This window comes from Balaenoptera ricei, chromosome 10, assembly GCF_028023285.1.
Source record: "Balaenoptera ricei isolate mBalRic1 chromosome 10, mBalRic1.hap2, whole genome shotgun sequence".
NCBI lineage: Eukaryota > Metazoa > Chordata > Mammalia > Artiodactyla > Balaenopteridae > Balaenoptera > Balaenoptera ricei.
The window spans coordinates 79,837,797-80,325,383 of record NC_082648.1 but is presented as its reverse complement, the minus strand read 5'-3'; the positions used below and the strand labels follow the sequence as shown (position 1 = coordinate 80,325,383).

At 41.3% G+C, this 487,587-nt stretch overlaps 2 protein-coding genes and 2 pseudogenes across 6 annotated transcripts; 3 read left to right on the top strand and 1 right to left on the bottom strand.

Annotated features, from left to right (window-relative positions):
• Positions 1 to 9,407: 9,407 nt before the first annotated feature.
• CEP83 (centrosomal protein 83) lies at positions 9,408 to 150,268 on the top strand. 4 transcript variants are annotated; one of them, XM_059934742.1, is made up of 17 exons: positions 9,408 to 9,476; positions 77,494 to 77,819; positions 77,973 to 78,245; positions 78,679 to 78,829; positions 93,504 to 93,596; positions 95,405 to 95,536; positions 105,167 to 105,418; positions 108,030 to 108,161; positions 114,491 to 114,605; positions 115,878 to 116,022; positions 116,136 to 116,285; positions 127,890 to 127,965; positions 130,668 to 130,825; positions 132,492 to 132,621; positions 146,461 to 146,564; positions 148,452 to 148,641; positions 149,629 to 150,268. In XM_059934742.1, exons 3-17 carry the CDS (start codon positions 78,073 to 78,075, stop codon positions 149,731 to 149,733), a joined length of 2,106 nt encoding a protein of 701 aa, XP_059790725.1. In that variant the 5' UTR covers positions 9,408 to 9,476; positions 77,494 to 77,819; positions 77,973 to 78,072; the 3' UTR covers positions 149,734 to 150,268. The 4 variants fall into 4 exon arrangements, with proteins under 4 accessions (XP_059790725.1, XP_059790724.1, XP_059790727.1 ...); XM_059934741.1 differs by lacking the exon at positions 9,408 to 9,476 and adding an exon at positions 32,968 to 33,375; XM_059934743.1 differs by lacking the exon at positions 9,408 to 9,476 and adding an exon at positions 46,609 to 46,646.
• On the top strand, positions 56,828 to 59,856 carry LOC132373777 (ferritin heavy chain-like; annotated as a pseudogene).
• A 978-nt stretch (positions 150,269 to 151,246) lies between the features above and the next one.
• Positions 151,247 to 296,623, bottom strand: PLXNC1 (plexin C1). Of its 2 annotated transcripts, XM_059936673.1 has the most exons (31): positions 295,565 to 296,623; positions 277,539 to 277,679; positions 266,402 to 266,536; positions 262,880 to 262,980; positions 241,279 to 241,393; positions 233,525 to 233,672; positions 230,156 to 230,243; positions 228,033 to 228,135; positions 227,791 to 227,892; positions 216,153 to 216,292; positions 212,833 to 213,012; positions 210,321 to 210,408; positions 207,094 to 207,297; positions 206,792 to 206,977; positions 204,318 to 204,420; positions 201,029 to 201,130; positions 200,639 to 200,742; positions 196,948 to 196,986; positions 196,608 to 196,732; positions 195,406 to 195,604; positions 190,664 to 190,810; positions 177,448 to 177,625; positions 175,084 to 175,187; positions 165,236 to 165,290; positions 162,811 to 162,842; positions 162,603 to 162,710; positions 161,295 to 161,458; positions 159,046 to 159,193; positions 155,134 to 155,274; positions 154,962 to 155,036; positions 151,247 to 153,746 (listed from the first exon to the last, which is right to left on the bottom strand). In XM_059936673.1, the coding sequence occupies exons 1-31, from the start codon at positions 296,621 to 296,623 to the stop codon at positions 153,642 to 153,644; spliced, it is 4,719 nt and encodes a 1,572-aa protein (XP_059792656.1). In that variant the 3' UTR covers positions 151,247 to 153,641. The 2 variants fall into 2 exon arrangements, with proteins under 2 accessions (XP_059792656.1, XP_059792657.1); XM_059936674.1 differs by lacking the exons at positions 151,247 to 153,746; positions 154,962 to 155,036; positions 155,134 to 155,274; positions 159,046 to 159,193; positions 162,811 to 162,842 and having other exon boundaries at positions 161,337 to 161,458.
• Positions 296,624 to 446,334: 149,711 nt separating this feature from the next.
• On the top strand, positions 446,335 to 447,084 carry LOC132372649 (small ribosomal subunit protein eS6-like; annotated as a pseudogene).
• The last annotated feature ends 40,503 nt before the right edge of the window (positions 447,085 to 487,587 follow it).

Genomic DNA, 487,587 nt, shown 5'->3' with positions numbered 1-487,587 from the left:
AGTAGAAAAATGGGCAAATAAGATAAATAGGCAATTCATTGAAACAAAACACAAATGGCTCTGAAGTATGTAAAATAATTGCTCAGCCTCATTCATAAGAAACATGTAAATTAAAACCATTTTTCCACCTATCAGATTGGCAAAGACCAATGCGTTAGATAATACTCTGTTTGATAATTGCAAGTAACATATTGCTGGTGGCATAGTAACTAGTTACAACCTTAATGGAAGGCAATCTAGCAACACTTGTGAAAAATACCAAAGCACAAACCTTCTGACACAGCCATTTAATTATGTGAACTTACCTTATAGCTATAATGTCGCTTATGCAAAACATCTATAAAAATGTATTAACTTCAGCATTGTTTGCAATAGCAAGATATGACTGCCCCACAACCACCTCTAATTTCTTAATGCTCTTTTCCCTTGGACACTAAACTCAAGTGACAAACCTACTATTTCTAACATGCCAAGCATTGCTCCTGCCTCAAAGCTATTCACATGCTCTTCCCTCTGCCTGGAATGCTGTTCTCTCCACCTGAAATGCTGTTCCCTCAGATAGCCAAATGGTTCAGTTCCTCTCTTCATTCAGTCCTCTGTTCAAATGTCATCTCTTCAAGGAGGCCTTCTCTGATTACCCCATTTAAGTAGCAGCTCCTCATCACTCTGCTCCATTATAATGCTCTACTAGTTAGCTTTTGCTGTGTAACAAATCATACCCGAACCTAGTGTCTTAAAACAACAAACATTATTATTTTTTGACATTCTGTGGGTTGGTTGGGCAGTTCTTCTGGTCGGGGCTGGTTTGGCTGTGGCCAGATGGTCTCAATGGCCTCATTCACATGTATAGGATCTTAGCTGGAATAGTTGAAATGGCTGGGATAATACTTTTTCATATGGTGGCAGAAGAATTCTCAGAAGCCAGAGAAAGCAAGTCCACTACACAAGTACTTTTCAGTATCTTGTTTGCAGCTCATTTGCTAATGTCATTTTGGCTAAAACATGTCATATAGTTGAGCCAGAGTCATTGTGGGAGGAAAATACTCAAGGGTGTGGATACTGGAAGGCATGATTGGGGACCATTACTACAATATTGGGGCATAGATTCTTCATAGCACTTATCACCATTAGATATTATACTATACATTTGTTCATCAATTAACTATATCCTCTACATGAGGAGGATAGAGTCCTCATGAAGACAGGGACTTTGTTTTGTTTACTACTTATCTCTTCAGCACCTAAAAAGGTGCTTGGTATATACTGGGCACTCAATACGTATTTACTGAATAAGTGAATTAGTGAATAAGGAGATAGTTAGGAGGCTGTTGCAATAAAAAGTGGGAGAAGGGGAGCAGGAGGGATGGTGACCGGACCTAAGGCAATAGCAGTGAAGATGGAGAGAAGTGGCTGAAGTGACCAGATTGTAGAGGTATTATGTGGGAATATAAACAAAACTTAGTGATTGCTTATGTGTGGGAAATAAGAGAAAGAAGTCAAAGATATTTCATGTTTGTGAGTTGGCCAATTTTTTATTAATTGATATCCTTAAATGCAAGCAACATAACTCCATCTCAAGAAGCCTAAGCAATAGGGCAACTTATTGGAAAGATAATGGGAAAGATCAGATAATTGAAGGGTTGTATAACCAAAGGGCAAAAGGGAAGAGAATGTAGTTCGGTCTTAGGAAAACTGGATCTCATCTCAAACATGACCATGACTCTAAAATTCTCTTTACTATATGTCTTTTTGAGAACTGGCTGTATTTTCTCTATCAGTTTGTTTTCCTAACTTTACTGCCACTGGCAGCTCCTAAATTTCAAACTGTAGGGACAACTAGTTTTTCCTATCTTCAGTTTTTTACAACTGTTTTTTATAAGTTCTGTGGTAGAACTCTTGCTGACTCATTCCCCAACCAGTCAACTGTGGCCAGTGGGGTAGCGTACCATGACAGGCCCAACTGAGATTAGGGGTCCACTCTAGACTAATGGGCTAAGAGCAGGAGGATGGGACCATTAAGAACTTGGTAATATAGCTGGAACCACATGGTTGGTGTAAGAGGGAGAGAAGTTAACTAAAGAAGGGAGTGCTGTTCACAGACACAGGGAACTCAGGAGAGGATTTTGGATGAATATGTGTGCACTTATTAAAAAATCTCTGTTATTGGACTCTATTTAAGGCAGAATCTGTGTCTGATTCATCCCTCACAGAATTATACACACAAACACACACACACACATTTTACTAAAAAAGAAATCTTATTGTCTTAGTACTTGTTTTCTTAATATATCATTTTAACACTCTTTTATAGGATTTTAATGACAATAGTGTCCTAAGCTATGAATATACCAAAATTAATTTAACTAATTTTCTGTTGGTAGACATTTAGGTGGCTTCCAAGGGTTTGTTTGTTTGTTTTGCTTATAATTGATAATATATACGTGTAAAGTTTGGGCCTCCTCAAGACCAATGCCACTTCTGATACCAACTGAAAGTTTGGAGGTCCCCAAGACCACTCTCAGGTTCAATACTTTGCTGGAAGGACTGACAGAACTAGGTGAAAGCTGTTACACTCATGCTTATAGTTTATTAGAGTGGAAGGGTGCAGATTAAAATCAACCATGGAAAGAGGCACATGGGGCAGAGTCCACGAGAGTTCCAAGCCGTAAGCTTCCAGTTGTCTTCTCCCAGGGGAGTCATGGGCAGCCCTAGCTCCTCTCAGAAACAATGTACATGGCAATACTCCATAAGCATTGCCCACCAGGGAAGCTCACTTGAGCCTTGATGTCCAGAGTTTTTATTGGGGCTTGGTCACAGAGATATGGTTGACTGCCTACATGGCTGACCTTAGCCTCCAGCTCCTATAGGGTTTAAGCTGATACAATGTGGCTCAAGGCCCCAACCGTCAATTCATTATTAGCACTGACAATCTGGTGTGGCCCAAAGGCCCCAGATAAGCAAAGGCACTCTTACCAGGCAGGACATTCCAAGGGCTTAGAGGTTACCTCACAGAAGCTGAGAGCAAAGACCAGACCTCTCTTTGGATAACGTTAATTCTTTACTTCTCAGTATATAATATATTGATATATAATACTGTGATGAACACCCTAATAGTTTTATCTTTTTTGAAAAAATAGCTTTTTTGTCTTTATAAAAATGAATGCATGTTCTTTATAAAACAAAACAAACAACGTAGTAAAGTAAAACAAAGAGAGCAAAATTAGCCCAAATTCAATCACTAGGTGATAATAGTGATTAATACATTAGAGTATGTCCTTGCAGACCTCTTTTATGCAGTTTATATACCTAATAAGTATAGAGTTTTATATCAACAAAATCATTGTATTCATGTTGACTAACAATTAGTTTAAGTTTTTAAATTGTTTTTATTAACCATTGACTAGATAAAAAAATATTTATGAAGTAAAAAGAAGCATATTTCTCACCAAACACCCATAACTCATCATCAAGTTTAAGGGAAAAAACTCAATATTTTTGTTACCTTTAAAGTCTCTTGTGTGCCTCTCTCCAACTTGTGCTCCTTCCTCTCCCTCAGAGGTAACCACTATCCTGAATTTACGCTCATCATTACCTTGTTTTTAGTTTTACCACATATATTTGTTTCTCTAAACTACGTATGAATTAGTTTTTGCATGCTTTTGAGCTTTATACAAATGGAATCATCCTGTATACATTATCCTGTGACTTACTATTTCCTCACACTTACTATTTCCTATAGGATACAGTGTTCTTGAGAGCATCCATTTTCACTGCTGTGTTTATTTATCTATTGCACTGTTGGTTGACAGTTGGGATTGTTTCTGTTTGCTTGGTCTTACAAACAGTGTGGATATGAACAAGAGTTTCTCTTGACTACATGCCCAGGAGTGGAACTGCTGGGTCATAAGATATGCACATCTTCAGCCTCATCAGATAACATCAAACTGTTTTCAGAAGTGGACGTGCCAGCTTACATTCCCACCAGCAGTGTAAAAGTGTTCCAATGACTTTACATTCCCACTGACACTTGATATTTATTTTTGTATCTTTGTCTACTACCATGCTGATCAAAGTACAATTAGAAACTTGTGATAGGTATTACCAAATTGCTCCTCAAAAAGGACTTACCAATATATACACCCACTAGCATTCTATGAAAATCTTGTTTCCTTACACCTTAGCCCATAATGAAAACTATGTTTTAATATTTGCCAATTTTAATTTTAATATTTGCCAGATGGCTAGGTGAAAAAATTATCTAATTTTAGTTTGCATTCTTTGTTTACTAGAATTTTCATGTTTTTTGATGTTTGTATTTTTTCTTATATAATATGTCTTTTCATATAAAATTGTGGTGTTTGTAGATCCAAGGTCAGGGGTATGAGAGTGGAGCCTTGACTAATGGAAACTTTTCAGACAGAGTAAAGAGGTATGGTTCTGTGCAGCACAAGAAAAGACAAAATTAAGTCTGGAGATTCTATTATTTCAATTTTAGTATGGCTCTTTCACCCTAATTGAAAGGAAACTGGAGATATTAGATTTTGACAAACTATCAAATTAAATTTTGTTTTCATTGTATGAAACTTATATAGCACAGAATTAGAAAGATATTTTAAAATAGCATTTACATAATTGGATTAGATATGAGTATACCTCAAATAACCTAGACTCATCCATTTTCTCCAATGATCTCAAAATAATATCCATATAGTTTTTAATGTTTAATAATTTAAAAACTGAAACTGCAGGAAGATAAATGATTTTTGTACAGTCACAGCAAAGTCAATATCAAGGTCAAGAGTAAAATTCATTTTCAGTCTATCACTATGGCCCAAACTCTTCAAACTGCCTGCAAGTTTTTTATGTATTAGGAATTTAAGTGTTTTGAAGACAAACAACTTCAGCCAGAGAATTGTTAGTTAAAATACAAAACAAAAACATTAGCACTGAGAGCTTCTAAAGTGTTGAAAGCTAAGTGTTTTAATGCTAAAATCCTTGACATTTAAAAGGCTCAGGAGCCAAGCTTATTGAAAGCCAACTAACATGCAAATTATAACAATTTATCTCTCTCAGGCCTTGGCATGCTTCTTTTTGATGCCAGAAGTAGAGTGAGATATTTGAGATTTAAACTCTTCGGAAACTTGTATAAATTAAAATTATATTCTGCGTGGAAGAATATCCTTGCATCATTTTTCCTATTCCTTTCCCTAGGAACTAGCTGGACTTTACAATCAATTTTGAGTTAGTACAGAGGGATCAGCTGTGAGAAACATCCACGACACGGTTGAGAACGCCCTAACATAAAATATGGCGCCTTAGCATGTTGAAGGAATTTGAGAAATGGCCTGTGCAGGAAGAATTTTCTGACCTTCCACTGAAGCAGGTCATAAACCCCTCATATGAGAGGTGCCCTCCCTAAACTTGGAGAAAAGGAGCATCCTTATCTCTGAAGACAAAGGACACAGAGAAGAATCTGAATGAACAGGTCTTGCTAAGTCACCACCAGTTTACTATGCTTTGCAGTCACACTTTGTCCTATCACATTTTTTCATGACTTTCCACACTTCATCAAACCTACCATAAAAATACTCAGGTTTAACCGCTACGTCAGGTCTTCACTTCCTTATGAAGCCTCCCATGCTGTGTAAAACTTATATTAACTAAATTTGTATGCTTTTCTCTTGTTAACTTGTCTTTTGTTACAGAGTCCCCAGCCTAGAACTTGGAAGCATAGAGGAAAAGGATATTTTTCTTCCCGTACATCCAGTAATTTCCTCAGGTTGTCCTTAGCCTCCTAATGCTTCAGGTTTTGATATCCTGTGCCTTCCTTCTGTCTTTCTTCTTCAAGGGTTATTTAGATATAATTTTGGTGTCAGTAATTAATGAATGAAAATGAGAGGCAGTAATCTGGTATAATTGTCAATTCTATCCCCAAAGTTAATATTTTGGAATAATGTTCTTTGCTTATAAACAACTTCCTAAACACCTTGGGAATTTGGTGGGGAAGGATGTGATGCAGACTATGTTTTCTTGTTTCAAAGAATTCAACCCTCATTTCTGAGGGATTAAAAACTGTGCCATAGTGTCCTCTATCTTTTTTTCCTCCCCCACAAAGCTAAAAGAATTTATAGTAGGATAAGGTAGGTTTGCAGTTCTTTGGGAGCTCTTCCAATTCCATTCTGTCACAGCCCATCTTCTTTCACTCTCATCTCAAACTTAGGGTCTTGGGGGATTCAGGCATTAGTCATTCATTCATTCATTCATTTATTTATTTTTATTATTGTTGCATTGCGTCCTCGTTGCTGCACGCAAGCTTTCTTTCAGTTGCGGCGAGCGGGGGCTACTCTTCGTTGTGGTGTGCGGGCTTCTCATTGCGGTGGCTTCTCTTGTTGCGGAGCACGGGCTCTAGGCACGCGGGTTTCAGTAGTTGTGGTGCATGGGCTCAGTAGTTGTGGCTCATGGGCTCTAGAGCACAGGCTCAGTAGCTGTGGCACATGGGTTTAGTTGCTCCGTGGCATGTGGGATCTTCCCAGACCAGGGCTCAAACCCTTGTCTCCTGCATTGGCAGGCGGATTCTTAACCACTGTGCCACCAGGGAAGCCCCCAGGCATTAGTCCTGAGTTGGAGCAAAATAATATAACTGGAAATCATCTTGAAAAGCTAAAGTAGGAAGGAAAATCCTCAATGAAATATTAGCAAACTGAATTTAGCAATTCATTAAAAGGATCATACACCATGATCAAGTGGGATTTATTCCAGGGATGCAAGGATGGTTCAGCATCTGTAAATCAATCAACATGATATCCTACATTAACAAAACAAAGAATAAAAATTGTATGATCATCTCAATAGATGCAGAAAATACATTTGACAAAATTCAACAGTGATTTATGATAAAAATTCTCAACAAAGTGGGTATAGAGGGAATGTACCTCAACATAATGAAAGCCATAAATAACATACCCACGGCTAACATCATACTCAACAGTGAAAAGCTGAAAGCTTTTCCTCTAAGATCAGGAACAAGACAAGGATGCCCACTATGACCACTTTTATTCCACATACTATTGGAAGTCCTAGCCACAGCAATTAAGCAAGAAAAAGAAGTAAAAAGAATTCAAATTGGAAAGGAAAAAGTAAAACAGTCAATATTTGTAGATAACATGATAATATATATAAAGACTCCACCAAAAAACTGTTAGAACTAATAAATGAATTCAGCAAAGTTGTAGGATACAAAATTAATATAGAGAAATCAGTTGTGTTTCCACACACTAATAGTGAGCTATCAGAAAGAGAATTTGAGAAAACAATCCCATTTACAATTGCATCAAAAAAAAATACTTAGGAATAAATTTAACCAAGAAGGTGAAAGACCTGAACTCTGAAAACTCTAAGACATTGGTGAAAGAAATTGAATATGACACAAATAAATGGAAATATATATCACACTTGTGGATTGAAAGAATTAATATTGTCAAACTATCTAAAAGCAGTCTAAAAGTTCAATGCAATCCCTATCAAAATACCAATGGCATTTTTCACAGAAATAGAACAAACAATCCTGAAATTTGTATCGAACTACAAAAGACCCTGAATAGCTAAAACAATCTTGAGAAAAAAGAACAAAGCTGGAGGTGTCACACCCCCTGATTTCAGACTATACTACAAAGTTATAGTAATCAAAACAGTTTGGTACTGGCATGAAAACAGACACATAGATCAATGAAATAGAATAAAGACCTCAGAAATTAACCCACACATATAGGGTCAATTAATCTATTACAAAGGAGGCAAGAATATACAGTGGAAAAATGACAGTTTTTTTAATAAATGGTGTTGGGAAAACTGGACAGCCACATGCAAATGAATGAAACCAGACCACTATCTTACACCATATATAAAAATAAATTTTAAAATGGATTAAAGACTTGAATGTAAGACCGAAACCATAAAACTCCTAGAAGAAAACATGGGCAGTACACTCTTAGCATCAGTCTTAGTGATATATTTTTGGGCCTGTCTCCTCAGGCAAGGGAAACAAAAGCAAAAATAAACAAATGGGACTAAAAACATCAAACTAAAAAGCTTTTTGCACAGTGAAGGAAATTATCAATAAAACGAAAAGACAACCTACTGGATGGGAGATGTTAGTAAATTATCTGATAAGGGGTTAATATCCAAAATATATAAAGATCTTATACAACTTAATATCAAAAAGACAAACAACTTGATTAAAAAATTGGCAGAGGACCTGAAAAGACATTTTTCCAAAAAAGACATACAAATGGCCAACAGACACATGGAAAGATGCTCAACATCACTAATTATCAGGGAAATAGAACTCACAATAAGATATCACCTCACACATGTCAGAATGGCAACTATCAAAATGACCACAAATACCTGTTGTTAAGGATGTGGAGAAAAGGGAACTGTTGTGCACTGTTGATGGGAATATAACTTGGTATGGCCACTATGGAAAATATTTTGGAAGTTCCTCAAAAAATTAAAAATAGCATTACCATATGATCCAGCAATTCCACTTTTGGGTATTTATCTGAAGAAAACGAAAACGCTAAGTTGAATAGATACATGCATCGCTATGTTCATTGCAGCTCTATTTACAATAGCTAAGATATGGAAGCAACCTAAGTTTCCATCAATAGATGAATGGATAAAGAAGATGTGAGATACATATCTATCTATATCTATCTATCTATCTATCTATCTATCTATCTATCTATCTATCTATCTATCTATCTAGTGGAATATTACTCAGCCATGAAAAAGAAAGAAATCTTGCCATTTACAACAACATGAATGGACTTAGAGGATATTATGCTAAGTGAAATAAGTCAGACAAAGGCAATTACCATATGATTTCATTTATATGTGGAATCTAAAAAACAAAATAAATGAAAAAACAAAACAGGCACAGACTCATAGATACAGAGAACAGAGCTTGCGGTGGAGGGTAAAATAGATGAAGGGATTAAGAGGTACAGACTTCCAAGTATAAAATAAATAAGTCATGGGGATGTAATGTACAGCATAGGGAATATAGTCAATAGTATTGTAACAACTTTGTATGGTGACAGATGGTAACTAGACTTATCATGGTGACCATTTTGAAATGCATATAAATATCAAATCACTATGATATACACCTCAAAGTAACATGATATTGTATGTCAATTATATCTCAGTTTAAAAAAGGAAATAAAAATAATAAATGAATAAATAAAAATAGAGCAGTAGTTAAAAGCAGTTTTAGAGTAAAATAATCCTGGGATGGGAACCTGGCATTGAATTTTTTTTTTCCTTCCTTTCCTCCATCAGTGAGTGTTTACTGAGCACATCCTATATGCTCCTAAGCTTTGAGAACGTAGAAGTGAAAAAGACAGTAGGGGTCCCGGACCCCATGGAGCTTACATAAATGAGAGGGGCGAAGATAGTAAAGATTTCTGATACTGGTAAGTGCTTTTAATAAAAATGATGTGAGTGGTTGAAAACTCCGACAGGAAGCCAATTTTAGATAAGGTAATCCCTAAGAAGATATTTGAGCTAAAACGTGAAGGATGAAAAAGAGCCAGCCTGGAAGATGAGCTGAGGGAAGTTTGAGACAGTTCATATTGTTTATACTACAAAATCCCGGAGGCAAAAAGAACTTGATGTGTTTGAGGGAAGGAAAGGCGGATATTGTGACTAAAGAAGAGTGATGGTGGGGGACAACTATAGGAGACTGGGGCAGGAAGGAGGAGCTAGACCATGCAGGGTCTTCTAGGCTATAGTCAGGAGCTCAAGTCATATTCCAAGAGCAATGGGAAACCATTGAAGGCTTTAACGCTGGCAAGAGTGATGGCAATGGAGTTGAAAAGAGGTGGATTTAAGATAGATTTTGGGTATAAATCTGACATAACTTGTTTATACATTATCAGTGGGGTGTGAGGAAAGGGGAGAAATCAAGGATGACTCCGGGATTTTGGCTTGAGTGTCTGGGTTAGACAATGTTGTCATTTGCTGAGGCAGGGAAGACTGAAGGACAGGAGCTGTTTAAGATTTATTATCTTTGAAATACCTATTAGAAACCCGTGTCAAACAGGCAGTTGCATACATGAGTCTGAAATGCATGTTGATATCTGGGGTGGGAGATACACATTTGGGAATTATCAACACATAAAAGGCATTTAAAGCTACAGGACTAGAAGAGATCATCTGGGTAGAGAAGAGTGCTCAGGTCTAAGTCATGGGCAAGCCAACATTTAAAGATCAGGCAGAAACAAAGGAGCTAGCAAAGTGTCTGGTCAGTAAAGCAGGAGGAAATCCAGAAAACTTGAGAATGTTTTAAGAAGTGGTCAACTATGTTGAAGGCTGAAAGGCTGAACACTTACTTGTGTGGCTTCGAGTCAGTTGCTTCATCTATCTATCTAACTCAGTTTCCTCATAAAGTAAAATGTGGACAAAAATAGTACCACACTTACAGTGTTGTTGGAAGTATTAAAAAAAAAAAGCAATGTATGTAATGTTCTATGTATCTGGCATGTAATGAGTGATAAATGGTAGCTATTCCATTTATTGCTGTTGAGTTCTGAAACCTATAAGGCGGAATATATGTCAGGGGGAAAAAGTACATACATTTAGTGGAAAAGTTCTGAATAACAGATATCCAGTTTCATTACATCTTGCAATCATTCTTTAATGTTCCTTTTAGTCTTTGTATCTTAGCTCTTCTGGAATCAGGGCTTAAGATGTGAGAATTCCTTCTGCTGTGGATAGTCAAAAGTTGCTATGACAACTGCCTGGAAATGAAAGTCCTGTGCTTTATTTATTTATGTGAGGGTGATGTGCTACAGAAAGAGGGAAACGAGACTGCCACAAATGTTCCCTCACAACCTTTGGAAAGAGGACATGCGAGGGCCATCTTCTCTCTCATACTGTCAGTATCCTTTATAATTTATATAAGATTTACTCTCTTCCTCTTTTTTCCATAAAGTTTTTGAGGTCGTTGACAATATTAAGATATATATAAGTTAGGCAGTTTTAAAAAGGTAAATCAAGAAGATTAAATACTATTTGGAGGAGAAGTAATCCGTAACAAACCTACAATAGCGTTGTTAACACTGTACAACAAATTTAACTCCAAGTATTTTGGAAGTCAAATAAAAATGGAAAACATGATGGTTTAAGGAATTCTCAAAAGTCTGCTTAAAGGCCACAGGCAGGTTGATTAGAAGAGAGAAACTTTTAAACTGATATATATGTTGCTACTCTGCGATAATAATAGTAACCAATATTTGCATACCACTTTACAGTTCATAAAGCACTTTCATGCTTTACAGAAGGTGGTGTTACAGCATTCTGTTTTTTTTCCTTGGTCCCCAAACCATACAACAGGTTAACACAGATGGAGAACTTGAATCATAAATCTTTTACTTCCAGAACCCTGCTTTTTCTAGTAAACTAAGAGGTAAATTCCTTACTTGCAACTAAAAAAAAAAAAAATTGTGAAATACAACATTCACAAAAGTACATAAAATTTGTATACATATTTTAAGAAATAACTGTAAAACAAATATCCATGTAGCTGCAATTGAGTCAAGAAATAGAAAACTCCTGTAACTCTAGAACAGCAGTTCCATTTTTGGTCTTAGGATTCCCTTATGCTTTTAAAAATTATTGAGGACTTCAATGAACTTATGTTTATATGGCCTATATCTGGCAATATTTACATTATTAGAAATTAAAACAGAATTTACAAAAATATTTATTAATTAATTTATTTCTGGCCACACCATGCAGCTTATGAGATTTTAGTTCCCTGACCAGGGATTGAACCCCGGGTCCCGGCAGCAAGAGCGCAGAGTCCTAACCATTGGACCACCTGGGAATTCCCTACTAATTTACTTTAAAATAACAATAAGTTACTGCATGTAACCTAAAGAAAACTTTATGAAAATTAAACATTTGCCAAAACAAAAAAAAGTGAGAAGAGTGACATTTCACAAATTTTTTTCAAATCTCTTTAATGTCTGGTTTAATAGAAGACAACTGGTTTCTCATATCTGATTCTGCATTCAGTCTGTTGTGATATTCTGCTTTTGGTTTTTGGGGGTTCAGGGCAGGCATGTGAATTATTAAGAACTGAAGACAATCAAGGCCCAGTGGACTCAGGAAGAGCTTTTTACCTCCCCTTGAACTGCCTAAAACAATTTAGATAGGGAACTTGTACCAAGAAGAGCACTGTTACCAAAAATAACTTTTTATATCCTAAAGACTTATCTGCATGACATGGCAAACATTTGTTCACCAAAGATCTGCTCTTCTCATCTTCCTGTGAATTATCTTCCTTCCCTTTGAGGCCTCACACCCCTATCCTCTTCTCCTTAGCTCAGGATGGTATGTAAGCATTAATTACCTGACAGCTGGAGAGTCTCTCATGTCTTTGTGGGCTCCCGTACGTACAAAATTAAAGTTTTCTCCTGCTAATCAGTCTTACGTCAATTTAATATTAGGCCAGCCAAAGAACATAGAATGGACAAAGGGAAACGTTTTCTGCCCCCGGAGGGTTAAGTATATGAAGAAAATCTAGCCCCACACAGAACTGTAGTTGGAAAAGGGGCCCTATTTTAATGGCCTTTTCAGATAACCGTGGATATTCTTTGTACTATACCAGACCTCCATAGGTACTAGTTTTTAAAGGTTAGTTGCAATGTGGAATCTAAAACTATATCATATTATGTGACATTAAACTCAGTTGGTCTAACTTGTTCTTTGAATGACTCTGTCACCCATACATGATTTGGTAACATTATGCACCGTTCGTTCAGAAAATACTGCTTCACTGAGTTATGCAGATTTCCCAAATATTAACACATTTCATTATCTAATATCAAAAAAAAAATCACATTCACTAATCTCACTACCAACCTTACCACAGAAATCTTTTAAGTACTGGTATGTGGTCAAGCGCATGATGGTGGATGCAAGTTTTCCAAATTTCTAGTTTCCACTTGCAAGTTCAAATTTTGTCATTGGCAACAAATAGCATCACTTATTTTCCTTGAAGTGACTGGCACACTTTTTGAGAAAATGTCTCCCAGATACCCAAGTCTGAACAACTTTTGTCAGCATTCTTTCAAATAAAAATGGTGTTCTATAAAAGAGTGTCAAGTTCAGCACTCAGCTGCACAAGTGCTTTTCCTTGAGACAGCCTTTGTCCTTAGGGTGTGCAGCAGACAGAGTGCTTTATGTTCTCAAAATGTGGTCTCCAAACCAGCAGCCTCAGTATCACCTGGGAACTTGTTCAGAAATACAGATTGGGCCCCCCTCCAGGTGATTCGGATTCCCTCTAAATTTTGAGAACCACTGCTTCAGTCTTCTAGCAATGGTTCTCAGTCTTGGTTGCACGTTAGAATCACCTGAGTAGCTTAAAATTTCCAATGCCTAGTTACTCTTGATCAGTTAAGTCAGAAGGGTGGGACCCAGATATCAGTATTTTTTTAAGTTCCCTTGATGATTCCAAAGTGCAGGCACTGCCTTTGACTATCTGTCCCAAACAGTTCTCAGCTGTTTCTTGTCTGGTGCTGGGTAGTCGTCTATTGAAAATGAAGCTCTCTGACAAGTTTCTGGAGTGTTAATAACTAGCCTGCTGCTCTTTGGAGAAAAATCAGTTTGTCTTCAGAATGATTTTCCCATCTTGAATAGTTAGGAAATCCCAAATGGTGAACAAGAAAATGTCCTGGGAGGACTCAAGATACTTTGAATTGTTAAGCCTCTTTTTTAGGAAAGTAGAAATCCTGGCAGGTCTGGTGAGGTATCTGCTTTGGTTACCATTGAAGCTGCCCATTCAGCTGCTAGGGCTTGCTCTTCTCCATAGCCTTCATTTCTCCACAGACTGTCTTAGATTAGCAGCTGTCACCCTTATTGGACTCAATATTCCCATTTTATAATAAATATTTGTAACCATCTTCAAATGAAACACATATATAGTGCAATCTGCCTACATACATCATTAAAAAAATCAATTTAATGCCCTAACTGTATTATAAAGGATAAATAAAATGAGGTTAATTTATAATAAAAATCATATTAAAATATGTAAGTGCTTGGGAAAAAATTAGCAGGTATAATGAAGTTGTCAGGTGTTGGCGTATGAATTTTATAAAAAATTTTTATTATGAAATTTCAAACATGCTGAAGTAGAGAGAATAGAATTGTGATATTGTGATTTACAACAAGAAACATATTTGGCCTTCATCCCATTTCTGGCATAGAACTCCTAAAACGCTTGGAATTTCTTAAGAGAGCAGCAAAGGTGTCTTTTGTTATGTTAATGAGGCAACTTTGGGAAAGTACCTACGGATGGGGGCTGGTCACCAGAGGAGCTACAGGTGATTAGAGGGTTGGAACTTTCAGTCCTGCCCCTCCCCCTACCTCCGAGTAGGACAGAGGGGCTGGAGGTTGAACCTGTTGCCAATGGCCAATGATTAGTCGCGCCTATGTAATGCAGCCTCCATAAAAACCCAAAAGGATGGAGTTCAGAGAGATTCTGGGTTGGTGAACACAGAGAAATTTGGGGAGAGTGGTGCACTCTGAGAGGGCATGGAAGTTCCGTGACCTTTCCTCAAACCTTGCCCCATGCACCTCTTCCATCTGGCTGTTCTTAAGCTACATCCTTTTATAATAAACCGATAATCTAGTAAGTAAAATGTTTCTCTGAGTTCTGTGAGCCTCTCTAGCAAATTAATCTAACCTGATGAAGGGGTAACGGGAACCTCCAATCTATAGCCAGTCAGTCAGAAGTACAGGTGGTAACCTGGGCTTGTGATTGGCCTCTGAAGGAAGGGCGTTTGCTCAGTCTGTGGAACTGAGCCCTTAACCTGTGGAATCTGATGCTGTCTCTGGGTAGGCTGTGTCAGAATTGAGTTGAATTGTAGGCCACCCAGCTAATGTCTGGAGAATTGCTCGGTGGTGTGGGAACTCCTTCCCCCACTCACCATACACACAACTGAAATTGTGTTCAGAATCATATTAAAGTATAATGAACTACGTACTTATCAGAACCCAGCTTCAACAGTGATCAGTTATAAATGGCCAATCGTTTTCATCAAATTCATTAGCGTTACCTCAGACCACTGAACCAGAATCTCTGAGGTAGGGCCCAGGAATTTGTGTTTTAACAATCTCTCCAGCTGATTTGTAGGTCCACTAAAGTTTGAGAACCACTGATCTACATAACATTCCCCACCTTCTCAGATTATTGAAGGCAAAGCCCAGATAACACTCAGATATATTATTTCATTCATAAATATTTTACTTAAAAAACACATAATCACATACTACTATGTCAGCTAACAAGTTATAATTCCTGAATATCAGCAAATATTGAGAGTTTTACATTTTCTCAGATTTTCATATATGTCTTTTTATACTTGATTCGTTTGAATCAGTTCAAACACTGCCCTAAGTTGATATGTCTCTTAAAACTCTCTTAATCTATGATGATTTTTCTCTTTATTTCCTGCCATTTATTTGTTAAAGAACTGGATCATTTGTCACAGAGTTTCCCATGTTCAGGATTTTGCTGATTGTGTCCCTATGTTGTTTTGTCATGTTCTCTTTACCTTTGTATTTACTGAAATCTAGCTGTTAGATCTAGAGGCTTGATCATAGTCAAGTTTTATTTTTTTGTCAGGGGTATTTCACAGGTGGTGCTATGCCCTTCTCATTGTATCACACCAGAAAGCGCTTCAATATCTGGCTGTTTTTCTGATGTAAAGGTTGATTAGTGGGTTCAAATGCTGACAGCATGAACTATTCTGTATCAGTGTTTACCAGCAGCCTTTTACCTAATGGTCTTAGCAGCCACTTGATCATGGCCTCTGTTCATTATTTCACTAAGAGATGCAAAATGGTAATATTCTAATTTTTATAATTTTTTTTGCATTTATTACTTGAAATTAAAACTTTCTCTTCAAATATTTGTATAGGAAATACAATTTGGACAGGAAGGGGAATATAGGTGCTCAATTTACCTCCTTTACTTTATAAACTAGTCTTCAAATGAATTTATACTCAGTTTTTACTTTTGAATATCATTATGTACTTATGGATTTTAATATATTTGATATTTTTAATTCACTTCCGTCATAATTCATTATGATGCTTAAATTGTCCTCTTTGGCCAGAAGAAAGCAAGAATGGAGGTGCAGGAGGGACTTCCCTGGTGGTCCAGTGGTTGAGAATCCACCTTCCAATGCAGGGGACGTGGGTTTGATCCCTGGTCAGAGAACTAATATGCCACATGCTGGGGGGCAACTAGAGAGCCTGCACCACAACTAGAGAGCCCACATGCCACAACTAGAGAGCCCGTGCACCTCAACTACTGAGCCCGCATGCTCTAGAGCAGCAGTGCCCAACCTTTTTGGCACCAGGGACCAGTTTCGTGGAAGACAATTTTTCCACGGACCAGGGGTCGGGGGGGATGGTTTGGGGATGATTCAAGCACATTACATTTATTGTGTACTTTATTTCTATTATTATTACATTGTAATATATAATGAAATAATTATACAACTCACCATAATGCAGAATCAGTGGGAGCCCTGAGCTTGTTTTCACTTGCCACTCACTGATAGGGTTTTGATACGAGTCTGCAAGCAATTGATCTATTATGGTCTCTGTGCAGTCAAACCTCTCTAATAATGATAATCTGTATTTGCAGCCACTCCCCAGTGCTAGCATCACCACCTCAGCTCCACCTCAGATCATCAGGCATTAGATTCTCATAAGGAGCACACAACCTAGATCCCTCACATGCACAGTTCACAGTAGGGTTCATGCTCCTATGAGAATATAATGCTGCCGCTGATCTGACAGGAGGCGCAGCTCAGGCAGTAATGTGAGCAATGGGGAGCGGCTGTAAATACAGGTGAAGCTTCGCTCGCTTGCCCACCACTCACCTCCTGCTGTGCAGCCTGGTTGCTAACAGGCCATGGACTGGTACCAGTCCGTGGTCCAGGGTTGGGGACTCCTGCTCTAGAGCCTGTGTGCCACAACTAGAGAGCCCACACGCCACAACTACTGAGCCTGTGTGCTCTGGAGCCTGCATGCCACAACTAGAGAGAGCCTGCGTGCCTCAACTACTGAGCCTGAGCACTCTGCGGCCTACATGCCAGAACTAGAGAAGCCCACGCACTGCAACTAGAGAAAAGCCCACAATGAAGAGTGTGTGAGCCACAACAGAAACCCAGCGCAGCCAAAAAAACAAAGAATGGAGGTGCAGGAGGCTAAGGGCTGTCACCTCAATAAAAAGGCACAATATGTTTGTTGCTCAGTGTCTGAATTTGAGCCAATTTTCAGATCTGGAATCCACTAGCTAAAGAAGTGGCTGTGTCCCTAGGAGAAGGACTCTGCAGCATTGTGTAAAGTATACTATATTGTAATGATTCCTTCAGTCATTCCCCAAAGGGACCCAGGGTATTTACTTAAGGCATTTATGATGGGGAAAGGGCAATGCCCAGTCATTTCAAGGAGCTTTGGAGCTAGGTTCTGAGTAGACTTTGGTAACTGGAGACCCAAAATGTCATCATGGCCCCCTGTTAGAGCCGGGGCTTACAGAAGCAGCTAATAGAGTCTTAGCTAAAGTCTGGTCTACAGAGAATTCACTGGGTCTGCAGACTCACCTGCCAGTCATTTCCCTGGTCCCTGAGTATATAATTGCAATAGACATACTTAGCAGTTGAAGTATTGGGTCATTAGGCTGTTAGATAAGAGCTACCATAGTAAGGAGGACCAACTGGAAGCCTTTAAAATTGTTCCTCAGCCCAGCTAAGATAATGAAAACTTATATTGTGTCCCAGAGGAGATGGTGGTGTTTAGTGCCGCTCTGAATCCCAGTGAATGTAGACTACCACAGCAAGCTTAGCCAAGTAGTAGTCCCAATTCAAGCTGTGTTGGACATGTTATCATTGCTAGAGCAGATTAATAAGACCTCAGGTACATGGAATGTGGCCATTGATTTGGTGAATGCATTCTTTTATATTCCAATCAGAAATAAGGATTAGAAGTAGTTTACATTGATGTGGAAGAGATATTTATTTCCAGTTTTGTCCAAGGACTATGTTAACTCTTCTATCCTCTATTTTAATATAGTATGAAGGGATCTGGACTGTCTGGACATCCTGCAGAATGTCACATTGACATGTTATACCAATAGTACACTGATGGGTAGGACGAGCAAGAGGTGGCTTGTATACTAGAGGCCTTGGTAAGATACATGCATCCAGAGGGTAAGAGATAAACTTTAAGAAGATTCAGTGATCTGCCACTTCTGTAATGTTTTTAGAGGTCCAGTAGTCAGTGGCATGTGGAGACATCCCCTCCAGAGTAAAAGACAAATTTTTATATCTTGCGTCACCTACTATAATGAAGCACAATATCTGATGGGCCTCTTTGGGTTCTGGAAGCACGAATTCCACACCTAGGAATATTGCTCTGGCTCATATCCTGGGTGACAGTTCTGTGCAGCCTGGAACAGCAATGGGCTCTGCAGCAGTCAGTGTGGAACTTACAGCAAGTCCCAGTGGGAGATCACAATATAGGCCCCTGGGATTTTAGAGCAAGGCGATGCCATCTGCAGCAGAGGACTTTACTCCTTTCAAGAAACAGCCCCTGGCATGGTACTGGGCCCTAGTAGAGCCAGAAAGCTTGACTATGGGGCACCAAGTTATCATGTGTCTGGAAGTACCCATCATGAGCTGAGTTCTGTCAGATATGCCCAGTCATAAAGTTGATGGGCCCAGCAGCAGTTCATCATAATATGGAAATGATGCATTCAAAATCAAACTCCAATAGGACCAGAAGGCATGAGTAAACAACATGAGCTAGTAGTACAGACCCCCATATCACCCACTATGCTTGTACCAGTACCCCATGCTCAGGCTATATGGCTACATAGGGGGTCATATTTGACCAGCTGAGGGAGGAGAAAAAAGCTCAAGCTTGATTATGAATGGGTTGGCTTGGTATATGGGTGGGAGCTGAAAAATGGATGGCAGCACATTACACCACATTCAGTGGTGTCCCTAAAAGACAGTGGAGAGAGAAAAGCTTCCTAAAGGGCAGAGCTTCAAGCAGTGTAGCTGGTCATCTGCTTTGTGTGGAAGAGGAAGTGACTGGTGGTGAGACTTTATACAGATGCCTAGATTGGAGGCAGGGAGGTCTGGAGTAGAGGCATGTGGTCAAACAGAGTGGGCCTAAGAATGAAGATTTTTGTATCTTATATTCATTCTGACCAGAAAGCATTAACCATGGAAAAGGAATGAAACAACCAAGTAGACGAAAAGATTCTACCAGTTGATGTCAGCCACGTGTTGTCATGGCCTACCCCAGAACTGGCACAGTGGGCACACGAATGGAATGGCCATGTTTGCAGATATAGAAGCTACACATGAGCCCAACAACATGAATTCCCACTTACCAAGGCCAAGTTGAGCTACTTCTGCCTTTGAAGGTCTAGCTTGCCAGCAACAGAGACCAACACGGAGTCCCTGATGTGGCACTATTATTTGAGGAGATAAAGCAGCCATTTGGTGGCAAGTCAACAATACTGAGCCCTTTCCATTCTGGAGGGACCACTGGTTCACCCTCATAGGGATAAATGCCTCTGCTGGTTATGGGTTTGCCTTTTTTGCCTGCACAGCCTCAGCTGTACCACTATCTAGGAGCTTACAGAAGGCCAGATCCACTGGCATGAGATCCAGCTCAACATAGCATCTGAAAAGGGGAACCACTTCACAGTAAAGGTGATTTGAGTTTGAGCTCATGACCAAGGCATCTACTGGTTGTATCACCTATTACACTATCCAGAAGCTGCCAGCCTGATAAGAGCACTGGACAACCTACTGAAGGTGCAGGTAAGCTGCCAGTTTAGAGGCAGTATTCTACAAGGATGGAGTGCCATCCTTCAGGATGCAGTATATACATCAAATCAGAGACCTCTGAATGACACTGCCCCTAATAGGAAGAATATATGAGTCCAGGGGAGGGAGCAGAAGTGGCCCCACTTAACACCTCATTGAGTCATTGGGAGACTTTGTGCTTCCTGTTCCCAAAACTCTGGGCTTTGCAGGTTTAGAAGTCTTGGTCCCCAAAAGGAGTACATTTTTATCAGGGAACACAAGGGTTCCATTGAACTAATAGCTATGGCTACTGTTTGGGCACTTTGAACGCTTTGTGTCCAGGTACCAGCGGGCAAGAAGAGGAGTCCCCATCTTGGCAAGAGTAACTGACCTGGATCAACAGGAAGAGGAGGGGCTGCTTTCATATAATGGGAAGGAAAAATATATGTGGACTCCATGTGATCCATTTGGAAGTTTATTGATACTTAATTGGAACTGTGGAAGGACATGTGCAGCAATCCCAGCCTGAGAAGTGTCTAATTACCAGTAAATATATGTTCTCATTAAGAGAGCATTTGGGTCATACCCAGGTAAGCTACTAAGTAAGACCTGTGGAGGTGACAGGTAAAGAATAGTAGATTTTGAACTGGATAATGGAGGAGGAAGAAGATGCGTAGCAGTGACATCCCTGAGACCAACTGAGTAATGGGAATGTAGTTTGTCCCACTAACCTCCTTCTTCTAAGCTTTCGCTCCAACAAAGAGAAGCCACCACAATGAGAAGCCTGAGCACCGCAATGAAGAGTAGCCCCTGCTCGTTGCAACTAGAGAAAGCCCGTGTGCGGCAACGAAGACCCAACGCAGCCAAAAATAAAATAAATAAATTAAAAAAAAAAAAAAAAAAAAAGACTGAGCACAGCAGGTGTATTAGAGCCAGGCCATGCCTGCCCAAATTGGGACCCTTCAAATGGTCAGTCTTTGTTCTGAGACTGCTCACTGGTCTGGCCAAGACTTCTCAGAGCCGAATGGCAGTCTGAGGCTCTTCCTAACTGTCCTTGCTTCCTTCTCTCTCTCGTTTCATGGGTAGCAGAACTGCATCAACCTGAAGGCACTCCTGGCCTACTGCTACCTCTTTCCTTTTTTCTTAACAGTTATTTTCCCCCAATAAATCTCTTGCACACCTAATTTGTCTTGGCATCTACTTTTCCAAGGACCTGATCTGACCAAAGTCCCAGGTATTGCAGGATGTTTAGCATCCCTGGCCTTACCCACAAATGCTGGTAGCACTGTCCCCCCAATCTTGAGGTAACTAATGACACCTTCACAGATTGCCGAAATGCTTCTATTGAGAACCACTTAGAGCATAATCATCAAGATCAAAATTTTAGAGCTAGAAGAGCTCTTACATGTAAAACAATTAAGAAACAGAAAAGTTTAATGACTTCTCTATTTCTTTTCTCCCTCTCCTACAGTGTCTTCCCCTTCTTTTCATTCTCTAATCTAATTCTTGGACCTCAACTGAAACTGTTAAACCTGAATAGTGGGTTTTAAGTACCAAAGAGGCTGTATAGCCTCAGAATTTAGAGAAAAATTTAGGAAATGATCACCTTCTGAAACTGAAGCTAGGGAGAAAAATCATTTATGATAGATGAAATTAGCTCCTGTATAAGTAACTCGCTCTTGGAATTGGCTACAAAAGTACTGCTTTTGTGATTAGAGTGCTTTCCATGCTTTCCAAGTTTCTATCAAGTCACAAGCATATAGTCTCAGGAAGACATTCTTGGAATGCGGAGGTATTGTGGAGTAGTCAGTAGTATGTAGCACTGTCTGAAAAAGATCCAAGAATTTTAGTTTAGTTGACCCATAAGTTTGTAGCAGAGATCATTTTCACTTTTAATTCAATAAATATTCATCTAAAATATTTATTTATTGCCTACTGTGTCCCAAGCATTATATGTTAAGCACAGAACATACAGTAGTAAACAGAACATGATCCTTCCCCTCAAAGAGCTTATTATCTGGAGCATGCATTCTCAATGGGCAAAAAACCTTAGATATTACAATGGTTTGTGGCCCTCCAAAGAGCCACAGTACATAAACAGATATACAGGATATCTGTGGTTTAAGATCTCATAGTGGGTAGGGGGGAAAATTAGGATAAAAATGCCTAAAATGACTCCTTAGGAGGTCAATCATGAAACTAGAGTTAAAAAACCTGATCTAAAGGAAGAAAAAGAGAAAAAATGAATAGGATGAAAGAGAACAAGAAGGAAAAGTAGAATGATGAAAGAGAAATAGGAAAGGAGAGATGAGAAAATGAGAAGGTATGTGAAATTTTAAGAAGACAAAAATAGTTCTGTCTACCACTGAGCCATACGACATATAACTTTTTTTCCTTGACATTCTGAAATACAAGCTTATTCTTCTTACATTATTTCTGGCTTTGGCAACAAAGTATTAAATGTGAAAAGCAATACTGGAATGCCTGCTTTTTATCAAAAGAATTCCCATATCCTAGATCACTCTTTCTTAATTAAATACTCCACATGTACCTCACTTTCTCTCATTTAAAATTTAAACTTATAAAACAATTTCCTATTAGGTTCCTAAGGACCCCATTATTCCACTCATGTATGTGTAATGTGAATTTATTAGCTCCATGATATCAAAGCCTTCATTTTTATAGCAATTATTTCTTTCATTTATCTTCCATGGTAAACAAACACATTTGTTGTTGCTTGATAGCTTATCAAGCTTTTCTGCAGTTTGGATTTACCCCTCAGGACCATATACTTTCCTTTGCTCTGAATATGGGTGCACCTAACAACTTTATGATTACTAGTTAGATTTCTCAGATATCTTGATATAAGGAAGAAAGTGACCTTGCTAGCAGACATTGGTATTTCAGTTAACAGAAAGGAATCATCTTTATCAGCACTTTAAAATATATATTTTATTGTGGTAAAATTAACATAGAATAAAATGCACACATCTTAGATGTTCATTTTTTAAAAAGACTTTAAAAGAGCAGTTTTAGGTTTACAACAAAATTGAGATGAAGGTACAGAGATTTCCCATATTCCCCCCATTCTACACATGTATATCCTCCCCCATTATCAAAATCATTCACCAGAATGGTGCATTTTTTTTTACCAAGGCTGAACTGACATTGACACATCTAATCACCCAAAATCCATAATTAACCTGAGGATTCAGTCTTGGTGTTGTACATTCTCTGGGTTTGGCCAAATGTATAATAACATAATCCATCATTATAATCTCATACAGAATATTTTCACTGCCCTAAAAATTCTCTGTGCTCTGCCTGTTTATCTCTCCCACCCCCACCATCAACCTGGCAACCACTGATCTTTGTCTCCATAGTTTTGCCTTTTCCTACAGTAAGTAGCCTTTTCAGATTGGCTTCTTTCACTTAGTAAATATGCATTTAAGGTTCCTCCATGTCTTTTCATGGCTTGATTGCTCATTTCTTTTTAGTGCTGAATAATATTCCATTGTCTGGATGTACCATAGTCTATTTATCAATTCACCTGCTGAAGGATATCTTGGTTGCTTCCCAATGTTGGCAATTATGAATAAAGCTGCTAAAACATCTGTGTGCAGGTTTTAATGTGAATGTAAGTTTCCCACTCCTTTGGGTAAATACCAAGGAGTGCAATTGCTGGATCATATGGTAAGAGTTTGTTTAGTTTTCTAAGAAATTGCCAAACTGTCTTCCAAAGAGGTTCTACCTTTTGCATTCCCACCAGCAATGCATGAGAGTTCCTTTTGCTCCACATCCTTGCCAACATTTGGTGTTATCAGTGTTCTGAATTTTGGCCATTCTAATAGGTGTGTTGTGGTATCTCACCTTTGTTCTAGTTTGCATTTCACTGATGATTTATGATGTGGAACATCTTTTCATATGCTTATTTGCCATCTGTTTATCTTCTTTGTTGAAGTGTCTGTTAAGGTTTTTGGCCCATTTTAAAATCAGATTGTTTATTTTCTTATTGAGTTTTAAGGGTTCCTTGTATATTTTGGATAACAGTCCTTTATCAGGTGCATCTTTTGCAAATATTTTCTCCAGTTTGTGGCTTGTTTTCTAATTCTCTTGACATTGTCTCTTGCATTGTCTTTTGTTTTTAATTTTAATGAAGTCCAACTTATCAATTATCTCTTTCACAGATGATGTCTGGTGTTATATCTAAATCACAAGTTACAAAATAAATGAATCATGGGAATGAAATGTATAGCATGGGGAATGTACTCAAGAATATTGTATTAACTTTGTATGGTGACAGAAGATAACTAGACTTACCATGGTGATCATTTTGTAATGTATAGAAATATTGAATTACTATGTTGTGCACCTAGAACTAACATAGTGTTGTAGGTCAATTATACTTCAGTTAAAAATAAGTACGTAAATAAAATTTTAAAAAGACATCACAATACCCAAAGTCATCTAGGTTTTCTCCTATGTTATCTTTTAGGAGTTTTATAGTTTTGTGTTTTACACTTAGGTCTGTGAACCATTTTGAGTTAATTTTTGTGAAGGGTGTAAGGTTTGTGCCCAGAATCATATTTTTGCATGTGGATGTCCAGTTGTTCTAGCAGCATTTGTTGAAGTGACTATCTTTGCTCCATTGTATTGCCTTTGCTCCTTTGTCAAAGACTGATTAAATTTATGGGGGTCTGTTTCTGGGCTCTCTATTCTGTTGCACTGATCTTTTTGTCTATTATTTTGCTAATCCTACACTGTCCTGATTACTGTAGCTTTATAGTAACTCTTTAAGTTGGGTAGCATCAGTCCTTCAACTTTGTCTTTCTCAGACGTTCATTTTGGTGAGTTTGAGAGCTGTATGTATACCTGTGTAACCACCACTCAAAGCAAAATATAGATCCATTACTCCAGAAAGTTCTCTTGTATCCCTCTTGGCATTGTCCTCAGCAGCCAATTTTAGATTTCTAATATCAAATTAGTATTGTCTTTCTTTGATTTCACATAAATAGAACCATACAGCATGCACTCTGCTGTGCCTGGCTTCTTTTACTAAAATATTTGTGAGATTTATCCATGTTGTTAGGCATATTGGCGATTCCTTTTTATTGCTGTGATGTATTCTATTGTATAAATATATAATTTGCTTATCTGTGCTCCCGTTGATGTACATTTGGGTTGTTTCTAGGTTTTATTTATTATGAATTAGGTTGTTTTAAACTTTCTTTGTATGAGTCTTTTTGTGAACTTGTATTTTCATTTCTCTTTCATAGTTATCTAACACTGAAACTGCTGGGTCATGAATAGGTTAGATGAATATTTAACTATAAACAAATTGCCAAGCAGTTTTCCAAAGTGATTGTACTATTTTACACTCACACTAGCAATGTAAATATCACAATTTGAAGCAGCTGGAATTCATATTTGTGTTATTATTAGACTTTGATTTTAGCCACTTCAGTGCATGTGAAATGGAATCTCATTGTGCTTTTAATTTGCATTTCCTTGATGACTAAAGATACTGAGCACCTTTTCTTGTGTTATCAGCCATTTGTATATCTCATGAAAGGTCTGTTCAAGTCTTTGCTACTATCTTTTTTGTTTTTCAACATTTTTTATTGAGATATAATTGACATATAACATTAGTTTCAGGGGTAGAACATAATGATTTGATATTTATATAATTATGAAATGATGACTACAATAAGTCAATATCCATCACCATACAAAGTTACAAAAAGTTTTTTTTTCCTTGTATGAGAATTTTTAAGATTTATTCTCTTAGCAACTTTCAAATATGCAATACAGTATTATTAACTACAATCACCATGCATGTCTGTCCACTTTTAATTGGATTGTTTTTCTGCTATTAAGTTGTGTGAGTTCTTTATATATTTTGGATATTAACCCCTTATTGGATATATGATTTGCAAATATTTTCTCCCATTTGGCAGGTTGCCTTTTCATTTTGTTGATGGCTTCCTTTGGTGTGCAAAAGCATTTTAGTTTGATTTAGTCTCACTCATTTATTTTTCCTTTTGTTGCCTTTTCTATTGATGTCAAATCCAAAAAAATCATTGCCAAGACTCATGTCAAGGAACTTACTGCCTATAGTTTCTTCTAGGAGTTTTATGGTTCCAGATCTTACATTTAAGTCTTTAATCCATTTTTTTTTGATCCATTTTGAAGTAGTTTTTGTGTATGGTGTAAGACAGTGGTCCAGTTTCATTCTTTTTCATGTGGCTATCCAGTTTTCCCAACAGCATTTATTGAAGAGACCGTCCTTTTTCCATTGTATATTCTTGGCCCCTTTGTTGTAATTGACCATATATGTGTGGGTTTATTTCTGGGGCGCTATTCTATTTCACCGATCTATATGTCTGTTTTTAATGTCAATACCATAGTGTTTTGATGACTATAGTTTTGTAATATAGTTTAAATCAGGAAGAATGATGCCTCCAGATTTGTTTTTCTTTCTTAAGAGAGCTTTGGGTATTTGGGGTCATTTGTGCTTCTATACAATTTTTAGGATTGTTTGTTTTAGTTCTGTGAAAAACACCATTGGAATTTTGATAGGGCTTGTATTGAATCTGTAGATTGCTTTGGGTAGTATGGACATTTTAACGACATTAATTCTTCCAACCCATGAGCATAGACTATCTTTCCATTTATTTGTATCTTCTCCAGTTTCTTTCATAAATGTCTTATAGTTTTCAGTGTACAGGTCTTTCACCTCCTGGCTTGAATTTACTCCTTGAATTTACTCCTTTTTGATGCAGTTGTAAATGGGATTGTTTTCTTAGTTTCTCTTTCTGATAGTTCACTATTAGTGTACAGAAATGCAACCAATTTCTGCATATTGATTTTGTATCCTACTACTTTACTAAATTCATTTATTAGTTCTAACGGTTTTTTGATGGAGTCTTTAGGGTTTTCCATATATATTATCAATAATTAATTAATATAATTACTCTATTATATATTATTATAATATTTTCTATATATAATATTCTTTCCTTTGCCTAACTGCTCTGGCTAGGACTTCCAAAACTATGTTGAATAAAACTAGCAAGACGGGGTATCCTTGTCTTACAGGATCTTACAGGAAAAGCTTTCAACTGTTCACTGTTGATGTTAGCTGATGGGCTTGTATGATGTTAGCTATGGCCTTGTCATATATGCTCTCTGTTGAGGTACGTTCCTTCTATACCCACTTTGATGAGATGCTATTATCTTAAATGAGTTATTGTTCGAACTTAATTTTTATTTTTAAATTGTAGGAGTTCTTTTTATATTCCTGTTACAAGTCAATTGCTAGATATGTGTGGTGAATATTTTCCAGTCTGTTGTATAATGCTGTCTTTGAAGAACAGAAGTTTTTTTGTTGTTTTTTTTTTTCTATGCTGCACGGCTTGCGAGATCTTAGCTCCCCGACCAGGGACTGAACTCGGGCCCTCGACAGTGAAAGTGGGGAGTCCCAACCACTGGACCGCCAGGGAACTCCCCAGAAGTTTAAATTTTGATAAACCCTAATTTGTCAAATTTTTCTTTTATGATTAGTGCCTTTTGTTTCCCATGCAAGAACTATTTGCCTACTCCAACATTATAAAGGTGCTCTTCTATGTTTCCTTCTAGAAGTTTTATGGATCTGGGTTTTATGTTAGGCCTATGAGTCATTTTAATTAACTTTTGTGTACAGAGTGAAATAGGGCTGAAGTTCATTTTTTATAAAAAAAATAGATATCCAGTTGTTTTAGCAATATTTGTTGGAAAAAACCTTTTTTTCATTATTTAATTGCTTTGGTGCCTTAGTAACAGATGAAATGATTGTATATGTGTGGGTCTATGTCTAGGCGCAAATCTGTTTATTTACTAGCCTATCCTTATGCAAATAACACACTGTCTTGCTTACTGTAACTTTATAGAAGGATTGAAATCAGGTAGTGTAAGTCTTCCAACTTTGTTGTTTTTAATGATTGTTTTGGCTATTTTAGATCTTTCATCTTTTTAGATAAATTTTAGAATTATTTGTCTATGTCCTAAAGAAAAGCCTTCTGGAATTTTGATAGGGATTGGGGTGAATTTACAAATCAATTTAGGAAGACTGGACAGCTTAGTGATGGGAGTTTTCCCATTCAAGAATATTATGGGGAAAAAAAAAAAGAATATTATGGGTTTTTTCCTCCATTTATTTGTCTTTTAAAATTTCCTTCAGCTATGTTTTGTGGTTTTTCAATACAGAGGTCTTGTACATATTTTAAATTTATTCCTAGGTTTCTGATGTATTAGATACATTATATATGGTGTTGTCTTCAATTTCATTTCCCAATTTTTGTTGCTGGTAGGTAGAAGTAGAATTGATTTTTGTATATTGATCCTGTATCCTATGACTTGCTAAATTAATTTATTAGTTCCAGTAGCTCTTTTGTATAGTCCATAGGCTTTTCTTGTGTATATAATTATGTTGTCTGTGAATGGTTTTACTTCTTTTCAATGTTGTCTGTGAATACAATTTTACTTCCCATTTTTTAGTGATATAATCCGTATACCATAAAATCAACCCTTTTCAAGTGTATATTTCAGTGGGTTTTAATATGTTCACAAAGCTATGCAACCACCACCACTATCTAATTTCAGATTATTTTCATCACCCCATATATAAACCTCATACTCATTAGCAGTCAGTCTGCATTGTCCCCATCCCCTTCCCTAGACAACTACTATTTTCTTTCCCTATGGATTTGCCTATTCTGGGCATTTCATATAAATGAAATCATGCAATACATGTCTTTCACTTAGCATATAATGTGTTCAAGGTTCATCCAGGTGGCAGCAGGAATCAGTACTTTTTATGGCTGAATAATATTCCATTGTGTAGATTATAGCACATTTTGTTTATTCATTCATTAGTTGATGGGCATTTGGATAGTTTCTACTTTTGGGTTTTTATGAATAATGTTGCTATGAATATTTGTATACAAAATTTTGTGTGAACATAAGTTTCCAATTCACAAGGAACTGCTGGGTCATATGGTAACTCTATGTTTAACCTCTTGAGGGATTGCCAAACTATTCCCAAGTCACCATTTTACATTCTCACCACAGGGGTACGAGGGTTCCAATTTCTCCACATCCTCACTAACACTTGTTATTTATTGTCCATCTTTTGAGTATAGTCATTCTGGTGGGTATAAAGTGGTATTTCATTGTGGTTTTAATTTGCATTTCCCTAATGACGAATGATGCTGGTCATCTTCTCATGTGCATATTGGCCATTTGTATATCTTCTTTGGAGAAATCTCTATTCAAATCCTTTGTTCATTTTTAAATTGGGTTGTCTTTTTATTGTTTAATTTTAAGAGTTCTTTATATATCTTGAATACAAATCCCTTATCAGATACATGGTTTTCAAATATTATCTCCCATTCTGTAGGTTGTCTTTTCACTTTCTTGATGGTGTTCTTTGAAGCACAGTTTTTTAATTCTGATAATGTACAATTAATCTGTTTTTTTCTTTGTGCTTTGTGTCACATCTAAGAAACCATCGCCTAATCCATTGCTGCGAAGACTAATGGCTTTTTTTTCTAACACGTTTTATAGTTTTAGCTCTTACATTTGGATCTTTGATTCATTTCAACATTTGTACATAGTGTGAGGTCCAAGTTCATTCTTTTCCATGTGGATATCCAGTTTTACCAGTACCATTTATTGAAAAGACTATACTTTCCCCCACTGAATTATCTTGGCACATTTGTCAAAAGACAACTGATCGTAAGTATAAGGGTTTACTTCTGGCCTTTGAATTCTAGTCCACTGATCTATATTTATGTATGTTTTTGGCAATACGGCACTGTCTTGATTATGTATGTAGTTTTGTTGTAAGTTTTGCAATCAGGAAGCCCAAGTCTTTCCAATCTTTATGTTTTTCCTTATTGTTTTATTGCATTGAGATCTTCAATATCATTCTGAATAGAAGTGATGAAAGCAGACATTCTTATGTTGTTCTTGATCTTAGGGGAAAAAGTTTTAGTATTTCACCATTACATTTTTCAAAGATGTTATCATATTGAGGAAGTTCCCTTCTATTCCCAGGTTGCTGAGAGTTTTTTAACATGAATGAGTTTTGAATTTTGTCAAATGCTTTTTCGGCATCTATTGAGACTATCATTTTGTTTTTCTCTTTCATCCTGTTAATGTGGTGAATTACACTGACTTTTCAATGTTAACCTAATTTTCCCTGGTCATGGTATCTTTTTTTTTTTTTAATTTATTTGTTTATTTATTTATTTATGGCTGTGTTGGGTCTTCGTTTCTGTGCGAGGGCTTTCTCTAGTTGCGGCAAGCGGGGGCCACTCTTCATCGCGGTGCGCGGGCCTCTCACTCTCGCAGCCTCTCTTGTTGCGGAGCACAGGCTCCAAACGTGCAGGCTCAGTAGTTGTGGCTCACGGGCCCAGTTGCTCCGCGGCATGTGGGATCTTCCCAGACCAGGGCTCGAACCCGTGTCCCCTGCACTGGCAGGCAGATTCTCAACCACTGCGCCACCAGGGAATCCCAGGTCATGGTATCTTATCCTCTATATTGCAAGTTTCAATTTGCCAATATTTCATTCAAACTTAAAAAGTCTATATTCTTGAGACATATTGGTTTGTAATTTTCTTGTAAACTGTCCTTGTTAAGTTTTGGTATCAGGATTATGTTGGCCTTGTAAAATGAGTTTGGAAGTGTTCCTTCTTGCTCTATTTTGTGAAATAGTGTAGGACTGGTATTTTAACTTCTTTAAAATTTACTGGTGAAGCCATCTGGGCCTGGAGTTATATTTGTGGAAGGTTTTTCATTACAAATTTGATTTCTTTCATAGGTGTTTGGACAATTAGATTTTCTTTTCCTTCTTGTGTCAATTTTTTTGTAATTTTTTCAGGAATTTGTCCATTTCACTTAAGTTAAATTTTTTGGCATAAAAATTGTTGAAAAATTGTTGAAATTATCCCTTTAATATCTGTGTAATTACATTAAAATGAAAACTTATGCACAGAAAAATAGATGATAGAAAAGGAATCAGGGGAAAATAAGCACATAACATGGCAGAAAAAGGACGTGTGTGGTGAGAGTAAACAGTCTAGTAACAGAAAGAGGGAATTATAGTTCAGTGTGGCAAATGCCATGAGAGGCACACAGAGAGCACACAGGAAGGATACCCAGTCCAATCTGGGAGTCAGATCATGATGTCCAAATGATAAAAGTTTGTCCAACTCTAGGTAACTTAATGTAACCAAATCTATGGACACTTAAAAAGCTGAGACTTAGATCCCAAATATAATTACTTCACATTGGTTATCCACCTGTGAGGGTCTGTAGTAAACTGGCCCTCTTTCACTGGCATCTTTAATTAAAACACAATTTTGTTTTTGTAAAAATGATATATTCATTATACAAAATTCAAACAAGATAGAAAAGGTCAAAAGATTAAAAATCAGTCGCATTTTGGCTGACATCCTTCCTGATCTTTTTGTATTTACATTCACATATATACACATGCATACTCATGTTTGGATGAAGCACTGTTCATGCTAAACTGTACTCTGCTTTTTAGGGGGAAAAAGAAACCTATATGCTGTGGACATATTTTTGTGTAAATAAAGTGATTTACATCATTGTTTTTAATGGCTCAAGGGTATTTCATTGTATGTAGGTACCATAACATATTTAACTAGTGTCCTAGTGATGGTACTTACATTGTTTCCATAAGCACCTATTATAAAAAGGGGGTGAGGAACATCCTCGTAAATCTGTTTTCTTTTTATTTTCTTTAGAGCGCATGACTAGAAAATGAGTTTGCTGGGGCAAAGCCTAATTATTTTGTTAAATTTTGGTAATTAATGGTGTACCAATTTCAAGTTTACACCAGTAAGGCATGAGAGTAATTGTATCCCCACCTCACTATCTACACTGATAGACAAAAAGGATGTTTGCAAGTTGAACATCTTTTCATTTGTTAATTAGATGTTTGTTTTTCTTGGTTTAAGAATGTCCTATTGATATCCTTTGCCAATTTTATTTATTGTGTTAAGTTTTAAAATTGATATTCTATGAGCTTTTTGTGTATTAGGAATACTTTTCCTTCTTTTTCCACATGATACAAATTTATATTCCATTGGTTATTACTTGTGTGTAGATAACAATCTTTATGTGGTTAATTTTTATCGACTTTTTTAATGGTTTCTGGTTATTGCTTCATACTTAGAAAAGGCCTTTCTCAGCTCAAGATTACAGTCACCTCGATTTTCTTGTAATATTTTTATGGTTTCATTCTTTACATTGAAATTCTTGTCATCTGGTATTAAACAAATGAAACAGATGTAAAGCCGGTCCCTAGTGTTTAGTAATTCCTCAGATAATCTTTTTCCCACTGACCAATGATTTGTAACGTATAGTTCATTGATACCACTGAGACCAGTGGGCCCTGGACTCGAGCTAACACCTTTTGAGATTTGGAGCGGGCGGTGCGGGGAGGGACTCGCGCCTGGGCCTCTTTCCTGACCTGGCCGTTTCCGCCTGGCAAGCTGCGCCGGCTCTCCACTCGTGGGCCGAGGCCCCACGGCCGACGCGGTAGTCAGGAGACTTCGAGACTCATTCCGTCTGCACGGTCGGGCACGAAGGCAGGCGGGGGTGGCGGCAGGACCACTATCAGAGCCCTCAGGGAAGAAAAAGTGTCGGAAGAGCCAGCAGAGCGCACGAGAAGCGCGAAACTGGGGGAAACCGCCGAGACGTTGCGTGGGGAGGAGGCGAGGGAGAGCGGCTTCCCGCTCAACTGCGCGCGTCACTCTGGCTCCCTGAGGCAAGTGCCTGGCCCCGGACTGTGCGTTCCCTTCGGCTCTAGAGATCTCCGCGGCCCCCAGAGGCCTCTCGGAGCGCCGCCCTGGCCCCGCCGTTGTTGGCCGCTACCCCAGGCTCAGCTCGCTGGCCGCCTTCCTCTAACTGCCTCTGGCCGCGGCCGGCGTCCGTGGCGTCGGTGACGTTGGCGTGGGGGCGGGACTTCCTGCTTCGCGCGCCCTTAGGTCTCGGGACTCATCCCGCTCCGCGGGGTTTGAAGGGTGGCGGGCGGCGGACTGGCGGTGGCTTCCCAGTCGGACTTCGGCTCCGGCCCCGGCCCCGGCCCCGGCCCCGGCCCCGACCCCAAACCCCAGAGAAGGCCAGTCCACCGAGGAGGAGCGGGGTTTTTCTCCACTGCCGCCGCCGCCCTTTCCGCCTTCGGAGCTCTCTCGGGATACCCCACATTTCCAGGGGTCGGGAGCCCGAGGGGCGCGCTCGGCCCTCCGGCTCCTGCTCTTCAGCCTTTGCCGCGAGCGGCTGCGGAGACCTCGCCAGGCGTGACGGGCTGGGCCTGCACCCCGCGTGCGGGACCGTCTCCTGTGGGCCCAGTGCCCCGGCGGGAAGAGTACCGTAGGCGTCCGTGGCTGGAGCAGTGGAGGTAGGTGTCCACCTGGCGAGTGCGGCCGGAACACCGGTCACTGATAAGTTTTCTGTGCGCACGTTGCAAGGTCCGAGTGTGAGTCTGGTACGTAACGCTGTCTTGTCCGTGGTTTGGAATGCTCATGGCTTTTTTCTTCACAACTTGCCCTTGAATTCTTCTTTTGTTATTTTTCCCGTAAAGCAAGTGGAGCGGGTGTTAGAAAAGTAGGCTGGGAGAATGTTCTGTAGCCGATTAAATGCACGTGAAACTCTTTATGGGGCTTTTTGATGAACTCCAGAGTGGTGCTTGGGTAGCCTCAGTTTAAAAGCTGGCTAAACGTGTGGTACCTCCAGTTTCATTTGTGAAAAAAAAATAAGCTGCCATTTTCGTTGACCCTGAAGACAATTCTAACAGTGATGTTGGCTGTCATTACAAAGATAACGTTAGAATATGTGAGTGCATGCTGGGCTCTAATGGACATTTTGATGTATCCTTAGTGTCCAACTTTGGTCAAAAAAATGGATACTTAGCTCTTAAAAATGCCCATTGTCAAGTATTTTAAAAGCCTTTGGTCACATTAGTTGTGACGATGAAACTATTTAAGTAAAATCTCGAAGATGTCTAGGATAACAAGAAACTTGTCCTTAGTTTTTGATATCAGTAGTATATAGTTCATAATGTGATCAGACTATGAGCATAAAATACTTGAGTAGATCTAAAACTGAGTGGGTTGTTAAAGCACTGCTTTTGTTACCAAGCAACATCTCTGTAAACAAGTCTAATATTCAACTAGAATATAGTTAAATGTATCTATCCTACAATTATCCGGATTCACAGTTCTCTAAATTCATAGTTTAGCCTGTAGGTGGTTACAGTTCATACTCACCTTTTGTACTGAGCTGTGATTTCAAACACATTTTGTTTAGAATTATTGGAATGCTTTACATTTCAGAGTCATATAGGACTCTACAGAGAATTAAAAACGGATTTGAGTTACCCTTTGGTTTTTGGGGACATAGTATGTCAGGTGTTCCCCTTCCTTTGAGTATTTTCTAACCAGGTGAAGTGTGGTTATATTTAGGAATTTTATCAACTAGTAGGGTAATACCAATTTAGGGTAACGTAGAGCATTGAGAGAACACTTATTGCTCACAGGTGGTTTTTAAACCTTGGTTTAGCCAGTAATCTCACTCTTGCTCCACTCATTGAACCCTTAATGATATAATTTGTATGGCAAGTAAAGGCATACCTTGGAGATATTGTGGGTTTGGTTCCAGACCACTACAGTAAAGCGAGTCACATGAATTTTTTGTTTTTGCTTTCCAGTGCATATAAAAGTTATGTTTATACTATACTGTAGTCTATTAAGTGTGCAGTGTGCATTGTGTCTAAAAAATGTACATACCTTAATTAAAAAAATACTGTATTGCTAAAAAGTGCTAACCATCATTTGACAATGCAGGGTTGCAACAAACCTACAGTATGTAAAAAATGCAGTGTCTGAAGTGCAATAAAGTGAAGCGCAATAAAATGAGTTATGCTTGTAGTTAGTTTTTTTTTTTTTTTTGGTAGTTAGTTTTTAGACCACTTTTTTGTGATATTTTGAATACAGTAACCTTTCAAGTATGTAAGAAAGTAGGTGAGAACATTTGAGACACCGTGAGACTGAATGACTTCTTTGAAATCAAACTATTAGTAATGGGAATCGGAACTTGAAGTTTTATATTCTTTACATCATGCCCTGACTGTATTTCAAAAATCCGTACATTTCGTTTTAGTCCTTTCCCTCTTTTTCCTGCATGCTGATGTTGAAGTAATGAAATATTCAAGAATGGGAAAGACAAGCAAATAAGAAAAATCAAGAATGATTCATGCACGTTGTGTGATAAAATCCTTAGTAATCAGAAGTCAGCATTTTGTCATGGGAAGTTCTAATTCAAGAAGCTTAGAAGAATGAAATCTTAACAGATTAGTGAATGGTCAGAATTTTTTTGTGTATATGTGTTTTCTAGGTACTCTCTCTGCCTAAAGAAAATGAGTTTTATTTTAACTTTGTCATACATAATGTATTAGGTTCAGCAAGTAATTTTCTCGTGTTGTCTAATCTGTGTGTACTTTTAGGGAATGTTTATATGTATCTGTGTAAAAATTTTCCAGAAGTACTCTTTCCTGCTGACTGAAGTTCACATTTCTTAATCTGAACTCTTCAAAATCTCATCACACACTGCCTTTTCAAGTTTATGTTCTTTATAGAAAAGCTACACTCTGACCAGACTGGTTTCTTCACCATCCTCTAAACCTACTATGTGCTTTCTGCTTTCCTTACCAGTCTTCACGTCACTGCCTGATTTCTTTCCTTCTTTCCTAAAATCTGAATTGTACCCTTTCTATAAGGTTCAACTCTGCAGGGGAGGAAAAATTCTCTACCCTGTTAGGGTCTGTGGCTGGGCCTAAGAATTAAATTGATAGAGATTAACAGGAGAAAAGCATACAAGTTTCAAAATTTTTTTACATGTACATGGAGAATGAAGACCAGAGCAGAAAGCTTTTACAGGTCTTCCTCGACTTACAGTGGGGTTACCTCCCCTATCATAAGTTGATGGGTTTAATATACCTAACCTACCCAACCTACTCACCATAACTTAGTCTAGCCTACCTTAAACATGCTCAGAGCACCTATATCAGCCTACAGTTGGTCAAAATCATCTAACATACAGCCTATTTTATAATAAAGTGTTGATTATCTCGTGTAACTTATTGAATACTGTACTGAAAGTGAAAAACAGAATGGTTGTATGGGTCCAGAATAGTTGTAAGTGTATTGGTTGTTTACCCTCTTGATTGCTGGGAGCTGCAGCTCGCTGCTCCTGCTGCCACCCAGAATCATGAGAGAGTATTGTACTGCATATCGCTAGGCTGGGAAAAGATCAAAATTAAAAATTTGAAGTATGGTTTCTACTGAATGTGAATTGCTTTCGCACTGTTGTGAAGTCGAAAAAGTCCTAAGTTGGAGACAGTCTATATCTTTCAGACAAAGAACAAGTTTGTGAAACATTGACAAGACAGAGTTTTGGGCTAGGAGGAGTAAATTGTGGAGAAATGACTAGGAAGATAAGGGTTAGTTTAACAAGTTTGTACACATTTCTTGGCTTTGATTCCCCGTCTCTGGCGATAAGAATGTCTTTCGTCCTCCTGGTACAGGGATGGCACCTTTCACATGGGAGTTTTATCTCCTGCTTTCTGGAAGAAAAAGGAGGGTCAGAGTGCTCCTCTTGTATCTACTGTTTCTCAAGTGCCTTTAACTCCATCAGTATACCAAAGCGGCAGATTTGGGGGTAACGTGTCCTAAACTCCACCTCTGAAATCCTGTAGAGTGTATTTGTCAGTCCTACCATTTGATACTTTATATTGTATTGTTTTATCATTTCTACGTATGTCTTGTCTTCCTAACTAGATTGTAAGCTCTTCAGGCACAGGACATCAGATCTCAGTGAGCTGTATCTTTAATCTCTTCCACATAGAAGTTGCTGAATGAATGTTTATTAGAGATAAGGAATGTATATTTCTACTTTTTTCGTTCCTCCCATAGTGTAGTGCAACTAAAAGAAAATCTTTTGAGAGTAACTGAGGGAGGAAGGGCAACTGTCAACCATAAGAAAGGGGATTAAAGAGATGGGATTCACTGGAATTAGAGGTAAAGTTTCTGTTCCTAGAAAGTGTGAATAGTTGAGAATTTCCCATGACCACATCAGCAATAAGGACTCCCTGAGGAATGCTAGCACTGTTCCCTAGTGGGCTTGGGAGTTTGGTCAGTTTCCTGGTTCTTCCTTAGTAGAGTCTGGGTTTAAAAAAAATACTTCCCCCACTCTTTCCTTTCTTTCCTCCTCCCTGTCTCCTTCCATTCCTCTCTTCCTATTTCCCCATTTTGCCCTTTTCCATTTTACTTTTTACCTAGTAAAGACTGAATTTATGAAATTATATCAGTACTTTTATTTAGCCCTCATAAATTAGCAGTTCTCTTAAGTTTTATATTTTTCTGTCAGGAGTGCCTCTCTGGGTCATGGAAGGATCACAGACTCTGTAGTCTAGCACTATTTTTTTTTTTTTTAGTTTGAGATATAATCCAGGAAGAAAGAAATTAAAGTCATGAAGTGTCCAGTTATTTGTTTTCTGTATATTGTAACTTCAAATCACTTTTGGATTAAAATTCATGGAGTTAGAAGGAACCTAAACCGAACCATTCTCTTCTGGAAAGTGCTTATCACTCTCAAAATATGTCCTTAAATAAATTCTAGGTAATTTTTATAGTCTGGTTGTAAATACTGTATCTGATGCTTATGACAGACAGTTACTTCAGTTAAAGGTATAAAAAAGTTGAGTCTCAGAGTACATTTATAAATCTTGGTTCGATTCAGTAGTTTCTTAGTGAGCTGGCAGTCTCAGCTTCTGAGTTGTTGCGCAGTATAGCATAGCAACCATTGGCAACAGTAACATTGGACTCCAGGGATTTTTCCCAATGAAGTTGCAGCGTGTATCTCTAGTGTTCACATTAAGTCTGTCTTTCTCAACTGAATCACATTAAGGCAGACATTTGAGGTATTGTTAAACTGAAATTGCGTATGATATAATTAAGTATATATTTTTTGAGTACTGACAAATTATAACTTTCATGTTTTCCTCCTAGAGATGCATGATAAATATATATTGAATTATGGTGTGTGAAGGACATGTGAAAAGACTGGTTCAATTAAAGATTAGTCTATTCTGGACAGAAAAACTGTTAAGTAATAATTAACATCAGAGTTTTCCACAACTGATACAGCCAGCCAGAGCTGGAGTGGATAAAGTTGAAATGGTTCTTCTCTAGATAACATTTTTATATAACTTCCGGAGGTTCATAGAGAGCGTAGATTAGTAAGCATGAATTAATAGGCACCATGATTTTGTGGGAAGAGAATTATGACTCAGGTGACCATGGCTTGACTAAGTTAGTTACTTAACCTTTCTTGGCCTATTTTCCCATTTCAAAAAATAAATTCCTGAAGATTTCTTTGAGAAACTGTATCCTTCCAATTTAAAGCAAATTTTATTTCTTCTATTCATTGGTTTAGTCAATGTTTGGGTGCCCTTTATGTGTCTTGCACTGTGCTAGATACTAGATTGTGAATAAGACATAGTGCCAAGTCTCAAGCAACGTGTTTGGTAGGAGAAATGGATTAAGTCATTATTTGTAATATAACCTGGGAAGTGCTATAAAAATAAATACGGGTGTGTTCTGGGGGCATGTAGGGAGGACATCTGACTTAGAACTGCAGACATGATACATTATGACTGAGGAATGCCTCATTAGAATTATGTAAGGGTGATTTGAGAGTGTGCAGAGAAGTATTCAACCTGGCCTGGAGGGAGTTAATACGTCAAGGAAAACTGGGGAGTTTCTCTGAATTGGAGAGACAGAGTCAGAAGTCATCAGCCGTAGTGGTAGTTAAGATCCTGGGTGTAGACAAGAGCTGGTGAACATCAGCATGTAATAAGGAGGGGGAGAAATAGAATAGGGAGGAAAACCAGAGAAGGGTAGAGTTTTGGAAGCCAAGGGAGGAATGAATATCACATTTAGTATACTGATTAAATGAAAGTTGCTAGTCAAGAAACATTGTGTAGCACTATAAACGTAAACCCATCTTTGCAAAGATGCTTTCTACAAAGATCTGAACTTGCGAATGGGGATGGCTTAAGTCTTTGGTTAGCATCATAACATAGAGGAAAAAGTATATGTTTTGGAGCCTGAATCCTGAGATTGAAGATTAAAATCTTGGCTCCACCACTTTACTGGCTGCTTGGCTTTTTGGAAAAATTACTTAATTTTAGGGTCCTCAATGTCTTCATATGTAAAATGATACTTTTTTTTTTTCCACGAGTCATATGGATTAACAGATACATGTTGTAATGCCTGACTCAATTATAGTGGGCACTTGTTAAATGTTAATTTTTATCCATTCCACTGTTACAGACTCTTCTAAACACCTTTCTTTTTTGCCTCTTCTCCCCACCCCTGTACCCCTCATCATAATCTTTTATCCTTCAAGATCCACCAGAATTCCTGCCTTTTCCTTGATGCCTTTCTATACAGATGATAATTCCAAATTTTCTATAATGAAATGAACATATTCTTGTATCCCTCAGAACTTTCATATCCTTTTATTTTTAACCTTAAGGAAATTTTATTGACTCATGTATAAGAAGTCTGCAGGTAGGTGGTTCTAGGATTATCAATCAGTGGCTCAGTGACATCATTAAGAACCTGGATTCTTTCTGTTTGCTTGGCTATTTGAGCTTAGGCTTGATTACTGCAGTCCAATCATCACATTTTCTAAAGTTCAGAAGAGATAACTTCTCTACCCAATTGTGAGCATACAATTCAGTGATCTTTAGTACATTTATAGAGTTATACAGTCATCATCGCAAGACAGTTTCAGAACATTTTCATTAAACCTCCCCAGTTTCTCCCAAGCATGTTTGCAGTCAATCCACCTCCCAACCTAGTCCCAGCAAGCCATTTAGCTGCTTTCTGTCTCTATACATTTGTCTTTTCTGGACATTTCATATAAATGGAATAAAAAATATGTATACTAGTCTTTTGCATCTGGCTTCTTTCAGTTAATATTTTTGAGGTTCATCTGTGTAGCATATATCAGTATTTTGTTCTTTTTTATTGCTGAATAGTATTCTCTTGTATAGATACGTCGCATTTTATTTATCCATTTATCAGTTGATGGACATTTTGGATTGTTTCCACTTTTCGGCTATTATGAATAATGCTGCCATGAAGATTTGCATAAGTGTTTGTGTGAACATATAGTTTCATTTCTCTTGGGTAGATTCCTTGGAGTGGAATTGCTGAGTCATATGGTAAGTTGTAGGGTATATTTGGTCTTTGTCCCTGATTGCTGACACAGAGCTTCTAAAACCCTTGGAATTTCCTGAGTGATAAGGAATATCTTTTGTTATTCATAATGAGCCCCTTTTGATCACACCTAAGTTTATGCTAATGTGATTTAGAAGGGATCCCTAGATCACCTCAGAAGGGACAGGTCGCCAGAAAGACCAAGTAATGAGATGGTTGGAATTTTCAACCTTACCCACCAACCTCTGGGAAGAGGGAATGGAGACTACTATAAAAACTCTTGAACAGTGCAATTCCAAGAGCTTCTGAATTGATGAATACCTGTGTTGAATGAGTGGCATTCCCAGAGGGCAGAAGCTCTGTGTCTCTTTCCCCATACCTTGCACCATGCAACCCTTACATTAGGCTGCTCCTGAATTGTATCCTTTATAACAAAGCAGTAATAGTAAGTAAAGTGTTCTGAGTTCTGTGAGCCGTTTTAGCAAATTATAAAACCTGAGGAGAGGGTCGTGGAACCCCTGACTTACAGCTGGTTGGTCAGAAGTGTAGGTGGCAACCTGGGACTTGTGACTGGTGTCTGAAATGGGAGCAGTCTTGTGAAACTGAGCCCTTAAACTGGGGGGTCTGCAGTACTTCTGGGTAGTGTCAGAACTGAATTAAATTGAGTGACTACTGGGGACTTCCCTGGTGGTCCAGTGGGTAAGACTCCGTGCTCCCAGTGCAGGGGGCCTGGGTTCGATCCCTGGTCAGGGAACTAGATCCCACATGCATGCCGCAACCAAGAAGTCCGCATGCTGCAACTGAAACATGCCGCAACGAAGATCCCATGTGCCGCAACTAAGACCCAGTGCAGCCAAACTAAATAAATATTAAAAAAAAAAAAAAATTTAGGACACTCAAGTTGGTGTATGGAGGAGAGTTGGAGAATTAGTTGATGTGAGGAAAACTCTACAGAAGTGTTCTAACAACAGTTCAGAATTAGTTTTTAATCTTTTAAGAAACTGCCAAATTGTTTTCAAAAGTGACCAATTACATTCCAGTCAAAAATGTACAAGGGTTCTAGTTTCTCCACAGTCTCATCAGCACTTGGTACCATCTGCCTTTTTGATTATAGCCCTTCCACTGGGTGAGTAGTAGAGTCTTGTGATTTTAATTTACATTTCCCTAAATACAAATGATGTTGAGTTTTTCATGTGCTTATTAGCCATTTATTAAGTCTTCTTTGGTGGAACGTCTATTCAAGTCGTTTGCCCATTTTTTTAGCTGTTTTTTTTTTTTTCTTATTGGGTTGTAAAAGTTTTTTATATATTCCTGATAAAGGTCTTTTATCAGAGATTTACAAAGATGTTCTGCCAGTTTGTGGCTTGTTTTTTTTTTTTATTCTTAATGGTGTCCTTGAAGTGCAAAGTTTTCAATGAAGTTTAATTTATCATTTTTTAGTTTTATGGCTTATACTTTTGATTTTGTGTTTCAGAACTTTTTGCCTAATTCAAGGTCACAAAGATTTCTCCTTCTTTTTTTTTTTTTTTTTAGCTCCTTCATTTAGATTTAGGATCCATATTGAAATAAATTTTGTGTATGGTATAAGATAAGGTCTAAATTCTTTTTTATTTTCATGCCACGCGGATGCCAACTTGTCCTAACACTATTTGTTAAAACGGCTATTCTTTTCCACCTTGGATTGTATTGGTACCTTGGTAAAAAATCAGTTGCTTATAACTTGAGTTTATTTCTACTCTTAATTATGTTCTATGTATACTCCTGTACTTAACTCCAGTACCACGCTGTCTAGATTCCTGTAGTGTTATATACTAAGTTTCAAAATGGGTAGTGTAAATCCCCTGACTCTTTCAAAAGTGATTCTAGATCCTTTCTATTTACATATGAAATTTAGGATCAGCTTGTCAATTTCTACAAAAAAAATTAGCTGGGATTTGATAGAATTTGCATTGAATCTATAGATCAATGTGGGAAGAATTGGTAACTTAAAATTGGGTCTTCCAATTCATGAACATGTAATGTCTCCCAATTATTTAGATCTTAATTTCTCTCAACGCTGTTTTAAAATTTTCTATATATAAGTCTTGTACTTATATTAAATTTATTCCTAAGAATTTGATAGTTTTTGATTCTAATGAGAATGGAGTTTTCGTAGTTTGATTTTTAGATTGTTCATTGTTAGTACATAAAAATACAATCAACTTTTATATATTGTTTCTACATAGGTGATCATGTCTGTGAATAAAACATTTCTACTTTTTTTCCAATCTGAATGTTACTACATTTTGTCATTTGTTTTTGCCTTATTGTATGGGCTAGACTCTCCAGTGAGAGGATGAATAGAAGTGTTGAGAGTGTTCCTGGTCTTGGGGGAAAGGTACGCAGATTTTCACTATTAAGTGTGATGTTACCTGTACATTTTCTGTAGATTTCTCTTTATTAGGTTGAGGAAGTTTCCTTCTGTTCATAATTTGTTGAGAGTTTTTAGGCATGAATGGGTGTTGGATTTTGTCAGATTTTCCTCTGCACCCAATGAGATGATCATATGGTTTTTATCCTTTATTCTGTTAATATGGTATATTACATTAATTGACTTTCAGAGCTTAAGCCCATATTCCCAGGATCAATTTCATTTACTCATGCTATATAATCTTTTATATATTGCTGAGTTTAGTTTTCCTAAATTTTGTTAAGAAGTTCTGTGTCTATGTTCATGAGGGATTTTAGTCTGTTGGTTTCATTTCTCATGATGCCTTTGTCTAGCTTTGGTATCAGGGCAACATTGGCCTCATAGAAGGAGTGGCATGGCGTTTCCCCTTTTATTTTTTTTGAAGTAGTTTCCAAAGGATTGCTATTACTTCTCTAATTATTTGATGACATTTATCAGTGAAACTGTGGGAAACCTGGGCTTTTCTTTGTAGCAAGATTTTAAATCACGAATTTGGTTTCCTCACTTGTTATATTTCTATTCAGATTTTATTTTATTTTTGATACTTTTGTTTCCAGGAATTAGTCCAGTTCATATAAATTGTCTAAGTTGTTGTTGATATAAAGTTCATATTTTTTAAAAGTCCTTTAAATTACTCTAAGGTTGGTAGTGATGTTCCCTCTTTCATTCTTTATTTTGGCAGTTTGTATCTTTTCTGTAATTTTCTTGGTGAACCTAGCTGTTTGTCAACTTTGCTTATCTTTTCAAAGAATCAACCTTTCATTGATTTTTTTTTTCCTGTTTCATTGATTTCCACTCTGATATTTTTTTTTCTTTCTTCTCCTTGCTTTGGGCTTAGTGTGCTCTTTTTTCCCTGCTAGTTTTCTAAGGTGGAAACCTAGACTATTGAAACCTTTCTTCTTTCCTGATATGTGTTTAAAGCTGTAAATTTCCCTCTAGGCACTGCTTTAACTGCATTTTGTACATTTTGATATGCTGTTTTTTGTTTTACTTCAATTCAAAATATATTTTGAAAATTTTTCTTGTAATTTCTTTGATCCATGGGTATTTAGAAGTGTGTTGTTGAATTTACCAATATTTGTGAATGTTCCCAGATATCTTTCTATTGTGGATCTCTAAATCCATCATGATCAGATAACTTACTTTAATGATTTCATTTTTTTAAATTTATTGAGACTTATGGCCCAACATATAGTATATGATGGAGTATGTTCCATGTGTGTTTGAAAAGAATGTGAATTCTGCAGTCTTTGGGTAGAGTGTTCTATCATTTATCTTAATTGTGCCATTCTAATTCCTCTGTTGATTTCTTTTACTATATTATGTTATTTTCATTGTGGTTGCTTTAGGGATTATAATATGTGTTTTAACCTGTTACAGTCTTCTTCAGAATAGTACTAAATTAATTCTGGTAAATTATAGAAACTTTGCTCCAGTATAGGTCTTTTTATCGCTTCCTTTTTTTTTTTTTGGCCTGCACCGTGGCATGTGGAACTTCCCCAACCAGGGGCCGAACCCACGCCCCCTGCAGTGGAAGCACAGAATGTTAACCACTGGACCACCAGGGAAGTCCTTCCTCTTCCTTTTTTATGCGTGCATATTAAAACCCCAACAACACAGTATTTTAATTAATGCTTTATATAATCTTATTTGTTTAAAAGAAATGAAATGACAGCGATTATATTTTTAGAGGTTTTTTATTTTTTATTTTTTTTGCATTTACCTATATAATTACAATTTCCAGCATGTTTTATTTCTTTTAAAATAAAAGTGGATTTGTTACTTTCTGGTGATTTTTTTTCAGCCAGAAAATCTTCCTTAAGTATTTCACATCAGACATTTCTGACAGCAACAAGTTTTCTCAGTGTTTACCTGGAAATATCTTTAATTCACCGTCATTTTTTTAAAAAATTAATTAATTAATTAATTTATGGCTGTGTTGGGTCTTCGTTTCTGTGCGAGGGCTTTCTCTAGTTGCGGCAAGTGGGGGCCACTCTTCATCGCGGTGTGCGGGCCTCTCACTATCGCGGCCTCTCTTGTTGTGGAGCACAGGCTCCAGACGCACAGGCTCAGTAATTGTGGCTCACGGGCCTAGTTGCTCCGCGGCATGTGGGATCCTCCCAGACCAGGGCTCGAACCCGTGTCCCCTGCATTGGCAGGCAGATTCTCAACCACTGCGGCACCAGGGAAGCCCAAGCCCTCGCTGTCATTTTTGAAGAACCATTTTGTTGAATATAGAATTTTTATTTGAGAGTTTTTTTGTTTGTTTGTTTTAAATTCCATTTTTCCCTCCCTGGACTCATTGTTTCTGATGGGATGCCACCTGTTAATCATATTATTGTTCTCCTATATCTGATGAGTCATTTTTCTCTTGCTCCTTTTAAGATTTTTTTCTTTATCTTTGTCTATTAGCCTTTTGACTGTGGTGTGTCTTAGTGTTGATCTCTGTCTTGAATTTTCTGGGCTTCTTGGATAGATAATATTTTAAATTTGGGATGTTTTCAGCCATTAATTTTTCAAGGTCTTTTATGCGTTTGTCTCTCTTTTTTCTTCTTCTGGAACTCTCATTACATGTATGTTGATACACTTTGTATTGTGTTTCAGATCTCTGAAGTTCAATTCATTTCTCTTCAATCTTTTTTTTTTCTCTGTTCTTCAGAGTGGATACTTTCTCCTAATCTATCTTCAGGTTCATTGCTTCTGCCTTCTGTCATCTCAGGTCTACTGTTGAACCCCGCTTAAGTATTTATTTCAATAATTATACTTTTCAACTTCCAGAATCTCCATTTAAAAAAACTGTTTCTATCTCCTCTTTGAGATTTTCAGTCCTGAGTCATTGTCATTATACTTTCATTGAATTCTTTAAATATGGTTTCCTTTAGTTCTTTGAACATACTTATTATAGTTTCTTTGAACTTTTTGTGTGCCAAATCTAATATTTGGGAATACCCAGGGACAGCTTCTATTTGCTGTTTCCTTCCTAGGAATGGGTCATACTGTTTTTTTGTTTTTGCTTATAATTTTTTTTGAATACTGGACTTTTTTTTCTTTTGGCCACACTGTATGGCTTGTGGGATCTTAGTTCCCTGACCAGGGATTGAACCCAGGCCCTTGGCAGTAAGAGTGTGGGGTCCTAACCATTGGACCGCCAGGGAATTCCCTCCTGGACATTTTAGATAATATTTTGAAGCAACTCTGTGTTTTGACCTTTCTCTCAAAGGTTGATGTTTTTTTCCGTTTGTTTGTTTAGTAACTTGTCTAAATTTGTGAAGTCTTTTTCCCCTACATTGTGTGGTTCCTGATGTCTCTGCTGTTTTATTTATTTTTAAACCTGGCTTACTATTTCTGCATAACTTAGTGTTCAACCAAGGATTGGGCAGAGGTTGTGTTCAAACAGCTTGGACTAATATGGCCAATGCTAGTACTAATATGGCTAATATTGCTGATGGATCTGTGTGGGCTGGGCAGTGTATTCAAACACAGGTCATGTTCATGTCTGCCCTGGATTTTACTTTCCACCAACCTCTCTTGCATCTCTTCTGTGCATGTGCTCTGTTGGCTAAGGATGTGTGAGTGGCCTGGGCTTGCTCCAGTTTCTGGTGCACAAGAGACTGTCTTTGTTTTTGTCTTGACTGTCTTTGTTTTTGTCTTTACAGTCTTTGTTTAATGTGGGCTAGTAAATAGTTTATTAAACCCCTTAGGCTTCCTCACCTCCCAAAACTCCTGTAAAATTCCCAACTAGTCTTCCAGTTTGTTGCTACATGGAGTCCTGCAACCTCAAGCTAAAGGTGCCACTGGCCCTCACTGTTAGCTGCCACAGAGATCTCTGCTTTAATTGACAATGCACCGGATCAACAGATTACCTTCAAGTAGTGGTGGTGAAGCTGCTGTTTTACAGTCTGCCCTACCCTTATTAAACTCCTAAGCACCCAAAAGGTAAGAATGCTGTAGACTCATGTTCTTACCCAGAGTTCAGTTGTTTTTGTGAATAAACACTTCTCAGTTTGTTGAATGCCTTTGATTGAATTCCAGAGCACTGACGTGGTTGATTTTTGGCTGTTTTGTGGAGAGAATTTGTTGACCTGCTCCTTCTCTCATGCTGGAAATAAGAGACCTGTTTTTTGGTTTATGTGTGCAATTCTTCTCTCAGGAGGATAAAGCTTGTCCCATCCTTCTTTTATATTACTCATAATCCTTTGCACAGCATTAGACTTTTATTGATCACTCCAAATGTACTTGAGTTAAATTTCCTGATTTTCTTCAAGCATCAAATTATATGGCATTTGGGGTTGGGGAATTCCAAGCTCTAAGTAGTTTCTTGCTTTCCTTATCCTTTTTTAAACAATTTTTTTTTTTTTAAAATGGGAATTATTTATTTATTTATTTATGGCTGTGTTGGGTTTTCGTTTACTGTGCGAGGGCTTTCTCTAGTTGCAGCAAGTGGGGGCCACTCTTCATCGCAGTGCGCGGGCCTCTCACTATCACGGCCTCTCCCGTTGCGGAGCACAGGCTCCAGACGCGCAGGCTCAGCAATTGTGGCTCACGGGCCTAGTCGCTCCGCGGTATGTGGGATCTTCCCAGACCAGGGCTCGAACCCGTGTCCCCTGCATTGGCAGGCAGATTCTCAACCACTGTGCCACCAGGGAAGCCCCTCCTTATCCTTTTGATCAGTGGAAGAAACTGCTTACTGTTCATTCAACAAGTGTTTATTGACTACCTGTCATGTTCCAGCTATTGCGTAGGGTTTTGGGGTATAAAGATGACTAAGACGTAATCTCTGATCCCAAGGAGGTCTTTGCCTAGTGAAGGAGATTGGTATTCAAATAGTTGATTATAATGTGGTGAAGTAAATACATTGATAGGGATAAATGTGTGGCATTATGGAAGAGCTCTCAAGGATACTTAACTCAGAATGGATTGGGGGGGGAAGAAAAGGGAAGCATCCAGAAAAGACTTTCAGAAGGAAGTAATGACTGAATTGAATATGAAGGTGAGTGAAGGGTGAGATTAGGAGATTGTGTTCTAGGAAGAGAGATCAGCATGGGGTGAGAAAAAGTGTGGTGTGTTCAATGAACTATAAGCAGTTTAATGTTGGGGCATAAGTACATATCAGGGAGTTGTAAGAGATAAGGATGGAAGGGTAGAGAGGGCCCAGATTTTGAAGGGTTTTGTATACTATATTAAAAAGCTTGGATTAACCTTTATTGACCAATTCTGCAAAACTGTGAGTGGGAAGTACTTTAGGATTCTGTCAAAGTTAGATTTGAATTTTGTTTAATTACGTTTTCAGCTACTTCCAAAGCCACAGTAAAAGACTCTGGGTGTTGTGTGTATTTCAGATGTGCTATGAGCTGGATTTTAAAACACTGGAGACCAACAGCATATTAACTGATAGAGAATAAAAGATCTGATATGTCTTTAGAATAACATTTTATGACCTTAAATTTTTATTATTAATATACATGAATAAAATGATATAGTGTTTCTAAATATTGGATTCTATAAGATTTAATTTGAAAAAGAAGCTTAATTGCTAAAATTGTTTGAAAACTACTATTGTATTTAGATAACAGGCAGTTATATTGATAAGGGAATTATAAGCTGAGCCATAGATTTGGTTAATTTTGTAGAGTATGGATTTGAGGCTGACAACAACCACTTTTTTTTTTTTTTTTTAGTATATTTTTGAGTATTTATGGAATAAACTTGCATAGAAGGGAATGGAATTTGAGGACTTCTGGGTTATTTCCTGAAGTGGGGGCTGGAACTTCATCTTACTCTTTTATATTTGGTCACTGTTTTCTGGTCTGAAAGGGGATACTTTTTTCCTCCTCCTTTGGTCTTCAAGTAGACTTTGAGGTTCCTCTCCTTTTTCCTCAGTGACATTTTCCCTCTGATTGTAAACATAACCTATGTTTGTTGTAAAATAAAAGTGCAGGAAATGCACAATTAATAAAATCAAACATATCATCCAGAGATAATCGTAATATTTTAGTGCCTATCCTATATCTTTTCCTATGCATATGTAGTCATTTAATATACTTTTTACAAAATAAGGATTATACAACATTTTATAATTTGCTTTTTCTACTTTTATAACAAACATTTACCAATGTTATTAAATATTCTTTCATAACTTTTTTTTTTTAAAGAAAAATTTAACTGTGACATCATCTGGGCCTAGAGTTTTCTTTTAGGAAAATCTTTTTTCTAAAGTTCATACTGTTTGTTTTTAAAAATAGCTTTATCGAATATAATTGATAAATAAATTGTACATTTTAAAAGTAAACAACTTGTTTTGTTATACATATACACCTGTGAAACTATTACCACAATCAAGGTATTAAATATATTCGTCACGACCTAAAGTTTCCTCATGCTCTTTAGTGATCTTTCCCTCCTTCCCCCACCTCCACCAGCCACTCACTCCTATTCCCAAACAACCACCTATCTGCTTTCTGTCACTATGATTAGTTTGCGTATCCTGGAATTTTATATAAATGGAATCAATCATGTAACATATACTCTTTTTTTGTCTAGATTTTTTTCACTTAGCATAATTATTTTTGAGATTCACCCACATTAATGCATCCCTTTTATTACTGAATCGTTCCATTGTATGGCTATATCACAATTTGTTTATCCATTTACCTCTGTTGGACCCATGTTTGAGTCTCACAAATAAAGCTGCTATGAACATTTGTGTAAAAGTCTCTGTTTTCATTTCTCTTGGTTAAATACCTATAAATGAAATGGCTGGATTATATGGTAAGTGTATGACTAATTTTTAAGTAACTGACAAAGTGTTTTCCCAAACGATTTTCCTATTTTACATTTCCATCAGTAGTTTATGACAGTTCATTTCCTCTGCATTCTAGTTAATAACTTGCTGTGATTAGCCTTTTAAATTTTAACCATTCTAATAGGTGTATATAGTAAGTAGTATGGCATTGTGTTTTTAATTTGCACTTCACTAAAGACTAATGATATTTAACATTTTTTCACGTGTTTAATTAACCATCCATGTATCTTCCTTGGTGAAGTGTCTATTCAAATCTTTTGCCCATTTTTTTGTTTGTTTTGTTAAATTGAGGTGTTTTCTTGTTATTTAGTTTTATTTATTTATTTTTGGCTGCGTTGGGTCTTCATTGCTGTGCGCCGGCTTTCTCTAGCTGTGGCAAGCGGGGGCTACTCTTTGTTGCAGTGCGCAGGCTTCTCATTGTGGTGGCTTCTCTTGTTGCGGAGCACGGGCTCTAGATGCGCGGGCTTCAGTAGCTGTGGCACGCGGGCTCTAGAGTGCAGGCTCAGTAGTTGTGACACACGGGCTTAGTTGCTCCGTGGCATGTGGGATCTTCCCAGACCAGGGCTCGAACCCATGTCCCCTGCATTGGCAGACGGATTCTTAACCACCACGCCACCAGGGAAGTCCCCTTGCTATTTAGTTTTGATAATTTTTTATGTATTCTGGTTGCAAGTCCTTTATCGATATATGATTTGTAAATTATTCTTTCAGCCCTGCTTATCTGTTCATCTGCATTACAGTGTCTTTTAAAGAAGTTAATTTTAAAGTCCAGTTTTTCAGTGTTTTCTCTTATGGATTATGCTTTTGGTGTTGTATCTAAGAAATATTTAACTCAAGATCAAAATAATTTTCTGTGTTTGCTTCTAAGAGTTTTATTGTATTATGTTTGTGTTTACATACACACTTTGATTCAATTTTGTGTATGGTGTGAGGTATGACTTGAAGTTCTTGTTTTTGCACGTGGATGGGCAGTTGTCCCAGGACCATTTGTTGAAAAGACTATCCTTTCTCCATAAAATTGACTGTGCTATTTGTCAAAAATTAATTGACCATGTATATTTGTATCTATTTCTGAACTCTCCTCTCTTTTTAATGGGTTTATGTGTCTGTCATGATATGAATGCCACACTGTTTTGATTTCTGTAGCATTTTAATAAGTCATGAAGTCAGATAGTGCAAGTTCTCTACTTTGTTCTTTATCAAAGTTTTGGCAATTCCAGGTCCTTTGTGTTTTTCTATAAATTTTATAACCGGCTTGTTAATTTCTGTTTTTAAGAAGTCGGCTGGAATTTTGAATGGCATTGCATTGAATTTGGGAGAAATTAACATCTTAATATTGAGTAATTTGATCCATGAATATGGTATATTTTGCTATTAAACATGCTTTTTTAAAATTTTATTTATTTATTTATTTATGGCTGTGTTGGGTCTTTGTTTCTGTGCGAGGGCTTTCTCTAGTTGCGGCAAGTGGGGGCCACTCTTCATCGCGGTGCGCGGGCCTCTCACTATCGCGGCCTCTCTTGTTGCGGAGCACAGGCTCCAGATGCGCAGGCTCAGTAATTGTGGCTCACGGGCCTAGTTGCTCCGCGGCATGTGGGATCCTCCCAGACCAGGGCTCGAACCCGTGTCCCCCGCACCGGCAGGCAGACTCTCAACCACTGCGCCACCAGGGAAGCCCCAACATGCTTTTTTATAGCCTCCTTTTCCATTATAAATAGCACTGTGATGTAAGCATCATGGTGGCAGGGACCTAATTCTGTCTTCCACTCCTTCCTGGCTCTTTGCATGCACTGAATAAACATTTATTAAACAATAAATGAAGAAGGTTCCTGAACATAAATATTTGTGCATATCTCTGATTAGTTTCTTAAGAGTACTTCCGACGTGTGGAATTGCTAGGTCAAAGGATATGTTCATTTTTAAAGCTTTTGATTACTAGACACTTCCCTAGAATTTTTGTTTTTTGAGGCAGAAATATCTTGATTGATAACTATCATAAGGCATGCATAATTGATTAGCAAATGGTGTTCTTGATGACATTCTTCCCCAAGCTTTCTCTTAAATTACACTGTAAGCCTATGGGAAAGTAGGATTCATATCACAGAAATTTTGTGGATCACTTTTCTGTCATTAACTAGATTTATTGGAATTGGGAGCTATGGAGATAACCAAAAATGAAGGCGATTGTAGTTTTCCTTTGAGGAACTCACAGTCTCTTTGGAAAGATAGTTTACATAGTTATAAATCACTAGAAGGGAAAAATACCCATGTGATAGAATTTAGAATAAATATCCTGAGGCAAGCCCAAGGAAGGCAGAAATTCATGGAGCAGAAAGAAGGGCAGAAGCTATTGTTTACATTCACTTTTAGAGTTAACTATCAACTCTGAAAATAGTTTCATGATTGTTCAGACTGTAGGGTTTTAGGTTTGACTCTGACCTTGATTTGTGGATTAGTTGAAAAGTTGAGGTATTTTAATTTGGCATAAGTATATGAACAATATTGTGAAGGTAAGAATAAGCAACATGTGTATGAGAGAGAAGCAACTTAATTTGCTCTAGCAAAGGGGTCCTGTGGGGCAGCAAAATGAAATTGTTTGCATTTGTATAGGGAGTTGGCTAATGCAGGGCTTTGAGTTTGGCTGAGAAGTGTAGATTTGATTCAGTAAACAATAGGAAGGATTATAATAGGAGTTATAATAGTGGAAACAGTTCATGAGAAAGATTGTCCTGGTGGATAATTTGTAGTCTATGTAAGGATGAGGAAAGACCAAAATCCAGGACACTGTTTAGGAGGCTTCTGTTAAAATAAACCAAATGTAAAATATTTGAGATTTTTGCACTAGAGGGTGGTGGAAAAGAATGGTTAAAATCAACAGACAGATGAAGAATCAGCAGGATTAATAATGTATTACTGATAGGAGAGGGGGAATAAGTTGTGTGCTAAGAAATAAGGGGAGGGTAGTAGTGATTTTTTTTTTTTTTTTTAAGGAGGCAGGTAGAAAATTTGAAGTTAAAGAGTTTCATTCTTGTTATGCCAAGCTTCCGTTATAGATGGGACATGTAGTAGAGTAAGAGTTTTGAGCTGAGAGAGAGGTTAGGAATGTGGTTATAAATTTGAGTGTCGTTCAATTAGATGTAATAAATCAAGCTGTGAGAGAGGCAACTTGACTTTTTTTTTTTTTTAATTTTTTTGGCTGCGTTGGGTCTTTGTCGCTGCGTGCAGGCTTTCTGTAGCTGTGGCAAGCAGAGGCTACTCTTTGTTGCAGTGTGCAGGCTTCTCATTGTGGTGGCTTCTCTTGTTGCGCAGCACGGGCTCTGGGCACGCGGACTTCAGTAGTTGCAGTGCATGGGCTCAGTAGTTGTGGCTCGCGGGCTCTAGAGCGCAGACTCAGCAGTTGTGGCGCATGGGCTTAGTTGCTCCGTGGCATGTGGGATCTTCCCGGACCAGGGCTCGAACCTGTGTCCCCTGCATTAGCAGGCAGATTCTTAACCACTGCGCCACCAGGGAAGTCTGTTGACTTTTCTTGTAGAGATGGAACAACAGACTAGAGATTCTCATGGTGAGTGGGAGAAAGAACATACAAGGGTGAACAAGAAGGGTCAGAGAGATAGGAGGTGATCATGGTTTGTAGATGCTAAGAGAAGAATATTTCAGAGAGGTTCTTAAAGGTGATTATGTGCAAACTGCCTTGATAAGGTTTCTTTATGTTTACTAGTGTTTAGCATAGCTTAGTAAACATAGTAAACTCTTGATGAAAGATAGTGTAAATTATTCTCTTAATTATTGGATTAAGATTGAAATTTTTCATGTTATCTGTTATGTTCAGTTGGTAAGAAAGGAATAATGACACAGTTATTTTCATAGTTTATAAGCCATGTGTCTATACTCTCATGTAAAGGTACTGCCAACATTATCACTTTTGTCCCAGATTACAAAAGTAGTTTATTTTTGCATCATTAAAAACGAAACAAAACAAAACTTATACTAATAATTTTATTAGCTCAAGTGAAGGGAATAGTATATGACTTTATAATTATAGTTTTGTAAGATGCTTTTGCCTACCTAATATTGTGGCATTTTTTTTTAAGTTTTATTTTTTTGCCCTTAATTTTTTCTTTTAACTTAAACTAAAAAAAAACCCAACCAGTTTACCCATGACTCCCCTCACCACCACACCCAAATTCAACCACCAATCTGTTCTCTGTATCTATGAGCTTGTTTTTCTGTGTGTGTGTGTGTAGATTTCACATATAAGAGAGATCATATGTTATTTTTCTCTCTCTCTGACTTATTTCACTTAGCATAGTGCCATGAAGGTCCATCCATGTTGTTGAAAATGTCAAGATTTCCTTCTTTTTTATGGCTGAGTCATACTCCATTGTACATACATACACCACATTTTCTTTATTCATTCATCCATGAATGGCCACTTAGGTTGTTTCCATGTCTTGAGTCTTGTAAATAATGCTGCAGTAAACATAGGGTTACATAAGTCTTTTCGAGTTAGTGTTTTTGTTTTCCTCAGATAAATACCCAGAAGTGGAATTGCTGGATCATATGGTAGCTCTGTTTTTAATTTTTTGAGGAACCTCTGTGTCCTTAATTTTCCAGATGGATTATTGTACATGTTCATACTGCCTCAAGACTGTGGTCTTGGTCTTTCCTATTTTCTAAACCAGTTTTATTATCTCTGTTATAAAATATTTTCCAAGATAACTTATATAATTTAAAAAGTCTTACCACAAGGTGTCATTGTAACCTCTAAAAAGAAATTCCATGTAAATATGTGCAACACCAATTTTTACATTTCCTTGTGTTTTTAAGTCTGTTTTTTTTTTTTTTTTCTGTTTCATGTTTTGGAGTTGTCTTTTAAGATATATTGTATATCTCTTGTATTAAAGGAAAAAATTAAGTAGCTCCTGTTCTTGAGTTCTCATGTTTTTGCAAAAACATATGCTTTCCACCCACAAATTTCTAAAGAGTGTGTTGCTATAGAGATGATGGTTTGAAGGAAAGAATGAGGAGGAGTAACAGCAGGTGGACATTCAAGGAACAAAATACTTATTTTATGTCTTTGTTCCTGACGGAGCCAGCTTTAGCATTTACCCCTCTGCTGGTGAAATCCCTATAGAAGAAAAGTAGATATTTAGAGATACTGTGATGATATTTGCATTTACTCAGATGCTTTTGCAAAGGTCCCTGTGCTTGATTCTTTGTTCATATGAAAGGTTAGTGCTTGAAGTAATTGTAATCTTTGAAACAGTCTTTCTTCTGCTTTAACTGGATTGTATTTTATTTAAAACAAAACAAAAAACTGTCCTGATTTCCTTTTTAATTAGTGTCTTTGAAAGAGGTGGTTTTTTTGTTTGTTTTTTTGTTTTTCTTTTTTTGAGAGGTGTGTCAATATCTAACTACAAATTCCTGTTACTTCTGCCTCCAAATTCATTTTCAGGACTATTGCCTGTTGACTACCTGCTGCCACTATTTTTGTTCAGGTGTTCATCATTGCTTTCCTGGACTTTTGATCTCCTTTTCTTTTTCTTACTCCCCACCCCACCTCAAATCTGTTCTGCCCCTTGGATAAGGTAGTTATTTTTCTGAAGTACAAATCTGAAACCACCCTGTACTGTCCCTCATCTACCACAAGCTTAAAACCTTTCCTTGGCTCTCCTAGACCCCAGGATGAACTCCGGTCTTCTGCACATTGCCTTCAAGGCTCTGCCCCACTTCTTCAGGCTGATAATGCTTCCCCACATCTCCCCCCCGCACCTCCAGTGATCTTCTCTCCATCTCCGTGCCTTTGTACTTGGTGTTTCTTCCCTGCATCTCTTTCTTTGTCTTAGCTCAGGATTTCCTTCTTTGTGAAGTTGTCCCTGACAGCTTCTCCAGCAGAATTTTGCCTCTCTTTCAAGTGCACCCATACTACCTATAAATATATTACAGTGCTTTATAGTTTTGAAACTTTCTGAATTCACTTATTTTAAATAGGTAATATCCCCACATGGCAAAAAAAATTTTTTTTAAGTACAGTAAGGGTTTAATAAATTGTAAGTTTTCTCTTATTTTTGTTTAGTTAGCAGTTGTTGGTCAACATGTATGTTTCATTGACCACGATGAACTCTTTGAGGGCACAAATTTTCTTTTATTTATTTCTGTATCTCTGTACCAACAAAGTGTCTGGCATAAAATAGGCACTTAGAAAATGTCCATAGTACTCTGAATACGGGCAGGTTCTTCCTTGCTGAGAAGTCAGCTGGACTTGATGGTCTGCATATTTACGTATCTCCCTCAGAACCCTGTTAGGAAGTGGACCACTCAGTAAATATGATATAGTAGCCACTCAGTAGGTACTGATTGTTTAATTGCTTTTTTTTTTCTTTTAAATAAATGGTTTTAAAGTTAACCTGTTTGTGTGACTTTTATTTATTTCCCTTTTCTGGCTCTGAAAAACTTTATACTTTCTTTCTGGCAGATTCTTATTTATGAAAAAGGGAATGTTTACATTAACTCCAGTAAAAAAAATCAGTCGAACTCATCAATTTTTAAAATTTATTTAACTTTTCAGACTAAGGCATAAATCTCATGGAAATAAAATAAAATCAGAATTTATTTAAAAAACAAATAATTTCCAGGACATGTTGTTGGATCAGTAGACAACCTTCATTTTGTGTTCAGAGCCATATGGTAGCCTTTTCTATTTCAGGAGAAATATGGGACTGTGAGCAAAGAAGACTCTGTAGCTCGCACAAAGGTATTAAGTACTCATAAATCTTTTGCAGAGTCCCCTCTATTATATGTAATAGCGCCTACACTAAGAAACATGGAAATGAATTTGAAGTATGATTTGTGCAAGAGTCATCCTTGTTTTTCAGGTCACAACTTTTCAGAGACTTTTATAATTTATTTCTAAGCATTTGAGGTTGACTGGTTACTATATCATACTTTCCAGAATTCTTTTGTGCGAATTAAGCTATGCGGAGGCAGACAGTGCAATTATAAGAATAGAATAACATTTTAATTCAGAGTGCTTTGGTGGTTGATTGCTAACCACTCTAATACATACCTTCTTCCCTTTCTCTTTCCTTACCCTCCCGTTTCTAAATCACAATTACAGGGCCTGGCACCTTTCCAGGACTTTGAAGGGTCGGCTCCCAGCTGCACTTGAGGTTTTGGCAGGGTGTCAAGTTGTGACATTTTTTTGTATACAAGACATCCTAGGATGGCCATCCAAAGGCTGTTTGGGTGACTAGTATAGGATTCTCTCTGGATATTAAAGAAACTCATTTCTAATGTTGTGTTTATAAGTGAAGTAATGCCGGATGTAGGTTCTTTCTAGACTTTTAATGTTGTTTTTAAAAAACAATATTCACTTTGGGGGCATGTAGTATTTAGAGCATTGTTTTGAAATGTTCAAAGGCATAGCATGTGCTTTTTAATGGAATGTGTTTTGGAAGCTTTCCATGAGCATCAGCAGCTGTGCTTTTAGAATATTTTGAATTACCATCCTTTTGGGCAGACATTGTACCACTGCTTAAGAAATACAGCTCCTGTGCGAAAGAAAATGTCATGTGTTGGTCTGTGGAGCTGGGACTGGTCTAAAGACATGGGAGGAAGGACATGTGGGTGTGGTTATGTGATAGTAATAGTTGCAAAGATAGGAAGATGTATTTGGAGAAGGGTTATGCTGAGCCTTAAAAATTGCCTTTCACAGAGATTAGTCCATCTCATAAGTGCTTACTGATTAACAGGCTGATCAAAAGAATCTGCTTTACCTTTCATTATTGTTTGAATTGTGTACTTTAAAACATTTGCATTATGAGTTTCTTTATTTGGTAAACTCCACACAATAGGAATTGTTTCTTTTATTGTATAGTTCAGATGCCTAATACATATTTAGATGTTCTGTGAGTAATTGATACCTGTCTATTGACTGGCTAAAATCAGAAAAGTCTGACTGTGGTAAGAATTTAAAACTGATGGAAATTTTCAGACTGGCTAAAATTCATTATGAAAAAATAGACTGAAGAGAGAGCCGGTGTATTAGTTAGTTGTGGCTACTGTAACAGATTACCACATACTAGGTGGTTTAAAACAGCAACAATTTATTCTCTTACAGTTTGGAGACCAGAAATCTGAAATCAAGGGCCACACTCCCTCTAAAGGCTCTAGGGGAGAATTCTTTCCTTGCTTCTTCCAGCTTGTGGTTTAAGGCATTCCTTGGTTTGTGGCTGCATTTCTCTGATCTCTGCCTTCTTGGTCATACTGCCTCCTCCTTTTTATTTTTAGTCTTTCTCTTATAAGGATACCTGTCATTGTATTTAGGGCCCACCCATATAATCAAGGATAAGCTCCTCCCTTTAAGATCCTTAATTTAATCACATCTTTTGCCATATAATGTCATTATCATAAGTTACAGAGATTAGGAAGTGACATACATTTTTGGGCCAGCATTCAGCCCAATACAGAAGCCTCAGTTACTGAATATGGATGAGAAAAGTGAATTGAGGGTAAAGTAGCATAGAATGGTGGACATATTCATTTAATATTTTTGAGCCAATATGTACCTGTGTGTGTTTTAGGTTTGGGGGTTATAAATATGAGTAAGACAGGTTTTCTTCCCTTGGGCGAAGTTACATTGCCTGTGTTACATATATTAAAAAATTACAAGATAGAAGATAGAATAATTACATAATATGTTTGGGAGAGTCAGGGAATACTTCGTGGAAGAAGTAATGCATTCCTGAGCAAGGTTTTGAAGGCTGCCTGGGAATTCAGTAGATCAGAGTGCAGAGGGGATAGAAAAGACCTTCAGGGCAAGGAAATTAGTATTTGCTAAGACATGGAGGTAGAAAACAGCAGTGTGTGCTCACGAAGCCACCAGTAAGTCAGGGCACTGAGATGAATTTAAAATTTGTTTTGTTTCTAGTAAGTTGCAAGGTAGACAGTCTTTGTTGTGATCCTTCTTAAAGCAAAGATCTTTTCATAGATTGAGAAGATCTGTGAATGGCCATTAAATACGTGAAAAAGTTGCCTCAGGGAAGTGCAAATTAAAACCACAATGAGATACATCCCCTAGAATAACTAAAATTAAAAAGACCGACAGTCCTCGCAGAGAGTTGCCGCGGTTTCCTGCTTCAACAGTGCTTGGACGGAACCCGGCGCTCGTCCCCCGCTCCGGCAGGCTGCTCAGAGCCAGCCCTCGCCACCACCTGACAACGCCCTCCGACCGCCCCGAGGTCCCCGCCAACGTTACAGCGCCGCGCAGCCACCGCCTCACCTCAGCCGCTCGCCATGACGACCGCGTCCCCTTCGCAGGTGCGCCAGAACTACCACCAGGACTCGGAGGCCGCCATCAATCGCCAGATCAACCTGGAGCTCTACGCCTCCTACGTCTACCTGTCCATGTCACACTATTTTGACCGCGATGATGTGGCATTGAAGAACTTTGCCAAATACTTTCTTCACCAATCTCATGAGGAGAGGGAACATGCTGAGAAACTGATGAAGCTGCAGAACCAGTGGGGTGGCCGAATCTTCCTGCAGGATATCAAGAAACCAGACCGTGATGACTGGGAGAATGGGCTGAATGCAATGGAATGTGCGCTACACTTGGAAAAAAGTGTGAATCAGGGGCTTCCCTGGTGGCGCAGTGGTTGAGAGTCTGCCTGCCAATGCAGGGGACACGGGTTCGAGCCCTGGTCTGGGAAGATCCCACATGCCACGGAGCAACTAGGCCCGTGAGCCACAATTACTGAGCCTGCGCATCTGGAGCTTGTGCTCCGCAACAAGAGAGACCGCGATAGTGAGAGGCCGGGGCACTGCGATGAAGAGTGGTCCCCACTTGCCATAACTAGAGAAAGCCCTAGCACAGAAACGAAGACCCAACACAGCCATAAATAAATAAATAAATAAATAAATAAACGGATTACCACGTTTTAAAAAAAAAAAAGTGTGAATCACTCACTACTGGAACTGCACAAATTGGCCACTGAGAAAAATGACCCCCATTTGTGTGACTTCATTGAGACTCATTACCTGAATGAGCAGGTGAAATCCATTAAAGAATTGGGTGACCACGTAACCAACTTGCGCACGAAGGGGTCCCCTGAATCTGGCATGGCACATTATCTCTTTGACAAGCACACCCTGGGAAATAGTGATAATGAAAGCTAAGCCTTAGGCTGGCTTCCCGTAGCCACAGGAGTGACTGCCCTGGTCACCAAGGCAGTGCATGCATGTTTGGGTTACCTTTACCTTTTCTGTAAGTTGTACCAAAACATCTACAAGTCCTTTCCTTAGTATCATTCCTTCAAATAAAGTAATTTGGTACCCAAAAAAAAAAAAAAAAAAAAAAAAAGACCATGTTAAAGTAATTAAAGAGGCCATTAGACTGTGGTGGCTGTAATACTTTGGTAGCCTATGGAAGCAAACCAAAACCTAAGCCAGAATCAATGCACTTGAATCCCAGAAAGTGAAATTTAAGAACAACCAATTACAGCCAACTAGGGTTTTCCAAATAAAAAAACTCCTCAACCTGTAGCCAACCAAATGCTTTCCTTGCTTTGGTTCCACATCTCTATAAAACCCTCTCCACTAGCTCCTGTTGGTGGTGTGCTCCTACTGCTTTCGGTTAGGTGCTGCCCAATTGGAATGGATGTATGCTCAAATAAACTCTTGAAAATTTTAATGTGCCTCAGTTTGTCTTTTAACAACTGACAGCACCAAATGTTGGCAAAAATGTGGAGGAAACAACTCTCATGTTGATTGAAATGGAAGATGGTACAACTACTTGGAAAAAGATTTGTCAGTTTGTTACAAACATATACTCACTCCATGATCTAGCAGTTCCACTCATATATTTACACTTGTCCCCAACTGAAAACGTTTCCACAAAAAGTCTTGTACAAGCAGCTTTATTCATAATAACCAGAAACAATCCAAATGCCCATCAGTAAGAGAACAAAATGTGTTATATTTAAACAATGGAATAGTCTTGGGTTCTTCCTTTGTGAGCTCATGGAATTGTATACTTAAAATTTATGCATTTCATTATATGTAAATTTTACCTTAGAAACAAAGACTAAATAAACAGGAGAATTGGTGGAAGAAATGGTCCTTTTACACGTTATTGTGTATCCATGTGATACCTGAAACTGTGGTACCCTCACAACTGAGAGGAGAATTAAGACAGCAGGATGTTGGCAGAAGAATGGGAAAGACCAGGGTCCTTGATAATACTGAGACTAATTTTTGAATGAAAATTTAGAATTTTGAATCTTAAAATTGAAAATTTTGACCTCTTTAAAAAGTTGATTATAATATACATGTAAAAAAAATGCATAAAAATGTCCATCTGAGTGATTTACAAAGCAAATCACAATGTAACCTCAACAAAGATCAAGAAGTAGAACACTACCAGCCTTCCTCAGGTGACATTATCCTGAATTTCTGTGTTAATCACAACCTAAACATACCCAAGCATGTATTCTCCAAATACTGTTGTTTTATCTGTTTTTAATTTTTTCTGAACTTTATATGTTTGGAATAATTGAGTATTTTTTTGTGTGTGCCTTCTTTCTTTTGCATAGTGTATTTGTGATATTCACCTATATAGAGTCTATCTGTAGCTTTTCATTGCCATATAGTACTAGTTCCTTTATACCATAGTTTGGTTCTTCAGCTGTTTATGGAAATTTGTTTTGTTTCTAGGTTTCAGTTAGGAATAATACTGCTGTGAACAGTATTATTCCAACAGAAATCTCTTGGTGTACTTGTACTCACATATCAGTTAGTTATATATCAAGTAGAGGAATTGCTGAGTCATAATATATATGCATTTCTTTAACTTTAGATAATGCTTGCTTTTTTCCCAAAGTGGATGTGCTATCACTTGTTGCTTCCCATTCTCTCTGACCTTGTTACCATCAGTCTTTTTGGTTTTCTCATTGTGGTTTTAATTTTATAAAGAATTCCTACACATTAGTACATAAAAAGATAATAGAAAAAATTGGGCAAAAGATTCAAATAAACATTTCACAAAAGAGAATACCCAGAGGACCCATAAACAAAGAATGTCTTTAAAATATTTTGTTGGTGGTATGTAGAATGCAATTAATTTTTGTATGTTAATCTACTTAGCAATCTTACTAACTTGCTTTTTCTAATGATTTCTCTATAAATTCTTTTGGATTTTCTGTTTACACCATCAGAACGTCTGTAAATAAAGTTTTATTTTTCCTTTTCCAATTTTCTTTTAACCTTTTTTACCTTTGTCTTTTTCCAGATCTTCAGTACTAAGTTGAATAAAATTGGTGATATTGGACATCCTTGTCTTGATTGCATTCTCAAAGGCAGGCATTGAAGATTTTGAAATCAATCATGGTGTTTGCTGTATTCTTTTTGAACACACCTTTTATCAAATTGATGTGCCTTTTAGTTCCTAGTTTGCTAAGGTTTTTTTTAATTGAGGTGAAATTCATATAACAAAATTAACCATTATACAGTGTGCAATTCAGTGGCGTTTAGTGCATTCACGACATTGTACAACTACCACCTCTATCTAGTTCCAAAACATTTTATCACCTCAAAGAAAACTCTGTACCCATTACCCTATTCCCTCCCCCCAGCCCCTGGCAGCCACCAATCTGCTTTGTCTCTATGGATTTACCTATTTTGGATATTCCATATAAATGGAATCAGACTTTGATGACACGAATGGTAGACGTTTTATTTTAGTCCTACAGGTCCCTGAGCATCTGTTATTTTTGTCTATTTTCTGTCTGTTGTTTAAGCTGAGTAATTTCTATTCTACTAGTTCATTCTTTCCTCTTCGTCTGTCTTCTTTATTTATACTGTTGAGCTCATACTTAGATTTTTATTTTGGTCATTGTATTTTTGATTTCTAAGATTTCCATTGGTTCTTCTTTATATCTTCAATTCTTTGCTGAGACTTGTATTTGTTTGCTGTGACTTTTTCTTTTTTCATGTATTTCAAGCTTCTTTGTAATTGCTCACTGAAATATTTTAATCATGACTTCTTTAAAATCTTTGTCAGATAACTTTAACATCTCTGTCATCTCAGTGTTGGCATCTAGCAGTTGTCTTTTACATTTAATTTGAGATCTTCCTCATTCTTGGTATGACCAGTGATTTTCTATTGAAACCTGGACCTTTAGGGTTTTATGTTACGAGACTTTGGATCCTATTTAAACCTGTTTTAGCTGGCTTTTCGTGACACCTCTCTGGTGGGGGAAAAGGGGGGAAATACTACCTCATTATTGCCAGATGAGGGTAAAAGTCTAATTTTCCCATTTGGCCTCTGTTGACACCTGAGTTATGGAAGATCATCATTTTGTTGTTGGGTGGCAAGGACTTCTTGCTTCCCATGTGGTCTCTACTGACACCGTAGAAAGGGTAGCCTTGTTATTACTGAGTGGTAGTGCCAGCCCTTACTCTCCACTAGACCTTCTGTGACAGCAGTTCAGCAGATTGAGGAATGTGCTAATCCTTATTACTCTTGGTGGGGTGAAAGTTCAGGTGACCCATGTGGTCTCCACTAACATTTCAGGAGCATGGGGCTTTATTACTTCTCAGCAGAGATGAAAGTCCCAACTTCCTACTGCTTGTATATTATCCAGGTAGGGTATTGAGGTAACTCGTTACAACCTGGCCTCTCCACTTGGCCTTTGTTTGCATGGATGGGGGTGGAACCACAACTTTTTCTGTTGTATTTGCCTGTAGTAAGTTGTTACTGTCTAAAAATTTTTTGTCTTGCTGGGCTTCCCCTTTCTTGTTACTTTGGCTAGAGAAACAGGGTTAAGACTTTTTTGGGGGGGGTATATGTGAACCCACTGCCAGCTTCTTCAGTTCCAAGTTGGACATAAATGAGGGAAAAAGAAAACCCAGGGAGCACGCCATTGTGTTGGTTCTTATGTCCCAGGGTCCTTGGCTGGTCTGCCTTCTAGTCTCCGTTTTTCAGAGTCATGTTATGTATGTCATATATATACTATTTGGGACTTTTAGTTGTATTAGTGGCATTAGGGAAATGTACACCTGCTCCATCTTCCTGGAAGCAGATGTCTTTATCCCTCAAGTTTTAATCTGTTTTCTTTAGTTCTAGATATTTTCTAATTTTTATTGTGACCTTTTCTTTGGTTTATAAGTTATTTAGAAATGTATTCTTTCTAAGCATATATAACTTTTGCAGTTATCTTTTTGTATTGAGTTCTAGTTTAATTGCACTGTAGTCAGAAAACATATTCTGTGTAAGTTTGCTTTTTTAAAAAATGTGAGATATTTTTAAGACCCAGCATGTGGTCATTTCTGAATGTTACGTGTATGCTTACAGGGAATGTGTATTCTATAGTTATGGGATACACTTTTCTATATATGTCAGTTAGGTCAGGTTGATTAATTGTGTTGTTTAAATTGTCTGTATTCTTACTGATTATTTTTTTCTGCTTGTTCTATTGGTTACCAAGGATAGTGTCATTTCTGAATGTTACGTGTATGCTTACAGGGAATGTGTATTCTATAGTTATGGGATACAGTTTTCTATATATGTCAGGTCAGGTTGATTAATTGTGTTGTTTAAATTGTCTGTATTCTTACTGATTATTTTTTTCTGCTTGTTCTATTTGTTACCAAGGATAGTGGTTAAATTCTCCCCCTAAGAGTGTGAATTTGTCTCTTTTTCCTTGTAGTTCTGACCTCTTCATTTACTGTATATAAATAAAAATTGTCACATCTTTTTGGTGTACTTATTAACCTTTTGTCATTATTAATGTCTCTCTTCATCTTTAGTAGTATATTTTGCCTTAAAATCAACTTTATTTGACATTAATATAGTTCCACCATCTCTTTTGATTGATGTTTGTATTATCTTCTCTTCTTTTTATCTCAACCTTTCTGTGCCCTTATGTTTTACAATTGTCTTATAAAAAAGTCATATAGTTGAGTTATGTTTTTCCTTCCAAACTTCTATGTTGAGAAACCCTTTTTTAGAGTATTTGAATAATTTTAATTTTTCCACCCTTTTAGCATTCTTTAATGGTTATCTTAGAGAAAGGTTCGCAAACTTTTATTATGAAGAGTCAGATAGCAAATATTTTAGGCTCTTCAGGCTATGCATGGTTTCTGTTATGTATTCTTTCCTCCCTCCCTCCCTTCCTTCATTCCTTTTATAGAACTGTTTTAGATTTATATCAGAATCAAGCAGAAAGTACAGAGGGTTCCTGTGTACCCACTACTTGCCCCTGCACGCACAGCCTCCTGCACTGTTAACATCCCACAGCCGAGTGGTACATTGACATGTCATTATTACCCATAGTCCACAGTTTACATTGCGGTTCACTCTTGGTGTTGTACATTCTGTGGGTTTTAACAAATGTATATTGGCATGTATTCTATAATTATAGTATCATACAGAATAGTTTCACTGCTTTAAAAATCCTTTCTGCTCTGCCTATTCATCCCTTTTTTTCCCCTAACCCTTGGCAACCAGTGATCTTTTTAATGTCTTCATAGATTGGTCATTTCCAGAATATATGGGAATCCTACAATATGTATCCTTTTTTAGATGGGCTTCTTTCACTTAGTAACATGCATTTAAGATTCCTCCATATCTTTTCATGGCTTGATAGCTCATTTCTTTTTAAGGCTGGATAATATTCCATTGTCTGGATATACCACAGTTTATCCATTCACTTACTGAAGGACACCTTGGTTGCTTTCAAGGTTTGGGAATTATGAATAAAGCTGCTATAAACATCTGTGTGCCGGTTTTTGTTGGATGTAAGTTTTCAACTCATTTGGGTAAATACCAAGGAGTGCAGTTGCTGGATTGTATGGTAAGAATAATGAATTAGAGTTTCTGTTGCTCCACATCCTCACTAGCATTTGGTGTTGTCAGTGTTTGGGTTTAGTTCATTCTAATAGGTGTGTGGTGATATCTCATTGTTGCTTTAATTTGCAATTCACTAATGACATGTGATGTCCAGTATCTTTTCATGTGCTTATTTGCTTTTGTGTATCTTCTTTGGTGAGATGTTTGGCCCATTTTTTAATCCAGTTGTTTTCTTATTGTTGAGTTTGAGTTCTTTGTATATTTTGGATAACAGTCTTTTATCAGATATATCTTTTGCAAATATTTTCTCCCAGTCTGTGGCTTCTCTTCTTATTCTCTTGACAGTGTCTTTTGTAGAGTAGAAGTTTTTAATTTTAATGAAGTCTAACTTGTCAATTTTTTTTCATGAATCTTGCCTATGGTGTTGTATCTAAAAAGTCATTGCCGTACTTAAGGTCATGTAGATTTTCTCCTATGTTCTCAGAATTTGATAGTTTTGCATTTTACATTGAGGTATATAGTCCATTTGAGCTAATTATGTGAAGGGTGTAAGGTCTGTGCCTAGATTCACGTTTTTTTTATGTGTGTTATTTTTGCATGTGCTCTTTTGTCAAAGATCAGTTGACTATAATTTAGTGTGTTTCTGGACTCTCTGTTCTTTTCCATTGATCTGTTTGCCTGTTCTTTGGCTGATATCATATTGTCTTGATTATTGTTGCTTATATAGTAAGTCTTGAAGTTGGGTAGTGTCAGTTCTCTAACTTTGTTCTTCTTCAATATTATGTTGGCTATTCTGGATCTTTTGCCTTTCCATATAAATTTTAGAATCAGTTTGTTGATATCCACATGATAACTTGTTGGGATGGTATAGAATCCATCTATCAAGTTGGGAAGAACTGACATCTTGGCCATATTTAGTCTTCCTATCCATGAATATAAACATTTTATTGTTGCCAGCCCTTTGCCCCGAGGTGGGAGAGAGGAGGCTCCTCAGAGCCTAGCACGGGAACTGTAAAGGAAATTGGTAACCACTGGCAAAGAGCACGTGCTGTGAGGGATACCTGGAGCAAAAAAAGACAAATAGTTAAGGTGTGAAAAGTCTCTTTTAGGGTAAGGCCAAAGAGCGAAAGGAACACAGAGAACAAAGGTTTCTTCTGTGAGGCCGGGGAGAGGAACACGCTGGCCAAGTGGACTGTTGAGGAGACTCCTGAGGAAGGCAATTCTGACATATGCTACAACATGGATGAACCTTGAGGACATTGTGCTAAATGGAATAAGCCAGTAACAAAAAGACAAATACCGTATGATTCCACTTACAGGAGCCGTGCGGCTGACCGGGTCTTGGTGCTGCGGCTGGGTGTCAGGCCTGAGCCTCAGAGGTGGGAGAGCCGAGTTCAGGACATTGGACCACCAGAGACCTCCCGGCCCCACGTAATATCAGTCGGCGAGAGCTCTCCCAGAGATCCCTGTCTCAATGCTAAGACCCAGCTCCACTCAATGACCAGAAAGCTCCAGTGCTGGACACCCCATGCCAAACAACTACCAAGACAGGAACACAACCCCACCCATTAGCAGAGAGCCTGCCTAAAATCATACTAAGTTCACAGACACCCCAAAACATACCACTGGACTTGGTCCTGCCCACCAGAAAGACAAGATCCAGCCTCATCCACCAGAACGCAGGCACCAGTCCCCTCCACCAGGAAGCCTACACAGCCCACTGAACCAACCTTACCCCGTGGGGGCAGACACCAAAAGCAATGGGAACTACGAACCTGCAGCCTGCACAAAGGAGACCCCAAACACAGTAAGTTAAGCAAAATGAGAAGACAGAGAACTATCCAGCAGATGAAGGAGCAAGGTAGAAACCCACCAGACCAAACAAATGAAGAGGAAATAGGCAGTGTACCTGAAAAAGAATTCAGAGTAATGATAGTAAAGATGATTCCAAAATCTTGGAAATAGAATGGAGAAAATACAAGAAACGTTTAACAAGGACCTAGAAGAATTAAAGAGCAAACAAACAATGATGAACAACACAATAAATGAAATTAAAAATTCTCTAAGAGGAATCAATAGCAGAAAAACTGAGGCAGAAGAACGGATAAGTGATCTGGAAGATAAAATAGTGGAAATGATTACTGCAGAGGAGAATAAAGAAAAAAGAATGAAAAGAATTGAGGACAGTCTCAGAGACCTCTGGGACACCATTAAATGCACCAACATTCGAATTATAGGGGTCCCAGAAGAAGAAGAGAAAAAGAAAGGTACTGAGAAAATATTTGAAGAGATTATACTTGAAAACTCCCTAATATGGGAAAGGAAATAGTCAATCAAGTCGAGGAGGCACAGAGAGTCCCATACAGGATAAATCCAAGGAGAAACACGCCAAGACACATATTAATCAAACTATCAAAAATTAAATACAAAGAAAAATATTAAAAGCAACAAGGGAAAAGCAACAAATAACATGCAAGGGAATCACCATAAGGTTAACAGATGATCTTTCAGCAGAAATTGTGCAAGCCAGAAGGGAGTGGCAGGACATATTTAAAGTGATGAAAGGGAAAAACCTACAACCAAGATTACTCTACCCAGGAAGGGTCTCATTCAGATTCGATGGAGAAATTAAAACCTTTACAGACAAGCAAAAGCTAAGAGAATTCAGCACCACCAAACCAGCTTTACAACAAATGCTAAAGGAACTTCTCTAGGCAGGAAACACAAGAGAAGGAAAAGACCTACAATGACAAACCCAAAACAATTAAGAAAATGGTAATAGGAACATACTTATCGATAATTACCTTAAATGTAAATGGATTAAGTGCTCCCACCAAAAGACATAGACTGGCTGAATGGATACAAAAACTAGACCCGTATATATGCTGTCTACAAGAGACCCACTTCAGACCTAGGGACACATACAGACTGAAAGTGAGGGGATGGAAAAAGATATTCCATGCAAATGGAAATCAGAAGAAAGCTGGAGTAGCAATTCTCATATCAGACAAAATGGACTTTAAAATTAAGACTATTACAAGAGACAAAGAAGGACATTACATAATGATTAAGGGATCAATCCAAGAAGAAGATATAACAGTTGTAAATATTTATGCACCCAACATAGGAACGCCTCAATACATAAGGCAAATGCTAACAGCCATAAAAGGGGAAATTGACAGTAATACAATCATAGTATGGGACTTTAACACTCCACTTTCACCAATGGACAGATCAACCAAAATGAAAATAAATAAGGAAACACAAGCTTTAAATGAGACATTGAACAAGATGGACTTAACTGATATTTATAGGATATTCCATGTAAAAACAACAGAATACACTTTCTTCTCAAGTGCTCCATGGAACATCCTCCAGGATAGATCATATCTTGGGTCACAAATCAAGCCTTGGTAAATTTAAGAAAATTGAAATCGTATCAAGTATCTTTTCCGACCACAATGCTATGAGACAAGATGTCAATTACAGGGAAAAAAAACTGTAAAGAATACAAACACACGGAAGCTAAACAATACGCTACTAAATAACAAAGAGATCACTGAAGAAATCAAAGAGGAAATCAAAAAATACCTGGAAAGAAATGACAGTGAAAACACGATGGCCCAAAACCTATGGGAAGCAGCAAAAGCAGTTCTAAGAGGGAAGTTCATAGCAATACAATCCTACCTCAAGAAACAAGAAAAATCTCAAATAAACAACCTAACCTTATACCTAAAGCAATTAGAGAAAGAAGAACAAAAAAAACCCCAAAGTTAGCAGAAGGAAAGAAATCATCTTAAAGATCAGATCAGAAATAAATGAAAAAGAAATGAAGGAAATGATAGCAAAGATTAATAAAACTAAAAGCTGGTTCTTTGAGAAGATAAACAAAATTGATAAAACCATTAGCCAGATTTATCAAGAAAAAAAGGGAGAAGACTCAAATCAACAGAATTAGAAATGAAGAACGAGAAGTAACAACTGACACTGCAGAAATATAAAGGATCATGAGAGACTACTACAGGCAACTATATGCCAGTAAAATGGACAACCTGGAAGAAATGGACAAATTCTTAGAAAAACACAGCCCTCCGAGACTGAACCAGGAAGAGATAGGAAATATAAACAGACCAATCACAAGCACTGAAATTGAAACTCTGATGAAAAGTCTTCCAACAAACAGAAGCCCAGGACCAGATGGCTTCACAGGCAAATTCTATCAAACATTTAGAGAAGAGCTAACACCTATCCTTCTCAAACTCTTCCAAAATATAATAGAGGGAGAAACACTCCCAAACTCATTCTGTGAGGCTACCATCACCCTGATACCAAAACCAGGCAAAGATGTCACAAAAAAAGAAGACTACCGGCCAATATCACTGATGAACGTAGATTCAAAGCTCCTCAACAAAATACTAGCAAACAGAATCCAGCAACACATTAAAAGGATCATACACCATGATCAAGTTGGGTTTATCCCAGGAATGCAAGGATTCTTCAATGTATGCAAATCAATTAATGTGATGCACCACATTAACAAATTGAAGGATAAAAACCATATGATCATCTCAATAGATGCAGAAAAAGCTTTCGACAAAATTCATCACTGATTTATGATAAAAACCCTCCAGAAAGTAGGCATGAGGGAACTTACCTCAACATAATAAAGGCCATATATAACAAACCCACAGCCAACATCATTCTCAGTGGTGAAAAACTGAAATGATTTCCACTAAGATCAGGAACAAGACAAGGTTGCCCACTCTCACCACCATTATTCAACATAGTTTTGGAAGTTTCAGCCACAACAATCAAAGACAGAAAACAAATAAATGGAATCCAAATCGGAAAAGAAGAAGTAAAACTGTCACGGTTTGCAGATGACATGATATTATACATAGAGAATCCTAAAGATGCTACCAGAGAACTACTAGAGCTAATCAATGAATTTGGTAAAGTTGCAGGATACAAAATTAATGGACAGAAATCATTTGCATTCCTATACACTAATGATGAAAAATCTGAAAGAGAAATTAAGGAAACACTCCCATTTACCATTGTAACAAAAAGAATAAAATACCTAGGAATAAACCTACCTAAGGAGACAAAAGACTTGTATGCAGAAAACTATAAGACACTGATGAAAGAAATTAAAGATGATACCAACAGATGGGGAGATATACCATGTTCTTGGATTGGAAGAATCAATATTGTGAAAATGACTGTATTACCGAAAGCAATCTACAGATTCAATGCAATCCCTATCAAACTACCAATGGCATTTTTCAGAGAAGTAGAACCAAAAGTTTCACAATTTGTATGGAAACACAAAAGACCCCGAATAGCCAAAGCAATCTTGAGAAAGAAAAACGGAGCTGGAGGAATCAGGCTTCCTGACTTCAGACTATACTAGAAAGCTACAGTTATCAAGACAGTATGGTACTGGCACAAAAACAGAAATATAGATCAATGGAACAGAATAGAAAGCCCAGAGATAAACCCACACACCTATGGTCAACTAATCTATGACAAAGGAGGCAAGAATATACAATGGAGAAAAGACAGCGTCTTCAATAAGTGGTGCTGGGAAAACTGGACAACTACATGTAAAAGAATGAAATTAGAACACTCCCTAACACCATACACAAAAATAAACTCAAAATGGATTAGAGACCTAAATATAAGGCCAGACAGTATAAAACTCTTAGAGGAAAACATAGGCAGAGCATTCTATGACATAAATGACAGCAAGATTTTTTTGACCCACCTCCTAGAGAGATGGAAATAAAAAGAAAAATAAACAAATGGGACCTAATGAAACTTAAACGCTTTTGCACAGCAAAGGAAACCATAAACAAGACAAAAAGACAACCCTCAAAATGGGAGAAAACATTTGCAAACGAATCAACGGACAAAGGATTAATCTCCAAAATATACAAGCAGCTCATGCAGCTCAATATCAATAAAACAAACAACCCAATCCAAAAATGGGCAGAACACCTAAATACACATTTCTCTAAAGAAGATATACAGATTGCCAACAAACACATGAAAGGTTGCTCAACATCACTAATCATTAGCAAAATGCAAATCAAAACTACAATGAGGTATCACCACACACAGGTCAGAATGGCCATCATCAAAAAATCTAGAAACAGTAAATGCTGGAGAGGGTGTGGAGAAAAGGGAACCCTCTTGCACTCTTTGTGGGAATATAAATTGATGCAGCCACTATTGAGAACAGTATGGAGGTTCCTCAAAAAACTAAAAATAGAACTACCGTACGAGCCAGCAATCCCACTACTGTGCATATACCCTTTGAAAACCATAATTCAAAATGAGTCATGTACCACAGTGTTCACTGCAGCTGTATTTACAATAGCCAGGACATGGAAGCAATCTAAGTGTCCATTGACAGATGAATGGATAAAGGAGATGTGGCACATATATACAATGGAATATTACCCAGCCATAAAAAGAAACGAAATTGAGTTATTTGTAGTGAGGTAGATGGACCTACGGTCTGTCATACAGAGTGAAGTAAGTCAGAAGGAGAAAAACAAATACAGTATGCTAACGCATATATATGGAATCTTAAAAAAAAAAATGGTTCTGAAGAACCTAGGGGCAGGAAAGGAGTAAAGATGCAGACATAGAGAATGAACTTTAGGACATGGGGAGGGGGAAGGGTAAACTGGGACGAAGTGAGAGAGTGGCATGGACATATATACACTACCAAATGTAAAATAGATAGCTAGTGGGAAGCAGCCGCACAAAACAGGGAGATCAGCTCAGTGCTTTGTGACCACCTAGAGGGGTGGGATAGGGAGGGTGGGAGGGAGATGCAAGAGGGAGGGGATATGGGGATATAGGTACACATATAGCTGATTCACTTATTATACAGCAGATACTAACACAACAATGTAAAGCAGTTATATTCCAATAAAGATGTTTAAAATAATTTATTGTTTATTTAATTCTTTGACTTCTTTCATCAAAGTTTTATCATTTTCCTCAGGGAAATCTTATACGTATTTTGTTAGATTTATACCTGTTTCATTTTTGGGGGGTTTTAATGTAAATGGTATTGTTTTAAGTTTCAAATTCCATTTGTTTAATGCTGTTGGAAGAAAGTGACTTTTGTATATTAATCTTCTATCCTGCAATTGTGTTGTAATTGCTTATTAGTTTGGGGAATTGCCTTTTTTAAAAAAATAAATTTATTTGTTTTATTTATTTATTTTTGGCTGCTTTGGGTCTTCGTTGCTGCGCGTGGGCTTTCTCTAGTTGCAGTGAGCGGGGGCTACTCTTTGTTGTGGTGCGCGGGCTTCTCATTGCGGTGGCTTCTCTTGTTGCAGAGCACAGCCTCTAGGTGTGTGGGCTTCAGTAGTTCTGGCATGCGGGCTCTAGAGCGCAGGCTCAGTAGTTGTGGCGCATGGGCTTAGTTGCTCCGCGGCATGTAGGATCTTCCTGGACCAGGGCTCGAACCCATGTCCCCTGCATTGGCAGGTGGATTCTTAACCACTGTGCCACCACAGAAGCCCCTAGGGGAATTGTTTTTTTAATTGATTCTTTTGGCTCTCCTTCGTGGACGATCATGTCGTCTGCAAACAAAGATAGTTTTATTTCTTCCTTTTCTTTTTGTATGCCTTTTACTTTTCTTACTGTGTTAGCTGAGTGCCATCCAGTACAGTTTTGAAAAGGAGTGGTGAGAAGGGACAGCCTTGCTTGTTCTTGTTCTTACTGGGAAAGCTATTTTTCTTACCATTAAGTATGCCTTTCTTTCTGCATTGTCACGTTCACATCTAAGAATTTTCGTTGTGTATGAAAAGTCCTTGACTGTTTATTTAGTGTACATCTTTAGAGATGAATTTATTTTGTTTCTCTGAAAATGTCTTTGTTTTACCATCATTCTTCAAAGTTGTAGTATTTCTGTATTTATCAAATGTTAGTTTGGCAGTTGTTTTCTTTCAGCACTCTACATTGTGTTCTGGCCTTCACTCTTGAAGTCACTTCTGTCTTTTTGTTGCTCTTATTTGCATGCACTTTGTCTCTTTCTGCCTGATTTTAAGATCTTCCCTTTATTTTTGGTTTTTAGCTGTCTTAATGTGATGTGCGTAGGTGTGGATTTCTTTTTATTTATGTGCTTTGGGATTGTAGGACTTTCTTTTTTGGTATTTATTCATTTGGCAGTGTCGGGTCTTAGTTGAGGCACGTGGGATCTTTAGTTGCAACATACAGGATCTTTTTTTTTTTTTAGTTGCGGCATGCAGGATCTTTAGTTGTGGCATGTGAACTCTTAGTTGTGGCATGTAGGATCTAGTTCCCTGACTAGGGATTGAAACTGGGCCCCCTGCATTGGGAGCATGGAGTCTTAGCCACTGGACCACCAGGGAAGTCCCTGTAGGGCTTTTTATATCTGAGAATTGATACCTTTCCTCAGTTTGGTGATGATGTCAAACTGGTTTGTTTCTTTTTTTTTTAAGATATTGCTTCTGCTCTATTCTCTCCTTTCTTTCTGGGACTCCAATTTCATGTCTGTTAAAGTGACATTTTAACTTTATTCTCTGTATTTCTTTCCTTCTTTTCTATGTTTTCCATCCTTGTTTCTCTTTCTACTTTATCTTGAACATATTCTTTTAAGCTATCTTCCAATTCCTTCCTAAACTATGTCTAATCTGGGCTGTTTTACCCACTCAGTTGAGCTCTTAATTTTGGTTATCATATTTTTCAAGTTTAGAGTTTCCATTGGTTTCTTTTAATGGTTTCTAATCCTTTCCCAGATTTCTCAACCTTCTTTTCTATTGCTTTGTACACAATTAGAATTTAAAAAATTCTTTTAGAGTCATTGTCTGCTATCTCTTTTAATAGTGAGACCCTGTGTGTCTGCCTATCGTCTGTTGTTTCTGTGGCTTTAATTCATGTTACCTTATCTTCCCATGGATTTTTACATGTGTGTATGTGTCACATATTTATTTTTTAGAGCAATTTGAGGTCTAGTCTAATATCTTTCTTCTGAAATACCCTTATTCCTAAGAGGCAGCCTTTGAAGTCTCTATCCAAAATGAAGGGTGTTCACCAGGGCTTCTCCACTCCTTGCTGATCTAATATATCTTCCTTTGAATTTAAAGACTGTCCCAGGGCATTCAATCTCCCAGCTACCTCTCTGGAATTGACAGATGCCTCTAGCGGAAGGGTGGTTCCAAGTGCCAGTCTCATCTCTCTGCATCCATATCTTCCCCCGTTCCCATCTCAGTAAATATTTATTCTTTTGTTTTCCAGTGTCTTCAAGCTGATTTTAAAAAAGTATGTATCCAGCTTTTCTTGCTGTCCTTAGTGGGAGGCTTGATCCAAATTACTTAATCCTCTATTACTGGTAATAGAAGACTGTCTTCAGATTTCTTGGTATAAGAGATAGATTATATGGTAACTGAGTTGGGGTTTTCCATTTTTAGCTAAAAATGTCCTTATATAATTAGTATAAAAAAATAGAAGTTCTTTCTTTGTAACCTTGAATATAGAATGATGGACCACTTTTGAAGGTCAGAGAAAGAATTGTTTTATGAGGCCTTTCTATCTATGACACTAGATATCTATTTGGAGGACTACCATACTATATTTTTCAAGATTATTATTGATAAGTTGATTACTACTGAATTAGAGAACTGTATATGTTATATGTGCAGAGTACTTGAAAACAGATAAACAATTCATTCTGACCTTGGTTAGATTCACACAAATTGGCAGATAGTTTTCTGTGATTCTTAACTATCCATAGAGGAGAAAATTCTGGAAAAGGCTATTGGCAAATGCAACCCAGGGGCTCATAACTTTGAGTCAAGGATTTCTTTCCAGTATCTAACTACTGTGTTTAAGCCTATTTATATTCAATCATCACAGAAATAGAGAAAAGTTAGTGATTATCGTGCATACTAGAGTCCATTTTCATTAGTATAGGGTTCACAAATGAGGAGAAAATCTGTGTGAACAAAGGTGTGATGTGCATATTTATTCAGGGGCTAGCTGGAGTAGAATATTCTTGGCAGATGGTAGGAAATGAGATTACACAAGGTAGATTGGGGCTGATTGTGTAGTGCTTTGAAAGACTGGGGTGTTTTGATTTTGTCTCATATGGGAGCTTTTAAGTGAGAATGAGAAATCAAATAACAGTTTCTGACTATTAACCTGGCAGTGTTTGGAGGGTAGACTAGAGAGAAAATATTGGAAGCAGGGCTAATAAAAAGCTCTAATAGTCTAGTTACGAGATGATACAAGCTTGACTTTTTGTGGTTAAGTAGGAATGGAGAGAATGGAATGCATTTTAAAGAAAATTTGTTGTTCATACATGGGAAGTTGAGAGAGAAAGCAGAGAAGGCTTTGAGGTTGTAAGTGTGGATGAATGGTAGCATAATACTGGTATCAATATCAGAAGCTGGAAAGTAAGGATGTTGAAGGTAGATTGAAAGCAAGGGTAATGAATTTGGTTTCAGATAATTTGAATACAGGGTGATAGAATTGTTCATTATCTGAAAAACAGTTTGTAGTTGTTAAAAAGAAAATTTAACAGTAAAATGTTGAAAGTGCAAGGTGCAAGTTTTCCTGTCAGGGAGTCCCCCCATTATTATTTCCCCAGAAGTTACCACTATTCGCTGCTTGGTGTACCACTATTTGACTCTTTTTATGTGTATGTAAACATATGTTTGTGTGTATCTGTCATTTATACTCTTCACCATGCTGTGGGGATAGATCTAACTTGTCCTTTTTAATGAATAGTATAGGTAAACCTTTATTTGTGGAAGTTTAGCTTATTTCTGATTTTTTCATTTTTTTAATTAAAAAAAAGTCACAAAGAATATTCTTATATAGTAATTACATTTGGGTACTCATCCAGCTATTGTCATAGAATAAATTCCTAGGATTGGGCCAAGGGATAAGCAGATTTATCATTTTGATACAGGTAACTTTGCAGAAAGCTTACTATAGATGTGTGTGTGTGTGTGTGTGTGTGTTTGTGTACGCATGCAAATTAACATGGTATTTTTTGTGGTATGAGGGGAAAGTATATCATGCGTTTGGGTGTGGTACCTACTGGTGATGTGTGTTGGTATATTCTAGCTTTATTATTCAAAAAATTAACATATTAAAAAGTAATGAAATTGCAAACATCATCTTGGAACAGGAGAAATCCTCCTGGTTTGGGAAAATACAAGAGGGCAGTACACATATGTTTGCATAGAAACTAGAATTGGAGATGAGGTAATGGTGGTGGTGATTGAGAAAGGGATATTCTGAAATTAGTGAAGTCTTGGAAAGTACGTCTAGTGAATATTTCAGTGCCAAGAGGGAAGGAGATAAATCATTTTAATTTTATTTTCCAGAAACTTTCAGGTCTTTGTAAATTTTATTTCTGTGAGGACTTAACTCTCATTTTAGGGTAGGGGTCAGTGAGAATGTTTACTTTACTGTCAAGTTAAATGCCAGTTTTATGATCCAGTTTATTAATTCCATGGCAAATGTATATTCTTGACAGGATTATGTTGTGGCAGCTGCTACAAACAGTGCACTCTGCATTTGCAAAGGTTGAATCCTTGTCACATTTAACCGAAGAATAAGGAGTAAGGTGTCCTTGAAGGACTTTTACCCCTCTGTTAAAATAGATAAAGCAGGAAACCAAAGCAACCTCAATTTTAGTTTAAAAGTCTTCTTATGTAACATGTAGACATCACATTAATTTATCAGAAATGATGTAGTTCAAGCAAGACTCAGTAATTCAATGGTTGGTTTGTGTAGGCTAAAGATGGTCTCTTGTAGTAAGAAAAGGTAATTCATCATCACCCATGACTAAGGGAGGTACTGTTAGGAAAAAATATATATAATAGTTTTGAGAAAGATGAATGAAGTTAAAAGGGACAGAATTGTTTTGATTAAAATTTTTGTTTTTAATTATTTACAGTAAGAACACTGTGTCATCATTTTTTACTTCTAGATACAGCAAACATTTGATTACTTTCATAATCCTGGATTGGTGCTTTTGGGGATAGCTGAGGTGGTTGACTTTGCTGTTCTTAGCACAGTGCATAATATATAGATGATCAATATTTATATGTTGACTGATTTCTTCTCTGAATCTGCAGCCTGAGTGCAGTCACCTTGTGTCAAATAAAAGATCCTTTGTAGCATTAATCACAGACATAATTACATGCTGAAGGTCATCTTTGTGAAGACTGTGATTCTCCCCAGCCACTTATCAAGTTCCAAATAGCTTTTCCCCTGGTTTCGGAGTATGGATTTCGTACCAGAATCCACTCTTGAAGTTTACCTCAGTAACTTCAGGAAACATTGGTGATTTGTGAATCTGGGACTACCTATACTGGAAGAGTCGTTACATCTAGTTAGGCTAATATTTGAAGATATGACCTTGATGGGCACAGAAACTGCATGGAAGTAAAGAAAATTTAAGGTATGATTCAACTTTATTCTTGAATTTTATTTTATGAACAACTGAAAATTGGGTTTGTTATAGAAATGATAAGGAGAATAATAAGAAGTGATAAAAAATATATAATACTGAAAGAGTTCACTGATCACTAATTAAGTGTATTTCTCTCTTCAGGTATAATTTGGCCTCCCGAGATTCTGTCTTAGCACGAAGAAAGTGAAAAATACTCTTGAAAAGAAAACTAAGACAATAAGAAAGCAAGACTTGCTTTTACATGGTTGTCAGCTCACTTACCAATATGGACACTTTTCCCACCATTTTTCCTCCTGGTGGAGACAGTGGGCTGACCAGTTCTCAATCTGAGTTCCAAAAAATGTTAATTGATGAACGGTTACGATGTGAACATCATAAAACTAATTATCAGACTCTGAAAGCTGAACATACAAGGTAAATAAATTACTTAAATTTGGAAGTGAGAGGCTTGATTAAAAATTTTTATTTTGTCTGAATGTTTGCTCTGGAACATACAGTATAATTTTGTTATTTTGCAGTATACAGTATACATTTAAAACTTTTTAAATACAAGTAAATTTTCTTTAAATCAAGTGGATTATAAATTTATAAAAGTCTTGTTTTGAAAGTAGCAAGACATATAAAATTAAATGTATCTAGGTGGCTAAATATGTTTTTTTCCCCTTCAAAGTAAAATTGCATTCAGAAATTACAGTGTTAATAATAAATGAAACTGTAAAGCAATTATATTTGTAAGTTTAATGAATATATGATATTGATCTTGCTCTGTAGTGTTGGTTGACTTCACATAAAGTAATGCGATTAGAAAGCAAAGCATACACTTAAATTCTTCTTTTTAAAAAATCAGGTTGCAGGATGAGTACATGAAGTCACAAAATGAGCTCAAGCGCCTATTAAATGAAAAGCAAACTCACCAGGAAAAATTTCAGCTGCTGCTTGAAGAGCTACGAGGGGAATTAGTAGAGAAAACTAAAGACTTAGAAGAAATGAAGCTGCAGGTAAGAAAATATATTCAAGTTAGTATAAAAGTAGTCAGATATTTAGTGGAAATAAATAATTTTGGTAAATTTGGTAAATTCTCTCTATATTCTTAATGAATATTTTGTTGTATCTCTGGGTGGTATAACTTAATCTTCTTTCATATACTCTAGAATGTTAGCTACCCTGTAGGGTTTAGCCACAAAACTGTTATTTTAGGTAAATTTGTATTATACTTCCTGTTCTGATTTAAATAATATCTCACTCTTCAGAATAATTGGAGGAAAGGCCAGTTTGTATTGATAAAAAATCACAATTTAAAAATATTTTTAAAAATAAATGTTTATTGGATTTTTTTAAGTACTGTAACTGATGCTGAGCTAAAAATGCCTGATGAGCTTCTTAAAAGACACTGTAAAACCAATATGTGTACGTAATTTATGTGCACAATGTAAGGTAAATGGAGTTTCTAAAGTAACAGATAGTTGGTACTAAAGTACTGACTAGTTTCTTTTGATATTTTTCACACTATTCATTTTCCATTTGCCTAAAAAGCAGAGCAAAGCTAAACCTCAGCACCAAACTTACTGTAAATTCAAATTAGTAGGTATTAGTAGAGATATTTTCCTGTAATCTCTGAGTAGCTCCAGCTGTGGATTTCTACTTATCTAGTGCTTGTTACAATAAGGCATTATTAATATTGGAGTCATGGGTTGATAGAGTGAAAAGCCATCTTTCAAGTCATCCAGTGTGGCATATCATCCAATTCATGTATTCTTTTGACAGCAGTGTTAAAGGAGTTTGTCGTTCAGTATCATCTCGAAATCTTCCATTGTTGGAAACACCACGACTTAAGCTTGGGTTGGAGCCTCCACCATGTTTACTGTTTCTTTCCTAGGTATACATATTTAGGACATTTAAACAAATAAAAACCTCAGAAATGTGAGTTGAAGAGGGAAATATAATTTAAACCTTTAGAATTGGTGGATTAATTTGTTTTGCAAAAATTGAGGCCTATATGAATGCAGTCTGTGAGCACTAAACCCAAGGTATTCAAAGTATTCTTTTCAGGCATTGAAGATGTAATCACTGTTTCTTGAGAGTAACATGTAGACATGCTTATTTGTAACAAGCACATGCAAAATGGCCTAAGAAGACTGGAGTGGCTATATTAATATCAGATAAAATAGACTTCAAGACAAAGAGTATCATTAAAGATAAAAAGAATGTTTTTATAACCAAAAAACAGGGTCATTTCGCCAGGAAGGTGATGACCTTCAACAAATAGTTATGTTTCTATTCCTTAGTTTTCTCATGTGAAAAAGGGCATAAAGGTTTTTATCTAACAGGGGTTTCTGTAAGGACTAATGAGATAATAACCTGTATGTTTTCAGTACGGTGTCTGGCACATAGTAGCTACTCATAAATGATGGCAATTTTTATTCTATTGGAATACAGCCTCCATGAGGGCAGGAACTTTTTTTTAGTGTGTCTCCAGTGCTCAGGATGGTGCCTAGCAAGTATTTGTTAAATGAATGACATGAATAAGTAGAATAAATGAGCGAGTCGGAATTGTTCTATTCATACATAGTATAATGTTGCACTTGTTGTCTCACAGGTATCTAGAGCCTTAGCATCTTAGAGTTGATAATCATCTAGTTCTCTTTCATATCTGTCATGAGTTGAATTGTGTCCCCAAAAGATAAGTTGAAGTTCTAACTCCCAGTACCTCAGAATGTGACCTTATTTGGAAATAGGGTTTTGCAGATGAAATTACTTAGGTTAAGATAAGGTCATACTGAAGTATGACAGGCCCTTAATCTAATATGACTGATGTCCTTAATAATAAGAAGAGAAAAGACATAGAGACAGAAACACATGGGTGGTGGTGGAGCAGAGAGAACGTCCTATGATGACAGAAGCAGAGATTGAAGTGTTGCAGCTGCCAGGGAATGCCAAGGATTGCCAGCACATCAAGACAAGCTAGGACAGGGCAAGGAAGGGTTCTTCCTACAGTTTTCAGAGGGAACACTTAGCCGACACCTTGATTTTGGACTTCTGGCCTCCAGAACTGTGAGGCAATACATTTCAAAGCAGAATTCCTGTTTGGAGCTCTTATGACACAGAGCTCTTCATTCTGTGCTTCAGTGCTTTCAGTGCTAGAGAACCTAGTGAACTTGTAAAGTGATACACTTCCATTTATGGATTGGAGTATGTTAAGCATTTTCTCTATCATATTGAAAGGAAATCATCCTCCCTGTAGCCTCCCTGTTGGTTATTGCAGTGTTCCTTGGACCTACACAAAATAACTCTGGATATTTCTTCATGTGATAACTTCCCAAATGTTTGCTGATAAATAAAATTTATCTGGTAAAGTTTCTGTTTTTCAAGATAAACATATCTGATTTCTATGTGATATTTACCTGGCAGAAATAACTGAAAGAAGCATTTATACATAAATACACATATTGAAGCAATTTAGCTATTTGCTTCAGTGGGTGTTTGCAATTTGTACAAATTGTGAGTTAAGTAAATCCAGCAAAGTAAAATCAGCAAGAAATACTTCAATGAAGGTTTTATGAAAGATGATTATTTAAAAAATACACATGTATTGTCTACCTGCAAAATGCCTTTTCTGATTTAGAATTTAATATCTCTTTGGCTTCATAGAAGAACAATATAAAAGACATTCATTTAAAGAATATTTCTGCATCACTTGTGTAGTTGTAGTGAATGGGGATAATAATAGTGCCTAGCTCATAGGATGATTGTAAAGTTGCAATGAATCAATGATAAGAAATTATTAGTATGGTGCTTTGATGTCGTAAGTGGTTAGAACAAGTTAGCTATTACATTGTTGTTATGTAACATGTTAGCAAAACCTTTTTTAAAAATATGGGAGTCATTTTATATGTTTCTGATAAAAATTAAAAAAACTTAATTTACCAAACATTTATATGCTTTCTTTGTGCCAGGTAATGAAAACTGTGTAAACCAGTATGTTTACCATTTTATTTGGCTGCTAGGAAGCTCAGAGCAAAATTTATTACTCAGTTTGTCATTAATCTTTTAAGAATCTCTGGCACAGCAATATTTGCCCCCTTAAATCAAAATATTCTTGGTCTGTTTTGTATTATTATTTTTTATTGGAGTATAATTGCTTTACAATGTTGTGTTAGTTTCTGTTGTACAATGTACTGAATCAACTCTGTGTATACATATATCCCCACCCTCTTGTACCTCCCTCCCCACCCCATCCCACCCATCTAGGTCATCACAGAGCACCAGACCGAGCTCCCTGTGCTATACAGCAGGTTCCCACTAGCTATCTGTTTTACACATGGTAGTGTATTCATGTCAAACCTTATCTCCCAATTCATCCCACCCGCCCCTTCCCCCGCTGTGTCCACACGTCTGTTCTCTACATCTGTGTTTCTTTTCCTGCCCTGCAAATAGGTTCATCTATACCATTTTTCTAGATTCTACATGTACGTGTTATATTGTTTTGTATTATTAATATGACAAATGTTGGAGTATTGAAGATTTTTTATAGATTTAATATAGGTAGTGACACATAGACGGTTGTATGACAAAGCATTCTTTTAAGTTTCTTTTCAGACAAGTAGTGGCAGTATTCCATTAGAAATCTAAGACACAGCATAATTTCCTCCTAATATGACATTGAGTTAACCCTCTAATTCTATGTCTTTGGTGTATGTCAACTTTGAGAGAGAGGGAGAGGGGAGGAAGATAGATTTTTCTATGTGTGTGCTTGTTGTTAATAAGTTTCTTATGAGATAAGCATCTCTAACCATAGATTTTTTTCTTTATCAGAGACCTCATTGACCACAAGACTCCTGTGTAGTTACCAATTGCAGTGTTGTTTTTTCCTTTGTGTAGATACATTTTTCCATCAGTATCATTTTCCTTCCATCTTATGGACTTTAACATTTCTTATAGTGCAGAAATACTGGTGAGAATTTTTTCAGCTTTTATATGTATATATAAGAAATGGTGTTTAAAGGTATTTCTGCTGAGTACTGAGTTCTAGATTGACAGTTTTTTCCCCTAACACTTTAAAGATGTTGCTCTTCTGTCTTCTCACTTATGTGTTACATAAGAAATTTGTTGTCATCTTTATCTTTGTTCTGTTTATCTAGTGTCTTTTTTTCTTGTCAGCTCTTAAGATTTTTTTCTTTATTGCTTCTTTTCAGTAATTTGATTGACCTGCCTTTGCACATTTCTTCATGTTTCTGGAGCTTGAGGTTTAATGAGCTTCTTGGGTCTGTGGGTTTATAGTTTTCATCAAATTTAGAAAAATTTTAGATATTTTATCTCAAAATATTTTTTTCTGCCTCCTATTTGATTTCCTTTGGGGACTCTGCTATTAGGCCACTGAAAGTTCCCCCATAACTCACTGATGTTCTGTTTGTTTATTTTTAAAGATTTATTTTTAAATTTATTTATTTTTGGCTGTGTTGGGTCTTAGTTGCGGCACGTGGGATCTTCGTTGAGGCACACGGGATCTTTCGTTGTGGTGCACGAGCTCTTGGTTGCAGCATGCAGGCTTCTCTCTAGTTGTGGCGTGCGGCTTTTTCTCTTCTTTAGTTGTGGCGTGCAGGCTCCAGGGCATGTGGGCTCTGTAGTTTGCGGCATGCAGGCTCTCTAGTTGAGGCGCGTGAGCTCAGTAGTTGTGGCGTGTGGGCTTAGTTGCCCCTCGGCATGTGGGATTTTAGTTCCCTGACCAGGGATCAAACCCGCATCGCCTGCATTTTAAGGCAGATTCTTTACCACTGGACCACCAGGGAAATCCCTGTTTATTTATTTTTAATCTTTTTTGTCTCTTTGTTTCATTTTGGATAGTTTCTGTTGTCATGTCTTTAAGTTCTCTGATCTTTTTTCCTGCAATGTCTAATCTGCCAGTAATTTCATAGTGCATTTTTCATCTCAGAAATTGTAGTTTTTATCCTGAAGTCCAATTTTGATTTTATTCATATTTTCCTTGACATGTTCAATCTTTACTGTAGCTTTATGTGGAATTCAGTTATAGTAACTATATTAATGTCTTTGCTAATTTTAGCATCTCTGTCACTTCTGGGTTGGTGTTGGTTGGTTGGTTTTCTTTTCCTATTTATTGTGGGTAGTATTTTCAGGCTTCTTTACATGTCTGCTAAATTAAAAAAAATTTTTTTTTAAAAATTTTATTTATTTATTTATTTACTTATTTATGGCTGTGTTGGGTCTTTGTTTCTGTGCGAGGGCTTTCTCTAGTTGAGGCAAGCGGGGGCCACTCTTCATCGCGGTGCGCGGGCCTCTATCGCGGCCTCTCTTGTTGCGGAGCACAGGCTCCAGACGCGCAGGCTCAGTAATTGTGGCTCACGGGCCTAGTTGCTCCACGGCATGTGGGATCTTCCCAGACCAGGGCTCGAACCTGTGTCCCCTGCATTGGCAGGCGGATTCTCAATCACTGCGCCACCAGGGAAGCCCCTAAAAAAATTTTTTTGTATTTAAGTTTCAAGTGTAGAGCACTATGGTTCAACATCTGTATACACTACAGAGTTATCACCACCACAAGTCTAGTTATCATCCATCACCATACAGTTGACCCCCTTCATCCATTTTGCTCACCTCCCAACCCCCTTCTTCTCTGGTAACCACTAATCTGTTCTCTGTATCTCTGAGTTTGTTTTTGTTTTATTTTGTTTGTTTGCTCATTGGTGTGTGTGTGTTTTGATTCCACGTATGAATGAAATCATATGGTATTTGTCTTTCTTTGTCTGACTTATTTCACTTAGCATCATACCCTCAAGGTCCAACCATGTTACGAATGGCAGGATTTCATTTTTTTATGGCTGAGTAGTATTCTGTTGTGTGTGTGTGTGTGTGTGTGTGTGCGCGCGCATATGTATAATGTTCTCTTTATCCATTCATCCGTCAGTGGGCACTTAGATTGTTTGCATATCTTGGCTATTGTAAATAATGCTGCAGTGGACATAGGGGTTCATATATCTTTTTGAATTAGTGTTTTCATGTTCTTTAGATAAATACCCAGAAGTGGAATTGCTGGATCATATAGTAGTTCTATTTTTAATTTTTTTAAGGAACCTCTATACTGTTTTCCATAGTTGCTGTACCAATTTACATTCTCACCAACAGTGTAACAGGGTTCTCTTTGCTCCATATACTCACCAACCCTCGTTATTCATTGTTCTTTGAAAATCGCCATTTCTGACAGGTATGAGATGATATCTCATGATTTTGATATGCATCTTCCTGATGATTAGTGATATTGATGATCTTTTCATGTGCCTGTTGGCCAGGCTTATGTCTTCTTTGGAAAAATGTCTATTCAGATTCTCTGCCCATTTTTAAGTTGGGTTGCTTGGTTTTTTCTTGTTGTTGAGTTGTAGATAGGTGATTTGCAAATAACTTCTCCCATTTAGTAAGCTGCCTTTTGTTTTGATTATGATTTCCTTTGCTGTACAGAAGCTTTTCAGTTTGATGTTTGGTTTTTGCTTTTGTTTCTCTTTCCTTTGGAGTCTGATCCACTAAAACATTGGTAAGACTAGTATCAGTAAGGTTACCACTTATGTTTTCTTCTAGGAATTTTATGGTTTCAGGTCTTGAATTCAAGTCTTTACTCCATTTTGAGTTACTTTTGTGTATGGTGTAAGATGGTGGTCTAGTTTTTTATTCATTTTTTGCATGTGGCTGTCCAGTTTTCCCAGTATCATTGACTGAAGAGACTGACTTTTTTCCCAGTATCATTTTTTTTTGAATTTTATTTATTTTTTTATACAGCAGGCTCTAATTAGTTATCCATTTTATACATATTAGTGTATATATGTCAATCCCAATCTCCCAATTCATTACACCATCACCCCCTCTCCCCGCCACCACTTTCCCCCCTTGGTGTCCATACGTTTGTTCTCTACATCTGTGTCTCAATTTCTGCCTTGCAAACCAGTTCATCTGTACCATTTTTCTAGGTTTTACATATATGCGTTAATATATGATATTTGTTTTTCTCTTTCTGACTTAATTCACTCTGTATGACAGTCTGTAGATCCATCCACGTCTGTACAAATGACCCAATGTCGTTCCTTTTTATGGCTGAGTAATATTCCATTGTACATATGTGCCACATCTACTTTATCCATTCATCTGTCGATGGGCATTTAGGTTGCTTCCATGACCTGGCTATTGTAAATAGTGCTGCAATGAACATTGGGGTGCATGTGTCTTATTGATTTATGGTTTTCTCTGGGTATATGCCCAGTAGTGGGATTGCTGGATCATATGGTAAATCTATTTTTAGTTTTTTAAGGAACCTCCATACTGTTCTCCATAGTGGCTGTATCAATTTACATTCCCACCAACAGTGCAAGAGGGTTCCCTTTTCTCCACACCCTCTCCAGCATTTGTTGTTTGTAGATTTTCTGATGATGCCCATTCTAACTGGTGTGAAGTGATACCTCATTGTAATTTTGATTTGCATTTCTCTAGTAAGTAGTGATGTTGAGCAGCTTTTCATGTGCTTCTTGGCCATCTGTATGTCTTCTTTGTAGAAATGTCTATTTAGGTCTTCTGCCCATTTTTGGATTGGGTTGTTTGTTTTTTTAATATTGAGCTGCATGAGCTGTTTATATATTTTGGAGATTAATCCTTTGTCCGTTGATTCGTGTGCAAATATTTTCTCCCATTCTGAGGGTTGTCTTTCCATCTTGTTTGTAGTTTCCTTTGCTGTATAAAAACTTTTAAGCTTCATTAGGTCCCATTTGTTTATTTTTGTTTTTATTTCCATTACTCTAGGAGGTGGATCAAAAAAGATCTTGCTGTGATTTATGTCAAAGAGTGTTCTTCCTATGTTTTCCTCTAAGAGTTTTATAGTGTCCACTCTTACATTTAGGTCTCGAATCCATTTTGAGTTTATTTTTGTGTACGGTGTTAGGGAATGTTCTAATTTCATTCTTTTACATGTAGCTGTCCAGTTTTCCCAGCACCACTTATTGAAGAGGCTGTCTTCTCTCCATTGTATATCCTTGCCTCCTTTGTCATAGATTAGTTGACCATAGGTGCGTGGGTTTATCTCTGGGCTTTCTATCCTGTTCCGTTGATCTATATTTCTGTTTTTGTGCCAGTTACCATATTGTCTTGATTACTGTAGCTTTGTAGTATAGTCTGAAGTCAGGGAGTCTGATTCCTCCAGCTCCGTTTTTTTCCCTCAAGACTGCTTTGGCTATTCGGGGTCCTTTGTGTCTCCATACATTTTTTAAGATTTTTTGTTCTAGTTTTGTAAAAAATGCCATTGGTAATTTCATAGGGATTGCACTGAATCTGTAGATTGTATTGGGTAGTATAGTCATTTTTACAATATTGATTCTTCCAATCCAAGAACATGGTATATCTCTCCATCTGTTGGTATCATCTTTAATTTCTTTCATCAGTGTCTTATAGTTTTCTGCATACAGGTCTTTTGTCTCCCTAGGTAGGTTTATTCCTAGCTATTTTATTCTTTTTGTTACAGTGGTAAATGGGAGTGTTTCCTTAATTTCTCTTTCAGATTTTTCATCATTCGTGTATAGGAATGCAGGAGATTTCTGTGCATTAATTTTGTATCCTGCAACTTTACCAAATTCATTGATTAGCTCTAGTAGTTTTCTGGTGGCATCTTTAGGATTCTCTATGTATAGTATCATGTCATCTGCAAACAGTGACAGTTTTACTTCTTCTTTTCCAATTTGTATTCCTTTTATTTCTCTGATTGCCATGGCTAGGACTTCCAAAACTATCTTGAATAATAGTGGCAAGAGTGGACATCCTTGTCTTGTTCCTGATCTTAGAGGAAATGCTTTCAGTTTTTCACCATTGAGAATGATGTTTGCTGTGGGTTGGTTGTATATGGCCTTTATTATGTTGAGGTAGGTTCCCTCTATGCCCACTTTTTGGAGAGTTTTTATCATAAATGGATGTTGAATTTTGTCAAAAGCTTTTTCTGCATCTATTGAGATGATCATATGGTTTTTATTCTTCAATTTGTTAATATGGTGTATTACATTGATTGATTTGCGTATATTGAAGAATCCTTGCATCCCTGGGATAAATCCCACTTGATCATGGTGTATGATCCTTTTAATGTGTTGTTGGATTCGGTTTGCTAGTATTTTGTTGAGGATTTTTGCATCTATATTCATGAGTGATATTGGTCTGTAATTTTCTTTTTTTATTGTATCTTTGTCTGGTTTTGGTATGAGGGTGGTGGTGGCCTCATAGAATGAGTTGGGGAGTGTTCCTTCCTCTGCAACTTTTTGGGAGAGTTTGAGAAGGATTCGTGTTAGCTCTTCAAGCCATCTGGTCCTGGACTTGTGTTTGTTGGAAGATTTTTCATCACAGTTTCAATTTCATTACTTGTGATTGGTCTGTTCATATTTTCTATTTCTTCCTGGTTCAGTCTTGGAAGGTTATACCTTTCTAAGAATTTGTCCATTTCTTCCAGGTTGTCCATTTTATTGGCACAGAGTTACTTGTAGTAGTCTCTTAGGATGCTTTGTATTTCTGTAGTGTCTGTTGTAACTTCTCCTTTTTCATTTCTAATTTTATTGATTTGAGTCCTCTCCCTCTTTTTCTTGATGAGTCTGGCTAATGGTTTATCAATTTTGTTTATCTTCTCAAAGAAGCAGCTTTTAGTTTTATTGATATTTGCCATTGTTTTCTTTGTTTCTATTTCTGCTCCAGTATTTATGATTTCTTTCCTTCTGCTAACTTTGGGTTTTGTTTGTTCTTCTTTCTCTAGTTCCTTTAGGTGTAATGTTAGATTGTTTATTTAAGATGTTTGTTGTTTCTTGAGGTAGGATTGTATTGCTATAAAGTTCACTCTTAGAACTGCTTTTGCTGAATCCCATAGGTTTTGGATTGTCGTGTTTTCATTGTCTTTGTCTCTAAACAATTTTCGATTTCCTCTTTGATTCCTTCAGTGATCTCTTGGTTATTTCATAACGTATTGTTTAGCCTCCATGTGTTTGTGTTTTTTTATGTTTTTTCCCTGTAATTGATTTCTCATCTCATAGCATTGTGGTTAGAAAAGATGTTTGGTATGATTTCAGTTTTCTTAAATTTACTCAAGCTTGATTTGTGACCCAAGATGTGATCTATCCTGGAGAATGTTCCATGCACACTTGAGAAGAAAGTGTAATCTGCTGTTTTTGGATGGAATGTCCTGTAAATATCAGTTAAATCTACCTGGTCTGTTGTGTCATTTAAAGCTTGTGTTTCCTTATTAATTTTCTGTTTGGATGATCTGTCCATTGGTGTAAGTGAGGTGTTGAAGTCCCCCACTACTACTGTGTTACTGTCGATTTCCTCTTTTATAGCTGTTAGCAGTTGCCTTATGTATTGAGGTGCTCCTGTGTTGGGTGCATATATATTTATAATTGTTATATCTTCTTCTTGGATTGATCCCTTGATCATTATGTAGTGTCCTTCCTTGTCTCTTGTAACGTTCTTTGTTTTAAAGTCTATTTTATCTGATACGAGTATTGCTACTCCAGCTCTCTTTTGATTTCCATTTGCATGGAATATCTTTTTCCATCTCCTCACTTTCAGTCTGTATGTGTCCCTAGGTCTGAAATGGGTCTCTTGTAGACAGCATATATATGGGTTTTGTTTTTGTATCCATTCAGAGAGCCTGTGTCTTTTGGTTGGAGCATTTAATCCATTCATGTTTAAGGTAATTATCAATATGTATATTCCTATTACCATTTTCTTAATTGTTTTGGGTTTGTTTTCGTAGGTCCTTTTCTTCTCTTGTGTTTCCCACTTAGAGAAGTTCCTTTAGCATTTGTTGTAGAGCTGGTTTGGTGGTGCTGAATTCTCTTAGCTTTTGCTTGTGTGTAAAGCTTTTGATTTCTTCATCAGATCTGAATGAGATCCTTGCCGGGTAGAGTAATCTTGGTTGTAGGTTCTTCCCTTTCATCACTTTAAGTATATCATGCCACTCCCTTCTGGCCTGTAGAGTTTCTGCTGAGAAATCAGCTGTTAACCTTATGGGAGTTCCCTTGTATATTATTTGTCGTTTTTCCCTTGCTGCTTTCAATAATTTTTCTTTGTCTTTAATTTTTGCCAGTTTGATTACTATGTGTCTCAGCGTGTTTCTCCTTGGGTTTATCCTGCCTGGGACCCTCTGTGCTTCCTGGACTTGCGTGGCTATTTCCTTTCCCATGTTAGGGAAGTTTTCGACTATAATCTCTTCAAATATTTTTTTGGGTCCTTTCTCTCTCTCTCCGCCTTCTGGGACCCCTATAATGTGAATGTTGTTGTGTTTAATATTGTCCCAGAGGTAGGCTTTTTATTCTTTTGCATGTGGTGGTCCAGTTTTCCCAGTATCATTTGTTGAAGAGACTGTCCTTTCTGCAGTGTATTTTTTTCTTCTTTTGTCATAGATTAAATGTCCATATATGCATGGGTTTACTTCTGGGCTCTCTATATTCTGTCCCATTGATCTGTGTGTCTGTTTTTGTGCCAGTATCATACTGTTTTGATTACTATAGTTGTGTAGTACAGTTTGAAATCAGGGAGTGTGATACCACCAGCTTTGTTCTTATTTCTCAAGATTGTTTTCGCTATTCAGAGTCTTTTGTGGTTCCATACAAACTTTAGAATTATTTCTTCTGGTTCTGTGAAATCTGCCACTGGCATTTTGTAGGGATTGCACTGAATCTGTAGATTGCTTTGGGTAGTATGCACATTTTAACAGTATTCTTCCAATCCATGAGCATGGAATATTTTTCCATTTTTTAGTATCTTCAGTTTTTTTCATCTGTGTCTTATAGTTTTCAGTGTACAGGTTTTCCCGTCCTTGGTCAAATTTATTCTTAGGTCTTTTATGCCTGGTAAATATTTATTGGATGCTAGACATTGTGAATTTTACTTTGATGAGTGCTAGATATTTTTGTATTCTGGTAAATATTCTTAAGCTTTGTTCTGGGACACAGTTCCTTGGAAACATTTTATCATTCTGGGTCTTGCTTTTAAGATTTGTTAAGTGAGAACAGATTAGTGTTTAGTGCTAATTATTTCCCACTGCTGAGACCCTTCTGAGTACTCTACTCGTATCTCTCTGAAATGAAGTTTTAAGTCTGGCTTTTGGGAAACGGAACTCTGTGTGAGCTCTACATACTCATCCCTCTAATCCTTTCAGGTGGTCCTTTGCCATGGCCAGGAAGCTTTTGCACAGCTCACCTTTTGTTTTTCTGTCTCTTAGGGATCTTTCTTGCTTCATTATGTCCAGTGTCTTGAAAACCATTGTTTGTTTTTTGTTCAGTCTTTTATTTGTTTCAGGCAGGAGGGTAAACCTGGTCTCTATGCCATCTGCTGGCAGTGGAAGCACTTTTATTTTTAATTAAAATATTTTAATTAATTATGGAAATCTCAAACAAGTACAGAAGTATAGTGAGTGGTATGATGCATCCCCACATACCCATCACCCAGCATCAGTAATTACCATCTCTGAGCCAGTCTTGTTTTATCTTCTAACACTTCTGCCTCTGTCTCTCAACCCCTCTGGATTATTTTGAAGCAAATCATATCATCTCAACCCTAAATATTTTAGTATACATCTCTATTATATACCAAAGCAGTTCCTCAAAAGTGTTTCCACAATACCATTTACATACCTAAAGTGCTTATTTCTTTGAACCTCTTAGTGTTGTGTCTTTGTTCATGTATTCCTAATTTTCTCACAGTTTTGCTTGTTTGTTGTTATTTTTAAAGTTGGTTTGTTTGAAAAATCATCTAAATAAAATTTACTTATTCTTTTTTAATTACCATTCCTTCTCACTTTGGACTTGAAATTATTACAGACTCTTGACATCATAAACCTTATTATAACAGGATCTTTCCATCTGGTTTCTTTAGCCCCATTCACTGCCTCTCCTTCCCATAGCCACCAGTTCTCTCCCACCAAAACTTTTGATCCATCTTGCTTCTTCCTAAAGTATACATATGGTAATGCTCTTCTTAAGCTTAAAAACCTTCAGTGAGTAAGCAAGGTACAGAAAAATGTGTATGGTATGCCTTTCTTTATAGAAAAGTTAAAAGTAGTATATATGCTTATATATCTGTATACTGCTTCAAGAAGGATACATAAATTATTGACAGTGGTTGCTTCCTAAGAGGGAAACTAGATGAGTGAAGTGAGAAGAAAATTCAGTTTTTTAATATTATATTTTATTTTGTTTGAATTATTTTATATATGTAATTATATTCATTTTAAGTAAAAGGAAAAAAATTTTAAATACTGAGTAAATTATAAGAGTATGAACTTGGTGTTCAGGAAGCTTCCACTATGTGGCTCCCACCTCTTTCCCTTTTGTTTCCAGCCAGGATGCAGCTCTCCAAGGTGGCGTTTAATGGAAATGTGTCAGCATGGCCTTGGTGTCACAGAGTCTAGAGATTACTACCAACATTAACACAGGGGCCCAGGATTCTAAATTTTCTGTAATGCTTAGGGTGGTTCTACCTAAAATGCCTTTAGGTCACCTTTGAGGATCATTTTTCTCCCCAGGGAATTTAATATTTTATCCATTCTTTGGTTTTGGGTTCTACCTAACCTTTAGTTTTCCCATTCTTTTGATGTGCCATTCTTTCTATCCTAAATATCTTTTTTGTTCATCTTTACCTTTCTGGTAAGCCTGTATTGCCTATTTTTATAGGTATTTGTATGTATAAATTATTTTTCACTTGAAAGTTTGAACTTTTTATAGGGAGAGATATACTTCCTTTGAGGTTTTGTAACCTTTAGCAAGTTTGACTCTGTGTGTGTTTCAGTTTCGATAAAAAGGGGTATGATAATGTAGCTATATTCTGGATTGTTGTGGGGATTAAATAAATTAATGCATGTAAGGAATTGAGAACAGTATGTTATGTAGATTATAGTATGTTGCACAATGCTTTACATATATAGTAGGCATTCATTCAGTAAAGTTTTTGGAATATTTGGAGTATTGATGAATAAATAAATGAATATCATTCTTAGTTTTCAGAGATTAATGTAAATATAAACTAGGTTTTTTTTTTTTTTTTTACAACCAGTATTCATTAATTAATTGATTCAAGAAATAATCGAGTGTTTCCTTTGTGCTAGGCAGTAGTGCAAGGTTTCGGGAACACATGGTGACTAAAGACTAACTGTGTGTTCTTTTAAGGAGCTTACGTAAATACTTATTGAAATATGAGTTCTATAAGAGTGTAACATGGAGGAGCCTAAATTAATTTTGCTGGTAAATATCAGCTTTCTCTGATTGAAAATAAGTCTGAAGAATTTCCTATGGTATACCAAATTGTTATACCTTTATTTTGCTTGCTTTAGAAAATAGAATCAGCCACTGTATCCAACATGATAATCTTAGCTGCCAACATAGTTTTTCCTATTAATAACAATAATAATAATCAGTGATTGTCTTTACCTCATGTTAATGGAATTTTGGACATCTCTGAGAGCTTGAAATTGAGTTTCTTTGTTTCAAATGATGGTTCTATTTATATAATGGTTATTGTAAAATTAGGTATATCATGAAATTTCTATTAGTTTAATTTCATTGTCATAATTAGGAGAGAAGCTTTGAAATTTGTCTGATTCTTCAATTTAATATTTGTGATTTCATATTTAGAATTGTTTTATATTTCTCTACATATTAGGTATTAAGTCCACAAAAGCTGGAATTGTTACGAGCTGAAATACAACAAGAGCTAGAAACTCCAATGAGAGAATGTTTTAGGCATCTGGATGAAGTAAGTAATTTGTATAGAAGGACTGTGCATTTATCTTCATGTGACTGTGAAAGGCTTGAGGAAAAGCATCATTCTCCTACTCAAAAGCCCTGCAATAGCTTCTGTTCTTACTCAGAGTCCTTATAGCAGCCTTTAAGACTGCATACGATCAGATCCCATTCTTCCGTCCACATTGGCCTTCTTGGTGTTTCTTTGGCACTTCAGAAATGGTGCAGTTCAAGTCTTTGCCCTAGCTGTTATTCCTGCCACGTATCTCTTGGCTGATTTTCTCATCTTTTTCAATTCTGCTGAAATTTCACCTTTCCAGTAGGGCCTACTTTGACCAACCCCTGCCTCCTTTTAATATTGCAACTTGCCTTTCCTGTCACTCTTTAGACTTTTGGATACCCATTTACCCTGCTCTACTTTTTATTTTTCTCTAGTATTTATAGTCTTCTAATATGCTATATAATATTTATTGTGCTTATTTTTAAAATTTTCCCTTTTACAACTGCTAGAATGTAAGTTGTATGAGAGGAGGAACCTTTATCTGGTTTTGTTCACTGTTATAGTCCAAGTTCCTAAAACACTTCCTAGCATACAACAGATGCTCAATTAATGTTTGCTGAATGAAAGAATGAATTTCATGCAGCCTCAGAAAAGTAAAAATGTGTTAGTTTTTCTTCAGATTGAGATCAGTCTCCTCATATGAAATGTTGGTATAATGTGACTAAATGTTTAATAAAGGGAACAGGAAGAGATGACAGATATTGACTATATTAGGTACTATCCTAGACATTTTATATGTTACCTTATTTAATAAGCATACTGGGCCTTATACATACAAATGAATATTGTCCCCCTCAAAATGGTCCCCTTTGGAAAGTTGTAGACTAGTGATGCTGTCATTGCACAAAACAGTTGTGGGAATCCTCTTTTATAAATGATTTTCTGGCTTGATAAAGTCATCTTTTGAATATCATCCTGGTGGGTAACCAAAGCATTATGGTTTAGGAGTAGATTTAATTTTGGATTATAAAAAATCACTTAAATCTGAGGTAGGTGATCAAGTTAAGTAAAAGCATGTTTTTTTTTTAAAAATAGTATGTTTCTAATAAAATCACAAAACCCACTTTCTTGGTTTGTAAACAGGCTTAGAAATCTTTCAACTAAAGATTTATAGTGAGCTGATTATTTTAGGAGGCATGCTTTCCTTGTTAATTCCCTGAGGTATGTTGGAATAGTGTCTCCATCTTCCTGCTCTGTTGCCTGAGTTTTTATTGAGATTCAGAATGCCAGCAGATTTTGAAGTGTTAGGAAGCAGAATTTTGGAGCATAGGCATTGCATGTGTTCTTGGTTAGTCAGGAGAGTTGGTACTACATATATACTTCAGACTGGTGTGTTGAATTAGAATTCATCCTTTTTGACTTTTAAGGGGGTATTTTTTATATTTTATTATAGAATTAATTTTAAAAATCTATTTTGAAAGGTGTGCTGCTACATTTTAAAATATTATTTTATTAAGCCCAGAGCTCAAAAGTTTTGACATGCTAATACATTTTTATTATTAGAATCATTGAGGAAATAAGATTAATTGAATGGTAATTTGTTTTACTGATACCTTTTCAGGAGTGTGCTAATTCTGTTTGTAGCATTCTTGTCATGATAACTTTTCCAAGGTTTGTTTATACTTCTGTTAAGCTTAATTTTTACTTTCAGAATGGCTCTTAGTATAAAACAATTTAAAATTTTTGAAAAGGTGATTTTTGAAGTGAGTACAAGTTTCATTTATAAATTTGTTATAAATTACAATCTTCTTTTAATTTAGGAAGTAGAAAAGTATAGAGCTGAATATAATAAACTTCGCTATGAACATACATTTCTCAAATCAGAATTTGAACACCAGAAAGAAGAATTTGCACGTATTTTAGAAGAAGAAAAAATAAAATATGAATCAGAGGTGAGTGACTGATTATACTAGTTTAGTCATTATCCTGCTAGTCAATAAAATTTTATGATTTTATATTTTTTGTGAATCTCAACTTAAAGTTGATTGCATAATTGTTTTATTAATTAATGGTTAAGTATTTGTCATGATTTTCATCTGCTCTATAGCAACATTTTTCTGGTGAATGTTCTTTTTGGACTGTTAAAAGAGGAAAAGATGAAGAAAATTTATTTTGCACCAGTCAATGGAGATAGATAGCAGAGACAGACTTCTCTTTGCAAATACAGTTTGTCTGTGTGATTGCTTATTTAGCACTGTCCCTCTCTACTTATTGGAATCAAACCATGTTCAGGAGAGCTCTGGCTGTCAGCCCATGCTCCTTGTTTCCACTGATACAAACAAGGGGTTTATACATTAGGGTGTGCCCATCACCATCACTTTGTTCTTTCTGGCATCTACAACTGCAACATTCTGTCTCTGATGCCTATAGCCTATACCCCTATTCTCTATCTATTAAGTTTGGCAGCCTCTCTTCTCATTTTGTTGTTTGTCTCCTAATTTTGCCAAAAACGAGGTTTGTGTCTCTTATTCTTCATGTTGCTTTTAGGTGGTTTTTCAGGATGGAAAGAGAGAAATATCAGTTTTATGTTGCTATATTCAAATAAGAAATCTAATGCTAGTTGAATTTATTTAAAAATAGCTTGTTGTCCGTACTTACATGAAGCATTCTATGTACAAACACATCTTCATAATACATTTATTGCATTGACTTTATTTGGAATTAATACATTTATTGCAGTGACTTTATTTGGAATTAAGAGCTAAAATATACTCTCCTTCCTTTACCAATTACTAATTGGATCAGACTGGTTTCTTCTTATCAGTGAGCAAATTGCTCCATGATTGTTTGGAATGTAAGAAGTTGAATGAACTTTGGATCTTTTGAGTCCATTAAGAATTTGGTACCAAAAAACTATAAATAATTATAGTCTTTTTCATTAAAAAAATTATTTATGGCTTTTTTTTTACATATGATCTCATGTCTATTACGGTCAGTGATATGGAGCAGGACCATCTTATTTTCTCCATTTTAAATGGCGACACTGAAGCACAAGATAAGTGACTTGCCCAAAGTTTCACAGAAACTCAGCAGCCAAGTTAACAGTAGAACTCAGGTACCCCAACTCCCAGCCCAGAGTTTTAAGTTTCAAATTATTAATGATTTGAGGTTGTCATGCTAATTAGGGGCCATCTAACCACTGTAATATTGTAGAGAGATCAATTGATTTATATTATGTAAGATTTTGAAAGATTTTGAGTCTGTTATTATGATAGACTTAAAGGAGCTACATATAAAAATTTTCCTGTGGAAAAAAAAGAATGATAAAAAGGTTTCCAACCTAAAATGTAGGTTTAGTATATTGAAGAGTAACTACTGAGGTTGAAGATAGTGATGCTTTATTTTATACTTTGCTTTTAAAATCTAATGTTGATGTTTATCTGGTAATGATTATTTGTATTCTGTAGTTTCTAGTTTTATTGTTTTTTTTAAAGAATGAAACCTGCATCTGAAACCTGATGGCTATTCTATTTTTCACCCATGAAAGACCAAATGATATTCATTAAAAATTTTAAGGTGCCAGTGACATCTTAAATAATTTTCTAATTGGAATGTCTTATGACATTCTTAGAAATCTGGAGATAAACGGCTAGCTAAGAAGCTATGATTAGTAAAGGCTAGAAAAGTAAAACTTTCTAATAAGACTGAAGTTCTCGTATGAGTGTGTTTCATGTTTGGTAATTGCAATCGTTGTTGCTTTTGTTTTGGCCATCCATTTACAGTGCTTGGTGTCAGTTTATCTCTTGTAAAAATAAAATACAGTGTGTGTGTGTGAGTTGTGGAAAAAAAAAAAAGACTGAAGTTCTCTCCTTTCTACTTCCTAGTTGATTATGCAGGGGTAATATTAATTAGTGGATAATTGGGTATCTGCTTTCATTCCATCACTTATCTTTACACTCCAGTTTCTCTGTACAATTAAAGTAAAAACTAGTGAGATGATGTGGACACAAAACAGCAGTAAAACTTCAAAGTAAAGCCTACTCTTGCCATCTATCAATTTTACAATTTTAACTGGTATAAAGTATATTAGCTTGGTGTACTAAAAATAATTGGATTTTCTTACATTAATTAAGGACTCACACAATACTGTACATTTTCACTTTTACAGATAAAAATACTTGAGGAAGATTTTGTTAGTGTTTTCCTGAGGAGCACTCTAGGAATTCACATGTCCCTCATGATATTTTGAAGTTTAAAAAGTACATGAAAGAAAAAAAAAAAAAAAGATATGAAAGAAGATATCTTTATGAAAAAGATAATAGCATGATTTCTCAGTGCATTTGGCTGTATACAGATGAAATTCTGAAGTTACATATATAGTTGTTATTTGGAAGTGGTACTACTGTGTTTATATTTTATTAGGACTCTGATTTTATATTATTCTGCAAATAGTAATGAAGAGCAGTACAAAGAGTTTTAGGTACAGGTGATTGTAATGTAGCCTGAATGAGTGAAAGAGTAATCCAGTGGAGATATTAAGATCTTGAGAGAGGGCACTGAGCACTGCATCATATGAAAAACTGTCATGACACAATACATAGTGACAGGTCTCTGAGATTATTCCATCATGCTCTCCAAACTGGCTGAGCTCTACCTTGGCTTGTATGGGGCTGGTGAGAAGCCAGATTTCCTATGGCAAAAAAGGAGAACTTCTTTGGGTCCCTGTTACCACATGCTGTTTTTTCATTATAGCACTGGTAGCACAGAACTGATAATGCGCTCCTTCTTTGGGTCCTTATCCTGACATGTATGTCGGTAGACATCATGAAATCTCTCAAAACACTTCTTTTTTGTTCTGATAGGTTTTGAAGTTCTACCTGGAGTGCTGCTTTAGGTCCAGGTGGGTTCCATTATCTGAAATATTCCAAGTTCTCTAACTTACACCCTTCTCAGATTACTCTGAACTGTGGATACATTACAATAGATAAAAGTCTCCCAAATTAAAATTAAATTACTTCACAGTTGGAATTATCTGGAATTGATTTTAGCAAACTTTTAAGAAGGACTTTGTGAAATTTTACTCATTAAACTTTTCTGTGAATGCAGTTTTGAATATCTCAAAAACTTAACTTTTTGCATGTAAAATTTTAAACATTTTAGGTGTTCATTTAGCATGACATGGGGAACTGACTTCACTTCTCTGTGCATCAGTGTCCTCATCTATAAAATGGTGTTATCAGTAGTATCTATCTCATGGAGTTGTGTTGAGGATTTAATAAATTAATGTGTGTAAAGTGCTTAGACAGCACATAGTAAGCCTTCAATAAATGGTAGCTGCTATTATCATTATTTAAAGTTCCACATGCTCAGATTTCTTGAGTATATGATCTTGTCCTTTACTTGAGCATGTTAGAGTTTTCAGTGTCAGGTCTGCACTTAGATCCTCTAAGTATTTTGAGGGCATATCTCATTACAGTGCCTGCATCCCCCATCTTCATCTCACCATCATTCTGACTGCTCTGCTTTCAGGTGCTCTCTGCCCTAGCTTTTCCTATCAGTCACAGTTAGTTATCTTTCTTTTACTACACTCATGACCTCTTGGGGCCTGAAAAAGGCATATGTTTATTATCCCTATTCTCTTGTTCAGTTTGGGTAGAATTCTTCTAAAGACATTGAACATCACCTCATTTCCCAACAGTTCTTGCATCCCATCGTCTGATCTTTCCATATTTATGTCTGGAGGCAAATACATAGTCATGGGGAGAAAGTTCTTAGTACTATCTTTCTCTTACTAGGAGAAAGTAAGGAGTTTAAGGAAAGGAGATGTTATCTTCCAAAATTAGATTAAAATACGAACTTTAAATCTGTAAATAATTTAAGTGCTACCTTCTTCTTAGTGTAAATAAATGAGAAAATGGTTTTGTTTTCCATCATTGATATAGGAAAAATCAATTCTAATACATATAGGGGAAAAGGGGAAACTTGGAATAATAGGAATATAAAAAGGTAAGCTAACTTGATTTTAAAAACAAAGATCAGGGAACTTGAAATTTTATGTGCAAAATGTTTACCATAATGCCTGACAAATAGTAAATATTCAAATTAATGGTATTATCACTATTAGTACCTGATAGCATTAATCATAGTACTAATTTTCATAATAAATATAGTAGATATTTTTAAATAGATTTCATATTTGTAAATGAAAAGCTACAGAAGTTGAAGAAGTGAAAGAAAACAAATTTGTATTTAATTTACTGGGAGAAGCACTTTATAATTCTTTGAATTTTGTCAACAACCCTAGAGATTAGATAATCATTATTCCCATTTTATAAATGAGAAAACGCTCATGAAGCACTGAGAGACTGGTTCAAGGTTGGACAGCTAGTAGGTGGTAGAGCCAGGAATCAAATCTAGGTAGTCTGGGGGTTTCTCCTTCTGGCCATGGTAGAGTTTTAGGGACTGAATTTAACTTAAGGTGCTGACTAAAAACTGGGACAAAATATAGGAAACTGTGGTTTTCAGACATTAGAAAACAGGCAGTACAAGGCAGTGATCCCTAAAAGAAGGAAACAAATAAAATGAGCTCTGAGATGGCCTCATCTTATGTTCACCAGAGTGGAAAGGCCACCTAATGCATGGTGCATTGCATAGAAGACTCAGAAGGATTTTATCTCAGTAGTAGGGCCAAATTAGCCCCACAATAGTGGCTACTCTGGTTCTGCCTAACAAGTGTAAAAGAAAGATTTGAAAGGATCAAACTATTCCTAAGTAACTTAACTGAATAATAGAACAAAGATTTAAAAGTACGTAAAGGAATACAAAAGAACCTAGCATTAAAATAAAATAAAATAAAAATAAAATTCACAATGTCTGACATCCAGGATAAAAGGACTGGGTTCATAGTTGTATTCTACCAAACATTTAAGGAAGAAATTATACCCCGTCTTTACAATTTCTTTCAAAAGATAGAATCAGAAGGAATCTTCTTAATTCATTCCATGAAGCCAGCATTACCCTAATACCTAATCCAAACAAAGACGTTACAAGAAGACTATAGACCAAACTCTCTCATGAACAAAGATGCAAGAATCCTCGACAAAGGGCTTCTCTCGTGGCACAGTGGTTAAGAATCTGCCTGCCAATGCAGGGGGACACGGGTTCGAACCCTGGTCTGGGAAGATCCCACATGCCGTGGAGCAACTAAGCCCATGCGCCACAACTCCTGAGCCTGTGCTCTAGAGCCCACGAGCCACAACTACTGGAGCCTGTGCTCCGTAACAAGAGAAGCCACCAAAATGAGAAGCCTGTGCACCGCAGCAAAGAGTAGCCCCCACTCACCGCAGCTAGAGCAAGCCCGTGCGCAGCAACGAAGGCCCAATGCAGCCAAAAAATAAGTAAAATAAAATAAAAAAATAATGAATCCTCAACAAAATATTAGCAAATTGAAATCAACAATGTATAAAAAGAATAATGCACATGAACAAGTAGGATTTATTTCAGGCGTTCAAAGCTGGTTCAACATTAGAAAATGAACTAATGCAATTCATCACATCAATAGGCCAAAGAAGAAAAATCACATCATCATATCAATAGATACAGAAAAAGTTGTTGATAAAAGCCAACACCCATTCATGATAAAGCTCTCAGCAAACTAGGGCTAGAGGGGAACTACCTCAACTTGATAAAGAACATCTATAAAGTACAGCTAACGTCATACTTAGTGGTGTGAAACCAGAAGCTGTCCCACTAAAATCAGGGAACAAGGCAAGGATGTCCCCTCTTACCACTCCTTTTCAGTATTGTGCTGGAGTCTTAGCTAATACAATAAGACAAGAAAAGGAAATAAAAGACATACAAATTTGGAAGGAAGAAATAGCGCTGTCTTTCCTTACATGATTGTGCAGAAAATCTGAAACAATCAATAAAAAAACTCCTGGAACTAATCCAGCTTTTACAGTGGAGTTGCAGGATACAAGATTAATATACAAATGTCAGTCACTTTCCTATATGACAGTAATCAACAAGTGGAATCTGAAATTAAAAACATAATATCATTTACATGAGCATTCCCCCAAATGAAATACTTTAAAAAAATATGTACAAGATCTAAATGAAGATCTGATGAACATAATCAAAGGATGAATGGAGTGATATTTCACCTTCATGGAGAGGAAGACTTAATGTTGCCAAGATGTCTGTGCTTCCCAACTTGATCTGTAGATTCAGTACAATTCCAATCAAAACCCCAGCAAGTTTTGTGGATATTGACAAACTGATTCTAAAGTTTATAGAGAGCGGCAAAAGACCCAGAATAGCCAACACAATATTGAAGAAGAACAAAGTTGAAGGACTGACTATAAAGCTATGATAATCAAGACAGTGTGCTGTTGGCAAAAGAACAGACAAACGGATTAATAGAACAGACCAGAGAGTTGAGAAATAGACCCATAGAAATATCATCATCTGTTCTTTGACAGAGGAGAAAAGGCAGAGTAGAGAAAAATGGTTTTTTCAACAAATGATGCTAAAACAACTAGACATGCAAATGCAAAAAAAAAAAAAGCGGATCTAGACACAGACCATACAACTTCACAAAAATTAACACAAAATAGATTATAGACCTAAATGTAAAACTTAAAATTATCAGACTCCTAGAAGGTAATATAGGGAAAAACCTTGATGACCTTGGGTTTGGTGATGACTTAGATACACCACCAAGATATGGTACTTGATACATGAAAGAAATAATAAGTTAGACTTCATTGAAGTAAAAAATTTCCACTCTGAAAGACACTCTAGAGAATGAGAAGAGAAGCCATAGGCTGGGAGAAAATATTTGAAAAAGATATATCTGATAAAGGACCATTATCCAAAATATACAAAGAACTCAAACTCAACAATGAGAAAACAAACAACTGGATTAAAATATGGGCCAAAGACCTTAACAAACATCTCACCAAAGAAGATATACAAATGGCAAATTAGCACCTGAAAAGATGTTGAACATCATATGTCATTAGGGAATTAAGGACTTCAAGGGAGATGACATGTGAATCTGAGATTGGAGGAAAAGGGGAGAGCTGAGGCTGTGTCCAAGATCTTTACCCAGAGGATGGATAGCAGTGATTGAATATGAGCTCCTCCAGAACAGAGGTTTTATGATTGTAGTTGACCCTTGAACAACACGGGGTTTGAACGGTGCGGGTCCACTTATACCTGGATTTTTAAAAATAAATACACATACAGTAATGCATTTAAGTGAACCTGCACAGTTCAAACCCATGTTGTTCAAGGGTCAACTGTACACAGTCCACGGTTGGTCGAATCGGCAGATGTAGAACCCGCCCATACAGAGGACTGATTTGAGCCCTTGGATTTTGGTATCTGTAGCAGGTCCTGGAACCAATCCTGTTAGATACTGAGAGCCGGCTGGCTGTCTCTGCTTATCTGCTAGGTTCTCTAATGTATCCTTAATACTTAGAACAGTGCCGCCTACGCAGTAAGTACTCAATAAATATTTGTTGCATGAACGAATGAACAGAGAAGTTAGAAGGCAGTGAGAAGTTAGAAGGCAGTGATTACCAGTTTTGGGAGGAGTGACTTGGTAGAGAACTCTTGTTAAGGAGTTACAAATGTGAGATCTAATCCTGAATTTGCTATTAGCTAGCTCAGTCCACAGCTTCAGCTCTCACTTCAACTATCACATAGATGTCTTTTAAAACTACTGGAGGAAGCAATAACATAGGAAACATGCTGGTCATGAACATTAGCTGTCTGATCCCGTATGTAAAATGAAGACTACAAGATAAATTATTGTTACTAAATGCAATTTTATATGTAACACTTAGCTCAGCACTTGATCCATATTCAGTACTCAGTAAAGGGCACCATTGTTTGAACCCGAGTTTCGTATCGATGAGCTGCCACACCTCTGATACAGCACAGTAGAACAATATTTGGATTGCCTCGTGCAAAAGCTAAGTGGTTTCTTAAAGATCTTCCAGCCCAGCCCTTCATTTTAACTGATGCCAAAGTGAAAAAGTGACTTCCACAAAGTCACACACCTGGCTGAAGGAAAGAGAATATGGAGGGAAAAAGGTAGTTGGGGACCAAACCTTGGGGGTAATGTTTATGTAAAGGATGGGAGGAAAAATAGGAGACACTAATTAGCTGAGTTTTTGAGGGCTTGACCCTGAATTTTACAGCTGCCTTCTATAATAAATTTTATTTTCTGGGAAGAAATGGCGTTTCCCTGCTGTGGATAGCTCTACCTATATTTCCCATTGACATCTTTAATTCAGCTTCAATTTAATGTCCAAAACCAAACTGGAATCACTACATGTTAGCACTGAAAAGGATCTTAGAGGGCCTCATTCTAACCTCTCATTTTACAGATGAGGAAAACATTCTGCCCTGGGGTGGAGGTCTCGCACTTCTTACATTCACTTATAGCAATGTGAGCAATCAGTTGTCTCTTGGGCCATTTTTGCCCAGGCTGCAGAGCATTACTTTAAGTCCTTTTGGCTTAGAGTGAGCCTTCTAAGCTCATCCTGGCTACAACAACCCCTGGTGCTGTTTATAGCCGTCGCTTCTAACTTTCTTTTTTCTTTTTTTTAAACAACTGAATCTTTCTTTAAGTTAAATCACCTGAAGAAACCCCATATCTAAAAAGAGACTAAAGAGGAGCTGCTGTGGTTAACAACAAGGGTTTGTTGGTGGTGGTAGTAGGGGATAGGGAGCTGGCGAGATCAGCAGGGGGAAAGCATGAGCTTTACTGTGATTACTTGGACCCTCATTCCTGGAGGTGAGGGGCCTGAAGTGCCTCAGAGGTTAGGAAGCAGTTTGAAATCCCCTGATTTGGAGGCACATGAGATCTGGCAGCGATGGTTGGCATGAATGAGAAGACCACCGGTATTTTTGTTCAACAAGTTCCTCGGTGATTTGTCTACATGCCCTGGAGTAATGATTTTCAGCTCTTTCTTGGATCTGAGAATTAAGAACTAGGCCATCACTACAACTAGGGCTTTAATAAACTCTCAGCTATTATTTAAAAGCTCTCATCAGTCACATTTGTTGTTACTTATATGGACAAGCAGCTTTTTTTGTAAATTAAGTTGCCTTGGAATAGATGATTTTATTAATATAGATATAGCCCAAGAATTACTGTCACATGAGGAAAAGTTTAGGAGTAATCAGTTTATGCCAGATCAATATGATCTGGCATAAACGCCTATACTGTTCTGATGAATTTTAAAATACTTGACATATTTTAAATTATTTTATAGTATTATTTATAATTTTGAATTTTAGTCAGCAACTGTTGAAGCCCTGTGCTACGCACCACGGGGAGATGGAGGGAAAATAGGACAAGGTCCTTGCCCTCACATTTGAGTCATGCCAAGTACAGAATGAAGAATGTGACATTTTAGGATTTTTTTCCTTTGTAATTCATTTTACCACCTGAGCTTTTTTTTTCATATTGTACAATTTTTAATTTTAATTTACTGACTTGTAAAGCATGTTCATGGCTGAAAATTCGATAATTTAAGGTTGTATGCTTTCTTTCAAATTGTCATCAGATTGCAAGACTGGAGAAAGATAAAGAAGAACTACATAACCAGCTGCTTAGTGTTGATCCCACAAGAGACAGCAAACGAGTGGAGCAACTTGTTCGAGAAAAAGTCCATTTGTGTCAGAAGTTAAAAGGTTTAGAGGCTGAAGTAGAAGAATTGAGAGCTGAAAAAGAAAATTCTGGTGCTCAGGTAGAAAATGTCCAAAGAATTCAGGTGCGGCAGTTGGCTGAGATGCAGGCTACGGTCAGATCCCTGGAGGTAAGGTTTTAATTGCTTCCCGGTAGACCATCGCGTACTTTTTTTTAAAGTGCAGTTGACAAGCCTTTGATTTATTAGGGCATAAATGTGTGCTCACCAATCTAATGCTGACGCATTTGTGAAATCCCAAGAGTATATATACTTTTTGTAAAAAAGAAAGCTCTTGATTCATAAGCAATAGCTATGCTACCACATTTACAAAGGGATTATTTATTCTTTGGGAGTCACGTCGCCCATCTGAAATGATTTAACTTTTACAATGCCACAGAGTAGAATATGCAAAATTCAAAAAAATATTGAGTTTCTGAAGACTAAAGTCATCTCAAAGCAGAAAGAGCAATTTCTTTCTAGTTATTTCCTTACACTGGGATTCAAGATCTTAAAATCGTAAATCCTGTTTCAACAGAAATACCATACTTATATATCTTACGACAGCTTCTTGCCAGGGTTACAAAATTCAACTTGGCTACTAATGCATATAAGCCTTTACTGAATTATTTCCCTGAGTTCATTAGAGAAAGAAAAGAGCTGGCAGAGCTAAGCTGGTACTCCTAGAGGTATTGTCCTATGAAAGTTCTTGTTTCCATTGTTGGAGAGGAAAAACATTTCTTTCATCCTCTTAGGTTCAGAGTTTAAGGGTTGTGAATTAAACTGACAACAGACAGATTAGCAAGAGAAAAGACAGATTTTTATTCATGTATGTAAACAGTAGTTCACAGAAAAATGTGACTCAAAGAGGCAGTAGTAATTTGGGGAGTATATACCATTCTAATAAGGAAAAGAGAGGGGGAGAAAGGACACTTATAGGAAAACAAATGACTTTTAGGAAAGATAAACGGGCCCTTAGGAAAACAAATGGCAGATATGATGATTTTGTGATGATGTTTGTGTAGCTGCTTTCTTATCCTAGTGTTGACTTCTTGTCGTCTGTGATAGAAGTTGGCCTTCCCTAGTTATGAAACCCCTGGGGAGGGGACTTCTAACACTTAAATTCTTTTTAGAGGCTCTACTTTTAGACAGATAATAGGAGTTCAGGAAAAAACTTTGTCCTGTGTCTGTTGATTCTCAAAAGCCTTCAGCTCCAAATAATTCTTATTCTGCAGTGGCATATTCTGGACCCCTTTACAGTTTTATTGAGATAATGCTTATTCCTCCTAGTCCTTAGTGTCTTACGTGTAGCAAATATACTAGTTTGATGGTTTTTAAAAATTTATTTTGAGTAGTCCAAAATGTTTTGTTTTGTTTTCTTCAGAATAGTTGTGAAGTGATTTGAACTGGAGGGAAATTAGTGTGCACCTAGTTTGTAATTAAAATCCAATATCCAAATCCAAAGTAGTGATTTTTTTCCGGACAGCAAACTGGTACAAGAAGTACATTAATATGTTTTGAAGAGTAGAAGTCACCTTTTTATTTTTTGGATAAAGCTTCTGACAGTATTTAGTGGTTTCCTGAATTAAAATTGTCAGTATCATTGGACCTTAGACATGAGGCAGTTCAGAATGAAGTGTTTTATGTTGCCATCCTTCCATCCTTAACGTATTTACACAGTGACAGTGGGATGACTGCGACTGAGTATGGTATGTGATCTCAATGTGAAACTTTGCCTTGAGGTCATTTAGAGTGATTATTTTCAGGACCAGTTGAATAATGACAAAAGATGGGAGGTTCTTTCACAAGAGCCTGTATTTCATTTTATCATTTGTCAGATGAAATGAAAATACACACATGACAGGTAGCCTGCCTTTCTTTGATTTTTTTTTTTTTTTTTTTGTCTATCACTGTGCCTGAAGAGTATCATTTTTTATGTGAGGAAAATAGTTTTTTTTTTCTGAATTATTTGTTGAATACACTTCTTATCATATTTAAGATATATAGGAAATGAGCTGTTGCAAAACTGAAGCTTATCCTTTAAATGAAAAATGTTTTCATTTTAACTATTTTGAATAGAAGTATTTTTAAAAAACATTTAGTTTTCCCTTTCTAATTAAAGAGTACTATGAGTATTACCAACTGGAAATTTTCTTGACAACTTAACTTCATTAAGAATCTTTATTATGTGATGAGTTCAGGAGCTATTGAGTTCTTTGCCCATACTTCCAGAAGCTCCAGATTAGTTGAGGATTTTGAATTTTTAATCTCTTGGGGATTGTTTTCTAATCTCCATTGATTTTCAGTTCTTACTTCTTACTACTACACATAAGCCCTCTCCTCTACCTTGTAATAATATGCTTTTTCATATCTGCTGGGTACTTGATATCCCCCAAAATGCTTGTTTGAATTATGTCCACAATAATAGTAAATAGGTATCAAGTGAGTGTGTTAGGTACGCTCTCTTATGAGAGAAGTGTATGGGTTTTATCTTGGTGGTGGCTGTTGATAAGTTGTTTGTCCAGATAACTTTGTTGCATATTTCCTGGAGCAAATATCTTGCGTTTGAATTCTACCAATTGCTTTGTGAAAACTCTTGTTACTTCGGTATATGTTAATATTGTTGAGGTTTTGAATAATTTTGGGTAGTATGATTATTACATTTATTTAAGTAGTGCTTATTTTGTTTTTATATAATTGAAAAATTGTCAACAAATTTTAAAATATTTTATTTTAATAAAAGGCTGAAAAACAGTCAGCTAAACTACAGGCTGAACGCTTGGAAAAAGAGCTACAATCAAGCAATGAACAAAACACTACTTTAATTAGTAAATTGCATAAAGCTGAACGGGAAATAAATACATTGACCAGTAAAGTAAGTTGTCTTAAGTATCTACTTTATTCTTTAGAATGCTTGAGACTGTATAATGACAAAGGAATTTTGTGTTTCAGTAGCTTAGTTCCCTACATTGAAGTCTCTTTTTTGATCTTATTCTACCTTCCAAATACATGTAGAATCTGTAGAATCTGACCAATTCTTAATCGCTTTCATTGTGACCACTCTAGTCCAGTTTTTACAATAGCCTCCTAATTGGTCTCTTTACTCTCTACCCTGCCAGAGCTCTGTGTGATCTGGCCCCTGCAATCTCTCCCCAGCTGTCATAGTCCATTTTCCCTCCTGTTCACTTTGCTCTAGCCTCACGGGCCTTCTCACTCTTCTTTGAGCAAGCTTACTTCTACCTCAGGGCCTTTGCACTTGCCCACCTTGCATGGTCTTCCCTCACATATGTATATAGCTTTCTTCCTCACCCATTTCTTTTTTTAAAAAAAATTAATTTATTTTTGCTCGCGTTGGGTCTTCGTTGCTGCATGCGGGCTTTTCTCTAGTTGCGGCAAGTGGGGGCTACTCTTCGTTGTGGTGCGCAGGCTTCTCATTGAGGTGGCTTCTCTTGTTGCGGAGCATGGGCTCTAGGCGTGTGGGCTTCAGTAGTTGTGGCACACAGGCTCAGCAGTTGTGGCTCGCGGGCTCTAGAGCGCAGGCTCAGTAGTTGTGGTGCATGGGCTTAGTTGCTTCACAGCATGTGGAATCTTCCCGGACCAGGGATCAAACCCATGACCCCTGCATTGGCAGGTGGATTCTGTGTTTTGTTTTTGTTTTTTTTGTTTTTTGATACAGAAATATGTTTATTAATGCATTAAAACCAAATCTCCTGATGAGTTTAAAAATTACTATAATTTTGAAGCAGTGATAAGTATTAATGATATTTTGAAATATCTACAAAAAATGTAATATTATATGAAAATATCTGTCACAGGTACTGTTAATACTACAATGGTTTGTAGTCAACATTCATAGTTGAAGCGGCAGGTGGATTCTTAACCACTGCGCCACCAGGGAAGCCCCTCCTCACCCATTTCTGATGTTGCCTTATCAGAGAGGACTTTTTTTTCTTCACTTTGTAAAATACCATCTTCCCTCTTCCTCTGCCTTATTCTCTATCGTTTTTACCTGCTTTATATTTCTTCATAGCTCTTAACACCATCTGATATATTTGTTTATTTTTGTCTTTTCTACTCCCTTTGCCTCAAATATAAGCTCCAAGAGAGCAGGGACATTGCTTTTATTACTGTTGTATCTCTGGCTCCTGGAACAGTGCTGGCACACAGTAGACAATAAATATTTGTTAAATGAGTAAATTAATAGCAGCAGCATGATCTGCATTTGTTATTTTTAAAAGAATATAATGGTTTGAACACCTTTTATATACAGTTTTCTCAGGAACTTAGAGGATTTTTTCCCCCTCAAATGCAATGTATATAAGGAATCCAGTAACCAGAAGTAGGATAGCAATGATGAAAGTATTTTATAGAATACCGTAGTGAATATCAGCTCTGGAGTCAGACATACTCAAATTCCATTTCTTCCCCTTGCTAGCTGTGTGACCTTGGGCAATTTACTTTCTCTCTGAAGACTTTAGCATTTTTCCTTTGTAAAACAGGACTAATACCTACCTTATAGAGTGTGGCAGAGATTAAATGAGATATTATGCATAAAACACTTAGCATAAGGTCTAATATATAATCACCTGAATATTAGCTATTATTAGTAGTACTTGGGGCAGCTCTAAGAACTTGAAAATAAGACTGATGTCTGAATCAGTGAGATCATGTATTATATTTCTATCAGAGTTATGTAAAATCACCTTAAAAAAACAAAATGGTTTCTAGACCAGAGGGAATTTACTGTAGCCTGGTAGAAATATATGAACTTATCTAGAGGAGTAATGTATTCATCGTAAATTCCTTGTCCACAGTCAAACAGTGTTTATGACAGAGGCAAGAGAGAGTTTTAGTTGGCAGAGTGTGAGTATTCTGGTCCCATTGAAGAGATCATTCTTACTGTGGAAAGTAATACCTCAATTTATTTTAGTTTGTGGCCATGAAATAATCGATTCATCCCATTCCTTTTGTTCTGACTGCATGAGCCCTAAGCAACTTTCTGACTGTTATGTGATTTCCTCTGTAATTTTGTCTACAGGGAGAGAACGCACTGGTCCTTCAGAGTTAGAGTATTCTAGTTTCCATTATAGTTTTTTCTCATAATTAATTAACTGACATCTGGTTTTATAGATCACTCTTCATAAACTTTAGTAATGTGAGTCTAACCTTGAGAGTGGTCTTTAAGTGCGGTGACAAAATTTGATTTCTGTGCCTGAAAAGCCAAAGCCATAATATTAGATGTACTAGATGCCACCCTTGGGAGATAGTCTACCCAGTTTTTTCCATGGCAAATATATACTGTTTTACACTTCCAGATTGTATGTTTATTAACACACATTGCTAAGAGTTGCCTGTCTTTTTAAAGGCACACTTGCATTATTATGCATATAAATGGTTTATTAAAACCACCCACCAACTTTAGACAAAGCAAGTTTTCATTTGAGATCTTGCATATAAAAAGATTTCATTGGAAGGTTAAATTTTAAAATAATGTTTCAAACATTGTCACAGTTTTCTTTGCAACTTGAAATTTTCATCAGCATTTTGCAGTTCTCACAAACGGTTGTTTGCAATGCAAAGGAACACCTGGGGTGTATTTGTCTAAGTTATTCAAATTAGTAAATGTTTGTTAGGTTTTTGAACAGTTATGTCATTGTGACTATCGGTGTCTTGGATTAAAAACTATTACCAAAGATGGCCTAAAAATGATGACCTTAAAGATATCTAATATTCAGGTGATATTCATGAGATAAATTCTTCCTGTTATGAGGTGTTTGAGCTTTAGAACTCCAATAAAATACAGTTTTAAGGAAGTCATCCCACAGAATTACCTTATTAGCTAAGTTTATAAGGTCATACCATCTCAGACCTTTGAAAAAAATCAGAGTTTAAGTACTGTCTCTTTGGAATTTACATCAAGAGCTTCTTGAGTAATACATTTTTTCAACTTTATTTGAATTTCTTGCTTACGTATATTGTTTTCTTGTGTGTGTGTGTGTGTGTGTGTGTGTGTGTGTGTGTAATTTAACAGATTCTGAACCCTTATAAAATGCTTACTGTTGCTACTTTGTTACATTTCTTAAAGTTTCTTTTTTTTTTTTTTTTTAAATTACTTATTTATTTATTTATTTTTGGCTGTGTTGGGTCTTCGTTTCTGTGCGAGGGCTTTCTCTAGTTGTGGTGAGCGGGGGCCACTCTTCATCGCAGTGCACGGGCCTCTCACTATCATGGCCTCTCTTGTTGGGAGCACAGGCTCCAGACGCGCAGGCTCAGTAGTTGTGGCTCACGGGCCCAGTTGCCCCGTGGCATGTGGGATCTTCCCAGACCAGGGCTCGAACCCATGTCCCCTGCATTGGCAGGCAGACTCTCAACAACTGCACCACGAGGGAAGCCCTTAAAGTTTCATTAGTACTAGCTAATATTCTGAGTACTTCTGTTGTATCAAAAGCATAAAGCAAATTCACAATGTAAAGACCAGAATCTACATGGAAAACATATTGTGGGGAAAAAAAAAAGCAAAACAGGGTAGCTTGACCCATGGAAGCTTAAGAAGATTGTAAATCTCTTCAAATTATGTGCAACGTTTTAACATTGTGCATTTTATTTAAGAAAAGATCCCTAGTTTTCCTAGGATTTTTGATGCTTGATTACAAAAGTTAAGAACTAGGAATCTAGAGGCAGAAAGAAACTTTATTATAACTATTTGGGATTTGGTTCATATTACTCATTGAAAGTGTTTTTATTCATCATACCTAAGTAATAAATATTCATATATGTTTTTCCATTTTTAATAAATAACATAATTTTAATATTTTGGAAGTTAATTACTATTAGTGTGAGTGCATTCATTATTTCAGTATTTTAGAAATGTGGCACTAAAGAAAAACAGACTCATCAGGGTCCATAGATAAGTTAATTTGAATGCATGTTGCTTGAGCATATACCACTACTTTAATAATAGAAGTAGTTCTGAAGATAGACTTGTCATTTGACTTCCGGTCCAGTGTTCTTTCAGTTTCACTGATTATAGTTTAACTGAAAAATGTTTTCTCATTTCAGTAAATCTCAGAGTGAATGAATTAAGAAATATGTTTTTTATGTATTTTGTAGTTCTCGTTGAAAGATTCTACAAAATAAGATGGCTCTGATTTTCCACCTCGTATATAAAGCAGCTACAATGTGGTTTGCTAATGAACTGCTGTGTCATTCAGATCTTCTACAGTCAGTGTATAATAGCAGGTTATGATTACATTTGTCATAGAAATTGGATTTTCATTGTAGTTGTATTTCTTCCAAATTTTAAAGCATTTATAAATTCTGTCCATGAAATTATAAAAACCCAATCTATAGAAAGTTTAAATTTTAAAATAAATACAATTTTTTAGCTGCTCTGAAAGTATTTCAAAGCTGCTTTGTAAACATTGTTCTATGAGACTTGCTTTCGTAGAAAAGAACTTAAGAAAGATTTAAAAATGCAAATCTGATGTCAGCACAAGGTATTCATTTTGTGTTGTGTCATTTGAAAATCTACAGGTTAATTTGTGTCTTAGTGTGGTTATTAGCAGTACAAAGGTAGCACAGTACTTGACTTTCTTGTTTCCTTTAAGTGAGGAATTTGCAGGAAACCTTGTTATGTTTCCAAGACCTTTCATAGATGGAGTCTCCTCCAGTAAGACACTTCTGTTTCTCATCTTCACCCTCTTTGGCTCTAGGACCTCTTCCTGATTTATTTCTAACTCCCATCTCTAGTTTTTATAGCTTTTTATTGCACTCAAGTAAATTATCCTTTACCCTCCTGTTACCACCATCTTATATTTTACATATTTGGCTTGTATGTATTTGTGATTTTCTCCTCTGATTTCATAGTTTTATACATTAGTATAATATGTCAGAATGCAGGTTTATCTAACCTTTATATCCGTACTGGTTAAATCCTCATTATAGTACTGTACCTAATTTTAGAAGCACCTCACCAAAGGGCAGGGATATGGAAACTGTTAGAGAGTAGTACAGATGATTAGAGAGACAAAGCTTTCTTGTTTGCTGCTGTATCCCCAGCTCCTAAGACAGTGCTAGGGCACATAATAGGTGCTCAATAAATATTTATTGAATGAACAAAGGAATACTACTTTTAAAAAAAATTTTGTTTATTTTTGGCTGCATTGGGTCTTCGTTGCTGCGTGCGGGCTTTCTCTAGTTGCGGTGAGCAGGGGCTACTCTACGTTGCGGTGTGCGGGCTTCTCATTGCAGTGGCTTCTCTTGTTGTGGAGCATGGGCTCTAGGTCACGCAGGCTTCAGTAGTTGTGGCACGTGGGCTCAGTAGTTGTGGCACACAGGCTTAGTTGCTCCGCGGCATCTTAGTCGCACGCGGCTCAAACCCGTGTCCCCTGCATTGGCAGGCAGATTCTCAACCACTGCGCCACCAGGGAAGCCCAAGGTTTAAATTAGATTCATACATTTTGTACTTGTTTATCCCCCTACCAGCGTGTACACACACACACACACACACACACACACACACACACTGTTTAGTCACCAAATTCAATAGATTATTCTTTCTTGTCCCCTTTGTTAGTCCTTTGCCTCTTAATTGGTTTCTTTACCTTCAGTTTCTTAATCCAGCACACTTGCAATGAGTTAACTTTCTGAAACAAAGTTGATTGTGCCACCTTCAGCAGCTAAGAGGATATACAACCCTTTTGTATGGCATATAAAGTTTATTCCCTGCCACTCCACAGTTTTCACATCTTCCTCTGCTCTATCTATAACACATTGTTCGTTGTTTTCCAAGCAGACCAGGTGACGTTCTACCTTTATAACATTTTATATGCTGTTCCTTATACCTAAAATGCCTTTTTGTCACCAGCAGTTTTTTTTAGAGGAAGGTTTCAATTTTTTTTTCCCTGAGGATGTTTCAGTCATTGACTATTGGATTTTAGGTACTTGCAGTTAAGCCTTTAAAGGCAAGATTAAGCCCGATGACCCCACCCTGCTATTGAAAGAATTGACTCAATTCTATTAGGAACAGACTGTTTTCTTGGTGCTGAGTACTGTTCCAGGCACTGAAGCATCTTCCCTGCTGGAAGGTGCTTATACTCTATACTCTGCTACCAAAGTGTTTTCTCATTTCTACTGATGTTTTTGGGTTAGCATTTAGTGGCAAGAAAATGACCAATAGTAATTTCAATTTCTAATTATCAACAGGTAAAAGAACTTAAACATTCAAACAAACTAGAAATAACAGACATCAAACTGGAGGCAGCAAGAGCTAAGAGTGAGCTAGAAAGAGAAAGGAATAAAATTCAAAGTGAACTGGATGGTAATATATGATTTCCCATGCTTTTTACTGTTACTTTCACATATAAACTCAAATTACTAAAATAGATCAAACTCAATTTTTATTTCCAATTTTAAGCTTAATTGAATTTTAATTTTAGAGCACATATGTATTGTTTTTATTTGTATGTTAAATGTTCATTCTGTGGTGTAACTTTAAAAAAAACAATTTTATGGTTATATCATAGTTATTTGATTAATACATAAATTAAGTGAAACTTTACAGATAGGATTCCATACTTCCTGGGTATATAACTTAAAATCTGTTTAGATCATGTGATTATTAATATCAGACCATTTAACATCTAAAGAATGTATAGGTGGGTTCCAGGCCCAATTTTTAAGTTTAAAATTTTTTTTATGTAGACCCTAGGCCAGTTATTGGGCCTAGTTCAGCCTAAGCTTATTTTTAAACTCCAATTTAGTCTTAGAATGTTCTTCTCATCAAGATTTCTCAGAAAGTATATTATTTCTGACTTTTCTTAAGTACTTAAATAAGCTGCCTGGACCTGCAGCTGTCATCAAGTTGGTCTTTAGTTGAACTGGCCTCTAGTTTCAGTTTCAGACAGAGCTTATGATGAATGACTATTTTCATTATTAATTTCTACTTGATGTTGACTCATGGATTTTCATAGCGTTAGGGAGCAAATTTTCTTTGGAACTTAAAGAGTTTGAGATCCAGTTTTGCATTCTTTTTAAACTTTCAGCTAGATATGAATTTGTTTTAGTTATTCCATATGCAAAATACTTGTCATTTCATTAGGAGGAAAATTTGTGAATTCATTGGACAAACTTGAAAGTGTCCAATTTGTATTAGATATCTAACAGTTCTGATAGGTTTCAAAAGCTTCTGTGATTTTATTCACTCTGCTTTCCAGCTAGCTTTATGATGATGCTGTCTGTGGGATTTAGGTTACAGAACCCTTTTAGAAGTTAAGTATTTAAACCTCTTTCGATATTACCCAGGTTGATGTCCCCAGCTCTCAAGATCCAAATGAATAAATGTATATAACCTTTTATTGAAGCTTTTTTGTGTGAGTGCTTAATAAAATGACAAATTAAGTCTGAGTAGTAGTCTTTTTCGTTAAGAAAAGTTTATCAACAAAGTAAAGATCTTTGAGATGTGTATCTGGAGAGACTTACTTTCTATATTCTTTCGTCTTATCAGCTTATGAATATTTGCTGTTAATTGCAATTTTTCTTCTTAATAACATTGAATACAGTACAGTTTTCTCCTTTAAAAAAAAAATACTAGGATTACAGTCAGACAATGAAATTCTCACATCAGCTGTTGAACACCACAAAGTGCTTTTAGTAGAAAAGGACCGTGAATTAATACGTAAAGTACAAGCTGCCAAAGAAGAAGGTTACCAAAAACTTGTGGTATTACAAGATGAAAAGTAAGTACCTAATTACCTTATTTTGTGTTAAATCTCCTTGCAAATGAAAACATTTTGCTGTCATATCATCCTTATTGTAGTTCTTGTAATATAATTATCATCTGTTGTTTTAGGCTAGAACTTGAGAGCAGATTAGCGGATTTAGAGAAAATGAAAGTGGAACATGATGTCAGGAGGCAATCTGAAAAGGAACAGTGTGAAGAGAGATTGCGAGCTTCACAGATGGCAGAAGAGTCGGCCAGGAGGGAACTTCAGAGTATTAGGTTATATATGCATATATTTTTTTTAAACTTCATTTTGAAATAATCTCATAGCCAACAAAACATTGCAAAACTAGTACAGAGTATTCCCATATAATTTTCACCCAGATCTCCATGTCTGAATTATTTTGATACCTTTGTTGGTTTCAGTTGGCCATATGTGAGTGTGTCTGTTTCTGGACTCTGTTCTATTCCATTTATCTGTATGTCTGTCTTGACACCAGTATCACACTCTCTTGACTACTGTAGCTTCATAGTAAGTTTGATTCAGTTAGTGCAAGTCTTCTACCTTGTTCTTTTTTGGCAAGATTGTTTTGGCTCTTCTAGGTCCTTTGCCTTTCCTTGTAAATTTTAAAATCAGCTTATCACCATTTTCAAAAAGGCTTAAGATTTTGATTGGGATTGCACTGAATCTGTAGCTCAGTTTGAGAAGATTTGTCATCTCAACAGTATTGAGTCTATCCAATCCATGAATATGGCCTATCTCTCCATGTATTCGGGACATCTTTAATTTCTGTCATCAGAGTTTTGTAGTGTTCATTGTATATATCATGCTCATATTGTGTTACATTATAATTCTAAGCATTTTTATGTGATTATAAGTGGAGTTATGTTTTAAAATTTTACTTTCTAATTGTTTATTGCTGACATATAGAAATATAGTTGAGGGGCTTCCCTGGTGGCACAGTGGTTAAGAATCCACCTGCCAACACAGGGGACATGGGTTCGAGCCCTGGTCCAGGAAGATCCCACATGCCGCAGAGCAACTAAGCCTGTGTGCCACAACTACTGAGCCTGTGCTCTAGAGCCCGTGAGCCACAACTATTGAGCCTGTGTGCCACAACTACTGAAGCCTGCACTCCTAGAGCCTGTGCTCTGCAACGGGAGAGGCCACTGCAATGAGAAGCCCGTACACTGCAACGAGGAGTGGCCCCCGATTGCTGCAACTAGAGAAAGCCCGTGCACAGTAACAAAGACCCAATGCAGCCAAAAATAAAATAAATAAAATAGATATAACATTAAAGAAATAAAAAATATTTAAGAAATACAGTTGATTTTTATGTATTGACCTTGAATCCTATGACCTTATGGAAGTCACGTATTTTCTACTAGCTGCTTCGTGGGTTCTTAGTTTTCTAACATCATGTTGTATATGTTGTACTTTCTTTTAGTTTACTTGTTCATTTTTTGGTTTTGATAGGTTTTTTTTGAGGATTTAAGTAGGTTTTATTTTATTTTTTTGATAGTATTTTTTTCAATAGATCTTTATTGGAGTATAATTTTTTGAGTTGGGAATTTAACTCAACTAATGTTCATTCTTTCATTTTTATTGGTAAAAGTATCATGCTGAGAATTTTCTTATCACTGCTTTTTAAATGTATCATATAGATTATGATATGCAGTGTTTTAATTATCATTATTTTTTAGAAATTCCCTAATTTCAATTTGCATCTTCCTTTTCACCCAAGAAGCAATAGAAGGTATAGTTGTTTAATAGAAGGTGAAACTAATAGTTTTTTAGGGCTGCCACAACAAAATACCATAGACAGGGTAGTTTAAACAACAGAAATTAAGTTTCTTACAGTTCTGGAGGCTAAAAGCCTCGGAGCTCAATGTGTTAGCAGATTTGGTTTCTCCTGAGGCCTGTCTCCTTGGCTTGCAGATTGGTTGCCTTCTTACTGTGTCCTCACAGGGGCTTTCCTCTGTGCACATGTATCCCTGGTACCTCTCCCTCTTATAAGGACACCAGTCATAGGATTAGGACCCACCCATATAACCTCATTTAACCTTGTTACCTCTTTAAAGACCTTGTCTCCAAATACAATCACATGTAAGTGATTGAAGGTTTTTGAATTTCCAGGTGATAGGGCTTTCTTGTTTATTTTGTTGTTAAATTTTAGTTTTATTGCATTGTGATCAGGGTATTGATTCTGTTATTTCTGCTTTATGGAACACTCTAATGTTTTCCTTGTGACCTAATATATCAAGGCCAGGACTATGGTAAAGCCAGTGAGGCACCCAGGGTGCAAAATTTAAGGAGGTACTCACTCTTATGTGTTGACATTGGACTTGCAGGAAACCTAGGTTGAGTCTCCTTAAATTTTTCACTCTGGGCACCTCACTTGCCTTATCTTAGTCTCAGACCTGTAATACATGATCGATTTTTATGAGTGTTACATAAGGACTAGTAAAGAAAGTGCTCAATTATGAGTGTAAAGTTTGAAATATACATCCATAATATCTACCTTATTAACTATGATGTTCAGGTCTTCTGTATACTTTTATTTTTTTGTCCACTTCATTTGTCTTGTACAAAGAGTGATATATTAAAGTCTCCTATTATTACATTAGTGTGTTTCTATCTGTGACTCCTTAAATTTCTTGTAATATTTTTGCTTCATAGGTGATTGCTATATTATTTGGTATATAGATAATCATAACAGTTATACTTTAATTATGAATTGTGGCTTTTAGCATTTAAAAGCACTTTTCTTTTTGTCATTTATTTTTTTTTGCTTGAATTCCACCTTGTTTGATATTATTATTACTCCTGTTTTCTTTTATTTTACAATTGTTGATTTATTTTTTTCATAGATTTCTGACAGCTGTTGCTATGGATTTTTTTTAGGTGCATATATATTCATGGTTACTTGTTATTTTTCCTTTAACATTTTATCTTGAATTTTATATGGGCTAATATTAACATTGCTACTGTTTCTTTCCTTTTGCTCATATTTGTGGTACATCTTTTCACTTTATTTTCAGCTTTATCTATTTTATTTTAACTGTGTCTGTTATAGACAAAATATTACAATACCTTTTAAAAATACAATTTGAATGATAGTTTCTTGAGCAGTATGTTAACTCATTTACATTCTTGTAATTACTTTACCATTAGGATTTAGTTATCTTTTTTCACTTTTTTTTTTTAACTACTACTTATTTATTTATTTTATTTATTTATTTTTTTGGCTGTGTCAGGTCTTGGTCATGGCATGCGGGATCTTTTTGGTTGTGATGTGTGGGCTCTTCGTTGTGGCATGTGGGCTTCTCTCTAGTTGTGGCATGCAGGCTCCAGGGCAAGTGGGCTCTGTAATTTGCATCACATAGGCTCTCTAGTTGAGGCGCACGAGCTCAGTAGTTGTGGCACACGGGCTTAGTTGCCCCAAAGCATGTGGGATCTTAGTTCCTCAACCAGGGATCAAACCTGCATCCCCTACATTGGAAGGCAGATTCTTTACCACTGGACCACCGGAGAAGTCCCTTCACATTTCTTAATGACTACGCTTTCTGTTTCCTTATTTGCCATCTTTTTTCTGTCCTCCATTGGATAGGTTAAGTTTCTCTCTCTCTTTTTTTGGTTACTCCTAACTTAAGACACATAGTTATATTTTTTCTTTATGTATATCATTGTTTAGCAATATCTGTGTCATAACCTTAAGTAAAAATTTACCTGAGTACCTGAGTATGGTCTTATCTCCTTGTTCTCACCTATCTTTCTGAGTTGATATTTTTAGAATGAATATATATATATATATATATATATATATATATATATATATATAGGCACACGCATTCTTCTTATTTAGAACACAAACATTTTACTGTTACTTCCTCATTCTTGTATTTTTGTATTGATTTCATAGTTTTATTTATTATCTGACTAGTGTACTTCTTGAAAGAGTGTTTTCCAAAAGTCTTTTTGCTCTAAAACTTCTGAGTTTTTATGTCTAAGAAAAATTTTATTTTACACACATACTTAAATGATATTTTATTGGTTATAATTGTCTAGGTTCAAAATTCTTAACCTCTAACACTTCAAGTGTCTTCTTGCACCCAGCATTGTTGAAAAGCTTGATCTTGGTCTTTTGTAGACCTCTACTTTTTTTTTTTTTTAAATTTACTCCTGTTTTCTTGCTTCTGTTTGCCTGGTGTACTTTTGTTCATCCCCTTATTGTTAGTCTTTCTTTTTAAGTGTGCCTTTCATGTGTAGCATATAGTTGGGTGTTGCTTTGGATCTAAATTAGATATCTTTTTGTTTTAATGGATGAGTTAAGTCTCTTCACATTCAATGTGAGCTCATGCTCACTGCAAAGACTTCTAGGCAGGAGCATAAGAGGTCCCTTGCTGGGATTTAGAATTATTTTCCTCTTTTTACTTAGAGCTATTTTGAAGTTTGGGCATTTTCTGTCTTCTATTTATGTGAAAGATGTGGTTTTTGTATGGCTTTATTTGATCTTGCTTTCCTGTATTGTTTTGAAGGACATATATATATAACATAGAACTAGGAATTTGCTGTTACCTTTAGCTATCTGGAAGTCCCCTGTGTCTGCTTTTTTAAATTCTAAAATCTTAGTGACTTTCTAATTATATAGATTACAGTTTATTTTTAAAAATCATGTTCATTAAGCTGTAGGTTATGTTTTGGGACAAGGTTTTTGATTTTCATTACTCAGGAAAGAATCACCTCAGGCAGAGAGATATATATTGTTTATAAATGTCCAGTTTTATGAGCTATTAATTTAAATGTTAACTACTACAATTCTAGAATCTTAAATCTTTTATGGATTTTGAGAGCCAGTTTTGTCCTGCTCTTTGCTTTTAGGTGGGTACATTTTTTTTAGTGGTTCAGGACAGGTTAGGTGTTTTTTTTTGTTTTTGTTTTATTTTTAATCTCTCCTTCACAATCTCCAGCAAGGGGAGAGAGAGACCCACCCCCCAAGAACCCCACTATAATGTTTTATACTATTATGGTCCCACAGTTTGGCCAATTAGAATCTTTTCTCTTAGAATTTAAGCCTGTTTCTCCTGGTTTGGGCTTCTGTTGCCATAGTGATAAAATGTTCAGCAATCATTACTTGAAGACAATAATGAACTTGACCCTTACATTTTTTGTGTTTTGTTGCTATATAAAACAGCTTTCATTCCTTCATCTTTTTTTTTTTAAATAAATTTATTTATTTTCTTTTTGGCTGCTTTGGGTCTTCATAGCTGCATGAGGGCTTTCTCTAGTTGTGGTAAGCGGGAGCTACTCCGTTGCGGTACGCGGGCCTCTCACTGCGGTGGCCTCTCCCGTTGCGGAGCACGGGCTCTAGGCACGCAGCCTCAGTAGTTGTGGCTCGCGGGCTCCAGAGTGCAGGCTCAGTAGCTGTGGTGCACAGGCCTAGTTGCTCCGCAGCATGTGGGATCCTCCCAGGCCAGGGATTGAACTCGTGTCCCCTGCATTGGCAGGCGGATCCTTAACCACTGCACCATCAGGGAAGCCCCTATATATATATATTTTTAATATAAATCATTTTCTGTTCCTTTAGCCACTTTGATAATTTTTATTTGATTCCTCTTCAGGAATCAAATTTATAATGTGTAATGTGTAATTGACCCCAACTTAAAATAAGGACATTTATAATGTCCATTTATAATGTGTAATTGACCCCAACTTAAAATAAGGACATAGTAACCCAAATAAAAATAGCAGGAGTAATTTGCAAAATTTGCATGATTTTTTTTAATGGTCTACAGTTGTGGTGTTTTTCCATGGCAGTTCTGGTTTATAAGTCTAGCTACATCAGCCAGGTCTATTTTGATCAGTTATTAAAATAATCATAATCGCAGCTTGTCTTATTTAGAATTTGTGATAGGTCAGAAAGAGACTGACTACCTGTGGGAAAAAAAGGTTTGCTAAGGATATGGAAGGTCTAAAGCATATAAAGCAGAAATATCCATTTATTTATAAACAACAGATTAATAAGTAGGATTAATCACTGATTTGGCAGATGCTTTAAACTGTTAATTACATACCAGTCCCTTGTCTTCATTCAAGTGGTTTCTTCACCACTAGCCTAAATAATAAAATGATTATTCTAAACGCATTATTCTAAAATGCGTTTGTAAAATTTGTAAAGTTACCTGTAAATTAAAAACATGTTAAAATTACAAGATTTTAAGTAAGATAAAGTATCTAATCAGCTTTTGGTTATGACAGTAACCCTGCTCCAACTAAGGCAAAAAAAAAAGGGACTTGATTGGCTGATGGAAATGGTGGAAAGGACAGGGATTGTGCTGATCTCATGGACGCGTGGATCTGGGAACTCAAATGTGCCACATGAGAGTAGCTTCTTCCCTCCTGCTTTCATCTCCCTCCTCTCTTGTTTTCTAACTCCTGTAACTGCTTCTCTCCTACTGCTTTCTCTGTGAGGACAAGACTATATTTTGAGATCAAAGACAGAGTTCTTACTTGATGCTTCAACTTAGAAAAATCTAGAAAGGCTTTGTGTCCGGTTCACACACCCATCCCTGGACCCATCCTATGGCCGGGGGATAGGGCACTCTGACTCGGCCCAGGTTTTAACCAGGTTTTAACCAGGTTTTAAGCGTATTTCTGAGTGGGTAGGGGGCGGGGTGGGGAAGGGGAGTTGGGGAGGGAGAGGCGGTAATGTGCAGTTTGTTATCAGAAGTGGGAAGAGAGGTGTATTGGAGAAGTAGCAGCAATAACTAACTGAAGGAAAGGGAACTTGATCATTTAAGATTTTGCATTGGTTAAAGCCAGAGTTCTGTTTTCCATTTGTGGCTTTCTAATTTTTTCTTAAGGTTTTTAGAAACATTTTTAAAAACTATCTGTCACTTAGTATATCCTTCTCTCTACTTATTATACTCCATCTTGAGATGAGCTATCTATTGTATATCATCTTAGTAGGGAGAAGGAGACTTCTACTTGGCCAGTTGAACAAGTTCTTTTACAGAATTTGAACAGCAAAGTAAGAGATGGAAAAATACATGGCAACATTTGAAAAGCCAGACAGTTCGTATACGTGTCCTTGCTTGTGATTCTGGCCAATTATTCTAGCCTGGTTCTGGCTCTCTGGTTCCCCACTGATGCATTGATTCTCTTATATCTTCCCAGGAAGGTCCCTTTTTGCAAATAATGACCAGAGTGGATTTCCAGCACTCATGGCAAGAACCTTGGCTTTCAATGGGTTGATATAAAAGCTGCCTTTCTCAATAAACTTGTTCTAAGGATTTTTGACAATAGAGAAATCACAAATACAACTTCTCTTGCTTGCCTTATCTATTACTTTCTTTTGATAATTGAGACTGACATCAAATGAAGCCAAGAGATTACACTAGAACTTTGGTACCTAATATAACATTACTAGCCACATAGAGCTATTTAAATCTAATTTTAAATTAATTAAAATAAAAAAAATTAAAAGTTCAGTTCCTCAGTCACACTAACTACATTTTAAATGTACAATAGCCACATGTAGCTAGGAGCTATCATATTGGGTGGTGCAAATTATAGAACATTTCCATCATTAAAGAAAGCTCAGTCAGACAGTGCTGTTGCACACTAAGTTCCTTAAAGATAAGGATTCTGTCCGTTATTCTCTGGCGTATCTGCAACACTTAGGACTGGGCTCAGCATTTCTAGGTACTCAGTAAATATTTGTTGAATGTTGAAGTGACACACATCAGCTGCCTGCCATAGAAAACCTAGGCAATAATCAGCATAATTAGCTACCCTGTACTTTGAAGAGAACTTGAAACAGCTCCATCTCACTGTCATTTCAAATGTTTCCCATTGAACTTTTCCCCAGCTGCATACTCTTGTACCTTGGCCCTCCAGTTTGCCTACCAAATATACTTCCATTGTTTCCATAATTACTTTTAAAATATAAAGTACTTGATCTCATAGTTTTTCATTCCCCAACTTACCCTTCACCTTTTGATTTCTCCCCATCAGCAACCCATTAAAGCTGTCCTTTTAACAATTTTTGCTGTAGCCTCTGAAATCTGTTCCATTACCTGTAAATTTTGTACATCTCCACAGTTTTTAAATCACCCCCCTCACTGATACTTTGTCCTGATGGTATATTGTCTGGCAACCTTTTTAAGTGGAAATTATTCCTCCTTCCCCTCTCCTGCAACCTAGGGACCAAGAAGAAAAATCAGTGTTTGTGAACCACACTCTTGCTTCCAGACCATTGTTTGACTAACTTTGGTTAAAATGACTTTTCCTTTGGTATTCCTTGCATTCATCTTACCCCTGTCTTTTTCTCTACCAATTACTAATCTACAGGATATTCCGCAACAGTCACTGAGGACCTTGACTTCCGTTTCAACTTTTTTCTATTTTCTATCCTTTGCCATCATTCTAATTGACTATAATATTGATATTGTTGACTCATCCAACACCTTAGCCTTTTGTTCATTTTATCTTCATTCTGACATTCTTCATCTTTATTCTAAGCCCCTTCGCTTAGCCATATTTTGGACCTTGTCATCTCTTAGAGCCAATCATTTCAAAGACGTACATTTTTTTTCTCTTTTCCACTCCATTCTCACTGAAGATAATGAAACTGGTAGTTCTTGTACTTTTAAAAAAAATTCTTCCAGTCTCTTAGCCTGCTTCCCTTGCCGCCGTTCAGCTTGGAAACTATGTCCACTGTTCTGTGCTCTCACTTGTACCTGAGCAAAGGCTCCTGGATATGAATTCTTTCAACTTCCCACTATTTGAGAATTTCTACATCTTCATCCATCCTCTCCTCCCTTTCTGTTTTAATTAAGATTCTTTTCTCCCTTCACTTCCAAAGTAAAAGTGCTTTTAATCCCACCCCCTTTATTTCCTCCAGTCTTGCTTCAGCAGTTATCCTCTTCTTTACCTCTACCTTTAATTTCTCTGCCTCAGACTCTTATTTTGCCTTTAAGGTCCAGTTCAAATTGTATTTCTCTTATGTAGCCTTTACTGATCCTCTAATGAAAATTAATTGCACCTTCTTCTGTACTTTGTACTTTTAAGACTTATTTTCGTTTGACTTGTGACACCCGTTGACTATTCAAAATCTTCTAATCAAAAGAGATACTATATTCCTAAATCTTCAGCACTGTCTTGTGAAGTAATATCTACCTGTTTTGAACACTTTTGTTATTGAAATTTAAGACCACTGAATTTATTCCTAAACCCTGATCATCCCTTTTAAGGTTACTTTTTATTTGTAAAATGTAATTATCCCTTAGAATCCTAAATGTAATGATCTTAAATCATGGACTAATTTTCTTCTTTAAAAAAATCAAAAATCTCCTATCAATTATGAATTCTAACCCAGCACTGCTTCAGCAAAGTGAACTGAAGAAAATTTTGTAGATCATCTCTTATAGTCTACCAAAATGGTGTACTTACTCCTTTCATGTTTAATGATAGTCAGATACTCTTTACCATTGGTTTCTTTGGCTTCAGTTTTTATAGGTAGGGCATTTTTGTTTCTCTTCATATCTACATAATTATTTAGAAAGTATTCAGGCCGCTAATGCTTTCATAACTGGGTCTTGTTTCTTGTTGATTTATCATGTGTATCCAAAATCTCGACCGGAGCTAAGATATACTTGGGGCCTAACTTTTCTAACTCTGGACCGGAGCTAGGACCCATGGTGTTTTCTCCCCTATTTTCATCTCCATGGTTTTGTAGAAAGAAACCTTTATTAACTCGGTAACCTAAAAGCTCCAAGTTAATAACAACCTTAAACATTTAAGGGAGAAATGCACAGAAAGTTTGAGGGAGTAATAGTATAGCTAGAATTATGGAATAAGAGTATGACTGGTACTGTCAAAGGAGCACAGGAAGAGCAAGACTGGCCCTCTTCCTTTAGGTCCATTGTTTCTGGCGTTTGTATGTAAATATCTCAGGAGCAGTGTATTTTATGGTTTCTTCCATATCATATTGTCCGACCACCTTGTGCATTTAAATGTCTAATCCAGGATTTGGGTTGGTTCATTCAGTCCATCAACAGATACTTACTGAATTTTTTTTTAATAGATCTTTATTGGAGTATAATTGCTTCACAATACCGTGTTAGTTTCTGTTGCACAACAAAGCGAATCAGCCATATGCATACACATGTCCCCATATCCCCTCCCTCTTGAGCCTCCCTCCCATCCTCCCTGTCCCACCCTTCTAGGTCATTGCAAAGCACCGAGCCGATCTCCCTGTGCTATGCTGCTGTTTCGCACCAGCCAACTATTTTGCATTCAGTACTGTATATATGTCAATGTTACTCTCACTTCGCCCCAGCTTTGCCCTCCCACCCCATGTCATCAAGTCTGTTCTCTATGTCTACCTCTTTATTCCTGCCCCACAACTAGGTTCATCAGTACCTTTTTTTTTAGATTCCATATATATGCATTAGCATACCGCATTTGTTTTTCTCTTTCTGACTTCACTCTGTGTGACAGACTCTAGGTCCATCCCTCACTACAAATAACTCAATTTCGTTTCTTTTTATGGCTGAGTAATATTCCATTGTGTATATGTGCCACGTCTTCTTTATCCGTTCATCTGTCGGTGGTCATTTAGGTTGGTTCCATGTCCTGGCTATTATAAATAGTGCTGCAATGAACATTGTGGTGCATGTCTTTTTTTGAATTATGGTTTTCTCAGGGTATTAGTGTTTAAAGCACAGCCCTAGGCCTTTGAGAATATTGTCTTCCCAAGAAACATTTCTAATTGGGTTGAAAAGGCATGCTAGCAACGCTAAACTATAACTAGTACGTGCCAAACAAATTATATTTGAGGTAAATGAAGGATTTTTAAAAGGGAAGGTTGAGGGCTTATCCTGTCAAAGCTAATTAGTGTATAGTCTTTCTCATGAGGTTAGTTAGTCCCTTGGTCACCAGGGATATGCTGTGTTTTAAGGTTTTGGCTGAGAATGTATCATTCGTTTTGAAAAGGACACAAATTGTGTAAGTGTGCATTCATCTCAGGGATGAAAACTCATAATATATTTTATAGAATACAGCATGGTGTCTGTACTAGATAGTTTTCTTTTAAATTCTGAATTTAAAATCAGTATAATTACGGCATAATGAAGTGGGAGACAGAGATACTTACTTGGGTGTGAGAAGACCTGGGTCTCATCTTGATTTGGCTACTTGGTAGCTGTGTGATTTGGGCCTAACTTTGCTAAGCCTCAACCTCTTTTTCTGTATTATCTGGAATTATAAAGATGACTCTGCTTACTTCCATACAACTATTATGAGAAATTACTACAATTGGCCAACCTTAATTAAATGCCTGTTATACTATAGACATCATGGTAGGCATTTAGGATACATGTAGGAGCTCTATAACCCAGTAGAGTGAAGGTGAGGTAGCAGTATATCTGAAAGCATTTTGTAAATTGTGAAATACTGTATGGCTATAAGATGGCTTCTTCTAAACTGGACTCCTTTCTCCTGCCTTACTGACCCACTAGGCACTCTTCCACCAAAGCCGTTTGTTCAGGCTGTTCCCTGTGTTTGTCAAGATCCTACCCACCAGAGCTTTATCTCCATGTAGTAATCTCTCATCCTTCTAGATAGACTTGATTTCTCATCTTCTCTATGCCCATAGTTTGTAGATTTTTCCATAGCAGAAGCAGAAATTTGTTACATTTTAATTATATGTGGACACAGCTTAGTTGCCTGAAGTCAAAATCTTTGCCTTCGAATCTACCGCTTTATATAGCACAGTGCCTTGTGTCAATATGGGCACTCAATAATATGATTGTCTAATTCAGTGAAATATATGAACTGTGGATTTTTAATAATGTCTTTTGTTGGGTTGTGATTTTTAGGTTAAAACTTCAACAACAAATTGTGAATATTGAAAATGCAGAGAAAGAAAAAAATGAAAATTCTGACCTGAAACAGGTATTATTTTAGCAAACATTTTGCTTTTATTTTTTTAAGTGCTTCTTTAAATCTGTGTTTTTGAATCTTTATTGGAATTTTATATATAAATATTCTGAAAATATCACTCCTATTGATAATGAATTGATGAGGTTGATATGTAAAGATAAAGTGTTTAGACCTCTTTAAGCTCTTGTTTAGTAAGCTTCTTTTGTTTTTCTTTTGTTTTTCTTAAGATATTTATATGCTGTGGCTCATGATGATATTTTTTAAAATTATAGTTTAAAGGGCAGTATTTTGAATTACTTGTGTGATTGACTTGTAACTTTGCATTTCTTATTCCATGAGCTATTTTTTATTATATCCCTATGAAATCTAAGAGTTGTATTTATGGAAGGAAATTCATATTTTAATTAAAGTTGTTTGAGTTCAGGAAAGATTTATATGGGCAAAACAAATTATGAGGAGTGAAAATTCCATTTTTAGGATTTATGCTTGCATGCTAGCTGGCATTGCTTTGCATGTATAGTTATGGTTTCTAAGTCTCAAGTAGGAGGGCATAATGTGTGATACTCTGAGAGAAGTTATCTAGTCTCATTGACATTGGGCTTTCTGTCATCCTGTAGATATGGAGAAGTATTAAGCTCTTTGAAAGTTGCTTGTTCAGCCAGCTGTAATACAGGTTTTATATTTACAGCTCCAGTTAAAAATACTGAATAGTTCTTCATGGAGAAATTCATTCTAAAATAGAAATGAGACATACCTTTTTACTTTATTCTTCTGACAGTTGCTCTTTGGACCTATACAGTTCTGTATGTGGCTTTGCTACCATCAGGAAGTAATGGAATTATTTCCCATTTATTGCATAAAGAATCTGGTTTCTTTTGGCTCTTGGGTCTTGTAATGGATTCTTTTGATCTGAAGTCACTTGACTCTCTGCCTCCAAACTTCTCTCAAGAGAATGGCTTAGAGAGGTAGAAGAAAGTGAAAGAAAAATGAATACTTGTTTATTAATTGGTAAAATGGCTTTTGCAAGAATTAGGTGTAAATATGTCCCAAATGAATTATTTGGATAAGACTTAAGAGCAATGTGAATCTCCTAGCCTGTTAATCTGTAACTAGATAATTAGCTACTTTTCATGAGAAAAAGTACTCCCAGATAAAGGTAAACTGGGATGGAGAAGAAGCCTGAGTGACATTTCACAGTTTGATAAATGGTTCTAGAGGCCAAGGAATCCCTACCATTCATTAGGTTTCTCAGAGCATCTTTCTTCTGCCCAACACTGTATAAAATGCTTAAAAACTACTCAAAAACAATGTGAGAATGATCCTTCCTGCATTTATGATTCCTGACTATTCAGAGAGCAGAACCCTTGGAAGGAGTGCTAATCACAAGGTTGTGGGAGTGGGAGAATGGATTTTCTTAGGAGCTTTCCCAGCTTACCTTTTAAAATCTGTTCTTTCCTCGGAGGCTAGGAGACTCTAATATTTGGATTCTCTTTGCTCACCTCCCTGCTCTCCTTCTAATGACACTTCTCCCCATTTCTGGTACCTTTTCTGGCCTGCTTATTTGGGGAAGAAGAGAGAGGACTCAGTGGCAGATTGAGGAATAGGGTTCTTGATGGTCTCTGCTTATATTAAGATATGATCCTAATGCTGCTGCCTTTTTTTTTTTTTTTTTAACGTTTTTATTGGAGTATAATTGCTTTACAATGGTGTGTTAGTTTCTGCTTTATAACAAAATGAATCAGTTATAAATATACATATATACTATATCCCCTCCCTCTTGCATCTCCCTCCCACCCTCCCTATCCCACCCCTCTAGGTGGTCACAGAGCACCAGGCTGATCTCCCTGTGCTATGCGGCTGCTTCCCACTAGCTATCTATTTTACATTTGGTAGTGTATATATGTCCATGCCACTCTCTCATTTCGTCCCAGCTTACCCTTCCCCCTCCCCGTGTCCTCAAGTCCATTCTCTAGTAGGTCTGCGTCTTTATTCCCGTCTTGCCCCTAGGTTCTTCATGACCATTTTTTTTTTCCTTTTAGATTCCATATATATGTGTTAGCATACGGTATTTGTTTTTCTCTTTCTGACTTACTTCACTCTGTATGACAGACTCTAGGTCCATCCACCTCACTACAAATAACTCAGTTTCCTTTCTTTTTATGTCTGAGGAATATTCCATTGTATATATGTGCCACATCTTCTTTATCCACTCATCTGTCGATGGACACTTAGGTTGCTTCCATGTCCTGGCTATTGTAAATAGTGCTGCGATGAACATAGTGGTACATGACTCTTTTTGAATTATGGTTTTCTCAGGGTATATGCCCAGTAGTGGGATTGCTGGGTCGTATGGTAGTTCTATTTTTAGTTTTTTAAGGAACCTCCCTACTGTTCTCCATAGTAGCTGTATCAATTTACATTCCCACCAACACTGTATGAGGGTTCCCTTTTCTCCACACTCTCTCCAGCATTTATTGTTTGTAGATTTTTTGATGATGGCCATTCTGACCGGTGTGAGATGATACCGCATTGTAGTTTTGATTTGCATTTCTCTAATGCTGGTGCTTTTTATAATTTCATTCCAGGGTGTCCTGAAGGGCACATCAGTTGGGTGTGGCATTTGTGAGGGAAGATGCTTAGTGTCCTCTGTGTCTCTCATATTCTATTGCATTTGTTTAGTGGCCTTATGTTTCTCTTCTTTCTTCTCTTTTAAGCAAATCAGTAGTTTGCAGATCCAAGTGACCTCACTTGCACAGTCAGAGAATGAGTTGCTGAATTCAAACCAAACACTGAAGGAAATGGTGGAGAGGTTAAAACAGGAATGCCGAAATTTAAGAAGCCAAGCTGAAAAAGCGCAACTAGAAGTTGAAAAGTAGAGTTTGCTCTTTTTTTTTTTTATGTACAAACTGTTTCTTCTTTCTGCTATATTATACATAGTTCTTTTAATGATGATTCCAGTGTTGAATGTATTTTGGGAACTAGTTACAAATACCCCATTGACAGTGTACAGTGGTCTTAGGTAATGTATTTTCTGTTTCTAGAGATGAGCTTTATGGACTCTTGGATTGCTTAAAAAAAAAAAAGAAAAGAAAATAGACATCTAGGGAAGAAGACCTTTTAAAATTCTGCCTGACCACAGTATTATGAAAACCTTCAAAGAAACACTTCTGTATTCATTGAGTAAATCAATACATTTCTTACTTCAAATATCTAAATTCTTCTGAATGCCAGAGAACAGAAACAAAATTTTTGATGTGTACAGCTTACTTCTTAGAATTACAGTTATAATCTTTTGGATTTTCCCTTTGAAAAGCTCATTTACTTGTTTATATTTTTTGATTTTGAAATCTCTTCGTAGTAGACAGTCTAGTAAACTGGTAGGGAGATGATTTTGGTGACCAAGATCTTATATTCCCTGGAAAATGTTGTTTATATATGGTAGAAAACTACTATTTTGTATTTGCTTTGTTATTATAACATCATTATTATAAGTTTTTGAATCTATGAAACATTATTCTTTTTACAGTTTTTCTTCTGAAGGCTACCTTGCCACATAAAATTTTTTCCTTATTTTTCTATTATTTAATATTTTAAGGCTTGTCCATGGACTCATATATGTGGTTGAATTTCAAGAAAAGGAAGTAAGCAAGATAACTGTCCATAATGTGTTGTGACATTCCACAGGATCCAAATTATTTTGCTTATATTTTGCAAAATAATAGGAATTTGTATCTTGGGATCCTCAAGTGATTTGAAATGTGCTTAAGAATTCCAATCATAGTATAGCTAGCAAATGTAACTAACTTATCATTGGTTTCTGAATGTTATTCATAGGATAATATAGCAGAAAATAGCTGGACTTGGGGTCAATAGAATGTGATTTTGATCCCAGCTAAGATACTTAAAATCTGTTTGACCTTACTCATGGAATCTGACTCCTCAGGGTTTGTATATCTCATTTCTACTGCCTATAGTGATGATACTAAAAATCATAAAGTATACAGAAGAGCTTTAAAGATGTAAGTTGTTATGATGTTACTATAAAATACCATTTATATGAATTTTACTCTAGCCAGGAAACATACCACATTAAGACTTGATACCAAGGTTGATTTTTAACCGTCTTTATTAGGCCCAGTTTTTAATAGCTTGGTGGTATCATGGTTTAAAGCTGATTATCAGTTGTTTGTCCTGCCACCACCCACCCCCCTCCGTTAACTAGGTATAAGTCTTTAAGCAAGTTAGTTAACAGCTCTAAGCCTCAGTTTCCTCAGCTATAAAATGGAAATGATAGACATACCTAACTCAGGGGTTACTGTGAAGAATAAATGGTGTAGTACACGTACTGTTCTAAGCCCAGTGGCTGGCTCACAGGAAATACTCAGTAATGGTGGTGATAGCAGATACGTGGCCATGCAAGAATGCCTGTGTTGGATTATGAAGGCTGTGGGTGAAGTAGGTAGTGAGTTTGATTATACTTGTGGTAATATCTCTTCTAAGAGTTAACATCTCATGTTTTGCATACGTTCTTCTGACAGGGCATTGGAAGAGAAGCAAATACAGTGGTTGGAAGAAAAGCATAGGCTTCATGAACGTATCACTGACAGAGAAGAAAAATATAATCAAGCTAAGGAGAAATTGCAGCGAGCTGCAATTGCCCAAAAAAAGGCAAGTGGTTCTCATTAAAGTGATTTCTATAGAGTGAAAGCATAACTATTTTAGGAGAATAAAATGTATTATTAAAACTGAGACTTCACTGGTATGTTCAGTTTGATATTTAAACATGACATTTTGCTGTCACCTTGTAAAGATAAATTGGGAAAATGCAAACTGCTCAACAGGTTTATTTCTAAATGTTGTGTACAAGTCAGTTTTTCAGAGTATGCATTTTTCCACAGAGACAGTGGTTTTCATTGATAAAGTTTCTAGACCAGCCCATACAAGTCTCATTTAACTCATTCTGCGCTTAAATTACAGGGTGATTAGGCCTGTTTCAACTGTGCTTAACTAATACTTGTAACATTGTTTTTGTGGTTACAATACTTTTTTGCTTCCAACTCAGGAATATAGAAGCAAGTATCTCATTGCCCCAGCAGAAGGAACTAGGACTCCCCTGGCTTCTGAAACAGCCACGATAGTTCCCACAGCCATGATCTTTTTAAAGTTTCATCTTTGCAGGCATATTTTCTCCAGAACCTAAAAACTTTGTTTTCTTGGAACTAATCCAGGGCATCATGGAACTAATGTAACCAGATGATTCATCTGAGTCAGTGGTTTACAACTTTTTTTCTACTCAACAAACCCAAGGAATGTAGCATAGCCCCATCAGTAACCATGGCTCTCCATGGCAGCGATTCAGCAGTTATTTTTAGCAAGATTGGAGCATGTGTGTTGGGGGAAGGGGAAGGAAGTATTTTAAAAAAAATCCCACAAATGATTTGGATATGTCTCCATTTGATAAGTTCCTTTAGTAGTGGCATTGGTTGTGGGGAAGTGAGAAGGTCTGAAATGAGAGGAATTCGTACCTCTAGACATAGGCACACCAGTGTCTTAATATCTGTATGTTTATTGGTAAGGTTAGCTGTTCATATTTGCATAAGAGAAGAGAAGTGTATATCATTTACATATTCTGAATTTGGAAATCAAGGACACAGTTTTTAGTTACCTGTTTACATGATTAGATATAACTGCCAAATTCATCCTGATAGTTGGAGTGACAACATGAGAAGCCTAAAAGTCATTACTTCCCCACTTTCTTGGTTTATGAATGTTGCTTTTCTCTTTCCATTATGCTAAAAGTAGTATAACATTGAGATTAGAAAACAGCACTTAACTATATAGGATCCCAGTGTTTCATACTCAAATATAAATACTTATGTTGTTGTTTCATTGTTTTTTTTCCCCTGTGTGTATCACTTCTCTTTCTTTCTGTCCATGTAAGTACTGAGCAGTGTATGGGTATTGATGGGATTTTAGTGAAGTTATTTCATGGCTTGGGATGATCTCCGAAATCCTACTTATGCTTCCTTGTACTGTTTGAAGCCTAAAAGCATCTGATGCCAGATTAGCTAGAAATCATAAGAAATTATAAGAGCTGATTTTATCTTTTACAGAAAAACTTTTATGTTGAGGTTTTAGAGATAAGTGTCTTAGAGATCAGATTCTAATTATTGAGGCTAGGTTGGGTTGACTTCTTTTGGAGCAAAAGTGACATCCAGTGGTGAGAGAGATTATTAACTAATCATAGGTATACCAGAAAGAGGGGAGGAGGTGATATTTTAAGAAACATGCGAAGTAACGTTTCATCAGTATTGACCTAGGATGAATGTTTTTCCTACTGAAATAACTGCCAAATGATGGGGGTGAACATAGTAAACACCTATTTTACTTTTAAAAATGTGATCTGTGGATAATGATTTTAAGTTGCAGGAAATTGTTAAGCTCAATTCAGTAAAAATTATGACCCAGAGCTGTCCCATCATGTGGAACACTGCCCTATAGGCTTACAACTTTACCTCAATTAAAGTGGAAAAGCAGGTAGTACATGTGACATAGAAATACTGTAAAAAGTATGTAAGTATATATAATTTTAGGGCTGGGGGATCTTAGCATTCAGTAGTTTTTACAGATTTGGAAACTGAAGTGGTAGGGAGCCAAGATCATTGACTAGTTAGGAATGCTGTGACTAAAATCTACATTTTTCTATTCTTAATCCTGTGCTTTTTCTGCACTGTTACTCTTTTAATTTCCCCCTTTCTTTGATTCGAGATACTTTACTGCTTTTCCCTTCATTATAACCATAATCCACATGAGTCTTATTTCCTGTGGCAGAATGATCACTATAAAATTAATTTTTTAAACTCAAACCCTTTTCCCATTCAAGTTAAATATAATGCTTCTGTATGAAAATGTTGGCTATAAGATTACATAAATATGATTCGTAAAATTGCAACAGACTTTTAAGTTTCTTAGATGACAAAGATCATAACTTTCTTGTGTAGTAAGACTTAAATTAAGTCACAAAACATTAACTCTAGGGCAGAAATCATAGTCCTTTAGAGTTACTTTCCTGTGAGAGGTTCTTACAACTGGAGAGTAGCAGCTTTATTTTTTTTTCCCCAAGCTAGGTAAGATGGCTTCATTTACAGCTCCAACCTCCTAAGCACAGAGATTATGTCATTTCTGGTAAGTGTTTTTAGGTAGAGTCTTTGTGTAATGATATTTTGCTGTGTTGATTTGTTTGGAAAAGTTGGACCGGGTATCTTGAGTTGGAATGCCCTTCTGTAATTGATGACTTCTCTGTATGTTTTTCCCCACACACTGTTGAAATGTGAGTATGAAGAGAGATCTCTTGGTATGAGGACAATGAGTTGTGCTTTTCCTTTTGAGGCACTTGAAATGATAACTTGTTATTTTTATTCTAAGGTATATCTCTGAAATAATTCTTGGTTAGATGTTTTGAACGGTTTTGAGAAAGAAATGAACCATAGTCTTGAAGTTATAAAATATCTATTGAATATGTTGTGTGGCCTGGCATTATGTTATACACCGAGGGGAAAATAGAAGCCATGATTAATTCCTGCCCTTGATGACCATATAATCTAATTGGAGAAATAAAATAACATGCAGTACCTAAAGAATCTATTAGTCACTTCGATGTGATCTGTGTGGACACTAAAGTTTGAGAACTACTGTGCTAGGGAGAAGAAAGCCTTAAGACAGGGAGACTAGTCAGGAGGCTATTTATAATCATCTTAAAATGAGGTAAGAAGTCTGGAATTCGGGCTTGCAATATAGAATGAAGGTGAAGGATGACTCCTAGAAGTATTCCAAAGGAAAAAATTAACAGAATATAGTGCTGAATAAGAAGAAAGAGAAAAATATGAAGTATTTTAGCTATGAGAGGACGTAGAGGAGTTGTCATGATGGAATAAAGACCATGTGTCAGTTGAGTAGAAAGGGAAGGTACATTTGACTAAACACACGTCAGGTACGAACTGATGGCAGTGCATCCATGTAGACATGTCCTAGACTCTTTTTTTTTTTTTTTTTTTTGGCTGCACTGAGCAGCATGTGGAACTTCCCCGACCGGGGATTGAACCCGTGCCCCCTGCAGTGGAAGTGTGGAGTCCCAGCCACTGGACCACCAGGGAAGTCCTGTCCTAGACTGCTAAGTGAAGATACCATGTAGATAACCAGAAATAATGGAATGTAAAGCGTGGAGATCAGTAATTCAGCTTAGGGGTGTATAATTAGACACTTGAGATTTTGAGAACTGCTGAAGAATAAAAGGACTAAGAACTAAGTTGACTTGGACATAGGAGCTGGATTTAGTAGAGGAATGGTCATAGAGGTAGAAGCTATAGGATGGTGTTATAGAAGCCACAGGAAAAGAAGGGAATCAAAGGTAAATGGTCGTGATTATTGAAGAGAGTTCATTGAATTTGGCTAAAAGGTGATAAAAGGAAAATTTCAGCTTTGATTCTTGCATCAGTATTCTTTTGATTTTTCTTTAACTCTTTTGTGTTGTAATGTGTGTGACACTAAGGCATCCATTTGATAAACCTATGATTCTATTGGACTGATAAAGTCAAAATTACAATCATTTCTTACAGCCACTTTCTCCTCTGGACTTTCATTTCTTTCAGTAGAATATCATTCTTCCAATTACTTAGTCTTCAAACCTTTGATTCATCCTAAGGGCTCCCTTTCCCCAAATATAGTCAGTCACTGTATTCATTTCCTAGGGCTGCTATAACAAATTACTACAAACTGTGTGGCTTAAAATAACAGAAATTTATAATCGCACAGTTCTGGAAGTTAGAAGTCCAAAATCAAGGTGCTGATAGGGCCGTGCTCCCTCCAACGGCTCTGGGGAAGGATCTGTTCCATGCCTCTCTCCTAGCTTGTGGTGGTTGCTAGCAATCCTTGGTGTTCCTTGGCTTGCAGACACATCACTTCAATCTGTGCCTCTCTCTTCACATGGTGTGTGTGTCTGTCTTTATATCCAGATTTCTCCCTTTTTATAAGGGCACAAGTCAATATTGGATTTAGGGCCCACCCTAATCCAGTATAACCTCATCTTAACTTTACCCTTTTTTCAGATAAGGTCACTCTGGAGTGTTTTCCAACACCAAGAACCAATTATCTAATTCTCTGGACACCAACTGGGTGCCAGTAATTCAATTAAATTCTGACACTACATCAGATTCCACAAATTAAAGGGTTCAGCCTCAAGACTAACCCCATGTCAGGTGTCAGGTCCTTAGCCATCTGCACTGCTGACCAATGACTATAAATTGGGGTTCCCATAACACCCCCCACCTAGGTTCATAGAACTCAGGAAAACATTTTACTTGTATTTACTGGTTTATTAGAAAGGATACAACTCAGGAACAGCCAAATAGAAGAGATGTATAGGGCAAGGTATGGAGGGGGAGGGGTGCCCTCTCTGGGAGTGCCACCCTTCTAGCAAATCAATGTATTCACTATCCTGGAAGCCTTCCAGGTATCCTTGTTCAAGAGTTTTTAATAGATATCAATCTAGTACCACCACTCCCAGAAGTGGAGGGTGGAGAGTGGGAGGTGGGAGGTGGGAATAGTGCTGCAAGTTCCTACCTTCTTACCACTTGGTCTTTCCAGTGACTAGCTCTATTTTGAGATTACCTAGGGGTCCCACCCTAAGTTAACTCATTAGTATTAACTCAGGTATGATTGAAAAGAGCTGGTTATGAATAGCAAAAGATGCTCTTGTGACTCAGGAAATTCCATGGGTTTTAGGAGCTCTGTGCCAGGAGCCCAGGGCAAAGACCAGATATATTTCTTCTTATATCATAGTCACATTCTGAGATTCTGAGTAAACATAAATATTTGGGAGACACTGTTCTACCCAGTATAGTCACTAGAGCCTGTGAATTCTTCCTTTATAATGTATCTCACATTTTCCCCACCTCATTTCTTTTTATTCTTATTGCAACATCCTAGCTCAGACTCTCTTCACTACGAGGTTTCTCTATATTCGTTTAGTCAGTTTACTCAACAGATTTATTGAGAACCTACTCTGTATTATACCAGGTACTGTTTTATTCACAGGGATACAGAAATAAAGACTCTGCACTGAGGAGTTTATGTTGTAGTGGATGGGAGACGCGGAGTAAAGAAACAAATGTCAGGTGGAGATGTGTGCTAAGAGGAAAACTAAGGGGGATAGAGGGCATTGTTTTATATAGGTGATCAGAGAAGCCTCTGATAAAGTAACGTTTGAGCAGAGACCTCGAGGAAAGAAGGGGGAGGCCATATTTTGTATGTAGGGGAAGAATGTTCCAGAGGGAATAGAAAGTAAAAGAGAGAGGCAGGAGTCTGCTTGGTATGTTGAAGGAATACAAGGAGGGAGACCTGGGTAGCTGGAATGGAGAGAAGTAGTAGGAGGCTAGGTGATGTAGGGGCTTTTTTTGGTTTTTATTCTGAATGAGATAGGAACACACTGGAGAGTTTTGAATTGAGAAATGCTATAATCTGAATTATATTTTCAGGAGAATCTCTGGCTGTTGTGTAGAGGGGCAAACAGGACTCAGGAAGACCACTATTCGGTAGTTCAGATGAGAGATGTAGAGAACTAGTAGTATACTGGTGGTCGGATTCTGTATATATTTTTAAAGGTAGAACTTACAATGGTTATAGGGTATTAAAGAGATAAATCAAAGATGACTAAGATGTTGGGCTTGAGCACGTGGTTAAAATAGAATTGCTGTTTACTGACATGGGAAAGACCTTGGAAGGAACAGGTTTAGGGATAAAATAAAGATGCCTCTTTTGGACACATTAACTCTTTGAGATGCCCATTAGACTTCCAAGTGGAGATACTAAGCATTCTGGTGAATACATGAATCAGGGCTTCAGGGAAGAGGACTAGGCTAGAGATAAAGATTTGGGACTTATCAGCATGTAAATGGTATTGAAAGCAATGGGATTAAATGAGGTCACCTAGAAAGTGAAGGAAGACAGAAAAGAACAGGCTTGAAGATTGAGTTTTGAGGAATTCCAAACTTTAGAAGTTGGGAAGTTAAGGAGACTGAGAAGGAGTGGCCAATATGATAGGAAAAGAACCAAGAAAGTACTAGATGCCAAATGAAGAAAAATGCTTCAAGAAGGATTAGCTGTGTCAAATGACATTATAGTGTCGACGAAAAATTAATCAGGCGACCTAAGAAAGAATTGGAAAATTTTATTCAAGACAAATTTGAGGGTTAAAACCCAAGAAGAGCATCTCAGAAAGCTCTGAGAACTGTTCGGCCCGTTAGAAGTCAAGATACAATTTATATAAGTTTTTTGAGACAGAGGGCTGTACATTAAATGACCTATTACTGACAGTTTACAAAACCCAGATTTTAGTGCCATTGTGGTGGGTCATGTGACCCTTTATAATCAAGAAGGATTGTTCTCTTTCAAGGCATTGTCTTGTTGATGCTCGGAGAATGTTGCTGTTTATGGTTGAGCAGGTGTTCCTGCTGATGGGGGAGGTTTGGTCAATGCATAATGCACATACACAAGGCACAGTGAGGGGAGAGGGGAGGCCAAAGCGCAGAGAAGAATTTTTAGGTTTAAATTTTTCTTGTCTTGCCATAAATATGAATTTTATTTCACAGTGGTAAGATGATAGAATAGTAAGATGAAGACTAAGAATCCATTTGACTGTGTGGTAATTGTTGGTGGCTTTGTCAAGAGTTGTTTCTGTGGAGTAGTAGGTATGCACGTCTGATTGAAATGGAATATAGTTTGTCGAAGGAATTTTGTTGTGAAGAACAAAGAACTGGGGTAATAGCTAGCATTGTGAGAGCAAAAGCTTCTTTTAAGAAGGGAGAAATTATAGGATGATTCAGTAGCAAGGGGAAAATTGATGATGCAGGAGAAGGAGGGGGCAAATGAAGGGATGATATCTTTTAGTAGGCAGAAGGGCATTAGATTCAATTCAGAGAGGGAAGGGATAGAAACACAATGTATCTATTGTACCTGGAAAGAAGACAGAATATATGATTGTAAGTTCCTGATAAATTCATGGATGTAGTGGAAGTTCTCTACTGGTTGCTGCTATTTTCTCAATGCAAAAAAGAATCTGGGTCACCAGCTCAGACTGTGAAGAGTGGAGGTCTAACAGATTTGAGAAGAGACAAGGAGTTGTGAAAGAATGTAAGAGTTTGGGAGAGTGATTGGATTAGGGAAATTAGTAGGATTTCCAGGTACCAATAGGGGGCCCATTTGAAGTAGTGAGACCGGTCAGCATGGGGGTGGTGGTGGTGTGTGTGTGTGTGTGTGTGTGTGTGTGTGTGAGTTAGAAGAAGAAGGAGGCTTGGGTCAAGATAATGAGGGTGCTGCAAAGAAATGATTATGTTAGGGTCTAAGGCATTCATTGGGTCTACTAGTCAACCAGCTATCCACTTCTTTTGCTGCATTCTAACTCAGTTCCTGGCAAAGAGTAGTGCTCAGTAAATGGTTGGTTGTTTTTACAGTGATGAGGATGAGGACAACATTGTCCTGAACCCTGTCTTCAGGAAGCTTATCTCCAGATTTGCCTCTTAAGAGGCAAACTTCAGAGTCCATCCTGATACCATATTAATCTTTTCAAAACAATGCTTTCACCCATCAATTCCCCTGCTGGAGAAACATCAGGGGAATCCACATTCCTATAGAATTACAGATTCTTCTTAATTCATTTCTTATCCTTTCTAAAAAAGCCTTTTCTCAAGATTTTGTATTTTATGACTGGAATTCCCTTCAGAAATCCCTGTATTTTGTATTAACTATGGTTAATATAGGACCCAATTAAGTGTGCACTCTGTGTGTGTGTGTGTGACATGCTTAAGATTTGAAGATGAGAGTGAAAAAATTCATATTTTACTACAATTTAAATGAGCAGTACAAATGGAGAAATAGAACTAGATTTTAAGATTGCAGGTTTATATAATCATATAATAATGAAGTGTTAAGCATTTCCATCTTTAAAATGTCTGCTGTTAGCTGAACTAAAATACCTAAAAGGAGCATATGCTTTTGATAATGACAGACTAGGAAATATGTGGATCAGCTCTCCACATGAGAACTAGAAGAATCAGACAAAATATTTTTAAAAATATCTCCATGAAGGGCAGTGAAGAATTAAGAGGCCAAGATCCTGGAGAGATGGGAAACCTGGAGAGGTGAGCTCAGCATTTGGGGCTGCTTTTCCCTTAGAGGAAGCTGCCAGTTCTAGAAGAGACAGCTGAGAGGCTGAGAAGTGAAGCAAAGCTTTTGACAACCTCGTAGGGCTTGGGGACCAAAAATTGGAGTTCAGAATCTGCCAGAGAGAGGGTCTCAGGTCTGAGTCTACTAGTGCTAGTGGGTTGAGACCATGAAGGGGTATGCCCTTGGACTAAGAGTGAACTAACTGCAAATAGCCTGGCCCTTGCAAGTATTGAAGCACAGCTTCAGATAATCTGTCCTTATAATTAGATTAAATTAACCCCTGTTGTTAGTTTTCCTAGCTGCCTGCAAGAAACAAATGTAAATCTGCTTTAAGGGAAACTAGCATTGTAGGCTTCAGTTATTTCCTCAGTTTTTAAAATGTAATGTCTAGCTCTAAATAAAAAATAAACAGAGATACTACTGCACATCCATTAGAATGGCTAAAATCCAGAACACTGACAGGATATGGAACACTGGTAAGGATATGGAACAATAGAAACTTTCATTTATTGCTGGTGGGATTGTAAAATGGTACAGCCATTTTGGAAGACACTACGGCAGTTTCTTACAAAGTTAAAACATAGTCTGGCCATACAGTTCAGCAGTCATGCTCCTAGGTATTTATTCAGATGAGTTGAAAATGTATGTTCACACACACAAAAAAACTGCACACAAACGTTTGTAGCAGCTTTATTCATTATTGCCAAAACTTGGAAGCAAGCAATATGTCTGTCCTTCAGTAGGTGAAGGTTAAAAAACTTTGCTATATCCATACAAGAGAATATTATCCAGTGACAAAAAGAAATGAGCTATTAAGCCATGCAAAGACATGGAAGAACCTTAAATGCATATTGCTAAATGAAAAAAGTCAGTCCGAAAAGACTATATACTGTAAGATTTCAAATATATGACATTCTGGAAAAGGCAAAAGTATGGAGACAGAAAAAAAATCAGTGATTGCCAGTTTGTGGGGTAGGAAGTAGGGATGAATAGGTAGAGCACAGGGAATTTTTAGGGCAGTGAAACTATTCTGTATGATAACTGCAGTAGTACATACAGGACAGTATGCATTTGACAAAACCATAGAACTGAACAACACAAAGAGTGACAATGTAAACTGTGGGCTTTAGTTGATAATAATGTATCATTATTGGTTCATCAATTTTAACAAATTTCTGTTAATAATAATAATTTTAAAAATAGCTGCATGAGGAAATAACATTGAAAATCAAGAGAAGTAACAATCAATATAAAGAAACCCCCCATAGGGGATCCAGGTAATGGAGTTATCAGATACAGAATTTAAAATTACCATGTTGTAGATGCTCAGAAATAAAAGAAATGCTTGAGAATTGACCAGAAAACTAGAAAACATTTTTTAAAATGGCAGGTTTAGAACTAAAAAACACAATAACTGGATTATGAACTCTGTGTATAGATTTAACAGCATCCTCATCTGCCTCCTCAAGGCATGAGCAGAAATCAGTGAAGCAGAGATTATACAATAGAGAAAATTTAACTTGCCAAGAGCTGATCAATCTGAAAAGATTGATAAAATGGCTTCTCCCCAAACTCCTCATAAAGTAGGTAGGGTAGGTAGATGAATAAACACAAGTGGACAATATAATGAATGAAAAAGGGGTATCACTATACATCTTATAGATATTAAAACAAAAAGACTATTATAAGAACATCTGTGTTAATTATGCAATTTTGATGAAATGAACAAATTCCTTGAACATCTCAACAAAACTAATACAAGAAGAATTAGGAAATCTAAATAGTCCTGTATGCATTAGGGAAATGGACTCCTTAATTTAAAACCTTCCATAGAGAAAATGTGGTATTTATATATATATTGCAAAATGATTACCACAATAAGTCTAGTTAACATCCATCACCATACATAGCTACAGAATTTTTTTTCTTGTAATGAGAACTTTTAAGATATCTCTCAGTAACTTTCAAATATGCAATGGAGTATCATTAACTATAGTCACCATGCTGTACTTTACATCCACAGGACTTACTTATTTTATAACTGGAAGTTTGTACCTTTTGACCTCCTTCACCCATTTCACCCAGCCCCTGCCTCTGGCAACTGCCAGTCTGTTCTCTGTATCTTTGAGCTTATTTTATTTTATTTTTAAAAGATTCCACACGTAAGTGAGATTATGTGGTATTTTTTCTTTCTCAGTCTGGTTTATTTCACTTAGCAAAATGCCCTTAAGGTCCATCCATGTTGTCACAAATGGCAAGATTTTCTTCTCTTTTACGGCTGAATAATATTCCAGTGTGTGTATCACATCTTCTTTATCAATTTATCCATTGATGGACACTTAGGTTGCTTCCATGTCTTGGCTGTTGTAAATACTGCTGCAATGAACATGGAGGTGCATGTGCCTTTTCAAGTTAGTGTTTTTGGTTTTTTTCACTAAATACCCAGAAGTGGAATTGCTGGAAGTTCTATTTTTAATTTTTTGAGGAACCTTTGTGTTATTTTCCATAGTGGCTGCATAAATGTACATTCCCACTGACAGTGCATGAGGGTTCCCTTTTCTCCACATTCTCACCAACACTTGTTTCTTGTCTTTTTGAGAATAGCCATTCTGATAGTTGTAAGGTGATATCTCATTGTGGTTTTGACTTGCATTTCTGTGATGATCAGTTCTTTCTTTACATACACAACAATTAGAAAATAAAATATATACCATTTACATTAGCATAAAAAATATAAAATAGGAACAAATCTAATAAAAGATAGGTAAATATTGCTAAGAAAAACTAAAGAAGACCTAGATAAAGGGAAACTATACCACGCTTGATTTGAAAGACTCAAAATTATTAAGATGTCAGTTCTTCCCAAACTGATCTGTAGATTGAGTGCAATCCTAATCAAAATTTCATTAGTTTTCCTTGTGGAAATTGCAAAGTAGATTCTAAAATTCATATGAAAGTACAAAGGACTAGAACAACCAAAGCAATCTTAAAGAAAAACAACAAAGCTGCAGGACTTACACTACTAGATATCAAGATTTACTTTAAGCTACAGTCATTAAAACAGTGTGGTATTGGCATAAGGATAGACAGACAAATGGAACAGAATGCAGTCCAGAAATAGTATATGAACACCTGACTTACCACAAAGTACCACTGCCTTTCAGTAGGGAAAGGATGGTCCTTTAAGGATGTGGAGTCAATTGGTTATCATTAACCCAACCTAATTAGATAAAAACTGCAGACCCAAATGTGACAAGTAAAAAAATAAAGCTGCTAGAAAAAAACTTGGGGAGAAAATCTTAAGATCTTGGGATAAGATTTTTTAAACAGGACATAAAAAGCACTAACTGTAAAAGATATGGTTGATAATTTGGATTTTATTATAATTAAGGACTTCTTTTTATAAAATGACACTTATGGGAAAAAATGTTACCACACACTGAGAGAAGGTCAATCTGCAACACAAATATCTGACAAAGGATTCATATTCTGAATATATAAAGAACTCCTACAAATAAGAAACAGATTACTCAAAAAAAAATTTATTTTAAACAGGCGAAAGACTAAGACAAGCACTTCACAAAAAAAGGATATCCAGATGGTCAGTATGCATAAGAAAAGGTAATCACCCTCATTAGATAACAGGAAAATGCAAATTAAAGCTACAAGTGACATATTATTCTATTCCACCAGAGTAGCTAAAATTTATAAAGACCGACCACACCAAGTGTTGGTAAGGATGTAGAGCAGTTAGAACTCTTGTATATTGCTGGTGGGCATGTAATTAGTAATTAGTTAGAACCACTTTAGAAAACTGACAGTTTTTACTAAAGATAAAACATATGTATACTGTATGACTCATTCCTGGGTATATACTCAAAGAGAAATGAGGACACATATCTACCAAAAACATATTCAGGAATGTTCATAAAACTTTATTCATAGTAGCTTCAAAGTAGAAAACAATTCAAATTCGTATCAGTAGGAGAAGGGATAAAATATAGTGTGTTTGTAAAATGGATAACAACATAACAGTAGAGAGGAACTGTGACATGCAATAACATGGCTTAGCCATAGGGATAAAATGTTGAACAACCAAAAAATCCAGAAACAGAAGTGTATATAGTGTATGATTTCTTTGATGTGGGTAGGTGAATGAATAGAGTCCTGAGTCACCTGTAAATATATACATACTTGTGCTAATAAAGGACAGAAGGGTGGTTCCTGGGCCAGGGTAGGCGATGAATGAGCTACACCTGTAAGCAGTAACGAATAAATCTCGCAGTATTGAGTGAAAGAAAAAAAGCCATCTGTAAAAGAATGTGCACTGTGACTCCATTTGTATGAAGTTCAAAAATACGCAAAACTAAACTACAGCTTTGGAAGTAAATTAGTTGGTTACCTTTTCAGAGGACAGAGGGGGTAGAGATTGAAAGGAGGGAAGGGTAGGGGCCCTTTTGGTACGGCAGTGCTCTTGACCTGTGAGGTAACAACACCAGCATTTGCTTCGTGGTTTTACATTTTGCTTTACATTTACATTATGTGCATTTTTCTGTAAGCCTGTTATACTTAGGTAAAGAGTTAGAAACCAAAAATCTAAAAGGTCTGTAGCTACTGATTGTCAACATTTATAGGTGTTTTTCTGTAAAAACTAAAAACAACCTGTTTATAAAACTGAAAAAGTATTACCTTTTTTCATTTACTACTTTTGCATTATACATAGATTTTTCCACATTAGAAAATTTTCCCTTTGTGAAGTTTAAATTTTTTTCTTTTTAATATTTAGAAAGGCATGCTTTCAAACTGAGATGCATCCATAATCAGTCTTATCTGTCTGATCCTTTAATTCACTTCTTTGGTAGCAATTTATCAGTTGCAAACATGCTTTTAAATTTTAAATTTATAGTTGTTTTAAACCCATGATAATCTTCTGGGAAAATGAAGAGTCATGATTATGAGGTGACAGGCAAACTCAGTAGTAAAATTTGACTCCTTCCCTTCCTAGATTTTTTATTTGCACAATTTCCTTATTGATATCAATTTTCTGGTTTGACATTTATAATAGTTCTGTTTGTCACGTTGAGGATATGAGGTAGATCTGTGTTTTATTATCTTTAAAATTTTTAGTACGCATCATATCTACTAATCTTTGCTCCTAGTATTCCCTGAAAATACTCATCTCTAAGTAAAATTTTTTTGGTGAGTAAAATATTCACTATATAGCTTTGTTCAAATAGGAGAGTATGTATTACCATACTTGCTCATTATTAATTGTTTCTCTTTTTCTAGAGAAAATCTCTTCATGAAAACAAGTTGAAGAGAATGCAGGAAAAGGTAGAAGTCTTGGAGGCAAAGAGAGAAGAATTAGAAACAGAAAATCAGGTGTTAAATAGGTAATGTGTTTGTATGTATACACATCCCATGTGGCTATTTTGATATTATACAACTTTGTTTCTGAGTATAATGCACTTGGGTTTCTTTTAAAATATACATTTAAAAGAACTCTAAAACTATTCATTAGACTCCTAATTCATTATCTTTGCTATTTTTTTTTTCTGATTGAATGTTTCTTCAAACCAAAAGGTCTTTAACACATGCGTTTGTATTACAGTTGGGACTGACAGGAGAGGTCAGTCGCTGGCTTTGGTAGCCAGGAGTGGTGTGAATCCTTGCTACTGAGACAAGACAGTTTAGTGATTACGAGTTCTAAAATTGTGGCCACAACTTTGAATCAAAGTTCAGTTTTTAAGTTTTTTGGTATGGAAAATATTATTGGGCAGTAGCTTCTGGTTTTTCACTTACATCCAAGCACAGCTAATAATCTGCATCATTAGCATTTTTGATCAGAGAAGATTTACCATATTAAGTTAGTGGTAGTGGCATTGTATGACCCATGTGATTCAAGTTAATAAAATCTTTTCAAATTCAGGTGATTAGTAGTAGTCTTCAGCATTTAGACAGTATCAGACTTTTCTGTAATGGGAATTGCCTGTATAGCAAGCAGTGATGTTTTATAATGTGCACTGGTCTTCTGGGTATAATTATTACCAAAATGTGAACAGTTGTGTTTTTTTTAGAACATCCAAGAGGTTTCTAGACCGTGGAATAAATGCCAACTTTATAATACTCTCTGTTCCAAAGTAAGAAGCCACCAGATTCATTCTAAAACAAAATTCAACTTAATATTTCAAAATTAATGGTTATGGAGGAGGTGTTACCAATTCAAGATTGGGCAGCTATGGCACAGATCGCCTAGAACTTCAAATGGTTTTGAAACTATATTTGATTACTGGTGTGATTGATCGTCAGGAAATTTATGTCCAAAATCTGTGAAGGCCTGAAAAGTGGGTTTTTTATCAATGTCATTTCCCCCTAAAGTTGGGTAGCTTTACCTTTGTCATTAGGTACATTTAAAAAAATTAAATTGGACAATATAAAATTTGCTATATTTGACCATATTTCACGTACAAAAATGGCATTCATAAGATTCAACCTAGGGCCTCCCTGGTGGCGCAGTGTTTAAGAATCTGCCTGCCAATGCAGGGGACACGGGTTCAAGCCCTGGTCCAGGAAGATCCCACATGCTGTGGAGCAACTGAACCCGTGTGCCACAAGTACTGAGCCTGTGTTCTAGAGCCCATGCGCCACAACTACTGAGCCTGAGCTCTAGAGCCCACGAGCCACAACTACTGAAGCCCACGACCCTAGAGTCCATGCTCTGCAACAAGAGAATGCACTGCAGTGAGAAGCCCACGTACTGCAATGAAGAGTAGCCCCCACTCACCGCAACTAGAGAAAGCCCATGTGCAGCAACGAAGACCCAACACAGCCATAAATAAATAGATAGATAGATAGATAAATAAATTTCCCTTAAAAAAAAAGATTCAACTAGTATTTTATTTCTATTTGATTCCTGCAGTAAAATAAGGCACCCTTTTGGTTTAAGGAGTCTCCTTTTAGTTTCAGGATTCATGGGTTGGCGGGGTAAAGTGGAAATGAAAGTAAAAGTATCAAAAGATTTTTAATCTTTGATTAATTGGCAAATAAAACTTTAAAATCAGTTGATAGCCTGCAGGGCCAACAATAATGCATATAATTAAGATGTCATATCATGTTCCTGTTTATCTTTCTAGATAAACCAAATTTTATGTGTATATCATATATAGATAAATCTTATAATTTAGAAATCCTTCTCTTCCAATTAAAATTATATTCTGTGACTCATACTGTTCTTCAATAGAATGTAACTGTATTAAACAGAAACACTTTTTCTTTTTAAGACAAAATGTTCCATTTGAAGAATATACAAGGCTTCAAAAAAGACTAAAGGATATACAGAGAAGACATAATGAATTTCGAAGTTTAATTTTGGGTCCTAACATACCTTCAACAGCATCCATCAATCCTGTTAGCTTTCAGTCACCAGCTGTGGTTCCAGGCATGGAACTATCCTTTCCTCCTCATATGCAGGTATGAGCATTTATTTTAGGGAAAAAAGTTCGATAAATATTTCCATAAGTTTTCCCCTGTTTAAGTAGTTAAAAACCTGAATCTTTACCAGAAAAATCTGCTGAGAGGCATAGTAGATTTGAGTCTATCCTATCCTTTAGTGATGGTGCTAGGAGTAAAGTCTCCTATTGGGCAATTGAAAGGAAGAAGCTTAACTGATAAGTCTTTGAGTAACTGTTGAGTTTGTAGTCACTCATACAATACTAATTACTATCAACATTTACGCAAATGTACTGCACCATGTATTTTCCATACAATATTTAATCCTAATGAAAAATGCTTTGAGGGAAGGTATTAGTATTCCCAATTTGCAGATGAGGAAGCTGAGTCAGAGAGGTGAAGTGACTTGACTAAGGTCATAGCTAAGTGAGAGTTGAGTTTCATACCTAAATCTGTATAATTCCAAAACCTGAGTTGGTTCTACTTTATCAGATGTTGATGGAATCAAATTGATTGGATGATTTTCAGAAGATGAACTGTTAATAAGCAATGACATTTTGTAATGTTGTAAGCACTGAAGATTTTTAATGTTGTAAGTCACTGAATTGAATCTCAGATGAAGTGCTTTGTTTATATGATAAACTGCTATTAAACTCTCATCACATTAGAAAGTTGCCATATAAGTACACCTGGGCCCTACATTACTATTATCTAATTCACTCCCTGGTGAATTTTACACCTAGAGAGGAACAGACGTTGGGTTTTTGCTGAAGGCTACAGCCAGAGGCAGGAGAGAAGCGAGGACTAGTTGGTAGTCTAGACCGTGCTGGTGTTCTTAGACTGCTAAAATGGTCATCCTTTTCTTGCCAGATGTTGCAGGCCTGAATAAAAGAGGCACTGAGGCCACTGCCTAACAGTTATTTTTTCACCAGTTTTTCTAACAGTCTTTTTTGATGTGCTTTTTCTGTTGTGTGTGTTTTTTTTTTTTTCTCTTTCTGTGCTTTTAAGGAGGAGCAGCATCAAAGGGAACTCTCTCTACTTCGCAAAAGACTAGAAGAACTAGAAACAACACAAAGAAAACAACTAGAGGAACTTGGATTTCCTGGGGAATGATTTTCTTGGAGAAAAGGCAGATCAAAAGGGATGAAATCAGTGACTCAATAAGGCTTGAAGTTTTAACGTATGTGGTATTTAGATACTTTATTACTGTTTGCCAAAACACTTGAATGTGCCTCAAGAGAAGGTACCAGTACATGATGTATTGAATGAATGTCAGGATTTTAGGGTTATACTAATGATAAGTGAAGCACTAAAGCAGCTTCAGAGATATTTAGAATATTATTGACAACCCTTTGAGAATGTGAAATAAATGAACAAATAAAAGGAACTCATTAGGGAATCAAGTTTTAAAATTATTTTATTAATCTTACTTTGTTGAGTTTTTTGGCATTTTGTCTAAAACATGCCCATCTTGGATTCCCTCTTCCTCTTCTTTGAGATGCTTGGCAATAACAGGGTCAGTGAACATTTTCTGGTTTACTACATATGAGTTATAAACCTCTAGTTCTTGAAAAATGACAATTTTAAAGTTAGTATAAAAAAATAAAGATCTCTAGATATATATTATAAAACACTACCTTTTCTAAAAGCTGTGCACATAATTTATTAAAGAGCTTAATAAATATTTTTCTAACTATTGTTTTGTGTTTAATTTTGCTTTAACCGTACAGTGTAGAAGATCTCACCAATTTTGGCTTAGTTGGGTTAGGATTGATAGAAAATAACAGAGTACAAATAATTAAATCCTGTGGCTGTATAAAACAAGGGCCATTCATTGTAAAACTTGAACCCAGTGGGGTCCCTTTAGAAATATTGCTGGTTTTTAACTTTGCCTCCTACTGTTTTGGATCTATTGGATCTAACCAAACTGTTACAAATGTTTTATTTCTGTGTGTCCCTAAGTATGCCATCATTTGCTTTTTTTTTTTTTTTTATAAATTTATTTATTCATTTTTGGCTGTGTTGGCTCTTTGTTGCTGTGCGCAGGCTTTCTCTAGTTGCAGGAGCAGGGACTACTGTTCATTGCAGTGCGTGGGCTTCTCATTGCAGTGGCTTCTCTTGTTGTGGAGCACGGACTCTAGGGGCGCAGGCTTCAGTAGTTGTGGTGCATGGGCTTAGTTGCTCCGCAGCATGTGGGATCTTCCTGGACTGGGGCTCGAACCCGTGTGCCCTGCATTGGCAGGTGGATTCTTAACCACTGTGCCACCAGGTAAGTCCCCATTTGCTTTTTTATGTAACATTTTTAAGGCATTCTGCTGGAATAACTTCACGTCAACAAGGCAAAGCTCAAGTCTGCCGGACTAAGTGGAATGTTCATTATCCAGAAGTCTTCACATTCAAAGGTCCAAGTTAATTGATAGTGGAGGCCAGGAGTGAAATTGTGCAGCCTTAACATCATTTAGAAGAAACTAGATTTACTTACTATATATATAGCTGCTAATTTACAGAGTGTATACAGTGACACATTGTTTTTGAAAAATAATTAATTTCCATGGAGCCACTCAGAATTTAAAAATCTATTATAACTAGAAAATTTGAAGGAGGAAAAAGACAAAAACAGTCCACATTTACATCAAAATGTTTATTTTGGGATATAGACATTTAAAACATTCATCTCCAAGAACGGCTTCAATCAGGTATACAATAAGAAATAGACTTTAAATCCCTAATACAGAAAAAGGTAACAGAATTAATTTTTAAATGCTGCTGTAGACACTAGTGTTAGAAAAAGAAAGTTGTTTATAAATGGTTTTGCACCAAAAAAATATGCAAAGAAACTTGAAAATAGACAATGTTTGCCATTTGTTTCTCTGGTTGCTGTTTAATGTAGACCCAGTGACTGATTGTCTTCAGCACACATCTAATTTGGCCGTTTACTGCATTTGGCTAATGTGATCCAGATAGTGCTTTTCACTGGAGGATTGACAAACACGCTACATACATTAGTGAGTCTTCACACCACCTCAGTGAGGTAGGTTAGAAATATTATACAGAAATTGAGGCACAAAGAGGTAAGTGACTTGCCCAAAGTTCCCAGCAGCACAGTCCCTGGAAAAGAAGGTAAGTCTCCACACAGGACTCATGTGCCAGAGAGCTGGACAGGGACACCCTCATGTAGCATTTACTGAATACTTAGATAAAGCTGTAACTGATCCTTTGAGATTTCTTAGCATTTCTGTACCCTAAAGAAGGGAAGTCTTCTGGGCAACTCTCCTACCCTTGGCTCTCAGCTCTCCTACTGTTCTCTTGTGAACCCCTTCACATCAAGACTGTAGCAGCCTTAGATGGGGACCAGACCTCTCACCTTTATAAGTAACCTATTTGGTAGTATTTTTGAGGTGTGTCCATTGGACAGATAATGGTCAAAAGCGACAGGATTGGGAAGGTGCCTGTCAGGGCAATAAATGCTTATTTTCTCTGATCAGTTTGTGAGGTGTCACCTCTCACTCTTTACCAGATAGTGAGGAGCAAAAAGAACAGCATTCATTTAAGACAAATTCACATTTAAATCCTGATATCCCATACAGTGTTGGTAAATGATTTTAAGGAATGTGTGATCAATGTTTTATTTGCTACTTGAAAAAATTTCTTTCCTCAATCTGGGATTTGGAGCACGAAGGGTAAAGGTGCCACAAGGAAAGTTTGAGAGTTGCCAATTACACTTTTTACTTCTGGTTTAATAGAAGGAAAACACAGTGGTATTAAAGTTGGTCATGAGCAGCAAAAATTCAGGAATAAAAAATCAGCAATAAAAAGACTACATTATAACTAGATAGGGAATTCTTTTTAAAAAAGGCATGAATAAAACAGGTTTTTTTTTAACTCTTTCTCTTGTGAGGAATACTCTCAAAAAGTACATCGTAAGACTAAGATACCAAGTTGTATACTAATATTTTTCAGGCCATGGGCCTCAAATATATATATTCATATATAATACTCCAGTGTGAACAGCAATTTCATGAAATGTAAAATGTATTTTTTTTTAATCACACACAAGTATTTATAACCACAGGGTTCACCAGAAATCTAAAGCAAGGAGATAGTAATATAGAGATGTAGGATTAGGGGAGTGCGTTACTCTTCCACAGACAATTCTGATCGAAGTGTTGTTTAGACAGAAATAAGCTACTGATTTTTTTTTTTTTTTTTTTTACAATAGCCAACATGTCCACTATCATCAAATACATTTAATATGAAAAAAATAAAATGAAGAAAACGTACATACTTTAAAGTGTCTGGGTAAAATGATGTTGAATTTAAAGAAGCCTACTCCCTCTCCCTGCTTTAGAGTTCCTTAGTGAAATGGAGGTGAGTTTGATGGAGTACAGTCGGTGACCACTGAAAAACACGAGCCCTTTCAACAATGTTGCAACACTGTTAGTTTTTGGTTTAAAAACACACACACACACACACTCACAAATGCTAAGTGTACACACTACCAAATTCTGCGGTCAGCTTTTCCAAGAACTACCGGGGAAAGTTTCAATGCTGCAAGTCTGCAAGGTTGCCCTAACACCCCTACCTTGTTTCCAGATGACTCATTTCACATTTTGTTTTGATCACTGGCAGTGTCCCTTGTCTGCAGAGGTGCAGTGTAGTCACAAGTGCTACACAGCTGTAGTTTTCAAACAAAACCACGTATATCATTGTGCTTAAGTGGAGACTGTAGTTACAATACTGACCCTTGCTTACTGGCCCTGTATTCTCTGAACAAGGAGGCTGTTTGTGACAACCACTCCAACTCTATGTACAGAAGCGCTCCCACAGTACACACACAGGCACAGTGCTTGGTATGCTTTCTAAAAAGCTGTGCGTGTGCCTTGCTCTCTTAAAAAAGACAGTGCTCAAAGTGGAACCTATGTGCAAACTTAAATAATTAACGACACAGAGTAGCTTAAGCAGCCATTTTGCTCCCAAGTCGTCTGAAGAACTTTACCAGATTAAGCCAGGCCCCAGAGTGCTTACATCCACTTGCATTTCTTCTTTTCATCAAATAAGACTTTTACATGCAAGAGTTGTTTCTGAGCTTCTTCCAGCCCTCGTTCTCTTTCTAGTTTATTTAGAATCTGTTGACAATTAGAACAGTTATATTTTAGATATTGTGGTTTTAGCATTACAATTCTGTTTTTTTTGCATTCCTGATGCTGTGAGTGGTAAAATCTGTATGAAACAGATGCCAACATTTTCTTCAATCATTTACATACTCACTTTGCAAGTTGTTTTGCTAAGTCATTATCACAGGATCAACAACGCTTAGGTTTAAAATAGAAGCTCACAAGAAATACCAAACTATTTGCTTACAAATATGGGGCCAGAATTGCAAGGCCCTGTTTTATGCATTATGTTACAGCCATTCCAAGCACAGCAAGCATTCCTGGGCAGCCAACATGCAGGCAAGTATTTCTTCTTAAATGCAGCAGGCAGGGGCCTCCTGGTCAGAGATGTCTACTTCCCTTCCCTCCCCTCCCCTCCCCTCCCCTCCCCTCCCCTCCCCTCCCCTCCCCTCCCCTCCCCTTCCCTTCCCTTCCCTCCTGGGCAGTGTAGTCCCTCCTCTCCCCTCCCTTCCCCAGTGCTTCCCTTCTAACCCCTGACCCCTGGAAAGAGGGATGCTTATCATGTTTAAGGAACTCATTGCCTCTACCCTACCTTAGTGCTTCACTTGATCTTCAAGTAGCAAATGGAATTGGTGAGCTATTCTCACCATTGACATGGATAGCCTGTCCCAGCATGACTGAGTGGGGGGAATCAGGGAAGGGGGAATTAACATATTTGGAAACAGCGCATCTGATGACTGTGTCTGTGTGAATTCCCAAAGAAAAAAATCCAGATTAAGGAGGATTAATCATAAAGGAGAATGGTTTATTGAAATAGTTGCTTAAGTTAGAAATATGTCATACTTTTAACTACTGAATACAGAATCTAGGCGATTTAACAAGCTTAGCTTTCATTTTAGCAGATTATAACCAAGCATAAGCAGGCCCCTTTTATTAGGACCACTACTTACTCATCAAAGTTAACTGTGCCAGTATGGCTGTAGGCCCCATTAACTCAAATGTAAATGGTTGGTCCAAAGGCGAGCAGCATAGTAAAACCACGAGGGGCAGCAGCCACGTGCAGGGTCTGGCTTGGTGCCAGGATCCCCCATCTCAGACGGGCTTCCTGGCCTCCCTTTCTGGCCACTTGGGATGCCAGAGCTGTCCTGAGACCTACAGAATGCTTTATAACCAAATTCTGGTGACTGATTCATATCTTATTTTTTTAAATGTTATTTAAAATCTTACCTCATCAAAATATTTTACGATGTATTTGTAGATTTCTGTCAAGGCCACTTCTTCATTAAATTCATTTTCATGTTTCTTAAAGAAAGAAAGCCTTGTTGAGAGATTCTGAAATGGCTTTTTTTTTTTTTTTAAAGAAATATCCAAATCCAGTCTTTTTACTTTGCAACAATACCTTAGATTCCTGAGTTAAGAATTCTTCCATCTCTGAAGATGACAATGGAGGCAAATCCCTGATTGCTTTGTAATAAGACTTGACTTCCTCTTTGTAGGTTGGGATATCCTTGGCATAGAGAAGTTTATTAGTTGGTGCTTCCTGAAAAACAACCACCACCAAAAGAGTTTTTAAAAAACCATGGGGAATTTATAAGAGTACCAGTGTAAGCTGAACCTCCACCACTATTATCTCCTGGTAACAAGGATTCTTCATACAGTAGGCCTTCATAAACGTTGTTGACTGAATGACTGACTGCTATCCAGATAGTTCTGGTGAGTCACTGTTATTTTCAGGCAGATTAAATGCTAATATATTCTGCCTTCCTCTCATAGAAGAACTGAAATTATTATTTTTGCATGATTTTGAGTTACTGTAACAATGGAACTTATTTCAATCATAGTTCATTACTAATAGTTGTAAAAAGCCTGAATTAAAACATTTGCTCTCATCCTCACCCACCAGTGAATTCTGGCATTTATAAAAGGTTTGAGTGTAGTTCTGATTGAGCCCTTTATATAACCATGAACGTGGTAAGTAATTGGCAGTGGCAGATTTTTCTGCTTGTCCCTTCTATTTTATTAGATTATAAAGATCTTCCAGTGTCCTCAGGAAAGAGCATGGTCATTAGTATTGGTGGCTCTGATGTCTCATTTTGCAAAAATTCCCTGGCAGTTTGAATGTTTTTAAGTAATTTTAACAGTGATATTAAAATTTAAATGAAGATTTGTTTTTAAAAGTTATAATTTTGACAAAATTAACATCTACTGTCAAAGAAAAATTAATAGTCAATCTAAGAAAGAAATGGAAAAATGTATTTGAGCCAACCTGAGGATTATGACCCAAGGAGGTAGCCTCTCAGAAAGCTGTGAGCACTGTTTGGAAGAGGTAAGTGGGGGAGGCCTGTATCTGTGATTTGAGGGAAGGGGGATGTGCAATCAAATGCACATCTTGGTTGAAGTTTACTGCTATTTGTGAGGAGCAGATATCTTAGAAATGCACTAAAACCATTAACTAAGTATGGGAAGATTCAAGAAACTGAGTTCATAAAATTTTCTCTTGAAAATATCTAACTAACTGAGGGCTAGTTCTGCCAGTTTTCCCAGAGCACAAAATGCCTCATCCTGATCTTTGCCTTGAATTCCTTTCAGGGTGTATTATAGGTCAGTGACTGCAGCAGCTAATGACTTGATTCTTATAGAACTGGATGATGGGCATCATTTTTTATTTTGACCAATGTTGGGGAGGCATTTCATGACCAGGAATGCTTATTCCCAGGTCAGATGAGGATTTCATTGATAGGCCACTCACTGTGCTATTACTGAACGAGGTAGGCCCCATTAACAGTAGCCAAAAGCCTCTGGACCCACCTGTCTTACTAGTCTGTTATGGTCCAGGAATGGTCCAGGTTCCCTCCTGTTGCTTCTTCCCACATCTAGAATTACACTATTACAATCATTGATATTTGGTCAATCATTTCAAGTCACCTAGTCGTCATGATTCTTATTGGAGGCTCAGTCACACATTTGGTAATGCAAGAAATAGTAATCTTGTAAAATAGGCAGAACGTAAGTAATACAGGTAGTAGCATTAATCAGGTCATAAGTAAGTATTATTTAACCTAAGAGCTTCCATTAGGTGCAGCCCAGTATCTCCCCAGGTCATCTGACCAGTCTGTTCTGCACATATAAGGAGGGTGGTGGGTCATCGTGACACCTTACAGGATTGAGAAATGAATGTTATCTTCTAAGGAGTTACACAGCTAGTGACAGAAGAAGAAAAATTGTTCTTTATGGTTCAGCAGGTGTTTCTGCCATTGGGGAGGTCTGGTTAATTCATAAAGCAGGTGCACAATGCACACTAGAAGAGAGGGAGGAGGCCCAAACAAAAATTTGCTTAAATTTTTCTTATCTTGGAATATATTTTTATTGCCTCACTCCTCAGGGAAGATAGGTGAATTAATGATAGGGCCAGTGTCACAGTACATTTTTAAATGTATTGATGGCTTGAATGGCCTAGCAATGGCTTGATGAATCATTCTGAAGGATGCCTAGACTGAGAGAATTACTGAGATTTTTTTCACCTGTCAAGTTTAAGTAGAACCCACAACTCATGCAATCACATTCATTCAATAAAGATGTATTTAGCCAGGGACTGTGGGTAGGCATTGAATGAAAAACCAACCAGTACCTGCCCTTAAGAAGCTTACAACCTATCAGGGAAGACAAACTTACACAGTGCTTACTAAGATACGAGTAACTAGTAGCAGAGTATAGAGCAAAGAAAAGGACCATAGAGTTAGTTAGACATATGCTCTTAAACAAGACTTGTAACCTCTCAGAACATCAATTCCTCATCTATAAAATGAGGGTAATAGTAAGTACTTTATGGGGTTCTTGTGAGGATTAATTGAAATATGCCAGGAACATAGTAAGTAAGCAATAACAGCCATTTTTACTATGGATAAGTAACCAGTTACGTGTCTTTCCGTGTATTGCATGCTAGGAAGAACTTTACTGGTCAAAAGAAGAAAGTGCATGGGAAATCCATCAGGGGAACAGTCACAGAGTAGGTATGTTTAGACTAATCTGATTCTCCTGCAGTTTCTGGTACACATTAGGGAATCATGTTTCTTGAATGAATGAATAAGTAGGGTTTTACTAGACAGAGGGGTTATGAGACAGGAAAGGGATGAGCAAAGGGATGTGAAAACAAGCTCATGGTTAAGTTTGGGAAAACTAAAAGCCATAGCATAGAAGACAGAAGGATTGGGCAAGAAAACGAGGAGGCCAGAAAAGAGACTTGAAGCCCAGTCAGGAAGGGCCATGTGGCACTGTGAAGATTGTATCTGGTGGGTAATGGGAAGTATTTACAATGTTTTAACTAAGCAGGAGCCTGACAAGATCAGAGTTATGTTTTAGAAAGATAACCTGAGACACAGTGAAAGGGGGATGAGGCAGACAGCAGGGGCCAGGACACCAGTTAAGCAGGCAGTTATCCCAGTGGAGAAGGGATGAAGGGATAGGTCAGAGGAGTGAGAAGAAAGGGACAGACGTGAGTAGTAACCAATTGGAGATAGAGGTGGGAGGAAGAAGGAGTTGAAGGTAATGCCAAGGATTCTACCTTGAGAGACTACGCAATGCTAGGAAAATAAAAGTCAAAAACAGGTTCGGTTTGCGGTGAGTTTGGATTTAGACTAGGAGTCTGAGGCACCTATGACATGTCCTTCACACTTCATTCCAGACACTCTGAACATCCTTCCACCAAAGAGCCACTGCTCAGCATGAAAAGATTTTCTAAACCCATTAGATACATAAACTGCTCAGTTTAATATATTTCTGAGTACCTGAATAAGACCAAAACATCTCTTTCAAAGTTTCCTCTGTATTTTTATCTTTTTTTTGCCTTTTAGAGCTTTTGCTCAGCAAAGAAAACCATAGAAAAACAATATTGATTTGATTGTAAACTGACAAACTAGAGGTATTAGAAATCTCAGGCAAGATTTTCTTCCCCATCAGAAATTTGTTGTATTCAAATAGACACTTTTAGGTATATTCAGATGGAATTAATTTAGGCAAATTTCAATAGTTTCATACTTTGGGTTCATAGTTTATTAGCGCCTGTAGACGATTTTTCTAGGAAACAAAGAAAAACAAAAGGTTTTCACAGGCAGAGTCTGCAGTAGGGTGGAAATAATCTATTTTGGTTTTCACTTAAACTAGATTAAAAATAGAAATAAATGAGAGATTTTTTGAAGAAAAGCAAATTTTCAGTGACTATCACTGACTTTCTTTTTAGCTGGTATGGTTTATTATTTGAATGTTTACGAGGAAGACAGAAATACGTACAGGAAATCCTAAAGCTGGGCCTTACCTTCCCAAGTTGCTGCTCTGTGAGGGAAAACGCGTCCATGAACGCCTGGGCGATCACTGACAAACAGCCATCTATGTGTGGTGTCTTCTTAATGTCAAAGACAAACTGAGGGTTCTTCAGGATATTTACCCAGAAGCGAAGAGGGAGGCTGTTCCAAGAGAGAGAAAACTCTCTTCAAATACAGCCATTCATATGAGGCAGATGCTCTGTTTATCACAGTTTGTAAACGGGTGTTTTTGTCCTTGTCATTGAAGTATGCAAGTCTGCTTTGCCAAATATACCAAGCAACAGATGGCAGCATCCCTCAGAACAAGAAAGGGTTAAACTGTCTGTCAGAGCTACTGAAAGGGAGGACTGGAGAAGTCTGAAAGTGGCCCTTGACAAGACAAGAATGTTCTCCACAAAAAGTTCCAGATTATATTAAATAATGGTTACCAATGAGAGCATCTCATCAGATCTCTAGAACCTGACCTCTTCTCACCCCCTCTAAGTGCTACACCCTGGCCTAAGCCACTGTCATCTCTCACCTAGATTATTACCCCCCCAGTTCCCAACAGTTAATTCTCCCACAGGTACTGGCAATCCTCTTAACTCAGAATCAGGTCCTGTGTCTCCTCTGTTCAAAACCCTCTGTGGCTCTCCATCCCTCTCTGGAGAAAACCCCTGCATGATCTAGGCCTGGGCCCTCATCTACTACTCTTCACCTTACTCGCCCCAACCCCACTGGCCTCGTCGCTCCTCTTCATGCATACCAGGCAGGCTTGTGCCTCAGGACTTTGCTTTTGTCCGTCTTTCTGAAATGGTCTTGCCCCAGACGGTCTCATGGTTTGTGCCCTCTTTGAAGACCTGATCCAAATGTCATCTCCTGAGGCCTCTGACCACCCTATCCTGTCTCTATCCTTTTTTCCCCACTCTGTGCACTGCACTAATCGACTTCTAATATACCACAATTTACCTGTTAAAATGCAAGCGCTGTAAGAACACGGATTTCTGTCTGTCTGTTACTGTATCTCCAACACCTAACAGTACTTGGTATACAGTCGGTACTCAGATGTTTGCATATGAACTTGGAAGTCATTCAGAGTCCTGTGGCCTAGCTAATTCCCTCCATCATAGGGGCTGCTGGGCCTCTCAGTAGCTCTCCCGTCCTGACTAGCACCCCTGCTCGTGTGCTGCTGTCTTCACAGTAAAATTGTCGCCTGCAGCACCGGAGCTTGGTGTGGGAGAAGCAGGGCCTGGGAGGGAGAGGCTACAACAAAGGGAGGGAGGGAGGGAGCCAGAGTAGAGAGTTAGGATAGACCTGGAGCTTTTAACACTTATTTAAAATGGTCTGGCTTGGGCTTCCCTGGTGGCGCAGTGGTTGAGAATCTGCCTGCCAATGCAGGGGACGCGAGTTCGAGCCCTGGTCTGGGAGGATTCCACATGCCGCGGAGCAGCTGGGCCCGTGAGCCACAACTACTGAGCCTGCACGTCTGGAGCCTGTGCTCCGCAACGGGAGGGGCCGCGATGGTGAGAGGCCCGCGCACCGCAATGAGGAGTGGCCCCCGCTTGCCGCGACTGGAGAGGGCCCTCGCACAGAAACGAAGACCCAACACAGCCATAAAAAAAAAAAAAAAAATGGTCTGGCTAACCCCAGTGCTTAGAAGGGCTTGAGGCTGTACTGAGAAGTTCTGTTACATCGTAACTAACTAACTCTCATTCACCTCATGCACAGAGTATTTCAATTGGAGGTAATGAGCTATGTTTCTTTACTGAGGAGAAATTTTAATTTGGATGCCTTGCCTCAGCTTAAGGTAAAGTATTAAAAAAACAAAACAAAATACAACCCTTTGACTAATTCTCATGGCATTTGATCAAATAAAAGGAGAAATTTCTATACAAAATGGACAGCTTGGAAACCGCAAAGAGTAATTCTCTGAGGGACAAATTTAAGAGTCTTCTCTAACGGAAAATTATAGGATAAAACCACAAAATATTAATTTCTCATCTTTTACTGGTCAAGCTAAACTTGTTTAAAGATAATAGAGTTTATTTTCTTTGTCCTAAAGACTAGGAGTCTCAGCACAGGAATGGTTTTGTTTATTGTTTAAAAATAGTAACAGCAAGAAACTGCTTTGACATGATAGCTTACCAAGCCAAAAAACTCTAAGATAGGGATAAATGAATCCTTCTGTAACCATCCATGCCCTTCTTTTAAAGATTCTGACCCAGGTTTTTGAAAACAGTAATCACCTACTGTTCGTTCCCACCTGTTTGTTTTCCAAATATGTACAACATCAGGATCTGTGATTTTTTTGCTTTCAGCCTGGGCATCCAAAAAGTCAAAAAAGTATTTTATAGCAAACGGGGCTCTGCTGTTGGGTAAACTCCAAATGCTTCTAAAAAGTTTTTCGAGCACAGAGTGAACTGCCACCTGAAAGACAGAGCACATCAGACATGGAAGATTAAAAAAATAGGGTGGTGGTTTTGAAAACATGATGAAAAATGAAATCTGAGTTACAAAACAGAGAAAAACAAGCTGAAGAGAAAGTATGTAAAATCGTCAAATGAGGCCAACACTCACAGTATTAGACAAAGGTCCTGAAAATCCATGCCCAGGTTTAGATCTGCTTCAGAAGCTTCTTGCTGATAACACTGTTTAGTCAACAGGGAGGCTATCTTAGACATCTCTAGCAGTTGAAATGTAAGTTGGAGGTCTGTATACATAAACCAAGAAGCCCCAGACGTTTGGCTTTTATTATGTTCAGCCTAGAAAAACTCAAGTGATGTTGCTCGGTTCCCAGAACTTTTCCTGTTGCATGTATTTCCATCATAGGGTTTTACTGTGTACTTTCCAAAGCATTTGAGTGTTTTACTAAAACCAAATAGGCAGAGCTCTGTGGGACAGATGAGAAAATCAAGAGGCTCTGGCTGTCCTCTACCCACTAAACAAATCTAAGCTCCAAGCAGATGCTCTGCTATAATCTGAAGAAGCATGCCCATCAGAAGACTAGGGCCAGGTGTAGATAATAGCATTTACATTGCTAGTCATTTCAGAAAAAAAAAAAAAAAAGGATCACCACAGACTTCCGTTAATCCCACTAAAAGCCAGATAAAGTAAAATTTGCTCCCAATTTGGTACTCCATGGGCTTTCATATCTGACACTTTTATATGTGAACAGAATTCTTAATTTTAAAATGATCTCCCCCCTCTTCATTTTATTTGCAATTCAAAGAGGGAGTTTTATTGCTCACCTATAATAACAAGTAAACAAAAAGGAACAATTATGCCGTCCACCTAAAAATATAACAATAGTGCAATGGTGGGTAAAGGGACTGGGAACAATATTAAATCCCTGACTGAAGATGTTATGGTGGAAATTTGTAAAGTGCTTTATCTTTGCAGTTTGTAAAAACAGAAGAAGGGGGTAGGAAGTGTTTACAATTTAAACTTTCATTTTGCTTTGCTAGAAGGCACAAGGGATTTGTAGCATTTTCACACTTCAGTGGAAATTAAGTCAAACACATCATACACCCCCAAGGTAGCCGTAAAAGCACTCCCAGAACAGTAAGTTTACCTTGGTCGACAGCAGCTTTGTCAGATACATTTCTTTTACTTTGAACTTGTGCTTCCCTCGATGTCTCTTTCCCTGCACATCTTGGAATGCTTCCGAATCTGGTAAAATCTAAAGGGAAGACAAGAGTAGAAGAAGCGTTACCCAAGGAGACCGTTCGTGCTGCAGAAGGCGTCCGATTCAGCAGGAGCACAAGAAAGCCTGAACTCACCAAATGGCAGTGGTCTTCTGAGTATTCCACATCTGAACGCCCCAGAAAGAGGGAGAGAAACAGTCCATTAAAACAACAGCCACGGTAACTGGCCTTCTCATAAGATGCCCCATTTGTGCTATAAACAGAAGAGGTTACTTGAGCCCTCCTACTTGAGCTCTTCATAGCTACACTTCCCCCCCTGCTGTGTCTTAAGACCTTAAGAACAGTATGAAGACAGGATGGGCCAGGGGCTGGGGTGGGAAGCAGGTTCCCTGTCCCTGGAACAGAGGCTGACCGATCACCTGAGGGTGGGGTAGGAGAGGTTCAGGTCAGCTAGAGCTGGGGCACCTACTGTGTGCCAGGGGCTACTAGGCAAACAGCAATGAATAAGACAGACCTAGCTCTCACCTAATGGAACTCACATCCTAGCCAATGAGAGAGACTTACTAATTACACAATTAATTATTTAATTAATATCCTTGTGATAAGGACCGTGGAGAAGAAGAATATGCTAGGAAAGTATCTAACAAGAGACGAACCTAGCCTGGGAGGTTCTCTGACGAAGGGATGTCGGGACTGAACCTAAATGAATGGATAATGAGCCAGGCCAATGGGGGAGGGGAATGGGTACAAAGGCCCTGCGGTGGGAGGGAAGGCGACCCCTTCTAGGATCTGAGAGAAGGGCAGCAAGGCAGAGGTCATAGAGCAGGTGGGAGAGCAGCACAGAGTGAGGACAGTCTGGGAAGAAACGAGGTTGTGAAGGGAGTGGCAAATGCAGGGAAGGGAAGGATTAAAGCACTTGGTTTTTTGTTTTGAAGATGAGAGAGACTAGAATACCTCGAAATACAGTAGTGGGGGAGGGAAAGCAAGTGTAGGTGAGAGGAGAGATCAACGGTGGTGGTGGATGGTGGGATCCAAAGCCCAGGTGAGAGACAGGTCTTGCTGGGAGGAAGAGCAGCCCTGGAATGTCAGGGGAGCGAGGAGGAGGGAATGGCAGACGCAGGGAGGGAGGGTTAGTGCACGTTGTTGAGGGAATTCTGATTTCTGTTTTCTCTGTGAAGCACTGGGTGAAGTCATCTGCTGACAGGGGAGCAGTGGGGGTCAGAGCTTCAAGGAGAGAAGGTGGGATTATGGAGAACACAGTCGGTTGCCTCGAGAAGCAGAAGCACGGGGGGAACAGGCTACGTGGAGGGTCCTGGTGAAGACAGCAATTTACTGTGACTCCAACTGTGCTGTCGTGGGCCTTTCCCCTGTGACTGCCCAGCTGTAGGGTCAGGAAAGGTGAGAAGTTGGGTTCATCCAGGGCTGGGCTGGGACTTTCACAGAGTGGGTGATGAAAGGACAGAGGGGCAGGGGTTTGGAGGGTTAGGAGAGTGATCCAGTGTCCACTGGATTGGACAGGGAGGAAGCAGAGGTGTTGTTGACTGCCTCGAAGTCCCATGAAGTGATCCAAATGCAAGATCTCCAAATAACAAGCTCTCAAAAGACCAGTCATTAAAGCCTACAATACACAGCTCTTGCACTTATTACAGCACAAGGACACCAATCCCCCTAGACCAGAAGGATAGCCGCCCTCTGCAAGGTGGTTTCTCACTATAGCCTGACGTAGTGATGGATGGGGGAATGTGGAGGGGGGCAGGGTTCCCCAAGGGGTGTCCTACAACCTACCAAGTTATCCTATTTAATTGGGAGCCCCGCATTCTTCGTTTGCACTCACCAGGTACTGGGACCTACCAGGCTGCTCCTAGCACTGAATCCAGGAATCAGAAAGCCCCACCTCCAGCTGTGTGTGTGAACAGGTCCTGTTGGTGAGGCCCAGAACCTTTCTGGGGGCTGAGGACTGACTGTCTTGGCGTGGATATAATTTCTCTGGAGACAAACCTGGACCCTGGACCTAGGGATTTTCTCAAGGCACTGTCACAGTGTTTTTCCTGCCCCGAGGCTGGCGGGGAGGTAGAAGAGAGTTTAGAGACTGGCCTAGTTAACTTTTCCACAAAGCTCCCTCTGTAGTTGGTCTGTCACTAGGAGATTTGGGCTAAGTGAATTATCTTGTTTGTTCAGAGCTTCCAGGGCTGTGTGATAATCTGCAGGCTTCCCTCAGCTTGCCAGGGGGATCCCCTCAGTTAGCCCCCATCCTACTGAGGAGTTGGAAAAGAGTTATATAATGGCTAAGATTCTGCCCTGAGCTTAGGGTGCTTAATGACAGCAACTTCCTCAGTGTCGGGCAGCCGGGGCAACCACTGTTTACAGTTTCCTGTCCCCCTCTTTGCAGGGTTCACATTCTTAGGACCAGAAACATCGAAACGGCTTTCCTCCACTCTCTCAGAGAATTACCTGGCAACAACTCAATCTCATCTTTGTGACAGTACATCCAAGAGAGGCAAAAAGTGATACTTTGTAAAGTGGGGTGAGAACAAAAGGTTAACAGCATTATGTCTGTTACCTGAAGTAAAATTTGCTATCTTCTTAAAGACTTTTATAGTGGATCCATTTGATATCTGAAAGCAAAGATAAAAAATAGATGAGTTTTCAAAACTTAATGTATTTCTCAACTTTACCCAGGAATTAGATGGCTGGGTGGATCTTATATTCTCTCACTTATTCAATCAAATATTTATTAAGAATTCCTATGTTTTGGGCACTGGAGGCTGGGGCTATAATGATGAGCAAGACACTGCCTCTGCCCTCAAAGGGTCTGCGGTCCTGTGAAGGTGGCAGACAAGGCCATGAGATGCGGGGAGGCAAGTGCTCAAAGGATGCTGTGGGGCCAACAGGAGGCGGGCCAGCCCTGGACCAGGGGAGGACCCAGCTGTGCTGGGAGGCACCTCAGCCTCCAGGGGGCAGGAGATGTTTGGGCCGTTTTCATTTTGGGGGTTCCTATTGTATTAAGAAATGCTGAAACAAGTTTTCAAAAACTAACCTATAAACTGGTGACAGAGCAGTTTCACATCCAGGTATACACCTGTACATATCCTGAGATAAACTTTGTAAACGCCCCGTACTGGAAATAACCATCAACAGTAGAATGAATAAATAATTTGGGGTATATTCATAAAACAGGCAATGATAAAACAATGAAAGTGAGCAAATTACTGCTACATGCCACATGCATGAACCTCACGGTGATAATGGTGAGCCCAAGAAGCCTGACAAAATGGAATGCATACCATGTGATTCCATTCACATTTAGCTAAAACAGTCAAAACTATGATTTCACTGTTTGGAGAAGAGAAGGGGGGTGGTGATTAGGAACGTCCAGGAGGGAGCTTCTGTGGTGCCCACAGTGCTCTATTTCTTGATCCGAGTGGAAGTTATAAGATAGGCTGACTTTATGATAATTCATCCAGTAGTACACTTACAATTTGTTTTCTTTTCTGCAGGTATTTCTTATTTTTTAAAAGAAGCTTGTAAAAATCATAAAATTGCATATACTTTTAAATAAAAACTTTAAAATTGAAACATGACTTACAGGAAAGTGCTAATATTAAGTGTACAGCTCAAGAATGTTCACTTAAGCACATACTGTGTAACCACCACCCACATCAAGATATAAAATTATATTTCAAGGTCCCAAGAAGTACCCCTATTAGGCTTCTCAATCAATAACCACCCCATCTTCATCCAGGGGTAATCACTTTTCTGACTTCCATTGCCATTGATTAGTTTTATCTGTTCTTGAACTTTATGTAAATGGAATCATTCAGCATAGGGTCCATATAAGGTCTACAATGTTTATCTGTGTTGTTGCAGCTACCAGTAGTTCATCCTTTTTAAATTACTATTATTCTATTGAATGAATACACTACAAAAAATTGCCATACAATAAAAGGAAAGAAGTATTGACACATGCTACAACATGAATGGACCTCAAAAACATTGCTAAGTGAAAGAAACCAGTCACAAAAGATCCAATATTGTACAATCCCATTTATATAATTTGTCCAGAATAGGCAAATTTATACAAACAGAAGGTAGATTACTAGTTGCCTAAAACAGGAGTTGGAAGAATGAGGAATGACTCTTAATGAGTTCAAGGTTTCTATCTGAGGTGATGAAAATGTTCTAAAATTAGACTGTGGTGATGATCGCACAACTCCGCAAATGTTCCAAGAACCATTGAATTGTACACTTTGAAAAGGTGACCTTTATGGTATATAAATCATATCTCAACACAGCTGTTAAAAAACTGCCACAGATTTTAAATGTACACATTTGACAAATAAATGCTTTTACCACATGGACACACAATTTCAACACCAATGTATAGCCTCTTTTGGAGATAAGGTCAAGAGTTCTCATCTGAGGCTTTTTGGGACCGTGTAAGCCGGGGCCCAATGGCCTTTTGTGCACCCCTTCCCCACACCCAACCAGGGGAAGAAGGCCTCTTCAGGCCAAGGGGGACTAGATGCTGAGAGACAAGAGAGCAGGCCTTGCTTCCTGGGAGGAGGAAATTGTTTTGAGGGGCTGGCCCACAAAAATGTAAGACAAAGGGGCCATAAGAAGAGGCAGGTCAGGGCTACACAAATCTTCACCTTCATTCTGGGATGTGGCTGAAAGATTAACCCTGTCATTTCTGAACATTCATCAGCTAAGTGATTTTTCCCTGCACTTGAAAGCGTGAAGGCTGTTCTGAATTCTAATATTAATTAGGACCTGGCCTCCCTCCGTTTGGAAAAAAGTAGAAACTTAGAATTTCTCTTCTGGCCTGCAGCACATTGGTTATCAGAATGTACAAACCTGCTCAGCAAACACCAAAGGATTAAAGCCTAATCTCTTGCAGGTTGTCCCCACAGAGGAAGGAACACGCGCGAGAGCCAGCCCTAGAGGGGGCCCCTGAGCACAGGGTCCAGCCAGCTGTGTCCAGCCAACCACTAAGTGCGGGCCAGAGGCCTCCAACTCCTGGTGTTCAGGACATTTTGTAGGGAGGGGGCTCTGGGCAGGGGCTGGCAGGGGCCCTCTGGCCTCTGCAAAGTGTCTCGAGCATGGATTCTAAACTCTCATTGAGCTCCTGGTCTCTGCCATTATTACCAAACATCCTCTCTTCTCCCCTTGAGCCATTCACTGAGCGACCGTGTTGGCTGATATTCCAATTCTCCTCCATATTTGATGCAATTAAAGTAAACGCTCTGTGCAGGCACCCCCTTAGCAATACTCAGACGCCGAGTTTATGAGAATGTTTGAACATAGTTTCAGAATTCCTCCCCATGAAGAGCTGGATATGCTCTGTTTCTAAGCCAATAAATACCTTTTTAAAAAATGAAGCTGGTGATTCATTCTGGGTAATTGTCAAAGAATGAATCCCAAATGGATCCTGATGAGTGTTGAGCCAATACTCTGCTACTGTCAGATGCTTTGTTTCGCCAAAAGCGAGCACCCTTGCTCTACAGTCACAAACACCAAGGATGGGCCTTCCGATGAGAAGCACAGCCAAAAGTTCAAACGTCTTTTCAAGAGCTGGCAATGACTTGCTGCTGGCACAGTACTCAGGCATTAAGACAGCGCAGCCGCAGCTTGTACTGGGGAAATTTTACTCTGAAATTATCTCCTGAGAGCAAGTGTAAAAGCATTTTATCAGTGGACAAGTTGTGTGTGTGTGTGTTTGAGCATGTATGTGTGCAAGTGTATTTCTAACCTTCACAGCTGCTCTAGGGCTGGAACATTTTTCCCCCACGTGACACTTTAACATTGTTGTAAAGACAGAAAACTAGTTTATTTACAGATGTTTGTGGGGGGAAAGGTTTCCATTTTCTGTTTCGCACAAAAGTCAGCTGCTGCTCAGTTAAGGACAGAAATGCCTTTTTGAAAAGTGGCACAGAATCCAAAGTGTTAAAACTATGATGCTGTTTGTTCCATTTGAGGAGCTCCAAATGCTTTCCTAAGAGTGGATCATTAATCCTCCCATACTCCTGTGAGGCAGGGAGCGTCCTCTTGGCCCCTACTTTAAGAATGAAAACCAAATTAAATCAACGAAAGATTAATGTCACTAGATGGATCTGTGGCAGGAATGTTTCTCCAGCCCAGAGCAGAACTGGTACACAAGGCAATTTCAAATTAAATTCCTTCCAGTCTCATGGTGCTCCAAGATTCAAAACGACAACGAGGCCATACCCCTCCAATGATGGCTGGCCCGTGTTGGAAAGAGGTGGAGAGGACTGCAGACTTTTCCACCATCAGAATTAGGAGTTGTGACCACAAAGGGAGAGATGGACCCATGTCATCAATTTAAAGTTGCTCCTGAAATAAACTGACGCTACGGACTTCCCTGGGGGCACACTGGTTAAGAATCCGCCTGCTAATGCAGGGGACACGGGTTCGATCCCTGGTCCGGGAAGATCCCACATGCTGCGGAGCAACTAAGCCCGTGCGCCACAACTACTGAGCCTGCGCTCTAGAGCCCGCGAGCCACAACAACTGAGCCTGCGTGCCACAACTACTGAAGCCCGTGCACCTAGAGCCCGTGCTCCACAACAAGAGAAGCCACCACAGCGAGAAGCCTGCGCACCACAACGAAGAGTAGCCCCTGCTCACTGCAACTAGAGGAAGCCTGTGCGCAGCAACAAAGTCCCAACGCAGCCAAAAATAAAAATAAATAAATAAATTTATTAAAAACAAACAAACAGAAGCTACATATCCTCCAAACTATTTGCAAGTAAAGGCGGGATTTCTCTGTGGTAAAATACTATCTTTATGCCACAAGTTGAAGATTATGCCATAAAAACAGATCTTCTAGAAATATAAGGTTGAACTTATACTTAACCTGATGAAACTGCCATTTTTGTAAGTAAAAAATGGTCAAATATTGGCAATTTCAAATGATTGAGCCCAAGAGGAAAGCTGGAACTTCAGCCTAAGAATTTTATGGAAAATTATGAATAGGGTCTGAAATACCATGATACTTTTTCCTTAAGTCTAAAAACACAATAGTCAATACAAAGCACCATGTGGAAACCCTTACTGGTATCTCTCATTCCTAAAATGGTATTTTGTGAAAACAGAATCCTATTCAACTAGCGTTGTCCCAGCAACCACTCATCAACACTGCTCTCCCCGCCTTCCCCTTAGCTCTTCTCACTGACACCCCAAGGCTGGAGGCAGATGAAAAAGGAATCTATTTTCTTCCTCAGGGCCAGAGGGATAACCTTGCTCAGGGATAACCCTCCTTCAGGAAAGGAGGCTCGGTGCTCCTCGGACTGTTTGGAAGGGGCCCATCAGAACATTCTCAACAGACACACCAAATCACCCAGGATGTTCCTGACACCCAGGACAGAGCTCTGAAGGATCCCTGAAACTAGTGAAAATGACAGTACAGCTCCTGCTTCTCTCTTGTGTGCCTGGAATTAGCCTTGGGCCAGAAGCAAACCCCCTTTGAGGACTGCTGGAACCCTGAGCTGGTCGCAGGGAGGGAGCTTGGCCTCCACCAGTGTGCGGGCGATTGGGAACCTAAGCTCCCCAGGCTTTTTTTGGGCTGGAGATGTCAGCTCTTGGATGCCTGAAAGAGGCCTCCCTTCTGAAAGAAGGTAACTACTGTCGCCTTCAAGGAATATTGGCCTTAAAGGATGTCAAAGTAGGATCAGAAGGAAGCATTTTGATAAACTCACAGACGTTGAGATTCATCATAAGATCTGAAGAGAGGTTGCCCTTTTAATTTTGACATCAGAGAAGGTAACTACCAGAATTTCTCATAAGCTCTCCAGCCAGGCTGCTTCAGAGGCTAGGAGCACGAGCTGCAAGCCTGGCTCTGAGCAAGGTTATCCCTCTGGCCCTGAGCAGGGCCATGGTCTCTCTGCAATTCCTTTTTCATCTGCTTCCAGCCTCGGGCCGTCACTGAGGAGAGCATGGGAGCATGGCCAAGTTTCTTAGCCTCCCTGGGCCTCAGAATGGGAATAATGACAGTGTCTACCTCACTGGGCTGTAAAGAGGACTAAAGGACTGACTCTTTGTTAAAGCTCCTAGAACAGTGCCCAGTACACAGGAAGCACTCCATGTGTCTAGTAAATAAGAATCTGAAGTCATTCATGCTGTAAGAGACCTTTAGAGACAGTCCGAGCCCCTTAGAGTCACAGATGAGACACCTGACCTGAAGGACCACTGACTTTACCCAAGCAGACCCTTTGGAACATTCCTATGATCTTTAAATGTCATGTGAATGACAACTTTGGCGTTAGCAGTGACCACTTGGGCACCGGCGCGCTCCCGTTAGGAGGAACATTCTTCAATGACACGGTGGTTAAACGTATTTTCTGCCCTCAAAACCTCACAGCTCAGAACGAGAGGCGTGATCTGTAGAGAGCATTTCCTGCCGGACACAACACCTGTCCTGCACACTTGATGCCACCCCACAGCTGCGTGTGGGTGCAATAACATGGTCCAGCAAGAGGGCACATGGCGGGGCAGGTGCAGAAAGCCTGGACTGGGAGAAACCACCCTGCTACAGTCACATCGGGCAAGCATCCCCACACCCTCTATACACTCACACAGACACACACAACTGATCTCAGCTCCAGAGCACAGCACAGTCCCCTTCACAGGGAACACAGAGGTGGCCAGTTACGGAAGCACTAGGGCGGAGTTCTTTATAGTGGAGAAAACGCCTCTGGCTTCACGTGTTTGTAAAGGCATCGGCTTTACCCTTTGTCTGCACAGGACAGAACGAGACTGGAGCAGAAACTTGTCCTCTTCCATGCTCATCTGATGGAGAATGAGGGTAATAAAAGCACCTTCATCACAGGTTGTGTCAACATGAATCACGCTTATGCACACGACAAGTGCTGGGTACCAGCTGCCACTGTCATCACTGTGGAGAGCAATTGTGCCGACGCCCAGGGTTGGCAAGGATGCCATCCTGCTGGTGACAGGGCATTGCTGGCAATTTGGGACTCTGAAGGCAATCTGGTCCATGAGATGCTATATTTTTGCTGTGCCTTCAGATCCCCTCTAGAAACCTGTTCTTCAAATATACAGACAGTAAATCATTCAGAGGAGACCAGCTACACTCTATTTGCCCTAAGGACAGAACAAGGCAAGAAGAGAGAGGCTCACACTCCAGCAGAGGGGACTTTGTTTAGATAGTAGGAGGAACTGGCCGTCACTAAAGATTAACTTTAAAACCTAACTAATTTGGGCTAATTGGAGGGAGGTGAGTCTTAATCACTTCAAAACTCTGAGTTAGACCCTATTTTTAACTGAAATATAGTTTTTCACTTTCAAGCACCTACAGTGACTCAAACTAGAGCACTTTAGTAAATGAATAAGAGTGATAATTAGCATCCTATCTCTTTGGAGGGAAATGTAAGTGTTTGAGGAGAAAATTTTTCTTTAATGAAAAAAGGGCAAAAGCGAGCTTCAGCTCAGCCCTGTCAAATTACTCCAAATTTTGATTGTGCAGGGGTGCTGCTAAATGGAGAACAGATTTAGGCGGCTGAGGGTGGTGCTGGATGCTTTTGTTCAAGCAGTGTTTGAAAACCAGGGCATTTGAGATGGTCCAGGCACAGAGAGCACAGTGCCGATGACCTCCCCAGTTTCCTTCAAGCTCTCTGCGCTTATTTGCCTTATGGCTTAGCTTTTTAAACATAACGAGAATCCTTTAAGCCCTTGTGTCCTAGTCTTGTCATTTATTACCACCATGTGGCAATGCTAGGGTATGAGGCCAATAAATCATTTGGACGGGAAGTGACTACAGGCCGGATTAATTTCATTATCATCCCTAAGCAGATAGGTGTCTAGTGCAGCCGATGTCTCCAGTGAAGACTGATGTCCTATCTCTCCTGACAGTCTTCCCCTTGCCTTGCAGACGGCGGTGGTGGTTCTTCGTTTTCCCTGCTGGAGTGCCTTGGCCTGCCTTTTCCTATTAATGCCAGTGAGTGGCCACACCCCCTTCCTTTGGGGCCCACCCCATGCCACACAGTTGCCAGGGGACGCTGAGAAGCCTGACCAGGGTGGTCCAGCCCTCCCTGCACAGCTGAGCAAGGCCAGCACATTAGTCAAGATACGAAAGGAGGGCATTTGTGGCTGTGTTTCTGCCAGGCTTGCCAAGACAAGCTCGCTACCCAGATACAGGGAGAGGAGGAGACTGCAGCCGGGCTGCAACTCTGAACTTCAGACTGATGCCATAATAAGCCCCCTCTCCTAGGCACTTCCACCTCTGACTCCTTCCATCCGTTATATTTCCTCTGGGGCACTGCTTCTCCAAATGTGGCCCGCCGATAGGAATACATACTTTCAGAAAATTCCCTGGGGATTTTTATAAACTCCAAAGGCTAAGCTCGACAGCTCTTGGCAAGATGACCCCAAGGTTGGAAAGTCTAAGCTGCAGAAGGGTGAGCACAGGAGCAAGTTGTTCATCTGCCACGTTCCCTGCTGGGTGCCCTCCAGCAAAGGCTGCAGGGCCAGCACCCACCCACGGGTCACCCAAAGCAACTATTTCCAAACCGGCTCTGAGACCCATTCAGCCAAAGAGCCCAAGGCTGTGGTGCCCTCTGTTCCCGGCTGCTGTCCAGGAAGCTCTGCTCAAGGAAAAGTCTCAGCTTCTTTCTGGGTGAGGGGAAAGCCTGGCAGGCCCCAAACACCTTCTTGGTGCAGACACATCTCCCTGGGACTCACAGCCATGAAAGGCGGGGCGCCTACTCTCCAAGGGGCCTGGGAAGCCGCTCCCCTGTCTTCTCCGCCTCCGCAGGAGCATCTGTGCATCCGCCCAGCCAGCCCCGTGCCTCCTTGACCCCTCCCCTGCCCGCAGTCTCTCTCCCAGCCACACAGCTCATGGTGTCCACCTTCTGCCCGTCTGCTTGGCTCCATCTCCAGGGCCACTGCGTCATTCCTGGTCGGCGTCGTTTCTCACCCGAAACTCTTCTAACGAGTCTCCCTAGTTCCAGGTTTGCACCTCTTATATCCATGTTCCATGCACAGCCACAGTCATTTTCTGAGACGCAAATCTCCCCTGTTTAAGATCTTCCAATGGCTTTCCACTGTGCTGGGGATAAAATCCAGACTCCTGAAGAAGCTGCTGGGCCGGCACGGTCCCCTTCTCCCCTCCCTCCCCACTTCTCTGGCCTTCTTCCGTGAGAAACCACGGCATGTACTGGTTAAGCCATGGACCCTAGAGCCCAACAATCTGGGTCCCAATCTTGCCTCTGCCACGGACTACCTATCAGTAAACCTCCCCGAGCCTCAGTGTACCCATCTATAAAGCGGGTTAGTAATAGTCCCTGTCTCGTAGGACCGCTATGGATAGAATGAGCTGAAATAAAGGGAAAGGCAGAGGCCAGCACCTGGCACAGCATAGGGGCTCCGTAAACATTGGATGTTATTGGCTCTCACTGCCACCCCTGTCCCTCTCAAGTTCCAGCCAGTCTAAAAGTCTTTCTGCAGAAGAAGAAGCATGCGCTCCCTTCCCTGCTGGGTATGCTGGCCTGGTTAAGTTCTCCTCACTCTTCAGGTCTCAGATGAGTCACTGCTTCCTGCAGGAAGCCTTCTCGGATGCTCCGAGTCACAGCACTATCACACCGTGTTGTAGTAACAGTGCTAGTATTAGTAGTAGTAAGCTGTTGCCTTACTCCTTGTCTCCTCTTCCCTTTCCACCCCTTCTCTCCAGGGCCATAGGCTCCGTGAGGTCAGAGACTTGGTCTTTGTTCCTCTCACGTGCAGCCCCAACTCTTAGTGCAGAGTAGATATTCAACAAAGATTTGATAATGTTGCTGAATGACTCCCAGTCTGCCGGAGTGTTCCGAAATCTCCCCTGCGAACCCTCTCTCGTTCTGGGCAGGTTTCTCTGGCACTCGGCTCTGTGACAGATCACGTACTCCCCTCACCCACCTCAACACTCACCCAGCATGTGGGTCAGAGGCCAAGGAGGCATCGCTGAATATTTCAAACAAACAGGAAATGTAGATCTTCTTCAGAAACAAAGAACCCTACACAAAGGTCACCGGGTCAATTATGAACAGCAGTGCAACTTAGAACCTTTAGAGGCTCTGTTCAGTGTCAAGCTGAACAGTACCTCTTCCACTGAACAGGCCAGGGAATCTGGTAAGGGTGAAGTTTCCGACCTAAACCGCAGGATGGAGAGTGCCTGGGTTACGTGAAAATCGCAGCTCTGGGAGAGGGGGTACCGGGAAATGAGCAGACCACGAGCAACTAAGGAAAACTTCTGACCCAGAAATAAGCAACCTGCGAATGATTCCAGAAAATGGGTGAGAGTCTTGTAATAACAATTTATGTGGTCCTGGAGATGATCCAGATAATCCAGTTAGGGTTGGGGATGAGGAAGGAGCCAGTGGGTGCTAGATCTTTTCCTACCTCGTAGTGGCCAATGGTATTCAGCTTGGTTATTCCATCTTCAAGAATCACAGAGGAGCTGTCAATATCCAGAAGTTCTTTGTGTCGTGTGCCCACCTGAAGCTCTGGGGGAAAAAAAAAAAAGAAAGAGCATGTTGTTCTCTTTTAAAATGACAATGAGGAATGTAAAATGCTACCCTGTCACTTTTGCAATTATTATTTATATTGCTAACTAGCTAAAACAAATAAAGTGGTTTTGAAGATGTATCAGCCAGACTGGTAGGCTGACTTCTGTTTTGTTTTGTGTTTAGGGCTCTGACGTGTAAGACCACTTCTCCCCAAAGCTTTTACTCTGAGGCTAAGCCTGGAAATAAAGCCACAGGAAGACAAAAAAAATAAGGCATCCTCAGAGAGACTAAGCTCTTCAGAAAATTCCAAAAGCAAACCTGTACGCCCACACCTGTGTGTTCACAAGCAGGTGCTCTGGGAACTATCTTCTGTCGGTCCCCGTGTGCGGTGTGCTGGTGGGCTCATATGCCAACGCCATGGGCTTCAACTCCTTTACAGAGGTTGCCAACTTGTGCCCTAGGGTCAGAATGTGGCCCATGGATGTGGGTTTTTTTCTTTTTGTGAACCTGCACAATGTTTTATTTATTATTATTCTAATGTCAATTCAGCACCAACATTTAAAGATTGGAAGACTGCACATAAAAATTCGGACCTGTGATTTCTCTTTTAAAAAACTGGATCATCTGGTAACACTGACCACACTGGCCTCCATGGCAATCATGGGCTGAAGCTAAGTAGCACCGCCCCCTTACATGGCGGGTGTCTTTCCCCAATTAAGTTGGGTCCCACCATTTCCCATTATCCCAGGTGGGCTGACACCCCTTATTTATAATACTTCCTGCCCCTCTGGGCATTGGAGTTTGTGAGCCTCTGCGATAAGAGGTCTCAGCACAGCTGCTTCTCGTATTGGATTTTAACACTATTTACGGCTGGTTTCTAAGGCTTTGCCTTAGTTTTCTGGGGCTAGCCGCGGAGGTAGTTTGGAAGATCAGCAGACACGCAGAAGCCATTTGCCATCAGACTATAACGGGAAGCTTCTAGTGGGCTCGTCCTGCTCCCTGCCTCCGTTACATCGGAGGCCAGGAACAGCTGATGGGCACGAACCCTGGGTGGGGTGAGGATGGTACTACGGACCAGGCAGCAGCAGGACTCAGGCCACCGGGCCGTTTCCCCATAATCCTCGGCTCCAAGTGGCCACCTCCTTTGTAGTCAGAGCCATACTTCGAGACGTAGGCTCAGGGCAAGGAAGTTGATGGCCCTGGGTCACGTCATGGTTTCCTGGCCGGGGCTGCCCTTTGACCCTGCGTCGACCCAAATGAGCTCACATGGTCTTGAAGTGCCCAATAATCCAGCCAACAGAAGGAAGCAGAAGAGAGGTGGATGAGAGGTGCTTTAGTGGCTTTGCTTTCCTTGAAGCCAGGTCTTGGGGTTGCTACACATTTGCGTGGTTTCACTCAAATGTGCCAGACCCCGCCCCCAGGCTTCTCGCAATGGCCTTTCAGCAGAGAGTCTGACTTAGAGGGCCCGATGGGATGATTTTAATTGCCTGCTTAGTCGAGGCTACAACTGCACATGGAGGAGAGATGAACCTTGTTACGCTGTCTGTCACTGTTGCGATTTTACTCTTTTTTCCTGTCCCATTATCTGCTATAAAATCCCACAACAGTCTCCTGGGAGGGCTGCGTGGAGCTCAACTTTAAAATGTTGATGAACATTTGAGTGAAGTGGAGCCCTGTTAGCTCGCTCACGCATATGCTCGCCTTTGCAGTATACCAATAGAGCCCGAAAATGAATTCCGAGCAGATGCCGTTTCATGTTGGGGGAGGATGGAGACTATACTTAATGCAGGATGTGATTAGCAGAGAGGAAGATGACCTTTCTAGCCTGCTGGAGTTCACACCCAGAGTCTGAGCCACCCGCTAATGACACACTCAGTATCACAACACACAAATCAAATGCCAATGTGAAATACAACACACACAGAGGGCCTGAGGTTGACACCTTTTTGTACTTCTTGATGCAAGGTGAATTCATTTGGTCTCAGGGTTAGCAATCTCATGAATCTGATTTACAAACATAATATTGAAGAAAAAACAAAAAACAGCATCTTTGAAGGATCCTGCTTCCTAGGAAAAAGAGTCATGATACCTGTGGGAGAACAATGCAGTCTCCTGGCCTCTAGACGTGCCCTCTGGGAACAACCCAGGCTAGTAAGCTTCACCAAACAGAGCTTACATGCTGGGGGCCAGGAGGGAGGGAAGGTGGAAGGGATGCTCGTCAGGGGATTGGGACAAAATAGCTCCCATATCGCCTTACCAAGACCAATTTCATTCAGCTGAAGTCCATAAGGAGAGCCATTTTTGCTTAGGAATGCTTGGAAAATCTTTTCTTTGGCTTGACCTATGGTATCACAATCAAGAACATTGACTGAAATATTCCGACAGACATCTGCACTCTCATTTTCTGGGATTTTTTCAAAGGTGACGGTTAATGCCTGCAAGAATACAAACAGGTTTCCAAGTCTATTAGATAATTGCAATCTGAAAGGCATTCATAAAAGACACAAACCTTGGCGAGTCCTACTAATACCTCTGACAGCACATTAGCAAACACCATATCGCATTATACCACTTTAATCTTTTTTCCATAATCCATTCTTTTCAGGGATAATGGAAAGGAAAACAGAAAGTTAAAACTCTCATTACAGAGCAAGCACTGAATAAATATATCTGAGAGTAAAATATATATATATATATATATATATATATATATATATATATATATATACATATAAATATTCTAAAAACGGTGATTTCTAATTTCATCCTCAAAAAAGAAAAAAATTGGAAAGCTTCCACAGTAGATGAGGGCAGACTGGTGACTATCTTTTTTTATTACCAGGACCACAGAGTCCTAGTAGCGAACTTCCAGGTGACAGGAAAGGTTATGAGGTCTCCGTATTGATCATGCCAAAGAGGTCACTTTATAATATGCAGCATTAACTACGGTAACATGCCTCTCCCCCTCCACTCTCAGCTGCTTCAGCCAGGCAGTTTCTTGAGCTCTCATTAAAACACCGAGATCCCCACCCTGTACTATTATTCTTGCATTAATTACATTTCAGTGCCATTACTTATGGTTTTGTCAGTTAACATTCTCCCAGTGCAGCCAAACCTCAGAATCAGTCTAACGGGAGAAGTAAGGCCTTGGTGAATGTGTGAAAACACAGAACTAGGGAATATTTCAAAAGGAATTTAAGAGCAATTTCAGGTTTACTTTGCCTAAGAATAAACAGATCTAAAACAACAAAGTTACATACTCGGGATCCTTGGGGGAACTGATTCAGGGAAGTGCTGAGAGTATTTTGTAATTAGCACAACAGACAGTTTAGATTCTAAGCCGCCCTAGTAATCATGGAGCCAGAGGGACCAGGGTGTGGTGTGAAATGCACGATTATTTCGTGTTTTTGAGCCTGGCTGCAGTGAGGGAATGTAAAATGATTCACTAATGGAAACGTTTAAAAAACGAAAACACAAATAATGTGGAAAATGGGGACCCTTAGGGTTAACTCAACTTTAAAATGGGTATAAGAATAGTACCTGGGGCTTCCCTGGTGGCGCAGTGGTTGAAAATCTGCCTGCCAATGCAGGGGACACGGGTTCGAGCCCTGGTCTGGGAAGATCCCACATGCCACGGAGCAGCTGGGCCCGTGAGCCACAACTACTGAGCCTGCGCGTCTGGAGCCTGTGCCCCGCAACGGGAGGGGCCGCGATAGTGAAAAGGCCCGCGCACCGCAATGAAGAGCGGTCCCCGCACCGCGATGAAGAGTGGCCCCCGCTTGCCGCAACTAGAGAAAGCCCTCGCACGAACCGAAGACCCAAACACAGCCAAAAATAAATAAATAAATAAATAAATAATAAAGTAGCTATAAAAAAAAAAAAAAAGAATAGTACCTGGCCTCTAGTGTTTCTATCGAGATTAAATAAGATCATGCACGCCAAAGGCCTGGCACGGGGCAGGCTGCTGGGAAAGGCTCGACGATGATGGTAATGATAACAGTAATAATAACAGGGATGTTATTATTTCACGTAACTTATCACTATGATTACTGTTAGTATTAGTATGCCTTCATGTGGAAGCAGACTCAGCCGGCCTTGAGCGGCTGGGACCCCGACTCCATGGTCAGTAGCTCTATCAGAGTAAAGAGCAAGCTGCCCGGAAGGAGATCGGGGCAGAGCACCTGCTCCAGGGTCAGACTCCTGGGTTCAATCCCAGCCCACCGCTAACTAGCTGGGTAATCTCTCTGTATCTCAGATTTCTCACCTGCAAAGTCAGAACAACAACAGTTAACTGCCTCCCGGGGTTCCTGTGATGATGAACTGAATTAATCACGTCGCACCCAGAACAGTGTCTGACTCAGGAGATAGGACTTAAGGACCCCAGACACGGAGAAGGGGCTTCTGAAGCTCTGGGGAGGTGCTCAGAGGCACGACTTCTTTTTACTGCCTTTACATCTTGCCCCTCCAAACCTGTTTATAATTATGCAAGCGTAAACCTTGGTGCAGTCCTCACCGAGTTTCAGATGAAACTCCGAATCAGTGGAGGCTGGAGGCTGAGGGTAAGTGGTGGTCTCGGTCTGGCCTGTGAGAGTTTCTTTTTTCTGGGACAGAGAGTGGCTCCCTTGCCTGTTCTCAGAGCACATTGTTGTTCTGGGCCAGTGGCTCACTGGGCAGGGATGCAGGACTCCTGACTGCTAGCAAACACTGACATACTGGGTGGGCGCGAAGCAGGGTGGGAGGTTGAGAACCACGGCAGAGAAGCCTCAGGCCAGAGCCCTCTCCTCACCTCCTTTTTTAGTGACACTTATTGGCACCCTGCCGAACACATTTCAAGACACGATTCTTTTAATCTTCCCAATATCCTGGGGAAGGAGGGTGCATTATTATTATACCCATTTTCTGAGTGAGGAAACAGAGGCCTGTGCCTCTAGGGACATGGCTTGTAAATGGAGAGCCAGGGGTGGCACCCTGAACCACTCAGCTTCAGGCCCTCCCACCCCCTGGGCCCTCCCTCCTCCCCTCTGTCCCACCTACAGCCCAGGAACCCTCTGGACCGCCAGGAACCTGTCTTAGATCAGACTATAACCAAAGTCCTAAGCTGCATTCCCAGCACAAACGGGGTTCCTGGAGGGGCAAATGTCAGTCCTGCCCTGTACGGTCTGAGTAGACTTGCCCGTGTCTCCCTGTATTTCTCTACGAGTTGGTCTCGCCAGTAGCACTAGTGGTGGTTAAGCTATTTCACAAGGCTTCCAAAGATAAAGACTAATGAAAAGGCCCTTTTAATCAGGGCTACAGCGATCCCAGCCTGTTTAATAGTTTTATAGGTATTTGCAAAATAACATTCTGTGACTACCTAAAGGGCACTACTGTCTTCAACAAAAACACCTGTTTATAGGCAATAAATGTTCTCCTTTAAAACATAACCAAAAGGGAAAAAAACCCTTAGCTGGACGTAAAATAATGTAAATCTGCCACTGCCTTCACAGCTAGATGGGTGGAAAAAGGGTAAAATGGCATTTTATAGAGTCCACAGGGAATTCTGAGAGTAAATTCAGACACAAATTGATTTGTGTTCATTTTTTATGCCGCTAACACTTAGCGCTCCAACAGCAGTTTCCGAATGTGTAAGAGTAGCGGGGGGATCTCAGAGCAGGCCCTGCCTCTTAACCCGAACCCCAGGCTTGAAAAGCTCACGCTGGGCCTCTGTTCCCCATCAAGGAAGATCCCCACAGAAGTGCCACCTCCCCTTCAAAACCCACTTAACCAGAGTCCTTCCTGTGCGCTACTCAGTGTTAGGGGCCGGGGTTAGGAGAGGCCGTAAGACACGGTCCTCGTTCTCAGATGATCCACAATATACTTGGGAACCAAAGCACCACCTCTGAAACAATATTCAGCCACCAGACGCAACTCTTTCACTCTCAGTAAGTGTTCAGAGAATTTGAGCAGAGAGGACAGGAGCGTTGAGGGTCCTCAGCACTGGCACCAGGCCACCTGGATCATCCCCTTCTCCTGCTAGCTAGCTGCGGGAGCGTGGGCAAGTCCTCTAACTCTTCTGAGCCTCAACATTCTCATTGTTCTTATCTCGAAGGAGTGACAGGATCACTAAATCATGACATGTAATAATAGAAAATTAAGGAGTGCTTCCTGTGTGCCAAGCACCAGGACAAATGATGTGTATTAATATAAAAAATTCATCTCAGAAACAACCCTATGACATATAATAGAGTCTATTATTATTCCCATTTTATAGATGAGAAACTGAGGTACAGAGAGGTTAAGTACATTGTACAAGATCACCCAGCAAGAAAAAGGTAGAAGCAGGCACTCAAGCACCATGTTTTTAAATATTTGCTGAGCCTGCCTTTCAAAACCTGAAAATGTTTTATAAACTAAGCACAGTTCAAATCTATGGAATGGTGATTAATTTTCAAGACCCACAAAAGGCTAAAGTGTTCTAAAATGCACCCTGGTCTCTTCCCCCAAAATCTGCCCCTCTGTTAAGAGGAACTGCTCTGGCTACGAAAGTGTCAGCAAAGCTGGGGTGACAGATATGGTTGATTGTACAATCAGCAGCCATCTCTCTTCCTTCTTTGCTAACAGAAGCTAGGTTTCAACAGCAGGGGCCCAGCCTAGCCTAGGAAACATAATTGGTGGCAGCTCTCTTCTCCTCATTCACCAGGGACTGGTCATGTAACCCAGTCCTGGCCAATGAAACATAAAGGGAAAGCATTTCTACAAAAGGGGAGAGCAGTGCTTAGAGCTGTGGCAGCTATTTTGTGACTAAGGGGAAGGGCCAAGAGGAGCAAGGAGATGGTGACCCAGAGCCCTGACAATGCTGAGTACATGGACCTACCTTAGGGCTGCTTACCTCCAGACTTCCCGCTCTAAGTGCAATTCCATGATCTTAGGATTTCACACACCAATAGTCATATTTTCTTGTACTTACATCTGCCTGCCCCCAATCTGACAGAGCTCATTTTGTTGATGCTGAGGTAGATAAAGTCATTCACTGATACCCACCTACTTGGCATGTACTGTGTGCAGAGCACGGCAGGTGATATACAATAGAAGCTGGCACTGATCTTGCCTGGGAAGTATTTGAAGACTGATACAACAACTGTGGGATATACACAACAAATTCTAATACCAGGAAGAAAACAGTAGGTATAGATGGAGTGCTTTAGAGGTTCAGAGAGCTATTACCTCTAGCTTGGAGGAGGATTTTCAAAGGGAGAGAAATCAAGGAAGGCTGCATGGAGGAAGGGCCATTTGAACTGGGTCTGGAAAGGAGCTACATGTACAACAGTACAGGAGGAGGCCTCTGGACCATGGAGATACTTGGCTTCAACTCTTATTAGACTGATGTGCAGCAAGCTTCAATCTCTTACTCAGGCTATGAGGTTAGGAAGTCTAGATAAAGAATCCCATTTCCTTTGGGGAGAAGAGAGGGTAGAGGACTTGAAGAACCATGCTTGCCTTTCCAAAACCACCACCTTCCATGTCAGGGAGAAGCCTTGTACTATTTACAGAAACAAAAGCTGAAGAAGATAATATACAGTTTGAGGTTTCTAATAAAAATAGCCAACACTTCCTGAACACTCACCATGTGCTGGGTGTGCTTTGCTAATTCATTTAATCCTCACAACTGCTCTCTGAAGTGGGCACTATTATTAGTGTCATTTAACAGATGAAGAAACTGAGACACAGAGGTTCAGAAATGTGTCCAAGATCGCAGAGCTGCTGACGGTCATAACTAGGATACGTCCATACTCTTAACTGCAGAGCCAAAGGCCAGTCGAGGTGATAAACTTCCGAAGGGCAGTCCCAATCTGCCTGAGGTCCTCAATAAACGCTATCCAAGCAGACAGGTTGGACACAGCAGAGGAGGCTCCATCTCCTTACCTTGGCTGGCATGGGACCCCATGGAACCCACTCAATCTGGAGCACCCTGTGGCTTGGGCCCCACTGACAGGCATTTTTATGGAGCTCACGTTCACCCAGAATAAAGACGACCTTTCCCAGCCTCTTCTGCAGCTCGGTATGGCCATGTGATTAAGTTTAGGTCAATGAAATTAAACAGATGTGTTATGTGGCAGCCCCTGGGAAACTTCCTTAAAAGACAACTGGTGACCATCTGTCAACTTTTCTATAGCTCAGCATATGTCCTGCTGGCTGGAATGTGGAAGGAGGCAGGCAGGTAGCAAACACCTTAGATCATGAGGTGACCTCCGGACAGCAAGAGAGGAGCTGGGGTCTGTGAGGACATCCCAGCAGAGGCGCCCACCAGTGCTGGGCTGCCCACCTCAGAACTTCATGTGGGAGAGAGAGAAACTCCTCTGTTGCTTAAGCCACAGGTATCTTGGGTCTCAAGGAACAAGGGATTCAGGAACAATGCCTTCTCTATTATCAAGAAGGGTTCTTAGAAGGGCAAGGCTATCTTGAAAGCACAGGGACCAAACCCAGAGAAAGGACCAGACTGGAAGGACCTGGTCCTTTGCAGCAGGTCACAATCCAGCCCTTTTAGGTGTGCAGGACTGTAGTCCAAGTTAGCTGGGCAGGTGTGTCACTGTGGTCTCCTGTTCATATCTGTCCAGTGGGATACTGTCTGATATAGGTTGTAAAAGCCCACATATAGGGGTTATGGGTAACATTTTCAATAGTAACATAAGCTTTTAATGACAATGGATGCAGCTAATCAACTGCCCTGCATCACCCATCATCAAAAAATAACCAACCAAATAACCAACCAATGGTGAGGGGACAGTTTCTGCTTCAACCATACTGTTGATAAGAAAAACAGCTCAGACGAGAAAAGCTATTATAAATAAATAATGAGTACCTACTCTGTGGCATGATGGCTAGACATCTTACAGATAGTATTTCCTGACCTCATAAAAAATGTACAAGGTTAGGGTTTAATTAAAATAATCCACCTGTTTAAAGATGAGGAAACAGGTTTAGAGAGGTTGAGTGACTTGCCCAAGGTCACACAGCCAGTTTGTAACGCGGCTGAGCCTGGATTCACACCCAAGACGGTCAGACTCCAAACCCCACCTCTTCTGAGCTGAACAACACAGCACCCCGACATACAACCACATTCCTGCGTCACTAGCAGCTTTACCCATCGGCCCTTCACACAACTTGGCAGTTTCAGGTATTGGGTGGTAGAAAAAACAAGCTGCAGAGGGCTAAGAGGACACATCAAAAGCAGGGGAAGAGGCATTGCCCCACATTTTCCCCCCAGTTTGGTGGGGAAAGGATGATGCAGCTATCTCATTAACTCACCAGCCATATTCTTGGCTGATAAGGGCAGGGATGTTGCTGCATCCTTTCTGTGATACCTTCTAACACCTACAAATCAATTTTAAAAGAATTTATTACAAGCCAGCGACTTTATCATAGAAGGTCTTAGGCCAATAATTGCTTTCGTTAAATAAAACCTATAAAATACATTTCTCATTTCACTGCAGAGCCAAATGAAGGTCAAGAGAAAAGTCTGGTTCTTATACTAAACTAAATTAGAGAGAAGAAAACCACTTCCAGAAGTTCAGTAGAAGCAGCAAGAGCCCAGAGTTAGAAGTCCAAGTCTCAGAAAAGCTTCTGATCTGAGGTTTTTCTCAAGCTGAGTCAGCCCTGGGACCATGCTACCAGCCGCCCCGCTAATGCTGCTCTTGCCTGCCCGACCTTACCCCCACACCCGCCTTTTTCTTTCCCCACCAAAGACTGAGAGCCCCATGCTTCCTGGGTCAGGGTATTTAACCCCCTGACAGAATACTGAGGGAGAAAGGCCTTTTCCATTTTGAAGAAAAACGTTAAGTTAATGGAGAGAATTTCCTCAAATTTAAGTTTCTCTCACGAGTCTTATACACTTGCTAGCATTTACTAACACTTGTTCATGCAAAAATCAAGCGAGAATCTGTCCAATTTAGCCCAAAATGATTGATTCCAGTATTTTAGGTTTAATGTATTTCACAGTTTTCTGGGTTTTTTTGGCAAAGTGCCCATAAGTTTCAGCTTTGTGGATAGTGGTGAGGCATTTCCACTGCTGTGTCCCTAGAAGGAGAGGAAACAGGCCAAGATTTTTGGGGGTGAGCAGGAGGGTGGATTCTAGGTTTTTTTTCTCTATTATGTCAAGCTCTAGATTAAGGGATGGCAAAATTTCTGTAAAAGGCCAGATAGTAAACATTTAAGACTTTGAGGTCTGTATCATCTCTATTGCAACTACTCAACTCTGCCACTGCAGCAGGAAAACAGCCACAGACAATAGTCAATGAATGGGTATGGCTGTGTGCCAATAAAACTTTATTTATAACAATAGGCAGCAGGGCCCCATTTGACCCACAGGTTGTTGTTTGCTAATTCCTGCTCTAGATAACAGTAACTTCAAATGGAATGCTGACTTTGACAATGCCATAAAAGACAAATCTAAAAAAATGCCTTGGGCTTCCCTGGTGGTGCAGTGGTTAAGAATCTGCCTGCCAATGCAGGGGACATGGGTTCGAGCCCTGGTCTGGGAAGATACCACATGCCACGGAGCAACTAAGCCCATGTGCCACAACTACTGAGCCTGTCTAGAGCCCGTGAGCCACAACTACTGAGCCTGCACTCTAAAGCCTGCAAGCCACAACTACTGAGCCTGCGTGCCTAGAGACTGTGCTCTGCAACGAGAAGCCACCGCAATGAGAAGCCTGCGCACTGCAACGAAGAGCAGCCCCTGCTCGCTGCAACTAGAAAAAAGCCCATGCGCAGCAACGAAGACCCAATGCAGCCAAAAATAAATATGTAAAACAAATTTTATAATAAATAAATAAATTAAAAATGTCTTTATCTCCACCATGGTTTGCTATAAAAGTTACCATTCTCTGAGGGGAACAAGTATAAATAAGAATCCTTAACGATGAAGTAACAGAGTCATATTTGAGCCATAGAGAGGAAAATTAAGTACGTGTGTATTTAGGTAACTAAATTATTTTCTAATCCCAAGACTATGGGTGTGAGAAGAAAGAATATGAAGAGGGGAATCATTTAAAGCACTCATTTAAGGTTAATTTTTCATTTTCCACTGCCTGTCATCAACTAGGATGACTTACCTCAAATGATTATAAAAAATGGTTTCGCTTCTTTGATCAGAAGCTCAGAACAGTAACTATGGAGTTAGTAATGGTTTCAGTATTATTGCAAGTCATAATGGAAATGATTTGCACTATGGTAGAGAGAAAAAGAAAACAAAGCTCAAGAATTGTTAATTAACTTTACTGTTTCTCCACAAATGCTAGGAGTATTAAAAACAAGATTGCTGAAGTGCAAACATCAGGGTTTAATGAACAATGGGATGTAATTGAAGTAACAGAGAATGACTTAATCGGGACAGTGGTTTGTTTAATTATGGGGATAATGGATCTTCTGAAAGGACAAACTAAATGGAACAGAAGGAGCTGGGGAGTGGAGGGCAGAGCGGCCGCGTTGAAGGAAGCTTGTAGATGAGGAACTCTTGCTAGGGATAGCTAGGGCTGTGTCAGAGATGAAATATTTTACAAAACAGGATTGTCTCCAACGTGGTAACTATTGGGGGAAAAAGGCTAGTGTGGGCTGGCAGAAACGTTCAATAAATCATAGCAGAGGCATTAAGATTTCTGTAGGCGAGTATCTGTGCTTTTTCAAGATTTTCTAATAATCTTAAAGACTTTCTCATAGATATGAGAATGAGGGCAATATTATGTTTGTCAGAACACTGTTTCCCAGGGCGCCAAGATGCTATCTCTGATACAGCCGACTGGCAGGCTCATTTCCTGGGTTTAAGAGTTCAAAAAACCATTTCTCGCTCAACTTTGATTATAAGTCAACCTTCTCTTGCTAATTCAGCACACTTGCCATGAGTTATTGGGTTTTCTCGTTGCCTCCTGAAAGTGAAGCAAATGTCCTTTCTCCCATGTGGTACCCTTTCCCGGAACCGAAATCCTCAACCTTCACCCGCTCCTCCGAAGTTTCAGGCGATCCGCTCCAGAACGACTCTCTAGACACAGCCCACCCCTAAGGGAGAGCCCGAGATTCTTCCGCCACAAAATTGAACGTGCCTACAATTTTGCAAAGGAGGAAAAACCTTAGAGCAATAGGGCTTATCCCTCTTCTAGATGTCAACTCGGAATCCCTGGATGTTAGAGGAGTGTGTGTGTGTGTGTGTGTGTGTGTGTGTGTACACAAACCCTCCCCTGACGTTCCCAGCCAGGAGGAGGAGAATGTTATGGCAGTTTGCCTCACTGAACACCAGCCTGCAGTGCCTTGCTGGAGGAGGATGGTTTCTTCTGCTCCTAGAGGAAGTGACTTTATGGGGCTTTGCTTACATTTAAGAAATGGCAGAGGAATTTTCCTCCCAGGGTACAGCAAACAAAGAATTACTTCTTGGAGCCCATGTGTTAGTATAATGATTTCATGTATAAGCAACTGGCATGTTGCCTTTATGTTCTAGAAAACACCCTACACCTCAAGGAGAACACATCCTAATCTTAGAGGCGTGAAACCTGACTTTTAGGCTGTTAGATGAGGCGCTGTGTTTTTCAGCATTTAGCCAAACAGGAGTTTGGGGGCCTCTTTTTAAATGTGTCCCAGCCATGGTACCAGGCTCTGTCATTTCAAGTTGTTTGGGTGGCTGCTCTTGATTTTTTTCCCCCTGGCTTTTTTTTTCCTTGAAAATATTTACACACACACACACACACACACACACACACACACACAGTCGAGTTTGTTCACCACACCTTGGTTTTCAAATACATAAACCACCTCAGCAAATTTAGAAAATCAAGACTTCAAACCGCTGGGTGTACATGCCTGGGGAAGGGGGGTAAAGTGAGAAAGGGCGGGGGGAGGTGGGAAAGAGAGGAAGGAAGAAAATTTAAAAGGTGATGGTTAAGGCTGAGGGGACTTGCCTGAAAGGAAATGATAAACTTTAAATTTTTTATATCGACCTTCTGCTAACATTTTGTCACACAAGCACAGACCGGCAAGCTTCTCTGGAGCTTCCAGTATAACCATCCACCATGAAAGAGGTTTGGGGCGGGTCCGTTGAAAGGCATTAAAAATCAATTTCAAAGTCAAGGGCCCTAGAAACAAGTGGCCCAGCCCTTTCCCGGTCTCAACGCTATCTACGGGCAAATCCGTATTCGGAAAGGAAGATTTATGTGGATTTCTAAAAACATAATTTTCCGTCAACCTTTTCCCCAGGGGCTACAAAGGATCCAAGAGTCGACACAAATGTCTTCAGCATCAAGAAACATTTTGATGATGAGTTGAGTGTTAACAAATCAGAAACACATGGTCTTAATTGACTGTGAAATAAATAACATTTCAAAATGAAAGGGGGAAAAGTGTTCGGATGTAAAACATTAGAAAGGACTCAAACCTCAAAAGTTGCTCTAGGCATTTGAGTCCTCCCCACTCCCAGTTCCATCTTCTGCTCTCCTCTCCTTCCCGTCCGGGGTTCGTGTTTTCATGAAAGTGAAACACTGCTGGATTCCCCTGACCTATATTCACTTGCAAATATTTCTCTTTGGGAACCTGTGGGGCTCCTAAAATGTCTCAAAGTAAAAGCATGAACACCTTCTGCATTAGGACCAAGGCCCTGGGTTTGAAGACAGGACCCTGAATCAGTAAAAGGAGAGTCAATAGGCCCTGATGCAAGTTCATCTTTTGTTCTCCAGGGTAAGAGTGGGGTTCTTCCTGCAGGATGCACATTAGAATTACCTGGAGCATTTAAAACATCTATCCATGCCTGGGCTCCATCCCCAGAGATTCTGATGTAGTCAGTCCGGAGGGAAGGCCCAGGCATGGGTCTATCTGGATCTGCATTTCTAACAAGCACCCCGAGGAGATTTGAATTAAATTTAATAGCTCTTGACAGGGCACTCATGTGCCCGGCAATGGTCTAAGTACTTTACAGAATATCAACGCTTAATCCTCACAACATCCATGAGATAGACAGGTACCATGATCATCATCCCCATTTTACAAGTGAAGAGATGGAAGCACAGAGAGGTTTCCAAACTTGCCCAAAGTCACACAGCTAGCCAGTGGCAGAGGCAGGATTCAAACCTGCTTGGCTCCAGAGTCTACACTCAGTAACAACAACATCAAGAGTTCTCCCTGTGTGGCCCTGGACCAGCAGCAGCTGCAGAAAGCTCTTCAGAAATGCAAATTCTTGGGCCTCACCCCAGACCTACGGAATTAGAAACCCTGGGGTGCTGCCTCACAACTAGTGTTTAATAAGCTCTCTCGGGGACTCTGATGCATGCTAACATTGGAGAACCACTGCACTCCACTCCCCCCTCAGATACAGACGGGAGCACAGACAGAAGTCAGACCTGCTGACGTTCTGCTCAGCCTCCCACCTTGTGGATGGTGGCTAAGCATGTGCCATCTTCAGTGGAGGGTCAGCTCCATCCAGCGGTGACCGAGCACTCGAAAGAGCTGATCTAGGGACCCTTCTCCCACCAGAGGACACAACCATAACATAGCCTACAGCACCATGGTGCCTTCTCCAATCAGGGGATGAACTCTTCCAGGATGACACCGCAGCACCTGCCATCCAGAGCGAAGTCTCAGGAGCCTCAGCCCCCTTACTGAGCAACACCAAAACCCCACTGTAATTTCTTCCTCCTTCCCCGCTAATGAGATTGTGAAGCAGCCCGGAATCTCTGTAAAGCTAAAGATCAAACCAAAATACAGCAATCTCTTTTCCAAGTCTCTGTTGACAGAAAAGCACACAAAAAAATCCTAAGTAATTTTGGAGATACTTGCCACGCTTGGCTCTCTCTCTCTAAAATTCCTGAATGTGCAAAAAATTGGTCTCTTTTCCTTTAGGAAAGGAAGAGAGTGGGCGGGTGGAGTGGGGACGGGTGAAAAGGAAGATCTTAAATGGGTGAAACCCTCCAGCAGCCAGGCAATCATCTTCCTGTCGTGATTTACAGCATTCCTCTAAAAATATCTATGAGATCACAGAACGATAAGTGCATGACACCAAACATTTGTAATTAATCCATGAAAATAAAGTAAGGGCGTCATGTGGCAGGGGGAACACAGAGGAATTTGTCTTGTGTTATCGTTCTAAAATAAGACGGCCTCAATTTGGTTGAAATATATCTTCACACATTGTCTTTCAGAGCAGAGCCGTTTGAGAAATTCTGATTGCAATTATAAGTGCCGAGTAGGGAGTGATTTGCAGTTCCTTTGCCGATGCTGAAAGCTATAAGCAATCCTGATATTAAAATCTTTGGAAATTGAGGAGTACCCCAGGCATCATTACAGTACTTTCTCCCCCAATCCGAGTAATTAAAATCTATTATGTGAACACGTGTTAATATTTTATCAACTACTGTTTTTAATAAGCTGAACGTATGAGGCTTCCTGTGGTAGGAATGATATCATTTCAAGCGACGCTTCCCAACCCACCCTCTACACCGCCAGCTTCGTTGCAAACTCACCACAGTGCTGAATTCCGGAACCTGCCACAGCAGCCAGTCCTCATTAAGCGTGTACAGGGCTTTGCAAGTGATTACATCGACGGGGCCCTTGTTTATCTTCTGGTTCAGAGTCGTCACCAGCAAATAGAACGGTTCTCCAACCGTCTCCTTGGAAAAGACGCAAAAGTGACAGTTAGCTTTCGGCAAAATCCACTGTACTTTCCAGAGAATGAAAGTTTCAGTTTATGGCCCTACGACAGGAGACAGGAGGCAGTGTTTTCTAACAATCAACACGCACCTCCCAAGAAAATACACTTTGCTCCACTTAGGACTAGGAGCAAAACTCAGGAAACTGCCTCTTCTCCCCAACACACACGTGTGTTCACACACGCACACGCACACTCTCACGGCATTTACAGAGTAGCTGATCATTCTTTTATGCTTAAGCTTCTCTATGGTAGCCTAATGCTCATCAGTTGGCCTAAGAACCGTGAGTAGAGATTCAACCTTTCTTTACGTTCTTATTTAACTGCCCTTTTTTTTTTTCAGCGCGCTGAAAATAAATGGCATGTAAAAAATGCAGAACAATTAGCCTTGGTAACCAGAATAAACATAAAAACATTTTATACATTTACCTAGGAGGAAGCTTTTTGGTGTTAACAGGTTCTCACGAAGGAAGTGGCCTTGAGTTGCACAATCTGCAGCCTCCTTTCCCGACCGTGAGGCGGCCAGCCCCGGGTCCTTCCCAGACCCAGCCTGCACAGTCCCACCCGGGCGCCTTTGCTGGTACAGGCCCCAACGTACCCCACCTCCTTCCCCTGGGCCAGAGCCGATTCCAGACCCGTACTCTAAGGATCTTCCCAAGCATTTGGCCCATCCTGATAACTTCCTTCTGCACCTTTTTCTCGACCAGGGGTGGCCACGCCTGCTGTTATTGAAACGCCTGAAATCTGTAGCCACTTTCCACTTGAATGGACCCTGAGCAGCCCAAGTGGGAGGCTTGTGTGTCCCTGCTTTCATGCAGCCTCCCAAAGCACGTCGCCCTGGCTTGACGATCCTGAAGTATTTGCTAAGTAAATAAACCCTCAGTGATCAAAAGGACATTAAACTGAATTTAAGGGGCAAGAAGAGCCAGGGCCAGAACCAGGAAGTCAAACTGCCTCAGTGATGACGAGAAGCCAGCCACGTGACTAGGGCTTGAAGCACCAGTTTACAAAGTCAAGCTTCACAGCCAATGCATCTGGCTTGGAAAGGAGGGCTCCACTGGATCTCTCACCTGCTTTCCCTTGAAGAGGTAAGCTAAGACGTCTTCGAGGTCTCTTGGATCCCACCCCTACCCGCCCCGTACCATCCTCTATACTGACTGCAAAAGCACAGCCTTCCCTGGTCCCAGGCTTCCTGTCACTCCTCTGCTGCCCTCCCTGCCACTGGGGCCCTGTATCACTTTCCTCTCCCCACCCTGACATACCCTAGAGTCGCCTCCTTACTGTAGGACAGGGTTGGAATGTTCAAAAATTTCCCAGGTGGGGAGAGCGCTGGGACTAGAACATGACATTTCAATTCTTATGAGAAACTTCCTTTATTTAGAGGTTCACAACCACACTGCTCTCTTCTCTCTCCCTCCACCCCCTTAGGTGATGTCCTGACCGCAAACCTAGAACCTCACTTCTCTCTTTGTTTCCAGCCCACATCAGAGATGGGGGTGAGCGCCCTTGGGAGGGGGCTGGAGGCACCCGCAGAGGTCGGCGTTAGGGGGCCGGTGGGCTCTTCTGGGCTGTGTGGAGCGACAGCTCCAGGCTCGATGACTCTGTAGTAAGAATTCTCCACAAGAGTGCAGCTAGACTCAGATAAGTAACATCTCACCTGGCACCGTTACCCACACCCGTGGTTCTAAGCCTGGATAATCATCACCAGAATCCCTTGGGACTCTTACAAAGAATTCAGATGTCTGGGCCCTACTCTAGACACGGAATCTCTGGAGATGAGGCCTGGGCATCTGCAGTTTTAACACCTGCCAGGGGATTCTGATGCGTGGCCAGCTTAGGAAACTACGGAGCCGTGATGTTTCTTTGTCACCACTGAACACAAGTTCTAAGTTAGTCATACCTGCTGGTGGCTTAGGCATCTCATCAGACCAGGGTGCACACAGCTTCCGAGGGAGCCGGCCTGGGGCAGAGCCCCAGTTTATGGAACCGACCCTGCCCTTCCCCTCCTGTGATGGGAATTAAGCTTGGCCCCTTCACTATCCTTTCCTTCGTGAGACCAGACTCACTGACCATGGCTGAGCTTTAGGCTTCCGCACCTGTGATCTCATTCCAGCCCCAAATCCCTCCCTAAGCCTGGAAGAAGGTAGCTGCCTTCCTGGGGAAGCATGAAGCCGAGTGGCTAAGAGCTCCCTGGTGCTGTCACACGAGCTATGGGATCTTCCTCTATGGGAGGAAGTCTTGTCTATCCTGTGCACCCCAATCCCCCAGTACGCAAAATGGTCATAAAGGTTCTCACCTCATGGGATTCAGTGAGAAAAAGGAAGCAAAGCTCTTAGCATGGTGGCTGGCACATTCAATAAACGGTAGTTATTATTATTACTTGACCCACAGGGCCTTGGAGGCACAGAGGAGGAAGTTACCTGGAGGTCACAGAGCTCGTGGCACCCAGGCCGATGTTTGGGGGGACGGGTAGACCAGAAGGACTAGGCCATCAGAGTCCCACACCCCTTGGGCACCTGGCTGGGGAAGTCCGGCCCTCCGCGCCAGAGGGAATTATTCCACTGAAAACGAAAGTATCGCCAACAGCCGAATGCCACTTCCTCCCAGGGAGCACGCTGGCCCCTCACCACCCCAAGTGCTCAAGACACTCCTGAGTCAGCACTGCAAAACCTTGACGAGGAATCCTCTGCTCAAGGGGGCCATTTGGACTCAGAACGCAGATTTTGGGGACGCCTCGCCTTTTTAACGCCCAAGAGCAGCAAGGGCAAGGCTCTGACTAGCCTTCGAGGGCTCAGAAAAAGAATCACAAGGTCCCAGAGGAAAGAACTGGAAAGGAATTTAAAACCAATGGCCACGCGCCTCATTTGGTGGGTAGAAAACGGATGCCCAGATGGAAAGGGCCGTACCTGGAGCCACGCAGCAAGCTGGGGCGGAGATGAACTCACAGCCCGAACCTGCTGCTTCTAACCAAGACTCCTAGGCCAGCGCTCCTCCTACTCCCCCCCCAGGTTCTCAAAGGCAGGGTGCTGGAATCACCTGCAGGAACTTGGAAACGTCGACTACTGCGCCCCACCCCGAGCTTCTGATTCAGTGGCACGGTAGGTGGTGGGGCAGGAGCTGCCTTTTGAGACTAAGACCCAGAAACTGGGTGAGGGTCCTGCTGCCTCTGTTTTGAAGCGGCTGCGGCTGAAGCTAGGATGGGGGAAGCCAAATATATTCACCCCAGAGATAAGCTCTCCACATCTCCCCAAAGTGTATGATGATTTACACCAAGTAAACAGCAAAGAAGGCAGATTTCATTAATCTTAATGGGCATTGCCTTGGGAGAGAAAAGGGTTGGTTAAAAAAGTTGTGCATCTACTTGTAAGAATACATTAAACATTAAACTAAGCACAGTCTATTTAAGGCGCTGCTTTTTGGATCTAAACTTAAGTAGCGCTGTTAAAACCTGTGGCATAGCAGTGAATCTTATTCAAACTTTAATTAGATTTCAGAACTAGCTACAAACACACAGTTATGCAGTCTTGCTGGAATCTGGATGGCTGGTGAAATTAAAGAAGGATAAGAACGTCCTGCACCGGGGCCTCAGAGGGCTGAATGAAGCCTGGGTTCAACAGAACACACTTCTTTTCTTACTAATATTTTATAATAATAATGGGCACCATTTATGGAGTGCTTACTCAGTGCCAAGCAGTTGCATACATTTTCTCATCAGTGTTTCAGAACAGCCCTAAAATATTCTTCTTCCAATTCTACAGGGTATAAACACAAGGCTCAGGCAGGTCAAGAAACCTGCTTGGGGCCTCTGGTAAGCGGTGGAGTCTATATTCAAACCGGGCAGCGGGCTCCAGGGCCCATCCTCTTAACCAATGGAATCTGTGCAAAATCCACATTTGAAAAGATTTTAAGATTCAATTAGATTATAACCATGTTCACTTAACTGTAACAAAGTGAACTCAAGGGGCGGGCGGCTTTTTGGAGACTTGCTTTCATCTGGGATAACTGGTTGGAATTGAATGTAATTAGCTTACAGAGAGCGTAGTGGTAGGTAAATGGCTATTTCCAAGATGCTTCAGAGGCCCTGAAAACAGTGTGTTTCCATCAGTATTTGAAATATGCCCTCCACTCAGCACACGTTAATTAACCATGTGAAGGTGGATGCAAAAGTCAAGGGGTATAAAGTTTCAGTTATGTAGGGTAAGTTCTAGAAATCTATTGTACAACATTGTGCCAATAGATGACACTGTTTTGTACACTTAAAAATCTGTTAAGAGGGCAGGTCTCACGTTAATTTTTCTCACTACAATACAATTTTTAAAAAGGGAAAAGTCTTACTTGAGGAAATTCTAAATGAATTATACTTGCATAGGCCAGTTACAGCAAAAACAAATTTTATTTTCCCCTCCGTGTGCTCCTAGTAAGGACCAAGACTAAAAGTGGTTAAATGCCGACACCACGGAGTGCTCAGGATTTATCCTGGCAAAGACATCAGCACCTGCTAAAAACAACTGCCTATATAGTCTTAGCTCTGACACCACCAAGGGATGCGACACTTACCCGCAGAAAACCAGAAAGGCAGACGGACATCCAGTTTGTGAGGAGTTTTTCCACCACGGACTCTGTGCGTCTCAGCATGAGTTTAGGCTGCATGTTACTGCACTGCTCCATCAAGTCCCTGGTCAGCACCTCGAGGATGCTGGTTAGGTAGACCAGCTTAGTTTGCAGTGCAATGGTTAAGAAGGAAGCAAACAGACACCTATTTAAAAATAGAGCCTTGGTTACAACAGCCAAGACATGGAAGCAACCTAAGCGTCCATCAACAGACGAATGGATCAGAAGATGTGGTACATATATACAATGGAATACTATTCAGCCCTAAAAAGAAGGAAATCCTGCTGTCTGCAGCAACATGGATGGACCTTGAGGGCATCACACGAAATGAAATAGAGAAAGACAAATACTGTATGATCTCACTTATATGTGGAATATGAAAAAAACAAAACAAACCTCAAACTCAGAAAAAGAGATCATATTTGTGGTTATCATGTTGTACACCTTAAACCTATACAGTGCTGTATGTCAATTATATCTCAATAAAACTGAAAGAGAAACAAAAGAAGATATACAGATGATGGAAAAGAAAGCATATTTTTAAAAAAACCAGAGCCTTGGTTAAGCACGTTAATCATCAACTGTGGCTTGCTTGGTGCTGATAGCAGTTTCCAAGGAAACTTGAGGGGTCAGGCAATGGGGCGCTAACGGGGTGCTGCCGTGTGGGTGCTTTTTTTTAACATCTAAGTTTCAACTACCTTTGTCCTCGATCCATAAAAACCACACATCAATGTTAACTTCAGGTCATTTTATATGGTTTTCAGCACTTAAACTTTAAACTAGAGCGGTAACAAGAAGTGAATGTCTTCCCTGTATTTTCAGGGTGTTTTCAAAAATAGAAAACAGCACACTTCTGCTTTTTGACTCAGGACTCATGTGTTTTCTTGGTATTGGGTTTTTTTAGGGTGCTTTTTGAGGGGGGGGTGTCACATGTGTGTGCGTCTTCAAAATAGAATTTGTGTTAGAGCGTTGTGATCTGAAATGGAAAGAAACATCAGGACTGCATGGTGGCCCAAATCAACCAGCCTCTGGAGAGATGCATGTTCTCAGATACCAAGCTCAGGTTGTAGTTCCGAAACAAAATAAGAGGCTCAGGTTTTATTCCTTCTACTTAATGGCTTTCAAAATATAAACAAATTGGCTGATACCTGTCCTTCACTGAAAAGTTCTTCTGCTTTTCCAGAGTGTGGATGACAGTAACAAGGAAACTTTTATTACAAATTAGGGCGTCCAAAGCTGAGAGACTTTCATTCTTATTGTTGGCATCTCTGTTCTGAAAAAAATATAACATAATATAGATAATATATAAACTTAAAGTTAGAAAGTAGATCCACAATGGGTTTTCCAAGACAATGAATTATTTAATATCAAATTTGTGATCCCAAAATACCCACAATAACAATTCAAAGTAATAATGGAGATGAAGATGATGATAACACTATGAAAGTCAGGCAGTCATGAGCGAAAAATGAAAACTTATAGACTTACATGCATATCTTCAGTGAAGATGTGTGTGAAGCCACCTGACTGAGAGGAAGGAGACACTTTTATTATTCATAACATCCAAAGGAAATGAAGAGTGTATTTTTGTTATAATACCTGAGTCCATTTTAATAAAGTAGAGACACTATTTGCTAATCTGACGAGCCCCTGGGCTTATGTTCACTGCATATCTTCTACATAATAAATAATTGTTCAGCTCTCAAGAAACACCAGTGACTTCTGAAAGCCTCTAAGAATATTTATCATTGCATCAGTTCCGTTTTTGGTAGGTGAAGGCATCTCACACTTTAAAAGAACTGACTCAAAAGTTAAAGAAGTGGTGGTGAAAGATTATGCAAATGTACAGACCACTCCTCAAGCAATTTACCTTCTAAGGATAAATACGGAGTTGTGTTGGTAAGTTTATACAAGTCTTAGCTTAGAAGCATTTACTGTCTCGATACACATTGCTATTCAAGAAGGGGTGGAGAGGGGTGGGTAAAAGCTAGAACCTGGAGTCAAACAACTTGGGTTCCAATCCTGGTTTTATCACCTACTGGTCACATGACTTTGGACAAGTCATTTAACCTCTCTGTGCCTGACTTTCCTCATCTGAAAAATGGGAACAATATGAATCTCACCTCACGGGTTAGGTGTGAAAATAAAATGAATGAGTGCACAGTAAGTTCTTCATGTCAGCTATCATTATCATTTTTTTTTTTAATCACTAATTTACAGCAAACTAGACCACAATGCTGTTGCCCTGCTGGTTTCTAAAAATATTTTAAAGTGTTATGCTCTGTAGCTCTTGAATATAAACTTTTAAATTTGAGTTTCCTTTAATGTACAATGTCATAAATCATAATGGAATTAAATGACTAAATTTTAAAAAGCATGCTAACACTTTAAATGAGTCAACAGGATGAAAATATAAATTCAAACATTCAGTTATTTAAAAATTTTTTGGTAATACTTGAAACTTTGGGCTATTTTTATATCTTATTTAAGTAAATTTCTTCTGCAGAGAATTTCTGCCTTATAGTTTCAAATTTGTTAGCCCAAGTAGAAGACCTCAAACTATTACCTCATACTCTCTCCTGGTAATAAGCAGAAAAATCAGACCCTGGGTTTGCATTTTCTAGTTCCTCATATTTTTCTGCTGAACCAACCTTATGTCAATAGGCAATTTAAACAGATTGAGGACTTCCCTGGTGGCACAGTGGTTAAGAATCCACCTGCCAATGCAGGGGACACGGGTTCGAGCCATGGTCTGGGAAGATCCCACATGCCGCAGAGCAACTAAGCCCGTGCACCACGACTACTGAGCCTGCGCTCTAGAGCCCATGAGCCACAACTACTGAAGCCCGTGCACCTAGAGCCCGTGCTCTGCAACAAGAGAAGCCACCGCAATGAGAAGCCCGCGCACTGCAACGAAGACGCAACGCAGCCAAAAATTAATTAATTTTAAAAAAAAACTTAAAAAAAATAAACATTGATTCTTGACCTTAAATAGGGAAATACGGCTCTGGCTCCCTGGGTTCCAATGTTCCTTCCTCCTTTCATTCAAATTCCTCTCCTCTAGGTGGTTAGGTGCTCTGCTTACCCTTATTTCTTCTATTTTCAGCACAACAAAGTTGCCAATATAATGAAAAGCAAGGCTTTAAAAGCCAAAAACCAACTAGCAGGGCAAAGAACTACTGGTAATGCCTTGGTCTCTGAGAAGCTACCATTTCCTCTGGGCTTTGCCTATTGTTACCGAGTAGGTGTTGATCACCCAAGTTCTCCCTCCGCCACCCAACCTCCAGGCCTAGAGGATGTGGCTCCTGACCTATCAGTAAAGGGCCTCTCAACAGCAGGACTTACCTTCAGCCTAGAATGCATTTCAACTGGTGGTGTTCTAATGGAGTATCTTCCCTTGTTCTCTAGATCTTTTCTTAATTGTGACAAATTGTTTTAACTTAGGTCTTCTCAATAGGGTTCTGATAAATGTATGCTTGTTTTTCCTGTGTCTTCTTCTGACATCAGTTTCTATAGCTTTCCCAGTTGTCTTTCAAGATTCTACATAACCCTGAGTTAAATCAGTTTGCCTTCTTGCAACTCTCTCTTCTGAGATAACACAGCATTGTTCCTAGGAATTTTTTTTTTTTTTTAAACACTCGCAACAGCATTCCTTTGCATTCATCACTCTATCTTGCTCTTGATTACCCAATTTAGAAGACAGGAAAACTTTTTCTTTCAGGCCACAGATTACTCTCTTCAGCACTCAAGGGCAATCATTAACTATAAAAGCCCACAGAGTACTCCTGTAGATGGCAGAAATCTCTTCTTTTATTGCTATTAAATTCTTAATGGGGATCTCAGATAGCTGGGAAATAGGACTCTTGGTGCAACCTTTGCTGAGGCCCTGCACAGTCATCCTGATTCAGGGAATTAAACTCCCCTCTCTAGGCAGTATTCTGCCATAGAAATGAAGGAGGTGGCAAATGGCAAGTCCTGGTGCCTGCTATTCCTGGAGGATAACTTAAAAAAAAATACAAGTACAAAAAGCTAAAGTCTTATTTCTAGCCTTCTTGATTTACAACACTAAGGCTTGGACAAAAAAAAGAAAATATGGTGGGTGTTTTATGGAGGTATCCCACCCTCCAGACACAGCATCACATATCATGGTGTCTGCTTCTAGAATTATAGAGAAACTGGAAATTGCTTACTGCATGTGTCTGGGTTTCTGAACTCTAGGCTTCTGGCCAAATGTAGCTGAGAAGCTGATGGTAAGGTGATACAAGCTCTCTTTTGGCCTGGAGAGATTTCTGGCTTTGCTTGGAAGTCTAGATTTAAATGTAACATGTAATTGGTGTTGATGTGTTCCAGAGGTTGGGCCTTGCTGTGGTCACCAGTTCTGGACAAAAAAAGGGCAATATGGAGGAACTGGGGTATCGGGACTTGGAGGTGATGGTAGGAGGATGAGTGTACCTCGCCAAAGACTTGGGAGGGTAAATGAGGAAGGCTATGTGAGTGGGTGAGAAAATGGAGGTGTCAGAACGTGAGACCGAAAACCCAAAGGGTTAAGTAGACTACTCCTCGGAGTCCTAGAACAAATTAATTAATCATTTCATGCAGCTATTTCTACTAAATGAGGATGACACAAACTGATCAGCTGAAGAATAACTGCTGGAGAGAACCATAAAGACTCTACACTGCTAAAAATGGCTGTTATTAACTCAGAGTCTACACATGTCTACTTTTCTCCCTCTTGGCCAATAGTACTTTTCATTTCCAATTGAGAAGTAATAGTGAATAATCTAGTAGCTGCAATGTAAGTCATGCAGATAAACACAACAAACTGGACAGCCCACAATTTATTGATTTTTAAATAAACTAGCTCACTTCCCAGCTACAAATTCAGTTCTAAACTGGTAGTAAAATAAAAGCAAAAATCATCACTTTGAACTTGTGTCCCTCCTAGGTTTTTGTTACTGGACAAAGAGTAATTGCCAGTGACCCGCCACTGCTTTATACCCTAATCAATCCAATTAATAGCAATCCTCCTCCCTGCTCTGCTGAGATTTAAGCCATTATTCTGTACCAAGCACATTATCTACAGCTGCCTTGGAAGGAAACACCGTTTTTGACAGTAGCAACAAGCACCTTCATTATTATTCAAGACTCAACCTTAGGAATATGATCAATGCTCTTTTACCTCAGGGAAGAAAGTTCTCAGAGCAAAATGTTTGTAGTCAAGGAAGGGAACAGTTCCAAAACTATCAACCACATCCAATTTATCCATCTGCAGCTCAGCAAAGCCTGAAAAACAGAATCCCAAGAGCAATATTTTAACTCAGAAAACAATGGATAAGATCTTCTGCTGTTTTGTCTAACATGGAGTGACCTTGGTTTTCATTAAAGAAGAAACAGTAGATAATTACTTGGTTGGCTGCAAAGAAGAGCTGAAATAAAACACAAAGCCAGGCCTAGGCCCTGCTGTTCAGTTGTCTTCTATTATACAAACAGCTCTCATTACTGTGGCTGGTTCCGTTTAAGGGTTAAAAAAAGGGGCTTGTTTTTCTACAAATAAAACTTTGGAACCCACCATCACGTATCTCTTTCCGGAGCTCACTCTCCAGGAGCTCCAGCTGTTGGCTCTGTTTGCGACTCAGTTCCTTCGATTTGTGCCTGGTCACTCCCACAGCCGCTGTGGAGACAGAGATCCAGCATGAGACTGACGAAAAGGAAAACAGAACCAACCTTTACAGTCCTTTATAGAGGAGGCGGTGGAGGGAAAGCGAGAAAGACTAGCCTGGAAGAGGTGGAATTACTAAGAAGAAAGATTCCCAGTGAGGGGTCACTCTACAGACGAAGATGCTCAAATGCAACAGAAAAACCCCCCAAAAAACCCTACTCATCTTCAAAGTAAAAAACTAAATCAAATGACCTTCACTTGTAACCAAAGATCCCAGCTGGCTGAAAAGAAATGAAACAAGCCAAGTTTCCCTACAGCCACAGGCCACTTATATTGTTCTGTTCTTTTTTAATGTTTCTAAACATCCCTAGAGAAATAAAGTTGAGCCTTAAATGCAGAAAAAACCCACAGATCCACACAGATCCACAGTGAGTTACATGAGCCAAACTTGCATAGATCAAATGGGGTGACAGGATGAGTGGTCCCCAGTGAACCCTTGTATCTGGATATTGCTTCTTTCTCCACTTCATTTTGCTTCTAACTGTGCTGTAGACGCAGTAAACCGAACAAGTTCGGCACTCGGGTTCATGTCCCCGCTCTGCCATTAACTAGCTGTGCGACTTCAGGTAAGTTCCTTAGCATCTCTGTGCCTGGCTGCCTTATCTATTAAAGTGCCTACCTCCTTGTGACATTGACAGGATTCCAGGAAGTAACTCACAGAAAACATTTAGATCTTATTTTTAAAAAAGAATATGTAGCAATTGTCAACTCTCATTATTATTCTCGAAACTTTTTCCTCTTTTTATAGAAATTTCATGATAAAAGGATCCTGCTAGATGTGAATGATGCTGGAGGAAACAAAATTCAATACAGCTGTGTGCTGGACCACTTCATAAAGTCAACAGTCTTAATCGTAACGTGCATCATGCATCTTCGAGAGAGGGTGGAGCAGGCAGTGATTCTCAAATTTGCTTGACTATGGAACCCTCTTTCCAGGAGCGTCACTTGGGACTGCTGGCCCTCAGACCACCCTTTAGACAGCACCAGCTCACTGCGTGAAAATGGAGCTGGCAGGCCACGTCCACAAAGCAGTGAGTTTTTTGTGGCTGAAATCTCCAGGGGAAGCTACAGGGGGTGTTTGGTAGGTGGCAGCCCTAGGCCAGGTGTGTATAGTGTTTTCACTAATGATGTGATTGATGGTCTGAAGAGTACAGTTACTCAAGCTGCTAAGGACACATGCCTCCATGGAATCATGGTAAGAAGGGGAGGAGAATTTTAAACGGCTTTGCAGATACCAATGAAACCAAAAGTGATGTGTCAGATGGAGCCCACTTCACCTGAAAGAGCATAAACAATCTCTACCAACAAAGTGAAAGGAGAGGAATGAAGAGTCACAGAGAGCCCAGGAAGAGATCAGAGGTTTCTAGGAAGTCACAAAGTAGATGTGACTCCATGATGAGACTATTCCACTTAGAGCTGCCTGACAGCAGCGGATTCTCAAAATCGAGCTCAGCGTTTAGAATTTACAAGTAATCTTCTTATTTGAAGCCAGCACCGGCCAGGACTTTATCAAAAATTATCAGGCCCAATTCTGGATTCTAGATGCATTAGTAGTGGTGGATAACTTGGAGAGAGCTTAATAAATACCTGAAATGATCATCAACAGAACAAAACAGGGTCTCTGCAAAATGAATTCATTCCATTAGGCTAGTTAACAATACACATAAATCCTTCCTTCACTGGACTGGGAACTAGCCAAGAGAAAGGACCAGGACTGAACTCATCTTCCCTAAGTCCAAAGCCTTGCAGTTATCAGCAACATAACAGGTGCTCAATAAACATCAGGTAAATGCATGCAGGGATGGATGAATGAGTGAGTGAGAGAGTGAGTATATGGAAGGAGACTAAGTTAGCAACTATTAACCGAAAACCATTAGCGAGGCGATGCCTGCATTAAGTCAAGGAATATGATGGGCTCCTAGCTGTGGAGAAGAGTTCTCTTTTTTAAGGAGGACAAGAGGAAACAGACTTAAAATGATAAGTGGTGCAGAAACAGAGGTCAAAAACTGAATGGCTGGGGCTTTCCTGGTGGCGCAGTGGTTGAGAATCTGCCTGCCAATGCAGGGGACACGGGTTCGAGCCCTGGTCTGGGAAGATCCCACATGCCGTGGAGCAACTAGGCCCGTGAGCCACAACTACTGAGCCTGCGCGTCTGGAGCCTGTGCTCCATAACAAGAGAGGCCGCAATAGTGAGAGGCCCGTGCATCGCGATGAAGGGTGGCCCCCGCTTGCCGCAACTAGAGAAAGCCCTCGCACAGAAACGAAGACCCAACACAGCCAAAAATAAATAAATAAATAAATTTAAAAAAAAAAAGTTTAAAAAAACAAAAACAAAAACTGAATGGCTACAGGGACCAGGTCCTCAGATGAGGTAAGTGGTCTGGGTGGAGACAGTAGGGAGTGGTGGAGACTATGGCAAAAGCTCAGTTGAACACCTGCCCTCTCTCTAGGGGTAGCTGCTCCTCAGCTACAGCAAACTGATGTTATGGAAAACATTAGGATCCAATGATCCAGATCTTTCAAATTTTCAAGAGATTTTAAAGAATCACCTAATTTTAAAATGTTGTCAATTACTTCAAATTTTTAAAAATGCTATGTGGGCCAAACAAAACACATCGGTTGGCCAGATTTCATCCAGTGAGCAACCACCATGGGATCACTGTGTTTGGATGAGCCTTGAAACATTTTAATAGATGGTACAGATCACACTTCCAAAACACAGTTCTGCCAGGAAAGACAGGGCTGGGGTAGGGGTGAGGGGCAGGGTTTGCTGGGATGAGAAGGCAGGATGAGATGACCAAGTCCTTGGAGCCCAAAATCCCAAAGGAATTCTGAGGAAATAATGTAAATGGTACATTTGTCATCACAATTCACAGGTTCAGGGAAGCAAAGTGGATCATATTTCTCAAACACCAAGATACCAACCATCTTTGTAATCCAGCCTTTTATTGATGAAGCATCCTAAAAAATGTTTAGAAAGCCCTCAATGTGTACCTATTAGTCCTTTCCCAAAGTTTTGATCTGGGTTTTCATCCACTGATACTTAACTGAAGCAAACAGCCCCTGAAAGCTGAAAGCCTTCCTGCCTGCCAAAACCCCAGGGAATAATTTCTCTGACAAAATTAAACAGGGCACTTACCAAAAATGACAATCACTAGCAAGACGGGAAGCCCAATCAGAAAATACCAAGTGGAAATAACCGATTCCCGCTCGACGTAGAGTTCCAGGTTTCCCAGTTTGACCTAAGGGGACAAAGAGTGTCATTAGACCTGGTCGAGGTGGGGACCACATCTAGGTACACAATTCTTCCCCCCAAATGGTTTTCTCCAAGATACAAAAAGAGGTGGCAAGCTAGGCAGGATATCTGAGTTCAAGTCCCATCTCTGGGCAGATTAGCTATGTGAATTTGAGCCAATCAAGAACATTCCCTGTGCCTTGGTTCCCGGATTCAGCTCCAGTCAGTTGCAGGGCTAGACCTACAGATTTTACACTTTGGTCCTCTTTGCCCTGGGGGTTTTAAACTGCAGGAATGGGGGCGATAAAGACGTAGTAACCTGTGGGTAAGAAACCCTCTTACCCCTGGACTAAGGAAGTAATCCAACTTTTTAATCTCATCTACATCTTGTATTTCCTTGATGGGCCTATTTTGAAGGAAGCATTCTGTGGCAAAAACCAGTTTGGCAATGCTGCCAGGATGATCCCTGAGGGCCTTTTCCAATTTTAGGTTTTGATTATAAAAGTTTGTAAAACTTGTAAAGGGAAAAACTCTATATCAAGCCTTATTTTTGCACTGACATACATGTAAGTATTGAAGAACATTACCATTCTGGGAGCCACGGCTGCCCCTGTGGAAGTATCTGTGCAAAGTGGCTAGAGTGCAGACTCCAGGCCCAGAGAGCCCAGGTTCTAAGTCCCAGTCCAGAGAATGAACCTGGGCCCTGGGCAGCGAGAGCACAAGTCCTAACCACTGGACCACAAGGCTAGCTCCCCCTGCTGTCCTTCCCAGCTGTAGGAGCTTGCATTAGTCACCTCTCCGTGCAGTCCTCACTTTCCCCATCTCTAAAATGGGATGCTGTTAGCGCCTCTTCGGAGGGTTGTCGTGAAGATGAAACGTGCCGGCATTTGTTTGTAAGCGAGCTTCTGGCACTCCTGCCCAGAGCTCTCCAGCGGACTCCTGGAGCTCAGCGCCAAGTTCTCACAACGACCCCCAACTGGCTCTCCATGCTCCCTCCCCCTGTTAATGCTCTCACCTCCTTGCAATACTCCCCCCCTTGCTCCTTCCACTCCGGCCACACTGGTATCCTTGTTGCCCTTTAACAGCACCAGGAAGGCTCCTGACTCAGGAACTTTGCAACCTGTGGTTCCCTTTGCCTAGAACACTTTACCCCAGATGGCCCACGGCTCATGCCCTCGTCTCCCTGAGGTCCTGATTCAAATGTCATCTTTACAGGGAGCCCTTTTCTGGCCGCCATCGTAAACCTTGCAGCACTGCCCCTCACCTCCTGTTTCATTTTTCTTCATAACAGTTACCACCATCTAATCTAACACATCTTCAATTTATTTTCTATACTACCTGCCTTTTTAGGTAAGATCCATAAAGGCAGATATCTGGGGGTGGGGGGGTAGGTGGGTCTGTTTTCTTTTCTGCTATGTCCCTATGTCCCAGTGCAGGCACTCAGGAACTAGTCCTGGATAATGAAGAATGCTACCATTTGCTCTTCTCAACTAACCAGACACATGGGATCCCTTGTGAGTTTAGTTGCTGTTATTCATTTTATAATTATTATGACCCTCTTTACCGTACAACAGACGGCCCAAGGGAGGTTCAGCTAAAGCCAACTTATCTAAGGCCACACAGCTATTAACTGGTGCAGCTGAGACACAAACACATTTTTTGTTTTGCCTTCCAGTTGATGTTCTTTTTTCTTATCCTTTACCCAATTACTTATGACTCTAGATCATAAAGCATTTTGGGGGGGATATAGACTGTGCAGAGTCTCACGAACACTATAAACGGAGGTTTCTAATATGTTTCCCTTCACCACGGTCTCATGTCTTTATTGTGGGACATAAATATACCAGTGATGGGATGGACCCTCAAACGTGTCTGGAAAAAGATTAAATGCAGTGAGTCTGACTTCATGGTGGAGGAAGCAGCCCATGACCCATAGATTATCTGGTCCCCATTAGACTCCACTGCCACTTTCAGTGTGCCAGGGAAGCCCCCATTCGGGGTTTCTGCCAAGACATGCCACCTCTGCATTTGGGCAAAGAATGACAGCTCACTCGTCAATGGGTCTAGAGATTCTGCTGCAGATGCTGCAGTCTAAATGTATGGCTAGAACAAAAGTTATCAAGACTCATTAGTATCATAAACAATGGTGCGCTCAGTGCTTTGACATTCCAATCGCACAGGGATGGGTTCTGCAAGCTGTTCTGGAGGAATAACGTTTGGGTCTACAATACCAGCTTTGTTTATCTTCACTGAAAGTGAAGATCTAAAGATCCATAAAAGATTCTATTCTGGCTTCTCGTTTAGCCAAGGAATCCCCCCTCCCCCCGCCCCACACCAAATAAGGTAAAACTAACGGGTAGGACTGTCAGGCAACCTACGCGAACTTTCTTGGAAGAGGTGGCGATGCTGTTTGCAGCAGTGATGCCTTTAATTTTGCAAAAGATGGTGGTAAGATCTTGATTTCTAGTAATATTTTCAAAACTGCAATTTAATTGCTCATTTTCTCCATGGAAGAGAGTAATTTCAATGTCTTTCTTGGAAATGTTGAAGTTATCATTTTCTTTCTGTGAAAAACAAGGCGAAGATGAAGAAGTCAAGGCATGTGTGGAAACTCACAAACATAATACACCTTTCCTGTCGAGGGGAGCACATCCTCCCACCCGAAATGAGAGAGACATACTTGAATTTTGACTTCCAGTTCTGTGTCCACCTCAGGCTCAGCCCGATACCCTGTAAATCTGGGGTCGTCAAGGTACTGCAAGCTTCCACAATCCAAGTAGGTCTCCTGGACCCTGAGCTTCACAGTGACATTCGTACGCCCTTTTGAACTCTTTAAACTGGGGGCTAAAAATCTGCAGTAAGTCGCCATACAATATTCAGAGACCTGAGGGAGAAGGAAAGAGCATTTTGACAGCTTCATTAATGAATTTCAGCTCTGGGATTGAAGAGCTAAGTGACCTGGGTAACTGAACCTCTCTGTGCCTCTGTTTTCTCCTCTGTAAAATGGGGATAACAGTGTACCCACCTCATGGGGTTGAATTAACTCTAAATTAAATGAGATGAGGTCTCACTAAATTAAATGAGAATATCCATGCAAAAATGCTTACAAATCCATGCAAAAAAGCACTCAACAAATGCTAATATGACTATTAATATTATTAGTAATAATGAAAGAAAGTGGTAATACAATAGGAAAAAAGGGTACTCGGAAAAGAAGTCAGCTAGACAAAGGGGAAGACTGCACCAATGGGCCTGTGTGTCCTTCAAGACATCAAGGCTGAGTCCTGGGAAACTACAGGAAGGGAGGAGCCGCTTCTTCGGCAAGGCTGGCTGCAGGCTTGCGTCTGCTGGCTCAATCACTCTGTGTTGGCGAACCTCTGTGCTTTAGCAGAAATCACTAACCGCAAGAGGAAAAGGCTTTGCAGGCCTAACAAAAAGTAGAGGAAAACAAAAGTAAAAGGGACAATACAGCTCCTATGAAAGAAAGAGCATGAAGATGGGAAACCACGCAGAAAGGGTGGCCCACTTTACAGGCTTATTTAAAACAAACAAGCGAGCATAAATACTGTCATTTTCAGGTGTGCAGAGAGTTGGGCAGAGAAAGCTGCTGGGAGAGGGGAGGTTGATGAACGTTCTAAAGAAGAGCAGCTAAGACTCCTAAAAGGATATTTGCCAGGTGGGGATTTTTCCTCTTTGTTATTTGCTGTCTAACTAATGTTGGAATTTTAAAAAGAGGGTAGGAAGAAGCAGCAGGTGGGAAAATCTGATGCAAAGCACTGAGATGTGGACAAGCAAAACCTCCCTTCGCCTTTAACGCCTTTCCTTCCAAACGACTGCCCTGAATCTCTCATTCACATCTCTGGCGACATGAAGAAAACCACAAAACCCACTGCCTCAGCCTTCTCAACAGCCGTAACCCCAGCAGGCTGGCTTTTTGCTGAAGACGCCTTCTAGAAAGATTCCTGGTGATAGGGTCACCCTAACCTCATTATTCTCAACTCTCTAAATTTCCATACCAGTGTCATCTGAAATGCTCTTTTTCTCTAGTTTCTGAGCAACTTCCTGGCCACCTTCACTGGCCATCTTGTTTTCTTTCACTCCTTAAAATTAAGCTGTTCTGCAAGATTCCATCTCAGGCGCTCTTTTCTTCTTCCTTTGTGCCCTCACTCCCAGGATGTCGTTCACATTCTCCTTCTAATGACAATGCTACAAAGATGATCCGTCATCTCCAGCTCCACCATCTCCCCACCATCCCTAGATACCTGCAAGAGCATCCTTATGGGTCTCCCAGGCTTTTTTTCAGTTACTGCCTCTCCATATGATTCTATGCACCATCGCCAAAATCATCATCATAAAGGGTACCTATCCTCACGTCACTCCCTGCTCAAAGATCTTCAATCCCTCCCATTGCCTACGGAGTTAAGGGCAAACTTTTCAGTCTGATACTCTCTTATGGCCCAGCGTGGCTTTGCAGCCATCCCTCTGGCTCATTCCCGACCAATCGTCTCGGCTCCAGCGGAGCAGGACTCACCGATATTCCCATCAGGGGCCTGTGAGTAACCTGTCTCCTCTGCCCCCCTGCTTCTACCTGCTCAAGTCCTACCCATCCCGCTCCACTCCACAGACATGCTGAAATCTGCTCTAGTTTAATTTCTCTTTCATGTGGAAACACACAGTGGGGTATCTGAGCTGGAAGGGAATCAGAGGACCTAGAACTTCAACACGGCCTGTGCGCTCAGCTTTCCATCCCAGTGTAGATTACCCGTCTCCCTCGGTGAAGGCAGTGTGACTCTTATTTACCTTTTGTCCCTGCAGCCAGGAAAACGTTTGGCCCACAGTAGGTGCTCAGTGAATTCTACTTGATATAGGGACAGCACTGGGGAGGGAGAGCAAGTTCACTCACAAGTGCAGGCAATGCCTCCTGGAAGAGGGTCAATCTATACGAACCACTCAACAGGATGTGTTGACATCATGGAGACGGGGCCTGGAATCAGGTACAACATGAGGCTTGGAACTGGCTCTGAAGGGTGTCAGGACTCGGACGTGTGTATGACAAAGCTCTAGGAGGACTTAGGAAGGCCTCCTGGCTCTAGACCTGAAGCCACACTGGTTCCAAGCGGAGGCCGGGTCTGTGGCCACTAACACGCCTGCCAGTTTTGGCAGGCAGTGGTCCGGCTGGGCCTCAGAGAGGCTGTTGTCTTCACCTCTCTCATGAAGGAGGGACAGAAAGGGGAAGAGAGAATGGGGAGAGCCTTCGAGAAGAGCCTAGAAGTGCACTCAGAGGTCCCGACTTGTCTCTGAAGTTCATCATTTCCCATGACGAGGTCCGTGTGTGACTCGTGTTGGGCTAAGAACTGAGTGGGGCTGAGGGCCAGACCCCTGTGCGGGGACAGGAAAGGCAAGAGGAGGTGAGGTCAGAAGGCAGGCACCAAACCAGGTTAAAGAGACAAGGGCAAGAGAAGGAGAAGCACATGACAGGATCTCTGGGACGTTCACAGGTCACTTTACCTCTGAACCACAGCGTGCTCTGTGTGGTGGGACCACTACCACCTACCCTTCACAGGAATGCTCTTCCTTACATCACACCTCAGCCACTCACAAGGCATTCTCACAAGTATTCACAAACACTGTCTCACCAAGGTGACTTATTACAGGGGGGAGATGGCAGGTCTTGTCGTATCACCTCTCTTCCCTCTGTGCCACACCTCGAAACTCTCAACTCCAAGTCTGAGGTCTTATTATTTCCATTACAGTACAGATGGTATTTATTATAGATCATGCAACAGGTAAAAGCTTATGATAGCACAAAGGCACAGAAACAAAAAATATCCCCCAACACATTTGAGTGTGATGAAAACAAAATCATCCTTGAAAATAACTATTATTACAAAGCAGCTGAAGACTTACATTTATGTTTCCTTTTAGCTCGTGTGAAATGATTAAGTTGTCAATTACATCAAAATTTCGACCCATGATGGTTATATTTTGACCACCACTGCAAGGAAGAAAGCAGTGAGAGGAGTTTCATAGATAAACACACAGGCATTTTGCATTTATGAATAAAACCATCAATTTATTCATACTCAATATTAAACTCAGTTATGTTTGAGAGCAAATTAATAAATTTTAATTTCAAATGCACGACAGCTGAACAAGTCTTTTCATGATACTGATAGTTTTTAAGATACATAAATATAAAAATTCAGGTTGGATCCTGTTTTAATTCTAAGAAAATGCCCAAATTCTTGTATAGAATTTTGAGTTTTGCTGTGTCATGTTTCCACATACAATTAGATCATCAGCTGTACCTAGAAAAGATTTCACTAAATAGAATTTTGTTTGATTACTGTTTAATCTATATGAAGACTCTTCAATTTAACAGTTTTCAAAATCAAACTCCCAACCTACCAATTATATTTTACGTAGGGAGACAGGGAATACTTAGGACAAGGTAAAATTATAAATGACATTACAAGTCTAAATTCCTATTTGGTAAACCACATAAATAACAGCTATGTCCTATCTCTCTGAAACTAAGCCAAATAATTTCACATATTCTTAGCACATAATTGCATTTAAGCAAAGTGGTCATTAGATGTGAAATAAACAGCTGTCCACAGCTCTGGCCACCCTTTCCCGTTCACATAGGTCACTAGACACTCATTCCAGGGGACAGGGGCCTGGATAGGTCAGCTCCATCGGCCAGCCGAGCCCACGATGACAAGACCAGGAGGTGGGCACGAGCAGGCCAATTTGTGTAGGGCAGAGGGAAGACATTAAGCCCTGAACCTTCCAGCCACAAGGGGGAAGAGCTGAGCTGGCCTCACGCCAGCCTGTCACCATTACTAGAAAACCAGGCCAAGTGTGCTCCACCAACGGTCAGCCTGCAGAGCCATGTTTTGCCCAGGAGTAACCAAGAGACACGGGCTCAGAATGTCACAGGTGACTGGACATTAAGAAGCCTCTTATTTTACAACAAAGGAGAACACTGGTGGCTCAGAGCACAGCACCCTGGGCCAGACTGCCGGGAGCCTGCAAGTTGTCTGAATGCTCCCCACCTCAGTGTCCTCATTGGCAAAAAGGGCTACTCATAGCAGACCCCTTAGGCTTGTGAAGATTTCTGAGTCAATAGATCCAACACACCAGGCATGTGGGGAGTGCCGCATCAATGTCTGCTTTTATTTATAGGAAGGATTGAGACCCACGGCAGAGAGTGCCATGCTAGAGCCTTGGTTTGGACATTTCAGCTTTCCTCACGCCACTCTTACAGGCAGAATTGAAGTCCCAACCCCCAGTACCTCAGCATGTGACTGTATTTGGAGATAGGACACTGAAAGAGGTAATTAAGGTTAAATAGGGTCATTAGGGTGTGCCCTAATCCAATATGACAGGTGTCCTTATAAAAAAAAATTAGGACACAGGCAAGCACCGAGGGAAGACCATTGTGAAGGCACAGACAGAGGATGGCCCTCTACAAGCCTAGGAGAGAGGCCTCAGAATAAATCAACCCTGAAAGCGCCTTGATCTTGGACTTCTAGCTTCCAGAAATTTGATGAAATACGTTTCTGTTATTTAGCCGTCCAGTCTGTGGCTCTTTGTTATGGCAGCCCTAGCAGCCTAATACATCCACCTCTCACTTCATCTTAAATAAGAATATTAGAAGTGATTTTCTTCTTTTTCTTTCTTTTTTTTAAACAAAGCTGCATCTGTAGTTTCACCTACAGTACTTTGAAAGTTAGCTTCATGCTGTGTTAGGTGGAGAAACTATCTTTAGGGTTATATTCTAAAATCTGAATGTGAATTTAAATTCAACTAGGGGGGAGTTTTTTTTTTGTTTTTTTTTTCTTAATGTAAGAGTCATCTGAAAAGAATTTCTTTGGAATTTCCATCTCTCACTTAGGGAATATCTTTGAAATGTAGATACTGCTTTTCATTTAGATAGCTCCCAATATTTCCTCAAATTATTCAAAACAGCTTACTCTAAAGGTTATAAATTGAAAGATGTAAGAAAGAAGAAGCTTTGTGTCATGGGCAGGAGTGAAATGTAATGAAGAGGGTTATGTATTTGTAACAGAAACCTAGGTTTAGTTACTACAACTGAACAAAAATTTTTAAATGCATAAGGTTTAATACGATCTGAACAGAAACCAGAGTCTGAGCAAACATTTTAGCTGTGAGTTTCCTGGCAGCCACAGCTAAGAGTAAAACAAGATGTACTCATAGTGTCTACTGTGACAACGGAAAGCAAGCTGTTTATCAGGTATACCTTTGTTTTCTATGAATAAATCCTACAGAGGAGATTCTGTGAGGAGAATTTAGATATGACAATTATTTCTATATTTATTTGCGTGAAATCCATGATCTTTATGCATATGACCTTGTTAACCACAACAAGAGAAAAATATGCTCTAGAAAGTACCTGATCCAGGTGGTAGCAGGATATATGAGGGAACAGAGGGGCAGAGCGATATAAGACAAGTGTCCCACCGAAGAACAGTTCCCGCCGTCGAACTGGATACACACATCCTTCATTTCTTTTCGGCTTGATGGAAGAGAGAATTTCATATGGGTGTCATTTAGCACATGGCTAACCTGTATCCTAGAAAGGGGTAGAAAAGAACTCTTCAGTGACACAGACCTTAGCACAATTGATTACCCAAGGGGACAGGATATGATTTTCACTTGAACTACAACAGCTCCCAAACTATCGGAACAGCCGCAGGCAACTGCCGATTAATCAGGGTCCACTTACTCAGTATGGGTATTATCTGGGGGCTGGGTTCCTCTTTCTTTTGTGCATTTTTATGTTTTTATTTGCATTTCCCTTAGAAGTGGGGAAAGAAGGAAATGTAACCATTGCCTTTAAGAAGCCCTAATAGGAAGTGGAACGTGGACTAGGTATTAAAGTATACTAAGGAATTGTCATTAATTTTGTTGAGTATGCTAAGGCTATGGCTATATGTTAGACATATATACTGAAGTATTGTACTTAGGAGTGAAAAGATATGGTGAGATATCCTGCGATATGCTTTTACTTTATTTTTTTTTATTTTTTAAATTTTTAAAAATTTATTTATTTATTTATTTTTGGCTGTGTTGGGTCTTCATCGCTGCACATGGGCTTTCTCTAGCTGCGGCGAGCGGGGGCTACTCTTCATTGTGGTGCGCGGGCTTCTCATTGAGGTGGCTTCTCTTGTTGCGGAGCATGGGCTCTAGGCGCGCAGGCTTTAATAGTTGTGGCACGCGAGCTCAGTAGTTGTGGTTCGTGGGCTGTAGAGTGCAGGCTCAGTAGTTGTGGCGCATGGGCTTATAGTTGCTCCGCGGCGTGTGGGATCTTCCCGGACCAGGGCTCGAACCCGTGTCCCCTGCACTGGCAGGTGGATTCTTAACCACTGTGCCACCAGGGAAGTCCTGGGACATGCTTTTAAAAACTCCAGCCGCCATCCTTCCTTCACTTCCAAAAATGCGGAGGAGATAGATGAAAGAAAATTGGCAAAACGTTAAGTTTTGAAGCTGGAGGAGGGGTACAGAGAGGTTCGTTACACTCTTTTCTCTTGTGTATGATTGGAAATTTCCATGATGAAAAGCTTGAAAAAAGAGAAGTCCCAGTCAAGCACTGGGGCAGGGGCATGGTAGAACCCAACCCCAGGCAGAGATGGGGATTCTGCTGTTCAAAGAGCAGAGAGCGCAAAACTAAAGTCCTAAAGTCCATGCCAAGAGCCCAGGGGTCTCAGAATCAATCAGCATCAGAACCAAGCTGCCTCTCGAGGAGCTCCAGACTGGAATTTAGCTGGGACTGTCCTAGGGGCTCCTGAAATCTGCAGAGCGTGCCCTCAACACCTTTCAGGAGTCAAAACAAAGCCTTCTACAACATTCCCTCTGTAACCTGCAGCTTCCTCTGTACATCTCGTCTACAGTGAGCCTCTAAAGTGCAAGTCATGAAGATGGGGTTCTGTCTGAATAATGCTCAGTATAATTATTCCACATGAGAATCTATTATTATTACTTAAAGGCTACGTGCATGATTATCTACTTTAATGCACATAGCCTTTAAGTAGTAATAATAGATTCTAACAATAAAGCAAATTCAAAAAAATTTGAGTCGATTTGTACTTATACCACCTCAAATTTACATTCTAAGATTTTATATTCAGAGCAAAGCTCTAGGAAATTCATTGTAAAATGGCTGATCATTAAAATTCAAACTTATGTATCAATTTTGGAAGGAGGCAGAAATACGGGTCATTCCACTACTATCCTTATATTTTTCTCTTCAGAATAATTAGGCATTTAAAAAATACCATATTAAAAGAGTTTAGGATTATGGCATGAACTCAGATATAGGATTAACTGGGTATTATGTTTACTGCTCGTGAACTTGGGTTCACCACACAGATGTGGTTACTGAAATGCTACATGCAGAAAGGTCTCTCTCAGTCATTTAATTTAATAACTGCAGTATCTCAAGACACATTCGGAATTGGAATGAGAGCATAGAGTCAGAAACAGGGTAATGCTAGGAAAAACGACTTATTTTCCAGTGAATTTGATTGCCTTTCAGTGAACACACAGGTGTCTAACTTCACAGATTTTGCTACACAAAATGAAAGATTTTTGCAGTGGGGTATTTAGCCAGGATAAATGGTACAAAAATACCTATGTCGCATAGATTCAGCCACTAATGTGTGCTTGATAATTCCAGTAAATAGCAGAACAGAGCAGAGCCCCCCGTGAGCAGCTTTTTCCATCAAAATGACGGACATCCCAAATTTACTGCTAGTAGGGGAAGGGGATGGCAGTTAAATGCAGCAAATGAATTAAAACAGAAAACTCAGTAAATAAGTGTGGCAGATTCAAACACTGTACACATCTGTTTCAGTAGTTAAGAACCAAAACACCACGCTTCAGTGGATTGTCTTCCACGCATTCCCACGATGAGAACAAAGTCAGTATTATACTTCACGTAGATTGCAACATCTTTTCCTTCAAATTAGCCCACAGTTATAAAGACTAACAAGCAGACGACGCAAAGTATCTATTATGTTACTATTATTTTCTCTCTTTTTGTGGGGTAGCATTTGCACAAGAGTGTTAGTGAAATACTGAGATTTTCTTCTCGCAAAGTTTCATTGAAAGGAAGTGTTAGGGGAAAGAGATCATAGAAATAATGATGTTCAAATGGTACATTGACCAGATATTTGTGTTGGGGTGTTTTGTTGCCCTTCTTCTTTTTTAAATTAATGTATGTTCCACTGAGTTATTATTCGAGCCTGAAACCAATCCAATAAAGAGAAGGCTAAAAAGAATACAATGGATCAGAAAATTTCTTTTTTCAACTGTAATACATCGAAAGTGTGGTCCTGTTTTCCCATAAAATTCCAAAGTGCTCAACTATTTTTCTAAGTGGTTCATCTTCAAAATGATGTTTGCTACTCAAATCACTTGATTTTGTTCATGAAAACAAAACAAGACCCCAAGAGGCAACATCCTGGAATTATTGTATACTGAGATTTTTGGGGTAACGTGGGACAGATTCTCCCACAATTAACTTTAAACGTGGTGCTTAAATTATTTCACGTATTGAAATTATGTTATATCAAATATGCAGACTAATTGGCTCAAACTGGCACATGGAAATAAATTAACTATATAAAGATTATAATCATAGTGCTATTCCTTTGATGTAAGTTTTAGCTTTCACTACTTTACGAAGAATAAATTACTCATATTTCAACTCACACATCCTTATCACAAGTACTCGTTCCTTTCAGGATCATTGTGATATTCGATGCCTGGGTAAAGTTTGCTCCCGTGACGATCACATTACTTTTCCCTAAGGTTGATATTTTCTGTGGCTCAATGGACTTAATGTAGAAGACCTATTGGAAGGAAAAGATTCAAACACAAGATCAAAGTTAAGAAATGGCACTGTTCGAAAAAGTCTGTTTATGTGCTGCAGTTCGAAGAAATCACTGGGAAATTACAACATTTTGCAAACACAAGCAGACAGTGTTTAATGAAATCAATGAATTCAAGGGAGAGGGCTGAAGACTCATGTCTCTCAACATGCGACAGCATGAGGTCAAACCAATTAGTCTTTGTCTCACAAGACAGTTGAAAATACAGTTGAAGAGTAGGACATTCTGTCTGAAGAGTGAGCTATCACTAGAGTCTCAAAAATGCTCGCTGCCTTCCAGCCTCTGCAGGCTCACAACATAGCAAAATGAAGGAAAAGACGAGGAGTCCACTGACTGTAAGTCAGCACCAGACTCATCATTAAGTTGGAATAAATGTCATTCCGGATAAATTTAATTCCCAAGAAAGCAGTTCCTAGTTTTTGTTTGTTTCAGTAGGCTATTTGAATCAAGGAGTATATGCAGCGAAAAAAAAATCTCAAGAAATCAACCTAAGTCACCTAATATCAAGTAGTTGCATACCTAAACTACTGGGGCCAACCATTTCCATTCTATGGTTTGCAGATACCATCTTCTCCTTGGTATCCATTACAAGCTTTATCAGGCCTTTCTTTATCAAGAAAGTCTCCCTTGGAATCCCTCATAACTGGGGCCCCATCTCATGTAGATTTATGCACCTTACTCCTCTATTTGCAACGTTTAATCAAATTCCCCTTTTTAAAAAAGCCCTCTATTTGATGGCAAGAATCATTTTCCCTTTCAAAGACAAAACAATCCTGATTTCTTTCACTTTTCTCTACAGATGCCACTGTCTATCTTTCTGATCATTTAGTAGTTGTTTTGTAGACCATTTCCAGCAAGTCTATGTTCTTCTACAATATGGACCACACAGGACAAGATCCTAAGATTCTAGCCAATATAAAGCTCAGCAGATCTTTAGCATGAGTGAATTTTCATACTCACACTCTTGATATTTGAAAACGACCCCCAGGTCCAGAGATGCTTAATCATGTGAAATTTGGCTTAAGTCATAAACACAGAGTGTATCCACTTAGAGGATAAAGTCTAGGAGGAAGCCACTTAAGGCACTGGGGGAGCTTTAGTCACATCCAGCACCTGCCTACCACCTGCTTCTTCAAGCAGCCCAGGGTCCTTTGCTCCTTTGTATGTATAATGCTCATCACAACGGACTTGCTGCACTGCTGGGGCCGCCCATCCTGCTGAAAGGATGTTTTATCATTCTCTTCCTTGACAAACCCAGGTGCTATATGGTAAAGCAGTCACCATCACGCATTATCACTACGGATCGGTTTTGCAGACTGAGGTAAATTCATCGTTTATGTCATCACAGTAATGATGTAATACGACAGAGAATTGATTTCGGTGGCAGAATTTATTTTAATCACTTTAGTAAAGGACTTGAGCCCCGTATTTATAGAATCACGAAGGGCCCGAACGGGTCACTTTAATTATACTGTTAGAGTTGACTGCATTTTATGGGGGAAATTATCTGCAAGAGTGGTACTTGGAATGGGGGGGATTAGCCAAGACTTTAAGATAAATGCCTTGCAAATGCCAAGTGTGTGTTGGATAGCAAAAGGCTTACTCTTTGCTCTGACATGATGACAGCTAAGTGAACAGGTATTTGTTAAACACCTACAGGATCCCTAGGACAGCGCTAGGCGTTGTGGAGGACACATAACCTCTGTGTGCACTAGATCAGGGGTGGGCAAACTCCTGGATTTGCCTGGAGCAAATCAAATTCAGTCCATTGCTCGTTCTTGTACAGCCTACGAAAAAAATGTCAAAAGAAGAATAATATTCCATGACATGTGTAAACACATGAAATTCAAATTTCAGTGTCCATAAATAAAGTTTTTTTGGAACAGAGCCACGCCCATCATTTATGCACTGTCTGTCACTGCTTTTGCACTACAACGGCAGAGCTGAGTCTCTGAGACAGAGATCATGTGGTTTGCAAAGCCTAAAATATTAACTGTCTGGCTCTTTGAAGAAAAAAATCTTGCCAACCCCTGCACTAGAGGATCCACTGTCTTCTTAGGGAGGCAAGAGGCTTTATGTTAAATCTCAGTGCAGACTCACATTTATATCCAAGTCATTTATGATTCTCAGGTTTCTTTGAAGATAGCCCTTCTCACTTCTTAGACTGTTGATGTCTGCTCAAGCAAAATCTCAAACATGCCCAGTAAATGTTATTTCTTTGCTCTCATGAGAGGCTAAAGAGAGCCTTATAACTAACCTAAAACAGATTTTCTAAAGGGGATTATATTTTGCTCCTTAAACGGCTCTACAAATACCATCAGAGGACCCGCCAGGTCATCTCATTAACTTTTTTAAAATAAATTTATTTATTTAATTTATTTATTTTTGGCTGTGTTGGGTCTTTGTTGCTGTACGTGGGCTTTCTCTAGTTGCTGCGAGCGGGGACTACTCTTTGTTGAGGTGTGCAGGCTTCTCATTGCGGTGGCTTCTCTTGTTGCGGAGCACGGGCTCTAGGCACGTGGGCTTCAGTAGTTGTGGCACGTGGCCTCAGTAGTTGTGGCTCACAGGCTCTAGAGCCCAGGCTCAATAGTTGTGGCACACGGGCTTAGTTGCTCTGCGGCATGTGGGATCTTCCCGGACCAGGGCTCGAACCTGTGTCCCCTGCATTGGCAGGCGGATTCCTACCCACTGCACCACCAGAGAAGCCCCACGCCTCATTAACTTTTTATTTCCCCTTGGGTAGAGACAGCTACTTCAAAAGGATTTGGTTTTAAAACCTTATTGTTTCGAGAAGTCTCCATCAGCTGTCTACGATGGAATCCAGCCCTGGCCTATCTCATGAAAGCAGATGCTTCTTGTCTGCTTGCAAAGAGGGTCAGATTAGTTGTCCTTTGCTTGCTTGGAGAACCTCTTTTAATCTTAAATAGTGCGTTAAAGAGCTACCAAGGGGATCTCATTAAATAAACAGCACAGGTATACAAGGAAAAAAAAAAGACAGGGTTCCTATATGGCTGTACTACATGGCTACAACAAGTCTTAGAAATAAAACATTTTCTATTTTTACTGATAAATATCCTTTAAAAATCTATTACAGACAAAAGGCCAAGAATGATCTCTCCACACACTCAACATTTTAGATCTATTTCTGTATTTTAATCAAGAATTAATTCACGGGCTTCCCTGGTGGCACAGTGGTTGAGAATCTGCCTGCCAATGCAGGGGACACGGGTTCGAGCCCTGGTCTGGGAAGATCCCACATGCCACGGAGCAACTGGGCCCGTGAGCCACAATTACTGAGCCTGCGCGTCTAGAGCCTGTGCTCCGCAACAAGAGAGGCCGCGATGGTGAGAGGCCCACGCACCGCGATGAAGAGTGGTCCCCACTTGCCGCAACTAGAGAAAGCCCTCGCACAGAAACGAAGACTCAACACAGTCATAAATAAATAAATAAAAGAACGTGAATTTCTTTTTAAAAAAAAAAAAAAAAAGCAAACTGGGCTATTCATTAAAAAAAAAAAAAAAGAATTAATTCACAACCCGAAATGAAGTAGCAGGTCCCATAAGCTGACACATACAAGGGGTTAATTTAAAAACATAATCTAGCTTGATGCAAAGAGATAATTCCTTACAGCCCTACAGTGAAATTCCTCCCTCATCTTATGTCCAAGGATTTCCATTTATCAAATCAAAATACCATTGGCTGTAACCCTTATCGCCCTGGGTTGCCCAGCAATTAACCTCAGAATAGTCCACTTCCTGTCAGTTACATTTTAAAGGCTTAAGAGTTATTTTTAAGCGGCTGCACAATTTAAAATTATTTCATAAAATACTATGAGCTCTGGTTGCTCACAAGTGTAAATCACTCCCTGTTTGGTATAAAAAAGCACATTAGAAACTGGCTAACTAGGTAATTCCAGAATAGCCAGTTATTTTTATTTATTTATTTATTTATTTTTAAAAAACGAAGTCATTATAAAACACTGGAAATAGCACAACCACTAAGAACTAGTTATCTTTGGAAAGGTCTAAGAGGATTACTCCTGATAGTAAGAGCACTTTTTGTCAAGTCTGATGTCAACACAATTCAAATTACCATGACATTAATGGAGAAACTACCACGATGATTGAAAAGAATATTGGAAAGAGGTACATTAGGAAGGCTTAGTTTATTAAGACCAAACTGTACTCTCTTAATCTGTTTTTAAAAAGAAAAAATCTGAATATAGCAAAGCTCTCTATAGCCCTGGACCTGAATCAACACTCAGTAAAACATCTCTCAGATTTTCACTTGTGAAATTAGCTCAAACGGGACCAGATAAAAAGTCACATGAATTCAAAACCAGCTGGAAATCTGAAACCAAAGGACATTAGAGAGATGAAAGGTAGCACAACTAATTAAAGGAAAGTGTCCTGTAGGGCCCTACAGGGGTATTTGGTTCAGAATTATTTAACATCTTTATTAATGACCGAAAAGGATGGAAGTAATATATTAATGAAATGTATAAATTGAGAAGAGTGGTAACCAGCAGTGGAGATGGTAAAGTGTAGAAGGAAGTGAGACGTGGAAAGAAAACAGCAAAATACAATCTCGCCAAAGAAAAATGAAAGCATTAAATAGAACGAAAAGGTTGTGTCCATCCACTGCTCGGCCCCCAGGTGAATGCACCTTCATGGGGGCCCCTGGGACAGGTCCTTGGGAGACACTGGGATGTAACTTGGTCCCAGGAATTGTCAACAGTTAGAATGCCAACTGAGATGGACCTGGAGACTTCTAAGAAGGTGACAGACCAAGGCCCTGTGCAGAGAGGTTAAGGCTTGCTTCTGTGACCTGGGGGACTTGAAGGCGAGGCTGCCGAGGCCAGTTTATAAAGTAGTTACTCTTGGTCACTGACCTTCCCGAATGGGGCTCCTCAGACCCGGATGGGGTGCCCGGGACTCTGTGACCAGGGAGGGCAGCGTCTCCCCTCTAGCAGAGACCCCACCACTCAAACCCCACCCCCTTGCTGTGTTTCAACTTCACCGTGAGACACTTGCCGCTCCCCTCTCCTGAAGGCCTCAGTTTCCCATCTGAAGCCTCTTCTGCTCTCCCTGTCTTGGAAAAGATGCCAGCCTTGCCTGGGTCCAACTCCTTCACTCTGACTGTGCCCCAGCCTACCCGCCTCGTCCCAAGGCTTCGATGCTAATGCACTCCCCTGACAGCCTGCCCAGGCCATGGATGGGGCAGGCCGTGCCAGCTTAATGCCAAGAGGAGGAGTCCCTTCCAGACTGACTTCTATCATCAATACCACATTGAGGTCACACAATGTAGAGCAGTGGTTAAAGCTGTGGGCCCTGGAGTCAGATTGCTTGGGTTCAAATCTCACGTCTATCATTTACTACCTACTGACCCTGTGCAAGCCAACATTTGTCTATCAAATGGGGAAAATAGGTCCATTGTGAGGCTCAAATAAAGAGGCACTTTGAGCTCAGGATATAGCATAGGCTGCACAAATATGGGTCACCACTACTCAATTTAGCACATTCTGGCATTCCTGTGCATAACTTTTTCTGTTGTGCACACTCAGATGCTTCATGAAATGAATCTTACTTCCTTTAAAATATTATAAGTTCTACAACGTAAACTCCACAAGGGCACACACTTTGCCTACCTGCCCAGCGCATAGTAGGTATTTAATAAACACTTTTTGAATGAATGAATGAATGCACGAATGAGTGAATAAAGGAGCAATTGGCAGTGAACCCCCACGGCACCCAGCACAGTGCTAGGCCCACAGAAGCTACTCAACAAGGTACATAATAAAGTCGATTTCATTTTCAAGGCAAGGACCCTGAAAGAGGTGATTTGGATGGCCTGTGAGAATTTAAAATGCACATCAAAAGTGATGGAGGAAGAGAAGAGAAGTCACAAGGAAGAGAAAGAATATGAATTCTCCGAGAGCAGGAGGACATGGTTTTGTGTGGTGTATTTCTACCCGGCGGCGATAAGCATAACAGATATTAGAACAACATCATATCACAGATCTCCACAACCTTTCCTTGACAACAGGAAAGGAGAGCAGCCCCCTCTTCTCTCAGCAGGTGGAGGCACCAGATATAAGATTGTTAAGAAAAGGAAGGAAAAGAGGTTAGGGCAGGGCGACAGGGCCAACCGTCTCTGACAGAGACTGGCCCTTACAGCTGAAAATACTTCCCATCCAAAGGGCAAACGTAGATTTTTGAGTTATTTTCCCTGTTCTGGTGATGCTTTTCCTAACGCAGCCCCCTGGTACATGACAATACGTGCTTTTAGGTCACGGTCAAGCGATGGGTCATAGGGCCATGAAACAGTGTGAGGGCAACAGGGCATAACAGGGATTGAGCCAGGAATCCTCTCTCATAAATACCACATCCATGGATGAGCAAATTCATGCATTAAAAAAAATGTCTTGAAGAGCACTGTACTGCTGCTGAAGAACAAAATGTAAGGCTCTAGAGATGCAGGCTCCAGGGTCATTTCAATCTTGTTTCGTCCCATAATTTCCTGCATCCTTCTACTCCAGCCAAATCGAATCACTTAGGGCCTCCCGTAATGGGTACCCTGGAATTTTCTGGTGACCCACTATGCTTTTGCAGTGCTAGCCCCTCTGCTTAGAAGACCCACTCCTCTGTCTCCACGTGTCTCTTCCCTCAACTACTGGCTGAAATGCCATCTTGTGTCAATCAATCCATCCATCAATCGAAGACTTATCCAACCACACTGATGAAGTGCTTTTACCTGCCAGGCACTGGGCTTAAATAATCAGGAATGACTAAGACAAGGCCCCAGGCACAGAGAGGTTTTCTGGGTTTGTATACTGCCTGGTACCTTCCCTAGGTTAATATTTTTTTATCTTGTATTCTTATCTATGTGCTCATGTACATATAAGATTCTTGAGACTGAGGACAAGATATGTGCCCCCCCTCATGGTATCCATGGAGCTCGGTGTATTGGTATCTACTAGGTGCTTGATAAACACCTGCAAAGAGAATCAACCCTAGCTCAGCATCAGGAAGCCTAAGACTGTGTCTGTACCATTCACATTTCATGTCCCCATGCCTGGCACATAGGAAGCACTCAGTATGTATGTGACGTGGAAGATGCACTGAATGAAAGCCCTCGATGCTTCTCTGCTAGGAATAGAGTGCTCGGTGCTTCATTCAAGGCTAGCATGAGAACCAAACTGGAAACTTGGATTTACACATTCCGCATGATAATGAAAAAACAGCAGTGTCTCACAAAGCATGAGAAATCCCTCCCGCGACAAATACTACTCCACTCCCTATTAACCAAAATTGAGTTTCTCAACTGAGTCATGTATTTAAAGAAAACATTTCAGTATCAACACGATGTCTTTCTCCAATATGATATTGCTTATATGTGGAATCTTAAAAAATGGTACAAATGAACCTATTTCCAAAACAGAAATAGAGTCACAGATGTAGAAAACAAACCTATGGTTACCAATGGGGAAAGCGGGGGAGGGGGGGTGAATTGGGAGATTGGGATTGACATGTACACACGACTATATACTGGGTTGGCCAAAAAGTTCGTTCAGGTTTTGTTTTCTGTAATATGTTACAGAAAAACCCGAACAAACTTTTTGGCCAGCCCAATATAAAATAAGGACCTTCTGTATAGCACAGGGAACTCTACTCAATACTCTGTAATGACCTATATGGGAAAAGAATTTTAAAAAGAGTGGATATAAGTATATGTATAACTGATTCACTTTGCTGTACAGCAGAAACTAACACAACATTGTAAATCAACTATACTCCAATAAAAATTAATTAAAAATAAAAGATGTCTTTCTACAAAGGTCATTCACAGAGAAGCACTGAAGACAGGTCTGGGCTTTATTACCAGCCTCCTCCTGCTCCCTTGGTGACCCTAGTTCTTTTAACCACATAGTGTCAAAAGTCAAAAGGTTCAGTAAGACACAATACAGGAAACCAGGATGCTGTGACCTTATTTTTTCCTTTAAAATAAAAATGTAAAAAGTCATTGTCTGAACCACGACTTAGCGATAGAAAGGAAGACACTATTGATGCACAAAAGAACTGGATGGGGCTTCCCTGACGGCGCAGTGGTTAAGAATCCGCCTGCCAGTGCAGAGGACACGGGTTCAAGCCCTGGTCCGGGAAGATCCCGCATGCCACGGAGCAACTAAGCCCGTGCGCCACAACTACTGAGCCTGCGCTGTAGAGCCCGTGAGCCACAACTACTGAGCCCGCGAGCCACAACTACCGAAGCCCGCGTGCCTAGAGCCCATGCTCCAGCAACAAGAGAAGCCACCGCAATGAGAAGCCCGCGCACCGCAACAAAGAGTAGCCCCCGCTCGCCACAACAGAAAAAGTCCACGCACAGCAACGAAGACCCAACACAGCCAAAAATAAATTAAAAAAAAAAAAAAAGAACTGGATGAATTTCCAGAGAATTATGTTGAGTTAAAAAGGCCAATCCCCAAAGGGTACCTCTGGATGATACCATTTGTATAAAGTCCTTGACATGATAAAATTATAGAAATGGAGAATAGATTAGTGGTAGCCAGGGATCAGAAATAGAGAGTGGGAGGGAGGAAGTGGGTGTGACTATAGACAGGCAACGTGGGGGAGACTTGAGGTGACAAGGGCTGTTCTGTATCTTGACTGTTGTCACTGTCAATATCCTGGTTGTGATATTGTGCTATTGTTTTGCAAGATGTTACTATTGGGGGAAACTGGGTAAAAGATACATGAGATCCCTCTGTATTATTTTCTCACAACTACATGTGAATCTACAATTACCTCAAAATAAATTATTTTTCTTCCAAAACAATCATGAAAAAGAAGAACAAAGTTGAAGGACTCACACTTTCTGATTTCAAAACTTATTACAAAACAGTGTCTTATTACAAAATAGAATAGACATATAGACCAATGGAATAGGATATATAGCATAGAAATAAACTGTTGCATATATAGTCAAATGATTTTTGATAAGGGTGCCAAGAATATTTAACGGGGGAAAGAACAGTTTTTTTCAACAAACGGTCTTGGGAAAACTGGATATCCACACAGAAATGAAGTTGGATCTTTACCTTACACCATATACGAAAATTAACTCAGAATGGATCAAAGACCTAAATATAAGGATTAAAACTATAGAACTCTTAGAATAAGAGCTTTATGACATTGGATTTGGCAATGATTTCTTAGATATGACACCCAAAGCACAGGCAAGAAAATAAAAAAATAGATAAACTGCACTTCAACAAAATTAAAAACCTCTCTGCATCAAAGGATACAATCAACAGAGTGAAAAGGCAGCTTACAGAATAGGAGAAAATATTTGCAAATCATATACCTGATATGAGGTTGATATCTAAAATATATAAAGACCTCCTACAATTCAACAACAAAAAACCTGATTATAAAATGGACAAAACGCTTGAATAGACATTTCTCCATAGAAGGCACACAAATGGCCAATAAGCACACGAAAAGAGTCTCAATATCACTAATCAGTAGGGAAATGCAAATCAAAACCACAACAGAATACCACCTTATACCCATTTAAGATGGATACTATAAAAAAACGAAAACAGCAAAGTGCTGGCAAGAATGTGGAACGCTCATACGCTGTTGGTGGGAATGTAAAATGGCAGAGCGATAAGGAAAACAGAATGGTGTTCCTCAAAAAATTAAAAATAGTATTACCATATGATCCAGCAACTCCACTTCTAGGTACCTACCCAAAAGAACTGAAACAGGGTCTTGAAGAGGTGTTTGTACACACCTGTTTATAGCAGCACGAGTTACAATAGCCAAAAGCTGGATGCGACTCAAGTGTCCATCAGTGGATGACTGGATAAACAAATGTAATATATACAAACAATGGAACATTATTCAGCCTTAAAGGACATTCTGACCCATGCTACAATATGGATGAACCTTGAAGACATTATGTTAAGTGAAATAAGCCAGTCACAAAAAAGACAAATCCTGTTTGATTCCACTTATCTGAGGTACCTAGGGTAGTCAAATTCAGAGACAGAAAGTAGAATGGTAGCTGCCAGGGGCTGGGAGAAGAGAAAGTGAGAAGTTATTGTTTAATGGGTACAAGGTTTCAGTTTTGCAAGATGGAACATGTTCTGAAGATGGATGGTGGTGATGGTTGCTCAACAATGTGAATACTTAACTCTACTGAACTGTACACTTAAATGTGGTAAATTTTATGTTATGTGTATTTTACCAAAATTTTTAAAAAACAACTGAAACAACAACAAAAGAGAAGTTTAATTTTTTTTTTTTAAAAAAGCCACTGCCTTTTTGATTCAAACACCTGTCACTATGCCTTAGTTTCACAAACCAATGGGAAGAGAAATGTGGCTCATCACTTAATAAAACCTCAAAGACTTTAAAAGTCTGAAGATATTGGCACACCAGGCTTTTCTAATGCCTTTAATTAACTTCATAATCCATTTTGATTCACATTCCCTTTGCTTGTTACTAAATTCACCTAAAGTTACTCTTAACTTTTTGGTAGTGATTAAAAATGTGCTACTTATTTATATTGGCAGTTGACCTTAAGTAGCAGCAAATAGATATGTCAAAGCCACAGATTAGCCAAGAAATAGAAAACTGAGCCCTTAAGAACAAAACACGTTACTGTTTTTAATTTGTCTGCTCCCACTAGACCCAAGGTTAATGAGAACAAGAACTTGTCCTTTTTTGTTTTTCACCACATAGTAGATGCTCAATTAACTTCCATCAAATGAATGAAGTCAGCATTTGCGTACTAAATGCATCGACCCAGAAATGTTTACATGGTCATGTTCTCTCTTTTCAAACATGTCTGTCAGTTGAGCTTGGTGATTTACTGTGAAGAAAATAAGAGGAATTTCCAAAGAAATTTCATGGAAAGTATTTTTCCATGAAAATCTGTTTTGAAAAGTGAAGAGAAATGTATATTTGTTACATAGACACAACTCTTTGTTTTGACACTATTGACTACTGGTTAGATCATCTCTGCAAAGAAAAATAATCCAAAGAGATTCGTTTATATATTTTGCATAGACACGCCTAGCCCTCACATACCCCGCCCCCCCCCAAAGTGCAATCATAACATGTGGTTAAACACTGAAATCCCCTCAGTGCTGTGTGCTCTATACTTCCTTCTAACTCTCCCTGAGAGCCACGAAGTCAGATTTAAAATTTTACTTTTACCGGGCTTTCATTTTTCATAATTACAGATTTTTAATTTCTTTTATGTGAGTGTGCACACTTTTATGTGATGTATTGAGCCAATTAAATGCAACCTGGTTAAAAACCAAAGGTAAAAAAGGGAATTTGGGTAGAAAGTAAAATAGGGAATTTTTAAAAGGAACCCAAAGTAGCAGGAGATGTTATTGCCATTCAAAGGGGGATTTTCCCATTATCGATATGAAAACAGGGTCTGACCTGCAAGCCCTGGGTGGTTCTGTTACTTGTCTTCTCCTTGAATCTTCCTCCTCCTGCTGTCTTGGGTGGGGCCCATTTCTCAAAAGCCACTGGACAGGGGTCCTGAAATGAAGAATATCCCTTCAACATCTGAACGGGTGGAAATTCAAAGTTTGAAATAAAGGCAAAAGACAGGCTGGGGCTAGGTGGTCACAAATATTTATTTTTGGTTAAACCCTGTAATACTGAAAATGTCACCTTACCTGGTTCCTCTTGTAATCAGAAGGGTCACAAGCTGTGAAGGGGTGGATACATTTTCTCTCACTTTTACACCAAGCACAGCCAGTTCCAATACATACTGGGCATCTGGCAACACAGAAAACCAACTTAATTCCCGCATTTTTAGGAAAACGTTCATATCCTAGAATTTCCCTCTGTGATGCTGCATGCGAGCATTTAAAAGAAGAAAAAAAATCCCTGGATAGACTGTGATGCACCCAGGGGAGAGAGGACAGTCCTTTGGGGCTGGGGATATAGTACTGACTTTATGCCCTGCTCTGGGCAGCCCTCGAGGCTGATGGACCATCATTACACTTGCTGGGGGGTTGCCATGGAAACCTGAAGCTGGGGTCACCTGGTATGTCAGTAGATAACAGGAACCCACTGAATCTGTTTCTGAATCCAGTTCTGCTATTTGTCTACCTTCAGGTAAGTTTCCCTCTGGAGACTGATCTCCCCCAGCCCCCCATAAACCCACCCTTACTCACTGGAGCAGAAACACTGCCAAATGCCTGGAAGACGGGAAACTAAAAGTGCTACCTGGCGAGCAGAGAAAACAGGGTGCCAGTGTTTGCTTTGTAATCAAATTAAGGGAGAACTGTGTCTACTAATCAAATAACCATGCATGGATAACAGCGGAAGACTTGAAAAGCACTTAATAGGATAATCAGTGTTAAAGCAAGAACAATAAAAATGGAAATCGAGGTGGGTTTGGAAACGTAGCCAAAGGAGGCAAAAGGAAGCCTCAGCCCGGGGACAGTGAGAGGACTAGATCAGGAAGAGGGGACACATGTGCATTTCATGTATTCTTCCAGAAATGCCAAGGCATCCTGAGACTCTGACCTACAGAAATTGCAGTTTCGGTGGGAGAAGAAAGCACAGACTCACCTAAGGGTTCACCCGCCACCGAAGTGCGCTAGAAGCAGGTTTGTGACTTGCACTCCTATCGCTACCCCTCAAGTGCGATGACTTACTAAGTGCTTTTTGAAGGGGAAGTAGGTACCCAAGGAAAGGGTACTCCCCCTCTGGGGAGCTGTGGGTCTGAGGTCTGGTTCTTAATTACCTAGCTGTGGACCTGGGGCATGGCACTTCCTCTCACCAGGTCTTACAAGTGTGGGTGCAGGAGCTGTGTTCTGTTTAAACTCTCCTTGAGCTACACAGGTCTATTTAACTCTCCCCCTTTATCTTTTTTCCCCCATTTTCACGGACTTCTGAGGCTCTCTGTATCAAGTTTGGTGTTTTTCCTCCCTGAATTCATTCTGTTTGTTAGAAATCACTGAATTCAATCCCTCTTTCAAAGTGCCGCGGTGGTAAAGGTGAAGTCCAGCGGCTCCTGTTCATATAGCTGTAGGGTAGCCTCCCAACTCAGCTTCGAGTTCGAATGCCTTTACCCTGAAAAAACTATGGTTCCCAGACCAGACCCAAAGAAATCCACGTTTGGTACTCACACAGTTGGTGAAGCAAACCACTGAAAGAGCTACAGAATCACTAATAATACAGCTTCCCATTGTTTCCATGGGAACATCCATCCCATCTTACAGCTGGAAAACCAGAAATCTGGGAGACATATTTCCTCTGTCTTCTGTCTGTTTTAGAAGCAAGGAGTGAGGTGCGGTCCTAACTCAGGGGGGTACGTAGCTCAACAGGGCCAAACGCGGTACAAAAACGTGGGTCACAATTAACATGTTCTTTTGATGACAGAGACTTCCTCTTGTGCTTCTCCTTGACTGTGACTTCCCCTTATCTCATGCTCAGACTCTCTTCCTTGACTCAAATTCCCAAAGCCATTCTGAAGAGGGGAGAACCTAGCAGCACCCCTTCGCCTAATACTTCAAGGCCACCTCTTGGTTGGAGGAATGTATTTCCCTGTGGGTAAAATACACCCAAGCACAGCTGTTTGCCTCTTCACTGCTCCTCCTCACTTGGCAGGGCTTGAACAAGTCAGCTTATTAGCTCAGGGGCTCTCCTGGCTCCCGTTAGGCCATGCTCCAAAAGGCACCTTGGAAAGTTCTCCTCCACAAAAGAGGTCTTTAGGAAATCGAAGAGTAAAGCAAATAAATACATTAAAACCAATGAGAGAATATTCACATTTTAAATAAAATCTTACTCTCTTAATGATGAGCAGTTGGTAAAGTTGAATCTTCTTGACACACTCCAGGAACTAAAGGAGAACGTCACGTTGACAACTAAAACATCTGGAGCAAAGGGGGAAAAGAAGTCATTGACGGTGGAGCCCTGCTATTATCAAGCAAAGCTGTAAATGCAAAAAATAATTTTTTTTTTAAACATTTATTTATTTCTTTGGCTGCGCCAGGGCTCAGTTGCCAGCACTCAGGATCTTTGTTGAGGCATGCAGGATCTTTTTATAGTTGTGGCATGTGGGATCTAGTTCCCCGACCAGGGATCAAACCCGGGCCCCCCGCATTGGGAGCGCAGAGTCCCAGCCACTGGACCACCAGGGAAGTCCCCCAAAAAATAAATATTTTTTTGCCTCCTCCACAAAGAGGGTGGGGTGTGCCAGCTGTTCGCTAACATTTCAATCAGTATGTGGCTCCTTCCCGGGGGGCCATTCACGTCACAAGCCTCCAAACACACCCGGGCCCACCTCCCGTTCCAGGCCTCCCATGGATAATCACTAAGAAAAAGCCATTTCACAGCCCATTTACAGCTCATACTCTCCCTGGGATCACTATCTCAGCTTGTAATTGGCCACAGCATAAGAATAAAACAAGTCACCGAACAAGAACTGCCTAGAACATGATAACCAGAATGTTAGAGAAGAAATCCTGCACCTTCAGAAAAATCCACACAACGGATATTTACCTAACAAACTCCAAAGTGTGGTTCCCATGGGCTGGGACCCATGATCTTCTTGGAGTCAACTGTTGCCAAATCTATGATGAAGGTTTTCTTATTTGCTTTTGAAAACCTACCCATGGGTTAGAAAACCCCCAAAGAATAAAGTAATAAGATAAGAACTCTGCTAAATCAGCATGAGAGAAATGGCATATTTCCTGTACCTCTTTAGCTTACATACTCTACCCTAGGTGATCCCTAAATCTGGTTGTGTATCAGAATCACTTGAGAAATTGATGAAAATATAGATTCCAGAGCCACACTCCTAGATATTCTGACTCAGCAGGGCTGGGGGATGTCCAGAATCTGTGTCTGTAATCTCCCCATGTACTGACTGTGTATAGCCAGGTTTGGGTGCGGCAGCCTGGAGCAGTGCCTTTCAAATCCTATTGTGGCCAGGGACCAGTGCTACTCTGTGATATTTTCATTGTCACCCATTTTGGTATTAATATCTTCTTCCTTTTATGAATTAACGGGGAGAGCAGATGATGCTTTTAGAATGAAAAGTCTTTCCTTGACAAATTAAGAAGTTGGCCTAACTTTGTTGGCACCCCTAATTTTTCAACTGAAATATTATTAGTATGTGATTCCAAACGCCTGAGAACCCTTACTTTAAGGGGCTTCTCTTTAGCAGGAACATTCATTCTGAAAGCCAGGATGTCACATAAAATTCTGCTCACATAAAGTGGGTATATGTGAAATGATAATCCTCTGTTCCAAGGACAAGGTTTGGAGGGCTGGCGTGACCTCTCAGCAAGAGCATTTGAACAGACACTTGATAATTGTTAGTAGCACGAACATATGGGCAGTAAGCACTGAGGGACTCCCAGTGAAAATACATATCAATGGAATCAACAAGTGTCCAGTGACGGAGACTAGCAAGAGTCATACTTTCCTCAGTATCAACTGTGCACAAAATACTACTGGGAAATATCACAAGGAAACGAATATATATGATCTCTGCTCTGGAAGCATTCGCAGTTATTCTAGAAGAGATAAAATAACTTAGGTGAAAAAGCACAGTGACAGTATAGTCAAGGAAACACCCTCTGAGTGGTTCAAGTTCCATGCAGCACCTGGGTACCAAGATTGGGGTGCAGGTGGGGAACCCAGAGGGTACTGGAACAATCGGGATGATTAGAGCAGAATCTGTCAAGGCTATACGGAAGAGGTGACTTTTCAAAGCAGAAGGGAGACAGGATTTGGTGAAAGAGGCAAAGCCACTACAGGCCACAGACAAAGGTTTGGCAATGGCCACTGGCTGGCTGAATGCAAGAGGCGGGAAGTGGGTTTGTTTGCCTGCTCAGAATATGGAAGGCATCCAGAGAAAAGGGCAGACAAAGAGTTGGGTTCAGTTGACGGAGGCTTTAAAAACAATCAACTACACACTGTAAATCAACTATATTTCAATTTTTAAAAAAAGATTAAAAAAATTTTTTAAAAGCCATCAACTAGCTTTCCAAGGTTATCTCAAATACTTCTGAAGCTTATGTTACAGATGAGCAAGATCTGCATTTTAATAACCCACGAACTTGACTCTACTTCCTCCTGACCCAGAGGGACTCATGAATCCTCAGTCTGTCCATTGTATTAACTCCTAACCATCCTTTGAATCCACTCACTGCGCTCCACCCTTACCTGTCTTCAACAGTTTCAGCTCTCAGTCCCCTCACCCGGTCACTGCCACAGCTTCCCTTCTCTCTGACGTTTCAGAACTCAGCCCTTCCCTCCTCCTGCCCCATTCTCCACCTGCGGCCATTCATTCAACAGAAATTTATTGATCGTCAATGGTTACTTTGTGCCAGACACTTTGCACCTTCTTTGGTATCCATTTTCTATCATTCCGCTTCTACCTTATTTGCCTTGGCCATATAGAACCTCTTCTGGCTCCTCAGACAAAGCTTTTTCTCTCCTTTTGGCCATCACACTAGTTGGTCTCTGACTGCATTACTCTTCCCAGCTTTGTCCAGCTCAACCCTATTCATCCTCCAGGAAGCTTTCCTTGCTCCCTCACCTGCCCCCCCAAGTCCAGTTAGGTGCCCTTTTCATGTGCTTCCCGTGGTGTGCTATGTTCCCTGCATGCTACTCACTGAACTGTAAGGTGCTGTTTACTCATCTCTACCCCAAGAGGCTCTAAATACTGTGAACAAGGACCAGGTGAGTGTTTTCGGTCACTGACTCCCTACCATTTAGCACAGTGTCTGGCACGTAGATGCTCAATAAATACTTCCTGTATGAATGAACGAATGCAATGAACTTAAGATGATAAAATATTGGCCGTTCTGTTTTCTCATCTCATCAAGGGCATTCCCAGCTTTTCAGATCTCTGAATTATCTGACCCATCCACGTAAGGTCAGCCCAAAGGTCTCTGGCTTGACTCCACTCACCTAACCAACTTACCATCCTCTGTCATTCTCCAGCCACATGTGACTGTGGGGTCCTGCACTCACATGATGAGTGGAGCAGAGGTGAGTGGGACTGAGGGGAAAAGTGGGAAGCAAGGGGTAGGGGGAGATTCTGTCATTGAACTTGTTTCCTGGGCAATCTGGACTCAGAAGTTTCTCTTGCCTGCTTCATTTTCTAACAACAACAACAACAAAAATAGCAGAGTCCACTTGCCTTTGTAGGTTGCTCTGGTCGGGATGCTGCAGGTGCAGGTCTCATTGGATACACTTTTATCCTTGCAGAGCATCCTGCCGGTGTCCACGTTCCTCACCATGCACTCCGAGTGTCTTGGAGAGAAGCTTCCCACCACAGTCACTGTCGTCTGTGTGGGGAAGAAAATTCAGGAACCAAATTATTGTTTATTTCCATCATTTCCATCCATCCTAGAGCCTTAAATGAACTCACCTCTGACTTGCCATAGAAGGAGAATTTCTTAGATTGCCAATGTAAAGAAAGAGATGTTTTATTGGCTATTTAATTTGCTCTTTTGTGAATCACATATTCATATCCTTGGACCATTTTTTCTGCTTTGTGTGTATTTTTCTTATCAATTTTAAGAGCTCTCTGTATAGTATAGATATTCATCCTTATCTGTCATATTTCTGACATATTTTCTCCTGATCTGTTTGTCTTGCAATTTGTATGTGTGGTATCTTTTACCCTACACAATGTGTTTTTATGTAATCAGATGCAGGGTTTCTTGTCTTGGTTATAAAGTTCTTCCCAAAGTCTTGCTTGTGGACAAATATAATATTGTTCCACCATCTTTGTTGCTTTGTTTTTTAAACTATGTCTTTAATCCATCTGGAATTTATTTTTATGTATAGTGTAAGATAAGGGCCGAACTTTATTTTTATCCAGATGGTTAATCAGCTATGTCACAACCATTTACTAAAAAAAAAATTCCTTTTCCCACTGAACTGAAATACCACTTTTGTCATATATTAAATCACCATATACCTGCAAGCTATTTCTGAACTTTGCACTGTTCCAATTATCTATTGATCTAATTCTATTCCAATGTCATCAAATTTTTATTACTGTGGATTTAAATATATTTATGGCAAATCTCTCTATTTTTATTTTCATAATTTTCTTAGCACTTCCTAGACATTATTCTTCCATATGAACTTTAAGATCATTTTACCCAAATGGGGTGTGGGAACTATGAGTTTAACTGGAATTGTACTAATATATGCATTAATTTTAGGAGATTTTATATCTTTATGATATTAAGTATTCTCATCTAAATACATAATTTTTTTCATTTGTTTATGTTTAGGAGGGAGGAGGACGGAGGAGGAGGAGAAGAAAGAAAGAAAGAGAGAGGAAGGAAGGAAGGAAGGAAGGAGGAAGGAAGAAAGGAAGGAAGGAAGGAAGGAAGAAAAAAGAAAAAGGAAAAGGAAAAAAAGAGGAAAGTTAAAATAATATGCCAGTGGGAGACCGCTTTTGCATCATGTGCATGCAGGGGATCTGGTGAGGAGGTGGGCTAAGTTTTAGGAAGCTGGGAGCTTAGGAAGTGGTAACCTTATCACCCACGATGAAGAGAGATAGTCGCACACAACCGGGGAGGCGTCCATCTTCTGTTATACTTCAGACCTCTGCCCAGACTCTGCACAGCCAGCTAAGACCACTATCTCTCATCTTCTGATAAGCTTGCTAAATCTATTCTAGCTCTGGGATCTCACCCCCATCTTTCCATTTTCAAAAAATCCTGTTTCTGAGCCATAGGATCACGCTGGAACGCAAGTTCTTATAGTCCAACTTCCACTGGACTGAAGTCCAACCCTCTCCAGGGGACCTGAACATAGTACTGAACCCCAGACCATCCCAGCAGCTCATCTTCAACACCTGGCTGAACTCTCATGCATGCTTCACCCCTGCATTTCTCCCTGTACCGCACATCTCAGCGCGTGACCGTTATCACCTGTTATCCTGTACACATGTATGTCTTAAATTGAATTCATTGCTCAAACATCATAACAAAAGCACCAGACAGCTTGTTAAAGTCCTGTTTTCACTAGCTGTTTTACATTTTCCACACTGCCTTCCAGTTCTCATATACATAGCATTTACATAACTGTAATCATTGCATTAATTTATTCCATAAACATTTATCAAGCTTTTAGGAGGTGCCATGGGCTACACAAGGCATTCATTACTTCAGTGAAGCAAGCAGCTACCGTCCTTGCCCTCAAAGAGCTTATAGTCTAGCAGAAGTGTGGAAAAGTCTGCTAGATGAAAACTGGAGGGCCACACAGGATTGAGATCATTAAGAGATGACAGAAGCCTGGGCTAGGATGGTACAGTAGAAATGGAAAGAATTGACAGCTTCAATATACCCATTAGAGGTAGCACGGGGCAGGACTGGAAGTGGGGCATGTGGTTGTGGTGAGCAAATGGGTGGACGCAGAGGTGCTGCATATCGCAATGGGACACACTGAGCAGGAGGCAGACCTTGGGTGGAAAAATCAAGACTTCAATTTTTGGATGTGTGTAGTTCAAGATGCTTGCGTGATAATTAAGAAGATTTAATAAGCCTGGAGCCCAGAAGCAATCTGGGTGGGAGATAAAGGAGACATCGACATATAGATGGTATATCAAGCCATGGGAGTGGATAAGATTGTCTGTGGACAAAGTACAGAGTCAGAAGAGAGGAAGAGCCAAAACTGGGGCTGTAATAACTCCAACATTTAGAGTCAGGGAGAGAAGAAGCCAGCAAAGGAGGTCGAGGCACAGTCAAGAAGGAAGGAAGAGAGCATGGAGAAGGTGCGCCATGAAGGTGATGGAAGACAGAGTTTCAAGAATGCAGCCAAGAGGCCAAGTAAGGTGAGGACTTATAGTGTCTGTTGGAACAGCTCCATGGAGTTCAGTTTCAGGGGAACAATGGGGCAGAAGAAGTTGGAGTTGATCTGAAAATAGGAGACAGTAAGTTTTTTCAAGCTGTGGAAGAAGAGGAGAGCCAGGGAGTTGAAGGTATTTTTGTGTGACTTTGGGTTCCAGGCAAGAAGGGTTAAAAAGCTGATACCTTGGCTTAATGAACCCAACGTGGGAATCCTTGCCAAGTTAATAACTCTTTCTTGAGTTAAGCTGGATAAAGAGGGAATGAAGACCCAAAGAATCAGATGAGATATGAAGTTTGAGAGTCAATTAGCTAGTAATATCCATGGGGCCAAAGAACTTCTTGCCGCATAACATTCTATCATTCTATCAACAGACCTTACTTTACTTAACCTTTCCTCTTATTGCCAGTTTGGTTATTTCCAAGTTTCTAAGTCTATAAATGCCGCTGCAGTAACATCTGTAAGCTTATGGGTTTTCTTTCAAATTACTTCTTCAGGAGCCTAAGCCTGGAATTAGTGCTTCAAACAGAATGAATGTATTTATGACTTCTGAAACATATCGCCAAATTGCTCTTTCCAAAAAGGTTGTGTTAATTGGCTTCGCCATCACTAGGTGTCAGCAAACCTTATTTTCACTTTAATTTGTACTTATTTGATAACCAGTGAAGCTGAACATACTTCTATATCTATATCTAACTCTCTCAACCTCCTCTTGTGAGAATATACACTTCTGCCCACTTACTTTTTGGTGTCTCTAGATTTTTCTTTTTACTTTCTCCTAGCTTTCATATCTTGCAATTAATATTTTGCCTGTCATAAATGTTCTTCCTGAAGCATGTGCTTTAGTCATCTCTTATTTTTCCTTGTATAGATTTTTTTAAAAAGTCAAGTGTATGAATATTTTTCTCTTGCTATTACAGAATATATTCCTTCAGAGCCAGAAAATTATACTTCCAAATTATCTGATGCTCAGTTACTTTCTGTTAGGTTTTTAGATGAATTTCTTAATTAGCCTAAAATTTATTTTATATTTAATGTAAAAAAAGGTGAATTAAACTATGTTTCCACGTTGTAAGCCAGTTATTTCAGCAACTTTTATGAAATAGTTCTTTTGTTTCCTCTTATGATAATGCTCTTTAAAATTTTTACATCTATTTCTGAGCTTTCTACTCTATTCCATGGATCTATATTCCTATTTTTAAACCAGAGTCATGGGCCAAATTATTGCCACTATATATGTGTTTACAATCATATGGAAATGGTCTTGCTTAAATAATTTTCTTTTTTCAATATATATCTTAGATATTCTTGACCAGTTCATATTATTATTCCAGATGAATTTTATATTAATTTTAAGACAAAGTCTATTCAAATTTTCACTGGGATGGCATGAAATCTAGAAAATAGATTGAGGAAGTAGTGACATTTTTATGATCTCTTCCCGCCAAGAAACATAGTATATGTCTGGATATATTTAAGATGTTTTTCATATCTTCCAAGAAAATACCTTATGTGTCTTTGTTTTTATTTTTATATTTGCTTATGCTTTTAATTGATAAGGTTTTCCTATTATGAATTATAAATAGCATCAATAGACCACTGCCTCACTATCTAATTACTATTACTATTGCTTAAGACAAGTTGTTGCATAGCCAAAATCACTATTTTGGTAGCTGGCTTCAACATGTATCTCCTAGTAAAAATGATTTTAAAATATAGGGTATACACCTCACTCTTCAAGTTTGTGCCTGAGTACTTCTGTTGTTTTTAATGAATGGGATCGTTTATTAATGGATGTTAACAGTTTGTCTTACATGTACTAAGGTTATTGATACTTGAATGTTTACTGAACAATTAAAGTTTTAAAAGCTAATATATTTAGATTTTACAGATATACAACCACTTAAGATTAGCAAATAATGATATTTTTGTCTATTCCATTCTAATAATTATTTCTATTACTTGTTTCTTGTATTACTACATGGGACACAACTTTAAAAACAATGTTGATTGTATCAGTGATGGAACTGATGTTTCTGTTCTGATTTGTAAAAGAACACTTCTAGTCTCTCCTTTAGGAACCATGCTGTTTGTGGGAAATACTTTTATTCCTACATTTTTTCTGTTTTTATCAGTATAAGCCATTTTTACTGACTGTTAAAAATCTCTTTTATAGGTATACAAACATATAATTTTACATAATGCAAAAATGAGATGTCACGCATCCCTTTTTGTGTTTGTCTGTGTATATGAGGATTTCAGTTGTTTGTGTTTTTGTTTGTTTGTTTGTTTTTACTTGTCTCTGACCTTCCCTCCACCACATGAGTCATTCCATCAGGGGAGCCTATGTTTACAACCTAGCATGAATTCTTCCATGTTTTTCTCCATGCTCAAATAACCATATAGAGACATACATATATAAACATATACAGGGACATTTTTTGGATCAATACAAGATCATGCTATACATACTTTTCTGCATCTTGATGTTTTTACTCAACAAAATCTCATGAAATCCCTCCAAGACAATTGGAATTGCTCTAATTCTTTCTTTTTAATGCCAATTTCATAACGAGGATGAGGATACATTATCTTCTAATTGTCTTGTGTAAAGAGACAAAGATTCTTGGAAACAGAGTCTCTGTATTATATGGGTTTTTTTTCCCCATACCAAGAAAGTTACTAGAATGTTATTAGGTATATGATGGGCAGTGAGCAAACACTCTTTGAACCAAGCTAATAGACAGAATCAGAGAAAACCATAGACTTCCATCTCTATGGGTCTGGGATAAGGAATTATTTAAATAACCAAAGATCTAAGACTTTCAGGCAAGTCACTGCTAACAACCAAGGTAGGAAATATTTTGAAATAATATGACCAAGAGATGGAGACTGACATCTTATCGAAATTACTAAAATAATCAGCCCAAAGGTGGGTTCAAAGAATAGCTTTACTCAAATTACTAAACTCGTATCTCCTTTACCTTGAGAGTGGTGGTTAGCTGGAGAGAGTGACATAATGGTTTTGTGGGAAGACTCTAGAGGGATTAGGGTAAACCACAGTGGGACTCAGGGTGGGGAAGAAAGCACCCATAGTTCTCTAAGTGGTAAACATTTTTTGTAATGTTCCAGACTAGATGTGAATGGTGATTAACTTATACTAGTGAACCCAAAGATAGGTCAGCAAATTGTGTAAGCAGCACTTCTCAGTCAATGAACAAGTGACTTTCCCTCACCGCACTTAGCTGAAGTACTACCCTTAACATTTTCAAAATGATAAAAGAAAAAAAAGCTTTGTGTAATCTTAACTTATCTGAGTCCTGGGTGTATTCAACGATCACGGTATTTTCTACCAGTCTCTATCAGCACTAAAGTCGGCTATTTTGCAGACTGATAAGAGAAATAAAAATTTGACCATACCTATACTTAGATGCCTAAGCATCGTTTTCACAGAATCTATTCATTCTGGTGCAGGGCTGATGGAGGCTTGGATGAAGGCTTCGAAAGGTTTTTTTTGGCCCCTCCTACCCATCCTCCACACTGCCACCCACACGAGGACAACAGAAAGTGACAACAGCCAGATAACTTGAAATCCATGAGTTCTGATCAGTTATGACTTGAAAGCCTGATTCTTTTTATTATTTATCCCTCATTAAATGCTCTGGCTCTCCTTTATTAAATGTTAAATCATCTTAAGTGGTAGGGTTCTTGCTATTTGAAATGGCAAAGTGTAAGGGGAAAGAGAAAGTGACCCATCTCCTTGTTAATGTGGCATTCAAATAAAACAGAGTGAGCTCAACAGACAGGTCAGGCTGCTGATGGTGATTCTGTACAGTTATCCATAATACAAGAGCTGTAATTAGGGAGAAAATGTCTCCTTCCAGTCACTGAGATTGCAAGGCAGGAATTCCATTCTCCCATGGGGCACAGTTGGTATGTGAATCAGAAAATGCCTGAATATGCTCATGTTGCTACCTTTCTCTCATCCACTGACAGGGCTGATGTGCTGCCCATGGCGGTACTGCCATAGCAAGAGCCCACGGACTTTCCAAGGAACATCCCCCTTGCGATAGTCACTGCCCACATTGCTTTCTCTCCCTCTCTATCAACATCGCCTGAAGCCATGCACATATGACAGTTGTCAAGAGAAGTCTGAACACATCAGGAAAAGAAACCATAAAACAACAAAATTCGACACTTAAGACACATTTAAGGAATCTTGACCGTGACTCTGAACTTATTTTTTTCTCTTTTTTTTTAAATCAATGTGGTTTTTTTTTTTTAAGATTTTTTTTTTTGATGTGGACCATTTTTAAAGTCTTTATTGAATTTGTTACAATACTGCTTCTGTTTTATGTTTTGGTTTTTTGGCCACGAGGCATGTGGGATCTCAGCTCCCCGACCAGGGATTGAACCCACACCTCCTGCATTGGAAGGCAAAGTCTTAACCACTGGACCGCCAGGGAAGTGCCTATCAATGTGTTTTTCTGCGACATTAGTAGTCCATCTTTTCCTTAATTTCAACAAATAAAGGTCATCTTTAGCTGCATAAGATGACAAACTCCATGAGGGCAGACCCATGATGTGTCTTATTCTCTGCTACCTCCCCATCACCTTGCAGAGTGTATGGCAGCTGGTGGGCACTAAGTATCAGTTAACTAAATGAGTGGACTCTCATAACTAAGCTTATTTGATCATTAATGGATATTTTACACACAGAAGGAAGCTGGCGTCAGTTGTGTAAAATGAGACAGCAGAGACCAATTAAAAATCTTTCCTCGGGGCTTTCCTGGTGGCGCAGTGGTTGAGAATCTGCCTGCCAGTGCAGGGGACACAGGTTCGAGCCCTGGTCTGGGAAGATCCCACATACCGCGGAGCAACTGGGCCCGTGAGCCACAACTACTGAGCCTGCGCGTCTGGAGCCTGTGCTCCGCAACAAGAGAGGCTGCGATAGTGAGAGGCCCGCGCACCGCGATGAAGAGTGGCCCCCGCTTGCCACAACTAGAGAAAGCCCTCGCACAGAAACGAAGACCCAACACAGCCATAAATAAATAAATAAATTAAAAAAAAAATCTTTCTTCTTACCTTATCTTTACTGCTTCGAAATAGGTAAATTTGAGGGCAATTTTTAGCTCCAGATGAAATATCCAGCCAGTTTTCTGAGTTCTTTAAATGCACACAATCTTCTTTAAAAGTACACCTATCAAAAAAGAAAAAAAGAGGGGTAGCGGCAAAGCAGCACACATGCCTCAGTTAAAACTTTCTCATACTTGGCTTTGGTTCAAAATGCCAGGCTTTGTATAGTGGATTACTGATTTCAAGAAAGAATAAGAACATGATGCTAAAACCATGAAAAGCAACAGGAAACCAGCAGAGCATTTTTTCCATCATGTCTCAGAGCAGAGAACAAATGTGGACATGTTGAACTTAAGACTCCTGAGCCATCTCTCAAGATAACATTGCCAAATACATCCAAAACACAGCTTCTCCTGCATTCTACAACTAAAGAGCCCCCTTCTAGAAAAACCTAGTACAGAACAGCTCAAGAAAGGGTTTACACATTGTATACATTTTAGATTTGCGATTCATTTCTAGAATATCAACCCATTGTGTAACTTTTGTTGTTGTTAAAAAAAAAAAAAATTAAAGCGACCATTTTGTGCTTTGCAGTATGATAATCAAATAAACATATTGCAAGGGCAGAGTCTTCCCAAGAATTTGATAAGACATTCCAGAACCATCTGCTACATAACATTTATTTCGACAGATACCAAATTATATCAAAAGATACTGGGTAAAACATTTGCCAGGGCCACTTTGCCAAGTCGGCCAGCTCAGAGGATGCCCCCAAATAAATCTTAAGCTGTGGTCAGGGCCAACTACTTTGATAAACACCATCATAAGCTGAAAGGTGGGATCACTGCTTTGCTTGATGCCTTTCTCGGTCACTCTAGGTCATGCGAACTTGGGGACTCTTGCCTCACCAGTAGGGCCGCCAACTTAATAAGAAGAACGAACACCAAGGGCTGTGTGATTTCCGAATGGTGTTGGGCCCCACAGACATCCCCTGAATGGTATCAAGGAAAGAACAAAACATCTGTTACCTCTGCCTCCTCAAGGCCCAAGGTTAAAACGAAGGGGTGGGGCTTCCCTGGTGGCGCAGCGGTTGAGAGTCTGCCTGCCAATGCAGGGGACACGGGTTCGAGCCCTGGTCTGGGAAGATCCCACATGCCGCAGAGCAAACTGGGCCCGTGAGCCACAATTACTGAGCCTGTGCGTCTGGAGCCTGTGCTCCGCAACGAGAGAGGCCGTGATAGTGAGAGGCCCGCGCACCGCGATGAAGAGTGGCCGGGGCCCCCGCTTGCCGCAACTGGAGAAAGCCCTCGCACAGAGGCGAAGACCCAACACAGCCAAAAATAAATAAATAAATAAATAAATTTAAAAGAGAAACCTTTCATTAAAAAAAAAAACAAAAAAAAAAAAAACGAAGGGGTGGAGGAGAACTAGTGACAGTAAGTTTTTAAAAAAAACTGAAAATTCATGAATCATGTGAGATTGAAAAGCAACTAAATAATAACCACATTCAGCTCTGGGGAGTCCCTGAAAGGATGTAAGTGGAGTGAGGTGTGGTCCCAAACAGTGTACTTGACTTCACAAGCATTTTATTTCTTCTTCTTCCTCTTCTCTCTCTTTTTTTAATTCTTAAGAATTTAGGCCCCATGGCTTCATCTTTGAGCGCTGAGCTAATTTGAATATGACAAAAATAGAACAGGAAGCCAGCGAGTTTCATTAACCACCACCCCCAAGTGCAATACTTTCAGCGTGTCATCATATTCTAACATCTTGGGGAACCCTGCTTACAGGGAGCACATCTGCGTCCAAACTCTCCTCCACCTGTGTCAGCTCCTTCTCCTTCTCATGACCGTGGGGATTTTCATCAGCAATTCTCCAAAGCCATAAATTTACCTGACCCTTGATGGCTAGCTCGTCCATCACAGACATTAAGTTCAAATTAAACCTCCTTTGAACATCAGGGAGAGTTTGTGATGGAGGCACAGGTACCGCTGGATTGAAACACAGGGAATGATGAGGTTGGTTTCCTATTTTGTATTTGAAAGTGATGATGACTGTCAAAAACTACCTGCCTCTCAGAGGCATTCTGGTTTGTATAAGGCACTTCCTCTGCCTAAAAAAAGGCAAAAAACAAAGGCAAAAAAAAAAAAGAAAAAAGTCAGTTCTAGAGAGACTGGAGTACAAATATTTTTGTAGGCTCTTAATACTGCCTGGGAGTCAAGGCCTAAGGCTGCCAAAAAAACAAGTGTAAAATATTTCATACAAATAGTGCTACAATTTGCCAATTTGTAGGCAGAAAACGGTAGTGCCACTGAATTATCACTCCCTTTTCTGAACTCCTGTGGCATCTCTTGTCAGCACCACACATTTGGGTATTTAATCATATGCTGCCTTGAATTACAACTTAACTGTTTCATATGTCTATGTCATTTCCCCCCAAGTAAGCTGTAAGATCCTCAGAGGAAGGGAGAATGTCTTTAATATTTCTTCCATAAATCCTTCAGTGTCTGGCAGCATGGTATGCAAATACTAGGGTTTCAATAAATATTTTTGAATGAATGGATGAAACATGAAATCTCTATAGGTCCTTTCTGTAGGTGATTTTTCTTTCTAGAGTTTCCTTATGATTTATGTCTGACTTGTACTTGCAGTCAAGAGACTATCTTTAATGTAAGCGAAAAGTTTGAATCTTGGGCCAGAGAGGCAACAAATTAGAAGTTGAGGTTTTCATTTTGTCTTTTGGGGGGGGGAAATATATATATATATATATATATATATATATATATAAAATGGACCTTTCAATTCCTATTTTGTATAAGGTGAAAACAAAATTTAACCATGTTAAGCAACTAAACATAAATTCCTGGTTTATAAAACAGCTCTGAGATTTCTAAACTCTCATTCCTTGCTTCTCACCAGCTGAAAAATAAAAATAAAAAAATAAAAAAGCAAACCATGACACCAAGAATGTATAACCAGATGGTCAACCAACAACAATATCTTATTACTTCTCCAGTACTGCAGATTATAAAATCTTCACGACAGCACGTTACCCACACAAATTTCTTCAGGAGGGGGAACAGATCTTACAGCTCCCACGTTTTAGTAAACAAAACCAGTTACTTTGAAATGGTCCCTTTTGAAAGCCATCACTCTCATTCCTATACATCCACGAAAGCAACGGTCAAGTGCATAGACAGTTAAGCCTTTGCCCAAATAAAATTAAAATCTCATTGTCAGACTCGACTGACTCTCGGTGAGGCTGCTCCTCAATGAAGCACTCTCAAATACGCTGATTTCTTAACTGGCTTCATTACAATTTCTTCAGGCCACAGATAGGAGGAAAATGGGATTCAAATTAGAATGAGCGCATTCTGGAAAAAAATGGCAGAGATATGTTTGCTTTTCTTATCTTATGCTATTGCCCCACTCTCTACGGAGGATCTCTCTAAAAGTCCTAAGCCTCCCAACCAGTATTTTATTTTTCTAGTCCTTATTTCCAGCTAGCTCTCTTGCCTACAAAATAAGGCCAATGTGCAGACACTAGCCTACTTGCAAATTAGGAAACAGAGCCAGCTCAAATGCAAAGAAAAAAACTGCCTGAGGAAAAAAAAAGCCCAAAGCCCAAAAGTTAATTTAAAAAAACCTTTGCTAGGTGAAAGAACCGTGGATGCAATTTAGTGAATGAAACTACTTAACAGGCTTGTTCATAAAATCTGCTGTAGAGCTTAATCTAGTCAAAATAATAAGAGTTTGATGGGGACTTACTTGTTGGCTCAGTGGTTAAGAATCCGCCTGCCAATGCAGGGGACACGGGTTCGAGCCCTGGTCCGGGAAGACCCCACATGCTGCGGAGCAACTAAGCCCGTGTGTCACAGCTACTGAGCCTGCGCTCTAGAGCCCACGAGCCACAGCTACTGAGCCCACGTGCCTAGAGCCTGTGCTTCCTAACAAGAGAAGCCACCGCAATGAGAAGCCCGCGCATCGCAACAAAGACCCAACGCAGCCAAAAATAAAAATAAATAAATTAAAAGTAATAATAATAATAATAATAATAATAAGAGTTTGAGATTGTCACTCAAACTATTCAAGTATGTGGACCAACCCTCCCAGACCCCTAACTCATAACGTTCATTCAAAACCTACCCCGGCCCCGACTCATGAACAGGGAGATTCCAGACACTTGTTTCTAAGTTTGCTGTTTGGAATTCAGAAAGTATTTGCATACAGTGGGTTTGCTTCCTGAGTCTGTGGAAATCTGTCTAAACCCTGATGTCCCTGAGTAACTACCCCGTCATGTACCTGCCTGGAAGGAACACTGCCCCGTGCCTGGCACTGTTCTGTTTACAGTTAGTCTTCCCCTATTAGTCCTCACAACCACCTCGTTCTACAGGGGTGAAACAGAGGCTCAGAGAGGTGCAATAACGTGCCAAGGCTGCACAGCTCCAAGTGGCTGAAGTCTGGTTTCAGAGCCACACGCTTGGCCCCTTGGCTGCAGGGCCTCCTGTGAGCCCTAACTGCCATTTAATAAGGTACACAAACACAATGACATTTAGAGTTCCTCCTGGCTTCCTGGGGCCCCAACAGTGGTTGGAGAGTGGGGCTGTGCCAGGATGAGGCGACAGAGACGAGGACCCCAGGAACAGATGAATAGAGAAGGTAAGACAGAGCATCCAGGATGAAGAGGGGAGCAAGGATTTGGGAGGAAAACAGGGGTGGGGGGGGGGGAATCTGAGAGGCCTCGAATTTTCACACATCACTAGCCCTGAATACAAAACATCCAACTAGAGGTTAAAATTCCAGGAGGCCCCCAACTCACAAATGTACTGTGTTCCAAAAATTTGCTTGCAAACCATCTGCTTGTAATATGGAATACACTTTTTCTCCCCACAGAAATAATGTTATAAACAGTGATTAGGTCTCCAGGTTAACCCACAAAACCTGTTTATCTGTAATGTAACTTCAGTTCTATCTATTTGCAATATAAGAGTAGCAGAAAACAATGAGATTGAAGCCATTTGCATCAAATAGCAGTTTTTCTTCTTTACTTATTTGTGTTTCTGCTCAGCTGGTAGTCTGGGAACAGTGCCCAGCTGGATCGACTTTTAAATTTATTATTACAGTATTGTATTTATACAGTATTTCTTTTTTTTTTAATGGGGATGGCTTAAATTATTGTTTTCATGCCAACATAAAGAACAGGGAGACCCACCTCTGGAAATGAGCTGAAGTTTCCAAGCAGGTGAAATGCCCATGGGATGGGATGGGGGACCTTGAGAATCTGACTCTTATTAGGCTAGAATCTCTCTGTAAGAATTTAGCACTTACTCAACCTTGAAATAGAAACTCTGAACTCAGAAATGTAACTTCTACTTCCTGCCACTCGAATTTCATCAGCATCTTCTAATCTAATTGTTCACCAAGAGCAGTCAGTCCCTGAAGTAAACTGATAAGTAAATATCAGGTAATTGGCTTGAATGGGAGGGGTGGTGTGACCGGTTCCAAAGATTCTCTACTGATATACTATCAGAAAACTTTTAACAAGGAAACAATCCAGCCTCTCTCTCAAGAAACAGGAGACTGTGTCCATCCTGTGGGTAGATTTTTGCCGCAAGAGCAAAGGTCTTCTGCTAAGTGATTTGAAACTGCTGTCTGCATTTTTCGGACAGGCACGGAGTGCAGAGGAAGGGCCAGGTGGTCCCCAGAATCAGGGGGCTTTCATTAACACTGTCAGTCCACAAGATGGAGAAACCAATCTCAACTGAAAAGAATTGGAAGTCACTGTGAAAAACTACACTCTGAATTGCAGGCCTCCAGAGTCAGCCAAGGGGGATGCCAAAATACGAGACCAAAATAACTTGCCGGGAAAGCTGAAAAATTGAATTTCAGCTCCAGTGATGAAGATCCAATCTACATAAGAAAATGATGCTAATAACAGAGACAATTTAGAAGATTTTTTTTTTGTTTTTTAAGTGAAAACACCTCACCTGCCAGGAGACGTTCTTTCACATGATTTGATTCACTTATTCTTCACAAAGCTATGAAGTAGGTACAACAAATTTCCCTGCTTTACAGCTGGGGAAAACTGAGGCACGGAAGGGTCCATATTGTTTTCCCAAGGTCACAGAGTTCGGAAGCAGAGCGGCTGAGATACCAAACTAGGCAGTGCAGCCTCAGAGTCTGTGGTCTCATCTCCTACCCTGTAATGCCCCTCATAAGGGCTCTCACTCACTGAGCCCTCCCCAGGGGCCAGGCACTGTTTCTAGACTTTCCGGGACTTAACTCGTTGATCCTACAACCACCTCAGGAAGTAGGTATTATTGTTATCGGCTCCATTTCAAAGATGAGGAAACTGAGGCACAGAGAGGTTAGCATGCTATGAATCTCAGCAGTCTGGCACTGGTATCCATACTCTTATTACTGTGCCAATGACTCAAAATTTTCAAAGGTTTCCGGGATGGCAATGTCATAAATGCCAAGATAAAAGTAAATATGTCCTCCCAGAGCTTGGGCCCTATGGGAAAATATAGGTTTTATTCCACTTCTCAGCATTTCTCAAAGTGTGTTCTTCGGGTTGTTTTAGGTGTTAGTGTTAAAGGAGGGTCAAGAAATTTGGGAAACACTAGTTAAATAAAATTAATGGTCTTCTCTATTGCAGGACTTCTCAGAGCCTTGAATATGCCTGTGTGCTTTGTAACTTTCCAAGACAGAAACGGATGATGCACCATCTTCCAACTTTTGTGTTGAGGGATTAGAAGTTCTAGCCATGCACATTGGGAAACACTGCCTGATCTCAGTTAATGAGTAATAATCCAAACGGAAGATCAAATTAGAAAACTTTGGGCCTTTTTTGTCTCTTTTTTTCTCATCTCTCATACTAGTTGATTGTGACCTATTAGTTCCGAGCATTTCTCTATACTATCTCCTGCAGTCCGCCCTCACCCATCACTTCTCACCTAGGCTCCTGCAGCAGGTTTCACTGCATGTGTTTATTAAGTAACTGATGGGCCTCCCTCCTCCCTGCCTTCAGTCAGCCTCCACAGCAACATCTAGGTATTCTCAAGGACAGAAGTGATCATATCACCTCCTACTTAGGAACCCTCAGTGGCACCCTTTCACTTACACCAAACGCCTCTACCTATCTCACTTTCATGACCGGGGGCCTAGAACACACATTTCCACACTCACCTCAGTACCCAATACCATGATCGAGCTCCAGCTTTCCTCTCCAAACTCATCCCCAGGCAATCATGGGTTGATAAGTCTGTCTCTCTATTTAGCCTACAAGCTCCTAAAAACATCGGTCGCTAATATCTAGTACGTGGTGCCTCACAGGGAGCAGTTACTTAATAAACACATGCAGTGAAACCTGCCCAGCTCTTCCTGGCATGTGCAGAATGCCCCAGGGCCTGAAATACTGGTGAAATGGTGTTCCTAGTTCAATGTCACCTCTTCCATGTCTGCCCAGCCTCCAGGCAAAGCAGTCGTGCCCTCCTCTGTGTCCCCATGGGCACCTTACAAATGTTCCTGGTATATACAGCACAATGCACTGGTTGCTGATTGCCTGTCTCTCTGACCAGACTATAAGATCCCCAAGGAAAAGGCCAACCTTATTCACCTTGGCACCCCCAGGGCCTAGTGCCATATATAGTATTCCTTCTACAAATATTGTCTGAGTGCCCACCAGACATCAAACACTGGGCACTCGGGACACATGAATGCCTAAGCCAGTTAAAGCTCCCCTCTTAATGACCTTATATTCTGGTGAGGCACACGGACCAAAACCAAATAAGCAGACAATAATTTAAATAGTTTCAAACTGAGGTAAGTCTTCTGCAGAAATCAAAAATATAGCAGGAAGGAACTACTTTAGATAGGCTGGTCAAGAAAGATGGCGTTTCAGCTCAGATTTCAAGGATGAAAACAATCTAGCCACATCAAGAGTAGTGGGAACAGCATTCCAGGCAGAAGGAACAGCATGTGCCAAGACCATGAGTTCACTGAAAGCTTGGTCTCTGCAAGGAACTGATTAAAGACCAGACTGGCTAGACTTCAGTGAAGGAAGGGGAGAGTAGAGTGGGTCTGCCAGTTACAAGTCGGTGACCTTGGGCAAATCACATGCCCTCACACTTGTGTCTCCAGCTTTCCAACTGCAGAAACGCAGATAATAATGGTTTCTATCTCATGGAGTTGTTTCAAAAACGTACATCTATTTAACTGAGGCTTCCAATAGTGCCTCAGTAAATATTAGTATAATAGTTGTTATTATATTTATTACACAGGCAAGTGAAACAGAATTTAGGTAACATAAGCCAAACACACACACAAAATCATAGAGATGCAGAAGGGATCTGGGCAATAGGGGTAACCAGACTGCCTTTTGCATTGCTTACATACACGAGGTCAACAATCAGCCTGCCTTTTCCAGGTAAGGAGGCAGACACAGCTTACGGCTTCTTGGAAGTTTCTTTTCTTTTTTTTTATAAATTTATTTATTTATTTTTATTTATTTTTGGCTGCATTGGGTCTTTGTTGCTGCACACGGGCTTTCTCTAGTTGCGGCGAGTGGGGGCTACTCTTCGTTGCAGTGCGCGGGCGTCTCATTGCGGTGGCTTCTCTGGTCGCAGAGCGTGGGCTCTACGTATGCAGGCTTCAGCAGTTGTGGCTCGCGGGCTCAGCAGCTGTGGCTCGCGGGCTCTAGAGCGCAGGCTCAGTAGTTGTGGCGCACGGGCTTAGTTGCTCTGTGGCATGTGGGATCTTCCCGGACCAGGGCTCAAACCCACGTACTCTGCATTGGCAGGCAGATTCTTAACCACTGTGCCACCAGGGAAGCCCCTTGGAAGTTCCTTAATCACAACCCTCCTCCTCCCATGGGTTCTTGGAGTCTCCCTATGCCTTGAGCACCAGCTATGAGAGCACTTTCCACAGCGTACTGAAATTATTTGGTCAGTGCCTGCTTCCCACACTAACCTGTGAGCTTCTCCAAGGCACATCCTCAGTCATTTTTGTTTCCCCAGGGCCTAGTATCTGGCCTGGTATTCAACAAGCATTAGCTAAATTGGATTAAGAATTAAATTTTCAAGTGACTAAATTCTTGTCTATGTCTCCATGATACCAGCATAAGTTGTTTCATTGATTTTTGTTCACTGGGCTGGCCAGTTAACTGGTGTGGTGGAAAACCAACCTTTGTCTTGAAACTTGGAGCTATTTAGCACACGTAAAACACATCTGCAGACTGAAACACTCACACAAAAGAGATTTGTGGCCTTCACCCCATGTGGTTCTCTGGTGGGTGATGAGTGCACCAAAAGTTGGTGATTTAATTTCCAAATGCAAACCCTGAACTGAAGAATTTAAGGGAGGCATTCGCAAAAAATAGGTAGCAAGGAAATAAAGATGGGAAAATGATGCCTCTTGAGTCAGGAAGATCTGGGTTCCAAACTGCTCTCCCACACATTTGTTCTGTAACGGGGAGCACATTCCTTAGCCTCTTAGGACCTCAGTTTCCCCACCAGTAAACAGCTGGCAGTGGTAACAACCCCATCTTCCGGAGAGCAATATTGAATCCCACATGGGGCATTTCAGAAATGGTCCACTCTCCATAGAGCAGGATACAAGTGCCCAAATGTTACAAAACATCACAAGAGCAAAAACACAAAAGACTGGCAGGAAGGCTTCCAATGAAGATAGGAACATCTGTTTGAATGTGGAGGAGTTGCTGGGAACAGGACAAGTACTAGGTCACCAAGACAAGTGAAAACATTTGAGGAATTTTTAAGAGCCAATCGATACATACTTACAAAAGTGCTTGCTGCCTGAGATAAGGTCATTTCAAAAAAACAAATCTATTCCATTAAAACATATATTTACTAAAAGGGGTGTTCCTAATGGTACCTGCTTGAGTCAGGCTACATCAATGAAAGAGATGCGAGGATAAGTAGTCTGGAGGCTGAGGCTGGACCAAACAAAACTGGCTTCTGAGTACCGCAAGCATTCTCCCTGTGCCAGCCACTGTCAGCCGTCCAGGCGCAAAGAGCTGGGCGCCTTCATAGTTTCAACCCCTCTTCACCTTCTGCTTTGAAACATTCCCAGCTCTTCTAACAGCTGACAGTGATGATGAAGAACCCAGGGGATTCATGTCCACCCAAGACCCGCCCCTCCCAGCCTGAGAAGGCCCCCAAATCCCTTTCAGCAACTTCGGTAACCCAGATGCACGGGTTTGGCCTCTGCCAGGGTAATTCAGTGATGCCCCCAGACCCGGATAACATATCCTCTCTGCTCCCCACTGCTTCCACCCCACAGACAGCTGTCCTACTTGCTTCTACACAATTAGTTGGCACAATGGGGTCCTCACACAAGGAGGAGGGGCCACCCCCAAACCCCATTATTATGATGATCGCTGCCATTAGAGCTGCACTGGACCATAAAGGAGTGTCACTGCACAGACTTCAGGCACGAGGACACATCCCGGATTGGAAGGAAAGGAGGGACAGATGCAGAATGAGAACCACCTTTCACCTCAAACGGTCTTCCCGGCCACTCGGCTAGATGAGGCCACAGCCTACGAAGGGGGACACCCCCAAAGTGCAGGGTGCTCCTTTGGGTCTTGGCTCAGCTGTCCCCTTCTCCGTGAGGCTTTCCAGGATCCTCTGGTTGAAACTAACCTCCCCTGCCTCCAGTCAGCATGCCCTACCCCCTCCTGGCTTTATTTTTCTTCCTAATAGTGATTGCATCTGACATGCTATTTCCTTCTTTATTTTCACACTGTCCATCTTCCCTCATGTAGTGGGTCGAATAATGTGGTTCCCACAATTCACATCCACCCGGAATCTCAGAATGTGACCTTATTTGGTAATAGGGCCTTTGCAGATGTAATTAGTTAAGGATCTCAAGATGAAATTGTCCCGGATTTAAGGTGTTCAATGACTAGTGTTTTGCCAAGAGAGAGGAGAAGGACATTTAAGGCCACATAAAGATGGAGGCAGAGGTTGGAGATATGCTGCCAGAGCCAAGAAACACCAGGAGCCACCAGAAGCTGGAAGAGGAGAGGAAGGTTTCACCCCTCCAGCCTTCAGAGGGAATGTGGCCCTGCTAACAACTTGATTTTGGATTTCCAGCCTCCAGAACTGTGAGAGAATAAATCTGCATTGTTGGAAACCACTGAGTTGGTGACCACTTGCTACGGCAGCTCTAGGAAACTAACACAGCTCACTAGAAGGACCTCCATGAGGGCAAAGATTTGGGACTGAGCTGTTCACTTCTAGAGAATCCTGGTGCTTAGAACAGTGTCTGACACACACTAGGTGCTCAATAAAGATCTGTTAAGTGAATGCATGGATGCTTTAACTTTCAAGGGGGAAGGGTTTCTATAACTCAGGTTGGCCCGGAGTTCCATATTTAACCAGTCATCCATGCTGTGTCCATTTGGACCGGGATCCGCCCTCTCCTCCCACCACCATGAAGGATAATGTCTCCTTTGTTTCTCTTCCCTTTCACTATAGTGGTAGGTAAAGGTACTGGCTTGGGAGTTAGAGCTGAGCCTACATTTGAATCCTGGTTCCACTACTTATACAACCTGTAGTAAGCAGATTAATGGCCCCCAAAGATATCTATGTCCTAATCTCTGGGACTTGTGAATATGTGACCTTACGTGGCAAGAAGGACTTCAAAGATGTGATTAAGGATCTCAAAATGGGGAGATTATCTTGGATTATCCGAGTGGGCTCAAAGTAATCACAAGAGGCTGCATAAGAGGAGGCAGGACGGTCAGAGTCAGCAAAAGAGACGTGATGAAACAGAATTCAGAGCCAGAAAGATTTGAAGAGGCTAGACCGCTGGCTTTGAAGACGCAAGAAGAGGCCGCAAGCCAAGGAACGTAGGCTGCCTCCAGATACTAGAAAAGACAAGGAAACGGATTCTCCCTACAGCCTCCAGAAGGAATGAAGACCTTTCTACACCTTGGTTTTAGCCCAGTGAAACCCACTGCAGACTTCTGACCTCCAGAACTGCAAGATAATAAATGTATGTTGTTTTAGGCCAGCAAGGTTGTGGTGATTTGCTACCACAGCAGTAGGAAATGAATATAGAAACCTAAGGCTGTTTTCTCTTCTCAAAAGTGGGAATTGTAATAGTACTTTCTTCACAAGGTACCAGGAGGACTAAATGGAACATGCATGGAACATTCAGGGTACAGCATGTGATGTGTTATAAGCATATTCTCCTCCATGCATGGTGACCCTGTCTCCTGGCTGGGCCTGGACTCAAGGCAGGCTTGAAGAGGAGAAGGGGCACTGTAATAGCTTTCTGAAGGATAAGTGGGAACATTCTGATGGATTCCTCTACTGAAAAGCCCTCAGGGGCCTTCTCTGCTACATAGTGCCCAGCTCTCATGATGGCAGACCGAACCAGAGTAACTCAGGTTTCAGAAGAATGTGGCTATGGGTTACCATGCACCAGGGGTTGTCTTGGTCAAGTTTTCAGGCAATAACAGCTCATAGGCCTTAGGGTTGTTGATTGGCCCTGGGGAGGCTTGAGGAAGGCATGTCTCTTGGGAGAGAGAGGGAAGACAGACCTCAAGACAGGAGAGCAATGCAAGGAACTGGGTTTGTCCATAAGCAAATCATTGAATTCTTTTTGCTTATTACTCTAGGGTATTGAGGATGAATATTTTTAGCAGGCGGATTTTAATTTTTCTCTCCAGTGTTCAAATCCCCTTCTGTTACCCCAACCCTTTCAGAAAGTCTGTTGTCAGACGGGGTTGAGAAATGACCTCGTTCACAGTGTCATGTGTTGAACAGCCAGCCAGCAGATGAAAACCTAAAAACTGCTACCAGGGGCTGCTTGGAAGTCTTCTAACTGTAAACGTGGAAGAAACATGCAGAAGGATATGAGTAAATGTTAAATTTATACAAATAAGTGAGGGGAGCCCACAGATACCTTATCATTAGCACGCCTGGGGGCTTTGTCCCCGCCCTGAACACATCCTGTGCAGGGTGGGGCATTCTGGGATGGGACAATAAAGGTGAGTGTGGCCTCTCCTATGTGGCCCATTTTCTGAAGGGGACCCAGCCCTGGTTCCATTACGTGATTGGGACCGCAAGTGGAGCCCGTGGTGGTGTTGGGAGAAGTGGAGAGGTACGTGAAATTTGGAGAAACAGCCGCTAAGTAGATGACTCAGGAAGAGACGTGAGATAAACTCACTCTTTATAAAATATACTAGAAGACAGTGACCCTAGAGGGGGCAGGAGTGGCAAGTGTGGTACAATTAATGCTTGGGTTAACGCACTTCGTCTTCTATACACAATGCCATCAGGATCATCTTTTAAAAACACAAATATGATCGTGTCAGTCCTCTGCTGAAAACCCTTTAATAAGTTCCCAGCATCAACTAATAAAGTCCAAACTCAGAGCCCTTCCCATCGTGGTCCCTCCCATCTACTTCCTTGCTTCCAGAGCCAGTGCTGGGGTAACATGATTCAATTTGCCATCCCCTCAAAAGATCTCTTATTGGAGTGACTTCCCTGGTGGTCCAGTGGTTAAGACTCTGTGCTTCCACTACAGGGTGTGCGGGTTCGATCCCTGGTCGGGGAGCTAAGATCCCACAGGTCGCACGGTCGAAACAATAAAATAAAATGATCTCTTTACTGTGCTGGTTCTGCTCCCCGAATTACCTCTCACCCGCTCCTTCCCTCAGTGAACGTCTACTCAGGCCTCAAGACCCATTTTTTTTCCTCTTCCCCAAGACCCAATTTTAATGCCACCTCCTCTCTGAAGCCTTTCCCAACCTTGGTTACAGCCAAGGGCTCCTTCCTCTGGGCTTCCGCCACAGTAGTAGTTAACATCACTTGAGTGCTTGCTCTGAACAGGCAACTGTGCCTAGGACTTCATGCCCATCATCCGGTTTAATTCTCTCAGCAACCCTGCAAGGGAGGCACCGTTACTAGCCTGCTTTACAGAAGAGGAGATCTGGCACAGGGAAGATAAGAAACTCGCAGGTCACGCAGAAGCCTGGATTCAACCCCACACACTGGCTCCAGGTCTGCCTTCTTCCTGCTGCCAGTGTGGAAGTCATCCCCCTGCATCACTGGGCACCCCAAACCGGCTAGTTCTCCGACATTCCTGCTCGGTCAATGACACCTCTGTCCCTCTGGTACACAAGGCAGATACCCATGCTCTTTGCCCTATCATCTCAACAGCAAAGCCCCTGCACCTATGAGACTCAGCTTCACATCTCTTGGAAGTCCTTCTCCATCTGACTTGGGTACCCGTTCTTTGGGCTCCAACCTAGTGCCTCGTACAAGGCCTGGAACATGGTAGGAATCCAGTGTATGTTTGGTATCATTTCTTTACTTTCTTTGTGAGGACTTAGATCAAGGGAGAAAGAATACATCTTCCAGAAAAACAGTGGCCACCTTGATATTTTATTTTTCATTTTATGGCCCCATTTTTAGTGTGTCAGACTCAAGGGGGGATCCAATTAATCCCTAAGTCCTGTCAATTCTACCTTCCAAATAGCTCTTAAATCCACCTACTTCTTTCCATCCCCACTACCGTCTCTCTTATTCAGTCCCCAATCTCTTGCTGGTTTACAACCACCTTCTAAGGGACCTGCTGGCTTCCAGCGGTGTCGTCTCTAGTCTACCTTGCACCAGAATGCTTGTTCTGAAACACACAAACGATCTAGTCTGTCTTCTGATTGAAACCCTGGGATGGCTTCCCAAAGTCTTTCCAACGAAATTCAAATGCTTTTACATGGGTTTTAAGACCCCTCCTCCCCTGCCCCTGCCTACCACGCCGCCCTGATTAACCAACGCTCCTCAGACAGCACGCTTCCCCTACTGTGCATTAATTAGGCCAGGCGCCCCTCCGGCTTCCAGCCTTGGCACCGTCTGTTCCCTCAGCTTCCCCCGCTTCCTCTTTACCTGGATGACATCTGCTCACACTTCAGGCTCAGCTTAGACATCCCTTCCTCCAGGAAGCCTTCTCTGACCTTAAGTTTAGGTTAGTTTTCTTTGATGGATTCATTTTCACTGTACCTGTTGTTGTCTTTGTAACTGAAGTATAACTGACCTATGACACAGTGTTAGCTCCACCTGCATAATACAGTGATTTGATATTTCTATACATTACAAAATAATCACCACGACAAGTCTAGTTACCATCCATTGCCATACAAAGTTATTACCATATTATTGACTGTATTCTCCATGCTGTACATTTCATTCCCATGACAAATTTTTTTGTACTGGAAGTTTGTACCTCTTAATTTCCCTCACCAATTTCACTCATCCCCCTAACCCCTTCCTCTTGGGCAACCACCTGTTTGTTTCTGTACCCACGACTCTGTTTCTGTTTTGTTATTTTTGTTCATCTGTTTTGTTTTTTAGATTCCACATATAAGTGAAATCATACAATATTTGTCTTTCTCTGACTTATTTCACTTAGCATAATGCCCTCTAGGTCCATGCATGTTGCTGCAAATGGCAAGATTTCATTTTTATAATGGCTGAGTAGTATTCCACTGTGTATATATACACCACATCTTGTTTATCCATTTGTCTATCGATGGACACTTAGGCTGCTTCCGTATCTTGTCTATTGTGAATACCGCTGCAATGAACATAGGGATGAATGTATCTTTTCGAATTAGTGTTTCATTTTCTTCAGAAAAATACCTAGAAGTGGAATTGCTGGATCAGCTTGGTGGTTCTACTTTTAATTTTTTGAGGAACCTCCAAAATGTCCTCCAGAGTGGCCACACCAATTTACATTCCCACCAACAGTGCACGAGGGTTCCCTTTTCTCCACACCCTCGCCAACACTTGCTATTTGCTGGTTAGATGTTTGTTTGGTTTTTTTTAATGTGTCCCCATGGAATCCTCCACGTCCTCTGTGCTAACCCTATTATTCTCTATTTACTTATTAGTAGATTGGTAGCTCCTTAACTTATTAGGGTAGACCGGATTATTGTTCCCAGTTCTGCAATCTCTCCTGTACTGGAATAACACACCCACACCCTTTGCCACTAGAGTAGGCAGTGTATGTTTCACTACACCACTGATGCTGGGCTTGGCTATGTGGCTTGCTTGCCAATGGAATATCAGCAAACACGACATGAGCGGAGGCTCTGAATGTGCTGCAGAGTTTAGCTTGGGTTCTTGTGCTTCTGCTACCTGCCTTGAGGAGAGTACGTGCAGGATGAGAGACATATGAAGCAGACCTGAATCAAACTCTCCACCTGCAGCCACTGCTGAAGCTGACCCATGATCAAGAAAAACAAATTTTTGTTCTTGTAAGTCACTAAAAATCCGTTTGTTAACACAGTATTACTGGAGCAGAAATCTGACTACTAACACTGTCTCTATCCCTCACTAGACTGCAAGCTCCATGCGGGCAAGAAAGAACAGTATCCCAAGCACATAGTAGGCGCTCAGTAAATATCTGTTGATGGGATGTATGACTGAATGAATGAACGTTGGCCACTGACATGTCTGTCTCCCTAGCTGGCACGTGAATTCCTTAAGGCCGAGAACGGCATCTGATTTCTCTCAGTATCACCTAGTTATCTCACTTCCCACGTTGGGTTCTTGGTAGAGATTCAATAAATATTTGTTGAAATTAGATAAATTGAATTTTGTGGGCTGACTTGGGAATCAGTCCTTAATTTATGACATTGTTTCTATGGGAAAATGCATTCCGAGTGCCAAACAAACTTGCAAATGAACTTCTGGAACCTCACCCGCTCATTGGTTCCGGATTGCCAGTTCTGTGGAAATCCATAACTAAACACATGTGCTGTGCTTTGCAGTATGGGAGAAACTGAGAAGCTGCTTCCAAACCCAAGATATTCAGCCTGCAAAAATTCATTTTCCACCCACACAGACAAATTCAACATAGGTTGGATTTGAGGTTCCAACAATAAAATACTAGACTTTTTAGAGCTCACTGTTTATCTAATTGCTTTTTGTCTGCTTATACTGGATGCCTATTCTTAACGTCCGATCAAAAGGAAGTTAAGATCATTTCCTTGCACCACCCCACCTCAACAAATCCACTTTCTAGACGTGTATGAAATAAAGCCCAACCTTCTCAATAGAGAAAATAAATTATTTTTCTAAATAAATCTGTGACATTTACAATAAACACAGTGGGATGCTCTACAGTTATAAGAAAACAACCCCCTTTAGAATTCCTAATTTTGAATGGTACTGACAGCTTAACACGAGTCACAGATCTGAGGCTTAGTTTCATTTCATCTCAGGTCAGAACCAAGCCAGTTTGAAACCAAGTGATCTGACGTGACTGGGAAGGGCCATCAGTCCACAAATCCGGAATGTTTTATCATACTTAACGCACACGCCTCAGCCTGCCATTGGTAGTTTCCCAATCACTCAGTGTACTCCATTCATTTAACGTATATTTTTTAAGCACCTACTATGCACCAGGCACCATTCTAGATTCTGGGGATACAGTCATGAACAAGACGAGGTTCCCATGCAACTTACATTTTAATAAAGGAAGAGGCAGAGAAAGAAGATCATTTCAAATAGTGATGGGGCCAGGAAGAATATAAAACAGTGATGTCACAGGTGAGGCTACTTCAGACTGGGTCATTGCAGGGAGACATGTATGCTGGGACCTGATGAGCAAGAAAGAGCCAGCCGTGGAAGGATTTGGGGAAGAATTTTCTAGACTGAGGAAACAGCAGGTGAAAAGTCCCTGAGGCAGGAACAAGCCTGGCATATTCTTAAGTCAGAAAGAAAGCTCGTGTGGCTGGGGTCGAGTGAACCAAGGAGAGAGTGGCATGAGATGTCTGAGAATAACCAAGGACCCGATTCTGGGAAGCCCTGTATTCAGGCCCTGGGAGCAGGGGAGTCAAACTGAATTCTGTGACGGAGGCCAGTGGAGGTTTTTAAGCTGGGGAATAAAATGATCTGGTTTAGATTTTTACAAGACCACTCCTCCTGGGGCAGGGGTGAGGGGACAAAAGCAGAAGCAGGGGAAGCCGTGAGCAGGCTTTTCCAGAAGGCTGGATTCCTTTATCATCAATAAAAGTCCTGATGTCTTCAACTTCCTCAATTGTTCCCTTCACCCTCTTGCTGGTCTTGATCACCAGGCTCTCCCCGAGGACACTGCCTCCCTGCAGCCCACCAAGGGCTGGCTGGTTCCTCTCCCTCATCACAGTGGTCCTACTTGTGTCTTCCTGCCTCTTCGGGATGAATCTTCTTCCTTTCTTTCCAAGCCTGGCCCCATCCCCTGCGCTCCCCAGCTCGGAAGCTCACGCCATCGGGCCATCTGCCAGACCCCCCACCCCGACCCCTCCTCGTCAAGACCATCCACAGACCACCCCGCCCATGGGCAATTCCTTTCCTTTCTTGACTATTTGGCTCCTCGGTCTCTCCAACATTGCTCCCATAGTCCTTCTTGGTGACTGGTCCACCGAACACTCTGACCCCTCCCTCAGTTCCCTGACCCTCTCTGCCAATGATCTTGTCCTCCATCCTATTTCAGCTACACAATCACACCCCAGACCTTGTCAGTACCAATAACTCCACCCCCTCCATGACCTTAATTTCAAGTTCCCCATAGGCCGACCACTACCTCTTCTCCAGTTCCCCAGGTCCAACAAGATTTAAACCCCAAAACAACCTCCCTTGCACAGAGCTGGCTACCTTTTCACAACCCTCACTTCCCTTGTGTCCTCACGTCCCTCCCTAGAGCTCACTTCTGGCTTGGAGACCAGGGTCCACTATTGTAAGTACCCACATGCATATCACTGCCCATCCCTTGCAGGCACCCTCAGCTCCTGGGCCCCGCTTTCCCCTCTTGAATGTATTTCCTGGCTAAGCCCCATCTCTGGCTAAATCTAACTCTCCACTACCTTACCACTATGCCCATGGAGCCAAACATGGCTTGTGAAAGCAAACCCATGCTTACTGCTCTCACTTCAAAAGCAAGACCACTGACTTCAAGGGAGCCCTGATGTTGTCTGGCAACTGTTCTCCCTCTCCCGGCTCTGTTCTCTCTTCCACTCTGTCCCATACCTTCTCTCTCTTCTCCCTTCCAACTCCAGGGCTTCCTCCCTCACCTCACCCACCTTACATTACTGAGAATGATGTAAAGCCACATGCAAAGACACTGTGCATGCTTCCATCACCGACCTGCTCCTGAGTCCATATTCTTCACCTTCCCTCCCATGACCAAGGATGAAGGGTCCCATGCTCCTGGCTGAGGCTGGGCCTCCCGCTGGCACACAAGATCATATTTTCTTTCATCTGCTGAAAGACAACACCCCACAGTTCTCCCTTCTCTCTCCTGTATCGTCAGTTTCTCTCTCTCTACTGGAACTTTCCCGACAGCACAAAAACACACTATTTCATGTATCTTAAGAAAACCCCAGGGGCTTCCCTGGTGGCGCAGTGATTGAGAATCTGCCTGCCAATGCAGGGGACATGGGTTCGAGCCCCGGTCTGGGAAGATCCCACATGCCGCGGAGCAACTGGGCCCGTGAGCCACAACTACTGAGCCTGCGCGTCTGGAGCCTGTGCTCCGCAACAAGAGAGGCCGCGACAGTGAGAGGCCTGCGCACTGTGATGAAGAGTGGCCCCTACTCGCCGCAACTAGAGAAAGCCCTCGCACAGAAACGAAGACCCGACGCAGCCAAAAATAAATAAATAAATAAAAATTTAAAAAAAAACAAACAAAAAAAACCCCAAAGCTCTCTGGACTCCACTTTTTCCTCCAACGTCTGCTCCATTTTTCTGCTGTCTTTCTCAGCAAAGCTCCTCCAAAGAGTTGTCTCCACCCTGCCCTCTTCTAATTTTCTCTTACAGCTTTAGCACCACTTCCTGCCCTTGTCACCGTAACCAGTCATCGCCTGCTAAGTCCAGTGGCTCAATTCTCTTCCTCTCTTGCCTGACCTCTCCGCACAATCTGGCACAATGGACCACTCCCCTCCTCTTTTTTTCCCTGGGCTTCTAGCCGGCCACCTTCTTTAGTCTTTCCGCTTCCCCTTCTGGTTGTTCTCTCCGTGTCTGTTACTTCTTCATCTTCTTGACCCCTAAACGCTGCACTGCCTCAATGCTCAGTCCTCCAACTAATCCTCCTCTCAATCTACACTCCCTCCCTCATCTGGTCTGAAGACTTCACGACGTACCATCAGAACACTGCTAACCCCCAAAGTCATATTACCAGCTCGGACATCTCCTATGAACGCCAGACCTGTGTTTGCCAATAGAGTAGCCACTAGCTGCTACACATGGCTATTTAATCACCATCACCACTGTGACCATCACCGCCATCTCCACTGCTGTCACTGAATTAACTCCTGCACAGAGCTCTACAAATATAGACAGAGAAGCTACATAAATGGAACAGATCAGAAAGATTATGGCAAACTGCTTAGTGGGTGTGTGGCGATGCAGTGCTGTTCATGATCAGTTAATTTCTTAAACTCTAGTCTTAAGCAAGCGACAAGAAGAAAACGTTCCTACCCAATTACAATTATTCATGAGAATCTTCCTGGCCTTGCCTCTTTTGTCTGCCGATGATTCTGAAGGAAACAGCCCGGTAAGGAAGCTCAGCAAAAGCAAGGGCAATTATGCGTCTTGTTGCATCTCAGCTTCAGACTTCCTCCATGAACTCTTAATTAATTCCATCCCCATATTTTTAGTTTGTTTCCTGAACCTCTTGCTTATATTGTATTTTTCCCCTCTCCCTTCATTGCTCTTGCCTTCCTCCCCCAAAGGCTCCCAAATTCTACTCCCAGTCTTCTTTTCTTTCCCTAAATTGCCCCTTGTTTAGCCTTCAGCTTCTCTGCACCTGTTCTACTCTTTCTTATCCTTTTTCACCTTTAAAAACTGAAAGCACCAAACTGACAGACACTGTTATGGTTTTTTTTTTCCCCCTGCCTGAGCTGCAGCTCAGGCTCTCTCTTCCTTGCTTCTATAGCAAAAGCCCGAGTACTGGGTTGCCATGGCAACAGCGAATCCAACCAGGCCGGTCCCAGCGACGCTGGGAGCTGCCATGGCGAGGAAGCTGCTACAAGTCGCCCTGGGCCTAGATGGGTCGTGAACATCGTAATTCAAGACCAGGCTGGGCAGATTCTGCCCGGAGACTGCGACTGCACATCAGGCCTGTGCACAGCTGTACAGTGCATCCAGAGACATCATCATCAATAATCAGGCCTCCACGGAGCCAACCAAACACGTGACATCATGAGGGTTCATCTGAAAATTTTCAAACACGCCTATTCTTTTATCTCCTCTGACAGAGAACATTTTGCATCTCTCTCCAGTCTTGGAGAACTCTGTAGAAAGTAAAAGCTAAAGTGACAGCGCCGACTTACGCCAGTATCCTTCCCCCCAACCCCTCTCAACCCCTGCCCTCCACGTTGGGGACCCTCTCAGTGGTTCAGGTCAAATGATTCAGTAGCACCGACACAACTGGGAACATCCCTGAGAATTAATTCAGATTACACGATGGTATTTTAGTTGGCGCAGAGATCAGTTTCCCCCAGGTCACTGGAACGGATCCTTAAAGTAGGGCAACAAGTGTGCAGCCGCATGACACTGTTTCGAAATTGTGAGTTGGTGAGAAAGAACTCAGGAAATACCTCTGTAGCGAATGGCACCAACCGCAGTGAGGGTCTGTCGCTGCTAAACACTCCGAACAGGATTCATGTTGACTGCAGTTCGCAACACGAATTCTCCTCACCTAAAAATAAAGATGACGGCAGTTCAGAGGGAATTACGAGCAACACCAGAAAAGCTACAACACCTTATCTGATGAAGGGCCACAAAGAGACATTTATCCACTCAGACGCCGAACGTCTGTGTAATGACATCGGGCGGCGGTTCTCAAGTTCTAGGGTATGAAGCAGTTTATCAGCATCTCCTGGGGAGCTTTTGAAAGGGCAGATTCCCAGACCCCCTGCTGCTGAGACTCTAGTTGAGTAGGTCTGGGGTGGGGCCTAGGAATCTGCCTTTTTAAGAGTTCTCACAGGTGAGCCTGATCCACAGTCAGGTTTCTGACCTGCCAATAGTGATTTTCAAGGATCGTGGAATCAGGTCACCTGGTTTTCAGTGACAGTCAATGGCACCTTGGAGATGAGCGTCTGGGGAAAGCAACAGGCTCTGACCTGGAGAGTCAGCACGAGGTTGGCACTTGACACGGAAATGAGGACCACCCTCCCGCACCCCTCTTAGGGGTAACCCATCGCCTCCTCTCCTGGCTCACTGTTCACACTCCCTCCACTGGAGGTGAAAATAAAAGAAACAGGGGGAGTTTTCCAATCATTCCTGGCCCCTAGAGCTGCCTCTTCCGGTTGTCAGAAAACAGCAGCCCCTGAGGTGGGCGTTGGTGCTGGGCACACCCATGCCCTGGAGGCCGGCAGAGCCTCCAAGCGGGGTTGGTTGGGGGGAGGCAGGGAGGACCTGAGCCTCACACGGTGCACTTTCTGCAGGCAAAATCCCACAGCGTAGTCAGGAAACCTGTGGAATTCATTAAGCCAGGAAGTTGTACCTGCTGGAAAGTATAAGTAACTTCTTAACACATATAGAGAAATAGAGAGTTCTAGAAGGGGTTTGTGAGAAAAGCAGGGGCTATCCCGATGAATACCCTTCCATTCCAAGCTGGCTTCATGGAGGATTACCACGCCCATCATCTCACAGTCCCCAGTGCTGCTGACAGACGTGGTGGGCAGACCACCAGCCTGAGTCAGAATTAACCAGAATGCGGACATTTCCTTGTAGCTCACAGCACATCTTTGTAATTCTGGGGGATTTTCACAAATGTCACGAATCTCTCCAACCTTGTTTCCTCACCTGTGAAACGGTGATAGTGCTGCTGACTTCACGGGGTTATTACCAACATTGCCCGGCACATAATAAACGCTCAATAAATGTTGGCTATTGCTACTACATGAGAAAAAGTTTCCACGGTCCAACAAACATGTGAAACCTCACAGGGAAAAAGCAAATGTTTCCTTAGCACAAGGCTTCTGAGAGCCTTTGAATGCTCTATTATGATACTCTAGGAGCGGTACAGTAAGTAACATCTGCTCCTGGGACCACTTTTGCTCAGAACATTTAGTGGAAAATGAGTCTCTAGAACATTCTATGAGAATGACTCTACATGTACTTAAACACACGAACATATAACTATGTGAAAGAAAGGCCACCATAAATACTATATTGGACCTGCTTCTCTAACTTAACACATTTATAGGGACTATTCCACAGCAATGCATCTATTTCCATATGGTTGTTTTAATGACCGGGTATTCTATGGATGTAGCAGGGCATTTTAGTTTGGCTGTTACTATCTCCCCAAGAGTCTAGGAAAGGACCTTCCTTAGGTTTTGTCTCTCTAGGGCTTATACTGGCTCAACCAGAGAACCAAAGTCTTACTAATAGGATCTCTAGCAGTGAATCTAAGTGAAGAAGGTAAGAATAACCAGCTTTGATGCCCAGCGGAAAGCTCTTCCCGGGACTTCAGGCTTTGAATGGCCAGACTAGAACTCTTCACCTTCAGAAAGTGAGGACCTATCAACTACTGGTAGTTCTCACTGTGGTTCTCAGCCTACAGTCTTGGGGTCTGGGAAAGGATTTATGAGCTATTTGCAATGTTTCAAAAAGCTGATTGGAAAAACATGCACAGACTAAGCAAGGCTGCAAGTGTCTTTGCTTTGAGCTGGAATTTTATCAGCTCCGTGTGGTAGCAGAGTCAGCGCTCTGAGTGGCCGTTTTGAGATGCCCTTGATAAATAACGCCTGAGAATGGGAATTGTTACTTAATAAGTGCAGTTTGTTGAGTAGACAAAAATCTTTCAAATACGAGAACCCTGGGGAAGAAATATAATAGTGTTTAAATGTTGAAGCAAGCTGGTCAAAAAGGTTCTATATGGTGAAGAACAAAGGTATATGAGATCCACTGGCCATCTCAATGCGGTCATTTTGAATAACTGGCATTTCAACATGCAAAAGGCAATATAGCCTTTTTAGGAATGTCAGAAGCGAAAAAGTGCTGCACATCTTCTCTGCGACCTGGCCAGCACATGGAGATTGATGTCATTGCTCTTCTCCATAGAATGACTGAGAGGAAAAGAATGGAAAATGAGGGTGGGCCGAGGGCATCTGTTATATCCATTATGTAATTATGTAAGTCTCACTTATCTTCTTTGCACTTTGTATGTTCAAATGGTCATGGGTCAAAACAACCATGCCAGAATGGCCTGTTTGGTTTTCACAAATTTGGGGTTTGATACCATTTATCACGGGCTTTAACATCAGGGTAGAATTTAAGTCCTAGCCCTGACAAGGCTCTATATATATCCTTGAGAAGATATTTAACCTCTCTTAGTCCTAGTTCTTCATATATAAAACAAGGGTAATTTTTATCTCACTAGATTATTGACAGATTTCATTAACATTGTTTATTATACTTTGTGGTTTGTGTGTGTGTGTGTGTGTGTGTGTGTGTGTGTGTGTGTGTGTGTGTACAACTCTATGCATCTAGAGAGATCCTCTTTGGAATAGTAACTAGCACGGCGTCAGTAGGGACTCAGTAACAATTAGTTCCCCTCCTCCTTCCCTTGGTGAAAGCACTTTGTAAAAATGAAGAAAATGTACAAAGGTATCCTTTTTATTTCAGTAAGCTGAAGCAAGAAGAAAAACTAAAACAGCCAGATAAATTAAGAGAGGGAGGGTGAGTGCCATATATTTCCCGGTTCATGAATGTGTATGAGACTATGGCCTGATATTAACCCCAAATTCCAAAGCCAATCCCATCGGGTATATTCATAAATGCATCTAACCATTCAATGCCCACACGATCAATGTGTAAATTCAGTTACCTCGCTGATTATGCTCCCATTTGCAAGCATACCTTTCTCTGAAAAACTTGGCACTGGAAATATAGCCAATAATAAAATTGTCTAAAGAGGTAATATTTCTTGCTTACTTACTGACAGTAAGGTTTTTAATTCCATGCCTGTGAACCACTGCGTGTCTTCTTGAAGCCTGCAGCAGTGTTTAAACTCAGTAGTTCAAAGTAAAAGCTTCACCACTCGATAATGACATCAATTAAACAATTTGTATTCATAAGACAGAAACAGTAACTAGTATTTTTCTGCCTACCTCTTTTCCAGCTGTTAGATAGATGTAGATATTCTTCTTAGGATGAGGAACGAGTTTGTAGAAAACAGGTGTTTCTTCTTTAATTTCATAGATAACCTCCGGACAATTAGAAGTCAAATTCTCACCAAGAATGACCTATTTTTTAAAAAAGAGAAATATGACTTCTATTAAATAATTTGAATTTCAGGGTGGCAAAACTTATGGCTTAGTCCTAAGATTACATCCTTTCTTCCTCACTACCTACACGGGCTAAGGTATCACGTTCCTTAATCATCGGTTCATATCTCAGCCTTCAACAAGGCTGGTGATAACAACCTTGGTATTTCTGCTTTCGTAGGGGACAAAGTCGTGGTGCACGCACACACACACAAAGCCACTCCTCAGTGCTGGGGCAGTATCCTCATATGTGGAAGCTCATTATCCACAACTGGCCTTATGAGAAGCCGCAAGTGACAGCTTCATTAGTGCTATGCCAAGTGATCTTAAAACTAAAGGCAGGCAGCCTGACAGGTACCTGCATGGGTTACTCTGATTCTCCTCTACGGGTCTACACAGTTCCGCGTTTTAAAGTAACCAGGACAACTTAACAGGCCTAAACGAGTAGGTACATATTTATATATAAAATATAAGTAAGTGTGGCTTTGAAGTTGGACATACCTGAGTTTCACTCATCTTTAGTCAACAAACATCTACTGAACATCCACTATATCTATCTGCCACATTCTAGGTGTTTGCAAAAATGCAGTGAACAAATGGTGGGAAAATCCTGCTCTTACAGAACTTACATTCACGTGCATGCTGGGGTGGGGGGAGCATAATGATAGACAATTAACAATAAATAAGTAAATTATAAAATATGTCAGCAGGCACCGCAATGCAATGAGAAGCCTGCGCACCACAACGAAGAGTAGCCCCCGCTCGCCACAACTACAGAAAGCCTGCGCGCAGCAACAAAGACCCAACGCAGCCAAAAAAAAAAAAAAAAAAAGTTAGCAGGACCGACAGTATAGCACAGGGAACTATATTCAATATCCTGTAATAACCTATAATGGAAAAGAATCTGAAAAAGAATAGATTACATACATGTACAACTGAATCACTTTGCTGTATACCAGAAACTAACACAACACTGTAAATCAACTATACTCCAATATAAAAAAAATACGTTAGCAGGTGATATAGGTCAAAATTAAGAGGGGTAAAAAGATGGGAGAATGTGTGTTCAGCATTAGGTTTCATTAGAAGGTGACGTTTATTTAGAGACTAGCAGGAGATGCTGCAGCGAGTCATTTAGATACGCGGATGAAGCGTGCTCTTAGAAGAGTGACCCACTGGTGCAAAAGCCCTAAAATGAGAGCAGACCAGTATGGCCTGAGCAGAACAAGTGAGGTAGAGAGGAGTGGACAGCGAGGTAACAGGGTGGATCATATAGGTTCTTGTTGGCCTGTGTAAAGACTTTGCCTCTTACTCTAGGTGAGAGATGCAGAGCCACTGTAGGGCTTTGAGCAGAGGAAACACATGGTGAGAAGGTGCGGTCTGAAGCATGGATATGAAGACTCCTCGGAAGACGATTACCCTAATCCTGGAGAAATATAATGGTAGCTTGGTCTCAGATTTGCATCCTGGCTCTACCCTTCAAGTAGATGTGCTACTCTGAGCTAGTAACTTACTTAACCTCCCCGGGCCTCAATTTCCTCACCTCTAAAATGGAACTAACAATGCCTTCCTTATACACAGTGTTGTAGGATCAAATGAGAATTACGAATAATGCTTAGCACATGAACAATACTCAATGGATAATAACCTATTACTAGATTACAAGCACCTCTTGGGTAGGGACCATGTCTTAATCATCTTGGTACCTACCCCTTTGCCCCAAACAATACAATGCTTTTGAAAGTGAAGATGTTCAACATTTTGTCAGTTTGAAAACATCCAGATATGATATCTATATTCATATCTCTACCACTGTGGACATCAGTAACATTGGGCATATGATTTGAAAAGAAAAAACTGGCACCTGGGATTCTTTTCAAAGTCTACATTCACACATCTACTGAGCAATAACATGCCTGTACCACACATCCTGATGGCAAGCACATTTTTGCTATTTAATCAAAAATTAAGAATCAAACCCAGGTGGATTTGGTGCAACTAGTAGCTCACTAGGAGCCCATGAACTGCTCACTAAGTTCAGTGGCAGCTCTGTAAAGTCAATGTAACTAAATAGATTAAATATGACTTTTTCAAAAGGAAAAGCAGCATTTAGGTCCCAACGGAGGTGGGAAAGGTCTGTGCCGCAAGTCATTTATAAATGACTCTACAGCTGCACCATCCAATATGGTAGCCGTTAGCCACACATGGCTATTTAAATTTAAATTAAATTAAAAATTCACTTCCTTGGTCACACTAGTCACATTTCAAGTAATCACTAGCCACATATGGCTAGTGGCTATCATATTGTATGTGCAGATATGGAACATTTCCATCATCATGGAAAGTTCTATTAGAGACCCTGGCCTACAGAAAACTATGAGCCAAGGGAGACATCAGGCAGGCACTGACCAAGTGTGGACTTGCCAGGCTCCTGTCTTCCCATCTCTAATTCACATTCTTTATTAATCAGCTCAGATTCAAACAGCTGATCTGGTTCTTGGAAAGTGCCTGTATAGAGGGGAGAGATAGGAAGCCAGATTAAAATAAAGACTGATAGAAACATTCTCAAGTGAGGTTCAGGAGAGGGCTGCTGCCCAGATCTCTCTTGATGAATTCATCACGTTAAAACCATCATTTGGCAGAAACACCTATGAAGCGTTCTTGCCAATAAAGCTGAAGCCCAATCTGATCAAGCCTTAGTGCTAACTTCCATTTAGCATTAGGAAACAGAAGGGGTAGAGGAACAAGCTAAATGGCGCCACGAGAAAGTGAACAGCCAAATCCACGGTGTGAGACATTCCACAGGACAACAGACTTTCTTTCCTCAAAAAGTCAACAGAGGTGAATCATAGGATAGGAGGAGGTCACTCAGATTAAGAGAAACAGAACAACCTCAATGTCATTTGAGGACCTTGTTCAGATACCAATTTGGACAAAACAATTTTAAAAAGACATTCTTGAGTTAATCAGGAAAATTTAGTTATATGGACTTGATATTAGATAATTCTAAAGAATTACTGATGATTTTGTTATTTGCAATCACAGCTTTGTGGTGATTTAAAGAAATGATCATAGTTTTTTAGAGATGCATAATGAAAGTATGTAGGGGGTGAAATGACATAGTGTCTGGGATTTGCTTTAAAATTTAGAAGTAAATAAAAACAATTTACAAAGCACCACCACTCATCCATTTCAAGTGAGTTAGGAGCTGCACTGCAGTTGTTATTAGAGCTTATTTTATTTTATTTATTTTTGGAGCATGGTGGATACAGATGGGTAAGGAGCTAGAAAGATCTTATTTGGGTCAATACAGATTTATTTACTTGATACCTTAGAGATGAAGCATCAGTATTCTCTCTAGAACTTGGACTTATGGCAGGGAAGCCTTTCTTGCTTGCTTTTTTTTCTCTTTAAATTACCAAAGTGTGCATGTGTCAGGATTTGCCAACCAGTTTCCTGAACAAGCTACCTTGAGAGGCCTACAGTGAAGCTTGTCCTGATAACTGCAGGTGCTGGGTTTAAAGGGGTATGCTTCATTGTTGGTGGGAGGGAGACTTCTCTGGAAGGTAATTTGGCGTTATCTCTCAACATTATAAAGCACATACCCTTAGATCCCACACTCCCTCATATATACATATATAATGATATATGTAATGGGCATTTATTGCAGCATCGTGTGTTCTAACAAAAGACTAAAACAACCGAAACGTCCAACAATAGGGACCTGGTTAACTAAACTATGGTGCAAGCAATGGAATACTATTTAGCAATGAAAAGAATCAGAAAGCTCTTTATGTATTATATGTTATGTTCACCATGCTATATTAAATATGTATATATACATGTATATACACATATATAACATATATGTTTAATAAAAGGGGAGAAAGGCTATCTTCCCCCTTTTGCTCGCAGACATATATAAAATATCTCTAAACCGTTATCACTGGTTGCCCCAGAAGTCAAGAATGGGTGGCCTTCTTGGTTCTTTTGAGTTTTGAACACTGCTAATGTACTGTCTTTAAAAATAAATACATGCAATTTAAATTTTAAAAGTGTTTGAGGATGAGTGGGTCCAATGGTTTTCCTTTTTGCTAGATTATGCAGAGAAGAATCTCCGTAGCCCCAAGGAAGTTTCCATTTTCATCACATCTTTAATTTTACTAAAGCAACGTGCTGCACAGAGGGACTGGGGTCTCTGCTTCAGCATGGTCCTCGTCTCTCTCAGATGTCTACAGGAAGGATCTCCTCCTTCTCTGGATTTCTGTTAATATCACCTCCGACCTCACCCATCCCCACCTCCACTCACAGAGCCCAGCCCAGCACAGGGGCATCGGTGGAACACTTAGATCTTCTAACTGCAAAAGTCACATCAACGTCAACACAGAAAAGAAAGCCAGCAAGACCGGAGCTGGGCCGCCTCGGAAAAGAATACGATCAGTGAAGTGATTCAGGAAGTAACAGTGAGTCACAGAAACCCAAAATGGGTTGAATTTTGCATAAGAGAAAATGCATCCAATGCACACACACTCCTCGGGCATGATGTGGATTTTCATCTATTGCTTCCAGCATACGACCTTAATATAGATCTAACCTGAAGTCAACCTGAGCCTCTGCCACGTATATTCTTACATAGCCTTTCATCCTTCGCAAATGTCACCTCCTCTGAGAAGCCTTCCCTGGTCACCTTTCTACCATACCCCACTGTCCCTCTCTACACATCACTCTGTTTTCTCCATGGCACTTATCACCATGTGAAATGACTTCATTACTGGTTAATCCATTTAGTTGTTTTCTGTCTTTTTCTTCCCACCATGAGAGCAAGGGCACTGTCGGTTTTGTTCACTTTTGTATCCTTGGCACCCAGAACAGTGCCTGGCACATAAAAGGTGCCCAATAAATATTTATTAAATGAAAAAACATACTCTATTAGCGTTCAAGATTTTATAGGGCTCTTCAGATTTTTCCAGCTGCAGCCCGTGTGGAAAACAAATTTTCCCTGATGGAGAATTTCAGTGAGTGTCAACATATTGTTTCTGTTGACATCTTCCTGAAACCTCATGGCAGGCTATTAACTAGCCTTGGGATTTTCACTGCATACAAAAAAACCAACAAACAAACAAAACAAAAAAAACCAACAACAACCCTCCCAGCTACAGTCCTGAAATGTATGGTGTGTGAGACTTCCACACCATACCGTTAGCTGCATTACAACACCATCCACGGAAAAGACAGCCTGGTGAGGAAAATGAGGGGGAGAAAAATTAAACAAAAGACTATTTCTTTTTTTCTTTACTATTACCATGACATGGGAAAGCCATGGGTGTTCAAAGCGCTAAAATATTTTACACCAAGTTTCTTTTCTTATACCTCACTCTGTGAGGCTAACCAGTTAAAGGGTAAACCAATCATTCTTCTCACTTATTTTTTTTTTTCCATCAACAGTTTCTAAGAAATGCTGCAAAGGAGACTTAAACCACACATACACACACACACACACACACACACACACACACACGAGGAAAGCAAGGTAATTATCTGATAGCATTTACTGTGCTTCAGTAAGTAGGAGTAATAATAAAAATGAAATATAAAGATTAAAGCAAATTACTCTCTGGTTTCCAATCTACTGATTTTGATGTAAATAGTAAGAGAAGCGTACAGCCTGAACCATGAGTTCTAGATTTGTGGATTACACGGGCGAATTTGTTCTGAATCGGGGAGTCCCTGCACACTCACACACTGGAAGGAGTGAGATGGGGGTAAACTTGAACCTGACTTTCTCAACAGCCAACCACAGAGCCCACTTCCAGGTTTTGACAGTTCCCACTGCCTTTACTTTTTGGTCTGTTCCCTCAGCTCAGCGTCCGTGCCCCACCCCCCCCACTTCCGGCCCCAGGTCCTGTCCTGGGCTCCTCATGGCCTCCTTTTCCTTATTTGAACATTCTGTGGGAGTATAAATAGAGCTCGGTTTTATAAAAGACCTGTTTTTGTTTTCTCTTATTTTTCACTCGAAAACTTTAAAAACCAGCGTCAAGGCAGACTCTTCAAAGGTTACACAGTTTGGAGGCAGGAAGAACTTTCTGGAAATGGGTTGAATCTCACTCCATGGTTTGGATAAATGAAATCTACTAGTAGGAGCAGAGTTTGGAGAGCTACATAGGTAGCCAGCCCTGACTCAGCGTGGGCGTGGTGCTTCTCTGCTGGATATGGGGAAAGGGCATGATAGGGCTTCCTGAATCCTGAACCCTGCTTTAGGCCTAAGGATGTTGGAGAAACCCAACCCTAGCCTCCTGTTGCTGGAGCCATTCTAAAAATCAACTTGAACACAGATTTCCTACCTTTGCTCTAAAGGAGTTCACTGGGGAAAAGCAGGGGTTCCTAAGGGGGTTCAGAGGCTCCCAGGAGCTACTTGTAGCCCCGAGAGGAGAGGGCTCTGCCTTCCTCTAACACAGAAGTCTGCACTCAGCTGGGCTGTCAGCAAGCTGTCCCTAAACAGGAATAAACTAAAACCACAGAAGCCATAGGACCTTCTCATGAAACCTCAAATACTTGCATCTTGATGTTAACCCAGATACTCCAATATTAGAATATAAAAAATAAAAACCAGTTCCACAAACTCTCCCAAGCTCTACAGAACACATCTGAATTATCAGTGCAGTTTGTTTGGGAGACTGGTTGCTTCCATTCAAACCACCTTGAGCAAGTTACCTAACCTCTCAGAGCCTCAGGTTTTTTCATTTATAAAGTGGGAATGCTAATAGTATTGAACTAGTAAACCCATGCAGACACTGGTTCTAATGCCCGGCACATAGTAAGAGCTCAGAAGTGTTAGCTGTTATTATTCCTCACCTACTGCCGTCTTTTCTTCTTTGCTTACAAGAAAGGTTAATGGGCATGGGTGAAGTTACAAATTTCGAATTTCATGCATATTTCTTTATTACTTATTTTACCACCTGGAAAAGTTCAAAATATTCGATTCTGCCCTTGAAATAAGGACAATTTTCTACATGCAACAGAGTCAGCTCAAAGGAATCCAAACTACACCATAGTCTGTACCACAATCTGGAGAAAGAGCACGTGTTTATAAGAATGAGTACACATTGCAGCATCCTGGCCACGCAACACGTGGGATATGAATTCCCAAAAACTGAGTGCAATGTGGCCCTACTTTTTCAGCTGATCTCAGTGAAGATGCTGACAAGTGAAAAATTACAGCATGCAATCACACTCAGAAAGGAAGTAAAATGAGGAAATATCCAGAGGAAAAAGTGACTGGACATAATCTGTCTCACACAACCACTAGGATGGCAAGTCGATAATAAGGGGGCAGATCAGATATTCGCAAAGGACGCTTTCAGTTCCAAATTCCTTCAGTTTTTCTAAAACCTTACAAAGGGATTTAGAAATAAAGGTAGGAGAAAGAGGGCAGTAAAGGTATTAGTATATTATGAAATCTTTAATTTTTCCGCTTATCATCAATAAAATCTTACCTTCAGAGGTAGTGCCAGATGACTCGGAAGAGTGCATGTCTTTAAAGACACTTTAAAAATGATTCAATATCTCGGCTTAAGCTCAAAATAATGTTTCCATATAATAGAATATGATACAGCTATTTAAAAAGACTGCTTACAGTTTGCCGTAACATTGTAATATAAGCATTTTCCCTCATTAACTGAAGAAAAAAGGATGCAAAACTGAATAGAGTCTGACCTCAACTATGTAAAAAAAAGAATCTAAAATGCTGACAGCAGCTGCCTCTACATAAGAAAACGAGGGGTATTTTTTCTTTGCTTTCCCCTCATACCCCGCTACTTTGCAACTTTTTCCAAGAGCATGTATTACTTTTACAATAAGAAAAAATCATTTAAGTAATATGATATTTAAAATTGCACCAAACTCTACGAAAACTCTGTGAGGTTTTCAGAGATTTAGGAAATCAGAGGGTCTGTGTGTGTGTTGGTCAAAAAGAGCAGTTGGCCCCCAAATGCTATTTCCTGCCTCTCCTCCAACCAGGCATATAGTACAGTGCCTGGCGTCTGTCAAAAGGCAGTCAACTGTTGATCGCCAGGGAAACTGAAGAGTCAGGCTGAGTGATCCAAGCCCCTTCTCCTCCTCCTGCAGGCTGCCTTGGGTTGGGTTTTGTTTTTCTTGCTCATTAGTACCTCCACTCTGTGGCTGAAGAAGCCAAGCTTGTGTCTATCAATGTTTGTCTTTTCTAACAGTTCTGGTGACAAGTCTGGCAAGGGACAAGCTTGAAGTTTTTGAATAAAGGGATCTGGAGATTCTCTGTGCCTTCCAAATCATCTACACAATCCCGGGGCTTCAGGACCCTGGGTGATTTCAGGGGCTGCATCCCAGCATCTGTAGGCAGGATACATAGGGGAGTCTTGGGAATGAGTGGGCTGTCCTAGGGAGGCTGGCGGGGCCCCGTCAGCTCACGCTCTCCCCTCCCAACCTCCTCCTGAGGGGGGAACCTTCTTGAGGGAAGCTGGGGGTGGGGGGGTTTGACTCCCAAGAAGTGATCCTGCCAGTGAGGTATTCCCTCAGCCAGACGGTCTGCCTTCTCAAGCTGGGATTCTTCCCTGAGCTTCTAAGAACCCTGAACCTGCTCCACTCCCACTGCCACGTGACTCTCTAGCAACATGCTTCCCACTCCCCCCAGAGAACCCGCACAGAGTGGTTGCCCGTGCCTGGGGCACAAGTTACCAAGCCAGTGTAGCCTGAGACATAACAGTGTGGTCTCTGAAGTGGTTCCCGGTTCAAATCCCTGCTCTGCCATGTGTGACCTTGGACAAATGGTGCAGCTTCTCTGGGCCCCGGTTCCCTTATCTGTAAAATGAGAAGACTGTGTCTACCTCGCTGAGTGGTGGAGGCGACTGAATTAGGACAGGTAAGTGATGAGCACTGTATAAATGTTAGCAGTCACAGAACAAACAAACAGAAAACCAACCTGCGCTTGTTACTGGAACCCTAAAAACATAGCCACAGATGTGGCTTTTGAAGGTGTAGCCCGTACAGATGCCGCGGAAAGTGAGACTTGGGCCAGCCGTCTCTTCCTCAGCAGCCTGAAGCTGCAGCTCAGTTCCACCCCTTGGTACCACAGCATCACTAAACACCGGCCAGCTGCACACGAACCACTGGGGTGAACAAACAGGACAGGCGAAACCAGGCCGTCCCATGGGAAACGATTCATAGCCAGTGTTCCTTCACCTCCAATTTACTATCTAACAGTTTTGGTTGGCTCAGCTTTGGGGAAACAGTGTTCTTGTCAAAACACTCATCAAAAATATCCCAAATCTGAAGAGATAATTGGCAAGGAGACCCAGTAAGGATTGATGGAAACTTCTTCCGCCAGGCGAATGGGTCCAATTAGTCTGGCCAGCTTGGTGTAGCTCCAGACATCGCCTCACGGCACTGAGCAACTCAGTATACAAGGACTGGCGGGTTATTTACCTTTCCCCAGGAAATAAAGCTAACACAAAAGGAAAGATGATCAATGTATATTTTAAAAGCATGTGTATACAAACAAACCCCCTCCCATATGTTACTGGGTTTCCTCCAAAGAAAACAGATTAAATCAAGTTATCTACCAGGCACTCAGCACTGTATCCGGCTGTGGGAATTCCCAGCCTCCTTCTCAAGAAGCTTAAAATCAAGCTGGAAAGGCAAGACAAACACAAGTGCAAAGGTTAGGCATCAAAGCAAGACATTTGTAATGAGCCAAAAGAATGATACAGACAATGAGTATTTCAGGAGATGAGGGAGAAACATGATCACTCCAGGCTTAGGAGTCCTCAGAGAGGAGATGGAGTTTGAGTTGAGCCAAAGCATAGATACGCAGGATTCAGTAAAGCAGAGAAAAAAAGAGAGCAATCCAGGAAAGGGGTACAGTGTGAGCAAAGGTGTGGGAGCAGCACACAAGGCACATTTGGAGAAAGCAAGCAAGCAAGCAAGCAGGTTTGGCTAATTAGAGGCCACCAGAAGAGAAAGGGGTTTCTTAGGTCATCTTGTACAATCTCATTTTACAGATGAGGAAATGGAGGCTCAGAGAGGTTAAGCGATTCACCTCAAGTCACACAGCTGGTTATCAGTGGGAGATCAGTTGAGGGAACAAATCTGTTAATATTCAGTTTAGAATCCGAGCTGACAGTAAATTGACTGGCTATAGAGAGGCAAAGGAGAATCCGCCTAGGGTGAAAGAAACAGTGCAATTCTCAACCACGAATGCTGGTGGAGGTCACAGAAGGTGCTCATTAAACGCTTGCTGAAAAAATTGATAACTGCTATATAATTTCAGACAAGTCATGTGGTATCTCTGAGTTTATTTTCTTCTCCTTCCCCCTGCACCTCCCCCCCAGTGAATAAAAATCTCAACTCGACCACTGGTGTATCCACACAGTGGAAATAAACAGTTCTCAGAGATAAAAGGCGAGGGAGCCTCAAAGGGTTTCAGATTTCTAACCTCTCTGTGGTGGGTACGAAGGTTAGAAAATGAACCACCCCCTCTGCGGGCGGCAGGTGGGCTGGGGAGAAGGAACATCTGTTTTTTTCCTTCTTTTTAGCCCTATAATCTTTTACCTCTTTGAAGTTGTGAGAAATCAGGTGCTTTGTACATTTCCATTATAAAGGAGATAGAACTAAAAAGTTAAAAGTCTTAGGAGGGTGAGCCGGGATGCGGTAGGGTCCAGGTCTCCATGTGCCTCACCTAGGTGGCTCGTGAGTAAGGAAGGGAACCGTCTTGTCAAGTTCCCAGGAAGCAAGGGGTCTGTCACATCCATACATGGGTAGGAGGTTATTACAAATAGATTTCCAGAAATTTCTTTCAGGCCATTTCGGTGAGGGGAGGTGTCTCTGAGCAGTTCACAAAGCAGTCGGTATGGTCTTGTGTATAACCCAGAAGCAATACAAAATACAAAATACAAAAGCACAAAATGGATCAATACTAAAATCGACATGGAAGAAGGCACAGAAAACTAACCTTAAGTAACTGGCCATTTCCAGTCCCCAAGAATAAAACAGTCCTGTTCATTACCACGGTGCCATAAACAGATGTCAGGTCGGAATGGATCAAGGTAGATGATGCGATTGGTTGGACTCTTTCAGGTTGATCCTTGTCATTCTGAACATGCACACAAACGCACAAATAAAAAAAAAGATAATTTTTAACAGTGATAATTCTCATGATGATAAAATGTCACTCATGCCCACCTGGGAAGGATCCTACTGGAGCCCCAAATACATTTTCTTAGACAAGATCCCCAGGAACAACCTTTTATCCCCTTTATCGGCAGAATCACCACGCTTGCCCAACCCATGGAAAGCCATTTGTTTACTGTGTATTAACATGTATTGATTGCCAGCAGTGAGCTAGCCATCCATTTAACGCTCCCCCAGCTGATATATGAAACTGAGTTCCACTTTATTGCCAAAAAAGAGCCCACCGCTGAATTGGGAGGGAGACAGTCTTATACATGGCTGTTTGCAGGATCATGCTGAAATTTATTTTAACAAGGGTTTGGCTTCTGTGAGGTTAAACAAGCCACTTCCAGACATGTGAGACGGACCATCCTATTGGGTGTGATGGCAGAGAGGAGGGACTCTGGATTTACAAAGAGTGCAGTGTGTTAGCCCAAAGACAGGGTAAGTCATTCAGAGGGTAAAGAGGGAAAGACAGAGTCATGGATGGTGGGTAAGACAGAGCCACAGGGCTAAAGAGGAACCAAGCACAAGGGCTGGACCCGGTGCTGATGTTCTTGAAGAAGAAATGGAAAGCCTAACTCTCAAGCTGAAGGCATGTAAATGGTCTGAGGTTCTGAGCACACAGAATCACATGCTCACTCCTGATCATTAAATAAAGCCCCTCTTTAAACCCAGAGCAGACAGTGTGTCGACTAAAATGTCTTTTTCTTCCTTGTTTAAAGGCATGAAGTGCTTCATGCTGCTTCCTGCTTTCAACGACAGGAAACCGAGTTTGTTACACAAATCTCTGGAAGATACAGAGCTAGAAAGAGTCGTTGCCTTCTACAGCTACTGAACACGGTGCGATAGCATACTTTATCTGCCAGAGTTTGGTTCCCAACTGTACTAAGGTTTGCGACGGCACATCTACGCTTCAACCAATAGGAGAGCCGGCAAACTTCTGTAAGCATCACCGCAACTCCTAAAATCGCCCCGTTTGGAGAGGGGGGAGGTAGGCAAGGGGAGGCTAAGACTTATTAACTTCATTATATTACTGCCGACAGTGTTTATGTCTTTCAATTTATGTCTTATTAAATATTCATTATTTTTAAACCCACCAAGTTTCATTAACATCTACACTAAATGGATTCATGGACTAAATTGATTTCTGAAGCCTTTAAAGTGCCGTCTATGTTTCTTTGTTGAAGTTACACTGGGAGGAAAAGACATGCTGGCAAGGATTTCGCCAATGTCATGATCTCTGCTCAAGGAAAAGATGTCATAACCTAAGAGAACGTGGCGTATTTGCATACAATATTCCATAGTGAACTCAGTTTAAAAAGATTTTTAGAAAGCCCATTGGAGATTTTTTTTTTCCTGTTAAAAATATACTTTTCATACAGTCGGGGAAGATGAGGAACTGTCCTGTTAAAATGAAGCTGAGAAAAAAAATCTCTGTGGGTCTGAGAATCAGAACAATAGATCACTGTTTAGATAAGGATGCCTCGTGACTATGAGTAGAAAAAAGAAAAGTCGGTGACCTTTAGATGTAAAAAAAAATAAACCCACACCACACATCTTGCTTTAAAATAAAACCAGAATTGTTCAAACTTAAAATCGGCCGACCACGCCTCTTCTTTTTATTAAATAATTGAGCATCTCAGAAGTGCTTAACTCAGAGAATTGGACGTCATCTCTGCCTGGGCATCTGGAATGTTCTAACACCACTATCTTTGGCTGGAGGACTCAGTTTTCCCTCATCCCACGACACAGACAGAGTAATGACTGTGGACTGTTGATTATCCATCCACAAGGACCAAATGGGATAGTGTCCTCCCACGTCTGGTATATAGTAGGTGCTTAATAACTGTAGCTAAGAACCGTGACATCACAGTTAGCCTTGGCTGAGGTGGGATGAGATATTCTGTTTGTGAAAGACTGACTCCAAAAAAACCCAGAAGTGGCTCAAAAGCCGAAAACGAACAAGGGGAAAATTGCTTCTAAATTACTGTCCCATCCTCTCTAGCACCCTTCCCTGGCTTCTGACTGTTTCTCAATAATTGCAGTTTTCCAAATTAAGTCCTGGATCAATAACATAGGTAAGTAGTAGGGCCATTAAATCAATGTTCCTGAATTTGGGAGCTGATGGCATAGAACAAACCACCTGGGACCAGGGGTCAGAGAAGTTAGGTTTGCATTCAAGCTTGGTTCTCATCCCCCGGGTGATGTGGGCAATTCATCGAACCCTGTTGGGATTGGCTTTCTCAGCTGTGAATAAGGCCAATGGTGTCTGATCGGTAGGGTAATTATGAGGGAGAGATAATAATGATGGTAGTAAGAATAACATGTTGATACATGCTAGCTGCTATTATTAGTAGTAACTTGCACTGACTGTGTGCTGCTTGGAATATCTTATAATACTCCGACTAAATAAGGATAGTATATAGGGTAGTGGAGCCGGACCTCCAGGCTTTCGATCCTGGCTCTGTCACTTTCTAACTAAGTAATTTTGTGCACATTACTTAGCTTCTCTGTGACTCAGTTTCCTCCTCTATACAATGGAAGTGACGATAGCAGCATTTAGGTCATAGACTCATCACGAGGACTGAATGAGTTAGGACACAAGCCTAGGTAAAGCTTAGAACAGCGTCTGGCACATAGTAACACACAATCCACGTTTGCTATCATTACCTTATTTAAAAACACAAACGGTTGCTGCCACACCTGTGGCAGTTATGCCCACCTCCTCCTTTGCCACAAAACCCTAATTTTGTTCAGGTAGCAATAAACCCAAGCCTGGGAAACCATGATTAGCCTAAGCCACCCAGTAATCCCATTCCCCGTTGCCTGGTACTTGCTTTCCTACCCCTTAGAGCTAGGGGTGGCCATGTGGCCCAGTTTGGGTCTGTGAGATGCAAGAAATCCACTGGAGGAGCTTCTGGGAATAAGCTTCCTCCTTGATAAGAGGCGGCTCTTGAGGAGAACTCATTTGCCCCTCTTGCCTCACTTCCTCCCTTCGGAATCTGTGATGTGAGGTTATCCATGCAGAGTGGTGACAGCCATTTTGCTTCCATGACATTCAAGATGGAGGGTGAAAACCAACAGATTGGTGCAAGGGAAGGACAAAAGACCCTCGGTTCTTGAGGACACCGCTGACCTCAGACTTCCAAGCTTTAAACTTTTTACTAACAATGATGTTATGATTTAAGCCGCTGCTTACGGCTTGCAACGCAAAGCAAGTCCCTGTGTAAGAAATGAGAGTCATGGCTGGGGACACGGCACTAGCCTCTAGCTTTTCCTCAGCTACAAAGGACCAGGAACTGGCCAAGCGCTTGTTCCTCTCACCCTGGAGGATCCTGGCCACAGTCAGGATTGTGTAGCCAATTACCACAGCGGGCCTGGAAGAAAATAGGAAAGAGCGGGCTTGGACCTCAAGTAAACTCGAAGGGCTGCTCTGGCTGAATGGAAATGGATTCTTTTGTGCTGGAAACACACAGAAATGGACAGGTCCCTGTGAATGGAAAAAGGAACCCTCTGAATGGCTTCCTTTTGCTCACTTCAGCAAATGCAAACAAAAGAAAGACAGGCTCCAGAGAAACCTGCTCACAAAAGTGAAATTAATACCTGGGGAGCCAAATAGAAAAAGGGAGAAAATAGTGCAGGCGGCCCCCTGTGTCCAGAGATTATTTTCACTCTTTTTTTTGGGGGGGCCTATTTTCTATCTTGCCCTTCTCTCCCTTTAGGGCATAATCACTAATGTTGCTCTCAGCCTATTCTGTCTAGTTTATTACGTGTAATTTATTTCTGAATTCCGGCCTCTGCTTGTTCTTCCGTGTGTAACGAGGTTAATGCCTTGTAATGATGCTTTTGCCAGTTCTGCCTCTCGCGACAAAATCCAATCTTGATTGAGCTCTAAACCTTGTCTCCCCTTTGGGCTTTCTTGGTTCCCTCAGAGTTGTCACTCTGTGTCTCCTGCCTGCCATGTCTAACCACACGTCCCGCCTACACTGGAGGAGCCCACTCTCACAGGGAAACTTTTTCCAGTTTGAGGAAAAAGCTACCTTGTCTCAAATGATGTTTGGGCTAAAAAAGAGAGAGCCTTGGGCTTGACACACCAAAGCGGAACCAAGGCTACTGGGAAGGGGTGAGTGCTGGTGTGTGTGTGCGTGCGTGCATGCGTGCGTGTGTGTGTGTGTAAGAGAGAGAGAGAGAGAGTATTCAGGGAATACTGGGCACATCACGAGGGAAACAGCTTGACCTCCTCGTAGCTCCTTCATACGATCTTTCATTGACCATAAACACCCCCCGATTCCAGGGGGCACCAGCCATGTATTCTAGGGTGTGAATGGCACACTCGGGACTTGAGTACCACGTGGCCCTGCCCCTACCACGTGGAAGAGGGCCTGACTCAGCGAGGATCACATGGAGCGCTCACAGCCAAGCTGCAGCTATTATGGGAACAGCTGGAGGAAATGTGCACAAAAGTGGCCCCTCAAGCGTTGGGGAGACGGCAAAAGCCAAGTCTTTGATCCCCAAGGTGATGAAAAGACTCCCTTATTTTGGTTTTTCCTTATGCCAGGGCAAATACCAACTGGAACTTCTTACACATTGATAGAAAGCCTCTCAGGCAGGTAATTTTGTAGTCTGCTCCTCTTTGGCATACACTTACAGGGAGCAGTTTCTTCATCATTACTTACCCAGGGGCCTACTGGCAGTTAGGAAACCTCAGCAGGAGTCCTATGCCCAAGATCTGGCCCTGCTTCATCCCTGACAGGCTGCTTGATTTGGGCAAGTCCCTGAACATCAATAACCGAATCTGTAAAATGGACCCAATAATACACACGCCCTGTCTATTAGCATTGTTGTGAGGCCCAAATGAAAGCATGTGTGTGGAAATAATTGGAAAACTATCTTTATCAAGCTAGAGAATGGAAAGAACAACTATTCACCCAAGTTAGATAGTGATTTTATTGGCCGTTAAGGCGCCTGTCACTTTTCTTTATTCTTCTAGAGTATACCGCATTGATCAGGTTCTAACTTTACGGCACCTCTCTGATCATCTGAAGGAAGAATTAACCTTGGGGACTCAAATGATCCAAAGGAAAAGTTCAAAGTGTGCAGGAGGAATAAAGAAGGGAAGCTTAGGGACATACCTGGGCAGCCTCTATACCAGGCAAGCATAGGGGGCGTGCAACAGAGCCACGGGAAACATGCAAAGTGGTGAGGTTTGTATTTCACATCCTCCCACGGGCTCTTCCACCTGCTTCCCTCCCTCCAAGGCCCCAGGGTCCTCCAGCCTCCCAGGCCTTCCTACTGCCAAAGTCCCACTCTCCAAGATTTATCCTGCCTTTTTCCTGCTTCACACTCCATCCCCCATCTAAATCTCCATCCCTTCCATGTGGCTACTTTCAGTCAATTACACAAAAAGACAACCTGGGGCTTCCCTGGTGGCGCAGTGGTTGAGAATCTGCCTGCCAATGCAGGGGACATGGGTTCGAGCCCTGGTGTGGGAGGATCCCACATGCCGCGGAGCAGCTGGGCCCGTGAGCCACAATTACTGAGCCTGCGCGTCTGGAGCCTGTGCTCCGCAACAAGAGAGGCCGCGATAGTGAGAGGCCCGCGCACCGCGATGAAGAGTGGCCCCTGCTTGCCACAACTAGAGAAAGCCCTCGCACAGAAACAAAGACCCAACACAGCCATAAATAAATAAATAAATAAAAATTAAAAAAAAAAAAAAAAAAGACAACCTGACTCGAACAATTCACAAAAATATATGAATGGCTGATAGTGTAAAAAAAATGCATTTTCCTAGATTCTCAGAGTTGGAAGAGACACAGTTCAACCATGTTTTTCCATGAGGAAGCTACTGGCATTCTAGATGGGATATTTCTTCACTATGCGGGCTGTCCTCCATGATGCAGGACTTTTAGCATCCCTGACACCTGCCCAAAAATACCAGTAGTGCCCCCCCCCACCATCATTTTGACTTCTGCAAAAGCTCCCTCTCTCCCACTGCTAAATACCCTCTAAATAAATGGCATCATCTTCTTTGAGAAACTGTGGAATCGCTCCCAAGATTTCAGAGTTGCTGGAAAATGATTATCTAGACATTTCTTCCCTCCAACTCTCTCCCTCCCTATCTTCCCCATCATGGTGAATGGTACCAACATCCACCCTCAGCTCCTCTCTTTCCATCACTCCCCACACCCAATACCTGAAAAATCTCAGCTGAATTTCCCAGCAATCTTACATCTATCTTCTCCATCTCCATGGTTTCCACCCAGTCCAAGCCCCCATCATCTCACTCCTGATCTACAGCAAGAGCCTCCTGGTTTCTCTCTTTCAACCTACAATCTATTCTCCATCCAGTAGCCAGAGTGATTCTTTAACGTATAAAGTAGGCCACGTTACTTCTTTGACTAAAATTCTTCAACGGCTTTCTATCACACTTAGAATTAAACCCAAATGCTTCCCCAGGTCCTAGCTGATCTGGTCCCTGCCTACTCCTTCAAACTTATCCCTTGTCACTCTTCTCCTTCACTCTGCTTCAGTTCCCACAGTGTCTTTCTTTCAGACTCTTTAACATGTTCCCATTTTTCTGCCTCAGGGCCTTTGCATATGCTATTTCTGCTACCTCCCCTCTCTTCACACCTTGTAGGCTGTTTTTTTACAAAAATCTTTCAGGTTTCAAGTTCAATGTCACCTCCTCATGGACACATGATTATAGATCATCCTATCCCTATGCCAGTAGTTATTCTGAATCATAACATTCCATTTGTTTCCTTGAAAATAATTATAATTACATTGCTTTAAATTTTTTTATTTAATGTCTGTCTCCCAGTAGACTCTAAGCTCTACAATAGTTTATCTTACTCTACACTCTGAATGCAGCATATACCTCAGCATCTGGCATGTTGTTAGTTGTCAATAAACACTTATTGAATGAATGAATGAATACATGGATCAATATTTGAATGCTTTCAGTCAATATCTCACCAGGCAACCCTGGTACATTGCTAAGTAGGTCTAATCATTACAAAGTTCTACTGAGGCAAAATTTGTCCCTTGCAAGCACTGGGCCTTGGTTCTGACTTTGGGAACAATACTAAACTATCCCACATCTGCTGCCATGTAGCTTGGCCTTCTCTAAATTTCACATCCATAGTTCACTGACAGCTTGCAAAAGACAATTCCTAGGTCTTTTGCCATCTCCATCTACAGACAGTCTACAGACTCAGTGTACTTAAAATGAGGCTCTAAGTAAACAAAATACTTTAGGTATTTTCGTATCCTCTAACCAAAGTGAAGAATAATAGCACTGTTCTTCTCCCATGATTAGAACAGCATAACTTATGAACTGTTGCATTTGGCTAACTCTTTAAAATAGAAATATTGAATAACATAGTGGTAGCATGGAAGAGTAGAAAGAACAAGAGATTTAGGGTAAAAAAAAAAATGTGGGTTCAAGTTCAAGCTCTATTACTTATGAGCTGTCTCTAAGCAGTCACTTAACCTTTCTGAGGCTTCTCCACCCACCCACCTGCTCTATCCAGTCCATTTATGAAGCAGTTGGCCAACTGTAAAAATCCAGGTGGGACTGAACCCCCTATTGTCAAACTAAGCCAATCAAATGAGTTTTGAAACAAAATGCAGCATCTTTTTGGTTTTCTGACACACACAGTAACGGAATGAGTGCTTGGAGTGGGGACCGCACTGACATCCACAGTTCCTGCAAAGAATTCTGGGAATCCATGAAACCGGATGAGAAAAAAAATCCTATTTTAGCGAACTCTGACTGAAATTCAGCATTTCATTTAATTATGAATGCAGACCACAGTCATATTAACTGAACCTGTGACTTTGTCATCAAAAGAAATCAGATATCTTCATATCATTTTATAGTTGTTGCAGGTATCTCAAAATATCATTTGTGCTTATCGCTACTTTGAAATGATGGTAGTTACCGCTGCTAGGTCTTGCTATTTAATGTGCTAAGATATATTACTTTATTTCAAATTGGAAAAAAACATTTTGATGTATCTGTAGATCAATATAATTGGTTCATTTTGCAACTCTTTTTATTTTATGTGTTTAAAACCACTGCTCTGAGGAGGGATCTACAGGCTTCCCCAGAGGTCCACAGCACAAGGGCTCCACGGGAGGGAGGGGCACAGAGATGTTGCTAAGCCCAGGAGACTGAGACTGGGTGACACCTACGACTACCAGCTGCTCTGGGCCACCCAGCCCTCCTGATGCCTCAGAGAAGCAAGGACCAGCACGTGGAATCCAATTTCTAAGATTGCTCGCTGATGGCAAAGGAACCTCAGAAGAACGTCAGTGCAGAATAATTAGGAACAGTTGATGTGTTAGAGAATATGCTTCTCAAGTGGACTCTTCCAAGACCAGGCTGGAGGGGCAGGAGGGAAAGACCAGGAATCCGGCCTCATTGGTGAGGGAGTCACAGGGAAACTCCCTTCTCTCTAGGCTACCTGGCTTTTATTCCTCCTATAAACACAGCTCCAGGGGCTTGGGCTCCTCTTGGAAGCTCTTCTCTCGCCGAGCTGTAACCACATCTTCTCCACTAGATGGAGAGCACCTTCCTTCCAGTTCAACAAATACTTATTGAGGGCCCACCGTGCAGTAGACGGCATTCTGGATGCCTGGGAAACACTGATGAGACACCCCTGGCCACTCCCCTCAAGGCACTTACAGCCCCAATGGCACCGTGTTGAGCCCAACACAGAGCCTGGCACACAGCTGGCACTCCATAGAGGCTGACAGAGTGGATCCCCAATTCCTCACTTTCTGGCCAACCGCTGGCTTAATGGCCCTTTCTGGGGGTCCCAAAGATATCTAAAACTCGATGAAAATTAAACTAATTGGTCACCAACACCTCTCAATTCTACATCTTAAAAAGCTATTTCATTTAATCCCTCCTCTCTACCTGCAGTGCCACCACCTCAGTTCAGGTCTCCAACACGCTCACTTGGATTACTGCAGCCCACGCAATCCATCTTTTTTCTCTCCACGTTCGTTGCGGCCACCACTCTAGACCAAGGCAACATTATTTCTCACCTGGACTACTTCGAGAGCCTCCTGCCTCTGCTGGGGCCAATCTCTCATTCATGCCCCAAAGGGCAGCCATTTATTTAGGAATTCAAATCCAGTGGTGTCCCTTCCCTTCAAAGGCTCTTCTAAGCTTTCAGAAAAAAATATAAGCTCCTTCCCGCTGCCCACCAGGACTACAGGATCCGCTGACGCTTCCTTCCCCAACCTCTTCCCCCGACACTCTCCCCGCTCCACCTCCCTAACTCAACCACGCTACAGCCTTTGGTTCTTCAGAATGACCAAGTCATTTCCCCTTTCGAGGCCTTGCACTGCTCCCCAGTTCCCCTTGGGGACGTGTACAACTATCCTTCCTCATCTTCCTGGTGGCAACTCAACCTCCTTAAAGAGAACTTTCCCCAACACCTCAACTAACACGGCTCTCTTACGTCCTGTTATTTCTCTCAGGGCCCCCATCTCAGCCTGGGCCTTAATTTTCTCATCTGTAAAATGGAAGTAACGACATTACCCATCTCATAAAGTTGTGGTGAGGATTAAACGAGTTAATATTGGTAAAGTGCTGACTTAGGACAATACTTGGTGCGAAGTGAGTGCTCTAGGAGTGCTAGCTATCATTTTAATATAAAAATAACCTCTTTACTTGCTGCATATTTATAGTCTACTCTGTTGACCACTGGTAGAAATATTTCCTCACAGTGCTTGGCACATAGTAGGAACTCAAGAAGTATTTGTTGGTCTTTCTAATCAGCTCTTTTGCCTCTCATCTTGCCTCATCCATTCTTCTGGGTGATCTCTCTAGAACACAATCAGATCATGTCTGCCTAGAGCCCTGCTGTTGCCCTCATCAGCCATGGGACATGGCTTTCACACCCTGCTCAGCAGAGTCCCAGAAGTTCCTTTGAGATGCCACAGGGACAGGCAGGGGGTGGCGGGAGGGCGAGTTGCAGGATTCTGGGAACCTCCCCACCCCTGCTTCACCCTGAGCCCCGGCACTTGGCAATGGCCTCACCCAGAACAGCAGGTCAATGATGATTTATTAGCCTTTTTCTCATATTGAGCCTCTGGTTTAAGATTTAAAGCCCAGGTTTAGAAAGTTTGAAAACAACTGACCTGATCAGGATAAAATCCAGCCATCTTGGCCAGTCTTATTAAGCCCTTTGCCATCTGGCCCTGCATGCTCATTTCTGGACACTCCCCAGCCAGGGTGAGCTACCTGCGGTTCACAAGCTTATTCAACTTCCCGCTTGGGCACAAGCTGTGCCCTGTCTCTGGAACTCCCTTTCTTGCCTCTTCTACTTGGCTTCAAGACATAGCTCCAGCATCACCTCCCTGAAGCTTCCCAGGTCCTCCAACGCTGAGTGTGACACTCCTTCTTGGGGCTTCCGCACCACCTTTTTGCTAAATCTCTCACGATGTCTTAGGGCAATGTGAAGGTTTGTTTTACTCTCACCCCTTCTGTTACAGCAGGCGTCGGTAAATTACCAGCTGTGGACCAAATCTAGCCTGCTGCCTGTTTTTCTGAATGACCCCCTGCCAAGCTAATAGTTTTTACATTTTTAGATGGTTGAAAAAAATCAAAAGAATAATATTTTATGACAAGTGAAAATTATACATGAAATTCAGATTTCTGTGTCCATAAAGTTTTACTGGAACATCCCCGTGCTTGTTCATTTATATGTTGTCTATGGTTGCTTTCACACTTCAATGGCAGAGTTGAGCAATTGCAACAGAGACTGTATGTGGCCTGCAAAGCCTACGATATTGATGATCTGACCTTTACAGAAAAAGTTTGCCGACTTCTGCAATAAGAACATTGGCCAGAGAGGTGGGGTGGGGATTGCTGGGGTCAAATCCCCCTCATAACTCCTCTGAGGAGACACTACGTGTAACTATTGATTAGACAGTCAAACCCATCAACTACAGAAACAGTAAAACTTAAGTCACGATTCTATTTGGTTTTGTGATAGTATATAAATTAGTATTAATTTTCTATCTTGATGAAAATGCTAAGAAAAACTATGAGCACAACTGATAAAAAAAAGAATCTTACCACTACCATGCCCCTGCTTCCACAAACAAGTTAGACCCAGGATGCCTACAAATTGTCCCCCAGCAGACTTCGGTGTTTCTCTGAGCAGGCCTCAGTGATCATCAGCTATGTGCCACCACATATTCAAGGAAGGCAGAGGTAGGTCATGGAGAAGCCTGAAGGGAGGCAGAGATGATTCCATGCTGCTGTAGTCAACATGGCAATCACGGTGTGGCTCTTCCACCTTTCCATTCCAAGGCAACCCGCCCACACACCTACCGGGGACCACTGCATGATGGTTTTCCTTCTTCTGACTGGACCTGGGGTCAGTACCTGCCCCAAGGGCAATGAATCCCTACCCTGAACGAGGGCTCATAATCTGGAGTGAAAGGATGGGTTGGACCCCATTCTCTCTCTTTCCTGGTAATTTGAACTAAATAATACAGAAAGCTGTTGCCAGTTGGTAGCTGATGCAGAAGGTGAAATGCTATTGAAAGGCAGAGTGGGGATCAGGTCAGGCGGGGGCACGTTCAGGTGGAGGGGGTGAGGGGCAGATGTTTGAGGAAGCCGAGGGGGTCATTTTGTAGCAGGACTGAGGGAAGCAGCCACGCTAAGTCATGTTGACAACGAAACCTCAGAATGAGCATCTGTCACACTTCCTGCTGTGACGCCCCTTTCCACTGCCGTGAGTCCGGAACCCCCTTCCCACTCTGTATCAGACAGCCCCACCCTAGTACTCCTAAATAATCACGGTAGTAATGACAGTAAATACATACATAGCATTTACTATAGGTCAGGTAGTGTTCATACATATTAACTCATTAATCCAGACAAAAATCCTATGAAACAAAGAGGATCCCTACTTCTAGATAAAGAAACAAGCACAGAAAGGTTAAATCATTTGCCCAAGGTCACACAACTGGGAAGTGGCAGCTGTGGTCCCAGGCGATTTGGCTCCAGAGTCCGTGCAGACAACCACTGCACGGTACTGCTCCTCCCCCTAGATTTCCATGTAATCCCACGTGTTTTTAGCCACTAAATCCCCCACCCCCTTGCTTGAGCTTGCTTATGTGGATCTTTGCTTCACGCAACCAACCGTGCCTAATTAGGATAGAAACTGGTATCAGGATTGATGTTGTAAAGACCAGACCCTTGAAGAGAATTCTGGTGTGCTGTACAGCAGAGTAGAAGGCTCTAGACATCTTCCCCCGCACCCCACATCCTGGAATGAAATGCAAATAGACTGCTGTCCGAAAGGGTGAAGGAGCTAATTTAACTCTGACCTATAGATTCTTGAGACTCGGACTCTAAAACTCAAAAACAATAAGACTTCAGAAGTTTTTCTAGGTATTTCCTTTGGGCAATTAGAAGAGGATAAGGAACATAAGGGTAGTGGAATGAGCTGGTTACTTTAGATGACCCTAAGTAAAACTGCAGTGAAAACAGTGGAACAAATTCTTATCCCAGGTGCCTCAGCTGGACTACAAGGGAAATTGCGATGCCTTACAGCTGTGGTTCTAAACGCTGAATGTATATTAGAATCACCTGGAGAGCTTGTTAAACCCCAGATTGCCAGTCCCACATCCTACTCTGAGTTTCTGATTGGGGCCCAAGAGTTTGCATTTCTAGTAAGTTCCCAGGTGATGCTGAATGCTGCTGGTCCAGAGACTACACTTGAGAACCCTACAAGTTCTTGAGGGGCTTTGTGCCCTACAGCACAGAGCCCTCTCCTCTTGCCCACTGAAAGGCACGATCATGCACGTTATTAAATTATACCAAAGTAGTGTCAACCATGCTGGGTGTCTATGGTCAAAGTTAACTCCCAGATTGGCAAGAGCAGAAGCCTGGTGAGTCCAATGAATGGGGATTTCAGAGGAGTGGAGGATGACAGTTAGGTTCGGACTAGGGAAGAAAGAGGCCCCAACACATCAGACATCAAGAAAAAGACAATGGTTAAGGGAGTCTGAGGTGGCCAGGTTCAGGAAAGTATGGCTGCCATCAACAGAAAGCATCCCCAACATGATCCCCCATTTATTAATTCAACAAATATTTCTTAAGGTGCTATGCTAGGCACTCTGGGTTCAACAAAGAACAAAATGTTACAAGGTTCCTGACCTTCTGGAGCTTGTATTTTAATTGTGGCTGCTAATAAAGACAAGAGTGCCTGTAACCCAGACTTAACAGGTTGAGATTTCTGGATTTAGTTTATGAGCTAGTTCTTCTGTCTGAGAACAAAAACTGGGAGCCGTCCTTTAAGGTCCTGTAAGTCTCTCTGAGGTCGTTTATAAGCCTGAATACAAAACGTGCCGGCACTATCTAGAAATTGACAACTGAGGAACTACAACCCTCCCAAAGTCTGAATTTCAAGTGTTTAAATATGCAGACCCAGAAACCCCGTTCGCACTCAAGGATTCTCTGTTCTATCGTCTTATGCCCAGCAAATAGCTGATCCCAGAGTAGTTACAGGGGCCTAGCCTGCTCCATGTAGGACAAGATTGACACCAGAACCCAATGTCTGCGATGTTGGACTGTCCATGGCTGTGTGTTACAGGTCCAGGTCCTCAATCCTCTACCATTTACCAGTTGTGGAAACCAACCAAAGCTCTCCGGGCCTCAATTCCTCATCATAAAATCATAATGATAACGACAATCCTTGCCCCATAGGGTGATTATGAGAATCAACCAAAAATAAGGCATGTGAAGTGCTTAGCTCAAAGCCTGGCCATAACAGTCATCCAGCAGTAGTAGCTGTGATTGCTTTTCCCTCTTTCTAAGTGGTTGTTGGGCTTTTTAAATCTCCCTTGCATATCAGATGTGTGTATGGGGGTAAAATTCACCATCTAGTCCATAGACTGCAAAGTGGCTAGACAGGATCATAACAGAAACTGAAGAAGAAATTAAACATTGCAGGAAGACTGTGGATTTTGAGGTCAATAAGGTTCACTGCCGAGTGGCCCTGGGACATCACTTCTGCATGCAGTAGCTAGAAGTGTCTTGGGTTACTGTCTGTTGGAGAGCATGCGAGTGTTTTGTGGTTGTCTGCATGACAGTTAAATTATGTCAGGCTTTGGAATTATGTGAGTGTGGAGGAAGCGGGTGTGTCTCTCCACAAGTGGTAGAATGAACTAGAAGAGTCAGTCCTGTTGGCCAACACAGTAGGAAACATGCCACCCTCAGCATCTATAGAGGGGGTGGCCACCATGTTTAAACCACAAGCAACCCCAGGACCCAACTATGGCAGCCAAACAATCTGGAACAATCAGACTTCAAAACTCAGGCACACACAATTTTCTACCATATGCCAAGGATAACAGGAGTTCAGAAACAAGAGGAATTAAATTAACTTGTACACAATTTGAAACATTCACTTTTTATGTTAACCCAAGCACATAGATATGTTACGGAATAGAATGAAAAAAAAAATCACCTTAAGTTTTAAAACACACTTCAAGGGGCACCCTCCAGCCTCAACCCCATATCCTAGGGGAGGTTGGTTACTGCCTCTAATTAGGGGACTTTGAAGGGAAAGTCTGAAGCACCAAAGTGGTGGAAAGAATACAGAAGTAGATATTGCGAGACCTGGGTTTAAGCTGGAGGCTCTGATGCTTACTTTGCTATCCTGAGCAAGTTGCTTAAGTGACCTTGAGCTTCCTCATCAGGTAAATGAGAATGCTCCTCAGAGAATCAACCTTAGACTTGACGAGGGCCTCAAAAGAAGTAATATAGGAGGAAGTGCCGTACAAATATTTATCAGGATTATTAGAGAGTGTCTACAGAATTCGGCTGCCTGGGCACGTTCACAGGCTGAAGCTCTCCTGCGATAGTTGTGAAAAGGGATTCAAAGTTGGAGGCAAGACAGAAAAAGTCACGGCCCAATGTGTGAACGGCTGAGGACACACTCACTGCACAAGCAACCTGTAAATTAATCTTTAGCGGGAGAAGTTGAAGGCCAGCAAATCAGCCAACAAGAGATAAGGAGAGAACCAAGAAATAAGAAAACAACCCAGTCACTCCTGTCACTTTTCTACCCATGGTTGACTGAAGATGGAAAATAAGAGCGCGTCATCCAGGGGGAGCAGGAGAAGGCAAGCAAATCTAGCCCCTTGTGCCTTGCTGCCTGTGGATTACTGTTAAAATGACTGTGTCTGCTCTGGAGGAATCACTGTTAGAATCTACTGAGGCTCCCTCTAGAGTGTTTCAAGTTTCATCTATCTTAGGCACCTGTAATTCAGCATGCCTTCTCCAAAACACATTGAAAACCTGAAAATAAAACGCAGAACAAATGCAACCCAATGACATCATTGTTCTGAGTGACAACCAGGGGCACACTGATCCCATAACCCCATTAAATGGGGCTGCCACCTGCTATTGTCCTTTCAATGGCAGAATCAGTGGCACCCAGCACAGAGCACAAATATTTGTGGAAGAATCTTATCTGCCTATTTAATAGATTAGAAAATTGTCAGCGTTTTCATCAAAACGACCGCTTTTTTTTTTTCATTCACAACCTCTCTTGAAATTCAATTCCACTAAGGCTTTTTAATTCATAAGAGCAACAAGGAATTTACTTAAAGAAAAAATGCAAAACTCCAAGCTCCTACCTGTGCAGCCGTGACAAGCTATTGTTTGAACCGGAGTATATTATTTAACCTGGATGACAAGCTCAGGGGGTAGAGACCCCGTCTTTCAGAATCCGCAGCTCTGAGCACACTGGGACCTCTCAATAAAACAGCAGCAAGACATGCTGTGGAGGAACCTATCTTAATTATTTATTTTTCCAGTTCCAGATTTTTGGCAGCAAGTGTTTGTCCCTTGCTTGATTTCCAAGGGGCAGCTACCTCCCAGAAGCTCCCCATGCAGATGGATCAACAGCTCTCTGACTTTCCCTTCCCCTCATCCCAGCGCAAGTAGGAACACCTGATCAAGCCAAAATGTGGATTCTGAGTGCATTCAGGGTGCCTGCTGGGTTTGGAAGGGAACTAAGTCCTCCAGGCCCCAGTGGGTAGAGAAAGGCAGTCAAGAGAAACGTTTTGGCTCCACACATCTACACAGCTGTCAGATGGCAAAGCTTGGACTTCCACTGTTATCACCTGCTGCGGGCCCCCGAGCTGTCTTGTCATTAACCCCGAAGACCAAGTATGCCTAAAGCTCGACACCAAGTAATATGTAGGGGTACTTTCAAGTCTTTCAACGGAGAAGTCGAAGGTGATGATTTTTGCCAAACTTGAACTGTTACATAATAAGGCTCTCACAAAGACAGATATTAAATGTTAAATTATACTTGTAGAGCAAGACGAAGTCATTTAGGGAGCATTATGCGTTATTTATGCTTTAAAATAATTATAGCAGTAACTAAATGAAGGCATTATGTGTGTGCCCCAGTACACAAGTAGTGGGTAAGGAGGAAGAAGCAAATGACCATTCTAAGGGGCCTTGCAAGAGACCTGTTTTTTCTTTCTGGATAATAGGGCTAATATTTGGTTAAGATGTGCTCTGCGTGGGTGGGGATGGGAGCGTCTTTCCATACACTTACTAATATACCTTAGAGCCAACGTCCCCTCTATGCTTACACCACAAATGTACCAACACAACACGTTTTTCCAAGTGGAGACTTCTCGCCTTCCTCTCTGACACATTTTATATCAAAACAATGGCAACACCTGTAGCCGTTCATTTCTGCTCTCTGATTTCCGTCCAGTTATAAAGGAGGCGCTCAGCAGGCTCCCCTCTCAGGAGCCATATGTGGACTTGACGTGCCAGCAGCCTTGGAAGGAAGACGGCCTCGGAGAAGTGCACAATGGCTCCATAATCCCCATCAACTGAATCCTCTTGAACCGCCGCTTTATTTTCCAGTGAAAGAAATGCCAATCTCAAGAGTCAAGCTGTGGCTGCCCTGGGAACCCAGGGGAAACCTCTGCCGTTTGCCTGGGTGGGTGGTGCCTCTGAGACGCGCGATCTAGTCAGGCAATCTGGAGCCCAGAAACTGCCTGAAGTACCCTAACACTTTCTCTTGCTCTCCCCTCTAGGGCGAGGCTTTTTACCCACAAAGCCACCTCCGCCTGCTCAGCCTCTCCCCCCAGCTGGAGACCACAGCTCACGCTCAGCAGAGCCACAGCCCCGCCCCCTTGCACGGGGTCACGCGGAGGGTTCTGTTCCCGCAAGCCTGAGCCTCTGTTCCAGGCTAGCGCTGACCCATGTCGAGCAGGCTACCAACTCCTCAGACCACATCACACGTGTTACGGGGTTGGTGGGGGGAAGATGGGGGGCACAAAGACTGGGGTGTGGCAAGTCCTTTAGGTGCTGGGGCTTCTCTGCCTAGGGCACTGTGTTTGGTAACGCCGTTGAGGACAAGGGTCAAAGCCACACGCCCGCTAAGACCACACACCTGGGGAAGAGATTAGGGAAGGGCGGGGGAGCGGCACGGCGAGGCTCAGACCCAAACAAGCGCCCATGTTTGGATAGAGAAGGATGGCAATGGGATGCAGCCACCAGAGTTTTGAGCCTAACTCCTACCCCCGCCACCTCCCTTCTTACACTCCCTCGGGGACCTCTGGCCGTGCTTTAGAGTAGCCCGCGGTCTCGGAGACCGTAAGAGAACGGCCGTCGGGCGGCCGCCGCCGGGCTGTGTAAATCCGGGACCTGGTAAAGGTCAACCCTCTCCCTCCGGCTCTGCCTCGCCGGCGGCTCCGCAGCAGGAGCGCTCCCCGCAGCGTCACAGGGTTAGGACTTACGCAGTGGTTCTCAGCCTCGAAGTCCCAGCTGCAGGTCTTGGTGCGCGCCTGTATCTCCCTCATCCTGAAGAGGCAGAGTGCCGTGGTGGCGGGGGAGCGCCTCTCCTGGTCCCCTCCGGTGGCCGCGCTGAACACGCCCGCCCAAACATCCAGGGCCTCCACCAGGCTGGAGGAGAGCAGCAGGCGGCGGCCGTCGGGGTGGCCGTGGCCGCAGTCGAGGGCTGCCTGGCCCTGGAACAGGACCTCGGAGCTCTTCGCGATGCGCGCCATGCTGGGCCAGCCGGTGGCGGCGCCGCTCGTGTAGTTGTAGGGGTAGTAGGGGAAGTAGACGCTGCCGTTCCAGAGAAAGGCGTCCACGAAGTGCAGGCTACCCCCGCCCTCGCGCAGCTTGAGGCGTCCCGTCTCCTTCGTGGCCAGGCTGCGCCCCTCCGTGTCCTTGAGCGCGATGGCCGTTTCGCGGTCGGACGCCGCGGGGTTGCAGCGGCTTGCCGTCTCGGGCTCGGGCAGCACGTAGGTGGCGGCCACCGCCAGGTACCAGCTGTTCGTGTCGCCCGCGAGGTACACCACGCCGGCCGTCGAGCCCTGCGGGTGACACGACACCACCTCGGTGCCGTTGCGCAGGGAGCTGCGGCTCAGATTGCCCAGGGGTCGCACCTCGCAGGCGCCCCGGTCGAAGGTCCAGCCGGTGAGCAGCAGCCCCCCGAGGCCGGCCGCCCCCTCGCGGTAGGGCAGCAGCAGCTTGCTGAAGCTGCTCCCCGGCCGGGGCCGCGCGGGGGGCGTCAGCGAGACGGGCTCCGTGCAGTTGCCCGCTTGGTCCCGGTATAGGCGCGAGAGCCTGTGCTCCAGGCTGTAGTCCAGCTGGTCCAGGCAGCTGCCGCTCGCCACGAACACGCCGTCCTCCCGGCTCACCGCGATGGCTCCGATGGCTTGCTCCGACCGCCACACGGGCTCGTCCGCACCCCGGCCGGGCGCCGCGAGCGCCAGCAGATAGGCAAGCAGGGGCAGAGGCGCGGCGGGGCGCTGGGGGCGCGGCGGTGCCTTCCTCCGGGAGACCTCCATGGGGTTGGGGGGGCCGCCCCCGGGCAGGGCGCGCGGCGGCGACGGCGGCTCAGGCGCGCGGCGACTGAGACGCGGGCGGCGGCGGCTCCTGCGCGCGCTCGGGCTCCTGCGGCCGCCCCATCCCAGCGGCTCGCCCGGGAAGGAGAGCGGGGAGGGCGGCGCGCGGCGGGCTCGTTCCGGCAGCCTGTGCAGCGGCGGCGGCAAGCCCTGCGCGCTCCGGTGCCGCTTCCTCCTCGCCCTCCTTCTCCGGAGAGTTCCTCTCTGTGCAGCGCCGGCGCTCGAGGGGAGGCGCGGAGGGGAAGGGAGGGGACGGGCGGAGGGGAGCGAGGAAAGCGGGGAGGGCTGGAGAGGTTCGGTGCGCTTGTGCGTTTCACTTTCCCATTGTGAAAGTGGGATGCAACTGGCCCCCTTCCTCATCCTCTTCCTCCTCCGCCCTCCGCCCTCCGCCTCCTGGCCGCCGTCCCTCCCTCCCTCCCTCCCTCCACGCCCATCTCCCCTCCCCTCTTGATTCGGTGAGATAGGGAGGAGGGAGGTCTCGTAATTTGGGTTACTGTGTAGGTGGCCTCTTTCATCTATTCATAACAAAGCTGAGCCGCCTGCCGCTGCCGCCGCGGCCGCCACCATCGCCCCTTGGCTCGCCCGGGGCTCCCGGGGCGCGCTAACAGTGCACCGAGCTGGCTCCTGCGCCTGTCCTGCCGCGGGGCTGTTCCAACGTTCGGGTTTTGTTTACGAGAGCAGCTGGGGGGATACGCAAGGCTCAGGGAACTGAAACCCAGGGCGCCGAAGGGCTGCAGCTGAGGCCCGGAGCTCGGGCCACTGGGAGGCTGCGAGGGCGGCTGCAGGTGTGGAGCGGCGGGAGGGAGGCCCTGGGGAGGAGCGCGGGAGACGGTGGCGAGCCGGAGGCTCAAGGGACCCAGGCGCCCCGGTGACAGGGGGTGGGTTTCCCCGGGTCAGAGGAGTGGGGTGGAGGAAAGGCAGGCGCCAAGATTCTGGTCTGGACAATCCCTGGGGCCAGAGCTCCCATATTTGAAAAGGTTCTCCAGTCTCCCTTGGCAACGGAGTCCCAGGCTTTCAAGCCTAGCACTTAGAAAGTTCTACTCATCATCTAACCTGAATGATCATGGCTAATATTTATTGAGCAGTTACTGCTTGCCGGGTCCTGCTCTAAATTCACTACGTGGATTAAGACTCGTTTAATACCCGTAACAACCCTATTAATTAGTGACTGTTATTATCACCTCCATTTAGTAGAGAGGAGAATGATCACGGAAAGGTTACAGAACTTACCGGGGTCCTACTGATGGCAAACAACGGAACTGAGATTCGAATTCCCATCTAGCTCCAGGGGGGCTTACACCACCCCCTCTAGCCACAGTTCCACCTGTGGTCTTTACAGTACTACCTGGAGATCATTCTCAGCAGGTGAGACAGAAAAATTCCCCAAATTAAATGTTCCAACCTACCTCCCCAGCCCAGCCTTCTAATCTCAGAGCCAAGTACCCTTATTTCCCTAGAGGCTCTCCCTCTGTCTCCTCCTTTCCCACCTCTTTGCTTTGGACACTCTGAGGTCTCACCAACTCACCCAGGGGGCAAATGCCCCCCAAACCACCAAGAATTTCTGCAGCACAGTGAATATCTGAATCATTGCACACCTGGGTGTAGGTTCATGATTTCTCAGAAAGGGGCCCCAGAGGATGCACAATACCTCCCAGCGTCCTGAGGCAGCTGATAGCACCACCAGCACCCTTACCGTCTGGCAAGTGATCCAGGGGGTGCAGCAGGGGGACCCCGAGAACCCTATGCACCCCTGGGAAAGGATCTCCGTCCCGTCTCAGGCTATTTCCAGGCCAGAGGCCCCAGGGAGGTTAATTGATCGCAACCCCTTTCTTCCTCCCCCTCCCAGTTTCCCAGCTCTAGATAGAATCTGTTTGGGGGTGGGGCAGGGTGCATGGGCTTCCTCCAGATGCTCCTGAAGGAGCAGCTGTTGCAGGTTTGAAACTTCTACAACAGGGCTCCAAGTTCTCCCCAGTGCTGAGGGATAGGGCAGGAGAAGGAGGTCTGGAAGGCTTGAGGAAAGGAGGGTGAAGTGAAGCAAGCAGCAGAAGAGGAACTGGAGTTTCGGCCCTAGACATGCAGTTGAAGACTCGCATCATTCCAGCAGTAGCTCTCATATTCTGAATTAAGAGTGGTGGTCATCTTTCTATTCATCATTTCCTTCTTTGAAGTTGGATAACATTATCTTTGCCTGCAGGGAGGCAACAAATGCTTTCCCACAAGCTGTCAGGTGGCTCCTTCTGCTGCAGTGACGGCGGGTGGGGTACCAGTGAGGAGAGAGGAAGAGGAAGAGGAAGGCCTAGAGCTACCAGGTCGATGTGAATCAGGAGATCTTAGGCAAGGCTAATCAGACGCTCTCTGCTCCAGAGTAATTAGGCCTTACTCCCCCCCATTCCCTACCCACCTGAAATGTTTTAAGAATTTTGGCACAGCTGGAAATCTCAGAAGCATCTGCAGAAGCTCATAGAACCCTTCACAGCATAGTAGGGGATGTACGTGCCAGTATTTTGACAATGTTCCCTGTGAATGATGAAGAAACACAATGATCTTCACTGCTGTCATGAGCCGGCTGTGGCAGTGTTGTTATGTGCTGAGAAGCAACAGTTCAATTCCATTCTGGAGATAGTTTTACTTCACTGGTAACCAAGTAATTTCTCTAACTCCTGTAGAGTTGGTACAATCAGGAGCCGACCATCTCGGGAGCTATTTGGATTAAACATACTCTGTGGTGTGGCATTTTGATCACTACTCAATTCATTGCTGCCTCGTTTTGAAAAAGAAACAACATCTCAAAAAATACTACCAGCGAGAAGCATAAATGGCTTTGATGGCTACAGCTTCTTGCCATTCTACTGGGCATAAGCCCTGCTCTTGAGAGCAGGCTTCTTTTCTCTCCCATTTAATTGTATGCAGGCTCCTATGGTGAAAGAAATCAGAATCTGTGCCTATTTTTTGGCATGAAAAATGTAGAAGACTAGGAAACATATTATTGTGTTCTTTGCTGATTCTACCCTGTTTTGTACAAACATGTTTGCCCCATTCCAATTTTCCTGTGTACTAAAGCTCCACCTTCAGGACACAAGTTCACATTTGAAAACGGTGGGAAACATGAACAACCAAAATAAATATTTAGGCATGTGGATTCCGTATGTTTTTGATCGCTTTCTCTTGGACACCGCTGTCTGGCCAAGGGTGCAAATCCCATCGGTGACAACACTCCCCTCTCCAACTGATGGAGCCCATCCTGTTGGGTGTCGCGTATCGTACATTCGGAACTCCTTGTAACACAACTGGCTGAAACCCAAAAAAAGGAAGATGGTGCAGATTTATCCTCCAGACAGAGGCCTGCTACCACGGAAACAGGCAGTTCAGACTGATTCCGAGCAGTTTTTATTTGTAGCGTTCACTAGATGGGAAAGTCTTCATAATGAAAAAATATCAACTCCCTTAGGCACCAAAGGCAATCTGGGTTAACCAAACCATCCACATTCAGACTCATTTCTGCTGGACAGGACTTTATAGATTCCGTGGTTTCCTGCTGAGGCTCAGGACATTAAGAACTGGTCGGCAGGCAGTTGGTCACAGTCAACAGATGGCTATCGTTGGTGCTTCAGTTTACTTTCTGACGTAAAAAATTGTGACAGTGGTCTGTAGGGATGACCGGGTCGGCAGAAATGAAAAGCAACCAAGAATATTAGTTCTGGCGGCCAATGAATTCTCTTTATACCTTATTTATGTAGCTACAACCCCCTGGGAGGCATCTGGGAAACACCACCCAGTGGGTTGAATAGTTCCAGTTTTGTCCTTCTAGGACTTAAGACAGGCCACTCCCTTCTCCACAGCTTTGCTCAAGTCTATGTGGTCTTCCACATCGAGGACCTTATCAGAGCCTCTAGCCCCCTTTGTGACTGACGGGAAAGAGAAATGAGCCAGGCTCCTTTCTAGTCTGCTGATGAGTAGACGGTTGAAAGCAGATAAGATGAAGAGCCATTTAATAAGTTTGAATTGATGCTGAGAGACAAGTTGAATACACTTCAATCAACATGGAAAGTCAGTCAAAGGCACAGTTAAGATGTGGCTGAAGGAACATGGTGCCTCGTCTTCCCTGCCCACCCAACATGGCCCCAGACAATTGCTGAGCACCCTTAACCTTGGTGATGGTGCCCGTGTCTTTGGTTAAAGTGATGAAGGCTCAGTGGTGTTCCTTCAGTAGGTGGAATTTGGGTTCACTCCCAACATTACAGTTGTCCTTTTGGACATCATGTTGTCCTCATGGTCATTCACCAGCAGACATACGATTGATTGTAGATGGGAGAATGTGCAAAGTAACAATTCTTTACTCAAGATCCAATGACTTCCTTTAAGCTAAAAAAGGGCCTTCACTCAGCTTTAGGGATAGATGAACTATTGCCTATGGAAAGGATGTAAAATGTCCGATGTTTTTAAGAGACAGTGGTGTCCAGGACATCACCCTGCCACCCTAGTACCCCCCTTCTCATGTAATATACTCAGTGTCATGAAGTTTCTCTTGATCCCTTTCTCCAAAACATTCACGAGAACCATCAGTGGTTAAGAGTCTGAGACCATTAACAGCTGAAAGCAAAATATGGTAAATCGTCAGCCATCACCGTGTTTTTTCCAGACCAACTGGAGTTCACCCTGCATGAAGCACACAAAGTCATCTGTAAATTATTACTCCGGATTTGGGGGACCTCTGTAACTTGCTGAGCAGTCTCTTGGTCACCAGCTTTTCTCTGATTTTCACAAGATTCGGGTCTATCCCTGCTCATATTTTTCTTGCTGCTCTTTTGAAATATGGAACCAAAAGGGCATCACGGACTAGACCCAAAATGCCGATCCCTCTTTAATACAATGTCTTTTCCCATGTCCCTGTTCTGCCATCACAGCTCTGAGGCTCCCTGTCAGCGTAATTCTAGGCCCTGAATCCTTTGATAACTGGCAGCTTGGCATAAACCCATTCAAAGAGAAGAGCTGCCAGAAACCGGGCTCTCATATTAATAAGAACTTGAATTCTTGAAACGAATAGCAGGAGATAAGATAAACACGCAGATAACATCACAGTCACTCATATTTCTGTTTCCTTGAGATTCTGACAGGGAGATGCTTGAGCTGACAATAAAGTTGCTGGACTTGGCTGTGAGTGGTCTGCCGCTGGCCTCCAAGCTGGCACCCTCCCTCCAAGCATGGATGGAGAAGTGACCTAGAAGGCTATTTAAATGTGTGCTTTCTGTTTGTCCACTGATAGAATGCATGAAACACTGCTAGGCACAATAGAACTCCTAGTCTTTCTCTCCAAATGTTTGGCTCCCCCAAATCTGGATTTGGAAAAACTCCATTTTTCTTCCTTTTGCACAGGCTGTCCTATGCTAGTTCAACCTGGTAATACAGACAAATGGCAACCTGACTGAGTGGGATTATGTATTTTTTCCAGCTAAATCATAAAACTAAAAGCTTTACCTTAAAAGTAAACTGAGAACTACTGGGGGCTAAGGGTTCAAGAGGTGGTGGGGGTCAGCGATGGTTCTGATCTCTAAAACACTGCTGAACATTTGAAGTCTATTTTCAAATAAGACACGAAACTGAACATACTGCTTTTTCCTTTTTAGACATTTCTCCTTAAGTCTGAACTTCAGCAGTCCCTTCCATACAGTCTAGAAATTCCATTTTTATTCATGATCCCCAAAACAGGATTATTAAGAGACTGCCATCCTTCCTCATCTCCAGACCTCACCCCACCCCACCCCCACTAATATTTAAAGATAAATCAGATATTCTTGGTTCCTTCATGGCTCAAGGACAGGTGACACACACAGTGTTCTATGGAGTAGAAATAGAAACCATCTTGAGTTCTAAGGCCGGTACTTTTTTAGAGGGTATTTTGTTTTTACCCTGCTATGACTTCTGTGCTTTAATCATCTGAACCAGCCAATCTGAAACCAGACTCCCCTCCTTTATTGGACATTCTTAATGGTGATTAAATATTTACACTGTCAGAAGCCTTTTCTTTCCCTACCACAAAAGCTGCAATTTGGAACATTCAGCTTTAATTGTGAGGAGAGGCACACTTACATTCATCATCAAAAGAGTCAAAGATGCTTTTCTCAGTCTCTTTGATTGGGGGGGGGTGGGTGTTGGCGATAGGATAGGTGTGTGATCCCAGCAAATTGGATTTCTTGCTTACTGAGGACTGGAGACGGAGCTGTTCTGAGGCCACTTAGCAGAACTGGGCTGAATCAAGGCCCCCTTGTGGATGTAGGACCACTGGAAGCCCACCCACTGGAACCCAGAACTCATGGACCTGAGTTCTCGCATGCCCAACTGTGGAGTAGGTGAGGTTTGCAATCCCAGCTCTCAGAATCCCTTTATGTGCCCACCTCTTCCTTCTTTGGTGGTATTACCTCTAGCCACCCCAGCCCCTTGGGAAGCCCAGTATAATGACTCAGTGCTTGGGCTGCAGAGTGGGCCACCACAAAGGGTGAGACCTGTACAAGGGCTTCCGGCCCAGGGGGCAAGAGGAACTGAAATCTGGCCCGCCTCGTGCTCATCAAGCCCTGGACCCTGGCGTGGGGTTGGGTGTGCCCCAAGGAAGAGATGCTTTTTCTCTGTACAAAGACTTTATAAGGCTAGTGGTAACCTTAGTCAGGCCTAGGTTCCAGACCCAGTGACCCTACCACCCCATAACCATGTAGCCTTGGGCTCTGTGAGCCTCAGCATTCTCACTGTAGCCTGGAAATAGTAGCATCTAACCTCATGGGGTTTTCAAGCATATTAAATGACAACATCATCATCATTATTATTACCATTACTAGATACCAGGGCTCTAATGTGCTATGTTAACCCATTATTAGTCTGCTAGGGCTGCCATAACAAAGTACTACTGACTGGGTGGCTTAAACAACGGAAATCTATCTATTTCCTCACAGTTCCGGAGCCTACAAGTCTGAGATCGAGGTGTGGCAGAGTTGGTTTCTTCTGAGGCCTCTCTCCTTGGCTTGTAGATGGCCATCTCCTCCCTGTGTCTTCACGTAGTCTTCTCTCTGTACCTAACTATGTCCAGATTTCCTTGTCTTATAAGGATGCCAGTCATACTGGATTAGGGTCCACCCTGATGCCTTCATTTTACTTCTTTAAAGACCCCATATCCAAATACAGTCACATTTTGAGATACTGGGGGTTAGGACTTCAACAGATGAATTTGGGGGTGGTTTGGGTGTGGGGAACACAACTCAGCCCATAACACTCATTTCAAATCTCATCCTTAGGAAAGAATTTTAACAGCATTTCTTGGGCATATACCCAGTACTGAGCACATTTACTTGGGTTTGACAAGTACTTAAGACTTATGCTCATCCCCTGGCTCTTACCATCATTATTGTCAAAAAACAACTAGTATTTACTAAGGAACTTCCCTATATAGGGCTTTTTTGCTAAGAGTTAGGGATATATTTGGTACTGTCTTCCATTTTTAGCAATGAGATATTCTTTAAACAAGCCAGGCCCTTACATGCCTCCACGGCCTTTCATATGCTGTACTTTTCATCTAAAACATCCTTTCCCTCTTCTCCACCTTGCAAACTCCTATTCATCCTTCAAGACCCAGTTTAAAAGCCACTTTCTCCTGGAAGTCTTTCTTGAAAGTGTACTAGAAGCTCTGTACTAGACTATGAGCTTTTTTTTTTGTTTTTGTTTTTTAAATCAAATTAAAATAGAAATCAAGTTCTAATTCATCTTTGTGCCCCCAGGAACTAGCACAGGGCCTGGTGTATAGTAAATGTTCGTTCATTTATTCCAAAATGGTAACAAGTATCTCTTCCTTGCCAGGCTCCCTTCTACCAGTGTACTTAAATCTGCCTGTTGCATTTGTTTAACTGAACTGATTTCTCCACTTGGTTGTGAATTCCCTCCCCCAAACTTGAATAGCATTTTGCCAGTCTATGGAAGTATTTACATCTTGCAGTTTACATTCTACACTATACATAGTTGTGTATATAGTTCTTCTATTCGATTGTAGATTTCTTGAGGTCAGGGATGGTGTCTTATTCAGTTTATTGCCATAATTCCCTTTATGCCTCAAACTTTTCCTTCATTTACTTGCTCATTCCTTTAACAAATACTTTCTGAGAACCTACCATGTGCTAAGCATGTGTTTATGGCTGGGGCTGTGGCAGTGAGCCAGACCGATGGTTCTCTCCCTGTGGAGCTTCCTGGGCCTTGCACAGTGGTCAACAAATATCGGTTGAATTGCGTTCTAAAGACTGTAAACTCTAGGGTCAGGGAGTCATTCTTTGGGGTCCTCACAGCCCCAGATACAATGACTTAATCTAGCTTATGCACAATACATATTTACCAGTTTGTGAATTTATTCTCTCTGTAGAGGCAGAGAACAGAAAAGGAAAAAAGCAATATCCAGCCACACACACAAAAAATATTATTGACAATATGGAGAAGCAACCACTGAATTCAAGTCCAAGCATTGTATTTGGATTATTGTTAATTTACAGCATCTTTCAAACTTTGTTTGAAAATGGCTTTGTGTTGAAAAGGGAAGAGTCTTATACTGTACTTATGTTAGACATGCTTATAATAAGTATAATAATTATCAATGGAGTGCCAATAATACTTTAAGAACTCCACTGAGCCTTAAGGTCACACTAGTGCCTAACAGGTATTTTAAATTAAGCTCTTTAAAATTGAAAGGGCACAGATTCAGCATTCTCTATTTTTTAATAAGCAAAGATTCTAACAAATAAAGACCCTCCTTTTCAGGGTAGAAACTTCTGTTTATAATACAAATTTTCATCTAAATTTGTTAATGGATGCCTTCTAAATCCAGTGAGAATTTAAATAATTGCCACTCTTTAATACACCTTGAATGATATTCTCTAATTTATTTGAAAAATATGACAATATGCCAGATCTCTGAGCCCTTACAGAGTGGAGGTCACACCCACCAACAGACAAGTAAGTTTTCAAGGGTATATCATTCCATTATGCTTAGAAAAAGCCAAGTTTTGATACACCCTAGGATTCCCCCTAGTGGATATAAAAGGTACTTGATAATAAAAAAATAGATACATATTCACTACCTGAGGGAAGGTGGTGGGTGCTATGGTTTACAAGCTTTCTTTCATCCCTTCCTAGCATCTGTTCCCCAAAGTTGGAAGTATGTCGCCAATTAATCAAGATTTGACTAGCACTCCTCTTTCTGTCTAGTGTCCATAGTAATTAAGGTGTCTGCCTGCAGGCTTGCAAATGCAGCATGAAATTACAGTCAGCCTTAGAACAGACCAATAAACTGAACATTCTTTAAGTTACCACCACCTGATTTCCATTAGACAATCAAATTCTCAACTGTAACTATTTTGGTCCAAATTGATATGGTGCCTTCATCTGAATCATGAAAAAGATGGGCTCTTTTCAGAGAATCTATTAATAACTATGTCAGTGATGGTCAGCTACTTAAAAAATTAAAAAAGTGCTTCTGTATATTGTCCAAATCAGATTTGCTGGGTGTCAGTCTTTGTTATGTCTTTTGAAAAATATCCACTACTTGCCATGTAGAATGTTTATGAATTCATTCCATACACACTTGTTGATTATAGGCATAACACTAGATATCAGAGGGGGGAAGGAGGAAACAGATATGAATAAGACACATTTCTCAGCCTCTGAAAAGCTGATCGTCTACTCTGACATGTCAATTTTCTGTCTCCTTCACTGGTCCCCTTCTTCTACCTACCTCTTTAAGTGTTGATGTGTGGGCAACCATGGTAACTATATTTATCTGCCCTGAAAGCTTTACTATCACTGTTCTTCTGGTAATAGAACCCATCCCTGTACACCCAACCAGATGTGGTCACATGACCTAGGTCTGGCTAATGCTAGTGCCCCACAGCTGGCAACTGTGTTTGGGCTAAGGATAGGTCATGTGACCCAAGCAAAGCCAATCAGAGTTCTTTCCAGGGATTGTTATATGAACAGTGGGAGAGAAAAAGGTCTTTTACCGGGATAGCTTAATCTGGGGCTACCAGTGACTTTGTTCTCCACCTACTAGAAAAGTCCAGTCTGAAATAGGAGGCAATGAAGCAAACATTCAAAGAGAAGCAGAGATGAGACAGATAGACACAGACACACACACATACACAGGTTGATTGAGGCCCACCAGGCTGAGTCCTCAGTCTTGGTCCTTTGACTTCAGCTGGTTTGGGTTGAGCTTCTGTCCCTTGCTCTGTCTCTGGTCCTCTCTTATCCCGGCTCTGTTCTCCCTCTCAATATCACCAATTGCAATGGGCTTCCACCATCACTTACCTGCTGAAGACTGTAAATCTCTACACCAGAGCGATCTCTAGAGCATTAGATCTGTATGTCTAAATGCCTAGTGGTCATCTCCCTTGGACGTTCCACATGCATCTCAAACCAGCTTTCTTCTACTTTCCCCCAAAATTCCTAGTTTTAATGGATGACGCCACTGTCCAGTCAGGTTCTCAATCCAAAAGCTGGAAGTCATCATGGATACGTCCCTCAATGTATCTAATCAGCTAGCAAGTCCAAGTCCATTGATTTTTATCTCCTTACAATTTCTCATTTCCCAGATCCCTTCTGCTCTCTCATTCCTACTCCTTAGTGCAGCCCCTCATCGCTTCACATCTGGGCCTTTGTAGGTGAGACTGGTATTCCTGGTCTCAGGCTCATTGTCTACTCCCTCACGTCCAGCTTTTGCATTGCTTTCTCATTTTCTTCCAAGATGGAGAGTTGATTAGGTTTCTTACTGTTAAAAAATCCTTCAATGCCTCTGCATTGTTTTCCAATCTTTTTATGTCATGGCCCCATCAGGCTCCACTCTGCTTGGATCCACCATCCTAGATCCACACGAGGCTACTTGCCGCTAGAAGTGATCAGCCTAAGGGCACTGGCTTCCAGACTCTGCCCAGCAGTCCCAAGGGCTGAGAGGGCAGGGTAGTATCTCAGCATACCATATGCCATATTTTTGGGGAAGCTCTGGCTTAGAAATTACTGCTTACATTTCTTAGCTTGACATATAATGTCCCCTACTGCCTGTCTTTGCAACGCTCTGTTCCCATGCCTTCATGCGCACGTGTAACTGCTCTGGGCTGAGCTAATTGGCGAGTAACTGTGCAGGGCCAGTAAACCTGAACTCTGAGGCATCTGTTGGCACTGGTTGATATCCTGGGGGCTTTTGTTTTGTTCTGTTCTGCCTAAAGGAAGAGGCTGATGCTAGGCTTTTGCGGAAAGACACAAAGAAAAGTAGATGAAAACAGTATGCCTCCTGTTCCTCAGACAATCCCCTCCCTATAGAGCGCAGGGGTAGGCAGGAGCTAGAAGGTATACTTTGACCGAAGGCCTATGACATTCAAGGCATCCCCACCATCTTGGGGTCTAGTGATAGAATGAAACACAGAGTCAGAGAGAAGGGCTTTCTTGCTAGCTTTGCAGAGAATACTGTTTCAGTGTCAGGGGAGATGCAGAGTAGTAGGGAGGAAGCCACATTCAAAGAAGTTCCCCTGGGGTCTTCCTAAAGTGATTGGAGAGATTGAAGAAGAAAGGAGTTGAATCTAGAATTATGCAGGTCGAGGATAATCAGACAATAAAACTCAGGGGTATTAGTCATGTGACCTCATTGGCATCCACTGGGGAGACCTGTGAAAAATAGTTTACAAAAGCTATGTATATGTTATGATGTGTTTAGTTATAAGGGGGAAAAAAATCTAAATACTTGTAGCACAGACAAGTAGGTGTTAATTTTTTTTCCCCACACAAGGAGTCCAGTTGCCAGGATTGGTTGCTATTCAGTGTTACTATCAAAGAGCCCCCCGGGCTCTTATTATCTTTCTGCTGTCACAAGATAGCTGCCACAGCTGCAAATATCATAACAGTTTTCTAGACAAGGAGAAAGCTAGTTTTCTCCTAGCCAGACTCTGTCTTTCTATGTCCAAATGCAAGGCCCTGAGCCGACTTCCCCTTATAACTCTTTGACTAGAATGTGGTTATGTGCCCACTTTGGACCAATCACTGGCAAAGAGAAAAGGGATGACCATGTTTGGTGCCTGGTTGGCTCATGAGCCTTGGTCTGGGGGAGGAGCTTACCTTCCTTGAGATCATCCCAGATTGGAAACTAAGGTTCTATTAGCAGGGAAGTAGGAGGGAAGGGGAGGAAATGGGTGTTGGGTAGGTAAAGAATGCTACTCCAATACTGATGGATTTATGGTTCCTCATTCCCTATTCCCATTGGCTAAATTCCTACTCATCCTTCGGGTTCTCACTCTAGCATCTTCTCTTTTTTTTTTTTCCAGAATTGACCATCCTCTCCTTGGTTTCACCAACACACCTGGTTCATAACCCTATCTTTTCTCTCATTACCTTCCATTGCAATATGTATTGGCCTGGTGTCCCTATGGCCCTAGACTCCTTGAGGGAATTAGTTATATTCATCTTTGTCTCTAACGTCTAGCATTGATGCCTGGCACATAGTAAGTGTTCAGTATTTGTGGAATAGATGTTGCATAAACAAATCCGAGATAGAAAATAATCATGTTAGCACTGGCATCTTCAAGCATGAAGGCCCAATAATATGCACAGTCGACAGCTATTCAATTCAGCCACACATATTTATGGCAGGTCTATTGTCTGCCAAGCACCAGAGGCAACCCAAGAGAAGGATAACACAGGATCCGTGAACTCAAAGAGCGTATGCACTGCAAAGATAACAAAGATGCAAAATAGCATCTGATAAGTGTCTCATTAGAGCTACAGGAGGGCAGTGGTGGGGGAGACAGAGCACACTGGGACAGGGAAGGCATGGTAATTAAAATCCACAGGTAATCCAAAAATCTTAATTTAATCAATGCTTTCAACCTCTGCCCATTCACAACTTCTCACTGATGTAGGAAAACTGCCAGATTTGAATGTCATTTCCCCTCGGGTGCCCTGCCTATCTGTCAGTGCACCTGTGACCTATAGTAAAAGAACCACATGGTAAACAGCCAAAGAGGAAACCAGGGAGAAAAGGGGACCTTGGTAATTCACAGCTCAGATAGTCAGCTCTTGAATAGCTGAAAGCTGATGCAGTTTTAACCAGCGATTTGAAGATCAAATAATTCCGTATTTCACAATTGTACTGCATTTGAAGTTTTTGTTAAGGTGTGTTATTGGGAAAGAGGTAACTAAACCAAGTGAAAGGCACAATGAAATACACTAAATTATTAATTTTATAGGCCCCTCTATGCATGGAAGCTGTGCTTTTGCAACAGGGCAATACTGAAATCACCTAAAGCGAGGGGAACAAGGCAGAGAGTCTCCTAAGGGGCTCTTAACATTTTTTGTGTGTTTGGGAGGGGGAAGGGCATGGACTTCTTTGACAGTCTAGTGAAGTCTATTGACTCTTCTCACAATATTTTTAAATTTTAAAACTTTTTTTTCCAAAAATTAAAAAAAAAAAATACATAGGATTACAAAGGAAGCCAACTATGTTGAAATACAGTTACAAAATAATAAAATCATGGCATGGTAACAGATGTGCTTTTTTAGTAACATTATAAATAACAAGATCTAGCAGCACTTCTAATATTTAATCATGATGTAAAGTAGAGATAAGTATGAATCAAGGTATTGGCAACAATTGTCATGTGATTTGAAAAGATCTGTGATGTCTCTTGTTGACAAAGTCACAGGTGCTACTATTGCTATTCCAATTTGTTGCCTACAATTGTAATGGAAGGAAATGCTAAATTTCAGTTTGAGAAAATAAAGATGTAATTTTGTTTTACCATCCAAGTTCACAGACCCCAGTTAAAAACTGCTGTTCTGAGGTCCCTTGAACACCTGGTGACGGAGTTAAGAGCCAGCGTCAGTGTGTGTTTTCCTGCTGTCGATGGACACAGGTCTAGGATGGCATTTCCCTCATCAAGTAATTATATTACAATTTATATTCTGCTCCTTAAAAAAATTAGGTTCTTAGGGAGATAGATTCAATAACAGGAATAGAAGAAGGGCCCTTCAAGGATGCTAGTTGGAAAAGACCTTTATTAAATTCATTCCCATTAACTCTTCTTGGAATGTGTTTCTCTTCCACTGGTGTTCTTGTGTTTTCTGCTGATTTAGTAGTTGCTGGATCCTTGACAGTCTCCTGTGGTATTCTTGCCTCATCAGATGTGGACATCTCCGACATAGGCAATGATTCAGGAAGCAGAAATTCATGCTCTTAGCCTAGAGAAGCAGTTGGACTGCTCACTGCATGAAGTCACTCTTTGAAAATGGATAAGCGGCAAGGCCAGGTCCCTCTGGAAGGGGAATTTTGTGTGCATTAAAATACAAATGAGGAACTCCTATAATTTTTAATCTTTTTTTTTTTTTCAAATACAAAGCTGTAATCATAGTTGACCAGGCTGGTTGCCATGGGGCTGGTGCACAGTTCCCCTTTCCTGTTTATTTTAAGTCCTTACCTAAATGAGAAGAGGAGAAGAGAGTGCAAAGGGAAGTGTCCTAACACAGTTGGGAAGGGTGGATCGCTATTTCATGGATTTGCAAAAATGAAGTTCCTTCTCCACTTAGAAATAAGCACACCAGGCACCAATTCTCCTTCAACAATTACTGTTTCGTTTAGAAGGTATGTCTTCAAAGATTAGCTTCCACACCTGTAAATTTTGTTTAAAAAGGTAAAAATCTATTCGATGGTAAATCTATATCTAAACTGTAGGTAATTAAGAAAAACTAGGTGATTGGGGGGGCAATTCTCAGACAAATCAGATTTATGAGGGCAACACATTCCAAAATATGGTGTTGTTACAGCTTCACATTGGAAAGGCTTTTGACCAGTGACACACTTATTATTTTTTTAAAAAGTAGCCTAGGGCTTCCCTGGTGGCGCAGTGGTTGAGAGTCTGCCTGCCAATGCAGGGGACACGGGTTCGAGCCCTGGTCTGGGAGGATCCCACATGCCGCGGAGCAACTAAGCCCGTGAGCCACAACTACTGAGCCTGTGCGTCTGGAGCCTGTGCTCCGCAATGGGAGAGGCCGCGACGGTGAGAGGCCCGCGCACCGCGATGAAGAGTGGCCCCCGCTCGCCGCAACTAGAGAAAGCCCTCGCACAGAAACGAAGACCCAACACAGCCAAAAATAAATAAATCAAAAAAAAAAAAAAAAAAAAGTAGCCTAAAGTAAAGAACACATCTGCTGGGTGGTCATCTACTTGAATGTAGGTCATTTTTTTACCAGTCAGCAGCCACAGAACAAATCACTTCTTCATTTGTATTGGTATTTAAATTATAAGACAAGCAGAGCATAAATCCTATCCTAGTACAGCTGTTTGTGTGTGTTTCTTTCGTTTTGATTTTGAATTTCTGGATCCGGTCTTGGCAATCTCTAGGGTCTTCCTGGACAATTATTAGGTTCTCAGTAAATATTTACTGAACTGAACGTAATTAAAGAAGGTGTTGCTGGCTAGACAAATCAGCAAATGGTTTGTCTGTAAAACCTGATCAGCAGTGTTAAAAGATTTTCCACCACCAGTAACTTGAAGAATGGATTTTCAGAAGGGTCTAAATGGGCGGTGAACAGATTCGAAATGAACAAAATGCAGTCCGCCAGGAACCTGGCAATGCTTGATATGCCACTGTTGAATAAATTACTAGTTTTAATAGTAATAGTGACCATGATTGCATACTGCCTCGTGCAGTTTCCTCCTCTGTAAAATGGAGACATGAACAGAATGTCCATCATGGGGTTGTTATGAGGATTAAATGAGTGAATGCACGTAACACACTTAGACTAACACCTGCATATAGTGTTAGTTATTGTACGTGCCAGGAATGGTGCTGAGTGCTTCTCGTACTTTACTAGTAGAAATAACGAAGAGCCAGGATGAAGAGAAACCTGAGGAGTTGGGGAGAAAGAAGGGTAGAAACTTATATCCTAGAGGTTTTCAGTTCAGTCCTTGTATTACTGTCCTTGTTGCTTGGAACAAGCGTCACCAACTCTTCATGTGGCAGCCTCCTGGTCTCAGCATCTGCTCAGACATGCCTCCTCTCACTCACAGTCTAAAGTAGGTTCCCTCATATTATTCCCTCTTTCCCTTTAGAGCATTTAATATGGTGTGTAATTGCATGTGTCATTCTTTGTTTACCCAGCTCTGGGCGTCTCTACCACCAGACTGTTCACTCCCTAAATGCAGGAATTGGTTGTGTTACCCATAATCCTCAACTCCTAGCAAAATGCTCGGCACATACTAGATGCTCAGTGAATGAATGAATGTATCAGTGTACCTGTAGTGCACAAATGGAATAGATGAATGTATCATTTATTCACACATGAATAAATGAATGGAATGAATGAATGAATGAATGGAATAAATGACTGAATAAATAAATGAATGCTGTAGGAGGTTACCACCAGCCAGCATGGCATCCACTTGGTCTACAAGATACTTATCTCTCAAAAGCACACCAGCACTTAGAAGAGTGACCCCCACACACACACACACAAAATTACAAAACAGACACTGTATTCTCTTATAGCTTCTTCCAGGATCCTAGGATTTGTGTCTTCCACCTCCAGAGAATTTTAAACCAGCCCTACCTCACCATATACTTCCTTATTTTGATCAGGTTTACAAAGAGAAGGGGTGGAGATGGAAGGGGAGGTTACCCTGACAGCAGCTGGGGTGTAAAAGTGGAGGGAAAGATAGAATTTGAGGGTCTATCACCCTTTTACTAAGAAAAAATTCCTTTTTGAAACTTCCTGAGGAGGCAGGAAGTACATGCCGAAACCTCAGAGTTTTGGGTAATCAACAGCACCCTAAAATCCCCAAACAGGTTCAGACACCCAGGGTGAGACATAGGAATAGACTGGATGTCTTGAAGTTAAAGGCCAGATGCGGAGGAAAGGAAAAATGAAAAAGGGAATCCTAGAGCGAATCTCCTTGGATTACTGGGAAACACAAACAGAACTTAGGGAAGGACGGCAAAGAGAAAGAGGAGGTGAAGTTTTCTGATCTTGCAGGGTAAAGCAGAATAAAACGGTCCCACCTGGAAACTGACAAACAGGAAGCCAGACTGCCTGGTCCACTTTTATGTTATAGCCCAGAGTGCACATGGAGCCTGCCTGGGAGGGGATGGAGGGGCTCCTGTATCTTTATCTTTTGCAAAATTATGATCCTTAATTCATTCCTTTTTCCTGCTATGCCCAATTTGTGATGCACTGAATGCACAAAATGTAATTAACAGAAATGAAACATCTGTTTGTCAGTGAGGTAAAATTATGAAGTTTCAAAAGAAAAGAAAGTATTGTGAACATCTTTGAGTATTTGTGTAAGTCTATAATATGTATATAGCTAGGGTTCAATAGCAGCCTAATTCTGGGTAGTGTGTATGAGAGAGAGAGAGAGAAAGAGAGGGAGAGAGAGTGTGTGTGTGTGTGTGTGTGTGTGTGTGTGTGTGTGTGTGTGTGTGTGTGTGTGTGTGTGTGTGTGATGCTTGAAATGAAAAGTAAGGGGGTAGTATCTTTCCTGCATTTGATTTCTCCAATTAAAACATTCCCACATCAAATGGCTGTGGATTTACCCTGAGTATTACCTCTGAGGTTGGCAATAAACAACTTGTGTACTTCTCTCTCCTGATTCATGCCTGGAGCTTTCTAATCCCCGTGGCCTAAAGGTCTCAAAACAGATAAAACTGAAATGAATGTCTAAAATTCCTAGGGGCTCTCACCAGCTATTTTGGAAATAAATATAGCTGCTTGCAGGCTAGCTTCTATTTGTCCAGAATTACCTAGCCAAAGTGGAAGCTGCCCACACAATTACACTCTAGTTAAAGTATTTTGAGCTCCACCCACTCTCTGCCCATTTTTAGCATGGTGTGATGGAGCAAGCTGGCAGTGGGAAGCCATGTGAAAATGTCTCCAAGTGACTGAACCCCAGGCCTGTTTGCAGGTGGGGCCTGACCACTAGTTGCTGACTCCCTCCTGCCATAAATACACAGATTACTTTTGAAAGTTCTTTCACACAAGCTCTCATGCTTAAAACTAATAAAAGAAGGGCAGACCTCATATCTCTCCATTTTACAGAATAGGAAACAGGCTCAGGGAGGCGGTCGTGCGGGAAAATCAGAACGTGAGAGTCCTAATTCCTGGTCCATTGTTCTGTGAGTCTCAGCTCTCGGCATTGGAATCATCTAGGGAACTTAGAGAAAACCCAGATGGTTTTCAGGCTCAAGACCAGCTTCTCAAGGGATGGAACATGGAATGTGTATTTTGTAAACAGCACTATAATTTCAGATAAATAGCCAAGGTTGCAAACCCTTAGTTTAACATGTGCTTAATCAGAGCACCCAAGATAATATGAAAATGAATTTAACTGAAGCATAAGGAAAGAAACCTGGTTTGTTCAATTTAGGAATAAATTCTATTAGAGCGATACTACTGCGTTGCCTATTGTATTGTGTATAAAGGCGCCCTCTGGAGTTGTGCAAAGGGCAGGATATCCTGTTGGAAGGATATTTGTTAATAAGATGCCAAAGAATACAGTAAGAATCCAAGAGGGATCAAGGTGACCCATTAGAGGCTCTGGAAGGCAGATACCCACCTAAATTCCCCTAACTCCACTGGGTTTCTACAATGCCAGAGAATGAAATAATATGCAGTATATCCAAACTGGCTCCCTGCAGGTCCCAAAGCAGAGCCTCATTAAAGACACTGTCAATCTGTTGGGTTGATATGGTCTTCTCTCTTCTTCCATGCATGTTTCCTCTCTAATCACAGCTGATTCAACTATTCCAGTGGTGAGGAGTTAGGAGCCCGAACACCCGGTTCTGGTCCCATCCCTGTCATTACTTGCTATGTGATCCTAGCAGCTGAACTGACTTTTAGTTTTCTTATCCTTGACATGAGGAGTCTAATTCTTTCTCTGCTTGACTTATATGCAGGATGCATTGTGATGGTGTATTTATACAAATATACCAGTATTAGGCATCATTACTATTACTATGAATAACACCTTTGGATTCCTTAGTGCCAAGTGGGACGTGTTCATTCTATGAGTCCCATATGTCATTAATATCCCATTTGTTAGAGGCCTAACCTCTTGCCTGTCTCTGTTGTGAGAATGTTTATGAAGCACTGGGTCTCTTTCCTTTAACCACCAGAGCCAGAACACTCCAGAGAGTTGAAGAAAGAAGAGAGAGCTAGGTGACTCAGGTCACGACAAGAGATTGGGAGACAGAGTCTGGTGGTAGATCAAACGGATTCAGGATTGACAGAAGGTCCTGAGCGATGGGAACAGTGGCCAGGCTCTAGGCTTGGCTCCCCAGTACAGTAGCCATTAGCTACATGTGTTCGATTTAAATTAATTACAATGAAATAAAACTTAAAGTGCAGTTCCTCAGTCGCACTAGTCACGTTTCTAATGCTCGATCGCTGCGTGTGAGAGTGACTACCATATGGGATAGTGCTGATGGAGAACTTGTTCATCATTGTGGAAATTTCTGTTAGACAGTGATGGTAGACCTTCTGAGGGGTGGACTGAGGTTAATCTTTCCCATAGTGTGGCCAGATTTCAGTTAGAGAACAGCATGCTAACGTTGGTGCGCTGGGAGGCCTGGGCAAGCTGGGATAAGTCACTGTTATTTCTGGCCTGAGAAGCATTGATGTGGGTCCCTCACTGGGTAAAGCTGGAGCAGGGAAGCCCTGGATGGGACTTTCTGGTCTCAACAAGGACAGCATGGACCTTCCTTGGACCCTTGGGAACAGCCAGGGGCAAATGGAAAACCTTTGAAGACCAAATTATGATCACAGAAAGCTTTCCTTCACATACCAGCACTCGAAAGACACCAGCCAACCTCTGCCAGCTGCTGTCACATCTCTGAGCCTTTCAGGACCCACACAGTAGGGCTGGGTGGAAAGAGAAGCCTGAGAAAAATCAAAGAAGGTCATCTGGGTAGGGCCCTGGAGGCTGCATAGTCCCACCCCTTCTTGGGAACCGACATTAGATCTTCTTTAGAGGGTAACAGCGGCCACTGAAGAAGCCGAGATGGTGAGAATTCTCTCTTACCCCCAGACCTCACACCCTGGCTGAACCGAAGGCAAAGTTCAAGCCAAGTTCTGCCACACTTCTACTTTCAGACCAAAATTCTTGAGCCACACAGGCCTAAAACCTTGATGAAGTAATTGTGAAGTTCCAGCTCTGTGTCCCTTTTGGTTACTGAGGCCGGATGCTGTGCCCCCAACAGGCATCATGCCATCAGAAATCCCCTACGCCAATGGTCAGAAGCTGATCAGGGATCAAGCCTCAGGTGCTGTCCCAGTGGTGAGGGCTTTAGGGCTTGGCTGGATTCTTATTCCCTATTCATTCCAGGTGTGTGTGGGTGGGGAGTGGGGAGGTGGAGGGGGGCTGTCTTTGAACCATTTAAACCTAATCAGATGTCTTTGATGAGAATTATTTCTAACATGAATCATGCAAATTAACAAGTCACTAGTTTCAGCAGTAGAAAACAAATGCTGATATTCAACATGCAAACAATGAACAAATCATTGATTGTTGATTGAGATACCGATGGCAGAAAGACTTCTAGCTGCCTCTGACGTTGGCTGTCTCTGATGCAACACTAGCTGACCTCCCTCAGATTGTGCATTCCTGGTAGTGTGACCACCTGACAGATGCATCATATCACCCTGATTATTCTAAAGTACTTAAAAAATAAACAAGAAACGGTGTAACATGCTTCCATTGCTATTGGAAAACTTAGGTAGAGGAAATACAATTGACTTCAAGTCACACAAAGAAATAGAATTGAACAGATCCCAGCTGTTCTGAACCTTGGATCCATTCCCCCCAATCCCTAACCCAGCCTGTGTTCCCTCAAACATGGTGTGTGTGTGTGTGTGTGTGTGTGTCTCACATACCCTTGGTCATCCTCTCATGATAGCCCCCACCAGCTTCCTCTGGCTCCCATTCTTCTGGTCATAAGTTCAAAACGCTAATTTGCCTCTAACTCTTTGGGAGACTGATTCTTGGAGATTGAATCTAGAATAAGTCAATTCTTTGTCCTCTAGACGACTCCTACTTATTTAAACAATTGTCATATGACGTTTGCTTAATTTAACCTTATATTTAAACACATCATATGATGTTTGTTTAACTTAACCTTAAATTCCAAATCCACTAGGGATAGGAAGCTCCTTGAAGGGCAAGGACACTATCTTAATTTTTGGTATTTTCAATGTTCAAGGTAATGCCTGACACTTACATGACAGCAATAAAGCACTGCTGGATAAAAGAAATATGACTAATATTATTGTATCTAGGGCACAGAGTTAAAGCTTATCCTGGTGGTAGTTCATAGCATGGAAGATTATTACTCATATAATAGGTAACATTTTTATAATCTTTACTGTGAGCCAGACTTTTTTCTAAGTACTTTATATATATTCACTCATTAATCTTTATAAAAATCCTAGGCAATAGATACTATTATCCCCTTTTGCAGATGAGGAAACTGAGGTGCTGGAGTGTTAAATAATTTGCCTAAGATCACATAGCCAGGAAATGAGAGAATCAGGATTTGAACTCAGACCCTCTGGCTCCAAATCATGTGTCCTTTCTCTTATGATGTAACAAGTAGGAGGAAAATTAAAATTTTACTTCTGCCCCACATCCTATACCAAAATAACGTATAAAGTGGTTTCAAATGATCTTCTGCCAGTCAAATGGCTAAGAGATAATAAATAATCAGCCTAGAAACTGTCAGGGAATTTGGGCCACCACTCAGGCAAGTATAGCCACGGGAATCAGTGGAAGAAGACGGAAGTTTGACTCTCATATCCATTTCGTGGAGATGCGTTTATGAGTGCGTGTGTACGGGTGGGACGGACTGCTAGGGAAGAAAGAAAGAGAAGGCTGAGAAGCAGGGAAAGAGGAAACTTACAGAAGAGGAACCCTCTTTCTACCCTTGTTCTTCGGGCAGACCCGGTCACACAAGTGAACCTATAGTGCCTTGCATCAGAGAGTAGCGACACCCAGGGCCTGTGGTCACCTGATTATTGCCATGCAGGGATAGAGACCCAGCATGCTAGAACTTCCAGTTTTTAAAGAGAACAGGAAACCTGAATTTTATGTGAGATGCCCTGATTTTTAAAACAATACACTCCTCCCTGCTTGAGACACACTCTACCAGCTTGAGAACTCAGATCTTAGACTTCAGGATGTCCCGGGATTCATAATTGTAAAGACTTACTGAGGATCCAAAAGGAAATGCAAATGTCTGCATCTAAGTTACTGCAACGAACCATAGGCTCTTCTGGCCGTTCCCCAGGAACCGCTTTGGATGTGCAGAAGAATTCCCACTCATATTTTCCAACCGTCATACATGTATGCACCACTTTACAGTTTTTACCACGTTTGTATACTACTCGTATCATGATTTATTTAATACTTTTCTCTTTATTGGCTCTATATTAACTCACTTTTTAAAACTGAGGCTGCCATAGCCTATAATAAAATCATGGATTTGATGTGCTAGACGCAGTATTTCCTAAGTACATTAAAAATAAACAACTAGTAGAATTAATATTGCTCATTCTGCCTACCACTTAAAATCATTCTCTGGTGATACACTTTTCATTATTAGAAAGCACTAACATTCTGAAACAGACTGTTTCAGACAAGGCTAAGACGGACTGTCGGGGAAGCAGAAAGAGACGCGATCTGCTGGGCCGGAAGGGGAGGAAGAGGAGCCAGAGTAGAGAGGAGAAATTCGCTTCCACTTGATAAGAAACGTGAGAGCTGGATGTTTCACTGTTAAACGATGTGCTGTGGTTTTATTAAAGAACTCCCCGCCCCTTCCATTGGTTTCGAAAAAAAATCTCTGCCTATCTCCCATATTTCATTTGCCTGTTATCTCCCTCCTACTAAAAACAATTTGCATGAAAACAATCAGACTCTTTGTTCACAGGAGTCCTTGGGCTCCTGCTGTTTTCTTGCTCACTCTGGCTGGCGCTTTTTCTATGGTTTAATCACAAGCCCCTGCTTTGGGTACGAAGCAGCAGGTAGTGAAGCCAGGCTTCAGACCCGGGGTGCTGGAGGAGGTGGTATTTTCATTTAGAATGCTTGAGGGCTGAGTCCAGGGGAAGAAACTCCTTGGAAGTGGACCCACAGGAGGGCTGGGATGAAGTGACTGTGAGCATCGGGGTTGGGGGTGGGGGGACGACTAGATTTTATAAAGTGAATGGTACAAAGAGTGTTCCACTCCAGAGTATTAGACGCTGACAAGAAAGAGCCCTTGTTCCCAGCACCTTGCCTCGGGTGCAAATGACAACAGACTTTCCTCAAGGTTCAGTCCTTGGCACCCTTAGCAGGTAACGTCAGGAAGCTGCTGGATGGAGCTCCCCTCCAGACACCGGCAGAGAAAGCGTTGTTGTTTTCCTGGAGTGATGATGGCTGCTCCATTCTTCCATCTTGTTTTAGAAAACTTTTTAAAAAATTTATAAAAGCAGTTCTTCAGGATGGAGACCATGCTTGTGTTCTGCCCATCACTGCGTTGCTAGGGACGTCCGCCATGTAACGAGTGCTTAATAATAGTTCAATTAACAAATTTAAATGATTTATTAATTAGTTAACACATCTGGGGGGAAGATGAAGTAGTGCAAAAATGGAAATAAAAATTACTAATAATTCCGCCCACAGAGATAGCCTGTTAACATTTTGATAAATTTGCTTCTAGTCTTTTGGCATACACCGTTTTTTCCACATAAAATTGAGATCATACTTTAGGATGAATTTTATATTCTGCTTTTAAATTCCTGTTATATCATGAGAAATTTCCAGTCTTCAAAAACATCACTTGTAACGACTGCATGACCGTCTAACACGTGGGTGTAACGGTTTATTGAACACCTCCCATGTTGCGCGTTCAGGATGCTTTCAAGTTCTCCCCTGGGACTCGGAACAATCAATAGTCGTTGAATTCACTGTGCTACTTCTAAATGGCTGGCACTGTACCTTACGCCAGAAGCACAGAGAAGGAGGAAAGCTCCAAGTTCACGCTCACAGGTAAGGGGCATTAGTGGAGGAACCTGGAAGGGTAGGAATAGTCAGGAAGGGGAGGAGAGTCAGAACTCAGCAGTTCTCAGACTCCAAGGGTGGGGAGAGTGTTGGGAAGGTGAAAGTAGACCAGGGTCAAAGGGGCAGAGAAGCCCCAGCACCCGTTTGCAGACTGTGCTCTCGGACCGCATCTTCTTCTGGTTCCTGTAACGAGGCCCTGCCCCTCCCGCGGCAGGCCCTTTGCACACGCTACCGCCCCGCCACCCCTAACCCGCATCCACTGCCTTATGGGCCCTTGTCTCACATTCTTTACTGCCTTCCCTGACTCGGCTACTTCCCTCTGTTATACACTCTCACAATCGATGCTCTTCTTTGTACATTTTCTAGTCATTTCTGTAATCTTCGGTCACTGCAAGCCTCGCAGGTAATAAAAATACGTTGAATGAACGAGTGGGTGAAGGGATGGGGCTGAAAGATGGTTCTCTTCTTTGTGAAGATATGACAGATGCGAGCACATAGAGACATGGATGAAAACACACAGGTAGAGGTTCTCCTGCAGCCACCCCTGTGCCCAAGGAGAAGCATTTTCTTGGCAGGCTTCTGAGTACAGAGCAAGGCTGGCTTGGCCCACACAGGGCAGGGCCAAGGATGAAGCTGCATGAACTTGGCATCAGTAGCTCCGGCACTACTCCTCTGACACAGAGCAACAATGAAAAGGAAGGAAGGTGGTGGGCACCGCTTCCTGTGCCCCCCAGTGTTCTTACTATCGAGGGAGAAGCAGGGATAGGGTGTCTTTGGAAGGGTCTCCGTGCATAGCAAGCAGCCAGAGGTAGCCAGGAGGAGAGGAAGGAGGTCTGCCGGCGCTGCAGATGAAATGACTGAGAATTCAGGGACCTGTCTGGTGGCAAGACCGTCAGCCGTGGAAGAATCCATTTCTGATAGCTCCTTGTTATACATTATTCATGAAAACAGGAAGACAGAGCCGATAATATCAGAATGATGCCGCTGTCCAGCAGATCTAATGACTGTAGCTTGAGGGCATTTTAACTAGCATGGAAAAAAAATGATTTTTGCCAATTTGAGGTGTGGGAAGCTTAGAAAGCTCACGCAAAGTTGAAGAACTGGTGTGAGTTTTGTAATATTTGGAAAAAGGCGTGGCCTGCTACCAGCGTCATCCGTTTCTTTGCGGTGACTGCCCCCACCCCCCAGCAATTTCTTTGTTTCTAACAGAGAAATTAATGCTGCTGTAGTTAAATAGCCCTAGGTTTTCAAATCAGTTTCTATTTTCATATCTGTCAGTCAAAAGGCAGGGACAAGCACTAGGAATTTGTGGAGGGCTTCGCCAGATTTCAACATAAATTATTAGTTTCTAATCTTTTCCAGCCTCAGGGGCGAGGGCTTTTTAAACAGTGAGAGTATTCTGCTATTGCTGAAATCTGATTTCTCCTCCCATTTTTGATTCATTACAACTGCAAGATTCATTCCATCCTAAACCCCCCTCCAACTTGCTGTCAAATAAGCCAGGAGGTTAGTTTGTTGTAAGAGGAGAGAGAAAATGGGAGGGCAGGTCATTTCAGTCTTCCCGGGGGTGGGGGTGCGGGAGGGAGAGGGCGGCTCACTGCGCTTCTTGATTTGCCTGTTATTTTCTGTCCTTTGTGTAGAATGTTCTGGCTTCTTGAACATCCGTTGATGCGTTTAATTACATTCATTCATTTATCCCGCAAACAGTTATTGAGGGTGGACGAACTGTCACGTGTACTTGCGAACTATTTGCAAACTAAAAAATGAACCAGGCTTTGGTGCCGGTCCCCACGCAGCTTACCATCTCTGCAGGCAGATGGACGTGTGATCAAACTGCTGCATAGAACAGTGTGTCTCCAGGTGTGCTGGGAGAGGAAATGATTGTGGAAGGTCTTCAGATGATCAGGTTTTATTTCAATAATTATGTATTTTATTTTCTTGTGTATTATATAACATAACTAGCCTTTCCAACCTGCAATTTCATAGACACTTGCTCAGGAGGCTGGTGAATTTTTTTTTTTCACTTTTATTTATTTTTTAAAACATCTTTATTGGAGTATAATTGCTTTACAATGGTGTGTTAGTTTCTGCTGTATAACAAAGTGAATCAGCGATATGTATGCATATATCCCCATATCCCCTCCCTCTTGTGTCTCCCTCCCACTCTCCCGATCCCACCCCTCTAGGTGGTCACAAAGCACCGAGCTGATCTCCCTGTGCTATGCAGCTGCTTCCCACTAGCTATCTTTACATTTGGTAGTGTATATAAGTCCATGCCACTCTCTCACTTCGTCCCAGCTTACCCTTACCCCTCCCCGTGTCCTCAAGTCCATTCTCTACGTCTGCGTCTTTATTCCTGTCCTGCCCCTAGGTTCTTCAGAACCACTATTTTTTTTTTAGACTCCATATATATGTGTTGAGGCTGGTGAATTTGATTTAAAGAAAATATTAATGATAGACCAAGTGGTATGAGGATATGGCAAAATCACAAAGTTGGATGATGATGATGATAATAATAATAATAACAATAATACCCAATACTTAAAAGTGCTTAGTATGGGCCAGGTACTTTTGGTGTTTCACAGTTTTTTTTTTTTTTTTTAGTATAATCTCCTCTACTGATTCTTGGAGAAACACTGCAGTAGTTTGAATGAATGAATGAAATTGAATGCACCAATGGATATTCAAGAAGACAGAACATTCTACAGGAAGGACAGAAAAATAACAGGCTCCCCCTCTCACTGGCTGCTCTCTTTCCTGCTCCCCACAAGGGGTGAGACAGCCTAGCACTCTCCCTGCGGCCGTCTGGATGTCACGCTGCAGACCCACTCTCCCCGCGGCCGTCTGGATGTCACGCTGCAGACCCACTCTCCCCACAGCCAGGTCCCAGGACTGGATGGGTGGGTGGGTGGCTGGGGTGGGATGGGGAGGGTGGATGCAGGAAGTCCAGTTTCAGCCTGCGTACTATCTTATTCAGCAATCAAGCTGTATTGATAACAAGCCAGTTGCTACATTTCAATCTCCATCTGGTTCCTGGTCTGGTTTGGTTAAGAATCCGGAAGGGAGGAGGCATGTGATTAATTCACAATAACAATCATTCACCTTCATCACAACCTCATGCATCTCTATCATCCTTATTTGAATAGGGAAACAGGCTCAAAGAGCTCAGAGAGTTGGCTGGAGGTCACAGCTAGTGAATGGCGAAAGCCAGGATTCAAACTGATGTCTTCTCTCACCTCTTTAAAAAAGTTCCTGTTTCAGGTAGCTAAGCTGGTCTTCTTCAAAAATCTCTAACATGCTAGTATAACTGTTAGAAATCACAAAGTTTAAAGAAATATTCTCTCTGCATAATTTTAAAAAAATTTTTGGCTGCGTTGGGTCTTCGTTGCTGTCCGCGGGCTTTCTCTAGTTGCAGCGAGCAGGGGCTACTCTTTGTTGCAGTGCGCAGGCTTCTCACTGCGGTCGCTTCTCTTGTTGCGGAGCACGGGCTCTAGGCGCACGGGCTTCAGTAGTTGCGGCACGCGGGCTTCAGTAGTTGTGACTTGCGGGCTCTAGAGCACAGGCTCAGTAGTTGTGGCACACGGGCTTAGTTGCTCCGTGGCGTGTGGGATCTTCCCGGACCAGGGCACGAATCCGTGTCCCCTGCATTGGCAGGCGGATTCTTAACCACTGTGCCACCAGGGAAGTCCCTCTCTGCGTAATTTTTGATATACAAAATGAAATAATCATATGAATGATTAAATTATGAAAGAGGAGTAGCTGCCTATTTGGATAGACTTAAACATTTCATTGAACTCAGTATTAACACTGGCCAATTTTTCCCCTTCATTCTTCTCTGAATTCCAATGAATTTTTCATCAGCTTATTAATTATCACAAATCTTGAATTGTGCTTTATAATTAAGGTCTATGTGTTCCTCCAGATCTTATATTTGAGTTAAATGTTCATTTTTCAAAGAGAAAAATTAGGAATTTGATGACTGCCTTCCTTCCTGGCAATAGAACATACATGCTGCCTGTCAAAAAAGATTGAGTGCCTGAGTTTTTAAGATAGGGAGTGATAGATTATTCAGCATGAAATTGCAGACTCGTTTGCCCAATATCATAATCAACTGCTGACAGCAGTTTTTTCCCCCCCGGAAACCCATTTGTGAAATGCATGTGGTAGTCTAGCCACTGAACCTTAACTCGAATGCCATGGCTTGTCATTAGTCTTTGTAACTTTTCTTTAGTCCATGTCTTGGTTTGCTTTGTAATAATTTCAGAGTCACCAAAAGAAGTGAAGTTATGTAGTATGGGTACATTTTCCCATAGTATTATTACTATTAATAATAATAATAGTTCTCATGCTCTTGGGAAACAATTCTCCATGGATCTCTTGTACTTCTGCATATCTCCTAAGCAGGGGCACTGACTCCCTTTGTTCTGACCTATCTTTTCAAAGATATTTGTTAGTGAACAGCCTTGGGAGATAGAGATCGTGTCTCCTTCTGGAGCAAAGGGCAGGCATGGTTCCTGCCTGTTATAAAATATCTGGGTTCCCTAAGCCCAGGGTTCCACTCCTGTAATGCATCCCACTGTATGTGCAGTTACCGTCTTTGCATTCCTCTGTAGGAATCAAAGTCAGGGAACTGGCACAAGGGCTGATGCTCTGTCTATTGCTATTGTTGTTAAGGAATAAAGTCCTTCATTCTTTGCCTCTGACCAGGAGTCTTGTGTCATCAGTCAGCATTTACGAAAGCGTAGCGGCTAATTTGTTAGCTTACGAGTAGGGTAAATCCTCACAGCTTTCATAGTTCTTGGCATATACCAGGAACTGTTTTAAAAAAATCAGTATACAAATATTTATATATAACATATATTTGTTAACATCCTTATGAGGTAGGTATTACTATTATCCTCATTTTACAGATGACGAAGCTGAGACACAGAGACATTATCCAGGTAGGCAGTGGATCTAGTGTTTGAACAAGGCAGGGGTTCTCGTATCTGTTCTCTGCTTCCTTGCTCTCCTCTCTTGAGTGGGGGACCCCAGGGCTTGCCTTAGCTACTGAATCTCACTCTGAAAATGAAGTGCTGCTTGGTACCTGTCCAAGACTGGATGTTGGTGTTCATGCTACTCCTTCTAAAAAATTCCAGGGAGTTTCTGTGTATTCAGTGCACGAACATCTATAGAGCACCAGCGTGTGCTGTTCCAAGATTCCCAGGAGAAGAGAAAAGAAACCCCTCTGGCTGCTGCCTGTGGTGTCGTCCATGCCTTTTGTACCCAGGGTGCTGGGTGTGGGGATTCAGCCAGGCTGGGGATGGGGGTGAGGACTCTCGTTCCCTCTCATAGTTTCCACCAGACAATGCATTTAGGATGTCCTGCCCGAAGGCCATTTCCCTCCCTCTGCCCTGGTCCACTCTTCACAGGGCAGCTGCTCCTTACCTTCTGCTTTCCAACAATACAGTAAATTATTATTACTAATAATAGTAAAACTATTATTATTATTAATAGTAAAAAAAAAACAATGATAACACTGTCATTCAACAAATGCATGTCATGTGCTTACTTTGTAGCTGGTGCCATGATGGACACTTGGGATATACAGTGAACTAAACTAAATCCTGGCCCTCTGGGAGCTGACTCAGCTGAGGAGACAATAAGCAAATAGACAAATATAAAATAATATCAGGTGTGGATAAGTTTGAGGAAGAAAAGCAAAGTAAAGTGAGGGCACAGAGAGTGATAGCAGGGGGGGCTATTTAAATGGCAGTGGAGGGGCCCTCTGAAGAGGTGACATTTGAGCCAAGACCTTAGAGAAGGGATCACTCCTTCCTGCCCGACAGATATTTGCTGAGTGCCAACTAGATGCTGGGCACTGCTGTAGGCTCTGGGGATACTGCAGTGAACAGAAGATGTGCGTCCTGTTAAGGAGAGACGGATGAAAAAAAAATGGAGCATGGTGACGGTGGAAAGCGCTCTGGTGCAAAATATAGCAGGGAAGTGGGGGAGGGGCATGGACAAGGGTGTTTCGAGCCGAAACTGGGGAGATCAAGGAAGGTCTCGCTGAGAAGGTGACCTCTGAGCGAAGTCCTGAAGGAGGGGAGGGAGTGAACCAGGGGGACGACTGGGACAAGAGTGTTGCAGGGAGAAGGGACGGTGAGGGCAAAGGCTCTGACGGGCTTGGTGAACGGTACCCAGACCCACGTGGCTGGAGCAGAGAGAACTGACCAGAGACAGTAGGATCCGGTCAGAGTTAAGGACACTGGCTTTCACTCTGTGTGGGATGGGAAGCGATCAGAGGGTCCTGAACAGACGGCCATTCTCTGACTTATGAAATGACAACAGTTAGAATCCTCAGGACAGCTGCCGTTTATCAGCGCTGCTATGCCAGTCACCACGGGTGCCAGCAGGGAACCCTTGCAGCAACGCTCCAAGGTAAGTGGCACTCTTGTTCCCACAGTACAGTTGAGCTACTCGAGGCAAAGCATAATCGAGGCACTTTCCCCCAAATCGCACAATTACTCCCCACAGGATCCTTTTTCTCTTAGCCCAGCTGGGCCCTCGACACAGCTCAGTGATCCTTGGGCCCGAGGATCATCTTTTCCACGCCTCGTTCTCCAAAGAGTCAAGGATGTCTCCACCTCACTCCTCTTTCTGCCTCATGAGCCCCACTCTTATAAATGTGTCTGCATCCTCGACCTCGGCATCTAGGCACCCCTTCTTTCTTCGAGAACCTCCCCTGCCCACTTCCCTGCACAGTCTGCGTCTGGCAGGCGCAGGCCCAGTTGCAGCCACATATGTGGGTTCTGTCTCGGGTTCACAGCATGGAATGTGAGGGGAAGGGCTGCGAGCCCTCTAGGTCCTATCCTCTCCTTTTCTTCACAGCCACGTTTCTGCAGCACAGAACCCACTGCCTTGCTTCCCATGGGTCTGGCCTCCTCCCTCCTCACCCCACTGAGGTGGGCCTCACTGATCCTGCCCTTGAGCTGCTAGTAGCTGGGGCTCAGGGACGCATTCACACTTTCTCCATCTGGACTGCTCCAAGGTGGGGACACTGGGGACAGCCACCTTCTCGGACCCCTCCCCACGTAGCACCCAGTCAGCCTTTCTGATGGCCCTCTCTAGGGATCCTAGACCCCTGTCCCCAACACTGGTACATTGTAAGGTCTGTTCTTGACCATCTTCTCATTCTGTGGGCATCAGCCCATGGTTCTTGTACTCATGGACATTCCAAATTGTATTTCCAGTGCCATCTTATCTCCTCCATTTTAGACTCTCCAACTGTCTACTTGACTTTCCACCTGGATGTCCCACGGATACCTGGACTCTTGTGACACCATCTGAGTCAACATAACTGCCTCCACATACCTTCTCATAATGTTTGCAGCCCATCCTCTGCCCTCCCTCTTTCTCGCCATCCCTTCTGATCTGTTTTCCAGCCCCGTAGATTCTACCTACCTCTAAGTCTGCTGCCCCCCCCTTCCCATTCTCACCGCCAATGCCCTGGCTGCTTCCATCTGTCACTCACTCTCCCCTAGATTATTACAATGGCCTAGTTACAAGTCTTCTTATCTCTTGCTCAGTGATTCTCAGAAAGATCACCTGGGATGCTTCTTGAAAGTGCAGATTCTCAGTCCCCAGCCCCAGAGAGTCTAGTTCAGCCTGGACTCATGGTAGGATTCAGGCGTCTGCATTTTTAATAAGCCCCCCCCAGGTGATCGCAATAAGGGTGTCCCCAACGACTCTGTAAGAAACGACATCACTTAGCCTCTTCTTGTTCTCATCCATTCTCCACATGATTAATTACTGCAACTATTACTACCCAACATTTCTTAAACACTAACCATTTCTGAAGACTGTGTTGAATCCTCCATGTGCATTTGTCCCACTAAACAACTCTTTATTTTAACTACTATCATTAGCCCCATTTTACCTTTAAGAAGACTGAGGCATGGAGAGCTAAGTTAACTAGCCCGAGGGCACAGTCTCTCTGTCACAAAGCCAGGTTCTTGATATTACATTTTACCATCTCCTTTGCTCCCCATGGTCCGGCTGTACCGAATGACTTCAGTTCTCCAAATGCACCTTGCTGCTCTATGCCTCTGAGCCTTTGTCCAGGCAATCTCTCTCTTTCAAATGACCATCTGTATTCGTTTTCTATGGCTGTGTAACAAATTACCACAAAGTCAGCAGCTGGGCACAGTGTGGCTGGTTCTCTGTTCAGGTTCCCACAAAGATACAGTCAAGGTGTTGGACGGGGCTGTGTTCTCACATGGAGCTCAGGGTTCTTTTCCAAGCTCACTGGTTGTTGGCAGAATTTAATTTCTCCTCTTTCCTTGCTGGCTGTCAGCCAGGGGTTGCTCTCAGCTCCTAAAGGCTGCCCAGTTTCCTTGCCACTGGCCCCCTTCATCTCTAAAGCTAGCAAAGCAGAATCTTGCCCATGATAAATCCTTTCCGTGCTTCAAATCTCTTTTGCCAGGAAAAGCCTAATTGCTTTTCAAGGCTCACCTGATTAGGTCAGGTCCACCAAGGATAATTTCCAGATTTTAAGATCAGCTGATTTGGGACCTTAATTGCATCTGCAAAATCTCTTACCACTGCACCTAAATTAGTATTTGATTGAATAACTGGGGGAATGTGTGTGGGGGGGGGGCAGGGGGAGCTGAGAACTTTGGGGTCCATCTTAGAATTCTGCCTACCATACCATCTAATCTTCAAAATTTAGCTCAAGGACTTCTGCCTTCCTCAATGCCTCTAGGCAGTTAGGTCCACCTCTGATTCCCCCACAACATCCAACACACTTAAAATGTGTCCACTGTTTTAACCTCTCCATTTCCCCCCAGCTGGGCTTTGAGTTTCTTGAGGGCAGGAACTAAGCCCTGGTCATCTTTGTATCCCCAGCATCTACAACAGCATCGAGCTCAATACATGTTGTGTTTGCTGCCTGACAGTGAGCCAGGTGCCCAAGCCAGGTCTCCAGGTAAAAAGAGCATTTTAATTAGAGTTGCCTAAGTTGCACGAAAAGCGCTGTTGATGGGGGCCAGAAAACAGGAAACACCAATGGTACCCGGTGCTCCCAAGGCTTTTAGCGATCAGTGGGCAAGTGCCGCCTCAGAAACCCCGTGGAGAACCAGCCCCGCTGTGTTGGTGAGGCGGATGTGCCACTAGGTGTCACTCCCGATTCAGTAAAGAGAGCCCCGGCTCTTGGAAAGCAGTTTAGGCTTTTCTAGTGAAGGGAGCTGGTTAGATGACCCCCGCACCCATTGTTTTCTTCTGGTTCACACTCCAAAGCACCCCCTGTTCCTCACCTCCCTCCACGGACACAGTCTGGGTCTAAAAAAGGACAACAGAATCAAGAACTTCTAGGGTTAGGGCCACCTGACCATCTAATTCAATCTCCAGATTTTGCAACCAGAGTGGAGGGCGGGGAACGGAGCCGGCTTTGGCGCCCACGTGGGTGCGAGCGCCCCTCCCAGCTTTGGGCTGCTGCCAGGAGGCACAGGTGGGACCCGACTCCCGGCCTAGAGGGTGTCCCGGCTGGTCCCGGGGCCTGCACCGCGGTGTGCCCCCAGGACCAGTTCCAGGGGCTTGGGGCGCTCTTAGCCTCGTTTCCGGCGCGGAAAAGGCACCTGCTCCTGCGCTCCAGAACCCAGAAAGGGGAAGATGACGTGGTCACAAGAGGGTCCTTAGGGCCCGATAAGACCTGCCATTTCTGATCGTCTCAAGCAGTCTCTATTTTCTTTAGACTTTAAAGATGAGAAGCGGGGGGAGCACTCCGGCTTCCCGGGACCTGGGCCGTCAGTACCTGCAATTAACCGCAGGCAGTCCCCCTTGAGCCTGGAAAAGTTCGGGGCTGTAAGGGCAGGGGGTCGGAAGAAACTTGTGAAGAACACTTCCTGGGCGAGAGTTTGAGTCGTTTTTACTTCCCCTCCACTTTTCCCCCTGGAAGAAGTTAATATTTACTCTCGAGGTTCGGGACAGATTGAGGACGGACACAACGCCTGTGCGGACGCATTTTCCTTCACCCCCGGCAGAGGGCGCACCCCCTCCGCGCCCTCTCCCCGCTGGGCAAACCCACTCCCCGCCCACCCGCCCCAGGCCCTGCCTGGTCCAGGCTGGACCTCCAACCCCAGGTGCCTGCAGCCCTAACCTGGGGATAATTTCAAAGTCACTTCCGTCAGACCTTGCGCATAGCCTTTGAATATCTTGTTTCCTTTGCTCCCAGCAGATTTACTGTTCGTCTTGTGAACATTAAGTGAATATTAAAATTCCTTTGCACTTCCTAAAGCGCTGGGTAATTGAGAGCTTACCTGACTGGATGGAAATGGAGCTAAGGAAGCTGGCTCAGGATCCAGACTCCTGCTAGGGCTCATCCACAAAGTGAAAAATCTTTTCTATCAATACAATGCTTTCCTTTAAAATTTGCAAAGGAGTTTTCCCATGTAAACCTTGATGGATCCTGTTTGTTAAGCTCTTTCCTCTTTGCGTGAAAAGGTGGACTGATTCATTTATTTTTCAACAAGTATTTTATTGAGTGCCTTCTGTGCTCCAGATACCAGGGTGAAGAAGGCAGGCTTGGTTCCTGATTTTGGTGGAGCTAATGCTCTAGTAGGGGAGATATACTGAACAAATAATTGCAGGAAACATTAATTTGTTATGAGAGATATGCTACAAAGGAGAAGCAGAGGCTGCTGGGAGAGGGCGCCAGCAGGGAACCAGCTGAAGTCCTCACCTGAATCTTAGACACAACTTTCCTCCTTATTCACCCTGATGCTGTCTTCCCTGCCAACTGATACAAATCATGTCTCCCCCCACTGCCCCAGAAAAGATGAGTCAGTGCCTTCAAGGCTGCACGTCCCCAGGTGAGGTAATAGAGTCAGACTCTTGCTGGACTCTCCTCTTTACTCCTTCACACTCCTGGGCTGAGTGCCACTAGGCAAGGCATTAACTATTTTGCATGATGAAATTTACATTACAAATTTCTCCTGAGGCCTGATGACTAACAAGGTCTGAAAACAACAGTTCTGGGTACTGCCTCCTCCTTCTCCTCCTCAGTATTTATTAAGCATCTACTAGGAATAGCGCTGGGTGTTCAGCCAAGGATGCAAAAAAGCACTGGAGACAAAAGGAATATGCTAAAGGCTGAGCAGTGGTACAGACTAATAGCTCCCAGGGTTTGAGACTCTATGAACAGCTAAAAATGAGAGCTTTATTAATTAGGATCAGGTCCAGTTAATTAAGTAAAAGGATAAAAGAAGTTCGACATAACAGTGGCTTAAACAAGATAGAAAAAAGTTGATCTCTACTGTGAAAGTCTGGAGCTAGGTACTCTTGGATTGATAGGGCAGCTCGGCTCCAAGAAGCCCTCAGGGACCCGGGGACTCCTTCTGTCTAATTTCCCTGCTATGCTTAACCTCCATTCCTAAGGTCAGGGTCTTCTCAAGGTCCCAGATGGTTGCTCCAGTTCCAGCCATCACATCCATCAGGAGGGGGAAAAGGATAAAGAAGAGGGGCAAAGGGTGGATGGTAGATAACTTATAAAGAAGGTTCGCAGAATAAGACTCATCCACTTACAAGTTATTGGACAGAACTTAGATACATGGCCCTTCTAATTGCAAGGAAGACGGGATATACAGGTTTTATCTGGGGGAGCCAAAACTACAGATTCTGTTACTAGCAGTTTTTGCCATTGAGCCTGACTTAAAGTGTCAAATTTTAATTTTTGCCACTACGTATAAAATACCCTGCCAATTCTTCTTCCTTAATATATCACAAATCCGTCCTCAATGCCACAGCCCTTCGTAATTTCTCACCTTGCATTAACTCAACGGCCTCTCTCTGTTGCCAGGGTGATCAGTCCAAGATGCAAATGTGCTCATATTAGCCCTCTGCATAAAATGCCTTGGGGGATCCCTGTTGCCTTGAAAGAAAATGCAAACTCCTTAGTAAGACTAAAAGCCCTGTTGTCATCTCACCCCAGTATCTTCTCTAGCCTCATCTCTCATGACTTTTCCACATGCACCCAACAATCCAGGCGCATTAGATTACTGGCAGTTCCCAGGATGTTTCCTTACCACCCTCTCAGTCTGGAATATTTTCCCCTCCATTTTTGGCAGCTGGCCAATTCCTACAGTCCTTTACAAACTTTGCTGAGGTTAACCTTCATCAGAATCTTCACCAATTTTATGTCCTACACCTCTGGTATCTTCCTGTTCTCCCTGCTACCTCAGTACACAAAGCCAGACCTATTCAAAGAACAGGATGCCGTTGCCTGGGCAACAGTGAGTACCAGCCAATGGTTGGATCACCAGCTGGATTCACAGTGCAGCTTCTGGCAGTGGACTTCCAGTTGGCACTGTTGGCCATGCCCTTTTACTTGATAGACTCTCCCCCTCCTTGGTCATGCCTCTCCCCTGGCCCTCTCTACCCTGTCCCCTGTTCCTTCTTATCCCGCTCACCCTGAAATGTTGATGTTCCCTAGAGATCCGTTTTTGCTCTTCTCTTGTCATTTCACAGACATTCCCCAAGACTTCTGATTCCATTTCAAGACTTCAGGTGCCACCTACACCTATGCTTCTAAATCTGTATTTCCAGATAAATTTTCTCTTCTGAGCTTCGGATGTGACCGTCCAACCATACACTGAACACATGGAATAGGGAGGAGCAATTCCCCATAAAGGAGGTGATGCAGCTTCACCCGCCCACCCCTACCCCTACCCCACCCCAGAGTATTGCCCATGCAGGGCAGGAATCTGCAAAACGACCCTCTGCTGTGCTTGCTTCTTGGTGCCGAGTGTACATCCCCCCTAGACAGAGCCACCAGCCAAGTTTGGATGCCGGGAAGGATGCCCGACACAGGTACCGCAGGTGCTTACAGATACGTGATGAATGGGACTGAGTGGAGGAGGAGGAGAACTATCACCGAACCCCGTCAAAGACGCTATTCAATGTTCGGGTGGGTGGTTGGCCTGTTGAGGCCTCTCCCTGACTTGGCTGTGGTCACAGCTGGCACATTCCAGGACAGAGAAGCCACTGACACGGGTATTTACTTCAACTATTGCCACCCACTCCCATCTCACATCCACCCCAAGCTCCAGGTATGAAGAACTACTCTCCTGGCTGAGAGAGGGGCTGCATATCCCACTTGCCCGAGTCAGCTTCATTGCAAACCTGATGCCATGATTTGGGGTCCATTTGGGTTGTGTGGAAATGATCTCTAGGGGGTGTAAGGCCATTGACGAAAGCATCTGGGTCTATTTCATAAGGCTTGTGTTCCTGCCGGGTAGGGGCTCAGTAGATATTTCTTTTTTTTTAAATTGAAGTATAGTGGATTTACAATGTTGTGTTAGTTTTTGGTGTACAGCAAAATGATTCAGTTATATATATATACACACACACACACACACATATATATACATATATATGTATATATATATATATACTTTCTCATATTCTTTTTCATTATAGATTATTACAAGATATTGAATATAGTTCCCTGTAAATGGACATTTCTGAGACACCACTAATAAGCTCAGGTTTGACCAAAGATCTCCCTCTGGAGAGGTGTTCTTTTCTCCTTTCTTCCAGGCAACATTCTCTTCATTATCACAGAAGACCTCTGAGGCTGTGAGGGGGAAAGAAGGGCTGGCTGGCTCACTGGTGCTGAGAGAAATGGGACACATCATCAGAAAGTTTTGCATATTGTAAAATTTAAAGGCTCTAAGGGAATACTGTGGCATGCATATCTCTCTCTCTCTCTCTCTCTCTCTCTACATATATATATATATATGAAACAACCTAAATTTCCATTGACAGATGAATGGATAAACAAAATGTGGTATGTACCTATAGTAAAATATTATTCAGCCTTAAAAAGGAATGAAATTCTGATACATACTCCAACATGGGTAAACTTTGAAGACATCACGCTAAGTAAAACAAGACAGATCCCAAAGCACAAGTATTGTACAATTCCACTTATGTGAGATATGCAGAATAGTCAAATTCATAGAGACAGAAAGTAGAATAGTGGTCACCAGGGGCTGGAGGGAGAGAGGAATGGGGGACTATTGTACAAGGTTTCAGCTGGGGATGATGGAAAAGTTCTGGAGATGGATGGCAGTGCTGATAGCATAATGATGTGAATGTACTTAACGCTACTGAGTTGTATACTTTTAAATGGTTAAAATGGTAAAATTTTATGTTATGTGTATTTTACCACAAATGTATATATCCACAAATGTAAAAAATGTATATCTGAATCACTTTTCAGATGTATCTTTTACTTGTCTAGCAGATGTCAGAAATTGTAGTAGAATTGCTTTTAAAATGTCTGCTATAAATTTGTTTACATCAGAGTGCCAGTTGGTCCCAAAACAATTTCAAGGAAAGGAGAGTGTGAGTGTGTGTGAATGTGTGTATGTGTTGGAGTGTGAGAGAACCTAGGTTACAATCCAGTGAATAAAAAGAACAGGTAATGATCCTTTACGTTGGAATTAACTACCACTTACATGTTCCTATAAATTTTGTTTACACACTTTTCTAATGGCAGGAGAAAGCTGAATCACTTTGTATGAAAAATAGTCCATGAAATTCAACTTTTCTTTCCAAATAAACTTTAGAAAGACTGTATATGAGGAAATAAGGAGACACCAGTCCAGCCAGCCAGGTCAATGGAATCAGTTCAGTGGATTCATGTGGTAACCAATGTTGCAGTCAGATTCACATCCTCTCAGGGATGTGAAACATCATTTACGTTAGTATCTTCCCGGTGCCTTATCCATCTAGCAAGCAATAAGCACTTGCTGAATTGAAAGTTTAGTGGGCTAACTTTCCCTAGAGTCAAAGCTTTAAATTAAAAAAAAAAAATGCATCTAATAATAGAATTTCAGACATGTGCCATGACAGGAAACTACTCATCTAGTCCAAAAATGTGTCTTAAAAAAAAAAAAATAGTAAAAGAAAAATCAAGTTGGAAGTCTTACCGAAAAAAACCCCCAAAAACAGGTAAAACTGAGATGTTTAAAACAGGTGGAGAAGTCCCCTACATTCTAGCTGCTCTCTTTCTTCTGTATGGAGATTTTGCAGAAAATTGCAAATGTCCTATTTCACCAAATTCAAAGTCTGAGGCACAAACATACCTAACTTTGTCAGTTTTAAATGTAAAACTTTAGGTAAAAGCAGGTGTGTGAGCAGTTGTCACCCAGATGACTGTGGAAGTGAAATTCATTCATTCCAGTAAATATTTATGAGCATATGATGTGTCAGGCAGTAGGGGCAGAAAATGAATTAAGCATAGCCCCTCAAATTCCTGTAAGCAGGACTGGCTACACAATTTGGGGCCTGGTGCAAAATGCAAATGCAGAGCCTGTTAGAAAAGTAGGGAGAATTTCAAGTTGATGACAGCAGAGCATTAAGCCAAGCCCGGGGTCCTTCTAAGTGCGGGAGTGGAGGGCGGCCAGGCTGGGTCAACTGCAGGGGCTTGGCCTGTGAAGCCAGGTGCCTCCAGAGTCAGATGCTGACGTAAGGCTCCAGTCTGTGGACGAGCCAGGGAGAGCAGGGTCCCAGCAACAGGGTGTCTCATTGCCACGATTATACTGCATCTCACTTTGACTTCAGCAAGTCTCTTTTACCTTTTAAGACACGATTGAACACCTGTCTATGGCACAGTTCAATGAGTGTTCTTGCGCTAATATCATCCATTCAATCAGGTTATAATCTTGTTATATTCCGTTTTTGCATCTCCATCTCTACCCCGACTCCCCTACAACAGTCAGCAGCAGGCCAGGTAAATGGTAGGTACACAGTATACTCATTAAAAGGCTCAACATTTGATTCTGGAGTAAAATATGGGTAGGATAGGATGATTATGAAAACTAATTTACACCTAGGATTAGGATGATGATGGGAACTATGATTTACACTTACTATATACTAGGCACTGGGTTAGAGCTTAACGGAAATTTTCGAATTTAATTCTCGTAAATAAACTTATAAAATAGGTACTTTTGTCTCCATTTCAGAGGAGAGAAACTGAGGTTCAGAGAGATTAAGGAACTTGCTCAAGGTCACACAGGTGGTCAGGGATGGAGCAGGGATTCAAACCTAACTTCAAAGCTCTTGAAATTCCCACGAAGTTGCTAGCCCCCTACCCCACCCCCTGCCTCTCCGCTTCCTAAAATCTGATGAAAAGAACAGAAGTTACTCTCAAAACTAAAGAGTACAAGTTTTCTATCTTGATGCCATTTGGAAATGGGTCTTATAGTTTCTGAACCCAGGATAGAAAATACTCAGGAAGATAGTACTTCAGTGCACATGATAAGAAAAGTATCGACGCCAAGTCCAAATCAATTCAATTACTACTTATTGAGCGACTATTAAGTGTAAGAAGCTGTGCTAGATGCTGCGGAGGACACGAGATGAACAGATGGAGAAAATGCCCTCAGAGAGAAGGTTAAGACACGCACACAGATGGACAGAGAATGGAACAGAATATGGTGCGTCCATGTGGACACCCAAAGAAATTGTCTGCCTAGAAGAACAGGCTAGGCTTTTGGAAGAGGGTGGTGCTTTTGGCCTAGAACAATGGGCAGGACTCTGGGAGGAGGAGGGACCGGGGGCTGTCCAGGCAGGACGGGGGGTGCACGGTGCGTGTCTGGAGTCTTACCCTTGAGCAGGACTGAGTGCTGGTGGGGCGGGCACAGTGGAGGAAGCTGTCAGGGCGACTTCGTGGCAGGCCTTGGACCAACACTGGGGCACCTGTACTCCCTTTAGTAAGGTGAGCCTCCAACAAGTGTTAACCAGGAGACAGATATGATTAACACTGGGCACTAGGAGATTGAAGCTGGCAGCCGTGAGAGGGAGGGAGGGCGGGGGGGGGGGCAAGAGCTGAGGGGGGGACCTGAGGCTAATCCAGGTGAGAAACAGCCAAGGCCTGAACTTGGGTGGGCTGAGGGGATGTTTTAAAGCCTCTTTAGAAGATACTTTCTCTTTAAAAATTAAAAAAAAAAAAAAATCTGTGAAGGGGAGATCACATGTAGGGAAAACACCCCTTTGTTCTATGAAGTTTCTGGAAGCGAGACAAATTCAAGATACTATCGCTATTATTCAGCCTAAGGATATTTGTCTACAATTCTTGTTGGCTCCTGTGGGATCTGGCTCCCCTGGACGCCCCAGCAGCAGCCTGGCCTCTCAGGAAAATAGCCATCGCACAAGGAGAAACCCATTGCGTTAAACCTCTGCACGTATGTGGCGTCTTCTGTAACATTCCACCCTGCTTGGGCAACCGGACAGTTTAAAATGCACAGTATTCTAAGGAAGAGATCATTTATGGTGGGTAGAAGATCAGATCAACCAAACCTGCAAGTCAAGCCTGCTTTAGAAATCTTTCATTCTTTGGGCATCAAAACAAGCTCAACAGGGCAACACTTGGACCAGTTGAGCCAGGACCAGTTTCTTAAGATCCCAAGGTCCCGGGAGAAGGCATGGGAAGGGGCCTTTCCTTGGCCTCCCATGGCATGCCTTATAACTGGAGGTGTGTCATTACGGGAGACAGCACAGGGATGCCACATGGGGCAGAAAGGAAAAACAGCAGAGAAAAATCTGACCCATCAGTATAGCTCAAAGTAATTAAAATAATGTTTTGTTTGCGAAATGCTAGCAGATTGGAAAATATCACGCCAATCAGGGAAGCATGTGGAGCCCAGGATGCTGTAATTCTCACCCTGCCTAATCTGCTAACACATTCTGGAGCTGTGGCGACCACAGAGCAGTGTCTGCATCGAAGGAAAGCCAAGCAGCCCATCTATTACCTCCAAGAAGGGAAAATGCAGTAAATTCAGGAAAAACACTACTTCAAAATGTCAGTGCTGTGCAATGCTTTCAGGAGAGGGGACATGGAAAAACAGCCATCAGGCGCTGGCTGGAGGAGACTGACAGAGGTGACTTGGATCAGTCGATGCTGATGTGTCCCAGCTAGTCAGCCAAGAGTTGCAAAGCTGGTCAGCTTCTTGGTGCAGAAAAGGAGACCTGGGGCGGCTGACAGATGGAGATGGTGTGGCTAATTCCGAGGTCCAGATGGGCTTTCTTGCTCTGGGCGTCCAGCAGGGCTTCTAAACCGCCTCCGGAATTAAAGGATCCTTTCTCCTTGTCTTCAGCAGTCTGTTGGAAGGAAAGCTTATTTGCCCAACTCCTCGTGATCCCTACAAAATAGTGGACCCTTCCTCCACTCCTCCCTGGTGAATATAACTGGAGGAACAGTTCCAGCCCTTCTTTCTAGTCTTCCTGGGGAAGATGGGGAGAGGGCATGGTGCCTACCCACCTTGCTCAGCACTTCTGCCTGCCCACAGGTCCCCAGTTCCCCTCCACTCTGCCACGGGTCCTGTATGCGATGCCCCATGGCAGTTTATCCTGTGACCAGTGCGTGATTTCATCTTAGTGGGAGGAGAAGATGCTTCTTTGGGCCTTGGATCCCAGCCAGGTCTTCAAACCAGCCTTCTCGGCAAGAAGGTCATCCATGTGATCTTTGATTCTTGTGTATTACTTCCCCATTGGTTCAGAATCCAGAGGGGAGGAGAAATAGGATTCATTTACACCCTCAAATCCCCAATGCTGTGGAGAAACTCAGGAAGTGAAATGCCAAGTATAAGTGTCAGTAACACTTTCCTTGTTTCCCTTGCCTTGAGTTGCTATTAAAGAACAAGATCAGAATTTAGCACTGAGAGCACACCTACTCTCTACAAAAACAATGTTGTGAAGGTTTAAAGGTCCAAACGATTGGAATAGGAAAGCTCGGTGGACTAAAGGCAGGTTCTCTGGAGAGAACACTGCCCCCTGTGTTCTTTAGGAGGAGACAGTGCTTTGGCCCCCTGCCCACTCCACCCATCTTCTCTTGTCTGTCACACTGGGCCACCCGTGATAGACACACTCATGGTCTGAGAAGGGCTTTACCTTTCCCAGCGTGACACAGAGCATCTGGGCCTTCTGTTTTCCTCTGATTTACTGAGCTGGCCCAAGGGCCTGTCTAGGTCATCCTCCCGTGCAGAGACGTCTGGCAGAGTCCAGACCTTTTCAGCTCTCAGCGGTAATGCGGAAAATCACAGAAGCCAAGAGCTCACTTGGGAAGCCAGAGGGGACTTTTGAGGACAGTGTCTTTAATGTGGGGGTCAGAAATCACTAACCTCTCCAAGCTTTCCCCTTGTAAGTTTTCTCGTGGCGGGGAGGGTGATTAAAATTAAGAGAAGATTGAAAATGTTGCCATGAGGTGACCTATATAAATCATGACTTTAAAAAAACTTTCTGGGACTGGCGGTTGACTTTAAGGGGATTAAAAAAAAATCTATCACGGGACAGGGAGCTGGCTATGGTTTTGTGGTGATTAAATTACCCCCAGGGACTGGAGTCCTTACACTCTGAGGGGCAGCCCTGGAACCAGGTACATCATAGTAGAGAGGAAAGGACACAGCTTTGGGAATGAACAGACCTGGATTCAAAGCCAGTTCTGCTACTTACTAACTCAGCAAGTTACTTAACTTTTTTGAATCTCAGTTTTCTTATCTGTAAAATGGGGATGAAGTATCTCTCCCTCAATCACTTTATGGCTAGAATTAAATAAATAACATACCCAATTTCTTAGTATGGTATCTAATATACAGTAAGCATTCAGTAGCTATTGATTTTTATTATTGTTTGTATAAAATTCTATTCCTTCTCTGTTAATACTCATAACTAACAATTATAAGTGCTGATTATCTGCCAGGTTGCTAAGCAACAGTGCTCCAGAATTTCTATATATCAGATTTTAAGAGGGGCTAGGGAATTTGTCTTGTGGCCGCATTTGCATATTCTTCAACAAAATATTGAGAAACACCCACCTATCACCCTTCAATAGACTCTGTTCCTTTTGGGGTACTTTGTGAGGGAAGATGATAGACATTATTAAGGGGCCTAAAATTCTTTACAGATGTCATCTCAATCCACGACAACCTTAAAGTAGGAATTTACAATTGTATTAGTTTGGGTTAACACTAGTTTTAACAAATCCCCAAATCTCTGAGCTCTAACATGATTAAAAGCTGATTTCTCACTCACTTCAGTCTATTCTGAGTAATCCTGGGTACGCAGCCTTCTGTGTGATGTAGGAATCTAGGCTCCTTCCATCTGTGCCTCTGCCCTCCTCTAAGTCTTCAGAATTCTCTCCTTTCAGTAGTTGGTTGGGGAAAGAATTGGTAGGGGAATCACTCACTTCTTACCCACTCTGGTCGGGGACAGCCACTTCTGCTCACACCCCATTGGTGACAGTCAGTCACGTGTGGCCACAAGGGGGACTTGGAAATGTAGGTGCTGACTGGGCAGCCATACGCCTGCACTGTGGATGGGTGGCCAGCCGGCCGCCTCTGCCACAAGAACTGTCCTTATTACAGCTGGAGAGAGCAAGGCTTAGGGGGCTGAGCTGACTAGTCTAAGGGCAGAACCAACAGGGGGTTGACTGTAGACTTTGCCTTTTTAATGATTACTCCAAACTGCCTCTGACAGTGGCCACTGACCATCGGGGAAAGAAGAATAAGGCATAAGGAGAAAAGGCTTCCCTGGTTCATCTCTCTCCTCTATTTGGGGGCACTCTCAGGATGGAGCTCTCGAGTCCCACACGTTCTCATTTCTGCCAGGTTTGCAGTTGAATTCCCAGGATGCCGGAAAACAGAACTGCAGAGCCCCACGGTCTATTGTGCAAGTGTCTCATCCACCCAGCTCTTCATGGCAAGCCCATTTATTTTGACTCTGTCACACAGGTGAGTTGGTTCTACTTTTAAGGGTCTCTAGAGAAGTAGACAGATGCTTCCTCCGTAACCCACTCCAGTGTTTCAGTGTTCTGTTCCTATAGTAGACGCTGGGGTACACAACCCAGCTCCCCCGTTATGGGCCAGTGCATGCATCCCACAGCTGCTATAAGTGTTGGCTGCTATGGGATCTCAGCTGCACCCTCCTCAAGAATTGTCCTCAGCCAGCGGGGACCTCCTCACTCAGAGACACTTGGGAGATTATTGTCCCCTCACCCTCTCAGGGGTGGTCTGCCCCAATGCCTGATTGATACTGAGGTATAAAATTCTGGTCCTCTTGCCTTGAGGTGACACAATTCCTTGATGTTATATAAGCTCCAGAGTTCCCTCTGGGATCAGGCTGGGGCTAGACTTGAGGGGAACCCACATCTTTATCTTCTTCTCCTGCTCTAACCCACTTCCCTAAGTCCCTTACATTCTCTTCCCGAAATCTCTCCCAGAAGACCACCAATCTCTGCTTTCAGGGAACCAGCTCGAAGACAGTGCCCAAGCAGGAAACACTTATTCTTCTAACCAGAAGCCTCCATCCTTGGAGGTCATAGCAAACAGCTGATCACTCTTTGCAACTACCTCATAATTTGAAGACTTTTAAAATGCCCGCTTCTCTCCCACCTTCTTTTCTTTTGAAAGAATTCTAGCTTTGTTAACCACTGTTCAGTTCTTTTTTTAAAATATCTGTGCCTCCAGGGATCACCATCTTCCCATTGGCCTTGAGGGTCTTCACTCCTCCAGGGATAATCAGATTGTCTCCAATTTGCTTTATTAAGCCATCTTCCATGTAAATATCAGCATAAAAGGATTGATCATCATTGATGATTCTGCCTCCCTTGAGGAGAAGACGGTCACTCCCCAGTGAAGAGAAAGGCATTTGCAAAACTGTCTGTGCTCTATCAAAATGACTTGTGATTTTGTAAGCTCTATGGTTTCAGTTTTAATGTCAACATCACTGCCCAGAACATGGGAGTCTAGAATTGACCCATTTTGCAGGAAATGGGCTAATGGAAGGATTATTCTGTAGAGCATCATTACTACAGCCAACTGTAACAATGGTGAATGGTTTTACCATCTCAAAAGACTTTCTCGGGACTTCCCTGGTGGCGCAGTGGTTAAGAACCCGCCTGCCGATGTAGGGGACATGGGTTCGAGCCCTGGTCCGGGAAGATCCCACTTGCTGCGTAGCGACTAAGCCCACGCGCCACAGCTACTGAGCCTGCGCTCTAGAGCCCGTGAGCCACAACTACAGAGCCTGTGTACCACAACTACTGAGCCTGAGCTCTAGAGCCCACGAGCCACAACTACTGAAGCCTGTGCGCCTAGAGCCCGTGCTCCACAACAAGAGAAGCCACCACGATGAGAAGCCCGTGCACCACAACGAAGAGTAGCTCCCGCTCGCTGCAACTAGAGAAAGCCCGCGCACAGCGATGAAGACCCAACATGGCCAAAAATAAATAAATAAACTTATTAAAAAAACCCCCAACTTTCCCGTCTTTATGTCATTTAGCCATCATAACTCTGTGGGAGGAAGTTTTATTTATTTATTTTTAAAGAGAAGATTTGAGTAAATAGAGGTGAAATGTGTTGCTTAAGTTCATGGAGCTAAAGGCATAATTAGCATAGCAAAGACCGGAAAGAGGGGTTCTAACCTCCAGGCCTGGGCTCGTTTTATGACTTTCATCCCTTCCCTGATCTATGACCTTCCTGTATGGATAATTTTATGATGCTGTATCAGTGAGGAACTGTGTTTGGCTGACTGTAAGAGAGCCCTAAGAATAAAGACCCCCAGGCTTTCTTTTCTCACACAAAAGGAAGTCTGGGAGGGAAGCAGCCTGGGGCTGTAGGCAGCTTCACAAAGTCATCAGAGACTTGAAATCCTTCGACTTTCTGTCCTACCATTTGGGGTCTTGATGGTCCTTTGACCCATCTTTTCTTGGCCCAAGATGGTTGCTGGAGCCCCAGCCATCATAGGTGAGTTCCAGGCAGTGAGGTGGAGGAAGGAAAGAAGAAAGGCATGCTCCTTCCCTTTAAGGAGATTTCAGGGAAGTCTCACACGGCACTTCTGTTCACTTCTCATTGGCCAGACAATACACTTACACCTAGAGGGTAATGAAGCTGAAACCCCAGAGTTGTTCATTGCCAGGGTCCCTTCCAGATGTTTATGCCTAATTTTGTATTATTCTCAATCATGTCCAGGAACAATTTATTGAGCCTTACTGTGTGCAAGTTGCTCTCCTGGGCATAGAAAGGAGACCAAAGCAGGACTGGATGTAGGTCAGAATCACTAGCGGCTCTTGGCACAACCCTGAGGATTCTGATGTGCTCTTGTAGGCAGACTGTCACGTGTCATCTTCTCTCCACCCTCACCTTGATTTATGGGGTGGTGATGGGGTGGTACTGTCAGGAGGGTGCTGTGCATGTTTAGAGGAAAGATCAAGGATCACGGATCTAGGAGGGTGTCTCATCCGTAGCTGGCGTATTTTAGGAAACATGCATAGTCTGTTTGTTTAGTTGTGCCCCACTTACTTCTGAAAAGGAAAAAAACACCTTCTTCACCATGATTAAAATGAAGGTAAAGATGGTAAATGGAAGATCAGAGGCAGAAGCTAGGTTGGAGCTTTTTAGCTGTCTTGGTTAAAACGGAGAGTTGCAAGAATCCGTTATTATGACTATCCAGCAAGAGGGGCAGGCTGGTCAGTGGGAGACAGAGTGCTTTCCTTAGCATTGAACTCTAGGAGATTTATTGTGACAGATTTGTTTTCGAGGCATTAAACATACATTGTATGATGTGTAATAATAACTTTGCAGAAAGCGGGGAGGTAGTCTTCAAGGAGTTATTTCTTGTATCAAGCCTGGAAAAGTCTGGAGTTAAATTTTTAAATACCATGTTTTGTTGGATCTAAGACACCACTGATAATAGATACACTACTATTTTGTGTGTCACTAAGAAAGGGAAAACATTGCCAAATAAATTATGACTTCCCATAGCCGGTGATGCATTCTAATTTAAAAGATGTTAAATGTGAAAAAGCTCACCTTAATATCAGTGGTATGTGGTACTCATTTAATGAATACATGTCTACAGAGAGATACAGTAGCATAATATAGAATGTAAGCTTTCTCATGGCATGAGTTAACACAGAGGTAGAATTTAAAGAACGTTCATCTGGGATGTTCTGCTAACTGGGAAGAGATGTTTACAACCATGGAAGAAAAAACCCTAAGAATCCCATACCTAGTTCTGTGACCAAACTGTCTGAAGTAGCCTTCTGGAGGTCTGAGTTGACATGGGCACCTATTAGACACAGGTTGGCCACAGAACCAGGTTTGGGGCTCTAAAGCTTTGTCCTGGGGGATGTTGACATTCGCCCTTAATGTGTATGGGACCTTGGGTTACTTAACCTATTTCTCTGAAACAATGCCTACTGTATCCCACAGGGTATCGAGAAGATCAAATAAATTAGTCACTTTAAAAAGAACTTGCCAGAGGAGGGAGTGGAAAGGAAAATCTAACTGCTTACATATAAAATAATAATTCTTATCATAACAATATCCAACATCAATGAGTGCTTCCTCTGTGCCATGCCTGCCTTAAAGGGGACGGCAGGTACCGTTGGTGGCCAACAAACAGCTATTCTTTGCCTTCTTCTTCCTGGTCGGCCGAGCCCGCTTCCTGGAGAAAGCGGCTGAACTTCTCAGATATTTATTTTCCTTGCTTTCCTTTCTGCCAGGGTCAGGGTTCTCCAAGTGTGAAGATACTTGGGGGTCCCTGAGACCCTTTCAGGAATCTGTAAGGTCAAAACTATTTTCAAAATTATATATGCCACTATATCTATCTGTCTGTCTATCATCGTCATCATCATCTATCTCCAATGATAGATGTGTGTGTATACAAGTCCAACAAAATATTATTATATAATTATTTCAAAATGTTACTTGCCCTTCTCCCCATGTTGTCTTTTGCACTCATGTTACAATAGCAACGGTAGGTAAAACTTGCTGGTGGCTTAGCATGAATCATGGCACCAAACTGTAGTCATTGTACTCTTCCCCACCACACAGAGTAACAAAAACAAAACCCAAAAAACATTTTACTTAAGAATGTCCTTGAAGCAGTAAAACTTATTAATTTTATTACATCTTCACCTTTGACTTGAGAAGTACACATGAAGCATTTCTACTGCAGAGCAAATGATGGTTGTCCTGAGAAATTTGTGCAGTTGTTTGAGCTGCAAACTGAAGTAGCTGTTTGTTTGTTTCTCACGGAACACCACTTTTACTTGAAATAACAACTGACGGACAAACTATGATCATTCAGGCTTGGGTTAGAAATGTTTTCAAAAAATGTAGCGAGTTAGGCATATCAAGGAAAAGAATGAATAATATTTGCTGCCCATGATAAAATTCAAGCTTTCAAAAGAAATGAGAGTGAGATTGGTGGTGATATTAATGAATGTGATATTTTTATTTTTATATTGTACAACGAAATGTGTCAACATTTGGAAGATTTGTGTAATTCAGTGACTAATATTTTCCAAATGACCAATCCACATATTACAAAATTCAAAGTACTGGGTTTTAACGTAATCAAGAATGGAAAATTCCTTGGTATGTTTTCAGATTTCATACTGCAACTAACCATTAAGAAACTACTACTTGTCAAGTTTTGGTGCAATATCAGAGAATATTTACAACTACCTGAAAAAGCTGTTACCATACTTCTTCTTTTCCAATTACATATTTATATGAGCTGGATTTCTACATATACCTCAACTAAAAGAACATATCACAATAGTCTGAGTGCAGAAGCAGATATTGGAATATAGCTGTCTTCTATTATTTCTCTCAAGCTAGACACTGAAGAAATTTGCAAAAATGTAAAATGATGCCACTCTTTTTGCTAAATTTTTCTTTGGAAATGATAGTTATTTTTCATAAAAATATTTGTAACTGGTTTATTATTGTCATTTAAATGAATGAATAACTATTTTAGAAATGTCTTAGCTTTAATTTCTAATATGATAAATATTGAAAGATATAAAACAAAAGCTCTCTAGGGTCTTTAATATTTTTTAATAGTGTAAAGGGGTCCTGAGGGCAATAAAGTTTGAGGACCCTGAGCTAGGACACTGTCATATGATCGAGTCTTGACCAATGAGTCCTGAGAAACGTCTGGATGGGGGTGGAGTGGGCAATGGTCTTCTAAGAAAGGTTTTTCTCCTTCAGAAAAAGTTCCTGTGCATGGAAGTGACTGTGTGAAGATACGATTCTCATAGCTGAGGCAGCTTGCAACCTTACGGAGAGAAGCTGGAGCATTAAAGCCAAATAGCTGGCAACTCAGGTCCCACCCAACACAAAAGCCCAGGCATTGACCATTACACCCTACTGCTGCTGGCAGTAAGCTGACTCACTTTGTTGTACAGCAAAAACTAACACAACATTGTAAAGCAATTATACTCCAATAAACATGTAAAAAAAAAAAAAAAGAATGGCAGGGAAAGACCTAAACCTGAAAGTAACAAGGGTTTGCGTATACAGTTCCACCCCCATCTGAAAGCAGAGCGCTTCTAGGTAACCTTTTCTAAGGCAAGACTGGCATCAAGTGAACAGTATCCCCCGCTTTCCCAAAGTTAGCGTTACCCGACTTTGCTTTTATGGAAGACCTACATCAGTACCTGTTTTTTTGCCAAGAGAAAGAAATATGAAGAGGATTTTTGCTTTTACAGAAAACGTTGTTATCTGTACTAATGTAGGTAAAAAGTGGGGGATACATGTATTGTCTCTTAAAAGCCAGCAGGGTGATGGCTTATAGAAATGGCCTATAGAGCAGGGGTCCCCAACCCCTGGGCCGCGGACCAGTATGGGTCTGAGTCCTGTTAGGACCCGGGCCTCACAGTGGGAGGTGAGTGGCGGGCGAGCGAGCGAAGCTTCACGTGCCGCTCCCCATTGCTCCCCATCATCGACATTACCTCCTGAACCACCCCCCCCCCACCCCATCCATGGAAAAACTGTCTTCCACAAAACCGGTCCCTGGTGCCGAAAAGGTTGGGGACCGCTGCCATAGAGCACGTAGGAGCCATGAGATAATCAGCCCCCGTGGACTGGGCTACAATTTTAGGAAAATTTGGAGAGGTTTTATAGCAGCTTGAAGAGTGTTGAATAGTGTGGCGCTGTTCCCCCAAACAATTCATGTCCATCTGGAACCTCTGCATGTGACCTTATTTGAAAATAAGGTCTTTGCAGATGTGATTAATTAACTTAAAATTGAGGTCATACTGAGTTGGGGTGAGCCCTAAATCCAATGACTGATGTCTTTACGAGAGAGAGGAGACAGAGACAGACACAAGGAAGAAGGCCATGTGATGACAGAGGCAGAGGTTGGAGGGATGTAGCTACAAGCCCAGAAAGGCAAGGAAGCCGCCAGAAGCTAGGAAGAGGCAAGGAAGGAGTCACGCTGAGAGACTTCAAAGGGGGCATGGCCCCGCTGACATCATCATTTCATAATTCTAGCCCCTAGAGGAACTGTGGGAGAACAGGTTTCTGCTGTTTTGAGCTGCCTGGTTTGTGGCATTTGGCTATGGTAGCCCTAGGAAATGAATACAGGGTTCAAAGGAGCGTCTTCATGGTATTTAAGGTTAGGAAAATCAGCTGTCTGAGAATCTAAAGCCTAGAACAAGAGAAAAGAACATTTATTTTTCTTGAGTCCAAGCTTAATGTGTTTTTCTTAAAGGAAAGTAAGCAGCTGTTTTCTATGCCTACCCTGGAAAGAACGAGAAATGGCCACCTGGAAAGCTTTCCACTGGGAGTCTAGTTGTGGCTTTAGTTCTGCATCCTGCTTCTAGTTCTGTTGGGCTACTGGGCTTTAAGCAAGCATCTTCACCATCTAGTACTTCAGTCTTCTCAACTGTTATATAAAGGGCTTGGACCAGATGAGCTAGAAGATGTCATCTAGCTCTAAACTTGTATTATTCTTGTTGGTTTATTTATGGTGATGAAAAATTTCTGGATAGAAGGGAGATGTTCCAATGTCCCAATGGATTACCAAATAATATTATGGATTTTCTTCTTTGGAACTATTTGTGAATAGGATCAATATGATAGCTGCAACTTGGGCAGTCAACTATGTGCTGTGTAATATCCCTTTAAAACAGGAAATTTCCAAATTCAAATGCCTTGAGGAACCAGACAGCAAAAGAAGTGAGTCAAGCCAACTGGATGCAATAAAACAGGGAGTGGTGGGGGCTGTGGCCAAGACTAGGTGTTGTAGACTAGGGAGTGGTGGGGGCTGCGGCCAAGACTAGGTGTTGTAGACTAGGGAGTGGTGGGGGCTGCGGCTAAGACTAGGTGTTGTAGACTAGGGAGTGGTGGGGACTGCGGCCAAGACTAGGTGTTGTAGACTAGGGAGTGGTGGGGACTGCATAAGACTAGGTGTTGTAGACTAGGGAGTGGTGGGGGCTGCGGCCAAGACTAGGTGTTGTAGACTAGGGAGTGGTGGGGGCTGTGGCAAAGTACAGGGCTCCTATGCCTTTACAAGGAAGAAATCATTGCTTAGCTCCAGCAAGTTGTTGCCAAGCAGCAATGCGGACTGAGGGTGCCAAATCTTCAGATTTTTCAAAGGAAGCCAGAATATAAATGTGAAGTCTCTCAAATCTTAAACCTTTTAGTAAGTGTCTTAAATTTAAAAATTAGCACTACTGGACCAACAAAACACTTCTGTTGACTCAATGTGGTCCCTCAAGTTACCAGTTTATAACCTTTGCTTTCGCCTTGGAGTCAGTGTTTACTAAAACTAATAAACAGCTTAATGAAATACCCAAGCATTTTAACATCCCTTGTTTGAACATTTATATGGGAAAAATAGTTTTAGGGGGTATCCTAAGAATACATGATATTATCTTTATTTTGTGGTTAAGGAAACCAAAGGGAAACAAATTTCCATTACTTAAGAGAGCTGTAAGTACAACTTAGATTTAGAACATAGATTTGCTGACTCTATACGGGGTACTTCTTCCATCAGCTCCTTCTGCCATTCATAGTAATGAGAGGGCACCAGGCAAAAGTTATTTGCATTGACATGCCCACATGCACATGGATTTTGGTACTGGAAGCAGCTCAAAGGTATAAATATTATCTTAAGAGAAATGGTAGCTTGTGTCTGAACCTTGTTATATAGCAAGAAAAGAAAATGACTGGGAAATTTGGTGTTGGTTCAAGTTATCTTGCAATTATAGGATGTGGTTGAAATTGTAAGGACCAAAATATCATAAGAAGTAGAAAAGGTCATATGAAATAGTAATTGGAAAACAATCAGAAAAGCAAAAGGGAAAATATCAGAAAGGGATTCCAGAGGCAATTACATATGGCTGTTATTACTTACAGATGACAGTATTCATCTGTGATGGTTAATCTTATGTGTCAGTTTGACTGGGCTAAGGGATGCCCAGAGAGCTGGTAAAACATTATTTCTGGGTGTGTCTGTGAGGCTCTTTCTGGAAGAGATTAGCATTTGAATTAGGAGACTGAGTAAAGAAGATGGCCCTCACCGATCCAGGTGGGCATTTTTCAATACATTGAGAGTCTGAATAGAACAAAAAGGCCGAGGAAGGGTGAATTTGCTCTCTGCCTGAGCTGAGACATCCACCTTCTCCTGCTCTCACACATTGGTGCTTCTGGTTCTCGGGCCCTGGGACTCAGACCGGGACTGACACCATTGGTTGCCCTGGTTCTCTGGCCTTCAGCTTTGAGCGGGAGCTACAGCATCAGCTTTCCTGGGCCTCTAGCTTGCAGATGGCAGATCACGGGATTTCTCAGCCTCTATAGTCAGGTGAGCCAATCCTTCATAATAAATCAACCTCTCTCTCTCTCTTTCTCTCTGTATACACACACACACACACACACACACACACACACACACACACACACACACCACACTATTGGTTCCACTTCTCTGGAAAACCCTGATTAATATACATGTTTCATTCATCCTTCCATTCATTTGCTTAATAACTGCTGTTTGCGTACTATTACATTCCAAGTAATATGCAAGCAACAAGGAGACAACAGTAAACAAGATAGACGTGGTTCCTTTTCTCCTAAAGTGTCCTCTATAGAGGAGGAAACAGACAAATAAATTGGCAGCAAGTATGGACCCTAAATACTCAAGCCCAAAAGATGGATTAACACTTGTGTCCCCTCACCTGCCAAGCCTTTGACCAAGTTTCATCTTGTTCACCTTGTCACAGTTGTTTCTCAGTGGAAACACTGGCAGTGCATCTTAATCCTCTGCTTAGAAATGTAAACCTGAATTTAAGGAAGACATGGGGTTAAGATTGGTATCTTAAATATTCGCACCAGCATAACTGGAGACGAAGTAAGAAGACCTGGGTTCTTATCTTGTCTCTCCTACTAAACAGCTGTGTGCAGGTCACTGGCTTCTCTGGACCTCAGCTCCCTTTTTTTAAGTGACAGTGCACTGCGACCTAGAGATGCCTCTGTAAATGGGTAGCTTTATTATTCTGGCTTCTGTGCTTCTAAAACACATTAAAAATATATTTTGTACACAAAGAGTGAATCCTAATGTAAACTATGGACCCTGGTTATTAATAATAATAATGCATCAATATCAGTTTGTCAATTGTAACAAATGTACCACATTTGGACATGCAAGATGTTCATAATAGGGGAAATTGTCTCTGAGGGCAGGGAGAAGGGAAATGTGGGAACTCTCTGTACTTTCTGTTCAATTTTTCTATAAACCTAAAACTGCTCTAAAAAATAAAGTCTGTTAATTAAAAAAGATCAAACAGGCTCCTCAGTATTACCAATCTATTAAACTTATGATCTGCTCCCAAAAGGTATATTTTGTTAAATAAATTGAACTTGTTTACACTGTTAATCTGCTAAGAAAATATTTTATACAGTAGAACAAAAGTGAGCTTTGGCGCATCCTCTCTGAATCATCATAAATCACAATTTATGATTGATTGTGTGGATTAAGTGTGGTTTCCTATACTTGTCAACAGATGGAACCCGCCTTTTGTGACCTGACATGGAAATACATCAGGTGTCAGTTTCCCCCAATATTAAAACTTCACTGGGGCTTCCCTGGTGGTGCAGTGGTTGAGAATCCGCCTGCCAATGCAGGGGACACGGGTTCGAGCCCTGGTCTGGGAAGATCCCACATGCCGCAGAGCAACTGGGCCCGTGAGCCACAACTACTGAGCCTGTGCGTCTGGAGCCTCTGCTCCTCAACAAGAGAGGCCGCGATAGTGAGAGGCCCGCGCACCGCGATGAAGAGTGGCCCCCACACGCCGCAACTGGAGAAAGCCCTCACACAGAAATGAAGACCCAACACTGCCAAAAATAAATAAATTAATTAATTAATTAAAAAAAAAGAAGACTACTATCTTAAAAACAAACAAACAAACATGCTTTGTTTAAAAAAAAAAACAAAAACAAAACTTCACTGTAACTCCACCTAGCCTAGCAAGGATGATCAATATTTGAGAACTTGTTTTCTTCCTGTCTGACGTCCTGTTCCTATCTTCAAAATGTGCACGACACCGTTTAACACAAAGCAGTTTTTTCCCTTTATTTTGACCTCACTTTGGGAATAGTTAGAGAAGCCTTGCTCTTGTAATATAGGATAAGGGTGGCGGGAAGGGAAAGGCTCTTAGCGTTTCCCACAGGATATATGCTTGGTTGCGAAGTTTTTTGTTTTTGTTTTGTTTTTTGGTTCCAATGTTTTAATAGTATTTTTCCAAAGCTTTCAACTGCTGGGATGAGTTAATAAAAAACAGATTACTGTGTAACACCAAGTCTCAACGTCTGCAGTTAACTTCCTCCTTAATCCAGGTATGGGCAAAGACAAGACTGAACAGCCCTGTTTTAGAGGAGGGGGTCAAAACAAAGTATGGTGTCAACAGAAGGGCAGGAAGGTGAAACCTGAGACTCCCTGGGAAATCCTCAGAAAAGGATTTTTAACTTGATAAACTTTAGCTTGATAAATTGTACAATGTAGAGAGAGAACAACAAAAGGAGACCTTCCCTCTCTCCCCACATCTTAGTTTCAATGTCCTTTTATTGATATCACTTCCCTCCTGCCCCCATCCTCCTGCTCTTCATATACCAGGACTGCCTGTTCAGAGTAAGCCCAGTTGACAACTATCTCTCTGTGTTTTTTTTCGTTTGTGTTTTTTAATTTTTATTGAAGTATGGTTGCTTTACAATGTTGTGTTAGCCTCCACTGCACAACAAAATGAATCAGCCATACACATACAGATATCCCCTCCCTTTTGGACTTCCCTCCCATTTAGGTTACCACAGTGTATTAGGTAGGGTTCCCTGTGCTATACAGTATGTTCCCATCAGTTGTCTATTTTATACCTAGTATCAATAATGTATATGTGTCAATCCCAGTCTCCCAATTCCTCTCTCCCCACCCCTTTCCCCCTTGGTATCCGTACATTTGTTCTACATCTATGCCTCTACTCCTGCTTTGCAAACAGGGTCATCTGTACCATTTTTCTAGATTCCACATACATGCGTTATTATATGATATTTGCTTTTCTCTTTCTGACTTACTTTACTCTGTATGACAGTCTCTAGGTCCATCCATGTCTCTACAAATGACCTAATTCCGTTCCTCTTTATGGCTGAGGAATATTCCATTGTATATATGTGCCACATCTTCTTTATCCATGTGTTTTTATTGCCTGTGTTTTTATTGGAAAGGAATGTTTTGGTCTAGTAAACTTATTGGATGACAAGATCAGGGACTCCAGATGACCATTCCATTACCCAAAAGCATGCCCACCCCAAGTCCACTTCTGAGACCTCTTCCCGACTCTCCTTTTCTCTTACAGAGTCAACTTTCATTATTCACAATATTTATGTTCTATAAGGTCACCGTGAACACTGAATTCGTGAATCCTGCACCACTGCTCCTAGAGGGAATACAGGGTTAGGTTCCTGTGAGCCTCTGGTCACAACATTTTTATCAACCATTCAACATATAACCTAGTTCTATGTGTGTTTCTGTTCAGAGACACCTTACTTAATATATACTGTTGAATCATTAACATTGAACTCATAACCAAAAGCTCTATAACTCAAGCCTGAAAGAAGCTTATCTCACACATGTATTTTTTCCATAAGGCACGTCATGCCCTTCCCGCACGAAGGAACACTCAATAATACTTTAGCACCACACTTAACGCAACTTTAAAAAGTGACATCACCAACAAAAAGCACCAAAATGTGAAAAACACAGCACTATATATACTGTGAAAAGGATGCTCGTTTACAGCATGAGAGCTGAAGCAAGAAGGCAGAACATCAGTTGTTCAACCTCAGCTGGAAAGAAGCATATTGGGAGACTCATTTTTTTTTTTTTTTGATAGAGACCAGAGCAATTTTATAGGGTGATTTTGGGAAGAAAAAAACTCTACAACTTTAACCCTTAAATCTTGATTAGGAAAAAAGAAAGTATTGGAATAGCAATCACGGCAATCACAAACAAGAGTCAACAGAACTCCAGACAGAACTTGACCAGACACCCAGGAGTATTTCAATCACCAGCTTCATCAGCTGACAGGGAGACTCATATTTTTTGCTGTTCTGAGCATGTACATGTCCAGGAATGGCCATGAGGGTGCTGCAAGTGTTGCTTTTGGGGTTACAAGTGAATTTTAGCAAGTAGGAGAATTTGCAAATACAGAATCTGATAATAATGAAGATCTATGGTACTATCAACCCTTCCTTTCTTCCCTTCTTCCTCATCAGCAGCCTTTCAATATTCTCAAGTTTTTCATATGTTAAAAAAAAAAAACCCTCTACCTCCTGCTTCCCTCCAATTACTACCTTATCTCTCTGCTCTCCTTCTCAGACAAAGCTCTTGCAAGAGAATGTCATGTCTTCGTCTTGAGAGGTCCCCATTTGCCCTCTCCACTTGCTTGTCTTCTACTTCTTGCCCACATCCATCAGGCTTTTTCACTCCAATCCCTCTACTGGAACCACTCTTGCCAAAGTTGGTAATGGCCTTGAATTAGTCAAGTCCATATCCTTGTTTCCTTTGGCCTCAGTGAAGCACTCAGCACTGTGAACCACTCCCTCCTTTAAAGCACTCACTTTCTGGACTTCCTGGCTGCCCCGACCTCTTGGGGTGTTTAGGCTTAGTCTCCCTTTTCTCACTGTCCTTTCTTCCTTTACCCGACCTTAGATCATTGACCATCTTCTCTACCTGCTCTTCACTCTCCCTGGGTGGTCTCATTACTTCTGTAGTTTCAAGTAGATCATCTATGGACTGATGATTCTCAGACCTAGGTCTTCTTCCTAGATCTCTCTCTTGAACTCCAGACTCATGTCTTACTGCCAACTACATAAAACCACTTGAAGGTCCTACAGGCCTTCATTGTGTTCAGATCAACATGTCTAAATTGGAGCTGATCACTTGACACTCAAACTGCTGGTTCCTGCATTTCCTGACTTAGTGGATATCAGGGATTTTTTCCCTCCCTTTCTCTTATCTCACCATACACTCTGCAGCACTATTGCCCTAATATGTCTAAATCTATCCACCTCTGATCACCCCCACTGCCAGTACTTCGGCTCCATTGTCCATTCTCTTCCACCAGGATTATTGCAGTCACCCCCCATTATCTTTTGACTTTCATCTTGTCCCTCTTCAACCGTTCCTCTGAGAGTGATCTTTTTAAAGTTCGAGTCTTATTACAGAATCACCCAGCTTAAAGTCTCTCAGCAGCTCCTCAATGTCCTCAAGCTAAAATCCAAACTTATCATGGTTCTTAAGTCACTCTGTGCTCTGAATGGCACTTAGATCTCCAGCGAAATCTCTCAATACCCCACCTTCACCCCAACTTTTCTGGCCGTGGGCCCATGCATCATGCTCATATTGACTCTTTGCTGTTTCCTGAAAACACTGCTCGCTCTTGACCTCAAGTTTTCAGAAGAGCTGGTTCCTTCTAAAACTCTTCACATAGTATCTCACTCCACCAGCTTACATGTCCTTTCTCCAGGAAGCTCCCCCTGATGCCCCCTCTTCCACATCAAGGTTTAGGTCTCTCCTAAGCACATTTTCATCACACCCTACCTACCCCAATTCTAGCATGTATCTTGCTGTCTTGTGATGGAAATTCACTGTGCCTCTTTCCACCATTAGACTGGACATTTCTTGAGAATAGGAAATGGATCTTGTTTATCTTTAGGTTCCCAGGTCCTAGAAGAATTCCTGTTACATAATAGGCACTCAATAAGTGACTGTATATGGCTCTGATTTTGGACTACTTTCTCTTGTAGCTCCTTAAAAGAAACTGAGTAAAACAATCAAAGGGTGTTGAAAATTACTGTTTTTCATGTCAGGTCTTCTAAGTGGGTGGTTCCCTTCACCTGTCCTCACTTCTTTGCCCCAAATAAAAATAACCCTGATAGGAATGTTAATAGCTAACTTGCTGAGCACTCGAAAGTGTGCCAGGCACTTCACAATGCCCTCTGCATGGAGAAAGCATTTAATGCTTATAAAAACGCTACAGGTGGGTGTTATCCTTGGCCCCATTTTACAGATGATGAAGCTGAGGAACAGAGTCATTTGTCCAAGATCACGAGCCTAGTGAGTGGTACAGTACACATTACTAGTCATAATTCCACCAAAACTAAATAGGTAGAAAACATATTTTATTCTTGAGAGGGTTTAAGAACCCCAAATTGTCTATAAGCTCAAAAATTGACCTGCTGGCTGGATATGGGCTGTGAATGAAATACTGGGGAACCTGTATCTCAGAGTCTTTTTGGTGTTTTGATGATTCCTCTCCCTTTTCTCTCTTGCTGTGTGTATTTTACAGTGAAGGAGATGAGTTCCGGGGGGTAGACCCAATAGCTCTGGGAATATGGTCAGATGTTCAGAACAGGCAGGTGCAAACATCTCCCAAAGGCCAACGGGCTGAGAAATCCTGCTGCCGCTGCTCTTTTGCACCAGTCTTTGCTAACTTTGTTCCATTTGCCTCAACCCCTTGTCCTGTAGAAATGTACTTGGGCGCAGCTGGAAGTCTCTCTCTTCTCACATCACTTTCTGCCTCATGAGACCTCTATCCATGATCATCATAGTAAGCCCTGTTTATAAGCCATCGTACCAAGCATTTTGTTTCTAATCAATGTATTTAACCCTCAAAACTACGCTACTGAAGTAAGATGATCCCATTTTAGAGATGGGGAAACAGAACCTCTAAGAAGTGAGGTAAGTTACACAGGATCTGCATTTTTTCCGATAGACCAATAGTCAACAAATGACCATAAACCTAGTGGCTTAAAACAATACAGATTTATTTATTCTTACAGATCTGGAGGTCACAAGTCCAAAAGCAGTCTTACTGGGCTAAAGTCAAGGTGTTGGCAAGGTTATTCCTTCTGGAGCCTCTCCAGCTTCTAGAGGCTGCCACATCCTTGGATCCCTTCCTCACACCTTCCAACCTCTGCTTCTGTCATCACATCTCCTTCTCTAACTCTGATTCCCCTGCCTCCCTATTAGGACCCTGTGATTACATCAGGGTCGCCCAGATAATTCAGGATAATCTCCCCCTCTCAGAATCTTTTAAGTTAATCACATTGGTAAAGTCCTTTTTTCCATGAAAGGTAACATATTTATAGGTTCCAGGGATTAGGACATGGAGCTCTTTGGGGATCTATTTATCACCTACCACAACATCACAAAGCATAACTGTAACATTCCACTATTGAGCTCACATCCTTCAAAAGTGATTTTTCTTTAAGGAAGCCCTCCAAACCTGCTCTCTATTAACTACTATGTCCTAGGTTTGAGGGGACCATCTATTTCTGTCTCTATCCCTTCTGCAGCTAGAGCAGACATTCTTAGTACTGGCTACATATTAGAATCACCTGGAGAACTCTTAAAACTCACTTAAGCCGGGATCCACCCCAGATCAATTAAAGTCAGACTTTCCGGCTGTGGGGCTTGAGTACTCGGCAGGTTAGTGCTGCATCTCCAGGTGATTCTAATACGCAGCTACCTTTGAGAACCACCATGCCAGAGAGAACCGCTGGCAGACTCTCAGAGCATGAGCTATCTGAGTCCAAGATGGAAAGATTATCTATAAAGATAAATGGCAAGAAAATGAAACTTGAAGTCCTTTATCCCTGGTTTAGCAGCCTTGCTTGTGCTGCATCTTAGTTACATGACCTTGGGCAAGTTGCTTGATGTCTATGGTCTCAGTTGTTTTTTTGTTTTTGTTTGCTTGTCTGTTTCAGATAATAATTGTTCCCAAGGGTTGTGCAATGGCTAATCAATCAGTCGAGACCATGAATGAAAAGCCCTTAGCTGCGTGCCTATAGGCCCCCAATAGAGGGCAGTGTAGTCTTCTTTGCAACCTTCCCCCACCCAGACTTGAGAACAGAGGTCACTGAGCTTCCCCTAATAATAGAATTCCCTTGGCTCTAATTTTCCAGCTCAGAGAAGATTGAATTTGCCTACTTCCCGGTTATATCTGACTTTCATTTCCTCCTTGGTGTTTTCATCCAACTTCAGTTCTGGGGCCTCTGTGTGCCTTTTGATGGTGCTGAGTCCTGGGGGCAGCAAGGAAAGCCTTCTCTGATCTTCCACTCTGCTTTCAGAAGGTCAGGATGTTACTGGGTTTCTTGGTTGATGTCAAGTCATCCAGCTGTACACTGAAAAGAGTGATTTTACGCCCTTAGAAGGAAAATCACTCACAGTATGTGGTCGGGGGTGGAGAGAATTTTCCTTTGGGCTGAGGATACAATGGTAAGTCTAAAACACGGCTGTGGTAGAGAAATGTTTTTAATGGAAAGAGTTCCCAGGGATGGAAGGAACCGGCCAAACTGCTTCCAATTAAGGATTTGCTACAGTTGATAGGCCTCCGTGCTTCTCTCCCCCTCCTTTGCTTCTTCTAATTCTTGAAGGTATTAGGAAGGGCAAACGAGATGGAGATGATTCAGCAACTGGAACCGAGCACATTTGGCCTGGCCGGCTCTGCCCCTGACCACTGTGCGGGGTTAACAGCGTTAATGGAAAGCATTCCCAGATTGAATGAGGGAGCAGGGCCCTGGCAGGGTCACTTTCCATTAGGGACTGCCAAGGCTGATGTCACTGGGACTTGCATTTTGCTCTCTGCCTCTCATTCTTTTAGGTGCAGAATGATGGAATAATCCTACTGGGTTGGTTTTGCCAAGGTTTGTTTCTCATCTTTCATTCAGGTAGTATCTTATGTTCACAAAGCCTATTGCCTTACCCAATTCGGTTGTTAAAGATTGTTTCCATGTCCCAGCTCGTGCTCATGAGTCAGCAGGCATTGAGCAAGCAGCCGCTGGGGCTGAATGTCGTGCTGGGGGCGGGAGGGAACAAAGGACACCAGGCGTGGTGCCTGCCACAGAACCTAGTTGGGAATTGAAGGGTTGCATGCACAGGATAATAGGAGGAAGATGGCCGGTAGGAGCTCTTGGAGCTGTGGGAGATCAGTGGGGCCTCCGGTGGCCTGGGAAGAGAGCGTGGAGGAGGTGAGCCCTGAGGAGGACGCATAGGGTTCAGATAGGGAGAAGGAGGGCATTCCAGACGGGAGCAATGTGCGTTGGTGTGGGGGGGGCCCACAGTGGATCCACGGGAACTGTGCAAATAATAATAACAAAAACAATAATGTAAAGCAGCTGTCTGCTGGGGGATCCTGGCCCCCAGATATCTAGATAACCTCAACACAAGCATACGTTCACACCTTTTCTAAGGTTTCTGTGTGTCCTGAGTGAAGAGGTGTTATCTTCCTCAGGTCACCGCAGGCTCTGGGCTCTGTTTCAGCAGGCAGCGTGTCTGTTTCTCCTCATTTCTAGGGACCAATGAGATGCCCCATGATCAGGCAGCCAAGGGCTGCCTCTTTGCGTCTATAGCGCTTGGCAGTGTGTGTGTGTGCATGCGTGTGTGTGCGTGTGGTATCTGTGGAGAGAAGTCCCTGGGCATTTCACACGGGCTCACAGGATCAGAGAAGCAAAGGACCTGCGCCGATCATACAAGGAACGAAGCTCTAAGCGCCGCTGGTCATTCTTACAACGCCCCCTGCCCTCTTCCTCTGCCACATGCTCAGTGTATTCCAAGTGGATTCTGGAGCATCTCTGTGTCCACAAAGCTTCTTGTCTCCTGAGTAGATGGAGAAATGCCCAGCTGAAAACTTTGGGATTGGCCACTGAGCTGATAGGCCTGTTGTCTGGTTAAAAGATTGCAGGCGGAGGGTCTAGAAACCCCCAGGGCCCATCTGGCTTTTGGAGGCATCTGGGTCCTGCCCAGTCAGAGTGCAGCAAAAACTTCAGGGCCTGCTTTCAACCAGGACAGGCTGTCCTCTGGGCACCTGCCCAGATCAACATGCAGGTGTGATTGCTAATTTGGCCACAGCGACGGAATGGCTGTGGGAGAAGAGCCCAGTTCTGAAACACTGGCATAAAAGGAGCAAGTCCTTGATTTTGTGGCACTTGGCAAAGTACCAAGAAAAGCCAAGTCTGAGTGTTCTGGGGGCATAAGAAGGAACACATGGAAAGAACATTGGAAATTCATCTTTAGAAAAAAGGCTCTACATTCCCTTTTGTCCCTTCAGAAGGGAAACGTGTAACAATTCACATTGCCTCTTTAAAATTCTGACAAGTGGCCTTACCCAGCTATTTTAAATGGAACTCTATGTACCACCCACTGGGAAGATTCAAACGTGATGAATAAAATCCATCATTTATATTATCGGTATGTGAACGCCAAGAATCTCCGGGCACTTAATTATACCTTATCCCTTTTTCTATTCCATCAAAGTTAGCTCCTGGACCAGTAGATCTAAGCTTTAATGTGTTTAAGAATTGCTTGGTGCCGGGCGGCGGTGGGGAATGGGGTGGAAGGAGAGGAGAGGAGACTTGGGCCGGACTGGGCCCCAGAATTCAGCACTTTACTAAGCAACCCCGGGTAACCCTAATGAAGGAGATTTGGGATACAGCAGAAGATGCTTGGGATTATGGCTTAAGCATTTGAATTTAATCAATATTATTATTCATGACCTACGACAGCTTTCATTCACCTACTTTCTCTAATTTGATCCTCCGTGAGGTTCAGGGGCAGATACTGTAATTCTCATTTTATGGTCAAAGACTCGAAAACTCAGAAAGGCTGCACTTTGTGACTGACAGCTAACACGCACCCAGGGGCCAAGACTCCCAGTGCAGGGCTTGTTCTGCTCACCCACCTCGCCCCTCCTTCAAACCCCACATGGCCCACTGTGTGATGGCGTCAACATTTCTTCCCATCTCCTTGTCTGTGCACTAAATTATGGGAGGAGGGAGAGGCAAGTGTTCTCTGTTCTCTTATTCTGGAACTAAGTCTTTAGTCAGAGTGAGGCAGTGCTTGATAAATGCTAAAATGTCTGGTCAATTCAGCCCAACGCCCTAAGCCAGGGGAGAAGAGGCTGGAGCATGTTGTTTCTGCTTGAAAGGGGGTGAAACCAAGCAAAAATCATTCAAAGAGCTGTCCCCTCACCCCCAAGCACACACATAACCATGCCCCAAATCCAGGACTGTCCCGGACTCCTAGAAAAGAGTCTATTGGTTAAGAAAACATTTCTTCAATGAGATCGAGTAGAATTAAAATGTTGAAAATGGAATGTTATTCCCAAGAACGATCAATTGACCAGAAGCTGTCCAGAAATGGAGAAAAGAGAACTCGGGGAAAGAACCCAGGACTGGGGGCAAAGGGCCATGTTCTAATTCCAGTTGTGTTGAAACAATAATAACAGCTACCACAAGTGACCAATTCCTGGGTCCCAGGGGCTGCAGTCCTCACAATAACAAATCTGTTAAATGTCAGCATCTCCATTTTACAGGTGGGGAAACTGAGCCTCAAAGATGTTAAGGGTCTTGGCCTAGGCCACCCTGCTAACGAGTACCAGAAACAGGGTTCTAACCCAGGCCTGGCAGCTCCCAAGCCTGAGCCCTGGAATTGCAACCTCTATGAGGCCTTGACTGTGAGATGCAAATGAGATAATTAATATGAATGTGTCATGTAAACCATGGAAATTTTGGCTCAGGTCCCAAACTTGGGAGAAATCCTTGACTCCTCTCTTTCTCTCACCCATCACATCCAATCCTTCAGCACATCCTGTTGACTCTGTCTCAAAATATACCCCTAATCCCACCAAGTCTCTCCTTCACTCTCACCCTGTTCACTCCTCCATCATCCCTGGCTTCGATAATTGCTATAACCTCCTGGCTGGTCTCCCAGCCTCACCTTTGGTCCCTGGGTCTTCTCTCAACATAGTGGCCAGAGAGATTCTGTTAAAACATAGGTCAGCACCCATTTAGAAATGCATATAGATATTGAAGCACTACGATGTACACCTGAAACTAATGTGATATTGTACATCAATTATGCCTCAATAAGAAAAATTATAGGTCAGCTCTCGTTACTCCTCTGCTCAAAACCTGCAATACCTGACCATTTCACTGACAGGAAGAGTCAGGTGCCTCTAGTGGCCCAAATCCTGTGCAACTGTCCCCTCAGTCTCCCACCTTGATACTCCTCCTCCTTCTTGGATCTCGTCTTCCTTTCACTTGCTCTGCTCCAGTCCACCAATCCCCCAGGCACACTCCTACCTCAGGGCCTTTGCACTTACTATACCCACTACCTAGAACACCGTTCTGCTCACCAAACCCATATGGTTTCTCCCCTCCGTCCTTCAGGTCTTTGCTCAAATATCTCCTCCTCAGGGAAGCCTCCCTCAATCACCCTGTTTAAAACTTCACACCCCTTACAACACTCCCTACTCCTTTATTTTATTTTTCAATATATGAGATATATATCTCCTATGTGTTTTTCAAATTGTGATAAAAAAAATATACCATCTTAACCATTTTTAAGTGTACAGCTAAGTGGCATTAAGTACATTCACACTGTTGTGCAACCATCACCTCCATCCATCTCCAGAACTCTTTTCATCTTGCAAAACTGAAACTCTGTCGCCATTAAACAACAACTCCCCATTCCCCCTCCCCTCCAGCCTCTGGCAACCACCATTCTATTTTCTGTCTCTATGAACTTGACTACTCTAGGTACCTCCTATAAGTGGAATCGTACTAGATTTGCCTTTTTGTGACTAGCTTATTTCACTTAGCATAATGTCCTCAAAGTTCATCCATGTTGTAGCATGGGTTAGAATTTCCTTCCTTTTTAAGGCTGTATAATATTCCATTGTATGGATTTACCACATTAAAATGAGACTCTATGGCAAATCAGGAAATAGCAACACCAGCCACTATTCATGGACTGAATGCCACTAGGTGCTGGGCACTGTGACAGAGCACCCCAGTCAAAAGCCTGTGGTACTCTCATTTTACAGGTGATGACACTGAGTCTTGGAAAGCTTACATACATACAGCCAGCGGTGGCAAGTCCAGGACTCACATCTCAGTGCTCCAACATGAGTCAGCAAACTACAGCCTGTGGGCAGAATCTGGCCTGTTTCGGTACATCCCATGAGCTAATCATTTTTACAGTTTAAAGCATTGTTTAAAAAAAAAAACAAAACACCAAAAAAAAGAGGAATAAGAGTAAGAAGAATATGCAACCAAGACTGTATATAGAATGCAATGCCTAAAATATATTTACTATCTGGCTGTTTAGTAAACACAATTTCTCCATCACTACCCACCCTTTCTCAGGGAGAGAGGACCACCCTGTAAACGTTTACTATTTCACCTCCTTTGACTCATTCTAACCTTCAGATCTCTATTTCTAAATATCCCCCAAGAGATCTGATGTTCATTTTGACCTTGTTGACAGCACGCGAGTGTGGGCTTTCTCCAGAGAGCCCTGAGGGGAGGACCTCCAAGCCCTACTGAGGATGAAGAGTATATATTAAATCTTCAGCAGGCATCTGTCTGTCTCTCTTCTAATTGGCTGTCCGGGTTCATGGAAAACTTTCAGGGGCCAAAGATTTCTGGAAGCCTAATCGCTTAAGAAGAGAGTGGTTTGTAAACTTAGTCTTATGACTTGCATGTCGTATTTTTGCTAAATAGGTAAACAGGCAGGCATTTCAATAATGCCCTGCTTCTCTGGGATCATATTTCTAGGAATGCCTGGCCACCAAGCACCTAGAACTTAACTTTGAAGTCAATGGAAAGGGTCTCTGGGGGCACAGTTGTACTTTACTCGAAGGGAGGGCAGACAAGGACACATTCTTGGACCTTGATCTAAGCAACTGAGCATTCGTTAGGGAGGAGATTAGCAGCAGCGAGAAGTGACAGCAGGCCGGCCGAGGGAATGGGTAGCGCTGCTAGAGACACAAACCCGACTTCAGAGCACAGCGATCTGAGACCACGTGGAGCGGGGGTCAACATCGCCTGCATCCCAGGGGCACCAGAGCGAGTGAGCCACACAGAAGGACTGATGCCCTCCATGCGCTGGGGACACAAAGAAAACCCAACAATTCACGCAGGTTTTGCATACGCTACAATAAGAAGGCAACGTTAAAATAAAAATACATTTGTAGTTCTCAGCTGAGCTCCACCTTAGAAATGGAGCCATGATGAATGAAAGATGCATTAGTATGCAGGTGGACATTGGAAAGGACACAACAGAATAAAAAAGGCTGATGAGGGTACTGAAACAAATAAGAAAACTGGTATCAGCAGATCTCAGTGGATCTCAGATATCAAGTAATTTGTTCAAGGCCACTAATTTAGTCACTGACAAAGCCCCAGTTCTCTTGTGGCCACCAGGACTCACTCGTTTTCAAATTGTCTCTCTCTCTCTTTCTCTCTCTCTTCCTCTGAATCTCTCCCTCTGTCTCCGTCTCTCTTCCTCTCTGCCTGTTTTCATTTTGCAGACACCTTGACTTCATCGCAGAGAAAATGGCTACAAAAGTCCAAATTCAGATATCCTCTGCCCACCCCACCCCCAAAGGTTCTCTTTTTCTCCTAGCTTTCCAATATCAATCCCACAGGCGTCCTCTGATTGGTTGCTTGGGTCATGTCATGGGTCTACCCTTTAACCGATTTCTGATGGCTAACAGTCCACCAAAATTCATGCCCACTTTTCCAAATTATAGAACTCTGTCTGGGAAGAGCAGCCCAGACAAGAACTACATTTCCCAGCCCCACCTGCATCCAGATGAGGCCACACAGCTAGTTCTTATCAGAGGAATGTGAACGAAATTGATTATGTGTAATCCCAGGCCATGGAGGTTATGAAACAGACACACCTTTCCCACTGATAGAAGGGGCTCAGAGCCCCAACCTTCTAATCACATGGTTGATCTTTCTGATCTTTCAGCTCCCAGCCTCAATCATTTCAGCATTTAGTTTAACCTTAGTTGTGATCCAAAATCCTCATGAATAACAAAGACAAGCCTATTACATGGGGAATTGCCCATCAGAGTCTCCCTCCCAGGAACCAGGGACAAAGGCAAGTCAAACTCTTTGTTGTACAACAGATGGGTTATCTATACAAAAATGTGTACGTGTGTGTGTGTGTGTGTGTGTGTGTGTGTTTAGTTAGACTTGGGTAAATTAGAGTCTCTTTGCTTTCTATTTAATCAAGTAAATTAATGCCAAGAAATGAAACTAGGGGTTATAATGAGGGCATTACTGTTGGAAAGTTGTCAATGGAGTGAACACCTGTTTTCTATCAGAGAATGAGGTGTTCTAGTGAAAGAACAGATTCTGCAGTATCCTTCCTTTACAGGACTATGAAGACTTCTGTCCAAGCAGGAATCCCACTGGAGCACTTTGATTTTCATAAGGGAATGTGAACTCTACCACTCACCCATGTGGTTTCCGAAGTATATTTATGTACCTGTGATCCAAGAATAGACTGCTATTAATAACCATTAACATTATTGAGTGTTCACCATGTGCCAGGTATTGTATTAAGAGCTTCATGTACGTTATCTAATTTAATCCTCACCAGAAACCTATAAAATAAGCATTATAATCATCCTCATTTTATACGTAAGTAACTTACCTAAAGTCACTCAGCTCAGATGGGGTGGAGCCTGGATTCAAATCCAGATGTCTGATTCCCTTAAGCACTGCACTTGAGCCCATTCCTGCAAAGAGCCCGGTTGAATGGAAATGGGATTTAGGAGAGAGAATTTAAGGGATGTGGTAGGTAGCTACTCTTCTGTGTATTCTAAGTGCTACTCTTGGGTGGAAGCCCTCATACTTGCACTATGCACCTTCACTAAATTATGTTTTAATGTAGTTGCTTGACTTTTATGACGTTGGGTACAAGAAACAGCTTAAATTCCTCTTCTGAATTCTGCATGAAACCGGTGTAGAAGATACCGAATGATGCAGGGGACAGCTATGCCCTCTAGTTTGGCCCCTGTGGAAATTTCTCTGAGTTCTCTACAAGGTAAAAATCTTCTGTCTCCTGAAGTACTGCTATAAATCTTCCTCTCAGGTATTGTTTGTATCTGCTGCTGTGTTGCCCAAATTTTGAATATAATTTTATGCTCTAGTAGAGCAATTTTTATTTATTTATTGAAGTATAGCTGATTTACAATGTTGTGTTAATTTCTGCTATACAGCAAAGTGATTCAGTTATACGTATATATACATTCCTTTTTAAAAATATTCTTTTCCATTATGGTTTATCATAGGATATTGAATATAGTTCTCTGTGCTATACAGTAGGACCTTGTTGTTTATTCATTCTGTATATAAAAGCTCACATCTGCTAACCCCAACTTCCACTCCGCCCTCCCCCAACCCCCTCCCCCAACCCCCTCCCCCTTGGCAACCACCAGTCTGTTCTCTATGTCCATGATTCCGTTGCTGTTTCATAGATAGGTTCATTTGTGTCATATTTTAGATTCCACATATTAGTAGAGCAATTATAATGACTCTGATGGTCAGAACATTTGCTCTTTTTTTTTTCCTTTTTGCTTAATCCAACTTTATCTGTTTTTATTCTCATTTTATTGAAATCCTGTTTTTGGTATGTTACTTAAACCCTTAAGTTCTTTTAGACTAGAGTAAAAACAAATGTTCTTGATATTTGGTGGCTATTATAAAACCATCCACGAATGACCAAATTTTATATTAATAAAATACAATCAACATTAAAATTATACTGAGCTTAGTGTAATCTCTGTCCAATTATTCAAATTGCATTTTGGGATCTTTCCAAAATTCCAGGATATTATTATTCATGTTAATTATTATGTGTCAAGTAAATATCAATTAATATCAACTATAGAAGTATAGAAATGCCAGTTAAAGACTTCTAATTGAAAATGATCATGATGTTGATATAATAAAAATGATGAATATTTATATATTGATTCATTCAGTAAAGATTAATGACTACCTTCTCTGTACCAGTGAATGAAGTTCATGTTCTAAAGGAAGGGTTGTTATGGTCTGAGTTGTATCTCCCCCCCCCCCATTCATATGTTAAAGTCCTAACCCCCAGTACCTCAGAATGTGACCTTATTTGGAGAGAGAGTCTTTACAGAGGTAATTAAGTAAAAATAAGGTCAGTAGGGTGGGCCCTAACCCAATACGACTGGTGTCCTTATAAATGGGGGAAATGTGAACACAGGCAGACATAGAGAGAAGACAATATGAAGAGACACAGGGAGAAGATGGCATCTACAAGCCAAGGAGAGAGCTCTGGAGCAGACACTTCCCTCACAGACCTCAGAAGGAACCCACCTTGCTGACACCTTGATTTTGGACTTGCAGCCTGCAGAACTGTGAGACAACAGATTTCTGTTATTTAAGCCACCAGGTCTGTGGTACTTTGTTACTGCAGCCCTAGCAAACTAATACAGAGGGCAAGGGCTCTGAGATGGGAAAGAGATGAATGAGTTCAAGGAACAGAAAAGCAGGCAGTTCGGGGAGCCCGGTGGGTGAGGGCGAGAGAGGAGAGCAGGATAAAGGTGATGTGTGTAAACTATTAACCCCCTACGCATGTAAGGCTTGGCTCTCTTCCTTGAGTTCAGAGCCTGGGAATGTGGTGTGAGATAAGCTCTTATAAGAAAGAGACCTCAAAATACAGTGGCTTAAGTAGGGCAGAAGTTTGTTTTTCTTCCATCTGATGGAACAGAGGAGGGTGAGAGGTTGAGAGCTGGGAGGATAGGAGGCTGATAGGACAGAGCTGCCATCTTTGACTGGGGGTTCCTTCTCTGGGTCTGAGGCAGTAGCTCCAGGTGGAGCCACTCCCCAGCAGGTGACAGCAGCGGCGGGGGGGGGGGGGGGGCGGGGAGGGAAATGCAGGCCTGGAGCTCCCGTATAAAAAAGCCGTGATTTGCAAGGCACAGGCATGACTTCTGTTCTCAACCCATTGGCCGGAGGTCAGCATCTAGGACAGGTGGTCTCTAGCTATCACTTGAGGAGTTCAATTTCCAAGAGTTCCCTGCTAACTCAGAGAGTTGTGTTTCTAAAAGTTAGAAAGAGTCTAGCCTCCGGGGAACAGTTAGCAGTCTCTGTCCCAGCCTAACCTCAGTTAGCTAGAGGGCTGGACTCATCTTTAGTTCTTCCCTCAAGGCTCCAAGGTGGTAGAGGTGACATTCAAAGTGACTGTCACTTGTCTGCTATCATCTCTCCAATGGTTTCCCAAGAAGAGCTCCTCTAGTGAGATGGCCAGCCAGAGAGCCGGTGCTAAAGCCTCCCTTGCTCCCAGCACAGCTCTGAAAAAATCTCCCTGCTTCATCCGCAAGAACCCCTCCCTGGTCATTGTGTTTTCTGACATCTGGGCCTTGTCTTGTATCCTTCATGATTGTGAGCCGCCTGGGGCAGGCAGTTTATGTGTCTGGCACACTCTGCGACTCTCCAGCACTCTGAACCTTTCCTGCCTGTCAGAAGCATTTATTAATATTGCTGCTAATAATAGTACCTAGCAGGGGTGGATGGGCTCAAACATGTCACAAGGCAGTGTTTCCCATTACTGTGCTTTCATTGTTCACTGGAACATAACAGGCGGGATAGTTTCAGGCTTGCCTTTTCAGTTCTCTTACTCAGGTTACTGATCCCATTACTAGAAATCCTGCTTTACTGGCATCCGCAGAAACATGCAGCAAATACAGGCTGTAGGGTGTTCTCATGTTCCGTTTATGCAGGCTGAGATGGAAAATTTGGTGTCGGTGAAAGATAAAAGCTCTGTAGCCCGAGGTTGTCTTGAAGTGGGGTGAGCACAAAGGCTGAGTGTAGGCTGAATCTTGCCTGCCTTCTTGGTTGCAAAATGGAGAAGGACAGGCAGAGAAAGCAAAATTACCTGCCTTTAGATCTATACTCCTATCTCTCATTCTTTAAAAAATTTCTCTGTCCAGGACTGTATAAATTGATATAAATTTCCAACATTATTGAATCAACGTTTATGTCAAAAAATATGCAGGGAGCTTTCTATGAATTATCCCCTTTGAACCTCCCAGCGACACACTGCTGTAGACACTGTCAGTTGCTCAAACTTTCTTCAAGTCAGCAGAAACCATTGCCTATCACAGAGGCAGAAAATGTAGGTTCTTACTTTTACAGCTGCCCTTGCAGCTCTGGCAATAGTCATGTGACCCAATATCGGCCAATTAAACTGATAACAGAAGGGAACTCTGCTGGGGGAATTCTGGGCAAGATAAAATCTGTGTGATAAAAGAGATACGAGGAAAAGCCGCATCTCCTTCTTCTTACCTTTGAATATACTTTTGTTAAGACATGATGTATGGAGCCTTGGCAGCCATTTTGCAATAATGAGGGAGAGTGGCAAGAGATCCTCAGAGAAGCCCTGACAAGGTTGAGACACTGATCTTGCTTGGAATCATCTCCCTCTAGATCACCTGTTATGTGAAAAAATTAAATCCTTTTAATTGAAGCCCCCAATAGCTGAATACTCTGTTATGTGCAATTGGGAGCATCCTAATACATCTCTGCTCCCTTCCACTTCCTTTCATTACCCTCTCCTTGGGAAAGAATCAAAGACCTCATTCCACATGCTCAGTGATGCCCACAATTCCTTAAACAGGAGACAAAGCCTTGCATTTCTAGGATGACCTTAGGTTTGGTTTGCCCAGGACCCTTCTGGGACAGTTCTGGTTTATACCTATTGTTCTGGTGTAATTTTAAAGGATGCTAAAAATACCCCTGGATGGATGATAAATTCTATTGCCACTTGAATGCTCTTTCAGAGAGAAAAACCTGAAGGGTGAGTACCACCGCAAGAGGAGAACACACAGCTTTCAATTCACAGTGAAGGGGCAAATGGCTAGGTTTTGGGACAGGGCATAGGAGGGAGCACACAGGGTGCAAGGGGTTCCCTAGGGTAGGGAAAGGCCCAGAATGAGAAACTGGGTGCTCTAATGGCAAACCTCGCCCACTCCCTAGATTTCGAGTTATGTACTCTGCTCCTAAGAAATACAGGCCTTTGTTCCTGTGTTTTTGTTCTTTCTCTGCTTTCTCTCCTTTCACATGGTCCCAATCTACCTTCTACCAGTGCCCATGGGCTTATTGGAACCTACCCCTTGACAAAAAGTCTCAAACTCTTGCCCAGATAACTCCCTGCTTTCCTGACATCTTTCCAAGTTCTCCACAAGATTGACAAAGGTGTTACGTAAAGTGATAAAGTCACCGCACTTATGCTGTTTCGAGTCTGTTTTTTTCCAGACCGACCCCTCAAAACTTAAAGTTATTTGGGGTGTACCCCACCTCTACTCCCTCCTTTTTCTGGACACTCCCTGACCCTGAATAACTGAAAATCAGGCCTGCCTCCGCCCCTCCTCCCATCAGTTGATGATGTTTTACCTGCCTCCTGTGCTAATAAAAACAAGTCACAAATAAGGCGGTTTATCTATCCTGGCAACAAGTATTTGAAATGCATAAATTAGTCTTGATTTAAATTGTACAGGCTCATTATCTGTGAGAAAACCGGGCTGCCCCACACGCCTATTAGAATGATGAGTAGTGTGCCTGCAGCTCCAATAGCTGTCCCTGGAGAGGTGAATCCAGGAATAGCATGTGCTGCTCCCAGCAGCAGCACAAAGATGTGAGGCAGCCAGCTTGGGAGGGCTGAGGTTTCTAGCCTTCCTGCTGGGACTGTGGATGGGCAGGGGGCTTGACATGGAAGGACCCCATTTTTCCTGATTCTTAAATGGAGACACAGTACAGGAGATGAGCTTCTTTTATTTCGCTTTCCACGTCTGACCATCAGGGCAACAATTTGGGCTTGTGCAGCTATGGGAAGCTGGAGAAATGCTTAAGGGGCTTCGGGCCACACTCAGCTGGGTTTGGAGAGGTACGGGGGCTGCGATCACTGCACAGATTTCTATCGCTCGCGGCCTGATCTGTGGGAAACTCCTAAGAGGGGGTTACTTTAATCCTCCAAGAAGAAATCTTTTAATTCATCCAACAATAATCTGAGTGCCTACTACAGACTAAGCTAAGATCAGAGGCTACAAGAGTGACCCAAAACACGACCTCGTCCCTAAGAAGCTTTTCAGTTTGCTGGGAATTTCAGACAAGATAACAGGTCATTATAATACAGAGTCTGAATGCTAATGGTAATAAAAAGAAATTTTCCAGAAAGATGACAGTGTATCCTTTCAATGTCATACTAAAGTATTGTCTAATAGGCCAGCCCATAGGTCTTCTGACAGCCTTGATTTGGCTAACTATTACTACATAAGTTAGGATCTAGTCCTTGAAAAGTTAGATCTTAATTGGTAGGAAATTGATACATTGCAAATCATTTTTGTCTGGTAAAGATGTAGATGATTTCTGTCCATTGGAAAAGACAGCTCCTAAGGGTTATGATTTTATTGCCTATGGGACATTATATTACATCCAATTTTGGATCTAAGATAGCAATCTTACATCAGCATTCTTTCTTTCACTGACCCCATATAAATCAGTTTCTCTTATGTTCCTTTGATCCAGCTTTATTACCCTGCTGGCACCCTCATTAATGAATTAAATGAATCTTTGACATAGGCTCATGATGTATTTGTGTGACAGTTGTGTCTTTAGCCTTCTGGAAATTATAATGTGAAACTACCTTAAAGGTAAGGTGCTAAGGGGTCACAGATGAGGGATACCAAACCCAGTCTTAGGGGTTTAGGGAAGATTTCTCAGACAGATCATCTAAAGCTAGACATAAAGGATGAAGGAGTTAGTTTGGCAAAGATGGAAGGGGGCTGGTGCGCTAGGGAGAAGGAAAAAGCTTATGCAAAGGCTGGAGATGAGACACCTGCATTAACAGGTCATGAAACCCAAGAACGTGAGTAGTGAGAGGCAAGGCTGGAGAGGAAAGCAACAGCCAGATCATGGAGGACCTCAATGCTATGACAAGGAACTTGGTCTTTATACAGAGGGCATAGGGATGTCACTAAGGAGTTTTTAAACAGGGACAAGACATGATTGGATTTGGCTCCTGGGTTCACTGTTTCATAGCCCAGGTGGAAATCTCATTCATCTGTAGGATAATTGCAGCTTGCTGAGGCTGCTTATAAAATTCCTATATAATTGTACTTCACTTCAGTTTTCTCTACAACTACAATTAAAAGATATATTGGTGAATAAATTCATGGATGTGTATATATATATATATATATATATATATATAATGAATGCCCAAGAATGGATATTTACCATTTATAATGCTTTCTTTCTCTATTCTGGTCAAAAGTAAAAATAGAAAAAGCAGATGTGCAAACAAGCAAGGCTGACATATTTCAAAATACAACTCAAAGTAATGGGCAAATCAGAGCTTAAAGAGGAGACTCCAGGGACCAGCTATTATATGCAATTGCTTTGGTCAGAAAGGTTTCTGCTTCTTTCAAGTTTCCTTGGCCAGATGTTTCCATTTCAGCAATAAATTATAAAGCAATTTTGCATTTTTAGCACAAGGAAACATTTATCTTGTTATGATACAGCTTGCTGAGGACTTTTCAGCAATCATAGCACTTTTGTTTCTTGTCTCATTTCATCTTCACAAGAGTCTATGAGGCAGAGAGGATGACTGCTACCATGCCCATTTCACAGATGGAGAAACCAAGGTCCAGAAAGGTGATTTGCCAGTAATCACTGCAAGTTAGAGTCAGAGACTGGAAGAGGATGATCTTGTTACCAATGCCCTGAAATTTTTACTTATTAAGTGTTTAATAAATGCAATGAAGGAACAATTCCATTCTGTTCTTCCCCCCTTACTATGTATTAAATGTATAAGTATACATCTATGTGTTTTTTTACTTGTTAAGTTTACTAAATTATAAGTTCCATTAGGGCAGTTTTCTATTGCTCTATGACAAACAGCCCTAAAACTCAATGGCTTGAAACCAGTAATTTACTGTTTCTCATGATTCTGTGAGTCAGGGATTTGGGCAGGGCTCAGCTGGTTGGGTCTTTTGTTCCACATGGTGTCAGGCAGGGCTCACTCAACTGCATTATGCTGGTGGTTGGGTTGGACTATGTAGTGATTAATTTTGTGTGTCAACTTGGCTGGACTGTGGTGCCCAGATATTTGGTCAAACATTATTCTGATGTTTCTACAAAGGTTTTTTGGATGAGATTAACATTTAAATCAGTGGATTTTGAGTAAAGCAGACTGCCCTCTATAATGTGGTTGGGCCTCATCCAATCAGTTGACAGTCTGAATAGAACAAAACAATGACCTCCCCTAAGCAAGAAGGAATTCTCTACTAGATGACATTTGAACTTGAACTGAAACATATGTACTACCCCGGTCTCCAGCCTGATGGTCTTCAGACTTGAACCACAACACTGACTCTTCCCTGTGTCTCCCCTGCTGGCTTACCTTGCAGATTTTGGACTTGCCAGCCTCCATAATCATGTGAACCCATTCCTTAGATTAGTCTGTCTGCCTATCTATCTATCTATCTATCTATCTATCTATCTATCTATCTACCTACCTACCTACCTTCTGTTGGTTCTGTTTCTCTGGAGAACTCTGACTATAGATTGAAAGGTCCATGAAGTCCACCCAGATATATGATGCCTTGGTTCTCCTCCATGTGGCCACCCTCTCTTCACATGGCTAGCTTGGACTTCCTCACAGCATGGCAGTCTCAGGGTAGTCAGATTACATGGCAGCTGAGATGTAAGAAAAGTGAAAGCTGCCAGTGCTCTTAAACTTTGTACTTGAGTGTCTCAGAATATCTCTTCTACTGTATTCTGTTGAGCAAAGCAAGTCACACCACCAAGCCAGATTCAAGGTGAGGGTAAATAGACTCCACCTACTGATGAGAGGATTGACGGAGTCTCATTGCAAAAGACATGAGTAATGAAAGACACTACTGCAGCCATTTCTAGAAACAATTTGTCGTAGGCAGGGACCATGCTTTCCTCCTAACAACCTAGAGTTGTTGGCAATATTAAACACATCAAAGGGCAGAGCACAATCAATATTTCTTGGAAAGATATATGTGTTTATGTGTGTTTGTATGTGTGTACAACATGCACAGTGTGTATGATAGTGGCTTCAAAGACCCATTTTGGCTTCATATACCCATAGGTGAGACCTCATAGATACCAAGAGACAGTCCTTTGAAAAGCAAAATAAGGACGCAGTTAAGAGCTTGGGTTTTAGAGTGAGACTGCAGGACTCCATATCCAGGCTCTACTACTTATAAGCTGTACGACCTTGGTTAAGTTTTTACCCTCTCTGTGCTCCAGTGTCCTCACTTATAAGAAGCTTACAAATAATACTCACTTCTTAGGACTGTTATGTGCCTTACAATACAGGTGAGATAATATGAATAAAGGGCATAGCACAGGTGTAGCAAATTATCAGTAATTTTATTATTTATTATAAATATTCTTGTTATTAGATTTGTGTCTCTGTTTGTGTACTGCCCACTACAATATACAGCTCTTCCTCTCTGTCCATGTGGAACTTGCCCGTCTTTCTCTTTCTCCCTCTGAACGCTGCTATCCCATCTGTGACCACGGTCCCTCGGCAAGCCACAACAACGCCACGTCATCTGGAGCTGTGTGTCAGCGGGCTTGGGCATTTGGAGAGACACAAATAACAGTGGATGTTGCTCTGTGTCGTCACTTCCTCTGACAGATGCTTGAGTACCTTGGACAGCCTCTCACCCGCTCCCATTCCCCATGGCCTGCTTCCTGGACTTGCTTCCAGGCAGGCATACGTGCTGTTGTGGCTGGTTACTGGCTAGAATCTCGGTGCGGCCACCTCACAAAGCCTGTGTCACAGATGGCTCTGTCAATTGCCTAAGAAGCAAGACGTGTTCTGGAAGTTGGTCTGGCTCCATGACAAGCAGGCTGCCGGCGGTCCTGAGCTCCAAATCTTCAGTTCTTCGTTGGTGCTGTATTCTATCTTCCAGGGCTCCAAGGGCACCCTGGCTTTCTGGATTAGGTACTGAAGTCAAGATGAATGAGTTGGCTTTGAGTTATGGCTTTGGCTTGGATTCTGTCTGCATGGGTTTAGTTGGCTTCTATACCCCATTGTGTCAAAGGCTCTATCAATCATTTGTTGCTGGCTCCTATAGTTGTTTCTTCCACCTGGATTATAAAGAGCTATGAGGTCCTGATCAATCCATTATTTGATTTATGGTTAGTGACTCCCTAATTGCCAAGATTCCCGCATTCACCAGGGCTGGACTCTTTACTATACAGAGAGTTACAGACCACTTATGGTTGATCAGGTTGGGCACTGAACAAAGGTGCCCAGCCAAGTGGGCTGAAATCCAGCCCATGCTCAGTTTACCAACCCATGCACCTTGGCTTGGACTGAAGGAGCACCTTTTTCTAATTTGCCCTTGGTAGGATGTGTTGAAAGATTTATCCTGTACAGGCTGCGGAAAATCATGTTGGTTATTCGGAGCTGATCTTTAGCATGCCTACTCTCAAAAGGAGACATTTGATATGAAATAGCTCAATTCAAAGCTGTAAAGACATCTTCCTACCTTTCAACCTCACTGCCAACGCATCCCTAGAATCCAAGTCTGCACCATCTGTTTCCATTCTCCACCATGGATACTTCCTGATGGGCTTGGGACTCAGGATTAGCATATATCTGGCTTAAAAAAATCCAAGCCTGTGCCACTTTATATGTCCTTCATTAGGAATTGAGGTTTTGCGAAGAGTTATGATGTCACTTAGAGGAAAAGGCACCTCAAATTCCTAGTGCTGTTCTTCCTGAAAGAAGGCTCTTCAGGCGAATGGATAGTGGAGTGAGCCCTGCCTCTCAGTCTGCTGTCTCCTCCTTCTTTCAGAGTTTGGAATTCATTCTTTTATTCAAGAGATATTTACCGCAGGAGGCAATTCAGTCTGGCATCATGCAACCAGAATTCAAATACAGGCAAGTTATTTAACTTTTCTGTGCCTCCTTTTTTTCATCTGTAAAATGGCGGTAATGCTAGATCCTACCGCAAAGGGTTGTTGTTGTGATTAAATGAATTAATTTGTGTAACCTACGCCTGACACAGTGCAGGCCCTCAATAGAAGTTAGCTCTTATTTATGGAGCATCTATAATGGGCCAGGCACTGGGTAAACACCGAAGGGGATCTAGGTAGCCACGTAATGCACTCCAAGCCTTCTGCAAGTTTACTGTCTAGTAAGGACCATAAGGCAGGTAACTCCGTCACATACCATGGGGCAGTATACCAAAGGTTCTCAAACTTTAGTGAGTATAAGAAGCACCTGCGTTAGCCATTAGGGAAATGTAAATCAGAACAAAAATGAGATACCATTTCGCGCCCGCTAGGATGATTAGAATTTAGAAAGGCAGGTAAGGATGTGGTGAGGATGTGGAGAAATCTGAGCCCTCATTCTCTGCTAGTGAGAATGAAAAATGGTGTGGCTACTGTGGAAAACAATCTGATGGTTGCTCAGAAAGTCAGACATAGAATTACCCCATGACCTAACAATTATATCCCTAGACAAATAACCAGGAGAAATGAAGACATATGTCCACACAAAAACTTGTACCCAAGTCTTCATAGTAGTATTATTTATAATAGGCAATATTATATGTGGTAGAACAACGCAAATATCCATTAACTGATGAATGGGAAAATAAAATATGGTATATCCACACCATGGAATATTGTTCAGGCATGAAAAGAAATGAAGTACTGATGTATGCTTCAACGTGGAAGAACATTGAAAACATTATGTTAAGTGAAAGAAGCCAGTCACAAAGGACCACATATTGCAGGATTTCATTTATATGAAATGTCCAGCATGGGTAAATCTATAGAAAGAGAAATAGATCAGTGACAGCCTACAGCTGAGACAGAGGAGTGGGAATTGAGGAGTGATAACTAAAGGATCTGGAGTTTTTTGGGGGGATAATAAAAGTTTTTAAAATTGATTGTGGTAATGGTTGCATATACTAAAAGCCATTGAATTGTACACTTTGAATGGGTGAATTGGATGCCACGTGACTTATATACCAGTAAATTTTTTTTTTAAAGAAGTATCTGGAGTGTTTGTTAAAAATGCATATTTTCTGCACCTTACAGGTTAAAGTTAATGGAGGGAGAGAGACTTTCCAGGAACAGAGAACAGCACAAGTCATATTCATGGGTCAGAGTGTCTGATAGAACTTAAGCTGGTGTCTCCTCAGGTCTGAATCTTGCTGAGGGAAGAAATTGGGTGAAAGAAGAACATTCATGGTCTTACTGAATGACTCCTTCTTTTCCTTCTTCAACCCTCTGAGTGTCTGCTATCGAGGTATTTTTAGACAGTGCACACAAACTAATAAGCCAGGGCAGGAAAATGTCAGCGAGAGGATGGAGAGGGACAAGGCAGTCAGCAGGCGAGTGACAGCAGCTCACGGCAGTCTCTTCTCTTAGACCTGAGCTCTGTAAGAGCTTCTGTGTTTGAAACTGTCACTATGTGAGTTAGAAATGGGCCAAAAGGTAGCTATTAACAATCCACTGAAGGTCTTACTTTAATGCCCAAAGGGGTTCTTTGGAGCTGGCTCTTTCTGTCTGCCCTATAGAAGTCTTTTATGTGTCTCACTCTTCCTATGACCTCAGGATCAATAGTTTTCCAGAAAGGGGAAAATATCAGATACTCAAACAGTTACCCTAGGGAGGTGGGCAAGGGGAAAGGTGATCTGAAGATGTACATCTAATAAATACCAGGTGGAACCAATGAAATCCGTGCAAGTGACAGGGCTAGGGAGGGAGAGAGGCAGGAAAGCTTCTAGAAAGAGAAGAAGAAATATAATATCCAAATCTAACTTTGAAGGGTAAAGTGAAATCCTCATCAGATTAATATTAGCTACAGAGTCGAAGTAACTGTGAGTTATAAAGACTGGTATTTTTTTCCGCATTCCTTGGTAACTTGTGGTTCTTTGTAACCGAGGTGACCAACTTGTCCTGGATCGTCTGGGACTTTCCCGGTTTTCAAACCAAAAGTCTCATGTCCCAGGAATCCTCTCAGTCTCGGCAAACTGGACAAGTTGTTCACTCTGTTGGTAATATAGGCATCCCATCCTCTGTGCCTCAGGGAAGAGATGACGCAGTAGAACACAGAGAACAAAAGAGTCAGTTCTTGGCTTCTGAGTTTCAAAGCCTAGACCTAGATATGAAACAGGATGGTGTGAGATTGTACAATCATGTAAGAGCAAGGTTTCCACCCCAGGCCAGAGACAGATTCTGAGATGGTGGGGGATGGCGGTAGGACCAGACAAGGAAGAGATCCTAGAGCAGTGTTGTCAACAGAACTTTCCGGGACGATGGAGTGTTCTATAACAAACATTGTGGTAGCCACCAGCCACATACGGCTACGGAGCACTTGAGATGTGGTTAGTATTGCTAATTTAGCATATTTTACCCAATTTAAATTTGAATGATCACTGCACTGGGCAGCTCAGTCTTAGATTCTGCTAGGACATTTCTCCAGGAAGTTGGTTGATGCTGAATGATGGACATTGTGGATAAGATTGGGGAACCAAGAGCAGAATGGATCTGAGTCCCATTGCTGGGGGATGGGAAGACTCCAGAAGTCCCTAAGCCAATAAGCCATGAAAGCAGAAGGTATATTTGTTCAGTGAGTCAAGACACGTCCAACGCAAACTTACAGAGGTTTCTGGGGTCCCAGGATGTCGTTGGCAATACTGTGTATCCTGTGCACTGTGGAGTAACCCAGACATGACACAGGGAGTTGGCAGATCTGCAGATGCTTGGTGGCTAGGAAGGAGGGAGGGCCCAGCTCTGACTCACACAAAGACTAAATGACATGCAAAGTCATTTCAGTGGATTCCACCACAGACAAGCAACAACATAGAAGGACAGATGGCTACCCTCTCACCCTGCCATTCTGAATCCACATTAGCTCCCTGCAACTTACACAGAACCCAGGGAGAAGCTGTGAATCGACTGAGATGAAGTTTCCATCATCAGAAGGAAAGGGGGATTTAACATAGACATTAGGTTCAGACATAGGAAAATAAAGTTATATTTCTTACACAACTGAATATATAGACTGAGGCTTGTACCCTCTACTCTCTCATATACTGATGTTTCCTCTTGCATCGTGTTGTGCCAAGTACATGACAAACATTATCTAAGTTTACAACAGTCTATGAAGGAAGTACTGTTATTACCCCCATTCTACAGATGAGGCAACTGAGGCCCAGAAAGTTCTTGTAACTCTCTTATAGACCTGCAAGGCTCATAAATGTTGAAGTCAAGATTCCATGCTAGGTCTTTCTGCCCTTCAAAATATTTAAGCTCTATCCGGGTTGGAATCTGTTTATCTACTTCGAATCCTATTTTCTTCTAGAAACAATACCCCTCTTCTCTCAGAGAAGGCTTACCTCACTCCAAATATGTGCTTTGAGTAGGGGCTACCAATCAGGATAACTTACCTCCCAGGCCAGATGAGAAAGAAGTAATGATATGGATTCAAACCCCATTTTTGTTTCCTTTTGGACTCATAGTGACACCCTATTTTCCCGGCTCTGTTGCAATTAAATGGAACATGTGAATTCTGGCCAATGGAATGTGGGAATGTGGGAAGATGTGATGTGTGCCTTTTACTAAAAGAGAGGGAGAGACAAACAAACAGACAGACAGACAGACAGACTGGGAGGTATAAGGAAGCAAAGACATAAATCAGGTTAGAGAAGAACGTCTAGGAAGGACGTGGATGTGGTCCCTGACATATAACGCTGACTAAACACAAATAGAATAGAAGAGCTACTACATTTGTCGGAGAAACCACAAGCCTGAATTTAAAAGAAAAGAAAAACTCTTTGATTGTCGAGGTTGTAAAACAATCTCAGGCCTCTAAACTCACTCCAGGAAGAATCAGGGTCCCAAAGCTGTGGATCCTCCAAGGAGACCGTGCTTGTCAGCATCTAGTTCAGACTTGCCAGGGAGGATGACAGACAAGGCAGTGTTTCCCAGAGACCAGAATTAGATCAAGTCAAGAAGCTTCAGAATTGCTGTGGTCAAGGACTGCTTCTTCCATCCTTCCCTTTACTGAATGGGAGTTTTAATTTCCTGTCCCTACTCCTCCAACATGTGGGGAGTGGTTCAGGCAGATGACTTGCCTTCTAGTTCCCTGGTCACCAGATTGCAGGAGCCACATGTGGACCTGGTGAAGAGGACTGTACAACATCACCAAGATCGGCCCATGGAGGTGGCTGCATCACTGGATGGCCTTTGGGGTGCTTTACTTAGGATGAGGTCTGTACTTTCTGTGTGAGGGGCATAATGGAAATGGATGAACAGATAGTGAAAAGATGGGTGGACGGTGGCAGAGACAATGCTCTGTGGCCAAGAAACCCAGTTTCCTTGTCCTCCCGGTCACCCAGCAAGACTACAATTCCCAGCTTCCTCTGTAACTCGGTGGAACCACCTGACTGAGTCCTGGCCAATGGGCTGTGTGTGGGTAGAGAAGAGAGGGGCGATAGAGGGGCCCCAAAGGTGGGGTTGAGCCGCCACTGGGTAACCTGAAGGGACAAGTTGGGAGGTAGAATGGGGAAGTGTCTTCTGTTCCTATAAACTCAGGCCAGCTCTTGGTGGGGGTCGCTCCGTCAGAGTTTTCTAGACAGCGCTGCCGCTGTGGTTGTGCGGATTATGTGCTGTACAAAGGAGCCTGGCTGGCGGGGTGAGTAAAGCCTGAACTCTAGCCCGCTCTCTGCTCACCTAGCCGTGTGTCCGGGCACTAGTAGGCTTCACCCACCTGGGGCAAGGTCACTTATGTCTCTCCATAAAGCGTCGTCTCCTCGCTGAGCCATGCACCTGGAGGGCTTTGCCTGCTCGAGGGAGGCATGGGTTTCCCAGTGGTTTTCCTCCTCTCCTTTCTAATTCGCACAGAGAAGCCGCCTGAGCTAGCGTGGCGGCTCCGCCTCTGCAGTTTTTGCATCAGCTGGGGGCCGCCACACCCCGCTTCTCACCACGTCCCCGCAGCGACACTGCTTTTACAGGTGGTGAAAACATGAGACTCGGGCTCCTCGAATAGCTTTTATTTAGGAAAAAAGAAGTAGAGCCTTATTTTCAAAGAAGTGCTGAGTGACGTTATCTACTTGTTTCCCAGGTTCTTCCTCCCATTTAAGGTGGGCAGACGGGAAATGTGAGGTGCTGAGTGTCCTGACCTACCAGGAACCGCTGAAACTTGTGCTCCTCTTTGTTACCATCATCTTTCTTCTTGCCTCCTTGATCTGGTATTTCCAGTAAACCTCCTCATTAAAGCAATATTAAGCCAACTCATAAATATGTATACAGTCCCTTAATTATCTGTTGATGGATATGGACTCTGAGACATTTACATAATGAGCTTTTAAAACATGCAGATGCGTTTTACAATTAGACCCAGGTTGGGGCTGGGTGAGGCAGAACTTGGAAGGAAAAACAAGCTTACTCTGGACAATACTAAAGGCGCCTGCTAGAGAACACTTGAAGTTTGCAGACGCAAATTTGTACTGTTGAGGAGCTTAGTCCCCACAGATTTCAGGTAATATCAGGGATGTTGTCAAGTTAGAAGCAAGGCCAAGTGAAATGAAATTACATCCTATGCCAAATGCTGAGAGTGAAGCAAATAAATCAGGACAAGAGCAGTAAAGCAGTCAAGGCTTAGGAGCCGTAACTGGTGTGGTAAACATTACCATGTCCATCAAAATCTAATATCCTGTTCCCCTCCATTCTGAGCACATGGGAGAGGCACACTGCCCCATACTTGAAATTAGGCATGGCCGTGAAAGGTGAGCAGAGGTGATATTGGTCACTTCTGGACAAAAATATTTAAGAGCCATTTTGCGATTTTCCAAGTTCTCTTCATTGTGCTGTGAGTCTGGAGAATCCCAAACTGTAGCACTTCCGTCAGCCTGGGTCCTGGATTGGGGGGATGCCATAGAGCAAGACCACTATCAGTACATGCTGGACACATAGCATCAACTAGAAATAAACCTTTGTTGTTCAAGGCACTGAGATTGGGGGTTTTTTTGTTACAGTAACAAAGCCAAGCCCATCCTGACTGATAAAACTGGGACCAGAGACTTGGAATACTATTCCAGGAACAACCTTTGCTGGAGACTTGAATGTAAGAGCTCAATTCTGAAGAAGGAGTTCTGTAGCTCAGAAACAGATTAAGGAAGCTAAAACAAACTCCTTTTCCTTGTTCCCCCAAAAGGACAATTCAGGTAGGTTCCCTAATCTTACACCTAAAAGACAGCAGGGTCCTTCCAGTTTTACTAGGGTGACTGATGTTTCTGGCCAGCTTGAGTGCAGGCTCCTGGCAGCTGCTACAATGGGATGTTCAGAATAAGTCAAGGTAGTAAAGGCATCTGATCCATCTGAAGGGCTATTATAAGGGTGAGCAGTGATTTGATAAATTCATTCTGTTAAAAAAAAAGATTGAGTTCCCTCAGATAAAAACTGTGATATAAATCCTTACGTGATATTAATACCCTGACAGAGGAGAAAATTAGAAAGTAGTGATACCAAAAGGGTCCTAAATTAGAAATTGGTCTTCATTCACAGGAAAAACAGAGGAGCTGGCTATGGTTTTAGGACCCATAAGCAGCAGCAGGTCCAGAGTGAGAGACAAATTCTCTTTCTCCTTGCAGCCTGAAGGAGAAAAAAGTAACAGACTTTTTTTTCTATGTTCCACACACCTTTTCTAAATACTTTATTTATGTAACTCATTTATTCATCACAAAACCTTGTGAGGAAACTGAGGCACAGAGAGGTCAAGTAACTTGACTAAGGTTCTGGATTTTGAGCTTAGGCAGCCCAGTTCCAGAGTCCATGCTGATAATATTAGGGAACCATTGACTGAAACCACCTGCCCTGGCCAAGCAGTATAATAACTGCTTGCATTAGTTATCTCACAACAGGAGGTCCCGATAAGGAACAAAGAACTGACAAGCTACGGCCAGCTGGAAGAATTCGGGAGGGGCCAAAAGGAGGGAGGGGATGCCAGCCCATAATATGTCCTGCCAACCTCCCAGAAACCCTCGCACTGGAAACCATCTTGACTGAGAGATGTGCGTGCCTCCAGGAATTGGACCAAACGTGTGCACAAGCAAGATGATTGGCCAGAGACAACCCAGAAAGCTAACCCCATTACCATAAAACCTCAGGCTGCGAGCCACATGACACAGCAGTGCTCCTGGGTTCCCTTATTCTGCTGTCCTCTGCCCAGGTACCCCTTCCCAATAAAGTCTTTTGCTTTGTCAGTATGTGTGTCTCCTCAGATAACTGATTTCCGAGTTTTAGACAACAGCCCACTCTTGGGCCCTGGAAGTGGTCCCCTTTCAATAACAATAATAGTATTGGAATTTTAGGTACTTCTATATCTCAAAATGTGAGCAATTATAAAAGCCAAAAGATGGATGGAGAGATGAGTGATTATAAGGAAAACTTTTGCTAAAGGATAATTTTCAAAATAAGGTACAATTGTGACTTTCATCCAAATAAAAAACAAGTGTCTAAGATTTTATTTAACTTCTTAATCAATGAAGGAACCAGGAAGGTATTATAACCTCTTTTTCAAATATACCACATATATATGGACTGCTAAGGAATTTGGGAAATGAATTTATAATGTAAAGAGCAGAATGGGACAATATCCAGAGACAGTAACATCAGTTGCATTCCAGTGGACAAAACTAGCATTTCTATGACAAGAATTATTTGCATTACTGTCTATTCTCTACAAGTTAACTTCTGTCTCTGCAGGGTTGTCAACAGCTTAGTCAAATACAAACAAAGGCATGCACATTTAAGGAATTTGATGGTCATTGATGCTCCACATAAAAGACAGCCAGTAATGCCTTCTTCCCATTTCAAAATCTCCCACATTTTTCTCTCCAATATTTCTCATCTTTGTAGGTATGTAGCTGAGTAAGTCTCAGATTTTTTTTGCCTCTGTGAGCAGGGATCTGGGAAAAAAGAGTTGGGATCCTTATCCCTTCTGTCATCTAACTAAGAAGGTCATTTCTAACATATGGTCCTTTTTGATAAACATTTAAAAAATACCTCGGGACTTCCGTGGTGGTGCAGTGGTTAAGAATCCTCCTGCCAATGCAGGGGACATGGGTTCGATCCCCGGTCTAGGAAGATCCCACATGCTGCGTAGCAACTAAGCCCGTGCACCACAACTACTGAGCCTGTGCTCTAGAGCCCACGAGCCACAAATACTGAGCCTGCACGCCACAACTACTGAAGCCCGCGCACCCTACAGCCCACATGCTGCAACGACTGAGCCCGTGTGCTGCAACTACTGAAGCCCGTACGCCTATAGTCCATGCTCCACAACAAGAGAAGCCACCGCAATGAGAAGCCCACGCACCACAATGAAGAGTAGCCCCCGCTCGCCACAACTAGAGAAAGCCCACCGCAGCAATGAAGACCCAGTGCAGCCCAAAAATAAATAAATACCTCATATTCTGCTTTAATATCATTTAAGGTTTCAAATCAAATGTCTTCACTAAAAACAAACTCAACAATGCCCTGCACTCAATCCTGATATACCCCGTACGTCATACGTTCCTCCTCTACATGAAAAAACATGGGTGTAGAAAGGTGGACTTTGGAGGAAAAAATTGAGGACATGACAGCTATTTTTGAATACCTTCAATCTGTTCTTTTTGGAAAAGAGAACGGATTTCTTTTGGAGTTCCAGAGAATAACATTAACCAAGAGGTGGAAATTACAGGGATGCAGATTTTTGCTCCACACAAGAAATGCAATTTTGCCTCGAGAGATGTTTTCACCAAAGCACTGGGCTGCCTTTTTACATAATGACATCCCCATCACTTGAGTGGCTAGCAGAGGATGTGCATCTTCTGTTAGAGATGCCCATAGACCCTTAGAGGGACAAGATGGACTCTGTCTTGGGAACCAAGCTTCCAAGCAGCAGCTCTCAAGCTTTAGCATGTGTAAGAATCGTAGGAGAGCTTGGGGAACACCCAGATACTTGCTACCTACCCCACCCTTCACTTCCAAAGATTCAGATTTAATTGGTCTGGGGTGGGACCTGGGATTCTGCATTTCTAAGGAGCTCCCAGGTGGTGCTGATGCAGCCCTCCTAGGACTGTACCTTGGGTGGGCATTCTTTAGAGGGCCCTGTGCAGACCCTCTCCCTTTCGCACTCATCCTTACAGGGTACAGCGTCTATGGGTTGAGAAGCTGTGCCCATCAAGAGCCTAGAGTCCTTCTTTTCTAGACCACTCTTAGGGCACTTCCTAGAATTCCCTGACCAAAGACTTCCAGCTTCCTGCCTGGGCCTGCATAGGCGTCTGCTCTTGAATCAGCAGCCTGATGAGTCTCTGTTAGTTTGTTTTCAATTTAACTCAGAGATGGATATGGGGTCTGTGAGGGTTGAATTGTTGAAGTTCTAAACCCTGGTATCTGTGAATCTGACCTTATTTGGAAATAGGGTCTTTGCAGATATAATCTTGTTAAGATGTAGAGTTAAGATGAGGTCATTAGGGTCAGCCCTAATCCATTATGACTGGTGCCCTTATAAGAAGCGGGACATTTAGACACAGACACATACAGAGAGGAGGATGCTGCATGAAGACACAGAGACGCAGGGAGAACAGCAGGTGATGACAGAGGCAGAGTTTGGAGGGATGCAGCTGGAATGCAGAGGACTGATGGCATGGCCAAGGAATGCAGAGGACTGATGGCGTGGCCAAGGAATGCAAAGGACTGATGGCCATCACCAGAAGCTGGAAGAGGCAAAGGAGGAGTCTCCCCTAGAGCCTTCGGAGGGTGCTAAGTGCATGGCTCTGCTGACACTTTGATTTTGGAATTCCAGCCTCCAGAACTGTGAGACAATAAGTTTCTGTTGTTTTTAAGCCACCTGGTTGGGTACTTAGGTACAGCAGACACCGGAAACGAATACAGGGATTCTGGCTCCACAGGGCAGTTTCTCTGAAAAGCAGAGCTGGTTGGCTACAGAGCAGAGCCCCTTTAGGAGAGGACAAGGGAGGGAGTGAGGAAGGGTTGTTTCACTCTCCAAAATGTGATGAATGAGAAGACAGAGACTAGAGGAAGTGAATGAGAACTGTGGTTGAGAGGAGTTAGGATTTGCCTTGAGGTGGAGGAGAAATGTAGGTTAAAAGTGGATGAGAAGGTCAGGGAAAAAAGGGAAATCAGGTCCATGACAGGAGGAAACAGAAACAGCAGCTAGTTATCATGTACTGAGGCTGACATTGCCGTTAGGTTTCCTTAGTTAATGGGGATGACACATACATGCACACACATGCACACATGCGTGCACACACGCACACACCAATGACAACACACCTTCTCCACTGTTTCCTTTATGGTCCCAGGTTTATAATCACACAAGCATCTAAATACTTGTTAGGACCAGACCAAAAGACCAAGCAGCAGATGTCTCACTGCAACTGTGCTTGTTGATTGTGTTGTACAGGATCCATCATTCTCTCCCATGGAAAGGTCGTTGGGTGGAGTGGTTAGGAGCATCAGGAATTAACTTCTAAGTGAATAGTTATCTGGCTTGTGTTTTTCCCATTTTCTAATAGCCCATAAACCCTTCTGTCCCTGTGCTCTGGACATGTCATCACAGAAACAGTGATAGACACAACTCCCCAGGGGCTGCAATTTCAACTTCCTTTAAAATCCAGAAAATTCCACTCTGGGCTCCTTAGGCCCCTAGATTCTTACAAAAGTCCAGTGGGAGCCAAGGAGTTGGGGTTGCTTACAAGGAAATGTCTGGCTTGCTAGTCATAGCTTGGGCAATAGAGAGTTTTGTGGTAAAGGGTAAAAAAAGAAATAGAAGGAGCCTGAGTGTCCTCTTCTCTCCCTGTTTCTTGCACCAAATAGAAGAGACAAGTGGAGTGTGACCTTAAGTGGTTTTCATGGATGTGATTCTTTCCAGGACTCTATAGATGGAATGGAGTAGAATTCATGGGGAAAGCCCCTGGGGCCAAATGAGGAGCAGGCAGGGAAGGGATGTGGTAGAGACAATTCTTTGGGAAGGGCTGGAGGAGGCAAGATGTCTGGGGCTGAGTCTTGGGGTGATTCTTTTTCTTGAGTCTTCTCACATCATCCTACAAGTCTCAAGAATAAAATTCCTACCCAAAGCACCAACCTTTTAGGATGACATTTGGCTTCGCAAATGTTTTCTCTCCAAGTAGGGGGAGAAATAGAAAGAGTTCTAGAAGAATCTTGGTGAGAGGGTGAAACCTATATTTCAAATCTCTCTCCTGCCCTGGAGTGGATGCTAAATCTCCATTAAGTGGGGACCCTTCCCCATTCCCTAGGTTGTGTCTAAGTTTGGAGGGCAGAGAGAGTGGGAGTGGCCTTTATATGTGGAAAGGGAGGCTGTCCTTCCTCTCCATCTGTCTATACTGGCATCCACTAATATTCCTTCCTTTCCATGTGGTCTCCTATCAAGAGTCTACTTAGATGGCCACCTGTCTGTCTTTCTAGGCACCATACTCAGCTGTGTCTCTGGTGCTCATAGGCAAGGCTTGGTGCCAGGGAACTCTGCCAGGCTTGCCCTCTGTTTGCCCCCTCCTCCCAGCCCTGGAAGCGAGGTGCAGGTCTCTCCGTTCTCTGATCCCCCAAACCCACCTGTGGTTTCTATTATTCTTCTCCCCAGGACTGGGATGGGGACAGTGAGTGAGGAAGCGGAGCCCCTTCTCAGCAACACAGATATCTTAGGTCTCACACTTTCCCTGCATCCTTCCTGTGCCTCAGTCTGCAGAACCTTTATCTAGTCTAGGGTGGGGAAAACGGATTGGGACCTAGCATATGTCCTTTAAAAACTACATGGTATTAAATATATGCTCTGAGTCCTTCAAGATTTTGGTCCAAATTCTTAAAGCCAGGATTTTGATGACTTTGTTTTCCTGTTTCAGTCTCACAATCCTTCCCTGAAGCAGTATATAGAACATTTTTTTCTGGAGGCTGGATGAGAGGAAGGTTCTGGAGGTAACAGGAAGTCTGTAGCACAATACATCATCGAATTACAATGTCACACTAGGATGCCATAAAGTGTAGACTTCTCCTAGAAGCAGTGTGGGAGGCAGTGATACGTCTGAGGATGGATTCGAGGGGAGCAAGTCTGGATGCAGGTGTCTCCATTCAGGACCATGGAAGAAGTCTAGGCAAGAGATGATTATGCCCTGACTTAAACTGTGGGACTGAAGAGGAAACAGGTTTTTAGATGTACAGGACCTAGTGTCTACAAGATTTGGTGACGCTTTATATGTGGAAAGGGAGGCAGTGGGTGAAATCTAGGGTGACTCTCAAGTTTATGACTTAGAAGACCAGCTATAAAGAAGATCACCAACCAAAACAAGGAATGTAAGAAGGAGAACAGGCTTGGGTGGGACGCTCTGCCAAAAAGAGGCTAATTCATGCAGTGGAAACAGCATGGTCTCTCTATTGCTGCGTGACACATCACCACAGATTTAGTGGCTTAAAACAACACACACTTATTATTTCAAAGTTTTTGTGGGTCAGGAATCTGCATATGGCTTAGCTGGTTTCTCTAATTTAGGGTCTCTCAGAAGGCTGCAATGAAGGTATTGAACAGGACTGAGGTCTCATTTGAAGGCTCACCTGGGGAAGGATCACCTTCCAATCCCACTTACATAGCTGTTGGCAGTATTCAGCTCCTTTAGGGCTCTTGGACAGAGGTTTCCCTTAGTTTTTGCCAAGTAGGTTTACCCAATCTGGCCACTTGCTTCGTCAAAGCTAGCAAGGGAAAGCCAAGAGAGTCTGCTAGTAGGGTGAAAGTGACCATCTCTCATAAACTAAACTGCCAGCAACATTCTATCACAACAGCAACATTGCCATATGCTATTCATTGCAAGCAAGGGACTAGGTCCAGTCCACGTTCAAGGGGAGGGAATTACACAAGGATGTGAATCCCAGGGTGTGGGGATTATTGAGGGCCATCCTAGAGCCTGCCTGCCACGTTCAGACAGACCTAGAATTGAATTTTCCCTTTGCCACTCATTAGGTGGTAACTTTGAATAAGTTCTTTGATTGCTCTAAACTTATTTCCTCATCTACAAAATAGGGATATTACTACCTATCTCACTGGATGGCTGGTAGGTTAAACAAGACAATGTATATAAAAAACCTAGGACACTCCCTTTCCCTCTGCCATGCTGCTTAACAACTTTCCAGATAATTCCTTCTTTGTCAGCCTGGGGCTCAGAGTAATGACTTGGCAGTGAGTTGGACTTGCCCCTACGCTGACAGAAAGCATGAATGAGAAGTAAACCCTAGTAATCATGTCACTGGGATTTGGGGATGGGTGTTACTACAGCAAAATCTAGCCTATCTTGCCAATACATCCTCCCAAATGGGTCTACATATTATTGATGTATTGTCAATTCCTTTACCTTGAATGGTGTACTGCATTTCAAGCTGGTTTTCACATTGTTTTTCACATTGGCTTCATTTCTTAATACTGTCATTTGGTGCCACAGAAACAAAACAGATCTCTTTCTGTGTTATTGTTTGCCTAAAGGCCCAATTTTAGTTGTGGCAAGAGAGGATGTCTCAGACAAGGGCTGTCATTTCCCAGCCTTTGAGGGATCTTGCTCCAGCAGGCTGAGTAATTTGTTAGAGACTAAAGGGATGGGGAGGAGATGAAGTGTCACCAGCAACAGGAAAACACGCTCACATGCTTTCTTCCTGTGTGTCTGGCAAGATTTTTAATTGTTTCTAGAGAAATCAGCCGACTGATATTAACCATATGGAACTGTTAAAACATGGGGTAACAGAATAATAGAGTGGGATCGTGTTTCTTTAGTTGTCTGTAAAAGGGCATGTAATTTGTAAACCAAAAATGGTGCCTAAGGCAACAATCACAGCAAGGTTCTTCATCTGAAATTCCTCTCAAATTTTTCCCAGAACGATTCCAAATGGATGGCACTCTTTAAAATACTTCATTTTAATGGCACTCCTTAAAGGACCATTTCACTTGCAAGTTTTTTTTTTTTTATAAACCTAATCATCTGCTTAATCCTATTGATTATTGGTCCCTCCTCTCCTCCCACACTTCATATAATATGCAGCATTTTCTTTCGTACTAGTGCCCCAGGGGTCCCTATTTGGTCACCATTTCAGGAGATGTGTCATGTACCTGCTCTGGGCAGCATTACAGGAATTCTGGGTGTTGCTATATAAATTTTCTAGAAGGTATGCTTTTAGCTTAGGTTTTATAAACACCTAATTTAGGGGTAAGGATTAAAATCACATAATGGGAGGAAATACATGTTGTTAAGTAATGGTTAAACAAAATATGCTGTATGAAACAGACAGTAAATGACAGATGGCTTTAGAGGCAGTATGATTTTGGCACTAATGACCAATCCCTTTCTGAATTACAGTGCGGACAGATTCTCTCCAGGAGGGTCTGGAGTGAGGTTTCAGTCTTGTTCTTACTCCAGAAGCTCTTCTTTTATGGTCCTGCGTATATTTCTCTGACCCTTGTTATGCATTTTTCATCCTCCAGTGGTCCAAGTCTGACGTCATGAGAATCCAGACGGGCACGTGTTTGGATCGAGGCTGCTGAACTTACTACAGTGGGCTTTCTGTCTGTCCGTCTGTCTCTGTTTCTCTCTGTAATGGCTCAGAGTTTAGGTTTTAATACAGCAGAGACTTAGAGACTTTAAATCTCAAGAACTAACCCAGATCTTCTACTGTTTGGCTCTTTCTATTCCTACTGCATGAATCAGCGGGGATCCTGAAATTATGGCAACATACTCTTTCAAATGCAAACATACTCTGCACTAGGGCTTCTCCCACTTCACTGTACTTAATAGTCACCAGAGAGAGGTTCTTGTTAAAAAACACAGATTTCCAGATTCCACTTCTGACTACTGAATCAGAATATGGGAGAGTGGGGTTCAGAACTCTACTTTTTAAAGCAAACTTCTGAGATGATTCTGACATCTATAGGTCAGACAACTCCCTCCATGAAAAACACTACTTATAAGATGCCCTCCCCTGCGATGTGAAGATTCTAGAGGATTTCTCAACTTTGATTGGGGAATGAATATATCCTAGTCTGAGTGACATCTGAACATCTCTCCTTCATTACTCAAAAGGCTTCTTTTCTTAGATGATTTTCTTGCTCTAACTTTCAAACGTATTTCACTAAGTTCTTGCTGCTTAATTGGGTGATGTGTCCACTTAACTCAAGCAACAGTGACAACACTCACGCTTGCAAGGCTGGGATATGGAAGAGCAATGAACCCATCATGTTTGTCATAACTGACAAGTGTCTGGGAGAGTCTACTTTTTAAAGATATTTCTTTATTTGTTTCTAAAGATATTTCCAAATAAATGCCCAACAAGATCATAACCTCATTAAAGGCAGCAATAAAAAAAAAAACAAACTCCTGTACCTCCGTTATAGAATTATTAACCTCCATTATCTGTAATATGGTGGTAATTTGAAACTCCTTCCACTACAACACACTTGGAAAAGTTGAATAAAATATAATCAATGTATTCTCAAATGCAAAGGTGAGAATGAAATGAAGTAAGAGAAATCCTTGGGGACCTGAAACAAAGAAGTTGAAAGCCCAAGCTCAGAAAGTATTTGCCAATTTCAGAACCAAGAAACATGGTTTCAATGGCTCTGTGGGGACAAAAACAAGATCCTAGCCTTGCAAAAGTCAGGGGTGGTTCTGAGAATGCTGTATAAATCTGGGACCCTTACAGGTACACATTTCATGAAAGAGTGGGCTAGAAAACATTTGCTCCACAAGCGAGATGAGAAATAAAAGTGTCTGTCTTGGCCAAGGTTCTGAGTGAGTAAAAACATCCCCTCAAAAGTAGTGACCATATATACCTGTTAGCACATGGGTTTGGATTCACATGTATACCACATTGTCCTGGAAATTCCAAAGCAGGAAATTAATATAAAGTGACACACAGCTTTATAATATTCCCAGACTTTTAGCAGAGGAGAAAAAAATTTTTCCTGGAGGGATAAACTTTCAGTCCAAGATTCAGAGGATTCCTATAGATAAAACTCAGTTAACTTGTGCTCACAATCCAAAGTTGCAAACATGTATAAGTAAGCTACTATTGGTAGAAACAACAATAAAAGGAGGACCACACACCTTCTCCAAGAACTTCAGGAAATGAAATTATCCAACACAGGATATAAAAATTAGTTATATTTAAAATATTTCAAGCAAAATAAAAAGGAATTGAAAGCACAAGAAAGCAACTAATACTATAAAAAAAGACTAGGAAAGGGGGCTTCCCTGGTGGCGCAGTGGTTGAGAATCTGCCTGCTAATGCAGGGGACACGGGTTCGAGCCCTGGTCTGGGAGGATCCCACATGCCGTGGAGCAACTAGGCCCGTGAACCACAACTGCTGAGCCTGCGCGTCTGGAGCCTGTGCTCCGCAACAAGAGAGGCCGCGATAGTGAGAGGCCCGCGCACCGCGATGAAGAGTGGCCTCCACTTGCCGCAGCTAGAGAAAGCCCTAGCACAGAAACGAAGACCCAACATAGCAATCAATCAATCAATCAATAAATCTTTAAAAAAAAAAAAAAAGACTAGGAAAAAACCAAATAGAATTTCTAGAAGAGAAAAACAAAATGGCTAAAATTAAACTCTCAATGGATGAGTTAATAGATTAGATACAGCTGGAATGAGAATTAGTAATATAGAATATAGGTCCTTTTAAAGATATATAAAAGCACCAAGTAAGGAATATGAATGGAGTAATATATTTTTTTGTTGTTCTCTGCTGAATCCCAGTACCTAAAACAATGGCTGGCAAATAATATTTGCTCAAATCATGTTGAATGAATAGTATTTAGGCCAAGGATCTAGGAGTGCTTGTCCTACTAACTCTACTTCCACCCACAAATTCTTGATGAAACTATATCAACAAGGAAAAATGTGCTAATTAGGCAAATGATAATTAAAGTACTACTTCACTTTTGGCAGGAACAGTTGCTGATACTCCAGCTAGAGAGCCCTGATCAAAACTGGGCTGAGCAACCTTTTTTAGTATGAAAGCTAATATTTCTTTTCTATTTCCTTAAACCCGAACCCTAATTTTGGGTTATGATGTAGGAAACGGAGTACATACACAATGAAATAGAAAGAATAAAAGACAGTGATCAAGATCAGTCTGCTTATGACATGGGATAATAACAACAGCAACTAGCATTTATAAGACACATACTATGTGCCAGGTGCTAGAATAAGCACCATCCATGAATAATGTCTTAGCATATTAACAACACCAGTTAACATTTATTGAGCACTTACTATGTACCCGGTGCTATGTGTTAGATGATGCATATATATCATCATGTTTAACCTTCCCCACAATCCTATGAGGTAGATAGGGAGAGCTGTTAACTCTCCAGATGAATTAACTAAGTTTAGAGAGTTAACTTTAAGTAACTTCTCTAAAACCCCAGCAACTGAGTAATTAAACCTAGATTTATCACTGGTCTGTATGATACCAAAGCCCATGCAGTTAATCATTAGATCATCAGTGATTTATTTTGGATTCTTACATATGAGCCTTTGTAACTTTGATATTCTGGAGTCCATGGTGATGGGTATTATTGTGACCTGTAACACATTGTTTTCCCTTTAGATTTCTGTGTAGCCACTTGTTTTAGCTTCATGAGCTCTGGGCTTTGAGTTAGAAGATGCTATGTCTAGATTTGTATTGGACCTTAGGATTTTTTAGCCAGCTACCTTTTCCTAGAATATGTCAAAAACATCTGATTTTATTTCATGCAAAACATAGGTATTTTCTAGGAAATTTCTTGGGCAAAGTTTAACTGTTAACTGCACTTTCTCCCCTACCTTCCAACTGTTCTCCATTCCACAGCTAGAGCTTCTGTTTATTTCCTTAGCTTCTTTGTGATCTTCTATACACCCTTCCTGTTTGGGTTCTATGTAAATAAAGTAAATTTACATCATACCAGGACACAAGGTATTTGTGATAGTATTAGAGCTTTTAAATAATTAAGTATTTCAGAAATACAAGAAAACAAAGTCATATAATAAACACATGTGTACTCCATAAATGGCTTAATAATTTATATTGTGTTAGATCTGATGAAATATGGTAGCAAGAGTGCAATAAATATTTGTTGAATATTTACCAGCTGGTGGCATCTTTAGGATGATGCCTATCTACTTCTGTCTTTTGCGGCTCCATGACAGCCTTTAACCAATCATTTGTTTGGCCCTGTAAGACAATTTTCAAATCTATCCTTATAAAAGTTCCTTGCATGTTTAAGTCATCTAACAGTGGGCAAATGTGTCTCCAGGGATGACTGCCCCTTTCTCATTCTTGGCTGTTTTGTTTCATCCAAGCTGGGTAGCATCTACATACACACACACACACACACACACACACACACACACACACACACACACGGTCCTTGTCTCCCACAGCTCCTGACTAATGTGATAAATAAATAAATAAATAAATATATATATATGTGTGTATATATATATTTTTAAATTGTGGTAAAATATACATTTTAACCACTTTAAGTGTATAGTTCAGTGGTATCAAGTACATTCACATTATTGTACAACCATTACTGTCTCCAGAGCTTGGTCTGATCTATATTTTACAATTAGTTAGTGAGCAGCAGGGGCCTTTACCACACAGAAGACAACATTTTATCAACAGCTTTAGCTGAGGCTTAGAAGTGAGTGTACATTTGGATTTCTTGGAGGCTGCTACAAATTTGTGACCCTGGGAGAAGAGGCTTTTGCACCAAATCTTAAAATTCTTGAGAGAAAGCAAATTATAGGAATTAACAGCTGGTACATAGCTTAAAAGATTTTGTAAGTGAAACCCCATAATGTTCAGCAGTTTTGTTAATCTTGCAAATGATAGAGATGGACAGGGCAAAATGACCTAGATAGAAACGTAAAGAACTAGAGAAGAGCTCTATGGTGATAGGTGATGGGGCAGCACTCTCAGATTGTGTACACTCAGTGTAAGACCAGGTATATGAGCCCAGAAAAGAAATTTAGGATATATGTCAAATATGAGAACTGCCAACACTTTTAAATGAGAAGACAATTCGGGTTGTACTAAAGTGTTTCCTTGCTTTTGGCCCTGTTCCAAGAGGCTAGCTGTTAATGCCCTGGTGCTCGGTGTGGCATCACACGTGACCATGCCGACCATCCTCAAAGAGGACGATGTCATCTGTCACTTCTTAAGGGCAGCCATCTAGGTTTTGGAGCTCAGGTGATGGTCACAAAGTATATTTCTTTTTTTTTAATAAATATGCTTTTTGCAATGGTTACACTCTTTGGTTGCAAAAGAAATATAGTTGAAATTGAAGGAAGTTGCAAAACCATTAACTCATGTGGAATGAATGAATAATCACACCCTTGAAAATCCTGATTTGTTTTTCAAAATCACTTTGTTTCGGATGAACTCACTCTACCGAAGCTCTAGGAGCAAGAGGCCCAGCTGTCACCGATATATTGCAACAGCAGTTGGCATGGTCTCTAGAGTTTTTAGCTTGGGAGTGGCAGATTATCTCTGTGTTACGGATATGGTGGTTCTGTAAGTTATCATTCAAACTTGGACACTTTTGAAAGCTAAAGAGGGCACTGTTAATAATTATGTGGGGATAGCAGTCATAAGATGGATTGTCCTGGGGAAACCACAATGCCCAAGTATACAGGAAAAGTATTTGGTCACGTGTTCAATTACAGCTCATATCTATTTAATGACATGTGCAGTGAATGCTGTGAGAACCGTCAGTTAGGCATCAAGGTAAGACATCCATGTACACATCTGTCATTAGTGTCACTCCTAAGCCCTTGCACTGAAGAGTAACCTTCCATCAGTATGCTGAGCTGCTGAATGCTGTAGCCAAGGAGGTCGGATCTGAGGATCCAGGTCTGCAGGGGTTAGATCTGAGAACACCCAAAATAGGTGACTGCTATTAAACAGAACCTCACCATCCAGCCTCACAGCAGGGCAATTCTGGTCAATGTCTCAGTGATATCATAAATTGCTATATGTCACGGACTTTTAGTGACCCGTCTCCATAGCCAAACCCCAGGACTATAAATCTTCTGTTGCTGAGGATCAACTGGGTCTGCCAAAGATAGTCTGGGAATTTTAGTGCTCAAAACCAGTGATTCATACAGGAAATGTAACATGTGACAACAGAAAATCATTTCATACTGCCAGCAATTACTGAGAGTCTGCTGCTGGTGGTACACAGTATGGTACTCTCAAGTCAAACTGCCTGAGTTCAAATCCTGGCTGTGCCATTTACCAGCTTTGTTTCCTTGGGTAAGCTACTTAACTTCTCTATACCACAGTTTCCCTCACATGTACACTAAGGTTAATACCTGTATGAGACAATGTACCTAAAGCACTTAGTGCAGTGTCAGGTCCATGGTGGATACCTGATGAACGCCAGTGCTCATGTTGATGGTTTTGTGCTGGACTGGAGGCACAGAGATGGAGAACACTTGGTTCTCATTCTTACCTGCATCTAGTCTACCTCAGCCAGGCCAGGTCCCCAGGGGAGCTTGGCACCTCACATCCTCCCAGAGACCCACTTTGGTCCCAAATTCAATGACAGCAAACACTGAGCTTTGTATACCTTGTTAGCTACCCATACTCCCCAGCCTTTCCCATCTCTCCCTTATTTTTATTAATAGAATGTATTTATAGAACAGTTTTAAATTGACAGAAAATTGAGCAGAGAGTACAGAGAGTTGCCAGCAGGCACACAGTTTCCCTATTATTAACATCTTACATTAGTGTGGTACATTTGTTACAATGGATGAATATCAATAAATTATTATTGACTAAAGTCTATAGTTCCCTCAGATTTCCTTAATTGTTACCTAATGTACTTTTTCTGTCCCAGAATGCCGCATTACATTCAGTCATTATGTCCTCTTAGGCTCCTCATGGCTGTGACAGTTTTTCAGACTTTCCCTGTTTTTGATGACCTTGATGGTTTTGAGGAGTACTGGTTAGTCATATTATGGGATACCCCTCTACTGGGGTTTTTTCTGATGTTTTCCTCGTGATCAGCCTAGCGTTATAAGTTTTGGGGGAATAAGATCACAGAGGTTAGAGCCATTTTCATCATATCATATCAATGGTACATACTGTTAATGTGATTTATGACTGTTGATGCTGACCTTGATTACCTGCCTTGAAGTAGAGTTTATCCGGTTTCTCCACTATAAGATCACTCTTTTGCCCCCCCTTCCTTTCCATACTGCACTTTTTGGAAGGAAGTCACTATATACAACCCACACTTCAGGAATGGGGCTCCCCCCCTTTTTCAAGGGCACAAGACACAATACCTTCTACTGTATGTATATATGTTTATTAAAATTTGGATATTCTGTGATTGTGAGCAAAAGGTGGCAAGGAAAGAAGTTATTATCTCAGTGGAAGGCTGAGCTCCCAGCCTGAGGACAAATGCTCAGATGGAGATGGGCTGGTTTTCTCCAGTAGTGGTCAAAGCAGTCAAATGAGGTAAAACAATAGGATGAGAGGAAGTTAGAGAAGTGAATGGTGTCTGTGGTGGGAAATATCTGACAGAGGGACTTTAAATAAATAGAGTATTCCTCTTCTATATGATTTTAAATCCCTTCTTAAACTAAGGCCAGTGGTAATTCTTTGAGTTCCAATCTAATTGTTATGCAGTCACTATTTAAGGGGATATTTTAAAAGCTGTCAGTTTGATTGAAGGGGATTAGAAAAGAAGAAGCAGGAACATTTTTAGACATTTTAAAAGAACTCATTTAGCTGCTTCCTAATTAATCAGTCTGTTTTCTGAGATCAAACTGCTGTATAATTACTAGAGGAAAATTACTCTTAAAGAAAGGCCCTGAACTATAGGAAAACTTGATTTTCTCACTGGTACTCAGAAGACTTAACCTGCTTAACAGGGATGAACAATTGCATTAACAGAGTGATTTCCCATCACCCAGTTATTAAGGGTTAATCCTATATTAGAACTACTTCTTTATAGGGAGTGTTGATGAGGGAAGAGGAAAAACCATCAGGCTGACAGTCACTGAATCCAAAATCCTGAGACATCTACCAGACTAGACATTCTCATTACATTAATATTTTTCTCCCCATTGTGAGCACTGCACTCAAGGTCCCAGGTAGTTTTCATAGTATGTTTCAAGATAAAATCTCCCATATGATAAATGTCAAATTTTATTTAACAAGCAAGGAAGACAGCATCTGGAAGCAAGTCTGCAGGCAGATCTTTAACTTCCAGGAATACTGTTGAAGATTTAATGTTTCTATAGCAACATTTTGTTGTGGCATAAACTAAGTTTGAAGAATGCTGCAGGGTTTGCTTCTGTAATGTGTTTCTTTTATCTCTGTACCATCTATTACAGAGAGTCTCAAGATTTTATATATTATATATATGCCTGTTTTAATTGTATTTTCTAACATTATTCTCATGTGAAAACTCACATAACAATAGAAACTCAATTCTTTCAAATGATTTTGTGAAAAAGAACTGCGTAAAGAAATAACTATTCCCCATTCAAAGCTGTAAATTTCTATGTGAGGCATTTTATTTCTCCAATAGTAATATGCTTCCATCATAGGAAAATTGACTGTCTAAGTTTGAAAGAAAAATGAGGACATCATTAAAACTATTAGTAAGGCTGGAAACAACGCACTAATTTTTAACCTAATGGTGCTCAGAGAGTGGCATGAAGGTTCTTGATTATCCAGTCTTTGATGATGAATGCAGGTCTCTTTAGTCCATTTTAATGGCTGAGATTGGTTTGCTTCAGAAGAAAAAAGATTTGAGATATTAAAAAATTTCCCATCTACAAGTTCCTGAGACCCTTTTTGTAACCCTGACTGTTAAGTTGCCTACAGTTTCATTTTTATTTAAAATTAGTTTTCGGCAGGTGGAACTGAAAATTACTGTCAGGAAAGAATGATTTCCAGGGGAGTTAGAATTAGCATACATTTTACGTTTTTACTGTACACATACACTTCTTCCACTTCTTATGAGCTGAAGTCATAATCTTTCCATTGTGATGTCACAATCATTGAACGATAACTAACAAAAGGTTTAAATCCTAGTGATTCAGAAGCCAAAAATTGGACTATTGCCCTGTGGATTCTCATTTTATGAAAGCAAGAATGAAAGAAACATAAGATATAAAATTTCATATGCAGATTTTCCCTCCTTAGAAATTATATGTTGAAATGAACCTGCCCCTAAGGTGAGTATTTAAAATTTTTTCTTTGATATAGTAGAGGAGGTTTAACTATCATTACTAAATAAGTTACAGGCTATTCACTAGGCTAAGTGAATTGTCCAAAGGTCAGGACGACTATGTCCCAAACCTTACTCACAAGTAAATGATGAATTTTGGCAAGGATTCTCAGTTGGGGATCAGGAAGGTTAGAGAATGCATGTTGTATGGGTTTAAATACTTTGAATGTGATTTTCTTTTTAAGTATTATAATTCAATGCCAATCTAATACAGGTTTAATGTAGTCCCTAATGTTTCCATTTACAAAAGGAACACAGTTTACATGTGGCTTCATCAAAGAGGCAGGAGGGTGCTTCATCTTTGGAACATTCTAGGTGATTCCATCCAATGCCTGAGAACATGTTGTGGTGTGATTTTGGCGAAATAGCAGGTGCCAAGAAATGTCACTTAATCATGTGTAAATATCTGAAATTCTACTCTTAGAGTATATGGAGAGACTGCAGTAGTATAGAGAAGACAGTACAAACTTTGGAAACAAAACTCAATTCATAATCCAGAACCTATCACTGACCAGCAGTAGAACTTTGGGCAACCTTGACCTCATCTATAAACTGGAGATAATGATACCTGTGGAATCACTATCCTGGGTCTACTTTCTGGTCACTCCCACTCCCCCTGTCCCTTGTTGCAATTCACTATAGAGGCTGGAAGACCTGAAGTTCTTGCTCTCTCATCTCCTTTGCAGACAGGGGTAGCCGTTGACCCAGTTCTGGCCAATTAGAGGTAAATGGAAACCCGTTGGGGGCTTCTGAGAGAACTCTTGCTTCCTTGTAAAGGGGCCAGGCCTGAAAAGAGAGCTCACTGGTATTACCTCTTTTCTTTCTTCTCTCTGAAACCTGGGGCTTCATTAGCCATCTTGCATTATGAAGAAACATGAATAAGGATGAAAAACCAATTTGCTAGGTATAGCAGGATGGAAAAGTAGAAAGACTCTGGGAGTCTTTGATGGCATCATAGAACTGATGAAATGCCAACTTCTACATTTATTGTAATGTGAGAGAATTAACTGTCTTTGAGGTTTAAACTACCATCAGTGAGATATTCTGATTCTTGTAGCTGAAAGCATTCCTAACTGCCCATCTCACAAACATGTTATAATGATTAAATGAAATGATAAAACCTTAGCACAGGACCTGGTTCACAGTAGGCAGAGAATGCATGTTAGCCCCTTTCTCTACCCAATGCTTTCCATGTGTCTTCAAGTACAAAGACACATTAACAGAATAACTCATTAAATTGTTCACACTGATTTATTAATGTTGTTAGCTGCTTTCTTCTTCAGGAGGGGATATAAAAGGCCTTATAGGCTACATCGAGGTTGTGTAGAAAATAGGGAGCACTGAGGGATTTTTAAGTGAGGTTACCATATGGTGAGATGCGCTTTTTAGATAAATCAACCCAGAGGTTTTGTGGGATATATTTGGGGTGGGATGGGGCTGGCAGCAGGGAGAAGGAAGGAAAGTCTTGCACATTTATAATGATCTGCTATAGACATGAAGGTAAAATGGGGACAGCAACAGCAGAGATGGAGAAGGTGGAAGGTAAATTTTATTTAGAAGGTGTAATCAGGATTTGGTGTTTAATTGGATATGGATGAGAGGAGCAGGTAGGGGTTAAGGATTAATCCTATGTGTCTAGCTTGAGCATCTACATGCAGTAGGGTAGTGGTACAAATAATTGAGAAAAATATAGTCATTATTGATTTAGAGAAATGTTAACAAGTTCAAGCATATTGAGCTAGTTGTATCCATAAGGCATGTTGAATATCTGAGCCCGAAGCTTCAGGAAAATGTGGAAGCCTTCAGTTTAAAAGTAGTCGTAGTTTAAATCATGAGAGTATATGAGATTAGCCATAAAGAAAATATGTAAGTTTAATTTTAGTGTGTCTGAAGATAAAAAATGAGACTAATAAAACGGATGTTAATAAACTACCAAGAATTTAATGCAAATGGAAGTGTGGCCAAGATAATGGAGTGGGAAGATCCTGAGCTCACCTCCTCCCACAAGCACACCAAAATTACAACTATTTACAGAGCAACTACCTATGAGAATGACCTGAAGACTAGCAGAAAAGATTTTCCACAACTAAAGGTATAAAGAAGGAACCACAATAAGCTGGGTAGAAGGGGTGGAGACACGGTATAGTCAAGACCCATATCCTGGGTAGGCAACCCACAAATGGAAGGATAATCACAACTGCACAAGTTTCCCCGAGGAGCAAGGGGTCTGAGCCCCACATCAGGCTCCCCAGATTGGGGGTCCTGCACCGAGAAGATAAGCCCCCAAAACATCTGGCTTTGAAGGCCAGCAGGGCTTATATATGGGAGAGCCAGAGGGCTGTAGGAAACAAAGACTCTGCTCTCCAAGGGTGTGCACAAAATCTCACATGCTCTGAGTACCAGAGTAGAGGCAGTAATTTGAAAGAAGTCTGGGTCAGAATCACTTGCTTAACTTGGATAACCTCCCGGAGAGGCAGGAGGCAACTGGGATTCTCCCTGGGGATATAGACACTGGTGGCAGCTATTTGAGGGAGCTCAATCTACTATGAGCACAATGGTGCTGGCAAGTGCTTTTTGTAGTCCTACCTCTAGCCTATCAGCATTGAGGGCTTATGTGCCCACCAGCAGGCTGGCGCTAGCTCTGTCCCCCTTGGGCCAGGCAGCCAGCAGCCCCAGGACCTGGCCCAGCCTACCAGCAGGCCAGCGGCCACCACATGAGACTGGGCCTGGTAGCCAACCAGGCTGGGGTAGCCCCATTTACCAGTGTGTCCACAGTAGTCAGCTCCACCAAAACAGAAGGGCCCACAAAGCCAACGTAGGGAGCACACCTGGAGCATACAACTCTGGCGACCAGAGGGGAGTGTGCTGTGGGCCCCATAAGATGTCTCCTACATAAGACCTCTTCTCCAAGATTGGGAAATGTAACTGACCTACCTAATACATAGAAATAAACACAGAGAATTAGATAAAATGAGGAGACAGGGACTATGCTCTGAAAAAAGGAATAAGACAAAACCCCAGAAGAACTAAGCAAAGTGGAGATAAGCAATCTACCTGATAAAGAGTTCAAGGTAATGATCATAAAGATGCTTAATGAATTTGGGAGAAGAAAGATGACTAACAGAGTTAGAAAATATAAAAAAGAACTAAACAGAGCCAAAGAATACAATAACTGATATAAAAAATACACTAGAAGGAATCAATAATAGATTAGATGATACACAGGAACGAATCAGCAAACTGGAAGAAAGAGTAGTGAAAAGCACCCTAGCTGAACAGAAAAAAGAATTTTTAAAAACGAGTATAGTTTAAGAGACCTCTGGGACAACTTCATGCATACTAACATTTTCATTATAGGGGTCCCAGAAGGAGAAGAGAGAGAGAAAGGAGGAGAGAACTTATTAAAAGACATCATAGCTGAAAAATTCCCTAATCTGGGAAAGGAAACAGACATCCAGGTCCAGAAAGCACAGAGAGGATCAAACAAGATGAACTCAAAGAGGGTCCATACCAAGACACATTATAATTAAAATGGCAAAAATTAAAGAGAGAATCTTAAAAGTAGCAAGAGAAAAACAACTAGCAATGTACAAGGAAACTCCCATAAGACTATTAGCTGATATTTCAGCAGAAGAATTGCAGACCAGAAAATAGTGGCACAATACATTCAAAGTGATGAAAGAAAAAACCCTCAACCATGAATACTCTACCCAGAAGGGCTATCATTCAGATGTGAGGGCAAAACCGAGTTTTACAGACAAGTAAAAATTAAGAGTTCAGCACCCCTAAACTGGCTTTACAATAAATGTTAAAGGGACTTCCCTAAGGAGAAAAAAAAAGGACTAGAAATAGAAAAATTATGAAAGGAAAATTCTCATCGGTAAAGGCAAAAATACAGTAAAGGTAGTAGATCAACTACTTATAAAGCTAGTAGGAAGCTTAAAAGACAAAAGGAGTAAAATCATCTATATTTACAATAAGTAGTTAAAGGATACACAAAATAAAAAGATGTAAAATATAATGTCAAAAACATTAAAAGTAGAGTGGAAGAGTAAAAATGCAAGGTTCTTAGAATGTGTTTGAACTTAAGAGAGCACCAACTTAAAATAATCATATATATATGTATATATGTGTTGTTATACATGAACCTCATAGTAACCATAAAGCAAAAATCTATAATAGAAATACACACCAAAAAGAAAATCTATAATAGATATACACACCAAACATAACATGAAAGATAGTCATCAAATCACAAGGGAAGAGAGCAAAAGAAGAAGAAAGGAAGAAAGAAGAACTACAAGACTACCCAGAAAATAATGAACAAAATGTCAATAAGTACACACCTATCAATAATTACTTGGACTGGAAAGCTACTTATGGGGAGCAGAGATGAGGTCTCATCAAGAACTTCCCCTTTAGGGTTATTATGGGATTATATGAAATCATGTGTGTGAAACTTTTGAAAATTGTAAAGCACTGTAGAATTTAAAGAATCTTTCATTCAATAAAAAAATTTTTTTAAAAAAGAACTCCTTTACCCAGGATTTGAGGTCCTTGCAGCATTTCCTGGGTGGGATTTCGGAATTGCTATGGATCAGTGACCAATGTATCTTCCCACCTTTCAATGGGAGTGTGAATAGAGGTTGTCCCATGTCTGTTTTCTACCACTGTATGTTGGGAGTATTGAGGGTGTATACGTATATATACGGAGAGAGAGAGGGTAGATTTTTTGGGTAGTGTTTAGGCTTCAAGATCAAGAGGAGCCACATCCAAATATGATGTAGGGACTACTACAAAATCTTGAATAGACTTGACACTCATAATTAGATGGGACATTTGGGGAGGAATGGGTATGTTTATTTTGTGAATGAAAGGGAGGAAAGAAAATATTTTTGACCTGGGGGTAGACATGGTAGATTGTATTATTATTTCCAGTTATTTGCTGCTCTCCCTGTTTGGGGTATTCTTTTCTATGACATTGACATTAAGCCTCGTCTTGTGATTTGCTGTGGCCCATGAATGTGAGTAGAAATGATGTATGTCACTTCTGAGCAGAAGCATTAAGAACCATTTCATGGAATGGCCATTGATGTTTTCTTTTTATTACAGAATGACACATCCCACATAGATACTCTCTCTTTAGTTTAGATCCCCCTGCAAAAAAAAAAAAAAAGACTCATGGAACAGAACCACCACCTATTAGCAGCCAATGTGTTATGTGAGCTAAAAATAAACTTGTGTTGCTATGAAGCCCTGATATTTTAGAGTTGTTTTGTTATTGCAGAATAATTAATTAATAATATGGGGCTAATACGTTTGTATTTATATGGTTAAAGCTGTTTCCATTAAAATCAAAAACAAGACAGGAATGCCTACTATCATCATTATTATTTAATACTGTCTGGAGAGTTTAGTAAATGCAATAAACACAAAATTCACTATATAAATATGGAAAAAAGAGGTGAAACTTTTTGCTGATAATATCATTTCATACCTGCTATCACTAAGAAACTCTAATGAAAAAACAAGTAGAGGGCTTCCCTGGTGGCGCAGTGGTTGAGAATCTGCCTGCCAATGCAGGGGACATGGGTTTGAGCCCTGGTCTGGGAAGATCCCACATGCCGCGGAGCAACTAGGCCCATGAGCCACAACTACTGAGCCTGCGTGTCTGGAGCTTGTGCTCCGCAACAAGAGAGGCCACGACAGTGAGAGGCCCGCGCACCGTGATGAAGAGTGGCCCCCACTCGCCGCAACTAGAGAAAGCCCTCGCACAGAAACGAAGACCCAACACAGCCAAAAATAAAGAAATAAATAAATTAATTAATACTAAAAAAAAACAAGTAGAGGTAATAAAAGAATTCGATAAACTGGGTGGATACAAAATAAAGATATAAAATTATTAGCATTTTCTGTATGAGCAACATCCATATAAAAATGGAAATGAGGAAAATATTCCGCTCATAATAGTGACAAAAATCATAAAATAGATCGGTATAAATTATACAAGAAACAGGATTTATATAAAAATAAATAAAATCCTACTGGAGGGCAAAAATCTGAATGGATAGAAATCTATACTATCCTCTTGGAAAGGAATACCTATTATTATAAAAAAATCTGTTCTCCTGAACAGATATAAATTTGGTGCAACTCCAATAGAATCCCAACGTTATTTTTAATTGGATAAAATGCTCTTAAATTGATGACTAAAGATTGGTGGTATTAAAACACTAAATTAAAACTACTTAAAAGCCATTATAATAAAAAAAAATACAGTAGTAGCATAGGACTGTACCAAAAAATCAGTAAAACATAATAGAGAACTCAGAATTAGATATGTGTGTGTGTATTTCATGGTGGAGAAATTTAATTAATAGTCTCATCACAATTGGTTATACTCCTACAAGAAAATTAATTTGAGGCCCCTGGTTTACGTTAATTCTAAAAATAAATTCCTGATGTATTAAAGAGTAGAAAGTAAAAATAAATGATAACAATTTTAGGAAAAAAATGAGTACCTTCAGTACTCCTAGGCACTGGAGAAATCTTTCTAAGACAAGAATATGTGAAGTACATATACACACATAAATATTGCTCACACACACACACACACACACACACACATCAAATTTGGGGTATTTGTAGTGCAAGAGATATAAAATCAAAGTCACTAGGCAAACAATCTAGGGGAAATAGTTTAAATTCAAATGCTAGATAAAAAATTACTACCTATGCTATACAGAAAGCTCACAATTTAATAAGATAAAGACAATCAACCAGTAGCAAAACTGGGGTTGGGGATATGAAGAGGCAATTGACAGAAAAGCAAGTATGCTAAAATGTTCAACCTTCCCGCAATAGAAAGAGAAATGAAAATTTAAATTACCATGAGGCTACCCATCAGAGTGGCAAACAAAAGTGTAATAGCACCTATTATTAGCAGAGATGGGAGGCAAGGCAGGGCACTCTCACACATCACTGGTGGAAATGAGAAAAGGCAATTCATGATCTCTGTTAAAAATTTAAATGCATATACAATTCAATCCAGCAATCCCACTCCTGGGATTCTATAGAATAGAAATAAATGCTCTAGTATTTAAGTACACATATTCGAGGATGATTATTGCAGAATTATTTTTAATAATAAAAAGCTGATAGCAAATCAAAAGTCCATTAATAAAAAAATTGCTGAATGAATTGTAATAATCCTTACAATAGAATATTATGCAAGAATTAAAAATTAATGATTTATATACTACTTGACCTGGGGAAATGTCCATTATATGTTGTTAAGATACAGAGAATTATATACCACCAACCCCTTTCAAAATGCCCTCTTAAACCTTATGTGAATACTATATGCATGTGTGCATTTGTAAAAATATACCTATGTGTACATAATACATAAAGAATTATGGGAAAGGATGGTAACTGAGATGTTAATAGTTTTTCTCTCAGAAAGGTGGATTTCAGGTGACTTTTAGTTTTTTCCTCAAGGTACTGTTTGATTTTTTTTATTGTTGTTTTTGGCAATGAATATGTTTAATTTATATGAGAAGGAAAACACAATAGACTTTTCTTCATTGTGGGGAGGAAGAAATTGGACAAATGCTTAAAGCTCTATGCCCAAATAGGGAAACCTCATTTATTATTTATAAACAGTAAAAACCTGTAAAAAAATATGTCTTAAATTAGGATTGCATTAAATAAATTATGATCCATCAATGAATATACTGCAAAGTAGCCATCTAAAATTATAATGACATGTAAAATATTCACATTTTATTGTTAATGGAAAAGCAAAACGATTAAAAAGCACCTATAGTGTACCATTTGGGAGGAAAATACATTTTATGTGTATATGTCTACTTATATGTACATATATAAATATATATTTACACTTACAAATTATATATAAACATTTTGAAGGAGGTATACCAAAACGTATTAACAAGGTTTATCCTTTGGTGCCAGGCTTTTATTTTCTTATCTCTATTTTCCAGTTTTCCCTATTATATCATGTGTGCTTATGTCAACCAAGAAAGTGCTGAACTTTGCTTTTCTCTTCCCATTGTCCTTCCCTAATTTGAGTTGGTCATTCCTCAGTCCTGAAGAGGAAGAGGAGTTACCCACAGAATGGAACATTGCTGGAGAGCTTTCTGACTCTCAGTTCTAGAATTTTTGGTTGTCCTGGAACTCAGATCTCATTAGAGAGATAGAATGTATTCCTTATTTTCATTTTCCCCCTTGTTGTTAAACTTTCAAGGCACACAGGAAAATGTGATGTCAATTTTATTCGCTTTCATCATGGCTGCATGCCACTGAGATTAATATTTTCCTTGGTTATTCCCTCCTCCTACCCTCAGGCCATTTTCCATGCACCTTAATGAACTGGTGTATTCCTTCCTACAGGGTCTGTTTATGAACTAGATGAGGACAGTCTTTGCCACTTCGAAGTTGTAGCTTGTTTTAACCCACCTGACCAGGTTTCACCTGATCTGACTCTAACTTAACTTCTGGCCATTTCAAAAAATGAAACCCATTCTCAAAGGATGAAGTTTGGTCACCTCCAAAGAAATCCCCCAAAATGTGCTGTAGGCTCTAAAGGAGCTTACAAATGAGGAGTTCCAGAAATGCTTTTGAGGAATGTCCATGAAGGAACATGGGTCTCCTCCGAGCTCAGCTCCTCAGTCTGGAACAGCTTGCCCTTTATCCCTTAAGAACCCAGAGATTTAGCCAAAGTTTTCTCCTGCCTGCTGCCAACTTCTACCTGGATTTCTCACAAGACTTAAGTAATACAGTCATTTCTCAATTTACTCAATAATTAGGTTCCTATATGTGCAAACTTTTAAATGCTTATCTAAGAAACAATTTTCTCTTAAATAAAAAGGGATATGTTCTAGAAGTTAATTTTTTTCTTGTTTCATATTAATAGGAAAAATAAATAGTTAATGGAAAAAGGTTAATTGTGTAATAGTAACCAAAAAGAAGTCACCTGATAATAATGTCTAATTGAATTACAGACAACATGAACTTACAGTGGCTGTGTTTTAAATGCCTCCATTATGGAATTCTTGCATGTGAAGTCTTTGTTATACTCAGTGATGTACAGGTTTTGCATTTTCTTTAATCTTGGGGGGATTTTAATGAACTAATCTGAATCTGCCAATGTCTGTGTTTCATTCACCTTTTGCAAGATAGCCGGACAACCTCCAATTTTACATATTGACAAATTTTCACTGCTTTTTCTTATGGGACCTCCCTATGAGGTTGACTGATAATTTCCAGTAATTGTTTTACCTGGAAGATAAAAATAATTTAGAAAACACGCAAGTTCTTGTAGCTTGAACAGTGCAGCATCACATGGCCTTAGGGGCGAAGGAGGGAATGGCTGATTCCATGCCCTGCATCTTGCTGAGAGTAGCTTCATACCATTTGCACTCGGTCTTGTGCTATGTTCCAGTAAAAGAGCCTCCCAAAATTTTAACAGGCATTTTCACCCCATGTTATTCTGAAATTTGCTTGTGCACATTTAAAACAATGTTAATTTAATTTCAGTGGCAGATGAAGACTTAATACTTGTCATTAGTCACTGTTTAGTATACGTAAGGTTAGACCTATGCTTCCATAGCCGCTTTACCTGTTTCTACTCTGAGAGATTGTTCTTGGTTTAGGATCCACTCCCATCTACCCCTTGATCTGAGCGCTAAATCAAGCTGTTCAGACTCGGGCCCCCCGAGTTGATATCACTCCTGGGGAGTGTGACTTCTCCATCTCTTTGTCATTTATACTTCAATGACATTGACAAAATCTTAAAAGAGGACAAACAGCTCAGCCTCCCAAGGTAACCAAGCATCCTGTGTGGAGGTTCCAGGCTCTGTGGATCAACAAGAGCTGGCCTTGTCCTAGGGCGGGTTAGGCTTGGAGTATGACATCGGAAAGGATGTGGGAAGCATGGGCAGGAACTGGGTCTAAAGCAAAAAGGCTGAGCCGAGGAAAGGCAAAGTCAGCTGCAGGATGGGGGAGGGGTGGTGAGTTTCCTCAAGGCAGAGATGCAAAACCGGGACTCTTTTATAGGGGCCTTAAGGTGTGTCGGAGTCCCTGAGTGCTTTCAGAAGGCTACACTCTTGCAGAAGCAGGGGTTCTTGGTTGTTAATAGAAAACACACTAAACATACACCGTGTATTTATTTTTCAGCCAACACCTACTCTTGTATCCTTTAATCCACTAGCTTTCAAACTTCTGAACTGAGACCCACAAAGAGAAATACATTTTACATCAGAGCCCATCACACACACCTATTCATTCTTAACTGAAATCCAAGTTCCCAAAACCAATGTTTACTGTGATTATATGTGATACCCTCTGATACTTGCCTTCCCTTGTGTTCACTTCCCTTCCTGTTTCTTGTATTTCTAAACCTGCTGGTCATGATCCACCACATGGATCCCTTGACTTACTAATGAATATGAATCTGCAGATTGAAAACACTTTTTCGTTCTGGTCAGGGGTTCAGCCACCGTTTTTTGCGGCACTTCTCCTTCCAAACAGCTGTGCCCACGTCCACCATGAGCACCGATGCTATTCCCACCCCTCAGGCAAATCCTGTGTCTCACCTCCCCCTTCTCCCTCACCTCTAAGGACCATCCCCCTCAGCCCATTCTCCCATTTCACTGTTACCTGCTCTCAGTTTTAGAGAGACAGAACAAAAGAGCATTTCCCGAATTATGGTAAACACCTCTATCCAAGAGGATTTTAGGGACACACCGATAAACATATTCTTCTTTCACTAGTTACACCCTTTTTTTCCGATTGCCTTCTATTCACAAGTGATGCTGGTTTTCACTTTAAACTAATTAAAGCTAATAATAGCTAAATTTTATTGAACACTTACCACATCAGGCACTATTTTGAGCTTTATGTGTATGGACTCGCTTAATCTCCATAACAATCCTATGCAGCATTACTATTATTATTATCACCATTTTACAGATGAAAAAATTGAGGCGCAGAGAAGTTAAGAACTTGCCCAAGATCACACAGCTAGTAAGTGGAGGAACCAGGAGCTTTAGCGCCTTACAAGAAAGTGAACTCTAGAACAGCCTGGATTCAAGTCCTAACTCTACACTTTCTAGCTTGGGATCTTAGGTGAGTTATTTAACTTATCTGGGCCTCAGTTTCCTCGTAGAATCCAACATATCACCAATGTACATGAAACTAAGAAAAAATTAAAAATATAAATTAAGCCATGAAATATATGTTTTCTTACCAATTATGTGATGCATCCTGATAACAGGCAATGTTAAAATATGAAAGAATAAAATGAACATCTTAGAATCGGTAAAATATACTAATATTTCCTACCTCACAGGGTTGCCAAGAAGAGTAAATGGATCAAGCGTTTATTCTGGTGCCTGGCAGGTAGGCTGTTCTTAAACAATGTTAGCTATTCCAGCTGTTAAAATGATTGTGCCTGCTTACGAGATGAAGGAACTGAGGCACAGAGAGACTAAACTACTGTTCCCACGTTGCCCAGGTAGGAAGTTGGTGGTGCCCAGATCTAGCTGAAGTCTTGAACCCTCAGGCTGCCTCTCCCCCAGTCGGGTGAGGTCGGCCCCTGTGGGAACCAGATGCCAGATCACTGCACCTTCACTTTGCTTTAGGTGCCTTAATCAAGATCTACTGGGCCTATTCACTTCAGGGGTCTTCCAGATGGTCTTTGCCTTTCCTGTTTCAAAAGTGTCCTGAAGGTCATAGTAATGAACCACATTTTTGACATTTCCAGGGGGAAGGGGGTATCTAGACTTTCTGACTCAAGGCAAATTACCAAATGCGTAAATGCCCAGTCCGCTTAAGGACTTCGCTCCCACTTATCACAGATGCTCGGATGTGGCCAGAAATAGTTCAAGCCCTATAATCTTTCATAGAGCTGAGATCAGTTAAATGGGTAGCATTTCTCCATGATTCCACTTCTAAGCACTTAACACTGATGTATGTCCCTCCCCTTTTTGCTTGCAGAATAGATGTTTGAAAAAATGCCATTTGTCTGTGAAGAAGGAAAAGAAAATCACTAAAATGTGGATTTCCACTTCCACTCCCATATATAAGCTCTTGGAGCTACTGTTAATGCTCTCTTGGATGGATATTTCTCTATTAAATACACACACACACGCACACACATGCACATGCATACGTACTCTCCACCTTTGCCGTTCACATGACATTTTATTCACACAAATTCTCCAACTTGTATTTTGATTATTTTTGCTTCATAGCCATGGCTTTGAGGTAATTATTTCACATTTTTAAAGTACACCAGAAGTGGCAATTGCATGAGTCTGGCAGAAGGTTTTTTGAGAGCAATACAGAAAGGGCTAATTTGCTAACAGTTAGGAGACAGAGCCTCAAGACCCCTGCTTAATTTTGGGGTCCTTGGCAGGCTGCCTTAGAAAGAACACCGTCCTCTGAGAAGACGGGGTAAGCACTGACTTCCGCCTCTAAGTTCAAAAGCTTTCCTGTAGAGACAGCACTAGGTCTTGGGTGATGTCTTAGTGCAGACATTTCACATTGGAACAAAGGTTACATCTGACACTATTAACTGCAGCCTTCCCAGATAATTATTTTCTCTTTTACCTTGTTGGGACTGCTTATGTTCTCAGAGAAGAGCATCCTGTGGTGAGCTTTTCTTACTTGTCATCCTCTTTTGTCTCCAGGGAGAGCACAAAAGTGAGACAGGGTGCACCCCGGTCATACACCTGCTTTCTCCTGCCTTGTCATTGTGACATGTCTCAGGGCACTTTGAGAGCTGAGAATTGTCCCCTAGAGAAAGGGAAGAGTGCACACCCACTGGACGTTGAGTATTGCCTGGATCTCCCTGGGACTTCTGAATTTTAATACTTCGAACGTGACCCTTGCTGAGGGTCCTGCATTCTTTTTCTCTCAGGCTGAACCCTCCCCTGCTGCAGTCAGATATCCTTTGTGGTTGACTGATTTTACATGTCCATGCGGAACCTAAGGAAGGGAAACACGCATTCCTTGGCTACTTCCTTCAAACTGCAAGACAGGCCCTCCAATTCCTAGGTCAGCTGGCTCTTGTTAGAGTCTCAGCTTGAGGTCTGGGTTCAGAGTCCATGGCCAGGATGGTTCCAGCCTGGCCACCAACTGACTCCTCTGTGGCCAGGGTGGGCTCACTCCCCGACACCAGGAATCACCAGCTTCACCACCCCTTGGAGGAGAGGTCCAGTGCCCTCTCCTGATCCCAGAAAGAGAACATGATTTTTTTTCCAAGGAAAAAGAATATAGAGTTGCCTTTCAGATCCAAATCTAAAAGTGTCCCCAAAGAAGCAGTTAAACCCAAAGGTCAACCTTTAGTCTTCACCACAGAGGCACCATTTTAATGGAATATTTTCCAACTTTAAAATTCTGAAGATCCCATCTACCCCAGGAACCCCTATTTCATGTATATTTTGCAATGACTGAATAAAAGTTTGTTAAAATTAGTATTTCTACTTAATATAGTACTGTACATTTTCTCATTATCTAATATTTTCCTACTCTGTGATTTTCATGGACTGTTCAGTGTTCCATTGCACAGTATATCAGCCAGAACAGGGTTAAGCTGGGTTAAGCTGCAGTAACAAACACCCCCCAAATCTCAGTGACTTAAAACAACTTAATTTCTTGCTCACTCTATTTGTCTATTGTGGGTCAGCTAGGGGCTCTATTACATATTGTTCTCACTCTAGGACCAGGCAGAAGGAAAAGTGACCATGGAAAATTACACAATGGTCTTTAAAATTTCTGCCTGGAAGCATCATGTTATTTGTTTTTCTGTTGTTTACATTTCTTTGGCTAAAGCTAGTTCTGCGGCCTCACTTAACATAAAGTGGGCAAAGAAATGGAATCCTGCCATGTGTACTGAAGAAAAACCAGAAACGTTTTGTGGATAGCACTATGATTACCATATATGGATATAACATAGTAAACAAATAACATAGTAAACCCTACTTTTGGACTTTTCCAAATTTTGCGTAAGTTGACTAACTTTTTGGTTGTGTATTTCTTTAAGATATCCAATAACTTCCAAAGAATTTCAGATGAAAATGTTAGTGAATATAGTCATTTATACTGACTTGGCGCAAATCTTAAATTACGAGCTCAAGCAGTGATATGGGAATGGGTCTTGGCCTCCAGTGTTGCTCCAAATAACAATAGTTCAAAGTAAAGTAGGCAATAAAAGAGTCTTATTATTCAAATCTGCTTTTTAGATTGTCTAAAAATTGTTTATCTATTGTCTGTTTTTTTTTTTTTTTAAACTTAACAATGAATCGGCTACACCTTTGTACAGGAAGATTTCCAGTGTGATTAGATCCAGCAAAGACTTCACCAGTTTGAAAATTATCCATCAGCGGTTGCCCCTCCTTCTGAATCTATGCAATTCTTTGGATGCCTAAGTGAGCACATGTGGCTTCAGGTGCTATTTCCCAATCTATTCCAGATGATCCCACACAGGAACCTGCTCAGACACCCAGGTACCTATTACCTCTAGCTATGGACAAACCCATCTACAGTCTAATCATACCCTCCACACCCAAGGACATTAAATTTATTTAACAGCTAATGAGCTAATGGGCTAATATCCAACATTAGCTCTTGGGTCTGGCTAGTGTCCAAGGTAAATCAAGATACCCAGGAAGGTAATGACACAAAACATCTTGGCAAAATCAAATTCAAGGACAACTGCTCTCCAGAACCAGTTGGGATCTGTGTAAATATTGGCCAGACAAACTCAGTCAGTGGTTACTCTAGCAAAGTTATCTTGTCACACCTGCAAGATGAGAGGCAACGTGGCACTGCTTTCCATGTTGTGTGAAAAGGGCAGGTCACATTCAAACTATGGCTATCCTCATTGAAACATCCATCCTACCATTTTATGTGTATGTTCCAAGTATGCCTTCAATTACTTCTGTTACATCTTTTGTAATTTAAGGCCACTTTATCCAAATGGCATTCCATGGGTACTTATGTGTGTATGTGGGAGGGGGTGGGGTCAATCTTAAAAAAGATTCATTTTTAAACAATTTGAGAAATACTGGATAAAACAAAGATAAATAGAACTCTTTATTGCAAGACTTCTCAGTGCTTTTAATATGCTAATGTATTGTAATCTTGAAGAGGTACCTAGTGTTTATCAATATAAGTGACGATACATTTTTTTAAGGAAGAAACAAAATATCATTAATGTAGAAGGAAATGTCCCGCCTCTTTCCTGACCTGTACCCTCTATGAAAACTTCTCACTAAGTTTATTCAGCATCTCTCCCTTAATTTGATATTCACCTCATGGTTCTTCCTACACAAACCAAACTACCCATAAGGGTGGAAGACTCAGTAACTGGAATAGGTAATTGCCATCAGGCAGGGCTGCAGCTTTCTTGAAAGAAATTTAAAATAATGGAAAGGAAGGAGGAGAGGAAGAAAAGTGAAGATCCTCTAGGGGTAGGGGTATCCAGGATAGTTTGGGAGGAGCTGATTATAAAGAATGGGAGAGGTCTTGGGGAAGCTTTGAGATGTGAGACAATTTTAGAAGGAGAAGAATGAGGAAAAGAAAAATTTAAGAAATGATGTTGTGAACTATGAATTAGATCTCTCAATGTCTTTTGAGAAATGCAAGAAAGGGAAAGATAGCAATCACACCTCATTACTGGACTGTGTTTCTTTGAATGTTCACTGTGTTGAGACTGGCCACTGGAGCCCTGGGATTTACTCAGGTTACAGCAGAACCCCTTCACACCAGTAGTATCTTTAGAGAACGGCTGAGTAACACTGCTTTTCAATGCACACAACCAGGAATGGAGGTAGGGAATTTAAATATTTATTGCTTTTGGCCCAAGGGCTTTTAAGGTTTATAGAACAGAGATTAGAAACAATGGCATATTTTTTTTAAATGGTAAGGACTGAAACAAAACTAAGAATGAACTTTTTAGCATGAACTAAGGTTACATTTTAGAAACTGATCTCCTGAAAGAAAACGTGGGACCAATACTTACTCACACAATTTTAATTGTTGCTTTGATTAAAACATAAAATTGTCAGTTCAGATAAAATCTTTAATTTGAATTTTCATTAAGCCTAAGCTGTCTGTTTGGCTACCTATGGATGTTAGTGGTGTTAACACATCATAATACCTCATCAGATTGTTAGGATTAAATGAATTTATACATGTGAAACATTTAGAACAGGATATATTATATAGTTAGGGCTCCATACATTTAGTTATCATTTTTATTACCAAACCTCAACCCTTTAAAACATACTTTTTTTGCATTTGTTGCAACATCTCTGAAGTTGGGATAGTGTCCCTTAAACTGATTGGTAACACTTTTTTTTCTTTCTTAGTAGTACATAGAGTTTCTGACAACTGATGGTGCCTTTAATTCAATAAAATATGTTATTATTATTTCTTGTTTCCTTTTCTTCATTATTTTTGGATGTTTTGCTGTATTTTTCTATTCCACAAGTGATTACCTTTCTTTTTACACACTGATAGTCAAATACATACCTCATATATTATAAGAAACAAAACATCCCCCCCACCCCTACCCCTACAAGACCCATCAGGGTGAAAGATATTTGTGGATAAGCAAGGTTTCAGATGACATACTGCCCATTTATTATAGCTTGGGTAATATTTGATAAAAGATTTGAAATAAACAACAAATTAATCAGAAGAGAAACTTCAAGGCAAGAATGGTAAGGAAGAGAAGACTTGGTGTAATGAGCCTTGTAGAACACGTAGATGTAATCAACTTGCTGGGTTTACTAATAATCTCCCTTCCGGTGAGCATCTTTGTTGTAGTGGAAACTTTGGGTGCATGAATCTATATCAATTAGGAGTCTCCAGTTACAAGCAGCAGAAACCAACTCTTGGCAGCTTAAGCAAAAAGGGAGATTTTTTGGAAGGATATGAAACAGCAAAAAAGAATAGACTCTTAGAACCAAATTCAGAAATGGCTGGAGAACCAATCTTGCCACCAGAGAAACCTTATAGATCTTTACAGTGTCAAGAACACCTGGCTTTCTTTCCTGGGAGCCACTGCTGTACAGAATGACTGGCATGGGTCATGTGCCTGCTCCACAGCTGAGGCAGAGCAGGGCACCTTGATTACAGTCTTATCAAGCTGTACCCACGGCGGAGAAATAAATCTTCAAAAGGAACCAGGTGTTACTGTTAAGGGAATATGGAATAGACGTTAGCCTGCCAAAAGCCAACAAACGTCCACTACCAGTTTGACCAGTAACAACCAGCAGCGGGTCATCCTAGCGCATGACATTCCACAATCAGTATGAAAGTCCATGGCAAAGCGGAAAGAACCATAAGCACCCCTTATAGTCCTTGTAGCCAGAAGGCATCGTCCCGGTCACAGCACTGTAGATAAAGGAGGACTTGAGGGCAGCGTAGGGCGGGGCAAACACCATCCAGCCCAACCTACTGCCAATGTTCACACCCCACATGGAGCACCACGTGGCTGAAACTGCAGGCCACGAAGAAAGGCACTTCCTGAGGACATCCCCAGATTCCTCCTTTAACCTTGCCATGCTTACCCAGCTCTGAGCGCTACATGACCATACAGGTGAATCTCATTAGCTCATGTTCAAAAGACTCAAATTTGCTTTAATGCACAAGATTACTTATAGCTGGTGGCTTGACTTACACGTTAGATGATTCATTGCATGCACGCAAACACTCTTAGCTGCTCCCAGGGTTGCATGAGTCAACTTGCTTCCATTCCCTTGGGGGAAGGCTGGCTGGCTCTGTTTCCATCACCTGGTTGTTTGGTGTTTTATTCGGCTCCCTGGTGCTACTCTCTCCTTCCTGACTCATCTTCGTCTCCTTACCTTTGCTTTTGCAGTCCTACTGATTATACAAACAAATGCCTACTCAGCGCAGCACGTGTTCCTCCCGTGGAAAAAAGCAAACCCAAGGAGAGCTGCTGAGTGTGTCACCTGCTTTCTTGGCAGGAGCAAGATGTTAATTTTTGCAAAGGCAGCTGCAGCAAGAAGCCTGTCCCTCAGGCTTGGCAGGAGCAGAGGGGCAACAAAGGCTTCGTGGGGGTCTAATCCGCAAAAGTCCCTGGGTAGAGCCAGTCTTGTTTCCATCTGCCACTTGTCTTAGGGTCTGCTTTATTATTAGCACATATGTTGAGAGCTACCTTTTCCACTCTGGCTCTAAATACAGTCTTAAAGACATCGAGAGATATGAAAATTTAAAGGAAAGTTGCCCAGTCAATATTTTTGTGTAAAACTGGATATAAGAGACTGAAACTACAGAAATTTATTGTTCAACATGGTGTTTCAACATAGGATTGGAAGGGATTACTTTATGATTATCTTTATTTATCTCTGCATTAATGCATGTTACATGCATGATTCTGTGTTATCAGCTGATCCTGCACAGAGGCAGTTCTGACAGTTCCAAGAAGTATTCCCACAAGCTTAGTTCTGAATCATTTGTCTTGTCCCAACTTGAACTCTGCAATCCGACTCGCTTCCCTTCTGGCCCCTGGGCTCTGCCTTCTCCATGTGTGACCTTGCCTCGATCCTTGGACTTCACACCTGGCACCAGTTTTCTAATTACAGCCTTGCACTGCCTTTCTTGATGAGAATTTAGATTTTTCCTTATGGTCTTGTTTCCTTCATCCATCAGCTCAGATTTCAGCACCTTCAACATCTCCTCTTTGACCTGAGGATGCCTGCAAACAGCACCTGCCTCAACTCTGTGAGCAGGACCCAGACATGTAATGAAAAAAACAAAAACAGAATGAGGAACTTATAGTCTATCGGAGGAAACAGGATCCGCATACGTTGAACAGCAAGATTTTGTTGAGCAGCATATAATTCATGTTCAGAGATGGAGGACTGTTAAAACCCAACTTTTGGAAATAATTTTGTAGGCTAGAGGTGATAAATCAGATTTATCTCCCACGCCAATTCCAATTAGTTGGTAGTACCAACTGTGGAAAAAGGATTCTAAAGCTTCATCTAGGTCAAGCAGGAAAGAGTATCTTGATTAGTGAGGTTGGCCTTGAACAAGGCAACATGCATTTGCCATGCGTGCTGTGATAAATGACCCACCATTTAGAAATGTTTAAGTGGAAGAGTTTTAAAAAATGTAATCAGTATTTTAAGGCAATTAATTTGGCTCAGAACAGAGCGGATTAGAGGAGGACAGTATGTTTTCAGAGACATGAGTTAATAGGCTCTTGTAGTCTGGACAAGAAATGACAAAATGGGAAAACACAATTTCCCAAAGGGGGCAAAAAAAATGACAAACTGGTGGAGCACCGTTCTCTGGGAGGAACTTGGGGCGGAGCCAGGGTCATTGGGAATTAGCTGAATGTTGGCAGAAGGTCATAGTGGTAGAAGCAGTGATTCCTTACCCCTCCTGAGGAGGGACCAAGTCAGAACATCCACTGCCCCCACTTCCAAACTCAAAGAGGCATCCACATTAAAGGCGGCAGAAAACTATGCCCAATACCATTTGCCAATGGAGAGAATTTGCCTGTATCCCTTCCTACCAAGCAGTCAGCAGATGGAAGGTGATCAATTTGGACCTCTGGATGGGGCTGACAAACCCAAAGAAGGATGAGAATCTGTATTCAGATGGCGATTAAGTGTGAAATAGAAAAAAGGCGTGGATAAAAAATATTTTAAGAATAGATTAAAATATAATAAAATGAACATGATTTTGTGAGTGACCAGAAAAGACATAGAAAAAGTAGAATTAACGCTTTAGTTTCAGATCTGAGAGAATGGAGGAATCTTTAAGAGATACAGAAAGGAAGCAGGATTGGAGTACGGCAGTTTCTGCTAAATTTTCCTCAATATCCGTCTTCTCCTATAAAACTAGAGCCGCACATTTTTAGATGGGTGTATTACAGCTAATGTAAAAACAACGTTTTCAAGTTTCCTTTGCAGCTGGATGCCCAGGTCTGTAAATTCTTGCCAATGGGCTGTTAAGTGGAAACGACATGTGCAAGTTCAGGTTTGTACTCAGAGAGAAGGTATGTACCTTGCTTCTCCCTTTTTTCTCCTTCTGCTACATAGATGGCATCTGAGGTGATGTATGAGCCATTTTGAACCATGTGGGCAAGGGCCACTCTATAGAGATGCAACTCGATAGCAAGATTGAAGGATTCTGACCCTTGGCACTGTCATAAGGATAGGATTGCTTACACCTGGGCCATTACTGGGGGTGGAGGAGAGTGTCTATCTTTTCTAATTCACTGTTATTTGGGGTCTTTGTTACAACACCTGCCCCTATTATATACTAACTTCTACAAGGAATGTATTAAAAATTGCATGTCACATAATCAGGCATTTTGCAGTGAGATGATTGAACTGCTTTGGGTAATCCTCTTGATGATCAGAAAAATAGAGGTGATGTCAGAAAACTAGAGACAACCAAAGGGAGGAAACAATTTTTTAAAAGAGGAGAAGCAGGTGGGTCTTGACAATGAGAGCCTGGTGAGCCTGGAGGTGATCCAGCACCTTCCTGTTTTATACAGGAAGATCCTTGAGTATTAGAACAGGGGAAGAAGACCTGCGGGAGCCAAGGTAAGCTCACAAAGAACAAACAGCAATTCCTGGGCTTCCCTGGTGGCTCAGTGGTTAAGAATCCACCTGCCAACGCAGGGGACACGGGTTCGAGCCCTAGTCCGGGAAGATCCCACATGCCACGGAGCAACTAAGCCCGTGTGACACAGCTACTGAGCCTGTGCTCTAGAGCCTGTGAGCCACAAGTATGAAGCCCGCTGGCCTAGAGCCCATGGGCCGCAACAAGAGAAGCAATGAGAAGCCCGCTCGTCACAACTAGAGAAAGTCTGCTCGCAGCAACGAAGACCCAACACAGCCTAAATAAATAAATAAATAGCAATAAATAAATAGATAGATAGCAATTCCTATTTTGATTGTGACTGTAGACAGGTAAACCGAGGTACTTTTGTTCACATAACAGATCTGAACGTCTGCAAGGCATTTAACAAAGTTTTTCTGAATTTGTTTTTGGAGAGATTGGAGGCATCTGTAGCCCATGACAGCCCAGCTGGAGGGATACATATGTAGCCAAGTGGATCAACACACGGCAAGAAAATACTGATAAGACAAAATTGTCCAACAGGCCCAGTACTTACCCACCATTAATGGAAGTACAGAGTGCATGACAAAGAGAGGACCGTATGCATCCTTTACACACCTGCAATTTTTATGTTCCATTCATGGTGCCTTGAACAGAGACCCTGACAGATTGCAACCCAACCAGAGGAGGGCAACAGGGCTAGACTGGAAACTAAAGAACCATAAAGAATGGGAGGCGTTCAACTGGAAGAACTGAAGGCTTGTGGGCGGGGAGGGGGTTGTAATAGAGCAACTGTCCCCAAATATCTTAAGAATTATCCCTGTAAAATGTTTTATGTGGTTCCATTGGCTAAGTGTTTTTTCCGAGGTTATAACATGATCCACTGACAAACTGACTAGAACTCAAGATTTCCTCAGTGCTGGTCCCTGCAACATAGATTGCTCCTGACGACAGACCACTGGAGCACGGTGCCGTTGATTTGGGCTTTTGGGTCATTTACACCTCAGTGGGAATACACTGATTAGACTCTGTTCAGAAAGACAAGAGTATTAGAAAAAGAGGCTTAATGTTAGAGACTCATGTTCCCTACCTCTCCACTTCCTCGAAGATTCTGCTTTTCTCCCCACCCACAATGATACCCCAATTTCTCTCACTCTATTATCTCAGCTGCTTATTAAGGAGAAATGAAACTAAGCTAATTAAGAGCTGGTTTGGTAGTGGATCTGGATTTATAGTCTTTCTCTCTTGCCAGCTTGGTGATTTGGGTCAAGATATTTAATGTCTCTGAGATCCAGTTTCTTCAAATAAGGGGATTAAAAATTTCCTTTCGGGATCTAAAATTCTGTGATATCAACTTTAAGTGAATTCACGTTTTTCAAGGGGGGTACTTTTGTGTTCAAGTATTTCCCTATGGGACCCTCCAGTCGCCCAGAGGTCACACGCTACCCATGAACTCTCCTGCCCTTGCTTTTCTCCTCATTATCTGGGTCATTGTCTCCTGCCCTCTCCACCTGTCTAAATACCACCTGTCCTCCAAGTTCAATGTAGAGTTCTTCCCCTTTGAAGTCCAATAGCACTTGGTGCCTATACCTTGACCAATTGGACAAGGCTGTGTCTTTTGGAGTGGGGAGTGAGCTAGTATGGATTGATCGCTAATTTGAAAGAGTCTATCTGTAATTGCAGAATTTGAGCAACCTGACAGGCTAGTAAGAGAGTTATTTGAGAGGCTAACATACTCCTGTATTCTCCTCAATCACGTACTTAAGATTGGCCATGGAAGTCTCCTGTCTGGACAAGAATATCAGAGTACCCCGTAGCACTCCCAGAACAGTGGGAAAGGCCCAGCTCCATTTACCATATTGCCATTCATTACACAAATAGTTACGGAGCACAGACTTGGTACCAGCCAGTGTGCTGAATGCTTTACACGAATCATCTCATCTGATCCTCACCATAATCCTATGAAGTAGTTACTATTTTTGTTCCTTCTTTACAGATGAGGAAATAGAAGCCCAGAGAGTTTAAACAACTTGCCCAAGGTCACTAGTTACGAGTAGTGAAGCCAAGAGCCGAATCTAGGCTGTCTGATGCTAGAACCTGAGTTCTTAGCCTGGATATCAGCAGCTCCTCACAGTAGGTACAAACTTCTCCCTCTTGGGGCATAGGTCCCAGAAGGAGAGATTCCTGCTCATCTGAATACAGACAGATACCATAAGGGAAAGCACAATGTGCCATGAGCACAGAGCAGGGCCAGGAAAGTCTCCCGAGAATAAGTGATAGCTATGGGGCGTTTCCCAAGATAAGCTGAGAAAAGCAGAAGAAGCAGTGTGTTCACCAGACAGAAGACACAGCGGAAGTCCAGAAGCAAGTGACAGAGGGGCGAGCATACCTTATTTGTGTGAGCAAGTGGTTTAATATGACTGCAGGATGGAGCACAGGCCAAGGAGGCTGAGGCGGTAGACTAGGGCCATAGCATGAAGGGCCTCATATGCTCATATAAAAATTTGGGGTTTTTGCAGGAGAGTAGTGGGAGCCAATGAAGGATTTTAAGCAGGAAGTGATCTGATCACATCTGTGCATTTGAATGAGCACTGTTTGCTAGGTAGAAAATGGATGTAGCAGCCCCCTTCCTCCTTCCTAACAGAACCCCAAGCTTGTTCAAAAATCTCCCTCCTCTGGGTGACCATGTGCCTAGGGGACTCCCTTAGGGGTCTTCTAGAAAGGTTTTCTCATGCCTAAGTGAATCACAAGAGATGGCCTTTTCTATCTCTGGACATCGTAGGGACTGGATATGACACCAGAAATGGCTATGGTTATCAATCCACTAGCCTGAGGATAAAGCTACCACATGGGGGAGTTTGAGGCTAAGAGATGCGGTGGGAAGAGGTGCCAGAGCACTTTAATTTGCCAGGCTGGGGCTCTCTTTTGCCACTGCTGCTGCAGGGACGCCTAGAGGGAAGGTTTGCTATCACCACACAAAAGTTTGCTATTGTCTGTTAGCTGGGGATGTCGCTCTAGCTTTTCCGGATCCACTCCCCATCTTTCTCCTCCCTGTTGCAGGATGCATACAGCTGACCTCTAAGAACTGCATCAACAGGCCTACCTTCCCTGCAGTTTCCGGTTGGGTTGGGCCAATGGGAGCACCAGCAAGAGATGGGAAGGAGAAAGACAGTGAAGCAAGAGTACTGATTCCTTTAGCTCCTCCAGTTGGGGGTCTTGTGGAAAGCTGCCTCCTTTTGCAGTTTCCAGCTGCCATAAGGCAAGCCTCTCTCCACGGGCCTCTCAGTCTCTGGATTCCAGTAACTGCCCCCTCTTCTTGCTCCTTCAGGCCTAAGATGGGGAAGAGTGCCTTACAAAGCCCTGGGCAACTACACTCTCCCTTGTGGTTTCTCTATACCCTGCCCATACCTTTGAAAATAGCTTCTTTATCAAACTCTACTCAAAGGATCCCAATATGAGTGCTTCTTCTCTTTCCTGCTGGAATCCTGACTGTGTACATTCCTCATTGTTAATGTGGGGGCATTTGAGAAGCAGATACCGAGATAAGACTGTATGTGTAAGAAATATGATGAAAATCTGACTCTGAGTGAAGGGGAGTGAGAAGGAAGGTTGGATGGAAGCATTCTCAACTGCCATGCAGTCTAAAGAAGGTTTGCCTAGGCAGCTACGGAGTTCTCAAGCCAAAACGGGCCATCAGAGCATCAGAGGAGTTCCGTGTCTCCCAGGAACGGGCCTGCCTTAGGCACTGGTGGGTAGCAGTCCACGGTAAGTGTGGCTTCTGTCAACTAAGGCAATGAATTTGAGCACAACGACAGCTACCTCCCTGTGGCTGTAGGTTTGTGAGGCACATTCTCACTACCAACACACTCGTCCCATCAACATTTTAAGCACCACCTTAAGGCTTGAGTGTTCCCCCCACCCCTGCACCACTAAGACTCCATTTTTACGTTGCTGTATCTATTTTCCCCTCAACGAGGATGGTGTTAAAGTTCCAAATGTGCTTTCTCAGGCAAATGGCACTGGAAAGATTGGCTAGCTATCTCCCAAATGGCCTTAGAGGGTGTCACTGATTACCTTACCAACTGACGACCGTCAGCAGTCAGATAATTAGCCTGGTAAGGTCAAAACTTGATTCTGTCAGCACCCCCATGCAGTTCATCGCCTAGGGCAAGCTCATGCTAATCACATTCCAGAGACTAGTGTAAAAAATCAGAATGCCAAGTTATTCACTCTTCATGAGCAACCACCATTAGAAAGACCAAGACCATCTGAAGTCTCTGGAATCTGTTGATGGCATTACTTCCCTGGAAAAGCTAGATAATAATCAGGAGATTCTTCTTGAGTGCGACATCAGGTCAAGGGGAACTGGGTAAGCCGAAGGTTTACAGTAACAGGGCAAAGCTAGCCTAGTGCATCATTCATCTCACACAGGGATGGTCGTACAGACAGGATGTGCATACTCGAAACACAATGGTATATCTACCCATTAGGAATGGCATTGCATGCTCAAAGTCCGTTGGCTGTCTCCTTCTCCAGGAGACAGGGTTTGAACAAGCACTACTAACATCTGTCTCTTCTCTGTTTCCATGTTTGACCATCGCAACCACCACTTCCCTTTGCACCACTCAACATTCTACTCCCAGCCAGCTCAAGAGCCTTGGAAGCCATCCTGTCTTTTTTCATTGACCTTTCCCATCTAATCTAACATATATTGTTATTAAAGTTTAGCACTCAAAAAGTCAGTCCCATTGCTCTCATTTCCGAATTTTGGGGGCCCTTAAATACCAACAAGTCAAATACTATCAATAAAGCTTCTTTCTCTTTTCAGGGCCCTGAGCTAGAAAGAGGAGCCTCACAGTATATTCCTAGGTCCACCTGGTTTTCATCACTGGCAGAAGACACCCTCCAACTGTTTCTTTTCCCCGCTAATGGAGTCTCAGTGGCTCCTTTTCCCAGGGGTGTGGCTGGGAAGAACCGTCTGTAAACCCTAGCCCTCTCTGATTCCTTACCTTTTTGAAAGGGAAATGTAGTTGACCACATCTAACAATACTGCCAAGTAATTCTTCAGGCAAATGTCTGCCTCCAAGGAGCCTGCCGAGCCCTCCTGGCAGGGAGAAATCCCTTCTCCTGATTTGGAAAATGGCCCCAGCCATGATGGCAACCTCTCCTGAGGCATATATGGATGGTAGAAACATACATTCTTTGCTTTTTTCCCTCAGGTCAGATTATCCTCCTCAGCCTTAGCCCACATGGCTCTTGTCATATTCTTGACCTCCTTCACCAGACTATGTTAGTACTGAGCATCTAATTCTCTCATTCCACTTGGTGAGAAGGCAGAAGGAAGGGCCTTGCCCCTATGTCCCATCATGATCTTTGTATGGCTGTTACAAGTCCACATATGCCAGCTAGAGGGGCATTTCCCAGGTCCACTTCTCTGTTTCCTCAGACTAAGAGCCAGAAGAGAAAGCCACAAGACACATTTGTTTTCAGTCAAATGTGAGTAGAGCAAAGATAAACTTCTGAGAGTCAGGAAACCCAATTTTTAGGCTGGTTTTGTCCCGGACTAACTCAGCAGCCTTGAACAAAACACTTAATCCTTCTGGAATGCAGTTGCCTCCTCCTTTTAAAATGGCAATGGTGACACTTGGCCTCACTCACCTCCAAGAGCTCTTCAGGGGTAAAATATGATAATGGCTGTGAAAGTGCTGTAGGAGATATGAAAAATATAAAGAGCTCTGCTTTCAGTCACAACCAAAAAAGATGAGGAGAAGTGTTAAAACTCTCATGATTTCCAGGGATAGAATCCCATCTCTAAATAACCTGGTCAAGCAACAGGACTTCATTGCAGGTACAGTGTCATAACTGAGGCAAGGTTAGAAGTGCAGCTGGACCTTGGGGACAACTGGATTGGGGACTTAGAATCTGCCGGTAGAGTTCTGTCTCCAACGCTCATCTGCCACTGTACACTTCATTCTCTTATAAGGATTCCTTTGAAAAGGCGTTCAACATGGCCACTTTCAGGTGCCAGGACTCACATCTCACATCTTTACTTCCAAATTAGAGCCAATGGTCTTCTCTTAATTCCAGCTTGAAAAGTTCTGGGGAACAATTTTGGCTGGTCTTGTTTGGCTTAGATAGCCACTGCCAGACCAACTCACCATGACCAGAAGGACAAATTACCATGACTGGCCCACTTGAATTTGGGCCCATGTTCAGGGTGCCAGCCCTGTACCAGTGGTACCTAATGATAAAAGTCAAGGCCAATAATCCAGACACGGCCACAGAGGACAACTCTGTGATTTAGGGTCATTCCTAGAAAAAGGGGTATCATTGGAAGTCGGGCAATCAATCTAATTGCAGGGAGTGAAAGGGAGCTGCTACAAATGTCTCTATGTTTGGTCTTTTACTGGAGTTGCACTTGTCTAAAAAACACACAGACTGAATGCTGTCTCTGCTCAATACCACACTTGGCCGTGCCATGCTCAGAGGGCTTAAGAACTCTGGGGACCTTGTCTGGTTCTGTTAGATCAACGAAGGCTCAACAGCTGAATATTCACATGAGGGGGACAGAGAGAGAGGGGACAAAAGCCTGCCAGTATTTCTCTAAGGATTTTGGCTACATGATGATATAGATGTTGTCATCCTTTCTCCTCCCCCTCCTAAGCATCTCGAGTCATAGTTCAAACCACCAGCTTTGTACTAACTCATTTCCATTACTACAAATTACTAAGTCTCCCTTTTCCCCTTCCTGCATCACTTACACATGATATAGAAGGGGCAGCAAATGTCAGTATATTTTCACACCAAGAAGAGGGACTTGTGTGAACAAGAAAAATGTGCCTCAGTAATGATTACCAAACACTAGAAAAAGACAAATATATACATGAAGAAGTTGATCTTTTTACCCCAGAGATACAAATTACATTTAATTCTTCCAAAAAACAGTAAAGCAAATGCAATTCACTTAAAAATACAACTAATTATAGGCCAAGTCCTTTGGAATTATGATGATTTTTCTTTAATCACAGAGTATCTTTTATAAAGACTTTGTGTTTCAGGTAAAGAGGCTGCACAGGAGAATTTCCCAGAAGACCTCAGTCAACCCAATGTTAGGTGGAGAATTTCCATTTTAAATAAAGTAGAAAGTCTGACTTCTTTTTTAATAAGGAGAACTCCTAGAAACACCAACATAGTCTGAATGAGCAACCTTAGCAAAAGGAGTTACACTTGATGAGCCACAAATCCTACGCGGAAAAAGAGTAAAAAAGAGGAGAGGGTTTTCTTGTTTTATTTGTTTGTTTCTTTGTTTGTAATATAATTACTCTTTTTGCTTTCCTGATATGATAGTGTGGATCTACATTTGGCCACTTGCTTAAGTCACAAAGTGCTACAGTGGAAGTGAAATCTCTTCACTGAGTTCTGGGTTTATATAAAACACTTGACCACTAAAAGAAAAAGGTTATACGTAAAACCAAGTTCATCCTAAAATGATAAAAATCAACTGAGTTGTGAACTTTGTAATGCTCAAGACTACTCACCATTCTAGTGGGCTGAATACTGGCCCCCTCCAAAAAAAAAAAAAAGGTATGTCCATGTCCTAATTCCCCAAACCTATGATGTGACCTTATTTGGAAAAAGGATTTTGAAGATATGATTAATTTAAGGATATTGGATGAGGAGATTGTCCTGGATTATCCTGTGGGCCCTATGACCTATCCAATGACATGTGTCTTTATAAGAGACACAGAAGAAAGAAGAGGAGGAGGCAATATGACCATGGAGGCAGAGGCTGAGTGGTGTGGCCACACATCAAGGAACGCTTACCTTCTTTGATGAAAGAAAAAGAAAAATTCCCGTTATCAGTTAACTGGAAACAAGGGAGCAATTTACTTAGCCAAGTAATGAGTTCTCCCTGCTTGAAAGGATTCAAGCAGAAGAGGGGATTAGGCTGCCGCAGAATAAATTCTTACCTTTGGGAGGCAAGTTGAACTAACCAAACTTTAGATACCCTCCCAACTTTAAGACTCTATCATTCTGTAATTCAACATGGCCAAGGGATGCTTGCTTAGTGTCATCATATCCAACTTCTCCCATTTCTTGGGGCAACCAGCCCAAATATGACATCAGCTGAGAAGGTCACTGAGGGAAGGGGAAATAGAACAGGAGAGTTTATGAGAAATATACCAGAGCACCAAGCCAAAATTTGATTACTACATCAATGTGACAGTCCTGAGATAGCAACTGTCCAACAAGTAGGAAGTTAAAATAATCTTCAGATAAAGATAAGCAATGAAACTGACCAAAGAACAAGTTAACATGAAACTTACAGAGAAACTGAAAAAAAAAAAAAAATCTTGAAATAGGCCATAGCGTTTTGGCAAATGAACGGGAAGGGCAGCCAGGAGTCTCAGAATGGTACAGTCAAGGAATGACTAAAGCATGAGCCAGAACCTTGGCGGCTGCTATGGTCAAATATCTCTGAATACTGCAAAGATTACAGAAATGATCATGGCAAGATTTCATGAATGCAACAATTAAAGCTGAGAATAGATCAACCCAAATCTGGGGGAGGAGAGTGAGCAAACTCAACTCCCTCCAGAAAATAGGAAGATGCTGACTGCCAGGATATCTCTAGCAAAACCCAAACGACTAAACCATAGAAACTGAGCCAATAGCCTAGCAATCATCAGCAGAGGCCATTGACTAGAACGGGGGTGGGGGTGGGGGAATCATAACCCAATTCCACTGTTCAAATTCCTGGGAGAGGGAACGTCTACTATGTCATCCACAAAAAAAGACCAAAAGAAAGTAACTATTGTGGATACTTTACAAGTGGAACTCCTCAAATGGAAATAGAACGAGCTTAAAGGGCTGAGGTATGTAAAAAATGCAACTTGGCGTGGGTATGCCTTCCCTTAGCTCCCCTGGAGGGTGCTTTCACCACAGTTTAGAACCCAAATTCCCTTTCAGATAAGATGTTGTAGAGTCAGTCTCCGATTGTGATCATAGTATGATTACACAGAAAGAGCTAGAATGTTTAAGGTTTATGAAAACTTTGGAGTTGGCTTAATATTGAAGAAGACTCAGGAGGTTCTAAATAATGTCCTTGCAGCTGAGACATCTGGAGCCTCAGGATCCATTTGGGGTTTTTCCAATGCTACGCACTGATGTTGTATGTACCAAGAGGCTGAGAAACCTTAAGACAATAAGATCACCAGGTGAGACCTGCCCAACATTAACAGACATCTCCAAATTGGGGCAGAGGTCACGTTTTCATCTGTGCTGAGACCATCACCACTCACAATGGCCTCACCGCTTACTTTGGCCTGTAAGCGATTAAGATGACGATAAGAGGGCCAAGTTGAGGAGACAAGTATGAAAAGACATCTAAGTGTGGCAAAGAGGCTTAACCTGTAAAAACTGTTTTGAAAGTTTATACCTTTAACTTGAGTTTGTGATGTCACATGGTCTACTGTGACATAGCCTCCATGGCCTAAGTCATAAATCACGTGTACTTGCAAGTCACATGGAACAATGCCACCATTATGGAGTCAATGAAGTTCTCTAAGATTCTCTAGCCAGGCTGTATCCATCTTATCTCTCTTATGCCAGGAAGGCCATGAATCCTAAGGGGAGGGTCCCTGGCAATATTAATGAAGACCCCAGAGGGGGACCTTCAACATGGCGGAGGAGTAAGATGTGAAGATCACGTTCCTCCCCACAAATACATCAAAAATACATCTACATGTGGAACAACTCCTACAGAACACCTACTGAACACTGGCAGAAGATCTCAGACTTCCCAAAAGGCAAGAAAATACCCACATACTTGCATAGGGCAAAAGAAAAAAGAATAAACAGAGACAAAAGAATAGGGATGGGACCTGCACCTCTAGGAGGGAGCTGTGAAGGAGGAAAAGTTTGCACACACTAGGAAGCTCCTTCACTGGCAGAGACCAGGGGTGGGCAGGGGGGAAGCTTCAGAGCCACAGAGGAGAGTGCAGCAATAGGGCAAGGCGGAGAGATACCCACACAGAAGATCGGTGCGACCAGCACTCACCAGCCAGAGAGGCTTATCTGCTCACCCATCAGGGCGGGTGTGGGCTGGGAGCTGAGGCTTGGGTTTCAGAGGTCAGATCCCAGGGAGGGGACTGGGGTTGGCTGCATGAAAAGAGCCTGAAGGTGGCTAGTGTGGCACAGATAGCCAGGAGGGAGTCCGGGGGAAAAGTCTGGACCTGCCTAAGAGGCAAGGGACCATTGTTTCGGGGTGCGTGAGGAGAGGGGATTCAGAGCACCACCTAAATGAGCTTCAGGGATGGGTGCGAGCCGTGGCTATCAGCTCAGACCTCACAACCCACAGCCCATCCCTCCCACCCCAGGAGCCTGTGCAGCCCGCCACTGCCAGGGTCCCGTGATCCAGAGACAACTTCCCTGGGAGAACACACGGTGCACCCCAGGCTGTTGCAATGTTGTGCAGGCCTCTGCCGCCGCAGGTTCACCCCGTGTTGCAATTATAACCACTGTACCCCTCCCTCCTTCTGGCCTCAATGAGCAAGAGCACCCTAATAGGCCGCTGCTTTAACCCCCTCCTGTCTGGGCGGGGAACAGATGCCTGAGGGCAACCTAAACGCAGAAGCAGGGCTAAAACCAAAGCCGAATACCAGGAGCTGTGTGAACACAGAAGAGAAAGGGAAATTTCTCCGTGCAGCCTCAGAAGCACAGGATTAAATCCCCACAACCAACTTGATGTACCCTGCATCTGTGGAATACCCGAATAGACAACAAATCAACCCAAAATTGAGGCAGCGGACTTTGGGAGCAACTGTAGACTTGGGGTTTGCAGTTTGCGACTGATTTTTTTCTGGTTTTTATATTTATCTTAGTTTAGTGTTTAGTGCTTGTTATCACTGGTGGATTTGTTTATTGGTTTGGCTGCTCTCTTCATTTTTAAATTATTATTTATTTTTTTATTTTAATAATTAAAAAATGTTTTGTATTTATTATTTGAAAATTTTTATTTATTTTTCCTTTCTTTTTTTCTCCCTTTTCTTCTGAGCCGTGTGGCTGACAGGATCTTGGTGCTCTGGCCTGGTGTCAGGCCTGAGCCTCTGAGGTGGGAGAGCCGAGTTCAGGACACTGGACCACCAGAGACCTCCCGGCCCCACGTAATATCAATTGGCGAGAGCTCTCCCAGAGATCTCCGTCTCAACGCTAAGACCCATCTCCACCCAATGGCCAGCAAACTCCAGTGCTGGATGTCCCATGCCAAACAACTAGCAAGACAGGAACACAACCCCACCCAATAGCAGACAGGCTGCCTAAAATCATACTAAGTTCACAGACACCCCAAAATACACCACCAGACGTGGCCCTGCCCACCAGAAAGACAAGATCCAGCCCCACTCACCAGAACACAGGCACCAGACCCCTCCACAAGGAAGCCTACACAAGCCACTGAACCAACCTCACTCACTGGGGGCAGACACCAAAAACAACGGAACTACTAACCTAGAGCCTGCAAAAGGAGACATCAAACACAGTAAGTGAAACAAAATGAGAAGACAGAGAAATATGCAGCAGATGAAGGAGCAAGGTAAAAACGCACCAGACCAAACAAATGAAGAGGAAATAGGCAGTCTACCCGAAATAGAATTCAGAGTAATAATAGTAAAGATGATCCAAAATCTTGGAAAGAGAATGGAGAAAATCCAAAAAAAATTTAACAAGGACTTAGAAGAACTAAAGAGCAAATAAACAGTGATGAACAACACAATAAATGAAATTAAAAATTCTCTAGAAGGAATCAATAGCAGAATAATTGAGGCAGAAGAACGGATAAGTGACCTGGAAGGTAAAATATGGAAATAACTAACACAGAGCAGAATAAAGGAAAAATGAAAAGAATTAAGGACAGTCTCAGAGACATCTGGGACAACATTAAATCCACCAACATTCGAATTACAGGGATCCCAGAAGAAGAACAGAAAAAGAAAGGGTCTGAGAAAATATGTGAAGAGATTAAAGTTGAAAACTTCCCTAACATGGGAAAGGTAATAGTCAATCAAGTCCAGGAAGCACAGAGAGTCCCATACAGGATAAATCCAAGGAGAAACACACCAAGACACATAAGAATCAAACTATGAAAAATTAAATACAAAGAAAAAATATTAAAAGCAGCAGGAAAAAGCAACAAATAACATACAAGGGAATCCACATAAGGTTAACAGCTGATCATTCAGCAGAAACTGTACAAGCCAGAAGGGAGTGGCAGGACATATTTAAAGTGATGAAAGGGAAAAACCTACAACCAAGATTACTCTACTCAGCAAGGATCTCATTCAGATCTGATGGAGAAATTAAAACCTTTACAGACAAGCAAAAGTTAAGAGAACTCAGCACCACAAAATCAGCTTTACAACAAATGCTAAAGGAACTTCTCTAGGCAGGAAACACAAGAGAAGGAAAAGACCTACAAAAACAAACCCAAGAGAGGAACCAAGATGGCGGAGTAGAAGGACGTGCTCTCACTCCCTCTTGTGAGAACACCAGAATCACAACTAGCTGCTGGACAATCATCAACAGGAAGACACTGGAACTCACCAAAAAAGATACCCCACATCCAAAGACAAAGGAGAAGCCACAATGAGACGGTAGGAGGGGCACAATCACAGCAAAATCAAATTCCATAACTGGTGGGTGGCTGACTCACAGACTGGCAAACACTTATATGACAGAAGTCCACCCACTGGAGTGAAGGTTCTGAGCCCCACATCAGGCTTCCCAACCTGGGGGTCCAGCAATGGGAGGAGGAATTCCTAGAGAATCAGACTTTGAAGCCTAGTGGGAATTGATTGCAGGACTTTGACAGGATTGGGGAAAACAGAGACTCCATGCTTGGAGGGCACATACAAAGTAGTGTGCACATCGGGACCCAGGGGAAGGAGCAGTGACCCTAGGGGAGACTGAGCCAGATCTACCTGCTGGTGTTGGAGGATCTCCTGCAGAGGTGGGGGGTGGCTCTGTCTCACCATGAGGATAAGGACACTGGCAGCAGAAGTTCTGGGAAGTACTCCTTGGTGTGAGACTTCCCAGAGTCGGCCATTAGCCCCACCAGAGAGCCCAGGTAGGCTCCAGTGTTGGGTTGCCTCAGGCCAAACAACCAACAGGGAAGGAACCCAGCCCCATGCATCAACAGTCAACTGGATTAAAGTTTTACTGAGCTCTGCCCACCAGAGCAACAGTCAGCTCTACCCACTACCAGTCCCTCCCATCAAGCCTCTTAGATAGCCTCATTCACCAGAGGGCAGACAGCAGAAGCAAGAAGAACTACAATCCTGCAGCCTGTGGAACAAAAACCACATTCACAGAAAGACAGACAAGATGAAAAGGCAGAGGGCTATATACCAGATGAAGGAACAAGATAAAACCCCAGAAAAACAACTAAATGAAGTGGAGATAGGCAACTTCCAGAAAAAGAATTCAGAATAATAATAGTGAAGAGGATCCAGGACCTCGGAAAAAGAATGGAGGCAAAGATCGAGAAGATGCATGAAATGTTTAACAAAGACCTAGAAGAATTAAAGAACAAACAAACAGATGAACAATACAATAACTGAAATGAAAACTACACTAGAAGGAATCAATAGCAGAATAACTGAGGCAGAAGAACGGATAAGTGACCTGGAAGACAGAATGGTGGAATTCACTGTTGCGGAACAGACTAAAGAAAAAAGAATGAAAAGAAATGAAGACAGCCTAAGAGACCTCTGGGACAACATTAAACGCGACAACATTCACATTATAGGGGTCCCAGAAGGAGAAGAGAGAGAGAAAGGACCAGAAAAAATGTCTGAAGAGATTATAGTCGATGACTTCCCTAACATGGGAAAGGAAATAGCCACCCAAGTCCAGGAAGCGCAGCAAGTCCCATATAGGATAAACCCAAGGAGAAACACGCCAAGACACATAGTAATCAAATTGGCAAAAATTAAAGACAAAGAAAAATTATTGAAAGCAGCAAGGGAAAAACAACGAATAACATACAAGGGAACTCCCATAAGGTTAACAGCTGATTTCTCAGCAGAAACTCTACAAGCCAGAAGGGAGTGGCAAGATATACTTAAAATGATGACAGGGAAGAACCTACAACAAAGATTACTCTACCCAGCAAGGATCTCATTCAGATTCAATGGAGAAATAAAAACTTTACAGACAAGCAACAGCTAAGAGAATTCAGCACCACCAAATCAGCTCTACAACAAATGCTAAAGGAACTTCTCTAGGTGGCAAACACAAAAGCAGACAAGGATCTACAAAAACAAACCCAAAACAATTAAGAAAATGGTCATAGGAACATACATATCAATAATTACCTTAAAAGTGAATGGATTAAATGCTCCAACCAAAAGACACAGGCTTGCTGAATGGATACAAAAACAAGACCCATATGTATGCTGTCTACAAGAGACCCACTTCAGACCTAGGGACACATACAGACTGAAAGTGAGGGGATGGAAAAAGATATTCCATGCAAATGGAAATCAAAAGAAAGCTGGAGTAGCTATACTCATGTCCAATAAAATAGACTTTAAAATAAAGAATGTTACAAGAGACAAGGAAGGACACTGCATAATGATCAAGGGATCAATCCAAGAAGAAGATATAACAATTATAAATATATATGCACCCAACATAGGAGCACCTCACTACATAAGGCAACTGCTAACAGCTCTAAAAGAGGAAATCAAAAGTAACACAATAATAGTGGGGGACTTTAACACCTCACTTACACCAATGGACAGATCATCCAAAATGAAAATAAACAAGGGAACAGAAGCTTTAAATGACACAATAGACCAGATAGATTTAATTGATATTTATAGGACATTCCATCCAAAAACAGCAGATTACATTTTCTTCTCAAGTGTGCATGGAACATTCTCCAGGATAGATCACATCTTGGGTCACAAATCAAGCCTCGGTAAATTTAAGAAAATTGAAATCATATCAAGCATCTTTTCCAACCACAACGCTATGAGATTAGAAATGAATTACAGGGAAAAAAAACATAAAAAACACAAACACATGGAGGCTAAACAATATGGTACTAAATAACCAAGAGATCACTGAAGAAATCAAAGAGGAAATCAAAAAATACCTAGAGACAAATGACAATGAAAACATGACGATTTAAAACCTATGGGATGCAGCAAAAGCAGTTCTAAGAGGGAAGTTTATAGCTATACAAGCCTACCTCAAGAAACAAGAAAAATCTCAAGTAAACAATCTAACCTTACACCTAAAGGAACTAGAGAAAGAAGAACAAACAAAACCCAAAGTTAGCAGAAAGAAAGAAATAATAAAGATCAGAGCAGAAATAAATGAAAGAGAAACAAAGAAAACAGTGGCAAAGATCAATAAACCTAAAAGTTGGTTCTTTGAGAAGATAAACAAAATTGATAAACCATTAGCCAGACTCATCAAGAAAAAGAGGGAGAGGACTCAAATCAATAAAATTAGAAATGAAAAAGGAGAAGTTACAACAGACACCGCAGAAATACAAAGCATCCTAAGAGACTACTACAAGCAACTCTATGCCAATAAAATGGACAGCCTGGAAGAAATGGAGAAACGCTTAGAAAGGTAAAACTTTCCAAGACTGAACCAGGAAGAAACAGAAAATATGAACAGACCAATCACAAGTAATGAAATTGAAACTGTGATTAAAAATCTTCCAACAAACAAAAGTCCAGGACCAGATGGCTTCACAGGTGAATTCCATCAAACATTTAGAGAAGAGCTAACACCCATCCTTCTCAAACTCTTCCAAAAAATTGCAGAGGAAGGAACACTCCCAAACTCATTCTATGAGGCCACCATCACCCTGATACCAAAACCAGACAAAGATACTACAAAAAAAGAAAATTACAGACCAATATCACTGATGAATATAGATGCAAAAATCCTCAACAAAATACTAGCAAACAGAATCCAACAACACATTAAAAGGATCATACACCATGATCAAGTGGAATTTATCCCAGGGATGCAAGGATTCTTCAATATACGCAAATCAATCAATGTGATACACCATATTAACACACTGAAGAATAAAAACATATGATCATCTCAATAGATGCAGAAAAAGCTTTCAACAAAATTCAACACCCATTTATGATAAAAACTCTCCAGAAACTGGGCATAGAGGGAACCTACCTCAACATAATAAAGGCCATATATGACAAACCCACAGCAAAAGGCCATATATGACAAACCCACAGCAAACATCATTCTCAATGGTGAAAAACTGAAAGCATTTCCTCTGAGATCAGGAAGAAGACAAGGATGTCCACTCTCACCACTATTATTCAACATAGTTTTGGAAGTCCTAGCCACGGCAATCAGAGAAGAAAAAGAAATAAAAGGAATACAAATTGGAAAAGAAGAAGTAAAACTGTCACTGTAGATGACATGATACTATACATAGAGAATCCTAAAAATGCCACCAGAAAACTACTAGAGCTAATCAATGAATTTGGTAAAGTTGCAGGATACAAACTTAATGCACAGAAATCTCTTGCATTCCTACACACTAATGATGAAAACTCTGAAAGAGAAATTATGGAAACACTCCCATTTACCATTGCAACAAAAAGAATAAAATACCTAGGAATAAACCTACCTAGGGAGACAAAAGACCTGTATGCAGAAAACTATAAGACACTGATGAAAGAAATTAAAGATGATGCCAACAGATGGAGAGATATACCATGTTATTGGATTGGAAGAATCAATATTGTGAAAATGACTATACTACCCAAAGCAATCTACAGATTCAATGCAATCCCTATCAAATTACCAATGGCATTTTTTACGGAACTAGAACAAATCATGTTAAAATCTGTATGGAGACACAAGAGACCCTGAATAGCCAAAGCAGTCTTGAGGGAAAAAAACGGACCTGGAGGAATCAGACCCCCTGACTTCAGACTATACTACAAAGCTACAGTAATCAAGACAATATGGTACTGGCACAAAAACAGAAACATAGATCAATGGAACAAGATAGAAAGCCCAGAGATTAACCCACGCACCTATGGTCAACTAATCTATGACAAAGGAGGCAAAGACATACAATGGAGAAAAGACAGTCTCTTCAATAAGTGGTGCTGGGAAAACTGGACAGCTACATGTAAAAGAATGAAATTAGAACACTCCCTAACACCATACACAAAAATAAACTCAAAATGGATTCGAGACCTAAATGTAAGACCGGACACTATAAAACTCTTAGAGGAAAACATAGGAAGAACACTCTTTGACATAAATCACAGCAAGATCTTTTTTGATCCACCTCCTAGAGTAATGGAAACAAAAACAAAAATAAACAAATGGGACTTAATGAAACTTAAAAGCTTTTGCACAGCAAAGGAAACCATAAGATGAAAACACAGCCCTCAGAATGGGAGAAAATATTTGCAAATGAATCAATGGACAAAAGATTAATCTCCAAAATAAATAAACAGCTCATGCAGCTCAATATAAAAAAAAACAAACAACCCAATCCAAAAATGGGCAGAAGACCTAAATAGACATTTCTCCAAAGAAGACATACAGATGGCCAAGAAGCACATGAAAAGCTGCTCAACATCACTAATTATTACAGAAAGGCAAATCAAAACTACAATGAGGTATCACCTCACACCAGTTAGAATGGGCTTCATTAGAAAATCTACAAACAGCAAATGCTGGAGAGGGTGTGGAGAAAAGGGAACCCTCTTGCACTGTTGGTGGGAATGTAAACTGATACAGCCACTATGGAGAACAGTATGGAGGTTCCTTAAAAAACTAAAAATAGAATTACCATATGATCCAGCAATCCCACTGCTGGGCATATACCCAGAGAAAACCACAATTCCAAAAGACACATGCACCCCAATGTTCATTGCAGCACTATTTACAATAGCCAGGTCATGGAAGCAACCTAAATGCCCATCGACAGATGAATGGATAAAGAAGATGTGGTACATATATACAATGGAATATTACTCAGCTATAAAAAGGAACGAAATTGAGTTATTTGTTGAGACATGGATGGATCTAGAGACTGTCATACAGAGTGAAGTAAGTCAGAAAGAGAAAAGCAAATATCGTATATTAATGCATGTATGTGGAACCTAGAAAATTGGTACAGATGAACCGGTTTGCAGGGCAGAAGTTGAGACATAGATGTAGAGAACAAACATATGGACACCAAAGGGGGAAAACTGCGGTGGGGTGGGGATGGTGGTGTGCTGAATTGGGCGATTGGGATTGACATGTATACACTGATGTGTATAAAACTGATGACTAATAAGAACCTGCAGTATAAAAAAACAAACAAACAAACAAAAAACTAATACTAAACTTTCTTTGGGTTATTTGTATGGAAATATGTTAATATAAATGTTTCAGACATTACATGAAATTTCTAAATATCTTATATGTTCTGGTATCATGTTATATCATAATTCTAGTTATTACTTTAAAATGTATATCTCAGAAATAACTAAATTTCCTTGTCAATTGCATTATTATGAACTTTCACCAAATCTTTAACTGGGGTAATTTTTAAGTCTTTTGTCATTTACAGACAGTTCTGGGTGTACTCTGATGCTTTTGCAAATATGTTCCTATAAAAGGGTTTCATCTTCAAGGAATTCATGGAAAAGACTCTGACTAGTACAGGTTTCTGGTAACTGACTATACTGCTGAACTGAATGAATAAGCATTTTCAGAACTCTAATGGAAAATTGATGAATTCATTAAAGTGCTAACAAAAGATCAAGATGAAAAAAAAATTAATTACATGGGACTGAGTGAACTGATGAGGATGATTATAGTTTTTGTGACTTTCTGTTTGAATAAAAAAAAAAATCCCACAGGAACTCAGAGGCAAAAAATATGCAAATCAATTTTCACTGCAAAGTAAAGGAGCTGTTTCAATGGAGGATTACTGGACTGAATGTCAATATTATGACATAGTATGAGTGTGTTTCGTGTTCGGTAATTGCAATCATTGTTGCTTTTGTTGTGGTCATCCATTTACAATGCTTGGTGTCAGTTTATTTATCTCTTGTAAAAATAAAATACAGTGTGTGTGTGTGAAAAAAAAAAAAGAAAATGTGATTGACATTAAACTTACAGGCTTTAACTTGGGTTTTTCAGGATTATTTATTTGGTGTTAGAATTTTGATTTCAAGGTGAAATCATTGAGGGATGCACATTTTGTACTTGTGATTTTAAATTGATAACTAAGATAAGAGAAGTTGTTTGTATACAATATTTAGTTAAATATTGGAAACTTTAATACTCTAGAAATTTAGACTTCTTACGTTTATAAGCAGTGGTTAAAGAAGTGGTTAAGAAGTTGTTGCTTATTAGATTTGTAAATCTTTCTTGTTAAGGGTTTGAAATGCTTGAGGGATTTGGATGTGTTAAAATTTGTAACTGTAATTTAAAATGTCTAAGGAAATTGAATGAATCAGGTTTATAAATGGTGCCAAATGTTTAGGGGAAATTAATCTGTCAAACTCACAAGTCAATTGAGCACTGATCAAAGAACAAGGAAGAATTGCATGTTTTTTATTTTAACAAAAATCCTAGATTTATATGTGCATTTATTAGATAGAATTTCTCTTTGAAGGTTTAAGAGCTAATTTAAATTGTAATTTTAATAATTGAATGCAAATTTTAAAAAACACCCAAAACAATTAAGAAAATGGTAATAGGAAAATACATATTGATAATTACCTTAAATGTAAATGGATTAAATGCTCCAGCCAAAAGACATAGACTGGCTGAATGGATACAAAAACATGACCCATATATATGCTGTCTACAAGAGACCCACTTTGACCTAGGGACCCATACAGACTGAAAGTGAGGGGATGGAAAAAGGTATTACATGCAAATGGAAATCAAAAGAAAGCTGGAGTAGCAATTCTCATATCAGACAAAATAGACTATAAAATAAAGACTACTACACGAGACAAAGAAGGACACTATATAATGATCAAGGGATCAATCCAAGAAGAAGGTATAACAATTGTAAATATATATGCACCCAACATAGGAGCACCTCAACACACAAGGCAAATGCTAACAAACATAAAGGGGGAAATCAACAGTAACACAACAGAAAAGGACTTTAACACCCCACTTTCACCAATGGACAGATCATCCAAAATGAAAATAAATAAGGAAACACAAGCTTTAAATGACACATTAAACAAGATGGACTTCACTGATATTTATAGGACATGCCATCCAAAAAAACCAGAATACACTTTCTTCTCAAGTGCTCATAGAACATTCTCCAGGAGAGACCATATCTTGGGTCACAAATCAAGCCTTGGTAAATTTAAGAAAATTGAAATTGTATCAAGTATCTTTTCTGACGACAATGCTATGAGACTAGATATCAATTAGAGGGAAAAAAAACGGTAAAAAAACAAACACATGGAGGCTAAACAATACGCTACTAAATAACCAAGAGATCACTGAAGAAATCAAAAAATACCTAGAAACAAGTGACAATGAAAACACGATGACCCAAAACTTATGGGATGCAGCAAAAGCAGTTCTAAGAGGGAAGTTTGTAGCAATACAATCCTACCTCAAGAAACAAGAAATATCTCAAATAAACAACCTAACCTTACACCTAAAGCAATTAGAGAAAAAGAAGAAAAAAACCCCAAAGTTAGCAGAAGGAAAGAAATCATAAAGATCAGATTAGAAATAAATGAAGGAAACAATAGCCAAGATCAATAAAACTAAAAGCTGGTTCTCTGAGAAGATAAACAAAATTGATAAACCATTAGCCAGACTCATTAAGAAAAAAAGGGAGAAGACTCAAATCTACAGAATTAGAAATGAAAAAGGAGAACTAACAACTGACTGTGCAGAAATACAAAGGATCATGAGAGATTACTACAAGCAACTATATGCAAATAAAATGGACAGCCTGGAAGAAATGGACAAATCCTTAGAAAAGCACAACCTTCTCAGACTGAACCAGGAAGAAATATAAAGTATGAACAGACCAATCACAAGTAATGAAATTGAAACTGTGATTAAAAATCTTCCAACAAACAAAAGCCCAGGACCAGATGGCTTCACAGGCGAATTCTATCAAATATTTAGAGAAGAGCTAACACCTATCCTTCTCAAACTCTTTCAAAATATAGCAGAGGGAGGACCACTCCCAAACTCATTCTACGAGGCCACCATCACCCTGATACCAAAACCAGACAAAGATACTACAAAAAAAGAAAACTACAGGCCAATATCACTGATGAACATAGAGGCAAAGCTCCTCAACAAAATACTAGCAAACAGAATCCAACAACACATTAAAAGGATCATACACAATGATCAAGTGGGGTTTATCCCAGGAATGCAAGGATTCGTCAATATATGCAAATCAATCAATGTAATACACCATGTTAACAAACTGAAGGATAAAAACCATATGATCATCTCAGTAGATGCAGAAAAAGCTTTCAACAAAATTCAACACCGATTTATGACAAAAACTCTCCAGAAAGTAGGCATAGAGGGAACCTACCTCAACGTAATAAAGGCCATATATGACAAACCCACAGCCAACATCATTCTCAATGGTGAAAAACTGAAACCATTTCCACTAAGATCAAGAACAAGACAAGGCTGCCCCTTTACCACTGTTATTCAACATAGTTTTGTAAGTCCTAGCCATGGCAATCACAGAAGAAAAAGAAATAAAAGGAATACAAATTGGAAAATAAATAAAACTGTTTGTAGATGCCATGATACTATGCATAGGAAATCCTAAAGATGCCACCAGAAAACTACTAGAGCTAATCAATGAATTTGGTAAAGTTGCAGGATACAAAATTAATGCACAGAAATCTCTTGCATTCCTATACACTAATGATGAAAAATATGAAAGAGAAATTGAGGAAACACTGCCATTTGCCACTGCAACAAAAAGAATAAAATACCTAGGAATAAACCTACCTAAGGAGACGAAGACCTGTATGCAGAAAACTATAAGACACTGATGAAAGAAATTAAAGATGATACAAACAGATGGAGATATATACCATGTTCTTGGATTGAAAGAATCAACATTGTGAAAATGACTATACTACCTAAAGCAATTCACAGATTCAATGCAATCCCTAGCAAACTACCAATGGCATTTTTCAGAGAACCAGAAGACAAAATTTCACAACTTATATGGAAACACAAAAGATCTCGAATAGCCAAAGCAATCTTGAGAAAAAAAAAAACGGAGCTGGAGGAATCAGGCTCCCTTACTTCAGACTATACTACAAAGCGGCAGTAATCAAGACAGTATGGTAATGGCAGAAAAACAGAAATATAGATTAGTGGAACAGGATAGAAAGCCCAGAGATAAACCCACACATATATGGTCACCTTATTTTTGATAAAGGAGGGAAGAATATACAATGGAGAAAAGACAGCCTCTTCAATAAGTGCTGCTGTAAAAGAATGAAATTAGAACATTCCCTAACACCATACACAAAAATAAACTCAAAATGGATTAAAGACCTAAATGTAAGGCCAGACACTATAAAACTCTTAGAGGAAAACATAGGCAGAACACTCTATGACATAAATCACAGCAAGATCCTTTTTGACCCACCTCCTAGAGAAATGGAAATAAAAACAAAACAAAAAAAAACAAATGGGACCTAATGAAACTTACTTTTGCACAGCAAAGGAAACCATAAACAAGACGAAAAGACAACCCTCAGAATGGGAGAAAATAGTTGCAAATGAAGCAACTGACAAAGGATTAATCTCCAAAATTTACAAGCAGATCATGCAGCTCAATATCAAAAAAACAACCAACCCAATCCAAAAATGGGCAGAAGATCTAAATAGACATTTCTCCAAAGAAGATATACAGACAGCCAACAAACACATGAAAGAATGCTCAACATCACTAATCATTAGAGAAATGCAAATCAAAACTACAATGAAGTATCACCTCACACCAGTCATAATGGCCATCATCAAAAAATCTACAAACAATAAATACTGAAGAGGGTGTGGAGAAAAGTGAACCCTCTTGCACTGTTGGTGGGAATGTAAACTGATACAACCACTATGGAGAACAGTATGGAGGTTCCTTAAAAAACTAAAAATAGAACTACCATATGACCCAGCAATCCCACTACTGGGCATATACCCTGAGAAAACCACAATTCGAAAAGAGTCATGTACCACAATGTTCACTGCAGCTCTATTTACAATAGCCAGGACATGGAAGCAACCTAAGTGTCCATCGACAGATGAATGGATAAAGAAGATGTGGCACATATATACAATGGAATATTACCCAGCCATAAAAGGAAACGAATTTGAGTTATTTGTAGTGAGGTGGATGGACCTAGAGTCTGTCATACAGAGTGAAGTAAGTCAGAAAGAGAAAAACAAATACCGTATGCTAACACACATATATGGAATCTAAAAAAAAAAAATGGTTCTGAAGAACCTAGGGGCAGGACAGGAATAATGATGCAGATGTAGAGAATGGACTTGAGGACACGGGGAGGGGGAAGGGTAAGCTGGGACGAAGTGAGAGAGTGGCATGGACTAATAAATATTACCAAATGTAAAATAGATAGCCAGTGGGAAGCAGCTGCATAGCACAGGGAGATCAGCTCCGTACTTTGTGACCACCTAGAGGGGTGGGGTAGGGAGGGTGGGAGGGAGATGCAAAAGGGAGGAGATATGGGGCTATATGTATATGTATAGCTGATTCACTTTGTTATAAAGCAGAAACTAACACACCATTGTAAAGCAGTTATACTCCAATAAAGATGTTTAAAAAAAAATAAATTAAAATAAATAAAAGTTATGTTTACACTATACTGTAGTATTTTAAGTGTGCAGTAGCCTTATGCCTAAAAACACAATGTACATACCTTAATTTAAAAATACAAAACAAAAAAAATTGCAAAAGTAACATCAAAGGTTACTGATCACAGATAACCATACAAATATAATGGGAATGAAAAAGTTTGAAATAGTGTGAGAATTAGCAAGATGTGACACAGAGACATAAATTGAGAATATGCTTTTGGAAAAATGGAGCCAATAGACTTGCTGGACACAGGGTTGCCACAAACCTTCAATTTGTAAAAAATGCAGTATCTGTGAAGCACAATGAAGCAAAGTGCAATAAAACGAGGTATGCCGGTATGCCATATACTTATGCAATATACTATCCTTCACTTTCTTCTGTTCCTTCTGCTTTTATTGTCATATATTTTACTTCTGTATATGTTATAAACTCCCTTGATATATTATTATTTCTACCTTAGTCCATTGTCTTTTAAATAAATTAATAAACAATAAAAGTATTTCATATATTTCCCTGTGTATTTATCATTTCTGGTGCTCGTCATTCCTTCATGTAGATTCAACTTTCTGTTATTATTTCATTTCAGCCTGATGGACTTCTATTTACATTTCCTGTACCACAGTCTATTGTAATGAATTCTTTCAGCATTTGTTTATATGGAAATGCCTTTATTTCTACTTCATTTTTTTAAGGACTTTTTTGCTGTATGTATTGATAGAATTGTAGGTTGCCAGGGTTTCCCCCCTCCTTTTAGCCCTTTAAATGTTATTCCATTTTCCTCTGGTTTGCATTGATTTTGATGAGAAGTTAGTTCTTGTTCTTATCATCAGTCCCCTGTAGGTGATATTTCTCTCCTTTCAGAATTTTGTCATTGCTGTTCTCAGCAATTGGAATATGATATGACTAGATAGAATTAGTTTTCTGTCTATTTATCCTACTTGGAATTTATTGAGGTTTGAGGTTTTCAGGTTATTTTTCATCAAATTTAGAAAAATTTCAGTTACTGTTTCTTCAAACATTTTTTTCTGTCCCCTTGTTTCCTTTCTCTTCTTCTGGGACTATAATTACAAGTATGTTCGCTTTCTAGATATGGTCCGAGAATCACTGAGGTTGTGCTTATTTATAAAATTCTTTTAAGAAGTTTAGATTATTTCTTTTGACCTGTCTTCAAGTTTACTGAACTTTTCTTCTACAATGTCAAATCTGTTAGACCCATCCAGTGAATTTTTAACTTCATAGATTGTATTTTTCACTCTGAGGATTCACATTTGTTTCATTTTTAAGGTTTCCACGCTGCTTTGATTCTTCTTCTACCCACACATAATGTCCACATTTTCTCTTAAATCCTTGAATATATTTATAAAAGCTGTTTTGAAGTCCTGGCCCATTAACGCTAATATCTCTGTCAACTCTGGATTTATTACTATTGACTGTTTCTCCAGAATATGTAACACATTGTCCTGCTTCTTTGTATATGTAGTAATTTGTTACTGTGTGCCTGACTTTTGGGATGCTATTTGGTTGAGAGTCTTTCTTTAATAAGTATTGAGTTTTGTTCTGGCTGGCAGTTCATTTATTTGCAGCTTAGCTTGATTTTGTCAAGGTTTGGTTTTAGGCTTTTTTAGGGCAGGTCTAAAGTTGTTCTTACTCTAGGGCTAGAGTAGCCGTACTCCTAATGTGTGGTTATTCTGGAGTCTCCACTAACTGCTGTGGATTTTTAGTGAGGGATTTACTCTCTGGTTTATCAGAACTGAAATATCTCTGGAATCCCCATTCAGCTCACACCTCACAGTAGTTGTTCTCTGTCGCACCTTTTGGAGCCTCACCCTGAACGTGTGCAGCTTAGTACCCAGCCAAGGCTCAAGGAGATCTTTATCCATAATTTTAAGCCTCTCTCCTCTCGGGTGCCCTACCCTAAAAATTCCAGCAGCCTCAGCGTCCCTGAATTCTGATCTGTCTTCTCTCTACCCAAAGAAACCACTGCACTCTCTTTGGGTTCCACTTCCCTGTGCCTTGATTTGCAACATGGCAACAGGCAGATTTTTTTTCACATATTGAACTTTTCATAGGGATGAATGGGAAGTTCACTTCATGTAGTTTCCTTCTCTCAAGGATTATGGTCCTCTATTGACTACTGTCTAATGCCCACATACTGCTTCTTCATACATTTTCCCCAGCATTGTAGTTGTTTAAAGTGGGAAAGCAATCTGATACCTATTTTTCTGAAACCAGTCTGATACCTATTTTTCTATCATAGCTGGAACTGGAAGCTGTATCCATTAAGTTTTTGCTCTGCTGCAGGACCCTAGGAATCTAAGTCCCTAAGGGAGGAAGGGCTAGGATGACAAGAGGAGGAAGAAGCCGCTAATGTTTAGGCTCCAAAATTCCCAAACTAGCAGAGCTTAAGAGCAACAATCAGGGGGTCTCCTTTTCGTGGCGCCTCGGTGGCAGTCGGCCACTTCCGAATGAAGCTGAACATCTCTTTCCTGGCCACTGGCTGCCAGAAACTCATTGAAGTGGACGATGAACGAAAACTTCGTACCTCTTATGAGAAGTGTATGGCCACAGAAGTTGCTGCTGACGCTCTGGGTGAAGAATGGAAGGGTTATGTGGTCCGAATCAGTGGTGGGAACGACAAACAGGGTTTCCCCATGAAGCAGGGTGTCTTGACCCATGGCTAAGTCCGCCTGCTACTGAGTAAGGGGCATTCCTGTTACAGACCAAGGAGGACTGGAGAAAGAAAGGGCAAATCTGTACGGGGTTGCACTGTGGATGCCAATCTGAGCGTTCTCAATTTGGTCATCATAAAAAAAGGGGAGAAGGATATTCCTGGACTCACCGATACTACTGTGCCTCATCGCCTGGGGCCCGAAAAAGCTAGCAGAATCCGCAAACTTTTCAATCTCTCTAAAGAAGATGATGTCCGCCAGTATGTTGTGAGAAAGCCCCTAAACAAAGAAGGTAAGAAACCTAGGACCAAAGCACCCAAGATTCAGCGTCTTGTTACTCCACGTGTTCTGCAACACAAACGTCGGCATATTGCCCTGAAGAAACAGCGTACTAAGAAAAATAAGGAAGAGGCTTCAGAATATGCTAAACTTTTGGCCAAGAGAATGAAGGAGGCCAAAGAAAAAGTCCAGGAACAGACTGCCAAGAGACGGAGGCTGTCCTCTCTGAGAGCTTCTACTTCTGAGTCCAGTCAAAAATGAGATGTTCTAAGAGTAACAAATAAATAAGATCAGACATCACACACACACAAAAAGAGAGCAACAATCAGGTTCCAGAAAAAGAGTTTCAATTTGCATGTGAATACCACTTTTGCATAAAAAGTCAAGAAAATATTATCTGTTTCAAAGAATGGGAGGACATTTTGTTGATGGATAATATGAAGGAGGTAGAGAGCACCTTAAGCTTACTTTGACGTGTAACTACTAAACACCTGTTTTTCAACAGTATTGTAGGCTGGAGGTTGAAGTGAAATTTCAATTGATTAAAGAAAATGAAGCAATGTGGTCTTTCTTGCCCATAGAGTTTGGAGAGTAAGTTTCAAATTTTCTAAAGAAACTCTCATAAAGATAATTAGTCAAGTGAGTTTCTTTGCTGTGGCAATTCCCCCTCATGAGATATTTACTTCTAATCATTAGAAAATTAAAGAAAATGGAGGGGGGAGGGGAAGCTGGGATGAAGTGAGAGAGTGGGATGGACATATATACACTACCAAATGTAAAATAGATAGCTAGTGGGAAGCAGCTTCATAGCACAGGGAGATCAGCTTGGTGCTTTGCGAAGACCTAGAGGGGTGGGATAGGGAGGGTGGGAGGGAGACGCAAGAGGGAGGGCATATGGGGATATATGTATGCATATAGCTGATTCACTTTGTTATACAGCAGAGATGAATACAACATCGTAAAGCAATTATACTCCAATAAAGGTGTAAAAAAAAAAAAGCAGTGGAAAGCAAAGGTTAAAGTAAAAGAAAGAGATCTAACATGTAGTCAGAAAAAAAAAGAAAGAAAATTAAAGAAAATAATTAAAGTATAGAAACCTAACCAAGCGCTTCTGCAAACTCTGATAATCATACTAACAATAATTAGAAGAGGGGTCCTTTCCACAATTTAAAACTGTGAACCATAAATACTGAAGGAATTTCATTTTCTTTAGTGCACTTAGAGTAATGAAGAAGATAAAAGTGGGAAACATCTCCCCTTAAGATTCATATTTATCCATCTGCAACAATTATCTTACTGATAATTACAACAAAATACATTGTAAAGTATTAGCTAAGCATACTCTTTATAATTCATAAAAGAGAATTAAAATTTTCATCTTTAAAGGAGAAAAAAAGTCTGTTTGAAGGCATTCACTCCTGATCATAAATTGTTGAGCTTTTTGAGAACAAAGAAACGCACTCTGGCTCATTTCAGCAGTAAAAGGATTTTATTTTAAGAAGAATTAAACAGCTAAAGGTCACTAAAGGAGGCCCAGGGATGGATTGCAGCCAGGAACAATGTCTCCACCTGTACTGCAGAGCCGCTCCAATGAAGTCATCAGGGGTCCCCCCAACTGGAGCTCCCTTCAGAGCCAGGCACTGGACATTACCTCCAGACACTCTGAGACTGCAGCTTCAACAAACTGACGTCTCTGCCTTCATCCTTGCCAGATGGATTCTGTGCAGAGCTTACCTCTAACCATCACCAGATTCCAAACAAATTCAGAACAGATATGCCTGATATTGGTGGACCTAGATTCCATGGTTGCATTCTTACTACATAGGATGGTGGGAAAGTAAGTTTCTGGCTTCTACATTAGAGACAACTGCATTCATAAAATGGAATATCACCCCAAACACAAGGACAAATATCAACCATAGCTGCTAAGCATAAGCCAATGAAAAAAAGAATGGATAAATATCTTCTTCTAGGAGTTTTATGGTTTCAGATCTTATATTTAAGCCTTTAATCCATTTTTAGTTTATTTTTGTATATGGTGTGAGAAAGTAGTCCAGTTTGATTCTTTCACATGTAGCTGTCAAGTTTTCCCAACACCATTTATTGAAGAGCCCATCTTTCCCCCCATTGTATATTCCTTCCTCCTTTGTCGTAGATTAATTGACCATATAAGTTTCTGCACAGCAAAGGAAACTATCAACAAAACAAAGACAGTCTACTGAATGGAAGAAGATATTTGCAAACGATATCTCTCATAAGGGGATAGCTTCCAAAATGTACAAAGAACTCGTACAACTCAACAACATCAAAAAAAACAAACAACCCAATTGAAAAATGGGCAGAGGATCTGAATAGAAATGTTCCAAAGAAGACATACAGATGGCCAACAGATGCATGAAAAGATGCTCAACATCACTAATCATGAGGGATTTGCAAATCAAAACCACAATGAGATACCACCTCACACCTGTCAGAATGGCCATCATCAAAAAGGCAACAAATAATCAGTGTTGGCGAGGATGTGGAGAAAAGGGAACTCCCGTGCACTGTTGGGGGGATTGTAAATTGGTGCAGCCACTGTGGAAAACAGTGTGGAGAGTCCTCAAAAAATTAAAGATAGAACTGCCATATGATCCAGCAATTACACCTCTGGGTATTTACCTGAGGAAAACAAAAACACTTACTCAAAAAGATATATGCACCCCGATGTTCATTACAGCATTATTTACAATAGCCAAGATATGGAAACAACCTAAGTGTCCATCTATAGAAAAATGGATAAAGAAGATATGGTACAATCAATGGAATATTACTCAGCCATAAAAATAATGAGACCTTGCTATTTGCAACAATATGGATGGATATAGAGGGTATTATGCTAAGTCAGGGGTCCCCGACCCCCGGGCCGCGGACCGGTACTGGTCTGTGGCCTGTTAGGAGCCAGGCCACACAGCAGGAGGTGAGAGGTGGGCAAGCAAGTGAAGCTTCATCTGCCGCTCCCCATTGCTCCCCATCGCTCGCATTACCACCTGAACCATCGCTTGCATTACTGCCTGAACCATCCCCCCCCACCCCACCCTACCTCCATCTGTGGAAAAACTGTCTTCCATGAAACTGGTCTCTGGTGCCAAAAAGGCTGCGACCACTGTGCTAAGTGAAATAAGTCAGACATAGAAAGACAAATACCCCATAGTCTCACTTATGTGTGGAATCTAAGAAACAAAACAAACACCCAAACAAAAATGAAAACAGACTTATAGATACAAAGAACAAATGGGTTGCCAGAAAGGAGGGGGGTAGCAGATGGATGAAACAGATGGTGAAGGGGATTAAGAGGTACAACTCTCCAGTTACATCATAAATAAGTCATGGGGATGTAATATACAGCATAAGGAATGTGGTCAATAATATTGTAATAACTTTGTATGGTGACAGATGGTTACTAGACTTATTGTGGTGATTTCATAATGCATGCAAACATCAAATCATCATGTAGTACACCTGACACTAACATAATATTGTACATCAACTATATTTCAATTAAAAAAGAATGTATAAATGAATAAGGGAAGCAAGGAGGTACACTGTAAGTTATTTAGATCAATTCCCTAATTTTACAAATTTGCAGAAATAAAGGCACATAGACTGGAAGTGACTTACCCCCAAATCTATTCCTTCTCACTCTAGACAATGCCCTTTTCAACTCACAGAGATGACAAATTCCTTGGGCACCCCTTTCTTCCACTTCCACCAAAGACACATTTAATCAACTATAATATTCATTCTTGTTGAACCCAGATTTGGCCTCACAATCTTTCTCAACACAGCCCACTGGGCAGCCACAACCACAATTGGCACAAGAAATGAAACTATTTGCTGTGCCTGTACTGCATCAGGCTGACATTTACTCAACAAAATTCTTAAATGAATTAATGAATAGAACAAGGTCTAGTATAATTAATGCCTTGGAGTCCACAAAAGATCTTTTAGGTTATTTGTTAGATGATCTCTTTGAGAATTAATGTTTATTATGCCCAGTTGTCTCTATTTTGGGTCCTGGCACCAATTCACAATTTGTTTACAACAGTTAATAAACACCAGGCTTCAACTTGTTGTCTTGCCAACAATAGCACCAATCTCCCCATTCATTCAGATGAAGATTTTTCTCTTTTTGCTATTGTCAAGTGTCAAAGTGGGTGGGATAATGGCTTGGGAGGTGTGTCTGTCTGGCATGGGAGGCAATCTCTGCAAAGATGCAGCTGGGCTCCAGTTATTTCTCTTTGGAAGTGGGATGATGGCAAACCATCTCCCTAGCTGCTGTCACTACTGAAATCCAGTATGTTTCACTACACCGTGTTAATGTGTATCTAATCCAAAGATGAAATAAGGCTGGTTTTCTGTGTAGATAATTCAGTGAGTATAATGAAATTTGTGTAAAGTGGTCCCAGGTTTGGTTTTGTTTTTTTAAGTTAAGCTTTAGTATACAAATGGAGAAACTTCAACCCAAACCAGCTTAAGAAAATATAAGGAACTTGATTGTCTCATTGACAAAAAACACTGAGGAGTGGATTTAGTTCCAGGGCCACACACAAGGTCATCTCTGGACTTTGCCATCTTTGGTGTTGGGCCTTGTCTTCAGGTTTCACTAAATAGCTACTGGAAGCTCCAAATTCATACGCTCCCAGGCTCAAATCCAGTGGAATAGACAGCACTGCTCGGTAGTTTCTACGTAAGTATTGTTTTTCCCTCCAATGGGGACAACTTGGTTTATGAGACCATTTCAGAACCAATTCCTATGGCCTGGGTGATTCAGTGTGCTGATTGGCCTAGATCACGCTTCAACCTGGATTTGAGGTTGGAACCAATACTGTTACACCTGGAAACAGTGAATGTCCACAACAAGGGCATATTCAGACACTGCCCAGAGGGGAAGAGATGGCACACTTGAAGGGAGAATTGAAGAAAGTTTAATGAAGGGACCACACATGAGGTGTGGGCAATGGTATGGAAACCAACAAGGGATGGAGAAGCTCTCAGGGCTGGGAATAGTGGGAAACCAGTACCACTTTTAGGGCTGAAGGGCAAGGAGAAGAGCCGATACTGCACCTGGGTGAGAGGTGTAGCCATAGGTATGAACTACCAGTCAGAGCTGTGGCCACAGGAAGAGGAACACAGCCATTGCCAAAGCACAGTCCGGAAGACAGGAAGTAGAGGGACTAAATTCCTCCACCCCTCTCCCCTCCCAACTTCTGATCTCTTGCCAGTGCCTCCCATTGGCCAAATCTAATCAGAAGCCAGAGGGCAAGGAGTCTGGGTGACAGGGTCTGCAGAAGTCAGCCTCTTGGGATAGAGAGCAGGGCGGAAAGGGCTATCTATAGATTAGATCTGGAGAGGCATCAGAGAATAACCAGCACACTGTTTCCCTAAACTAGGGGTTAGCAAACTATAACCCATGGGCCAAATCTGGCCCACCATCTGTTTCTATAAATCAAGTTTTACTGGAATACTTTCAACAGGTAAACATTTGTTTACTTATTGTCTATGGCTGCCTTTGTGCCACAGCAGCAGAGTTGACCAGCTGGCCCTTCACAGAATAAATTCACTGACCCCTGGCCTAGGCCAACACATCCACTGTGCCTGACACTTGGAAGATACTCAAACAAGTTTTTTTAAATGAAAAATGAATGAACGACTGAAAGCACTGGTGACAGCCATAAGATGAGTGACCCTGAGCTTCAACCCCATGAGACAACTGAGACTACAAGCCCCCCAAGCCACTTCCCCTTATTCCAGAATTCCCTGTGTGGCTTACTGCCTTCCTCTGTGGCTACTGCTATACTCCAACTGCCCCTGCACCTCTTGATCTCTGCTGTTACCTTATCTCCACAGTTCAAATGATCTGGTCATTTTCCTTTGCTGCTGTATCACTGTTAGCCCTGCCAGAGCCCTGGAATTTAGAAGAGGGTGTGCTCCTAAGATATCATGCTTTTTAGACTTCCAAATGGGAGCCTACTCTTTCCATTTTTATATCCCTTCTTTAGGGTAATTTGGGACAAGAACCTCAGAGGCTAAGGGCTCATTGCATAGCCCCATCAGTATCATATTCAAAAACTCTCTTCCCTGTGCCATCAACCAGGGTACCAGTGCCAATGAAGGCACTTGGATTCTTTCCTCTCCCAGGAGGAGTTCCTCACTTACCCAGGGCACTCCTCACTCTGTTTTTGTTAATGAGTATTAATCTTAGCATTGCAGCTCCCCATTCCCACTCATTCATTCATTCATTCGTTTATCATTCAACAGGATGTCTCCCAGGGGCCCACTAATAGTTATAACTTTAATATACACCTAACAGTAATCTTTACTACCTCATAGTTTTTGAGATGGGATGCAGCTTAGCTCCTACTTTGTGACCTGACTGTGACCCTTGCCCTATATTTTGTTTAAAGTTGTATGAAAACAGCCAGTCTACATGTGCAATGACAACAAAGACTGAACATCTATAGGCAACATGGCACCGTGACCAATCAACTGAAGCCCAAATTAATCCAACACAGTTAATGCTGTTGTGTTAGTCAGGGTTCTCCAGAGAACTGGAACCAATGGGAGATACATATCCCATCTATCCTATAGTCAACTCCTTGTACTAAATCTCATGATATGTAATCTATACAAATGTAAAGAAATATATGTATATGTATATACATATATAAAATATCATATAGATTAATACATATGTCACAAGTATATATGATATTTTATAAGGAATTGGCTGAGAAGGAGGCCGAGAAGCGCCACCATCTGCCATCTGCAGGCTGGAGACCTGGGGAAGCTGGTGGTGCAGTTGGACTGCTGAGAGCTGGTGTAATGGTGTAGATTCCAGTCCTAGTCTGAAGGCCCGAGAACCAGGAGCACTGAGGGCAGAAGATCCATGTCCCGCTCAGAAGTCAAGCAGAGGGAGGCAATCCTCCCTTCCCCCATCTTTTGTTCTATTCAGGCCCTCAGTGGATTGCCTAATGCGCCCACACTGGGGATGGCAATCCACTTTATTCATTCCACTGATTCAAATGCTAATCTCTTCTGGAAACACCCTCACAGTCACACCCTGAAATAACCTTTAACCAGATGTCTGGGCATCCCTTGATTCATCAAATGGACACGTAAAATGCACTATCACAGATGTGCATAATCATCCTTACTGTGCTGTATGGCAACCAGGCAAGGATGGTACATAAATGCTGTAATTGCTAGTTTTTACCCAACCCTAACAGGGATTAGCAGGAGAGAGGAGAAGGGAAACTAGAAGCAGCTAAAAAAATGCTCTGAGTTGTCTTCAGGGACTCTTGATACTATTTACAGATGGGAGGCAGGTGAGGGTGCCTGGAGAGACAAGAACAGAATAAGATGGGAAAGAAGACAGGTATAAGAGAGGCAGGGGGAGCTGGGAGCTGGGGGTCCTCATCACCAATGTCGTCCACATTGCCTCTGGCCTAGGACTGGGGAACGAACTCTCCAGAACTGGAGGGGTAGATATGGGACAGTGAAAGGAAGGGGCAAGGCTCCTCTGAAGGGATTTCTTAGGAGGCGGGCAGCCGACTGACAGTGTACCGGAGGCAGCTTTGGCAAAACACGTGCCTGAGCACAGTTCGGTAGTAAGTATCCTGCTACTGCCTAACAGTCTCTCAAAATCTTGGGAATTGGAGCTCAGTCCCTAGTCATCAGCAGAAGCCCCTGCTCGCTGATTTTATCCAAATGAAGAGCCCTATTTCAATTCCCCAACTGAAATCAATCGAGCTTGTGGCTGGATAATGAAAAGAGAAAGCAGCCTGGCCCTTCCACCAGCTGAGGGCAGGAGGAGATGTCTGCGACCCCAAAAACAGGCTTCACCCAACCACACAGGCACCCCCATCTCAGACTTCCAGCTCCAGAACTTTCTGAAGCTCAGCAAAGAAGGGAAACTCACTGAGACAGGCTGTAAAGCAGCCCCACTAGGATCCAGGCCTTCTCTTCTTTTAACAAGTGAGGAAACGCAAACATAGGAAAATGTGCTTTTGTGTTTTCTGCAAGGTCCTACAGTGCCTTTGGCCAGAACTGTGACCCAGCTGCCTGACTCCTACCTTTAATGTTCTAGAAAGACTGATAAATAGGCCAATTTGGACAATGATGCCGGCACAAGCATCCCATTGCAAATCCAACAACAAAATGAGAAATTCTCATGGTACCCGGAGGAAAGATGACAGAACACATGGTAAACTAGTGGCCACACCCAGCTATGCATGTATTTTGTTTGGTCTGCTCAGCATTTTAAAAAACTAATTTAGTTGCCAGCATTTTAAAATTGAGGTGTTTAAAATAAATTTTCAGTTTCTGACATCCCTGGGAAGATATGGCAACATCTGGCCCTCTTCCTTCTAGGGCAGTATTTCCTTGGTGAGGAATAGTTGCTACCTCTCTCTGTCTCCCTGCCACAGTGCTCACCACCCCTCATTGTGTCCTTGTCTCCAGGTGGAAGGGTGCACTGCCCGTGTGGTCTTGGAGAGGCCTGCTTTGCTCATTTACATCACCTGCCTGACCTGCCAGCTTTTTGCTTGTTACCTCTGACTAGGTAACAATAGCCTTCCGCAAATGATTTAAAGGCTGGGAGAGGAAGAGGCTGACTCAGCACTGCAGAGAAAGAGCTAGCGCCAATGGGGAGGGGAGGGGAGGGGAGGGGAGGGGAGGGGAGGGGAGGGAGGAGGAGGGGAGGGAGGAGGAGGGGGAAGGGAATATGGACTTCAGTTCAATGTCAGAATGAATTTTAGACATTTGACTTCTCAGCCCTGACACTGTCAAAGAAAGCGTTTGGACACAGTCAGATGCCTGTCTATCAGGGAAAATGAAGAAAGGATTCCTCCATTGCCTTGGGAACTGGACTTGATCCCCTTTAAGGAATTCTTCAATGCTCAGATTTAAAAACACTTTTTAATTGGATAACAGAGTCACATCATTTTTGAAGTGTTAAAAGGTATGCAATGGAAAGTCAGTCTCCTTCCACTTCTGTCTCTCAGGCCTCAGCTCCCCTCCAGGAAGCAACCATTGTGCCTTTTATGTGTCCTTCCAGAGATGACCCATGCCTACGCACACTATATATTTTTCCTTACGTAAGTGATAATTCACTATAAAAAAGAGAGAAAGCAGCCTTGCACGTAGACTCTCGGATTTACCAATACACACACAATTTTGCCAGTCCTCTCCTGGGACTCTTCAAACACACGAATCCAATCAAGTTAGTCTCCTACCTAACACCCTCCAGTGGTTCCCATGGTTCCTGGAACACAGGACAAATTCTAAGCTGGCTGATGAGTTAGCCTCTGTGATCTGTCTGCTGCTTCCCCCTCATGGTCCCTTCTTGGCAATGCCATCTGACATGCTTTGTTCCACCCAGACCGAACTTCTCTTGCTCACTTCCTGCTGGGAAGCTCATCTCCTTTCCCTGTTACGTGCTGTTCCACTGCCCATCCCTCACTTATTCACGTCTCCTGGCCCCCAGGTGTTTGTTTATGGAGGTCTTCTTGGCTGCCCAGACCAGGTTAAGTGTCCCTCCTCCTGTCCCCCGACTCTGTGTCTGTGTCCCTGGTTGTAACACTCCCGACAGTTTAAGGAAATCATTCACACAATTGCCCGTCTTCCCAGCCAGGCTACATGAGGGCCATTTTCACTTACCAATTTACCCCCAGCACCTGGCACACATCTAGCACAGAGGAGACAGTAAAATATCATCATTGAACCAATGCATGAGGCTCACTAGAGAGGGAAAGAAAGCTCACAGCCTTTGCTACACCCCACACCATTTCTTGGCACAAATATGAGCTGGTGGCTGGGTAACTTGCTTTCCCAGAAGAAAGCATTTTTATGATAAAAACCTGATTCCAAATGTCCACTTTCTGTTATTTAAAGATAAGTCACACCCTATGAGATGTGAAATAAGGATTTTCTTTGATCTAGCTCCTGCTTAGCTCTGAAAAGCTTTGATCTTCACCATTCTGACAAACGAAACTCAATCTGTATTAAGCAGCCACTGAACTGTTCATAATTTTCTGTGCCCAGAACAATAAACCAACCAACCAATGTCTGGAAAGGGCGTTTGAAGAAATGAAAAATAATTTATAGGAATACAATGGAATCCACGACTTAGTACCCCCAAAACAATCATATTTAAGAACTTAAAAACAAGACAACAGGCTCCAAATGGAATGGCTTATGCTAAGTCCCCAGTCACCAAACTGAGACTTAATCACAGTTTCGATTCTCCCAGAAATGGAACCTTAAACCACAGTCAGGGACCCCCTGATCAGCACTAGTGGGGCCGTCTGCCTGACAGGCCCCTGCCTCCCCCGAAGGAAAGTGACTGCATTAACCCAGCGCTTCTTGGCCTAGTTTACTTTCCTCATTCCAGCTCCCTTCTGCCTATAAGTCTTTCATTTTCAACAGCTCCCTGGAGCTGCTTTCTATCTTCTAGACTAGATGCTGCCCGATTCAAATTGACTTTTGCTCAAATAAACTCTTAAAATGTTTTCTATGCCTCAGTTTATCTTTTAACAGTTCTGTTAGTAACAGTAAGAAGCGGGGCCCGAAGGAGACCCCCGACGGCCCCAGGAGCAACGAGCAACCAGACGTGGTACCTGCTGAGCCCTGAGCTCGCTGCCTCTCCCGCCTCAGGAGGTGCTGGGTCCGTCCCTCGCGGAGCCTCCGTGGCTTCTGCCTGAGGAGCTTTCAGGCTTTGAGCATTTCTTTTCCAGACTCTGTTAGGAAACGGCCAGAGCTGGGGCGGGTCCGACTGAAAAACCGGATTGGGTTCAGAGTGGGACCGGTTCTGACTTAGCTGGATTGGCCCCACGTGAGGCGTCAGGTGAATACAATTTTGTTTTAAGGCTGAACGAGCAGGTTAACCTTACCCAGGAAAAGCTTTAATTACAGTGGCCACAGCTGAGAACTTTTAACCTGGATAAGCCTATCCATTTACGAGGCACCTTAGAGAAAAGGTCTCAGCCAGGCATTCACCATAAAGGGTAGAGGGAAAATTATTTTTCCTTCTCTACAGTTTCTAGTGACCAGGATGAGACCCTCTGGGACACCCCACACACCTGTGTTCCCAGGATCCCATCTGCTGGATCGAATGCTGCCTGATGTTTGCTCAAATAAACTCTTAAAATTTCTAATATGCCTCAGTTTATCTTTTAACAGAACCTAAAAATAATTGCCTCCTATTACCAAAAACTTTAAATGCCACCTTCTAAAAAAAAAATATAACTGTTAGAAACAGAGGGAAACAGAGATTCTATGTCTGGCTACTCACATTCCGTGTGATTCATTCCGCTCATCTTTCTGCTAATGCCCCTCAAACTCTGCAAGCTCCTTGGGCCACTCTGGGCCCTCTGAGCTCACTTTCTCACCCATGAGGATTTCTTTCTTCATCTGGTCTGGACTCAGTGCCTTGATTAAGCACTCCACCTCAACTAGTTCTTTTCTCAAAATGTTACTTTTTTTGTTTTAATTCATGGAAATATAGGACTTCATAGCTCTCATGGCCCTCAGAACAGTCATTCTCCATATTTAGCCTAAGTCTGATCAATGTGGAAAACCAGTTTGGGTTATATCTGAGTCCTTAAGTCACTTTAGTTCTTGTGTCAGATGGAACGTTGAGATACGTGGATCACGTGACTTGGAACAAACAGGCTTTGAGAGGCCCGGGTGCGATGTCAAGCCCGGGCTAATGAAAAGTCACGGAGCTTCCAGAACATGTGAGAGCTCTGACTCTGTGTCCATAAGAGAAGCAGGTCAGGGCAGTAAACAGTTCAAAGACCCAAAGAACCATAAAGTGGTGAAGTACAACCGAAGATTGAACCATAACTGTGGGTGATTTTATAGTCACTGGGAGACACTGTTGTACTGGAGTCTGAAGTGTATTTAGTGATTGCCAACGTTTTTAGTGTTGTTTTGAGTCTTTTAAAGTTTTTAATATTGCTACTCCATAGTCTGATATTTGAAAGTAGGCTACAAACACAAAAAGAATGAGAATCACCAACTTAGAAAGAGTATCAAACCCCCAGTCCCTTATTTAAGGCTAAGGAACGAAAGTCTTAAGAGGAGAAGGGATTTGAGGTGGGGCAACACAGCTGGATTAGGGTGCACATAGCCAGGACGAAAATTCAGGCCTCAGGACACCCAGTCAAGTGATTTTTCCTACTACATCTTATTTCCTCTCTGAGTCTATAAACCTAGGTCATCAGTGTTAAAAATGAGTAGCAGAGAACAACTGGCAAAAGCCAGGGACTTAATCACATCCTTCCCTGCACTGAAGACATGTCTCTACTTGCCTCTTAAACTGTCTGGGGCACTGTGGACCTTCTCCTTCAAGAGCACTCAAATTCACAAAGATGGAACCCATCTAAATATTTGCACTGAGAGTTGGACATTTTGTTCAGGTAAGCGTGATTCCATTCGGCTTGTCCTTGTTTTGTAACTTCATGAAACCCTTACACAATGCATGATGTGTCTTCGTTAACAAGAGCGGAGAAGAGTAGGACACGTGGGATATTTGGAGTTGATGGGACAGGGGTGGAGGACTGAAGAAATGTGCCTGGCTGCAGCCCGGCCCCTGAGAGGAATGGCAGGAAGCACATTTTACAGTTACCCATCTTGACCTCTGGTGGGCTTTCTGCAGGAGTTGGTGTATAAGGGGATCCAATTCATCAGATGGAATGAGGCAGTGGGAATCCAGGCGATGGGAGGTATTAAAAGCAGGTAGGAATTCATGGTGTGATAACTTTATTCACAGCAAATCCGCAGCCCATGGTTGAGGAAGGAGAGCAGCCCCCAGCCCCTGGGGAGGGGCCTGGGACTATGTGGGCAGGAGTCAGGTGCTCACCTAAGCAGTCTGGGGTTTTAAAGGGGATCCAGTTCCAGCAAGATTGTTGGGCGGTGAGATGAAGAAGTAGGATAAGGCCAATGAGGAGTGGCCAGCGGGCCACTCAGTGGGCCCACAAGTCACCAAAGATGCAGTGGAGATCGTGATGGGATGAAGATGTCTCTTTTACAGAATACTCGGTTAAAAACTTTTTTTTGGTGAAAGTTTAATAATTTGTGCTTAGAGACAAGAAACAACCCACAAATGTCTACAAGTGTCCAAAGCATAAAAATGTTTTACCAAAATTCCCCAGTCAAGACGTCACATGCCAAGTCTCTGTGCGCCCCTCCAGTCTCAGGTCTTGTAAATGTTCTCCCTGGCGCCCCACCCAGGACCCCACCCCCTCAGTTGGCCGCAGCAAACAGTTTGCAGGCCCTGTTGCTTGTGGCCCTCCAGCCTCCCTGAAATGCCCTTCCCTTCCCCTCCTTCCGATGGTTTAATGGACCATCTTGTGATGGTCTCCCACCCGGAGGGCTGATCCCTCCCACTTCTATCCCACTACTCGATATTCCAATTCATGTGTTTGTGACTAGGGTTCATATTTGCCATTACACACCAGGTTGGCTGTACCAGTGGTAAAATTATTCAGTTAACTTCTGAACAACTTGATAAAAAAGCTTCTATCCCAAGACCCCCAATGTCCCCTCCCCCCTGCTCCCACTCAGCCTGGCCCCCTCCTCTTGCACTTTCCAGACCACCCCAGGACGTGGGGAGATTGGTGCCGGGAGCAGCGGGGCCCTCCCCAGCTCCCTGGCCAAGATCTTCTCCTGCTCTCACCTAGTCCTGAGAATTCCCAAGCGGGAGTCAGCACCCAGGTTCAAGTCTCATCTCTGGCTTGTGAATCCCTTAGCTCCTCTGAGACTTCTCTCGTCTGTAAGATGGAGATGAAAGCCCACCCTGCAGAGGTCCCAGTAAGACTGCCGGGTCTATGGGCATATACGTTCAGATTTCAATAGCCAGGTTGTGGTAGCTTTGAATCGGACACAAAGTTGAGCAAGGACCCTGAGAAAATTCCGGATAAAGGAAGCCAGGCCCGGCCGGCACCCACCCCAGCCACTTGGGCTGACAGACACTGCTGCTGTCTGCCACTGCCAGCGCTGTCCTACCCAGCGGCCAAGCGCGGGACTGGCAAGGCGGGGCCTCGCCTCCCAAAGCCAGTGTGGTGGCCTAATTGGCGCCAGGCTTCTTATCTGACTTTAGTTGTGTAAACTCTCAGGGCATATGAGAAAGCACGGCTTTCACTGCCTTTGTTTTTGTCCAGAAAGCTCTTGAATGGGCGGGTGAGTTCGAAGGCTGCAGTCTTCTGAGAATCGGAGTTTCTTGGAAGTTTTTAAGAGCCCAGGCACTATTCCCTGGAAAATGTGAGGTTCCTGGGGTTTATTAGAAGCTTAAACTTTTGGTCAAAGTTAAACATCTAGAAAAATGTTCCTGGGAAGTGTCGTCAACACCTTCTAAATTGGCTGCCTTGGCACTGTCTCAAGGCTGTGGTTTCTACTTCAGATACTGGAACAGGACCAAGCCCTGCTCGGGGTCCCCTTCTGGGATGGAAGATAAGTAAGAACCTCCTGCCTGCGTTTCCGAGTCAGGGAAATAAAAGGAGCCTGGCTGCGGGAGTTGCATGAATCATATTTACATTAGTGTTAGAAAGTGCATTTCTCTCCAGGAGATTATATCCCTTCAAGGGCTTGCCCTCCCCCCATCGCCTCCCCTCCTACCTCCATCCCCACAGTGAGGGTGAGAGGCGAGATAAGAAAACTTGGGACATCCCTGGTGGCGCAGTGGTTAAGAGTCCACCTGCCAATGCAGGGGACACAGGTTCGATCCCTGGTCGGGGAAGATCCCACATGCCGTGGAGCAACTAAGCCTGTGCACCGTAACTACTGAGCCTGTGCTCTAGAGCCTGCGAGCCACAACTACCGAAGCCTGCGTGCCACGACTACTGAAGCCCACACACCCAGAGCCCATGCTCCGCAACGAGAAGCCCCCGCAGTGAGTAGCCTGCGCACCGCAACGAAGAGTGGCCACTGCTCGCCGCAACTAGAGAAAGCCCGTGAAGACCCAACGCAGCCAAAAAAAAAAAGAAAACTTGATTCTTCTTGGATGGATACCTTTGTTCTGGGCTCCAAGGGGCAAGGACTAGGACCCAGGAAGCCCCCTGTGTGTTTGCATCCAGATGGGCAAGAGCATGGGCCACAGGACCTGGGTAGAAAGAACAGCCAAGGGGACGGCCCCCCATGCATCCTCTTAGACAGCTGTCCTCCAGGTTGCTACCTCCCAGCCTGCTAGGAGGAATTGGGACCTAGGGTCCTATAAGCACAGTGGTGTGACCCTGCTGTAAAACTGTATCTGGCATTCCTTCCACCTTCCTAATAGTTCATCTCATGGCCCTTCTACCCTTCAAATGAGGCTGTTTGGAGTTTTTGCCTGAGTGATGGGAATTGAACAGCAGAAGAGAGAAAATGGAACCCTCTCCTGACTTTTTCTTTTAAAAGCTGTGCCCTTAAGAGGAACAACAATGACAACAAAAATTCACAGGATGAATAATAGATTTGGAAGGTCCCTTGAGGAAGAGGAAAGCTTCTTCTGAATTCTCTTCAGATGCTGGGTAGAGGGGGTCAACTAAGCAGGAAAATCATGACTCCACAGGCACTTGTAGACCCTGGGAAAGGGGAGCCTGCATTTTCTTCCCAGGCACAGCCTGGGCAGGTGGTAAAGAGCAAGAAGAAATGGCTCAGAGATGTGTGTGTGCAGGAAGGGCTTTAGGTAACCAGGGAGCATGTCCTGGGCCCTGGTGAACTGACCTCTTGTCTGAGAGTGATATGCAATCAATAGGGCCCCTCAGACAAGCTCACTGAGTTTCTTGCAGCTGGGCATGACCCAAGAGGGGCACAAACATAGCTAAACGGATGGGGGTCTGGAAGATTAGCAATTAGAACAAGAAAGGGCTCGGCAGCACACTGTGTGGACTGGTGACTGAGCACTGAAGCAGGTGAGGAGACTTTGACCCGAGGTTACATTTCCATCCCTGCTCCCCCAAGAAAATGCAAGCTTATGATAGAAATTAAGTTACCTGAGTGAGTTGACTGATATTCTTATAACCTATTAAGAGTAGAATTCCACTCTTGGAAAAAAGTTAATAATACTTGGGTCCACTGAAAAAACACTGAAAAGATATACATCCAACGTTCACTGTGGTTGCCTCTGGGCAGTGGAATTACTAGAGCTCTCCTCTCTCTAATCTCTCTATTCTTTCTTCCTTCCTTCCTTCCTTCCTTCCTTCCTTCCTTCCTTCCTTCCTCCGTTGCTCCCTCTCTCCCTTTCTTTCTTCTCTCTTTTTCTTTCTCTCTATGTATCTTCTTTCGTAATTTTTCACAATGAACTATTTTCTAATTTTCTCCAATAGTTTTGTTAAGAAAAAGCAACACAATAGAATAAGAAAAATGAAAAATAATCAGCATTCAGGGTTTATGCCGTTTCACTCCGAGGATGAAGGAGTTTCTGTTGACATGTGTTTGATTTTCCTGTTAGACCCGGGACAAGCCAAGGATCTCCTGTGTGCTCTGGACTATCCTTCACCCTTCCTCCTCTTCCATACATATCTGGGATCTGGGCTTTCTCGAAAACCTCCAAGAATATTCTTTGCATAGGACCTGCTGTTTGTATCTGCTAAACTGGCTTTTGTCCTTCACAGTTTGGGAGTTTGCAGCTCAAAGTACATTTAAGGCACTTCCCTCCTTCATCCAAGCAGGATGCTGGCCCTCTTACTTGCCTATACTTGGGAGGCTAAAACAACTTATACATTTGTATCTGAGGGCAAAATCTAAATGATAGATTTTGGGCATTTATCAAGAGGAGGGGATTGTGCTAAATTCCCATCTCCCTGTAATGTAGAGAAATGGCTAAATTAGTCATGTTCAGTTTCAGTTGGAAACTCAGTTTGATATGAACATCTGATAAGGAATTTGATTAACCATCATGTGAACTATCTACCTTGTATGTTTCTAATCATGGTCTGGAATCCCCATGGTACCCAGCAGGCCTCTGGGGATAGCCTGGCCCCTGTATCACTTTGTGAGAACCCAGAAAATGAAAATTCACTTAAATCTTGGCCTATAGCTCAGCAAGTAAACTTACTGTCAAAAAAAAAAAAATCATATTCATTCTGGCTTCAAAGTTCTAGGCTGAAAGGATTTTGCACATTTCACGCCATTAGTTACTACCTACCTCAGCCCCTACATATGGAATAATGAGGAAAAGGCTCAGGGTGAGTCTTGATGGCTTTCAACATCTAGAGGTTGCTAGACGGAGATTTTTAATAACTTCCTGATAATGTGATAAGTCAAAGACTTGACTCCTTTCCCCTACCTTCCCCCAGACATCCATGTCCTATCACTTCTACCTCCTACATGTTTCTTGAATGAAAATAACTCTCCTCCATCTTCATAGTCACTTCCCCAGGTCAGACAGAGACACTGCCATCTTAGCTTCCTACCTGATCTTCAATAGGTGCCCACCTACTAAAATACAGGTGTGATTCTGAAGTTCTGCAGTAGATCCCCATTGCTCCTAAATCTCCCGTTGCTCTTAGGGTAAACTTGCAACTCTTTCTCATGGCTTTCAAGACTTTTCCTTAGAGATTACAAACCAGAAGCCTGTGGAATGATAGGTTTTGCTTGGCTCACACAGTGCTTTTATAAATTTCAAGTAGAGCCAATGTTTATAATTTTGAAAACTTTGTGTACAAATCCAAACGTATGGCTTCTCTTGAAAAATCAGGGTATCTGGTAACTCTGGGCACAGGTTCCCACATGGAAAGGGCCTCCCTCATGGATGAGGGCTTTGTTCTCCAGTTCTCCCAGTCTGCGCCATGCCTGCTACATACCCTTCCTCTGGTTCACGGAGGCTACCTGTCTGATGATGCAGACAGGTGGGCTCTACAGTACTGGGCCCTGATGGCGCTCCTGTTCCCTCTCTCACTGCTCTCCCCCCACACATGCCTGGGGGCAGAATCTGGGCAGCTAACTTCTCTCAGTCTCCCTCTCCCCATCCCACCCCCTCATATGCACAATCTGGGCTCCCTCTCACCTTGCTGCTCTGTAGAGGGAACCCACATTTGGGAATGTTTGATTCCAACTCATTCTTTGGGTCTCAGTTTAAATGTTCTCTTTCTTCGGATTGTCTGCCCTGACCTCCCCTACCCAGGCCCCATCCCCAAGTCATGTTTTAATTGTCCCCCCTTAGAATCCCCTATGGTGTAAGAACTAAATTTGACACTCAATATTACATGCTGCCTTGACATCTGGTGAAATCAGGGGGGCCTCAAACGGCATAACGGCAAGTTCCCCTCCCCACTCTACTCCCATGGATAATTCCCCTAGTCAAACAGCCCTCCTTATCAAACCCCCCAGATGCAGTTCCCATTAATCCCTGAGCAGTGGGTTTCAGTTTCCTGCCAGGTCACAGAACTAGTCAAACAAGCCAATCACATCCTCTTGCAGGAACCAGGGGCCTCCTCACCCTCCTGATACTACAAGCCTACCTCTCACAGCCCCTGATGGTTCACTCGGTTCCTGAGTGCCATCCTTGTGTGACCTTGTATGGCGTGTGGTGTCCCCTGACCCCCACCAGGCTGTGAGGATATGTGATTGATAAACTGCTATCAGTCTCAGCTGTCCAGTGCTGAGCGTTGCATATTCAGCCATCCCCATAACCCTAGGTTGGGAATCCCTCTTTCAACAATAGGGTGAATAGGAGGTGACTAAAACAGCCCACACGTACCATAACTGCTTGCTTACTCGCCTCCTCCCCCACTAGATCACTGACTCCATGAGGGCAGGGGCTAGGAGAACAGGGATGGGTATACTGTTTGCCTCCAAACCCTCAGTACCTAGCACAGAGCCTGCCACATCACAGGTGTTCAATAAACTCTTGTTGGCCATCTCAGCAGGGTGGTAAGTATCTTATCAGTGGAAGTATTCAGCCAGGGCAGAAGAAATAAGCATCTTTCAGACATTGTTGAGGTTTCTCCTGGGTGAGGCTTACTGCACATTTCAATTCTTAAGATTCTGTGATTCCAATAGTTGGTTACTTTGTTTCTTCATAGAGTTATGGCAGTCCCTATCTTGCTGAATAGGACAAGGTAGAAAACCAGTCATCTTTTACCATGAAGCAAGCTCTCAATTTTCAAGATGCCATCACTAATGTTAAATAGCCTTTGTTTTCAAGAACTAGGGACCAGTTCAATGAGCAGGACATTGCTATGCAACATACGAAGAGGCTGCAGAATTGAGCCCATTTGTTCTAAAGAGCACTATCACAGCTCCTGGTGTTTACTGGGAAAAACCCCTACCATCTGCAGATGGTTTAGCAACAAATTTATACCATTTCCATGTGTTAGTAATGCAGTTCTAGAAATGAATCTAATCAGAGTGCTGTTTTAGCAGGGAGGATGTTCTCACTTAAATCCAAAAAACCATTTCCATCATTTCCAGATTTTTAAGAATCAAAATCCAGCTGACTTTCTGCAGTATGCCATTTAAACATCTTGGAAATAAATCTACATGTTAAAATAGTAGCAACACTAATGGGTTATCACCGAACATTGTAAAATATCACCCTGTAACATGATGGTACCTTAGAGAGAATATACTTACAATTTAAATTTCAAGAATGTGTCACTGCTTTTTCTTTCATTTATTGAGTTAAAATCCAAACTATTTTAGAACCATAAATTGTGCAGTTTATGCAGAATTTATGCCCATCAGAGCAATCAGAGAAAGACTTTCCAGTGTTTCATTTTAAGCTATGCCTACACATGAAACTAACCTGACTAAGGTCAATTCTTATTTGATCAAACCTTTGGCTTAAGTAAATCTTAATTTTGTTCAAACTCTATTTCAGGGGTGAGGAAGGATGTCCAATAGAGATAAATTATCAGAATAAAAATACCAGCTCTCCACAGGAGACAACAGAGGTGAGTGGATCAGAGCTCAGGCCTTAGATTTCACTGCCCTGGGTCCTAATCTTGGCTCTGCCACTTATTAACTGACTCAGTTTAAACTTAACCACCCTCAATCTCATCATCTTAAAATGGCAACAATGAGAATACTTCTGCCATGGTGACGTTGTGAGGATTAAAGGTGAAAATAAATACAAATGCTTATCACAGCTATTGGCACTCATAAAGCATTCTATAAATGTTAACTATTATTGTTTGGTAAACTGGCTTCACAAAATGTCCTAGCAATGAAATCTTTGAAGATTTGATTCTGCAACTGAATATTGGAACCCAGAATTTGCCTCTTGGATTGCCAATGCCATTGGATCCCCACCAGTTCTCATGATTTAATTAATGAACATATAACTGCCAATTTCCAGAAAGGAGAAAGCCAAAGAAAAGTAGGGATGGTATTATAGACAATAACTCATTGTGAACCAGGAAGGGACATTATCTTTCTAGTCATTAATGAATTAAAAACCCAGCCAAGGGACTTCCCTGGTGGCACAGTGGTTAAGAATCCGCCTGCCAATGCAGGTAATACAGGTTTGATCCCTGGTCTGGGAAGATCCCACATGCTGCAGAGCAACTAAGCCCGTGCGCCACAACTACTGAGCCTGCGCTCTAGAGCCCCACGAGCCACAACTACTGAGCCTGCATGCTGCAACTACTGAAGCCCGCACGCCTAGAGCCCATGCTCCACAACAAGAAAAGCCACCACAATGAGAGGCCCGCACACCACAACAAAGAGTAAACCCAGCTCGCCGCAACTAGAGAAAGCCCGCGCGCAGCAATGAAGACCCAACGCAGCCAGAAATAATAATAAAAAAAACAAAACCCAGCCAAGGCATGAAGTCAAGGCATGAAAGGGGATCATCAGCACACAGAGGTGTCTGACTGCAAATTTCCTTGGATCTAGGAGCATTGGCCCCAGTCATCACGTGTTGTCCCTTGGGGCTTGTCATGCCATGACTGGTCTTGGCCATTTGGAGTCCAAGAAACAAAGTCAAGAGACTGAAATGAGAGTGGGCATCTAGAGTGGCTCTGAGGCTCCGCAACTGGATAGTTTTCACTATGAAACCTGACATAGAAAAGTGGGCCTTGGCACTGGCACGTTTTTATCCCTCTCTTCAATGCCTATCTTCCTCTAGCCCTGCAGCACCAACACACATCACTTAAGACATTGATTAAGGAGGAAGGACAAGACGATCCTTCTTCAGAAAAGGACAATCACCCAGAAAAAACCAAATATGCCCAGTATTCTGACAATTATCTCACCACTACTTATAGGAATGCAGGTAAGAAAGTATATTCTTCTTTACCTCCCAAGAGGCAAGTACTTAATGGGAACAGGGACACACAATTCCTTTATTGTGACCTCCATATCTAAATTTTTTCAAGGTAACATAATCTACATGCACAATTTGGAAATATGTAAACATCCTGTGGGCAGTAATCATGGTCATCTTACTCGCTGTTGTATGCAAAGAAACTAGCACAGTACCTAGAACATAGTATGTATTCATGAATATTAAATAAAGAATGAATGAATGCATATGAGCTCACTCACTTTTGCGCTTCTATCTGAAATCTCTTTCTACCACTGCCCATTCAGCAAACTTCTACTCACCCTAATAGTCTCTGCTCAGCTGCCATTCATTCTGTGAAATCATTTCTTTCATTTCAGGAAGGAGAAGACCTCTTTGCCTCTGTTACCATACAATCTAGAGCATGTCTCCATGTAAAGTTTTCTATATGCAAACAACAAAACCCATTCTGGCGAGTTCAAGCAGAAAGTGACTTGTTAAAGGATATTGGGTGGCTCCCAGAATTTTGGGGAGGGATGGAGAACCAGGTCTGAATGCTACCTACCTAAATGTAACAGCCAGGAAAGAGCCCGACCACGCCAGCTGCTTGAGAGAGACATGGCAACAGCTGCTGCTGCTCCTTAGCACCGATCAGCCAGTGTAGACCTGAGGATGTAAGCATGGCTACTATCGCCTCAGAATAACTAGACACCTCTACCACCTTCCTCATCAGAAGATCCCATCACCCGTGCACTGCTGCAATCTCATGTTGATCACTTCCACCTCCGCTTGTACTAGCACATCCAATTAGAAGAATGTAGACCACGTACCTGACATCTAGCCACAAGGGGTTCTGGGAAATGTACATTTTAGTTGTCCAGTCTCTGTAGCAGAGGAAGGTGAACTAGAAGGTATGTTGAGTGAGTCATCCAACTCTATATGTGCTACGCTCCATGACACCATTGTCTCCTTCGCTTGGTATGAATTCCCTAAAATCTGAGAGAAGAAAATCAGCACCATGGAGGTTCAATGCAGAAAATCCAACATGTAACCAATAGGAGTTCCAGAGAGAGAGAACAGAGAAATATGAGAGAGAGAAATAATACAAATTAATTTCCCAAGATGAAGGACAAGAGTTTCCATACTGAAAGGTGAGAATTTTAAAAGACCCCTCCTAGATACATCTCTGTGAAATTTCAGAACACCAAAAATAAAGACCCTAAAAGCTTCAGAGAGAGAAAAGGGTCATCTACAAAGGAAAAAGAAAGAAACCGACAGGCATAGCAGCACTGGGTGCTGAAAGAAAATGGAACAATATCTTTAAAACTGAAGAAAAATGGTCTTTGACTTGAGTTCTATCCCAGATAAAATGTCATTAAATAATGACGGCAGGATATCTTTATATATGCAGGGCTCAGAAAGTTTACCTCCTATCCATTCTTCAGTTGGGAGTTACTTGAGAAGATGTGCTCCAGTCAAACGAGGAAGTAAATCAAGAAAGAGGAAGTCATAAGATCCAGGGAATGGTGCGCCCGATTTAAAGGAGAACCGAAGGGAAGGAAAACAACAGCTAAGTATCAGTCCCGGAAGACCATCAGTCTACATTAGAGGAGGTAGGTAAATGGAGAGTTCCAGGCGGAAGGCTCCGGGGAGAAAAGAACCTCCATAAACTACACAGTATGCTGGAGACATTCTAGGAGCATAAGCAGATGATAAAGGCAGAGAATACAAAAATTAAGGCAAGGGGCTTCCCTGGTGGCGCAGTGGTTGAGAATCTGCCTGCCAATGCAGGGCACACGGGTTCGAGCCCTGGTCTGGGAAGATCCCACATGCCGCGGAGCGACTGGGCCCGTGAGCCACAATTACTGAGCCTGCGCCTCTGGAGCCTCTGCTCCACAACAAGAGAGGCCGCAATAGTGAGAGGCCCGCACACCATGATGAAGAGTGGCCCCCGCTTGCCGCAACTAGAGAAAGCCCTCCCACAGAAACGAAGACCCAACACAGCCATAAATAAATAAATAAATAAATAAATAAAATTAAAAAATAAATTAAGGCAATTAGAAATTCCAGGAAAAATTAAAAACTGTAAGAAGATGAATGTAATCATAGCACACTACTCTGCTCTCCAGAAAGATAATGCTGTAAAGACTCTTTAATGATTTCCAATTTTTAAAATCAGCAAGACAAAGCACACACAGAAAAGACTAGGAGTGTTATGAATCTTGTTAGTGTAAAACTACAAATTCAAATGAGAGATGTAAGAAGGAAAGAGAGGTGAAAGGAAGGAAGGGGTGACTATGTAATATATGATGCCTTACAAATCGCGGAGTATAGTACCCAGCATCCTTAACCTCCTCTGCTAGCACTAGCACCTCAATTTCCCTTTGGGTCATTTCCCCTCCACAACATGCAGGCTTAATGAGACTGTTCATCCACACGACCTACACTCTCTAGCCAGTGGGTGAGCGTGTGGCCCAATGTAAGCCAATCAGACTTTCTCTTCCTGGTAAATTAAGAATCTCCACTAATTCACATCGGGGAGTGCCCTAAAGACACAGTACATTAATTCCTGCTCCTTTTGGATTCCCAGAACAATTCTTATTCCTTGCTTTTCTAAAGCCTGACTCTTTAGCAAGAGCTGGTTTCAACTGATAAGATGTAATAAGATAAATAAAAATTCAATTACAGTGTTTTAAATTTCAAAATCTGGGAACTGAAAATAGTGATGTAAGTATGTGAAAAGTGAGGGATTAGAGGAGGGATTAAGTAAGCAAAACTCTCATATCTTAACAGGAAGTCAGTGTAAAAAGTGTAAAGCTGGTACATCATGAAAGGGCAGTACTATAGCAAATTATTTATCAATGTGGAGGCAACCATCAGAAAATTTAAAACTTTGAAATTTAAAAAGAGAAGTGGTTTCTGGGAAAAAAAGGGACCAGGCTAGGGAGAAGTAGAAAAGGAGACTATTTCTTTTTGTCATAAACTCATCTTAACTTCTTAGTTTTTTCCCTGTGTGTATTTATTAATTGATAAAATTTTTAATGTTAAAGAGGTGGGAAAAATAAAGATTGTTGGCCTGTCTATAATGGAGATGGTTCAGAATTTCAAATCCATCTTAAATAGACAGAAATAAGCTCTGGAAGCTGTTCTGGAAACTGGCACATTACCTAACATCCCTGTCTCAGACTCCGAGGAAGCAAGACTCCCTCCATTGGTGGATCGCCCCTGGACTCCTGGACTAGGCAGAGGCCACTGCCTCCTCTGAATGCCCTCACAGGGACCCCACCTGTGGATCACCTCGAGAATGCCTTTGCACTTTCTTAACATGCCCTTGCCAAGCTCAGAGTAGTTGGCACAGGATTCAGATGCTTTGGCTTGTTCTCTGCCCATCTCTTTACCCAACCTTCACCCTGCTTTCCTAGAAAATCAGAATCAGTCTTATCTTTACTCTCAAGGGATAAAGACAACAACATCTCCATATCTTTAAGACCATGAGATTTGTTTTGAATGTGAGTCAATTTTTACTGTTCTGATAAGACAAGGATAGACCTTGATACTGAAGGTATGGAGACAGCACTTTTCCTGGGCTGAATTAGAGGAAATCAGAAGCTTCAAGGTATGTTTGTCTTTCTCTACCAAGTAAAGCTCTGAAGGTGACTGAAGCCTCAACAATGACCCAAGTCATAATAGGAGGCAAAAGGTGGCTACATGCGTCTTTTCCCCACCTTCACATTCCTGTACTCTTGGGTGAGAGTAACCAGCTCCTTTTTCCACATGCCTCTGCCGTGCTCAGTCCTAGTTCTGAAAGATGGTGGGTGTTCAGAGGAGAGGAATGAAGGAGTCTGAGGCTGGAAGATGTGAGGGAAGAAATGAGATCAGTTAGAACTTTTCAGGCTGCAGACATACTGGAGTCAGGTAAAGAATTACTGACATTTTAAAGGCAAGCTGCCCAGCACCTTCAACCTGTCACTGAGTCAAATCTGGGAATTCCCAGAGGTGTCTCATATGTGCTCATGACCGTCCCCTCATCCTCTATTCTGGTTCTCCTGTTAAGATGTTTACATCTTGGCTCAATTAGCAATTATAAAATGGAAGTGATAATTCTGGCCCATAAGAAAAATGCATGCAATCACTGAGCAAGTCAGAGGGAATATGCTCTGTAAAACCAAGGTATGGTCCTTTTCACAGTGTAGTACCTTGGACAGTATTAGGAAGTACTGATATCAACAAATGGACTTATAAAATTTATCCAGCATATCATTTGGGCATATCATGGTGAGATTCTAATCCCAACCTTGTGGATCAATATTGGTCCACTGGCACAACCATATGTGCCAATGGCACTATTTTAATAAATTACAAAGAACTATTACAGCAAATTTAAACTCAATTGAAATCCCAAATGATTACCGCTCAAATTCTAGCTCCATTTTTTAGCATCTGTGTGACCCTACAGGGAAGAATCTAGATTTTGTAGGGCCTGAAGTGTATACAAGTTGGGGAGCCTTTTAAGAAAAAGAATATGAAATGCATAGATTCAAAATCAGTACAGAGGGACTTCACTGGTGGCACAGTGGTTAAGAATCCACCTGCCAATGCAGGGGACATGGGTTTGAGCCCTGGTCCGGGAAGATCCCACATGCCGCAGAGCAACTAAGCTCATGTGCCACGAGTACTGAGCCTGTGTGCCACAACTACTGAAGCCTGAGTGCCTAGAGCCCGAGCTCCGCAACGAGAAGCCACCGCAATGAGAAGCCCGCGCACTGCAATGAAGAGTAGCCCTTGTTCTCCGCAACTAGAGAAAGCCAGTGCACAGCAACAAAGACCCCATGTAGCCAAAAATAAAATAAATAAATAAATAAATAAATAAATAAAAATCAATACAGAGACTTGGAAGAGGCTTGTATAAGTGAGAGGACTGAGCTTAAACTTTATTAGCTTCATTAGAGACCTGCCTCTAGGTACCTGGGAAAGTTACATGACTGTTCTGAACGATAGTATACTTACCTATAAAATTAGGATAATAATCATTACTCTGTGGAATTAAGGAATATATATATATATATATATATGATATATATATGATCTATCTATATATATAATTTTTGAGTTCCAGATGCTCTCAACACAAGATTTTATATATATATATGTAACTTGTTATGAATATTCAAATGTAGAGTCCATATAATCTAATGATTAGGTTAAAAATTTTTTTTTCATGATTTCTATCTGATTGTGTTTTTATATGGATAGATCCCAATGGACACAGAGACTAGATGCTCAACAGCCAGTAACATAAACTCTCAGAATTGACAATAAAGCATCGAAATGGAGCAGCGGTTGTCAGACGGGATCTTGGCAAAGACAAGGAAAGCAATTTGAGGGACCGAGGTAAGTAGGGTGGAATGTTGCAGATTTGAACGTTAAGACCACTCCACTACCACATCACCCTCTCAAACAGTGTTTTAACCAACACAGCCTCGCTTGAGCCTCATAGGCCCCTATGAGGTAAAGGTGATGCTCATCCTTCAGGGCCTTCTTAGCCAGCTCATTCCACAGCCCACCTTACATGCAGCAGAGAATCAAGCCTAACACCTTCATCATCATTTATCGAGTGTCTCTCAAATGTCAGATTATAGTGCTAAGTGCTTCACATGTGTTTTCTCATTTAATCTTCCAAGTGCCATTATTTCTATTTGACACCGAACCATTGGAGCTGAAGTTCAATATCTTTCCAAAGATTTGCAACTAGTTAAGTGTCTAGGCACCAATGATTTTTCTATGTTAACAGATTTGGAGTCCATTTGGGACCCACAAAAGTTTTGGAATCAGCAGAGAAATTACTTGAGCCCTGGCCTGCGTCGAAAACTGAACCCTTATCCTCTATAAGGGAGTATATTCTCCTCAAGAATTGACATGGATAACATCACCAAGACCACAGGTAGATTAGATCATTTCTGGGGCTGTGTCTTATTGGTCTCTGTATTGCTAATGTCTAGGACTGTTGCTTGCAAAGTAAATGTCGTGAGATGAGGGAGCAAAACGAATACTTTGGTCATGCGACACATGAGAGGCAGGGCCAGGAAACCCAGATCTTCTGACTCTTGGCTATCGACACTACTACTGTTGACACTACTGCTCCTTCTCTATGTCACTTTGGCTGCTGTAACAAAAAGACCCCAAATACAATGGTTTAAACACACAGAGGATTATATTCTTCTTATGTAAAAGTCCGTGTAGTCAATTCAAGAGAAGAAGATGCAAAGGAAAGCAAATCCCTTTCCTGTAAACACCTAACCAGGAAGCTTCAGATATCACTTTCAGGCACATTCTACTACCCAAACAGTCATATGGCCACATCCAGCCACAAGGAGTGCTGGGAAATGTAGTCTTTACACCCATCTAAAATTTCTATTAGCAATAAGATAGGACAATGGTAGTCCTGGCCACGGAGAGGCAAGTCACTGTGTACAGTGGGAAAAGGACTAAACTCAAGAGATGGGTATAGAGGGGTTTTCTCACCTGCAAAATATAATAATAATCATAACTACCTTGACTCAGTTTTTTCAACTCTAAACAATAACAACAATGGTAATTAGCATTTACTGAGCATGCCCCATGCTCTAGGGGATATACCATATACTTTACACATACGATTTAATTCTATTTTCCCAACAACCCTCTAAGGCTGGCATTATTATTGTCCCTTTCATTTTAGAGATTAGGAAACCAAGCCTCAGAGGAGTTAAGTAGTCTGCCCCGCGTTCACAGTGAACGTGTGAGTCACAAAACCAGACCTGGGCTCGCTGACTCCAAAGCCCAAGCACGGGCCCCTTGGCTACACCTTAAGTGGAGATCATAGCAGTATCAGCATTGCAGGGTTGTTGGGAGCATGAAAGGGGATGTGACGGATGGAGCACACAGTAGGCCCTCTCTACCTTCCTCAAGGAAGGCAGTGTGTCTGGCTGGGGCTTTAGGCTTCCTTGTCTGAGTTGAGTAAAGAACCTGGCTCCAGAATGGGGACTGTCCAGAAACAGTTCACAGTCGCTGGAGACAGGCTGGAGCCGAGAGGAGGAGGAATCAGGTTTGAGAGAAGAGGAAAAAGCAATAAACTGAAAAATCACAGCTCTGCAGGCAATGGAATCTATTACTCAGAGATTAAAATGTCACAAGGAGTACACGTCAGCTCCAGACTTTGGAAAATGTTTTTTTCCATCATAATTACTGCTCGCCACTAACACAGAAGACTATTTCCCTTCCTAGGGAGGAGCTTGCCCCACTTGGTGTCTTTCTAGCCTTCTGCAGACCTCAAAAGTTGCTTCTTACATTTGTTCAGAGTATTAACAATGGCCAACACCAGTAAGCACTTACCATGTACTAGCTACTTAGAGCTTATTAATCCTCCAATAACCCTGTGAGATGGACACTATTCATTTCATCCTGTCTTTACAGATGAAGAAACTGAGGCACAAAGGTATTAGGTAACATGCCCAACCTCACACAGCTGGTGATGAGAGAATCAGGATTTGAACCCAGCTCATCTGTTCAGGAGTGTGATCTCAATCACTCCTCGAAATTTCCCTCTCACAGCCCAATTCTGTTCATGGGAAAGTGGGAAGCAATACAAGTCCTCCCAGAAAGAACCTGGCAAGTCTTCCCTTTTTTTCTTCCACATTGAAGCACAATGGGAGCCAAAAATCTGAGGCATGGAGGGAGTCCACGTCTAATGTCAAATCCAACCTCAGCTGGGGTTAGTAAACTAAATTAAGAGTCATACCCAGTGGGATCTTACTAGCTAACCTTTAAAAATGATTTTGTAGAAGAATATTATTAAGTAGGTAAGATCATAAACAGCACGTATAGTGTAATTTCCATTTAAAAAATAAGTTTCTAAACACACACACACATAACTGGAAACTCACACATCAAATCATCATGAGTCCTTCTACCTGAATAGCAAGATTATGGACAGATTTGTTCATCTGATAGCTCTCCTTCCCCCCGTTTCCATCCAGATCCCTATATTTTTAAAAATCAAGTTTAATAGCCTTTATGTGACTGATTTATTTATTTTTTTACTAGAAGAAATACCTTAAAGTTGATTTTAGCCTACCTGTGTCAGTGAATCTTTTAAAAAATATTTCCTTTTTAGATGGGGAAAAAAGGGAAAATTTAAAATAAAAATTCAGTATCAGAGCATTCATTTCTCAGATTTCTAAATAACAAATTAACACCTTATCATTTATTCTGTGAAGTCATATCCTTTTCATACTCATTTAAAGGAAGAAAAAAGTTGAAGAGGACAAGGAAGTATAACAAGAAAACAATGAGAAAGGAAAGGATGACCAAGAGACATCAAATATGGAAGGCATGCTGTCACCGGCCAGCATTCAAGAGCCTCCCAAATCTCGCCGGCATCTCCACTCACCAGGAAAACTCACAAAGGTGACTCAAGTTCAGGAACAATCACAGGCTGGTACCTGAAATCACCTGAAAAAAAGCTGAGCATGGCTACCTCCTAAACAAACAAGGTACTGCTTCTTTCTCTTCTATTTTTTTGAACCAAAATTACACTAATAGAAAACTTGGAGGACAGCACAAAGAATTATTTTTTTTCTAAACCATTTGGTAGTTAAGTTGCCTAACTGATGGCCCATCACTCCTGAATACTTTCATGTGCAATCCCAACAATCAAGGACATCATCCTGTATAACCACAGTTCAAGCATCAACATCAGGAAATGCACACTGATACACCACCATGGTCTAGTCCTCAGACCCCATCTGAGTTATGCCAATTGCCCCGATCACGTCCTTTACAGAAAAACGACTCAGTCCAGAACCAGGCGACAGTCGTTGTCTGTCTCTTGTCAGACTATTCCTTTAGTCTGGAATAGTTTCTAAGTCTTGTCTTTTGCAACCCGACACTTTTGAAGATTTCAAGGCCAGTTATGTTGTAGAATGTCCCTCAATTTGGGTTTGTCTCTGTGCTGTGACTTTGTTAAATTAACATTTGTTAGGCTGGAGGACAGGGTGCTGGATGGTGAGACGCGGTTCAACAACAGATCATAGGAGAAATTGACACAGAGAGACTTACGACTCGCAGGTCCCGGAGGAAGGACATGACCCCCCTTCAGGGGCCACCCGGGGAGGTGGAGGCAGAGTGCAGACAGGGACAGCACCTGGGCAAGTGCCTTTCTCCGGGTCCAAGCGTGGAGTGCCTGGGGGTTCCCTGGGCAGGGCCACATTGGTCAGTTCAAACCAGAAGAGCAGGCAGACACTGAGGGCCTAACCCCTCAGGTTGTAGGTCTGGCAGGGAACCCAGAGAAAGGGTCAGCGAATCTGAGGTGGCCGTGAGGAGAGGCTGCTCGGATTTTTGTTGCTGTGGAAGAATTAGCAAAGCGCTTCGACCACCACTGAGGACGTTTGCTTTCTGTGTGTGAGAAACAGCAGGGCCAGGAGATGTGGGGAAACAGGAGGAGGTAAAAGGAATTAAAAGAAAAAAAAATCGAAGGGAATTTAGCCTCACATTTGGAAATCACGTTCTCGTCCATCGTCGTAATTGAAAAGGCAGGGATCACATGCACACGTTACGGTTCCAGCGCTCAGAAGCAGGTGAGGCCAGGATAGTTTTCATCCGGATCTGCAGGCAAGTGTTCCGACAGAGCGGCAAAAGCCAACAGGACTTCCTCATCCCATCCCCAGTGCCGCCTCTCCTTTCCCCACTCCCTCCTCCTCCTCAACCTTCCTTTTTTCATCCTCCCAAAAGCAATTAGCCAAGATTTCAGTGAGATCGAACTTCATGAAGAATGCGAGCCCCCCCCCAAGTTTTTGTTTTTAATTAAATTTTTATTGTGTAAAATATACATGTCATAAAATGGACCATTTTAATCATTTTTAAGTGTACAGTTTAGTGGCATTAAGTACATTGACATTGTTGTGGAACAATCACCACGGTCCATCTACAGAATGTTTTTCATCTTGCAAAACTGAAACTCTGTCCGCATTAAACAATAACTCCCCATTCTTCTCTCCCCCAGACTGTGGCAGCCACCATTTTATTTTCTGTCTCTGTGAGTTTGGTTACTCTAGGTACCTCATCTGAGTGGAATCATACAGAATTTGTCCTTTTGTCACTGGTTTATTCCAGTTAGCATAATGTCTTCAAGGTTCATCTGTGCTGCAGCCTATGTCAGAATATCCTTTTTAAAGGATGAATATTCTATAAGATTTTAAAAATTATGTAACTACAGTAGTCTGCTAAGGCTGCAAAATATAACAGGCTGGGTGGCTTAAACAGCGGATATTAATTTTCTCACAGTTCTGGAGGCTGGAAGTCCAGCACTGAGGTGTCGGCAGGTTTGGTTTCCTCTGAGGCCTCTCTCCTTGCTGGCAGAGGGCTGCCTTCTTGCTGTGTCTTCACATGGCCTTTCCTCTGTGTGCTTGCATCCCTGGTATTCAAATTTCCCCTTCTTATAAGGACACCAGTCAGACTGGGTTAGGGCCCATCCCAATAGCCTCATTTTAACTTAATCACCTCTCTAAAGGCCCCATCTCCAAATACAGTCACATTCTGAGGAACTGGGGGTTAGGGCTTCAACATATGAATTTGAGGGGGAAACACTTCAGCCCATAACAGTAACCTTGCTGAGAAACAAATTCCTCAACTGTATGAAAATCACTGTGGCCGCCCCATAGGGCGCTGGTTCAGAAGATGCCCATGAAGAGCTTGGCAGGGCACCGGAGCATGGCCACCTCTCTACGAGATCAGCTAGCATCACTGTTTCGTTTTCCCAGATCCTAGTATGTGTCCTTCCAGCACATGTTGAGTGCACAGTTAACAACGTGTGTTACTTCTTTCATCTTGGATTGGGTGGGGGCTTGGACAGCGAGAGGAAGGAGACCCAAGAACACATCATTGCAGGACACGGAAAAGATGGGGAGGCTAACACAGACTTCAACGGCTAAGTTCTCCTGTCCCAGCCAACCTGAGATTTCACAGCTGCCTTATTTTAATGATGGGTGAGCATAACGGTTATAATTGACTGTGTGCCAGGCACTGAACTAGGCACTCTATAGAAGCTGTCTCATTTAATCCTCAAGTTGGTACTATTACTATCCCAGTGCTCAGATGAGAAAGCCGAGGCCCAGAGAGTTTAAGTAACTTGCCATGTCATAGAGAGGCCAAGTGCTGGAGTCAGCATTCAGACCCAGAAGTTCTGCATGGTGACCCCAAGGGGGTCCAATGACCATTACATAAAAATTAAATATGAATATGAATAAAATGATAAAAGTACTTATATAATGAGGGGGTATGGTTAGAGGATAGGATATGGCTATTTTCCTTCATTTAAAATTTTCCACTTCTTCAATAGTGTCTGTGGAATTCATTATTTTTAATTTAAATTATTCTAACACAAGACTTTGCATGCTGGGGCACTTCCCTCTGAAGGATTAAAAAAAAAAAAAGTGCATATACCATCTATCAGGTATTGCTGCCTAAATAATTGGCCTGTTTGTCCTCACCTGGGATTTTAAGAGCAAGCATCCACCTGCCCCCTTACAGCCCCATCTGTCTCCATCAATAATAGATTTTCAAAACACTGCTTTTTAAATTTTTTTCTTCTCCTTCTTTTTTTCCTTCCTCTCTTCGTTTTTAAAGAAATACATATGTGTGAGCTCATATCAACTTATCCTTGGAATATGTGTGTCGCAAGCTCTGGGCCCCTCAAGTTTCAATGTGATGGATGTCTTGGATTTGAAGAGTTCTGGGAAGAATCACAGAGGGTTGGGTTGTTTTGTTTGTTTTCCTAAACTGTAGACTATTTTATTCTCAAAGCAGTAAGAAAACCCTAACCTCACCACACCCACCCTTCCAAGCCAATTTCTAGGTTGTTCCTCTAAGAAATGCATGAAGTTCCACGTAATTCCCTGGCGATACAGTGGTTAAGACTCCACGCTTTCACTGCCGAGGGTGCGGGTTCGATTCCTGGTCAGGGAACTAAGGTCCCGCATGCCATGAGGCATGGCCAAAAAAAAAAAAACAGAAAAAAAATTGGTGAAGTCCCTATGAAGGACAGTAAGAAAATCCCTTCCTCTGCAAATTGTCTAACTTTCTGGATTCCATGGGAAGAACCATCTTTTTAATTTCTGACTTCTTTTTCCTGAACCTTGGACAGATTTTGATCTTGTATGATTGAATTTGCATGAGATATATAACATTAGAAGTAATTAAGTCTCCTCAATGCTCTCTCAACATGACCCAATCTTACTTTTTCAGCTCCATGGAGATCTCAATGACATCTCCAGCTCACTCAACATGTCTACACCATAAAACCTACTGGTTTCACAGCTAGTTACACAGCTCCTGAGAGGGTGGACCTTGACACACCTTGTCAGGTGACTGCTATGCTGGCCACAGCTGCCACTCCAAGCCAAAGACGTCCAATATGGGCCAGACCTAAGGAAACTGTGAGGTGGCCTGAGCTGAGAATGCATCTTAGTTGGGAAGCCCCACACTAAATGGTAAATATCCAGTCTGATCATCTTGAATGCTGGACGCAAAGAATATAACCACAGCACAGAGGCAGGAAGAGGAAAACTAGAGACAGAACCAGAAACAGAGAGAGTCCTGAGCAGGGAAGACTCACTAAGCAAAGAACAATGGTTTCTCCTCATAAGAGAAGACTAGACTATAGTAACTGGAATTGCTGTGATCTCCCGCATAGTTTTCCAGGTGCCCATTAGGTCTGAGTGTGTAGCTGCTGAGATGGTTTTCTTTGCTAACTCACTGCACACGTGTATTTCTATCAAAATCTCCCATTTCTTGTGGTGTTCTTAAGTGTATCACTTTTTTGTTTTTTTGTTTTGGTGTTTTTGTTTTTTGGTAATTGGAAAAAGCCCAACACCTTATCTAAAAATGAATTCATAATCCTCTCTCCCAAATCTACTCTTTCTCATTCATTGCCTATGTCTACTTTTGGTATCACCATCCCAGTTTTTCGATTTCTCCCAATACCTTACCAGTCTGTCAATCCATTTGCCAGGTCCTCTCAATTCTACCTCCACAATACAGCTCCAAGATATCAGGGTTGGGTAAATATTCCTCTCCCGTAGCACTACCCCCCCAACCCTTCACTCTTGGCAGACATCACTTATTGATCACTGCACTCTTTCCCACTTACCTAAGCAAGGCTAAAAGCCATAATAGATCTACTCCTTGAATGTTTATTTTATATATAAGGTATCGTGCTAAGCACTTTGCATGCCTTATCTTATTTCTCATAGAAACCCTGTGAAGATACTCTATTGGTTTTTTCATTGTATAGGTGAGAAAACTGAGGCTCAGAGAGTGAGGAGAAATACCCTGGTTCCTCCCTTCCTCCAGTCGTCTGGTCTTTCTCTGTGGCCACCCACCGATGGAACTCAGCTGGAATTGGTTGGCAGGGGACCCAGGGAAATAAAGTTTGCAGGAGTTAGCTCCTTGTGGTGCAGAGCAAAGCAGAAGAAGAACAGGGATTGGATCTGAGACCAAACAGAATGCCTGGTGAGAAGCTTCTTCTGATTTCACAGCCAAAAGGAATGTGTCCTGACTCTGAAAGATGATAGCACTTGATCCAGAAATTTCCTTCTGCACTGAACACTATTTATCATATTTGCTTGTGTATATAATATGTTATTCGCAAGTCTTTTCTCCTTTGGTCGATAGCCTGTAAAATTCTCTTGGGTAAGATACAAGTGCAAATTATTATCACTCCTGTCGTAACGGTTAGCCCCACGCCTTGCTCAATAAATATTATTTAATGAGGAATGATGCATTTTCAATGCCTGTGCTTCTTTAGACTAAGGAGTATAGCAACATGTCAGGAGGGTATGCCAACTACAAGATAAACACCATACATTTTCCTGGAGAGTCAATTTCACAGCGTGGTAAGTAACTTTAAACACAATTTTTGTATGAAAACAAAAATTGAAATCAAACAAAATGTACATGGTTTTCTTTAAGATAAATTACTTCAAAAAATACTAGGCTCTCTATGTATTCATTTTTTAATTCTTTTGTTTTTCAACAAGTATTGACTGAGCATTTTCTATATGCCTGGCACTGTTCTAGACAGATCTGATTCCTGCCTTCAGGGATCTTACAGTCTAGTGCAGAATTCTATAAAGAACCGACAGCAAATGTTTTAAGCTTCCTGGGCCAAACATTCCTTGTTGCATTACTCAACTCTTCCTTGTAATATGAAAGCAGCCACAGACAACACCGAGATAAATGAGTTTCTATGTTCCAATAAAACTTCATTACAAAAACAAGCAGCAGGCAGGATTCAGACAATGGGTCATAGTTTGCTGATCCTGTCTAGCAGGGAAAACAGACATTAAATAATTTAGGACGACACACTGTTAGAGAATAATATAAGATGCTCTATGGGCAAAACCAGGGTAAGACACTTAGCCCAGGAGCAGGACCAGCTTTGTGGGTGTGCAAGCAGGGCCACTCAGAAGGGACAGCGTGCTTGGTTTAATGCTCTGTTGTCAGCGTCCTGAAATTCTTAATGATGTTATATTTGAACTTGTGAAGTCAGAAAGGACAATGGAGCATGCGTGTGAGCAGAGCTGCTGTGCCAGGCGTTAGTGCACACACGTGGGGGCTGGAGTACATAGGCATGGCAGCGGGCAGCGCCAAGCACCCGGCCTGGCCTTCTGGTGAGCACGTGCACACCTGGGGCTGTCCAGAACCCCTCGGAGCAACGAGGGCAGCCCTGCCTGGGACCTGGACCCAGATTGGTTGATGGCGGCAGCAGCAATAGCAGATGCAGTGGTGGTGGCAGCAGTGGCAGCAATGGCAGCCGTGGGAGAGTGGAGCGGTTCCAGGGGCAGTGCTGGGACACATGGTGGGAGATTGGCTAACCCATTTCTCCCCAGAGCCCGTCCCTGTGGCATCTGCACAAATATTAACTCTCTAATCTGAGCACCAGGACACTCAGGCACTCAAGTGGTAAAGCTTGTCAGTAAATTATTACAAATTAAGGGTGTACACATTGACACTGCAATAACGCATATCAGGGACTTATTAAAATTTTTCAAAGAATTTAGAATTTCTGGTTTTGAAAACTGTTACAGCATTGCAAACCAAACATACATGGGCTTAGAAATAGAAATTAAATGTAAAGATTGTTCCATTCAATAGAATAGAACACTGTCTTCACACAAAGTTTCAGATAAACAAACAATTAACAAAGAAGACAATATGTAAATGAATTTTCTTATATTTGAAGATACAGTGATAGAATGCATATCAGGCATTTTGAATTATATAAAAATCATGCAGCCACTTTTGGTTTCTTGTAGATTTTCACAAGTTGCAGGAACTGTCAGAAAACACTAATTAACATTAAATTTGTGTATAAAAATCATATAATTAACTGATTAGGTAATATAAATGCTATATGTAAATAGCACTTATTTAATTATTTATAAATAATATAAATTTGCATATTAAGTTCAGAATTACATGAAACTGATTTGTATGAAGAGTTAACTCCGTAGAAAATAGTTCCACAGGAATCATCACTTCTAGATGTACTGAAATTTATATTTCAAAATAATTTACCAGGTGTGTATCCCAATGTTGTCATAGCCTATAAAACTCTCTTATCTGCTCTGGTAACAATTGCATTAGTAGATTTTAATTGTCAAAATTAAATTTATCAAAAAATATTTGTAATTTTACATTTGCCAACAGCAACTGACATTGCTTTCAATTATATATATTGAAAAATAAGTTATTAAAAGTACACATTTTTATGACCTAATGAATGAATATGTAGGAAAGCAAACCAGAAGAATCTCGGTATCATATTAATCAGTATTATTCATTGTATTATATAAAATTATGACATCAAAAATATGTTTTACCATTAAAAAACCATTTGTATTGTTACTCATGTATCACTACACTCATCACATTTTATAAATAATAAAATTATTATAAATAATAAAGTTATTATAAATAATATAATATTTTAAAAGGAAAAGCTTTATATTTTACCTTTAACTGCCCTTTTTTCCCTGCTTTTCGAACAAGGGGTCTGTATTTTCATTTTGCCTTGGACCTCACAAATTATGCAGTTGGTGCTGTCCAGGAATCCAGGCAAGCTTTCCTGAGGAAATAAGTAGAAAAGCCCAAAAGCAAGAGAGAGCTTGTCACACTAGGGCTGTGCTTCTCAAAGGGTGGTCCCGGTACCAGCAGCATGGGCATCACCTGGGATCCTGTGAGAATGGCAGATTCTCAGGCCCCACCATGGAAAGTAGGGGGTGTCGGGGGGACCGCTGCAATCTGATTTTACACTCCCCCCAGGTGGTCCTGATGCCCCTCAAGTCTGAGAGGCACTGCTACAGGGGGACTGAGAGAAGAACGGGGGGTGTGTTGGGAGGTGGGGGAGGAGCCAGGACCAGGTTCTTAGGACAAGGAGGAGAAAATGGAGGTTTTGAAGCAGGAGTAAAAGCACAAGGTCCTCAAGGGTCAGTACATCCCACCCCCATCCCCTTCCCGATCTCGTCTTCTACTGCTCTCCATCCGTCTCAGCCACGCGGCCGTCCTCTGACATGTCAGGCAGTCCCCTGCCTCAGGGCCTTTGCGCCAGTGACCTCCTCTTCTTAGAATGCTTTCACCCCAGGGCCCTCTTGCATTCTTTGGATGTCTGCTCCAATGTTACCTTCTCAGGAAGGCCTTCCCTAGCCACCCTATTTAAAATCATCCCCTCAATGCACACATACACACACTCACACCTCGATCCCCTCTTCCCCGTTTTATCTTTCTCCGTTGCACATACCAACACCTAATATATTATACCACTTTCTTATTTTTCGGGTTAAGTGTCTATCCTCCCCCATTCCCCACTGGAATGCTAGCTCTACAAAAGTAGTGGTTTTATTCTGTTTCATTTACCGATATATTCCCGGGGGTCTAAAAATACTGGTAGAGAGGGAACACTCAATAAATATTTATCGAATGAACAAATGAAGAGGTTTCAATTCAAGTAAATACATGACTATAATTAATAAGAAAGGGGTTCTCATAACCCGGTTAATAAAGTTGCTAGCAGTTGTTGTTAACTTGAGGCTGTGAGCTGGGTTTATGCATGGAGGTAGAGACCACCACAGCTCTGGGAAGGGAAAATCCATGTGCTCCCCTCACCTCCTCGCTTGCAGGGGTTGAGGCCACGTTACTATCCTGCCCAAAGGACCGTGAGTAGAAGAGGCACGACCAGACCGTGGATGTTAATGGGAGTATCTCCTCCACTTCTTCCGTCTCATTTGGCTGTGACCACGCACGTTTGTCTGGAGCCACAAGGTCAATGCAGAGAGGAAAGTTCCTTAGGCTTTCTGTGAGGGAGAAATAAAACTGTGTTGTGATAACAGCATTGAGATTTCAGGGCTTATTTGTTACTGCACTGTAGCCTAGCCTAGCCTGACGACTAGAGTCATTATCGACAAGCAGAGATAGAGAGCAAATTCAGAAAAGTTGAATCTTCAGAGCAATTCTACTATGAAGGATATGTATTTGGTAGCTTTAAGGAAGATCCTGGACCTTGTCCACAGGTGTAAGTATACGAAAATGCCACCTGACAATGTCCCAGTTCTAAAAGGCAGAAACTATGAAATGAACATGTAAAAGTGTACAGAGGCAGAATCTATAAGTATGGACTATGGATCAGTCTGTCTAGGTTTGATTCTCAGCTGTCCCACTTACTGACCTTGACCAAGCTAATTAGCCCTCTGGGCCTCAGTTTCCTCACATGTAAATAAGGATAATAATATTAACTACTTCGAGAATTGTTAGAGGATTGGATGAAGTAAGGGAAGTAAAGTGCTGGGTTCTCAGTGCTTGACACAAACTCACTAAATTTTCACAGCAACTCCATGGGCTAGATACTATTTTTACCCCCGTTTTATAGATGATGAAGCAGTTGCACAGAGAGATTAAATAACTTACCCAAGGTCATGCAGCTAGTAAGTAATGGAGCTGGGATCTGACCTCTGCAGTCTGACGGGAGGGATGGGGATGAATCCTGAGCTGGGAGTTAGGCGGACTGGAGGCAAATCTCAGCCCCAACACTCACTAATCAGTTGACTTTGAAACAGCAACTTAACTTTTTGCGGTCGTGATTTCTCTATCTCTTAAATTAGGGAAATAGTAATATGAAAAATAATATTAATCCCTACTACATCAGGCAGTTGTTGAAGGCCAGCTGGGATAGTGTTATAAAGCACCTCCCACATGCCTGGCCCAGAGGAGATGCTTGCTGAGTGTTAGCTACTGTTGTAATGACAACATCCCGCGTGGCCACAGTCTGAGCAGCTGTCTGGAATAGAGTCACAATATAGTGGGCCACTGGTCAGTCTCTTCTGCTCCTCACTGGAGTTTATGGGGAGACCTATTCCCTTGCTCTGGTATCACACATCTAATGTAATAGTGCAGCCCAGGTAACCGAGGGCAGCCCCATTTCCATTCCCCAGGATACATGTGGGATGGGGGGCTCCAAAGCAGGGTCCCCTCCATCCCACCACCACCACCATGACAGCTTTTCCCTACGAGGCCTGCCTCTCTCATCCCCCTAGAAGCCTATTAAGGCTTATCTCTTTGGTTAGGCCAACGTGGCCTCCTGGCTGCAGGTCAGAGAACAAGGGGATTAACAACTCAGGAAATCTCTGCTGCCTGCATGCATGCCCTGCTCCTTACCACTTTCATCCCGAGGCAAAAGAAGCTACTGATTTTCCGAATCATCATCAACAACAAGAAAGTTCCACAGAATCATGACAACCAGCTCCGTTGTATTGTTCAGATGCCAATTCTTTGAAAATCCACAGTCCTCTGATGACAGCAATGTGGGTACCGGTGAGTAGGGTGAGTGGATGGGGGACAGGTCTTAGGGTTGGATATAGTCTTAGGTTTGGTTTCAACCTGCCTCCAGGGTAATGTTGGCCTAGATGCTGCCATCATAGCTTGAGGACTCATTACTCCCTAGTGGCCACTGTGGGTTTTACCAGATAGAACAAAGAGCAGCAAGAGATGCAGGAACAGTGGTTAGCTAAGGAAACGGCATTTCCCAGGGAAACAGCGTCCTGTGAACTGTCACAGCATTTTAGGTCTTTCAGAGATGTTCCTGTTTTCATCTTTCCTCAGTACTTCCTGTTTCTCTTTCACTTAGTTTCTCTCTCCTTCACTATGCCTCTCTCCCTTTCTTCTTGATCTTCCTCTCCCCTTCCTTGCTACCCTCCTCCTTCCCTGCCTTCCTCCTCTAACAGCTATGATCTTTCATATGTGTTGAATCTGTATTGCTGTTCCCTGTTATTAACAACTAGGACAATTTATCCCCCCAAATAGAAGTGACCAGATTTAACAAATAAAAACACACAGCGCCCACGTAAACTGGACTTGTAGATAAACTTATACCAAGAAGATTATTTGTTGTCTTTCTGAACTTCAAATTTACTTGGGCATCTGACAGTGTA

What these genes read in the sequence shown, in the direction of transcription:
- PLXNC1 (XM_059936673.1), bottom strand. Translation starts at nt 296,623, where the DNA reads ATGGAGGTCTCCCGGAGGAAGGCACCGCCGCGCCCCCAGCGCCCCGCC. An exon ending in GAAATGGCCAGTTACTTAAG is followed by an intron (nt 266,537 to 277,538) that starts GTTAGTTTTCTG and finishes TTTAAAAAATAG; the next exon opens with GTCATTCTTGGTGAGAATTT. An exon ending in CATATTTGGAAAACAAACAG is followed by an intron (nt 159,194 to 161,294) that starts GTGGGAACGAAC and finishes CTCTTGGAACAG; the next exon opens with CCTCCCTCTTCGCTTCTGGG.
- CEP83 (XM_059934742.1), top strand. Translation starts at nt 78,073, where the DNA reads ATGGTTGTCAGCTCACTTACCAATATGGACACTTTTCCCACCATTTTT. An exon ending in GTGGTATTACAAGATGAAAA is followed by an intron (nt 116,023 to 116,135) that starts GTAAGTACCTAA and finishes CTGTTGTTTTAG; the next exon opens with GCTAGAACTTGAGAGCAGAT. An exon ending in AGGGAACTTCAGAGTATTAG is followed by an intron (nt 116,286 to 127,889) that starts GTTATATATGCA and finishes TGTGATTTTTAG; the next exon opens with GTTAAAACTTCAACAACAAA.